Below are 486,733 nucleotides of genomic sequence, written 5' to 3' on the forward strand. Positions count from 1 at the left end.
CATTATGTCTCCTACGCCGCGGTTTCCAGGGAGACAGCTCCTGGCGCTGCATCCCTCTCCCATCCTGCTGCGGCTCTTTGCAAGTTACAGTAGCGGCGGCTGCTGTTTTCCCTCTGTTCCCAGCTGTCTGCCAGGCGCTCTCCCAGGGTCTCTGGCCCAAGGTGGGCTTGACACCATATGGAAAAGAAAAGAGCCCCCCAGTACATATGACCTGTTCGGAGGGGGAAGGAAAGGGAGGTAGAGTTCATGCCTATAAGGAGCCAGGAGGGGCTGACACGCACTGACAGCGTTACACACATAAATGAGGCTCTCGCTTTTTTCTGGGAGTGGTGCGGAGAAGCCTGGTGATATTTCCAGTGCTGGGTGATATGACTGTGATGGGAAGTCATTAAAATGCCCGTAGGTCAGCTCACGTGCTATGAGCGGTGATCTTTTGGGAAGACTAGCCGGGGGGAAGCATACAGCCACTGCCGACGAGCCAGAGCTCCTCTTGCAGATGTGTCACAGCCAGCAGCGGGCGTGGAAGATTCAGGGACCCTGACCCTTAGAGCAGGCCAGTGCCCCAAGAGCAGGAGTTGGACTCCTGAAAGCTCTCTTACCTTGCATGGCCTCACTACACCTCTGCAAAGAGACTCTCTCCATGTCTCCGGACGTAAAGGAAAAGGCAGGTCAGGCTTCCAGGACTCCAAGGAAGTAGGAGAAGGGTTAGGAGTAGGTCACATCGTATGTGAAAGATGTAAAACTGGAAAATATTGAAACGTTCACAAATGGAGAGAGATTACAGACATCCTGTGCAACCCTCCCCAAGTTCCAAATCATCTGGCTTGAGTAACCACAGCAGCCACCAAGTGCCTGTCATGCAGGCAAATCCAGGGCCCTGCGTGGTAACACAGAAAGCCAGAAAGTGCATTAATTATACATTAATTAAATGCAATTTACTGTTTTTTTTTCTCTGCATCCCCCCAAGTGCCAGTGTATTGGCTTGAACTGCCTGTGCAGCGTGTCACCATACAGCAGCCCACATAGCTTTAGTGCAGATCATGTTTGTAGAACAATAGCAGGGTGTTGGTGTGGCTGTGGCCACAGTGGTTTCAAATTTATCGATATGTGCGTGCACAGAGGTAAGATTATATACATTAGAACTGAGTAGTAAAGGCATGCCTGATTTATCCCTCATCCATACTTGTGTGTTTCTGTAGAGAGCATTTTTAATAACAGATGCTTGAAAACAGCAAAGTCGTTAGTGGTTACTGATGTACCTTGCATACACATGAGTTTGTTTATGTATCTATTAACAAAGAACTGATGACTAAACTTACAGCTGAGATGTGACTCCTCTGTCACACGCAGAGGCTCAGGAGCGTGCAGAGGAGAAGGGTGCTCTGGAGCACGGCTCAAACCCCACTTGGGAGTTGTTGTTTGCTGCTTTGGGGGATGAAATCTCCCGCGTGCCCTGCAGCCTCCCCTGCCCTGCGGGCTCCCACCGAGGGGAACCGATGGGAGGGTGCCTGCAGGGGGGTCCCAAGCAGCGCCCACCCACTCCACCCGCCCCTGGGTGCTTCAGCTCCAGGTGCCACGGGAAAGGACCACAACTCCCGGCATGCCCAACGTGAGCTCAGCGTGCCCACCCCATCCCTTCACACACCAGCACCCCATCAGTTCATGCACGAGCACCCATTTTATACATGCATGAGAGCCCAACATGTTCCTGCATGACCGCCCAGCTAACTTATGCATGAGGGCCCAATTAGTACGCACACAGCACCTGAAGAGTTTCATGCAAGAGCACCCAATTAATTTATGTTTGATTGCTCAATTATATCACACATGAGCACCCAGTAAGTTCACATATGAGCTCTTAGCTCACGCCTGAGCTCCCAATTAGACCATGTATGAGTGTACATTTGCATCACACCTGAGCACCCAAATAATTTATGCATGAGCACCCAGTAGCACCATGCCTGGGCGCCCAACTACATTATGCATGAGCACCCAATCAGTTCTTGCATGAGCGCCCGATTACCACCTGCATGACTGACCAATTTTTCCTGCATGGGCGCCGTGTTAGCGCACACCTGAGCACGCGATGAGCTCACGCGTGAGCGTTGCGTTGGGCGTACAGGGCAGGTTTCAGCAGCAGGGAGGTGATGGGTAGGAGGAAGGCACGAACGGAGCCTTTGACACCACGGTTGCTTCCCCTCAGCTCTGAACCAAACGTCACGCCCCATCGCATGCAGAAACATCAGCCCAGCAGAGCCCAGAGAGATTGAGGAGTGTCAGTCTTGATGGGAAAGAAACTCCAGAGGAGACATGCGAGGAGGTGCAGGGAGATGCTGGAGGGGATGCACGGAGAGAGAGATGGCAGAGGAGACCTACTCAAAAACCCAACTCCTGGGGAAAGTTTAATTAAGAAGGGCAGAGGATTTCCCAAAACAAGCTAAAAACTATGCCAGTTTCCTCCATATTTCACTCTTCTTCCTCCTTTGTGGGGGGAAGCTGGAAACATATTCTGGTGACCAAGTGATAAATGAAGCCTCAGTCCCCTACGTCCACAGACAGGCAGAGTTCACACGCAGCCCCCGAGAGCTCCCTTTGCTTCCAGCTGTGACGTTGCAAAGAGGATCCGTCATTTAGCGACCTGAGCATCCACCGAGCAGCTCTGCCCAGCTTTGGTATTGCGCTGCTTTCTTACTTTTCCCTCCAAACACCTTTGCCACAGCTCCCAGGCAGATGTTATCTTCATTCTGGGGACACTCCAGTGAGAATGATCTATCTTGTCCTCCCTGCCTCGGGAGGCAGAGCTACCCCGGGGTCAGACAGACAGCCTGACTAGCATTCACCCCATCTCCCCTGCCAGAGCTCTCGGCACAAAAGGGGATTGCAGCTTTAATGAAGTCAGGATTTATGCCAGTTAATCTGGAGGTGACCCGTGTGCCTTAAGTGGGTTGACATACACCTGGTTCCTCCCACCGGCTTTTGTCCTACAGCTCAGCACACGTATCCCCATGACCTGGGGGTTGGCAGAGAGGAGTAAGGGCAGGAGCTGTCAGGCAGCCAAATCTGACTGCAGTCCTGAAACCTGTGAAGAGTTTCCCCATGCAGAGAGCTCAAGAGGTGCTCCAGGATGTCCCCAGCCCCAGATGCCAAGCTCATCCTCCAGCTGCGAGAGGAGCCGCTAAATGTTCCCTCCTGGGGGTCTCCAGGGTAAGAGAAGAGTCTCTTCAGCCATTTTTACTCATGACACATGGCATCAAAGCCCTTTTTGTCCCAGGAGGTCTTGGGCCATGTCCAGAGCCCTTAACCTACCTCCCCAGCAGTCACCAGTGGCAGAGACTGGTTAGAACAACTTAACTATTAACACTGATGGACAGAGCAAGTCACTCATCAAATCTCTTCCTCAAATTAATCCAGTGTTGAGCTTCTCTGCTGCTGCCAGCAAAAGGGAAAGTCCCTGGCCGTCCCAGCTACTGGAAAGGAAGGATCCTCCCTGTGTGGGAGAGGGAGCATAACGCCCCAGCCGCTGGGAATTGGTGCCTGCCCAGTGCTTAAGCAGAGCTCTCCTGGATTTTAAACTGGGGGGAGAGCTGACTCTGGGCTTGGCCAAGCCTGTCAGAGCCTGCGAGAGGGCAGGCCTCAGTCTGGACCAGTTTACCCCGTGAGAAATCACCTGTATGCACAGAATCCTGTGCTTCTCCAGTCGCTTGCTCCAAATATACAGACACCAGGGCAGAAAAGCACAAGGAGTGTGAGGACAGGGGCTGTTTGCCCAGCAATTACCTCAATTTCAGCTCCCCTGGAAGCAGGTCATGCATCCTCTGCAAGCTCCCGGCAATGCACAGGGGCCTGGGAGGAGAGAGGAGTCTGGGTGAGCCAGAACCCGACTGGTGATGGCCACTGAAGGGGTCACTGGAAGGAAAACAAGAGCAAAGGGAGACAACAGAAGGCCACTGGAGGAAAAAGGTGCAGGGAAAATAGAGACATGTGAAGAGCACAGGAGGGAAAAACAGGGTATATAAATGCTAAAAAAAAAAAAAAAAGGAACAGGAGAGGATGGAGAAGCGAAAGTAAGGCGAGCAGAGGAAGGGATAAAGAGCTGTGTCAAGTACTCCCCATCTTGTCCTTTAAGCCCTAAGCTGATCCAGCGGAGGCAGGTATTTACAGGACGGGCTCAGCTTTCCCAGCTTGTTCCCAGTCTTGGCACAAAGGCCAAGAGTAGACGAAGAAGAAGGACAGAGAATGGCAACAGGGCCCATGAAAGCCCCCGACAAACCCCATTGACGTGGCGGTCCTGTTCCCATCTGTCAGCAGCCACTCAGTGAAAGGGTGTGAAGGGGAGGGGGGCAGGCGGTGTGAATCAAGGGCTGACACAAAGAGGAAGAGACTGATTATGCTGTTATTTCTCCACTTTCAAACCCCATTAGGGGACATGCCGGGCTTTTCTCAGGGTCTTTGGGATGCTTAAGCTGCCCATTTAGCAGCGGGAACGGTCCAATTAAAAGAAAGACAAAGGAGGAGCCCAGCCTGTCTTAATTGAAATGGGTCTCAGTCTAATGAGGATTAGGTTCAAGAACAGACCTAAGGGAGCAATCCAATACCCATTACCCTCCTGGACTGTACCACCGCCAGGCCCATGGCCATGGCCATGCTGCACCAGCCTTTTAACCAGCACACGGCGTGGCAGACCCGGCACGTCGCGAGCCTGGTGCGATGGGGAGGAGGGCAGCCCCTTCCTCACCCACCAGCCCCAGGGGCTGTCAGATTTTGCACTTGCCCTACTATTTGGAGGTGGGGGGCCTGAGTTTACCCGTCCCGGTGCTGGGCACGCTGTGCCTGGCAGGGAGGAGGGCAGCGGGCTCCGTCAAGGAGCGTTGCCCACCTCTCCTCCCATTCTGCCAGCCCCCCCCAGCGCCCTGCAGAAGGGGCACGACACTGAACTTCACTGGGAAGCCTTGGCTGCTGCTCCGGGGTCTGGGAACAGGCTGAGGAGGGGGTGGCTTCCCCCAGCCCAAAGCTTCAGCCAGCCTCTCCCTCCCCGGCAGCTTTCCCACGGCAGAGCCTGGGGACTGTCGGGTCTTCCCCTGGCTCCCCATCACAGCAGCTTTTCCCAAATTCCTGCTTTTCACTCCCACGTCACCCTCTTGCACACCCAATCCCTCTGCTGTGAGCTCTACCCTGCCATCACCCACACCTGCATTTTCAGGAAAGCCCTGTGGAACCCAGGGTGGAATGTGGAGAGTGCTGCTTCAATTTGCAGGCTTTTGGATTACTAAAATCCTGCAAAATCTCAACTCTACAGCTGTGAAATGAGATCCCGTATATATACATATGTATAACGCTTTAGCATTGTCCAAATTAGGTTGGATTTTCATAGGGATGGCAAAAGCCATATCTCTGGTACAGGGTTCTTCCTCCTTCCTCTCCCCGGTCTCGGTGTAAAGTTGGAGAGTGCTGAAACAGGACGACAGAAATGCCAGTAATCTTTATTTTTATTTTTTTTTAATTTGTGCAAAACCTGGTTCCCCCCGCTTTTAAGGTCCAGCTGAATGATTCTGAGAGCCGTTTTTCCAGCAGCCCTCCTATCCCAGCAAGACAAAGCACGATGGCCCAGATGTTAAAAACTCTGATCAGACAGCAGCAAGAAGAATTTTTAACACGGACGCGCTACTTGCCCCGCCGTCCCCCGCCAGCAAGCGGGTCCTTGCCCAGGAGATGCCCGACCACCGGGAGACCCTTCCACCTCCGCGGGGGTTTCTCTCCTCAAGGTTTTGGGTTCCGTGGCTGCAATCCCGGCCCCTTCCCGAGCTCCGGCAGCCGCCGCCGCGCGGGGGCACTCGCCGCCCGGTCGGAGCGGGACCCACGGGGCGACCACGGCAGCGCCGGTGGCCACCGAAGCGGGGACGGCGGGCAGCCCCGCAGTGCCGAGCCCGATACCGGAGCCACGCTGCCCTTCAGTTCCAGACGGTTTCTGCATCCCCGGGGCTTATTCCCAGCCTCCCCCCTCCCGCCCCAATAACAGGGGAGGCAGCGCCTTCCCGCAGCCGGTAGCGGCCCCGGGATGAATCCCCCCCGCCCAAACCGGCAGCGGAGAGACGCCCCGTTTTGGTTTTTTTTTTTTTTTTTTTGGTTTGTTTTGGTTGGGGGGTTCCCCCGGGGAGCATCTCGGTACCACGAGAGGGCAGCGCACACCGGGGCCGGTACCGGTGGGAGCTGAGCGCTCCCCCCCACCCCCCGCAGGGTCATGAACCCTTCGGTCTGAGTGTGAGCTTCACAAGTCGCTTATATTTTATATTCTCCTTATGTTCCCCAAGGAACAGCAGCGGGGAGGAGGCAGCCTGGGAACCCCCCGGACAGGGCTGCACGATGCCCGGAGGGAACTGGGGGCTCCATGGCTCACCCCCTGCTTGGGCTGAGGTTCCCTGCCTGTTGAGGCCAGGAGCACTTTGTGGCTAGCAGCAGCTGATGCTATCTAGCCATCAACCAGCAATAAGGAGGGTAAGAGGACTGACTGCTAATGCACCACTTAATTCTGCTGCCGGATCCTGCAAGGCTGGACCAGCACAGGTCCCAGCGCAGGCAGCAGAATGACGAGCAGCTCAGAGCTGCTCTCTCCGAAGCGCATCTGTTCCTCTTCTCATCTCACACAGTCCCCTTCCCCTTCCCCACACCTGCCCTCCACCCTCTCGCTGGCAGCTGCGGAGTGAATTTGCAAGGACCCAGCTCTCCAGAGCCCCAGGATTGCGAGGCTTTAGCGATCATCTGGATTCTGGTGCGCTTCACCTCTCAGCTGCCAGGAGCTGGGAGGCAGGGAGCAGCAAGCAGGCTGGGCAGCCTGGGAGGCAGCTGGGATGAGCGACGCATGATATTTTCCATTTTCTCATCTGAATTACGAGCTCCAATAAATAACCCTGGAAATCTCACATAGCGCGAGCGCTAGCCTCCCAGGTATCCCATGGTTTGAGTCAACAGAGGTGGAAGCAGGTGGCATGCACAATTTATCATTTCCTGGGGGGGGAATTTCTTGTGGTGACTGACAAGCGGGTCCTTTCTGTTATTGTCGTTCGTCTCTGTCAGCCCTCCCTTATCAGCACACTGCTAGGTCTCTCTCTGCCTCCCCCCAGCATTAATCATTCTGGTGATGCTGCCCACGCCTCTGCTGGAACCAGGTCGTGAAACTCTCATCCCACCCACTTACCACAACCCAGCTCGAGTCACGTTTCAGCCTCCGGCAAAACCATGTGGGGCTCTGCGGGGCCGCGCATGGTGGGAAAACCCTGGCTGCTCTTTAACCTGTGTCACCCCGAGGCAGGCGGCCAGTCCCCACTGCCCGGGGAGGGGGGGGAAGGGGCTTCTGCGGGTGGGAGAGGGCCAGCCCAACGCCGGGGTGGCGAGGAATGGCATCCACACACCGAGACGCCGTCCCTGCTGCCTCCGCCGCGCAGCCAGCCAGGCCGCTGGCAATGCCGAGGCCAGACTACAAGTGATTATTGTCTCTGCGTGTGGCCGCAAAATGTGTCTGAAGCTGCTGCCTGCTAAGTAGCTGCAAACCCAGAGCTGCAGGCAGAGCTGGGAGCGAAAGGACAGACTACCCAGGACCTCCCGGGACGAGAAGGGAGGGAGATGCTCTGGGGTGGCCAGTGGTTATCTGGGGCAGGGGCCTGGAGCTCTGCTGGGAGTAGGGGGGGAGATCTGGGGGCACAGCTGGCAGCTGCCTGAGCCCCCCACGCTCTCCTCTCTCCTCCCTGTCCTGGCAGGGGGCTTGGGGTCCCTGCTCAGCTGGGGATCGGGTGTATGGGGGGGGGAGTGCGTGATGCAGGAGAGCCTGTGTCAGTGCAAAAGGTCTGGTTTAGTACCCAGAGGTCTATGCCAGAGAGAAAAATTCCAAGTCACAGATGCAAGGGACGTGCCCAGAGGACCCTGAGCTGCTCTTCCCCCTTCTCTGGCGGGCCCCGTGCTCACTGACGTGCGACCTCCCCGGCTTCCTAGTGACCAGGCAGCTCTCTGTGGCCCCGACAGTTCCTACTGTCCTGTGTGTGGGAAAATCCCCCCCATCAGGGGATAAAACAGAGCCAGGAAGCCAGGACATTCTCACCTGGACCTGAGCACCCCTCTGGAGTGGGAGCTGGAAAATGAGATTAAAAGTAGCGATTTGCTTTCACATGCTGAGAGGAAAATAGGGACAAGGGATTAGCCCCGGAGTGAACATGTCACGCCACACCTGCCGCTGCACGGCCAGCCCCGAGCAGCGCCGGAGCAAGGGATGGCTTAGCACCAGCCACGCCGGCTGCCTGGCTGCCCTGCCCCAGCCCCGTGTCCCCCCCCCATCCTTTCACCCCCCCGCCCGGTTGCACGCAGCACGGGGCGATGCCGCAGGGTCCCAGCGTGTCCGTTCAGGGCAACGGGAAAAGAGACTTTGGGGCAGGTTGTCACAGCACAAGTGCTGCTTCCTCCCAGCTCAGGATGAAGCCTGGAAAGACAAAAACATCCTGGAAGTGGGAGGAAACTCTGAATTTTAGACCTAGACTCTAGCGCTGCTCCAGGAGTGAATGGAGCTGCAGATGCATTTCCAGAAAAGCTGGGTCCAGATCACGACCTTGTGACTCAGGCGTTGCCCGGGTCAGTCTGAGGGAAGCAAGGCTTCTGATGGTGAAAACACTTTCATCACATCCCTGGTCCCAAATTCTTGCTCTGCCTATTTATCTGGCCAGAACAGAGGGCCAGCAGCGTTCCCAAGCATGTGGGAAGGCCTGGAGAATGTCTCTTCCAAAGGGGGTATCAGGCTTTGCATTAAAATACAGCAAGAAGCTGAGAAAGGGCAATAAAAGAAGATGAATGATGTGCAGGTGCTGGCTGGGATCCCCTGGAATGAGCCGCACTAAGTCCCCAGCTCCACTCCCCATCCTGTGTGCTTTTCCCACTGGCTTCTTTAGCAGGGACATGTTTTTTTGGTTTTTTTTTTTGAAGTGTATGGCTCGTGCACTGAACGTGCTGGGAATTTCCACCCTCTGGTCCCAAGTTAACTGATTCAGCTGCAAAGATACTGAACATTCTAGTCCAGGGTTTACTTGCTCAGGTCTCATTTCATTGTTAAGCCAAGTAAAATGTGAGTTTTAAAAGGGAGACTCAAAGCAAAACTTGGTGGGGAAGAACCTGGGGAGGTTTGAAAGCTGAGTAGGGAGTAAATGGAGCTGCAAAGCTAAGTTTGTGCTCTACAGAAAATTCTGCCTTCTGCAAACCTCTTTTAGTTCCAAATCACTGTTGGTCACAGTCCCTAAATTATAGTCAAACAGAAATGTTGAAACTCTATGACATGGGAACGCAGCATCACTGATAATGTACTGTAATACAAACAATACAGCAATGCTAGATGGAGACAGTAAATCTTGCAAAGAAATGAGACACTCTGCAGCTTTTCCAGAGCGCTCCCACCTGCACTATCATCGTGCTGAGTTCTCCCAGCACCCCCATTTCCCTCTCCCAGATGTTCCCTGCCTGATTCCTCCCAGCAGCAGAGGCTCTGGGATAGCAGGCACGCAGGAGCTGGTGCTGGCCATCCCGTGGCCAGTTATGGGGAGGGATGATGGCCCCTCTGTGAGCCGTGTGGCCACAGTCCCACTCAGCCCTGTCTCCTGCTGGGGCTCTGGGAGGAAGGCTGTCCCAGTCCAGCCGAAGCACTGGTCTCCCAGTGCGGGTGTGCTCAGCCACGGGTCTGTTCACAAGCAGAACTGTTCACGTACCCCCGCAGCAGCCTGTGCACCCACAGGAGAAAGGGGAGGTGGGGGGAAAGAAGACTGTCCCCCTGAGTTTTATTAGTAGAGGTTAGCTAGCTGAAGGGCCAGCTGAAATGCAGCTGGGCCTGTGAAGTGCAGGGGTGACCGGCCATGGAGCTGGCCCAGACAGGATTTCCAGCATTACCAGCAAAATCCAGTAGCTCTCGGAGCAGCCGGTCTGCTCGGAGAGCCGTTGTGGGCAGGCTGCGGCCGTCGCGCTGGAGCTATCAGATGTGACCATCAAAGACAGCCTCTCCACGGGGTGACAGTCATACGGCTTTTCACCTCGGGGCCTCCCTCTCCCGCCGCTTCGCTTCCTCCCAGCCCGCGCACGCTTGCAGCTCTGCCCATCTGCCTCATCCAGCTCTGCTCTGGACCTGAAGCCCACAGGCAAGGGCGAGCCATGAGAAACTGGAGTCACAGAATCCCAGAATCCCAGAATCATCGAGGTTGGAAAAGCCCTTGAAGATCCTCCAGCCCAACCATGAACCTCACACTGACCGTTCTCAACTCCACCAGATCCCTCAGCGCTGGGTCAACCCGACTCTTCAACCCCTCCAGGGATGGGGACTCCCCCCCTGCCCTGGGCAGCCCATTCCAACGCCCAACAACCCCTTCTGGCTACCTTGCCCACTGCACCCAGCTCCCATCCCCACTGGGTCCCCAGTGGGATCGAAGGGCCAGACACTCAGCTGAAGAAGCAGGCACAGTGCCACCAAAGGCAGCCACCAGCTGATGGCTAAATCTATCGAGGTACCTGCAGCCCCGGCTGGGCTCTGGCTTGGCCCGTCTGCATGGCTGCCAGCAAATTAACCTTGTGTCTCCTCGATGTCGCCCTCAGCGCTGGCACTCTCCGCCCATCTGCACACAGACGATGGCAGCCGGGGGGATTATCAGCCGCTGAGGAAGCTACGCGGGGCAGGAAAGGGCCCAGATCCCCCGTGGCTCAGGCAGCAGCCCTGTCGCTGGTCGCCTGCCAGGCCGGGAGGGCGGGTAGTGCTGACTCAGCAGCTGGATGGAGCCTGATAATGCAGCGTTATCGAGACCCGATTTGGTTGATTGTTGTCTTGGGCGCTTTCCAGATCTTGATCCTTCAGGGAGCTGCAGTGACTCACTGGGCGCGTCGGGAGGAGGGCACGCTTCCTGCAGCGTGTTTCAGTGTAGATTGCCCCTGTTTCAGTAAATGAGTAAATTTTATTTATCGCAGTCGTGGTGTGCTGCCTGCCACCACCACGCATCCGAGGGGAGCGTGCCTGCCTGACAGAGACATTTCGAAATTGATGCTGACACGAGCCCATATTTCAAACCGCAGCGCAGGCACCGGGGGATCAAACAGCCGCCTCCCTGTTTCCATTTGTGCAGCCAAGGCAGGGATGTTGCGTGTGTCCCTGTGTGACATTTATCACTGAGTGAAGGCAGAGCAGCTCCACAACACGTTCTCAGCCCTCTGGAGCATCTCAGAGGGTCTCAATTCTTCCTGCCTGTCCTTTCTACACACGCTGCTGCTGCTTGGAGAAAGGGCTGGATGCTTGTCCCGTGGCTGGTTCCCCTTTGCCTGACTCCAGGCAGGGTTTGCATGTTGAGTAGCAAGAGATCCACACAGAAATCCTTGATCCTGAATCTGCACAGACCCCCTCCAGTGGGATTCCCCTCTCACAGGTACTCTCACATAAAAATGGCGCTGCTCCGGGATAAGTCGAGTGGTGTGAAAGTGCTCCAGTTTGGATAGCAACCAGCTGACTCACAGTCAGGAGCGGGTTTGTGGGAAATTGGTTCTTCCACCCCTGCTTACGGGGGGCAATACCTCCCTCTGGACCTGGCCCTGTTGAAACCAGGCAGTCACCCATGTCCTTCCGCTGGCCAGCCTGCGTGTTGGCCCTGCGGCTCCGGAGATGCAACCGGCTTGAGAACTCCCATCGGCAAGAAAAAACCCTCCCAGGAAGGCTGGTATTCCCAGCCCCACCCCTCCTGCTCTCTTTCCCCCAGGGCAAGATCTGAAGATGGGTTTTTGCGCGTGCTGAGCACATTCCTGCTGTTCCCTTATCAAATTTCGTCTCATCGATCAGAGGAATGACTGCTGGCCAAACACAATTGCTGCTTAATGCATTTCTGGAGGAAGGAGGCGCCCAGCCAGGTCCTCCCCACCCTGTGACTCTGCTCCGCACTCGCCAGCCTTGCAGCCCGTGTGCCCACGTACTCTCGTGTGCTCCAGGGTGGCTGGCACGTCTTCATCATCCTTGCCACGTGTGGCAGTGCCACCTTGAAGTGCCAATCCTGAAGAGAGTGCTTATCCATACGCAATTATTGCGCTCCTTCTTGCCTTTTCTGCCCAGCCCCGTGCGGGAGGGTGAACCGGGGGATCTGTTCGGTCTCCCCAGAAAGGACACAGCCCCTGAGAGAACTCCTTGCAGAACCCATTCCCTTCCCAGCTGGGTCAGCCAGGGTTTGCCACTGCTAACCTGCACCTCGGCGAGATCAGCGCTGGAAGCTCACAGGCAGGAACACGTCCTCCTCTCCAACAAAACCTGTCGAGCCCCACGGGGCTGCCTTGCAGGTCAGCAGCTGAATCACTTCTTTCCAGTTTCATGCCTGCTGGAGCAAATCTGTAGCGCAAGGACAGAGCCGGCCCAGCTTGTCTGAACATCTTGGGCTCGTTGTCCTCTCAGGAAATTAACCTTTTCGTGCCTGCCGCACCCCTGCAGCCCATTAGCCGAGTCATTGCAATGGGCAGGGCGCGTTGACTGGGCGCGTGGTGTCTGTGGGGACCTTGGGAACAGCTTTATGCGTAGCCTGGGAGAGCAGGGGCGTGGGGTGTTGCAAAGGCATGATTGCAGGGTTCAAACACAGGCCTGGAGACCACAGAGCCTGAAGGACCAAGCTCATCTCCCGCATTAACTCACGCCCTGACGAGCAGGTCGGTTACTGCTCTGCTGAGACACCTCGGAGGCCTCCTCAGTGACAGCCACGGTCAGACAGGGTGCTGGGCTGAGGCTTACGGAGCGAGGAGCTCCAGGCAGAAGTGATGGTGGTCCTCCTGGTGCTGCATTTTGGATCAAGTGAGGAGGGCAAGCTCCTTGTGCCCGTGCCTTCGAGTTGGGAAAGGCACAGGAGCAGCAAACCATATAGATGGAATAGCATGGACTGAGCATCACAGGCCCCCCCCCAGCTCTGGTAAACAAACATTGCAGCCCAAAAGCCATGGCTGCCATTAGGAGAGGAGTCTTTAAAAACCTCAAAGAATCCGTGCCTGATAAAATTTGGGAAATGCAAACCAGATTTGGGGGGCGGGGTGGGAGGTATTTTTGCATCCGGCATCCCAGGGCAGACGTCATTAGCAAAGAGTGCAACACAGATGTTTGTATAGCAGGGACAGCAGCTGGGGATTGTCTGTCTGCAGAGTGTTTATCATGAACAAAAGGAAGGAAAAGGAAAAGGGGAAAAGGGAAAAGGAAAAGGAACTGCCCCAGACTCAATCTCAGTCAATCTGCTGCTGCTCCACTGCAGAAACAGCTCTCAGGACCCCCCTCTCTACAACAGATCCAGTCCTTGGGCTACTTTCCAGTGACTGCTGAGAAAGCAAATCAGGCTGCAGGTTGGATTTATTTTGCCTGAACGGAGCAAGATAAGGTGACTCAGTTTTGAACACCCTTAAAACAGACATAGATAGCAATAGATCTGGCTTCTAGTGACCTTGGCTGACCTGGCTACCACAGCGTGGGAGGCTCCATGCTCTCACACCGCCCAAATCCTGCAGTTAGTGAGCAGCAAGGAGCTATGTTTCAACTTCACATCCCTGTGAGAGGATATCGGACTTTGTGGGTGAGGCAGCTGCCACGAGACCAGCAACCCCAGGAGCACAGAGCCAGCGGTGCCTCTGGGCACCGTCCAAGGGCTGCCCCCGTGCTTCAGACAACGCCAGCATTTCCCAGGGTGGCTCAGCGCCCTCAGGCATCTCTGTTTTCTGCCTGTTCCATCCTAACATTTCTGGGATGAAGTCTTTGTTTCAGGGGTCGAGGTCTGCTTCACCATTATGTTAGCTCCCAAAGCTCCGCAACCAGGCAGACAAGGATCACGCGCTCCACCTCCTCATCAATATTGAGCATCTCAAAAGAAGCCTTGAACCCCCCGCAAGGCAGATGACATCATTAGTTGCATCTTGCAGAGAACAGGGAAGTTGATCCGTTTAGTCCTTCGCCTGGGAAACAGTTTGCAGCATGGAGCTGATGGAAAATAATGGCTCTAGATCACCGTATTTCACGGTGAGCAATGTGTGCTTAGGACAGCCACAATAGCTGCAGTTTTACTGCTGTGTCCTCTGGGAAGAGGTGAACCTCAGGTATCAGTTTTTAATCAGCAATCAGCATTCACTGCCCAATGATTGAAACTGCGTTTAGCCTCCCTGAGAATCCCTGAGCGCCCTCAGCCTCCACGTCTCCCTCCAGCCGGCCGCTGGGTCGATAGCATCGTACCAGGGCCACGGCCACCCGAGCCCTGCTAATGGCAGCAGTTAAAGCAAGGAGTGCAGCAGCCACAGAAATCAGCAGCTCACTTTTGCTCAGCCCACAAAGGTCTGGGTTTCCAGCAGAGACATATGTCAGAGCCGAGCCCAGGCGAGGCTGCAGAGCTCCCAGAAAGGCCACTGCTCTCCCATGCCCCGACCTGCTCCAAGATGTGCTTTTCTAGCCATTTTGCTGAAAAAAACTAGCGTGGCAGATAGGCAAGTGAATGTCAGGACCAGGGTTAGAGCCTGTCCATTTGCCGCTTCACTGCCTGGACACATAAACAAACAGCAGTTAGGAAAAGGTGGTGAAGGCAGTAATCCTAAATCAAGAGCAGACGTGAATTTAAGTGCTTGCGTTGGTGGTTAGTTGGCGCTTCGAGGTTTCTCCGGAGAAGCTCTGGTCTTGCCTAAGCCCCGGCCTTCCTGCAGTGCTCTCCAGGAAGGCAAGAACCCCTTCCAACAGCTCAGTGAGCCCCTGGGGATACCCCCGTGCAGGGGGAAGGTGCAGGCTCCCTCACACCCCTCAGAGGTGACTGGAGTCCAAACTCTGCGTCCACAGAAAAGGCCAATTGCAACGTGTGAACTGCTAATTTGTTCTCAGTGGCACAGCCGTGGAAGGAATTCCAGTTGAATAAAGTCCTTTCTGCTCTGATTAATTGTCCCCCCTGGTTATGAACAATGCAGAACAAAATAGGGATAATATTCATGCTAGGGAAATGGGGAAGACAGTCACCCAAATGCTGCCATTAACCAGTCCAAATAACCAAGGCTGGTCCTGAATGCATTAAAGTTGTGGAGGAAGTCCTGGGAGGAAAGAATGTCCCCTATTAGCCAAGCTCCTAGTGTCTCGGGTATTACAATAGCGGAGCGATTCCTCGCTCCTCACTGCCTGCTGCTGCCCTGGGTTCAGTTAAATGTCAGCTCAGCATCGACAAACTACAAATTACCAGAGGGCGTGTAGCTCTTTCAGTCCCACTGAACCCTATCAACGCGGAAATAATAATGTGTCCCCCAGGCTGGCTGGGATGGAGACACATCCCTGACGGGACGGGACCGGGACCACTGCCTCCTGCTCCTGGCGAGGGAGGAGGGAGCAGCCCTGGCCCCTCCAGTCTGCCTGGAGAGCAGGGAGATTCCCCACCCTGGGTAACTCTGGCACTGGGAGAACCATCCCGGAGGAACCCATGGCTCGACCTGGGGACAGCCCAGCCAAGCAGCAGCATCTCCAGCACAGGCTCCGGTTCCCTGCCCAGAGACAGGGGGGAGTGATGTAATATGCCCCCCCCCAAATGTGGAGGCAAATGCAGAAAGCTCAGTGTGACTTTTGCCCCCCCAGCAGCACTGGAGCCGATACAAGGCTCAGTCTCATGAGGGGAACAAAGGTTGTGGCTGGAAAGCTGTTGGTTTTTCTCGGTCCCGAGATACCACTCGGTTTAGTTCCTCCAGAGAATTTGTTTTAGAAACTGGCAAATATTGGTAAGTGGAATCCAAAGGAAAAAATAGCTGTTTGCTTTCCTCATGGGGGTGCTGGGAGAATAAACCCATTGGTGATGTTCCCGCGTGCAGGTCAAGCAGACACGCATTGGGGCAGGTGACAGAACGATGGCTGGAAAGCTTGGCCAAAATTTTCGAGCCTTCTCGCAGCCGTAGAGCCCCCGAGATGGAGCCGGGGTCCCGAGGAGTTGGTCCCTACTGGGCAGCTGCATGAGGAGTCCTGGGGAGCTGGAGCCGGGCATCCTGCTGAGCCCCGGAGCCCTGAGCTCAGTAATAAAAGTGCACAATTTAGAGCAGCCCAGGGTAGTTCTCAGGGGAAAAGAGAGGCTCCAGGCAATAGCTGGTCTCATCAGGAAAGCGAAATATGCTGGCCAGGGCGTTGATACACTTATTTTGCCATTGTCCCTGGAAAAGGAGCTGTAGTGCTTCCCTGCTGCTGGTTTTAAACTAATTACATTCCCTTTAAAGCAGGAAAATAAAAGGCACTTCGTTTACTGGGAAGCCTGGTAGCATTTTACAATTGCCACCAAAGCGCTGAGCTTTTAACCACAAACCCCTGCTTATGCTGCCCCTACCTAAAATCGCCTTCGGGCAGCGACCTCCACGGCAGGGGAAATATTCCAAGCAGTTGAAAAGTGGTGTAAAGATTGCACTTTATTTTTAAATGTTAGTTTCCAGCGCCTAATCTTTCAGTCTGTGGGTCTGTCTGCTCTCTCCGAGCCAGCCCCTTTCCTTATCCTCACCCATTGTTCTGAGCTGTTTATTTGTTTTCAATGGATGCGTTTTTAACTGATTGCTAGCATTTTTTCCCCATTTGCACAGGAGCACCCAAAAAAGCACTGAGCTATCTCTCTACTGCTCTGGAGTATGTCTCATCGGACCTGTTCACCCCTGTGTCCCACACTCTGGCTTGCTCCAGGGGATGCAAAGGGATGATGGAGGTGGCCATGGATTTGTTATGCTGTGGTATCACCCGTAGGTGTAGGGCTGGGATGTGCCGTCCACAAGCAAGCCAGCTGGTTGCTGGGAGGAGGACAGACATCCCTCTGTCCTCCCAAGGCAGGGAGTGGAAGTGGCACTGACGGCAAAATATCAGGAGCAAGTCCCAAACTTGCCACTGCCGCCTGCATGTGGTACCTGGCCCAGGCAGGGTCAGGCTGGACGTGACCTGACTGCTCTTCCTGACCATTCCCGCTTCCGAGTCAGTACGGCAACATGTCCCTCACTTGCGTTCATGTTGCCCACCCGATCTGCTTCCTATTCCAGCCCTGGCTGGACACAGGTACAACCATGACCCAGGCCTTGGACAAGAGAGCCATCACCAGCAAGATGTTCTTCCTGTATCAGCCCACTCTTGGACCTACTTTGGCCCTTGGAGCCAGTTGCTTTGAGTTCATGGTCACTCCCAACGCTGTATTAATGCTTCTTCTGCAAATCATTACGGCAAGTCCCTAGAGACCCAAACCTTGCTGCCCACCTGCAGCAAGAAGGAGAAACTAGGTAAACAACGGCTTTTGCAAGCTATGGTGAGCGGGAATGGGAAAGGGAAGGGTTTATGGCAAAGCTGGGGGACTCTGGTCGAGGGCATCTGTCACACGGCGAGGGCTTTGCTGTAGCATTCCCACGAGAACAAGTTTCTGTGCTGAAATGCCTCGACCTCCCCTCCCTGCCTCTCTCCCCTTCTTAATTGGTTTGCAAATGTTAAATGTTTTGGCTCTGTGTTCAAACCGCTGTCTGGCTCCTGTAGATACAGCCTAACCCTAGGAGTTCACCCGGGGCTCCCGGCCCCTCCAGCTCCCCCTCTTTGCCATAGCAGCCAGCCCCCGCCGGGCTGGCCATTGTGTCCTCCTCCCCTAGCCCGAGCACCTGGAGACCTTCTTGTAAAAACTTCATTTGCTGGGGAAAGCTTTGATTAAAACAGCCTGGCGGGGGGCTCCCCCACTCCCGAGTCAATATTGGTTTTGGAACAGATGGGGGTGACGACAGGACGGGGGGAAGCGGAGCAGCCAGAGCCGTGGCCCCGGCGGTGCCAGCGCCGGGACTGGGGTTTGCTGTGCGTGGATGCCTCTGCCCCGAGAGCCTGGGGAGTGGCAGGAGGCCCTTAGCAGCGCTGCCGAGATCAAAGTGGAGCAGCCACGGAGAGGTGGAGCAGCCCTGTGTGCTGGAAACCTCGGGGAACAAAAGCATCAAAGTAAATCAAATGAAACTAATTGAAGTGCTTTAACATTAAATAATGAGGGAGAGGCTTTCATGAAACGCCAGCTTCTTCCCGTCAAAATCTAGGGACATGCTTCCAAGAAAACCAAAGCGACAACCCCCCCAACAACAACAACAAAACCCCGAACCCAAACATCTCGCACAAAAGGGCAGGATAATTCCGGCTGGGTGGCTGCACGGGCCCTCCCGGAGCACAGGGCCCTCCGCTTCCGCAGCCGAGCAGCTCCCGCGCGGGTGACGGGGAGCCCGGAGACCCGAGCACGTGGCCTGTGTTCCCAGACCGCTTCAGTCCCCAGGAGAGGGGGAAGAAGCATCTTCTGCTTGCTCCGGGCACTCCACAGGGCGCTCGGAGCTGCTGGTACCGGGGGTTGAAGCCGGCCCGTGCCTGCAGCCACCGCAGCCACTGGGGAAATGCTGCATGGGTGCGGGCCTGCCTGCTGCCATGGCTAAACCTCAGCTCTGCAGGGCACGGACCCGGCAGCCTCTCGGCTTCTGGGGAACCCTGTCTTTGCAACACAAAGCTCTGAGAGGTCTAGTAATTGCCAGGAAGGTTCAGCCTGGCCTCCAGAGGTTCCCAGGACAGTCGCAGCAGTAATTACCATGCCACGAAGCAGGATCAGTTGTGGGATCTATACCAGCCCTCACTGAAGAGACAAACATGGTCCCTGTCCCCTCCTTGATTCCTTGGGTGCTCAGCATCTCTTTTCCCCTTCAAAGAGCTGCTACCAGGCCTGTCCTGGGACACTGAAAGAGAAAGAAGCAGCAGAGATGGACTAGACCGACACCCATTGAAATGTCCTTGTTAGCCGCTGGCTAAACCGGATTGTGGCCATGATGAAAGAAACCCACATGAAGACAATTAGACTAAATTATGTCCAGTCGCAGAAGACAAGTTAGCAGTGAAATGTGAGGCAGTCCGACTCCAGCCAGGCTCAATGTCTGGCTTGCCCCATCGCTGCCACTCATACATCACCGATCAAGGGAAGCCCCTGCAGGTTGTTTTAAACCAGGGCCAGCAGGAGGTTGGGCTAATGAGTAAAATCTGAACATTCCTCAAATTTCCCATCCATCCCGAGTGAGGGGAGGGTGGAGGAGGGGGCTGGGGACAAAGTGCCTCACTCCGGAGAGCGGCTGATCCTAACGGAGGGACAAAACGCTTGTGCTGAGAACAGGGAGCTGCTAATCCCAGGCTTGATCCATGCCAAGCCAGCCTCGGTCTGCGCCACGGGGAGGGGAAGATCTCCTCAAGATGGGGACCCCGACCCCTTGCCCTTTCCCTCCCTCCGTGCACAGTCTTCCCTCAGCTCCGAAACCAAACCAGGGGGTGGCTGGGAGACAGCCCAGTCGCTCCCGCAGTGGAGCAGGGTGCTCCATGACTGTTGGTTTATTCACCAGAGCCTCCTCCTCCTCCTCGGAGCATCCTCAGAAACTACCCCAGCTCCAGGCCGGGGGCTGCCGGGGGGCCGCAGGCTGACACAAGGGCTGCGCAGGGCAATAACGGGGCTTTTCAGCTTCTCCCAGGAAAGCAGCCCCGGCCCCTCTTATTGCGTTATTCCCCTGAAGAGGACCTACTCAAGGAAAAGGCTGTTCAACACCCAGCCTCATCCATAGCAAAGCCAATAAATAAACCTCGCCCACCTATTCAGAGTTCTCTAAAAGGGGGATGTGGAGGAGGGGAAAGGTAATTAAAAGACATCAAAGCGATGGCAGGAAGAAAAAAGGCATTTTAAAGAGGAAAGAAGAGGGAAAACAACCATTCCTGGTCAATACAATTACAGTGCTTCAGAGAGCTGCTTTAAAGCACAAGCATGCAAGAGCCCAGCACCACGCAGCTCGACTGCACGTCCCTGCTAAGGATGCACCAACCTTTCCAGCAGCACTTGGCATCCTGGGGCTGTGGGGTTTGTGTGCCAGCCCTGAGAGCTTTAAAAAGGACCCCACTAAACGAGTTCCCTGTCTCCAGTCGGTCACTTGGCAAGCTGAGGCAGCTTTTTAAACTTTGGCTGGGCTTTTGCAGCCAGCAGTCACCTCCAGCTCCCCTCCTTTAGCACCCCTGCACAGCTACGGTGGCAAGGGCTGGAGCCAGCCTGCTGCAAGGCAGGCAAAGGTGACTTTGGCTTCTTAAGGATGAGAGGATGGCCAATTCCTGCTACAGGAGAGCAGGGTAGGGACGTGGGGTACCAACTGGACCGAGAGCAAGGGGAAGAGCCGTAGAGAGCTGGGCTTGCTGCTCCTGTGGTCGTGGGAGGGAGAGGAGAGACATGGGACAGCGTTGAGAAGAGAAGGTCTAACGCTGTTGCTGCTGACTGAGTCCTTCTGGAAGTGGCTGGGTTTCTGCTGACTGTGAGGCCAATTCCATCAAAGCTGCTCTCTGCCAAAAAATTCCTGCCCCAGGTTCCCAAGCACTTTACTCTCATGCCTATGAAGCAGTGCCTAACCCCAACCTCTCCTCATATTCATGCCACTGGAAGAATTTGGGAGGTATCTCCTGCAGACTTCTTGCAGCTCATCACCTGATACCAGCAGCCTCTTAAACCAGGGATGCTCAGAGTGCAAAAATTTCTTTAATCCAAGGCAGTGTCATGGAGCTTCGGAGGGCAAAAGCTCCTATCAGGATGCAAAGCCCACTGGGGACGCATCAGGTCAGACTGGATGGTTATACTTGTCCTTCAGGCTTTAAACCCATGACATTTTTTTAAAAGGCAATTAGAGAGAGAAAAAAACAAGAATTTAGCAGTAATAAGTTTCTACCCTTTTTCTTCATTAATGAAATCAGCATATGGTCCCTATCCTCAAGACCAGGCACCTCCTGTTATTTGGTTCTTCGCCCTCCACCACTCTTTCTCCCTCCACTGCTCTTCTGTGTGTCTCTGTCTCCATTGCTCTCTCCCTGGGATTTTAATTACATTCATCTATTTCCACTCACTAGGTCTGTCACTTCCAGCAGGACTGCTGTAATTATATTGTGGGAAGCATCGTTCACTTTGCTGAAGCCTGAGCGGATTAAGGATCCTCCGCGCCTTTTCCCACCCCTCTCTGCCAGGTACCTGCACAAAGATGACAGATGGTCAGGGGCCATTTATTTCCCCTAATGAGCTGGTACAAAAGGAGATGGCTCCCAAAACACATGTATATTTTCAGTTAACTAAAAATGCCCCAGACTCCCAGGGCTTCGCCTGAAAGATGGGAAGGGTCTGAAGCCAGGCAAGGAAACGTGCCAGCAGAGGGGAACGGGGATTTTTGGGTGCTGCAGGAGGAGCCCAGCTCTGGGTTCAGAGGAGCCTGCACTGCGGGAGCGTGTCCTGCCCTGCGGTCTGCTCAGCACCGGGGTTACTTCAGCTCAGCTTCTCTCCCACATTTGCTCTCAGGGGATAAGAAAAGCCAACCTGTAGAAGGATATTAAACAAAAGCTCTGAGCCTTGCCTGCACGATGGACGCCTCTTAAAAGCAAATCTTGTGTTTCTCTCAGGTGACGAGGAGAGAGCTCTCTAGGCTTATCTCTCTGCCCCTGTTAATGAGTGATGAGCTCCGGTGCAGTTTAGCTTTCCCGAGGAGCATAAGACACAGGGCATGCTCAACGGCGCTCCCCAGAAGCTAACACAAACATGAACCTTAGGCCGATGCGGATGAGAGAGGGCTGTTGGTGGGCATCAGAGGATGTCAAAGGATGAAGAAGATAATTCCAAGCGCAAGCGTGTGCGGAGATTACAGCATGAAAAGACAGCGTGGCTACCCGTAGCCTGAGCTGATGTAAAGCACCAGAGCTTTGAAGGATCCGTACAGATTTATGCCAGCTGAAAGCTTAGCCTTAAAAGTGGATTCAGTTTAACCCTCTGGAAGCGTGCTGTTAGACTGCGAGGCGCTGGAGATAAACTAGGCACTGCATCCTCCCAGTTTGCTGTAACTGGTATCTTGACCCTAACCCAGCTGTGGCCTAACAGTGATTTAAAACATAGATATTGTCTTACAGAGGCAAGGCCCGTCAGTGGTGGGGATGGAGGAGTTCCAAAACCCACAGACGGTGGTTGCCCCATTTCACCCAGTACAGCACCAGTGCAGGTGCTGTGCCCCCACCGGCCACTGCCCAGCCAACTGCCTTCTCATCTGGACTCTGAGGGTAATTTTGCGAGTTGTCCTTCTCTTTGCAGTTCTGAGGAAACAGAAGCTCGATTGTCCCATGAACACAGCAAGGAGGTGACGGGGATCTCCCCTTCCCAGGCTGCCTGTGGGAACGGAGGGAAAGCCGCACAGGGAAAAGTTTTCCTAACTCCCTTTTATGTGGCCACCACTTAGCCCTGCGTACGCTGGACAGGCATTGCTTCCGCTGACTATTTCCCAGGGGAGAGAAAATAAATGAACCTAGAGTTTAAATTAAATCCCACCAATGGAAAAGTACGTGCAGGGCTGAACGTGTCTCTCCCAAGTGTCTCCAAGTTCCCTGAGCTCTACTTAAGCCCACAAGGTGCAGGTGGAGCCAAGACCTCAACTTGCCTCTTGGAGCCTTCCCATTTTTATCTGGGCATGGCTTATAATGGGAAATACAGGCTCCAGCTGCTCAGCATTTCCCAAGATCTCACCGTGAAGGCAGGCACCAGGTTCTGGAGACTGATCTCCACACACACCGCTTTTTTCTGGGATAAGAGTTTCCTTTGTGCCCCACAGATCTCTTGGCCTCAGTCAGGGGGAGCAGCTCCACGGAGCGGGCACAGCAGCAAGGGCTGCGTGGCTGTTTCAGAGGCTGCCTCAGGACATTCACCTCCAGCCCGTCTCCTCTGGGGATCTGCAAAACAGATGCTCGAAGCAGCAAGCCTGAAACCTGCTCGTGAGATAACGCTCGTTTTCTGCTTCCATATATTTTCAAGAGGTGGCACCTGTAAAATAGGCACAATTTGGTGCTCTGAAGTTAACGCTGCGGCTGCTGCAGTGGGCCCCTGGGCTGCCAGCAATGCTGTCTTCGAGATGAAATGTGCTGGTAAAACCAAGGGTCTTGACCTGCGGTGGTAATTAAAGATCCCACAGCAGTTTTTGCAAGAGTAAGGGAACTAGCCCTGCTGTCCTGGCCAAAGTCCAGCTTGGGTAATTATATTCACCCCCTCGACCCCACCGGGCTGGGTCCATGGCAGCTGTGACATGACATAGTGTGTGCTGGGGCTTCAGAGCCCAGCGGGAGCCCGGCTGGCCACAACTGGGGGGACCTGGGAGCAAGATAAAAGGTGAGTTGAGGGTATTCAGCACATAACCCTGCTGCTAGCTCATTAAAAGACAACATTTGCAGGTCCCCTTTAAACTGTTTATCCATTATTGAAAATACCATATGTTACATGTCCATGAAGATCAGCTTTCAGCTGCAAGATAAGCTGCGTCCATTTATTGTTCTTCCCTCTCTCCCTCCTCCCTCCCTCCCTCTGGGCTTTTAATTACATCCATCACCTCCCACCCCTCTGGTGGAGCTGGCTTCATGTCTCACCAGCCCAGCAAGGGAACAAGGCCCATTTTTTCTCTTGGAAGGGAGCAATTGTTTCGCTTCCCGCACACAAGTCCTAGAGCGGGAGACATTTAGCAGCCGCTGTGAAATTTCAGCCAGGATTGGAATTTATTTTAAGACGCCGGCCTTTAAATTTTTCATTAAACCTTTTCCCCCTGCGATGCAGCAAGCTTCTGCAGGGACCAGGGGAACGTCGTGTTTATATGCCGGGCACGTCGGGAGAGGACAGAGGATTTCACACCACCCTGGGCAAAGGCTTCCCAGCGCAGCACATGCTGCTAACAAGGCCCTACAGCAAGAGCTGCTCGGAGCCCAGCGCTGCAGCCCCCGATCTGGGAGGACGCTGCTGCCTCTGCAAACAGCCCCAGCCTGGCTGGCACTTCAAACCCTGCGAGTTGCCTTTTCGGTCGGCCCGTTTCCAGGCGCCGGCGGTGACCCGGCCGGTGAGCTGCGTGCGGAGGGACTGGCTTTTTGCCTACCGGGGTGCTGAGCCCGCGGTGCGGTGCTGTAAGCTCGCAGCCGGTGCCAGAGCGGTGGCTTGGAGCGCTGCCTGCTGTAGGGATTGCTTGAAGCATCCTGTTATAAGACCTCGGGTTTTGTCGCTTGTAACTCTGCCAGACCTCAGGTGCCTAAGCTGAAATTTTCTGTGCGAGGTGTCTGCTTTTGCAGGAAAGGAGCTGCCTGCAGCAAACTCAGAGGGGATGAAACTGCCTGGAGGAGATCCTGCTTTTTCTCCCCATGCACCCCTGTTGCATTTACTGCCCAGCTCCTGCTGTATGTGAGCCAGGAGCTCGGCAAACATCGACCAAGCCCGCGCACAAGATGAGCTGGGGCTCCTGCAGAGACACAGCTCACGACCACGGTGTTAAAGACACCATCACGCACGAAGGTGCTGAGATGGGGCTGCCCACGCAAGCTGAAGCAGCATTTCTAAAGTGTGTGCCTGACTTGCAGCCTTCACCAAGCTCTCTCTTTTTGGCATGCAATAATTTTCTAGTATCAGCTCTTTCAGATCGCTCGCTGGTCTTTATATTTCCCTGAATATGACCTGAAAAACTGCTGCGAGGGAGTGCAGTAACTCTTGACTGAGCAGTTTCGGCAAACCGAAAGGAAAAGCCTGACCAAGGCCCTGTTAGAAATCTGCTGTCCCAAATTGAGTTGCCGTCAGATCAATCCTTTCCCTGAAGAGCGATTACAAACCCAGGAGAGCCCACCTCAGGGAGGGCTCCAGTGGCAGGGACACGCAGAGATGGGACCAAACCCCACCTCCACGCGATGCTGTCCAGCATCTCGGCTCTGCAAACATCTCCCTGGCTGAGGAGCGTGGTTTAGATATAGCCCAGTCCCACCTACGCAGGCAGATCACGTTAACAGGGTTTAATCTCCCTCGCAGACGAAGGGTGCGGCAAAACTCAGCTTTCCACGCGCCGCTCCGCAGTCACGAACCGATCTGCCCGCACCCAAGCACCCCGCCAGGATTTTTTGCACGGCAGCAGGTTTCAGCTGCAAGCTGCCATTCTATTTAACATACAGCAGTGAGGTGTATCATTAATTTATTAATTATTCATGGAGCGCCAGACGGGCACGCAGAAGATCAGACAGGAAGAGCTGGCTCCCAGCGAGCTCCCGGACTCTCCTTATGTCAAGACTTGCTCTTCAGTCACAGGCACGTTGTCACTGGCCACCTGCATGTGACGGGACAATCTTTGTTAAAATCCCAATTAGCACATAATAAGGTAGACACAAAACCTGACTCTCCCAAGCGAGACGGGCCCCCACTTCCCTTTCTTTCCCATTTTAAACAAAAGGTTTCCTGGTGTTAAAACCTGGGGGTAAGACCAAGGCTTTGGATTAGTGGCGGGGGACTTGGGTGGGAGCGAGACCCGCTGCGTGCCCCGAGCCTGAGTCCGCAGCCCACCCTGTGGGGAGCCCAGGGAGCCTCCAGGCCCTGCCGTGGCCACGAGGACACTTGGCAAGTGGAGCTCCCCCAGCATCCCTCTGAGCTGGCCAAATGGCCCTGGCATTCTCCAGAGGGGCTGGTTTTGTTATCGGTCCTGGGAAACGAAGAGGGTTATTCAAAGGCTCTCCCTCTGCAGCCGGAGCAGCCTCCCTTTCATCACTTGCTCCCAATTGCCATACACCATTAATTTTGGGCGATAAAGGGTGAGGACTGCAAACAGGCTGGACAGCAACCGCAGCCCTTTCATCCACGCGAAACCTTGAGGGTGCAGGCTCGAGAGCCTCCTTCCCGATGATCCAGCTGGAGCAGCAACAAAGCTGTTCGGCTGGGCACTTCGTCAGGGACAGGGTAAGGGACGGGAGGAGAAACCTGCACAGACACTCCTGGACGGATGGAGAGGACCGGCTGGGAAATGGTGGTTTACAGGATGGGTTTCTACCGACAAACAAGTCGGTGTGTGACGGCAACCTTGATGCTTCGCCAACCCAGCTGACAAGGGGGAAGGGTGCTGTGGGTGCTGTGAGCCAGGCGGAGGTCGGGGGTCTGCTGACAGGGGCTCTGGAAGTCGCCTTCCCCAGCTGCCTCGGGGAATCTGACTCAAAACGGGCCCGTACCACGCAGCGCAGCGCTGCGCCGGGGATGGGTGCTGCAGGTTAGCCCTGGTCCCTGCACGGCGCTGCTCTGCTGGCGGTTTCTCGGCATGTCCCAGATTAACCTGCACAAGGATCTTGACTCCTTGTCTCTGGATTTGTCCGTTTTCCTTCCTCCCATGCCTCACACACGCTGTTCCTTAGACCGACTGCTTAGGTTAAGCGTAGGCTTAAGAATGACTCATTTAAGTTCTGCTCCCTTCAAAACACAGATCCTAGACTCCTATTTCTCGTCTTATTTTCAAACAGGCTTGAATCCAGGCATAATGCCTTTAGTAAGAATAGCAGGTGGAAACTAGAACACAAGTTAGTATTTCGGCTGTTCAGAGGAAGTTTGGAGCATTCAGGTTCAAAGTACGGAGACAAAAAGCTACATGAGAAATGTCTGGAGATACGACATTCTTGGCTTAGGGGAGCCAATGTATCCTAAGACCATGAGCTAGTGAGGGACTGTGGCTGTTGCTGTTTTGCAGGGGGTGGGAGGTGTGCCAAATTGGGTGTCCTGTCTCTCCCGCCCAATTAAGACAACTCTTTTTGCCATCCAGCGTAATTTTTTATATAAATCTGATACCATGAAAAATTACGGTCTTCTTCCTGGAAGACAATAGGGTATTTTTCAGGGAGTTGTTTTGCTCATTGTGTGCATTGTGGGATCTTCTTTGCTTATTTTTAACTGGGGCAAGTTTTATCAAAGACATGAAATGACTCTAAGTCACGGTGACAATGGCAGGGGGATGAAGTCACAACGTTAATCTTCTCTGTGCAACTCTAAAGAAGTGGAAACTTCCACTGAATGCCATGAAATCCTCTCCACAATGAAGTTGTTCAGACATGCCAATCACAAGATCACAACAACTGCAGAAGTGAAAATCTTCTTGGAAGGAAAAGGTCTGGCGGGGTGCTAATAAGAGGATCTCTAGATGTTGCAACGTGTGCCTATATGGGGTTTTTTTACAAGCACAAGTGCAAACACATCCTTGGAGCGATAATGGGAGGCTGGGAGGAGCAGAGTGTGGGCTCCCTCCTCTTCCCAGCTCGGCAGGACACCCCGTTCCTCCCTCACTGCCCCTCTGCCCCCTCGCTCGCAGCTGCATTGGGGCTGGCTCTGCCTGCCAGAGGTGTGTAGCCAGCACCCACATCCAGCCTCCCCGGGGGAAAAGGGTGCTCGGTGCCACGTGTGCTAACCCCAGCCTGCGCAGCCCCATTCATCTCCGGCTAAAACGTAAAGAAACGATCACAGAAATCCTTTTTCCCCGCCGCGGCGCATCAGAAACCTTTAAATTATGTACAGCAGCTCTGTCTCATCTCCCAGGCTCTGGAGCGGGGGTGCTGGAGGGAGCAGGGAGCATCAGCTCTGCCGCCCAGCTCGGGGGGTTGCGCACCCGCGTCGCTGGGCATCACACCCAGGCTGCTCCGTCCTCCCACGGGCAACAGCGAAACCTTTGCTCGTGGTTTCAGAGGGATGGAATCAAAATGCCAAAGCGAAGGGAAGGAGTCCCGCACGCAGCAGCATCACGAAACACCTCTCGGAGGCAGCGAGGAGCCCCCCACCCGGGTGGGGAATGGTGGTGTGTTAAGCTCCCAAACAGACCTTTTCCTGGCGCCTGCCAGAAGAAAAGCGGCGTGAACACCCAGAACTGTAAAAACCGGTCCAGAAGCTGTTGCTTTGTTTTCTGTCTTCTTCTGAGCTCCTTGTGGGTTTGTTTGAGGGGAAGGGTGGGCTGGGGAAAGAACAGACACCAAAGCGTGTCCTAGCACCCAGAGAACTTCAGAGGAAAACAGCTTATTTCATTAGCGTTGTAAACAAGATGGACTTTTTCAAAATATTTATTTTAGGAATCAAATTAAATGTTCCAGCTCTTTGGGAATTCAATTCTCTCTTTCTGCGGGTGCTAGTCAGGGCTCCCAATGCATCAGTGCACGGCTTTAAAGGCATTTCTCCACTCTTTTGGATTAGTGACCCATTCTAACAGGTCTTCATTGACGGGGAGTGTGGGTCTCTCAAAGAGTCCATTGGATACAGCTTACAAAAGAGTTTAGCCGGAGATGAAGAGTTTACAAAAAGTTTGTAGGAAACCGTGGAGTCCTTTTAAAAGAGAATAAACTGCCACTGCTGTGTCTGGGTTGAGTTAATCTGATTAGGCCAAGCTCATCAACAGGCCCGCTGAAAAGAATGAGGCGGGGGGAAAGCAAGCTGTGGACGGGGCCAAGAAAAAAACTAGGGACCTTTTTACTAGAGAAGTCAAACAAAACCTATTGTTGCAGAGCATGCTTGCCTACAGATGGCAAAATGACAAATCTTTTCAAAGGCAAAGCAAATATAATTGATGGCTTTTTTTTTTTTTTTTTTTTCCCCAGGTATGGGAACAGACCCTTAATAAGATTAAGGGAAACCAAAATGAAAGGGGCTGTGAAATACCGCAGATAGTTGTCCCGATTGTTTGGATGGCATAGGCCTATGGAGTTTACCTACTCCACATAAAACCTTGAGAAAAAAGGACCATACCATGTATCATTTATGCCTCTAGGTCTCGTAGGAAGTGTACGTGCATCACTCCCCCCACCCCCAATTAACGCCCGTGCTCTTCCAAACTCTGGGAGACAGCAGCACCCAACCAAGGGGTGGAGGAGCAGAGCAACAGGACAAGCGACTTGCCCTAGGAGAGGCCGAAGGCTTTGGGAGAATGTGCCCTCCTGGGGCCTCCTCTTCCTCCAGCCCCAGCCAGAGCCGAGAGGAGCAAAGCAAACCCTGTCCTGCCAGCATTCAGCCGCTCATTTCTCCCCAGGGCGAGGAGACAACCAGCAAAAGGGCAGGTTTTCATGTCTCTGCTCTGAACCCGAGGCAGGTGGTGGCGGTGGAGCCGCTCAGAGTCACCCCACCGGGCACCCTCCCACCTGGGTGCTGCACCCCTGCCCGTGTTGGGCTTTGCTCCATGGCAGGACTTGCCACAGCCCGGGTCAGGCAGGACCAGGTGAGCTGCCCTGGAGCCCCCACGGGCCAGGGGCTGGGTGCTGGCACGGTGCTGCACCCCATTGGAGCTTCATCCCCTCCGAGGAGGAAAGGGGCTGCGCAGGGTCAGGCGCCCCGGGCACAGAAAGGGGGTGATGGCATCATCGCGCCATCTCATTTTGAGTTGTTTATTGTGGGCAAATGAAAAAGCCTAATTTAAAGTCCTGCCGGAAAGTTACATCACCAGCATTACCTTCTCAGGAGATATTTTAGGCTCTATATTTAGAGCAGCTCGAGCTGTGCTCGGATTTAACATAGGCAGCTCCTTAGCCAATATAATTAAGAACAGTATCAGTGGAAGGCATGTAAGGAGATTTTCTCCCCAAGGCCATCTAATACAGATGTAATTGACTCTATTTTCTGCTTTCTGCACACGGATTGCCGCAACTCAGCCCCTATTATCCGTCAACAAATGAACAGGATCCAGTGAAAGGGACCTCTTCAACCAGGACTGGTTTTAGAGAATGGAGCACTGGGCTGTGTTAAATCTGGACACAACGCGGCTTCGTTCCCTTCCTTTTTATCTCCGCCGCCTTTTCAAGATGTTTTCCAGTTAAGGGTAAGTCAGCAAATATGTGTTTGGGCAAAGTGTTGGCACTTGCTAAAGAAGAGAACATCTGTCTCAATCAGCTGGTCTATTCTATCGCTGCAGCTCAACGGAGGCTCTCAGCACTGAAAAACAAAACCAGGGCAATGTCTTCAGAAAGGTTTTTTGTGTATGCAGTTGCAATTTTCTTTTGCTCAAATTTCCAAGGGCGGGGACGGAGGAAGGGAGGTGAGAAAAGAAATTAAAACCCATTTGCTTCATAGTAAAAGAGCCCCAGAAAAATCTCCATTTCTAATGTTGCAAAATTCCTGCCGCGTTACCATCGTTGCATTCCCACAGCCAGTTTCGCAGCCCTGAAAAGGATGTCCTTAATAGCAGCAGGCACAATGAATAATAGTTTATTAGCGCAGACAGTAATTTTCTTAGAAATATCTTTGCATTTAGCTGAAAGAGCCCCGACGTTTCCTCGGAGCGCAAGAATGCCTTCGGTTTATTCTAATTGTGTTCCCGTGCACAACATGACGGTGCAGCCCGAGTGGTCAGCACGTGTCGGACGCAGGGAACGTGCAGAAATCAGGCAGCGCAAAACCAGGCAAACGGAGGAACGGGGGAAACCTTTTGCACGCCTCGAGGAATAGTTAAGGAAGGGCTTTTGCCTCGCCAGACCCGGCCTCGACTCGGGAGCTTTGCGGAGGCACCTGGGCCCAGCCTGGCTCTGTGGGTAAGGGGGTGACGGCTGCGCCTAAGTCCGAGCCTGCGGTTTCTTCCCGAGCTGAAGCTGTTCAGAGGCGGCTCTAACAGGCACCGGAGAGATAAGGAGGAGCAGAAATGGGCCGGAGGGGCCGGAGGGAGGCAGGCAAACACTGCTTCGTGTTTCCCGAAACCCCTTTCTGGCCCTGGGCTTGTTTGGGGGATTTTGTGAGTCATACGACCCTGATAATTAATTTCGGCTGATTAGAGCGGTAAGCTCCAGAGGGACAAAAGAGGCCGTGCTAGGTTTGAAAAGGATGCTCGGGGCAGAAGGCTGTACTGTAATTTGTTACACATTATAGTCTGCTAAAGAACCTCCTCACAATCTGCCAGGCCTTAATGTCTTAATTTCTCCTTCAGCATTCCCTTTGACACACTATCCAAAGTGATGTATGGCGGGGGATGATTGCATGGGATCAAGCAGAGGGAAATCCAGGAGGGATTACAGCCCAATCCCTGGGCAAACAGGCGCTGGAGTGGCTGAACACAGCCACAGCTGTCTGCCCAACAATACCCAGAACAAACAGTGCCTGGGGAACAAGGCTCGGCCAGGGGCACAAGCAGGCAGGGCTCGGGAAGGAGACAAAACCTGCATTCAGCCCCCTGGGACCCCGGGCCTTTTATGAGCCTTTTCACCCCAGCTGCAAGCTTTTGACTTGTGCTTCAAAATTTTAGAAGCCTGGCTGTAATAAAATTGGGTTTAGGGATCAAAGAGAGCTGGAGATCCAGTGCATATCCGGGCTGGGCAAGGACAAGTGGAGACGGCCACGAGCAGTTTGTCCTCTTCTGTTCTCCCTCATCTAATCAAACACCAATGTTAGGATTAATAACCTGTCTCACGTTGCCAGTCTTCAGGCAAAAAGAGCCTTTAAGCGGTTTTTTTAAAAACACAACATGTATGTACATGATGCTTTTTTTAAGGGATCACGATTAAATGTATAGGCCATGCCCAGAGACATTTCATTTCATTTCCAGTTTCAGGGACTTTTCACGTAAGTCTGAGGAAGGAGAATCCCAGCTGTCCAACCAGAGACAGTTTAAAGGCTTTCACTTTCCCAGCGTGTACGCAGGACAGGTTGCTGGTGACACAGACTGTAAAACCCAAATCATACCAAGCCAGCGTAGGAGCAACTGCAAGTCAGTAATTGCATGAGAGTAGGATCAAATGCAAGCGAATAAATGCAATTCCAGTTGCACTGGAATTCAGCAGCCATGCTTCTTGTTCCTTTGGCATCTCCTATGGACCTTGCTAGTGAACTACGTCAGCGATGAAGCAGGACACAAATAAGATGCGCGCGAACTGTGATGGAGAAAAGCTGCTTATGAGGAGAAAAGCCTTTGTGAGGAAGTGTCTGCCCACCCTCTGCTCAGCACCACCCTCTACCCTGTCTCCCAACAGCCCCCCCGTTTCTCTGACACCCAGCAGGCAGCCGGAATCCCCAGGGCCTCACACACCTCCTGCACCCAGACTGAAAGCGGAGCCGGCTGCAAGCAGGACATCCCGTCACTCCTCACCCCCCAGGCAGTTTCTGTGCTCCTCAGACCACGGCGGGGGCCAGGGGGGATGTTTTCCAGTCCCGCTGTGCTCCCTGCCCGCCTGGGGAGCCTGCCCTGGCGATGGGAAGCTGTGAGCAGGAGCAGCTGTGTGTAGCTCCATCTCTCTGGCCGGTGCAGAATACGGCCGGAGCGGACCCGCACGGGGGTAGCAGAGGGGAAGGTGGGTCCTTCGTGTCCCATCCTGTCCCCGTTGTGCAGGCTAAAGGGATGTAAAACACTGCTGGGAAATATCCTTCTCTCCTTTAACACCGCTGCCTTGCGAGCCTGCTGAATCCCGAAGCAAAAGGGGGGGGCAGGACAGGGGTTTAGGGTTCACCCACAGAATCTAATTAATGAACCAGTTCAGCCAATGCGCAGCTATCGTCCAGCACCAGCATTACCGGGCAGGCCAGTGCTCCCACAGCGTCACTGCAAGAACACGGTTCCCAACTGGAATTGAGCTTTCCTCCCAGTTCCGGGAGGGGTTTGCAATCGGCTGCAACTTTATCGAAACGTGGGCTTAGGTAGGAAGGACACCCGGTGCAAAGCAACACAGCGTCTCCAAAACGCCAGTCCTGGGGTAAAACAATTCTGGCTTAATCTGAAGTTACTTAAGGAGATGAGAGTCTTTCCCCAGATTTCACTGAGCTTTGAAACCTGAACACATCTGAAATTTGAGGAGAAAGGCTATGTGTTATGTCAGAGTTTTAGAACGACAAAAATTCTCCCAACTTGTCACACGCAGAAGAATTCTCTCTGGAGAGGAGCACAGTCAATAATCACTGCTCCCAGCCTGGGAATTGCATAATTTGATGTAGATTCTGTTGAAAAACTTGCTCTTTTAGTGTTATTTTTTTCACTGCAATTATGTAATTAATGCATTCAGAATTAACTGTCAAAGGAGGGACACTATTTTTGTTATTAGTTATTTCCTCACACTATTTTTACATGAGTAAGGGAGATTGCACAAAGGGCTGTTGTTCTGCATTTTATTGGTCTCATAAGGAAACAGATCCCTGAACCTTTCCAATGAGACTTATAAAGTAAATATTTATTATTCTTCAGTAAGGCAACACGCACCTGGGTGCACTTTTTGCAAAGGACTAGGCCGGACTTTGCGGGCGTTTAGATAAGTAGCGCTTACCCTGAAAAAGAACATACCTCCCACAAAGCAAAAATCACAATTCAGCCAAGAATTGCCGTTTCTCCGCTCACGTGTGTGTTAGTGTGAGAGAGGAAAAGGATCCTGAAATAAATATATTCCTCCGGATCCTTTGATGTCTGCGGGAAGATGATGCTGTTCCATACGGTACGTCTTAACTCGTGTGCGTTTTGCAGTCGGTATGTGCCAAAATGGGCTTTTCAGACTCTTTTTTTTGAAGAGCCGGCGTGAAGGCGGGCGGGTGGCAACGCGTGGAAGGTGGCACTGGCGGGTTGTCCCCACGCCCTGGCCACGCTCAGGTGGGGGCCACCTCCGCAGCCCCGGGAAGCGCACAAATGACAGCCCTGGCTGCGGAAACGGTTAAGGAGAACGGAACGATTTATCAGAGCAAATTAAAAGCAAAGCACGAGACGGGCCAACAATAGGGATTAAACGTAGTATGCGGTTACGCTCTCCTCCAAAAAAATTTCCCCAAAGTAAGCCCTGTTGTGCTCGGTTTTCAGGGGGAGAGTTTTCATATGAGAGTTTTCAAAATTTTAGCGACTTGACTCTTTTATCCTTGCTTGGAATTGGTAAGAAAAGGCAAAAAGGCATCATGCGCTTCAAGATATTCTGGATTTCAGATGTTGGTCTACGGAAAGCTAATACCCAATTTATGATTATTAAAAGATTTAAGCCTGCAGCACAGAGATTTAATACATAAGCTGCGTTCTCTGGAAAGGTCTTTAAATAGGCAGGTTTTGAAATGAGCTGAGAGCTTCAAGGCTGCTGAACGCTGGCGGAAGGAAACGGGCTGGATGTGGGAGCAGCAAGACACCAGAGACCACCCCGGCCCCCGTGGGGGTGCGTGGGCACCGTGACCCCCCCCAGCCTCGGTGGGGGGGTGTGGGGGGGCCAGGCCAGCTGCCCCCCAGGCTCAGAAGGGCTGGGGTTTCCCGGAGCCCCACGGTTTGTCTTTGGGGTTGGGGAGGGGGTGGGAAACCCACGAAAAAAAAAAAAAGAGATTTTTGCATCGGTATGACGTCACGTCCCCGGCATCGCGCTCTCGTGAAGGAGCAGAACGGCCTTTTCAGCTTAAACAGCGGAGAAATGGGGCTTTTGCCCTTGCAGGGGCACGGAGGGGGGGGCTCAGCGGGTGCCCCCAAATTCCAACCCCGCCCAGTGCCGCCGGGGGGGGGCTCCCTTAGTGCACCCACAGGGCTTGAGCGGGGAAACCCTTCGGGGGGGGGGGAGCGAAGTGGGGGTGTCTCAAGACTCCGGGGGGTCCCGCCCTTTGCTGACCGGTTACCCCGAGGGGGGTCTCGCCCCCCCCCCCGCCGCGGGGGCTGCCGCCGAACCCCCGTTTTACACCCCCCAACCCCCCCCCCCGAGGGCCGCGCACCGACACTCGCTGTCCCCGCCGCTGCGCACGGGAGCGGAGAGCGGCGGCCGGGACCGGCACGGCGGGGCGGGGGGGGCGGCTCCGCGCTCCCGACCGGAGTCTCGTTGTGCCCCCCCCGCCTTCCCCGGGCTCGGTGCGGAGGGGGCGGGGTTTTCCCATGGCCGCCCCGAGCGGGGCGTGCTGGCACGTGCTCCGGCGGCGGGAGGAGGAGGAGGAGGAGGAGGAGGGCGGCGGGGGGGGAAGATGGCGGGGGGGTGAAGGGGGGTGCGGGGGGGGCGCGCGCCCGCGCGCGTCTCGGGGGCGGAGGCACGAGCGCCACCGCCCGCCGCCAGCCGCCTGATTGACAGCGGGGGCGGCCGCCAGCCAATCGGCGCTGAGCGCCGCCGGCGGGGGCTCCCCCCCCCCCCCCCCGCTCCCATCCTTCCGCCCATTGGCCTCGCGTGCCGCGCCAGCCGCCCGCCCCGGGGCTCAACACCCCCCCCCGCCCGCCGCCCCCGCCCCGCGCACGGTGTCACAAGCAGCGGGAGGGAGGGACCGACACCGCGCCCCGGGGGGGGGTGGGGGGGGAGCGGCTGTGCCCCCCGGGAGGAGGGTGGGGGGGGTGTCAGCCCCGCCCACCCGCCACCACCCCCACGTGGCGGCGGCGGGGCGGTGGGCGGGGCGTCGCGCGTGACTGACAGGCGGGGTGGCGCAGCGGCCAATAAGAGGGCGGGAAGCGCGTCCGCCGGGAGCGGGGCGAGCGGTGATTGGTCACCGCGAGTGTGGGAACGGCCGCGGCGGCGGTTTCACACGAATGAGGAGCCGCCGCCGGGTATAAAGGGCGGGGGGGCGCCGGCCGCCGGTACCGCCGGCCCTGCCGCTGCCGCCGCCGCACGCGCCCCGCGCCCGCCGCACGCGCCCCGCGCCCTCCCGCCTTTTTTTTTTTCCCCCCCCCTCCTTTTTTTTTTTTTTTTTTTTTTTTTTCCCCCCCCCTCTTTTTCCTTTTCCTTCCCTCAAGCCCCAGTCCCCGCCATGCCCGCCGACACGGGCATGGAGAAACCGACCGCCTCGCCCATCGCGGGGGCGCCGGCCAGCGCCAGCCACACGCCGGACAAACCGCGGAGCGCCAGCGAGCACCGGAAGGTAAATGGCGGGTGTCGATCGGGGAGCGACAGCGGAGGCGCTGGATGGCGGCGAACCCGCGGCCGTGCTGAGGTCGGTGCCGGGGTTGAGGGTCGGGGTGGGGGGATGGAGGATCGGGGGTCACCGAGACCGGCGGGGGACTGACCGGCTCCGCTCTCCGCAGTCCTCCAAGCCCATCATGGAGAAGCGGCGCCGGGCGCGGATCAATGAGAGCCTGGGGCAGCTGAAAACGCTCATCCTGGATGCGCTGAAGAAGGATGTAAGTGAGGAGGGGGAGGCGGTTTTTTTTGGGGGGGGGGGGGGGGGACTAGGGGGACCGACCGGCTACGGGCAGCCCTGACGGTGCCGTTCTCCCCCCGCAGAGCTCCCGGCACTCCAAGCTGGAGAAGGCGGACATCCTGGAGATGACCGTCAAGCACCTGCGAAACCTGCAGCGGGCGCAGATGACGGGTAAGCATCGAGGGTTGGGGACTAGGGGAACCCCCACGGGTTGGGAACTAGGAGACACCCCCCCCCCCCCCAGCTTGGGGACCGGGCTCTTTCTTGCCTGACCTGCCTCCCCCTCTGCCCTCCAGCTGCCCTCAGCGCCGACCCCACCGTCCTCGGCAAGTACCGGGCTGGATTCAACGAGTGCATGAACGAGGTGACGCGGTTCCTCTCCACCTGCGAAGGGGTGAACACCGACGTGCGTACCCGCCTCCTCAGTCACCTCTCGGCTTGCCTGGGTCAGATCGTGGCCATGAACTACCCTCCGCCGCCACCGCCGCCGTCCGGTCAACCCGCACATCTGGCACAGCAGCCTCTGCACGTCCAGCTGCCCCCCGCAGCAGCCGGCGCCGTGCCCGTGCCCTGCAAGCTGAACCCCGCTGAAGCCCTGTCCCCTAAAGTCTACGGGGGTTTCCAGCTCGTCCCAGCTACCGACGGCCAGTTTGCTTTTCTCATCCCCAACCCGGCCTTTCCTCCCAGCTCCGGACCAGTTATTCCCCTGTATGCCAATGCCAACGTCCCGGTGTCCGCGGGCAGCGGCTCGGGGAACGCGGCCGCCACCCCATCGGCATCCCCGGTGCAGGGGTTGACATCATTTGGGGGCAGCATTGTTCCAGCGTCCCAGGCGGGAAGTCCCATCGCAGAGCGCAGTGAATCGGTGTGGAGGCCTTGGTGACTTGCCTAAAATGATTCCCCCCCACCCCAGAAAAAAAAAACAAAAAAACAAAACAACAAAAAACAAACCAACAAACACTCTTCTGTTGGCTCCGTTATATGGAGCCCTGTTATGTTTGGGGTTTTTTAAGCAGATTTAAACAGAAAGGAAAAAAGGACCTCGCTATGAACGTGCTATTTATTATTTTCAGAGGTTGGGATCTCGACTTGTATTTTTACTCCTTTAAAATGCCTTTATTTGAGATACTTTTTTTAAAAAAAATAAATGAGAAATAGTTTTGTAACAAATATTCAAAAGTATAATGCCAAAGTTGTTTGTATCCCGTTTGTCTGTGTGTGTGTGCGTGCCTGTGTTGAAGACTTCCAAAAAAAAAAGAAAAGAAAAAAAAATTGCAGGTGTTTAAATAAATAAACTCTTTGAAATAGATTTATTTTTTTCCCCCCCTTCCTTTCATTTTGTTGGGTGAGAATGGGCAGGGACAAGCTCATCCTGTGTGTGCAACCCCCCTCCAAAAAGTAGGAGTGAACTTTATGGCCTTAAATGAGGCTGTTGGAAGGGATTCCTGTGAAAAATAGTGGGGGGGGGTGGGGGGAAAGGTGATGGGGTTGGGGGAGCGGGTCTGGCAGGGTTAAATGTCTCCTGAGAGCTTTGCAAGTGTCGTGTTCCCTCTCGGAAGAAACAGATTCCTAAAAATCTGCTCTTGGAACCTGAGGAAACGTGTGCTGCTTGCTACCTGCTCGGAGTGCTCCTGAAATAACGCTGCTCCTTACACCTTGCGGGAGGGACTGCGTGCGTGGGGAGGGGGGGGGTGTGCGCAAAAGTTACTATCTCGCCTACAAAAGAGGCAAGAGAGTCTGTCCCTATTGTGAGGAGGGTAATTAGAAGGTATAAAGGGTCTCATCGAGTATGCAGCGGGCTCTTTGGGAAGTTGGGAACCCTATTGAAACGCCTGGGAACTCGGAGCTGAGGGTTAATGTGTGTCTTTTTTTTTTCTCGCCACTCTCATTGACAGGGCCAGATAGACTCTGATACTCAATGCTGTTGTAAATTCAATTGCCTGGCCTCACAATGCCTACCTCATAAAAGAGAATAACTTGAGGTTGTGGTGCTTTTTTTTGCCAGTAAGCAAGGGAACTGAGGAAAAGACAGTTTTGCCACCCATTCTGACTCACCCCCAGTACTTGAATCCTGGCCAAGTGGAAGCAATTGCAGCCTCACACACAGAGAATTAACCACTTCCAATTGTCACCAATTAATAAGGCCGTGGTGTGGAGAAAGACCATTAAGAGTGAATGCACAGTATGGAAGGGAAAGCTTTGTGTGCTTTGCTCTAAATTTATGAGGTGGGGCTATCATGTAATCTTCGCGAGAAAAGCCAACACATGAGGTGGGTGCCTGCCAAAGCCACGTCCAGAGGCATAACCCGTCCTGGCTGGGCTTCCTCCATCCTCGAGTCCATGGGATCCCCCGAGGCAAAGCGGATTCTCCTGACCACCCCCTCCCCGAGACCCGGGGTTTTTCCTGGCGGTTGGGCTAGGTGGGTTGGATTGCGGTGGGACTGGCAGCGTTTCGCAGTTCAGAGAATGACCTGGTGTTCGCAGAACATCCAATTAATACAGCAGGCCCTGGGATTTTTTTAGAATGGAAATGCAATTTCATCTTTCAAGGTCTAGTTCTAGCAATCAGGTTGCAGCTTCTGTGAGAACATGGGGGTTGGGGGGGGGTAGGTAAAGCAGATTATCTGCTTCTGAAGGCTTTTTATACCTTTGTGATATTCTGGCCATGGGAGCGCAGGCTGCTCGGAGCCTGGTACTGATCCAGTCCAGCAATTCCTCTGCACCAAAGTGTGGGCAATCGATCAGTGCTGAAAGTCCTCCATCGCACAACCAGAACTGGGTATCCATTTGAATCAGGAGGTTCCCAGGAGGTTTTGTTATGCAATCACAGACATAAAATCATGTTACAGCGATTCTCTTCCATCCCCCACAGCCCGTTACTACCCCTCCTCTTCTGTCTGAAGAAGGCTTGGAAGAGCAGATGAAAGCCTGCCTGTCGCCTGCGTGTAACTGTACACCTCCCCGGGGCAGCACCATGTCTCTGGACTTGTCCATCACTGCCCAGTCCCCTCCAGATCGCCTCTAGATTCAGCAAATTTCTTCTATTGACAAGGTACCCAGGCCAAAAGCGAGACTGCCAAGCGCTACCCTGCTGAGTTCAGGCACAGAACAAACTCTTTTCTGAGCGGGTTTTGAACGGTTGCGGCGGCGCAAACATGACACAGGCCGCGGTGTTCCTCTGGGACGCGCCTCTCCCAGCGCGAGAGAAGTAGTCATTCACTGCTCTGCCTCTTGAGACCCTGAAATGTAAGCACCTAAGGGTGCTGCTGTCATTTCAGCCTCTGTAGAAACACTGCAGAGCCCCACGGGTCAGCACCCTGGTTTTATGCCCAGCACCGCTCGCTTTTGGGCCTCGGGCAAGTCAGAGCTTCTCTGGGCCTAGGTCTGGTGGTACAGGAGCTGGACATGAGGTGCACAGCACCAACAAACTCGCATGCCAGAAGCTCAAAATCCTTCTAAGGGGTGTCATTGCTGTTAGCTCCAGACCACGATGTACAACTCAGGTTCAATCACTTGGTTGTACCCAGACCCTGTACTTCTGCAACTGCTCTTCTGGCTCTGCCAGGCTATTCCTCTACCCCTGCGGGGGCTGCCGTGCTCCTTCAAGGCTTTCGACAGAGCTACTTTTTCAGATCGTGCTAAATTTGGTCTTATCCCTTTAAAGGTGCAATAAGAGAGCAAAGTATGCTGCTGCTGCAAGGTAAAAGTCCAAAGGGATGGACACAGCGCCAAAGCGATAATGGTTAGGCAGAGTGCAGGAACCAGCAGTCCCTGGGTGCAATGGCGTGATCTGGGTGTGGTGGAGCAAGGCGAGGCGGGAGGAAGACGGCGGTGAAACCCAGCCAGCCCGTGATGCCTCCTTCATCTGAACTGAACTGCAACAGCTCTACCTTGTTCCAAAGGAAAAGGTGTGGGGAGAGCTGTTAACCTGCCACTTCCAGAGCTGGCAGAAAGTTAAACCGGAGCAGGGAATCGAGTTCCAGCCGCAAAGCTCAGCACAAGGTTTAGCGGTAGCTCAGCTATGGCTCCACAGCACTGCGGGCCCAGCAGGCATCCCCTGTGCTGTTCGGTGCAAGGAAAGAGTCTCCTGCAAGGCCTCAGGCAAGAAGCAAAGCCCCTTCAGCTTCTGGGCTGGCCCAGTTCACCAGCCGGCGAAGAACCACCTGGGAAAAGCACCCGAGGCTTCAGCTGGAGCCTTTTTCCCTTCCCATCTCCTGCGCTGGTGCCTTTGCGTTCTTCTGCTTACGAGTTTCCCAGAGAGGAATTTTTCCGGGGTTATCCTCCTGCCTGCGCTCCGCTCCCTGCCTCACACAGCTGCTTCCCTGCCCTCCGCCTCCTCCGACTACAGCTGCAACATCCCCTTCTCCGCTGCTGCTTCGCTGCTCCCCTTCCCCGCCCGGGAGGGAGGGATGCAGCCCGCAGCGCGGGAGAAGCCGGGAGGGGGGACCACGACCTGTGGGGTGCAGGGGTGGGAGCTGCCCACCCCTCCCTTTCCGCGGGGGGTCTTGCCCCCCATCCCATTCCAGCAGCATCCCCACGGTGTTACGGAGGGGCGGGGGGCTCCGGGGTCGTCTTCCTGCCGGTCAGGGAGATGAGGGCGTCCCCGACCCCCTCGACCCGGGGCAGGCCGGCGCACACCCCCTCGTCCTTTCGGATCGTGCATCCCAGAGACCCTCCGAGGAGAGGGAGCGGTTCCTCCAGCTCAATGGATGCAGCCAGATTTACTCAGGCTGTTAAGCTGATTAATTGAAATGAAGTTCCTCCAGAGAATCGGCGTGTTCTTTGAGGTCAGGGTCACAACACTGAGACGCTTAATCAGATCTTTCCATTTAGCCCCTCTTAGGCAGGCTGGAATGCAGGCTCTTTCAAAGCGAGGCAGTTGGCGCCAAATTTCTGCTCTGCTATCTTGCCTCTTCCATTACATTTAACCAGCACATCCATCATTATGAAATAAAACCCAACGCTACAAATCCAGCTCAGGTGATCTTTCTGCAACCAAAGCCGGTAGGAAAAAAAAAAAACAACTCCGTCCAAGCTTGATATTGCTGTTGTTTTAAAAAAGCGATGCAGAATGGTGCGGAAAGGGTAACTGTCACTCTAAGTCGGTCCTTTTGGAGGAAGGGGGCAGATGTTTCTGTGCGGATAACAAATTCCTTTATCTGACTGACGCATTTCTCTGGGGAAGGTGGAGGAGGTTATTATAAGGTTGCCCCGAACTATTGTTAAAGAAAGGGTTTTTCATTGCAATTCAAGAGCCCATCATATTACCCAGAGATAAATCACTCCTGTAAGGCCATGGAACAGCTCTTATGCAACAGACAAGCCAGATCCCACACGCATTAAAAGCCCTGAAAGCTTGTCCATTGTATAACTGATCGGGCAGAAGTTAGCATATCCAATTAGCACGTACACTTCTGTGGAACTCTTCCGTTCCTGTGAGCAGAAGAAAGTTTCTTACATCTGAATGCCTTGATTGAAAATAATGTCATGGTTCCTATTTCTTTATTCTATCAGACGATGCAGGGCCAGTAACTCCATTTTGCTGTATAACAAGAGGTTTATTATTTCAGTGGCAGGATTAGAAGTGCAATACAGGTGCATCGCATCTTTAGGCAGAGCTGCACAAGCAATTAAGGAACCCCCCAGATCTTGGTAATACTGGCTGGTGTGGGAGTGTGCCCCCGAAAACCAACCCTTTCCCATTCACTACTCTGAAGTTCAAGACAACGGCCACAAAGTGTAGCTTATATCGCAGACACCTATGAGATATGGATCTTTATCAGTCACAACCAGGCTCTGCAAAAGCTATCGGGGCTTTAAGGAAGTCTGGTCTCCAAGAACTGCTGAGTTTTGCTCTTTAAAAGTCAACCTCTTTAAGGCACCTTAAACCGAACAGCAACATAAGTGTCAGTCCTTGATAAGCACCAGTCCTTAGTGTATTTTTTTAAAGCATTGATAGTCTGTTTTCAGCTTTAGTCTTTAGCAAGTGCAATCCCACTGGGCTCCTCCACCGGCTGGGGACACCGTTGTGAGATGGGACTGGACTACCCCACCGGGCTGGCCACAAACTGGGCGGCAAATAACAAAACTCCTGGCTCCTCCACAAGCATTTCAACTGGAGCAGGTTACTTTACATCCTTTTAAGTGACCTGTCTCACTTCGGAGATAGCATGAGTACGGCGTATGTAGGAATATGTTCTACAGGAATTTGCTACCAATAACAACTCTGTTGTTTATACTCTTTGCACAGTAAAAAAAAAATCGACCATGCATCCACATGCATCAGATAGCAAACAACTCACATCCATCTTTGCACTGCTTTTTATTTTCTGATTTGTTAGCAGACAGCTCTGGGGTGAGCCATCCTTTCTTTCACAAACTAGGCCTTGCTGGCTACTTGCAAGACCGTGCACATCTGGATGTACACGTTGTCCATGCAAAGATGAGCAGTTTTCCTTTCTGCCTGTTTGAACAGCAGCACTTTCCTGAGGCAAATATTTGTAAACAGACTTGTTTTCAAAGAAGCGAGATTTCAAGGCCAAAACATAAAAATAGACTGCAGCAGATGGAACGAAGGCACGAGAATCCACGTAGCTTTAACAAAGGCCTAAGTCAGGGCCTCTGAGCAGCCCATGTTTTTTTGACAGCGTTTGGGTGCTAAAACAGCTGACAAATTCTGGGTGCAGAGGCTCTGCTCCCGCTTCCCCAGGCCTTACAGAGAGACAGGGGCAGGTGAGGAGCTGCTGAGCAGCGTGGGTGGGATGGTGTGAAGGCAAAAGCTTTCCCCAGACATCTCAAATCAATTAGCAGCATTTAGAAGCTATATTTAACTCCGTTTCTGAAAGCAGGCAGATCTTGGTTTACAGTTTTTCTCATTAAGGCTGTTTACATGTCTAGAGATTCTGTTCTCCCCCCAAATCTGGAGAAGATAAAACAAGTATGAAGTACTCTGCTCACAAAGGGGCAACTGCTAGAGCACTTCTCTGGGAAGACAAAGAAGCATCAGTTTGGAGAGAGTGGGTCAAATTCTGACCTTGCTGTTGATATAATTGAGTTTAGAACCTGTCCCCTTGTATAGGAGGAGGACAAAAATGATACCAAAGTTCCACCTTCTCTTTGTGAATCATCAAACAACGTCCTGACCCACTGTGCTATACGTGTCATAGTATTTTGCCCAAGGGTGACAGTGTAAACTGTAGTGACCCCCCCCCCAGATCTAGTCAGCATACGGGCATTTTGCACCCTTGATATTCCCCTTCCATTCCCCCTGTAACCTTCTTCCCTCACTGCTCCTAGCGCGCCCCGTGCTGTTATTTGGCATTTAACTGATGCTGTGTATGGTGTGAGGGGCTGCGCTGAGGCCTGAGCTGCTTGGGTTCTGTAGGGTCCCCTCTTCTTTCTCCCAGTCCCTCTGCATCCGAGGTCCTGGAGCAAGAGATGAAGAAGTGAGAAGGCGGAACAAATCCAGATGTTAATAGCAAAGGCAGTGACACGTATTGCTGCTGCTCTCTGTATGTGGTACATTAGTATCACCTTAAGCCTCCAGTCAAGGAATGGGACCCTGCTCTGCAAGACACTGACACCCAAAGAAATTAGAGAGGATGTGAAGAATGGCCATAGCCAGCAAGTCATTTTTGCTTTGTGAACAGCTTTAAGTCCAAAGGGGAATTTCCTTTCCATCACCGCTGACCATCAAAAGCTGCGTTGCTTTCTTTGCGTAACAACTTTGGAAAGACAGCAGCGCAGAACTGTACACAAAAGCTACGAGATGACACAAACTGCTATTTAAGATTCAAATGGCCTAAGACACACCTATTGCCTGGTTATTTTTAGTGGGGACCAAAGTGCAGTGACCTGGCTGTGAGGAGGGTAAATTCAACTGCCTTGGAGCAACTCAGCTTGACTGGGAAGAGCGGGCTGTTAGAAACGATCCTGGCTGGTGATCGTTTCACCTACACCAATGTGACCTGTGCTACAGAGCTCACTAGCTTTCCGCCTCCTGCCAAAGTGGAGTATCCTTCAGTACCAGCGTGTTTACAAGTCTTGAAGTGCCCTGGCCCCTGGCTAGGGGAGAGCTGAAGCTGCCCATGCCCTTGCACACATGATTCTGGAAGCACAATGTCAGCCCGCTAACAAGAGACACAGCAACATCCTTTAGAAGCTTTTTCTTCTTTCCTGTTGCCATTCACTTACTACTGTTAAAATAGCTGACAAGATGTGTTAATGTAAGGCAAGGTAATGGAACTTTGCTGAAAATGGAGGTCTGCTCTCAGAGGAGCGTGACTCAGTCCCACGGCTATGGATCTTGCTTGCGTCCTGCAAGCAAAGAGGGCACTTAATTAAAAATAGGCAGCCCAGAAAACGCACAAGTAGAAAGATTTGTTTCCATAATTTCTTCCTCTAGATGTGGCCTTTGAGGGGTGGGACTTCAAGTGGCTCCGTCCGGAGGGGAAAACAAAGCGCTGCTTAATGCATCATGCAGCTGTGGCGCGGACACAGAACGGGCTGTCGCCGGCAAGCAAACAGCATCACCACAGCTGCTCCCCCGGCTCCTGCTACCTGCGTGTGCTCCTGCCCCGCGGGACGGCACCGGGGAAACCCACCCTGTGCCTTCTGCAGGCTGAGGAGCACGGCGAAGCAGCGCGCTGTCAATTCACACCCGCCCGGGGTCCGGGCTGCGTAGTCAGCGGTTGAAACTCAGGCTGCTGTGGCTTTACTCTTTACATCCGAGCTACTAGACTAAAGCTAGCTCATGTGTTACAGACACGTTCCTGCAGATTTGGTGCTCAAAAACCAGGGTGCTATGCACTGTTGAGATTCTTCTGGCTACTTCACTGAAAACCTACTAAACGGGAGCAGGATCACTCCACTAGCAGCACGGGAATTAATCCAGTTTTCTAGATGTGAATTGCTATTTGGAGTTTGTCTGGTCTAAGGTCAGATATCAGTGATATTAGCCCCATCCTAGGTGAGATGTAAATGTTATGAAAAGATTCAGATCAGTGTCTGCCTTGGGATGGATAACTGCTTTCAGCAGTGAAGCTGGCAGCTCACTTTTTTATGTCTAATGGTTCGTGTGGAGGCTGCATGGCGGAAAAGATCCAGTCTTACTGAATTACAGATTGTGGCTTTGAAGGCAGATTCTGCTCAAGATAAATTGAGCTCTTGTACCTTAACTTTTATACTAAATGCTCTCAAGACTGTGGGATTCTCTCTGAGCTCTAAGGTTTCAGCAGCTTTTGCTGCGAAATCTCAGAGGACAGGTTGGAGAGACGTTATGCCTTGCTGTTGGAGAATTGATTTCCCACATCGGCTGATTTGTCATTAAGAGCAAAGCTCTCAAGTGCGGAGTCCTACTGCTCAGAAGCAGAGCAGAGCAACAGTGAGACTGTTGGTTAGGCCAGGGTTCGAGGTCCCTTTCTCCGCAGCGCAGGGCTTCGCAGGAAAGGTATCCCTTGCTGTTGGTTTTCCACACAACTTCCTCTTTGCAGAAGGCACAGGGGCTCAAGCTGCTCAGTCTCTGTTTGCTCCCTGCACCCTCGGGCAATTATTTTACCTCCTCAGAAGCAGAAGGCACCAATGTCTACAGTATTCCTACCACGGCGGCTGGCCTGTGGAAAAGGTGCCAAGCAAAACGCCTCCAGCCAGCGCGTGTATTACAGACTGGCCCTTTGTTTTCAGGAGGGACTAAGTCCTCTCAGCATCAGATCTCGGGTTCCTGGACCCGTAAGGAGTCCTGCACAAAAGAAGCAGCTGCTGGAGAACGGGTGGATGCCTCACCTTCTGCAAAGGAAGGTTACTTATCCTTTTTTGCATCCCAGGAGAATGTCTCTCTGCAATGCTGTTTTAATTTGCAGAGGATGCGTAAGGCTTGCAGTGTGGTGGCTGAAATCGATACAGCAATCAGGTGCCCCTCGCTCAGAGACCGGGACCACATGTGCTTTGCCAGAGATGTCTACTTTGCTTCACAAGAACATGCAAATGGCTTCTCTGGGAAGGTGACAAGGGATCTCTGCCAGGCTCAAATTACTGTGGATTAGCGAGTGCCTGCCTTGTCGTGCTCCTGCAGCACTCCTGGCAATTTAAAAGGCACGGGTTCTCACAGACTAAGTGAGCACTTCTGTGGCATAGGCAGAGGGATTTCACACCGGGCCTGGTTTTAGCAGCCCTGTGCGTGTTAAGTGTGGTGTAGAACTCACAGAACACCGCACTGCTCAGCACCGGGGAGACAGCGTAGCTCTGCCTGCTGCTGTCAGCAGGTCTAGAACTGATGTGTAGTTTATGGCCAGCTAATAGAAGCATGGAATGGCTTGGGTTGGAAAGGACCTTAAAGACCATCCAGTTCCAACCCCCCTGCCATGGGCAGGGACACCTTCCACTAGCCCAGGTTGCCCAAAGTCCCGTCCAACATGGCCTGGAACCCTTCCAGGGAGGGGGCAGCCACAGCTTCTCTGGGCAACCTGTGCCAGGGCCTCACCACCCTCACAGGGAAGAATTTCTTCCTTACATCTAATCTAAATCTACCCTCTTTCAGTTATAATATAATGGGTATCTGTCCAGCAAGAAAGCTGCCAAACCAGTGGCTTTCTGAGTGAATGGCTGCTCACTGAGTGGGGAAGTAGGGTTAGAAAAGGAGTACGACCACCACCGACAGCTAAAGCCCAGGGCAGTACAGACCAGGGCACCCTCCCTCCACATGTGCTGCTGTGGGGGCCGAGAGCCCTCCAGAAGAAGGAAAGGGCATGGGCTGAGCTGAACTTTAGACTGGCCCATTTGCTCTTCTTTCCCAGCCTCTGTTGATCTCTTTATCTGCCTGTTCATCTGTTTACCTAACTAGCTACCCATCCGTCTGTATTTCTGTACCTAATAGATATTCTAATGCACATGGGATTTTATAAAAACTCACCCTTATTCAGTGTTCAATGGTGTTTGACTAAAGTGTTTGGAAAAGTGTCAAGTATCTTCTTCCTCTCCTCCACCCCACTGGAAATCCATGTATCCAAACTTGGTAGCTTTCAGAATGTAGCAGATCAAAGTGTTTGCGAATGTTATTTTTAAGTGGAGAATTATAAAGCCAGTGGAGGATTTAATTTTGCATTTGCTGGGTTTAAACTTCTCCTGGGCCAAATGAAGTTGTTATGATTGAATTGCGACTGTAAACCTCACTAATTACAGTCCAAACAAACCTATGGGTCTCTTCGCCAGGAAATCAAAACATGAGGGTTCTGTGGGATGAAGGAAGCTATTTTTATGATTTGCCTTTAATATCTCTTTGATACACAGTGTTATAAGCTGACCTCTAAGTTCATAAATGAATGTATGCTTGGCTTCCAAAGGTATCTCCATGGAACTATCCCATTCCTGGGGTCACAAAAAAGTCCAGATATAGGTATTACTTCTCTGTAGTATCCAAGCAGGGATGCAGACAGAGATACCTCCCAGGCGCTGGGCAACAGGCTGATACATACCAGTGCAAAAACTCCATTGGCTTTAGCCAGAATCCAGATCCAACCCAGAGTTGCTAGTGCTAGAAAATGGATAGAAAAGTTTGCGGGGGAGCTGAGATCAAACTCTTCCCGAGCCTGATTGACTCCAGGCCATGAATTTGCTAGTGGCTATGCTTCCTTGGAGGACATAATTTCTATCCCACAGGACATGTAGCTCTTCTACCACACTTTAGATGTAATTTTAATTCCAAATCTGAACAGAGAGACTTCCACAGATCCTCGAGAGGAAAAAATTACACAAAATACTGTTTTGGAAACAATCTCTTTGTCTAAGGTCTGTCATAATAAGACATCTCAATGTTAAAGCATTCACGTGAAATAATCTTTATAGTATAAAAAAATAAAAACTTAAAACCGTAAACAACTCATTTAACAAGTCACTGTATTTTCATATCACTTGAAATTTTAACTGTGGACATTGACTTGTGACTGATTCCCAGGTTCTCTCCCTGTTTTGCATGTGGCTGCTCTCAGAGGTGAACTGCCCTGCTCACGGTTATCGCGTCCTGAAACGTGCACCTCTTTGGGATCATATTGCACTGAAGGCCTGGCTCAAAGTTTATCAAGATTAACTGGAGTCTTTCCATTCCACTGATTTCTATGGCCAGTGAACAAGTATATGAAATCAATTACGTGGTAACCCAAACTTTCATTCAGAACACATCCCAACTTTCTTTTGGCTGGCAAGCATGGGTCACTCTCTACTTATCATTTCCTTTTTCCACACAGTTCTTTGCAAAAGAGGATTTGGGCTGGTTCTTATGGAAAATAAGAAAGCAAGAAGCCAAATGAGAGAGCTCTTTTTGAGCTTTCAAAGCCTGTGTAAAACTTTGCTAAGCCACTGTATCTTGGGGTTTTCTAATGAAAGCCCTTCAGAGGTCTGCTCCTCTACAGTGATTTCCTTCTCACACTCTGTTTCTTTATGAACCCTGCTGTCTCAACTGCCTTCAGAAGAGTTAGGACAGAAATGGATATAGCCTGGTTTTATTTGCTGACCCTCCAGGATTTGTCTGACCAAGGTCCATCGGCCTCCACCCACCCCCTTCCACTGTCAAATCCTATATCTCAGCTTAACAGGGATGCAGAAGAACTCGTGTGTCTGAGACTAGCTGAAAAATGATTTGTTCGAACCATCTCATAATATATGGATGATGGAAGTCTCCCACTGATGACCTGTCAGGCAGCACTCCAGCACTGGGTGCTGGATGGGATGACACATTCACAGATAACAAACTTTGCTGTCAATCACTCGCGTTGTTAGACGTGGACTTGACATGACAGCTATGGCTAACAACAGTTTTGATTGACGCGTATACGAATTGCAGAATATGGAATGTGAATAGAAACAGGACTCATCTCCAACTGGACATAGCCCTTGTGCATTTTAAAACCGAGGGCAAAAAGCAAGCAAGTTTTAAAGTGTCGTGGGCAGAGCACCTTGCCGTAATGCTGCACTGGCATTCACTTTGATTACCTGTTGGGGAACATTAAGCTCATTTCTGTTAGGGCTGTTTCATCGCAGTGGCTAATAGCATCCTGATGGAAAGTCCAAGTGCTGTAGGTGGTGGGCAGACCAACCCCAGCTCGGCGGCAGCGTAAGACAGTCCTGTGCTGACACTGCAGGCTGCTGCAATATGCAGGGTTCCTCATGTCAGTCACCCGATAATGAGCTGTCTCTTAATCTCACTGCTTAGCCCCAGGACTGGCTGCTTTCTCGACAACTGAAGCAGCCACCTCTCTCCACTGTGGAGGGCAGGGGACCTTTCTGGCGTCTGCTGCATGTGGTGTGGCACTGCCCTCTTTGCACCTCTGTCACTAGGTCTGACTTTGTTGTCTGGGGTCAGCTGTATGGCCAGGGGTTCCCAGTCTGGAGAGCACATAATTCCCTAGAGCAGCAGACACTACGGCTTCTTTCGGGCACCAGAGCTGGTACCTGAGCAAAGGCAGCTCAGGAACGTCGTCCGAAGCTTTAGGTTAAAGCGGGGAGCGTCAGGCCAGAAAGGATGGACACAGCCAGGCAGCTAAAGCAATTTTTGCTGGCAATAGCCCAATTGCTCATCCTCACCTGGTCGCCACTTCTAAAAGTCCCACTCAGAGAAGGCAGTTCTTCAAGCACGCGGGGCTGACGCTTTGCAGGGCTTGCTCTACACTTTCCTGCGCTTGTCCTCTCTGCTGCCTTTCCTCTCCTCTCTGAACCCTCTCAGTTATTTTAGGCGAGTGACGGAATCCAGACAGGTCTGTCTCCCAGGAGGGGAGCAGAGGGCGGTGGAGCAAGGCAAAGGAGGGGAAGTCAGCTGGTGAATCAACAGCAGGCCAAGGCATGCTCTGGGACGTGGCTTCAGGGAAGTTATTCATCTTGTAATTCACCCTTGGGTTCTCTTGGCCTCATTTTCCCATCGCTAGGTCTATTATTTCAGTCATTGTGAAGGTATCCTGTCGGAGCTGTCAGGCTGGGAGTGGCCCACCTCCCCGCTGACAGAGGGCAGAAGGCATGGGAAAGTGTCAGCCTGCCAAGACTGCACGCTCGGAGCAGAGGCTGCTCGCCTCACGCTGGAAACTTGCCGGTGGCAGATTGTTAATGTCATTACAACACTTACACAGGAGCAGCAGGTTTTGCCTATCAACCTGCTGCAGGCAGACGAGGTGGAGAACGGGGAGGGGGGGACAGGGGGAAGGGAGTGGGTGTCCGGAGAGGAAAGGCGGCTGAGAGTCGCTCGCAGACGTGGAGCCAGCAGCCGCGTGCCCCTTCTGCCGGGTACTTTAACAGCATCCACCCGGACCTCACATGGAGGCATCCGGGGCAGAAGAGCTTTAGAAATGCAGCAGGTGGAAGGATGGGTTGTCTGGGCTGGCTTCCCCAGCACACTTGTGTCTCTGCGAGCACTGAAATGTAAGCCTCAAACAGAAGAGAGAAAAAGGCACCGGGTGCTCCTCGGGGTATGTGGGATGGCTGGGCACTCTCGCCAGCTCCTTTGTGGCAGGTAAATCCATCCACAACCTGCTGGCTGCTGGGGCCGTGCTGCAGTGGAAAGGGGTGAGCCACATCCTGGCTGGTGCTGAGCACCTGGGCCTCTTTCTTCAAGGGCTGCAGGAATTCAGGCTGCTCAGAGGAGGCTGCTACAACCAAGTGCCCGTCCTCTAAACGGGCACCGTACAGTCCCACTGCCATGCTCTCATGAAATACTGTACTTTGGGCAGGTTTAGGCCACAGACGGGCTCAGGATTTAACGTATCAAGAGTTAGGACAGGAGAAAACAGGCAGAAATGTAGTTTCTTTTTGCACCCCCTAAGCCTGATCTTTGCATTCCAAAGGACTTGGCATAGGACAAATCCCAGGGATAAGAATACAAGTTGGGCTGTGAGACCCACATCAACCTACCCCCAGCACCCTTTTCTTCAACACTCCAGACCAGTTGCCCAGTTTGGGACTGAAATCAGCAACCTAAAGAGTGTTCTAACCAAGCCACAGAAAGGAATTCGTCCTGAAACGTTAAAATAGCTTTTATTATTGGTGACAGGCATTGCTGTGGCAGGAGGAGGAGGGATGCAGCAGAGTCCCCGTCTCTCTGTGTGCAAGTGGCACTTCAGTGTTTTGCTTGTTTACAGTTCTGTCATGGCTCAGCTGAGATCAGAGCCTCACCGGGCCAGGCAGTATGGGAACAGATAAAGGCAACAGCCCCAGCCGTCAGAATAGGCAGAGAGCGAGCAAGAGAGAAAGCAGAAAAGGAAATGAGTTAGTGCCACCCATGAAGGTAATGGAAGAGGCAGGAAGAGAGGCCACATCTCCCAAATTCCCCCTCCAAGGCCACACTCCATCTCCTGCAAAAGGAGGACACAGAGCCCCCAGCGCTCCCTTTCCCCTGCTGGGACATGGGGGCTACAGCCTCGCTGCCTGCTCTCTGCCCACACGGCTAACGCTCGCCCTGCTGCCCGTGCCAGCATGCCGGGCAGCCCAGGAGCCCAGCCGGGGCTCTCCAGAGGCCACGCTGGCCGAATCACCCTCCACCGAGAGATAAATCGGATTTTGAGGGCAGCCACACAGCCACGAGCCTGCAGGTCGTGCGTAGATGCAACGATAAGCGGAGAGAAGGGCTGGTGCGTGGGACCTAGCACCTGGCACGGAGAGCCCGTCCTCCCTCTCTCTTCCAAGCAGGTCCGGGTGCAATGTGCATTGCTCCAGGGGAGATATGGGCCTGCACCCCAGCTCCAAAACCCTGCGAGCCTTCAGGGCAGCACTTTGAACGCTTAAGCAGGTACCTTTTCTCTTCCTTTGAATGCTTAGCCTCTTAAATCAAATCTAACTCAGGTTCAGTGCAAACTGACGAGGGAAATCCGGAGCTGCTTGGGGCAAAAGCTAATGTGTTAAGCACTGAGATATAGTCCAGATGTAGAACTCTCCAGGGCCACAACGGGTCTTTGAGCTGCTTGTTTGACACCTCTGGTTTAGACATTAAAAGTCCCACCGGGGAGGAAATCCTCATGGCCTGAGTTATGTGCTATTTACGGATGGGGCTCTGGGCAGCCCTTGAAAGAGTTTGTAATAAAACCTGGAATAATAGTAAATTATTAGCATAGACTAGGAAAGGGGCTTTATTTTTTAAGGCAGCTGGTTTTATGGATTTTTTTTTAATGCTGGATGAAGATAAAAATCCTTCTGCCTCTGAGGAATAAGAGAACGCAGAAGAGGCAGAGAAGTGTGTGAAAGCTCCAGGTCCCATTTGGAAAAGCACTCGGCAGGCAATAAAACCATGTTTCTCCAGCTAAATTGTTTGCATGTGATAGCAGAGGCTTTTCCCCTCAAGTCAGAGCTGGGGCTCGCACAGCAGTTACTGGCTGGATGCTTCAGCTTCCCGTTTGGAGTCCTGCGAATCTTCCCCTCTCTCCGCTCCTCTCCGGGTCCCAGGTTTTAACTTTTGTTGCCCACCTATGAAGTGCCCCTCCCTCCATGCTCCACTCTCCTGACTCTCCCGTTCTGCCCTGCCAGGTGACCTCCTGCAAATCACTTCTCTTCCTTCAGATGCTCTTCGGGGAAGAGGGTCGGTGCAGGACCAGGTGCTGCTGGCCTGCCACGCGCTCCGTGCCGTGCAGAAGCAGCAGCCGTGGTTTGAGTCACCAGGTGAATCGCACGCTGCCACCCCCACATCTCCCACACCCTTCCCAGCTCGTGGGGTCCCTCTCTCCTCCAGACATGCCTTGCCAGTGTCCCAGCCACTGCTGCCGGGCTGTGACAGAGCCCAGCACCTCTGCTCGCTGTCCCAGCCTGGGGCCGGGCTCTTTACGGGAGCACTTATTAACTCCGGTATCTGACTGCCTGGGAGCTATGGGAAGGGGATTAAGTAGTTGCTCATGTCTTTCCCAGCTCACTTTCACCATCCCAGGAGTGACTCACAGTGGATTTTATTCTTTTTGACGCTCCTAAAACAAGGAGCTGACTCTTCATTTGCACAGAAAGGAGCAATTTTCCTGAGTGCGCTGTTGCAATTACAGGGGTCTTCACCCTCACGTGGGGGTGTTCAAGCACTCGACGGAGCACAGCGATACGGAAAGCTTTCAAGCCAGGCGCCTGCCCCACTCCCAAAAAAGACGGGCAGAGCACTCTGGATCCAGGCAGCGGCCTGACAAACGTGCTTCCCACTCGTCCTTCAGGCTGGTAACACAAACCCTCCACCCCCGGGCTGCATTGCTGCGGCACGGGGGCAAGCAGGGCAGTCCCTCCAGCAGCCACACCGTCCTTCGCCTCGCCAGCTGCCCAAAGCACGCCCTGCACTTGCCAGGAGAAGCCAGAGCCCTCATCAGCTCTTTGCCCGTGTTCACATGCATTACGCACACGACTGTCATAATTCTCCCTAACCTAAGTACTTTAGGGATGATAACACAGTGTCTGCATGGCTTTCCTCTCCCCTGATATGACTGGAAGTGGCAGGATTTCTCCTGCCCATCACTGGCTGCCCTTGAGTTGTCTTCTAGACATGTTGCTTTTTTTTTTTCCCTTCCAGGGCTTTATTTTTTTCTTGTTTGCTTGTTTATTTTCCTCCCTGCTCGGTGTTAGCCATTGAGACAGAACGTCCAAAGCAGCTACAGGGCTCGTTCAAAGGGTGACAGAACAGAAAGGATGTTTTTTTTCTGTTGGTGAGAGGTGCTGCTTTAGAGCAGTCATTCTCTTTATATCAAAGAGGACATGTCCAGTGAATGCTGTGGGTTTCACTGGTGCCAAAGACTTACAAGGGACTGTAGCAACGGCTATGTGCCTGCGCCACTGAGCAGAGAGCAGAGCAAGGTGCTGAACTGCCACCTCCTCAGCCACCCCGCTCTCCATCCCCTCTTCCCTGGGACATCACTGCACAACCTCACGAGACCTCACAAGGCTGGGCTGTGATCCTGGCTGCTGCCGGAATGGACTTAATGATTCATGAGGAAGCGCAGGAGACCTAAATATATACATGAGAGCAGATTTTCTAGAGAGCTCTGCTCACATATAAGTACCAAGGCAAAGGCCAGAAAAGCACTACATCCCAAAGTTATCCCCACAGCAGCTTGGATGCACAGCCCTCTCCTGACTGTCTGGCCCACAGAGGTGACAAGAGGGAATCTGATCTGCTCTGGGATTTGTTTCCCAGGGAGAGAGGAATGATTTAGTTCTCTACATGAAGGTCCCCTCAGGAGCAGTGGAAAGGAACCACAGTGAAGAAGAGCAAGGCTGGAGAGATAAAGGGCTTTTCTGCTCATGAGCTGCACCACAGTGTCTCCAGTACTCCTCAGCTGTCCCTAGACAAAGCAACATACCACAAGGGTCACAGACTTGGCTGGGATCAACCATCACGGTTTCACAGACCTCACTGTAGATTTGCTGGTTTACAACAGTCGAGGCCCATCCCGCTCACCCTGCTCATGTCAACATTACACTGAAGATTGTAGAGGAATAACCCAGGGAGCGTTACGAAGTACACAGAGGCACCACCAGTAAAATGCAGCCACCACTGATGCAGAGTGCGGCTGGTGTCCAAAAGTCAAAGCGGCACGGTATAGAAACATGGGGGTGAGGGGGAACTTAGCGGCGTCCCAGTGAGGTATCAGGTCTGTCAAGCTTCTGCGTCACTCCAGACAGCCCCTGTCTGAGCAGCTTCCTTGAACTGATCACCGAGATGAGATGCCAGTGCCCAAATACTGATCTCTCTGACCTGCTGACTCATCTGTGCTAGCACTCCAGCAGAAGGGACCTGCTCATCTTGCCCATCCAGTCCCTACTCAGGCGTGGCTGCATTATTTGCTTAATGATTACTGAAATAAAACCATCATTAAAAGCAACTCCTTCCACCTCGCCATGTATGTGGCTCCTCTCTCCACTCCCGGTAGGAAGCTCCCTGATGTTTGAGCAGGCTCCTCCACTTCCACGCTGGTTCCTCCCAGCTCTGGGGTGTCTCCAAGGAGCGGCTGCTCTTTAGGATTGTGTTGTGTCCAAGCAAGGAGCAGCCTGAGGGCTGAGCCCCAGCTCAGAGTGCAGCTCAGACATCTGTATGCTCCAGGTTTGTACCTTGTGCTTCAATTCCTGAACAGGGTGGCTGATAAGGTGGTGTCAGGGAGGAGAAAACAGAGGAGGAAGGATAGGACTGGTAGAGCACTGGAGGCTTTAACTCAAAACTGGCTCCATCTCCCCTCTTTATTAGAAATGGGGGCAGGAGAGAGCAACAAGCTAAGTTTAAAAAATTACATTTTTCAAACCTATATATTCCATATAAACATAGGCTAAGCCTCAAAACAAAACAAAGAGCCATTAGAGCACACCTGTGTTTTCCAGTTCAGAGCTCTTACTGCATTTCTGCCTGGTGCTGTACAAATGCAAGATCCTGACCCAGCGAGCTTGGAGCTGACCCCCAACTCACTGAAGCCAGGAAATTCAGCAGCATGCTTTGGCACTGGCATGCATATCTTTTCCCTCAGAGAGCAGGCTCTTGCAGCCTAAATGCACTCTACATCCTGGGAAATTTCTGAGGAAGAAGCTTGTAGGGTGGTAGAGCTCCTTGTGTAGGAGCTGTGACTGCAGTCCTGTTCTAAAGTCTGGGACTGGTTTTCATTTACCTCCTCCAACCTGGCCACCAAGCTCTGCCACAGTGATGCCTGTTTCTGCTTCACAATAGCGGAGAAACCCCAAAGCAGAGAGCTGCTCTCAAGCCCCCCTCCCCGGCTAAAACCTCACCGTGCCCCGGCAGAGTGAGTGACCGGCGGGACAGATAAAGTGTGCTGGACCCGCTCAGCGCACGCCTGGCCGGCTGCGTGTCTGAGTGTGACGCACACACGGACCCAGCGGTGGGAGTGACAGAGGTTACGATATTGTTCACATGCTGCCAAGCACCCGGGCAGCAGCCAAACACAAAGATTATATGGTAGAAGGAGACACAGCCCTTCTCTCTGCCTTTGATGTAGTTTTTATTGTATTTCAGACAGACACTGGAGAAAGACAAGTCACAGAACTCAGAGATTAATTTGCAAACATTCTGCAGAAATATTTTCTTTTGAAAACCAGATATTTCACCCTTTCTAAGCAGCAATTCCTTCTCACTTTTATTTCTGTATGGTGCTGTAACATCTTGTGACATTCTAGTGGCTGCAGAGAGAGGCAGAGCTCTTCTACCAACTCATCATGATGTCAAATATGTGGAGCCCAAGAGATTCAGCTCAGGTGTATAAAAGAGTTTATTCTACCTCTCTGAAACAATGGAAATTCAAAAGCGGGACACCATAGGATCTTGCTGGGAAAGTCTCTTGCAACACTCAAGCCCCAGAGAAAGCAAGCTGACATTTACACTATGTTTAAAATATATTAAACTAACAAGGATTTTTCTAGGAAAGAGGGTAAATTTGGGTCACAACTACTGTTTGCTCAGAGGCGGGGAGGCAGTCTGTTTACAAGTGTGGATTTGTTTTTTCCTGTAGCATACACACACACATAGTGATCTCATAGCCCAATCCTGAAAACATTTTTACTGAGAGAGCACTTGCTATAGGAATTGTCCTGCAGGATACATAAAAAATATTTGGACTATAAAGCTTTTACATGGATATGGAGAGAGCAGTATGCATCCAAGAAAGAAAGTGTGAGGAAGACTCATTTCAAGTGCTTGCAACACAGGTATTTCTAAATTAAACCAGCTCACAGAGGGAGCCCAGATTCAGAGACAAAACCCATTATTGTTAATAGCACTGAGCTGATTTTCATGAGGAAAGAAATCATTTGTACTGCTCTTAGAACCAAACCCAAATATTAAAGTATTTTCCATAGAATCAATAGGTATTTAATCCCTCAAATTGGTGGTTTGGACAAAGACTACAGCAGCACGTCTAGCAGACTATGGAGGACTGCAAATGAGTTTCACAGACAACAGTTTGCCTTGCTTCATCCACAATTTCCTGTGCCCACCTTGGAGACTAAATTAGACACACTTGAAGCCCTCTCTTTAAAGAGAAGGGATTCTTCTCTGAATGGGAGCAGCCATGCAATGTGGAGCTGGGAAATGCCTGGGATTTCTGGCTTAGCTTTTGATTCCCAGGGCAGCTCAGCTCTTCCTAAAGGCAACATGTCAGAACATCGGGTGTATGGCTTCTCCATTTTCCCATTTCATCTCCCATCTCATGGCAAATGAGAATAGCTGGGACCTCCACTATATATACTGCCGGCGTCCCCTCCTAGAGAGGGAAAAATAATCCTGCACTATTCCATCCTTTGAGGAAACAAAAGAACGTTTGTGTCTTGCTGATTCCTTTAAACTTGGCAAAAACTCACTGTGCAGCACTGTATTTGATTCCCCAAGGTCTGTTCAAACTAGAGGGGTTGCACTAGTGACAGGAGTTGCCCAAACGTTTGCTAAATATAACCAGTGTTTTGTGCTGAGGCTTCAAGGAGGAGGATGCTCCTGTGGATAAAGCTCAGGACTTAAGTTCAGCAAAAGAGCATTTTCCTGCCACTCTTTGTTGGTGCAAGTGCCAGTTGGCTGAAGCTCTCCAAAGGCATTTAGGCACATCGTCCTTCACTGGGTCACGGGAAGAAATGGCCTGATGTGGCACAGTAGTGAAAATTAGCAGTACAGTGTAAATCAGGTGCAGGTTTGCCGAGATCAGCGTAATCCCCCAAATGTGAAACTAGTACGAGATGAGAACCATGTTGTCTGGTTTCAGAGACCTGGCCAGGCTGTCGTGGATCTTGGCCAAGACCCCTGGACACTTCTGTTTGGGGTACTCATTGGTACTGGGGCAGCAGTGACGCGAATCTGAAAAATAAATCTGCCACCCGCCTGTGAACCTGCCACAGGCTTCAACAGTGCTGCACGTGAACGGAGGGCTGGGTACCTCACTTTTTCCCCACCCCCCCTCATCTTCACTTTGCAATTTAGGCCCAGAACAAACACAAGTCTTCACCCATCTCTTTCAGCTGGGAGCAGTTGTCCAACTCAGCATCTTTATGCCTCTGGCTCTCCCTGGCAGCTCTGCCTCAAACCTCCACCCCACACTCATGCAGAGCCTAAACGAACACTTTCCTATATCCAGCCCAGATGTTTTCTCACTTGCAGTATTTTCCACCAGAAGTACCAAACTACAAAGCAAGGCTGGAGAGGGAAGGTGCACACTTTGCTTTAGAGGAATCCTGATGCACTCTGAATAGCCCTTTCTTCTCTTTTGGTATGTCCATCCTTTGGGGCTGAGGCCACTTCCTGGCTTGCGTTTTAAGCTCTTTGCCAGCACAGTTACCATCACTGTTGGCTGTTAAAGTTTGAATCCAACTTTTGTTAGCTCACTCAATGTTAGCAATGAACCCAGTCACCCCAGCTGAGATCTGGAAACACTCTCCACCATCTGACAAACGTTCTAGCTAGCAGAGGTTGACGCATCTGCCTCCATCTCACATATTTGCACATGGCTTCTTGCCCAGACTGGGATCTCAGGTATTGGCCACAGCAAGCTGGCCTGATCTGTGCTCCACCAAGCTGCCGCGTGTGCTGCCCGAGGCTCAAGAAGGGGAGAGAAGTTGCAGTACTACACTGCAGCTGGGACGGTGCTGCCAAGCAATACCCTGCCTCATCCGGAGGGCTGCCACGTTGGGTTGACCAGCGTGACATGGTCAGACTTACAGTGCAGGTGGGATAGACCCAGCCTGCATTTCAGCCAGATCTCCAAGTCCTGCCGGGACCTCCTTTTTTGGAAAAGCCAGCAGAAGAGGTACCCTGATTGTCACAGTAGTGCAAGAGGGGAGATGCATCAACATCTCACATCACTTCTTTTAGTGGCCTCTGCAAGAGCTGCCTCCCTCAGCTCTACGAGAAGGAAATGGTCAGTAAGAGTGCACAAAGACTCACTGGAGAAACCCCAGCAACATCCCAGCCACACAGCCCGCAAACCCTCCAAGAAGCACCAACACACTCTCCTCCCCCAGCAGGTAACTGCAGTTACTATTTACCGTGAGGAGCAATCCTTGAGTTATTAGGTTTAACAGCTTGGCTAATTCCCTTTAACAAAGCTTTTGACCCAATGTGGCAGGAAGATTGGGGCTGGTCTGGCATTCTTGAGGGCACTTCAGAAACGAAGGAGCAATGAAATGCAGAGCCAGGCTAAGAGACTGTGGCTGCCTCGGCACAGAGCTGTGCCAGGGCTGAATGCTGTCCGAGCAAACAGCCTTCCAGGTGCAGGAACCCAGACGGGCAGCATGGAGATGCTTCCACAGCTCCTGCACTGGCTTCTTCAACGCTCTGAGTTTCCCCTCCCAGAATTGCTGTATAGGTGCACATCCTGAGTGGTTTTCCCAGCTTCTACAGTGGTAGCTGGGACAAACCGCTTTCTCTGGACTTCCAGCATACCCACGGAGCACCCACTCGAGTGCCATCCTGACTGTGGTGGGTATGGCACACGATAAGGCAGGGACTCTTCATCCTCACTCGCTGGGAAGAAAGCCGAATCATCAGCGCCTGACCACCATGAGCGTGGAGCTCAGTTTGGATTCATTTCTGTCCCAGGTGAGGAATACGGTGGCATAACTAAGAGAAAGACGGCCAATGTTGGCTTTAAGGGCTAGCACCCCTCTGTGCGTTTTCAGCGTTAAGCTGAGCCGAGCTGATGTGGACCTCGCAGAGGGAATAAGCATCTGTGTGGCCGCATTGTCATCTCTTTGCAGAATGACTTTCTTCACTACAAGGGGAGATGTGTTCAGCAGCCTGGGGCCCACCAGGGGTATTGTGCTGCTTGCAGACTTTAAAATAAATAAGTCTTGATCCCTCAGCTATAACCCTCAGCAGCATCAGTGTCAACCTCTGTCTGTCCAGGCCTGGGTGAACACATCCTCCAGTCCCGCTCTGTCCCAGGCCTGTTCGCAGCGTTTGAACTTTACTGACATTGTCAAGACACAGAGTCCACAAGGCAGCAGCTTTGTGAAATGACTTTCTGAAGGGACTGCGACCTAGTGTGGGAGGGTGAGGGCAGCCATTTGGAGAGCAAACAAGAGCAGAAGAGAGAAAAATGCAGTTTACGACGGGCACAAATGTTAAAGCCTGCGAGAAACACAGAGAACATTAATCCATTAGGGACCAAATGGATGCCATAAAGGAGGAATTTTCGTTCTATTCCTATTGCTTTGATTATAACTCCACGTTACTGAGCATTTACCCAGCCCGCAGAGGAGAAACTAAGTCTTAGCCTTCTGCGCGCAGGCTTTGTAAACCAGACTTCACTAAGGAAGAAGTTTCTTATGACAGTAATTTCCTCACTGTACAAATTTCCATCCCTTTTCCATCAGAAAATCTCCCCTCATCCATCTCTTAAAGAGTACGCCCAGCCGGCTGATGCTGCATCTGCACTTTTAAGCAGCAATTCCAGAGACTAAAGAAAGACTAAACCGTGCAATTCCCACATGTTGCATGCTAGCCATTTCCTCCCTCTACATTTATAGCATGCGCTATCCTTGATTAGCAGAAGGGATGTTGGAAGTACCTTGGGTAATTAGCTAGCAAGAGAGAAGGATTCATTCCTGAACTTTGAAGCGGCAGAGCGTGCTAAATGTCAGGATGTGATGTTGTATTGGCGTCACTTCCTCTCTTTCAGTCTCACCTTCCTTTTCTCTTTAGCCGACAATTAAATCATTCTGCAGAGGGCTGGGGACAGGGTCTATTACCCAGATCCTGTTTAAAAATGAAACTCACTGGACTTAGGGGCTATGATGTAAAAACAAATCCATTACTCTACGGTTTCATCTCGCAGGTGAAAGCCTTTTGCAAGATTTTAACCCTCCCTTTTGCTTTATGTTATTCTCCTGCCCAGATGCCACCAGCTAAATAAGAGCAATTTTCTTTCAAATGCAAGGAATGGCAATAAACTTGGCAGGAAAGTCACTCCTAAGCAAATGGTAAGCCCGTTACATGCAAAAGAGAGGGAGCTTTGCTGTCATGGGTGGATGTATTGCTGGTTGTCTGACCCTCATGGATCCAATCTTAAGAGCAGAATCAGACTCTAAAAAGAGATTTTAAAAAAATCAAGCCAAATGAAAATGGGCTAATAGATATCATGAATAAAGACTTTTCAGTAAGGTCTTCCAAGGTGGAGAACTAGTTTTCCCCAGAAGCTCGTAGCTTTCAAATTAAGGCATTAAATCTCAAGCTAAGCTCAACTCTGGAATATATTAATGAAAATGGAGGCCAAAGAAGCCCCCTTTTTTTTTTTTTTTTTTTTTTTTTTCCTTTTTTTCCCCCCAAACTAAGAGGATTGCACCAGTTTAATTTCAATCAGTTTTAAAACCATCCGGTTACTCTGATGCAAAGCCATTCGCCTGCATCTTAGACATGCACAGACACCTGTAGGGAATAGGTAGAGCAACTTACTGACTTACCACCGACAAGCTAAGCTCAATTCATCAGCTATTGCATTGCTGCAAGTTAACGTGGCTCAGTGCAACAGCTATGAGCTGCACTGCTGTGTCTGCTCATACCCTCTGGTAGGGAAAGCAAAATGGTGGGAGAGGATAACACCAAGAACGGGTGAAATAAACTGATCTGCAAGCACCTGAAATGCAACAGGAAAGACCTGCTCCAGGATCTAGACGGCAGGAGATCTCCTGTAGCCCAGCTCCTGCTCAGGCAGATGTTAGAACAGATCCCCTGGTCTCCTGAAGAGCAGCCTCTGGTATAGATATGTCACACTGCACTGCCAAAAATTTCAGTCCTGACTTTCAGGAATTCCCTCACAGTTTATGTTGTAACTTTTCTGCGACAAGAGGTACAAGGGACACTAGATTTTTTGCTTTCTCAGATCTGATGGACTTGATGCATGCAGACTACCAAACTGCCAGGAAATAACTTCCTCTTGTCATGCAGCTGTAGACAAACTCACACCCCAGAGATGAAAGGGGGAATGCAGCTTATCTCCAGTCCCCTTTAACACCAGTTTCATGTCCACAGCAGAACACAGGATGGCTTTGAAAGCAGAGAACGACTAAGGGTGGAAAGCAATGAAGAACTGACTGATCTTTTAATATCACAGACAGCATCCTGTCTCATAGTCACATTTGGAAAAAATTCTCTTCTTAAGAAACAAACAGTAACCATGTTACATTGTGAGTATTACATAGAGTTTGGCAAATAAGTTGCAGTGAATGGTTGAAGAGATTTTTCATTTCTCCCTGCCTGTGGAAGGTTTTTTTTCAGTAGATTCATTATTTTGAAAGAAGTATTTCTTCCCCAGTTTTGCCAGCTCCTGTTTGTTCACAGCCCAGTCCCCATGTATTTTTGACAGCGAGCTGTTCGACGGCCCGCGACTGGCACGCTGGGTCACCTGGTTCCCTTCCAGTTCTCCGACTAGCGCCTGCACGGCCTTAGCGTGGCAGCCTATTTCTGATGACTTTTGTGTGTCTGACTTTCAGATTCATTTCTAAATTATCCATACCCGTGGCTCTTCCTCAGACAAATGTTCCTGGAGGAAGAATGCAACAGACGACTGGATTACATGTCCACATGCAAATACCGTTGGCTTGTGGATTCATTGCCCATCACAACTAAGGGTGAGCAGAGCTCGCAGGTGGGGCGTTTATAGGAAAACAGGTTTCAGAGTTACACAGTTCACGTTTTTGTCAGGGAGGTAAAACAATGCAAAACAATCCGGTTTGACACGCAAGTCACCTGGAAAAATTCGAATTTGGGTGTGGGGGTGAATATCGCCTCAGGTTCGTGGTCCTTGTCAGACGCGTTTGATGCTGACTACTGTAACAGATATGACCCAGGGCCAGGTGGATCCTCAGCCTGATCCAGCTTAACTGTTCAAATACTGGAGAATGTTTCTCCCACTCCTGCCCAGTGTTCGTGCTGCTCCAATGTTCACGTTCATTCAGCTTCCAATCAAGTGGAAAGCAAACATCTCTGGGACATGGAGAGCCTTTTCTTCCTGCCTTTATTTCTTTTCTCTCTCTCATTCTTCCTTTTGCCAGACTCTAGTGATCAACGGCTGAGATTTGAAGAAAAAAAAAAAAAAACACCCAAACAAGCGGGGGAGCGGGCTGGGCAAGTTGACTTGGCCAAGGGATGAATAGCCAGCGCTAAAGGGGGGACGGATGGCGCGGTGGAGCGGGGCAGCGTGGTTGCCTATTGTGGGGCTGCCCGGGGTCAGGCCGGACCATATGTCACCATTCCTGCGCGAGGGGTCTCCATGGAGCCCCATCAGCTGGGCCCATTGTCCCTGCGTCCCCCCACATATATTCATGGCCTCTCAATGCCATGCCCGGAGACAGAAACAAATTGATACATACAAGCGCCCACCCCGTTGGGCTCACATGACACATTTGAAGCAGACAATAAAAGGACATTTCAGACTGTTTAAAATCTTGAGAAAGGGCCGGTTTCCATGGCGATGGGATGGGAGGCCTGTTGCGGCCCATTAAACTCCAATCACATGCAAATTTCTCCCCAGGCCTTGCTCCGTATTCATCCCTCTGAGCAAGGGGGGACCGCCAGAGCTGCAGAATAGCCCCCTACAATAACCAGTTTGTTTATCAATTCAGGTGCCGTTTAATTGGCTCCATTCAGCCCCCTCTTTGTTTAAAGTAATAACCTTTACAAAGCCCCACTGATTTATAATTTCCAGCACTCTATTAGATAGGCTTCTTTAAATCCTTCGTGCCACCTCATCTCTGGGAAGGGATAAATCAAGCTGAGATCCTTCGCGTTGGTACCCGCTCGTGGAAAGGCCTGTCACCCTGGCAGCCATCCTGCAGTGTGGCTCCATTTAGGCACGTCAGGGCCGTGTTTGCAGAAGGTGGTACGACAGCTCTGACCTCGTTTTAAACTTTTGCTCCTCTGCAGCCCGAAGGAGTGCTGTGGTTTGTTTAAACACAGTTGCCTTGGAGGTTTGCAAAGGCCTAAGAGTCGGAGAGAAAACATCTTAAGCCCAAGCTGATGGGAAGCATGGAGAAAACTTATTTTAGCATTATGATCTCAATGGAGGAGGAGGAGGAAGATTCATTTCTTTAGATAGTTTTTAGGGGAAGTGAGCAGCGAGGGGGATGAATCAAGTGGTGTAGACACTCAGAGCTTGCTGGCATGGCCATGCAGCAAACAGGCACAGAGGGGTTGCTAAAGGCCCCCTGATGACCAGGCTGCTAGTGGGAGGCACAAAGGGCTCAATGCATTCCCACACACTGCCCCAGGCTGCCTCAACACGTAGAGTCTTAATGACGGCCCAGGATAGCCAAGAGTTGCTAGATAGGATGGGGGAGCGGCAGACCCTTTATTCTACAAAGCATAGCCCAAACCTCCTAAAACATCCTCCAGAAAACTCCCAGGAATACCATCCCAGACAAAGCACCCAGCCAGAAGAACCTCTGGGAAGAATTAATTGGACCCTTGTGACAGACAGTAGATGATAAAGCCGCGTCCTGTGAAGACATGGTGACTCAACTAATTGTTACTAGATTTACTCTATCATCCTCTGCTAAGGAAAGGAACTCTTGGCAAAAAGCACATGGGCCATCCAGTCACGAAAGCAGGCCACAAATGCTGGCCAGAACTCTTGCCTCGTGCAGTCTGCTGCACAGATGCATAAAGCAGGGGAAAAGAGACTTTATCTCAATACTGGTTACTGTAATTAAATTAACATTTGGGCAGGGGCGGGGGCAGCTTGCATCCACCCGTTTTTTTATTCTTGATTGTAACAATTGTCTGTTAATAAGGTGAAAGATGAGTCCTCGGTGAAAGCCTGGTGCCTGTGCATCAATAGATCCTGCTGGAAAAGCTCCCTTGGAGCAGGGGCTGATGATGTCTCGTGAAGGCAGCTTTAGCCAACTTGTCTGAAAAAGCAACACAAACCACATTTTTCAGGTCTTCTTCAGAAAGGTGTTCATCCTTGCTAGGGGTGAAGGAAGCAGAGTCAGCCCTGCCAGGAGCAGGGCCTGCTGTGGGGAAGCCTGGTTATGACAGCTGACAAAACATGCAGGAAGCTGAATAAAGGGTAAATTCAATGAAGATGCCACAGTGTTATTGACAGAGGGTATGATTAGACTTAGTTGTCACCTCTGTTGGCTCCTCCTTCCTTGGGGACTCGTGTATCCTGCAAATGTTCTGTTTCTGAGCAGTGAACATGAGGGGAGGGAAACGCTAATGAAGTTGTCAAGCTAATGTTACGCTCGCCCCACCTTCGAGCATGAAGTTGCTTCGTTTCCTTGTGTGCAGGATAGGCTACGGCTTGTAGCGGCACTATCTCACAGTCCCGGGCATCCTTCTCACATCCTAGTCTCTGAAGTCAAGCGATTGCACAATAAGCTCAGCTTTCAACAAGTAAATCACTAATTCATCTGACCACAGAGAAAAGCTAAAAACACACTCTCCAAAGGCACAGAAATGAGGTAAACAAAAATAACATCAGATATACCTATTTTTGGTAGGAGTTGGGTTTTGTTTGGTTCTTTAACCAGTCATCACCACCTGGAGCTTGATTAAGGAGCTTGAACACTGAGTAATTAAAAATGTTCCCCATTGTTTTTTACTTGCGTGGTGGGTAACAAGAAAAGCATTCTGCTGATTTACACCAGTGTGCTCGAGAGGAGACGGATCCCATGCTCTGACCAGAGGATCCACTTTGGTGGGGGACAGGAGGGAAAGGGAAGCAGAAGAGAAGGTCAGGGGTTAAATGGCAGGATTGGAAAGTTTTTTGCAAGTGAAAAGTGGGTTTTGCAAACCTCAGAGTAATCCCAATGGTTTGCAAAGCTTTCAAACTTGCCCCCCAGCCCATGGAAAGCTGCCCCTCACTGTTGTTTAGTCTCAGGGCGAGAAGGAGCAAATCCATGAATACATTATCATCTAGACAATGAGCTCACATCCCAATCTTTATATTTCAAATGAGACTAAAAAAAAAAAAAAAACCCTAAACTGACGCAAGCATGAAGGCCCCCTGATTTTTCTCCACTCTTTTCTACGCTCCGTCATGCAGAGAAGCTGCTCAGAATATCTCCGCTCCGCACACACGCACGCATCTCCTCGCTGATAGCGAGACACGGTCTAATTAAGAAGAAATCTACACAAACCCCTTACAAAGTCTGAGTGGCAGGTTATTATTGTAGCAAAGTGCAACCTCTGCCATTTTGTCAAGAAAGCCCATCAAATTAGAGAGAAATAAGATGTCCATCTGTTTCATGAATGGCAGCGCCGCGAAAAAATCAGATTCCCACAAGTTCCTTAAGTCCCAATTATTCCCAGATTATCTTTTGAGATCTGGAGATCTCAGTTGAATAAACCTGTGGCCTTGTTACTGACAGCCTGGTGCATCTCTAAGGAGGGCCGTGCGGAATCCAGGCCCCTGGGTTAAGGTGTCAATCCCTCGGGTGACCCCGGGGGTGAGGGATGCTGCGTTATAGACTGACAGCAGATAAACAGTCTCCCCGCACCCTCGCCTTTGGCACTGCAGCCGGGTAAACAGAGAGGACAGTCGCCTTAGAAAGTTAAAGAATAACGAGAGAGGAGGAGGGGTGGGGAGAAATGCGGGGCTTCATCCAGGCTTTGGGGAACTTCAAGCTAAGAGTGAGGTAAATAATATCAGAAGGGAGAAAGGCAAAAGTCATCACGCTGGTTATAGAGGTGGCTTTTCAGCTGTGTCAGCAACCAGGGCTTCCTTTCACTTAAGGAGACAAACCTCATAAAGGCCTTTCATAGATGCCATGAGGGCTGTACTTTTTTAAGACACTCTGCAATCATTTTCGTGAATGCCCCAAGCTTTGTTGTCTTCCCTGTTCCAGCCGGCCAGCAAGTTGCTGGGGACAGATTTACCACAGCACTGTAGATCTGTGTGAATGAAACAAGATTGTCCTGCTCTCTTTCCACTAGATTGCTTTTCTTACACCACGTTTTCTTTCTCATTTCTTCAACAAGGCTGTGGTTATTGCCCCCCTCGCTTTTAGGACTTTTCAAAAGTACAGTTGACTTCAGTTGCAGACTTTTGCTGTGGAACGTTTGTTACTTCTCAACTCTCTCAAAATGCACTTAGTTTAAAAAGGAGAATGAGACCGGGCATATAGGATAAGAATTACAGAATCACCTCAGTTGGCAAAGCCCTTGAAGATCCTCCAGTCCAACCATGAACCTCACACTGACCGTTCCCAACTCCACCAGATCCCTCAGCGCTGGGTCAACCCGACTCTTCAACCCCTCCAGGGATGGGGACTCCCCCCCTGCCCTGGGCAGCCCATTCCAACAGCCAACAACCCCTTCTGCAAAGAAATACTTCCTAAGAGCCAGTCTAAGACTTTCACCTCTAACACACACCTTGTTCCCCCCCCTTCTCCTTCACCCACAGAGCTTGATCCTTATTTTGTTCACACCAAAGTAGAGCACATGTTCTCTTGAAAGTCAAGGAGACACAACAGTGCATATAAAGGCAAGTTCGTGTCCCACATGATTAAACTCTATCATCCTCTTTCCATCATGGGGCCACAAAAGGAGATAAGAGGCTTTGGCAGCCACACTCGTGTGCCTTAGTAGATCCATTGGCTGGGGGATGCAGGGTCATGGAAGACAACCATGCGCCAATGGCTGTGTCCATATATCCTCACTGTAAATGGGGCAAGAAGAATCCACAGTTCTCCCCACTCCACTTCCAAGCTGCCCAGACAGCATGAATGTACATGGAAAAAACTTTAAGCCTTTTTTTTTTTCCCCTCCTATTCCAAGGCTTTGATTGCAAACCCTTTTGTCTTTCAGCTCCAGGGAACTCCCCATCTTGAAGGTAGTGCTTGGCAGATGAGGGGGAACTTCACAGCAGAGATTGCAGGCTGAGCCCTGAGAGAGGATGGGCAAGCAGGGGGTGGGGTAGGTAGGAGAAACTCATCGCTTTATTAAATTGTTCTAACAATCAAGGCTTTCCAGAAGGTTGCTGGGAGCATACACGCTTCAAATCTGCATGCATTTCCATTTCAAACGCTACACAGAATCATCTTTATTACTAAAACCAGTGTCCCAGCTCCCCAAAACGAAACCTTTCTCCAAAAGCTCTGTTGAAGTTTAAAAAACAAAACAAAAAACAGAGGCAAAAAAGAAAGCCCCAAAGTTTAGTCATGGTGTTCCCTGCTGGAAATGTTTCATGTCAGGTTACTGTGACTTGAGAGCAAAGCACTGAAGCTCTCAAGCTGATGAAATGGGGAGTTTTGACCACAATGAAGCTGAGTAGGTGCTCACATTTCAGTCTAACTGGATTCCCAAAAGCCAGTCGCAGTGTTCAGCCTCAAACCTAGGCTCCCAGCAACCAAGGACCCAGACGTCCTTCCTTTTACCAGTGTCCTGGACAGTTTTCCAACAACAACACAACAGTTTTTTGCCAAAAAATAAGCAAGCAAATGAAAAGGCAGTTGGTGGCATTGTGATGAAAACCACACAGGCTAGAGCTTTTCCAGTGAGAAAAGAGCAATGATTCTGGTCACATCAAAACAGAAACTCAGAAAACACAGCTTGACAGAAACGGGTACTGGTAACAGCACCAACTCCTGATACAAAGAAGTTCAGAAGGAAACTTTTCAGCCAGACTGAGGCATTTGAAGGAGTGCTGTTTAGTGCCTCTTAGGGAACCGTCCCTGTCCTCTTTGCCCCGCTGCTCTACGTAAGAATTCATGAACACATGTTGTGATCCAGAAGGAACGACAGGACCGCAGACCCAGTTTCCTCAGCCTTCCACTGAGTCTGGTGGCCAGGGATCAGGTTTCCAGAGAAGGCTGGCTTTGGCTGCTGGAGAAGGTGCCCAGCAGCCAGGAATTGAGGCAAAAGTAGGGAGAAACAGTGCAAAATGTGTTTGGTTTGTGAACTGCTCTGAGAAGCAAACCGAAATGCAACAAATGTAAATATCTCGGGGAAGAGCAGATAGAGAGAGGCGGGGAGACTGAAGGCACACATTAATATTCCACGGAGAAGTTGCCCTCCATAACCACTGGCCTTCCCTGGAATTTACTCCCCCTTGCTGCACCCTGCAGCAAAGCAGAGCTGTGGGACTGTCCCAGTCAGGTCCCTTCCATGTACCCCTGATGGGAAAGAGTCAGGGGGTCTCTGGTGCCAGCCACACCACTCTTCTTCAAAGGCATTAATAGCGCAAAGAGGAAAGAAAAAAGAACATCTTTTTATTGATGACCCAGATTGTTTTTTAATGTTCCTGGGGAGGGCAAAAATAAACAACAATCTGCTATATTGAAGTCGGGACACCTACCAGGTCAAACCATGCCCGCATTAAATTGTGTGATGGGACAATTTCCATACAAATGCTGAAAAGAGGCAGTTGCAAAAGAGAAAAGCCAAAAAAAAGGAAGGAAAAAAAAAGCCCTCCACAAGCCACAGACACAAAACTGAAACTCTTGATTTCATTGTGCGCTTGTGACAAGAGCAAACCCAAAATCAAAGAGTTTCATGGTCATTTTTCTATCAGAAAGTGATGTCGAGTGAATAACTTATTTACATGCCAATGTGTAGCACTGAAATGGCCCAGGATGGGAAAAAAACAGGCCCTCTGTTATCAACAATGATAGCAGCGGATCCTGGGAGCCACCCCGGGAGGAGGACCTTAACGAGGCAATGGCTGCAGCAGGAGAATGGCAATGAGTTTTTAATTGGTGACACATTATATTTATCAAACTGACAGCAGAGGGGGAGAGCAGCAACCTCCTCGTTGTGTGTTTTCCTTACACGACTTCCTTTGAACCCATTCACGTGTGAAAAGAATTTAAAGGTTATGGGGGGGAAAGGAGGAGGGGGAAGGGAGGGAAGAAACCCTTGTAATAATCCAGCGTCATCCTGAATGATAACACTGAATTATTCAGTAGGATCCTTAAAAGGGTGGCTAAATCAAGGCTGAAACAAAGCCGGAGTGATGCCATTGTGCCGGCCTCTACCACTCGGGGCCTATTTAAAACCAGGCAAGAGAAGGGAAGCAGGGGAGGGAAAAAGTCCTTTCAGAGTCATTTAGCGAGCCAGAATGGACTCTGTTTCATGGCATGGCAGAGTTATTAAGAAGTGTTTAATATTTGTAACCAGATCCTTTTGTTAGCTCAGGGATGCCTGGGAGAGCCTGTGGAGCAAATCAGAGCCCTCATAACCTAGGAAAAGGGTCATGCTTGGTCAAGGTTAGGAGGGGCAGGATTTGACTTCTTTCTTTCCCTTCTCTACCTCCTCTTCCTGAACTCCAAGGATTTAGGGCCGGTCATCCTAAATTTTGCAGTCCAGGATCATTTTTGGATGAACAGTTTCCCTGGTATAGCTCCGGGCTGGTGCAAGTGAGCAAGCCGGTAATGTTGAAGAGGACACGTGACGATGACAACCCAAATGCTGGTTTCCCAAAGTTTTCTTCCCACATGAGGGACAACGCTTTGACTTTATTTTTTTCCTGACCCAACCATGCTCAAGTTTCTTTGGGTTCCAAAGGAGTGACATGGAGTTTTCCTCCAAGCTGTGGCGTGGCTGAGGGAGCCTGGCACCAATTCGCATATGTATTGCCATTGCTCCTTAGCACGTCTGGGGATCTGTCAAAGACTGGCAGGGTTGGAACTGCTGCTGGCTAGACGACCTACTCCAGAAAGGGAGTCCCAGAAGCTCTCCTTCACCCCAAATGGTGTCACTGCTTGGCGGGGCTCTTTGCCACTGGCCACCAACACAGCCTGCCTTCGCCACCGCACATCCCCAGCCCCACTGGCTACTGTATTCTAATCCGGGCCTCTCTAAGTAAACAGGTTCAAAAAAAAAAAAAAAAAAAAAAAAACTGTACCTGCCTTGAGTGCTAACTAACAAGCAGGAGAGTTTCTTTCTTTCTTGCCTTTGTAGTGTTCCACGCCGGGTAGCAGCACGAGTAGCTTCCCCCACTACTAAACCCATCCCTTCTCCTTTTAAGCCTTTCCTTTAATCATTTGTTGACCCAGAGTTTTAGTGTCCACATTTGCTTTTTTAAGCACAGATCAGGTAAAATAGAAAGGGACAAGAAGAGACTAATGAAATATTTAAGATTTTCAAGGGAAAGTCTTGGAAGTGCTGACAAAGGTTTTGTTTGTTCCCGTCTTTTGTGAGAATTATTGGAGATGAGCCTGGAAGCAGGTTGCAAAAAGAGCCAGGGTCACTCCATATTGACGGGAACTGTGTTGGCATTGGTCACAGCTGTGCTGCCTTGACTCCCAGCTGAGCCACCAGCCCCCCAGCCTTTGTCCCGCATTGTGAGCGGGACACGGCGCCAATTTTATACAAAGTTGATTGCACGGCTGCTTTGTTCCTCCCCCACCTCACACACGTTTACACACACACACACACACACACACACACACACACTCTCACTCTTCTTGGATAAAAAAAAAAGAAGGGGAGTGACAATGTGATGAATTCCTTCACTGCTGGGCCGCATAATAAACTGAAACACTGCTGCCCTAGCTTTAAGAAAAAAAAAAAAAATCGTATCCCACTGCTTTCCTCCTTGGAACCTGATTTTTTCCCACTAACTGCTCCCTGATTTATGGAGCCTCTCTTGTGTAGAGCATATGTGGCTCCGGGCATTTGGCATTCGCTGACATTTCGCTTAAGCAACTGTGAAAGGGCAAATTTTCCTTGAAACCGAGCTGCAGAAGAAACACATGTAGCTATTTCCCCTCCCTTCTCCCAGTGCACTCCCTGGGATGCAGCAGGAACGCGGGCAGGGAGCTTGAGCATCTCTCATGTGAGCGGCTGGGGCGAGGAAGGAGCCCAGCTCCTCGTGCAGCATCTGCGGGTCCCTGTCCCGCGCCACAGCAGCAAAGCTTAGTCCTCGGCTGCCCTTTCCATCAAAAATACCCGTGTGTTAGTCCTTGCTGCAGCTCATCTGCTTGCCAGCCCTCGGGGACGCTGCTCTGCACCGAGAGCTGAGCCACCGGGAAGGAAAGGGACTCCTCCAAGGCCACAGGGATCAGCAGTGGCAGAGCAGAGCTGGATTCTGGGGCTTCCCGCTCCCTCCACAAGCAGGGAGACCCATTTCTAGGGGAGGATGGTGCAGCTAGGGAGGGGGCACTCACCAAAACCCAGGCTCTTTTCTCTTTTTTCTCATCATATATGAATGGCTGTGGCTTTGGGCCTGCGTTTTCCCACCCTCCTCTCTAGCAGGGTCCCCTGCTGCCTTGACCCCTTTATTCTGTGTCACATTTCACCTTGGAAAAGAAACTAAACAAAAGCGTCAAGTCAGTGTGACAGCGATGAACCTTCACGTGCGTGCTTTCAGAGCATCACTGTAAATAAGCTGAGCGGCAGCTCCTGACCAAAGGCAACCAAAAGCCTGCAATCAAAACTAGAGAATCTGGCCTTTTACTCACCCTGCATCTAGCACTCTTCTGCAGGTCACTTTACACCAGGCACTTCTCGCAACAACAGGCGATGGAGGATCATTGCCAAGACGGGGGTGCTGAGGCACAGAGACTCCTTTCGCTGTATCAAAGCTCTCTGTTCAGAATTGACTCTAGGAGCAAGATGAGAATTCCCAAGCACCTATAGTTACTCGGTGGCCACATGCCTAAGCAAAGCCTTCATCCAAACACAGCTCAAGACTTGTGCCTCTCAGCGACAGTTCTGGACTTTCAAAAGCACGGACTGGCTGGGCTCTGCAAACCTTTACAACTCAGCCAGCTCGCCAAAGAGAAGGGCCGGCTCCTTTCCTCCTTTTTGACAACCACACAGACATCAGGTCTCAAATCCTACATGGAAAGATCACTCCATTGCATCTAGCAGGTTCTGGCAAAGACTGTCTTGTCTTTGCAGCCGCTACAGCTTCAAGCACACACTCAGTTTTCAAAGCAATCGGTTTGAGATTTCCTAGGACATATTCAGCCTGTTTGCTAGTATACCTCCAACACATTTAAATCAGTCATTACTGCTCATTCAGTGAAAATCCTGAGCTCTCATGGTAGACAAATTCACATTTTACTACAGTTCATGCTCTACTTTGTATAAAGACAGAGTTTCTGCAGTCATATAACTGTGAGAATCTCAGTTTTTGTTTAAAAAGTGATCAAAATATGGCCCTTGTGGCTACAGAGGAAAGCTTGAAAATGTAATTTGAGGAAACACCAGAGGCTAAAAAACTGCAAGGCCAACTGAACCCCACATTTTTTTCTTCTAAGTCTCACGACTTTAAATTTCATTTCCCAATCTTCGTGTACACATAGGGCTGACTCGTGATTTTCTGGATGTCTGGGGACACCGGTGCCATTCTCCTTTAAATGCCTCGAGAGCCAACACACAGAGTGGCAGGAGAATTCCTGCGAGATCACTGCAATACAGAGGGGGTTAGCCTTTACTGAATTTCCTCCTGTGCTGTTTCCACACTAGTTTTAAATGAAACAAGCATGGGAGTTCCCACAACTGTGTTTGAGACGGATGCTTTCCGATATACAATATCCAAAAATACTTTCTGCTACGTTCTGGTCATCTCGTTCACAGTTTGAGGGAGAGAATACAACCATAAATACCAAAATGCAATAGTTAGTGAAGGCAAGAAAAGTGCAGAGGCAGAAGAAAAGTCAAAAGAAACCAAAGGAAGGAACCCCCAAAACCATTGCTGGCAAGAACAAAGCAGAGATACCCTAGAAACATATGTCATCATAAAAATGGTCCAGATCAGCCTATAGTACTTTTCTGTAACCTTCATAAATAGTGCCTGTCAGGTTCACTGAATCTTTTTCCTTCTCTGGGAGCTATTTGTAACTGGAAGATCTCAAAGTTCTTTCTAAATGTGGATATATCATAATTCATCCCCATTTGGCAATGAGCTAAAAATTGTGTCAGCTACAGCAGGATTGCCGATTTATTAGAAATTTGGAGAAACACTTTGAGCTGGGAACAGACAGGTCTGTGTCACATACTGCCTCAAAAGTAGGCAATATTAAATACATGAAAAGGTTATTTTTAAAAATGGCATCAGCCAGTTGTAAAAATCACTTGGAAATATTTAGCAACCACAAGAGAGAGGAAGAAGTCTGAAGGAAACTAAACACAGCTCACAAACACCAGCTCTCACCTGCTAACAGCTGTGGATCAGTCTGGAAAATGCAAGTGTGTCCCTGTGTGCCATTTATGCAGAAAAGACACACCATTGTTAAACCGCCGGCTAATGACTCTGAGCAAAACGCAGGAAGTCTGATCTGTATTATTACCTGTCGTACCTGCTTATTATGACAGACTGTCCCAAGGACTCAGCTGCACTGCACAGAGATAATTAATGTGCCCTGAGAACATTTTAAGATCTGGGCTCAGGGGGGAGGGAAAGAAAAAAAAAAAAAAAAAAAAATCATGCTCTTTCTGGTCCTCGTTCCACAGTGAATCCTGTGACACTGCTCTTTTCTGATCACGTTATCCCTGAGGCTGGTCCAAACATCCATCATTCCCATTAAGATACGAGCATGGCATGCTTCAAAATAGGAAAAGGCATGTGTGTTGGACAGGTTCCTTCCACGGGCTCTCTCCTATCGACAGACTCACGAGCAAAGCACGTGAGTGCTTTTTAAGATATCTTGGAGAGCCTAACAGGGCCTCGGAAGGGACACCACCTCCTCTTCCTCACAGCGCTGGAATCCAGCAGGGCCAGCACCATTCAGAGCAAATGGTTTGGAGGTGCTTAGCAGCAAGGATGCTGTCTGGGATCCGAGTTCTTTAATAACGTGGTTCCTCACTGGTGGAGGAAGGCCTGGACCCCACCACGTGCTGCCAACTTCACCGCCAATTTGTACGGGAAGGATCCAGACCCTGCTCCGTGCTCTCCTCGCCCCTCCTGCAGCCAGTGCTTCTTGGATGCAGGATGTGCAAGAACCGCGGCTCTCTGCACCACCCTCCCCCAAAAAGCTGCACTCAGACCCCCCCCCAAAAAAAAGGAGAGAAAGGAATTTCATAGAAATGGCATCAGCTAAATATTCCTTTTGTAAGAGGACAATTCACAGTGTCTCCTGGAGCTGGCACCCTTTGCCCCCGCCTCCCCACGGCTGCAGCAGCAGCGAGCAGGCTGTGTGATTTCCTTCGCCTCCAATGAACTCTGACTAAGCTTTATTGAAGGGTCAGTGACTAATGGCAGGTTTGTGCGCCAAAATGAAAAGGCCAAACGCAAGGCCTAAGAGTGGCCTGGAGACCTGAATCCTCCGGGGACTTTATCTGGGAGAGCTCGGAGGATTTTCTACACTTGTCTGATTCTAAATGCCTCCAAAAGCTTGCTCATGGAGAGAGCTGACACTTACAATGCACGTGGAGCCGGGTAATGAAGGAGCCTTAGATCCTCTATAATAGACAGGGTCAAAAGGCCTAGGCCAATTATACAGGCTTTCCCAAAATCTCCTCTTCCTTGATCCCCCATCCTCTCCCTCTGTAATTTATTTGGAACTTAATTTTACATAATTGTGTCAGGGTTGGGAGCTGCCAGTTTTGAGCGGTGTGTTCATTTATAGAGCTTTGGGGTCTGTTGGGGTTTAAAGACATTCGTGAATTTGCACAAACCAACGTAAGCAGCGTTCAGCCTAAGTAATAGAATATATCCTTTCCACAAAACACAGACTGAGCCACAGCATCGCATCCTCATCAGCTGTCACTTGCTGCACCAGGGATTTGGAAACAGATGCCCAACAGTAGATATTAAAGCGGTCAGAGCGGATCTTCCCTGACTGAGACCTGCAGAAGCGATACAGGGACCTTGCAAAAGCCTGATGTGCACGAGCTGTGCCAAAACCAGTCACTTTGAGCACCACGGTCAAATCAAGCATGCTGCTGTTACTTTGGCACTGTCCCCATCTCTTCCCCTAAAAAAACTGCTTATTTTGCCTGATCCTGGTATTTCAGTGTATGCAAGGTGTTTGGTTTTCAGGTGCTGTGTTCTCCTCACAGCAGTGCCATAGGACAGACAAGGAGCTGAGGCACCCAGATCTTGCATGACTGCCCAAAATCCAAGCAGCAGAGCGTGGCAGGGCTGGGGAGGGGACTCTGCCAGTAATAACCTGTCCCTGTGGTGCCCAGCTGAGGGACATCGGTGCACAAGAGAGAACTTATTTTGGAGAATGACACTAAAACACATCTGAGAGCCACACTCCGTAACACAAACGGCAGTGTTTGACTCCAGTCCACGTGAACAGACTGATGGAAGGGCCGCAGGCACATGGCTCTGCCTTGCCCCAGGCGACCTCCTCGCCTGTGCTGCCCTCCCAGCCTGCTCCAGGCTCAGCAAGTGCCAGCACCACTCCCTGCCTCAGTTTCCCCACTTACAACATGGCAAGCACCGAACCAACACACAGTGCACACACCGGCGGTGAACTCGTGTGGTGCTACAGCTGGAATAGCTGCTCACAGTCCTCAGCTACCAACCACGCTGCAACAACTCCCCTACAACCTACCCCAAACCACCTGGGGGTAACGTTGTAAAACCCACAATAGACTTAACCAGACGTCTTTCAGCCCAGACAAAACCCTCAACTCCTCCCTCACCAGCCCCAGGGCTTAAGCTTACCTCTAGTGCATCGGGGCTGGACTTCTTGAGTCAGATGCCAAACAGATTTTACGGGAATCGGAGCAGTTGCTGGTGGTGCCAGCGCAGTTTTCTGACCGTGCTTAATGTGGGCCTGGTTCCAGGGGCTGGCCAGCACAGCCCACCAACCGAGTCTCCACTCCTGGGGACAGAGCAGGAAACAGCTACAGCTGAAGCCAGTTGACTAAAATAGTAATGGCAAAGCCAGAGGGGCCAAATTAACTTCTGCTGTGAGTTCTCTGGGGCTGATTGAACAACGATGGAGCTGGCCTGAGCTGCTGGTATAATGTGAGGAAAATACGCAATTGAGCAATATGCCAAAACACACAGAGATGCAGCTCAGAGGGTGAAATCCCTTATGCCAAAGGACAGCAAAGGCTCTCGACCTAGCAACATCTCAAGTGCGAATTCCACCCAGGGGGCAGATTATGTGGGCTCCTGAACAGAAACTGATGTTTTGTTCTGCTCTGAATAAAGCCACCCTGTCACTTAATAAAACCAAGGCCAGAAATGCATCTTATGGCTTTGGTTCTGAACAAGCTGATTTGTGCATTGGTATGAAAGAGGGTTTTTTTATTTTTTTTTTTTTTTAAATCTGATTTCCTTCTAGATATTTTTTACAGAAGAGTTTTACAAGGAAGCTGGCATGCAAGACTTAGTAGTAAGAATAAACAAGAGCACTTTAGTAAGTTCTTTCAAAGCTGCTGGCTTCTTTCCTCTTCCTGATTATCAGAAGACTGAATTTTCAGGGAAAGCAAGCTGCTACTAAGTCTTGTTTCAGCAGAGCATTTTATAGTATGAAGTGGTTTTGCTCCAGGTTGCATTTCCTGGAGTCAAGTGATCTCAGCAGAAAATTCAGCTTTCATTTGAAATAAAAAAAAAAAAAAGCATGTCTAGAGCCTTCATTGTTATAACAAAAAGCCCGGTGTCAAAAGATGATCTGTTTCTCAAATGCTATGCTTTTAAGGTGGTTTTTTTGGTGTGTCTGGCTGCTCAATCTACCATTCTGCAAGCGACACTAGAAAGACAGTCCCATGTAAAATGAAAACCTGTATATTCCTATATAATAGATGCTTAGATATAGCAGAAGGATCACTGGGAAAAATCTCAGGGATTAAAGCTCTGCTAGAGGAGGTGAAATCACACTGGTCCCCACAGCCCTTTCTGTGATCTGATTCTTTGTTGCTGCTGTCAGTACTGGATGGTGTGATGGCAACTGTAAAACTGGGGACATGAAAAACTTCCTGACAAGAACTGGGCTGTGAACCTCAGCTCCACTCCATGGAGAGCATCGAAGAGCTCTTGTAAAGGAGCATGGCCCTGTTTCTGGAAGAGGATGGCCAGAGTCTCCATTTGCTTAGTGGCATACGGTATTCGTACAAGGTAGACTTGCCACATGGCTCTTTATAATCCTGTTTTGTTGAGATGGGAAAGCCCAGCAACTCACCGAAGCACAGTCAGTCAGTTGTTGCAACGGATGCTGAAATGCAGAGCTAAGTGGCCTCAGTGAGATGACATCTCCCCACTTACACGAGAACTGGTTCTGGGCCAGTGTCTGCAGTACTAAGGCTCTAGTTCCGACGTAGTCACAAAGAGGAAAAAAACACAAATTCACTGAACACTTTATGACCACTACTAAATGTTAATTCTGGTAGAGGCTAAGGACCCCTGCAAGCAGAGAGAAGCCATCCCTCCTCCAAGTAACGCACTATTAAATAAACAAGGCAGAGAAGAAACTGAGGCCAGAAACAAATTTGCTTGCCCATGATCACTTGGTAGGTCAACTTTAGAGTGCAGAGCCCAAGCTTTGGGGCTAAAGTACTTCTCAGGACAAAAAATACAACCAGTCAGAGGCTTTGCTGCTCCAGATGCATCGCAGAGCATCGCTCGGGTCAGCTCTTACCCCTGGGGGAGGGTGAGCAGAGCGGGGTCAGGATCCTACAAGATTTCATCTCTCGCTAGAGCTGCCCGCATTTAATGAGCGTGGGATCCCACGAAGGGATCCCCGTCACGCTCTTGGCTCTGGCAGGAAGGAGCACGTCCATCTGCTGTGCCCCTGGATGGGAAGGGGGCACGGCAGCAAGCAGTCGGGCTGGGAGGTGAGTGTGCACCCTAAAACGATGCTGCAGGGGGGCACGTTTCTTGCCTCTTGTGTGGGAGCTGCTGTTTTAGGCCCGGGCTGGCACGCAAGGCAGCATAGTTAGTTGTTATTAATGATCCTTCTGGCTCTCCCCAGTCCCGCAGAGACATTCCGGCTTTAATAAGCCACAGCTGGAGCGAGGTTTCCGGGCCGGCAGCTGAGGGGGAGAGGGAGCGCGGGCGGACGGACGGACGGGCGGTGAGGAGCCTGCCCACGTCCAGCTCACGCCTGCCATTTCCCGGAGCCGGGGCTGGCGGGGCGGAAGGAGCCTCACAGCCCCCCGAGCTCGGGAACCACTCCAGGCCCTCCCGTCTCCTCCTCCTTCCTCATCGCCGGGGCAGGCAGGGAGGGAAGGCTCCCCAGGGTCTCTGTGGGCTAAGAAAAGCCGCCTTAAAAGCCAGGCGCTGGCGGGAAGTCAGTGGAAGGGGAAGAGGAAACCTCTTCTTCGCTGGAAGGAGAAATGCTGGCGTATCCCAAGGCAGAGGAGGGAGCAAAGCCCAAAGCCCTGAAGCCCCCAGCTTGCCACCCGCTGCCGTTGCTTGCCGCCAGACCGAGTCAGGCAAGCGAAGGTGTTAGCAGTGACCTTGAGGCCCGTTTCCACCAGCTGCAGAGTTAGCACAGCACCTTCTCCTCCGCGCGTGCAGGCGGCGCGGGGGCCGCGGGCCGGGCGACCTCGGCGCTGGCCGCGGCCCAGCCGCTCCACGCCTTGGCAGGGAGAGCGTGAGAAACCGGGGGGCGACACCCAAGTGTCATCACAGCTGCAAAAACTGCTGAGCAGAAAAGCCTAATTACAAAAATATGCGCCCGGAGGCTTTTCCGTGATGAAAACAGAGCCGCGTTTTACCCTCGCCTGCCAGAAGTGCAGTGCAAGTTATTCTCTGCTATGCAGTGTGGGATTTTTAACTAGGCTGGGGGGGCTAGGGGAGACCGAGGTCTCCATAAAGCCGGGTTGTCATCGCCAAGTGTGGCATATCTGGGAGATGAAGGAGGAACATAACACACCCTATTAAAATTAACAAAGCCCTTTTTCTTCCTGCTTTTATTTTTCTCCCTTCTCCCCCCCCCCCTCTGGCTTCTTGGCTGCCGCTATTTACAAAGTGACTTCAGAAACTGATAAAGCACTTTAACCACAGCCAAATACCATCCTGGCCTCACATGGCAACGCTCAAAGGAATGCACCACCACCGCACAGGCATGACATTAAAATGGAATCTGCTCGGTTGACGTGCGCAAAAAAAAAAAGAGAGGCATGTGCCACCGTGTCCCCAAGGCCTGCCTCTCTGTGCCCTTGACACGTGTCTTAGAGGCAGGCAGTGCCACCAAGTCCACGGAGCTGCACTAAATTAACCTCGATGTCAACAGAGGACAGAGCCAAAAAATTGGGGCTTCTGCAGTGCAAGTGGCAATTGCATCCATTGTGAAAGCAGAGGCAAGGGTCTGTCCCTCCTACAACACCCGGTCCTGGCAGAGAGGAGGGACACCAGACCTGTTAGACCGTGGGTCTGAGCCGGGCTTGGCTGGTTGTTCTGGTAGCTGCGGTGATGACAGTGGGGAGGACACTGCTAATTGCACATCAGCATACGCAGGAGATTGCTACGTGGGTGAGGAGTCTGACGTGACCTCAGCTTCGCACCCGGCAGGCTGTGATGTGGATCGGAGGGGAAGTGCTCTTTGCACCCACCTTGCCACGGCTCCGGGCATGTGTTAACCCACACCTTCCCTCTGGGAGGTCCCGTGTGGCTTATCACCCTCCGGATCCGCAGGGAGCGGTGACACCAGATCACTGCTGTCCCAGTGGCAGGGACCCAGCAGCACGGCAACCTGTGCCTCGCTTCTTCCGGAGCAATTCTCTAGCCAAAAAAGTCCCCAGACTTCATTAACGACCCCATCACTTTGCAGCAGAGTCTGCCAGAGCTAGCTGCACCTGCTAGAAGTGTCCCTGTCCCCAAGCCTCCTCTCTCCTGGAGGACAGTATCCCCACAGCTTGGTTGAATTCCCTGCTGAGAGGAGCTTCCTCTAATGCCTCAGACTCTGTCCCAAAGAGAGCTCACACCCTCCTTTCTGCTCCTTCTTCTCCTGCAGGGGGGAACTCACAAACCCTTAGGTTGTTCTCAAAGTGACTGTGCACCCACACCCCAAAAGTTCATTTACACTGGGAGGTGTTTGGGCCTCCAGGAAATCTCTGCTTAATACTTGTGCACTTGAGTAGCCTTAACTTGAAGCAAACAAAGGTTATGGTCCAGGTGTAAATATAAAACACATATCTTTATTCTTTATCTAATCAAGCTTACATTTTTATCTTTACTGCCACTGGTGTTTAAATGTTTGTACTACTTTTTTAACTAGCTAATGTAAGAAGGACCATAAATCTGAGACGGACTTCCATTGCAGCGGTTTTTAGTTCTGCATATGCTCTTTCAATTAATATCAAGCTGATTTCTTAGAGTTAGTAAATGTTCCCCATGACAACCATGGCCATCACCAAGTTGTTGCTGAAGGTGAGATGCCTCAAAAATAGTTATTTACCCATCCCAGCCACATTTTGCCCCTCTGTCTTCTAGGACTCCTCAGTTAAGTCGCATTAAACGCAGTGAAACAAGCCTGACAGCAGTGGCATTAGCAGAGCTTTCTACAGGCTACCAACTGTTTACCAGGCTGCACATCTAAAACAGGAAGATGTATTTATTTCCAGAAGTACTGTAAAGACTCGAAGAAAAAGAAAAAAAGACCTGTGTATACTGTAAAGACTGTAAGAAAAAGAAAAAAGACCTGTGTAAAGTGCTGTCTAAGGACTGGGGAGATGTGCCGGGTTGACAGCACTCTGCATACCCAAGCTGTCCCTTTGTATGCAGAACCAGTAACAAAGGCAGAGGAGAAGCTTTTCCAGATGAAGCCCTGCTGTGAAAGAGGCCACCCCCAGGGATGAGAGTGGGGTCTCAGGCTCTCTGGCCCTCTCTGCCCTTGGCTCCTCTGCTGTCCATCACAGAGCCCATTAGCAGCCCCTGAAATCACCCTTCTCCATCAGGAAGACACGTGTCCACTGGGAAATGGATGGCAGCTGTCTGCCCATTTCCTACGTGCAGCCAGGCATCAGCCAGCAAGAGCCTTTGGGCAAGTTCTGGCCCAGGAGGGCAAGAGAAGGGCGAGCTGCTCTGTTGCATGACTGCTCCTCAGAGACAGCCAGATCCTCCTTGAAATCATACAGGTGGATTCCCCCCTCCCTGCGCTCCTTATCCATATACCAAGTTGACCTCCCATAAAATCACTGGCAAGCCAGGATCATGGGGGTGGTGTTTGTCTGTGTCAGGGTCAAAGCGAAGGGGACAAATTCCAGCCATAAAAAAAAAAAAAAAAAAAAAAAAAGAGAGCATCCGTGTTGGCAGTGCAAAAAGAGGAGTCAAGGTACATGACATGAGTCACCTGCTTGAAGCTTTCCAAGGGAAATACATGGTTCAAACACTGTATTTCAGTGCAGAAAGCAACGCAGACAGGGTGCGGGAGAAGCCTGCAAAACGCGTCAATCTGTTTACCAGTGGGCAGTCCTACTAGATCCGATTAAAGGGGAGGTTCTGACCATTGATTGCCACATCCCCATTGCCCTTATCAGTCTCTTGTGCGATACCATCTCTGCTTGCAGGCCAGGTAGCCTGCCAGACAGACAGGGAGGGGCAGAAAGGCAATGGGAATGATAAGCCCCATGCAAAGGAAACGTGCTGTCTCCCACCAGTTCTCCTCTGCACAGGGACTACATGGAAACGGGACCTTTTTCCTCAAGAAGCCTGGAAATTATGTGTACCCAGAGCTGCACATCCCAGTCGATGGGCAGCAGCAGGTTTTTTTCTGCTTTTCACCCGTCAGCCTGGCAGAGCTGGAGCAGATTACAGACAAGCGTGAAGGAGAGATGGAAAGGGAATTCAGTTGCTCCTTGTGCAACTTTAAGAGTTATTGTTTGCTCCAGGAGCACTCAGGGCAGAGTGCGAACTACATGAGAATAGCACATGTCCCTCCGAGAGCACATCTGCATGGTCTTTTGCTTGGCGCTGTGCTGAGGCCACAAAGCTTGTGGTTTGGAGCTGGCTCGTGTCTGCCTGGCTCAGAGCTCGCTCACAGAGGCCCTATAGGATATATGCTGCTGGCTAATGCAAAAGAGAAAGAGGGAAAGACCCTACAGCACAAGCTGCTTCCAGGAAAAAAAAAAATCCCTCCCCCTCTGCCAAAGGAGTATGCATGATGTAACAAACCAGTGTTTACAGTGCCCTCCCAAAACCCCAGATTCTCAGATCTGATCCTGATCTGAGGACAAAGAGGTGGCATTCCCATCCTCAAGCAGCACAAAGAAGAGAATTTGAACAAACCCTTTATTTTAAGAATAGAAGTCTCCTCATGCAGCAACTGGGATTTATTTCACAGGCTGTGGAGGAATCATTGGACCTTTCCTGCCCATCCCGTGCTATAGCATTAAGAAACCCAAAGCATTTTGCTGCGTCAGCTTATATCCTGTTTCACCAACTGATGGGAGCAGAGTTGGAAACACAGGGAAAAAAATCTAGGGCAAAACCAACCTCAAACTCCCCCTCACCTCTGATTTTGTCACAGTGATTAAAGTTGCACTGAGCCCAGTTGGTGTGATTGATCCCTCTGCAAAATCACTATAGCTGACCTATATTATTGAATCGATACTTTGAACAGGCTCTCTCCCAAAGCTGGCAAAGACAGGCGAAGCTTTCAGAGCCACCGTGCTACCACTCAGACAACCCTGCACCCCACTTTCGATGAGGTGCGCCTGGCAAGCAGTGGACTTCAGGAGGAACACAAAAAATGCATTACCCAAAGTGAACCCGCACTTGGCAGTTACAGATAGGCTGTAATCTGGAGGGTGAAGTTTATTTAAAACCCACACACTGAACTAACCGTAGAGGCTCTAACCTCACCCTGCCATCCAGAAAACATTTGGATTCAGTGTCCTGTAAGCCAGACACACTGTTTACCCCTGGCTTGGACTTCTTGTCCTCACCTTAGTGCCAAGGTGGCAAGGTTATACCAGTTTGTACATTGACTGGGAAGAAGTACCCCTCAGATTTGCCCAAATCAGTGATGCTCCAAGCAGAGCGTGCTCTGCCGTGATACTTTTTCGTGAGCAGGTCTGGCTCCTGTCACGTTCCTTGTCCAGCTGCCCAGCCACCATCCCAGCCCATCCTGTCCCATCCCGGTGCAAACGCAGGAACGAATCGGGTGGCTCGAGTGCTTTGAAAAGGCACTGAAAGAGGAACTGTGACTGCTCTGGCAGGGAGGGGAGCCGAGCGGGGAGAGCGAGGTGGGAGCACCAGTCACATAATGACCACTTTCTTTGTGCAGTAGGCTGGCTGCTTCGTGCCTGGGAAAGGCAAGCCAGGCACGCAGCCGGCGCTGCCACCCACGCAGCCCGGGACTGGAGCTGCTGGCGTGTGTCAGAGGAGCACCTCGTCAACCTCCCCGCGTACCCCACCTCCTCCTCTGCCTGCTCCTCGCTCCGCGCCTCCCGCTCTCCTCCCTCGCCTTCGCTCTCGCTCGTGCAGCACACGCCGGGGGTGCAGCGCCTGCTCAGCACTTAGACCTGCCAAAGTCCACAGAGCCCGGCACATCCCCCTTCCCAAAGCTGTTTGTGCTGAAATTTCAGTGTGGGATGGAGTCGGGGGGGGACTTCTCCATTGTGCCCAGCTCATCCTGAAAGCGCGATGTATATTTATATGTTTGCACACATCCCCTCCCCTTCCTTCCTTCTCTCCCTTGCTATTTTTTCTCTTGCTCTGTATTTCTTTCTCTGTCAGCCTCCCCTCCTGCTCTGTGAGAACAAACATTGCACAGTCGCTAATTCCTATCTGCATGCTCTAGCCAAAACACAGGGAGCTGGTAGACTGGATAAGACTAATGCCTGTTCAGTGCAGTCTCCTATCTCTGACAGTGAGCAGCACAAGTCACTCCTGAGGATGGAGTGCCCCTAAAATACCCTTTCAGAACAGCAGCCTTCTCCTGGATAACCTACTGCCCTCGAGCAAAAAGTCTTCCTACACACAGACAGTGCTGGATTAGTTCGTGCCCCAAGAGCGATGCTTCATCCTGCTTACTGTAACTGGATGTTTCCTTGTTATTCAAGCAAATGCCTAATCCTGGCGATTGCATGAGTACCTAATCCTTGCTGTGTCTGATCTCAACTGCTCGCTGCCTGCCTTGTGCTGAAAGATCCTGCATGGAGCATTTTACCTGGAAACCAAAGCCAGAGAATCACCCAGGCATAAGCAAAATGCATCCGGTATGGGTCCTGCTCGGCTGCTGCAGGGTATTCTTAGATGTTGGATGATGTTCCCAAGGGTCTGTTCATTTTGGACACCTCCCTGGCAGCACTGCACAGACCTCTGCAACCGAGACCCTGCGGTTTTATGACTGATGGAGGCACCCAGGGACCTGCGGGATGCAGGATGAGGATGCTAACTGTTCAGCCTGCTTTCCTGCAATGCAGCAATCGCTGCCGTGGTGCCCCTCCAGCTGCAGGATTTTAAACACCGTGTGCGACCCAGGGCACGCTCGGCTGCATACGCTGCAGCCTGGAGAGCAAGAAATGGAGGGCAAATGCACAAGCCCCACACTGAGAACATGAGGCGTAATAGGTCTAGGCAGGGGAGGCAAATTCTTAAAAGAGCTGGATGCAAATAGCGGTAGCTATCTTCAAAGGGAGGGGAGATTCCGATCTCTGTGTCCCTCAAGGTACTCAAAGAATGGGGAACTGAAACTCATCAGCCCGGGCCTGACACAGCACAAGGATCGGCTCACGCGCGGTCAGCTACAGGCTGGCAGCCTCAGCCCCCGCGATTGATCCATCGCCTGTGCGGCTGGACTCCAAAGAGGTCGAAGGAGGAGCCCCCCTTTAATTGCTGTCTAATCTCCCCTTCCCAGCAGACAGGACACTGCCCAGCCCTCCATTTCAGGTGTGTTGAAATCAAAATGACAACCAATTAAACAAATGGCTTTTAAAAAGAAGCCAGGGAGCTGGCCTGAAGGGTAGGAGAGGCTCTGCGGCGGTGCCTCTGTGCCCACCGTTCCAAGGGCCTGCGCAGGCTAAGCCCAAAGCATACAGAGTCAGAGAACCTTAGCCAGCAGAGCTCTTCAGGCTTTGCTTCAATGCTGGCCCATGGGAAAAGGGAAGCCTTGGGGTTTATTTTTTTTCTTTTTCTATCTCTTTTATTATTTTCTGAAGTTAAGCCGTTGGAGTGAACACATCAGCCCATAAACCCAATTCATTTTCCAACAACATGTTTCCTTTTCAAATACAGATACAAGACAGGTTGGTTTTTTGGTTTGTTTTTTTTTTTTTCTCAAGGACAAGCGAAACATCTCTCTGGTCACTTATATCTGTTTGTTATTGTTGAATGTCAAAGCCTTCCGTGCAAGCATCTCCAGTGGATTTCCCACTACTCTTACGCACAGGCAAGCAGTGCCTGGCTCCCCGTGGCCACACCAGGCCTGTTCCCAAAGTGCTCAACGCACAGAGCTCACTGAACGGGAGAGGAAGAGGCAGCCACAGTGTGTTTAGGATTTTATTGTTGCAAGCTGCTCCTGTCCTAGCCACATCCGAGCACGAATGCCAAATTTGTCATTCCTGATATAAACCAAGGTGCTAAAAATAAACAAGACAGCTTAGAGGAATGAACTCACACCATGTCTACTGTGGAAGCCAAAATACTCTCTTCAGATGGCACCATCCCCCCCACCTCGCTGGTAAAACAAACTGCGAGGACTTGAGACTCCGAGGTTTATTCCCCACCCTGTCTCTAACTTGCCATGTGGGCCCAGCATAAATCACTTCTACCCTCTCTGTACAGCCACCTTGTAAGTGTGTGCAATAACCTCTGCTTCCCTAGGGTGTTGTGAGGTTTAATTGCTTGCAGACTGCTCTGAGGTCCTCAAAGATTTGCAGAAGCACAAAGTAATATTAATGCACAAACTCAGAGCGCACATTTCGCATAGTTATCTATCCTGCCTGGCTGGACTGGTTCCCAGCATTTTGCTCAGATGATTTTGCTTCATTTAATCCATTTTAATTACCTTTTGCTGATTGCTTTTGCCCTTTGTTTAAAACATTTCAAATTCCTAATTGCATCTCTGGGTTCTCCCATCAGTTGTTGTCATGGCTGGTTCTTATCAGCAAGGCAGGGTTTTCTTAGTTTGTTTTCAGATGCTCTGGTGTACTGGTGAGCGGCAAGGCACGCTGAAACCCAACTCCGGGTCATGTTTGTTTGTTTGCTTTACTAGCGCAGGAACTAAGCAGGTTTTCACAGTTTCTCCAGGAAAGGGGCCACCCATTTTGTGGTCTGCACTTTGCTAACAGACAATTTAAGTCTTGAAAGTAAACAGACGATTTCGTCTGCCTCCTGTTGTAAATTAGTGGTTCCTGTGCTTTTTTGGGGGCAGCTGCACCAGTTAACCAGACTGAGACCTTGCCTGAACCTTACGAGTTTCAGCCCAGGGTGGTTTCTGGGATGCTCCAAACCCCAGGCTCACAAGGAAGCAGCCCAGCCTCCACTCAGCATCATCACTCAAAAGCAACTTAAAAGCTGCAAGTGCCGGTCCCTTGCCTGCAGAGGAAGGAAGTATTAACCCCCTCGTCCCCAGAGAGACGTGTGCCTTGTCCTCTACAGAGGTTTAAAAGGTGAAACCAAACCTGTGGCAGAATGTCAGCACTTGCGAGTGAAGGCCAGCGCCCCCCAGACTTGATATGGAAAGGAGGAGGAGAGGGCAGCCAGTTCTTTGCTCTGCAAAAAACAGTCTGGGAGTGAGACCAGCATGCAAGGTTTAACACAGAGCAAGCAGGTACCGTGGAGGGGAGGGAGAGGAGGCCAACCCCTCTGGAAGCCCTGCAGCCAGCCCTTGCCTGGCAGCACATCACTCCCAGTCCTTGTTGTGGGGAGCTGCTGCACTGAGGGCACTCCTGGTCCAATGTGGACATCGCCGATGGCACAACCCTCCCCTGTGGGCACGGTCCTCGGCGCCCCAGCTCTTGGCATCAGCTTACTTGAGGCAAATCTATTAAAAGTGGGTGTGGAGAAGAGCCTGCAGCCCTCTTTCAGCCCCAGCACGGGCTCTGTGGCTCGCAGGACACACAACTGGGGGCTTTCTCACACCTCCTGTTTTACCCAGGGTCCCTCCAGCGTGGGGCAGGGGACAAGGATGCAATTCCTCGGGGGTTCGGTGATGGGTACACACACGTGGCAGCACCCACACGTGCATGGCTGTGGCGATGCCCACACACGAGGCGGCGTGGAGTGGTGCAAGGCACATGTGTGCGCCCGGAGCGTGGTGCGCAGCGCAGCCGGTGTCCCCGTGCCAGGCGTGTGCCTGCGTGCCAGAGGCAGGGCGGGGAGGGCCTGGGCACCGAGCCCAGCGCCGCGAGTCCCTCTGGCCGTGACAGCCTCGGGGATGGGGGCTCGCCCTGTGTCCCCCTCATTCCCCTCGTGCTGCTCCCCCAGTCCTGCCAAGGCTGGGGGGATGTGCGGCTTCCTCTGCTTGGCTGGGGGTGGTTTGGTGACAGCTCCTACCCGATGGCGTTAATGCTTCTTGTTTAATGCTAATAATAGCAGCCACGCGTGTACGTTCCCATCACCACGCGTCTCTGGTGTGCCCAGCACAATTTGGAGGGACTGTAAGGGCCAGCGAGCAAATTCCCCATGCAGCAAGGCAGCGTGGGCTGATACCATCTGCCATGGCAGAGCAGACTGGGTTGTAACAGCATCCTGACACGGACGGGCCATAAAGGCCACCATGGAGCAAATCGGGGACATTTCAGTGGAACCTAAATCCATTTCAGAGATTTTCTGAGCTTCCTTATCTGCAGTTTATGACCGTGGTAGCAATGAACTTTGTACTGAGCTCTGCGTTGTGCTGTGCCGACGCACCTCAACCTTCATTCTCACCTGACAGTGCCGTGGCTCTACAGCTCCCGGCCAGCCCTCTGCTCCCTGTGCCTCTGCGGAGCAGATCCCCCGGTCCACACCTCCCGCATGACTCCTGCCTCATCTGCTTTGCCCCTGCCATCTAGCCTGGGCTCTTTCCACGTGTCAGCTAGTGTACTTCTGCACCTCGGTGTTTATCCTGTCACCTTTTTTAGCTCCTTCAGCTGCACGTCCAAGGTGGGGTTGTCAGCTGGTACATGCAACAGCTTGCTTTTTGCCACTGTGACTTGCAGCATCTGTGTTTCGTGTGTGGATGAATTCTGTGTCTTTATTTCTCCAAAGAGAGTGAAACCTTTATCTTTGCAGCTCCTTCTACCCTCTGCTGATACCATTCCCTTCAAAGCAGGCATGACCTGGGTGCCTCGCTACCTAGCGTGTGCAATGACTCGGTTAGGCTGGCCAACAACCCAAGGAGCACGGAACCATCAAACTAATTGTCACTTGTTTCCTAAAGCAGGATTTTCACTTAGCTCTTTGGTGATGAGCGTATGGTGAATACAACGTTTCTGCTTCTTATTTAACGATCCGTTGACAGGAAAGATCGAGTAGGCAGAAATCTAAATTCTGGATTCTCTCCAATTTTTTATCCACGGGAGCCCAAGCCTTTCAGCATTGGGAAAGCAGCAACAGGAAACGAGTCAGGGGGAATTTTAGGAGCTGTTGAGATGGCTGCAGTGTTTTACATTCCCAGAACTCAGCAGGCAGGCAGCTGTCTGGTCTATTAATCCTCTCCAAGTTTCTCTTTTGCCCCACGAATGCATTCCTATTATGCCCGTAGAACATGCAAGGCATGGTCCCATCCTGGCATTATCCCCTTGCACACCACGATGGGGAAACACCAGCAGCTGTGTTCCATCTCACTGAAAGGCAAAACAGGACCTGTGCGCCTGTTGTGCTCGCCTACCACAGACTTGGATTAAGCCTGAGTGGTTTCAGGGTTCCCTATTCCCAGCTGGATTTCCCGTGGCAGCAGGCTGCACGGAGCTGAAGGGAAAAGCTTGGAGAGAGATGCCATTTTTCCTCAGGAAGGCATAGGAAAGTCTCCCCGACTGAGTCGGAGTGAGCATCGCTGCGCTTTTCTCAGCTGGATGTTGCTGTTACATCCGTGTTTTTCTTCCTCCTTGGCCCAGCTGCTGAAGCTGCTTTCCAGACCCCCCGAGCAAACTTGGATACTTCGCAGGACTGTCTCCTTGCCCCATGTGAAAACTATCTGCGTGCAGCCCAGCGGCTGTCTCCAAGAAAGCTTTGGAGCACAGCACCCCTCCAGAGGCCATTTGGACAGCCCGAGCATCAGTGCATTGCAGAGAAGCTGCCTCCACCTCCACCCGCCCTGGGGAAGTTCCTGCCAGGTCAGGGTCAAGGCACATCAGCAGGGCTGTGTGAAGGCAGCCACTGCATTAATTAGAAGAGTTCTGCGGGTAAGCGGAGCGTGCCAGGCCCAGCAGACTGTCACTGGAACTTTACACCAGCACGCAAGGCAGACGGGCCTTGGTGGAAAAATCTTGGCATCCAGAGGTTACCACTGCAGCTTGGCACGTTGTCAGCAGAAAATCCCTGCTGGCTGGTTTCTACCTGCTGAAGGAAATCTGGGCAGAAGAAAAGCCAAACCTCCTCCCTTTTCCATGCTCTGTCCCATCCCGGCCCCCACCTTCCCCACCGCCCAGAGTCAGCGCTCGCAAACACCCCAGCGGAGGCCAGAATTCCTCCCACAAAATACAGCTGGAACGCAGCCACGAACTGCTCAACCTAAACACAAAGGGGAAGACAAGCCTAAAATAAACACGCACGCACACAAGCGCACACACGCATGCACACACACGGCGCTACGATGTTCGGGGGAGGCAGAGGGGGAAGCAGCGGTGGGAGGGTGGCTGGGTGGTGAGGAAAAATTTCATGCTGGCCTCTTTAAAGGTGTGTTATTTGTTCAAGGCTGTCCAAACATTTGCGGAGCGCTGGCAGGCCCGGAATGTGTGCAAGAGCTCCGGCAGCGTGTCTTAGGCGTGGGAAAGCTCTGCTCTCCTCAACCTTTACAGGCTTGTTCCCCCTCAGGCAGTGATTCAATAAAACCCGCGCCAGAGATTTATTGAGCTGATAATGACAGCTTCAGTCAGCAGGCAGACACCAGCAAAGCTGGGGGAGAGGGGGAGAGAGACTCCCAAGTCGCAGAGGAGGGAAGAGAGGTCCCAGCGCCTTGCCTGGATGGGGCAGGGGCTCTGCGTTTCCCGGGGGCAGGCTGGGGTCTGCACCTCAGTTAATGAGAAGGACTAATAGCCAGGCTTTTGGGCCGCTTTCACCAGGCGCCCGAGCATGCAGTCCTGCCAGGCAGAGCAGAGGGTGTGCCTTGCAGGTGTGCAGGACTCTCTGGTGTGGGAATCGCCGAGGAGCGAGGCCGATGTGCTTCCTCACCCGGCCCCAGCGAGGTCAGGGATGTGGCCATGGGCTGGGCTGGGCACCTGGCCCGCAGGGAGAGTGTCCTGGGTGAAGCACCTGGCCGAGGCTTGGGGCGGGGGGCTGTGCCTCACTCGGCCCTTGGCCCGCTGGGCAAGTTGCTTCACCTCCCTCTCCACCACCGCCCTTTGTTTAGCTCTGGATAATTCCCTGGCCTAGCAAACGCTAAGCTGAGAAGGGCAGCAGGAGCTTGAGCTGCTCTGGGGTGTTTCTAGCAGGCTGTGCTGGACACACTGGGACAAGTGCTGGTCTTCGTGGAAAGGTGGGAGGAAGGCGATGGCCGTGCGGGCTTGCTTAAAGGCACTGCTGCTGGTCTAGGTCACGCAGCCCAGCTTGTGGTGCTCGGGGGTAAAGAAAATGCCCCATGAGAGAGCTCTGTGCCACTAGCAGTACCATTTCACTGGCCAGCGAGTCCCTGGCCCGCTCAGGCCAAGCATTGGTTTCCCTTGCTGCTTTCATTAGCAAAACCCTGGCAGATAAAAGCAAGAAAGAGCCCAGGGCTAAGCACGGGTGAGAATTTGCACTTTCCTACCCTACCACAGCACTTTGTGGTCAATCTGGAGTTAAATCCCGCAAACACACCTGTGGTTATCGAGTCCATTTTACCAGTGGGAAATGTGTGAGATAGAAGGGAAGTGACTCACACAGTGAGGCAGCAGCACGGCCAGGAACCAACCTTTCTGAGTCTTTGCCCATGATAACCTGGGGGCTCTGTGTGCCTGCACATGCGTTCGGACCAGCAAGCAGCTATGTGATATGTTCATGTCAGGAACATGGCATTAGGAGTCCCCTTCTGCAAGCCCTGAGAGGTTTCGCTCAGGTTTTACCAGGGTGCAAAGCCAGTTAATGGCACAGCCCAGGGCCTTTCGGGCAGCGCTTACCTCAGGAGGGCCATTGTTGCTGTTTTAGCAAAAAATGCTTCAAGGAAAATCCTTCCTGAGATAACCTTCAGTCTTGTGCTCAGCAACCAGGGAGACACGTATCTTCTTAGCCTTGGCAGACAGGTAGCTGAAGGCAACAGAGGCATAGAAAAATGTGGCTAGCTAGCATTGCTGGGATAAAAGGGAACTCACATCGCCTCTCTTATTTAATTATTACCGTCTGTGTTCTTTCTGGCATTGCAAACGTTTGGGAACTTGGCGGCTTACTGCCCGTATTAATACAAAGTGTTTTCTCTATAGTGAGAGTATTCTGTGGTGCTGGAGGGGGTGGTTTTAGCCTCACGCCCGAAACAGCTAGACTTTCTCAAGCGTTAGGTTCAAATCTCAGCAGGACCTAATGAGAGCTTCGTGTTGCTCGATGCAGAGAGGGAGTTTTGCGGGTGTTTCGGCTGAGGCCGCGGCTCTGCACGGACCTTACAGTTCCAACAGCCCTTTGCAATTTGGCTGTCAACAAAGAGGGCAACTGGTTTCTATAATAAACACTCGGGGATAGATTTTCAAAGAGCAGAGGCCCTGCCTCGTTTGGGTGTGTGTAATTTGTAACAGAGAGCAAATTCAAGTGTCTGGATTTCTGCCTCTTTCTGGCTTGCACTTGGCTCTAACATTTGGGCTTGGGTTTGGTGGATACGAAGGAAGCCATTACTCTGACAATACGAGCCCTGGTATAGTAGAGCTTCCCTGGTCTCGCTGTTTGGTGTCTTCAGGATTGCAATTACAGGTGATCTCCCAGCTGGGAAAGGAAAGCTGGCTCTGCTTTTAGACAGGAACAGTCTTAGCTCTTAGCCTTAACCTGCCTTCTCTGACCCCTGGTATTGATCCTTTGCAGCATCTGTGGTTTCACCTGCAATTAAAGGAGCACATTTTGTCCTGACTTGATCCTGCTTGGCCTGTAAGGGCCCTTCATTACCAGTTTGTGCAGGGGGAGCAGCCTCTCCGTAATCTCAAAGGTGCCGCTGCCTTTGCACTGGCTCATCCTCTCTCCCTGTCTTGGATGGAGTGTCCTGTGGCAGCCTCAGCTCTTTGGCTGAGTTCAGTGAGGTGCTTCTGAACGGGGCAGCACCCAAAGAAAAGGGCAATGGAGCCAGGATTCTAGCTGCCCGGCAGTCCCATAGGAACCGGTGCTGTATTGCAGCCCCAGTCATTACAGCCCACAGGGGAAGAGGGAGCCAGGGGTGCCAACTGATGAGAAAGCTGTCCAGGTGTAAAGATGCTGGGAAGATGCAGAGTTGCTCTCTAGTGTTACGCTGGATGAGTTCTAAACACACACGTAAGTTTGAGGGGAGGCATAAAGATTGCATGGAGGAGGGAACTGTTTTGGTTAGAATGAGAAATGCAGTCTTAGGTCTGCAGAATAAGTACAGCTAAAAGAGTGACTCGCACAGACTGGGCTCCGGGAGCTGCGAAAGGGACAGAGTAGTAGGGGCACTGAATCTGCAAGTGGGATCTACAAATAAAGTGTATGTCCCCCCTCCACAAGCATCCCACTCCTGGCAGGGGAGGCGGCAGGAGGTGCAGAGTCCTCTCCTTTGTCCTCGTCTCTTCCTCCCCAGAGCCCAAGCCAGACCTCGCCACGTTATGCAACCCTGTCTGGAGCCCTGCAAACAAAACAGCCGGTTGCTCTGGAACACGCAGCTCTCCTGCTGACACCAGTCCAGTCAAGTCAGAGATCAGATGACTGCTGCCCAGAAGCGGGGCACTCCGTCCAGCTGCTAAGTGTATCCTCAGACAGCGCTAACTGCGGCCAGGATGGAGCTCTTCTCTTTTAGTGACCATAGTTTGACTTGAGGAGAGCACCCAGCTGTCTTCCAGGGGCTGGCTGAGCACAGCATGTGCAGCGGCTGCTCAGCCACAAAGCTGTCTTTCTTTTCCAGCAGTGGCATGAGTTTTGCTCTGAGAAACGTGCGCTCTTGGCAAAACAGCCCCTGCTCCTGAAACATCGCCTGGCACAGCTGTCTTCAGGAGGGTGACTTCCTCCCTGGGTGGCAGGTATCAAACAAATCTGGTTCTCTCTGCACTGCCCTGGGAGAAGCCACAAAGATATTGCACATGTGCGTGCCGGCACGCACCCCTCGCCTGGCCCTTCCCAAGGCTCTGCTGGATCCCTAGCCTTTTCAGCATCTGTTCCCCATCACCTTCCTCGTTTTCCAGGCTCTGTGGACTTGCTCCATCCTCTCCCAGATGTTTCCATCCTCTATATCCCCTCATGGCATGAATACTCCTAACAGCACCGAGGAGCGAGTGCAGATGTTTTGGTTCTGGAGTAAGCTCTGGTACAGGATATGTGCAAAGCTGTGGGGCCAAACGCACAGCCTGCGTGCAGGGATGGGACCTGGGAGCTGTGGTGCCTCGCAAAGGAGCAGCCCTTCCGCGCTGTAAGCCCTGTTCCCCACCCTGCCCAGCTCTGGGACCAGGCACGCCGGCTGTAAGCACAGGCCACCTCGCTCTCCGTAGCCAAAGCAGCCGAGTGGCAGAGGCCCACCGTAATCCAGAGAACAAAGTCCCCGCCACGTCGTGCACAGCTGATGGCGATGCTTCCTCGGAGGCACCCACCAGCACCTCTCTCCTTCCCCGACCAGCTCTTTTCCTCTGCAGGGGGGTGCAGCAGGCCACGGGGGGCACCTCTGCCATGGGTCGGACCACGCAGCAGCATCAGCACCAGGCTGACGGCAGGGAGGGGCTCTGGGAGCACAGGGATCAGGGATAAGGTTCATGCTGTTGCGAGACTTCATCTTCACTGGTACATTATCGAGCCTGTTGGCTTCTTACACACTCCCGGGATGAAAGCACAAGGGGAGTGATTGTCCGAGTATTTACCAAAGTTTAGGTCCGATAAGCCCTGTTGATTTTACAAGTGCTCCTTGCGGCCCCGGGAATGACTTTATGGCTGGAGCTAGCAGGTGGAATACTTTGCAGTGGAGAGGAAGGAGGGCAGACACACCAACCAAACCCACCATTATCCACTTGTTTGCTGATTATTTCTGTGCAATTTAACTCCTTGCTAAGCACCCCAGGCTCCCCCGGTGCACTGTGAGCTTTCCATCACCTCTCTGCAGGCTGCACACTTGAGGTTAGGAAAGCCTTTGCCAAATTCCTCGTGCTTACCTTTTTCCTGAGAATGGAAACATTTCTAGTGAAGGGCAGAAGAACCTCCTGTCACTGAGATCTCCTTGTTATGAACAACTTTCTTTTGAGGGAGTGGTAGAACATCTCTTGCTAAACATTTTTAGAAGTGGACCAAAAACCAGCCAGCACCAGGGTCTTGTATGGTGTAAACGGGAGTCGATGCCGCCTAAGGATCTGAAATGAGAAAGGCAGAACAGCCCTTTGCATTGGCTGACAGGGCATTTCTCCAAGCTTTCAGCCCCTTAACTAGCTGCTTTCATGTGCAGCTCTGGGCAGCATTTCCACTGGTGTGATACCAGGGTACTTCTGAGGGCTAAATGTCATTGCTGGTAGGAACAGATGCCACAGAATTTGAGTTTATACCCCTTGAATTGCTGCTCATCATATTTTAGAGCTCTCTCCCTGCAAAACACTCCTCGCCACAGAGCATGTGGCAAAGGAATGGCAAAGGAAGACTACCATGCTGCTTCAAATTTTCAAGTAATCAGGGTTTTATATGCTGTCACTTCTGCATGACCTTTCTGACAATCTTAGTAATTACCTTCTGTCCTTTTCTATCCCTTCTCTCTGTAGCTCTTTGTACATTGGCTTGATTTTACAGGTGGAAAATAATGAGCATTAGCTTGAGGGCTAGACAAACCAAACCAAATCAAACCAACATGTCTCAAATTAGGGACAATATAAATCAGGGCAGCAAAACGACAGGGCAAACCTTTGCAGCACCTGGGAAACAACCCGCTGTGCAAGAGCCTTCCTTCCTGGAGCACGGGACCTCACAGAGAGAGCTCTGAAGTGAACAGAAACTGCTGAAGTCTTCATTTCCCCCCATTACTCAGGTTCAGCACCAAAACAATGAATCTTTCTGTAAATGCTATTTACAGTGAGAGGCACCCTCAGTGGGGTGAGGATGGGAGCTTAGATTTTTCAAATAGAACTAGTAAGGGGTTTGGCATCCTCAGGAAGTCAGAGTATCTCTGCTCTTAGTGTATCAGATGTTGGAGGAGAGGAAAGCATTTGAAGTCAGACAAAATAAATAATTCAGTTTCTACACCAACACAACAGTTTCCTCTCTACTAGCTCTGCCATTTGTCTGCAATTCTGGAAAGCAGCCTTCTTTAAGATGGCATTTAAGTATTTTCTTAAGTGCTTTTAGGTTCAACAAAGCAAAGTGCCTGTTTAAGCCCTTTCTTGAACCCGGGCCTTCTTAGATTCTCTGATAAGAGAATTTGCCTACCATACAACGTGTCTGCATGTGTGAACATCATTAGAGTGTGCCTCTCCAAGACAGCATAAGAAATCTGTGTATATTGTGTGTGTGTGCGCATATACCTGCCTGCATTCATGTGGAGATGTTTATCTGGCTATTACAACAAATAAAAGGCACCTAGGTGTAAGTGCCCTCTTTCCGAATAACGCTGATAATTGCTGTAAACATCCCAGGTGCTGGAAGGCCCTTCTTGTTTGATGTTAGGTGACTGGGCCTGGTTGCCCACGTGCTGCTATCTCCTCAAAGTCTACCCCGCTGCCAAAACCGCAAAGGCTGTTGATATTCCAGGTATCGGCAGTCTGGCTGCTGTAGCAGCCTACAGATCTCAGGAGCAGGCCGCTGAGTAATTAGCAATATTACTAATGGGTAGGAAACCTGAAGCAGCCGGTGACGTCCAGTCCCGGTGGAACCGTGGCCCTAGGCTAGGCCCTGCTGCCAGTGACGGGATCCGCGGCTCCCTCGGCCCGTGGGGTTATGGCCCGAGAGCCGGGCTTTGCTTTCCCAGCCCTGCCAGCCGCGGCAGCCAGCCATGCAGGAAGGAGAAGCACCTTATCTGCCACGTTGCTCCTTAGCCACGGGGAAGAGCTGAGGCTGCTGCCCGTTCGAGGCAAACCTTCCTCTGCAACCGGGCTGCCGAGCAGCGGCCTGGCACCGCGGCTAATCCGCTTTAACCGGCTCACGGAGCACCCTGGCCGTGCTGCTTCAGAGAGGAAACGCCGGGCTTTCTCTTTTTTTTGCGAGTATCTGTCGAACAAAGCGCCTTTCTTCCCGACAGACTGGCTGACCTAACACAAGGGGAATTGTCCTCCCCGGCACAAAGGCCGGGGGCGGGCGCCGCCGCCGCGGAGGGCGGAAATGGCGGGGTTCCTCGCTGGGCCGCACCTGTGACCGCGGGCCGCAGCCCCGCCATGTCGGCCCTCACCTGCCGAGAGGCGTGGGGCTGCACCGTGGGAACTCTCCACCCTCCGCTCGCTCGCAGCCCGTCGGCCCTGGGGCTGGGCCTGGACACCCAGGTTAATGAATGGCACCCGTCAGCAAGGGCGGGGGGGGGGGAAGAAAGGGACTGCTTCAGGGATTCGGGTATGTGAGGCCTTTAAACACATTTTATGCCCTATGTCTTATCAGCAGCCCAGTCTCCCAGCAGAAGTTGCCTAACTCGGTGAAGAGGGAGAGAAATCCGCCTGCTCCAGGGCGGTTTCAGCCACGGTCAGTCCGGCCAAGGCAGGGCTTGCAGGCAGGCTGGGAGAAAGACCGCTGGCAGCCATATGCGGGAGAGGAAAACTGTCACAGCTGATGAGAGGCAGGAGGGTGGCAGTGTGTTTTTCTCATGACAAAGATGCCCTTGTGCTGCCCGGGTCAGGGCAGAAGATGCTAATGGGAACTGTCTGTCCCAGGCCGAGAGCACTGTGATCTCAACGAGCAACAGAGAAATTACAACAGGAGCTATGATATCAACGGGAGCGTTTTGGTTGTGACCACAGGGCTTTAAAACCCTCTGACCACTATGTAAATCCACTTGAAACAAACTCAGCTGAGATCACTCATTTCTCCAAGGTTCAGCCTTCAAAATACACAGTTCTACCTGAAGTCATAAATGGCCCACAGGTAGCTGAGAGCCAGGAGCATCCTGCAGCCATGCTTCTCCCTTCACCTTCCTTTTCCCCTTCTGCTCCTCCCTGGATGTCCTTGCAAACCAAAATGAGGAGCATCTAGCTGCAGACGGAACAAGGACCTCTGAATTTTCCTTGCACTTTGAGTTGTTAAGGTGCAGCTTTTCCATTCAGACTCATTTGTGGCGCCAGTCTGAAGTCAGCTGTAAAATGACAGGATCACCCTGCCTGCAGACCTACACTCCCATGGTGAGAGCCAACAACGACCTGGTAGACTGCCTGAGATTTCTGCCTTGTGCTCCACGGGCCAAGTCCAAGGGCTGCTGGTGCCAGTGGCGAGACTGCAATGGACTCTGGGTGAGGTCCAGGCCCTGGACATCTCCAGCTGACCGAGCAGATGGCTTGAAAATGTGTGTGGCTCATCAGGGCCTGCCCCTGAGTCCCGAGGCAAAAATAGGAGGATGGAGTAATAGACGTGAGCTTGTCTCGAAGACATCCACCCAAGGGCTGGGCGCTCCACCCTGAGCACAGCAGCGGGTGTTGCTAATTTATTGTAATCAGCGTGCCACGAGACAGGTCCTCAAAGGGCTTGTTGGAGGAAGGCAAGCAGAGGTGGCTGCAGCCAGGGTCCAGAGCTGTATCTGCAGCTGCAGGGCAGGCTGCGGGCTGCTGCAGCTCCCTGGGAGGCCTCATGCTCCCTGCAGCCCCCAGGGCTGACCTGCACCCAGCCTGCCAGCTCCCCGGTTTGGGTCAGGCAGTTACACCCGTGCTGGGAGCCTGCTCTGCACGGAGCTTGTTCTCGGTGGGCATAAAGATCTGCTATGGTGGCAAGCTATGGGCCAGGGCTCTGCTGGAGCTCCTGCTAGCGAGCGTGGAGGACTCAGCTAGGCCAGTGTATGAGAGGGAAGGCGAAGTATCTTAGCATTTTCTGCAATTTTTTATAGAAGGAAACACGAGCATGGAGCAATTGTATAGATTTCTTGCTGAAGCCCTGTGACCACGGAGGCTGATGTCTCAGAAAACATATCCAGGAATGCAGTGGTTAATCACAAGTGCCCTGCATTGTTCCTCCTTATGCTTCAGAGTCAACAACCCCAGTGCACTCCTCTGAGCTCGGAGCAGATTCCCCCCTTACTCCCCTGCAGTGATCTGCAGGGGATGGGGAAGTGGGCAGGGGAAGAAGAGAGACGCAGGAGATGGCCTCTGTGGCCGTGTCCTCGCACAGTGGCGACAGTTTCCGTGTCAGGGAGTTCACGTCTGGAGAAGAGGGAAGCCGGGGTGCCTGCACATTCCAGCGTTTGGCTCATGCTGCCTGCCCTGCCACATGCTGCCTCTGCCTTATTTCCTTCTGTGTGTGTGTGTGTGTGTGTGGTGTTGCCTTTGGCACCCGGGATGATGTTTACACTTTGCATACAGAATAACACAACTTGATATGAATCTGGCTTGAAAAAAAAAAAAAAAAAAAGGAAAGAAAGACAGAAAGAGCAAACCCCAAACTCTGCAGCTGAAAAAATACTGCAAGCTCCCACAGCAGCCAAGATCAACAGCAAGGACAGGCTACTACTCTCTTAGGGGGATAGGGATGGGTTTTGCTAACCCACTTCTAATTTGTGACGAAAATAATCACAGAAGGACGGCAGATGGATGCCTGCCGGTCAGGGCAGCTCACTCTGGTGCAGGGAGAAGGGAGGGTACCGAGCAGCTGGACTCCTTGCAGTGAACTGAACTGCTTCAGAAACATTGGCCGTGCTTCGGAAGGGGTTAAACAGCAACCCTGGTGAGAGCAGCTAAAAGCCTTTGGAGGATGGGAGTGTTCCCATGGGGGCTGGCGGCTGTCCTCCAGTCCTGTCCCAGACTCCTGGGTGCTCTCCACAGCCTGCACTGGCTGTGAACAGGCAGGTGGGTCCCAGCCCTTGAGCCACTCAGCTTCCCACCCCTTCTAATACAAAGGCCTTTTGCAGCTCATTTGTGGTTCTGTTGAGGACTTCTCAGGGCACTGGTGCTGGAAGACAGTGAAGACTTTTTTTTTGACTGTCAGTTTTCCTTAAGTCCTAAAGTGGTGTCATCTGGATGGAGTGAGGAATCACCGGTACCTTCCCCTGCCCTGTCTCTGTCAATTGTCTCCAGGACTTTCTGCTCTCACCCACCTTTCCAGTTCAGCTCTTTTTCAATCTCAATAGCCTTATTGGCATGACACGGTTTGCAAGTATTGCCAAAGTTAATATATCAAATGTCCGTCCCTAGGAGCAAGCATTTCTCAGCACAATTACTCCCCAAAGACTCATCAAATGCACAGGCCACGGCTGAACACTACGGTTTAATGTCCTCATTAAATAACGATGAATAACCACCCCACCCCCCATCAATGTCATTCTGGTTTCAGAGTACGCAGCCTCTTGGGCTCAGAATCTCAGGGCCACATGGGAAGAGAGTTGGGAGTTCGTTCCAGCATTTATTTGGATTACAGGCGCCCGTCCAAAACCAGGCCCCTGTTGTGCCTGGCATTGCACATACAGAACAAGGAAAAGTCCCTGGCCCTAAGAGCTTGGACAATGCAGACATATAAATGATTATTCTTCTCATTTTACTGACATGTGAGGTGCTTAGGGACTTGCCCAGGGGCATGCAGTGAGTCAGCATCAGAGCTGGGGATTAAACCCAGATCTCCAGGGACTAAACTGCAAAACCAGTTCTGCCTCCAAGATGTAAATCCCAGCTCTGCAGGCCTTCCATGGAATTTGCACCAGTGAGGCTACCCAAGGCACTTGCGAGACTCGGAGCAGCTCTGTCCCTGGCTGGCCAGTTCCTCCTCTGCTTCCCCAGAGGTGTAACCGGTGCGTTTCAGCCCCAGAGCTGCCTGCAGTTCTGCAGGGGCTGGCGCCGTGCCCACGCGCTTACCCTGTGTATACAGCAATTCTCCGGGCACTTGGGGATCCTGGAAGAGGAAAGCCGTGCACATGCTGTCAGCATCTTAATTCTGCTTTTCTGCTGCTGAAAGTCTCACAGACAGGAGAGGGCTTGGATCCATGCTCAAATTACCATCACGAGACAAATCCCCTGCTCGGCTGAGCCAAGGTAACTGATGTGTGCATGCTCTTATTCAGCAGCAAATGCAGGTTAATTCAGTTTAGCTTAGCTGGCAGCGCTAGCAACCTAAGCTGGGTTGTGTTACACAGCGTTCGCCGCAGGGCCAGAGCTGATGGGCAGGCAGTTGCCAAGGTTCAGCTGGTGCATGGTAACACAGAAAGCTTCAGGACTTGCTCCCGTCTTTCAGTCCTTCAGACAGATTCCCTGTATCTGGCCTTAACAGATGAGTAGACAAGAGGTGATTCACAAGGCTCAGGAAGAAAGCTCTCCTCCCAGGTAACTGCTGGCAACAGTTTACATGTGCTTTTTTGGCAGCCTGGTCCTGCCCATTCTTGGTTACTGGATCCGGCACCAGCTGAACCACAGGTCTGATCTACCTAAGAAAAACGCAGCCACACCAAAACTGACAGGACAAAGGTTAGAACATGCCACAACAATTCCCTGACCTCTCTTCCTCCCCCTCACTGACAGGAGCGATTTCTAGCTACCAGACATTTTCTCTGTTAATTTTGGAGTAGGAAGAATGGACACACCAGGTACATACACGCTGCATCCAGATCAACTTTATATTGCCCAGGGAGGTAGCTGTGTCCTGACATCCTCCCTGCTCTGGTTCTTGCTCCCTCTCAGGCTTGAGGATGTTCAATGGCTGGGAGATACTCCTGAAAAACAAAACAGCAGCCTCATAAAGAAAAACCTCCTATAGAGGCATTTCAGTGAAGATTTCCCCATCCCTGGGCAGGGAGACAATGGTGGGAAGGAAGTCGGAGTCATTATCGTCATTGTTTCAAGGTTTAATCGGGCACTTGGGGATTAGCACCTCAGCACTGAGGGCACAGCTGGGTGGGAAAGGGCCTGGCTTTGTCCACTGCAGTGCAGAAAGGCCGTTTTGCTGACTGCTGAGTTGCTGTTTGAAGTGTTTTGCCCTTTCCTGCAATCAGGATTGTTGGGTCCTGCAGCAGGAGGCTGCCCAGGCTCCGGGCAGCAAAGAAAGGCTGAGACTTGCTGGGGAGGCTCCACACCACAGACCGGGGTAGCCGAAGGGGCGGGGAGGGGGCAGCCCATCAGCCAGGGCCCCTCCACCTCCTGCTCCTGACTACGTCAGAAGGAATCGGCGAGAGGGTGTATTTCCGGAGAACCTGTTTTCCAGATCCCCTGGCATCCTTCCACCGCTCTCGGTGCATGCGTCATCATTTTATGAGGCTGCATCGTTCCCCGGGAGCCCCCTTCCCCTCCCCTTTCTCTCTCGCACACAGAGATTTTATTTATTTGTTTATAACACTTCGCCTATCCCCAGGATGTCTTTCATCTGCAAGCACTTAACTGTTTCTGTGACAGGAGGGAGGGCAGCAGCTCAGCGAGGCAGGGCAGAGCCGTCACCCCTTTGTTTCAGACAGGATGGACCTGGTCCCAGAGGTCACTCCGTTTCCCCAGCCCTGCTGCCTTTCCCCTCTCCGCTGCAGAAGCCGGCTCCTTGCACTTGGCTGGCCCCCAGAGAGCTGGACTGGAAGGCAGCTGGCATGGCTGGGGCTTCAAGTGCACCTCCTGCGTCCGACTTGGGCTGCCAGTCGTGCAGACGTGGCTGAGAAACAGACCTCTCCCAGTGAAGCACACATCCCTCGGGGCCTGCTCTGGAGGCCTGATGTCCCCCTCCTGGGACTGGCCTCTCCATTAGCCGGGGACAATGTCTCTGAAGGAGACAATGAGTCCAGCCCAAGCAGCAGCTTGGCCACCCTCATGCTGTGGGTGTTGCCTCCAGACACCAACTGCTGCCCTTGGCTCTTCTTTAAAGGGCTCTGAAAGACTTTTTGTTCAGGGATTGAGTGCAGGGCTGTGAAGCGATGGGGCTAGCTCCTTCCACACTTGATGCTTTGAGAGCGGGCTTAACTCTTCTGCCCCTTTGCCTCAGCTGTGCCCATTTCCTTCCCCTGGCATCAGCCCATTGCATCCCAGTCCTACTGCAGCGCTCTCCCATCCGATCTGTCACCACTGTCCCTTCTGTCACGATATCTCATCCCCAGATGATGTTTCTGGCTGTAGGAGAAAGAGTCCAAACCAGGCCTGAGCTGTGCATGCAGACCCCAAACGCAGGGAGCTCTGTGGGAGCAGGCTAGATGGAGATGTTTGAAAACATTCTCATATCCAAAGCAGAACACAGTGCCTGGGCATACGCAGGACAGAGGCAAAGCTGTGTCTCACTGTCTGTGACCTAAGGTTGGTCTCGGGGAAGCACAAGCAGAAGTTCTGTGTGTGCCAGAACGCTGTGACTATACTGAATAGGAGCCAAGGAGAAGTGTGGGCACATCCACAGGCCAAACACCAGGCTTTGGAAGGCCAAGGGAAGTGTTGGCCTTTCATACACCTCCAGGTGCAGTGACCAGCCTCTGTTGCTCCTGGTTATCTCTGCCCAAAGGACGTGGCACAGAAGCACCGTGCTGCTCTCCAGGAAAAGCTCAGTCCGGGAGGTGCGTAGGTGGGGAAAAGCTCAGCTAAAACCACCACATGTTTTGGAGAGGGGCAGAGGAGACCAGGTCCGAGTCTTGCCCAGGAGGTGTGAGGGGGAGAGGGCAAGGTCAGACTTTGCACTCAGCAGTGCCACTTCCAGGGGAGTTTTCAGCACCCAAGATGTGTGTGGTGGGTGGTGATGGTGAGCTAAATATCCCAGCCTGGCAAGTGTCAACAGCAATTAGTGTTTCACACTTGGCCTGAGAGGGGGATAAACATTCACAAGTAACCAAGCAGTGTTGGGCTGCCTGGGAAAGAGTGCCAGACAGGGAGGAGGGGAGGAAGCAGAACAATGCCTTCTAATGCCATTGCTTTGTCAAGAGAAGTTTGCAGCTTGGTGGGAAAGATGCTCCATCCCACACATTTTCTTGTCTCCCCCTTGGTGCTTTGCAGTTATTGACTGGGGAGGCCCCAGGCATTAGTGCTTAGCTCCGTGCAAAGCTGCATCACTTCAGAGGGAAGCCGATGTAGCGTGAGCTTAGCTAAGCCAGTGTAAAAGGCTGCGGGAGTGCTCTTACAGCCACACTAACCAGGCTGCCACCGAGCAGGAATCGCATAAGGCAGACCTGAGATGAGCCTAACTTGAACGGTGCCTTGCATCAGGTACAAAAATCAGCTTCACTTTTCTGTCCTGGGCATGTGGAGCAGGTACAACTAAACCAGCGTGAGAGGAGTCATATGTATGCGCAAGGGCAAGCACACATTGCTGGTAAGCCGGTTTGCCATTCTTCTGGTTGAACTGATGCAAATTTGGCTTTCAAAGTTCTCCCGTTGCTTCTGACAGTGCCCATGGACCACGGCTGACTTGCTCCTGCTTGGCACTCATGTGATGAGAAGAATAAGTGCTTAGCATTTAGGGAGGTGGGACGTTAGGGTTCCACAGAACTGGCATCTTTTCATCAGGAACTGGCAGGACTGAGGTGCAGCTCCCGATCACACCAGCTGGCAGGCTCTCTCGCAGTCCCGCTAACGGTGTGGGATGTGTGCAAGCGTGGGGTCTGGGAACGCTTTCGAAAGCATTTTGCAGGCTGCCTGGTGAAGGCCTATGGACCATGTGTGGGGCAACGCAGGCCTAGGCGGTGGATTTAGAAGGCAGCTCCCCAGCACTCAGGAGCTGCCACCAAACCAGGTCTGGAAATAAATGCCTCTTCCTTCCAGCCTCCCCACTGCCACTGCTGCTGGGGTATTGCTCACATTTCCTCCTGGCACTGATGGATAAAAGCCCTGCTGTGCCACATGCTGTCCAAGCACAGCTACAGGGGCAAGCCCCTTGCCATCCAGCCAGACAAATTGGGCAAGAAAATTAATATTTATCCTTGTTTCAGCACCGAGGAGCAGAGACCCACGGAAACTGAAGTGGAATTATGAGTGTCAGTGGCTAAGTGGCCAGATCTCACAAGAGAAGAGGGTCTGACTGACTCCATCCCCTAGTCCAGCCTCGGTAGTTCCTGGAGTCACTGGGGGAGACTGAACCAGATTGTCCTCTTTCTCAGCGAGAGGCAGAACCTGGCTCTTTCTGTGAGAGCAGCTCATCTCCTGCCCCTGGACCAGGCTGACTCTCTTGGGAGAGCAAAGGACCTCAGTGAGAGTGGAGAGAGGCTGTAGGCATTGTAGCTGCTGGGGTTGGGCTGTGCTGTGCCAACACCGGCTCAGATAAACGTCTCCCCTGAAAATCACCCCTGCTGAAGCTCCTGAAGGCGGTGGAAGGACTGCCCCTCCTCCCCTCCAGCCCTGAGCCGCACAGGGCAGCGCCTGGCTCCACGCAGCATCGCACAAAGGCGCTTTGTCGACATGATTAAAAGGCAGACGTTCTCTTTCTGGAGCCTGGCAGCAGCAAGTCCTGCCTGCCCTCCTCCAGGCACCCTCCTCCCCTGGCTCCCCATCCGTGCCGCCAGCCTCCGTGACGAGGAGAGCTGCAATGCGTGCTCTCTCCTCGCCTCACGTGTGCGCACACGCACAGGCGCGCTGCAAAGGGGAGCTTCAAAAAGAAGGATGCGTTCCTGGCTCTGAACCACAGCAGCTCCTCGGGGAGCCGCTAATCCCACCCAGGGCAAAGCGGAGAGCACGACAGCTCCCGGTGACGCACCTTCTCCAGGGGAGCCGCGCAGAGGGACGTTAATGAGCTGCCTGCCTCCGGAGGCATTACCGCTGGCTCTGCGTGCCTGGCACCCGCAGCCGCGGCCTCCCCGGCAGTTACAAACTGCAGGCAGGCTCCCTGACAGTTGTGCTCCTATCGGCAAAGGAGCTCTTCCTCCAGAGAAATAGCGGAGTCACATGGATCCCATTAGCCCTTTGCTTAACATGAACCAGAACCAGAAACAACCACCCCCAACCCTGGCTCTGTCAGAGGCGCTGCACAGCAAAAATCTCCTGAGGAAATCAGGCCAAAGCACTGCCGTGCCTGTCTCCAGAGCCCTGCGCAAGGAGGGCACACAGGGGCCACATGAAAAATGCTGCTTGGGAAGGGGGAATCCACCTGGGGCAACTTGCTGCTGTCAAGTGCTTGGATTGTACTTTAGGGATGGGAAATACCTGTGCTCCAGACATCAGGATGGCCAGCACTGCGCTAGCCCCCAAGGTCCCTGGCAGGCAGCTCTCTCCGATGGTTTTGCTAATATCTGAGCAAGTTGAAAGCCATCAAGTGTTTTTTTCTCCCCACCACACCCCCATCCGTGCAAATCCACATGAGCACAAAAGCCTCCAAGCTTCCGTGTCTGGGGCTGAGAGTTTCAATGGGTGGGATTGCAAAATCTGGATGGTTGCACAGTCTGGCTAGTGCATGCCACGGTGAGCAAGAGGCAGCCACAGGTTAGCATCCTTCAGTGGCACCTCTTGGCAGGCATGCTGAGCCCTTGTTATGGTCCTGTGCCAGGTCTAACACAGGCCACCCCTCGGGGGGTGGCCCTGGCACAGCTCACAGGGGTGCTCTGTGGCACATGGACCAAAGCAGTTTGCCACTGTAGGCTCAGAGTGATTAACTGGAGTGTTAGGCAATTAACTTTTTCACACTTGCAGCCTCTAAACTCCCCCATAACTCAGAGGCGACAGACTCAGTGTTTATTTTCTGCTTAAAGAGAAGTCAGTTGCAGGTTCCAAAGGAAAACAACCATTCCCCAGATTTATAGTGGGGCTTCAAGGCAGACAGTAGGACAAAGGAGCCAGTTTTAAAAGCTGAAGGCCAGGTCCTTGTCTGCAGAAACTGGCATCAAGGAAGCAATTCTATCAGCACAGCTCTGGTCCAGGCCTTGTACAAGTCATTTTCTTTCTTGAGTCACCATCTTTGTCCCTGCCTGGATGGAGCAGGAACTGCATGTGAAGGGCAGCGGTGCCATATAATGTGGAGCAGTCCCAGGGCACGGGTAAAACCATGTCAGGTCTTGCTGTGTCCTGGAGCCGCATGAGCACGGCACATCTGCTCATCTGTCACAGATTGTCTTCTTACCTTTTTAAGTATTTGGGGGAGGGACCATAACTTGCAATGTGTCCAGTGGGAATCCTGCATCCATGCTCCCAGCTGGGAGAAGGCCTTTGATTTTGTCATTAGGCAGCATAGAGCCAGGAACCGCATGTGTCCTGCTGGAGCGAGCCCTAGGACACCGTCAGATCGCTCCATCTGCCTCTTGTTTATAATGTGAACTTCTCTGCACCCCTTCCCTGCCGCAGGAGAACGTGCCAACGCAGAGAGATCAACGCGGATCTGGACAGCAACGTTCCCAACAGAAAGCAGAAAGCTCTGCTTCTGCTTCTGCCATGGGCCAGTGGCTACCCCGTGATGGCAACTGGGCAAGAAGGGAGGAGGACTGAGGATGGATTTGCATGCAGGTGTTACTTATCTTTTCCGCTATCTATTTCATTTTTTCAGCTAGGAGGTATTTTGTATGCTGCAACAGGCATGTTTTTGCATAAAACTGGTGCTTGGTGACAGCCTCTATTTGTATTATAGCTGAGGAGGGACACTGGGGACCAGAAAACTTGAACTAAAAACAGGGCTCTGGCTCTGTAAGGGTCCTGATGGTAACAGATGATTAAAGGAATTTGCTCAGAACATCCATATTTTGATTGGAACCACTAGCACCTTCCCAGTCTGCTCTAACTTCAATTGCTACACAGTGATTGTTTTTAATAGTAACATCTCCAAGGTCTCAGCCTCATTATCCCCATTTTAGAAATGAAGAAGTAAGCAAAGGGAGGTGCTGTGTTTCAAATAAGGTCTCCCAAGAGGCCAGCAGCACATCACAGCTTTCCTGAAGGTCCCAGCCCTGTGGCCTTCCTACCAGACACTGCTGGAATTGTCCTGTGAGCAACCCATCACTCACAGAGCGGCTGACAGCTTCACAGCTCGGCAGTAACTCCCTGACCCACAGCTGCTGCCTACAAGTTGACAGGAAAACCCGTCTGCTATTAAGGTTAAAAATGTTGCCCATAGGGAGAGCAAAGTCTGACATTGCCTGCAGCATACTTCTCGCCTGGAGTTATTGCCTGTGGATTAGCAAAGGTCAGGGTTTAGTGCTCCAGCCCTTCCCAGTCTCTTCCTTTACTGCAGGTTAGGACTACACTTGAAAATTTTGTTGATTTAGCCTGATCTGTAAGTGCATGGAAAAATCCCACCCAGTCTGGGGGAGCCATGGGAGCAGAATTCCTAGAGCAGATGTAATCATACTGGCAAACGGAAAATACCCCACCCCTTGGCCGCTGCAGCGTGTTAGGGGGATTAATAGGATCCCTATGGGCAAGAAAGCTCCTTATCGGCGAGCGCTGTGTTCTCCTGGTCCTGGCACCCTCCCTCTAGCAGAGCTTGATCCCAGCATACCCTTCACTCCTCCTTTTTCTGCCTCTAGTCTTTTCATCTCTTTTCTCTCTCCCGCCCATTTTCATTTTGCCCTGACAACTTTTTTTTCCTTGCAGAATGTGGGAGGGATGAAAGCTGCAGATAATTAATAATCCCAGCACTTCTCAGCTCTGTCTTCCTGGGAGAACTCAGAGATTCCTGCTCCCTCCACCTCTGCCTCCCCCTGCAAACGCTCTCTCACTTCCAGTCATGTGCTGTCTGTTCCCATTGCCTGATAAATTGCAGCTGGCAGCTCTTGCTCCAAAAGTCTTCGCTTCTATTATGTGTGCTCGTGGGTAAGGATTCAGTTTGAGCTGGGGACAGGGGGTGGCTTAGCAGCTCTTCTGGAGATGGGTGTCACTACAGTTTACCCGCAGGCAACCTCCCGTTTGCAGAAGCAGCTTCTTGATGTGGGTGAGGGCTTTGCCGAGATCTTGGTTACCCACATTGAGGTAGTAGAGACTTCCCATCTCCCTAGCCCCAAGGATATGGGGCTGGGAATCGCTTCTCCTGCCTCTCTCCTGTCCTGCCCCTTCCAGCCGGTTTCCAGCAGCTATGCAGGTCATTCGAGCTTAGGGCAAGGGCAACAGCTCACCTTGTTTGCTAGCTCCTATTCTTTCTTTTGTGTTACCTCCTGTGCTTTCCTACTGTTGAGACGGTTGGAAATAAGTACTTCGCGTTGAAAGAAAGATTATCTGGAAAGGCAAAAGGCAGGACAAAAAGGCAGAAAGAGGAGGCTTGGGACAGTGCCTCATAGGGGGAACAAATCAGTGCTGCTGCAGAAACTACCTGAACAAACAGCAGGAAACAACAGGGAGAGGCCAAGGAGAAGCTGCTGATAACCTCTGATCACCTCCCAAGAGCTGCATGGTAAATTCAGTGCTGGATCCGTTTGTGTTCAAGAGGGATTAGCCAGGTGGGTGCTGAATTGCTCTCCCTCTCTCTCTCTCTCTCTCTCTCTGAAGAATGATTTCTCCTAGGTACCAATTTTTCAGAAGCCTGGTCACCAGAAACCTTGCCTGTTTTGCAAAGCCCCGGAGAATATGCTGAGGGCCGGGGTCAGTGCTCCTCCACAGTGTGGATGCCACTGCCTTCTGCAACCGAGGCTGAGGCCACGGCGTTCACGCAACTGTGCAGCTTCTCCTCCGTGACTCCCTCACAGAATTGCAGAATCCCAGAATCATCTCTGTTGGAAAAGACCTTGAAGATCCTCCAGTCCAACCATGAACCTCACACTGACCAGATCCCTCAGTGCTGGATCAACCCAACTCTTCAACCCCTCCAGGGATGGGGACTCCCCCCCTGCCCTGGGCAGCCCATTCCAACGCCCAACAACCCCTTCTGCAAAGAAATCCTTCCTAAGAGCCAGTCTGACCCTGCCCTGGCGCAGCTTGAGGCCATTCCCTCTTGTCCTGGCGCTTGTTCCTTGGTTCAAGAGACTCATCCCCCCTCTCTGCACCCTCCTTTCAGGTAGCTGTAGAGGGCCATGAGGTCTCCCCTCAGCGTCCTCTTCTCAAGCCAGATATTTCAGCCGTAGTGCAGAGGTTTGATGTTCTTAAGGTGAATGTTGTGTGGATAGAAAAGGAACCTCTGGCATTCCTGTAGGCTGGGGGATGCTGAGGAAGGTCCCTGCTTTGGTTTGGAAACATCCTGGCCCACAAGGCTTGATCCACCCAGCTGCGTGTCAAGCACCCCTTCACCCAGGCACACCCCTGCACCCCGCTCCAGCGCCTGGGGGGACGGCGTGTACTCCCTGGGGCCATGTTGGTGAGCAGGACTGTGAAGTTTCTGAGAGCAGTCGTTTGAGCTTTTTGGGCTGCTTTCTTTGCCACGTACCCCCTCGCTAGGAGAGAGGCCGACTGCTCCCAGGAGTGGGAGCCGCCGGAGAATTAGGGCAGAGAGAGCGTAGGTCTTGCAGCCCCTCGTGAGCCCCTTTCCGCATCGGTTTTGAATCTCGGGATGGACAACTCTCTCAACTCCAGATGTACACCCTGTTTGTTTTGTTTTGGACGCTCCTCTTGCTCTCTGTCCCCTTTCCTCTTCCCATCCAAAGATCTTGGGGCCCTGTGGCTTTTTTCCATTTGTGGGTTTACTTTAATCTCTGTTACAGCGTTTTGTCTCCTTACCTCCTGCCTGGTGCCTGAGCCGTAAGACAAAGAGGTGTTTACACTCTTAGACTGCGCAGGCATTGAAGCTGGAGACAAGCAGCACAGTGGAGGGCGGATAGAATTGACCATTTCAACATTTTTTCCATCTGTCCCCAAAACCAATATTGACCCAAGACCCCTGTGCGGCTGCTTTAGTCAAAGTTTTACCAGATGTAGCAGCTCTTGGGAGCGCAGCCCCCCGGAGAGCAGGTCTGAGGGGAGGCGACGCCATGGCTGCTCCCCAGAGGGGACTGTCCCACCGGGATGGCATGCCCCTGCCCTGCAGAGCCACCTGGCCGGCGCTGAGCGGGGCCAGGCAAGAGGAGGGCTGGTGGCCTTTCTCCCCAGCCAAGGCCGATCCACCCTGCTTGCCGGAGAACCCCCCGCTCAGGGCTGCAAGGACTCGAGGGGCTGGAGCCCTCCATACCAGGAGGCAGATTTTCAGCTCCAAATTACATTCAATTAAGGAGCACTAATGGGGCTGGATTTGGCCTGAGCAATAAGGGAGCGGGGTCAGTGCCGAACAATATCCTGTTGACATCGCTTCTGAGGAGCAATTCACTGCGCAAGAGGAGAAGGGGCCTTCTGAGACACTCCTCAGCACAAAAACCTCAAAGAGGGCTTTGGCCTCTCCTCCTGCCTCCCCCGACTCCATTATCTGGCAGGGCCGCAGTGAGGCGCGTCGTTAGGGAAGAGGTGGAGGGGAGCAAGAGGGGGAAGAGTGGCCATTTTCCCTCTGGCTCGTCTGCTGGTGATAGCACATCCCCTTGGGGAGGGGGGCCATGGGGGGCCCGGGGTTTGGATAACCTGCCTCATTAGTGGCTGTATGACATCATTATCTCACATTAGCGACACTCTTCCAGAGGTAATTGGGAAGCCTCTGGAATGGCCCTGTGACCTTTAATTAATGCAGTGGGGCCTTTTCCTTGTGCGATTCCTCACTCTGCCTCAAGCAGCTGCTTCTTGTTAAGATGCCAGAACAGGGGAGCCCTGGTCCCATGCCGGGATTTTCTAAGCCTCTATCCCCCAGGGGAGAAATAAAAAGGTGCATGAACAGTCAGCTGCTGCCTGACTTGTTTCAGCCTCTGTTTTCACCAGCCCCTTGCCCGCCCCCGACTCCAGGCTGCTGCCTGGGCAATTACCTCTGGTTGCCCCCGCACGGAGCTGATTAGCCCGGCCAAGGCTCCCTGCCCAGCGGGTACCCCCTCGGTGCCCACTGAAGGGTGGGGATGGGGGAGACTGGGCTGTGTGGCATGACAGTGAGGCCCGGTCCTTTCACTTGCAAAGGAACGAGGAAAAGCAGATCTTTGAGTACCTCTGAAAAAAGGGCTTGGAGGAGGCTCAAGGACTCCAGAGGCCCCAGAGCCACATGCAGTGTGGGGGGTGCTGCTTCCAGGTCAGGTCATGGTCACAGCTGAGGACAGGACAAGCTTCAGATGGGGTAGACGCAAGGTAGAAATGTCATATTTCTACAATCATCTTGACTATCAAAGCGAGGAGGGGTCCTACACACTGCAGCCAGAGGGAATGGATAGACCATGCTCCTCCCAAGCCTTTCATCTCACTCCAGCTGTAATTCTGGTGCCTTCTCCTGTCTTTGCAGTCAGTGTCTCTTGAGCTTGGTCTCAGCTGCAAAATCAATGGCCAGAGATTAGTCATTGGCAGCCCCAGGTAGCACAGAGATTTCCATTAGTGCTGTGCATCTGGGCTGTCATTATTATTAGCACTGTTATTACAGCAGCGTCTGGAGGCTCCGGTCAAGAGTGGCACTTTGTTGTGCTTGGCACAGCGCAGAAGGGGAAAGGGTGCCAGTGCCGATGTGCTGAAGAGGCAAAGGAGCTATTGCATCCCCGTTTTACAGCCAGAGCACTGAAATACAAGTAGAGACAGCGAGGCCCAAGCAAGGTCACGCAAAAAGTCTGGGGTGACCTAAAATACACCCTAGACTTTCTCATCTACTTTCCAGTGCATGGGTCCTGGAACTGCCTTCTCTGTGCCCTTGCCAGTAAAAAGCCTGACTGAAGCTGAAAAGCTTAGTCTTCTTTATCACCCCAGGCCAGGATTTGCTACCTTAAGTTCTTTTCAAAGAAGCACAAGAATTTTTGCAGCATGCAAAGGAACTCAGTAGCTCAGAAACACCCAGTCCCCAGTCAGAACCCAAATAACTGGTATGCAAATACAAATGCAAGCTGCACATCCACCCCACTCACAAGGAATAGGGGGAAGAAATATCTTTGTAAGAAAGAGAGGAAAAAATGTGCACTTAAAACAGGATTCCCAGATGTGGTGTGAGGAGACAGGAAGATGGGAAGAAATCGCTGCTGTGACAGGGTTTTGATGAAGCATTATTTCAAAGACTGGAACAATAACATTTCCTCAGAAGACAATAGCCTGATAGAGGGAGGTGGGTTTGTTTGGTTCTGCTCGGAGGCAGATTGATCCACGGCCAGCAAACTGTGTGCGTGTGCTTCGGGGCGGTGGTCGTTGTGCTGGAAAATAGGGAGCTCTGACCGTGGGGTGGTGCAAGTGGAGACGGAGCGCAGGAGCGAAGGCAGAGGAGCCTGCTGTAAGGAGGCTGCTCTGCGTTCCTGAAGGCAGCACACTCATCCAGCTCAAGCTGCACGTGTGTGGGGGAGCTCCCAGACCCGGTTAAGGGAAATAAGAACATGTTAGGGTGGCCAGCACTGACCTGACCTGTGTTTGAACAGTCATGAGCAGGGAGCAAGTGAAGGTGAAGACCTGTCCTCTCCGTAGGATGGTACTGTGTGTGGATATGCTCACTTGCATGTGCACAGCACACTTAAACGGTCCCAAATAACTCTCTGTCCCTAATCACTGTTTATGCTTTGCAGATAGGGCAGAGGAATCATGCCCAGATGTTTCAGTTCCCTGACCGCAGGACTACAAAGGCATCCACCAGCTAAGATCAGGACTTGTGAAGGCCAGTTGAGCTATCCCAGCCTAGTGTACGAGAGCCACGTATGGGCCCCTGGAGCCAGCCAGGCTCTGATTTCTGATGTTGCCACTGAAACTGGGACACCAGTGATCACTGGAACATCACGTCCGAGCCCTGTGCTTCTGCATCTCCTGTCACCTCATGTTTGTTCCCTCCATGTCCCCACACAGCTTTTCTCCCTTGCCCTGGGCTCCCCCAGCAGAATCAGCCCCCCTCACAGGCAGACAGGAGCTGTAGGTGTTACTGGGATGTAAACAAGGCTCCTTCCTTTGTCCAGATTCAGGGTTTACACTTGCTGCTTTACCCTGGCTGCTAGGAGGCCTCCAAGCACACACGCTGCCTTAGGCACTGGAATGGATAATCAAGAATTGTTGTGGTGCTGGCCCAGATCTAATCCTAATTTTGTCTCAGAAACCTCTGTAATAACCTTCAACCTGAGGAGATAAGGACCACTGGTTGTTATTCTACTGGCGGGGATTCTCTGTGGGGCTTTTGTATTCAAAATACAGAAACAAATTAACTCCCTGGAAAGAGCTATTCGGAGGATCGTGGCTTTTAATTCACAGGTGACTGAAGGCAGAGCATTTCAAAAGCAGGTGAATGATGTAGTCAGGTCCTTGGGAGCCTTCAACTTGCTGAGAGCTTTAGCTTTTTTGACAGTGGCATTTGGACTCCTCAGGCTTTGGGGATCAGTCTGCACAGTGCAATGCTCTGTAGTGCTGCTTGTTGGCACCGCTCGCATCCCAGCAGCTGGCACGAGTGTCATTGTCCCTCGCTGCAGCAAGCAGTGCCGGCACTTCTGTGGGTGCTTTGGAAGCACTTTCCGAGGGCAGAGGGGAGTGCAGCTCTCCTTAACAAACAAGCGTTTGGGGATTCCTGTTTTACAACCTTGGCCTTTAGAGGGTTAATGCCGTTGGCTCTCCAAGGCGGATTTAATTCAAGCCAGACTGGAGAGCTGCACAAGGCCTCCCCTGGAGCTGGAGCCTTTGCTCCCCGACTCTCCTGCCCTCCGGAGAGAGGGTGAGCAGAGCAGCCGTGTGCAAGGAGCTACCAGTGTCTGTTGTGCTTGCAACCCGACCTCTCCTTGGCGCTTTGAAGCTGCTGACAGTGGGTGGGCTGAGATCAGTGGAGTGGCCGATATGCTGGGAGTTAGAATAACACAACCGCAGTGCCCTGTTCAGCTGGGAATAGGATCTGTTTGGAAGGGGGTGGGCAGCACAGGGGTGAAGAACTCAGGACCTTGAGGACTGACAGAGTCCTGCAGATGTGGAACAGCTTGCATTTGGGGCTGGGGTGGGAGGGGAGGCCCTTTCAACCCAAAACATAATTAATCAGCAAGTTGGACAGAAAACGGAGCTGTGGCTGCAGGTCCAGCTACCGTTGCCCTTTCCAGGCCCACAGCCAGAATGGGGAAGGGAGAGCTTCGCCAAGTTGACACTGTGTGAGAAAATCTCAGGTCCTTCTCTCTTTCCGTGTCTCATCCCAGAGCTTTCTCTTGCTGCCGAGGGCCAGGGTCAGCACTGCCTTCCCCTCCACTGCTCCAGCCCAAAGCAGCCTCTCTACTTCACGTCATGATGTTGGGTGCAGGAGAAGACACCAAAGAGGTGGCCCAAGACACCAGCTCATGCTTCCATGAGTTTTGCTTTATGCCTTTACCACATGGTCTGAGGACCAACTCATCCCCAGCTGGGATTGCCCAAAATACCATTTTTTTGCTAAGCACGGCTCAAACAGCTGGTTAAACCTTTAGCAGAAAGCTGAAAGTAGCTGATACAGTGGCATCTGTCTTGCAGAGAGCCTGATCCCAGAAGCCAGAGGTGCAATCTCACTTGCTCCCATGCTGAGCTCGGGCAGCCCTCACTCCTTTCGGTGCGGCAGCGGAGGAGCGGAGGTGGAGCGTGTCGGGGCAGGGGCAGCAGGAACAGCGGGGGGGACCACACAGAGAGCAGCCTTTGGTCCTGCCCTTGACCCTCTGACAGCCTCCTGAGAAGATCAGGAGCTGCCCCCCAGCTCAGCCTGCCTGTGGGCTGACCACCTCATGCGTGCACCGATGTGCAAAGGCAGAACAGGCCCTGCCCCGAAGTGCTGTGGGCACGTTGGTGACTGCGGAGATGGAGCTGCCTGCTGCCTCTGAGGTTTGGACACCCACACGTGGCAGCTGCTGACCTACCTGTGTGGATCACTGAACATCTAACGTCGCAGCACAGGCTCGCTGCAGAGACTCCCAACATGCACAAGTCAGTGTTAGCAAAGACCCTGCTCTTCCAGCCTTACAGAACACGGCTTTTTCCTTTCCCCTAGAGGCACCACACCAGCTGGATGGGATGCTCAGGAGATGTTAGCTTCCCCTACACCCCTCCCTTACAGCCTGCAAACCCAGCTGCTCTAATACCATTACAGTCCTAGTGTCCTGGATATCTAAGACCCCTTTTAGGATTAACATAGACCTGCGCGTCAGGAAGAGGTTAAAAATCTAGGGAAACTGCTAACTTTCTGGCTATAAGTGACATCTAGTGGAAATGGCAGGAAAAATGAGTTCCACAGGTAAAATACTGATGGTGTTAGATTCGATGGTGAAACTCTAATTCCTGTGAGCTGGAACTTCAGCCCAGCAGCCTCTTTTCAGGACTTGTAAAAAAAAATAGAACAACTCTATCTGTCTGGGTATGACTTGCAGAGAGCTTGGCACACTTGGCTTGTCTCACATCAGTGAGCAACATGAAAAGCGAGGTGGCTGTGACATGACAGCGGTCACCTGGCCTTACGGCTGCTGGTCCCGAGCCAGAAACACTAGAGCCACAACAGCCCCTGCACTAGTCTGGTGTTCCTGTGCCATGCAAGGGGATGGTGGCCCCCCAGCCCCTTGGCTGTTCTGGCTGGCAGAGAGAAGCAAAGCTGGGGAGTTGCAGAACCTGCCCCTCGGGGATGGCGACTCCAGGGTTATGGATATTGGGCCCAAGTGTGTCCTGTGCCTCTGAGGCAGCTGTGTGCCCTGTTTGCCCTGCCGCCCCTTTCTTGGCACTGGAGGTGGCTGCCTGCTGCCACTCCTGCCCCGCAGGAAGGGTCCAGCCAGCAGAGGAGATGTGGCCTGAGGCTATTCTTGTGTAGAGCAAAGCCAAAGCTAGCATGGAAACCTGAAACCCAGTGAGACTTGGATTAGCAACCCGAAACTCAGGCCAGGATACAAGCCTTTTGGAAGAGCTTGGCAGAGTTTCAGGCAAGTGCGGGCTGAGTTTCAAGTCAGCTAAGGCTGACCTTTGAGTGAGCCCGCTGCTGGCTGCTTGGGAAGCATGGGCCTGAATTTTAAGAGAGCCTGGGGAGTGAGTTTCAGGCAAAAAAAAACCCAACACAAACCAGTTAAAGGGTTTAGGCAAAAACAATGCAGACCTCTTATGGTTTGGGGGTGATAGTTCCTAGCCACTCACCTGCCCCCAAACCAGCAAAACCAGACTGGTGGTTACAGCTTCATTGCACTCTGAGTTTCAATGCAGACTTAACCCCTTCCTCAGCATGGAGTAACTGTGACTTCCAGGCTTTCTCTGGGGTAGATCTAAATGCCCTGTTTGCTCTCTCCCCATCATGAGGGAGGTCTCGTGACTGTTAGCAGTGCAAGGTCGAAGCTGTACCTGAGCAGCTCTGCATTCCCTACTCCTGGGCACGAAGGGCTGAGCTATTTATATGGCAGTTTGTACCTCGCAGGAATTTATGGAAGGGGAGAAATGAATCAGGGGGTAGATCACAAGATGGAAAGGCTGCTGCTGTGAGAGCAGAAGACCAGCATCCAGGGCTCAGACAGAGACGGGCAGACAATGCCACACTATAGCAGTGACCGAGGTTGAAGGATGATGATCAAGCCAAAGTGGAAGAAGGCATGAGAAGATGGCCACAAATAGAGCTGTCTGTCCCAGGCAGTGGGAAGCAGCAAGGGCCAATGTAGCCTTGCTCCTGAAGCTGTGGACTTATTTCTCTTCCCATTATGTTGGGTTTTTTTTTCCATTGCTTTTCCTGCAAACTCATCACTCTCTTCCTCCCTGAACACACAGCATGTGATGGGCCTAGATCAGGGCAGGGAGGACGTGTTTGTAATCAGACCCACATTGCTCTGCATTGTCTGTGTTGTCTCAGCAGTGAATTCAGCCAAAAGCTCCATACTCGTGGCATTTTAGTGCTGATTTTAAAAGCTTTGTGAAGGTAGAATGGAGTTTCCTGGATAAGAAAATGCTTATCTTAGAGTATCATTCTATATAGCTCTGATAGCTCCTTTCCCCCCTGCCAGTCTGTTGAAGTCCCTTTACACTGGGAGTAATGAATGTGCAGCCTGAAGCCACAGAAGAGGTCTTTAGCCAAAGGAAGTGCCCCTCCATGGCACTCCCGGTTTTCTTGCCTAGCTCCCTTTTTTCTTGATTCTGGCTTTCTGGATTTCTGCCCTTGATTCTGGCTGTTTCTCCCACGCTGTGTCCTATGTTGTCAGGCAGAGAGGGGCCTCATCTGCTGCTTTATTTCAGGCCCTTCTCTAATTACACGTTGACATTAGTTATTTATATAATGTCCTTAATACCACAGCGTCAATACTGGAGGTGCTGGGAGGTGATGGGGAGGCCTGTGCCCGCCTGCCCACGGCTTGGCAGGTGGCATCGGCCGGTCACGTTGGTCTGGAGGTGCTGGAGCAGCCCTGGAGCATCCCTGGGCATCAGCTCCTCTGGAGAGGGCTCTGGAGGGCTGGAGCCAGGTATCCCAGAGAGGCACAGGGTCACACACCACACGCCAGAAGGTAATCGGAGATGGTCTGGCCGGGCTGCAACTTCTGGATGTCCTCTGCAGATGGTATAATGCCCCCTCTGCAGCCTGCAGGGCTCGGGGCAGCACGCCTTGCCCTTGAAGTCCACGCTGCACTTTTATGGCCCCCCCAGAGGAAGGCAGGGAAGTGCTAGCAGATGCGTAATTTCCCCAAGGACTGTGTGTGGGCTTTACCCTGGACAGCTAAATAAATACTTGGATGTCTCCTGCACCGAGACTTGTTTGTGTCTCTGAGGCCGGGTGGAACGTGTGGTGGGGTGTGTGCAGTTCCTGTTGGGTTTGGTGTGTGGCTGCTCCAGCGCTGGTTTTAAATGTGACACTGATAACGCGGGCCGCCAGCCCGCTGCTGGCTTCCAGTTCCGTCTCGCTGCCTCTGTCTCTTTTATGTTCTCTGCTGCGGTTTGCAAGGCAGAGTTTAAAGGTTTCTCTGACTAACCCTGGCTACCGGACTCAAAGGGAAGGAAGTCGACTGTAGCCAAGAAAAGGAAGCCAGTTGGTTTCCCTTCTGCATCTGAGAGCGCGTGTGGGGGGAGAGGGAGAAGGGTGTAGCTAGATCAGAAATGAGATAGGCTGGGAAGACAGCAGACCTCTTCCCTTCCATATTTTCTCGGCTCGACAAGCTCCCTGCACGTGTCAGCCTGGAGCACGGCAAAAGGAAGCGTGTCCTGGTCAATATTTACCCGGCGGCGTGGGGCAGCGCGCTTCAGCTCCAGCTGCTGGGGGGCTGCGCGCTTCTGTCTTGCTCCCTGGCAGTGCAGTGCGTGAAGGCAGCCACCACGGGGAGCTTCCTTCCCACAGGATGGATGGTGCTGGCAGGGCAGGACAGGGCAGGGCAAGAGGCCTGGCTGCCCTCCAGCCCAGGGGGCAGGAGCTGGGTGCTGGTCCCTGGCACCCCCAGCCCCACCAAGGACGCCCGAGGTGGTTGCAGAGCGTGTGGGTCCGTCTCGGCTCCCGCATCACCTACACGGCTGGGAACCTGCAGTTTGGGGTCTCAGCAGCCTGGTGACCCAAGGGGTGGCCGGAGCCTTGGGGCAGCAGGGACTTAGGCTCACGCTCACGGGCTCTGTGCTGCAGGCAGCTACTTCAGGGCATCTATTTCTGGCCCCCAGGCCAGGGGAGGGCATGCAGTGGGAGGCAGGCTCTGGGACTCGCAGGAGCTGTGAGGGCTATTTCTGGCTCCGGTTGCTGACCCGTCAGGCCACCCTCAGCCAGTCGCTTCCCCTGTAACTCTCTCGTGCCAGGCTCACCCTGAGTCTCCCTCTGCCACCCACACCAGATGCTTGTGGGTGACGCAGGATGGCTGCCATGCACCATGCAAGGTTTGTCACAAGACCATGATGCTGGCCATGATCTTTTGATGTAAATCTGCAGTGGTCTGGCCATCAGTGCCCTAGGAGTGCTGTCAATAGGCAAACGATGCTCCTGAGGCATGTTTTTGTCACCCTAGAAATGGGTAACCTACAGACTGAGGCAAAGAGGTGGGTACATTGAAAAAAAAAACAGTCATTGCCATCCAGATGTCATGGTCCGCCTTGTGCTAAAGGCTGTGAACTCCGTGGCCTGGGCCCCTTCTCTGCTGGCCACGCCATGGAGCAACTCCAGGCAGAGGGCAGAAGTGAGCAGTGGGCATCAGGAGTGGTCCCAGACACCCCAGAGGCTGTGGGACAGAAACACAGTGGCTGGCACCCTCACATCTTCCCCACCAGCTTCTATATATGGGCCTGCCCTCTCCGAGCCTGTCACACTCGGCTCTCAAGTGACACTCTGGGGAGGGAGGGGGGGTGCCTATTTTTAGGCCCTGAATGGATCCGTGCTGGAGCCCAGCGCTCTGCCCCCATCAAGGGTACAGCATCATGTTGTGCTGGGAGGATTTTCCTGCGTGGCTCTTTGAATGGCTCCATCACCGGCTGAGATTGTGGTACAGGTAGGATCCAGCTTTGAGATCTTTCTGCTTCTTCTCCTACCACTGGATCCCTGCTCCTGGTTTTGGGCTCTGTTGCATCTCCCTCCCCAGAGCCACGGGTATGGAAGGGGCTGCTGTGGCTTGCTGCAATGCCCTTGTTTGGACTCTGCTTCATGCGACCTTCACACACGATGTCGTGGCAGCAGGAACGCTCAAGAGCATAAATCCCCCACTTTTTTAAATGGGCCAAAGGAGTAGGAAAGGGGTGTGTGAGGTGTGTCCTGCTGTGCTGCTGTGGAAAGAATCCCCAACCCTGCGCTCCTGTGCTCAGGGAGCAGAGGCAGAAGGGACTGGAGGCGAGTAGCAGTGGTCTCTCTCACTGCTGCCTGGGTTATGGTCCAGCACAGCGATACCCATCCTGCTGGGTCTGCCCTTCCCTCCACGGATTTCAGCTGGAAACGAGTGAGGATGAGTGAATGTGGATGGCAGGGAAGCAGGGTGGGAACCTGGGGGGGTGTTATGGCATACACCTCAGCTACATCTGCCGATTCTGGTGCCCTCTCCTCATGTCCTGGTCTCTCTGGCCCCCTCCCCTTGCTGCAGGCATGGATAACTTCGAGTACAGCATCCAGCTGAACGACAGGGACTGGGCTGAGTTCTTCTTGGCATCGGAGGAATGCAACCTAGCACCGGCCGCCCTGGCCACGGCCGAGGAGCAGTGTCTCAGTGACATTGAACAAGGGGACGGCGTGCCGGGGAGGGACTGCCGCGCCAGCACCAACGGGCAGATCGCAGCGAGGGTGGGCAGCAGGCCAGGGCCTGGCACGGGAAGCTCTGCCCCACGTGGGGTGCCTGGAGACGCCTCCCTGCGCTGGCCCGCCGGCGGGCTCCTCTCCCTGCCGGAGCTTCTCTCAGGCAGCGAGGACGAAGTGGACCTGGGCTCGGTTGGCAGGTTTCTGTGCGAGAGCGACAAGTCCAGCTGCCCTTCGCCCGCTCCGATGCCCAGCGCACAGGGGACGCAGCCCCCCTGTGCCCCCACAGCCGCCCTCACCAGCCCAGCTGGCGGCACCACCGAGAGCAGCCCAGGGCAGGACACAGCATGTGAAGCAGCAGCACCGCAGCCGGCATCGGCATCGGAGAAAGGAGCAGCCAGCAGCAATCAGGCCATGGATCCTCCCAGCCACCCAGTTGGAGAAAGCGCCCCTGAACAGGGAGGAGAACAGCCCCATGGCAGCCCGCTGGACGCACAGCTGGGGGCTCCGGTGCAGGGCAGCTTGCCGGCACTGGCTACCTCCCCAGAGGGTTTGGCAAGGAAAAGTCCTAGCAGCGCTTCCCACTCGGAGCCTGGGCTACGGGGACCACTGCGTGAGCACCCCCCGAGCCCAGCCCTGGAGTCTGCGCCCAGAGCGCCTGGCTGCCCAGCGCAGGAGGGGGCAAGTGGGGAGAGAACAGGTACCGAGCCGAGTCCCCCGGCTTGCTCCCCGGACGTTGTGAGGCCCAAGGTGCCAGGACAGCTGAGAAAGAGCCGCAAACAACGTGGAGCCAGTGCCACCGAGGGGGACAGGGAGCCCGTGGGGGCTGCGGCACAGGGGACTGTGGTACCCATGAAGGCATCTTTAAGCTCACCACTGTCCTCACGAAAGAGCAAAGGGAAGGAGAAGGCAGCCAGGCCAGCTCCTGCAAAGCTGGGCAGTGAGGAGGCAGGGGAGAGCAAACGGCTGGTGGCCAGCCCTGGCACAGATGAGGGCAATGCAGCCGTGAGCGCTCCCCCGAAGCAGAAGGTGAAGGAGCCAGGGGCACAGCCCCTGGGGAAGGCGAAGGCCACCAAGAATTCAAAGCCAGGGCAGGCTGGTGACTTGGGCATACGTGACATTGTGCCGGTGATCCCTGCCAGAGGAGCCATGGCTCCTTCAGGAGAGGCATGCCAGGAGGTGCTGGCGAAGCCTCTCCATCCCAGGGGCATGGTGGCTTCTGGAGGGGATGCTACTGAAGGAGCTCACAGGGAGCCTGCAGCTGAGACCCCCAGGGAGCTGGGTCCCCCCTGCTTTGCAGCCGGAGCTTCTGCAAGGGCAGACACCCTGGATGTGACTTGGCCCGAGATGTACGACTATTTGTTCTGTGACTCCCAAGAGGAAGAAGAAGGAATGGGGAACTCAATGGAGGGGGAGAAAACACCCTTGGAAAGGGAAATATCCTTGCCTGAACTGTATGAATATTTTTTCAATGAACCAGAAGGAAATAGGAAAAAAGTCAAGGGTAAAGACAGGAAGCGAAAGAAGTTCAGCAGCTTGGACCATGCTCAGCTGCAAAATGAGGATCCGAACTCGGCTCCAGTCAAAGACTCCCTGGTTATCTCGGTCCCTGAGGTGTATGAACACTTCTTTCCAGATGGGCCTGGGAGCAGGGTAGGCTGGAGAGGGATTTTCTCAATCACTCCAGCCTACGAGGTGAAGAAAGCTGTGGGGGCTTTGAAGTCCCTCCTGCAAAGGCCAATGCATCTCATCAGGGGCCAAGCCCCAGCCCCCCAGGCTCTCGTACGGAGAGGATCTGGAGACAAGCTCCCCCTCGTCCCACTGGCTCCGCTGGGAAGAGGCCTGTCGCGGCCAGAAGATTTGGACATGGCCCTTGCACTGACAGGTAAAGCACTGTTACCCCCGCTCGCTACCGACAGCCCCGGCTCGCCGCTGCACGTAGAGATGTGCCTCTGCCTTGGGTGATCTCCCTGGCTCCCACCACCCCTTGTAGCCAGCTCTGGCCCCACTGCAGCCACCTCCACTCCAGCATTAAGGCCACGTTTGAGACAGGAGCATTTTGGCGGGCTCTGCCAGGTCTGAAATCACCCTCCTGGCACGTGAACCTTGCCACATAGCAGCCCTGGGCTTTAGCAGGGAAAACGGGGCTAAAGCCACCACTATGATGTGCTGTGGCGCAGTGGCTCTCTCTTGTGATGCTCATGCTGTCCCTATGTCAAGCGAGTGCTGCTGGCCAGTGCTGCAGGAGGCTTGAACGGGGAATCTGGGGATATTCTGTGTGTAAACTTGCTTTGCTCCCCACAAACCCTGTCCTGGGGCAGAGGTGGTCATGACAGCATGCATGCAACAGGCTGAAACTCAGTCTGGCCCGAAGTCCCTGTCCTAGCTGATTCAGTTGTCCCCCTGAATGGATATCTTACTGTGGATCTCATCTATTCTTTTGCACTCTGGCCAAGAAAAACTTCCTGAAGTGGATAGCTGCATTAAACGTGGCTGGTGTTACTGCAAGGTCTGGTGGAGATAGGAATTCCCCACCCTAGTTCCATCCAGCTGCCTGCAGAGCTGCATACCTGCATTTCTGATGAGGGAATGGGAGGCAGAGCAGCAAAATCCCTCTGTACCAAAGAACTCATGCCCCTGAGATAAGGCAACAGCTGTTGAGCTGCTGTCCCATTAAGGCTGGGCTGCTAATTGATCTAATACTGGTGGGGGGGAAAGGTGTGCACAGAGCGGAACATGTCCAAGGCTTCCAGCTGAAAGAGGTGAGGGGGACTTTAAAACACACATTCATTTGTAAAACACCCCCCAGAGACCTCAGAGTGAACATTGACTGTTACTTGAGGCAGGTAAGAGAAACAGGAATAAAGGGAGAGCAAGTCCAATCCACTAGGACAGTTAGAATATTTATCTTAAAGCTTATATGATGCTTACAGCCACAGTGCCTCATAGTTAATATTAAAACCAAACAATGAATGAGTCATCCCAAAGGGTGCCTCAAAATAGAGCTCCCAGTCTGTTTGCACAGAGAAAAACCCCTTTGCCACGGTTGTAGCTAATTAATAAGCCAGCTTTAATTAAAAGCCTGATCAAATAAACATAGGAGCAAAAATAACCTACTCCTGCAACACATCTTCAAGTCATGCCAGACTGGAACTCCAGCAGAGAAAAAAATGCAGAGCGCTCAGGGCTGTGTCCCGCCCTGGTCCTAGCAGGTGGCGGGGGTGAGGTGGGGTCCGTGGAGAGATGCTGAGCACTGGTGCTTCTCAGGAGCATGTGTGTTGTCCTAGAGCTGCGTGTGTCTCAGGGCACTGTCTTGCAGGAAGGGGACCTTGCCCAGAGGGACCCATCTGCAGCCCCCGTCCATCGGCAGCACCCCAGGAATTGCTCTCTCCTCAATCTGCTCCCCAGACCCGCTTCCAGCCACCAGCCAGGGGCGTGCTGGGAAGGGATGGAGGGAGGTGCTGAGGCAGTCAGAAGTCCTCTGGCTGGGCCTCTCAGGCCCCTGGGTAGCATTAACAAATAATTTGGCTCAGGCTCTTAACAAAGTTTAAAACTGAGAGGGGTGAAAAATATGCCCCTCTCCTTAGGAAACGTACCTGAGTCCTAAATAGACATGTTTGATTGACCAATGGTGAAAAAAGGTATTCTGGGAGGCAAAATGTGTCACAAAGATGTATATCTCTGGGAGTGCAAGGGACTCACTGCCCTGGAGGGACTGGACCCTGCTGTGGCAGAGGAGGCCTGGTAAAACCCCAAGCCTCATGCTCTTCTTCTCGCAGGGAGGCCTGAGGCTCCGCTGGCGCTGACCCACAAAGACATGTGCCTCGTCTTCTGTGCCTTCGCGTCCTGGGCAGTGAAGACCTCCGACCTGCAGGCTCCGGATGCCTGGAAGACCAGTACGTAGGGTGCCCAGCCTGGTGGGAGAGGGGCGGGAAGGACCTCGGGGAAGACATGGCAGGGAGAAGGGCAGGGATGCTAACACACCTAAGAGTGCCTGCGGGAAAATGCAGTCATTTTCCTGCTTTTCCAAAGTGCCTGTTACTTTCTAATACCTTCTCTCTCCTATAGTCCTGATTCCTACTCACTTACGTTGTCCTTTCCCCACACAAAGTGACTGCTGACTTGACCTGAGCTGTAGGACAAGTCTGTGTTCCTAGCTTTGGCCCCGCTCCATCCCAGCCTCTGACAGGGACCAGTACCAGTGTATCAGGAGAAGAGAGGCTTCTTTAGGATCCCTGCTGGCTAGAAGCTGAATCAGGACCTCGAGTGTGCAGGTTTATACTCCTTTATCTCAGCAGGAACAAATGCACGTATTTTTCTAATGTGCTGTAAAGGTATAATCTTTTTTCTAAATACAGCTTAGCTGAAGTATTATCCTGGTGCACTGAGTCCTACAAGTAAACGGAGCCCTGTCAGTTCCTCTCCTCTCCAACCACAGCATTTGAGTAACTGGTGGGGAGAGAGGAAGCTTGGGCAACACAAATGAGCTGAGCTGTGGCCCAAGGGGTGCGAGTCGCTGGGTGAGCAGGGCATGGAGCAGAGAGTGCAGCAGCCCGTGGGCACCAGAGAGCCCCCACTGTGGGGCCAGACGTCGGGGCCAGGCCTTCCTTCTGCTTGTCCGGGGGAGGAATGTTCCCCGCTAAGGTCACACAGGAAGCTGACACCCCGGCTGAGAATAGCCTGTTAGCTAAAGTTGCTCAGTGCAATCATCACAAGGAGCTTTTGGCCTGCTTCTCCTTGCCTTCTTAGTATTAGGTGGTAGATGTGGCCTCAGAGAGGGTGTGAAAAGCGGGATATGGGCCTCGTGCCCTCAGGATTGCATAACCCAGCGTGCAGTAAGCACCCTGGTGAGGAGCGGGGAGAGAGACACGTTGACATCCTGAACTAGCAATTCTCTTCTGGCATTTTAGGTTCTAACAAGCTGAATTTCCCTATGTCCCAGGCTCTAACACATAAATCAAAATCAAGTCTGAATTTAAACTGGGAAGTCCAAAGGCATGGCTTGGGTTCTCAGTTTTCCTTGGGCACAGATCAGGGGAATCTGACCTCTCTTATAAGCCAAGCTAAAAACATTAGGTGAAAGTACAGAGGAGAGCTTGATTCTGTGTATAAGCTCCATTAGTTATTTTTTATATCTTTACATTTTCTGATTCTGGGTTTGGGGTATTTTCTGCTTTTGGCTGGGATCAGAGGATCCACAGATAACCCACAAAATGATATTTTTCTTGGCATTTTCCTGATCCAAACAGAGGTAGAAAGTGAAGGGACTGCCCTGAAGCCCTGGTGAGATTTCCTACTGCAGCCCTCTCATCCAAGATTAGACCCCTTGGAGCTCCACATATCTAACCACTACCCATCTCTACCACACGCATCAAGTCTATGTTGAGTTTCCCTTAAAAACAGCAGTTTCTTGTGAAATGGTGGTTGATCTGTGTGCCCAATCTATGGGACTAGATGTGGTCGGCAGGGCTACGGGCAGCTCAGGACTGAATGCGCTGGGAACAAGCACAGTGTGGCGGGGATGAAAAGCAAAGGCAGGAGGGGACGGAGAAAGGGAGGGGAGCAACCCCCCTAGGTCCCATGGACCAGAGTGAGCCAAGTAGCTTGTGATCTTCAAGTTTGGAAAAAGATTCTTCAGGTTTGGAAGAAGCACCCAGACTCACTCTGAAAATGTGTTGGGCTCTTTTCCAGTGTTCCTGGCAAGTTTCGGCACACTTTCTGCCATCCGCTACTTCAGAAGGCAGGTCAGAGAAGGACACCCCCGGACCTAGTCTCAGCGTGTGCTTCCCGAGGACAGGCGAGGATGGTGGAGGCAGAGGCTGGGGACTTTGTTCTTGGGCAGTGTGAGAAGCCTGGATCCCAGCACCAAGACTTCTCTGGACCCATCCCTAAACGGGACAGGATGTCACAGGAAGCAGGATCCTTCCGGTGACAGTCATTTGCAATACGGTAGGCAGTTTGTACCTGTACTGGACAGAAGAGGAGCCCAGCGTGGGCTGGCTCTGTTCTTTCTTTGCACACTTCTTGCATACCCGTGCTATCTCCTAGGAGTAGTCACAGTGTCTGTTCCAGGGCGCTGCTTGTCCGTCCTCCCTGCTGAAGTTACCTGGTGGCAAAGGAAGGCACTGAGGTGGTGAAGGGAGGAGAGAGCAAAAGAAACCAGGGAAGTGCTTCGTTCCTATGAAAGGGTTGGGGTATCTGTGGAGGAAGAGAGGCGAGAGCTTTGGGGAAGGAGAGCTGTCTCTGTCCAAACATGGTGCTTTGCGAAGCGTGTGCTGGCTGCGCGCGGGCTAAAGGGGGATGGAGGGGCCACCCACTTGGCAAGGCCCAGCTCTCCCATGACCGGTTTGGCTCACTGCAGGAGGACTCATCCTCTTGGATTTCACTCCAAGAAGTCACGGCTCGGTCTAACAGTTCAGGAGACCGAGATAGGGTTTCTGTTGCATGTGGCCACCTCAGCCCTGCTGAGCCAGAGCTGCGGGTGTGGTGTCTGTCCCAGCGGGTGAGGAGCACCCCCTGCAAGGACACGTCTCACTCCCGTAGGCAGAGGACGGGCAGATGTCACGCAGCCAGAGCCAGGGGAAGGGGCAGCCAGGAAGGGCCCCGCAGGAGGCTGCGCAGGATGGAAAGGGGCTGCACAGGCAGCAGGGAAAGGGGCTGAGCTCAGGGAAGCCTCAGGAAAAAGCCCTGACAAGGACATGAGCATGTTGGAGAGGAGGAAAAGGCACGTGTATGTGTTTTGCTCTGACGATCACCAGAGGAAGGGTCTAGTTATATGACTTGGTCCCTCCGCTGACTCCCATCCTAGAGACATAAAGTTGGCTGGTAAGGAGGTGCCGGGGCTGAGTGTGTAACCCTGAGGGCTGGAGAGGGCTGGAGGGGACCCAAAATGAAAGGTGAAAAATGAAAAGGAAGTGGTTCGGTTTCTTCCCTGTCTCTAGTGCCCTCCTGATCACTCAAGGGCATTATTCATGAGGGTTTTTCTTCACTCCCAAGTCTGATAACAGCAGGAATGTGAGATTTGTTAAGCGCTTAGGGACCAGATCCACAGATTCTGGGGGAAATCTGCTCAGAATACCTGTTCGGATCTGCCTATGAGCTTTATAGGAACACTGTGGCAATGTTTGTCTTATGAAACCAGAGAAGAGAGGTTTAGCTCTTTCCTTGTAACGCAGAGTGCCATGCAATTTTAATGTGTGTAGGGTTGTACTGAAGACCATGTATTATTGCTGATAAGAGAGCACAGTGTACAGTTGTACAGTGAGATGTGTAGCAGTAAATAGCAAGAGAGAGATGTACAGACTCTATATGGACTATAGTAGCTGTATATCCAGTGAGAGGAGTTTTGTGGAGGAGGAGAACAGATAAAATATGCTGGAAGCTTCTAATAAAGATCTATCTCATTTAATACTTTTGTGTACATTCCTGTGTCTCCATTGTTTTGTGTGTGAAACTGTTGAGTGAGGACTGAGTTTTAAAGAATGAGAAATCAATCCATTATGTGTCTGTTGATACAAAAATGTAGGAGTTGATGTGCTGGTTGAGGAGCCCTGAAGGACAGAGTATGCAGGGAGATGGGCTGCTGCTTCTCTTCCTTGGCTCAGTCCCATGACTACCCCTCTGAGACACATCTTGGCTGCCCTCTCTTCTGCCTCAAAAGCACTGGGGACTAGAGCAGAGTTCTGCTCTCACCAGCCCTCCAGCCAGCTCCTCCCGGGGCCCCCTGAACAGGCGAGTGAGCACAAGTCAATGCACAGCAGCAGCTCCTGGCTTCGGTCCATCGATCCTCATCGCTTCTGCCCTCCCCAGTCCCCCTCGATGCAGCCAGGCTCTCCAGTCCGAGCCAGCATCGCCCGGCACCGCAGCCTCAGGCCCTGAAAGATCTGCCCAGCAGACCCACTCCCTCCACGGAGCAGGAGCGCGGCAGGCACAGGCGAGGCTGAAGTGTTCGCATATGCTCGGTTTTACTGTTTATCCAGCCATAATCCATTAAGTGCTCTCCGTGTTCTCAGTGGCAGGTGGAAATACAGCAGCCTTGGCATGGCGGGTGGGTAATGGGGGAACAGCTGGAGGAATCAGGCAATTTCATTATGCAGGGCTTCCCTGAGAGACCGTCACACGGAGCTGAGCGAAGCAGAAAAAGGTCAGAGGAGGGCAGCAGGCAGGTTTGCTGAAAGGAAGGGGTCTCTGGGACTGTCAGCTCCTGTCTCAGGGGGCTCTGGCTCTTCCTGCCTGGTTCCTCACGCAGAGCGAAGTCCCCAGGGTAAGGGCCAGAGCTAATCCCTCAGCGGTCACTGCTGGGTTTGAATTTTTCAGATTTTGTGTTTTCTATCCTTGTCACACAAATCTGGAGGAAATCATGTTTTCCCTTCACTCTGCAGGTGCAGGAACAGTTAATTTCCCTCCCAGCCATGTACAGTGCTCCCAGGTGCAGTGCTGGCGGTTAATAAATGATTGTGCTGAAAGTCACTGAATTTAATACTGGGCAAAACAGTTCTGGTTTGTCTCACTGTCTCAGGGATTGCAAAGCTGGCCTGAAGATCTCACTGGAACTGGGAGGGTTTCTGGCCAGAAACCATACTGTTGAAGACACTTTTGATGACGTTAACCCCTCCAGGGGAGTTTGGATGGGGCAAGGCTCTGTGCTGGGGTGTGGGGAGTCTGCATGTACCCATGTCAGCTGGATCTTTTCTAAGCAATGCCCTTGCTTTGGGGACCTCATCTTCCCTGGGGAAGCGGTTTTTGTTCTCAGCCGCTCCCCACAAGCCAAAGCTGCAGACGTTTGCTGCAGTGGGGGTGCTGCCAGTTCAGGTCACTGCTTGGGCCCCTAGTGAGGAATCAGGAATCTCAGTCAGTCGATGCTGGGCTGGAGAACTTCACCATCAATGTACAGCTGCTAAATCACTGCTGGGAAGAGACTTGTGTGTCCTCCCCTGCCACCATTGCTTGAAGGCTCTGTGCTTGGGTTTTGCAGGAAGCCAACTTGTTCTGCTGCTTGTGGACAGTCAGGCTACAGTTGGAGACTACCATCAGTTTTCCTGAACTGCACAGGGCAGGTGTGGCACTGACAGGAGGCTGCAGGAAAGCTGCTGGGCACACAACTAGTTTAGGAGTGTTCTGGGTGCAAGTAGTAATACCAGATATGATCCAGAAAGGACTCAGACCTAGATATTGAAAGAAGAGGGAATGGCAGGTAGTGCTCTGCTCTCCCAGCATCCCAGGTGACGGAAAACACTGCGCTCAGGGTGGGACAAGTAGTCTCCTGGCTGTCCCTGACCTGCTCCAGCTGGGAAGGGCACAGTGGCACTGAGCACTTGTTTTCCCACTCCGAGGGGTCTATCTCGCTCTCTCAGTGCCTCTATCCTAGTGTTCAAAAACTCATGCTAAGCTTCTTCCCAGGAGAGTTCAGTACTCACGTTGTGCTGTAGGTAACACGAGGTGCCTGTCACCTCTACCAGTGAGTGCCCTTTGCCTGCCTGTGATAGCTGGTGTCTGATCCTTTAGAGCTTGGGCCTGGGGACATAAAAGTTACCAAAGGTACCAGCTGATCCATCAGGTTATAGGTGCGTTTCACACTCCTTTTGATCTCTACTGGAAGAATCGGATGAGAGAAATATTTCAGAAGATAGATGTTTTCAGCCCACTGCAGAAGCAAAAGGAAATATTGAAAGATCTTGTTGGTATCGGGAGATCTGGGAGTGCCTACTGTGCTCAGTCAAGCAGCAGTGTCTCTAGTGTCCTTCAAGGAAACCAGCCTGGACTTGCCTGCAATTTTAATGCTTGGTTTGTTCGCCGACCTTTTAAGCTCTCTCCTCTCCCTCCACGGCGAGGTCATCTGCCTGTATCTCACCCCGGAGGGAGGAGCCTGGAGCTCACCATCTTTTGCAACAGCAGCAGCCACCACAATAGAAACGACCTTTTCAGTGCATCCTTGGTGCTGTGGGACTGTTTTCCCTTCACCAAAGAGCGCGTCAGCGCTGGAGGTGGGAGCTGTGCCATCCCACCCCACGGCTGTGCCTTGCACGTAGCTCCCACATCTGACACCTCGTCTTGCCAAGCAGATGAAAAAGTCAGGCAGGTGCACTGACTCCGTATTTCATCTGGCCTTGATTCATCCTGTGCCACCCGGCTGCTGGGGTCCCGGCCTGGAAGAGGGCTGCGTCTCTCCCCCCTCCTCTGCAGCAATCGGTTTTGCCAGAGCTGTTCCTTCGCTCTTATTTTTTGCTTCATCTATGAGTAATAAAACCAGAGCAAAGTTTCCCATGGACGTTTCTGCTAGGCCATTTCTGAGGCATGACTGTCTTCTCCCCTGCAATTCTGAGAGATTTTTGAGGGCTCGTGGTGCTGTGCCAGAGCCGGGAATGCCGGAGCAGGGAGGCAGCGGGCAGTGACCTCCCTCTTATCTAGGACTGACAGAAAAGCCAGTTGCTTCGTTGGGTCGGACAGAGCACGACATATTTTGGTGGATTCCCCCACCCACAGGGCAGTGAGGGAGTTGCTCATCACGGACTAGAGCAAATCCTGCACATCCTCAACTTCTGCGGGGACTGAGGGCTCTGCAAGGGCGGCGTTGGGTTTTCCGAGCAGGAACAGGGAGCAGCTTTGCCCAGCAAAGTCCTTCCCCGACCTCAGCTGTGGTTTCAGGCAGTGGCTCACAGGCAGCCGACAGGAAGAGACACGTTCATACAAAGCGCTCACCAAGGAATTCCCAAACCTCAAGTGTCTTTGTAAATACAATAAAAAGACCAGCAAGTCCACGCACAGCGAAGGAGAGGGAGCTGGTCGGGTGGGCTGCTCCACTGCAGCCACACCACCTCTTCAGTTATGGGTTTTTTTTCTCCAAACTACTGAAGCCAAAGGAGCAGGTCACAGGCTCTACTTCCTTTTTTTTTTAAAAAACCACCTCTCTGCTGTTTATTCTTTGAGCAAAAGAAGTTTGAAATTGTGGCTTGGAAATCAGAAAGCAGAGAGAAATAGAGCAGCCCACGGCGTTTCAATAACTGTTCTGCTTTTCCAGCTATGGTTTCAGATGGGGGGGGGGGGCCAATTCAGGACTTTTAGCACTTGGAGGGAGTGGGTGAGTGGAGAGATCATTTGTCAGCAAGTGAATTGTTGGCAGCTAATATCATCTCATGCCTTTCATCTCCCTCTGTGAATAAAGATGCAGCTATCCCATGAACCAAGCTGAGCGACGGGATGTGCACAGGCTTGCTGGCAGCTCCAGAGCACTGGGCCTGCAGTTTGTGGGTGACCTGGTTCAGACCATATTTCTGCTGCAGCCAGGCTGTGAAGAATGAATAAATTTTTCAGGAAATGAGAGGTATTTTGTGCGTTTACAGGTACCACAGTTTCCATTTTAATGCGACATGCACTGAGATGTCTAGCGCCGCTTTAAGTAAACCCTCTATTTTTAAATCATGAATCTGCTGAGAAATGTGTTGGAGGAAAAGCAAGAGAATGAGGGTTTTCAGGGTCACAAGGCAGGTGTCCATGAACAGAGCTCACAAACACATCCCTGTTCCCACCTGCTACGGAGCTGCCAGGGTTGGCATCTGGATAGGAAACCATCAGGGAAAACCAATGGCCAGCAAAACCGATGACCCAACAGAGAAACCAGGCTGTGCTGAGGAGCTTGGGTGTGGGTCTTGACCAATCTGATGCTTGTGTGGGAACATTTTAGGTCTTGTACACACACATAAATTGCTCTGCATTAATTATACCAGCCTAGCAAAGCTGTACAACCTTCTACAGTAGGGACAGATAGAGGGAGAGCAGGCAGAAGTGCTGCTTCTGGGGGAGCTAAACCCACCTGGGAAAGGGTAGGAGTAAAACTCCTTCAGCTGCTTGCATGGCAGGAGCTGTGTAACCATTTCAGCGGCAGATTGTTATCACAATCCTTAATTTCTACAGGGTAGCGGTGAAGAAATGGCAGGGAGCTGGCCATAGTGGTCAACTGGACAGCTGATTCAGGGATGGGACACTCGGGTCCTGTTTACACCCACAACCTTGCTCTCTGTTGGTGCAAGCCCGACGGGGCCCGTTTGCTAAGGGCATGCTCACATTTCATCCCGAGACGCTATGTTCTGCGCCGGGCAGCAGCTGGAAGTAGCTACAGTGCGCCCCAGAAGTACGGCAGGAACCAGGCAGTAACTCAGGCACAGACACACGAACACAGAGATGTAAGAGCCAAACAGACCATGGCAGCTGCGCACAAAGTCGTGCTGGAAGCGTGAGAAACGAGCACGTTGAAAGGGCGGCATTTGAAAGAGTGACAAATTTAGCCCAGGTGTAGCCGGGGGGGAAAGTTACCACTCTGGGAGGAGGACTAAAATTGCTTTAGAAGCTGCGTTCTGTCTCCGCAACGGTCTGAAACCAGGATCTCTCACCTGGCTACTGGTGGCCCTGTGCAGGCACAGGTGACTGTTGTCAATCGGTGGGATCGCCCATGGCAGCTTGGGAGACCTGCGCGCTGCGGGACGGATACACCAGCCTTCTGCAGCCAACGTATCTACTCCTTGCCGGGTTCTTCAGTTTCTTGAGCACCAACGGCTGCAGCACAAACGTCTTTCCAAGTGTTAATGGGCTGCTGTCTTGCACAGAGCAGTGTGCTTGGGAGGGCAAGCCCCCTCCCTGCCCCACAGCCCCCAGCCCTAAAAGATTACCGAATGTTAAACTGAGGGCTGTATCCAGTTCCTCGCTGGTCTCTTCAGCAGAGTAACTCTGCAGAGGCAGCCAGGGCACCTGGTCTTCTGCCCAGAGCAGATGCAGGGACAGAAGTGGCCTACGGGCATCTGGATGCAGTCCTCAGCCCACTCGCCAGGACGATACTTCCTTGCCAAGCAAGCCCCTGCCGTGGCCAGCTCCCCTTCCCAGCTGGCTTTGTTAGAAAGCGGCTGCCATGAGGTGAGGTCAGACTGACAAAGCCAGAGCCAGACCCTGCACCATCTGGCAGCGCACAGAGGGCTCGGCTCCAGCTCTGACCCTAGCGCTGGGGCTGGCCAGTGTGTCCCACTCAGGTGACTCCGGTTTTCCCCCAACTAGAGCAGACAGCCCCAAGCATCCTGAGTCATGGGCATTCCCAGCTGCATGGAGACATTTGGAGTCACCGACTGATTTTCCAGAGCACTTTTCCAGGACACAGGGCTGAAGCAAAGTCCAATGAGTTTTGGCATTAAACCTCCAGCCGGGTCCCGTTGCCTGACAAACGCAGGGGAGACTTTGCTCTAGGATTAGGGGTTTACAATTGCTTGATCTGACCGAGAAGCAGTCAGCACTCTGAAAATCCTCCTGGACCCAGGGCCCCCAGGTCCCAAGAGGAGGAAGGGCTTTGGAAAGGACAGCAGCGACGGACAAAATTCCACCTCCATTAAACCAGATGATGACAAAGAAAGAGAGAAGTATTGCAGAAGAATGTGTATTGCAATTGTCCAGTCTTGCAGAAACACACCAGGGAACTCTTACAGCAATAGGGAGGGGCTTTCCTTTTTGATACCTTGCAGATATCAGTGTTGAAACCCAATTAAAAAGATGGTGACCATCTTCAAAGTCAACGTGTTCATAGGAGCTCATGAGCATGGCTGCCTCCCAGCAATACTATGTGCTTTTGATGTTCCCTAGTGCAATTTTGTTCTGAATAAATAGATCCTTTGGGGGTTAAGTTATTAGATACAAATCTTCCCAAAATGAGAGCAAACCTGAAACAAAACAATAACAGCTAGAAGACCCAAACCAACACACACACGAATGTGCAGACAGCTGCCCATTCTACAGTACTGAACATCATCCACAGCTAGAAAATTAAATAGATCGTCAACTCAGCCACATTTACACATTAAATACATATAATCCACTCAAACCTTGCATGTAAACTCTTTTGGATACCTTCTGGGAAAAAAAAAAAGTACAATGTAATACGTAGATATTCAAGTACAAAGAGCTCCTGGATTGTTTTGTTTGCACCAGTGGAAGAAAGAAAATAGAGATTTTGTTAATACATTTGGTTTGCAGCCTCCTTAGGGAACAAAGGTTAAGAATTTGGAGCCTCAGGTAAAAACAATTGGATTTGCTGCTGACCTTACATGTGCTAAAGGATCTGGCCTAAGAGGCTGGAAGACGATAGCACTGAGACTCTGTCCTGGTTGTTTGTGTCCTGATCTCTCTGCTGCTCTGGAGGGGGGAAGCGAGAGATTGCAGCCCACACTGGCATCGCTCTGATCACCACAGTGTTATGGCTGTACTGGAGTTTGGCTTGTAGTGAATTTTCTTCCTTCCCTCCCTGCCTAGATAGTCACAGGCAGCATTTAGCATGAGCCCAGTAATGTGCAGAGGGGTCGGAGGAAAGGACACAGTCCCATTAGGGGAATCTTTGGGCATCCTTTCTAGGGAAGACCTTGGTAAACACAAACCACTTGGCATATTTGCTGGCAGCACATTTCTTGATTCCATCTGCCAAGGTGTCAGGCTCATAATATTCCAGGTCACCACTACGGTTTGGAGCCAGCACTGGCAGGAAAGAATTTTCTGCATGAAGTGGAAAGAACACCCCATTCTGCCCAGATCTGGATTTCTTTGTCCGTCTCTGTCAGATAACTCTGATCTTGCAGGAAGACAATCCTATGAGCACAGCTATTGCTACCAACCTTATATACCATGATGGGGCATGTCTCATGCACCCTTGCAGACTTCAGAGCTCAATGGGGAAAGGTTTGGCTTAACAGCTATTCTCAGGAATCAGTGGATCCTCAAAGCGACCAGCCTGAGGGCTCTGGTAAAAAGGAAAATGGTCAAGCTAACCCAGCCACCAACCAGCCCTTTTCTTTGGCCTTTGAGTGACTGCTCTGTCTGAACACCCAGTCCCTTTTATCTGAGGGAGCCTGACCAGTCTTTTGTTCTTCCTTTTATTTTCAGGGGGGCAGTGCTGTTCCCTAGCCAGGGTTCCCTGAGCCGGGGCAGCGGCAGAGCGCACTCCTTGACACGGCACACACGCTGCTCCTCCAGGTCCGCAGAGGCTGTTGCTTTTGTGCTTTGCCCCCATCCTCAGATTTAGGGGAGAAGTTTGAACTCTGGACCTGCCAGGACATGGGAACCAGCCTTTTGAAGAGCAGGGCCCTTCTCTTTGCTTTGTATGCTCCAGGCTCCTCACCCTGGAGGGAAGCCCAGTGAGAAAAGAGCCTGGGGGGCTTTTCTGTGCCCGGCTATGGGGGCCTTCCCTCAGGCCTGGTAAAACTGCTGGCTGGGTGCTGGGGAGGCGTGCAGGGTGCCTGGCTCCTTCGCCTCAGCTTCCCACAGGTTGTCATAGCTGAAGTCGCTCTGGAAGCTCTGGAGCTCGGCGTAGTCATGGTAAGCTGTGGAGTCACGGAGCGGGCAGCTGGCCTCGGGAAGGTCGTAAGTGCCGACACTCCCATCTGCAAAAAAAAAAACCAGACCAAGGCACTCAGAGAGCTCATGAGCAACCCAGCGGCTGCTGTCTCCTTTGCCAGCACACAGGAGGGTCAGCAAAATCGCGGCCCAGATGCAACTAGATCTGGGCAAAGCGGTGGAAGCTGCAAGTGTGCCACAGAACAAATGATGAGCTCCCACGTGTGACGGGTGGCCAGTGGGCAACTGCCTCCACCAGACAGACACAGGCAAGGGGCAGGTGACAGACTCGGGCCCACCACGGGGAAGCAGGAGGGAGGAAGGGCATGCACAAGTCCCCACGCTCCCTCTCAGCCCTGCTTTGGATGACGTTCGTGGAGACAGACTCCAGTGAGGTGGGGTGGGCTGCAACACCCAAGCAGCCTCCCAAGAGTCTCACCTGGTGGCTGCAATGAAGGGCCCAGATGTTCCTCTTGCAGAGAAGAGACCTGAGAAGAAAGAGACACTCTGATGAAGATGACTTGGCACTGCAGTCCTGGGATACCGCACACCAGGAACCAACCTTCTGTTGGTTCCCCCATCCCTGCTCCCCGAGACACACCCCATCACACAGCAAAGGGCTCAGAGCCCTGCAGTGACCCACCACTCTTCCAGCCTGGAGAAAAGCAAGCTTGCCCCCTCGCACCCCCATCTACTCCCCTGCAGCCTGCAGAGTGTGGAGCACTAGGATTGCATTTAGAAACTCACCTCTTCAAGATAAGAAGCATCAGAAAGAGGCCGCAGCTGGAGACGGCATGAGGTGCCCGGGGGGCTGTAACTCGGAGCCATGGGCATCTCTCTGCAGTGGCTGCTGGCCAGGGGCTGGCAGTTCCTCTTCTGCAGAGAGAGATGCTGGGCTACCGGGATGGCTGGGCATCCGTTCACCTGTGCTGAACCCATCTGTCCATGACACTGCAGGAACTTAACCAAAACAAACTCCAGATTTGATACCTGCTATGGAGAGTTGGCGAACACTGTCCTGCTGCTTCCCACCTGTGAGCCAGCCCTGCTGTGAACAGACTTAGGCAAACCAAGCTTTTCTGCCTAGCTTGCAAATTCTACTACATTCCAATCTTGAAGGCCTTAGATGGGAAAGGAAGAATGGCCGTGGGTCCCTCACAATGAGGTAGTGGAAGTTGGCCAGATGTGAATGTAGCAGGATGAAACCACCTGGCAGCTCAGGGGATGTGGAAGGACAGAGAGCAGTCAGAGAGAACCCTCCAAGGGAAGGGAGGGCTTCAGCAGTATGGGGGGATGCCAGCTACGGACCCAGAAATAGTCTTTTCCCAAGAGCTGTGCAAAACTAGAAATGTAGCCTTTAATAGGCACTCAGTTATCCCAGCTGGAATTTCTGGGGATGGATATAGTGGTGTCTGTGTCTGACTCATCTCTAGTTTCTGTAGACTGGATCACATCTCAGTCTCTGCCTTTGCTTTGTGGTTTCTGGCTCTTCCTGGGATTATTGTGACACTGGCATCCAGTGATAAGACAGGGGAAACCTGTTCCCCTCTGACTCTGTCCTGGCTTGAAAAAACAGAGAACTATGCTGTGCCCTGCCCCACCCCGAAATGCAGTCCTTGCGTTTCCACATCCCGCTCAGGCTCAGGCAGACAGCAGGAAAAGAAATGGCCCGAGGCATGATTTCTGGAGCCAAAAGCCTGTGTGCTGAGTCAGGGCTGCAAGCAGGGAAGGCTCAGGGTACCTCTTCCAGGAAGCCGGAGCCTGCCAGGCTGCGGGCGCTGGGGGAGCTGGGCGTATACGGGTCAGCGTACAAGGGGGAGCGGGGCACGGCCGGCTTCTCCAGGGAGCTGGAAGCTGTCGAGGGTTGACTTCCCACCAAGCTCCATCTGTTCAGCTAAAAGGCACAATTGAAACAGGAACATGACATACTGTTCCCTACTTGCAATTTATCCCCAGGAGGGATTGGAGTGGGGAATCTCCCTGAAATTCAAGTCCCAGATGCAGCTCAGCTGTGGGGGATGGCGGCGATGACTCCCGACTGAAGCCGTCTGTGCTAACAAGGGGACTTCCCTGGGCGTAATGCACACTCACTGGGGCTGAGGGGAGGGAAATGTGGCATCACACACTACATCAGTGATGGACACATGCTGGAAAGCCCTCACAAGAAGAGGCTGTGTCCTATGAAGTAATAACACTCCTACTTGCAGAGCACCGGTGCTCATGTTGCCTCAGGAATTAGTGCCCAGCATCCCAGGGCTCCAGGACACGGTGCTGCTCCATTTGCTGGGTTTATCCTCACCCTCCCATGGGCCATTTTCCAATGGAAATGGGTTTCCCACCTGCCCTAGAGCACCTGCAAGTAGCACTGTAAGGAAAACGTGAACCGTGCCCCAGTTCCTCTGCGGTTCGACCCCTCAGGAGAGCAGCCCCCTTACATTGCTCAGGTCCAGGTGTGGTGGGGGAGCTGCAGGGTGATGCTGCGAGCCGTGTGCGGAGTACGGCTCGTTGTACACCGAGGACAGGAGCTCGCCGTTGGGGTTTTCAGGAATGAGGCCGCAGATGGTTCTCTCCGCATCCTGGCTGGGCAGCTGCTGGCCACAAGGCCCACATTTGCCTTTGGACTTTCTGGCGCTGCCCCCCCTCCGCAAGTCCTGCGCTGGCAGCCCCGTGCTCGGCCAGTTGGCCTGTGCCAGGCACTGAAATGAGAAGACAGACCCTGGAGCTGGCTCTGCTCCGGCCAGCCCCGGGTACACAGACCTGCCCACCGGCATCGCACCGCGCTCCTGCGTCGGCACGGTCCTGCCCCACGCACCGACACCCCCCGGGACGTACGAATGCTGCCCAGGGTCAGAACAAAGGCCTGCCCAGCCCATCACCTCCACCCACCCCGCAGGCTTTTACTTTGGGGTTTCCTGACCTTTGAGCAGTCCCGTTTGCCCTTTTGCAATCCGTGCCACCAATCCTTACGCAGAGGGGAGTATTGGGGTGGGACTCTTGGGCAGACTTTTCCCTTATCAGCAATGACAAAGCTGAGCCAGGACAAATACAGGCTCCAGCGATGGATTTGCTACGCCTCACAGCAAACACCGACCACCCGAGCTCAGCCCATCCCAGCACCTGGACAGACTGCTCTGCTCAAAGGCACTGTCTGTCCCCACATGTGTCCCAGGCTTTTGGGGGGTTCACTTACATGGAGAGGCTGGGAATAGCCAGGGGAGAGGGGGTCTTCGAGCACCCTGCTTTCAGGCATCAGCACGAAGGACTGTCCATCGGGGAGAGAGCCGCTGTTCTGGGAGAGGTGTGTTAAGGTGGCCACTCTCCCGCCCGACGCCCAGGAGTTTGTACGGCCATCAGAAGTGAGGGACCCTCTCCCACTGCCGGCAAACTAAATGGGGGAGAAGAACAGCACGTAGGCACAGCCCTCTGTGTGGCCGCAGGCACATCCCCCCCCCAGCCCCATCTCCCACCTGAGCATCGCTGGGTCAGCCCAGCCCAGCCCTCGGTGACCACACACCAAAGAGCTGCCTCCAGGGCTGAGAGGGTGGCTGAGTCCAGCTGGGAAGGGCGACCGGGGCGAATGAGGAGGGCTTGCAGCGGGGAGAAGGGTGCTCAGGCAGCCTGACACCATCCCGGCTGCAGTGCTGGCAGGGTGGGTCTCCCTTCCCTTGCAAGGGCCTGTTAATGTCCTCACTGCACAACACTGTGACGGTCTGTGGCCAGGGGTCTGCTTTTAAAGGAATTTAATATAATAGATGCCTCTATAATGTAATGTAGGGCTTCAAAATAATTTGCAGGGATCAGCAACTTCGTGACAGCCTTCAAGCAGGGGACTTGAAGCTAAGGCTGTTGTGTCACAAGAGTACACACACGTGGCCAGAGATAGGACAGACGAAGTCCTGGGAGATATCGCTTGAGTACCATGCAAACCCACAACATCTCTTACCTGGCTGGGGTGTGGCAGCTTTGATCCCGAGAAACTCTCTGATCCGGAGAGGGAGGAGTCAGCGTTTCGAAACTGGGCTGTTTTGAGACAGTAGAGCCACTCCTGGTAATCGTCATAGCTGCGGCAGATCACCCGGATCGAATTGATTAGTCGGCCTGTAAAAACACCGCTCGCTGCTGTTACTGGGTTTGCTCGACGGTCCGTGTCGCTTCCTTCAGAAACCCGTGGGAATGCCCTTGCTCCATCCCTCCCCACGTTCCCCCGGGATCTGGAGACCCTGCAGGGACAACGGGAATGCTCTGCCTTCGGTGCTGACCATTTGCACCCGGCTAAATGTAGGACAGGGGCAGTCACAGCCCAGACCAAAATGAGGAGGAACTTGTGCCACCGTGCTGTGACCAGCACAGCCCCGGTGCAAGCGCTGCTGCTGGCTCACAGCCTCTCCCTGCCAGGGCACGGACGGTCCAAGATTTCCAAGCAGTTCAGTTCACAAAGCTTGGGTGCTGACAGAAGCGAGGAAGACGGCCACAGCAGCTTAGCAAAGCCCGACCCAGAGATCTCCGTGGCTGCTGCCAGCACACCCCTCAGCATGCCGGACACGCACCTTCTATTAAAAAGGAAGTTTTCTCATTTTCTTCAAAAAGCACTTGGATGGCGTTGAGTGGCAGCTCACCCTGTCGGAGAGAAAAGCAGGCTTAGGACGGCACAGCTGAGCGCAGCTCACAGCCCGTGCCGTCGGGGCAGGCAAGCAGAGTGGGGAGGACAACGTGGCCGCCCCTGCAGCTCCTGGCCAGCAAAACTCCGCTTCCACAGGGGCTTTGCCATCAAAGGCTTTAGGAGCTTATCACAAAGTTTTGCCAGCTTAGCTGGGAGCACGAGGAGGGGAGCCCCCAGCGCAGGGCCGGCAGTGGGGTGCTTGCAATCCCCTCGGGGAAGAAGCTCAGAGCCTAAATCACCTAGGCCAGGTCTGCAGGGGATGAGAGGCACCCAAGCTGCTGCTGAGCGGGGTGAGGACTTGGGTACCTCTATACTCTCACAGGTGTGGGGCACAGGCACGTTGGAGAACTCTGTCTCCAGCAGATTGACTCAGCCTCGTCCCTTCCCGCTCACAGCTCTCTGCCCCACCACCAGCCCACCAGCCTTATCGCAGGAACGAAGCCTCGGAAGCCAGCGTGACTGCACGAGCCATTTCTCTAAGCTTTGTTCTTACAAAGTCCCCCCCGAGATCTGAGCTTGGAAAAACACTCCTTCCCTTCTAGTTCTGTTTTCAACAGTTTCCCATAGTTTAATGGCCGATTTCTCCAGAAAATTTTTCAAATATGGTCCTGAATGAGGTTTTAGTTGCTGGCTTGGGACTTCCAGCCTGCAAACAGGAATCCCCCCAATCCATACCCTGCAAAGCCTTACAAAGACAGGGTTGAGCCCTTTAAATGCTAGCTGGTGAAACGTGAGCTCTTGTGCTGTATGGCACAGTTGTGGATGCCACTCCCGTGATGGGAGTGGGGTTTGCCCCTGGCAGGCACTGTGTCTATGCTCCTACTAGCAGGCAGCTGAAGCAGAGATGCTAAAGTGGCCTGTTTCTGGAAAACCTGGAGTTCGAAGATACCATGTGCTATTGTCCCTAAGTGCAATAGCACCTTTACATGCACATCCACCACTGTCCTCTCTGCCACCACCTGGAGTCCCTTGGCCATCCCCACATCTGCCAGGGGCACTGGTCTCTGCCAGGCCCAGGTCTCCCGTGAGCTCTGTGGGGCGAACAGGAACAGGCAGTATCCAGACCTCTTCTGCTCTGCTGCCCGATGTCCTTTAAGTGTCACCGCTGACAGTTTAATTCTCTGTGACGGGCAACCTGGCAGAAGGGCCAACTGTTTGTCGACACTGAAATAGGATCTAGGTCTGCTTTTTAATTTGGGGCTCCCCAAGCTGAATTTTCCTTACAAAAATGAAGTAAGAACAGTCCTGGGAGAGCAGCTGAAGCAGATTTTGCACTGCAGCCATCTCGCAGATGAGCTCGTTGCTTTACTTCTTTCTCTTTACTCATCTCTCTCTTTCTCTGAGAAGGGGGAAACCAAGTGACACACAGTTTCTTTGTTCCTTAAGCCCCTTTCACCTCAGCTGGATGTCACCCTAACCATGTCTCTGGGCACAAAGCACTAGGCAGGGGCAGCTGGTGGCAATGGCTCTGGGAGCAGCTCCTGGCCAGGATGGCAAACACAGGCTCTGGGGCGTGCTCAGGAAACGAAGTTCCCACCTCACACCGCTCTCCCCACTGCCCGGCAGTGGAGGAAGCACAGAAAGCAGGAGCGAAGCCCTGCCATTTAGCCAAAGGGCCTCTCAAAAGGTGAAGTCAAGTCAGGATTCATTTGGCTAAGCTCACGGGCTGCAAAATAAGGTGTCTAGCAGAAACCCCTCATCATGCCCTCACTGCAAAGCTGCACCAGCCCCACAAGGGAAACGTGGAGCTCAGCCGGGCGCCGGTGGTTTGCGGGCCAGCTGCCTCTCTGCAATAGCCTGTGGGCACACACAGGCTGCTGTGGTATTTCTCCTGCACCAAAAGTGATTTATGGGCTGAGCAGTACAGGGAGGCCGACATTGGGAGGGAAAGCTCATGCAATGCTCTGTGACTCATTTTCCCCCTTTTGCTGTAAGGAATGGACTTTGACGCTTCAGCTGGCGCAGGTGCTGCAAGGCTGCGTGTGGAGGGGGCCGGTGCCGCCTGCTCCTGCAGCTCCTCAGCGCTCCGAGGATGAGGACACATCCTGCCCCCGAGGATGACTGCGTAGGGCTTCCCCCAGCCGCCCAGTGCTCCATCCCCCCTAAGGCAACAGCTTTCTGTTTGTGCGAGGGGGCTGAAACACCAGGGGGGCTACAGCCCCACCTGGGCATCCCCAAATAACACCCACGTGGGCCGCAGAGAGCCCCTCTAGCCCTCCCTGGGCACGGTGTGAACCTGCCGCCAGCCCAGCAGCTCCCCCCTTGCTGATTTATGCCTCGCCCAGGGCCTTTTCCCACCAGCGGTGAGCCAGAGCCTGGTGCTTTGGGTGAGCCCCATCCCGGCAGGCTCAGCCCCTGCCTTCCCCTTCCCTGTCCCACACACAAACTTGGCAGTGGCAGCTCCTGTGGTTTGTATGAAACTGAAGAACAAAAGGGCCGGGCTATTCCTTCACACACAAATTGTAGGGCTCAGCGTCTGCTCGCAGGGAAGGGAAGTTAATTTGCAGAAGCCCTGGGAGAAGGCTCCTGTGCCCTGACATGCCTGTGGAAAATCAGGTTCCCACTGCAGTGTCACAGGCTGGTGAATCACCTCCTGCCTGCATCAGCTGCACCGAGCCCTGCCATTACCCCAGCGAGCGAGACGCCCAGGGACCAACGCTCAGGCACCGTGGGAAGGGAACATTGCCTGGACAGGGCAGACAAATCTGGTTTAAGGTTTCAAAAGCGATGAGTTAATCGGAGAGCCCAGCCCAAGGCCCCCTGACGGGTGCCCCATTCCCAGGAGCTGCAAACAGCGTGTTCCCGAAAACAAACCCCGTCTGAGGTGTGTCCCACAAGCCACCAGCTGCTGGAAAACACCTTCCCTGTTGCACTGGGGATGGAGGAGAGCTCTGACTGGCATACATCCCTCCTCAGACCCCTTCCCCTTGCAGGCACAGCCATCTCCTCTGGCCAGGGAGATGCTCTATGCAGGTCTTCCCAAGGGTAGCCTTTGAATTAAAAGCAGCCTGCATGGCTTGGGGCCTGATGCAGACACGGTGAAATCATGTGAAGAAGGACCCCAGTTTGTTCACACTGAATTTCACAAGCCCTCAATCTCTGCAGGGTTTCCTTGACACTGGTTTGTCTCTCAGTGACTAAGAAAGATGCTGCTCCTCTGTGGGGGCAGCTCAGCTCCGCTCCACCATGAGCCGGTGGTGCTGCACGTGCAGGTTCACACACAGTTCAGACTCTTTCGGGCACATTTGTTCTAGCATGGGAAAACAGGACCAGAAAGCACAGGGCTGTTTAATAGCCATTGCAGTGATGTCTAAGATGGATGTTGGCAATCAAGTTTAAGGGCCATTCAGACTGCAGGCAACGCAAATGCAGCTCCCAGGGCCCACAGTGCCGCTGCCCATCTGTGCTGAGGCTCCCGGCATTGCTCCTACACGCAAAGACACACCAGTGGACTAGAGAAGCGTGTCTGACATCCCCTGGGGCACTCAGGCCTCCACGTCCTTGCTGGCCCTTCCGCTGGCCTGCCCAGACATTGCTCAGGGCCCTTCTTCCACAGAGGGAAAGAGCAGCAAACGCCTCTCCTCTCTGCCCGCCAGCTAATTAACTGCCTTTGCCCTTCCCCACAAGCATCAGACGTGCTGCCTGGATGCTACTTGCTTCCAAGTGGTCCCACAGAGCGGGGCCTGGGAAGGAAAGCCCTCGCAGGGGCACTCTCTGGGGCTGTTCCAGCTCCTGGTCTCAAGCAAGCAAGCCAGGCTCTCTGCCAGCATAACCACAGAGACATGCCAGCCTCCCTCCTCCCAGAGACTCAGATTCCTTGGCAGCCAGCTCCTTTCCCCCTGGGCTTTTGTAGGAGGGCAAGGTGTTTCTCATGGGAAGATAGCTTGCAACATCCCTCTGCCTGCTCACCTGCCAGCTGGCAAGGGAGCAGCGTGGAGGGCAAGCCCTTGCCAACTCGAGGAGCACAAGGGAACCCAGGTGGAGGGGAGCAAGAAGCCAAAGAAGTGCTGAAATAGCCACTGTGGATGGGTGAGAGAGAGCAGGAAGGTGCTCCAAAATGAACTTACCTTAAAACAGAGGCTGTTGCGCTCTTCAGATACTATCACCAGTGTGGATGGGTAAAGCACCAACAGCCGGTCATGCTGCTCCTTGGAAAATAAAGAGGAAGAGGGTTCCCTGTGCACAGGGCTCAGATCCACAGAGCCCTTTACTTTGTCTCTCTGACAGCAGCAGCCTGAGGCAAGAGCTCTGGAAGCAGCCAAGCGACAGGGCTCCACGGGAGACTCCTGCCAGCTCCAGCTGCCAGGTCTGTCCTGCGAATGCTTATGCACGTGCTGTCCCCAAGCACCGCTGCCGGGCCACAGAAGCAGTAACAAACCTTCTTCCATTTACCAGGATGTAGGTAAAATGACCTTCGAGGGACCCGCTGGATGAGTGGCAGCAGGACTCTGCGCTACTCACTCCATCCAGTGCCTTTTCTGAGTCACGCTGGCAGGAGGCTGCTCCCCAGAGATGTATCCTACCTGGAAAGGCAGATGCTGAAGCTTCACTTTGGAAACACAGAGGACATCGCCTAGAGATTCCCGCTGGGTCCCTCTCCACTCCTGGACAGGCATGTTCTGCACAGACCACCGCAGCTCCTCCTTCCCCACGGAGCTCTGCTTCCAGTCGTTCTAGGGACAGGAGCAGAACTGAGAAGCGGGGCAGACATGTCCTCCCCTAAGAGTTTACCTAGTGCACAGCCCATCTCAGGACACTTTTCAGGTGTCAGAAGCAGGAAAGGGTAAATAAATCTGGGCAGGAGCCAGTTTTCCAGCTGGGATGGAATAATCATTCTTGGTACCTGGCATGATCTGTACATCGCCTTTCAAAGGAGAATACCTCTCTTTCACAAGACAGGGAGGGAAGTAAAACACCCCACAGAGACTGGAAGAGAAGACAGGTCTCTTGAATCCGGTCCTGTTTTCCAGTCTCCTCCTCCAAATGTTTTGTAAACTCTGGATAATTGCACAAGCATCCAACTGGGTGAGAATTCCTCTGTACCAGGCCCAAACCTCTGACTCTTCAGAGGCTGTGGAGGTGGCACTCTGGGTTGCACATCCCCCTTTCAGCACACACACCCTGCCAGGCCCTCTTGCAAAGCTTTTCTTTCTGTACCAGGAGACTGCACAAAAGGCAACCTCCAGAATTAGAAGCTGTGTGCACACAGACACACAGCAGAAATGCAGCAAGCTGTTGTCAGGTCTCAGCACCTTTGGGGTTGCCATTCAGACTGAAATCCCACACTCACTCTGGCGCTGCTTGCACAGAAATACAACTGTCTGAGCACAAATACATGGTTCCTCTGCAGGCAGAGGGGTTCCCAAGCAAGACCAAGTCTGTCAAGCACATGTAATAAGCATATCATGGCTATTTTAGGGGTGGTGGAATAATTAAAGGGAGCGAGGGCCATGAGGAGTATTGCCCAGGACCAGCTCTAACGGCCACACAAGCCCTTGCCACACTGCTGCCCTGGCCTAGGCTAGCATTCTGGCAAGGCTGGCACGTGCTGCTGGCGGTGAGGGGCAGTTGCCACACATCAGAAGGGCTGAATTACAGACCATGCGCAGCTGGAAGTGGTACAAGTGGCACCAAAACCCCCGTGCACCATGTCAGAGGGGCAGCTCCCTGACTGGTGTCACCGAAGCACTCAAGCAGCTGGTCCGGAAAAAGGGGGTTAGGCCGGGAGTTAACCCCCCCACCTCCTTCCAACATTTTGAAAGAGCAGCAAGCACAGCAAGGAGCATTTGGAAGTGGACCCAGAGCCCCTCTCCCCTTCCATCCCCAGCCCTCTGTTCGAGCTCCCCAGCCCAGAGGAGGTGCTCAGACCCCATGGGGCACTCAGGATTCTGGAGGAGGAAGGTGTTAGGTCAGCGCCTAGAAGTGTGGCCAAAACGGGTGAGAGGCTGGCTGCAGAGATTATCCCTCACACTGAACACAGCAGGAGCAGCGCAGCATCCACCCAACCTCCCAGCTTCCCCGGTCATTCAGCTCTGAGCCCACCTCACCATCCCGAGACACTAACCTGAGAGAGGAAGGGCAAGCCAAGGCTTCCTCCATTTAGCTGGATCTGTTTCTCCAGGTGATAAAGCCACTGCTTCAGCTCTGACTCAGTGGGGCAGAACACGATAAGGGGATTCAGCAGAGGACCTAGGTATGCGAGACACAAGATGAGCTGAGCAGATAAGGGCACCAGTTGCAGCATCAATAAGTAATCGGCTGGGCAGAGCTGTTACGCTCAGCCCATCACACCACGGGATGCCTGTGAGCGCGTTGCTCTGTTGACATCATGCTCCAGCCCTTCCTGCCACTACCTTGAGCATGTTGCCTCAGAGCAGGCACATCTACCTCTGACCACCAGGCACTTTTCAGTCCAAAACCAGGCCAAGAACAAAAATCAAAGACAGTACAAAAATCAAGCCTGAAATCAACAGATTTCAGCTTTGAAAGTCCCCAACAGTTTATGAGAAGCATCTCTGCGGGCAGAGACTATCACACTGTGCTGCTGCAGACAGCCTGCCTCAACGCAAAAGTTTCATGCTATTTCTTAGTTTCACTTTAGCACTCAATATGGAGAACATTGGTAGTTTTCTGACACTATTTATTGCTTCACCAAACATAATCTGTGCCAGACAAGCTGAAGCTGCTCTCAGACATACTCTTGAAGGGAGGAACAGCCCTATATCTTGTTGACTTTAATGTTTCCAGCTATAATTTGCTTAGTAGCATGAGCAAAAAAGTCTCACACGCCCTCTACTACTCACTACAGACATAACCCAGTGACGTTAATAATAATTTCTGGCAGGCTGCAGAATGTATGTTATGATTAATAATTTACCAGTGATCTCATATTAAACCATACTTGGTGCATGCTCAGTAAGATCTGGCTTTGCAGGACCTGGAAGTATTTAGATAAGCAAGTGCACTGGATAAGCATGGTACTTTGCCCTTCCATGGAGTCTTTCATCCCATAATTCCTGCATTATTTATGAACAACAGTTAATTAAGACTTTGAAACACCTCTGTCAGGAAATGCACTAATACAAAGTAAAGGTGGGGAGACTGAGGCAGAGACTCCCTGAGTGATCTTCCATAAGTCACCCCGTTCAGACCCATTGCAGTAATTAGGTGTCAAGCATTGCCAGGCATCCCAGTGTCTACATACCACTGCGGCTCAGGAGTTCTCTTGTCTCCTCTTGCCTTGATTTCCCTGCCTTTGCAATGGACATAAAGTGATTCCCTACTTTACAGGGTTGCTAGGAAGGTGCTAGCGTTATCCAGATGTTCTGGCAGCTCTCAATACTTCTCTGGGCATCCAGGCCCTTATACAAAAAGCAGGAATTTTGCTGCTAGGGCATGACCCTTAACATGGCACTGCTTGCTCTGCCACCTCTTCCAAGGCCAGCCTCCCAGACGTAGCCTGAGGGCTGTTCACCTTGCCACGTCTAAACAGGGCCCCAAAGGAAGAGAAAATGAGAAGAGAAACTCCTTCCTAAGCCTGAAGCCTGAGACATGCCTGAAGCTCGTGCAAGGAGCTGCTGGGGAGGCTGTGAAGCAGAGCCTCAAAGGCTGCTGCTAATTCAGTGGCTGCCATTTCCCTCAGCCCCAAGGGCACGTTTGTGGCAGAGCCATGACACAGCCATGCTGAGTAACCTGTGCCAGCCCGCGTGCTCTTTTCTTCTGCCCTGTCCTTCCTCTTTCCTTGTGAATGCTTCCAGAGGAACATTAGAAGCAAGGAAGCCCCTTCCCGGAGGAGCAGCAGTTTATTCCCACCCAAATCTCTCTGTCTGGAGACACTAAAAAGCTGCAGCACTTGCAGGTGAGGCAGAGGTAACTCCAGGTGCTCAACAACTTCATCAGCGTCAGAGGCTGTGCAAGAGATGGACCGCAAAGCCAAGGTGACGGCCACCCGCCGTCCACTTTCTCTGTGGCCACTGCACCACGGGACGGCTCTGCTCGCTGCCGGGCTTCCCTCTCACGCTCCACCTCTACATTCCCAGGAATCGTGGCGGCATCTTCTCATGTACTGAACCATGCTAGAAAGGGCAGTTGATGGGGAACTACTGACAGCACCGGATTTCACAAGACGATGGACGTGTCTCAGAGTCATGAGACAAAAGACCTTCACCCTGACCCTGTGTGGGGCCACAGACAAGGCTCTTATCCCCTCCGTGCCTTGATTTCTCCCCCTCTAGCAGAAAAATAAAACTGCTCCACTGATCTCCCAGCAATCCTAAATATTGCTACCTCCCTGGTTTCTTTGTGTCAGTGCTTTCTGATATATACAGCACTCTCCGTCAGAAAGGCTTTCGCTTGCTCTTTCCCTAAGGAGGACACAAACCCAACAAAGCTCGAGGCAATTTTCCACCCAGCCACACTCCTGCGTGTTCTAATACAAGCAGAACAAGTCCACCCACCCCAGTGCAGACGCCCCTGACAGGTTATGCCTGGGAGAAGTTTTCCTTCACTTTACAGACTCTCCAAAAGGGTTGGAGAGCCCTGCCTAGTGCAGTGTAACAAGACCACAACTCATCAGTCCTTAAAATTAATGGGTTGTTTGTACCAGCTCCTTTTTGTAATTTATGTAATTCTGGGGTTTGAGTGGCCATTGTATAACTTTCTCTCTAACAGAGGACACCAGAGTACACAGACAGTGGGCCTAGGACACAAATGAACTTTCTTGGCTCTGTATCGTTACTGGGTTATTTACTTACTTCTGTGCACTTCATGCTTTAACTACTACTCTTGGGGGCTTGCGTCTGCTGTAATTCAGCAGTGACTAAGCCCAAAGAAGCCTCCAGCCAAGCTGCAGACAGGTTGTTATCCCAGGAAAACTTTTATAAAGCAGGATCACTCTGAGAAAAATTGAAAAAGCTTGTGGAGGCAGGAGTGCTGGTGAGGGAAGAGCTGGGGAAGTGACATCGGGTCCTGATAGCACCAGCCCGGCATTATTGGTAGCGGCAACTCAGCTCTCGGCACTGTGGCCCGTCCTGTGTGCTCGAGCAGCGCCACACATCAGCACGCAGACGGCTGTACGCGTGCCTGCTCGCAGTCCCTCCCTGGCCTCGGGGTTTACAGGAGAATGGGAGAAGGAGTTTTATTTGTAGAATGGTTTTGGTTGGAAAGGACCTTAAACACCATCTAGTTCCAACCCCCTGCCACAGGCAGGGACACCTTCCACTAGCCCAGGTTGCCCAAAGCCCCGTCCAACCTGGCCTTGAACCCTTCCAGGGAGGGGGCACCCACAGCTTCTCTGGGCAACCTGTGCCAGGGCCTCACCACCCTCACAGGGAGGAATTTCTTCCTTACATCTAATCTAAATCTACCCTCTTTCAGTTTAAAACCGTTCCCCCTCATCCTATCCCTCCCTCCCTGATCAAGAGTCCCTCCCACCTTTCCTGTAGCCCCTTTAAGTCCTGGGAGGCCGCTCTAAGGTCTCCCTGGATCCTTCTCTTCTCCAGCTGAACCCCCCCAACTCTCTCAGCCTGTCCTCACAGGGGAGCTGCTCCATTCCTTTGTTCAAATGTGGTGCACAAAGAGCAAATGACTGGGCAGAGGTGGGAACTGTCACCATGTGTCCTGAGGACTGACCAGCTGGAGCACAAGACCATCCTTCCTCCACGCTCCCTATCCAGTCCCTTCCCTGCAGCTCTGGGCATCACTGTCCAGGTGTTTTGGAGCAGAGAAGCCTTGGAGGAAAAGATGCAAATAGTGGGAGGAAGAGCTTCAGCTCTCTGCAACCTCTTTCCAAAATGTGGTTCTTCTCTGGGACTAGGTCAGAGCAGGACAAAGAGCAGAGACAGTCGTGATTCATACACCCTCTGTTCTCTGTTCAAAGCAAACAAAGAGGCACCAACCTGCAATGCGGAAAGCGTGATCCTCCTGCCCCGTGCTCTTCCCATGCTCAATTTCACACACATTCAGCTCTTTTAAAGGCAGCAGTCCCTGCATAAGAACACACCATTATTTTGGGGGGCAGCCTGCAGGCAGGTTCTGCAATTAATATCCCTTTGCTGTAGGAGACTGGAAGTCCAGACTCAGCACCAGCAGGCTGCTGTGGCTCACTGTCAGACTGCAAAACATTGCTCTGAGGGGAAACATTTGGGACTGCGATCCAGCACATTCCCCGGAGGAGGGAGGCTCAGCAGCTCCCTGGGCTCCATGGGGCCAGTACTGCAGCAATCCTCTCCTATGCTGGCACAAACACTTTCTTTGTCCTCCAAGTCTTTCAGTTTTAAGAGAAACCTCAGCAAAACAGTGTTGGTCTAACACAAGAAGGCCAGAAGATGGAAGTGACCATAAAGCAAAACTGAGCTGTCCAGTTTCTGTACTCCAGTTCCTCAGAGTCCCACTATAATGAGCACAGGAATGGATAACAAGCTTGCACTCCCTGTCTTGGGCTTTCTAAACTGGGATTGTAAAAGATGCTAACTGCTGTAATGTCTAGGGGCCAGTACTGGCACATTAATTCCTTTTTAATTCCTTTAGAATTAATAAACTAAGGAGCTGTTTATAAAGGAGATGGGAGATTTTGTAATATCGTTGGTATTCTGACATGTGTCTTTCCAGCTGAAGGCTGGCTTGCTGGATGACTTGAGAGATTGTCTTGGCATATCGCATTAACCTCAAGTCACCTAGAAGACAATAAATCATTTCTAAAAGGAACAAATTTTACAAACATCTACAAAACAGCCCTGCTCAGTTTTAGTTACTCATTCATGTGGAGGGAGAGCACATTCAGGGCTTCCTGTTTGTTCGGTTGTGATTTTTTGGCTGCATGTGCAAAACAGCCTATTGTTTGTAATTCACCAGCATCATCAGGTTAAAAGATTGATGAATGGTTTGCCAGGATAGCTCCCCAAGGCTGCCCTCGGTTTTTTTCTTTCCACCCCCTCCCACATGCCTCTCTCTCTGCCCGGCAGATGAAGAACCACCCCCCTGGTTCAGAACCCAGGGCCAAGGCCACCTCTGGCACCGAGGCCAGTGGGATCTTGAGCAATAGGAGCTCTGACCCTCACCAAGACTCTACGCAAAGATGTGTCCAGGTAGCCTGAACACCTCCCATCCCTGCTCCTGCCTGCCAGCCCTGCACAAGCCCCTCTCCCTCCTCTATGGGGTCCTTTTATTCTGCCCACAGACAGGGCCAAGGACCCAGGTAGAACTGAGGTTGGCTGGGTATGGGCCTTAGGAAGAAATGCTCTCTTCCCCCAGGAGCTCTGCATCCACGGGAAGGGACTTGCTGAGATCACCTAGAGGAGGCCAGTGGCAGCCCCAGGGGCAGAGCCCCTGCCCTGACCCACCCCGTCTGCCCAGTGCCCCCAGCTTGGCCATACTGCCCAGCTTGCCCTGGTGTCTCCAGGAGATGCCCTACCTGGTAGGTGAGTCCATTGGAGCCCACAGACTGGAAGTACAGGTAAGACTGAAACAGCTCCAAGAAGCAGTCATTCACCTCCTGCAGAAAAGACACGTTTTGGGGTTTATCTCAGGACTCCCTCCTCCCAGCTTCTTTCTGCATCTCAGACTGATCTGCACACAGAAAAGCCAGCGGTCACTTAGCCAAGGGCCACCACCACATCTCTGCTGGTGGATCTACTGCCAGCCCAGCAGCTGAGCACAGAAACACGGCCCAGGTCCCCGCGGGGATGGGAGCTGGTGGGTGCCAGCCAGTACCCATGCACGCGTGGCAGCAGAAGTCCCCGGGCCACGCAGTAGCCTGAGGAAATCTCTGTGAGCCACATTTCCCAGAATTACACTTTACTTCCCAGTCCTGCAGGGTCACACCATGCCTGGGAAGAGAAATGCCCACAAACAGGTGCCACAGCTTACCTGGCAGTGCTGGAACTTAAACTTGACCTTGGAGTAATAGATCATTTTGCCCAGATTTCTGACAACTGTTTTCCTTCGTCCTTTCTTGAACAGGCTGGGGAACCTCTGGTCCAAGTTTTCCTTCTGGTTTTCTTGGTTCTGAATACTCTGTACCAAGGATTCAGGAAAAACAAATCAGAGGCAGTGGGAGGTGGAGGCCTGATGTCTGGAAGAGACATTCCCAGAACACCTTCCCAGAGGGGCCCTGGCCGGGCTGTTTGTTGTCAGGTCTCCATGCCAGCGTGGAGCTGGGGTTCGGTTACTGCTGGGAGACTGTCCTCCCTAGGCCGGTGGAGATACTGACCTAACGGGAGGTTTTCTGGGTTGGGAAAGAGGGGGTGCAGAAGCACATCCTACATTTAGGGTCTCCTAACTCCGTAGGTGACCTCCTGCCATCCTAATCAAACTCACTGGAAGGACGGATCAAGGCTAAGCAAGCACAGCTCGCCTTCCTTTGGGGTTAGTGGAAAGGTTTTCTTCACTCTACTTCCACCTGGATTCCTCAGCTCTCCCATCAGCTCAGATCCCTCAGTTTCTCTAGGTGGGGTCTAGGTGTTTCAGGTGCCCAGACAATTTTGAGGCAGAGTCCCACAGCCGTAAAAGCAGCTGCAAGGCACCAAGTCGTGAAGCTGCTCGTTGTCAGTGCAAAATAGCTAAGGGAAGCCAGCAAGCACTGCGGGAGAGCAAGGGCTGCCCTGAGAGGGAGATAGCACTCAGGGCTGGGGGGTTCCCTTATTTTCTGCATTCTGGTTATATGGAAATTCTTCCCTCTGTGCAATGGCACAAACCCACACCCCGATGGCACTCCACTGCTCACAGCCTGGGGCTGCTCTTGCACTGACTGGATACTGCATAAATCCCAGGGATGAAAAGCTCTCCCTGCAGTTTCTTTCAGAAGAATGTTTTTATTTCTGGGGGTTGGTTGATTCCCTTCAGGAGAAGGGAAAGGCCGTATCCCTGCGAGGCCACGGACACCACTGCTTGCCCCCAGGTCTACACCCCACTTGCATATCTGAGTGTTAAATGTCAGCTTTGTTAGACACATCACAGACTCTGGGTGTTCGTTCCCAAGCAAAAGAGAAAGGTAGGCGGGAGACAGAAGGTCTGCCCTGCTGCTTGGTCACCAGGCTGCGAGGCCACCTTGGTGGGAACCCCTCTGAGCACTGGTACCTGCAGTTCCTGGGTGGAGCTGGGAGGCAGGGTGGAGTGGTGGCATGTGGCTCCCCAGGGCTCACACACTTCTCTCCAAACAGCATTTCCAGGAATGAGCAGGCTGCCGGGGCTCAGCGGGGATCGAGTGACAGCCCGTCACCCCGCACAGCCAGCGGCTTCCAAGCAGCCAGAGCTTCCCCATCACCCAACCTGTCCGGCCCGCGGGTGCCCGCTCCCCGTGCGCCGTGCCAAGGAGACAGCTGCGCGAGCCCCGTGATAAATGAAGAGCCAGCAGAGCTAACCAGATCCGTCTTGCTGGGGCCCCCATGACTCACCCCTCCGGCACGCGATGAACCCCGCTTCTAACCGTGCCAGGGACATCGGCCGCGCTCAGCCCAGGGGGGACCTGGTGAACCAGTAACAGAAACCTAATGCTGCCCGGACCTTTTCAGCTGTAAAGCTCAGGGTTCTTTCCAGGGCCTCACTGAGTTTAGGTAACTCTTTTTAGGACACACGTTAACCCCTTCTCTGCTCAAAGTCTCCCTCCAGCTTTTCCAGCTGGCTCCACGCAGAACCCATGAACACGCACCCAGGTCCTCCCCTGGAGGTGGGAACCTGCTGGCTGCCAATTAATGCTCTCACTGAGAGGCAATTAAGCGTAGGAAAAGATTACATTTGTGCTACAAGCCGCTGTCAGAACAAAGAGCAACTGATCACCTGACAGCTGGGGCAGCAATAACAAAACACTGCTCGGATAAGGGCAGCAACCAGCAACAGGGACGGGGGAGAGGATAAAATAATGAAATTACGGACACAGCGATAAGCAGCAATGCTAGCTACCAGCTGCCTGGGCGATGCTGGTGCCTGGAACGTGGCAGACAAATTCTCCAGGAATAATTAGGCCCCAAGAAGTAAAAGCAACCTGGGAGCTGGGAATCCAGCAGAAGTTTTGGCAAAGAGCTCAGCTGACCCACCAGCTTCCACAGAGATCCTCCCGGGGTCCGGAGGGAAAGGGAGACCTTCCACTGCCACTGTTCACGGGGCAAGAAACAAATTTAAGGGAATACCTCCTTCTCTCAGAGAAGCATCTAGCAACCCCAGGTTGCAAGGGTTTGAAGCAAGACTGAGAAGACAGCTAGATTTAGCAGCTAAGGATGTGGGCATCTCCAAGACCATGGACAAAACAGGATCACATCACTGAAATCTCCTGCTGCCCTGGCTGCCCGTGCCACACCACCCTTTCCAGCCCCAGCAGCCTTATCACACATGATCAGGTATTGCGGTTTCGCAGGAAGAAGTGGGACTGTTCAGGTCCTTTTTTTTTTTTTTTTTTTCTACTGGGCAGGTCTCTCCTGTTTTTGTCTAGCAATTTTATGTCCTTCACTGGAGTGCCACCGTTAAACCCCAAATGAATCCTGTGTACACACGCAATGGCATGGACGAGCGGGCTGGCAGGTGGCATGGGCAGACAAAGCGGCCACAGCTCCCACCTCCAATTCTGTGGTTTTCTCTGTGAGGCCACTTACACTGGGTGGCACAGAGGTGGCATCAGACACCATCCTGCCCTGGCCACAGAGGGAGCCTGGGCATGAGCTCCTCTGTTTTGTCCCTCTGTGATTTCCATGGTTTCTTTGTCCCCCGCTTGGAGAAGCTGGTTGACTAGTGCTGGCTCAGGCTTTCTCACTCAGAACAAAAACCATTTGTAAGGTTGATGGTGCTTCCCATCAACTCCTGATCATCTGCTTAGGTACAACAGCAGTTTCCCAGGATGCCGAGGACTTGCCCAAACCCAAGCTCTGGAGAAAACAGCTCCTGCTGAATCTCAGATGTCTCTGGGCTCAGACCCACAGCTGCATCCCTGCCCTCTCTGAGACAGGTTTACAGCCACCAGCATGGCCATCCCCCAAAAAGCAGCACTGGGAACCCCACGATGTCCTGTGAGAGTCGGGGACCTGTCTCAGCCTCCTCCACCGCATCGCTCATCTCCCTGGCCCACGCACCCCCTGAAACCGTGGGGATGCCTCAGTGTGCAGCCAAAATGAAAGGGAACTAGCACTTATCATTCCCCTGAAAGCCTCCCCAGGCAGCTCTTCACTCCCCTGGCTGGGTTGTGCTGGGGGGAAGCACTCTCCTCCCCCAGCCCCATCCTGATTAGCACCGTTCCGTTAGCTCAGCTATCCCGCTGGCTTTGAGGCAGTGCAGAACACTGGAAACCTGGTTTCTCTCAGGGTTTGGCAAAGCAGCAGGTCTCCGGCAGTGCAAGTGCCCTGACATGTTTTCTTGCTCTCTCCCTCTGTCCGGATGCCTCATCCTACAGGTAGAGCAAGTTAATAATTAACCTGCCTCAGCCCCTGCAGACCCCAGTGACTCCCAGCTGAATCACTAACCCTGGCAGCAGGAAAGGCTCAGCCTTGCAAGGCTGGTGCCCTGGGGCTCCAAAAGCTGCTGTTTAATGATAAAAGAGGCAAACGAGAAGCACCGCTCTTCTGGCACATCCTCCCCCCTCACTTTTGCTTAGGCTTCACAGAAGTGGTAACTGGGAAGTGTGGGAAACAGGGCTGAAGGCTGGTGGGAGCAAAAGGCGCTGGCTTTGTGTGCCAGCTGCCCGTGACATGGTCCAGAGGGGGCTGGTTTTCAGGGATGTCACTTGCCCCAGTCCCAAACTGCCTGCCATGGCCAGAGGTTGGGCGACCCCATCTCCTCTGAGATCGCATCGGAGGAGTCCCGAGCTGACGGCTCCTCTCTAACCTGGCCCCGCAGCAGCTGGTCACCTCCCACTCTCAGAGGTGTTTCTCCTGAAAAGAAGGGAGTGGGAAAGGGACTAAGCCAAGGCCTCCTCCAGGCCACACAAGAAGCTTGTGGCTGAGCAGGGAGTTTGAATCCCATCTGCCCCAGGCGAGGGTAACATCTAAACAACTGCTCCACCCTCCTTCCTTCCCTGAAGAGATCCCACACTCTTGTGCTCGGGAATGAATAATCTCTTGGTGACCTTCTGTCAGCTTGCAGTATTTGTTAGCCAGGATCCGCTATGAGGACAGCTCTCCCTGCTTCCCCAGGGGAAGTATCCAGGATCCATCTGGGACCTGGTCCCAGCAAGTGCTGCCCAACCTTTCTGGACAGCAGCTGAGTCCTGCAGGGAACCCGCGTGCCCATTACTCTCATTCACAAATAACGGGCAGGACTGTGAAACAGCCCCAGTTCTGCTGTGCTTCCCACCTGTACAGCTCAGGACATGTGCCCCACAAGAGAGGACGGTGCTTACCCACAGCCACCTCACAAGCCAGGAGTAGGATCCCAGTCCTGCTCCCTCTCAGGCTCACGTGAGGAAAAGCAAAGGTCCTTTGGGTTGGAAAAGGCCAACCTGGGAGCAGTTGAATGGAAAGGGACTGCAGGGTCCCTGCCTGGGGGGAGCAGATGTTTGAATCTCCGCAGCAACCCGAAGTACATGAGCAGGACTGCTCAGAACTGGGTCCTGCAATACACCAAGCCCTTCACCAGCACCTCATCACCAGTGAAGTAAACCTAACTAGCAGCTTGAAACCCAAGAGATAATGTCCTGCTGCTGATCTTCTCTGAAATTACCTCTGCCTAGCTGTGAGTCCCTGCCTCAGTTTCCCCACACGCACGTAGCCTATTTGCCACGCAGCGGGGGAGATGCATGCACAGGCCCCAGAGCTTGGTCCACATCCCTGGCCCACCCCAAGGGACCCAGCAAACATCCTGGGGTTCATCATTTCACCTCTGCTTTCCCTGAGCAGCGCTGGGAAACGGGCCATATGGCCACAAGGCTGGTACGTGCCTGGGACAGACCTGCCCTTCCTGATTACCTTCCCAAGGCTTATTGCTAATACGCTGCCTGCTCCGTCTCATTCCAGCGTGGGAATGAATCATCCTACCTTTGAATGCTCGCTCTAATTTTCCCTTCCTTCACAGGCTGCCCAGAAACAAGAGAACCAAGAGCAAAGGGGTGTGTGAGGTATTCTCACCACGCTGCTTGCTTTGCTCTCAGCACAACCCTCCCACCCCGTCACCCGTTTTGGCTGAGGGCAGGTCCCCTCAACACCTGCATGGGGACCCTGGAGCAGCTCGCTCTGCTGCTGTGAAGGGCACAGGGCTCATCCCTTCCTGGGCTGCAGAGGTGACCACCATCTCCTTGAGACAGACCTGCTGCTACCCCAGATTCAGCCCCTTCATCCCTCTTACACACAGCGCTGTCCTTGGGATGGGTGGGAATAATCTCTGGGAGCAGTGGGGAGAGGGGTTGGATGTGTTTGTACTTGCCTTTCCTGGAATATACTGCAGGATTTTGTCTGTGGTCGTATCTCTCTCCTGCCCTCCTTCTATACCAAAAAAGCTGGGCAGTTTTTTCTTGCCATTTTGTCTACAGAGGGGAGAAAAAAACCAAAACACACATGCAAACACAGATCTAGGCTGATGCATTGTGAATTCTGCCCAGAAATAAGGAAGCCAGAAAGCTAAGTAAGCAATTTGTCACGGGCTTTCTAATCATCCCAGCCCAGCAAAGGGCTGATAAACAGCCTGGGAGAATTGTAGTGGGGTTTGTGCTGCACTTGTTGGTGTTTCTTTGCTTTTTAACGCATCTTTGCATAACCAAACGATCAGCTAGGCTCATCTGTGGCTCCAAATCAGCGGAGGGACCAGATGTTCCATTGCAAAATACAGAGCCCAAATCCCGTCCTGACAACTCTTCCAAAGCCCCTGGAGTGGAGATGTGTATGTACACATACACCAACAGATATTCACAAACAGGTTTTATTTCTGTCTTTGTGGTTTTCCTCTCTCTTTCCTTCCACTCCCAGCAAGGCCCCCAGCTTCTCCTGGCATGCACACCATTAACGACCAGTCACCGATGCCGTTTAAGCAGCACTGGGACTGTTTTGTGGGGACTTCCCAGCAGTCGCTCTCTCTTGCAACCAGACTGCAGGGTTTAGTTCAGCAGAAACCAGGCTTATCTCCACGGAAAGCCATGAGCGTGGGAAGCCAGGACTCAGCGGGGACAGGAGGTGCTCTGGGGCTTGGCTGCTCCGCTCCAGCTACCTGATGTCAGCCCTCCAGGGACCAAATTCCCCAACCAATCCCCTCTTTTTTACCCCACAGTAGCTCCACAGACTCCTACAGGTTTCCTCCCAATTTATGGCGGCACAGGGGACCAAGGGGACAGTTTCAGTGTCTCCTCCTGACCAGAAACCCCTCAGCCTAGCAGAGTTTACGGGGTTTGTCTCAAAGCCCATCACGTACAGTGAACCCAACGCAGGTGGGGCCGGCAGGTTCGTGAGGAATCACCCTGGTTCCTGACAGAGCCCAGAGCGCTCGGGATGGGGAGGGCTCTGCTTTGTGCGTGTGTAGGTACCGGCAGCAACACTGTCACCGTGCTGATGGGAGCACAGGTTGGGGGGAAAGGGAATCTTGCTCTGCACTCCTTGGTGGGCTCTATTTTGGGGCAGTCATCCAGCGCTGTGGTACCTGACTGCAGCCCTGGCCAGCCCAGCACCAAAGTCCCCGGAGGATTTCACAGACATTTTCTGTTGTGCCTTCCTTTAGGGTTACAAACGCAGGTCAAATTCTATAGGCAGAGTGTTGGGATTTGGGGCTTTCTCTCTAAGAGGAGTGTGGATGTTGTTTTTTCACGACACAGCACCGCCACTCTGGGCGTCGTGAATTTAAAAAAAAAAAAAAAAAAAAAAAAATGGCAAGTGAAAACAAGGAGCGTCAGGCATTCTGCACCTTGCCCTGCCTGTCTCGTGGGGGGTGGTTTTGATTTTCAAAGTGAAATGAAAGAAATCACGTTTCTCCTGGGGGCAGTGTCGCTGGGATACCCCACCGGCAAAGCCCTAAAATTCCTTCCCAGGCACTTGTGGAGACCTGATCGCGTCTGGCAGCGCCCAGCACCCTGTGAAACCCTGCAAAAGCCCGATTCTGCTGAGCTCGTAAATAACTCCCGGGTTTCCCGAGCGGGGCTCCGCTGCCAGCCCAGTTCTGCCCGGCCCAGCGCATCGCCCGGGCGAAAGCCGGCGGGGAAGCCGGGACCACTTGCAAAGCAGCCCAGAGGAAAAGCCAAGAGTACTTACTCTTTCTTCAGCGAAGGTTTTCTTCGGAAGGAGCCTCTGAGCCTCCCAGGTGCCTGAGGAACACAAGTGATGTTCCCCATGCCGGCAGCGGCTGGAAGCGCCCGGGAGCTGCGGGGAGCCGGGAGGTTTGTGCGTGTGTGTCCGTGGGTCTGTCTGTGGGTCTGTCTGTGGGTCTGTGTCACGCAGACGCTCCCCTTCCGCCCGCCGGGACTCCTGTGGGTGTGGGCTGTGCGAGGCTTTCGGCCGCGGCTCCTGCCCCTGCCCCTCTCCCCCCGCCCCGCTCCGGGCTGGGAGGGGCGAGCCGGGCCCCGGAGGAGCGCAGGCAGCGCAGGCAGGGCAGGCAGCGCAGGCAGGCAGGGCAGCAGCCTCATCCCCCAGTCCCTGCTGCCTCCCCGACAGCCTCTCTCTTCTCCCGGTCCCCCTTAGGAGAAGGGTTTCAAGCTTGGGGAGTTCTCCCAAGTTCTCCCAACGGTGCCCTCAAGGTGGGCAAACCTCCTCTTTGACCTCATTTTCCTCGTAAAGAGGAATTGACCCCAGAATTAAAAACCCAGCGGTGCTTAGATGCCAGGGAGCGACCTCAGCACACTAAACATTTCTTACCGGCAAACAGGACGAAGCTGAACCCCTAATAAATGTGTCTGGAGCGGTTTTTTTTCCAAAAGGAAATCAATCACAGTTCAGCTGGAAGAAAAAAGGACGCAAAAAGATAATATTGGTGATTATTTCTTAGGCATTCTGCGAGGAGTGAGGCTGCACTCAGGCCAGTGGTATTAGTTAAAAATAACCAGCCTGGATTAGAGGTGAAGTGAAAGCAATAGTATAAAAATATAAGCAATAAACAGGGGAAAGCGAGACTATATTGAAATGTAGAAATTACGGAAAATTGATAAAGGAAGCAAAGACCAAAAGGAGACATGTATCACCAGCAAAACTAAAGGGATATTTATAGAAGAAACGCTTTAAAAGGAGGCAAACCAAAGATTCACGACCGTGGTATGAGTCCCTTGCTGTGTGGAAATAGAAATAATAATAGTGAGTAGTTAAAGGCAATACAAAAGGTAAATGCAGAATAAATATTTCTGTTCTATGGACTGAAAAAAATCAGGCAGCTTAGTCATAGGAAATGACAAACCCCTTTTCACTCCATGGGGCTGCAGGTGGCTGCTAAAAAGCAAACACAAAGCTTAGCTGCTCTGAATCGGAAGGTCCAGAGAATTTATATAAAAGAATTTTACAAGACTTGAAAGACAATTTGCAGTAAGTCTCGCAGGACCATGGAGTTTGCAAAGAAATTGCATAAGTTAATGGAGATACCAATATTTCAATGGGTAAAGAAGACCAGCCCAGTAGTTACGGGTTTGTCAGTTGACACTGATTCCTAGGAAATGATGTCACAGCTGTTAGGGAGATTGATTAGCTTTAAGAATTAAAGGAGAATAGAATTAATACAAATCAACTTGGGGTTATGGAAATTAGATCTTGTCAAACTAATTTAATTGCTACCACATTCGAAAAAAAAATCAGATTTAGTTACTATAAAGCAGGTGATGTCACACATCTACACAACTTTCTAGTAAGACTCTGAAACACTACAAAGACTGTAAGATCCACAAATCTATTATAGACTGGCCAGCCAGGGAGAGTTAATACTGTGAACAGGGACTGTTCTCTGGGAAGAGCGTTTCTGTGGGCTGCTCCAGGGAGCAGGTTTTGTCTCCAGACTGTGCCGAGTGACAGTCCAGCAGCTCCATCTTGCTACGGTAGCAGAGAGGCTACAGGGATGCAGCGAGGCTGGAAGTGCCTGTGTGGGGAACAGACCTGGGACAACCAGCTGGCAAAGAGACGAGAAGAGATGCAGAGAAAGTGAAGCTGGACACGCTGAACCTGGGAACAAGGCGTACAGTTTTAACCAGAAAGGTTATTTCTTACCAGAACAACTCCCAGAGGGCTGTGATGGCTTCTTCAACGTAGGATTTTTAAAACCAGGAGAGGATGTTTTCCTAGAAAATCTGTTTCAGTCAAAGTGGGATTTGCTATGTGAGGTCTTATGGACATACTGGATGTGTTAGACTCTTTGCATCAGCCTTGTTTTAGAACTGAAGTCACCTTGCAGTAACAAAATCAACATATCCCCAAAGAGGTAATTGTATAGCCAGGCAACACTTGTCCAGAGAGAGCTGCTGATAATGGATTTGCCATAAAATTTCTCAAAGGCCCCCACATCTTTGACCTTTAAAAACAGCCTCTTTATCCCACTCCCCTTTCTGTTGTATAATCCATTAACCTCCATGGCCAAGCAAAGCAACAGGACACCCCTCCAGAGGGGCCCTATCAGAAACTCCATAATTTTTATGTCAGGGTGCTTCTGCATGCTCTGTTCTCTCTGCACAGCTGTGAAACAACTATCCAACAGCAAAGCCACGTCCCGGCACCTCCTGGCAGAGACCAAAAATTACAGTGAACAGCAACAACTGTGTTTTATTCAGGAGAAGTATGATTCCTCTTAAGATCCGTGGCTAACACGGTCAGCACTGTGACCAGAAATGTGCTGTCCCTCCAACATTTGTTCTAAATAAAACCTTATAGCTCCAAATAGTGATATAACAGCCTCTCTCCTGCTGTTATTGCAGGTCCGAGAAATATGCATCATCTTGCTCACTGGGACACCAGTGGCACCACCACGGCTGGCTGAGATCTGCTCCCTCTCCTCGTGTTCTGGGCACACGGGCTTGCAGGGCAAACCGCTCCCCCATTGCTCTGCTTCCAGGAGGGCCTGAACTGGGTGGGGAAGCAGGCTTCAGACTTTGGAAAGACTTTTACAGCACAGTAGTTATTTATAGAAGCCTGAAACAGAAGCAAGAGCCTAGAGAGCAGTGAGAAAGAGGACGTGGCAGGGCCATAGCCCAGGCTGGCATGCCTCCTGTGCAGCATCGCAGCTTGACTGCAGGGCTTGCAGTACACACGCATGGGAAAGTTCCCTTTCAGGCCCCATGGGATGTTGCCGTGCAGCTTCTCATTGCTTTTTTCACCCCCTGCGCTCCCACCACCGTGAAATGGGCTTAATATTTCCCCCAGAGGCGGCCGTGACTGGCAGCAGCTAGTGAAGGCAGATCGGATGGGCTGCAGAGCTCCCCCCCCGCCTCCCCACCACTGAATGGGGCCAACCAGCTACGCTGGCCCAGGCAACCCAAGATGCATGTGGCAGCTGGAGGTAAAGGAGGATGTTTCTCATCTGGTTTTTCATTTCTATTGCAAAGTTGGGAGTCCTAGGGAGACCAAGCTAGAATTTAACAGTGGGAGAGGTGTAAATCAGTCTGCCTCTAAAGCCCCTCTGCCTTGGGCTGGGCTTTTCCCAGTGGTCTCCAGCACCATCAGCATCTTTTCCCTGCTCATTCTCCAGAGTAGGGTGAAGGGGCACAGGGCTGGGGACAGCCCCAGCATGGCATCCTCTCTGGGAATACGAAGTACCTTGTCTGCAGGACAGCAACTCCTCGGCCAGGCACCCAGCACCAGCCAGCGGCTCCTTTTAGCTCACCTGTAGCACAGCAGTTCCTTCAAAGCTGGCTTCAGCTCCTCTGTCCTCCTCTACTAACGTCCACAATGGCAGGGCCAGGCCAAAGCAGCCTCCCGATGGGTCCCTGTCCCTGCTCTGTGCAAATACTTGGAAGCCCAGAGTGGCTGCACCCAGATGAGATCTCAGCAGTGGCTGCTCAGGCACCGATGCGCAGCAGCCTGCCACGTCCATCCTCTGCCTGGGCTCCCTCCCCTCCTCTGCACAGGGCAGTACAGAGAGCAGCAACCTGCCTCTGCAGGAGCGGGGCCAGAGAAGGGAAAAGGAAGGATGCAAGAGGCAGGATCCGGTATTCAAGAAAATGTCTTTATTGTACATGTTGGCTTCTATTGCTTGTATCCCCTCCCCAATCCCATGTAGTGCAAAAAATTCAGAGAAACAGAGTTCCACATAAATAAGTCAGATAACTTACAGAGAAATCAAAGTGACGACATGGAGTAGACCGGGTCTGCCTACCAGGAAGGCCAAGCGAACCTCTCCCCCCACATCGGGGCAAGGGCTCCTGCCTGGCCTCACCATCTCACTGCAGACCGACACCGGGGTCCCTGGGCAAAACACATCAACACACACAGCCTGGAGCCACCCGCTCCGGGATGCTCCTCCGCTGGGAAAAGCTCACATGGGAAATCGCACAGATAACATTTTGGGTGAGACACCACTAACTAAAACTGGCAGAGAAGCCACACACAGTTGACAGTTCTCCTCCCCTCACATAGGGTACTACGCACAGACAGACAGACACAGACGCACGTCGCACGTCCCCCCCCTGAGGCCTCCTCCTCAGCGAGGGACGTGCAGCACCAGAAGCAATTCCACCCTGGGATCTCCCAGGGCAGATGCTGACACCTCGTGTCCACACAGTGTGGGTCGGGGTGCTCTGGACCCCTGCAAGCTGCTGGAGAGCTATTTCGCCCTTTCCTTCCTTCTTTCTCTTTCACAGGAAAGCAGTGAGCACCTGCATAGTTAGTACATCGGAGACACAAAAGGCTCCCTCCTCCCCAGGTTTCTGCAGAACAGGCTCAGTGGTGATATTGCTCAGGACCCAACCGGTGGGTGACAGGAGTCACACTGCCCGTTTCCCTGGTCCTCAAGAGGCAGGACAGCATTGCACACCATTTGTAGTGTAAGTTGCTAAAGATTACAACTGGGGCCAAGGGCACATGGCACAAAAATTCTCCTTGGCCTGCTACACTGCTGGCTTCCCTTCTGGTTTTGCCTGCCACCCCCCTAAGGCAGCAGCCCCCCTTCACGCTACAGCAGCCACAGTTGGACCAGGTGCTGAGCCACTGCTGTCACAACTCACTCCTTGTTTGAAATCAGCCCTGTTTCTCCCTTCAGCAGTTCCCCTCCGGCCTGGCCCTGCCCCTCCTTGTCTCCCTTCAGCAGGCTGGCTGGGCTCTGCTGTCCTTCCGCCGTTCCTCACGCAGAGGCCTCGGCAGGACCTCGGCACGCCGGGCCAACGCCCAGCACCAGCACCTTTCACTTCTGACATGGCCTTTTGTGGGGCTTTTAGGCTGATTCTCCACCAAAGAGGACCCTGGAGCCAGGGGCACCTTGAATGCGCTGGACAATATGAGTCCAGCAAAAGACTAAAATCCTGATGTTGCTTATAGGAGTGGGATGGAAAGGATCGAGACCTCACTGGTGCGTTGGCACACGCACGCAACAGAGCAGACTTCACCAATTTCATCATTTCTTCAAACAAAGCAGATTCATGTGATGTACTTAGGGCAGCCCTACTGCCACGTTGACCAAGGGCAGAGCCCTGCACGAGCAGAGCCCGGACATTTGCGGGATCCTCTGCAATAGAGGAGTGGGAGAGCTGCTGAGCTGTGACAGGCTGGGGCAAAGGCTTGGCAAGTGAGAAGGGAACAAAAAGCAGATTTAGAGTCTGCTCGAAAAGCCAAAAAGGCCTCCTCAGCCTGAGAAGCCCAGACTGTCCTTGGGGAGAGGGTGGGGGGGAAGCAGCCCAGATTTTCAGAAGCTGCTGGTAATTTCAGGTGTCCAACGTTAGGCACTGTAAATGGGCTTGTAAAACATGCAGGCACCTATCCAGGAGAAATCAGATCGCCATAAAAACTGTCTTAAGTTGGGGAGTCCCTGTCTCATCTCAAACTCTCCTTTCACCCCAAAGAAAAGAGAAAAGAAATCCCTAACCACTTGAAAATTTAGGCCAACAAATACCATCACAAGTGAAATCTGAACTCTGTAAATGAGAAATGAGAAGGAGCAGGGGAAAAAGGAAAAAGGAATTAGTTCAAAACAAACAGTTAGACCATATTTCCAATGCTACATTTGAACACTATTGAGGTACCAGTGGTTGAGTCATTCCTATGGAGAACACCTGATAATATGTCTCAGTTCAAGGCTCATACACACACCCTACAGCATACGCATTGAAAACACCACCCAAGAGGTTCCATGGCACAGGTGGGTCTAGGACAGGCCTGTGACTTACAGTACTGATTTATTCAACCTTTAGTTAATTCAAGTGGTTGCTTAATTGCCAGGGAGTTGCTAATTGCAAATGGTCCCTTCCATGCTGTTTTCACTGTACATAGAGTATCTCACACATGCACACACACCCACATATCTATAGAGAACATCTTCCAGGACACAGTCATCATCTCATCAACAAATGCGAAAAGTAATTGCATCCCTTCTGCTGCCTTTAAAAGCAGATGGGTTGGGGAATACCAGGAGAGTGTAAAAAATAAAGGGATATGAAGTCATTAAAAATTAAAATATTAGCATTCAAATAAAAAAGGCAGAAAATTAACACCCAAAAAAGTAACGCCAGGCAATCCTCCTCATTTAGAAGGCTGGACTGTTCTTCTTTAAGAACCGATACCTTTCCATAAACCCAGAATCTGCTTTGCAGAGAGGGGAAGAGCAAACAGGCTGATCCGTTCCCAGCCAAACTGTGAACCAGGACCACGTGCAGAGAGCAGGCAGCCACACAGTCACTTGAACCTGGGACAGCGATGGCACGGGTGCAGACAAGGTCATTCAACCCATCTGCCTGGCTGGGGACTCCCCAGAGCAATGGCCAGCTGGGATCTTAGTGACTGAGGTGGGGCCAGCCAAGTATGGAAACGCTGGAGGGTTCAGGATGCTGCATCCAGTTTTGTCTCCAAACCTCACCTCCTCCAGGCCCTGTCCCTTAGCTGGGCTTCTTTTGTTTGTGTATTTTAAGGCATCAATTAGACACCATTGAGAACCATACAGTGGCCTCAGAGTCTTTAACAGTGCACAATAGGCTTGGTAAAGAGTTTGGCTACAGTGACATTCAGAGGAGTGGTTGCACATTCAGCCGTGTCCCTGGGAGGAGTGCTGTCCACCTCTGCCACCCCACAGGGCCCCTGGAAGCCTCCGAGGCTGGCTGTGCTCATATGTGTGGCACCGGCTGGATCACGGGAATCCAAGAAGCAGCAATGGTTTAAAGTTCCCCCCCCGCCCAAATAAAATATATGCTCTTTGGGCGAGCGGTGAGATGAGTCTGAACGGAGCGGAGAGCACCCCCTCTCCTCGCCCTCTAGAAGGAGGGTGCTCGTCCAGGAAGCACATTTCTAACTGCTGTGGTCGTGCTGATCCGATGTGTGCACCAAGAGTGGGGATTGCTCCGGGGGTTCACAGGAGTGCTGGGGCTGGAGGTAGCAGCCGGTACCTTCGCTCTCCTCCTACAGTGACCGGCTGCCCCGTGGGGTGGGCCATGCTGGCCTAGTGCTCTGCCAAGCACCCCTGTCCCCTTGAGGTAAGGTAGGTCCTGATTCTTTGTCAAAGGCTCGTCGAAGACACCGACAAAGTGGGCGAGGAGGGGGGTGGGAAGTTGAGGAGTTCCAGCACAGCCACCCCCACGCTGCTCCGGCGTGTGAACATGCACGAGGCTGCTACCCACTTGTTGGTGCGGGGGTTGTACTTCTCGATGGAGTTGAGGCTGGAGCTCCCGTCGTTGCCACCCACCGCGTATAACCACCCATCCATGGCCACCAGGTCGTGGGTGCTCCTGGAACGACCACGCAGAGGAGACCACAGGGGTGTGAGGCTCGAACACGATGTATGTGGGGTGTAGGGGAGCTCAGGACCTCAGAGGAACTGGCCAGAGCTCTGCCACCCCACAGAAGGGAGTGCCTAGCCTCACAAATGCCCAGTGAAAATGAAATACTGGAGCCTCTGATCTTCCCCTTCACTCTGACATCCTCCTCCCCCTGGAGAAGTGCCACCTCTAAATAACAGGCCCTAGGAGCCCAAAATCCTTGGGCTTCCAAGCCTTAAATCCTCCTGCAGCTGAGCAATATCTCCTGCGTGGCCTCAGCCAGCATTACCACCTGGTTCTTTACGGCCACAGACTGCTGAGAATAAATCCCTCTGCAGAAAGCACCCGCTGCAGAACGTCCCTGCTCTGCCCTCCTGGCACACACGCCCCAGTCCCTCGCAGTGCAGGCAGCACGGAGCCAGCTGACTGCAGCATTAGCCAAGCCCTGGGGCACGGTCTGTGTTTTATGGTTTGCAGTGCCAAGCAAGGCAAGGCTCTTGGTGAGATGGGATCCCCACGACTGCAGCAGCTGAGGCTCCCCTGCAGCTCAGGAGCGTGGCGGGGGGCAGAGCTCCTTACCTACGGATGTTCATGGGCGCCACGCTCTCCCACGTGTTGGTTTTGGGGTTGTAGCGCTCAACAGAGTTAAGGCAGCTGGTCCCATCGTTGCCGCCAGCCACGTAGAGCATCCCCTCCAGCACGGCCACTCCAGCACTGCTCCGGCGGCTCAGCATATTGGCAATGGGCGTCCAGGTGTTGATCTGGGAAGAGGCAATGTTTGTTCCTGAGCCAGATGTACAAGTCATTTTCTGCATATCCCTGCCAAACCAACCCTGTGAGATTAGTCCTGCTCCAGCCACACAGCTCCTGACATAACGGTCCTCCCCCAAAAAGACTTCCTGGGGGGACCCCACTTCTTTCATTAACTGTCCCGTGGGTAGAGCTGCAGACCCCAGGAGGGACCTCTGCCGACTGGCTCAGGAAAGCACGGCTGCAGCTGGCAGGAGTCCTGCCATCCCAGAGCTCAGGGATCTCTGCGCCAGGCCACCAGCCACGTCACAGCTGAATCCCAGCCCAGTCGTGGGGGTGGAGCTGTATCTATTTCAAATCCGTACAAGTCACAGCTGTGGCTTTACAGCTCATGAAAAACCTCCAGGACATCCTCTTTGATCTTTTTGCAGTGATCTAGCCTGTTCCAACAGAGCTGTGAGACCCCAGGGCCAACACATGTCCCCAGCCTGCCACAGTCCCCGCTAACCACTCTGGACGTGCACGCAGCAAGGACCTCAGCTGGAAGCTGGAAACAGCTCGGGGCATGTACAAGAGCTGTTCCTCCCAGAGAACTTGAGCTGGCCTATAGGCAAGGGGGATAGAGTGGTGGCTGAAAATCTCAGATATATCTTGGAGCCTGCATGGATGAGCTTTGGCTCGTTTTGCTCCGGATTGCCCCCCAGATACTCTGCCCCTGCAGAAGAGCTGGGAAGGGGGATGATACCCCCTCCCTCTCGTAGTCACACATGGTGGCTTAAGTCTCCAAGGAGGCAGGCAGGTCTGTGCCACACAGGCTCACGTGGGCACACCTTCTGCTCCACTGCTGCTGCAATACTTTGCTAGGAAGCTGTCACATCTTAAGCTGTGGCAGCAGTTTGCTAAGAGACCACATGTACCTGATCTCACAGAATCACAATATCGCAGAATCATCTTGGTTGGAAAAGACCTTGAAGAGCACCTAGACCAACCATTAACCTAGCATTGACAGTTCTCAACTACACCATATCCCTAAGTGCTATGTCAACCCAGAATCTCTCACTGTCTGCTAAATTCTCCAGCAACTTGGGTAGCCCTCAGCTTTCTGCAGGGCCCTTTCAGGCACCCATAAGGCAGGGAGAAGGAAAAGAGTTATCAGGCATGTTCTCTCCTGTACTTACCTGGGGCTCATACTTTTCTACTGTGGCTAAGTGGGATGAGCTGTCATATCCCCCAACGGCATAGAGGTTGCCTTCTGCAAAGACAGTCACACACGCACAGGAGTTAGCTCAAGAGCACAGCCGCAGTCCCAGCACAGCCTCCCACATCCCCATGCTCAGGGTGCCCACAGAGGCAGCAGCTGAGCCGCAGCTGCCTCCCGCTCCCCAGGCAGCCAAGCTCCTCTCAGCAGGGCTCCCCCAGCTCCCCCTCCCCTTGCAGCGCACAGCATCGTGAAATATTCATCAGGCGATTTCTCTGCCACACTGCAAGCTTCCCAAAGAGCTCGTTCGTCTGCCGCTTCTTGACCTCCTCATTAAGGGAGCTGCAAGTGCTCCCCACCAGAGCAGTGGGTTATTTTTAGCAGCGGAGGCTGGAGCAGGGGAACGCCAGTAAAGGCTGTGGCAGGCAGAGAGTGTGAGCTGGTGATGGAGGGGAGGGAATCTCTGGGTCAGCACCGAGAGCCAAAACCAGAGAACAAGGCAAGGGAGAGGCACCGCAGGGACACCTGGACACTGCATAGCAGTTCCTGGGACAGTGGGGACCTTGGCACCCCCAGGGAGCTCCAGCACCTGCCAGGGCAGAGAGTTACCACTCTGCATTAACCCCATAGCTGCACTAAACAATGAAGCGGTCAGTTCTCACACCACATCCTCCTTAAGGACAGAACTCATTCCAAGGAGTCAGGAGGCATCACAGCATTGCACTTAATGTTCTGACACCCCTGGTAGAGACAGTTTTGACCCTGCTTGGATCATCGGTAAAAGGACTGTTCTGCTTTCATAATGGAGTAATAAGGTTGTCTCGTCCTTTCTAGGGATAGGTGATGATCCACAGCCAGCCCTCTTGCTCCAAAGTAAAAGGGGCACAAAGAAGCTGAGGAACAAGTTATGGGTCCCCTCAGGAGTTGCCTCCAGAATGTGATGCAACCCAATTACTAGGGAGACTGAGGAGGAGGGCAGAGGCAGGGAGCGTGTCAGGGCATGGCAGAGGAATGGCTGGGCTACCCAGACTCACAGCTAGGGAATCTAGGAAGAAGAGGCAGGAACTAGAACAGAAGAACATCAAAAGGAACCAACAGAAATGCAAGAGACAGTCTGCACAAGAGTCAGACAGGTCCTCACGCCATCACCCACCTAGCGTTGCCACCCGGACGTAGCGTCTCCTGGTGCTCATGGCAGCGATGGATGTCCAGGTGCCTGTCAGAGGGTCGTACCGCTCTGCGCTGCAGCAGGCAGGGACACAGGAACATAAGGTGTGACACTGGCAAAGCCCAGGTCAAAGCTCTTTGACACAGGCCTCCAGGGGCAGCTCCCAAGGAAGCTTGGGAATAGACAAGGAAAATGGAGGGAGGAACTGACAAAGGCTGTGTTCTGTTGTGGCAGGGGGCTACAAAATGGCTTTTCCCCTGAAGGAACTTTGCCTGGGGCCAAAGACACCGGAAGACATAGCTGGACGGCAAGACATCTACTCTGGGGCCAGTCCATCTGTCAGGAGCCTTGTGGGCTCCCCAGGCAGCCAGCGCCCAGGACAGTGCATGCAAGAGCAGCGGAGAAGCCTGTAGCAAGGCAATCCCCTACCTGTTCAGGCACGAGGCCCCATCGTACCCCCCAGCAGCATAGAGAAGCCCATGAAGTGCTGCTACACCCAGGCAGCTCCTCCTGGTGCCCATGGACACCTCAGGTTGCCAAGAATTGGTGACAGGATCATAGGACTCCACTGTGGCCAAATCAGAGGTCCCATCGTAGCTGTAGGGAGAAAAAGGGAGAACACATAAGAGCGGGGAGAACATGTAAGAGTAGGGAGAACATGTTAAGAGCTGGGAGAACATGTTAAGAGCTGGGAAGTCTGGATTGCAGGTGAGGCTGTGAACTGGTCCTACGGCTCTGGAGCCCACCAAGAGCCCAGAGAGTGCAGCCTGCCTTGGGTCCCTGTCACCACCCCTCCCCTCTCCCCCCTGCCCAGCTTCCCCAAGGCAGAGTGCACCAAAGCACTGCTGAAAGCGCAGAGCCCTTAGCTGAGCTCTCCGGGGGCAGGGGGGCTGCAAAGAAAGCAGGTCTCAGAGGGCCCCGCACACCGAGGGGTGAGAGGTGGGCTGGGGGGCTAGCAGGCTCGTAACAGCCTGCAGCACAGGGCTAAGGGAAAGGGGAGGAAATAGCGCAAGTCCAGGACGTAGCCACCACCACGAGAGCCAGCAAACTCACTGCTCCGAACCACAGGGGCAGGGAAGTAGTTTTTAGTTGTTACTCCTGCAGTTAGTAACCCAGAGATACCAGATTGCTTCACCCAGAGGCTGGCTCGGGGAGGCTCTGCTGGCCCTCGCTGCTCCCAGCACAGCTCTGGGCCGCTCTCCCCGCCAGCTCTGGGCAGAGGCTGCTGAAGGCATCCCCACGCACGGCTCCCACGGCCTCCTTACCCGCCCACAGCATACAGCTTGTTCCCGATGGCAGCAACGCCCACTCTGGCCCTGCGAGTCGACATGGAGGCCACCATGTGCCACCGGTCCGTCCGCGTGTCATAGGCCTCGCAGTCCCCGTGGATGGCGAACAGGCTCCCCCCACCTGCGCAGGGGATGGCAAACAAGAGCAAACAACAGTCCAAAGGCCCTGGGAAGGGGTTGGCATGTACGCGAGCGTGTGGCAGGGCCTTACCCACAGCAAAGAGCACGGTGCTGGCCCCCTCGCAGCGCCGCGGTCTCGTCCTGCTGTTGCTGAGGACCCCTCTCTGCTCTGGCATGAGGTGGTACTTGAGGGCTTCGATCAGCAGGTCCTTGCACTCCGAGTGATGCCGCACCAGCAGCTCCGTGTCCACGTTGCTCATGAGGAAGTCCCGGCTCAGCAGGGGCAGCCGCACGCACTTCATAAGCTGAGGGGGGAGGAGTCGCACCCCATCGGCAGGGTGGGAAGGGTTTGTCCCAGTGCTGCCCCCACTTCTCCCCTACAACCCTGGCAAGCCTGACTCCACTGGAGATGCCTCTGCAGAGGCAGGAGCCCTCTGCCTGGCTGTGACACGTCCCACAGCTACCCCAGATCCCCACCCTGCCCTCTGTCAGCACCCACATCCTCTTCCAGCACTCATGCTACAAGTAACAATCCTCGCTCTGGGGCTGCAGAGCCCAGACACCAGTCCCCTCTGCCCAGCATGCCCCATGTTACCTGCCCCACCACAGCAGGGGTGTTTGAGCACGCACAACCAGCAAAGGAGGAGACAGAACTTCTCTAGGGTCAAGCCCTGGGGTAGGTGAAAACCCAGGGGAAACCCTCAGAGTCTTCCTCATCCTGCCCCATCTCAGCCCCAGCCTTCGGGAGGACACCAAGGGATGCTTCCTCCCATGGCTGCTGCCTGGAAGCAGGATTGCGGCGAGATGGCAGGAAGCTGGGGCTGCTGGAGGCACCAAAAGCCTCTACTGCACCCACAAGAGGGTGCCCACGCTGTGCCAGGCATTGACAGCCCTGCAGGAAAGGACTTAACTGTGTCTCCAGTTGCAGGCAGGAGGCTCGCAGAGCCGTGCTCCAAGGTATAGAGGCAGAGAGACAAAAGCATGAGCTAAAAGAAGTCCCTGCTCAAATTTGCCTGAGCTGTTTGTTTGAGGATGGAGGTGGAAGCTCAGGAAGGCTGCAGGCAGGGCTGATCTCTCCTGCTGCCCACATCCTCCCCAGAGCTCCGCATGCCCAAGCTGCCAGGGGTCAGACAGGGCATCCCCCTCAGATTTGTCAATAGTTTGGATTTTGGGAGACTGAACTTTCTCAGCAACGCCCTCATCTATGCCTGGACTGGGAGTGGTACGGCAGGGATGTGCTGTCCCTGCCCTCTGGCCACCTTTCAGCCACGTATCCACCCAGACCAGGCCCTCAGAGCTGGTGGGTAGAAGCAGGCCACCTTCCCCAGCAGACTCACCCTGGGGACGTGCTGTCTTCTGCTGTCCACATCATGTTTGACCCAGCTGAGCACAGCCCGGTACACCTCCTCCTCTGATGGCACATTGAGGCTGTCACTAGAAATGAGGTCCAGCACCTGTAGAGTGGGGTGGAAAGAGCAAGTATCGGCTGGTGTGGTTTGGGAGGAAAAGACACATTCACACACCCAGGTAAGAGGCCGACCAGAGCAGCACTGCCAGAGGCAGAGCCCCTGCCTCCCACAGATGCTGGCGGTTGCGGGGTGTACGGTCTCTCTCACTGGACACAGAAGGATCCAAAGAGCAGCCAGGTCCCCCAAACCGGGCAGGTGCAGCTGTGCCTCTCCTCTCCTTGCAGCACTGATGTGGAGGCAGCTCTGCCCTCCATCACCCTCCTTGGCTCATTCCCCCTCCGCTGTGCCTGAAGCTGCTGCAATGCCTGACACTTCCAATCAACGTCAGTGAGATCAGGTGGATGACTCCGCTTGCACGCGTCCCTTCAATATTTCATGGGACAGAGCCAGCTGCCCTGGCTGTTCCCAGCACACTCACTTCACGTGCCAAGGACTATGGAGCTGGAGTGGGTGGAGACACGTACCCTCCCCTCGCTGTCACACACCCCACTGCCCGAGGACGGACAAAGGGAGGTGTCTGTATCCTGGTGAGGGACCACACAGGGTCGGGTGATGCAGAGCAAGGACCGGGGCACAGCACAGCACCCTGCAGACCGTGATGAGCCAGGGGCCATACTGGCACCACATGAAGAGCATTAGGAAACATTAGCTGAGCTCTGAATTAAACATCACAGCTACAAGACCAGGGCAGCCAGGACTTATTCCTTGGACCCCAGAGAGAGGGCAGTGTGCTCTGAGCTCACAGTGGCAAGCACCAGCGACAGCAATTATCCTCCGTGCTACCCTCCCATCCCTGATTCACATAGGATTAAGCTCGCTGACAGCACTCTTCCAACATATTGTCTCTCCATTGAACAGAGAGGACCAAAGCACAGAACCTGGGTACACTCCCCTGCCAAACCCTGTCCCTTCAGTGCAGGTTCCTTGGGCTTTTGACACATAGGCTGTGCCTTCCAGCACAGACCACGAAAAGCCTTGCCACACTCATACCTTCACACTCCCATCAGGACCTCACCTGCTTAAGAGGCAGCAACATGAACTCCTCTGTCTTGGACACCTCCACGAAGTGTTGGAGGACATACTTGTGCGCAGACTTGAGGAGGTCGCTGCAGGAGTGCGTGTCAGCAAAACCCCGGATCCCCAGGCAGTTGGATGGGTCAAGCTGGCTGAGGAGGAATTTGCAGCAAGCATCCCGCACACCATTGAGCTGAAGCAGGCTGGCAGCAGGAAGAAGTGTCTGGCAGTGGAAAAGAATGGGGGAAAGGAGACTTTCCAGGGCAAGGAAACCATTTTCACCCTCATCTCACTGCAAGTCAATAACAGAACAAGCTTACTGAGCACCTTCAGGCACACAAGCGCATAAAGGACAAAGCATTCTTTGTTTCTAACAGGACTAAGGTAAAGAAGAGCTGAGAAGGACACTAGTAACTACCCACAGGGCCAGGAAATGGCAGATGCTCAGCACTAGACCTGGCCATTGCGTAGTGCTTTGAGGAGCCACCTCTGGGCGCAGGGGAGCGGAGGAACTCCCTGACCACTGCTAGACGCAGGTGCCACCACAGAACAACAGCTGAAAGCGTTGAGCAGGAGAGGAGGGTCCCCAGGAAGCAAGTCTCATACAGAACAGCTTTGTGGAGAAGAGAGATTTGGGGGGAAGCTCCTACCTGCACATTCCCCTCGCCCACCACAATCTCAGCCGTGTAAGCGTATTGCACCAGCTGCTCCAGGGCCTGCGGGTCAATGTCGTGCAGCGTCACGTGGGTCTGGCGGCTCTCACTCATCTCATCTGGGATGACACAGATACTAGACATGAACAAAGTCCCACAGCAGGATTGTTTCCCCACAGGAAGACTTGGACCACACATGGAACAAGCTGCTTCCGCCTCCACAGCCCAGGAAGGTCTCTGGCTCACCTCTTAGCAAGGAGGAGCAGCATGGGAATGGGGTCCATGTCTGCAGGATGGACATCGAGATCCCTGTGCAGGGGTTTAGGGGCAAAGGGCTTCGTGGAAGGGAGTCAAATGAGGAATATTACTGTACTGGCTTACAGACATGATATATAGCCACTGTATTTCCATAGGGTAGGGCAGTGAAAATAGGGAGCCAGACAGAAAAGTTTGCAGAGAGGAGAGGGTTTGAAGAGCAGGGAGACCCTGGCCATGGGGAAGAGAGGAGGCTACTTGCTTGTGAACATGGCGTGGAAGTACGGGCTGCACGAGGCCAGCACCACCTTGTGAGCCTTGATCTCCTTGGTGCCCACGTGGAGCACGATGTCGCAGAGCAGCCCACGCTGACGCATGCGGTTCATGCACACGAAGGCGTCGTGATAGTGTCGCTTGGAGTTGTGGGAGATGCTGTGGCCGTCGCGGTTGAGGAGCTGCACACCCCCTTCCATGGCTGCAGGTGGTAGATGCTGGGCTTTGCCTTCTCACTGGCACTGACATGGGGGAAAACCAAAGCATTACCCAGGCAGGAGGAGCTCTAGCCCCAGACAATTCCCATGGTCCCCAAGTATGTCCACCACCGCTCAAAGACCCTGTGCAGGAACAGCTCCCACCTAACCAGTCCCTGCCAGGGAAACATCATCCTGCTCATAAACCAGCGACGGGGAGGAGACAGTCCCTTGAGGAACAGAAGCAATACAAAGCCATGCTGAGACTCTTCTCTGTTCTGTGACACTCGCTGCTTCCCAGCCGTGTTCATCTTTGGATCGATGTCCTCCTTACCTGCCCTCAGAAGGGTACTGCTCTACAACATATGCACTCACACTGGGTTACCTTGAAGTTGCACCATCTCCAAATCTGCCTAACAAGGTGCATTTCCATGAAATATCAGCAGAAGCATTGATCTTAGAAGTCTCACCAGGGTATGCCAGTCCTGCATTGATCAAACACAGCTTAAATATACCACTAGAGACAGGGAACATATCAATCCTGCTTAGCCTAAACAAAACATAACCAGGGAATCTCATAACATCACTCTTGCCCATATCCTAAAAGGCAAGAGTGACCTTATAGACCACAGCTCTTTGAGTGGTGGCTGTTCCCTTCCAGCTTCCAGAAGATGCTAGGAGATTTGTAATGAATGCACCTGCCTTCAAAAGTTAAGCTCTTTAGCTCTACAAAAGTTAAGAGAGCTGCCGTCTTTCCTGTGCCCACACAATGCAGGAGGATAAGGCAGAGGGCAAAGGCAATTGCAGCCCAGAGCTCCACAGCCTCAGTACAGAATCCTGCCAGACCAGGGGTTCGACTCTTCCTGCCATTTTATTTCAGGCCTCTTTTCAGAGAGAGGCTGGGGATTCCCAGGCGGTCGGTTAGGGAACAGGGAACACTCACTTTATCATCCTGATCTCCACTTCCCTCTAGTGTCCTCTACCCAGGCATGTCCAACCTCACCACAGCCTCAAGGCTGCACCAAACAGTCCCGTTCCAGCACCGCAGACTCCTGTCCTGCGCTAGCCTAGCAGGCAGTCCGGGCAAAGCAGAGCTGCTACATCTCCCTGGAAGCAGCCCTGGCTGAGACCCTGGCTGTCCTTCAAGAGGTAACTTTGAACTTCAGGTAGTTTTGCTTTGACAAGACTGGCAGGAGGGACAGACAGCAAAGACCAGAGATGTTGGGACCTGACACAGAACTCAGTCTGCACACACACATACACGTCACTGAGCATGGAGTGGGACACTCCTTCCACACACTGGGACAGCCCAGGCAGGGAGCAGGAGTATAAATAAACCTGGTCAGCTCATAGAAAACAAAAAATTGCCTAATCAAGGCATAAGGGCATTTATTTGTGTGAAGACGTTTTCTCTTTCCATGCTGTCTGCATCTAGGCTGCTCACGGTGTTTCGAAACACGTTTGACTGTCTCCCTGCCATCAGCACCTGAAGAAAAGGTGGGGGAGTGAAGAGAGAATGACTGAGCAGCAGGAGGAAGAAGGGGGAGGGAGCTGGAGAAAAAGGCAGCTTGAAGAAAAAAAAGCCCGTGTGCTGCACTCGTGCGCCTGCCCCCGCATCCCTGCGGCGAGAGAATCCCCTCAGCCTCTGTGCTCCTCACGACACCTACACGTCGCCAGCCGTGCTGAGCCTAAAAATAGAAACCCACCATGCTGTGCCTGCTCAGCCACGAATGCAGCCTTCTATTCGCTTTTAAATAGCAGTTGTATCATGTACTAGAGTCTGGGGGAGGAAAAAAAAGATGAATAAACATCTTTCCTGAGCAGGAGAGAAGCCTGCAATGCCCTCTTCTATTTGCATCATCCCGCGTGATGTGAGATTCCTCATCTTGCTGTCAGCGGGGAAGACTCTCGGGCATACAACAAAGGCAACGCCTGTTGATGCTTTCCAGTAATGAGAGTAGGATGCCATTGTGCCCTTGACAGGAAAGAAGACCCCATGAGTTAACGGGCCTTCTCCTTCCACACCCCTCAGCTGAGCTTTTCACAAAGCTGCAACATCCCTAGGACACCCTCGGTGTGTTAATTCGCAAGCGTGGACACTGCTGGATGAGAGGTGCCTGCACGAAGGTGGTTTATAATTATTAGCATCCCTTCCTGGGTTCAAGACCTCCTTTCCCAGACCTGGTTTAGTGGCAGAGAGCAGACAGTGCTTCCTCGCCTTTATTCCCCTCCCTAGCTGCAAGCCTGAGGGTTTTCCTGCTCTGCTTGAGCTGGTTTATCTTTTCAATACACTGCTGAGCTTTTCCCCATCAGTAGTTAAGTCATGCCCCTGCTCTAATTGCGAGCACTCGCCTCGCCCCTCCTGGGTGCTGGTAGCAGGGGATAGGAGCTCCTGGCTCCGCAGCCGTGGGAGGACCCGGGGGACAACGCAGAGAAAAGATGAGACTGCTTCTCCTTGTGCTCTCGGAGCCCTGTGAGGAAAGGTTTGCCAGGGGGAGGGTAGCACACAGCTCGGCTGCAGCGGTCAGGGGAGAGGTACGGAGGGCACAACAGACTGAAGGTTGCTGTAGCCGATGCATTGGCATCACAGTAATCAAACACATTTCCAACGAGGGTCAGAAGTGCTGGGCTCTCTTCCCAGCCCTGCCACTGAGTCATTGCACGGCTCTGGGCAAGTACAAATGCAGAGTGACAAGGGTGACATTATCTTTCCTTGCAATGATTCCCATGGCCAAAAGGTAGAGACCAGCTATTGCTCACTCCCCTCTCCACCCACACCCCCCTGCTGTCACCAGCCAGGGCTGACATGCACATCACAGAGCTCCGAAGAGCCACTGGTGCCTCCCTCACCCACACCACCACTGTGTCGCTGGGTCTCTGATGTGGGCAAGCAGGGAGCAGGGCCGGGGGAGATGCCATCCCAGCCACCACACTGCCACTGGGCTCCCAGGAGCATCCCCGTGCCAGGGGACAGTCCACAGGCAGCCTCAACCAACTCTGCCTGATGGTTTTTCACCTCAGCCACGCTACAGCCTCAACAATCCCTCCCTGAAGAGCAGCTCACCCACCCACCTTGGGAAAAGGTCACCCTCCTGAAGCGCAGGGAGCGCTGGCATGGGTCTGACCCAAGGTTTGTAGGGGGTACAGCCCGTCTGGTCCCCCCAGCTCTGTAATAACTTGTTCCCACCAGAGCTCTTTTGCTTAAATGAGTCAGAATATAATCAGTGGGGAAAAAGGGAAAGGACACCCCGCTGCTGCTTATGCTGCTCCCTGTGCCTGAACTCTCACTGGCAGCACTAAATATTTCCTTGTAAAACTTCATTCCCAGGAAATGAAGGTCTATGAGCACCGCTAAGATATAATTAATGGGGAACAGTGCCTGGACCACAAGAGACAGTAAAGCAGTGTCCAGAGCTCCAGCGGCAGGAAGTAAATACAAGCCCACTTTTGTGGAGCAAGCAGCAGCACGAATGCACGTGTTACGCATCAGCTATAATGGATGCGGTGGCTGACTTGTAATAACTCTTAGGTTATGACAAAAAAAAGAAGGCGTTTGTTTGGCTCCCATGAGACAGAGCGTGGCCATGCATAACAGCTCTGTTAATTAATGCAAATGATCCCTGCCCAAAGGGAGGTCTGTTCTCTTTGCACAAAAAAACGTATTTTGCCGACAGTGAAAAGAAGCGTGCTGGGCAATAAACAGGGAACAGCGTATCCTCCAGGGAAAAGTTCAGAGCCTGCCCTTTCCCCAGGAAGGCCCTGGAGAATGGCTTTTTGTTGACAGCCTGGATGGAGATTTTGTGTCCGCCGGGCTAGCCAGGAGACTGCAAAGACACATCCTGTACAGCTGGTCAGATGCTGGGGACGAGTCTTTGCTGTGGATAAGGTGACATCCCCTACTCTAAGGCATGACATGCCCTAAGGCCTGACACACAGTCATGCTTAAATCCATCTCCTCCACGCGTGCCCTATCCCTATGTTGATATCTCAGTACCTTTTTTCCGGTAAATCAGCTACAAAGCCCTGTTTTGTGCACAGCACTGCATCTCCCACAGAAGTGCTGCCATTAGACCTTCAGGATAAGACATTAAGTCCTTGCTGGCACCCACCTCTACCCCAGTGTTTCACAGCACTAACAGAGCAGAGGGCAGCACAGATTAGGTCAATCAGGTGGCACCATGTTGCCAGTTTCCCTTTCAGGGAAGCACTTTCCGCTGTCCTCGGCGTTGGGGGTCTGTCTCCCAGGCACAAAGTCCCCTTTTTGCCTGCAGACCTCCTCTGGCTCCGTCCCCAGGCAGGAAGGGGCTGCTGGCAGTGCTACTCTTGTGCCCAGCAGCTCCAGATCTCCATTCCAAGCAGCAGAGCCAAAGCAGTGCCCTCTACAACAGCACAGCAAAACTCATCCTGGGGCAGAGCAACCCTGGGGAAGAAGGAGCTTGACAGTGTAGGCACCGGCAGGAATCGCTGCTTCCAAGTGCATCTCCATCTCCCCCACAGCAGAAATCACAATTCTCATTTTTAACCCCTCTGAGAGGTGTCACAGGCCGTTTACCAGTAAGTAGCCTCCTGCAATTCAGCATTCCCCCAAAGAACTAAAAACGCACAATACACATTAAAGCTCAGGGCAGGACTAGACCAGGGCAGGCCAAGGGGGCACAGGCAAGCCCCTGCCCAGCTGCATACACAGCGCAAGTAGCTTCTTTCTTCCTGGGAGCAGGGTTGGGAACAAAATGTGCTCCTGTGCTCTCTTCCTTCCCTTCAACAGTCAAGGGACACAAACAGCTGAGCCGGCAGTAACAATAGCGGCTGTTGTGCTGTTGCAAAGTAAGACCACTAATACAGCTCGTACCAGCATCCAGAGATGCCGCTGAGTACACTGCGGGCCTGCAAATGTTCATCTTTCTCATCGCTTTGCGGAGACCCCGTTAATTGGGCTGAGCTATCCCTTTTGTTGAACCCTGTCCATGGCTCCGAAGCCCACATCTAAACCACCAGGAACTAGCAGTATTTTTGCATCAGTAATCCTCTTGCAGTAGGTATGGCTAAGACACCAGGGCTGTTTTCACAAGCTAAAGCAGATCTATACTACCTGCCCTTATACCTCAAACTTGGATATCCCAAATTCTTCCTTCTTTCAGAGGGTCTGGCACTGCCCGTTACAAAATATATTGCATTCCTACCTTCCCCACAATAAACACAACCAGAGAGGATTGGAAATCACCCAGTTGTATATGCCCAGGACTCAGATGCAAAGTAGGCACTAAATCTAGGCAACTGTCCCCACCAGGACCTGTCCCGTTAGCATCACTGATACAGACAGAAAACTCTGTCCCCTCACTACAACACTTTGGGCTTCAGTCTCTTAGCCCCTGTAACACTTTACTGGCATCCAGGGAATTCAAACAGACACCAACAGTGTGCAGCAGCTCAAATTCAGTGTTTTTAATATAAGGTTAATTGCGTGTTCAGCCTAGAAGAGCCAGCAATTGCGATGATGCAGAGGGACCTCACGGTTCAGGACCAGCAAGTGAACGAGATGCTCTGAACTGCAGGTCCAGTCATCGCCACTGTGGTGGCTGATTTACAGCTGCACCTATACAGAGGTCAGGACTGCAAATGTTGACAGAAATGTGACTTAACGTGGCAAGGGGGAGCTGTCATTCCTGGCGCCAGCTCTGCCTTCAGAGGTGGCAGGAGGGAGGGTAGAATTAGGAAGCTGGCAGTTTCAGAAGCCAGATCGAGGACTTGGACACGTTGCACCCCTCTGCCAGCTCCCGACAGACACGGCGGTGGAGGTGAGCACGCCAAGAACACACAGCTGGTGGGGGGGTGAGGTGCAAGAAGAGGTGAGGAGCACGCACCTCAGCCCCCAACACTTCTCTTCACTTCCCCTCCTCTCTCTTCTGCTCCCGCTGCCAGCGCTGCCCTGACCACATATCTGCCTTCTATTCCCCAAGCCCCCCTGCTACAGCTGGGAGGGCCAGGCGCGCGCTGCTCCTGCCGGTCGGTGGAATTAATCTGCTCTGAGCTAGCCTCAAGGCAGCACAGGGCACCGCAGACAGCGCTGAGTCTGCAGGACTGAGAATCCCCAGCTCTCAGTAGGGTTTGGGTTTTTTTAATGAATTAGGCATAACTGACACGCACTGAATCCTCCTGTCTAGACATCTGCAGAGAAGTGACAAGCTGCCAGAGAGGATGTGGAGCCTCGGCAAGGGGGTGGGGAGAACGGGGAAAAAACTGCACACAGTTGCCAGCTCTACAGCACAGAGACAGTGCTGGCTTCAGGCAAGAAGGGCATTCAGCACATTGACCTAGTCGGTGTCTTTCAGCAACTCAGTGGGTTGTAATCAACCGGCTCTGGTGCACACAGAAGGCTGGAGGTCTTTTCTAATTAAAGCTTCTCTCCCCATTACTCCTGGGGAGCTTTGTGTGGAAACTCAGCTCAAAGTTGCTCTCAGTCACCCCAGCTCACGCTCAGAAGTGCTTTAGTTGAGAGAGGGAGCACAAGGCAGAGCTCAGTGCCTGCACCGGGACATTCCCACACCTGAAAGAGATAAGGGGTATCCAGCCTGCTTAGTGCCTATCTGGGTGTACAATCTTCTCCCTCCCTCACTTCGCCCAGGCAGCAACTCGTCCTGCAGACATCTTCAAATTCAGCTTTTGCCTTCAGTATTTTGCACAGAGAGGATCGCAGCAGCTCCAAGCAGCACTCCATGGTTGGGGGATTTAGAAGCATCTGCGCTAACATTTGGGTCACTTTAAGTAACTGGTTGTAAGGGTCAGGACCCAAATAGGTTTGGGACTGCCGAATTCCCAGGTTAGGGAGAAACAAGAAATGGAAACTAATTCATGCCTTGAGATGCTCAGCAAAATGTGCAGGTCTCCGGCTGCACTGGGATTAGACAGCAGTTCCTACAGTCCAGCACAAAGCACACCAAAATCTAAGCAAAAGGAGCCCTTTGCCAAGGCTTGGAAATGTGGGTCATGTCCTAATTCCCCCTTCCCAGTGTCCCCCAGTGGACACAGGAGAGGAGCTACTGTCACATCCAGTGCTGTTTTATGGCACAAGCAGTGCCAAACTACACACAGGCATCAAGCAAGTCTCCTCTCCAGGCAGCAGAGTGATAGTTAACAGCTTCAGCTGTACTATCCATCACTGTGGCATTCCTGATCTCCCTCTAGCCTCCCCCACAACAGACATCCCTGTTCCCAACTCATTTTTCAGACAGGTAAACGGACAAGACGAGAGCAGCCAGGTCACTGGAGGCAGCCCGTGTCAGAGGATCTCAATATTCCTGGTTCCTGGACTTGCCCAGGAGCTCCCTCCCTGCAACATCCTTGGCCAGCAGCTGTTCAAAGAGGGATTATGCCCTTTACCTGTCCGCTGGGCAAGGTGATGGTGTCTCGAGTAGGTGGCAGTGGGCCAGTTCAGAACGGGTCGTTCCCGCTCAACAGCGCCCTGACGTCAGACGGGAGCGATGAATCTGATGAGACCCAGCATGAGCTACCACTTGGCTTCTAAAGGGAACGTTGACTCCATGACACGAGGCAGTGTGGCCTAGGGGCTCCAGCAGCAGGCTAGGAAAGAAGGAAAAAGCGCTGGGGTCTGCAGGCTGCAAACGGGCGAGCGGATCTTTTACAGACGGATAAGCCAGGGAACAATGCTGCTGCTGATGCCCGGTGAAGCGCTGCTCATGAGTGACTCTCCGAACCAGGAGCTCACCACCTGCACCCCGGCCTCATCCCTTTCTGCATGACCCACGCCACGGTTACGGACAGCTTACAAAGCTTCCTACCAGCCTCAGACGTCGTGCGGGTTGGCAATGTGGATATACTGGACCACGTAAGCAGATCTGCATTTCCCCTTCCGAACAAGCTCAGTGCTTCACACTGTGGAGCAGTGGGAGCCTGTTTTCAAGCCAGAAAACAATTAAGAGAATCCCCTCACATCTTCTGGCAGGCAGCAGCACAGGCCACATACATGGAAACTGAGCTATGAGGAACATATGACATAATGGCCTTGAGTTTGGTATACTGGTGGCCAGCCAAGGCCAGCAGGTCCCAGACCCTGGGAATTTCAGCTCAAATTCCTGTTCCTGAGAAGTCACACCCTTTAGAGAAGGCAGCGTGGTTTGCAGCCAGTTCTAGCAGGCCAGGCAGAAAGGGTGAAGCCTCTCAAGTCTACCAGTTCTACCAAGTCTAAGGGTTCGGAGGCACCTGAGAAAATACAGAAGCCAGCACTGAGACTTCAGCACGGCTGTTCGGTTTTTTTGAGGGGTTGAGCCTGAAATGCAGCAAAGTAAGACCAGAACGCAGAAGAGTCTCCTCAGCAGACTTTCAGTCTTCTTTGTGCCTTGATTTTCACACGCCATTCCAGGTACAGAGACCCAGCCTGATGCTGATGAGAGCAAGGGCAGATGGCCACCAGACGGGCTGGCAGGGCAAAGAGATTCTGTTGCCACCCTCACCAAGCTGACCTTAGCTGGCAGAAAGCATAAAGGACCATCCTAGCTATCCAAGATGCTAAGGAGCAACTCCATTTGGATCCTAGACTGTCAAGCCAAGGGAGCAGGTGACTATTACGCCTGCCAGCTCCTGGTCCGCTCTGAATTAGATGCTATTTGCATCTATTTGACTGATTCATGAATCAGTCAGTTCTCAGGAAGGAAACTCAGATCTTTACACCCTAAAATTCTTACTCACTGCCATGCCGAATAAAGTATTGCCAGCAGATGCTCATGGATCAGGAGAGAAACTTGGGGTGCAGAGGCGAGAGATTCCACAGAGGTGGTTGCTGCTGTAGTGATTGTAACCAAAAGGCTGTTGTCCATTGAAGCATTAGCGAGCCACATAGCAGTGAACTTGTAACAAACCAGCACCTCCTGGTACAACACGCTAGCACACGGGCATCCCAAATCTGTTGCGGAGGCCCCATCCCACCTCCCATGCTTAAATACAGCTCATGCCTTCGGCCTGTTCATCCTGAAAAGGGGCAGAAGCTCCCTGAGGCTCATTTCAGCGGAGCCCTGTCCTAGGGGCAAGTTACCTGCATCAGCCTAGAGACTGTCCGATCAAAAGCACCCGAATACCCACATGTTGCTGAATCACTCCAGAACTATCCTCCCTCCTTGTGGTCTCCAGCAACGGAGAGCACCCCAAGATACTGCTCATTGGCCATGAAGTCAAAGGAGAGCAGGCTTCCCTTACAAAGAGACCCCATAAAAGCAAGGCCACCGTTTCTGCAGTTTTCTAGCTTGGCACAAAAGCCTGGTCAGTCGGTGGTCGTGTCCTGACACCAGAGAGCAGGGGCAGCCACCCGACCGCTGCGTTTCTGAGGTCCCAGGGCCAGCACTCCTCGGAGGGGGAGGTATTTGCTCAGCCAGCAGAACCAAACCAGCTGCCTGCCCCGGCCTGCTGCTCCCCAGGACCACCTCCATGAACAGAGATGCTGTGGCTCCAGCCCTCTGCCCGAACAGTCACTGCAGAGGCCAGAAAAAAGCTGCCTCCCGCTTCCCCCTCTAAGAAAACCCGAGACAACGTTTCTCCCCGTGCCCTTCAGCCAACACTACCAAAGAGCCCGTGTGCTTCCACCGAGGGGGAGCAGACCCAACGCTGCCAGAACCTCCCTGCAGCTGCTCCCCGGGCCCCAACATCTCGCAGGGCTCTAAAGCTGCAGCTTTTCCCTTTACCGAAGGGATCGCTCCAGGGCTGGGCAGAGGACGGGGAAGGAGACCCCGCTGAGCACCGGAACGCCGCCGGCCTCGGCTAAGGGGCGATGGCGGGGCAGAGAGCGGGCAGCGAGGCAGCCGGCTGCCCCTCCAGCCCTGCTGCGTTGTGCCCCGGGAAGCCAACTTGCTCCCCGAGGAGAGACGTGCCGCCAGCACCGCGGGAGCAGCGGCGGGGAGTGATGGAGAGCTGCTCCGGGGAGTCCTCCCGCCGCCACCCCCCCTCCCGGTAACCCCTCCGGGGTCCGAGTGCCCGGCCTGGCCGCTGCGGGGAAGGGGGGGACGGCGGCAGGGCCGTGCCCCGGTGGTACTCACGGCTCCGGTGCAGCGACGGCCCAGCCCGGCCCGGCCCGCGGGATGCTGCGGGGACCCGCTGTCCCCGCTCCGCTACCGCCGGCCCCGCGGCGGGGAGACGGGGCGGGGCGGGGGCGGGCAGGTGCGCGGCTCCTCCTCGGGCCGCGGCGGGATGAGGACAGGACCGGGGCGGCCCCGCGGCTGCGGCTTCCTCCCTCACCCGGAATAGCCCCACCGCGGAGCCGCGGCCAGACCTACCCACGGCACGGCTCGCCGCTGCGGGGCCCCCCCGCAATTAAATCCCGCGGCGCACGTGTCCCCGGGCTGCGGGGGAAGGGGAAGCTCGCCCCGCCCCGCTCCGCCCCGCCGCTCACTTACCGGGCATGGGGCCCGTCCCGCGGGGGTGGGGACACGCGTGGCACCGACCCCGCGGAGGGGAGGGGGGGGGCGGTGGGGAGAGCCCCGGGAGGGGGCGTGGCCGAGCGGGAGGGGGCGGGCCTGAGGCCGGGCAGGGGCGTGGCCTGCCCGCCCCGCGGCATGCTGGGAGCGGAAGTGGCGGCCGCGTTGGAACGAGGCGGGCAGCATGGCGGCCGCCGGCAAGAGGTGAGCGGTGGCGGGTTTGTGGGCGGATCGCACCGGCCGCTGCGCTGGGATAGTGACGGGGGGGTGGGAGGGAGGCCTGTGGGGTGCTGCCGGCTCACATGCGGCTCGTCAGCCCCGAGGCCGCCGGGAGCGGGCAGGCCCTGCGCTGCCGGCCCGGCTCCCCGCTGAGCTTCCGTTCCCCGCCGCCCCCAGGAGCCTGGCGCAGATGAGCCTGGACGAGTTCTTGGCCGCCGAGTCGGAGCCTGACGGTGGCTCGGAGGAGGAGGAGGTCGCGGCGCCGCGGAGCGGGAAGGCGCGGCAGGATGGGAAGGCGAGGCAGCCGCTCCGGGCCCGGCCGGCTGCGAGGTAAGGCCGCGCCGCGGGTCCTGCTCCGCCGGGCTCACCCGCTGTCGGTGAAGCTTGGCGCGTCCCAGCACTCGTTCACCGGTTGCTTGATTGTTTTGGGGTTTTTTTAATTTTTGACCGCTTTTATAAGTAGCCGCAGGACTTCGTTGCAGCATCTGCCATAGAATGAGTTAATTCTGGGACAGGCTGGGTCAGAGGGGTCTAAAAGAGCTGCATTCAACACCATAGTGTGGTTACAGGGTACTGGACAGTTAGGTTTTCTCTCGGACTTGTGTCAGTTCAGGAATTGCAGTGGAGAAAAGCTTGTGTATGCTTTTAATCTTTTACAGGTTATATTGGAGTCAGGCAAAGCTTACTTTGTTTTTCCTCAGTTTTTGTGTATTTGCTCTTATTGAAAGGCATTGGGGTATTTGCAAGATAAAAAATAATGAGGTAGTGCTTAGGCACTACTAATCATTGGTAGGGCTAATTAGGCTGGGCAAAGAGTGGATTAAGAGCAGTCCTGTGGAGGAGGACTTCAGGGTAGTAGTGGGTGGAAACCACGAGCCAGCAATGTGTGCTCGAAGCCCAGAAAGCCACCCGTGTGCTAGGCTGCATCCAGAGCAGTGTGGGCAGCAGGGCGAGGGGGGGGGATTCTCTCCCTCTGCTCTGCTCTTGTGAGACCCCCCTGCAGTGCTGGGCCCAGTTCTGGGGCCACCAACATCAGAAGGACACGGACCTTCTCGAGCGGGGCCAGAGGAGGCCACGAAGATGCTCGGGGGGGCTGGAGCACCCCCCTGTGAGGACAGGCTGAGAGAGTTGGGGGGGTTCAGCTGGAGAAGAGAAGGCTCCGGGGAGACCTTAGAGCGGCCTCCCAGGCCTTGAAGGGGCTACAGGAAAGGTGGGAGGGACTCCTTATCAGGGAGTGTAGGGATAGAATGAGGGGTAATAGTTTTAAACTGAAAGAGGGCAGATTTAGATTAGATGTAAGGAAGAAATTCTTCCCTGTGAGGGTGGTGAGGCCCTGGCACAGGTTGCCCAGAGAAGCTGTGGCTGCCCCCTCCCTGGAAGGGTTCCAGGTCAGGTTGGACAGGGCTTTGGGCAACCTGGGCTAGTGGAAGGTGTCCCTGCCTGTGGCAGGGGGTTGGAACTGGATGGTCTTTAAGGTCCCTTCCAACCCAAACCAGTCTGTGATTATTAGACGCCAAAATAATTTTTTAGTACTAGATAAGACTTTATCGAGCTTTCATTGTCAGATTGCTCTGGCAGTACAGCTTTCAGTTTTCTTTATAAAAGCTCAGGAGACTAATTCTGAGAACTTAAGAAAGTTTTCTTTTGGTTTTGCAAGATGTTTTCCTGACCTCTGATCAGTATCCCAGTAGAACCTGACAACTTGCTATCAGGATCTCTTAGTGCTTTATGACACAAATCCTCTAGAGCAGGTGTTAAACAGGATACAGAACTGTGGCCACAGCCCTGGTAAATCACCATTCAAATTAGTCCCAGGTGTGCTTTGGTGCCCAGAAGTTGCTTGCTTTTTTTACAGCACCAGCAGAAGTTTGAGCAATGAATAAATGCATGTTAATTCTTATCTACCAGGAAAAAAGGAAAGGCATCTGAACACAAAGATCAGCTCTCCCGGCTGAAGGACAAAGATCCTGAATTCTACAAGTTTTTGGAGGAAAACGATCGCTCGTTGCTGGATTTTGATGCTTCAGACAGTTCTGACGAGGAGGAGAGGTTGCACATACCACCTGATACGCTGGAGGTACTAGGCCTTGTTTTGGAGTGCTGAAGTCAATGATTTCAATTACTTTTGTGTTAAGTATTTGAGTTTCACTGCAAGGCCTAAGCATATTTGGGCTTATAGTGGCACAGGTGGCTGGGGAGGGGCTTCCCCAGAGATCACCCACAGGTGTACAGGCTTGTAATCGAGAAGTCAGCTGTGGATATGAACTGAGCAGGAGGAGTTTGTTAAAGATTGTGAAAGCAGAGCCTTAGAGTGGATTTTCTTTGTGGCTTTGGTTTTGTGTCACCTTTCCCACTGAGAGTTTGTTTTGCCTCAAGTGATATGCTTTCTCCTTGATGATTTATGTTATTGCATGTGGTATTTATGTAGCAAAGCTTCAGGTCTTGTGTAGCTTTTTTTTGAATTTGTAATACCTCTAATTTCACTACTGCTTTACACAAAGTGCTGATTACAGCATTAATAAAATTCTCTGCTGCCTGCCTTCCTCTTCAGTAGCTACTCAGCAAAAGAGGTGGGGCCAGAAGAGTTTGTAAGCTTTTTCTCAGTCTTGGTATTGACTCTCTAGGAAGCAAGTGATGAAGATGAAGAAGAAGAACATGAAACAGTCAAACGGAAGAGAGTTTCTCTCATCCCTGTGAGCATGAAAATGGTTGAAGAATGGAAAAAAGCTGCAGAGGTGAGCAGGGACATGGAATACAAGGCACTTGAGTGTTCTGCTTTAAGCATTTGTCCACATGTGTTGCTGCCTTTAAAAGACTAACTTCAATTTGTTCATATTTCATACAAATCTGCAGAGATGATATATGTCCTACATACAAGGTCGTACTCCTAGACCTCTTGTTACTTCAGCATGACTTGTCTTTGCAATTTTTCTTGGGCTGCCAGATTAGAATACTTGCACTCCATCTGAGGGAGAAGCTGGAGAAACTTGTGTGGCTCAGAAGAGGTCAGAGTGGTTAACTTCTGATTATTCACCCTCTTGCTAAGCATTGTGCCTTTGGCAGCTCCAAGAACTTTTTTAGTAACATTCTGAGTAGTGATGAAATGGCTTGCTGCTTCTGACTAAGAGGGGGTGGGGAAAGGTCAAATTGGATAGTTGCTTGCAGCTGAAGGATTCCTTCTCAACCCCCAACCAATTAAAAGCCCCAGAAGCTGATTTTAGAGCAAGTGAAGCCCACTAGGATTCGTTAACACTGTCTTGACATTTTTGCTTCGTGTTACAGGATGGAGCTGTTTTTGCAGTCAAACTTAGAATGAATTCCAATACTCCTGTCCCAGTAAAGCACTTCAGAGTTTTAGAATGTTTCCTTCCAGGACTTAAAGGGCTACAGGAAAGGTGGGGAGGGACTCCTTATCAGGGAGTGTAGGGATAGAATGAGGGGTAACAGTTTTAAACTGAAAGAGGGCAGATTTAGATAGAAGGAAGAAATTCTTCCCTGTGATGGTGGTGAGGCCCTGGCACAGGTTGCCCAGAGAAGCTGTGGCTGCCCCTCCCTGGAAGGGTTCCAGGTCAGGTTGGACAGGGCTTTGGGCAACCTGGGCTAGTGGAAGGTGTCCCTGCCTGTGGCAGAGGGGTTGAAACTGGATGGTCTTTAAGGTCCCTTCCAACCCAAACCAGTCTGTGATTCTATGAATACTGCTTGCTTTTTCTCCTCAGCAATCCTTTTTCTTCTCTCCCCAGAGAAGGCTAACACCAAAACTTTTCCATGAAATCACTCAAGCCTTTAAAGCAGCTGTAGCAACCACCAAAGGAGATAATGGTGGGGCTGATCCCAGCAAATTTCAAGTCACTGATGCTGCAGGTGAGTTGGTCACCATACTACTGTGAGAGAAAGGAAGGTCATTTGGTAGGGAAGAGCGTGGGGATAAGTACTGCCAGGAGTTAACTTTCCCTTTCATAGCCTTCATTTACTTGAGTAGCGTATCTTCCTGGTGATGAGTCTGTGCCGTGGTGTCTCTCCCAGTGTGTACACATGCCTCTCGGTGTGCAGGCCTCGAGCAGCTGGGCTTGCAGACAGCTGAGGAAGGTACCACGCTTCATTCACTAGACTTCTGTGAGTCAAGTTGAAGCTAGGTGCTGTTTATACACATGCAGTGCATGTTTTTTTTTGGACAACTTCCGCTGTGCCTTCTTGCTGATCCCTCTTAGAACTAACCCTACAAGACTATTTTAAGTCTTCTTACCAAATAGCATTCTGTAACCTCACAGCAGTTCAGAGTTCAGTTTACACTATCAAGTTCACGTTCCCCTAGCCAGGACCTCTCAAAATACCGCATGTTTAGATCTCTACAGGATTATCACGCCTGTAGAACAAATGGGATGGAATCTCTCTCTCTCCAGCCTAGTCTCCTTTTGCGTAAGTTCCAGGTTTTGCCCACAGACCTGTTTTAGACTTGCAACAGCATGGCTGAGTGGGAAACATCTTTGTTAGTGTCTCAGAGGATGTGACCTGCAGCCCTGCACCCTGCCTACTTTTATCACTAAATTAGCAGGTATTTTCTCACTGTGTTTTACAGCTTGTTACTGTGTGCCATCTGGAACTGGCATTGTGGGGTGGGACTACTTAAACCCACGTGTTCTCCTTAATCCTTTCTTGCTTGGCATAGGGCCTTTTATATCTCTTTCACTGCTTTTGGTAAAATCTCATTCTTTAAGACATTACAAAGAATTCACATGTCCATTTCCATGACTTTTTTTATTACTTTTTTTTTATTTACAAGTGTTTTACTGACTTTTCTTAACCAGTGTTCAATGCCCTTGTGTCCTTCTGTGTCCGGGACCTCTTCCGCTGCCTGCAGAAGCTGCTTCTTCTGAAAACCCCAAAGAACAAACTAAAGTAAGTCTGAAGAGATCTGAGAACTGCAGGTGAGAGAAAGCTGGTTGGGGTTTTTCAGAACGGCAGGCTTGCTGTAAAGCTGGAAAAAGATGGTAGCTCTTCCCAACACTAACCAAGTTGCCTGATTATGTTCAGTCATCTCAGCCAGGTTGGTTTGTTCTTCCCCAGAAGCATGTCCTCTGTAATATTCGGCTCCAGCCATTTGCAAACGATGTGTGGCTTCAACAGAAGGAGATCTGGAATTGCATATGCTTGCACTCAGGAGCACTGTTAAGGCATTGTGAGTTGGTTTTTCAGAGAAAGAGACCAAGTCTTCTGCCTGTGTGTGGGCAGAGTATCACAAGTATGTGACTTTAGTTAATCCAGGGCTTTGGCAGCTGTATTGTGCCCTGGAGTCTGGTGGTGTGAGGGCTGGATCATCTGAGTTTGAGCTGTTCACTGTTAGAGCGTAGATGGAATGGCAACAAATGTGCAGCTGGGCAAAGCATGGTACAATTAATTTTTTTTTCTGAAATAGCAACATTTCTCTGGTACCTCTGTATCGCATTCACCGATGCAATTTGATTTGACTGGAAAGGAGGAATGACAATTTTGGAATCTCAGCTGCTGCCTGGGAGCTGAGAATTCTCTGGCTATTGTTTGGGTTGGTGCTCTAAGTTTGAGTCAGGCTGGGCCCATAACTGGATAGTTATCAGCATGGCTTACCCGGGAGCAACTGGAAAAGGTGCTGGAAACTCAGTAAATACCAGTATGAAGTCTTGCTGGATGAACCAGTACCCCAGCTGGGGACTGTGAGCCCAGTTGCATAAAACAAGCTGTGAAGTTCCCCATGTGTTTTGCAAGCTGGAGCAGCCTTATTTAGCCCCTGTGCCTGTTTCTGACTAGACATTCACAGAAGCTTTGTACCTCAGTTCTCTCTGGAGTTTTAGCTGCTCACAGTTTTACTAATTGCTTCATAGTCTGAGCTCTTCTGTTTTCCTTATTGTTGGGTAGAGTGAAAACTGAATGCCTTTCAGAAGTGCTTTCAGTTCCAGGGTAATTTTTGTGGCAGTTATTTTTAATTTCCCTGTCACAGATGAAGGGAGGGGTGAGCTAAACTCTAGATTGCTTGTTGACAGTGGTGCCTAGTCTGAGAAGTAAATTCCAATTCTTTGTATAAATACCAACCTCTTTCCTCTCCAGGCTGGCCTTGTACAGACTGTGTCTGAATTTTGGGATGGCTTGGGGGCACTACTTCGAGTGCAGTGTCAGAAGTTTGGAAGAGACTGAGCAAATGTCTCACAACTAGTTTGATCCCCAAAATAGAGTTTCTTGCTGCAGGCCAGCCTGCCCTGTTCTCGGGCAGTGGCTGCAGAATGCCTGCCCAGAAGATAACATCAGTGTGAGAGTTTCAGGTCTCCAGGCTTTCTGGCTGTCACGGCTCCCTGTATCACACTTCCAGTGATCTGGGTACTCTGCTGGGAAGCTCTTGGAATTGAATTTTCTAATACTGTGCTTCAGTCAGTTTTTACACAGTAGAAGTACTTCTTTTCAGCCGTGACAAAATTGTTACTTCTCTTCTTGCTTGGCAAGCAGTTGTTTTTACTCACTGTCGATATCAAGGAACAGAACTCACTGTTCTTTGTGCTGCTGGAATCTAATTTATTTGGTGGGATTTTTTTTTAAAAAGCTAACCCCAACTCTTGCTCATTTCCAGAATAGTCCTCCCTTCCACCAGCCCACTTTGGAGCAAGCTGCGACTGGACATAAAAGTGTACCTCAGTTGTACCATACAAGTAAGAAATTTCAGCATTTTTGTCTTACTGGTGTCAGTCTGTGCATTGCTGGGCATGGAGTCAGTCTGCATCGCTGGGCTCTTGTTCAGGATATTTTGGAATGAGGCAGATGGGCTTTTGCATCTGTAAACAACACTGCTAAAAGGAGAGCCAAGTTGATCATTAACAAAGCAGGTAACAATGTAGTCTCACGTGCTTTTCCGTTTAAAAGACGGTTACTCCGGTTCGAGGGTGACTTTCTGGCCATCACAATACTGGGAACCTTGGGTATTGGTTTCCGTGCTGCCTTCTGTAGCAGAGCATAAGTAAGGCTTTACTGGCTGGGACTGCAGCAGGCAAAGGCAACCTCAGTGAGTCTCGAAGCCTTGGACATCCGAGATTTGTGTGTCCGTCCAGTTCCTTGTCTTATTTCTGGGAGTATTTGGTCAAACTAACAATTAGGAGGTCCATAGGATGGTTGGGTCAAAATAGGTAGCCTGTAAAGAAGGGCTGGGTTATCATTCTGGCAGTTCTGTCTTAATTTCTCTGACAAATTAAGACTTAGTGGGCTTTAAAGTAGCTTGCAGTGCTATCCTCCTGCGTTGTGCATTTTAATTCATTTTTGGCACTATGATCTTGTCACTTCATGCAGTAAATACGAAGATGTTGATAACCTCACATATGACATCTCCAAGTATGATAATGCTCCATCCCGCTAGGATATCCCATCCATCCAAAGTTCCTGATATCTGGTGTTGCAGAGACAATTCATGGATTATTTCTGAAGGAAGTTCCTGCCCCCAGTTAATATTTTTTTGAGATTGTTTGATCATGTGTCCCCAAATTTGAAATATTAAAAATAAATCAACAACATTGAAATAGTTATTCTTCAGAAGCTGAGGGAAGGGGATATAAGCAAAGAAAAAGAAAGTGCTGATGTCTCTTAGCTGTAAGCTGGCAGAGTGACTTAGCAGAAAGTGCATTTTGATCAGCAGAGCTTTTTTCCTCCAGTCGTGCTGCTCGCCAGCAGCAGAAGATTGCAGTAGAAAAGGAAAAGCTGGCAGTGCAGTCCCGTTGGAGTAATCCCTGCTCCTGTGCTTACTTCCCAGTGCCCTCAGTCCCAGGCTTCCCTGCAGTGGTTTTCTGGCATAGTAGTTTCTGAACGATACTTCCTCCTTTCCTTTTGGTGTGTGAAGGACTTTGTAAGAGACCTGCTCAGTCTGGAATCTTTGCAGTGCAAGGAGGACAATGAGAAGGAAAATTAAAAGTAGAAAAAATGTCTCTGCTTCCAGCAACTGGGATTGCAGGCAAGAGGGGGCACTGCATCAGGCAGAACCTCTCAAACTGAAGTGACTTTGAGCTTACTGTTGTCTTCAAATTAGAAACTGCAAACATCTCTGGGTTTGGCTCTAAGTGATCTGAGCTGAACAACCTGGAAATACAAAGATACTGTTTCTTAATAGTTTTTCTAGCCTTTTCCTTGAGCTTGAGCTAGAGTTAGCCTCTTGATACCCAATAGTATTCCAGTTTCCCTTTAAAGAAATTCTAGTGGAATCCAGTAAGTTATCACATAGCTCAGATGGTCTGTTTCCAAGCCTTGTGTAGACTGCAGGTGTCTTCAGCATGCTTTAACCATTTGTAGTGAGATGACAGACATGGGTGTCATGCTGTCTGTAAAATGCCTTAAACTATATATAGACTTAGCTTTTGCAGTATACACAAATGAGGTTTTACGTGATGAGCTGAGGTGCCATTAGCTTGAGCTCATGTTTGCCAGGGTATGATGTACTTTCGGGGGAGTTCTTTAACCCGCTATGTGTCTGCTCCTTTCCTGATACAGCTTTTGCAGGTTGGTTTGAGCTTCTTCGTAGGGAAGGCTGGTCTTTCAGTCCTTTGGTAATACAGAAATTCTTGGAAACGGCAAAATACAGGTGCTTAATGATCAAGAAAAAGGTGCTGAGGACTACACACTAAATGGGATTGTGTTTTGTTTTCCCTGCATAGCTCCTGTCTTGTTTAACAGAAGCCTCCGTCGGCGCAGCAGTCCTTCAGCATGTCAGTTCCACAGTACCTTATTATTTGTCCTTTCCAAAGCAGTGTCGTGCGCTTCTCAAGGTAAGGTGACCTCCTATGATAGGTAATTTGGATCTGAGGTACTTGCTTTACCCCTTCAGATGAGCCTCTCGTGGTATTTGGGCTGCATCTCATGGCAGTTCAGTCTCTTGTACTCCTCTCCCCTTGCATTTCTTTTGGTTGTGGAGGGGACTCCTGCTTCTCTCACAGGCCTTCGGGGTGTGGTGAAGCGCTCACGCTGAGGTGAGTGGGCATGTGGCTCTGTGTGTAGCTGCTGCTGATCCGCATGCCAAGTGACACGGAGGTGTTCTGGGGAAGCTGCTGGCTTTCTCACCACAGATGGAGTAATTGCAGCCTGTGTGCTGAGTCTGTGTGTACGTCTGTGGTAGTATTTCGCTCTCAAGAGCTGGGGGTGGAATATTTTTGCAGGAACTTAGTCACAACTGCTGAGCACTTAAGAACAACAAAGGAGGCGTGGAAGAGGGCGACAGGGTGACATTTAAATGAAAAGCTGCAACACAACATTTCTGTGAGCCTGGGAACCCTTTGATAAAGATGACGGGTACACCTCATATCTGAAGGTGTAGCACTCTGCTTTCTGCTGTAGTAGGGACTTTCAAACAGGCTTTTTCAGCTCTGCAGCTGGAATTCTCTGATTTCCTGTAGAGTTCATTAGTGCAGACAAGGTAAGTAGTTTTTGGAGGCATCAGCTGTGATTGTGGTCCTGCTGTACCAGATGCTTTCGGACAGGGCCAGCCATGTCCAAGTGAATCTGTACTCTGAACAGGGACATGCAGGCAGGCCTGGCAAGAACAACATCTCTTCATTTGCTTCTCAAGAAGTTGAGGGGAAGGACCAATATATGATTGCTTTATGCAGCGCAGAGATATGTAAAACTCGGATTAATGAGTTTATATGTCAGAGTTGGGCTGTCTGTTAGCCCAGACCTCTACACAGACAAACCTACCCCTCTCCAGCTGGTGTAGGTATTTTTATGATGCACTGGGTGCTCGTCATCATGTCTGTACCAGAGTGACTAAGAGTTTGTCTCAGCAGAAGTGTTGCCTCACACAGGTCCTGTCTCTGGCTCCAAACCCTCCTGCTGCTCTATCGTTTGCATTAATACAGTCAGTGTCCAGGGAACTGGAATTAAGTCAGCTGCCGTGAGGAGATGTGTCTCAGGAATTGCAACCTATTTGCCCAGAGGGAGAAAAAACTGACAAATTCAGAAATCAGATTCTGGTGTCCCCTCTCCAGAGACAAAGGCATGTTTAATAGAATTCTTTGAGAAACTAGAATTTGGTGTTCATGGTGAGAATTGGAGTGCAATTGCAGTGTAGTTGTGTTCTGCAGAATTCAGTGTAAGACACAAAAATGACTTTTTTATTGGGATGGAGCATGTGTAATCTACTGTGGTGTCACTGTCTGGGGGATGGTGAGGAAGCTTTACAGAGCCTTGGAGATTGAGTCACGTGGGCAGGCTGGTGCCTATGGCTCAGAAGCTCAAATGTGTGTTTAGGCACGTGAATAAAAGCGCATGTATTTTTCAGAGATGCTAGTTTTGGACAGTTTCCTTTATTGATTGTGGAAACATCAACCTTGCCTTTGGTGTGGCCTCACAGCTAGAGCATGAGCACAGAGTGGCTGCCAGTGCTGTTGTGACTGGTTCTGTGACAATACAGCCTGCCATCTTTGTGTCATCTTCCTCCTCACTTGTTTTTTTTGGTGTGAAGGAGGGAAGCTCAGGCCTCTCTCTAACCAGGAAGGGGCTCTTTGTCCCTTCACTTATCTGCATCTTTTTATTTTCCCTTCCAGCAAACAATTACTTTGTGGAGCACAGGTGAAGAAACAGTGAGAGTACTGGCCTTCCTTGTGCTGAACAAGATCTGCCGCTACAAGAAAGAGGTGTACTTAAGTCCCTTGCTCAAGGTAAGGCTGGTAATTGCTTTTCTCTGCAGCTTTTCTTTCTCATGTTATATGTGAAGACCTTGGAGCGTGAGCTGCAGCCTGTTAGGTAGGGCAGGTGCTGGAGATGATGCAGCCTACCTCCAGAAAATCAAGCAGGGAATAAATTCTCTGTTAGGTCAGTGATATCCTGCTTCCTACTACTGCCCTTCCTGCTGGAGGCACACAGGGTCTTAGCAGGTAAGGCGTCTGGTACTCATCTGTCTTCTGGATGAATATTCATCTTCCAAATTCTTGAGGGCTTTCCTGAAGTCCTGACGCACTACTTGGTGCTACTGAGCTGCTCTGATCTTTCAGCTGGTAGCTAAGGCTCCCAAGGGTAGTTTGCTTAGGTACTGCTCTTACAGCAAGAGAACTGTGACCAACCAGAAACGTGAATGGCTCAAAGCCATCCCACAGTTCTGGCAGGGGCATCTCCAAGCTCTGTGCTAAACAGACGCTTTCCTGTCTCCCCTGAAGAAGGATCAAGCTGGATTATTATTTTTGCGTGTTCCTTTGAAGTGGCTTGCCTTACAAAAGGAACACTTCACCCCTGGTTTGGACATACCTGGGTGGGGAAGGTAAGTGAAAGAATGTTTTTGACCTGTTTTCTGTGGTTGTTGTATCTTGTCCTCTTTCCTGCACAGCAAATGTACATCGCATTTGTGAAGAATTCCAGATTCACCTCTCCCAATGTCCTGCCCATGATCAACTTCATGCAACGTGCACTGACAGAGATGTATGCCCTGGACACACACATCTCTTACCAGCACGCCTTCATCTATATCCGCCAGCTTGCCATTCACTTGCGCAGTGCAATGACAATAAAGAAAAAGGTGGGTACCTGTCAGCGTGGAGGGAGTCTGCCCTCCTATGGGGAATGTGCGGAGAGGGGAAAATCACAGTAGCCACTTCAGGCTTTTGGTAGCATCTCTGAAGTGTCAGTAGTTGTCTGACACATTTCATAAAGTGCTGAGGAATTTCTGCCAGGGGCTGGCAACTTCAGAGATCACCTCGTAGTTGCCTGCGTTAATTTAGAATTTCAGCAAGGAAGGAGAGACAGACAACTGTAGGGTGGGAGTTGCTTTTCTCTCCCCAACTTGCAACAGTTTGTGATGCACATCCCATCTTCTGCCTTGGGCAACCTTTTTCCACTCTCTGAAGCTGCTGTTTGCAGCCTCTTGTCACAAAACCTTATGGTAAAGAAGATTAGGAACCACCCTGGTGTGTGCATCTTTCCAGTGAAGTCCATACTATTTAAAGGACTTAATTGAACAAAGCAGCTCAGACCTTTTGGGGTCAGCCCTGATTTCAGCCACCTCCAGTCTGACCTCAGAAATCTGAGTCAGATTGCTAATCCTGGCTTTAGTCATGTTTAGCAAAACAGACCCTTAGAGATTAATTGTTCAGCTGCTTCCAAACATTGCAGGATTGGTGACCAGTTAAATCTCCTGGCTCTTCAGACATGGGGATAAATGAGCAGAGATAAATGAAGTCTGGGCTGCATATGCCTTAATTGGATTGCAGTGGCTTCTTACACCCTCAGTCCTGGCCCAGACAAGAACTAAATCCACTTGATTTCACCATTGGAGGGTTGTAGGAACTTCATATGACAACAGCACAACCAAAATATACAAATCCAAGCAATAAGCCCATTTAAATTGAGCAGTGGGTGGTTGTAGAAGACAATTACTGGAGCAGATTGCTTATCTCTTCTGTGCAAGCGAAGCTGAGAACAGAGCTTCTTGGTACATCTCAGTGAGCTGCTGTGAGCTGGGAGAGCTTTACTGTTTCCAGCTGTGACTTAGGTCCCTACTACAAGGTTTGGTCCAGTGGCTGCAATTAAGGGCTTCTGTGCTTGTCTCAGAACTAGCACATCGTGCTTCATCCACACCGAAGAGGTGACCCGAGCCTTGAAAGTCTGTCTAAAACACAAGTTGGAGCTGAGGCACTTTAAGTGCAATCTCCTAAATTCTTGGTGCAGTTCTGGGGAATACATGGGCCTGCAGAACTCTTTGAAGAGGGTGTCCGTAAGGGACTCCGGCACCCTTCAGGGCTTTTATTTAATCTGGCACAGAGTTGCTTAAGCACATGGCCAGGAGACTGGGGTCTTGCCCAAATAGTCTTGGAAACAATGCCTCTTGGATTGGTGCAAGGCTTGACCCACACCTACCCATACTACTGAGCCAGCCTGAAATGCTGGTTCAGTGTGTTGTTGCATGTCAGGCACACTGCTGGCCGACTGCATTGTTTTTGCTGGTGACCATAAAGACTGGCTGAGAAACTAAAGTTTGTTCTCAGCTCTGCTGCCTGTCATTTTTACTCTGCAATTGGGAAAAAAAAAAAACCAACCTGTTCTGGTAGTGTCTTTTCCAGAAGTAGGGAGGAGTGCTCAGTCCTTGCTTTGACAGTGAATATTTGTAGGAATATCTTTAAAATGAGCAGGATAGTACCTTTCAGAGTTAGTGGGGTGGTAGTTAGGGGGTTTTAATTAATACAGCCGAGTAAAGGGAAGCCTCAGGTGGGAAGGACAAGCTGCTACATAACCAAAGGAGTTTGAGTGCAGAGAGGGGAAATCCAGATGAATTCAGATGAATTTCTTGCTAGCTTGAATCTGTAGTGTAGCTTCACACTTTTTTTTTCTTCCCCCCCCCCCCCCCCCCCCCACCTCTGGTCTGCAGAGGCCAGAAGGCAGTTTATAAGGGCATCAGAGATGGTTACTACTTTCCAGCCTTCCTACCTGTGGGAGATAAGGACTCTCCCAGGGACTGTGGTTAAATGGAACAGTTAAAGGTTTCCTAATGCTTGGCCACATCCCACCATCTGCTGTGAGCTGGGTCATTAAATCACCCTTCTCAAATGAGCCATACTTGTGAAGAAAAGCAGTCTGTGTGTTGCTCATTATTTCCTCAAGGCACTAACTAGTACCAAATCATGTTGCCAGTGCAGAACCTGAATTTGCTGGGTGGTGGGGCAGCCACTAGCATCAAAGCAACAGCTGAATGTTAGTTATTCCTCTCTAAACAGTACACAATGTCCTCTTCGAGAATACTGGATAAAATGAATCCTGTAGAGAAACAGGAGTGAGCTCCTCTCAAATGCCACATTTTCAAGTTTGTGCCTGTGTTTTTCCCTTTCCTTCAGGAGAACTTCCAGTCTGTTTATAACTGGCAGTATATCCACTGCCTCTATTTCTGGTGTCGGGTTCTCAGCACAATCTATCCCAGTGAGGTCATGGAGCCGTTGATCTATCCTTTGACACAGGTCATCATTGGGTGTATAAAGTAAGTAGGATTTTTTTTCTTCTTTTGCCTATACTTTTGCTTGCTTGATGTGGCAGAGCAGTTACTAGGGGTTGTTACTTCTACGTGATTTGCATTTAGACTTGCGTGGTAAGTCAGAGAGCTGCTTTTGATTGAAGTATTCTGAGCAAAGATGTGTTGTGAGCACCTGTATGTTTAGGTGGTGAGAAGGTTGTATGTAGGTTATTCTTTCCTAGACTAAATTCTCTGTATAAGAGAAGTTGCAATCTGAATAGATTATCCTCCCAATTGTACAGTGTGCCAAGGAAAAATGCACCGACTTGCCTCAGGACCTAACAGTGCCAAAGTTCAGAATCTAGTTCTCGTCTCTAGCTTTGCAAATACAGTTAGAAGATGCATTTTTTTGTGCATATTTGTTTGAATTTGAAGAACTAGGACATGTTTATTGGTTTTAGTATCTCTGCTGAGAATTTCTTTCTCTTTTCCCACCAGTTTATATATTTATAGATGAAACTTTTGTGCTTCCAAATGGCTGTTAATAATGAGCATTGAGGGAATTTCTGAATCTCTGGTGATCTCTGAAATCCTGTTAGCTCTGTTAACCAGATTCTCAGCTTTAAAACACCACCCGCCTGGTCTTGTAAAACTCTCAAGTGGTGATGAAGATAAGCAGATTTAAGTGATCGTTAGAGTATGCATACATCCCTCTTCCCATTCCCCATGTGCACAGGCTGCTTCCCATTCCTGTTGTAGAGCTTTCCTTGTCCTGCGGATGAATCTAGGCAGTTTTCTACCTGTCCAGGCAGATAAATCAGCTGTTTGGGGCCAAGGAAAGGTGAATTGGGTGAGTCTCAGCAAGGGCAGCAAAGAGAATTTGTTAACATTTGTGATGGACAGGGCTGCTTGGCATGAAGTACAGTCTGACAAGGCTTTAAAGATTTGGGAACCTGACAGGTGGATTCTAGGGTTGGGAAAATCGAAATAGATCCCACCCTGGCTTCCTTCCTGAGCCAAGCTGGTGCCCAGGATATAAAAAGGGGGTAGGTGGGTTAGCAGGTGTGGGAATGATGTGGCTCTGTGGCATCAGGCTGTGCCCAGGATCCTTCCTGGGTGTAGGCAGCCTCTTAGTGTTGGTGGCTCTGCTCCCTAAACTGAGACTAGTGAGAGTCAGTCTCTGTGCCACAGCCCCTGGTGTAGGTACGCCTGTAGCAACTGAGGGTTACAGAAGAACTTGGAGTGTTTCTATGGGAGGTGAAAGGTTAAATAATCTGTTTAAAAAATAAATTGATCTGCTGGTCAAGGGGTTTTTTGCTTCATGGGCCACTTTATGCATTTCTGGAAGGCCCGTTTAGGGGTTTTGTGTCTGCTTGGGGGCTCCTTATTATCTGACTGCTGCCAGCAGACTTTCTCATTGAGTTGGTGTGAATGAGCAGGACCCCTCTCTTTGTTTCTCTGGGCTGCTCGGCTCTGAGAGTGGGGTGTGTGTGATGAGGTGGTGGGGCAGGATGCTGTGTAACATCTGAAACACCTGCTTTCACTTCTGCCCCTGATGTGGGGGGGCTGTGGGTGCATCCGGAGTGGGGTGGTGGTGCTGGGAGGAGACTCCCCTTCCCCAGTGCTTTGTACCGGGAGGTGGCGCCTGGCTCCAGCACAAGGGCAGTGAGCTGGTGCCTGTCTGTCTGTCTGGGACCCGATCGGCTCCTCATGCCATCATGCCACCCTGGCCTCTTCCGTGAGGGGAGTGGGGAGAAACCACCATCCATCGCAGCATTCTTGCTTTAGGTAGGACTAGAGCAGAATTTGAAAAGTGATTAAACAAGGTAACTACTAGAAGAGGGTTGCCTGCTAAAATTAAAATTAGGTCCTTCAGTTTCTTGCTCCCTCTTCTTGCTTTCCAGCACATAAAATGCATTGAAACTGTTTTTAATAATACATATTTCAAAAATGGACCCCATGTGTGTCTGGAAGTTACCTGTGCTCAAGATGTGGTCCAGGGAAGTTGAACTGCTGAATGGAGAAGTGCTGGAATTGGTGGTTTATGACTTCTGTGACGCTGTGCAGAGCCTCACTGCTGAGTTTGCTCCTGGAATTGCCATGTAATAATGAGTGATGCTGTTCTCACAAACAGCTGGAAGGTTGCAGTTAGTTTGACCAATGGGGCAGTGTTGTAGCTATTGCAGAGATAGAATGTGAAGAAGATGATTTCCCCCTTTCCTACTTTGTGCTTTTCTCTGCTTCTGTATTCCATAAGTTCTTCCTTTTGATCTCTGTGCTTGCATTCATCCAAGTTAATGGTTGTTTTTCTTGCAGCAGAAGCTCCTGTTCTATGTTACCCCTTTTCCCTTCATCCCATAAAGTGTTTTTTCTGACCATGTCTACTTGGATTTCTACCTTGCTCCCGGTCTAGGCTATAAAAATGAAGTTTCTCCCTGGCTTATAGTTAAATGAGGACTTCTGTGCCTGTTAAGTGTTTGTTTCTGGCCTCTCAGCATGTACAGGGGAGAAAGCAGGCACAGCCTTGGTGTCCCTGAGCAACTTCCCTTGGTGACCTGTCCTGGTGGGGTGAAGACTGGTGTTGAAAGAAGTTTTGTCTGTCCTCTCTAGCCAGAGGAAGGTTTTGGTCACTCAGGAGTAAAACAGAAGGAGCTGTAGTGAGTAAAAATAAGCCTTGAGAAGCCTCTAGGCTGTTCTCTACACCACAGCTCATGCCCTGCTGCATGGGAGAGAAGTACAGCAGGCGTTCCAAGAGGTAGGGGTGGTAAGACATTAGAGAGTATTCTTGGCTGAGATGAAATAGGAGTCAGTTTGAACCCCCCCAGCTGCACCCTGGAGTGACTAGGCAGTGGGACCTTCCTCAGCAGAGCTGGGACCCAGCTGTGTTTTGTATTCCCTGTGCATCCAACCATCAGGAAGTTGAGCAGACTGTTGCATCGCCACGCACTCTAAAATTAATGGTCTTGGTTTACAGTAAATCTATACACTTAACAGGTTTATTCCTTGATCAATTAATTCCCGAGAATGGCTTTCGTCATCTCCAGTGGTGCCAGATCAGGGGTGCAAAGTAGATTTATTTCTATAATGGATCCAATGATAATTATTTCACTATTTGAGGGGGGATGCAGGTGATTTATGGTGACTGGTCAAGCATTTTTTTTTCTCTCCTGGATTGTTCAGCAAGCTCTTTGGGGAGGGGAGTGCTTCATTTATCAGACTTGAGCCTGTTGCCTGGGAACTGTGGCGGGTTTTTTTTTAAAAAAACCAAAAAATTTAAAAAATCCTTGTTAATGCTGGAGGCATCCATGTCTTCAAGTACAGGTCATTCAGCGTGAGAGGTTTTGTGAGTGGTACAGCAATGAAGTCTGGTGTCTTTTACGGATAGCTCTTCATTCTCCCCTCTGCTGCTGGCTTACATGGTGCAGGGGGAGCTGAGCCTTCTCAGTCCCAGCCTAACAAAGGGAGTTGGCTCTACTTCTTCCTTAACACCTGAGTGTGTAATGGTTTGAAGTGTAGGTCAAAGTCTGGCTGCTTCCCCTCCATGCTGGGTACTGACTGTTCAAATGTACGTGTTACCTCTGAAGGACATAGGAATAGCTCAGGTGCTCCTCTGGATTGGAGAGGGCTGAACAGATTTGGCTGTGAGAGGTCACTCTCATTCCCACTCTGCCCTTTCTGATATGCTGGTTGTTGCCAGTCCAGATCCTTCTGCCTCAGTGATGTTACATGCTAAGAGGGTTGCTGTTCAGGTGACAGCATGACCTCTGTGTGTATACAGAGGGTACTTAGGCTGAAATGGGAAACATCTTCCTCCTTGTAATCCCCCTGGTGTGCTGGGGGAGCCCTTTTCTTGGTTAAACTGCTGCTCTATATGGGCACTTTACTGCTGGTTCCTGCTGCTCTTCCTTGTGTGCCTACCTGTACTGGGGGTGTGAGAGCTAAAAGTGTTGAACATGACATCAGTGATAAACTTCATCTACAAAGCTCTTGTCCTGTAGCACTTTCTCCCAGCAGAAGCTGGAAACCTAGTGCTTTGGTTGCAGGAATTTGTGTGTTAGCGTTATAGCTTTAACATGTGTGAATTTTATTTGCAGCTGTGGGATAGCTTCAGCAGCTCAAACAGTTTGTGGTGCAATACTAAAGCTGTCTGTCTTCTGTAGGGTAGGAAAGGCTCTCAAGCGTCACTGAAGGCTGCAGGTGCAGTTTCTGTATAAACTTGGCCTAATACCCTTTCTTTTTTCCTCTCCAGGCTGGTACCAACGGCTCGTTTCTACCCTCTGCGCATGCACTGCATCCGTGCGCTTACACTCTTGTCTGAGAACACCAGGACCTTCATCCCAGTGTTGCCGTTTATCCTGGAGGTTAGTTGGTTCCTGCTGACCTAGCAACGGCTGCTGCCTAATAAACACACACACGCGATACCCACCAACAGCTCCCAAGATTGCCCAATTTGCTTACTCCCTAAAATCCCTGGCAAACAGCATCAGACAGAATATATTGTTTGGTTAGCAAATAGGATTAAACTTTTATTGGCCTGTGAGCAGAGAGTATCTGAGATCAGCTGGGTGCAAAAATACATTCCTAGATGGTTTAACTAATGCAGCTGGAGTAGGCAGAGTTTGCCAGAGAAGAGATTCAGAGGCTCAACTGGTTGCAGTAACTCCCCAAGCTGTTGTTACTCGATCCTGCTGATGTGTTCATATCTTTGCAAAAGGAAGAGTTTCTCCTGACTGCAGACAAAGGGAAATGGAAGGAAAAAGCCCTTGAAGAATTAGACTTTATTTAGGAAAAAAATGTCTGTGAACACAACCCAGCGAAATGCAGTATGTTTGGTGAAATAGTGGTGCTAAGAGACCGTCCAGCTTTCCCACATATCAGATGCCTGACATCTCTCCACATAGGTCTTTCTGGCGTTGCTGCTGTGAGGAGGTAGTACAGAAGTGGTGCAGATTTCACTGAAGAAGCGTGAGCGAGGCAGGGCGAGGAGTGCAGAAACCGCAGTAGGTCAGCATGAGGCTGGACACTGAAGAGGAGGAGGGAGACTTCTGTAATAAATGACCTGAGTCAGCCAGGCTCATTCCTAATCAAGTTCTGTTGAAGCAAAGGCTTTTGTGGTTTTGTGTTGTTGTAAACGTCCTTTGCAAACCACATCCTCTGAGCCTGTGGAAGGCAGTGATGTTTATAAATCTCCTCCTGCTCTCCCACCTCCTCCGCTGCTCCCTGGCCCTGGCCTGTGTGGCTTTGCCATTCGCCTGCTTCCTTCCTCTTGTTCGTGCATATTTGAAATTCTGCCAACCAGATTTAGTGATAGAGGCATCTCCATTCTGGGGTAGTGGAGCTTGGGGCGAGGATGGTTTTTCTGCTTTGTAGTGCTTTGAGAGATAAAGCCTCTTTCCCCTTGGGGCATGTTCCCCTCCCTGCCCTTTGCATTCTGGCCCCAACACCTCAGCTCTAATACGTGTGTCGGGCCCCAGCCAGACGTTACCACGCTGCACGCTGAGCTTCCTCCCAGCTTCCACAAGCCCCCGACCACATCCGATCCTGCTGTGTGTGTTTGTGAGGCCCTACTTGGTTTAGCTTGTCCAGGTGTTGGTGACAAAGGCGAGATGGGGGCAGGGTAAATGTGTGTATGTGCATTGCTTGCATACTCTTTCACATTACTTTTTAACAATTATTTTGCTTTCACTTCTGTATGCCAGGGTGAATGGCATGATGTTAAACTCCCAAATTTCCCTGCAGCTGTCAGCCTTTCCTTTCTTCCTGCCTATCTCCTGCAAGGGATCCTTCAAATATTCTGTGGTGTTCCCAAGAGCATTCAGGGCTATTACCTTTATACTTCCATCTCTTCCCAACTCCCTCCTCTCTGTTAGAGGTAATCTGAATGCCCGTACAGCCCATAGTGTGTCTCCACAAGCTGCCTGCAGGCAGGAGATGTATTCCAGCTGTGTGGATGAGATGGTAGGAAGCTTTAGCATACAAGGGAAGTGACCTGCCCAAAGTCCCAAGGTGGTTGTGTCATGCTGGGAGAAGAATCTGCATTCTGACACCCAGCCTAGTGCTTTAACTATGAACCTGTTTCTACCAGCTCACAAATTCAGCAGTGACTTAGTCAATAGATGTTAATCCCACACCATGTCATGAAACATAACTCCATTTTAAGCCCATTATCCAAACCATCATGAGATTGAGGGGTCTGATCAGTGTGTTGGTACTAAGCAGTAGACTTGAGGGGCATGACTGGGGTCAGGGGGTGGAAAGAAGCCTTCCCAGCATAAGGTCTGCTCCATTTGAGAGGAAGGAGGAAAGGCTGCTCTGTCACTGTTGCAGCTGGATCCAAGAATGGTTGTGGAGTTTGATCCTGTTTTGTGCACTTTTTGGAGAGGGCTTTGCAAGGCCTTAGAGTGTAGATTCTGTGAAGCTTCTTGTGTAAGAAGTGGCTGTAACTTAGTGTTTCCCTGCCCCCTCTTCATCAAGGAAACCCAACCCTTGCTACCTCTTGTCTCAGCCCTGTCGCTGCTGTGCTTTCAAGAGATGGCAGATTGAACGTTTGTGCGATTCCCGTAGGCACAGGAATTCCCCAAGCCCCTGCCAATAGGAATGAAAGCTGGCTGCTTGATGCATCTTGACAAGGGCTGATGCTCCCCAGCGTGGGCATCCAGTGCTGTCTCCTCTTTGACTCTGTGTTCCAGGATGGAGCAAAAGAAGCTTGCTAAAATTACATCTTAGGATGAGGTGGCTTGGGAGAGAGTGTAAAGCAGGCAGGCTTTTATTTTTGTATTGTTACTCCCCTTGAAGGGCCTGTGAGATCCCAGGCTTTTTTCTTTTTGTCATCACTTCAATTATTGTGTGATAGGCACTAGTTTCTGCAGCAGGAAAATTGGTGGCTCATCTGCTGGAAGGCAGGTGTGGATAAACAAGGTGGAAATCTCCCCACAGGCAGACTTTGCATGCCAATTTAAAATTGGCTTCCCCTGTGGAGGGATGGGAGAGGAGGTTAACCCTGACATGCTTAGGAAGGCGTGAGTTTCTCACTTTGACATTTAAATGGCTTGAGTCTTGTTTTGGATGTGCAGCTTGCTTCAGAGAAAGTCCCCAGGGCTTGGACTACAACATATATGGGAGTGGGCAGCGAGTTGTGTTAGAGAAAATTAGCTGATGCGAAGACTGTAGTTGGAGAATTAATAATGCTGGACATTGTCATACATTTAAACACAGATTTGAAATCAGTTTTCTTATTCTTTCTGGATTAGAAAGACATGGGCTCTTTGCCTCCCTTACACAGAGGAAAAACTGGAACTTTAGACAGATGAAGCTGAACCGCTGCACCAGCTGAAGATGTATCTTTCCTTTTCCTCGTTCTCCTTCCTCCACCACTATATTGCAGCTCTTAAATTCTGGATCACAGCCCTGCAGGTACCAGGGGTGGTTTGAGTGAAATCATGCCTGACCAATCTAATAGACTTCTATAATGAGATGATTGGCTCAGTGGATGAGGGGAGAGCAGTGGATGTTGTTTATCTTGTCTTTATCAAGGTTTTGGATACCATCTCCCATAACTTCCTCACAGACCAGCTGCTGAATTGCAGACCAGATAAGCAGACTGCGAGTGCATTGACAACTGGCTGAACTTCCAGGCTCTTGCTGTGATCAGTGGCATGAAATCTAGCTGGAGGCTAGCCATGAGGGATGTACCCCGGGGATTGATACTGGGGCTGATACTGGTTATCATACTCATTAATGATTGGAATGGTGGGGCAGAGTGGCACCATTAGCAAGCTGGCAGATGATACGAAGTTGGGAGGAGTTATTGATACTCCAGATAAGTGTCCTGCGATTCAGAGGGACCTTGACAGGTTGGAGAAATGGGCAGGCAGAAGCCTCATGTAGATCAACAGAGAAATGCAACATCCTGCACCTGGGAAAGAGTAACCCCATAATAACAACAGCCTGGGGGCTGACTGTCTGGAAAGCAGTTTTGCAGAAAAGGACGTGGACAACAAGGTGACCAAGAGCCAGTGATGAACCCTTACAGTGAAGAAGGCCGATGGCGTGCTGGGCTGCGTTGGGCGTAGCTTTGCCAGCAGTTTGACTGTGGTCTTTCCCCGATGCTGAGCTCTACTGAGGCCACAGCTGGAGTTCTGTGTCTAGTTCAGGACTCTCCAGGGCAAGAGACATGGGTATACTGGAGTGAGTCTAGTGAAGAGCCACAGAGATGAAGGAATTGGAGCATCTGTCTTGTGAGAAGAGGCTGCGAGAGCTGAGACTCTTTAACCTCAAGAAGAGAAGGCTCAGGGAGGATCTTATTAATGTGTGTAAAATACCTGAAAGGAGAGCCAGGCTCTCAAGTGATGTCCAGTGACAGGACAAGATGCAGTGAGCACAAACTGAAACACAGGAGGGTCTGTCTGAACATCAGGAAACTTTTTTTTTTTTACTGTGAGGGTCACTGAGCACTGACACAAGTTGCCCAGGAAGATTGTGGAGTCTTCATCCTTGGAGATACTCAAAAGCAATCTGGACATGGTCCTAGGCAACTGGCTCTAGGTGGCCCTGCTTGAGCTGGGCAGGTTGGACAAGATGACCTCCAGAGCTCTCTTTCAACCTCAATCATTCTGTGAATGAAGAGGTTGAAGCCAGATTTTTCTCAAGGGCAATACACAGAAAATAAAATACAGGAGGTCTCACTTAAGCATTGGAAGAAACAAAACAAAACACCAAAACAAAAACAAAACACAAACACACACACCCAAAAACCCCCCAGCAATTTTGTATGGTGAGTCTAGAACAGGTTGCCTAGATAAATAACGGAGTGTCTGTCCTTGGAGATACTCAAAATCTGACTGGACACAGCCCTGAGCACCCTGCTCTGCTTGACCCTGCTAGATGACTTCCAGAGGTCCCATCCAACCTGAACTGTTGTGGGAGTGCTTCAAGCCAGTTTCTGGAAGAAGTTGGGCAGCTTGTTGAACTTGACAATAATCAGACTCTGCCCGAGTGGTTTAACTAGGCGCTCTCGGGAGGGCGACTGGCAGAGCAGAGGGAAAGCTGCGGGCAGGCCCAGCAAAGCTCTGTGTTCTGCTGGGAGCTGGCTTGGGACAGCCAGCTTTGGGGGATCAAAGCAGATGCCAGGAGGCTTTTGCTAGAGCCTGAGAGAAAGAAGTGGGGGGCGGATGGGACGATACAGGGGGAGGGCTGTGGGTGCAGAGTTGGTTCCCTGGTTTGTGCTCTGGCAGTGTAAACTGTATATCTGAGCACCCTTCGGACTAGCCACATGGAAATCGTCTGTGAGCTTGAGGTTGCCAAAAATACTTCTCCTTCCTGCTTGTGTTGTCCTGTCCTTTCCTCTGTCTGCTAGTGGTTATCACTTAAGCCAAATTGTTGGCTTTTGACATTTTCTGGCCCTGCAGTCCCTCATTATCGCCTTTCCACCCTGCCACAGGATTCCTAGACATCAGTCGTCCTCTCCTTCAGTCTGGCTGTTAGCTGTTCCATTCTGCACAGTCTTGAGATGGGAACCACATTTTCCTTGCTTCCTACACATCCTGACCAGCTCCCTAGCACCTCCTGGAAGAGTTTCAAAACCTCTGGTTGCATTTCCCTGCTTGCCTAGCGGCATGTTAGGATCCCACAGAGCCTGACGCCTTTTGCTTTAATGTGTCTGACCTCAGGGATCAATACTACTGTTTTGGCCAAAGAAATAACCGTGCATAACGAGGTTTATAGCATCGATTCCCCAGGCTAGGGCTCTTTGTTTTCACAAGCCACCAAGCTTGTCCCTCCCTTCCAAATAACCTGGATTGACAAATAAAATGTAAAAAATCAATAGTCGTCTCCATGCTTTTCTGGCCTGGGGGCATCCATGTGACCTGAACACCCTCCCTACCCTCCCTTTCCTCCTCGCCCTGTAGCAATCAGTGTGCTGCATCCCCACGTTGCTGGGCTAGTTGGGGTCTGATGATGAATGTGTTGCTGCTTGCATAGAGGGAATAGAAATTCTTTCCTTCTCAGGAATGTGATTTAAAAAGCGTGGGGGATGAGGAAAGGAACTGTAGGCTGCTTTTGAGGTGTTCAAAAATGTGGTTGGGCAGGATGTGCTCTTCATCAGCCCCCCTCAATGGTTGTCATCAGATATGCAAATGATTACCAATTGTTGGCTTAATTTTACTTTTTTTTTTTAAAAAAATGAGGTCCCATTGCTAGTGAACACCTCCCTTGATTGCCACTTGTTATCCTTTGATAGGAGTCTCTGGGAATCTGCCCTGGATCAAGTGGGTTTTGCAGTTCTTACCGTCTTTCTCCTGAGGTCTGCTCCTACCAGACTGGGAAATGGCATATTTGTATTGCTGCTCATTTTGGGAACATTTTGCTCCTTCCTGTATCACAGCTTCGGAGGAAGAGCAGCACAGCACCCAGCCTTAGCAGGATAGTGTACCCTGTTGCCTGACGTTTACCCAGGGCAGTAAGGACCAAGACAGGTTCTGGTTGTAGCTGGTTTCAGCTGAAGATTGCTTTCCTGTGTGCCAAACGTCACCTTCTGGGGAAGTAAAAAATGGAAATTCTCACTGATTTGTGTTACCTTTCCCCAAGTGAAGTTGGGAAACTCATCCCAAAAAAGAGGGAGCAGGGAAAAGGCTTTCATAGTTCTTGGTCTTGATTACAACTTGTTAAGTTTTAAGGCAATAATGGCTCTTCTTAATTAAAACCAAACTTGAGATGCCACCCTGGAGAGCCAGTCACACACGCATGTGAGCTTCCTCTCCACTTTCTTCTTTCTACTATGTAAGCTTCATATCTTCTGTTTCAGAAATACTCCTCTCCACAACCATTATCAATAAACAAGCTCTGAAAAACACAAAAGCAAAGGTGCAAGTCTGCCTTTTGATGTTACATACTAGTCTACTGGGCATCCAGCTGCATCCTAGAGCTTGTGTGTGCTCATCATTTTGATGAGCAGGGTGCATGGTTTCCTCTCAAACACTGGGAAGGGGTGGTTTTTTCTCAGTGTCCCTTGCTATAAACCGAAATGTGTCCCTGGAGAATCATATGCACTTATTCAAAGGCTGTTCAGTTATAAGTGGTACAAGGGACACCAGTGGAAAATGTGTTAGAATAGAAACCTTGCCTGGCAAGGGGTGTTTTTGAAAAAGACTTACTGGTCTCTCTACTTCCTGGGACAATTATTTCAGTGACAGTAAAAGGGTAATGGAGTTGGTGTAAACAACACTTATTCTTGCTGTTGAAAAGCTTCTCACCTTAAGGGACAGCTCCGAAATACACTCAAGCTTTGTAGTACAATCTTTCTGAGCATTAGGAGCATGGGACGGAGGAATAAACCTCTAGTTTCTTGTGCTGTTGCTTGTGTTGGTTTCCTTTTACCTCACACTTCTGTGGCATCTTTCACACTTGGGTCTCTAAAGCTTCAGGTGTGGTTGGTGTTTGCTCCCTAACTGTCCCTTGCTAGGGTATTTAAGAAAGCTATGGGACAGTGATCAGAACAGGCAAGCAGGAATCAGGATTTCTGGATTGTCTTCTCAGCTCTGCCATCAACTGCATGATCTTAGTCGAGTCATTTAGTATCTGTTTTATTTTGCAGTGTGATCATCTTTACACTCGTTTTTTTCTGTTGTAGATTTTCCAGCAAGTGGATTTCAACAAGAAGCCAGGACGTATGAGTGCTAAGCCTATAAACTTCGCAGTGATCTTGAAGCTTTCCAGTGCCAACCTGCAGGAGAAGGCCTTCCGAGTAAGTGGAACCCCAGCATCCAACAGTGCACAGCTCCTCCGTAAACAACAGAGTTGTGCTGGCAAGAAGCTTTGTGTTCCTGTCCCGTAAAGCTGGAAACTCATTTCCTAGTCTGGACGCTGTAGGGTTTAGTTCCTATCTGTCATCTCTATTTCTGCTTCCCTTGCTCAGGACGGACTCATCGAACAGCTCTATGACCTGATGCTCGAGTACCTCCATTGCCAGGCCTGCAGCATTGGCTTCCCAGAATTGGTTCTTCCCACTGTCATTCAGGTAAGGTGTAAGACACTTCACGAATGTGCACAGAGCGGGATAAAGCTGTTTAAGCTAACAGTGAACTTAAGATGGTCCTCACAGTGTGAGGGGAGAGCCATTTACCTTTTCTTAATTACAATTTTTCTTTGCATTTTGGGGAATTCTCGTGGAGGAACAGATGCATCATATCTAGTTCCGTCTAATGAGCCAGCAGTGTGCCCAGGTGGCCAAGGAGGCCAATGATATCCTGGCTGTATCAGAAATAGCGTGGCCAGCAGGGACAGGGAAGGGATCTTACCTCTGTGCTTGGCACTGGTGAGGCCGCACCTTGGTGAGTGGGTTCAGTTTTGGGCCCCTCACTCCAAAAAGGCCATTGAATGACTCGAGCGTGTCCAGAGAAGGGCAATGGAGCTGGTGCAGGGTCTGGAGCACAGGTCTGATGGGGAGCGGCTGAGGGAACTGGGGGGGTTTAGTCTGGAGAAGAGGAGGCTGAGGGGAGACCTCATGGCCCTCTACAACTCCCTGAAAGGAGGGTGCAGAGAGGGGGGATGAGTCTCTTGAGCCAAGGAACAAGCGCCAGGACAAGAGGGAATGGCCTCAAGCTGCGCCAGGGCAGGGTCAGACTGGCTCTTAGGAAGTATTTCTTTGCAGAAGGGGTTGTTGGGTGTTGGAATGGGCTGCCCAGGGCAGGGGGGGAGTCCCCATCCCTGGAGGGGTTGAAGAGTCGGGTTGACCCAGCGCTGAGGGATCTGGTGGAGTTGGGAACGGTCAGTGTGAGGTTCATGGTTGGACTGGAGGATCTTCAAGGGCTTTTCCGACCGAGATGATTCTGTGATTCTGTAATCAGGAGGCTGAAGGTAGGTGGAAGTGGCTGTGGAGTTAGCCACTCTTTTGGGAGCCAAACTGGAGCAGAGGGCTGCATAACTGCTGTAGAGATGTGATTTTGACTAGTGAATGCAGATGAGTTCTTGGCGATTCCGAGTTGTCCGAGTTGCTGTATTGTCTCAGAGTAGTACCTGTGCTCCATGAGCCCATGCTTTTCCTTGCCTTGCGGCCTCCCTCACGTGCTCTCCACAAGATGGCAATCTTCCCTCCTTTCATGCTGTCTCCATCAGCTGGGGCACTTTGTCCCCAAGTCTCTCCATAAACAGTACAATTCTTCTCTCCAGCCCCCCTCCTTGCTGCACCTGACAGCAGTGCTGCAAAGTAGTCTCCTTTGCCTCCCCCCCCGCATTCCATGGTGCAGGGTGTTCTTCCCAGCCACTTCATGTTTACATACTTCATTGTCCACAATAAAACTGCCTAATAGTGCTCTGCATCCGGCTGTATTGTGTATAATCCTTCCCTAATACCTTGCTAGCTGGGCAGCTTGGGTTTTGAATGAGCAGTGATCTCTGTTTTGAACAGTAAGATTGCTCAGTGCAGACATGTTGGAACTTGTTGCCTCCCTTCCTCTGAGTCCTCTCTATTTTTAACCCAGGAGTGGCAGGTGTTGCACAAGCTTGGCAGAGGGCTGCTGTCATATCCTCCGCGGGGACAGGAGCCTCTGCTTTGCTTTGGTGTCTGCCGTGAGACCCCGTGTCTGCATACCTCGCTGCTACGATGGCTCTGGTTTTGACGTGGGAGCAGTGTCTTGGTCGGGACCCACAGGCTGCTGGGGAGGCACATCTTGTTTCTGCTGTACGTAACAGGCTGGCATCTGTCAGGCGCATGACTCTTGGCTGGGTCGCTGCAGCCTGGCACAGGCCGTTGCCTGGCTGGCAATGGGCTGCTTTGGCTAATGTGAGCTGACAGGCACTCTCTGTGCTAGGAGAGCAGCTCCTGTGCTTGCTCTCGCCTTGCGTGCTTCTCACTTATCGGCAGTGAACAAAGCCCTTTCCTCTCAGCCAGCAGCTGTTGAGAGCATCGAAGCTGTCGGAGCCGATGTTCTAGCTGGAATGAAAAACGGCTGACGGCCCTCTGGCACCGAGCGCCCTGTGGCTTCCAAACACACCCTGGGACCAGCCTGTGTTTCTGCAGAGAATTAATGCTATCGGATTCCTATTTGGCTGCCACTAACCACAGCCTCGTGGCGTCTGCTGGGCTGGGGTGCTGAGGTTAGCTTCCCAAAAATCTTAAGAGTCTTCGGGAAAGTGTAGGGGGGAGGCTTTTCTCCTGGAACGGTTCCAGTTAACTGTAAAAATCCATCTGTCCTGATTCTTCCTCTCCGATGAGCTCACGCTTCTCTCAGTGCCGTGTCGTAGGGGCTGTGTTCCAGCTGGCGAGGGTTGTGTTCCTCGTCTTCTGGTCAGCGGCTTTGGGAGAAGCTAGGCTGAACTGCCTTCAAACTGAACTTTCAAACCTCCTTGCCTGGAAGGCAGGAAGCACCCCGGCAGATCAAAGGAGAGGAGAGCCAGTAGGGATGGGAGACAGTTCAAAGGCATCTGTCCTGCCCAGCCGCCGGGATGACCCCACGGCGGTCGCTGCCTCCAGAGGCTGGTAAGGAGCTCAGAGTGCAGAGCCTCTGGGTCCGAGTGCGTGGAAGAGACTGCCTCTGCCCCACTCCAGAGCCCTGACAGGTATCACAGGGCAGAGAGGGGATGTTAAAGGGAAAAACTAGACAGGCGTCGATAAGGGGTAGGTACTGCTGGGTGGAGGCAGGAGATGGCGTGGTCTAGGCATGACTTGTCGCTAGACAGAAGGGCAGGAGGTGCTGATTTGCCTTGCCAGCAGCCACTCCTACTGCTGCTCGCTCTCTGTCCTGAGTTGAATATTCCCTCTGCTTTTTGTAAACGGGGGATTGGGCTTGATTTGGGTTCCCTGCAACACACACGCCCAGCAGCTCCAGATCATTTCTAGTTCCCTGCGTCGTTTACAGTAAGAGGAGCTGGGTTTTTGCTGTGGTCTCTGCTGGTATAAACCATTGGTGTTTAAGGCTGGCACTTCGACAGAATCAATCCCACTAATCACAGAGCTGCTTAGCTAGGAACTGATGTGAGATGTTAATGACATACACACACACATGCGTATGTTCTGATTGCTTTTATTCTGGAGAGATATGGTTGTTGTATTTGGGGGAGCGAAGAAAGGCGTACGCAGAGTCCCTTTCTGTCTCTCTCTCTCCTCTATCTTCTTTTACCTTCTTGGTTGTGTTCCCTGCCTCTTAACACAGGACTGAGATCTCATTATGTTTCGTTAATATCTGTGGCAGATAGTGGTGGGACTGTGAGGGATTGCAGGGGTAGGAGAGAGGAGGGGGAAAGAAGAAACGAAGCATACGGCTGTGAGAGCGAACACACAACACCAAACTGCACAGATAGAGCCTGAGATTTTGCAGGATTTCTGGTGACACTTCTGCAGCGAAAGAAAAATGATAATGTATGTGGCAGCGGATGAAATGGATCTGGGGCTGCAGCTGTGGGGATCAAGTGAGATAAATCGAATGACAAATGCATCTCTCAGTGGGGATAAATATTCAGCACCTATAAAAAATAAATATTTTAGAGGGGGGGGTGAGGGTAGGACAGGCTTCACCAGCAGAAGAATAGTTTTGCTGATGGTTTCTTTGTACTTGTTTGATGGGCTGTATGTTTTGTGGAAAGGGGGAAGGTATTAATTTTAACTCCCATTTTTCTGAATTGGATGTATGATGGCAGGTGGGCGTATGCTGGGGATAAAGGGACAAGAGAAGCCTCTGCTACTGGGTAGTGGGGGACGTTCTCCATGTGTGTAGCAGCCAGCAGATCCTGCAGCAGTATACCCATCAGGAGAGCAGTGTCCTGACAGAGAAGGGGCTGGGTGTGACTGTCACCTCTTGATTAATACCTACCCACTTGGCATGTCAGATCAAGCCAACGTGTAGGCTTGACAGGAGGGAGACATCTTCTTCCTTCCCCCAGCTCCGTCTTTTGAGGCAGAACATTTGAAGCCCTAAGTAGGGAAGGCAGTACTGCATTTGCTGACTAGAAACCCTTTATCTCTATCATGATGGCATCTGCAGGTCCCAGCTGAGATGAAGGTTCCATTGCGGTTAACCATTTTCTTTTGCCTTGTTGGATCTCTTTCTCTAAATCAAGTGTCTGTGAGGTGTCTGTGTGTGTATATATATGGGTCTAGCAAAGAGCTTGGCCTACAGAATTTGGACAGCACTCCAGAGGCTTGCCTTGGAGTTGGTGAAAACTGTTAGCAGACAGTGTAGTAAACTGGAATTCAAGCCATGAGTCAGTCTGGACACCTCCATCTCTCTCTCTGTCATCAAGAGCATCCACTGCTGCCTCAGCTTTTAATTTGGAGGTGTCAGAACAGTGCAGTGGTGTGGGAGGGTGGTTTGTATTGGGAGGGGAAGTCTTTGGTGGGGAGAAGTTTGCTTGAGGACAGGGCTACTGAGATAAAAAAAGAGCAACACAAGATGTGCTGTTTGCAATGAAGTCTCATTGTCTGACACTAGTGAAGTGTGCTCTGGGCACAGAGAGAGGGCAGGAGCAGATGCTCTGAAAGTAGGATGGTCCTTGCCCTTTCAGGCAGCGGTAGGGTTTGTGGTTTCCCGGCAGACTGGCTCTTGTCCTGAGGGTTACACATAAGGCCTTGGGTCTAAAATAAAGAACTATTTAGGCACATGCTGCACAAGTTGTCCACAGAGAGGGTTATTTTGTGAATTTTTGAGTGGTGAGTGTGTGGGTTTGTGCCCTTGAAGAATCAGTGGTGCCAGATGGAGTTGGGTTGGTACAGTCAGACATTAAGCAAACTTCACCCTGTGTGACTGCAGATGGCCATCTGTCCTGACCCACAGCTCTGCTGCTCTAGCAGCACCAAGTTTCCCCACCGAGCTGTGCCAGAGACCCTTACTCCCAGTCCACAGACACTTCTGCCCCAATTTTAAGTCTCTTCTCAAACTGCCTTCACTCTCAGCCATCAGTCTCATCCACAGCCTCTTGTATTTAGTATTCCCATTCCAATATTGACTGGTGTTCTACGGTCTTAACCTACAGACACCTTTCCCCATTCTAATCCTGGCTTCCCTGTGCTTTTGGCTATCTAGCATCCACTGTTACTCCTGGTCTCTGTGCATCTGGTCCACAGTCCCTCTCGCTGTTTGGTGGAGCAGGACTGATATTATAACTACAATAGCAGCTAGGAGAGGAGGCCCCAGAGAGTGGAGACTTCTTTTCCTGCTGACTCCTTGAACTCCACTGATACTTTTTTTTTTCAGAAAGAAGTAGGGTGCAAAGAGCTGTTTTTGAGCAAGGCCCCTGTGCTGGATTGCATACAAACATCTGGCCCATCACTGCAACTCTTTGCATCCTCCCAGACCGGGGTGGCAGGACCCCCAGGGCTGATTAGGGGTGATGCATTGAAGTACGGTATGAACTGAAGGGAAGAGGCGCCCCATGCTGTCTGTCACTGGGGGTGGGAAATGTTTCTTTGCTGATGGGATCTGTTTATGGAAACTATTACATTGCTTTCATTCTTCCTCTCCTTTTCCTCCTCCCAGCTAAAATCTTTCCTGAAGGAATGCAAAGTTGCCAACTACTGCAAGCCTATCCGGCAGCTCCTGGAGAAACTGCAGGAAAATTCTGCCTACATCGCCAGCAGGCGTCAGAAAGCTGCCTTCGGCGTGGCCAGCAGGGAGTCTGTGGTGAGTCTGCTGCTTCGATTTGGGCTTCCTGGAAAGACAGTCAGGCTCCGGCTGCTGGGGTTGAGCGGGTGGCAGAGGGAGGAGGGACGACGAGATCATGGAAACGGGAGCATGTGGGGTGGGGCAGATGTTCACAAACAACTGAACTCGGCAGGGCTCTGATGCTATAGCTGGCAAGACTCTGCAGCCAAGAGCCTCATGGAAAACACAGTCCATAAATTATACCCTTCTATTATTTATAACACACACATATGCATGGAAGCGCCTTGCTTTGCTGTGGCATCTCCTTTGCTGAGAACTGGGGGGGTTTAGTCTGGAGAAGAGGAGGCTGAGGGGAGACCTCATGGCCCTCTGCAACTCCCTGAAAGGAGGGTGCAGAGAGGGGGGATGAGTCTCTTGACCCAAGGAACAAGCGACAGGACAAGAGGGAATGGCCTCAAGCTGCACCAGGGCAGGGTCAGACTGGCTCTTAGGAAGGATTTCTTTGCAGAAGGGATTGTTGGGCGTTGGAATGGGCTGCCCAGGGCAGGGGGGGAGTCCCCATCCCTGGAGGGGTTGAAGAGTCGGGTTGACCCAGCGCTGAGGGATCTGGTGGAGTTGGGAACGGTCAGGGTGAGGTTCATGGTTGGACTGGAGGAGCTTCAAGGGCTTTTCCAACTGAGATGATTCTGTGAGAAGTTTCTTGGTTTTCATCATCATGTTCCTGATACATAGGTGCCAGTTTATGCCTAAAGCGATAGGGGGGATTCTGCCACCTCTGTAAGCATGTTGTTTCCTCCTGGTTGGTAGAGACCAGTCCCTGCGGTGTAGAACCAAGGCATCAGCAGACTGATATATGGCAGTTTAGGATCTTGAGGCAAACCTTTCAGTTTTCCTGCACCCTTGTGGAGACAGCGCTATAGAATCAGGAAGGTTATGAGTGATCAGGCATCCTGGGCACTGCAGTTGCTTCTCAAGAGAGGTGCTGGTGTATTCTGTCTGCAGCCTAAGCGTGCAGCCTGCTGAGAAAATGCTGAGCACATTTGACACCTGGAAGAGTTGCAGTGGCTCATAGCACCTGTGGAGAGGTTGAATTAAACGTCAGGATTCTACCTTAGCGATGAGATGAAGAGAGTGACTAAGGTGGTGATGGAGACCCCCCTCTTATCATAGGAAATGAACCGTAGCACAGCTAGAAAACAGTCTATTAGAGGGTGTGTTAGCTAATAGTTGGCCATCTGGCTAACAGGCTGAGAGATGCTGCCTTTCTCCTTTTTTCCCCTGCTCCAGGAGTCTGCCTGCTCTAAGCCAGGTTCTCCAGGGGATGGTGTAGCATATTGTCAGGACATTCCTTTCGGTGTCCTTGCTTGAAGCTTTTTTTTCCTTTTGCTTTGCTCCATCCTTCTTTGGGGGCGTGTTGACCTGACCTAAACTTTGAGATATTTGAAATCCAGGCCCTGTGTAAATGAAGCTGAAGGGAAGGAGGCCTTGTTAATGAAGCGTACTTTGTGTGTCCTTTGGGTTGGACATTTTATCTTTGCTTTTTATCCAACGGAGCAGCCTTTGCAAGCCTGATAGCAGGTGAACTGTGTGTGTGCATGCCACTCTGTGTGAAAGGAAGTAGTGGGTCGGAGTCTTCCTTGCCTGGCAGGAGAGAGGTGAAAATATCTGTCTGCAAGGTAACTGATGGGTCAGAGTGATCTCTCTGTCCACATGGTACCACTGGGAAGTCTGGAGTTCTGCATCATTGAGAGCTCTACCTGTTGGCATGGAGTTGAGCACGGAGCAGAAGTTGCAGTGCAGGGACTGCAGGAAAATTAGCCTTTGAAATCCTGACATACCAATGCCAGCAGCAGCGCTATTCCGGGATTAAAGGGTTGATGGAACTGGGTTTGAAATGACTTAAGTAGTCTTTGGTTCTGTAAATGCCATTCTGGGTTGGACTGTTTTGCTAAAGGAATTATGCTTCCCGTCTGGAGTGAAGTGGTTAGGGTTTTGTTTTGTATTTTTTGCGGGCGATGCTGTGACCGCCCACCCACTCTGCGGAGGTAGAGGTTTCAGCCTCTAGGGCCCTCCATGAAACAGATGAGCTGGGGACGGTCTTTAGCTAAATAAAACAGGGTTCCCAACAACTCCGCCACTGTCTGCTTTTCCCAGCAACTCTGGCTGCTGTCCCTTGTGTAAGAACCAAATGGTTATTTTAACATCTTGCTGCCTGTGTGTCTCCTGGTTGATATTGGTGCACCTGCTTTCCCAGGGACATCTGGGTGGCTGAGTAGCACGAAGCAGGCAGGGTTGGCACTGGGGGGGCAGCAACAGGCAGCCTGCCTTGGGGTTGGTTAAGGGAGGCAGGCACCAGTTTGCCAAGCCCTATTTGAAGACAGTTCTGCTATTTAAGGGGATAGAGTAACCGTGTGAAGTGCTGCTCAGGGAGGATGCCTGGATTGCCTGTGCAATCTGTGTTTTTGCACTGTGGTGGTGTCCTGTGGGAAAAGGGAACCTTTTTCTTCCTTCGGTTAATGGGGTATCAGTGCTCCTGGGAGCAGAGGAAACAGCCCGCTCAGTACTTCTGTGGAGTGGCAGAGCTGTGGTGGCCTGTCTTCTGTGCCCAGAGGGCAGGTTTTGTCCCCAGGTGGCCCTGTGTTTTTCCCCTGTGCCTTTGCAAGGAGATGTTGGAGATTCCCAAGAAGGGCCAAAGCTCCCACAGAGACTGGGCTTCCCGGAACGATTTGGAGTGTCCCTCAAAGTCTGGGTTGAGTTTGCCAGGCTGCGTCCAAGATAATGTGGGGCACTGGCACTTCTCATGAGCAAACACTGCCAGAAAAGGGAAGGGAAGGAGGGACGTGAGGGAAGGGGAGGTATTTGCATGTCCCCCTTGCCAGCTAGAGCAATTGAAAGCAAATGCTCTCTGGTTTTCACATGCATGCATTTGTGTCTGCTCCACTGTAGGGAGCAGAGCCCAAATTCTGAGCTAATTCTTCCATGCAACATTCTGAAATGCGGCTTTCACGGGGGGAATTACAGAGTAGTGGGCGTGCTTTAGAAACGTGGATTTTACCTAAGAGTCTATATTATGTAATTTTAAAGAAGAAACAGCCCGGGGATTGAACTTAGTGCTGGGGGGGGAGCATGGTGGTGCAATGTTTAACTTTACATGGAGGGACTGTGGAGGGATCCCTCCTTGCATCCCAGGAACTGTGGTACAGAGGGAGAGGCACACCAGATGTGTTCAGCCTGACTTCTTCCATGTTATTTTAAAATTGAGAACTTGTTTTTGGTAAGAAACAGGTTAATATTAGAGAGTCAGTGCTTTTTTGAGAGTACAATGCTAATATGTTACTATACTAATTAAGATCTTTGTGAGGGGAGCCAAAAAAAGTGGAGCCTGCAGCTCAAGTTGAATCCAGTTGAATGTGCAGCTCTGATTTTAGGTTCGTCTGCACTAGTGTGGGCCCTGGCTTGGCAGGGGAAAATGCAGGGAAGGAAAAGGACCTGCAGTGTGTGCCGGGCCACGTTACAGCTCTGTGGCCCCCAGGCAGACCTTCGTGCTGAGCCCAGGAACGTCGGTTTAAGAACAGTGCAGCCCAGCGGGCTGTCATGCTTAATGAAATGTGAAGTGAGGGAATGAGCTGATGGAAAGCATTGCCTCATTTCCATGGGTTTTCCAGATCTTCTGCCTTCATCCCCATCTCACATTTCAGCTGGGAGGTGTTTCTGGAGGGTGGGTGATGATCTTTGTTAGGTTTGTACAGGTGCTAGCACTGTGGGCTTGTTCTGTGCTGGGTGTTGCCTGACAGCACAGTGATGCAAAAACACTTATAGGAGAATTGCAAATGGTTAAAGTGGGTGTGATGGCATCCACTCTCCCAAAATTCCCGTCGAGGTGTTCTGACTAGAAAGATGGGAGTGTTTTAATGGTCTTTTTTATCTCTGGATTCCAGCGCGCTTTAAAACCAAAGGAGCTGTATCAGAACAAATAGACTTTTGCCCTCTGTAAGAAGAGTCTTTCTCAGAAGCTGTCCATACCAAGCAGCAGCAACAAATTGCCTGATTACAGCCGGCAGCCTGATATGAGCCTGATCTATAAATGGGGTGACTTTGTACTCCTCGGGAATTACTCCTCTTGCCGTAGCGGCGGCTCAGATCGACGGTAAGGCTGTGCTGTCTGCTGGCTGGCGTCTCCGCTGCCGGAGCCGGCGGTCGTGAGCTGTGCTTTCAGTCAGCCTGCCGGGGAGGAGAGCGTGGAGCAGGCGCAGGCTCCGGCCACCCAGCCCTGGAGCCGTGCTACAAACAGTCCTGTGCGGGGTTGTGAGTCTGGGACCCGTCGTTACCAGAAAGGGCCTGTTTGGCTTGATGCAGTATTGATAGCGCCTGTTGTAGGATGCATAAATAGATTCTGTGCCATTAGAGTGCGGGTGACACAAGCTGGTCGCCGTTTAATTGCCAGAGTTCAGCTCCTGGAGACCACAGATCATCTCCGCTTCCCTCCCAGCGACGGGCCAAATCAAGAGCTGGCGTACGCTGATGTATCTCACTTAATATATACCGAGTACTTTGCTTATTTGTGTAAGCTGGGAGCTCTGCGCTGCTATCCATTGTTCCTTCTGTCTTGTTCATACGCAGCTCTTTAAACAAACTTCTTCCCACACCTTGGCTCACAGGCTTTAGCCAATACACCACAGCTCCCTCGTTTTGGGGCTCAGCTCCCCAGAGCAGTTGATTTGAGCTCTGCTGAAGAATAGTTGAGCTGCTGCTGTGTTTTCTGCTGTGAAGATGGTCTGGCCTCTTGTTCCTACCCTCAGACAGGAGCATTGTGTACACACAGCTGCCCATACAGAGCTCTGGATTTGTTCTCAGCCCTGGATTCAGGATGCTCTTCTTGAATCTGTGTTGACCTTTGAGTGTATCTATGCTAACCATTGTTCCTGTTGCTTGTTCCCTCCCTCCTTTGCCTGTTTCAATTCCTACTTGTATGTCATGTCTTTCTGCTTACATTAGATTGACTTTTTACTGTGGGGTGATGCAAAGCCTCTGGGCACTGTGGTAATCCAGTTAACAGGTACAGTTCTGTGTGGGTTTTAAGTTAAAGGGATGTTGGCAGGTTAAGAAGAATGAATTTTAATATGACATACCACCACCCCCCTTTCAGCACTAACACGCCAAATGATTGAAGCATAAAAGAATTTTTAACCATCTAATTTGCTTCCCACCATTTACGGTGTTTGCACCTCCTTATTCTCCCTGCTTGGACAGCGGAAATGGGCTCGGCACTTCTTCCTGCTCTGCTCTCTCAAGGTTGGGATGAGTCCAAGACCCTGCAGGGGAATGTTTGTTTCAAAAATAAACACTTGGCTGTAGAACAGGGGGAACGGGCAATCAGACATCTTTGGTACTTAGGTCTTGTGTGAGGTTTTTCTGAATTAAAAAGCAAGAACTGAGCAGGTGATCAAATGCCTCCATTGAAGGAGCAGGGGACAAGTTTTGTCCTGATAAGTCCTCTGATCTGTCCCTTGGATTCCTACCTTCAGGTTTCAGTTGAAGTAATTTCTTTTTCATTACAGTAGGCTATATCATCTGACTTGGCTTCTGTGTCAGTGTCTTCTCACTAGAGCTAGAGTAGAAGTGAGTGTTCAAGGCCAAGATAGTAACAGTGGATCCCAGAAGGCATTGAGCTGATTTTAGGAGAGCCTGCTGTGAGTTCTTAGCAATTCTGAGAATCAGGCCTCTTCTAGAAGGGAGAAATAGGAATCTGGGAACCTACATTTCAGGCCACTGTACTGAGAAAATTTGGTGATCTTCCATAAGCTAAAGCATCTTATGTACCATCATAAAGATGCTCCTTTATGAGGACTTTATAAGTAAGTTACTTGCATAAGTAAGCTGTTGCATTGGCCAACCTGTCCATTAATCTTTAGGCTTGCTTTGATTTCCCTGCAGTGCCCAGGCATTCCTTTACCTCAGGAGGGTTGTCAATCACACCACTCCTGACTCAGTAGTTGCTTAAATGCCTGAATTCACACCGGGTCCTGCTTGCTTTCTTAGTCATGGTTGCCAATTTCCTACCCAGAAGCTGGGAGAAGGTGGTTTGGGAAAGGGTCTTAACCTCTGCTCTTGGCTTCCTGCATTTGCCAGAGTTGTATTGGAAGATGCTTTGAAAACCTTTCTTAAATTTGCACCCACTCTCTCCACAGGAACAATGGGAGAAGCAGGTCAAAGAGGAGGGGACACCTCTCACCAAGTATTATACTCAGTGGAAGAAGCTAAGAGAGAAGGAGATACAACTGGAAATCAGCGGCAAAGAAAGAGTAAGAATGAAACGCCTAACATCATCTGTGCCGGGGGAAGACAAGGGAGCCACGTCCTGGCAGCAGGATGGTGCCTGGTCAAAACCAGCTCTGCTGGTGTGAGCTGAAATTGGCTCAAGCTGCATGAGTGCGTAGGCCGGGCATTCTTGGAAGGAGCATGAGTGTTGGTTGGATGGCAGCCCGTGTCTTCAGCTCCCTGCGGATTTGTCTTGCTGGGATCTCGAGGAGCAACATCTGTGTCCCCTGCCTGCAGCCTGCCCGTTTGCCCAAGCTAAGAGGGGATCGGTGAGAGAGGGTGAAGTAGCGCTGGAGTGAATTTCCTCCATGCCTGTTTAGGCTCGTGCTGTTCAGGACCCATTGGTACAGCAGCTTTGTGATGCAAGGCTGGGAAGCTGCAGACAGTAGTGAGAGAGCAACTGTGTGCACTGGCAGGGGTAGTTTGGGTAACAGATTCGATTCTCTGAGCAACTGGGGCAGTAGCCTGATGGTGGATGGAATTTTTGGAACAAACTTGTGATGTAGTTTGGAAGTTTAGACTGTACACACAGTTCCTGTTCTGTGTGTTCATCCCCACACTCATGGGCCTTCTCACATTACTTTGGGCAGTTTGCATCATTTCTTGCAAACTGCGTTGCTTTCTTCATAGTAAAACAGAGGGGGTTGAGCTTGTGTGGGCCTTCAGCTCTTTTTCCAGCTCTGCAGAACATGACTGGGTTGCCATGCTAAAACCTAACTTTGCAAGCGCACAGGAAGGGGAAGATCCCTCTCAGCAAAGGGAATATCAGAGATGAGCTCTGGTTTGCGTTTTCTGATTTCAGGTGTGTGGGGGTGGCTGGTTCTGAGGTGGGACTTGCTGTCTGGACAGAAGTGCCCAGACTGCCAGTTCCCATATCTCCTGCCCAAGGGAAGGCTCCTTGGCCACTCTTGGTGGCACTGCACTCTGGGATGCAGAAGGTGGGGGTGGGAGCTTGCTTGCATTAGGAGGCTAAAGGAAAGCTGTCTCAGTGCTAATGCAATGAAAGTGGCTGAGCTAGGCTCTTGGCCAGGGAGCAGGAAATAGATATAATTGGTGTCTCCAGCATATGGTGGGGAACAATTAAAATAATCGATGGGATGTGAGGATGATTGGCTCTGAGACGAGTCCCAGAGCGTGGTAGAAGACCTGGGAGATCCTAGAAATGCTCAGTATCGTATACCAGCCTGAGATAAGGACAGGAGGCTGAAATTCCCTGGGGCAGCCATGCAGAGGGAACAAAAAGCACGCTTGTTTTCTGTGCAAACCCAGCAGGAGAATGTGGCCTTTGCAGAAAGGAAATTAGAGGGTGGGAGCTAAGAAACAGCAAGAAGTGATGGCTGTGAGTGGGACTAATCTCTTGCCCAAAACTGGCCTTGCTGGGTATGAGCTGAGGCTTTCCTGGTACTGAAGCAGCTATCACAAGGGGAGAGATCAGCCCTCGGTGTAGACAAGCCCCCAGCTCGTGGTAAAGGGAGGAGGGGACCTGGAGCTCCTTGGGGTGGCCAGGACGAGCTGAGGTGGAGAGCAACCCTTGAGGGGGATGGCTTTCATACAGAAAGGCTGAAACCAGGGGAAGTCTGAAGGGCAGTGACAGAGACTTGTTTTCTCTTGGAGAAAGTGGGCTGAACAGATAAACTGTGGAGAGAGACGGACTTCGGAGTTCGCTTTCCGAACGGGCTGTGGCTGCCTGGCGTCTTTGCTTGGTGAATGGGGCTGTTGTCTCTCTCGGTGGGGACTGCTAGCTTAATGATGCGGCATTGTGAGCCCCAGCAGGAGAGTGAACACCATGAGGCCCATTAAGGCTGGGAAAATCCACGTCCCATTAGCAGCCATTGGGGGGAAAAAATAATAACAGAAAAAAAATCAGCCTGGCCTCTCAGCTGCTATGAGCTGCAGCTTGCCTTATATAACAACGCTGACCCCGTCTGCCCATTCCATTTGCTTTTCCCAATGGTTTTTAATGGGATGTAGACTAATCGGCTTCGTGAGACTCAGTAGATAGTAACCCTCTAGCTGGGGATTAAAAGACTGGCCCCCAAATTACCTAATTACTGCTGTGTGATGAAGACAGGCTGTATCTGTGAGCTGTGGCTCAGTACAAGTCTCATTCCTTTGCTTTGTGATCACTCCACAGCTAGTAGGGTTTTTTGGTGCCTTTATTTTGAGGTGCCCATCTTGAAGGCGCTCCTGTGGAGTCTCAGAATGTTGGACGTAAGCACAACTGGGCATGATTCAACAGCAGCTCCTGTTTAATATGCTCAGGTTGAAGTCAACCAGTACCGATGTCACCCAAAACTGTAGGCTGCCTTTGGAAATGGGGACTTTTCCTAGGCAGTATGAAAACACAAAGAGGTCCCAACTAACAGCTTCTGCTCCTTGTTGTACATGCCCTGAACAGGATACTGGAGAAACTTTTCACAATATTGAGATAAGTCTTTCTCTTTTGCTCCCTTGAATTGGAGAAGTTTGGAGAATTGGAGGAGGCTGTTCCACATCATGTACACGAGACATTTTACTCATACACATCTCCATTTCCACTTTGAATCTAGTAAGTGATGTGTTCCATGGAAATGCCCCATGCTCAGGATGCGTGAGGAGAGAGAATAAGACCTTGGATGATTTTTCCAGTTCATTTACTGCTGCTGAGGGTTAATAGTGACGGGGGTCATGGAGAACAGCACTAGCCAACAGGGACTTGGGCAGTTGATGCAGCAGTTGTTTGTTGTCAAAACTGGGTTTCTGCTTCTGTTTGTGATGCTTTCAACCTCAACTATTTCCTGATTAGGCAGTTCTGGACTCCTGTTTAACTGCTGCTGTTGCTGAAGAGGGCTAGCAACCAGTGCTGCCAGACAGGGGCTCTGCAGGTCGCATGGCTCCTGGCACAGAAGAGGGCCCAAAGGTGCTGCCTGTGACTGGGAGACTTCCAAGAGTGGGCTCAGCCGTACTGATGACGCACCACAGTTCCCAGTACCTGTCAGAGTGACCAACTCTGGGACGTGAGAGGCCTTGGCCCAAAGGGAGTTACTGAGGGAGGACATGGTGGTCCAGGCCTTGGGCTGCAGGAAGCAGCGGTGCTGGGATGATGGCAGCCTGGCCTGCCTGAGGCACTTGCAGAGGCAAGGAATGTATAAACTGAAAGGGATCGGGTACGGGGACTGTGTCTCTGATCGCAGCCTAATGCTGGGTTAGAAGCATAGCTGCTGATATATTTTAGCTTCTGAGACCTTTGTGTTTTATTTCTGGAGCCTCTCATTAAATCAGTATTTCTGGAGCACCTCCTTCTGCCCTCCCACCCTCCGTAAAGTTGTGTGCCAGCACAAATGAGAGGAGTGAAGCATGAGCCTGTCTTGTCCACCAGAACTGGTAGAGGCTAAGGAAAATATTTTCACCCTAACGGCTCCCCTGCCCCACGATGGAGCTTGCTGGGGCATAACCACCCGAGAAAGGAGGTGGTTACAGTATGTCATTGGGTCAGCTGAGGGCAGCTGTTTGGCAGTGACTCTGGGTTGCTGCTCTTGCTGTGTTTTGCTTCCCAAGTCTCTTCTCTGGCACGCAACGACTGCTGTTTGGAGAGCCAGTCGTGTGCTGCTTTCTTCTCACATCTTCCCAGCACAGAGCCAGCCCAGCAGGTCTCTGCAGGGCCAGTGGAAGGAGAGACATCTCATAGTGGAACAGAGCAGGTGGGAAGATGATTTAAAATTAGGACCCTGCAAATGGTGATTGGTGATTTGCTCCCTTCTCTGGCCAGCTCCTGACTTTCCATCCTGGTGCTGCAGGTTATTGCTTGTAAGTGCTCAGCTCCCAGAATCAATATTGCCCATCTGGGGACCATAACCGTGAAACAGGCTGGGAGAAATTGCTGGAATTGACTGCAGGAGCAAATGTGTGTCTCTGTGTCTCTCGTTGTCTCTCCCCTCCATCCCTACTCTCTCTTTGAGAGCTGCCTTTCTATGTAGACTGTGCTTTGCTGCTGTTCCCGCTGGGGGAAGCTCATGGGAGGGTTGAAGTGGATGCGGCCAGAGAGGAGTGTGTTGAGGGGTGGTCTGACGGGTGGGAGAGAGCAAATGAGTTATTACTCGCAGGGCGAATGTTTCCAAGCAAGCTAATGTGTGCTAATGCATGAGTGCTTCCCAGGAGGTGTGCAGCCAGGCACGGGCAGCGGGCAGCTGATGTTCAGAGAGCACTTGGGATTTAATTTGCATTCTGATTATCTTTGCCCTGCTGGCCTGAGCCCTTGCAAGTAAATCCTCCCCATAATCCCCCTCCGGAGAGGTGTAAAGATCAGTGAGGTGGTGTCAATTGCAAGTGCTTAATGGCATTGATATTGGCTGGCTGCAGCAGCAAGGCTCTTGGCCCGTTGATCTCTGTAAGGGCTAGCGACCGGGGAAGCCATGGTACAGACAGACCTGAAGCATCTTCAGCACCTTGTCATTTAGCTGTGCTGAAATCTGCAGCCAAAAAGACAAGTGTCTTTGCTACAGCTGCCACAGCTTTTGGCGTGGGTGGAAAACTGCTACTTCAGAGATGACCAGCACACTCTGGCTTGATGGTGCTTAGCTGCCCAAGCTCACAGGGCCTGCGTGGCTTTCAGTCCAGCCTGCTTGTCAAGGATGTCTTGTGTTTTTATCCATGCTAAGGTACCAGCAGTAGATGGCCCATTAGCAAAAGTAGTTTATTAGAGAAAGATCAATAGAGCAGTGGTGCTTTGCATGTATCATTCACCTTTGTAACCGACTCACAAATCTATCTGTTGCTCCCCTAGTTGGCAGCAGGCAGACCCAACTGTTCTTGGCAGTGTGGCTTACACATACTGGGCAAAGCCAAGTTCCTGTGTTTAAGCTCAGCATTTTAAGTTTAAAAGTACAAATTAAGGCTGTTCTTACTGTTGGTTTTGTTTTTTCCCAGCTTGAAGACTTGAACTTCCCAGAAATTAAGCGTAAGAAGCAAGAGGAAAGAAAGGAGGAAGATAAGAAGGAATTCAAGGACCTCTTTGAGCTGGACAGTGACTCTGATGAGGAGAATGTTGGATTCCCTATAAAAGGTATGGGGTTGGGGCTGGGCATGCCTTCTCCTTGTCCAGAATTCCATATGAATTGGGTCAACACAGCCCTGCCCTAAGGGGGATGCATGCTGGCCACGTTCTGTTCAAAAGGTGTACAGAATGATGATGCCTTTTGGAGGCTTTTTAAAGTGACAGACAGAAGGTGGTTGGGAGGCTCTTATCTTTCTCTCCTTCTCCTACTTTGTCAATCCAGCTCATTTTAAAGCCTTAGTCCTTCATTAGTCTTTGTCTGTACGTGACCCATACTCTCTCCTCCCCTTGGCACCTTTCTTTTGTCAGACACTGATCTCAACATGATAGCCCAAGGACCAGGCGGTGTTTGGCTGAGCACAGACCCTGCTTTCAGAGGCTTCAAAGCAGCAGCCATGGTTCATATTGTAATTCCCAAAGAGCAGGTTGTCCTTCTTGTGCTTATAACCTGTGCAAGTTCTGGGCTGAAGTCTCACCTTGGAGAACATAAAAGCGATTGCTGTCGTCTTGCGCCGTGAGTGGAGGTGCAGAAATCCATGTTTTGTTTCCACACCTATAAAAGAGGAATAAGAATGTTCTACCTGACAGCATGCTGGGTCTTTGCTGTATACATCATTGCAAACAATAGCTATCATAGGGGCTGGCTACCAGAACAAGGATCTCTGGTGGATGAATGGTTATCCTCTCTTTGCATGCACTTCTGATTTATTATTTTATAGTGACTGATGCTGCAAGTATTCTTGACAGGCCAAGAAGGTGTAGAGCCTCTAGAGAAAATGGGGTGATGTCACTCTCTGGCTGTGACCACGAGGGGGCCACAGTAAATTGTGGAACCTGCATGAGAAGTTCACCGCATAGTTTGAGGAAAAATTCAGGTGTTCTTCTTGTAATTTGGAATGTTTGGGCTATCACAGGTTTTCTAAATGCATTGTCATTCATATAGTAGGGCAGCTTGCAGGATTACAGAGTTTTCTTGTTTGGAGATTTAATCTATGGATAAAGTCCTTGTCTGTTGTGCACGTTGTGAGGCATGAGGATAAATCTTCAGACTTACCACAGGACCAATGGGCATTTGTCTCCCTCAGAGGCACAGGAGGAAGAAAAGGTTTGAAAACTCTTGTTTGATAGCTTGAGGTTGAAGTCAGTGGATTTTGTAGGTGACCCAGCAAAGAATGGGAGGAGAGCAAAAGTGAGCACGTGGCCCACCAAGGTACTGAGAGATCAGTGTGACATCAAAATGATTTGCTGAGATACATCTTTGAGGTGTGGGGTTGTCCTGGCTGCCAAATGAGTCGGAGCCTTAGAAGAATCCCAGTGGCTTCTAAAAAAGCAGTGATAACTGCAGTTCAGAAGGCAGGTTGCTGGGAGCCAGGGAAACCCAGGCTCTCCTCCTGTGCCTCCCAGGAACTGACTTGATGTACAGTTGGGAGGTTTCTTGGACTGATGGACTTCTGGATGCACATTGGGATGCTAACGAGGCAGGTCTGTGATGATACGGTGGCAGCTGTCTGTCTGGCACCTAATGTCCACAGCTTCTACCTTATTTCTGGTGCTCGCTGTAGGAGTCTGCTGAATATAAAGGTTTGCAATCTTTTTTTTTTGCTTTTACCCCCCTGCCTGTACATGTGCTTGTGACATCTGTCCATGAGGTTCTTTGGCAGCCTTAAGGGGCTGACATATATCGCGAAGAGAGTGCAAATGAGGACTAAGGTCCGTGTGATATCAAAGGGCTCTCCCTGCTCTGTTTGTGTGAGTCCCACAGCTGCAGTATCTAGTCCTCAGCACCGCAGCGTCAGGAATGGGTCTTGCCTTCCAGCATTCCTGGGTCAGCTGCCTCTCCGGAGCCTTTGTTCTTAGTAGGGTGTTTTCTGGAGGGAGGGAATAGGCCCTGAAGGCAGCTTCCATCTCAAGGAGCAACTGTGTGCAGCCCCACCATGGATCCTGAGGCGCTGGGTGGAGGCAGCGGGCGCTGGGTCTGTGCTGTAGCTTAGGGTGAAGTCCCCTCCGGGCAGTGGTGTGACTCCACAGTGGGAAAGGGACCGGGAACAGGGAGGCTGGGAAAAGCGCCTGTGTCTTGGGAGATGCATACAATGAGCTCTTGTTCTTACTCTGTGTGGGGTGTGAGATGTTCCCAGCCGCACTCTGCATTCAGTAACTGTCAGGGCTGGCTGCGGATGGAAGTCAGAGAAGCCAGTGCTTCAATTTGCTGCAGTTCCCTGTCTTTGTGGCCATTGTTCTACCGGGTGGCCAGATGCAAGGGAATTTGGGAGGCCCTGCAGCTGCTGTGACCTGCGTGCTTGCTTCTTTACCTGTCATGTTTGAAGGCATGACAATCTCCTCTCTTCAAATAAGGCAAAAGGAGAGTCTGGGATAATGGAAGGACTTTGTTTCACCTTGAATCAGCCTCAAACTACTTCCGAGAGAGACATGTTGAGCAGGTGATGGCAGAAATCTAGGCAGGAAGGTAAGACTGCACTGGATGGACCTTCTGGGAGAGGAAAAGAAGGAATATATCCAGAAAACAAGAAAAGCTGAGAATGCCCAATGATGCTGACCTTGAAAAGTGATAGGGAGAGACCTGATCCAAGACAGATTGGTGCTATGAAAGTACACTGGAACTGAGGTGTTGCGGGGATCTGGGAAGCTCGTCGGAGCAGATCAGCCCTTCTGACACAACCCTACTTCCAGACGTGGACAGGAAGAGATGGGGTTGGTGGGCGATGCCCTTCCTGTTCTGGGCATGGTCTGGGAATGCCAAGGCAACGTGGGAAAGAATAGGAGGCTCGCTGGGAAGGTCAGCCATACCCAGAGACATCCCTGCTCTCCTCATTAGCAAGGCTTAGCAGCAGCACGCAAACTCTGTTCAGAGTTCCTATTGGAAAGAGCCAGTTCCAGAATCCTGGGGATGTGTAGGTCTCTGCAAAGAAGGGGGAGGGAGGGACTTCTGGAAAGGAAGGAATTCCCTGCCAGAAAAGTCCTAGCTAGATAGTTGCAGTTTTCAGTTGCATCCTCTTACGCAACTCCATGGGTTAAAATCTGTGAGGATGGTTGCCCTGGTCTGGAAAACGCTCTTCCCCCTGATGATTACTACATGAAAATCTGGATTTCAGAACCTGCTGCTGGTGCAGCATCATTGTGGCTTTCAGGTGGGATGTTGGGTATGGAGACGTAGTGAAAATGGCTCCCACCTCTCCCCAGCCACAGCATTTGGCTTGTCAGAGACTTTACTGTGTTGACAGGACGTTCTTCTTCTGATTAGTAGTTGTTTTGGCCTGTCAGGTCCCAGACCAAATTCACAAGAGTGGAAAAGTGCCTGCTAAAAGCCAGGAAATCATCAGTTTTCTGTTATTTAGCTGCTGTTCAAAGCCCCCCTCACACCTTTTCTTTTGACTTAAATTAAGTATTGTATCAGTGAAGTGTTGATTTCAGTTTACACTGTCCCTAATCTCTCTGGAAGAAGGTAGGCCTGGAAAGCAGCTAGAGTTCTTGGGTTAACCACTGCTAGCCAAAGCATCTTGCTCATTAACTAACTTCTACCTCAAAGACCTTTGTATTTCTCACAGCAGAGCAGGCTTCTGAAGAGGTCTTTCCAATCCCAGGCAGGGAGTGAATGGAACATTTTACCCAACCTCAGGGGGTTGGGGAGCTCCCTGTTCTCACAGTTTGCCATTACTCATTCCTGGGGGAGCCAAGGGTAGGTGATAAAAACTGTCCCTGCACGTGCGAGGGGAGTAACATGCAGATCCTGGTGCCTTCCAGCAGCACTGGTGCAGTTGTGCATGACCTTCCCTACTGTTCTGAGCGTCCCCCTCTTGTCCACCCCCACCATTTCCAGCTGTGCTGCAGCAGAGAAAGGAGATTTGCTGCATCCAGCCCCAGGCACTGCCTCAGGAAATGGCCACCAGCAGTTTGGTGTTTGCAGCTCAAACAGCCCTTGGCCCCAGTGTGCTGCTCCCAGATGGGAACCACCCGCCCCTGCTCTTCCCCACTGGGGATCAGGAGCATCTGGCAGAGGCACCTCCTCCAGAATCCTCCCGGACAGCATCCTTCGAGCAGGCAAGGAGAGGCCGCTTGAATAGGAAGCTTCCTAGACTTCCCAGAAAGTAGGAGAAACTGCGGTGTGGGCTGGGGAGCAGATTCAGATGGGGCAGGTTCCTGTGGGGAGAGTCAGTGTGGGCATAACCCTGTGGCAGTGGATTCTCACAGGGCAGGTGCTCCTGGAGGTGTCCTTGGAGCGACTCCGAGGTGAAACTCGGCTCCAGCCAGGTGTTACAGCCTTGAATCCTTCTGCCCTTCAGCTCCAGGGCTGCACTATAATTGCATCTGTTGAGGAGAGGAATAACGGGCAGGTGCATAAAGATGAGGCTGCAGGCTGAACACCTCCAGTGCTCCTGTAGTATATGGAGATGCCAGGGAAGTGGAAAAAGTATGTTCAGGGCAGGGGAGGTTACAGGGCGGTCAGCAGCTTAGAGATGCTGAGGATAGCGGAGAGACCGTTTTGTTTAATATCCACCGCTGGATCTGTTGGTTCCCTGATTGTGCCTGATCCTCATTGTTAATGCGGCTTCCACAGCATCCTCTGGTAACGTGGTAAGACATGCCACAACTTCTAACATAGACGTTATTTGAAAAAGCATTTTTTTTCTTTAAACCTACTGCTCACTGAACTCACTGATCGGCCTTTTGTGCTGGCTACAGCCATCAGCCTGTTTTAACAGACCGTGTAGGATCCAGACATAAACCTGTCTCTTAGGCCTGTCTTCTTCTGAATCCTAACCCCAGTTTTGCGTTAGGCCGGAGATGAAAGGCTGATAGCAGGCCATCCACTCCCCTCGGCCCACACCTTCCTACTCCTTCACGTCCTGCAGGAGCCAGCAGTAGCTAAGCTCTCTGATCCTTTCTTGCCTTAGCTGTAGCAGCCTCACAGCAGCCAAAACTGTGATAAGCCATTTATCTTTGACAGCAGCAGCCTTTTCCCTAGCTCCGTAAGCTTTGCAGGTCTTCAGTCTCTTCTTTCCTGAGTCCCAACCCTGACTTCAGCCTTTGCTGTAGGCCACAGGTTCCTGGTAGAAGCCTCCCACCCACCTGAATCTTCAGTTCTCACTTCTCAGGCCTTGCCGAATCCAGCAAGGAATGAATGAGTGAATCTCTTCTGAATTCCTGGCGAGACCAGCAGTAACAAGCGTTTCTGTGTCTGGTGTCACGTTTATAGAAGTTTCATTGAGTTTCTTTGTGGTTTGAGCCCCCTGCTCTGTCAGTACCAGCACTTCTGTTTATTTTAGGGGTTCCTGAAAGAATGGAGAGGGTGGTGGGCAGTTCTTTGGGATTCGGTCAGGAGGTTCATCAGCATAAATCCATATCTGCTCCTTTCAGAACCTGGAAGTTAGGAGCACTGGTTGGAGTGGGGTTTGAGACAGGACTTTGAGTTCCCATGTCCAGGATCTCGGCATAGTGGTCCTTCTAACAAGGTGACGCTGCCTGTTGGCTGCCTGTTTCTGGTTGCTTTGTTTTGGTCTACACCTGGCTGTGGTACAGCCACACCAGGGAATAAATTGCAGGCAGTGCATTGATACGTGCAGCAGATATTGGCTGCCCAGGAAAAGGAAGGAAAAAGTGATGAATTTGCAAACTTTTTTTTTTTTAATCTTGTGGATCTGAGAGGAGATTCCCTCTACCTTGTGCGGGTGGAGCTGAAAGCTGCCTGCTCATTTCAGCAGGATTGCACAGCCCTGGCACCCTCCCCAAGGGGGCAAAACAATTCCATCCCATCAGGACAAGCTGCCCTCTGGAATGGAGAAAGCATTTGGCAGGCAGGAGAGAGTCCCTTGCTTGGGTCGCTACAAGGTCTGAAAAGGGGAGAGAAACAAACTTGCACATTTTGGGAACCCACCCCCTAGCGCAGGCAAGGGCAGACAGAGCCCGGAGATGGGGAGGAAAGAGCGTGGATTTGATCAATCTGTGTGTCACTGGTGGGGGTGGGGAAGTTCATGCGTTCCTCTCATTTACCAGCTGACAGATCTCTGGGAGGAAAGGCGGCTGCTCCTGGAAATTATTAATGGCTTAGAAAGAGGTGCTGGACTGCCTCGTCATGAGACAATTAAAGGCGAGAAGGGAGTATGGCTGCAGCGTCTCTCCAGGCCTGGCTGTAATGAGTGATCTGTCCACATTAGGTGTTGGTGTGCCTCTAATGAACTTGAACAGGTTTCTTCATTTATCCCTCACGTAATCATATTACATCAATTTAATGCCAGACTGGTGGGGGCCAGGGGTGTGGAAGGAGAGGTCAGACATTTTCATTTCCTAGCAGAGTAATTGTGGCCCTTCTTAGTGGCAAAATTCCTGCTGTGGGCTGTCAGCTTGAGGATCTAGAGGCAGAGTGAGGAGGAAGAGGGGAGAAGCACTAGTTAACTGGAGCACCCTGAGCATTGTCTTCTGGAGTTGCCGATGTGCTTCTGCCTCGGGAGCTGGAAGCTTGACCACTGGGTGAAGGCTCTTTGGGGGCCTCTGCGTGCGTACATCGGAAGGGGAGGTGGGGGCTGAGCTTAGGGGAGGGGAGCAGGAGGCTGGAGAAGTTCAGTGAATTCCTCTCAGTGACCTGCTGCCTATATCACAGAATCATTCACGTTGGAAAAGACCCTTGGGATCATCCAGTCCAACCATCAGCCCTACTCTACAAAGTTCTCCCCTACCCCACATCCCCCAACATCTCATCTAAACGACCCTTAAACACACCCAGGGATGGTGACTCCACCCCCTCCCTGGGCAGCCTATTCCACTCTCTGACCACTCTTTCTGTGAAAATTTTTTTCCTAACGTCCAGTCTAAACCTCCCCTGTTGCAGTTTAAAGCCGTTCCCTCTTGTTCTGTCACTAATTCCCTGTGAGAAGAGACCAGCACCAACCTCTCCACAACGTCCTTTCAGGGAGCTGTAGAGAGTGATGAGGTCTCCCCTCAGCCTTCTCCTCCTCACACTGAACAGTCCCAGCTCCTTCAATCTCTCCTCACAGGATTTATTCTCCAGGCCCTTCACCAGCTTCGTTGCCCTCCTCTGCACTCGCTCCAGCACCTCGTAGCACGTAGGAATAACCCAAGAGCCCGATACCGAGTTCCTGCCCACCGCTGGTTTCTCCACACGCTCTCAGATGAGCCAGTAGCTGGATCTGTCGGTGTTTTTGCTCGTGCTGCTTGATGGATGAGAGCGTGCCCCTCGGTTGTTGCCTGAGCTGCTCAGGTGCCCATCAATATGATGTGGTGCGGTGAGGAGCGCTGCAATCCATCTCCCGTGGAGCGGGTGCTCTCCGCATGGCTGCGGGCGCCCCAGAGAGCTCCGTCTGTGAGATGTGGCTTCCGATCCCTTGGGGGGCAATTGCAGGGAGGCTGCGTGCTGGCAGAGCTGACAGATGGGTGAAAGCAGAGTGAGCAGGGTGATGACGGGGAGCTGGGGATGCTAGCAGCCGGCTTATTAATGGCTCTGTATCCAGTTCAGTGACTAGCATAGGTCAGCTGCTGAGGAGGGAGGATGGGGCAAAAAATAGATGCCATGGTGGGGCCCAAGAATCACGATGTGAGAAAGATGTACAGCCAGTTTCCAGGCAGAGTCTGAAGTGTGAATAAATAGTGTCTTCAACAGCTTTGTAAGCAAGGGCAGGCAACCTGCAGCGCTGAGCTGGGCTTAGCTCAGGGGTGGTGGCTGGAAGGAGGCAAGAAGCTGGTGGTTCTGCTCTCTCTCTGTACAGAATTTGTATTCTGTCATCTAAATGCCTGGTGACTCACAGTGTCCGGAGCAGGGAGGGAGGGGAGAAGTGCTCCTCCACTGAACTCAGAGGCAGATGACTTTCCTGCAGGCCAAGCACCCAGCAGCTCTTATTACTTCCTCCCAGGCTCCCTTGGACCTGGCTAGCCATCTGCAGAGGGAATTTGCAGCAATATCTATTCCTAGACTTTTTTGTTGTGACTTAACAGTGGGAGTAAAGCTAAGAGAGGTTTACAAGGATGCCCTGAACCCGGGAGTCTACCCCTGTTTTCAGTTACATATAACCATGGAAGGGTGGAGGTGGGTATACACAGGCACTATTCCTCAGTGGAACCAGCCCTTCTCTGGTCTCAGCTGTGTGACTTTACTCCTTCTCCTGTCTCATGCGTGTTCAGTAGGCCCATTTCTTCTCACTGTACTCTTCTGTCTGTCTTCCTCTCCTAGCTTTCATGTCTCTCTGAGCGGGGCAGACGGGTTCATGACAGACATTTGGGTGCTGCTCCATAAATACCAGGTAGCAGGAAATCCTGGGCTTTAGCAGCAAAACCCTGCTCTGGGCTTCTGAGATGATTTCTCTGACTCTGTGTCCTGGTCTCCCTGGCCTCTAGCAGGTGCCTCTCAAATGAAATGCATCCTTCTCTGGGCCTTTCTTGCAAGGGGACATGGCTTTTGGAGAAATATGGTAAATTTTCCCTTTAGTGAGTGTAGGACTGCACTCCTGAGCATGAATGTTGGGACAGCAGTACTTGGCCCTTTGCATATACTGCCTGCATGTCTGCTTGTGTGCTGCTCTTATCTTTCCATTTACACAGTGAAAATACTTGCAGGTAAAGCCAAAGCCAAGGAGCCATCAGACGACAGTTCAGAAGCAAGCAGCAAGGACTATGGCGAGGATGATGATGATGAAGAAGGAAAGTATGAAATTGAGGAGGATGAGGAAGAATTGGAAGATGACAGTGACTCAGATGGTAAGTAGTGCAGTTGGGCAAAGGGGAAGGGAATTATTGACAGCACTGGTAACCGAAGGCTCCTTGGCATTCTGGGGGCTCCCCTGCAGAGGAACCATCCCCTCTTTTCTTGCTGTGCTGCTGTTCTGAGCTGTAGGTGTCAGGAGGGACTTTGACACACAGACACACACGTGCCCTGGACCTGGCACACAAAAACCAGCAAAGGAACACCACGTGCCCTGGACCTGGCAGTTCTGAGTTTATACTAAGAGGAGAGTGAAAGGGTTAAGGTCTTTGCAGGCCTTGCTCTAACAAGCCACCAGTCCCTTTCATCTCTTTTTCAGGGGCCTCCTGCAGAGAGGCTCAAACAAACTCTTGAAGTACAGCCCACCCCAACGGGGTACAGAAACCTTGCTGCAAGGCTCTCTGCAGGTTACACGTGCACGGGGGTGTGGAGGGTGCACTTCACTTTTCATCTGAGTGGTGCCTGGGGTATGGGGTGCTGCACGGTGTAACCCTTTGGCTGCTGCTTCTCAGCTGCTCCTCCCAGGATAGGACTGGTAGGAGATCTTGTCCAAGCCCTGCATTCATCTGGGGTTTTGGCACCGACACGGTGAGATCACGCCGTGTAGAACCACTGGCTTCCATCTGTGCGTGGTCCTGATCGCTTCTGCCCCTTCGTAGCCGCTGCCCAGAGACGGCCGGGGTAAGTGGTGGGTGTCCACGTGAGAGGCTGCTGGCTGAACGCCAGCTGTGTCGCCAGGGCTGCACTAGACCCCAAGCCAGGCTTTGTCACAGCTGAGGAGAGAGTATCTTCCCCTTCCGTCCCTCACGCAGCGCCGTGGCCAGCTCGAGAGCCTGCTCGGCACCCCGAGAGCGAGCGCGCGGCTCGGCACCCCGAGAGCGCACAGCTCGCCGTGTCGGGCCCCGTCTGGCCGGTGCCTGCCAAGTCTCTCTGCTAACTTAGCAGACGGAAGCTGGGCCTGCCAGGGGCTCTGGCTGCTGTGGTGTTCCTTTGCTGGTTTTTGTGTGCCACTCGCTTAGGCCTTTGTATTAGAGGGCCAAGGCTCTGCTCCTCTGCATGCCATTGGGTGTGATGTGTGGTTGTGGGGAGCAGCCACAAAAGCTCCTGTGTGCAGGCTTTCTTTACTAGTTTGGGGAGCAGGAAGGGGGAAGGAGTCCAAGTGAGAGCAAAATCTGACTGATTTAGCACGGCAGATGGCTGTGGCTTGGCATGCACACCCAAACCTCGGCGCCGAGAATAGATGGGTATTATTTGATGCATGTTCTGACAATGCTGTAAAGGATAAAGAGGGAGAGTTTTCCCCCCTCTGCCTACTGGAGTACTCAGGCTGAAGGAAAAGCACCCTTCCTTGGTGTCTGGGGGAGCAGGAGCTCTGATCCTCCCTCCCTTCTCCGCTGATGGCAGCTTCCTTTGCTTTGGGCTGTAGGAGCACGGCGCAGAGCCAGCGGAGTCCCTTAGTGCCCGGATACTGGGGTGTAGCAGCAGTGACATTCAGACCGGGTGCTCCCGGCCTGTGGCACTTAGCCATTGATCGGGCAGGGCAGACAGGCAGCTCCGCCCCTCCCAAGTCTTAAGCTCCATGTGCTGAGCGTTCCTGTTGTGCTTTTTACCAAAACCACACATGCAGCCTGGTCGGGTGATGGAACAGTGAGGAGCTTGTGTCCGTGAGAGGTTTCCCCGCCTCCAGCCGGCCAGAGCCATAGGGGAGAACCCTGCCCGTGCTGTCAGTGCCCTGGGGAGGCACTTCTGTGGTCCTGATGCTCTGGCGTCACCAGTGCAGTTTGGAAAGATGTAAATTGCAGTGAGCATCCAGCCCCTGATCCGGGTGGCCAGAGGCAGCTTTTTGTCCTTTTTGGCGGGTGGGCTGAAGGGGCAGAGCCTGGCAGCTGATCCAGGGAGTGCTGAGGAGAGGGACACTGCTGCCCTCTGCAACCTGCGAGAGGCTGCGGGCACAGGGCCGGAGGGGGGAGCTGGTGCTGAGCAGCTGCTTTGCTGGCAGAGCCTAAGAAGGCTGGTCTGCAGGGCTCGCTTTGGAAGCAAGGTGTAGGAAGCTCAAGCCACACTTCTGGAATGAGAGGGAAGGGCACTGGGCATGGGGACATGTACTGTCCTGCACAGCCCCTAGAAACCAGTTCTCATGTGTGCTCCCACTGTTAAACTATCCAAAAGGAGGGAGCTTGGAGCTAGTTTTGCATTTCACAGTCTTGCTGTTGCCTATGACAGCTCCTTCTGTCAGCTCGTAATGCCCAGCCTGACACCTCTAGTGAGGAAGACTGACCCAAGCTGTGAGGGTGGAAGGTTTGGAGGCACTGCCTGGCTCGTGCCCCCCCCCCCCCCCCCCCCCCCCCCCCAGTTCTTAGTTTGTGTTTCTGCCTCAGGCATAACAGTTAGTTAGGGCTCCTCTGCTATCGCCCCAAGTGCTGTGCTGAGCACCCTGCAGCGCTCTCCGACCGCTATCTGGGAGCTGCAGTGGCGCCAATAAATTAATGAGAGTCTGGGATTAATTAGCAATGAGTTGCCTTGACTCGCCTCGCCCTCGCTCCCAGTAAAGCAGGATTTACACCTCTCACTCTTTCCACCCACAGAGGAAGGCCAGGAAGCCGCTCGGGTTTCCCGAGGGTCCCAGAAGCAGAGGAGCTGCACTCGTGGGATGTCACGATCTGACCTCGAACAGCTGGCCCAAGGAGAAGAGGACATCGTGGAGGACTTGGCTTTCTCTGATGATGACTGAGCACCCTCCCAGCCACCCCCTCCACGCTTATCCCTCCTGGATCAGCCACCCTCCAGCACCCAGAGCTGGTTCTCAAGGAGGTGGTAAGAGCTGGGGAGCACGGAGGGTGGGAGCCCAGCCCCAGGCACCACCCAGGACTTCTCAGTGGCACAGCAGAGATGCTGCTTGGACTTTCAAGCTTTTTCTACCAGTTTTGGTTTTGGTAACAGTAAAATTGTGGTCATGTCAAGGCCAGTAAAACTGCTCAGTATAGGCAATAAAAAGCCCTCATTAAAATCCACTGCTTTAAATAGCACAGGGTTCAGTTTTAGCTGCTGCTGGAGTGTGAGCTGCCCAAGGGAAGCACAAGTTCTTTTGTCCAAGGGTCTTCCTGTCTGTCAGCCAACCACCCACGTCACCCCGTATTTTGCTCTGGGCCCTCACCAAACCCTCCCTTTTGCCAAGAAATTCTGAAGGGCTGCGTAGAGCTGTGCATCCTCACTGCAAATGGAAGCCTTTATCGGTAACATCAGAAGCAGCTCAGTCAGTTCAGTCAAGCTGGCTGTAAGTATGCTAAAGGAGTTCACTTTAAGTGCCTTAGGATATGGGGGGGTGTGGAGATGGGAGGTTGTGCAGGCAGGAAGGAATAAGAGGCAAAACTAGTAACGTAGGACACGTACTTTCATTTTGTGATGGCTGTTGGATCTGTGTGCAATACATTTGTTTAGCAAAAACAAGGGATGAGTCTGAGCCCATGCTTTGTAAAACAGACCTTTTGTTACCCATAGTGACATACATCACCTCTTGCTGGGGCCAGTCCTAGCTGCTGCTGAACACCATTATTCTGAGAGCCCTGGAAACAGAGTGGTGATTGCAGGGGGTCTTGGGCACCCAGCCTTTCTTTATTAATTACCTCAAAGCCACTGCATCACCGGGGCAGCTTCTAAATGCAGCTCATGATGTGTCTTCCTATAGGAGTAGTGCTGGGGGGGACGGCGTGTAGCTCAGGGTGGGTAAGGGCAATTTGTCATCTGCTGGGAAAATATAAACAGCGTCTCTCTTGAGACCACTGTTAGTTTGCAGGACTGGCAGCTAGGAGATGTATTTGTTTGGAAAAGAAACTGGAAATAGAGGGTATTTGCTGAGAGAGGTAGGAAAAGCTAAGTATTCTTAGGGCATATCTGACAGAATTAACTGTGCCTTTTGAGAGCATTGTTATTTGTTAATGCAGATTTTTGGAAAAGAAGATAGAGGGCCAGGAATAAATATGATGATCTTTATTCTCCCCTGCCACCATTCAGTGAGGTCAGCAGCTGTCTCTCAGGGCTAGGGGTGGCCAAGCTACCATGGTCATCTCTGCCTTCTGCACTTGTGTTCCCCTCCAGCATCCTTACTCCTGCACACCACAAGAGGACAAGATGCTTTTTTAAAAAACATTTTAAAAGAACAATTTTTTCCCTATTTTTTTTTTTTTTAAAGTAAATTCTCTTTTCATGGAGTCAGAAGAACCACAGCTCAGAAACATTGCCTTATTGCAGATAAAACCCCAAATGTACTGCAGCCTGGCTAGCAGTCTCCCTCTCACACGTGTAAGTGATAACAACTCGGTGTACATAAAGAGGTAATTATGCTCTTCCTGTCCTACACGAGTGCTGCTCCTTCCCTGCTTCCAGACACCATTACCACACAGGTAATTACTGCTGGAGTACAGCATTGTGGGGTGTTTGCTTCATTCTGTTTGTTAGGTCTTTCTGGAGCTTAGCAGCAGGAATGGGGATAGAGAAGTCATCTTCTTCCCCATTGCAGTAATTACTAGACCTGCCCTTCCTAGACATGCACCAGGATCCCCCCTTCGTCCTGTAAGGGCAAGGAAGTAACCTCAGACATTACTAATTCAGGTTTTATTGTTGACATCATCATTATTATTATCATTTATAGCCCACTTTGAGGGGGCCAAAGCACCTGCTGCTTCATTAGGGGTTTGGGAGTGCTCAAGCCTGAGGTTCCCTGAGGCTGGTAAAGCCTGTGTCTGCAGGCAGTGACACTGAGGAGCCTGGGGTATGACTGCAGAGATGAGAACTGTAAGGCCCTAACTCTAAAAAAAAAAAAAAAAAAAAAAAAAAGTTTTTAACTTACCTCTTCTTCCAAAAGAGAAAGGAGTTGCTTTTTCTCCTTTTGCTCAGCCAGGCAAAGCGCTGTCTCCCTTTTGGCAGCTGTGAGCCAACCCTCAGATGGGCTTTTAGGCCAGAAATGCAGCAGCTCCGAGGCACCGAGAGTTACCGACACAGAGTGTGGCCCCAGCGGACACACAGGGGAGGAAGAGAGACTGCTGGGGTGAAGCAGCCACTTGCAAGGAGCTCAGGAAGCCAGGTACCATTTGTAAATTAAGTGTTTTTCTTTTTTATTTAAATTGATTGCTGGAAAGCATTTTTATCGTGATGTGATGGATAATGACTTTTTTTTTTTTTTTTACAATATAAAGAAGCTAATGTACCACCAAGCTATTTTGTAAGAAAAACGGTAGCACGTGCAACGTTTAAACAAAAAAAAAGGGGGGGGAGAGAGAAAAGTACCACATGTGATTGTTGTTCACAACTGTACAAGTCACAGGAGGTCACCCCCAGGAGTTACCATCTCATTCACAGTAGTAAAAACTCTACCCATTGTTTTTAGCCTGAATCCCCCAGCATCCCTCCCCCTCCTCTGGGAACGCACAGGTATCTGTCTCATGGTCCACAGCAGGCCAGAATGTGCAACTACATCCACCTCTGTAACAAGGCTTGAAAAAAAAACCAAAAACAACCCTATGAACAAAAAAACCCACCCTAATGTATAAATGAGTCTGTTGTACATGTGAAGGAGGGAGGGGGCCACATCGGAGCGAGGCCTGTGACCCTTCATCCAACCGAAGCACACGCTTTTTTTTCTTCTTCTCTTTAAAACAAAACATCTAATGAAAAAAAACCCAAACCTCTGCAGGGCTGGAGCACAGGCAGAGTCCACTCCCCGTGTGTGCTGAAAGGGACAACGTGCCGGGGAAGAGGGCAGCCCCTCGCCTGGGGGACAGCACTGAGCTGCCTGTGCCGTACCATCCACACTGAAGTAAACATGGACCGGAACTTGCCTTTTTTTTTTTTTCTTTTTCTTTTTTTTCTTTTTGTCTGTCTTTGGTATTGTTTTAAAAGTTGCTAGAGATGCATAGACACCTGAATGAGGAACTGAGTACAGTTTCCAGGGAGGAGGAGATATTTGGGAAGGTGGTTGGTTTCCTTTTTGATGGGTTTTTTTGCTCAGGGGTGCCGAGTACCGTGGGGAGGAGCAGTGCCTGTTCCCCCTCCCTGCTTGGAGTCACACCCAGGAGTTCCTGAAAGCCATGTTTCTTTGAAGGCAAAGAAAGGCATTCGTTCCCTGTCCGTGGCTCTCCATCTCAGACTGGTGAGCGAGAAGAGGTGTGAAAGGGAATGGGAATGCTGCTGCCATCCTCTAGAATCATTTCCTTTCTCTTCACTTGTGTTGTCTCAGTACATCTTTGGATAGTTTTCTTTCCTTCCCTTTTTACAGTTTTTAAAACTTCTGTGTGGTTGTTGGTTGTTTTGTTTTTTTTTTTTTTTTAAAACAAAAAGCAAACGCATCCAAAAAAATTAAAAACCTCCCTTCCTCACTCCTGTGTCTCACACTGCTGAGGGAGGCTCTCCTGGTCTCTCAAAATGCATTACCTTCAGTTTGTTCAACTGAATCTCAGTTCCAGAAGCAGTCAAGAGCTGTCCTGCAGTTAAGATGGAGGTTTCGTGGTGTCGTTGATCCCGGCGATGATGGAGGGGTTTCCGTTTTCCTGCTTTGGTGAGATGCGGCTGGCGGAGGGCAGGCCGCTGCTGAAGGGGGAGGCCACGCTGCCCGTGGAGGACGGCCGGAGATCGGCGGCGGGCAGGTCCCGCTCCGGTGGCCGTAAGCCAGGAGGCTGCAGGGGGAAAGCCATGGGGAAGCCTGCCATGTACAGAACTCTGCCCACTCTCTTGGCGACCTAGTTAAAAAAAAAAAAAAGGGAGGAAATAAAGGAATAAATACAGGGGGGCAAAAAGGGTAGGGAATGTGCACAAACTCTCTTCAGAAACCATAGAAACTGCATTTTCACACAATCCCAGAATCATCTCGGTTGGAAAAGCCCTTGAAGCTCCTCCAGCCCCACCATGAACCTCACACTGACCGTTCCCAACTCCACCAGATCCCTCAGTGCTGGGTCAACCCGACTCTTCCACCCCTCCAGGGATGGGGACACCTGCCCTGGGCAGCCCATTCCAACGCCCAACAACCCCTTCTGCAAAGAAATCCTTCCTAAGAGCCAGTCTGACCCTGCCCTGGCGCAGCTTGAGGCCATTCCCTCTTGTCCTGGCGCTGGTTCCTTGGCTCAAGAGACTCATCCCCCCTCTCTGCACCCTCCTTTCAGGTAGCTGTAGAGGGCCATGAGGTCTCCCCTCAGCCTCCTCTTCTCCAGACTAAACCCCCCCAGTTCCCTCAGCCGCTCCCCATCAGACCTGTGCTCCAGACCCTGCCCCAGCTCCGTTGCCCTTCTCTGGACATGCTCAAGTAATTAATTTTTATGCAGCAAGCCCAGGTTCTGTACTCCAAAGTGAACTGCAGATGGAAGAGCTAGGTTACAGCATTTGAATGAAGAGCTACCACTCCCAATCCACGAAAAAAAGCCCAACCCCTTGCTGACCAGAGAAGCCCAGGGAAGGTTTCCTCCTCTCTTTTTTCCTGAAGGACTCCCTGTCCTGCAGTAGTGCTCTCTAGCTCTGTTTTACCAGGCACGGTGTATCACGGTGAAGAGGGCTGAGCGCTTCCCACCGCTTCTGTGATTTCATTAGCCGGTGCCACTGGAGGAACAATTTGATGGAACTCCGCTGCTCTCCCTCTGCTAACCCAGCCCAGGGTGCTGTACAGGACAACACACAATGGCCACTTCTGAAGAGCAGGAATTGCTCTTAAGCAGGGGGCAAGGGGGTGCAGGGACAACAGCGTGAGGGAGGAAAAAAAAATCTGGCTACAGGGTGGCTGCTGTTAACTGCACAGGAAACTATAAGCCTGCAGCCTCTCCCTTCTTCTGCAGTACCCAAGAAAACTCTCCTGAAGCAGTTCTCACCTCCCAGCAAGGGCCAAAGGCCCCACAACTTTCCAGCACCTACACAGCTGTTTCGCATTTAAGCTTAAACAAAAACACAGGCTTGTGTTCAAACCAGACAACTGCAGCATTATTCAGTTAGCAACATCAGGACTTTGCTCCCCACTTACTCCCCACCCCCCCCAAAGCCTTATTATAGAACTTTAAACACTATTGATTAAATCGAAGCAGGGTTTTTCTAGTTTCAGCCCATATCTCATATCCCCCCCACCAAATCCGATCTAAGAATGTCTGTGAGCTATTTGGCCTTCTCTGTTTTTTAAGAAACATAAGAGTTTTATTTCCTACTGAATTGACCCACAGGGAACAATTGCCCACAGAACCTTTTTATTAGACCCCTCATAAACAGTGAGGGCTGTAGGGAAAGTAGTAAAGTTGCTCTTATTGTTTTAACATAATGTAACAAATGTATAGCTTGTGGGTTAGGGAAACTCTGCCAGAAGAGTGACTATCTGTGCAAGTCGTGTGTGTGCACACGCACGTTACTGTCATGACTATTTGCATGACATAATCCCCTCGGGAATACAATAGAACAGCCTGTTCTTGACATGTGTCAGAAGCTATTTTCTGATCATTAAATGGAAAAAAAGAAAAAAAAAAAAGAAGCTAGTGGAGATGTTCTTCCAGATTCGAGTCCAACCAAGGGGAAGTGGAGGCAGCTGAAATGGAAGTCACCCCGACTGCCAGGCAGGAGAACAGCAAAGTGACTGTAGGAAAGCAGATCTCCACAGGCAGAGACTTGGGGGCCAAGTCATAGAGGGGAGAAAAGGTATTTTGAGAAGAAACATCACTATAAGGGCACAACAGCAAAGTAGTCTGTTGAGGAGGAAATACAGTCCCCTAAAAGAGAGAACTTGACTAACTCAGAGGCAAATACAATTTCTACTTCCAGTGGGTCAAAATACAAATGAACAGCACAAGTTGGGGTGGGGTGGGGTGGGGAGGGGGCTGCACGGCCCATCAGCAAGGCCCATAAGCTCTAACTAGGCAAGAGATAAAAATGTTGCACAAGTCTATTAGTAGCACAGCTGAGAAGGGAAAGAGCTGGTCCATTACTCGCTGGGCAGGGAAAGTAATCAACAGATGATGCTGAGATGTGCTAAATGTGTTTGTGCTTCAAGCCTCGCTAAAAAGGAGAACCAGGAGAACTGCCACCAGCCGCCTAGTTACAAGGAAAATGAGCAGCAAAAGGGCTTCTATCCAGGCTAGAAAAAAAAGAGACAGCTGGTTCCTGAGCTGGCTTTACCCAGTTCTTTAGGTAGTGCAGGATGACTGTTTTCAGGTTTGAAACCATCTACCTTGCCTCACCTGTTTACAGCTTTTTGTCTTTCCTGGCTGGTATTTGTGGGAACAGCCTCCCGTGTCTTTTCTAGCAGGAACTGCTCCATTTTAGGAGTTTCCCTCTGCAGCCCTGTTACTCCCTCCCACCACTTGTCCTGAACGATTTGCTTCTGTCCCTGGGCACTGAATACTGTCCAGTGATGTGACTGGCTCCAGGTGAGGATATGGAACATTTTTGGAGGACGGGTCAAGCTTTCTTGAAACCAGAATTACAAATAAATAAATGAACAATTATTGTGTAATAAATTATATTCAATAAACCAGGTCTCTTGACAGCCCTATTCCAGCTGGGGACAACTTTGAAGCGTGCCACTTGCTACTCCATAGGAGATTTTCCTACCTGTGACCTTATCTTCAGCGCAGGTCCGAGTTTCAGCCCCATGTTGTTCAGTAAGTGCTCTTCTGTCAGGAGGGGCAGGGTCTCACCATCAATAGCCTGCTCTCGGAATACCTGGAAGAAACCAGAACGCAGGTCCAGGCTTAGAAACGCCAGTGCCCCATCAGATGTGCTCATCTCGCCCTTGCACAGAAGGGCACCGTAGAAAAGGGCGGCTCGGAGAGCCTCCGTGGTGACCTTGGCCCTTCTTACACACGAGAGGCACACACAGTCCTGTATCCACAGCTAGGAGCCAGCAAGTACAGGGAGACACGTGGGAATGTGAATTAGGGCTGGTTGGGCCAGTTTAGATAAAGCAATACTTTTTTTTTTTTTTAATGTTGGGATGGGGCGTGACTTTTTTTCTCTGGTTTAGCAACCAAACAACTGACCTAAGTGCGACATTATGAGTAAGCCCAGCTGACAGCATGTGATAGCAGGTTTGAGAAAGAAGAGTGACATACCCAGGGGCCCCAACTCCAAAAAGGGCAGAAGACGTAGGAGAAAAGATAAGAATCTAAATTTTGGCAAATCCTAGGTCACTCACGCTTGTGTGGACATTTGGAAAAAGTTGACCCAATAGACTTCAAAAGTATTTGCAGTCTTCAGTGAGGCATATGCAATTGAGAAAAGGAGGAACTTGCTCGTTCATGCATCTCCTTCTCAAAGCTGCTAATTTCTAAACCAGTCACCAGGCAAAACATGGAGCACTTTCTGCAGGTTAGATGGATTCATGTGCAACGCTCAGTTTTGCACTTTTTTCTTTGTGGGGTTTTTTTTTTTTTTTCCTGTCTCCTTTGCCTGGGATCTATTACAACCATCCCTAGAGCGTGCGAGCAGCCTGGCGAATGCAGTTCCCTCGTGCTTTTGACTCCTATACCCAGCTGGGATCAGGACAAGCCCTCCTCGGTCTGTTTTAGCACTAGGTCCTTTCTTTTTCCCCAGCACTTCTAGCAACACGCGCTAACAAACATCGCGGTGCCACCGTACTGAGGTGGCCAAGCGGCACCGTGAAACGTGGCCTGATGCCAGCGAGTGGAGTGCCCCGGCCTCTCAGCCAGCCTCCATTAGCAGTACAGCAACTCTCGTCCCCTCTCCTGTTAGCTGAGTGAAGCAGAACCTGCTGATGTGTGTACATACAATCACAGAAATGACAGCAGGGTTAGGATCATCTTATAAAATGGCAGTTTCACATGAACACTTTCTAATACACCCAGCCATGCAAAACTACACCATCTTAACACGTTCCTAAGGACAGAAAAAAAAATACTTTGTTTTGCCTCTGTTTCAAATGACAGGGTCCCGCAAGGTTTTCCACCTAGCATGTACCGTGTTACAAAGGTCTGGATACATGGTCTTACTGCTCCGTTCTTCGTACACAGAGCAGGGCTACACTTACACCAGCCTCCTCGGGGTGTTTATTCTGACCTACAGGCTCAACACTTGAAGAGTAAACTGCCAGCGTTTGGTAAATTAGCCAGCAGGTTCCCCTCGGTTCTGGGAGGTGTCGGGCAGATACCTGGGGTTTCTTACTAACCCCCACCTCCGCTCCACGGCATTTTTTTCACACCCCAGCCCATACTGGATGCCCACCCAAATGAGGTGTCTGTGGGGCCCGATCCTGCTGTCCCTCCGTGCCATGGCTCACCCACAGCATTATTATCACTAAACACTATGGCGAGGGAGGGGGTTTCAGTTTACTCCAGTGGCTTCTTTTTCAGCAGCAGGCCGTAGCCCAGAGCCATCCCTTCGGAGAGTGGCGGTGGCTGTCAGAGCCAAGGCAGCAAGTGGTTTTAAATGCTGGACTCCACCAGCAAAGCTGCTCATGACTGCAGCATGTGTTTCTGCTCTTTGACCTAGCAAAACTCACTATACCAATTTCTTTTCCTTCCTCTGAAGCCAACGTGGCCGGGAGCCAAAAGCCTCCCTTCCCTCAGCACTAAAACCCTCCACAAAAAGCCTTAATTTGAGAAAGGCATCCCCGTTGGGTGTTCCACAGGTCTTGATCCACTGCAGGGACAAAGCTGAATATTGTCAAGGGCTGAAATCAGGCATGGCAACTTTTGTTTCTGCTGAAGTTTTCTTGTTTGTCTGAAACATGTTTCTAAATGCACAGCATACCACCAAACTCTTGCTGGGTTTTCCTGGCAGGAGAAGCCTGCAGACCAGTGCCAGACCTCCCCGGCAGCTGTGGTTTTGGAGAAGAGAACACAGACAGCTCTGCAGTTTAGAGCCACGGAGCTGGGTCGCCCTCGAACACTGGCATTTTCACATAGTAAAAAACCTGTTAAGCGCGTAACCATAGCGCATAAAAACGCATCATCCCTTAAGCCACGCACCCCCTGCAGAAGGCAACGTAGCAAGGCCACGACAGGAGGCTGTTACAGCACCTCCCATTATCGTAAAACATTTTGTTTGGAATGCACCGGGAAAATTGCTGAAGCTTTGTCTCGGCAAGCTATTGATTTCTTCCCCACTGGTCTACCAGGAGCTGGCGTGGAGGGTGTACAGGGATGATCCTTCCACGTGGTGGTTGTGTTAAAGGTTCCTGCACGTTTCCTACTGGCCTAATTCAGAAACTTCCAGCAACTCTGCTCTCTGTTGCTCAGCGCAGGGATGCAGACAAACCACACCACCACCAGCGCAAGAGCACACGGTTTGGGGCGGGGGGTAACAGAGAACGCGAGTAGCTGTATCTTTTGGTTTTAGAGCCTTTTGCTCGAGCTCTCTTCAACAAATGTAGAGTCCTGAACCCATCATCCATCCCCTCATCATCCTCGCCAAACCCAGCCCCTGAACTCCCGTCTACACACACAGACCTGCTGCTCCTGTAAACACCCACCCACCATCTTTTTAAACCAGTGTCCTTCCCCTCCCGCTCTCCATAATCAGAAACCGACCCTTCTCTCTTCCACACACCCAGTCACCCTGAGCACAACCCAAGCACAACCCACAGCGCTGCCATTCCTCTTGGCAAATGCTACACGCACCCCATCGAGCGCTCCCTTTCCTCCAAAGAAGCACCAGTTTTACTTACAGGTGGTTTTAACGAAGCACGTTGTGATGGGATTAACATCACCATCACGGTTCGGGGGGCAAGGAAGGACAGACTTCAGATTGAAAACGTGTTATCCTGTCACCTCAGCAAGAAGGGGGAGGTGTGGGACAATTCCAGGTTCCCGCTTCCCCATCCCCTCTGGAGGGACGCAGGGGCACGCAGCTCTCCCCACGGCCCACTACCACATCAGCACAGCCTGAAGGAAATTGCTTCCCCCGAGGCAGATCTGCACAGTGCTGTCCTAACGGGCAGAAGCAGAGGTGCTGAGCTTCACCTTTCTCAAAATGGCTGGGGGTGGGTGTAAATTCTGGGAGAGGACACTTCCCTAATGCAACTAACAGGGGGAGACAGCGAGGGCCGAAGAGGGGGAGGCGACACATTTTGAGAAATCCAATTCTAGCCAACCTGGATGTCAGAAGCAGAGCTCTGCACTCCTTCGCTGTCAGTCAGGGAAGCTCCTCTGTCCAACTGGCATGTCCGGAAAGCTCCTGCTCTCCTTCCTCCCTTTCAAGACCTGTTCTCAGCCTAGGATGTCTCTCTGCTGAAAGGCTGGATTGTCCTGAACTTTGGCCCTTTGCCTCTCTATCTCTGCCACTTTCCGTCCCTCCCTTCTAAGCACACTATATCCCCTTCACAAGCTGCCCCAGACAGCTCAGGAATCTGCGCCTTCGCAGTTGGGGCGTTCTCTCAATGGGGCATTTATAATGGACTCGAGCAGATGCGGAAGCAAAAAACACAGGGTTGTTTTTTGTATTGCACCTCACGCTCTCACACTGAGCAGCCTTTATGAAGCCCCCATTACTGACAGATGTTTCAATTCTGCTATAATGAGCTTAAAAATCCCAGTCGCCATCACTCTGCGGCAGAGGTTACTTTGCTGCCTGTGCAGGCCGGGTCTCTCGCAGCCCCACGCTGCCCTCACAACGCTCTGGGTGAAGCAAGAGAACGCGGCACCTCCTGCCAGGCACGGCGAGCTGCCTGCCCCGAGCCAGGGACCACTGACAGCCCCTCCCTGGGGCAACAGCTCCACGCAAAGCCACAGCCGTGCTCAGCTCCGCGGCAGAGCGCAGGGCGCCTCCTGAAAGCACGAGCTGGACAGTGAGAGATAAGTGACACTAAGCCACTAACGGTGATGGACCTGTGACTCAAGATGGTGACCTTGCCCCTACTGCCATCCTCTGCCTCCTGCTGTCCATCTGCAAGGCCCCTCACACACCTTCTCAGGGTCTTCACTGGCAGTGAGTAGCTATTGAGCAATCCACTAATAAAAAAAAAAAACCCACAACCAAAAGGTGGAGGCCCTGCAGGGCTCTGTGATAAACCTTCTCCTAAGAGGAACAGTGCAAGTAAAACAGGCACAGAGGGGAGAGGGAGAGAGTAGGGGCTTGCAAGGAGGAACATTCCTCCCGTGACGCTCTTGAGGCTGTTACAAGATTTACCTGAGTGTACTCGGTGCAGCCAGACAGGTTGGACACAAAGCTGCACACATCCTCCACCGTCCATTTGCTGATGTCTTCCAGCGCGGGGCTTTCCTCACCATCCAGAAACAGACCTCCCATGGTGCCTGGATTGTTTGGAGTTGGGGGGGGTAGGAAGGAGGGGAGGAGAAAGAAACATAAATCATTAAAATCCCACACGGACAACAACTCGCCTGCAATCTGAATATTTTTCTCTAGCCACACATTCATCTTTAATGACCTGTCAATTAAAGCACTGGGCAGGGTCAATTCATAGGCCTCTTCCTCCTGGAGGTCCCCAGCTTAGAAAGGGGGGCAGGGGAAAGGAAAAATCCTAGCTAATGCATTTCATGTGTTTAATGTTCTTCAGCTGCGGGGAAGAAATAGGGGGAGGGGAGAGAAAAGAAAAAACCCCGAAGGAGTGTTTCTCCACACGCACCGCAAAGCGGAAAACTCTGACTGCCCTGTGGGTTTCTTTCCACCAACCCTTCTCCTGGCTACGTGCTCCGAATGATAACAGGCCCCGGCACCTCTCCCTGGTGGCCCGCTGCCTCGCCGGAGCGTGAATCACTGGAGAACGTCTTGCTCTTTCCAAGTGTTCGTTTTCAATCCACCCTCAGCCTGAAATATCCATCGGATCGGTCTGCCCCAAAATACACCGCCCTCCGCTCCGCCGCAGGAGCGGGGCATCTCCTGGCCGAGCGTCTGACGGGTGACAGGATGACCCCTGCCAGCCCCCGCGACACTCTGCAGACAGCCCAGCTCAATTCAAGCCGATATGTCAATTCTCCGCAACGCAACAGCGGTTCAGGTCCCAGCCCTGTCAGCAGAGACGAAGGTGATGGGTTCCAAAAGGGTGGAAGTGAGCTCCCCCGCTGCCCTGCGTCGCCAGAGCCTGACAGCACGGGACGTGCACACGGGGAGAAAACCGGGCTGGAGCCAAGAGAGGAGCTGGGGGAGAGGCACGGTGAATAAGAAGTGGCAAAACATTGGCCAGGTTAACTCATATCTACTGTGGTATGTAAAAGGAAAAGCACAGCAACAAGTAATGAGGAAGCCTAGTTCCAGAAAACACCACTTTGAGGAAGAAAAGAAGAACAACAAAACAGGCAGGTGCTATTAACCTGTGGAACTCACCACTGCATGATATAATTTAGACCAAGAGATCCAGAGGACGTTTATAGGCATGTGAACATCCATGATTATAGTGGGTAAAGAAAGAGTTTCTGCGGGGTATAAACTGTTATGCTTCAGGGCACGAAGCAAAAAATTACCAGAAAAAAATATCTCTCCCAGGGGTCTAACATGACAAAATTATCTGTCCTGTAGGCTTAAGGTTTTCCCCTGAGGCATCTGATCAGCACCATGGATGTAACCCCTTGCTGTGACTCCTTTGCTCCTGTCCACAGCAGGTCGGATAGCATTTCTGCAAGGAATGACAAGATAACGCGGGATGCAACAAAATCCTGGTGGGGAGCACAAGCCCAGAGAACGAGGAGTGGCCGGTTCCCCGGGGGAAATGCACCAAGAGGCGCAGAAAGAAAAGAGCAAACAGCAAAGCCGCCCGCTGAGTCTCCGCGAGCCGGTTGGCAAAGCCGCCAGCACAGTCCAAGCTAACAGGAAAAGCACAGGATTTACAGAGGAAGTTATCATGCCAATAAGATACTTTTTAAAACAACAGCAGTCTGCACAAGAAGCAGGCAGACGCTATGTAATCATTTCCACTACATTTCCGCTCCCAACTTCCCGCTTCCCTTCCCAGCCTCACCCTCCGCACTGGTCCTGCGGCTGCACCACCACCTCCCGCCCTCCCTCCCGCCGCCTCCTCTCGGGGAAGGCGACAGCAGCGTCTGCTTCACCCCGAGCTGCAGAGCCCATGTGCATCTCCGAGCGTCGGCATCACCCGAGGAGCATCCTGCCGAGAGAGGCCCGGCCACTGCTCCCCCAGAACCCCAGCGCGAACAGATGAGTGCCAGCTCAGCACCAGAACGTCTTGGGTGGAGCCATGGGGAGAGACAGGAGCCCTCCAAGCAGCTCTACCTTCCCCTCTGGAGCAGGGACGGGGCTGTCCCTCTCCCTCCCCATGCCTCAGGGACTCGGGCACACCTTTGCAAGCCTCCCCACCAGGCTTCTTACCAGCCCAGGACCCTCAGGGCGCTCGCTGTGGGCAACAAGCAGACTTTTTACACCTCCTTCACATCCTTAGTCTCTACCACAATCTTTTCCTTCTCGCACAGGGCCCTCTCCCCACCAGCCCAAGGACCAGGCTTGCAAGACGCTCAGCTTGCTGCTCCCAGGACGTGCCAAGCGTGGAGAGCTCGTTGCCTCCCACCTCGCCAGCCTGTGCCCCACCGGAGGCCAGGCAGCCCCTCGCCCTCCTCACACCCCTTCTTCTTCCAGCTAGAAAAAGCTTCAAATACTTGTGTGTGTCTGATAACAGCTGCAGAGAAAACGATCGGCTTTCCTGCGAGCTCGGCGCCTGTCAGCACGGGAGGTGGAGGCAGAGGCTGCTGCCAAAGAGCCAGCGAGCACTTTCCTTCCCCTGGCCACCGCCAGCTACCAGACAGACAGACAGATGGACACGAGCCCTCATTCTCATTCCTACTGCATTCCATTTTCCAGGAGACAAACTCACAGCTGCTTATGCTAAAATTCACAAAACACTCAAATGGCTGAGGGCTTTTTTTCCTTTTTTGCCATTTCAGGGGAGGGTTTTTCTTTCTCAGGGTGGGGGGTAATTCTCTTTCTCCTTTTTGGAAGAGTGGCTGCAGCTCGGTAAATAGAGGAAGTGAAACTGAACTCAATTATTCCAGGCACAGTCAATGCTCGGGCGAGACACCTCCATCTGCAGCCAGAGCAAGCGTCTCTGAGGGGATCTGACTGTAACAGCCAACTGCTTTAAAATTAGGTACTTCCTTATTCCAAAAGCAAGCCAAGGATTGAATTGCAGCAACACAGTGCTTGGGAATGAATTCTCCCGTCACCAGCCAGCCAGACCCATCCTCGAGGTTTAACCTCAGCCTGCACAGAGTCACGGGCACTTCCCAGCTCCCCACCAGTGTGGGCAGAGATTTAGCCCAGCCGCTGCCTCCCCAGCTGACAGGGGCAAGGGGGAAGGTGCAGGGCTTCCCTGCAGCCCCTCTCCTGCACATGTGCTGGCAATCCTGGGACCGCACGGACTGCGGGATCATTTGCAGGGTTACTGACATCGCAGCAGAGCTGGGCTAGCAACTGCTTCTCCTACAGAAGCCTTTCTCCTCTGTGGTTTTCTTCCCTTTGTCTCTTCGTGCCCCCAGAAGAAAGGGAGGGAGAGGTCAAGATGCACACAGATGCACGCACAGTAAGCCTGCTGTGTCCAAGACTGAGGGCAAGACAGGCCCGCTGTATGGGAACAAGAAATATTTTCCATGTACCCACACACAGAGAAATATAATACGGCCAAAATATTTATCTCAGAGAGTTTGTTTTCCCTTCCCATTTATACCAGGAAAACAGGGACTGACTGGTGGAAATATTCTTGGGAGGGGGAAGGTAAATACCAATACTTTGGGTTCAGGCCTATTAGAATTTCTGCGCCACAGAACTGAAAAGCTAGAGGGTGGAAACCTACTTCCACTGGAGTTAGTGGCAAAACACCCCTGTTGCCTGCAGAAAAGCCCAAAATCTCACGGTGACTGCAGGAGAGCTCAGCCCTGGTAGTTCCAAAGACTCAGTCGCCATTCTGTGTACGAAGTCAGGGCTGTGGAGCCCGGGGTTCGGGTGTGCCCCCTGCCCTTCTGCTCCCACCTCAGCTCTGTCACCGGTCTGAAGTCACCAGATGCAGGAACAACCCCAGGAAGGATTTCCACAGGACAACACAGAAGCTGATTACTGTGTCCCTCTGGCCTCAGCGTGTACCTAATTTACAACTAGCACAGCACCAGCCCTCAGCACGCTGCGCCCAGTCACTGGCCCTCTCTGATTTTAAAGCCCCTAGAGCAGAAGGGCTCCTGCCCTCCCTCCCGACCCTCCTTGGGAAGACACTGCACCGTCTGCTCCGTCTCCACGCACGGCTGCACCCACTCACCTCTGCTCTGGCAGTTTGGAGAATGATAACAAATAGGTGCCAAGCGGCTGGAAGGGACGCACCTTCTATTATAATAATGACATGTCACTGGATCCTGCTGGACTGCGAGGATGCATAAAGGGCACATCTATTCCCTGCCAGGCCTCCTCTGTCTTGCTCTGTGATAAATGATGGTCCGAGAGACTGGTAATGGATTACGGAGCATTTCACCAGATGGGGCCCAGCGTGTAGGGACTGAAAAGAATCCATCGTCCCAGGCCAGTGTCTTGTAGACAGGTGTCCACGTAAAAGCCCTCGCCACCCATGCCGTGATCCATTTATAATTTCCCTCCCTCCTCCCGATATCCAGCTGCTTCAGAAGAGAAGCCAAAGGTTGAACGGGTCAGGGAGAGCAACCCTTCTGGCCAGCCCAGCGAGGGAAAGCTCTGCTGCGAATCCAGCAGCCAGGCTGCAACGGGGCCGTCTCTGCTGCATGGAAACACCCGAGTTTTGGCTCCCGGCATCACAGGAGACAACTCGGGCGCCAACTGGGAGACCAGTGCACAAAGCAAACCCACTTGGAAGTCAGTCCACCGAGGGGTTCAATCAATTTTGCTGCCGCTCTCTAGCCCCTCTCCCATCCCTCCCTGTGCGTGCACCCCCTCCTTCCCGCACACCGGCGCGGGCTCGGGTCACGGAGCGGCACTGGAAGGCTTGCGTTAATTGCTCTCCAGACTACAGATCGATAGAAGGATTTTAGCCTCCTGCACACTCCATCCTTCACCTTTTCCAAAGGACGGGGCTGGAGGAGGGTGGTGGGAGGAGGAGGGGAGCAAGGCTGCTGAAACCTTGATGAGATGAGGTCATCGAGCAGCCGCCAGATCCCCAGAAGGCAGCTCAGGGAATCGACCCAGCTCTGGCTGCCTCATCGATATTCTTCCCAGTAGGGATGGAAAACAGTGCTCTGCCTCCAAAGGAGGAGCCTCCCTTGGCCTCAAGACCAGAGGAACTGCCTGAAACTCAGTGGTCATTTTCAGCCAGCCACTTCTCTCCCCCCTCTGGCTCTTTCTTTCGGCCTGCCGTGTTACCTGCCCTGTTTAGGTGGCTACTTTAGAACACCAGCCCCCAGCGTGCTGCACAACATCACAACCATCCGGGCTGAAAGAGCAGCCCTTGTGCAAAAAAAGATTACAGAAATTATCTGGCACCAGGGGAGAGGTGGGTGCAGTTCTGTCTTCAGGTGGTTTGTGCTCCCCAAGGGCCAAAGTAACACATTTTTCACTGACACACGTTACCCCAGCACACCCCACGATCCCTGCAGCGTTTGCATCAATCCAGCCCTCAATATTTCAGCTGCTGAACTCCCAGCTCCCCCATCGACCTGCATGGTGCTGCATCAAACAAGACGCCCTGTCTTCCCAAGGCTGTTTCAGGTGAGAGCTTCTGCTATGGAGTTGTTCAGTGCCTACCACAACAGGGCCTAACCTCAGTGCTGCCGTCCGGCAAACAGGCAATATTAACAGTCACGAGAACGTGTGAAGCAAGCCGAAAGGAAAAGAGCCCTCAGGAAAAGACCTACAGCCCTGGAACAGGCTCCACAAATCAGAAGTGCCTGAAAACTGGGCAGTGAAACACAGCCCTGCTCTTTGCCGAGGCCTCGAGACAGGATCGTGATATAAATTTGAAGTGATAATAATAAATGGCCTATTACAGTAACTTGCGCGTTGCTGGGGGAGGGAGGAAACCCATCTACAATCCAGGCCTCCCTGCAGAGCCTCACACAAGTGATGAGCACCACAGAGCCGTGCGTTTCCCTTTTTAATGGCCAGGAGAAAAAGGCTCCTGCGAGGAAGCCTCAGCAGCCCAAGGCAGCAGGAATATTTATCATGTTGGCCACCTGCCTGTCATAGAAAAATCGCTTCCTCCTTCCTGGTTGGAAGGCAGCTCTAATGAGTGATGGGCAGCCGCGTTCACAACCGCGGCAGCTCTTTGCATAGAAAACAGGCAGCCTCGGCGACCCACATGCCGTGCCCCCCCTTTTCTCCCTCCTCCACGTGGCAGGAGGTCCTACCTCCTGCTAATTGCTCAGCCAAGTAATTAGATGAGGCAGATTTTGGCTCTTGGCTAGGTTAGCGGGGCTGCCACCCTGCTCTGCCCACAGGAGACCTCCGGGCAGAGCAGCTACCAGGGTTGGAAACCCCACTTCGTACTCAGTGCTCTGTCTCCAGCCGTGCCGGCCTTCGCTGCCCACCTCCACAGCCCAAGGGACTGCGCCACGGGGACCAGAGAGCTGGCAACGGCTTCCCTGCCCACCCGTCCCATCCAACAGGCACGAGTCCAGCTACACCAGGGCCTGAGAGACTGAGAAACACACCAGGGGCAGGGGAAAGAGCCCATCTACCTCTGCCCTGGGAAGGAGGCACAGCAGTGGGAACTCAGACCCTTCCAAGGGCATGGGGCAGCCAAGATGTCTAAGTCACAGAATCCCAGAATCATCTCGGTTGGAAAAGCCCTTGAAGATCCTCCAGTCCAACCATGAACCTCACACTGACCGTTCTCAACTCCACCAGATCCCTCAGCGCTGGGTCAACCCGACTCTTCAACCCCTCCAGGGATGGGGACTCCCCCCCTGCCCTGGGCAGCCCATTCCAACGCCCAACAACCCCTTCTGCAAAGAAATCCTTCCTAAGAGCCAGTCTGACCCTGCCCTGGCGCAGCTTGAGGCCATTCCCTCTTGTCCTGGCGCTGGTTCCTTGGCTCAAGAGACTCATCCCCCCTCTCTGCACCCTCCTTTCAGGGAGTTGGAGAGGGCCATGAGGTCTCCCCTCAGCCTCCTCTTCTGCAGACTAAACCCCCCCAGTTCCCTCAGCCGCTCCCCATCAGACCTGTGCTCCAGACCCTGCACCAGCTCCGTTGCCCTTCTCTGGACACGCTCGAGTCATTCAATGGCCTTTTTGGAGTGAAGGGCCCAAAACTGAACCCAGTAATTGAGATGCAGCCTCACCAGTGCTGAGCACAGGGTTAAGATCCCTTCCCTGTCCCTGCTGGCCATGCTATTGCTGATACAAGTCACTGCTGGGGAACTCTTTGACACCCCATCCCAAAGGTGCCATCCCACATGCTACCCTGGAAACGTCCCAGATATGACACTCAGCAGGGAGAACAACGCCGCAGCCTTAATCCTTTCATTTCCCTCGCCTCGAACCATGGCGATGCACAGAGGGGGAACCAAGCACGTGGGAACCAGCCAGCGCCCCCCAAGCCCTGCGCATCCCCAGGGCCATCGGCACCTCTCCCTGCAGAACAGCCTCAGCCTGGCTACCAGCCCATGGCCTCTGCCCGCACGGGGCAGATCCGGCTACCCCAGGGAAGCTCTCCTTCCCTTCCTCTGTCCTGCTGTGCCTAGGTGTTTCTCTCCAACCTGGCCCCTCCGGTCCCCACTCCTTGGAAATCCCATGAGCACAGCCCAACAGGCTTGAGAGCTTCTCAGGCCACCCTTCCAAATACAAATACTTCTGGCCCTTTACTTTGCAGGGCAGCACGTTGCAGCCATTAATAACTTGTGGCCTCTCCCTGAAGCCCCCTATAATTTACTGTCCTGGAACATGGCTTCCAAGGAAGGCCCCAGCAACTGCAAAATCCTTTATTCCATCATATTGGGATCTCCCTTCTCACATGCTTGGGACTCACTTTGTCTCTGCTGGCCCTCTTTATGAGTCTTGACTTGCTTTATTGCAAATGGAGTCCTTTATACTAATTAAAAGAAGGTGCTTGGTTCCCTGCAGAGAAAAAGAGAACTACGGCCACGCTGCAGAAGAGTAAGGGGGCAGAGTCCCACTTCTAGCACGCTGCAAAACCTGTCGCTGCGCCAGCCAGTAACTCAGCAGCACTCACCTGCATGGAAGTAGGGGCTCATCGTGTAAGGGAATCCGAAGGGCAGCGGCTGAGGTGGTGGGATGGAGGCTGGCGGGAGATATTTCACCTCGTTTTTGTTGATGCCTGGGCCGAGCAAATGGCTGGGGGATTCGGCACTGGAGGAGCTGCAGGGGGCATTTTGGCCAGCAGCCGCTTCCCCCAGCTCCTTGGTGCCTTCACAGACTTTGCCCGTCTCTTTGCACTCCTTAAGCTCAGCGGCCGAGCTGCTGCTCTCAGCCTTCAGGCTCTCGGGCTTCTCGTCGCTCACGTCCGCGTCGCTCTCAGAGTCCTTCATCTCCTCATCGTTACAGTCTGGTGCCCCGTCGCGCGCCCGGGGCTCCGCCAGCTCCTTGGCCTCGCTCAGCCCCTGCGGCTCAGCGCGGTGATGTGCCGATTTGCGACTGCCCCGCCGGGGCTGCTCCTTGGGCGGCGTGGCGCTGCTGGGGACGCTGGGGTTGAGGGACAGCAGGGGAGTGTTGTTGTGGCGCAGCACCAGCATGGCGTTCCTCCGGGAGAGCTCCTCCCGCAGCGGGTGGCCCTCGGGGATGTCGTGCACATTGCGCAGGGCCGGGTGGTCGGGGGGCAAGCCAGGGTGCAGGCTCAGCGGGTCACCAGCCAGTAGCCTTTGCCTGTGGAGATTCTCCAGCTCCTTCTGGCGGATGATCTCGGCCGACATCTCCAGCCTAAATTGGGAGAGGCAGAGAGGGAAGGTCGGCAGGGGGGAGAGCTCTGCAAATAATCCACCTCCACACCCACACATCCCTTCCATCGGTCTCGCTCCGTCGCCTGCGCACAAGCTCATCCAACACCGTGCCCCACGTAACTCTGCCCGCTGCTAGGCAAGGGAAGGAGAAACCCAACCCCGGCCCAGGCAGGCTGGCCCTCCACACTCTTTACCTTGCCAGGTTCTGCTTTCGTAGCATCTCTTGCTGCCGCGCAAACATCTCTGCTTGTGCCGGCTGTAGGAACCCGTAACCTGGGGACGGGGAGAACAATAATCTGGGGTTATTAATCTCAGCACTGACTCTTTGCTAAATCAGGGCCAGCTCCCCAGAGGGCTAACGGAGCAGGAAAGGGCAGCAGAGAGCTGCCTGTCTGTTCTAGAGCCCGTCTATACCCTCACTCCCAAGGCAGTGCAGTCTGCTGCTGAAACATGGGACCAGGGAGGCTGGTGGGGATTAAAAGAGAGAGCAGCCAAGGCAACCTGCTCCTATCACTGCAAAACAAGGGTGAAGTCAGCACAACAGTAACAGGGAAACACAGAAAACGTGTCCGGGCTGTTTGGCTGAAGGACAGTTTGTCACAGCCTGCACCTTCGCTCTACCCACTTCCCCCAGCTGCTTGCAAGCGTTTCCCGTGCACTCACCTGGTGTCTGGCAGAGAGCCGAAGGCACCCCAAGGAAGGGAGGTCTCAAGTGGGGCCCCAGAGCAATATGGGGCGCATTCTGGGGTGAAAGCAGAGGCGGTGGGTGGGATATCTCCCTGCAGAAATCAGAAAATAAATTCATGTTGGAAAACCTGGAGGCTCCATCCACAGTGGCCAGAGGGCCCTGGCTCAGGAAGAGCCCGCAGACGACCTGCGTTCCGTACCAGAGGCTGCTCCCAGACAGAAAGATGTCTATTCACCCACACGCAAAACTTTTAAAAGGGACAGAAAAAAGAAAAGAAGCAGAACTAGAAGGGGTAGGAAGCAGCCGGGTCTCCACAGGTCCCACATACTTCCCACCTTGATATGCTGCTTGCTTCCGTGGGTTTTCAGCTGGGCTGTTCAAAGGGGTTTTGGCAGCCCAGGGCTAGCAAAGGCAAGGCTGAAGATGCTGCGTCTGCCTGTCCCCTTAGCAAGCTTGGGCTTCTATCTCAACTACCTTACAAGTGAAAAGGCATTCTGTATTTTGGGAGCTGGAGAGTGGGTCTGGGAAGATTGAAGGCATCACTGGCAAGCCTTGCAAAAAAAAAAAAAAAAAAAAAAAATCACTGTCCTAGCTGGGACAAGGGGTGATCTTTAATTCTGGAGAGAAAAGCTGTAAGTGAGGTAGAGGAAGACACAAACAGGAGAGATGGGGAGAGGGATGTGAGCAGGAAGTGCCAGGGGGTCAGGGGAGAGGCGCACTGCTGGGGAAGGGGTGGGTGATGCTGGCCAGAATGGGTAGAGCAGATGTAAGGTGGCAAGCAAGCTGGAAGAGGCAGGTTTGAGGGGTGGGGAAGAGCACAGTGCCTGGAAGCAAGGCAGGTAGTGCTGGGGGGGGCGGGGGGGGGGGGAAGCAAAGAAAAAAGCAGGAAGGGAATAAGAGCCAAGGTCTCTTCCATTAGTCAAATCTGCCCTGGGAGCCTGCAAGCAAATCTCTGCTTTCCGGCTGCACGTCTCTTAATTCCTTTTGATGGCCACTTACAACATTATTACCTTCACCAGGGCATCTAGAGGCAAAGCCAAGTGCTGTGCCGTTTATTTTCATTTTACAATATCTCCCTATAAAATCTGCTTCAGGAGAGACTGGAGGGCAAGAGAAAGGGAGCAAGAAGGTGCATGTGACTTTGCAACAAACAGACCATACGCACAACCATACCCCCCTTTTTTCAGTGGGGGGCTGACGTGGGATGTGGGGTACCGTGAGAATCCCACACAGCTGGGGATGGGCTCCCACCATGGCTCGTGAAAAGCCAGACAAGGACTCTCTGGGGATGAGGTGGGCAAGGAAAGGATTCTTGTCCTTTCCCTAGATCTTCCTAGTGTAGTTTTATCCTCATTCTGTGCACTGCCACACACTGATCCACAGCGCACAACGGGCTGAGATTCCCCTCCGAAATTCCTCCTTCTCCCCACCCCTTGCCCATCTGCCCGTCCCTGCCTCCCCCCTTCCCGTCTGTCTCTACTCCCCTTCTCCCCTTCCCCTGGCTGTCTCCATCTCTCCTTTCCTCCTCCTTCCTCCCCTAGCTCTCCTCTAAACTAATTGCACAGCTCGCTGTGTCTGGAGGAGAGCCACAGATCGATCCGTCGCTGTTGAAATGTTAATGCTAATCGTATAACCGCTCCGCCAGCACCTCGCACTTCAGTGGCAGCTCCAATTAATCTCAGGTAACGCAGCGCGTGACCTTCGGCTCAGAGCCGGGGCAGCAGCCAAGCGATGCTTATGTAATTACACCATGAAGTGTGTAATCACCTGCCCTAATCCCCGAGGCCTCACAATTAGCCGAGGCCTCGGTCGCTGGGCTGCCAAGTGCTTTGCCACCCCGGACAGCCTGCAGATGAATAACGGACAATTAAAGCGGCATGACGGGGGCTAGGAGGTGTCCGTTCGATCGTAATTAGCTGTAATCATGGGGAGACGAGCCTGGCAGACGTGCTGTTCGTTTTATAAGAAGCAATTTAGGAAATCAAGTCGCTTTTAACCATTCCATGGCCAGGCGAGCGGTGGCCATGCCCTCCTTGCCTTTTATATACGTGGAAAAAGGGATCCTGCACGAGAGCGAATGCACAGAAGCCCCAGGTGCGGGCTGCAAACAGAGAGCTCAGAAGGAAACGCTAAAAACAAAGAGAGCTTCTTGATTTTAGGCAGGAAGAGCCAATCTGTGCCCAGGAAGCATTCTGTTTGACGGGGATCAGGACCGGGCACTGGGAAAATAAAAGGTTCTCCCTTTGGTGGCAGCCCAGTGTTAATCAGAGGTTATTTTTGTGCTCTAATGTTGCACTGCGGGACCTAACTTTGATCCCTAAGGAAGTCACATCAGCTCCAGACTCCGCACTTCATTCCCTCTGTCCCCTCATCAGAGCTGTGCAGCTTCCCTGCCTTTTGGGGCAAGGGATCAACTCCTGCTGTGGAGTGGCCAGTGAGCCATGCCCCGGGTGGGGAAGGGGGGATGGCAGGACCAAGCAATTCCCACAGGATCTGATCCCGCTGCCACGCACGCGGCTGAGCACCGCAGCCTGCGGGGGCTCAGAAGGGGCTGGAGGTGGTTGTGTAAGAGGGGCTGTAAGAAACGCATCAGGAGAGACTTCGAACGTGAGAGGTCAGCTGCTGCTTACGTTACACATGCTGGGGATGTGCCCAAAGGTTTAGAAAATTCAGGGAGACACACTTCCACGTGCTGTCATCATGTCTGCCCGACACAGTGGATCACGTGGAGACCCCGGGGTTGTTCTCCACACAGGGCAAAGCTGCTGGGTGAAGCCAGAGAAGGGAGGCTGCATACGGCCAAACACGAGGGAGTCACTGCACCTTCTCCTGCCACCCCCCTAATGCTCAGCACCAGCCCCCAGCAGTAGGTAACTTAAAAAGCAGGTATGCTCATAAACACTGGGGGTCATGGGACTCTCCTCCCTGCAGGTGGACTGACAGTCACGCCGCAGAGTCCCCGAGGAGCAGTTACCACGAGGGACAGAGGCTTGCTGCCGCCCCACAAACCCAGACGTCCAGACGTGGAACCTCTCGGAGCCTGCCACCGCCCCCTTCCAGCCCATCCGCCCGATCCTTGGCACCGAAACCTGGCCCAGGAGGGAGGGAGTACGACCAGGTCATGCCCTGGCACGGAGCTGGGAAGCCCTCCCAGGCTGCCCGGTACAGATACAGCCAATTGCTGGGAAATGAACTGGCAACCCTGGAGTAAAAAGCCCCGGAGACCTTAACAAAGGCTACTGTGCTTTTAGACAGATGTGCACCAAAACACAAATCCTTGCATCCTTTCTCAGGTACAGAACAGCCTTCCACCCCCCATTAATTTTCTTCTTCCTCTTCTTCCACCCCTCAGAGTAAGGGCTGAATTACAGTCCCATACTCTGAGAATGTGAATTTAGCCCTTGGCAATTACATCTGATAAGCCTTGTCCTTACCTTGCAGAGAGCAATTCTGTGTTACTGCATATTCCTCCCCCCACCCCCTTTTTTTTTCCCTAATATGCCAGCTGGAGGCTTGTGAGCAGGGTATTAGGGGATTTGCACTGCATGCTGCTAAATTTGATATGTCCTTTAACAGGAGACAAATGGTTCACAAGGCTTAAAAAGTATCGACTTTTCTTTAACAATAAGCACTAATGGCCTTCAAATAATCAATATTTAAAGTCATTATGGGGTTACACATTATACTGTTAAAACCAAGCCTTTCACTTTAACCCCATCATATCCTCCCAAGCCCAGAGCAGTGCTCCCCCCGACTCACTCCGAGCTCCAAAGGAAGGCTCCGAGCACAGGCTGTGACTGGAGATGTGAGAGGGTCAGGAAATGCAGATTGAAACCGGCAAGGCATGGAAATAAATTTAGAACGGATGGAAGAGGGGGAAAAAAAAGAATGCATGAAAGCTCTGCTTTCTTCTGCTTTGCATTTGATAGGAAGAGACACTTTAAACCTGAGGTAATAGGGAGGCAGCACACAGCTCCTTGCTCGTTTGCCATCCACAGACACTGTCTGTGCCAGGAAGGGAAAATAAATAAAATGAAAGGGCTTTCTAAAAATGGTGTTTGGGATTTCCAGGCAGAAGGAGACACGTTCTAGGGCAGCAATGAGGCCTGGACACAGACAGGCTCTGGTTTATGCTGCCAAGGGAAATTGCTCCCTCAAAATCCAAACTGGTGCTAAAACCAAATTAGTTAAATCAGGTCAAGCTCTTTGGCCTTTGCTCTGCATAACATTCAGCCAGCTGGGATCTGCGGAGGAATCCTCCCAGTGCAAAAATCAAAGAGGGATAGAGCATTGAGAGCAGAGCGGGGTGCGAGGCTGGGGTAGGTAAGAGTAGGAGAGAGAATGTGTCCAGAGAGGACAGGAGAACATGCCCAAGGAGCCAGGAGTGAAAAGGAAAGCCCCCGCAATTCAGGGGGGAGGAATTAGGTGGTGAAAGAAAAAATGGTAGCAACAGCAGATGGAAAGAACGCAATCCAAAAATCCTTGCTGGGTATTTCAGGCACATCTTTGCACAGAGAAAGGCCTCTGGCTGATGCACAGCGTTTGTCAGCTCTCTGCAACGGAAGGGCAATGAGTGCATCTTGGAGACGCTGCGGCTCCCGCTCCCAGAACGCTCCAGCCGAAGGGCTCGGCTTCCCGGGGCCCCAGCAGATCAGGATGCCGATGGCATCTCATGCAGGCAGTATTTCTTGCTCCTTGGCATTCCTCCTGCCTTCACCCCATAATTGTCTTTGGTCCTGGAAGATGAATTGTGTCCCTAATGCTTCTTGCAGACAGTACCTGAGACGGCTGGCTGCTGTTACCGGAGTACCTGCCTCAACACTTGCCCTTTCTCAGGCCGGACGCTGCCTTCTCGCCCTCCTGTGGGAGAGGGGCAGGTCCTCCCATGCAGACCCTGTGTCACATACTGTACGCACGCAAACAAGCTCCTAGCAACTCCTAACACAGAACTGATGCATCACATTTAGCCGACAAGCTTCACCACGCTGATCACACTGTTAAGCAGCTCATCCAGTCTAGTCTCAGCACCCGTGAGGGTATGAAAGTTTTTCCCTAAAGCGGTGGGGGGGGGGTGTGGGGTGTGTGTGTGAATGCAAGTGCTCCCGAGGCTTCACACGCTGTGAAAAGCAGTCTGCTCAGTCCAAAGTCCAGACTACGATCAGGAGTGAGTTCTGCAGCGTGTACCAGGAGGTGAGCATCCTGGGTAAGAACATGCCAGGCTAAACGACCCCAGCAAAACCAAGTACATTGCCAACAAATTTTGGAGACGAGATCCAAGGAGTAGGAGCCAAGCAACTCTGCATCTCTGCAGGGCACAGCCACCTGCCATTTTTGCAGGAGACAGAGCAGTTTGGAGATGGGAAGTACTCCAGGCTGGAGTAGTTACGATGACACCTTTTAGTTGTACCCTTTCCTCTTCCAAGTCTTTTTATAACACTGAACTCAACCATCCTTTCATACAAACCGCCAGGTCCTGGCGCTCTATAATCCAAGTCTGAATCGATCTAGAGAAGGAGGTAGGAAACCAAAACCATGAAACCAAATGGATTCTCAAGCCTGCAGCTTGAGTCTACTTCTGGTGAGACAAATCAGTTTTTCTAACGTGAGACATATCAGTTTTTCTAACTCTTTTCGACAGATGAGGAAGCTGGAGCAAAGAGGTGAAGGGACCACTACTCCGCTAAAAGGACCTCGGAACCTGGTCCAAGACAATCTGTACTCGGCGTGTCTGTGTGCACACACACGTGTATCAGCCCCCTTCAGAGCCAGGACCCACCCGCCTGCCTTGCCTTACTATCACTAAACCTACCAGCCTGTTTCTGGCCGGCAAAGATGGATTCTAACTAGTTGACAAACGTCTGAACACACCTACCTTCCCAAGTGTTCCCTAGCTCAGACTCACCACCCACCTCTTCACACCTGGAAACTGGAAAACTGTATGTATAGTTCCCACTAGCAAGGCGAAGGACTCTGCATTCCTGTCTTTGCAAAAACAGCAGCACTGCCCTGATAAATAAAACTGGGTCACCAGTATGAGTTTTCCCCCCTTGCTTTGCCAGACGTAATGGCTGAAGTCTGGAGTGGCTAATTATTCTTGCCCACAAAGCTGCTGCACTCGAGAGCTGACCTGATCCCCACAGATCTCCCGATAGGAAGCTGAAATGGAATTTTAACACCATGCCAAACAGTTCACATCCCCCTGCATCATGCATTATTACTTCTGCTCCTGGGAAAGGAGATGCCATAAATCTACCTACAGTTTGCCTACATACGTTAGCCAGCTTCCTCCACTGCCTTCTCCTCCGTCAGTGCCTACCTCAACCTTTTAAAATTTCTATACCTCCATAATAAAGGTGCACAGAGGCTGCTTTGATTTACCCTGTTGACAAAGACTATGGCAGCCAAGTACAAAACCCAAGGCTAACAGCAACAGGGAGAATGGAAAGGAGAAATTAACACTTACAGTGCTTTACAATACGTGGCCACGGCTTCTCCTGACGTACCTAAAAACGCCTGTGGTGCTTTAGCAAAACAGCAAGAAACAGTTTGCAGGTGACAGCTCCAACCAGGCCGTCTCCGAGCAGGAGCAGAGTGATACACACTGACCCGTAGTGACAGGCGGGTGGCTGCAGACCTCTGGGGAGCAATCACCATCACGTGAACCAACGTCAAGCAGATTTACCAAGTCATGGCTATGGGGCATCACTGTAGCTCCCCAGCAGGACTCCCCAGCTCTGCTAACCGAGGATTATCACACCCGAGGGCCTGGCCAAGGAGGTAGGCCACACAGGGCCCTCTCACACCTCCCTGGGGGAGCAGATGGCTGCAGAAAAAATGGGCAGTTTGGTCTGCCATGCCTTGGCATGGGAGAAGGAGGAAGCATGGGATGTACCAGGCCAGCCCCCCCATGGTGATGTTTCACATGGTTTGTTTCAAAGTTCCTTGGAGAACTACGCTGCATTTAGAGCAGTAGGTAGGGTCTGAGGCAGGAGCAGTGTGGGAAAACAAACCCAGGGCTGATAACATGCTACGAGCCTTGTTCCAGTCTGCAGACTCCTGACGAGACTACAAAGTACACAGAACAGAGAAAAAGCTTCTTCGTTTCGTTCCCACCAACAGGGCCACAGGCTGGTCTTGCTTATAGGCAAATAACTAGACCTTTACAAGTGGGTGCAAATGTCCTTGCTCCACGCAACACACCACATTATACTGCCCTTGGAAATGAGGTGCTCAAAGACCTTCCCAAACGTTAAATACAACCTGCTTTCAAACTGAGAACCACTGTCACCATGCAGCAAGAGAAACCAAGGCACAGAGGGACTCCTGCAAACTTAACCCGAGGTCCCACTGATATTTCTCTTAACATCAAGGGCAGGTTGTGCCCCTGCATGTTCCTTTCCCCCACCTCACCTCACTACGATTTCTCTCTCACTTATGCAACTATTCGTAGAGCTACTTGGAGAACTGAATCAAGGTGAAAAGTAGTGGTCTTTTCCAACCGTTAACTCCTGGCCTTCAGCCTCTGTCCCACGACCTAACGAGCAACTTCTCTCTTCCTCCCATAACTGGGGAGGAACACTCACTGCAGTCCTCTCCTTAAACTGCTAGATAACACCCTCTTCCCAGACTTAACGCTTCCTGGCCTAGCCCGGCTCCATTTGCTAGAACACCTGCCTGGCACTGGCAAGTACCTCTGGATTTGATACATATCTAATTCATTTTCAGTTTGCCCCTCCTATGTGCAGCACCTCCCCAGGAGCAACCTCCACCCTTCCGTACGTGCCTTTTCAGCCAGGCCTCCGGCTGGCCTGGCACTTCTCCAGGCCACACATAGCTGGAGAAATTTTCCCGATGACTGGCTGCACTGAAACTCGTCTATCTCTGCATTCCTCACAGGTCTGCCTACAATCCACACGGACTAGGTTGGATTTTATTAGGTGGGTTAGCCAAAGTACACCCTGCAGGAGAAAGGTTTACCAGGTTTGCCCGGTCCCTACACATTGCACACCCATTGGTCAGAAAGAAGGAAAACCAGACAGGAGCTCCAAGGCTGTGAATGGGGGGGGGATGACACATACACGCGCAAGCTACAGAACTAATATTGCAGCCCTCTGCCTGCCCCCACACCAAGATGAAAGCCAGAAAAGTCTAGATACTAGAGCCTTTCACAGCTTTTCCCGTGATCACAGACTGGTTTGGGTTGGAAAGGACCTTAAAGATCATCCAGTTCCAACCCCCCTGCCACAGGCAGGGACACCTTCCGCTACAGCGGGTCCCCAAAGCCTTTGGGTGATACCCAAAGCCTTTGTGTCCCCGTGGCTGACAGGCCCTCTCCCGCCTCTGCTACCCTTGTCAGAAACGCATGCAGCTTTAATTTAATTTCCTTCTGAAGTTCTTGATTGCGGAGGGAATGGCTTATGGCAGAGAGCAAGATAAATGAGCTAGAATTTCCTGGGGGTGGGAGGAGGGAAATCAGCTTTCCAGTGCTCCTATCAGTGGTAAAGGCAAACTGTGCCTCCTTCTTCCTCAAAAAAAGAAAATTTCTTCTCTTTCCATTCCATCCTAGAGCATTCGTTCTCTCTCATTATCTGGGGCTACTATAAAACGCAAACTTCAACATTCTTAACTTGCTCTGTGCCAAAGACCAGCGTCTGCTCTGGAGATCCAAGGCAGGATTGGGATCGCTGCCACGGGGCAGCCAGTCTCGGACCTGGATGCCCATGAGCACAAGCACATGTCACCCCCTCGCCGTTCCGACCCCCCACATGTCCAAGCCCACCCGCTCAACCACACTCCAGCACCTGCGCAACGCCCAGGGGAGACGTTAACGCTTTACCGGGGCACCCCAAACCTCCCCGCTACCCTCGCCCAGGCGCACCCTCCCCTCCTGCACCCTCCCAGGTCCCCTGCACACGCCTTGGGGTGCACACCGGTGCCAGAGCCCCCCCCTACCCCCCCCCCCCACCCCCAACCCCGCGATGCTGTGGCGGCTGGAGCAAACCCCGCCCCGGGGCGTGGGTGAGGCTCGGCCGGCCCTTGCCGGTACCTCTCGGGGAAGTGGGTGTCCCTGTGCTGGGGGAGGCCCTGCTTCCTCCGCTGGCTGGACGAGTTGCTGGCCGAGGGGATGTGCGCTTCCATCGCGCCGGGGTTCCGCGCCGCCGCCGCCGCCGCCACCTCTTGCCGCGCCCGGAGGAGATCTGGGGGGAGGGAAGGGAAGGGATGAGCTGCTGCCCGCCACGGGACGTGCCCCGTCCCCCCGTGTCCCGTCCCCCCCCCCCCCCCCAACACACACCCCACGGATGGACGGAGGCACCCGCCGCCCGCCCTCCGCCGCGGGGGCTGCTCCGGCTCCCCGCCCGCAGCCGCTCCCCGCCGCACCCCCGGGCGATGGGGCTGCTCCGGGGCTGCTCCCGGCTCCCCCCCGGGCGACAGAGCTGCTGCCGGGGTTGCCCCCAGCCCAGCCCGGCCCCTACCTCCCCCCCTCTGCCCCGCAGCCCCTCGGGCGACAACCTCCCGCCGCCCGGCTCGGCTCCGCGGGGCGGGCAAGCTGTCAAGCGGCGGAGGCGGGAGGGGGGGGGGGCCGGCCGGCCCCGGGGCCCCCCCTGCCCCCGGGTACTCACCCGGCAGAGCGGGCTCTTAGCGGGATCCGCCTCCGCCGCCAAGGGAGTTTGGCAGCGAAGGAAATTGTGCAACTACGGGAGGGGGTGGATTGCTGTTTAATTGCCTTCCTGTTGGCGGGAGGGAAGGAGGGAGGGAGGGAAAAGGGAGGGAAGGATGGATGGGGGGAGACAAAAAGGAGAAGGAGGCTTTCCCGAGCCACTCGCCTTGCCCCCCCCCGCCTCCTTCCGTGGGCGCGTAGCCCCGGGCTGTGGCTCGCCCCGCACCGGGGGCGGCACCTGCCCCGGCCCGGCCGTGCTCGGCCCCGACCTGCCACCTCCTCGCTGGGCACCGCCGGGTTTAGCTCTGTGCCCGGGACCCCCGGCGGGGCAGGGTCTCGTCCTCCTCCTCCAAAAAAAGCCAAAAAAGCCAAAAAAAAAACCCACGGTGGGACGCCCCGCACTGCGCTGGGAAGCCCTCCCCAGCCCAGCACCTCCCACTGCTGTGGAAAGCAGGGGATGGGGGGCTGTCTCCCTACCCCCTGGGGCTGAGGAGCACCCATCCCTGCTGCCTAGGCCCAGCCTAGCAGTGAACACCACGGGCTGTTGTCCTCAGGATGGTGAACCCCCCCCGGGCCTGGGGGACCGCTGTGGCCCTCACCCGGGCTGGCCCCGGCAGGCCCGTACCTGCCTAATGCAGCTCTATTGTAGGAAAGGGCTGAGCCCGGGAGCAGATGAGGGGGGCGTTCAGAAAGGGGCCCCCCTTCCAGCCTTAGCCACAACAATTTCATCAGGCTGCAGGTCGGAAAGAAACGCAGCCCTTGCCAAAGCTGGGGTATTGCTGCAGAGCCTACAACAAGGAGGGGGGACCGTGGGGTGACAGGTTCCACACGCGCCGGCTTGCCCGGGTGGGTGTCAGCGCAGACAAGCTGGTCCACGCACGTGGACAACGTGGGCGAGGCCAGACACAGCGGCAGCCCACGGTAACGGGGAGCACAGCGTGCTCCGAGGCGCAGCGGGCGACGCAAGCAGAGCTCTTGCCTCCTCGGGGAACAACGCGGCCGGACAGAGCTATGGGAAGGTGGAGTGACAGACCCCTGTAGCAGTTGCGCTGAGAGAGGCTTTTTCCAGTGTGCTGCTCTCTCCCAGTTAAGCATGAGGAGTCTCTTAGTTCCCTCAGCCATGTGCAAACACCCTACAGACAACTCGCTTGTATCCCACAACAAAACCTCTGCTGCCGTTCACATGATGCACAGGAAGCGCACACACACACAGATGCACGCTTAGAGGAAACCTCCTTCATACTCTCACTGTGTACCGCTGCGAAAGGAAACCAAAACACAGCTGGGGAGAGGAGGAGCACAAGATTTATCTTAATGAACACACCCTGGTCAGGATCAACTCGCATATTGAGATTGCAAAGCACTCCACATCCAGCAGCGGATCAGTCCTCTCCCCACAGCTGATTCATAAAGCTGGGTTAATATGAGAGTGTAGCATGACCCTGGTAACGATCCATCTCTTTGCCTTCCTTCACCCCACCACGCTGCCTTCCTCTGGTTCTGGAAATCCCAGCCATCCCTATTCCTGTGAGCCCCAAGATGTGCCCAGCCCAGCCCGAGCTTCACCCATCACTTCATCAAATATTTTGGTGATGGACAGGGCGTGGTGGGACTGCAAGTTGGAGTGGAAACGCTCACACAGCGGCTATTTTTGCTGGCAGTAAGGAGGACATCAGTACCTGAACGTTTCCAGCCACGTTCATGCACATGCAGTCCCCGTCCCCACGCCCCCAACCGAGGGGACAAACGTTAAAACAACGTTTACAATTTTGAACTGCAAAAGTACGTCCGAAATCGTGAAACGACAAACCCTATCAGATCACATCAAGAGCCTAGAGAATTCTCCGAGCCGGGGACCGTGCACCTTCAATGTTTATAAATTAATTATCTGAAAAACCCAGGTCACTCCTTATTGCCACAGCGCCTGTAATTTAGAAGTCTGGCGTGCAGCCAATTCCAGAAGCCGCATTGATCCTGAATGACCGCAACAACCCCCCCCACACACACCCTCTCCTCTCCTCTTTCCCCCCCTCCTTCCCTCCCCTGCGCCCCTACCCCCTCGCACAGCCCCCCCCGAGGATCTGTTATTTACAATCCTGCACTCTGACAGTTGGGAAATCAGATTGATTGACAGTGGGACGCTGGCGGATGGAGGTTCCAGGCACGCAGACAGACTGAATTCAGAATGTGGGATGAATGCCACTGGGAGAATGGGGGCGGAGGAGGGGGGTTGAAAAGCAATTAAAAAAAAAAGATTTCTAAATTATTAACATTTTTTAAATTATTAATGTTATTGGTGCCTCCATGTGAGCCCGCAGATAAACTGCGCTTTGTACTGGCACTAATAATTTATAGCCCAACCAGAGCCCTGTGGTGTGGAGACAATCCAAAATACACCAAGTTTTGTCTTGTCAATGTTACACGAGAGTCTGTCTGTGCAGACTCCTTGTCTCCCCGTGCCCACCCCAAAACCTTAGGGTGACCCCTCACCTAGTAAATGGTGATGAGACAATTTAATCATAATAATAAAAAATACGTCAGGCTTTTAATGTAATGAGCTACTTTGCCCATTCCATGGGGGGAGAAGGGGGCGATACCAGCTGTTCTGCAGCACAGGCTCTGCCTGGATGCGCGTGTTCCGCAGGTACCCGGTGCCCAGGTTAAGGGCTCTACCGTGAGCGTCTTTACGAAACCAAAAACGTAACATGTTTTGTGCCGAGTACACACTCTGTGGTAGTCAACACTGTCTACACAGACCTGCATGTCATGGTTGACTATTCAAGCATTTGCACGTCTGCACGTGTTACCCCTTTGTGCACGATGCACGTACATACCGTCCTTGTCTTCGCCGCACGTATGCGTGGGAACTCCAGCCCCGTGGTGTGTGGCATTGCCCCGTACCTATGTATCGTGCTTGCCGGAGCTCTGCAGCTCTGTAAACACCTGGGACAGCTGAACACCACACGCAGAAGCACGTGCCACGTTCACTACGGCGTGCCTCAGCGCAGGTTTATGCCATGCCTTTGCTGATAAGAAAATCCTTACTCTGCAGCGAAAGGAATCGCCTTCTTGCCCCCAGAGAAGCCAATCAAATCAAACAGAGTGGAAAAGAAGACAGCCTCTTCATTAACCTAACAAGGAGCCCTGGGGATTTACACTCTAGACAGGAGATTCTCCTCCAGCTCTTGCTGGATGCTTCGCCGATGTTGCCTGCGCTCCCCCCCTGGATCACGCAGACAGGTACGTGTCAGCCCTCCATGCCCCGGGGAGGAAGCGGAGCAGGGGCTACAGATTCTTGCACAGCGCTGCTTTTCAGCTACGCTTCAACCCTCTGCTTCCAAGACTGGAACAGCATCACCTCTTCCATCTCCCTGGCTTTGCCTGATCCAGAGAGCTGGGTCCCTTCCCTCACCCCTCGCTCCTGCACCAGAGCACTCGAGTTCAAAGCAGGGCTTTACTCTGGACCTAAGCCGAGCCAGCACCAGGCTGGCTTTGCTCACCCGAGGGACAGTGAAGTGAGCCGAGGAGCCTTTTTTTAGGCTGTGGAGGGATGCTTGTGACTCCTGTGCTCTGCCAAGCGGTTCTCAGGGTAGAACCTGTAACTGCCTGGTGCCCCCTTTAGGCACAGCGCAGGGTGCTGCAGCCGAGCTGGATTTAGCCAGCTTCCTCCACAAGCGAGGCAAAACCTTCCAGCAATCCTTCAGTTCCTGCGGGACCCATTAGATCCTGGTACTGCAGGACCCTCATCGCCCCCCCAGGACACCACTCCAGCACCAGGACAAGGCAGCAGCATTGGACAATGGCATCTGTTAATGAGGAGGCTGCTTCAGGACCAGGCTTTGGATTTTCCCTTCCTTGCGTTAACATAACTGCACAAGCACCAGCCTCCTTTTAAAGAGCAGAATGGCAGCATCTCCCCTTGAACACAGATATTGGTACAGAAACACTCCTGTGCTGCTGAAGCCTGGAAACAGCAGACAGGCAGGTACAGAGGCACAGTCTGCAGTGCACACAGCAGGCTTTGAATAAAGGAGGGCTGGGGGGTCCCTCAGCTGTCCCCAGTGCCCAGCTCAACCCCAGAGCACCATACCATCCCAGGGTGGGGTCTGGGGACAATTTCTTAGTGCTGGAAACTGCAATCTACAGGGTCCTTAAGGCAACGCTCTGAGGAAGCTCTCATGGAGTGAGCATATGCTGGGCATGGAAGAAGTTCTCTCCCTTTCAGCAACCCTTTCCCTCGCTTTTCCACAAGGGATCTGGTTTTTGCTAGTGAAGGTGCAGATCAACCCTTAGTGATGTAACCATAGCTGCTTTCAACAGATGATACCATGGATGAACCTGTCCCACTGACTTCAGCATCCACCTGCTAAGCTGTCTTCACTGCAACTTAGCTTCATCTGCATATTTTAGTTGTCCGTAAAATGATAAGACATCTAATTCTCATTAAGGTGAAAGGTCTTTAACACCATTTTACGCTATGCTGGTGTGTAGCAACTACTGCACAAACTTTCTAAACCTAGCACTATCAATGCTTAACTAAATCCTGCAACAACATCTTCCTATTTCAGATCCCATCACTAAATGGCAGGAGTATCTGGCAGTGCCTACATCTCACAACCCCCCAGTGTTACGCCCTTGCTCCACGCTATGATCCAAATAAGACTTACACCACAGAGTCTGAATGTTAATATTGACATGAACTCTTGAAAACAAAGGAAGAAAAGGACCTGCCTCACCACTGCTGCAAAATACACGGGAGTGATGTTGCAGCTAAGCTATTACAGTAAACAGTGTGGCCCCCCCAGACAGCCACAGGAGGTATTAGCATTCATAGATGGCTGAAGGTAGATGCCCCCACAGAGATGGTGGGAGAATCGGTCTGCAGGACACTCTTTAGCACCACCTCTATTCATCGCACGATAAACACGCGACGTTGCAGCCCGTAAATCCTCCTCGCGCGCAGATGGGGAGATGTTAGGGACATCTTACAAGACCTGTGCCGAATGGCAAAGCGAGCCCCTTCTTCTCCCATTCGTAAGAGCGTGTACCTCCATGGCTGGGCACTGCCATGCTGTTGGCCAGCTGGTAGAGACGTTGTTGCTGCTGCTCCTCGAACGTGCCGTGTTCGTTCAGTGCTGACATCATGCGTCTATAGTGCTCCTCCGGGGTCATCTGAGTCACCGAGTCCTCAAGCAGAGGCGTGTGGGAGTTTTCTGAAGAGTAGAAAGATTTGGTCTTTTTTCCAGAGAGAAATACAGTGGAAAATCACATAAGTATAGGGACAGTGCAAAAGAAAGAGAAAGGGGGGAGAGGGATATTAGCACAATTTCCCCCACCTCTCTGGTCGTACCCACTGAACTTGCTGCACCAAGCTGCCAAATGCAGCTGCCCTCGTGTTCCAAGAGGTACCATTATATGCAATCAAGACACACCTACAACTTGCTAAACCTCCAAACATGGGCACACTTACATACAGGAAAGTCTACAGCTTCAATTGCCACAGCACCCAAAAAACTCATGAACAACTTTTATTTTTTTTCCCCCCTAAAGCAACAAGCATTGCATTATAATAGCATGAAATTACCAGCAAGCCTCTACCCCCAAGGTGGCAAAGAGGACAGGCAGGATGAAAGAGTTCACTGAGTTCTCATCCTTTCATCTTAAGGAACGTGACTTCTTTTTTTCAACTAATACCTGATCAGACACGCACCTCTCCCCCCCCACCTTTCCAAACACCCGTGAGGACACAATAACGTGAGAGATGTTCGAGCAGCCAGCGCGGGTGAAGCTGACAACCGCCCAACAGGCGGCGACGACAGTCCACCTGCCCAGCTCTTGGAGGGAAGTCACACAAGCAGGTTGTTTCAGACCTGTACATCTGGCTACACACCCCGAGGCCATTAAAATTACACCCCACGTGCCTCCCTCTGCATCTTCCCCAAACCACTGCACAGCCCAGGAGGGAGGCGCTTTGAGGAAGGTGCTCTGAGGAAGGTGCTCTGAGGAAGGCCCTGCCTGCTCCCTGGGCAGTAGGGATCCCACTCTAACAATCAGGGAGATAAAACCACCAAGGCTTTCTGTTTACTGTAAGCAGAACTCAGAGTAATTACCGTTCTCCGCCTTGGCGGTGGCTGCTCTAACACTGTTTTATCTTGGATCTTCCCCACAGGCAAAACCTTTTCATTACTCAGAGAGGAACTCCCAGTAACAATCTAAGCAGGCAGAAGGGAAGGGAGGGAGTGGGAAAGGCTCCCCCCATGCTGCAGTCACAAGACCACCGCTGCGTTCAGTGACTGACAAGACCACCCTACCGTGTGCCCCAGATTCCTGCTCCTTCATCCACCTTGTTTTGCAGACAGAGTCCCTCAGGGATCATGGCAGGTGACTCTGCTGCCAGACTGGCTCCAAATTCAAGGTGGTGGCTCTGAGCATCAGTGCTGTGATGAATACGCAGGCACTGGACATCTTGCTGGGAAAAGAGCTGCAGACCTCTCTCCAGTAAGAGAAAGGCCCCTAAGCTAGCTATCAGAAAACAGCCTGTGGCAAACAAAAGTCCAAGAGACAGAGTACCTGTAAAGCATGGCCCTGACATAGCAGCTTAGGGACCGGTTCACTTCTGCCTCGGCCAGAATGAGAGGCCACTAGTAGCAAGTGCTGCCTGCCACCAAACTCGTTACACAACCAGGGGCTCAGATTCTGGGGATGCAACCTTCAAATGTCATAACGAAGCCACCTCCTTCCCAAAACATAGGAGGGGCTAAATAATAATAACAAAGAGTCTAAGCTGCACAAAGTTTCAATAAAAAAGGGTTGCATCACTGGGTCCTAAGGCACTCTTCCTCTGCAAAAGGGAAATGACTTCAGTCCCCTCCAACTCAGGTCAGCCGTCCAGCTCAGCAAAGATTCGCGATCAGCATAGCAATTTGTGGCCATATCTGCAACCACCAATCTCTACCCCCGTGACATGCATCTGCATCTCGGGCACCACAGGCTTCCTGTGTAAATCACAGGTTCATGGCCTGCTTCAAGCTGCCTGGTAGCAGGAGCTGGGTCCCCACCCTGCGCCGCGTGCGTCACATTCCGAAACCAGACCTGAAAGAGGGAGGATGCACCAGCAGCCTGCTCCCTGCCTGCTCCCTCCCACTCCCCGCCTCCGGTACCCAAGACTCTGGTGGAAGGAGCAGGGAGTGGGGGACAGGGTTCCCCCCTTCCCCATCCCCTTCCCACCAGGTCACTCTGCAGGCCTGATTCCCACATCCCCCTCTGCACTCTTCCTGCTCCTGCCGCGCCCCCCCCCCAGGCACACAGAAGTGCACCAACTGTTTCAGTTCCCTTCTGATGCTCTTAACCAAAGGTCTAAGGAGCAAAGCCACATGCCACAGACCTGATTTAGAAAAACACCATTTTTTTTCCCCCCCCCACAGCTGTGTCATTAGAGAAAAAAGGGAGGGAGGAGGGGATTTAATAACACTTAATTACCATAAACCCTATCCGATCAGCCACAGAGCAGATTTCAGGTGCAAGGAGGGGAGAGAGAAGGGGGGTAGCAAGGGGAGGCTAAGAGGAAAGAGGAGTCCAGGGAAAGGTTGGATTTCCACACTTAAAACTTGGAAGATTTCACATGACTCAGCCAGTGATAATTCCAGCTTTGCCGAAGCTTTGCTGTCTGCTTTTGTCATTACCAGGGGGTAATGCGGGAGACTGATCTCACCAAATCTCTTCCAGCTGCCAGGTGTGAAATGGACTCTGGCACGGTCACTGGGAAGGCACAGCCATGGCAGGCATCCGCCAGGCTCTCCAGCACACCTCCCCACTCACCCAAGCCAAGGGGAGCCCACCTCTCCCACCCTCCACCAGCGCTGCAGGGTCCCGCTGGTAGCAGCCCCAGGGAAGTCAGGCTCTCTGAGGATGCAGGTTTTCTGCTCAGCCTGAAGGACCTGTCATTGCTGCACAACCTTTTCACCAAGCTTTTATAAGGCTCATCCTCCCCGAGCAATCCCAGCCTGTCCATCTCTTCTCCTTTGCTACAGCAAACCCGTGACAGGCCGAGGCTGCCTTTACTGAGCCACAGCAAAAGCTTAAGAAGCCTGCAAAAGCATCTCAGCCCAGGTTCAAAGCCAGGTCTTAGCCAGTATAGCTTTAGTGTCTTTGCTGCCTGAGCTGTCACTTGCCAGGGCAGAGAGGGCCCGTGCCCACCCCCACCATATTCAGCACTGTGGGTTTGGGGAGCAGTGAAGTTGTTAGCAAGAATGGGGCCAAACATTTTTTCATTTGGCCTAATTGGGCAGCTACCAAAGCGATCAACATATGGATAACGCCCCCACCAAAGAAGAGGAACAAAGTGAGAGGCTGGATCTGAATTGCCCAGCTGTGGTCTAGCCCCCAGTTCTGGTCTACTTCATCAACCAAAGATGCAATAAGATTTTATTTTGTTTTAAATGATCCGCAATAGCAAAAGGAATGGCAGAAGGAGCAGCATATGAGCTCATCAGCCCACCCCAGGGGGTGAGTGCAATATTGTTCCCTACATGTGTTCTCCAGCACTTGGTCCAGTCTAGTTTCAAACCTTCCCAAATGATGAGGCTTCTACTAGATTTATTTTTCAGCAGTTCAAACAGGAACCAAAACACTCTTACTGATTTTCTCTTTTTGCAATCGTTCCGTTTTATTTCACGTCTCAAGGTATCGGAGAAGCAGATCTCCAGACATGCTGTTGCGGCAGGAGTGAGGGTTTTACTTGGGGAATTGTCTCCCAGGGAGAAAGCTTCCTCCGTGACCTGCCAGCACAGCCCTCGCTCCGAGCCTCTGATATGCTCACATTTCCATATTAGACGCGAGAACGTTCTGCTCTGTTTGACAGCAGCGCTGGCGCGGCCCTGTTTCCACTGAGATAGGGCTCTCTTTTGATCTCTGGTGCGCACACTGCGAGCATCGGGGAGGGGGGAAGGGAAGGTTACTGCTTCCCTGCTGGAAGGGTTTCTAGCCCTACAGGTGTTTTTTCACTCAGTCAGAGAGGAGGAGTGATTTACTTGGCTGCCTCTGTTCTCCTTGCCTTGTCAGGCGCAGCCACAGCAGCACGAGATGTGCCACGGGCACGGGGTCACTTCTCCTCTTCAAAAGGCTGTTTCAGAGACAATGCAGCTGTGCCCTGAGCAAGAGCTGCATCCAGGGCTGGCCTGCATGGCGAGAGGGAGAGTGCCCACCTTGAGCTGTTGCACAGGAGAGTGCAGGAGGTGGAGGACCAGCACCCACACAAGGAACACCGCCGGGCGGAGAAAAAGGAAGGGTGCATCCCAGGGAGACAGCGTGGGGCTGCACGGGCTCCTGAACTCCAATCGGTCCTTATTTCCCTTCCCACTCCTAAACCACAAACAGCTCTCACAGCATCTGGGTCCCCGCCAAGCTGGGGGCTCTAGCACAGTCTCACACTTCCCAGACTACCAAATTCCACTGGTCACTAGGGTGCATTGTGTTTGGAAATGGCTCGTCACACAACCCAGAGCCTTCTGTTTCCAGCCAGCATCTTCGCACAGAGCTGGGAACACAGGTTCCCTCCTGGCCCTCCGTGGTACCCCTGCCACCGGAGTGCTACCTGCCCGCCAGCAGGATGGATGGGGAGTCTCCTGGCAGCTCTCAGCTGCAAGGTGCTCTCGCTGTTTGGGGCTCAAGACACAGAAACACTGGCTACAGCTCCTCCTTTGACTCCCTTTTCATAGCAGGGGGTGGGTAGGTAAAGGCCCCAAAAGCACAAAAGTCTCTGCCCCTGTTCAGCCCCTCACTATTCCGATGTATTCTAGCATCAGCACAGCCTAGGCTTAAAATGCCTGCCACAGTGGTGGAGAGAGCAGGGGTTCCCCAAAGATCTGATACAATAAAAAACAGGTAACATGGGAGATGAGTAAAAGGCCTGGCTCAGAATTTCCATTCTGTCTCACACTCTTTTTAAAGGGCAGGGAAGGCCTTCTGAGACAAAAAGTGGGAGTAGAAAATGAAAGTCTGCTTTTATTCAGGGCTTCCCAGGACCCCTCTCTTAATGAGTTGGGGGAATCCCTGAGTCATGCAGAGTTAAGGAGCAGGATTTAGCTCCCGAGTACATACTGCAAAGCCAAGGGCTGCTTTCCTGCCTCACACTGCACTCAACCCACTCAAGTAAACAAAAGTGGTGGGAAGGCCAGAGGAAAGAAACGGAATGGGATCGTTTGACCCTGCTGCTCCCATGGCAAAAAGATCAATTTGTGCAAACTCAGCCGCTTTATTAGGGTGAATCCAAATGCGATAGTTTGGTTTCAGATGGCTTGACTAAAGTTTAGCCTGTTCTCAGCCAGGTTGCCGTTACCTGGATTCAGTTCCTAAGCCTGCACTGTCTTGGAATTACAAAGGATACAGACTCAGCAGAAACTGCAAAGACGACAGCAGGTGTATCGAGGGTGTTACAGGAGTCTCAGGCCCCTATATAACAAATGAGATTCCAAATCTATAGAAGCACCCTGCTGGAACTTACCTGCACATCTACTAGAAACATTTCAAGGATAACGGGAATAGGGCAGATGAAAAAAAATCAAGGAAAAAGGTAAAGAGTAGCAGTATATAGGGTTCTTCTCTACACCCTTCAGAAAAGCCCAGTAAAAAGCTAAAGTGTTTCTACTTGTATTCAAGAGTTAACAGGCAGGAGAGGGTTAAGTGAAAGATAAAATTTAGTCTGTTCTTGGGTAGAGTTAGGAATATTATATTAAGTGACACTAGCATTCAACATCCTCTCAGAGTATGCTGCCTTTCACATCATAATTTGGGGACAAGGAGTCAAGAAGAGACAATATACAGGAACATTATGTGACATCAGGATGCAGTACAGGTCCCTACAATATATCTCTGTATAGCATAATATAAGGTACGTAGTTTAAGAAGGCTTCAAACTGCTGCAAAAAGTCCCCTTTGAGATTCCCTGGATTGGTTAGTGAGAATATACACCTTGAGGAGTCTCAGCTGCTGGACTCCAAACCCATGGAACAGGATCTAGCTTCAGACAGCCAGTCTGCTTTTATTTTTTCCATTTTTTTTAGTGGCCAAAAAGTGGAGGTTAGGCACAGTGATCGAGATGGGTATTACTGACAGCTAATTAGTTTGAACTTAAGAACAAAGCCTTTAAGTGAACGGCCTGCAAAACCTCATTTACGCAACCTTGAGACAAACTCATTAACTGCAGGCTCCATTACCCATTCCACTTTGCCAGTCGTAAAGAAAGTTTAAAAATCATGTTTATAGAAAAGAACCATAAGACAAATCAGGAGATTAAAAAAAAAAAAAAAGAAATCCCTAAAAAGAGAAACCTTCTGCAGATTCCATCTCTATAGGAACAGTGCCATAAATGCATAAGAAAGAACTAGGCAGCCCTATTCTCCCTGCTAGGCTTCTTTTTTTCCCTTTAAAGGAACAGATGCCAGCATGATAAGCCTGTGTATATCTTTTATATTAAACATGTAATCAAGATATTCTGCCTGAAAAGTAGAAACACCCCTAAAATCCACCTCAAAAGCTGCAGCTTGCTTTTTTAATCATAAAGCAATTATTCTAATTAAGAGGCAATCCCTTTCTCACCCTGCAAGCTTCCCTCCGATTAGATAAAGAAAGCACAGTGCACTGGTAGCCTCCTTCATGCACCCTCCGAGCCGGATACTTACAGCTCCCACACCACAGCCTCTCGCAACCCTCCCTTCCCTCCCTCCTTAATTTCAATTAAGTTCCACTCTTAAGAAAGGAGAAGAAAGGGGAAGGGGATGGGGGAGGGAGAAGCAGCACTTACCCTTTGGGGACTCACTTCTGGCTTTCTTGCTTTCTAAAGGACACTCACTGCTGCTGTTGGGAGAACATACTCTTCTCTTGCCTAAAATTTCATCTAGAAGAGAGATGAGAAACCTGAGTATCAGATAAGGTTGTACTTTCCTCTTTGCAGAAGCAACCAGAGAGACTTTGGTATTTTGCTTCTCTCTCTCACACACACACACACAGACACACATACGCACACATATATTACAAGCAGAGGAAAAAAAATGAAAGTAAGAAAAATCATCATCTTGAGAGCCTTGATCTGCTTTCCTAATCACGCAGTCCAAAAGCACGTAATGACTATTCGCACACTGATCAATGCAACGTTTTAAAGCTATAAATTCTGAATCCAGTTGATTTCCTTACTGAGTTTCATCATTTGTTCTGTTGCCTTTTGTCCCCCTGGTGTTTCCACTCCTTTCATGCCCTGATGCAAAGCAACTGGGGGAGAGAAAGGGGAGGAAAAAAACAACACAAAAAAAAGCACAACAGATCTCTGAATCTTCCTACCACAGTATCTCTCTCTCTCTCTCTCTCTCAATCTCTCTCCCCCCCCTTCCCCCCCCTCCTCCTTCAAAACCTCAAGGTCCTTAGCAATCTTCCCCCTCTAGATTGTACGGAAACACTCAAGCCTTTTGCATTACTGCAGCCCTACAAACCAACACAAAATATCTAATATACAATTACAGCATCCCCGAACAGATTCAAAATCAATATCCTCCCATAATAATGCTGGGGAAACTGAAAGCATGATGTTGCATATGGGCAGGAAGGAAGAGACTGTTTGTCACTGCAAGCATCAAATTCTCATCTATCAAGGGCTTGTTAAAGATGCAGCATCTTAAAAGAAAAAAAAAAATAATCTCACAAACAAGCACCATATTTGATAGAGTATACGTTGCATCTGCCTGTGAGTCAACACGCGTGCAAAGCTTCTGCAATTTGCCCAAAGTGTCTTGGTTAAGAAAGGTTACAAACCCCCTTGGTGCTATTTATAAGAACAACAGAATTATTTATGTTCCAGGGGGCATTTTAAGCCAAGCAACTGTCCCTTGTACCCAGAATCACTTCCCATTACTTTGAATTCAGCTAAGCAAGCCCAGGTTCCTGCCTTGGCATTGTGTTTATCAGGAGATCCAGAGCACAGATCTGTGGCTGCCACAGGCTGAGCAGTGCCGGGAGCAGTTAAACGTGCCGAGGGCAGAGCCTGCCAGGCAGTGCCTTTATCCAAAGAGCAATTCTGGAACTCTGCAAAGTTACAAGTGGCATTTCAAGGTTTTAAAGAGCACAAGCTGCCTCCGATCTTATCTTGCCATGACCCTGTCACCCAGCCTGTTAACAAAACTGGCACTCTGAGACAACTGCAGAGGCTTGCAACCATAACCAAAAGCAAAGTAAATACAACAAAGCAGTGGCAATTGGAAAGCAGATGGGAAAGGAGAGAGTCAGCCAGTGAGAGCATTTAAGTTTTCTCAGCACTTCACATCCCAGGTGTTGAGTCAGCCTTTCAATACAATTTGAATTTTATCAATCCTCCTGCCTCAGTTTACCCTTTAAATAACTTCTCCAAAGCCACAGACAGCATCAGCTTGCCAAGGCAGCATCAAAGCTAGGAAGTACCTGGCCACACAGCACAAATAGAGTCACAAGCTCCCTCCCCACGGAACGCTTCATTCTTCATGTTGATTTTCCTGGAAATGTTAGTCTGATGCTGCAAACCCTCAGCGCTGGAGGCCAAGATCATATATCCTCCTCAGAAGTGTTCTCATCCGGGATTTGTGGCTTTGAAACAACAAAAGTCCCGTTGCTCTGCTCGCCCCTCCCAGCCTGGACAGAAGGCAGCAAAACCCAACAGGGCTTGTTCTTGTGTACTTCAGGCAGAAGAGACTCCATGGGAGAAGTGGTGACAGAAGCACCAGTTACATGTGACAGCAGTTAGAATATGAGCAGTGAAGATTCCTTGATTTCACAACTCTGCCAAGGCACCTCATTACCCTCCTATCACTCCTTCTCTCTCGCTGTTCCACTCCCACCCCCGTGCGCCCATCTGCCAGCAGACATTCGCTCTGACTAGCACCATGCCCCGCTATTCCCACACACGTCAGCAGGACAGGTTGCAAGTCCCATCTCCCTCCCAACCGCCTGCACTTGTGCAGGGGGAAGACCAAGATCGCGCAGGAACTCTGAAGCGGCACCAACTCCACCAGCTCCTGCCCCACCAGCCTCCAAAACACCCACTTCTCGGCACACGCGCCAGCGAGACGGCAGCTGCGGGAACAGTCCACGGGGAACGGGCCCCGCTGCCTCGCAGTCCAGATTTGACCTTGGCCCTCCAGAGAGATCCCACATTAGCGTAGTAACCTCTAGGAACGATCTGCAGCGTTCTCCTTCCAGCATCTCAGGTTCACACTGTACCAAAGCACCAAATCCCACACACTGAGTTTGGATTTGGGTTGCCCCCCAGCAGTTTTTATGGCAGTCAGTTAGATCACAGAATGAAAATTTTCCTCTTTTTTTTTTTTTTTCTCCCTCCTTCGTTTAAGGCAAAGTCCTGGGATGCGTCAGAGACTGCCTCTTTCCCCAGAAGTGTGGGGACTAAATCAACAAGATATACAGTAAGCAAGGAAAAGGGAATAATTATCAGCAGCAGCCAGTATGGAGGCACAAAGATCTAACAATCCACCCCAAATTTCCCGAGTCAGTAGGAGAGCACAAGACTAAATAGCAATCTTCTGAATTCCAGCCCAGCGTTATAAGATGTCATATTCCCTCTTAGCTTTCTTAGCTGCAAAGGAGGGAAGAGGCAGGTCACATTTTCATTAGTGACTTCGTAAACTCACAGATTCTGGGGTACAACCTAAATGGCAATGTGTTTGTATTACAGCACCAATCCTTTCCTCTTTACAGCTTAAACCACGTGCACAGCTTTGGCACACCACTTACACCTGCTAAACACGTGCCCTTTTACAGGACCCTATACTCTAAATTCATCCCTTTGTGCCCACAGGCCATTCACGGAACCGTTTGCACTTACACACAAAGAACCAGGACAGTGGTTGAAGGCACTGGGGTGGGAGCATCCACAGGCCGTATCCCCCGACTTTGCAGCACCAAACCAAATATGTTTTGCAAATGAGTTGGCAGCGTAGCTTCTGGATGTCTTACCACCCTCACAAAGACAGGTTTTGCATTTCGAGTATGTTGCTACTCGTTGACCAGAAAGCCAGAAGAGAGCTGTTTGCTCAGCCCATGCACCTGCAAAAGGCAACACTCCACCTTAGAGAGAGGATGGGGAGGGATGGGTGGGGGAGGCTTTTTTTGTTGTTGTTTCCCAAATCCCTGCTTTTGCCTCCTCTTTCCTGCCTTCTGCAAAGCATTTCAGTTGAAAGGAAGCCAAATCAGGGCAGGTTTTTAATATTAAAGCTGAAAATGAAAGACATTATCAGTAGAACTGTAACGTTACGAAGCTGGGCCAGGCAATAACACAGGTAAGGAGCTCTCGAGGAAGCTCCAAGCATACTGATCACTTACTGCCACCGCTACAACACAGCCCTGACCACACAAACCCCCCCGCAGGTCTCCCATGCAGGTCCCCAGACCCTGCATTACATTCAAGGCTCCTGCCAGGCTGACAAGGCAGCACAGAACAGATCCAGGGAGGATTCTGGAAACAAAGTCAGATATTTTCCCCAAAGATCTAGAAATCAGAGTGGATTTTTTCCATGGTCTTTCACAGGAAGAGGAAGTCCAGCACTCACCTGCTGCACTTCTACAGTGAAGCACGAATAGAGGCAGGCCAGGAAAGTAGGTCAGCTGGAGGAGGACAGCACTTCTGGCTCCACGCAGAAGTATCACCCACTGGCTTTGCAACCACAGAGAAAGGATGCGGGTATGATACCATAAAACAACCTTCTGTAGAAACCAGGGCAATGTGGGTTTAATCTAATCACAGCCCTCTGTGGGCTTGAGAGACACTGATTAGAGGCCATGGATGGAAATGTCACCTGGAAGTAACAGTGCTTTGTACTCCTGCACAGCCTCTAATCCTCAGCCTCCCAGCACCCAGCAGAGCTGGATGACTTAACAGTCATGTTCACCAACACATCCAAGAATCCCAAGCCTCATTATCAGCTTTGAAGAGAGGACTTGGGAGCCTAAGTCAGCTGGGAAGATTAGAAAAACTAGGTTTCCTCAAAGAGGGAGGGGCTTTGCCTCCACTCTTTACAAGGGAATCTGCAGCAGAGAAGATGCACCGAGGGTGAGAACTGAGCCCAGGTCCCAGTGACTGAGCACAGGCTTTCACCTGGAGAAGGGAAACGAACAAATATGAGGTCGTCACAACATTTTTGCCCTCCCAACATTGTTAAATGGGTGGACTATAGAGTTCTGACTGCGGCCGAGGGACTGCGCCAAGTTTTTCTGCACTGTGTTACGCTACAGCACAACGGGAAGAGATCAGGACCTATCTCATACTCTCTATCCGTATCGTTGGTTTTGCTCTGAAGGCTTCTTGGACCCAGAAGTCCTGAGTAAACAGAGAACTGAGCCAGCGTACATGGGAAATCACCCAGGCTCAGATAGCCAACATCTAATGAGAGTCCTTTTTTCACCTCCTTTCACATTATTTTAAGAGGAAAACATCCTCCCTTGCTCTTAACTCCCCCATCAAACTTAAACCCTGGAGATGACAATTCCCACTGACCAGTTTGAAATGTCTTGGCAGCATCTCAGTTTATTCAGCTCTCCCCTTTCCTTTGGCACAAACAGGCTACCACCAGAGGAGCTGCTCCGCTCAAACAACTCTGGTGCTCCAGCCCTGCTGCTCAGTCTGTTCCTGTGCCGAATGTGACAGGTTTGCAGGGACCCTGGAGACTTACTCCCCAGCAATGGGCTTGTGTCTTTGTAAGAAGCTGCACCAGCTTGCCGAGTCCCAGCAGGCCCAGAGCTGCTCTCAACAAAGGCTGGCGGACGAGGGGCCACGCAGTCGGTTGCGCACAGCAGCGTGGAATCTGGCTGCACATCGGCCCCATCCCTTGCCAGCAGGAATCAATGGAACAAAGGGAGAGTGAAGCACAAGGTCATGGGAATAACGGGCCATAATTTAACTGAGGGCAACAAGAATGGGAAAAAAAAAATTATTGGGGAAGCTGGGGGAAGGGAAGCAGTGGGCTTCTGGGACTTGGGATGCTAGAACAATACACATGCATGCCAGCTCATGGGGCAGGGTGAGTTCTAGCAAGGAAGGGGGAAATACCGCTGGTTCTCCGCAAAGGGGATGTCAAACCAGCTGCAATATAAAGGCAGCATCCTCCTCCCAGCAGGTCAGCTGAATGGCAGGGGCAGGGACATGGCAGGCAGCAGGCTTCAAACCTTACCTATTACACTGGGTTATCTCGCTGTTCCTTTATGTCTCCACATCTATATCTATTTGTTGGTTGTCATTTAGATTTAGATTGCAGGCTCTCCAGGGGAGGAAGCATCCTTTTGCTAGCTGCTGTACCAGTCTGAACAGTACAAACAGCAGAGCAAGCTGGGCACTCCTGGCTCAGGACCGTCCCTAGCCTAGACCAAGGGATCTGCAAATGTTCCCAAAGCACTGTGCTTCAAGTTCCCTGTGACATGAGGCTCTTGGAAACGGGAAGAAAAACAGAAAACAAAGGGAAGGGAGGAATGGGACACACTAACGGTCTCTTACTACAAAGCAAGGAGGGTGCAATTTTGAGTAATCAAAGGTTTTTCTCTTTCCCGCACACTTTGAGAGAACTTAACTTTAGCAGAGGAGGACTCCAACAGGCAAGAGTCAGTGACCATCACTCACTGATCTCAATGCATTACACAGAAATTAGCACCCCAAAGGTAGGCCTAGTGCCACTAACCCCTTCCTAAATGGGAGTTCACCACAGCGTATGTGAAAGCTGCGGGAGCACACAACAAGACGGTAGTTGAGTAGAAGGATTCCCAGTGTATAACATATCAACCATCCTTTGCTAGGCGTGAGAAGCAGCCTGCATCCCCTTTCTCAGCTCTAACCACTAGGCCATCTGCCTTTCCTCCTACCATGAAAACAGTATCCTGCTACTTCCCACCTCCTTGTGCTCGCTCGATCTGCCTGGCTGGAGCTAAGCACCTGAAAGGACTGTCCAATATTTCAATTCCCAGGGAGTGAAACAGAGGGAGGCGCAGGTCATGCTGGAGCTACCCTCCTGTCTGTCTGTAAGGAGGCTGTGTATTAGAGAAGGTGCCCCAGCATCCCCTTGTCTCCCAGATTCTTACAAAATTCATTTTTACAGCATGCACCAAGCCATAGAAAGGTGGTAAATATTCATAGTACGAAAAACACTCACGGAGAGGATATACTGCACTTAAGAGAGAGATCTGAATTAATTTTATATGCTGCAGAGAGGCTTTTTAGCAATTGCAGACTTGTGAATCCCCACTTTCTTCCAGAAAAGACTTAAAGAATGAGGCTGGGAGGATGGGCTGGAAGTCCAGGCCTTTTGGAGACTCACTTTCTAGCTCTAGCAAGGAGCATGTTCTAGTGGGCAAGACAGGAGAAGGGGGAAGCTTGTTAAATCAGAAGACTTAAGCACGATTCCACTAAGGATCAGGTTTTCCTTGAGGGACCACAAACCTCATGGGCCAGGTCATTTGGCCTCAATTTATGTATCTGTGATAAAAAGCTACGAAAACTGGCATCGTTCCTCTGACACAGATACCTCCCTCAGTCCTGGGGAACACCGCACAACACCCAAGCATGCCAAAAGGTGGGTAAGGTGACGTGGCAGGGACAGCACTCACATTTCCCTACGGGCTCCTACGTGCTGAATCTTCTGCGTGTGGTCTGTGCCAGCAACCTGGTATTCCCTCCAACACCCAGGACAGCTACTCCACCTCCTCTGGCTGCTCCTTCTACAAGCCTCCCAGCTTTTCTTTAGAAAAGCAAACGCTGAAGATAGTGATTTCCAGCAGAGCTGCTGGTGGTGCTGTACCCTTAGCACCATTTAAATGTCCGATTGCACTCATTCAGCCCCTGAAAAAAACAGCGCTCCTCCAGTCCGTGACAGCTTTGACAGCCAGACTCCTTAATTCCTTTTTCTTATTCCCTTAATCTGTCATCTTTATCAGGCTGGGGAAGTGCCAGGCAGCATGCAGGAGCCCCGGCCCCGATCAATCTCCACATTACAGCTGACAGAATGGTGCTAATAACTTATTGATCTAATGTTTGCCAAGCCCCACTGGGGCTGAAAGGCTGCCATTGATTGGCTTGAGGGAAGGAGCCTCTCAGCTGAGAGCAGAGCGGAAAGCCTTCAAATTGTCTTCTTCCCAAGGAGCTTGGAGATGGAGGGAGGGTGGGGAAGGGAGAACAGGGAGGAGGACAAGGGAACTAAAGAGAGGAGGGGAAATGGCAAGGAAGAAGGGTGCGTGCGTGAGATGAGGATTAAGAATGGAAAAAGGAAGGGTGGAAAAAGGGTTTGAGAACCAAAGAAATGCAAGAAGGAGGGAAAAGAACAGGAAAGGAGAGAAGAGCAAGGGGAAGAAAAGGAACTGGGAACAAAAAGATAGCGCAGAGCTGAAAAATTAATGAAAGAGGCAGTTGACCCTCTTCTTGCTCACAGCAAATCATTAATAAAAATCTTTCCAACCCCCAGCCCTCCATCTTAGGACAGCTCCTCCCAAGCCCGTTCATGTCTGACACGAAGCATGCAGCACTGCTGACTCCCCTGACCAGGTATGAAACCACAAGCTTGCATCTGGGGAGAAGGCATCATCAGGAGAGATTCCAGCCTAATTTACGAGGCTGTTCCCCACAGTGATATACAGCAACTTAACCCTTGAGAATCCCCACGCACCTCCTTGATTTGCACTGGTCAATAACTGTAGAAAGTCAACAGACCTGCTTAGCAGAGAGAAAGGAGTTGAGGGTCTTTACTGTGCCCCTGTGGGGAAATGTGAGCTTACCTGTATATGCAGAAACAGCAGGAGGAAAAAAAGCAAGTCAATGCGTGACCTTTCAGAAATTAGAGTAATGGTTATAGTCGTCTTTCCCATTTACCCTGGATCAGCCCAGGGCAGTTTTGCCAAAGGGTACACGTGTTGGAGCAGCGCTGTAAGGCAGGGACTGAGCTGGCAGGGCTTCAAGAAGAGGCACTCATGGTCACACACTGCCCTGGGGCTCTACATGCACAGTGCTCGTTGCGGTCAGGTCTGTTTTCCTGGTGGCCTTCTCTCAAGTCTATCAATCCAAAAGGCTGGGTCAACATTTTCCTGCGTGTCCTCCACCACATCTCTCCCCCATGCACACCTCTGCGCCCCTTTCTCTTCGAGCAGGACTTCTCCCTCCCTTTCAGCAGAGCCCTCACCAAGCCGTGAGCCGGAGAGCACCCTGCTGATTGCTTGAAAGAAACACTGAGCAGAGCAGCAGCCCAGTGCCGCTACCTGGGCATCTAATCACAGCACAAGCTTTGCAGACACACAGCTATGGGGAGCTTGTGGGGGGACAGCGTTACCCCTGCTGTGCAGCGCGAGCAGAAGGACTAAATCCCCAGCATCCAAACCTGATGACGCAGAGATACACACACGCACTGGAGCAGGAACAGTGTCAAAACCCCAGCTCTGAAGTATCAGCTTGACTCATGGCAGGGTCAGGAGCAGCGACACGCTGCCTCCTCTCTCCACGCTTCCACCCAGCAGCAAGCAAGAGTGGACAAGTCAGGTGCCACACTACAATCTGTACTGGATTTCTATATATATAACATCAGTGAGATGTCACCACACCAGTGATGTGTTTTCTGCTCTTTACTAGCTGCCTGTAAGGCACCTGGGAAAGGAGGTGGAAGCAGGGGGCGGGGAAGAGGTTATTTTTGGAAGCAGGATAATCTTGCTCTTCCTAGAGCTGCAAGGAAGAGAAGAAAGAGTCAGTGTTTATTTTGGTTTCAAAGCCACAACATGGACTGGCCATGAGTTTGGTGGCTGATCCAATGGACAGAGTGACAGACTCATCGTCCTGGCTGTGGCCAGTCTGCCCTGTTCACCAGGCACAGAGGAGGCCAAGCTACTTAAGCTGCCATGGTGAGCCCTGCCCAGCTGTGGCACTCCTTTCCTCAAAGTGAGAGAGATACACCTTGAAACACATCACTGATCTTCCCAAAGGTGTTTGCAGAGCCGTCCTACAAGAACCCTCCTGCCAGCATCAGGCTTCAAATCCCTGCCAAGAGCAAGGTTTATTGAACTCCAAGAACAGGGCACTAAACTGCCTCGGCTCCTTCTCCTCCTGCAGCGACAAAGCCAAGAACAAAACCTTAACACTCACACCAGCCAAATCCCATGCACTAACCTACGCTGCAAGTGCAGTTGCAGGGCACTGCAAAAGCTTCCACGTTGGGCTTTCCCATTTTTCCTTCACCTCCCAAGACCTCCATTTGTATTACAAAAGGACGCTGGCTACCTCCCACTCCAGCAAGGCTTCAGAAGAAATAAAAATTAACTTAAATAGAGCACGAAAAAAGGACAGTCCTCCAGACCCAAGCCAGGAGGATGAATGGCACTGACAGAGCCTGGACCCTCATCTTGCCTAGATAAATAACTGTCCTTCATGGTAAAACGTATAAACAAAGGTGGCTGGGCTTACAATTCTTAGATGCCCATTTGGTGCTGATTTTCTGCTCAATTTAAGGCAGCTTTTTTTGTTGTTGTTTGGCTTTGTTAAATGAAAACATGTCTGCATCCTAGCTCATTATCACACGCTCAGAAAACAGCCGTTCACTGTGATTCTGTCTCTAACCATTAGCTATAACATCCATGATCCCAATGCTTTTTCACCCCTGATATTAACTCCTCCTTAGCAGATGAAAGCTTCAGGTCTCAGTGCAAAGTCAAATGAAGTCACTGGGAAGCCCTCCATGGCAGGCACACAGAGTTCAGGGATAGGCCCAAAGAAATGGAGACAACTAGTTTGATCAGCTATGGACCCACGTGTGTGAGCAACAAGCACTGCCTTGTCAATAAAAATTCCAAGCCCAATTCTTAAACATGAATCTTTTTACAGTTCATTCCCAAACTTCTCCTTCTCCCTTGCTTAGTCAACAGAGCAGCAACTGGAAAGATGAGACAGAAGTGTTAATACAGAAGAACAAATAACCGTGTGGGGAGAAAAAAGAGATCTCTCGTGGTGTTTTTGAGACATGTAGATGAACACTGCTTTTCCAGGACTGCAAAAGCACCAACTACACGTGGCCTCCAACAGGGCAGGACTCCTGAAGTGGGACTCCTCAAGGGACACAGATGTCACGTTCTCCCTATCACATGGAGTTTCCACAGGAATCACTGCAGGTTAACAGGCAACTCTACTGGTCACTGAGGCCACCACTGCTCTGAGGCCAAGGCTCTTGGGGTTTGGCAGCTCCATCACATTGACCAACAAGCCCTAGGAAAAGCCCAAACTTTCTGGAAGCTCTGCAACACAGGAAAGCTGGCCTTCTGCTGCTTCCCACATCCCAGCCAAAGAAGCCTCTAATCACTGGGGAAGGGGTCTTTAATCCATGCGCAGTCCCAAATATATATGCAGAACCATAGCAAATTGTTTCTTGTTTGGAGCAAGAGCTAGTATTATGCCATGTCTCCATCGAGTGCCCTCTCTCAGACAATATTCAGACATCAAGCCAACTCCCTCTAATCACGAGGGGCAGAAGGAAGAGAGGGAAGATCTACCCACCTTCCTCTAGCATCAGTGAGCCTGATTCCTCCACTTCTATCCATGCAAATAGTCCTACTGCAACTGGAAAGTCATGAAATCTGGCACTGCAGAACAGAGGGTATTTGAGGAGAGAAAGAGGAGAAATTAACAGGATTTTTGGAGGAGAGAAATTGTTTCGAGCCTTGGCACCAGGACTCTATTGCAAAATGCTCGTTCAAATCCTAAAGCAGCGTGCAAAGCACACACACACAAGGGAGGAGGCACCCGTACTTTCTCTCTGAGCCATGGAGCCCCGCAAGGCCTCCTCCGTCCTCCCCCACCCGCGCGTGCCCTGGCAGACTGCATCAGCCAAACTGGATAGAGGGGATTGGACTTGTTTACAGACACACCACTAGCTGCTTAAAGGGGCTCTAAATCCGTGTTTGATGTGCAAACCGTCAGCTTTGCTACTGTGCCTTTGTCAAGCAGCCCGGGCTCTGCTCATCCTTGTGTGTGTCTCTCTCTCTCAATTAAGATTAAAAGCGCCTTGTGCCATCATCCGCTCTCAAGGTAAGCCCCTCTGTAGTGCCAGTGCTGTACCCTGTCTGCTGCCTCGCCTTTATCTGATCCATTTGGAAACGACTTTTATATTCTCATTAGCCTCCTCGCCTGCCCTCCCCTCCCACACGCACACTCCCCCTGAGGCATTTCAGCATACTTGCTCTACCTTTGCAGATGTTGTTAAGCCTCTTACTGAATCTCACCAACACAGGCTGCCTCTGTATGTTCCTAAGGAAGTACAGACCCCATTATACATACTTTTCCTTTCTTCCTCCATTTGGCATATTATATCCCCATCGTGACTGCAATTTAATTAGCACCAAGGAAGGCATTCTCCAGCATTTTCCACTGCAGAACACCACCAGAAGAGAAGGACGCAGCAGAAAAATCAAGTCCGCAGGGTCAAAGGCAGGGAGAGACCTTTCACGTTTCCTAGGGAAACTGCCTGGGAGCTCTGGGCATCTCCAAAGCTTATTTTTCCAGGTAGGCTCTACATGTAGTCCCCACAACTGCAGTCCTGCAGACTCTCAGCACTTGGGTGAAGTAGCTCTCCTCACTTCTCTGCCAAGGGAGTATCTCTCTGCCCAAGAGCCAACCTCACCTCTCAGCAGCTGGATTAGCTACCCCCAGGTTTAATAAATAAGTAATAAACAAATAAAAGTCCAACACTGGCCAGAGAAGAAGGAGGAGATTAAACCTAGCAGCTGGACATAAGCCCAGTGTAGACATAACTTAGACTTCAAAAGGGGAGCTAGATATCAATTCGATCAATGAAGAGCAACAGAGATGGCAGAGAGGCAAGTGCCTTTCCTTTACACTACAATCTCTGATCCTCCACAATTTACTGCTCTTTCACTCTGCGTTGGAAACAACAAACACCTGCACACTTGAAATTTGCACAACCATTTGGTGAACAGACATTTATCCAGGGACTATAGAAAGCAGCGCTCTCTATTTTGCAAGTACAAGCACCTCCACTCCCCGTCACAAAGGAAGGCAGAGAATGCAGAAGTTCTACTATTCTTAAAAATCTGAGGACTTGATACTGTCAACAGCCAACCCAGATGAGAAGGAAGGAAGAATATAGTGAGAGAGGGTGCAGATGAGTAAAATCCTGAACCAGTGAGATGGATTTCCTCAGCCAGTTAAGAATTCAGAGTTACAAACAGGGCAGCTCTTCCCGAAACCCAGGACACCCCCTGGGACCTAAGGAAATCCAAGTGCCTCAGTGGTAATTGTAATAAATCTCTAGTGCCGCAGAGCAAGCCCAACACACGCAAGTTTGCTCCATGATTAAGAGATCTCTGTAATACCTTAAGGTCCCCAGTGGGCCCAGAGCAGTGAGATACAGCTAACATGCATCACACACATAAGAATATCTCAATCATTACCACAGCTGACGGTGGCTCCGAAGCCAATCGATAGGGCAATTAGATTTTATCAGTACACGCCTCTCGGCCACCTACTTCTGCTGTCGTTGCAAAAGCCTCAGTTACCCCTGCCAGTTCCGGGCCTCCAGATGTCTTACTGAGAAGCACCGGTTGGAGCAGACTTTTGCTTTTTTTGTAGATTTTTGCTGGTGGTATTCTTTATTCCTTTAAAGGTCCGGTATCAGGGGACACTTCAAACATGAGTTAAGCTGTCAGCTATTCTTATCGAGACGTCTTGCTTCAGTGCACACACGAGCAGGGGGGAACACCACCCCACCCCCAAATCTCTCATATGCTGAATCTCTAGAAGTAGGCTACAATCCACATCTATTCCGTATTGTCACGGTGGAACAACACCACAGAGGTCCAGCAGAGAAGTTAGGGAGGACAAGGCAGGAAACTGAGCTCTGTTGTTCAGTCATCTTGGGCAAATGTCCCTTTCTGTCTCTGTTGACTCCTGCGCCTGGTGGAAGGCATTATGCATCTTGTCCAACATTTCTGATGAAACTTTACTTGCTGGCAACATAACTACCTCCCTTTCCCCTTTATCACTGTAGACTGGCAATAAGAGTCTTGCCATTTTTTGTAAGTGTGTTTTCGAAGCGCTGTAGCTCTCAGATTTGCTAGGTCGGATTTCCATAGATGCTGAACTTACCAACACATCACAATCACTACACTGGTCTTAATTACACCTAAGTGATTCAACAGATAGCATAGCCATTTGGTTTTGATGACTCCAGACTCTTTCCACCTGTCTGGGCAAGATCCAAAGTACAGTGACTTTTTTGTCCCAGCTATCCCAAGCCCTAAGACTGCACCTCCTCTAGGCTTATCGTTCCAAACAGCTAGCGCTTGCCACTGCGTTACGAGACCCACTGAGGTGGGTTATTAAATCCTTGTCTAGTCAGGGCCAAATCTTATCTGAGTCTTTCAGGACCCAGTTGTTTTCTACGTCTTTCAGCTTCTGCTGTCCCAAACTAAGCTCTTCAGTCTCTCTGTTCCCAAATATAGCCTTCACCATTGACATAAAGTGACCTGTTTTCACTTAAAAACTACCCATAAGCCTTCCAAGGATATTAATATCAGTGCTGCTCTTCCAACCAAAGGCTTTATATGTGCCAGCAATACATGAGTCTCTTCAGCCCCTTGTGACCTGAACATCAGCCCAGCTCTAGCTTGAACCCCGACTCCAGTCTCACCTATCTCCCAGAACTCATAAAAGCCCCAGAACTAACTATACACCATTATTTTCAGCCCCTTTCTGCATTTCAAAGACCATTAAAGAGCCAGTAATACTTCTCATTTTCCAGTCTATGCTGTTCAAAACTATAGCACTGCCTCTAATCCCGGTTTTAACTATAAATCAAGGAACTCCCTCACAGAATTAATCATAAACCAAGCAATCCTGCCAACTTCAGCCCTCTTCTTAACCCCACGGGCCCTGCAACGAGCAAATCTCTTCCATTTGTGCTATCCTTGTTCTCAATCCTTTCCTTAGCCTCAGCGACAGCCCAGAAGCCACATACCCTTCTGAATCCTGCTTTAGCAGCACACACTCACCGCTCATCCTGCCCACGTAGAATTTGCAGTCTGAGCTGCAGAGCAGCCTCCGGAGCGTTCAGCCTCTACTGGCTGGGACTCCGTGCCTAACTTCAAACCACAAATGCTAAACAAGCAACAGAAAACATTTTAGCAGCAGATTCCAACTTACTTTGAGAGCACTGCAGCCTATAGTCATGAGCGATGCAGGAGTTTTTAAACATATTGGCATTAACATAATTTATTCAGCATTGTCCATCTCCAAATGCCTTTTTAAGAGTGAGATTCTCATAACCCAAATACAGAGTATTGTTCTCAAAGGCATACAATGCAAACAGCAGACAACTGGGAGCACATTTCTTTTTCCCTTATTGTTTTAACTAAGTGGTTTAAACAACAGCCAGTCTTTTAGACTAACCCAAAACACTAACTCTCTTAAAATTATATATGTAGCAATTAGTTATACCATTCTCCCCTTCCAATCCTGCCAGTAAAAACAAACAGAACCAAGACATAAACCAAAGAATCGGCATCAGCTACAAATCCCAGTATATTTTGCTTCTGTTCCCTTGACTTGCATGTCCAGGAGGTGGTGACACTGGTACCAGTTCAGACTCTAAAGTCGGAGCTGGCAGGTTCCGCATAGACTTTGGCAAATGAGCCTTCCCTTAATCAAACAAGCACATAGAGTGACATGCTCCAGGCAGGAGGGAAAAATTGGAGATAAACTGTCCCCGTGGAGTCGTGACAATGCCCCCTCTCTCCCTTTAGATACCTAATCTCCCCACCATCCCCCCCCACCTACTCTTTTGCTGGTCAACTCCAAATCTGTCACGTCCTGAAAAGCTCTGTCACCTGCTTGGTGGCCTCTTGGGTGAGGTGAGTCTTCTCTTTTTCAGACTTCCATCGAGGTCCCAGCCAAGCACCGCTGTCCTCACTGCTACAACATGAGTACAGTGCCTATGTTTCATATTTCTTACTGTTTCTTATGGTTAAGAAGCGATCCAGAGAACCTCAAACATAAATTCTAACAAAATAAGGATGAGGACTTCTACATCTATTCTTTTCTACTGCTTAACACTGATGGGAATGAAAAAGTACCCTTTGCCTTTCTGGAATCCTATGGATCTCAAAGAATTTCAGCAACGCTGATCAAGCCCAGAAGTTTCTCTGCAAAGCAAATAATATTAAAAACCATTTTAACATACAGGGTCCTCTGAGACATATAGACTCAAGCGAATCATACAGAAAAACCTAACTCTGGCCAGTTTGGCTCTTAGAGCTGTGTAGGAAAAGGGGCTGTGGAGACAGGTTAATGAAGAGAATACGGAGATTCAGCTGTGAAAGCAAAGGCTGGGAGCTGCCCACGGCTGCTTTACAAACGTACCACAAATCCCCCAGCCCAGCACAACACATATTGGGACACTTTGCTGCAAAAGTAGTCACCACCAGTATAAATTTCACTGCAGACAGGAGGAACCTTTCTGGAAAGGGGTCAAGCCTCATGCAAAAGGCAAACCAGGTACCTGTCATGTTTCTGAATATCCTCCAAAGACACTCCCAAGGCATATGAGATGTGGTGTTGCCTTCAGAGCCGGGGTTAAGTTATACAGTCAATAGAAAGACTTACAAGAAAATATGAACAAAACCACAAACATGCAGATATTCAAGAAAGGCCTACATTAACATACAGAGAGAGATCCAATTCTGATTTGGAGGGACAGGGATCGCTCAACATAAAAACCAGCATAACTCCCAGGTTTTGTGCAACTTTTATTTATAATCAAAAGCAAATCATAGATTCTGCAAGCAACAAGCAGACCTCCAGTTTATTATCAGTGCCTCACTTGTTGACTGATGCGTATCTATCACCAAAGCATCCTTGCCCACAGCTCTCTCCCTTACTGACACAGTGCAGGATCCAAGAGGAGCGCTTCTGGTTTCACCACGTTAAGTTGAAACCAGGTGAAGTTCCCACAAAAGCCAGGTAGCACTACAAAACCAAACAATCATGGTCTCAAAGGAGTTGGCAGGCACAGAGGCAGCATGGGGAACCTCTGATTAATGAAATCACAAATCAAACCATGCTCTCTGCAAGGTCTTTCTGCTTCACTTGACACTAACCCTGGGGACATTTCACTTCTTTGCTGGCGCAAGCTCCTTTGCCAGTAGTTTAACACAGACCGCTAGATTTGAGAATAACACAGGGCTGAGATCTCAAAAGGACTTTAACATCACCATGAAATCCTTTCCATGTTAATCTTTAGCCAGAATATTAAAAGCCTTCATATAGCTCGCTCCAAAGTGTAACACAAACAGCCACAGAAAAGCTGCTGAAAACATGAACAAATGAGGGAGTGAAAGAGAGAGGAGGGAAGGCAACAAACCCAAACCAGCACAACCTGCTCCAGTCGCTTACCTGCTGCTCCTAAGCCAACGTCGATGCTGTTTCTCTTGAATTCACAGCGGCTCTGGGTCTCTGGCATAACGAGCTGACGGCTCTGATGCAGGTTGGAGATGATAGTGGAAAGGTCGTTATCACGGCTGCAACAGAGCAGAAAAGCACCAAGTTAAGGAAATCCTATTTGCCACCACATAATTGATTTTTGTGTGTATGAGCGTACGCGTGTGCGCACGCAAGATTCTTTTGTTTGCCCCTGACACAGCTGTATTTCAAGAAAGGTTCTCCCCCTCCTACCCATCAGGTTCCTAGGTAACCTCCTCTGGTTTTGGGGAGCGGAGACCAAGTGCAAAGCGCTTCCCAAACTGCACTCTCATTTCCCATAAAGGACTCTGCAGCTGCCAGAGCTCCTGATTTCAGTTTTGCCAGATATAACTTGCGTGGGCCAGAACTTACATCTCAGATGGAAAAACTGAAAGTGTAGGAATTGGCAGATCTATTCCAGAATTAATAGGAAACTTGAACTGAAATAACTGATAGTTTTCTATCAGTTGCCACCCTTCTATTCTTAAAAAAAGTAAGTTTTTCCATTCCGTCACTGTTGGAACACAAGGCTACTTTATTTACTTGAATAATAGTTTTTCTTTTTAGAGAGAAACCCACCATGAACCCGGACATCAGCATTACTCAGAGCTGAGAGTACAGATTTATTTACAAAACTAATTTTCAACTCTTCATTCTAACAGATCCTGAAACAATGCTCTCTTCCTTCTGGGAAAAGAGAATACATTAGAGCAGTTCAGCATTATTTTGCCTGTTATCCTTGCATCAGATTGCTGCTAAGTAGGCTAGTTTAGTCTTCCCCCCCCCTTCTATGGAGAGGGAGAACACAAAAAGACATTCACTGTAGCAGATACTGCAGTTCAGCTGGCAAATGCTTCTGCTTGCAAACCGCTATCCACTTGCAAAATATTTCTGAATAAATGATACACAAACACTGAAGAGGAAGAACAAGCTAAAACGTATACATGATACTAAATAGAAATGCTGGAATGTCTCCCTTTTGTTTGTTTGCGGTATGTGTTAAATCACCCATCCTTCTAGCGCAAGGTGCCTGCCCCAAGCTAAATGTGGCTATTTTTCTTCCTCCCCTCTTTCTAAATGGAAGATGACAGCCAGAAGAACCAGAGACACTTACAAAAAATTATACATATTAGAAATACTGCCCTCCCTCCCACATCCACAGCTCCCTCCCCACCTCTACTCACATGACAAGAGCACCCAGTCTGTGCTGCTGTGACACACAGCACATGACCACCAACTCACTGGTGCAGAGGAGAGTGTCCTCACCTGGGACCGGCAGGACAACACGGAGGGTGCATTATCTGCAGAATTACCTAGCAATGATCTTCCTTTAAATATCCCCCTCTTATCCCCCCTTACCTCCTCCCCACCTGCTGCACCCCCACCTACAGGCTATCAGCACTGGCAACAGGAGCAGATCTGCTCAAATGCTCCAGAGAGCCCATCCCTAGTGCAGAAGCAGGGGCTAATCTGTCGTCTAGCTCTCTGCTAATCAGATAAGTTTATGACAGAAAGTCTTTAGACAGAGGTACTTTCAGCGGGCGTCTGGCTCCAGATTTTCGCAAGATGTAGCAGACAAAAACAGACTCGCATTTCAGCAGCCGCTGTCATGTTCCCTGCTGCTCCCCCCGCGCGCTCCCCCCACCCCCAATCTCAGCAATGAGATAGGATGCTCGGATCTCAAAGCCTTTGAGCACCCATTGCATCTTCCTCCGCTAAACCAGTTCAGATTCCTCCTTATGCAAGCAGAAGGCTAATTACTTAAGCAAGCCCACAGGTGAGTGGGAAGCCCATTTCTCCTGTGCCAAGCAGTTTTGGGTCTTATCCTCTTTTAGCTGCCACCTTTAAGATGCATTATGCAAATATTTTGGTGTCTTAAGTCATTTATGGGATTAATGTGAAGTGATTATCAGTTCTTTTTAATCATGCCAATCAATAACTGGATGTCAGGGACAGAGGACAAATACAGATAAACGCTGCCATCAGCACAATGCTCAGGAAAGGGCGGAGGAGATGAGCCAGAAGTGCAGAGGGAGAAAGGCAGGGAGTAGGAAGAGAAAAATGGGATAATTACATCTTCGCATTTGCAGAGTGTCTTGCATCCCAATTGAGCCCAAAGCACCTCCGATACGTAAACACATTAAGAGAGCTACAAGAAAGAATTGTTTTATCCACCACTAAAATGCAACTATCTCTCTTTCTGGAAAAGAGCGTAGCAACTCCTTAACATGACTGGATTCTCCAAAACACGAAAGGTGCAGAACACCACAATATATCCACTGAAACTAAAACCGGGAGATCTACGTGGAAGGAAACGTTACCACACTGGAAGTGGTTCAACAATCTTGTGGCTTTAGGAGATTTTTCATGGCCTTAAAATCGAAATCATCATGATATGCAAAGGTACACGAGCAAGTCGTAACTCCGCACGCGAGCAGACACCACAGGCTGATGGGGACACTCTACAGGCTTTGAATTCAACTCAGTCTACCTGAGCAGTTAGGCAGGATCCCAGGAAAACACGACTTTGCTGGAATACCTTTGCAGAAGGCAAACTGAACACCAAGGTGACATTGAGAGGAAAGGGAAGAAAGATTAGAGAGATAAGGCAAAAAGGCCGAGACAGCTTTTAACACATCAAACTGTCCCCAGGAGTTGTTCCTTTTGTCTTAGTGCATGGGAGGTTTGAAGCAGAGACTGCCTTTTTGTTCTGGGCTTGTTCTACACCTGGCACAATGGGAGGTAGCTTATAGCTGGGGCTCAGTCTTAGTATGAGACAAGAGAGTGAATGGTAACCAGAGCTTCTTAAGAAAAAATGAGATCCCTTTGTGCGTAGGTGAAGACTTCAAGCATTTTTTTTAAATCTTGTAGGCCAAGCTGGCCCCAGCAAATACAGCTCCATACAGCCGCAGCCAGACTCCAATGATTGTGTGGACTCTAATTAAGGGACACACTTGCGTAAGGCTCTGCTTAGACCACAGAGGACTTTCTACCACCATGTTGGATCAACAGAATAAAACACCAGCGTTGGTTCTGCAGCTGACAACTCTCCCACCTCCAACTTACCCATGACTGCATGAGAATAAACAAACATAATTTTTACAAGAGACCCTCCACTGATCAAAGTCCAACTAATTGCTTTCATCCCAATGTCATTTAACAAAGGTAGTGAAAGTTTAACTTTTAACTGAGTCTCAGTTCTTCAGGTACTCCACCAGTTACTCAGCACTTTAGCCAGGAAGAAGGGCTCTGCCCAGCTACCTGCAATTTTCAGAAATTACCTGCTTTTGCACACTTGCTACCTCAGACTGCAGCACTGCAACTGCACTCCCAGCCCTGAAACCACATTGTCTTCTGCTGGTTGGCCCTGCACGAAGACAAAAGACACAGCACTACCACAGGTTTGGGAGATCTGCCTGGTCCATATACCAAAAGTTGCAAAACATGAGTTATAACTCCAGCCTGGCCAAACTCCTTCACAACTCAGCCCTGCCCAGGCCCTCCCCTACCCCTCAGCCCTGAGGAGAACACCTCAGCCAAACCACAATCACCAGCCCTACAACACAGGGCAGGCAGACACCTACCTCAGCTCTGCCTTGTCCATTTGCCATAAAAATCCTAGAAACAGCCTAGCATGTTTCTCCACAGAAAACAGCTATTTGAAAAATTTAACCAACCACTTACCTTCTTCTGAAGGCAAACTGAGCCCAGCACAACGTGCTCCCCTCGGCAGAGCAGCCCCATCACCCAGCAAACACCTGCAGCTGTGCGAAACGGGGAGCACCTGGGCTCGGCCAGTGCCCACCCAGTGCTGGGCTGCCAGGTGGTCAGTGTTAGCCCTCCGCCCCGTGGTTCAGTTCCCTTTGACTAACTGGTTGCCATTTCCTCAGTCCCATTCCTCATTCTTCACTCCTACCTATCAGCTTCGGACTTTTGCACCCGTGCCCTGTAAAAGAGGTGCAATCCAGCACAGAAATGAGACCCTCTCCCTCAGCCCAAGTTACAGGGTATTCTCTGTAGGTTCAACTTGCTCACAACACAGGACAATGTTTCCAAAACACAGCAAGTCTCTTGGGGAAAAGGCTATTTGTTCCTCTGGGTTTACACACCACGTAACTTGCTCGCAGTAACCATAGAATCACAGACTGGTTTGGGTTGGAAGGGACCTTAAAGACCATCTAGTTCCAACCCCTCTGCCACAGGCAGGGACACCTTCCACTAGCCCAGGTTGCCCAAAGCACCGTCCAACCTGGCCTGGAACCCTTCCAGGGAGGGGGCAGACACAACTTCAGTTTAAAACCATTACCCCTTGTTCAATCCCTGTACTCCCTAATCAAGAGTCCCTCCCCCCTTTCCTGTAGCCCCTTTCAGTCCTGGGAGGCCGCTCTAAGGTCTCCCCAGAGCCTTCTCTTCTCCAGCTGAACCCCCCCAACTCTCTCAGCCTGTCCTCACAGGGGGGTGCTCCAGCCCCCCAAGCATCTTTGTGGCCTCCTCCGGCCCCACTCGAGCAGGTCCGTGTCCTTCTAATGTTGGTGTGCCCAGAGCTGGACCCAGCACTGCAGGGGGGGTCTCATGAGAGCAGAGCAGAGGAGGAGAATCCCCCCCTCGCCCTGCTGCCCACACTGCTCTGGGTGCAGCCCAGCACACGGGTGGCTTTCTGGGCTGCGAGCGCACGTTGCTGGCTCACAGTCAGTTTTCCATCTACTACTACCCCCAAATCCTTCTCCTCAGGGCTGCTCTCCATCCACTCCTCGCCCAGCCTGGATTTGTGCTTGGGGTTTCCCCAACCCATGTGCAGGACCTTGCACTTGGCCTTGTTGAACTTCATGAGGTCCTGTCATATACAGACCAGGCAACAAATTCATGGGCTCAGGGCTCCAGCAGGCAGAGCCAATGCAGGAATAAAGGTCCTTCCCTCTGAGGGAATACAGCAGGCAAAAGAATATCCAGCTCGCAGGACCTCGGGTCAAGATTCACAACAGACACTTTGGGGATACCAACACACATGTAGCAATGCCTAAAACTTGGCTGCTTGGTCTGGCACCGTGACTAATGGAACTGAAGGCAGGGACCTAGAATTGGGGTAAGGGAAACTGAACCGGGTGTGACAGCATCCCCTCTGAAGTCCTCATCAGCAAAAGCACAATTCTTGCACGACCTCAGGGGGAAGGCGCCCGCATTAAGGGGATTGGAGAGGGCTGGTCCTTCCCATGTAGAGGATTCCCCCATCTGTGTGCTGAAGCCAATAATTCCACCCAGGTGCTCACTTGCAGTCCCAGCAGGGTAGAGTCACACTCTGCTTTTCCTTTGTCTTGTCTCTGAGCCGCCGCTGGGTGCCTGTTAATGCAGGCAGTCCCCCATACATGCACTGACACATGCACACACAATCAGATTAAAGGTCTGATCCCTTCCAGTAGCATAATATTATATTTTAAAAACCGGATTAGAGAAGGGGGCTTGAGCAAGATACAGATCTCCTGAAAGGTCAAGGAGGAGACAAATGGCCTTCTGTAGGGCTGCAGGTTGCCATGGCAACATTCAGTTTGCATGGGTTTTGGTAATTAATGGTTTGGGGACCCACAGTAATACAGGTATGTGGTATTGGGGAACATGTTCTGAGACATGACTGTCTGGGCACTTCCATCTCATAGCAGCAAGTTTTGCTCTTGCAGTAAATTGAAGGGTAAAAAACTGAATACTTACTGTCAGGGATTCCAGAGGGCACGTGGCTGGTTGGCCACATCCAGATTTGTTTTCAAACTGGGAAGTGATTCAGTGTTCCTGACAGTCTCATAAACCCTTTCTTCTGATAGCTGGCTCAGGATGATCGAAGCTCTGATCACAAGACATGTTTTTTCAGGTCTTTCTGCTCTTTTGGTGGGCAAAGTTTTCGAAAAGATCTTGCAGCACTGCAAGATTTTTGAGTCTGAACTTCAAATCCAATACACGTTTAACCTCAATCTAAAAAGCTAAAATTCACCCTGTCCTATATCTGAACAGTGAATCTAAACATGTCTAGTAAAGATAAACTCCTGTTGTTGCTTTCAATTACAGCTGATGTGCTATTGCTCAGTCTCTATTTGAATCCATCATCCTGTTTTTGCAACATCATACTTAGCTGTGGCAAGAAGCAAAATGTTTAAAAAAGATGAGGATCTTGTGTGGCAAAGTAGTGTGTGATGACTGCTAATAAAGGAGTGAGATCCCATCTTCACAAAGATGTCCCTCCTACCAAGAAATCCAGTAAAGGTAGCAGCTACCTAACAGCACTGTAGACTTCCTAAAGGCCAACTCTGCAGCTTTGGGAACAGCCACACGTGGCACGGACCTTGTCATGAACCCAGCCTCATAAGGAAGACACGTTAACGAGGAGTAAAGCTGGTGGTAGTGACGTGTAGGTGCTTGTTTATTATGGTGCTCCACTAGCATCAGAGAAGTAACCATCCCACCAAACCTGCTATATATCTATCCTGCCTTTTCCTCACCCATTTATCCACTGACAAGAATGTCCTCGGCTTCTGCAAGCTGCTTTCCACCCAACAGGATTCCCATCCTGCCACTAGGCTCTGTCTTGCTGCCAAAAGCAACAGTTGGAGAAGTGGCTGGATATTACTATGGCTTGGGCAATTTTCAAATCCTAATGAAGAAAGGGCACAGGAGCAACAGATCCATTTACCAGGAATGCAGGAAAGCTGTGATAAGGGTTTTGCCTAAGCCACAACCAACTGAGCAGCTCACTAGTATGCCACAACTCAGGCCACGCGTGCTGCAAGCAGCAACCACAAAGCTTTAAAGGCCAAATCCAAATGGCTCCTTTACCTGGATGTAATATGAAATGAAAGCTGCTCTCTAACAAAATGGCTACCTGACCTTGGAGGGTATTTCTGAAAACACTGTACACTTGACCTGTTACACTGGCAACAAAAGAAAACTGCAGGGGAGCCCAGCATAGGAGGCACATGCCACAGGTTCCACGCTAGATCTGGGAAACAACGAAAAAAGTCTCTCTCATCCTAAAACCTCACGCTCAAAACCCAGTGAACACTGGCGCAGGACTCTGGGAGTAGAGTCAGGACAATGTGCAGCTCAGACGCAGATCAGAGCTGATAGTCTGAAATTCACTGTCACATCCTAATGCTCTGACACAAGGAGCCCGCTCTGCAAAGCAGCAATGAGACATACTAATAACTAACGGCTGCAAAAATTACCACTGGAGGAAAAGAAACCACATTGCTAATGTTCTCTACAAATGCTTTGATTGCTGCACTGTCTATGTTTAATGGAACTAACTGGTCCTCTGTCTCCCCCAAAACTGGTTGTTCTGATGAGGCTTTCTGTAATGGCAGTGTAATGGTCCACCAGTGGTCATTTGATAGCTGCACTGCTTACAGGAAAAGGCACCCGAGGGGAGAGACAGCCACATCAACAACTGGTGGAAACGTCACCCAGACAGAAGGTGTCTGTTTGGGACAAGATGCCACAGTAATCCACTGACTCATCTGTGGAGTCTGCAGAGAAGCACCTGCAGGACACCAGCTAAACCAGCAGCACTATCATTTCTGGCACACGCTGCATGAGCAACGTCATCTGGTCTGGCTAATGAGCCACAACCTGTGCTCAAGGAAGGAGAAGTCTATCATAGGGACTGCCACTGAACTGTCAGATTTGCTAACCGTGGCCGTCCCTTGGGACGTATAAATGAATTAGGAGCAAGCCCTTTCAGGGAGGCTGTGGTAACCAGACATGCAGCAATCCTGTGTGACTGACTTCTGGGAACAATAATCTTTTTTTCAGCAACATTTGCACCATCAGCCTCCGACTGGCAGCGTTTGAAGCCAGCAGCTCTTGCTCCAAGACCCTTCTGGTCCTGTCTTGTCCTCTGGTCCTCATGCTGAGCAGCATTTGGACCCTCCCTCCAGCCACCTCTCCTCTATCTCAAATAGCCCCAGCAAAGTAGTCCCTTACATCTGCTGAAGGCCACCTTCCCAGCCTGGTTTTGCAGCCAGCGTATTCAGCATGCAGTGACTTACGGAGGGGACTAGACAAATGAGGCAGACACCTCAGTCTCTTGGCCCCTTTGGCTCTTGGCCCCTTGAGTGAGGGTAAGCAGAGAGGTGCTGACAAAAGCCTGGGCTGCCCTGGCCCTGTAGGGCACCTGAGTGGAGACATACCCCCCCTGAGATCCTCGGGAGGTGGCAGCTTCCAGTGGTTGTTAACCCAAGCCGGATTCAGACTGGAAGCAATGCCTTTTAAATGTGTTTCATTTACAGACATTAGTAGCAACTGCATCTTTAACAAGGAGAAGGATGAGGAGACTAATGGATGGAGACAATTAACCAAAATATAAATCAGTGTCAGAGTCCCTGCATCCAGCAGAGGCAGCCAGGCGCCCGCAGGGTCTGGTGATCTCGCAACACACTGCTCAAAGTGACTGCAAAGAGTGATTGCACAGAGGGAGAGGGAGAGGGCAAGGAGAAAATTTGGTCAAAATTTAAATCCTTTCCAATAGTGGCTGCCTCCCTGTTTGCTGCAGCCCTCTCCGAAACAAGGAGGCAAAGTAACCTCACCACAAATGCCATGCCCCATCCATCCTCCTCACAGGGTGAGCCAGAATGAGTCCTGTGTGCCTCTTGGAGACTGTCCCTCCTGCTGGCAGGCAGGGATTGCTCTGCCCATGCTTTGAGCCACAAGATCACATACAATAACCTTTCAGTGCCTGATATCAGGCATAAAAAAGTGCAGGTCACTCTGCAGAGGAGGTATTTCACCTGTGGTGCAGCACCACTCAGCAGTGCCCAAAAAAGGCAGTGGTTAGGATATTTAGCACAAGTTTGAAACTCAAGCTGTTATTTTTCTACTCCAATTTCCTGCCCAGACTTTGCTGGCATGGCAGTTAACCGCTTTGTGCTGCTGTTCTCCACACACATGGGGATGCACAGGGGCACTGTGTGAGCAGGAGGCATTAGACACTGAGAGGCAACATGGTACTTCAGCAATAGGAGTTCTAGATATATCCAAGATAAAAAAGAGGGAGTGATATTCTCGGTAGATACAGAAACTGCAAGACAGCTGAGGAAATGGTGAATGAATCTACCACCAGATCAGACTGGGTAAGTCCTTTCCTAATACTTAATCAAATCAAAGGCAAACTGGGAAAACCCAGTCAAAAATGTATGATTGCCTTTGAAGGGATGCAAAGTAGGAAATTGATGCCAGGTTTGGAAGAGAAGAGAGACTCAGAAAAGTAGCATGGGAGGAAATAAAACTGAAAAATATTTCTTTTTAAATATGTTTCACTGGCTCTCCATCCCCTTAACGATCACACAGTAAGTGCAGGGATTATATTAAATTTTACTGATCAATACAGTTGCCATAAAACTGTCCCAACCCTCTGCCCCTCCCTACAATAAAGAAAAAAAAATCCAATATGCAAAAGAAGGAATGTCAGGGCTTGCAGGGGAGAAGACACAGGACATTGATTAAGCCAGGGCAAGTGGAGATCAGCGCAGGTGTGTGCCCACGCAGCCTCCACACAAACCCTCCTGTGTCACTCTGAGGAACACACGTGGGATTTCTTTTCCTCATTCTCAGCCTGACCGGACACAAGTCCGGTTCCAGATTATCTTTCAGTGGTACCCCTGGCTCAGGTAACAGCTTCACAGACTCTGTTTATTCTGCAGTGACTTCCTTCTATGTACCATCTGCACCCACTCTAGCCAGGCCAAGTCCCTTGCCTGGCCAGGTCGACACGCCAGGAATGACAGAGAATTTGCAGCTCCCAGGAGATCACAGTATTGCCAGAACCTGCAGAAACACAAGTGATCTTTTCTTCTCTGTCGACCTCCTCTACTCTCTCCTCACCATCTCCCCAAAAGACAAGCTCCTGGTGTAAGGATCAGAGCAGTGTCACAGCCAGACTGCTGTCAGAGTCATTTAGCAACAAGCAGACAGTGCGAGTGTGTCGCTCAGGGCTACCCAAACTGGAGCATACGCCCAGGGACAGGACAAGCATGTAAATCAGTCAGTGACTGTGTGAAGGGAATAATGAGCTTTTTATGGAAGCCATTAAAAGGAAAACCCAGATTGGTCTATAAATACTGTTGCATCATTACAGCTCTGAGAAACAACCTTATGTAACAGCACAACTATGTCATGTCAGGACTGGTGTAAAATAACCACTCAAAGGCTCTCGTATTGTTTAGTTAGCATTTTTTTAAACCCAAAACAAAACTAATAACCAATTTCCAAAGAAACATATGCACTTCAGCCCAGTCCTGGAAAAAAAAAAAAATCCACCTTCTGTCTCCCTGCTACACGCAGGTAAATCTGGAGCTGGTTAAAAGGACCTCGAAAGACAGCCATGACCTGGGGAGTGCTGGCCATTGTGCTGTCGCGAGAGAAATACCTGACTGCAGCTCCCACATAAAATGCCACCAATATCACTCCTTTTCCCTTAACCTGCAATGTCCAGCCTCTGTGGGCCATTTAATCACAGATTCATTGATTTTAAGCCCCAGAAGGGACCGTTATATCTACCTCGTCTGACCTCCTGCACAGAACCTGTCAGAAAATCACCCTATTGTACTCCCAGTTAATAGTGGCAGCTCAGAGTGAAAAAAATGTGTGACCTGTGTTTCTGTCCCCAGGAAGCAAATAGCTACCCTCCATCTCAGAACCACCACCACACTGAATCGAGCACTCTGGGAGTAAAATAATCTGTTTATTCCCAAGAGCTGATGAATCCTCTCAGCTTCTTCCTTACTAGTATGTAAACCTTCCTACCCAGTTGAAAAAAAGCACATTTCACAGGATGACCGCTCTGACTCCCCGCCACATGCGCAGCACCAAATCAGTGCAGGATTAACCATCTTCCAGTCCGGCAGAGCGGAAAGTCATCTTGGGATAAGAAATTCTGCAAAATAACTTTCTCCTCAGCATGTCTTGGTTTGCCCTGGCATGGCCTTTGAGTGCCAGAGGTCCTTGAGCAGACAGGCAAGGTCACTGTCTCTGACACTCCCAGGCAGTAAAACTAGGGTCACTGAGTCAGCAGAAACTGAGAAGGGATGTGGATCAGGGAAAGCTCGCAGCTCAGACCGATCAAGGGCTCTTCCCCTCCTCCCTCACTCCTGCTTATCACCTTGCACACAGCTCAAAACATCCAGCAACATCTCCCTTAATCACACAGTGCACAGCCAATACCTTTCCTCTCAGGTCGACGGTGGACAGAACAGCCAGAGCAGGATAAGACCTAAAGCTGGGCACAGGAGGATTTGGGTCAAGGATTTGAAGGCTCTGATCAGGTGCCTAAGAAAGAAGTGGATGGGGCCAGGGGTGCAAGGGAGAGCAGCAGAGTTTGTTTCTCTGTTAAACAATAGGCACCATGACCAGCTGACAGCCTGTGTCACTTTTCCATCAGAGACAGGCAGATAAAGCTCCAGGCAAAGAAGCTGGATGTAAGCGAGCATATGTATGTGCAGCTCCGAGAAGCAGAGGGGCTGCCTCCTTCCTCCAGACCTCTCTGTGCCTTTACTGCCTCTCCCCACCCCACTCACAGAATCACAGAATCATTCAGGTTGGAAAAGACCCTTGGGATCACCGAGTCCAACCATCAGCCCTACTCTACAAAGTTCTCCCCTACACCACATCCCCCAACATCTCATCTAAACGACCCTTAAACACACCCAGGGATGGTGACTCCACCCCCTCCCTGGGCAGCCTATTCCACTGTCTGACCACTCTTTCTGTGAAAAATTTTTTCCTAATGTCCAGTCTGAACCTCCCCTGAACTCCTCACACTCCAGGACCTCTCTGGTATAAGATGGGCAGTCTCAGTTCCTCTGACCTGCCACTTTGTGAACTGCAACGTGACAAACTGCTGGGAGGTGAGCTCCCTTGTCACGTACTTTCTGGCTCCCTCTTCTTATTTCCCCAAGTTCATCTCTAACTTCTCCATTTCCTGCAAAATCCTAGGCCCCGCATCTACCTGGTGACTGACATTTGTAGCCAGCAACGTGTTGGACACCACTTTCACATGCTCAACCAAGTGCAAACTGGCCCTGCTATTCAGGAATCCAGCTTGGGGCCTCTGACGCTCATGGAAAGGCTCCCACCTACCTCCACTGCCCCAGGAGTAAGCTGTACCCCATGACAATTTTGTGCTCTAGGCAGAAGACAGAAGCATGATTTCCAGCAGGCAAAGCTTAGGGCACAGCTGCCTCTCACTTCTTGGCTTATATTTTTATAACTCCTTGGTTATATTTTTATTGCTTGGTCTTTCGATTGCCTTTTAAAACTTTATCATTGATAAAAAATACCTTTTCAGTCACTCTGTCCTTCTTAGACATCAGTCTTGACAGACAACAACTTACCAGCACCCCACTTCTGTCTCTTGGGTACCTCCACCCATCAGACACAGGCAAAAAGGGAAGGAAAGGGGAAAGGCCAGGGAAGGGCAAAGAGGAAAGAGGGGGAGGTAAACAAGTTTTACCAACTGGAGGCAGCTGAGAGGCCTGAAAATCCCAACCCCAACCATGGGCAATACAGCCCCAATTCTCCCTGCAGATTTATCTTGAAAGAAAGAAAAATCATCCTGCAATGTCCCAAGCAAAATGCTCATAAAATTTCATTAATGTTCATGACAGTTCATAAAAATGATCAGTAGAGCTGGCAACTCCAAAATTAGGTGGAAATAAGTATAAAGATGGTTTTATTGTAATCCTGCTTTATCATTCAGCTCTCTGCAAGCCCATAAATAAAAATAAGATGGAACTACACCACATTGATGCTGGACTGGAGATGGGGAAGAGATAAAGCACTGAGATGAAGAGCAAACCCAGTCTATCATTACTGGCACCTTACTCTGATAGTCGGTTTTGACATGTGCCCATCCACTCAGGTGCCACAAAAGCGTTTGGCAAGGGGGATGCCTGTGCTAGAGATTTTAGCCTCAAGATTTCCCCTCCTGTCTGCAATAATGCAGATGGGGCTTCCGAGTCTGAAAAACTATCAGACAGGCCTAATGCACCTTGAATCCTGCATTTCCACCACAGCTGTAATCTTGGAGCCAAAAAGCTCGCTGTGCAGCAGGATAAAGGAGCACAGTGACTTCTGAGAAAAGGAGAAGGGCACAAAGCATTAGAAATAACGAGAGCCTGAATCCAGACAAGGTAGGGAAAACCTTAAACACAGTCATTCACTTTCCTACTCCTCCGTCACCAGCAGGATACACCAGCCCTCCAGATGAGACACCTCACCCAGACTTGTAAAAAGTCGAGGGATTACAGAAGATGGTGTAAGCACCGTGCACGACCATCACTGGCAAGGTGCAGCTCCTGGGAAGCACATTCCCCTGTGATGCTTGCGCTGCTGTTCATAGCAGTCTCCCCCTCTTTCGGCCAGCCTTACTGTCCCTGGCTCTCTTCTGAGGCAGGAAACATGAAGATCTTGTGCTATTTTCCACTCATAAGGACAAGGAACGCAGCGCCCCAAGCTGGCAAGCAGACTGAAGGTTAGTTACAGACTTTTCTCCCACCTGCCATTTTTTCTTAGTGCAGATGTGTATCCATGTATACACATGACCAGTCCCTGGAAAACATCTTTGACTTCTACGTTGTATGCACACACTTGTTGGGCAGCAACCCAACACAAATTCACCAGAGTTCAGAAGGGTTTTCGTAACGGTCCATCTTCATCGGCTCATCTGCCACAACCTCGACAAGTGTCTGTAGATTTTTCCTCTGAACATCCATCAAGCCCATGCTATTGATCACCCCCTCCCTTCCCCAAGCATAGGCTGCAGCTCACCTTGGCCACTAATACCAAAAAAAAGGTTTCACTAAGAGAATAATGAAGGCAACCACGGCAAGCAGGAATGCAGTTGGAGGGTGGGGGGTGACACCCCCTTATTCTGAGTCAAGAGCATTTCATGAATACCTAAAACTGCCTCCATTCTGCTCTTCCCCTGCCTCCTCACCATACAGACCTTGCGAGTCAACCTCCAGTACTCCCTGCTTCAGGGACACCTGCAGCTCACATTGGATCCCTCCCTTGTCCTAGAACTTCAGTGTCTCTTCGTTTTCCTTTCCATCGTTTCCCAGGGGCTTTAATGTGTTCCCATGCAAATTTATAAACCCTTCTCTCAGTTCCCCAGTTTGTCATTAACACCAACCTATTCATCCCTGCTTACCTCAGATTTCCCCAAGTTCCTAAGTCTCCCACGCTGGATCTCCAAACTCGTCCCTTAAAAAATACTTCTGAAACTCTCTTACTTGTCAGAATCCAAGTCACACCCAGCCTCACCCTCTAAGCTAATCAGCTGCTCCTGCTGCATGCATGCAAGTGCAGGGAAGGGCCAAACAATTCCTCTGCCTGCAGCACCAGGCAGCCTGGAGGTCCTGATTTTTCTCCTGACAAATTTTTTGGCACGTCTGATTTGCACCAGAATCAATGAGCTTGTCCTGCTGACATGTAGAGTGTTCCCTGAAGTTTTGGACTTGTCTAGATGCTGCGTTCCAATGTTCCTCAGTAACAGACAAATAGAAATGTTTTGCTCAGCCAATAAAAAGAATGTGTCGCTGACACGCAGCTGGTGTGCCTAATGGATATAAGGTCTCTTTAAATACCCCAAATTCTGCTCATTTTCTCAATTCATTAAGCCACCTGCTCTGAACTGATGAAATATTAAAATACCCAGATGAGCGATTTTAAATGGGTGATAGGGTGTAAGTTTAGACAATGAACAGTGGGAACTGATGATCTAGAGGAATCGCTCACATATCCAATGTATTAAGGACAAGACAGACTTATATTTGAATCCTTTCGGTTTCATAGTAGGGTGTGAAAAGGGAGGTCAGAAACCTCCTATTCCAGAAACATGCCCTTGAAGTTTTGACCCAACATACAATCTAAAAGCAGAAGGGTATGATTCTCCTTTCAATTGCTGAAACGTATCAAGACTGATTCCCCAAAGCAGCAACCAAACTTACGTATCTCTCAACAGTATATATACCAAGGTCTTAAGATGCCTTCACATGCTCAGTTTATCCAGAATCCTTCCAGTTGCCCTAAAACAGATCCATTCTCCAGCTGAACCCCCCCAACTCTCTCAGCCTGTCCTCACAGGGGGGTGCTCCAGCCCCCCGAGCATCTTCGTGGCCTCCTCTGGCCCCACTCGAGCAGGTCCGTGTCCTTCTGATGTTGGTGCCCCCAGAGCTGGACCCAGCACTGCAGGGGGGTCTCACAAGAGCAGAGCAGAGGGGGAGAATGACTCCTTGAAAATCTCAGGCTTAATTCACCCAACTCACATGGGCCTTGGGGAATGTCCTGCCAGCAGCCTCTGTGGAGTCCAGGAATACACACAACTTCTAGAACAAAATTTCATCAGTGCCTTCCAGCAAGATGGTGTCAAGATTGTCCTTCTTTCTTTCCTGCCAGTACCAGTCTTTTGCGGGGTTTAGATCCACAAATAAAAGGAAACCATATACTCTATTGCATAGCGCCAGAAATCTGTTCTATTGCCATTTGAAGTCCCCAAAAAGCAGCTGATGGAACATCGGGCCCATAGGTAGGCAGCTTCTCCCATTTTATCTCAATATCTACACTTTCAAACTTCACATGGTGCTTTGTGGGTGATCAAACACAAGCAAAACAAAGGTTGCTCATATTTTTTTTCTACAGAACTGGAGGCTTAGCTCCTTGGCTTAACCTTTCCAAATGCTCTCACTCTGACACAGAATGTTCTTGTTAACATCCACCAACTATGTGGATTTGGTGTGGATTTACTTTATTTCTCTTCTTCCAGTTAAACAAAAGAACACATCCATTTACTTGTTAGGCAGCTATTGTCTAAAATCAAACAGGTATGTCACTGTTTGATGAACAAACTGAGTTCACCCTTCTGGAAAGTCTTTTCTCTCCAACGTATTGTCTCCACATAGCCATGCCTTGACTGCCAACAACAGTGGCATTAGCCAAGAGCTTCCTTGTATTTATTGGCTTTGCCTTCAGGAAGCACGTCCTGGTTCACAGCTTTAACAGTTACAAAGGTGAGAGCTCTTTGTATATTCCACCAAGACGAGGATTAAAACATTTCCTTAAGCAGTCTACGTCCCAAAGCCACAGCAGAAATAATCTGAAAGGGCCAAATTCAGCCTCACGTTAAATAAGTGTCCTCCCCATACCAATCCAGAAGTCACGGTTAATATATTCCGTGGTATTTCACTGGGATCTTTTGAAGCTTTCTATAGCATACAGTCAAGAGCCAGCTTCACAGTTGTCCTCCAAAGTCATCAAGAGTTATGGAAACAGCTCTGCAGGTCTACATACCGTTGGTATCTCATCAGTCTTCTCTGCCCTGATTTAAATCAGATGGGCAAAATCTGACTCATTCTCTTTAGTTCAGCTCACTGTCAGCTTTTTCAACTGGGGCTACTGCTTCAGCCCTGCTGTCCGCTGGTGTCGAGGCAGAAATCAGTGACTGACATGGAAGGATGAAGGCAGGTCCCCATTTGAAAACACTCTTTTCCCTCTGCCACTGTCTGATTTTTCTGCTGTAACTTAAAAGGCGCTTATCTGACAAATACCAGCTCTTTTAGGAGCAGACGCTAAAGACTGCAGGGTGTTAAGGGGTCACATCTAGCTTCCAGCTGCTAAAAACTTCTTGTGACCTTTTAGTACCTACTTCAGATCCCCTAGATTAAAAGGCAAAAGCTTACTAGGAAAACTAAATAAAAAAATAAATAGACAGCCCAGAAGCCATCCTATATCAATCCTTAAAGGGCAGAGCAGCAGGATGCTCTGGCACTCGATAACGTTACCTGCATCACACAGCAACACTTTCTGCTGAGTCAGGATCAGCCTTGACATGGTCAGAACCATCTACTTTTCAATTCTCCTTGCCTGCTTTCCTTTTCTCTCCCTGTGTATCTTTCCAAAGGAATGAGCTACAACAGTGAATTTCCCTTTAGTTTGCTTCTCCTGCCACATTTCCCATTATTTTTCAACTGCTTCTTCCACTTGGCACAATTTGCTTAATGTCCTCTTCCTTCTTGACTAACCTGTTTCATTCCTCCTTAAATACAGTTTTCTAAAAAGCGTGCAGTTGTACCACATAGACCAAACATGGACACGTAGCAATCTAGTTTAAGCACTGCTGTTTAAACTCAGTTCTGAGTAAGGGTTTATGCCAGGCTTAAATCAATGTGGAAAGGCCCATGAAGTATGTTATAGTCAGATTTAAACATACATGTACGCACGGACACACAGGCTCTTGGCCAAATGTCTGTCTGTCTAAAATACATTCTAATATGGTTCATGCCCATCCAGAAAGGCTGGTTACACACCGCTATTTAATCTTTGTTTAAACTGTGGTTGTTAAATGCATTTTATTTGCTCTAGGCAAATGATGCTTTTGTTTTCCTTCCATCTCCTTATGCAGCCTTCATGTGGCATATACCTGGATAAAATTATCCCCTGGTAGGCCCAGTAAGCTCGGAGTCTCCCCTCAAGTGGCTTTTTGTTCATATGGCAGTGAAGAGACTCTCTTGCACGCACCTGCCTCCTTCCTTTGTCCCTGTTTTATGCCTGCACCGGCGCAGGACTTCGAAGACAGAAACGCTGCCTCGGATACTTTTTCAGAGTTTGCTAAAGCATGCGGCTGAACGTCAGGATGCCTAGCTCAGTCCTCTGCTGTGCTCCTTGTCTTTGCACGTAGCTTTAACCAAATTACGTACCATCTTCTTTCCTACCAGTCAGGCCATCTTTAACAAGGGCAACAGTAAACAACTCTTGACTTCCTTGGGAACATGGATGGCTTAATTGCACTGACAGAGTCTTGAAATTCTCAGGTGGGCGAAATGTTTATTCCACCCTGAGCTGCATCACTGCGTGGTATTAACATGCATGGCCTCTTATCTATTTCTCACTCACCTCCCTGCAGTTCCCTCAAGACATCAAGTGGCAACAAATAGAAGGAAAATCCTTTTCCTCCCTGGAACTCTGTTTTATTCCACAATTTATTTTCATGAGATGCCTCAACCTCAGAGAGGTAATCCTGCCTGTGATGCTGAGCAACTGTGACTCCCACTGAAATCAATGGGAGCAGAGAGTAGGCATCTTGTGGCAGAGACCAGGCTTAACCTTGTGTTTACTATTTCAGGATTTCACAGGCTTGTCTTGAAATAAAAGGAGAAGTACATTATTTACTGAACAACTTTAACACATTTCAGCAAATTATTCCAGGAAGAGTATGTCCATACAAGGGAATTCTACCTTAAAAAGGCAATTTTAAAGGAAGAGTAGCTGTAAACAAAAACTCAAACCTGTATTAACTTCAAAGCTTAAAAGGGAAGGGAGCAAAGCACCTGGCAAGACACGGAGAGATCCTAATCTCCCCTTTCAGGACAATTCCCCTATCTCGAGCTTTTGGTTCTCTGCATATAGAATGATTTGTACCCAATTAAATGGTTTTTTTATCTAGGGCAATGCAGGCAGCAATTCTAAGGTGGCTAAATCCAATGAATCCAGGTATCCTCTGAAAACTTGGAAAGGAAGATCAAAGACAAACATGACAAAGAGGCAGGTAAATTAAGATGGCAGGTCTCAGACCTGCTTGATTTAAAGCAGCATGGTGACTGTGTGTATTCATGCAGGTGTGGTGCATCATAATGATTTCCCAGCATGGGTTTGGGGTGACCTGTGTAACTCCCATGTGCTGAATTGTGCAGGTCACTGAGAACAAAGGTCAGCTAAACCTTTTTGCCACGCCGTGATGTATTTTAGATGTGTCTGATGTTTTGCAGAACTGTGTGGCAATTTAGGTCATTAAATACATACAACTTTTTTCTGTACCGACACATAAACACACGAATTACTTTCTTTGCCACACAGCATAACACGTGTTGTTTTCTTCTGAACTAGCTGGATGGGCACAATTTTTAATAGTTGGACTAACTGTTTAATCTGCAAAAGCAAAACTTCTGTTCCCAGGTGGAACTACTGATGTTTCTGCCAGGAGAGAGCCAAACTGGAGGGAACAAACAGTTATGCTGAGGAAGCCCAGAAAGTGTACTTGCTGACATAAAAATCAGACCATTATTTTATTCTATGCATTGCAAGTTCAGAATATATTTTTTTAAGATAGGGATTCTAATTTCCAAAGATGTTTGCACCCTTAGTTGCCATTGTGCAGAATCGTTGTTCACGTGGCTCTTAATTAAGGCTTGTGTCAGCACTTCCATTACAAATCTCTGCCTTTTAGGAGTTTATAACTCAGCCATAAAACTCTGCTTTAGGCTGAAACTTAGCATGAAAGGGTCTGCCTGGAAGAAATCCATTCTTTTGTATTTTAGAGTCCCAAAAGCTTATAGCAACAAACCAGGGGTTTTATTCTAAAGGCTGCCATACAAAAAACTTCAACTGTTTTTTTCTCTGAGTGCTGGGTGAGATGTGCCTTCTAGACCTGCTTCTAGATGCTGACTGATCAGGGTGGGGGTTTGTGTTCTTAACACTGAAAATTTTAGGAATTATGGGGTTTTGTGCTTCAGGGCCAAAGTCTGTGCTTACTTAAATACCAGTGAATTCCTCTGCCCTCACCCGTTCCCTAATGGAGTATGAATCAGTTCAGGTTTCCCACCCTTCACTCCCCACTGCCTCCACTGAGCCTCCTGGGGATGCCAAGACTTAATTCATACTCCAGTACTCAATAAAATATCGATGGACTTGTCTCTCCAGGTGCACAGTTTAGGCTGTAACGTTCACACACCATGTTGCCAACAGAACAGTCCAAACTCTCCTCAGGTTGGGGGAAGGGAGTGGGGACGTGTGAATGGGTTAAAATGACAGAGACTATTTGTCCTTCAGTTTTCTGCTGCCCACTTTCACCCCTGTGCCACTGTTTTAGGGGGGAACACACAGAACAGGGGCACAACTTGTTCACACTGCGGTTGAAGGGCATGTGATGGAGATGGAAGTAATTTCAAACCCTCTCTGCTCCTGTCACTGATGCTTACATTTGCAAAACATTCTGAGGCTTGTGGATGTACCAGAAATGCCCACATCAGCCGCGATCCCGATAGGTGTGTCTTCCTAAAGCTCTTACACACTCTTCTCTTAAGAAAACACTACATTTGCTGCACTCAGTCTTATACACATTAAGTCTTGTCACAAAAGTCATCAGATAAAATTATTTGCACTCCCTTGTCCAGACAATCTGATCTCTAGAGAGTATGAATTGTTTCTTAAACATTTATGAAGTGCCCAGCATGCAGTAGGCACTTCCACTAGTAGTAGCACAAGTAGTACTAATATTTTCCTACTGTTTTTAAATCTCTAACTGAACAGGAAGTTTACACAAAGCATCAGAAACTCCTTTTAGCAAAACAAAAAAGTTATTAGTGGGCTGCTATTTGCAAGCAGATCCAATGGACCAGATCCTGATTTCTACAGTATCCACATATGTACAAAGCACATACAGAACCAGATTCCGAACTGCTCTGCACCCCATCTACCTCCTTCTGTTCTATGTTCCCCAAGACATTTCACAGCTGCACAGGTTAATTATTCTTGTTCTAGAAAACAAGCAGTACCTGCCAGGCTCAACTATTTCACTCTGGCGTGGCAGTTCAGTATAAAAGAGAAAATTCAAAATTCATTTTCTTTTTCTAGTGCAGAGGCAAATTTCTGCAGCTATATTTTTAAAGGATTAGTAAAGTTTATGACTACTGGCAATTCATAAGGAAAATGCAGTATGCTCGGGGTATCAACTGACCCAGAGGTCACAAAGAAATATTCATATTTGTAACTGGATATCTTCAATTTATGAATTTCCACCTTCTTAGGGCATCTGATACTGTAGGAAACCAGACTTTAAAACCAATATACCAGACTGGTTTGGCAGTCCTTCTCATAATTCAGACTTCTATGTCATTTCTTTTATTTATGTTTTGTAAAACACTTGTCATTTTTTAAATGTCAATTTTTTCCCAAGCTGACTTGTAAATACTCTTGCACTGCATTTTTGCAGCTGTGGTTCAACCCATTCATACTTCATGTTGCAAAATGCAGAGTCCTGTTGGCTCCAACACTTCATACTTCAACACTGCAGTAGGATGCCTACGTGCCGAAGTTTTTGCAAGACCAGGGTGTCTCAGAGTCATCATATTATCTAAAGCATCTGTCATCCAGTGATTCGTGTCACACGCAGCCACAGGCCCACCCTTTAAGGTAGCGCTGCTTTAAGTTGGCAAAGCACAACACTGCAACTCCTGAGCAATTCAGGAGCATCAGTCAGTTTGGCCTTCAATGAGCGTTCTGTGCAAAGAATTGCTTTTGCAAATGAGATGCAGACTCCCAGGTCCCTCATGTCAGGAAACAGATCTGGGCCACCCCAACCTTGCATTCTTCCAAAAAGGGACCAGAGTAAAAGTATCAAAACCAATAATGGGCTTTCTTTACCAGTCTAATCAATTCTCTCTTCCAACATAAAAGAGACTGTTTCCCCCCGCCAGACAACTTTCCCCAAAATAAAAAACAAAAGAAAGGATATGTGGCAAGGGGAGAAAGAGGAACAAAGGAGGAAGAAAAAACCCCACAGCACTGACAGTTAGAAATGTTCATTTACATCTAAGAGCATCCATTTGCCAGTAACATATCATAAACTCTTAGCCTACCATACAAAGAGGGTGCCCCAAAATGGTACCTGCAAGAGGTCTCTCGGAAGGAGATGTTTAAATCCCAGTGGGTGTGTATCCTGTTAACAAACAAACAGAGAGGTCAATGGCACATGCTGAACACTGCATCTCTTGCTGCTTAAAAAAGATCTGCTCCATCATGACAACCCACCCATGGTCCTCTCTGAGTCCCTTGCCGTAGCTCTCACCCACAGCTACTGCCTCCTCCTGAGCTGGGGGGTGCTGTGATGAGCCCCCCTGCACACACAGGGCAGTGCTGAGTGTCCCCAGCAGGACTCGCTGCTGTCAGTGAGACCTGAAGGTGAGCTACACAGCAGTGAGACCTTCTCCTTGCTGCATGCAGTCTCCTTAATAGATGTAGGGACTGCAGGGTGTTGTCTCAACTAATAGGACACGTTCAGAGGAAGCAGAAAGAGCTAAGCATTGACATTTTATGAAGAAAACCCAAATACATCTGTACCGTATTCCCTCCTCCGCACCCACCCCAGCTGTAAATAAATTATTAGCAATTTCCCACCTCGGAAATTAATTTCACATATTCTGTCACTCTGCTGCTGACAAGCAGGAACAGCAGATTCTAGATGAACAATATCCTAAATTAAGACAGAGCAGCCAAGGGTGTTGGTTTTTTGTTGGGTTTTTTTTTCCCCTTGCTATTAGACAGTCTCTACACCAACCCAGAGGGCTAAGGCAGATGCTTGACCTTCTGTGGTGTGGTGACTCCACTCGATACCAGGGAGCACCAATCTCCCCCGCCACGCAGAGGAGGTCTATGACCAGCACTGTTCCTCGGTGCCAGCGTGATTGATGGGAACCCCAGTCATTTGAGACCAAACTGGCAAGCAAGCCCCTATCGTTGCACAAACCCACTCCCACATCTCTCAGCATCTGCCAGGGAACATGCTGGTTCCTAGCTGTGCGTATAAATCAGCTCCTGCAGATGTAGGTTCCCAAAAGCATTAAACAGAAGTGGCTGCAAATATGGCAAGTAGCAGAGGCCAAATGCACTCTGGCATATTTTGTGTACCCTATAGCACTCCTGCCTCGGTCCTCAACTAGGAAAAGCGACAGTGTGTAGCTGAAAACGATCCGACTGCAGAAAAAGCCTAATCTAAAACCTGCTGAAGTAAAAGAGAGCCTTTCTTACGATTTGAATGTGCTCTGAATTGAGCCAGAAAACCCTTAAGCATGACCAGTGAAGTCAATGGGACTTAACTCAGGCTTGAGTGTCTGTTTAAGTGCTTTCCTGAATGGGTGCCCCTGCTTCAGCCTAGTTCAGAAATCAGCTGAAAACAACTCTTAGCACGGAAATAATTTCACATCCAAGACATGATGCTGCTGCAAGTTTTACTAATGTGATAGCATACCTTGCGTGCTCTTCCTGCAAGACTGGCTCAGAAAGGGAGCCTGGTGGCTCTCTGAGTAGTTCTTTTAGGGGATTGTTAGATTTTAGTAGATATTAACTTCCACCGATAAAGCTGTGCTCAGAACTGTGCTTAGCAGTTCCACACGTACCCGGTTTTTCATATTTTTCTTCTTCCTCATATGTAACAGTTTAGAAAACCCATCCCCGCTTTCCATATTCCTGACATTTTATTTGCAAATAGAAATGGAATAGGTACTTCCCAGCTACTGAGTTTATAGCAATAACAGTTGTTCTTCAAAGCTAAAATTCAGACAACATTTGAAAGCTTTCTGGAAAGGACAGGCCAAACTGGGGCGCTGAGTAAAATTTCCATGAACTGAAGTTTGGTCAAACTCTGGGACACATTTGGACTTTCCAGGTAAACTGATCTGAATCCAGCTCCCAGCTCTCCACTTGGGTTCAGTCTCTAAATTAAACTCTCAGCCTTCCATAAAATGTAACTTCTCATGGTCTGTTGCAGCTGCTGACATGGGCAGACTGCAGATAGTGATCCTGAGTGTCGGGCGAAGGCATGGCTCATAATGAGACTTAGCACAGCTAAACTTCAAAGTATAAGAACGCTGTATCAGAGAGTTATAAGTAGGGGGGAGGGAAAACCTCATACCAAAGGAATAGCTCGGATCCACATAAAGGCAGAAACATCTATCTGCCGAGATGGATAATTAAACACCCATATTTAGACAAATGAATAGGTGAGAATGAAATTAAATTCTAATTATCTTTGGGGGGGGGAGAGGGAGGGGGCAATGGGGAGCAGAACCAAGCACTCATTCCACATCTCTATGCCGTTATCACCAATTAGATTTCTGAGGCTAATGTACGTCTTGCTTTAACGGGTTATTCATCCAGTTGAAATCAAATTACTAATAATTTGCAAACTATCAGCTACACAAGCCCGTCCTTGGGTTGTATAAAGGAGTGGTGAGCAGGAGCCACTCCTTTACAAATTAATAACAGAAAGGAGGGGGAAAAAATAAAAACCATGGCAAGCAAAGGTGCTACAGCTGCCACTGTCTCTCCCACCTCCTCACCCACACAAGGTCTCAGACACGGTGTGATCGGTTTGAAAGCATTCAATAAAAATGACCAGATGAGCCCCACAGCAACAGAAAGGGACAGGCGCCCTGCACGGCTTCGCGAGCAGGGAGGGCAGTCAGGGGGGTACACAAGCTGGGGGAGTTAACAAACTGCTGTGTCAAGGCACTTCAGCAAGGAAGGACTAGAATGTCAGGGTTTGGTTTGTGCAAAGGATGAAGTTGCTTATATATGTATGTGAATCCAAAAAAAATTAACAGGAAGGACTGCTGCTATTCAAGGCATCTCTGGAGCCTGGACTGGAATGAGAATCCAGCCCAGAAAAGAAAGTGACAGAGCTGGCAAAATAATGGAGAGCAGCTGGGATAGTTTTTAATTTTTAAGTTGTTTCTTTCCTTCCCTGTCATTTCTTTTTCACCCTAGCAGTCCCTGCAAGCTTTCAACACCAGAGTGGCAGCCGTGGAAGAGGCCAACGGAGTGAGTCAGGCATCTCCCCAACGTCTCATCACTCCAGGGGCAGTAACAACCTCATTCTGCAGCTGAGTCTCTGCACCGTGGCCAGCTTGTGTTCTGCTGCTGCCTTTGGCTGGCTCTGCTGGCCCAGGTGCGTGCTGCAGTAACTGGTACACGTGCCACGAAGTGCGGGGAATACTGGGCAGCATCCAGCTAGAGGAACAGGTCACCGCTGCCAGAAAGAGAACCCATCACAGCCCCATCTCTTACCCACAACTGGCCCTTTCTGCTCCCATTTAATTATAAGACCAACACTTCCTTTGGATGGAGTTTGTACCTTTTGATTTTCTAGCACAGGCAAGGCCACAGAGAAGAGAAAAATATTGACAAGGTTCCCCCCCATCCTCTGGTTTAGAAGATGGGGCTGAAGGGACAGTGCTGGCGAGAGGGGGAGCTAAGGACTCCTGTTCAAGTGGCAAAGCCCAACACCACCACGGTCACTGGGAACTCAAGAGTGCCCTGGTCAGGGCCCAGGTACCACCATCTTCCATGGACACCCAGAGCACTGAGGCACAGGGTGAGGCCTGTGCGATGCCAATCGCAACGCTGCAGGTAGGCAGTTGGGGAAGAGATTTTGCAGGTGCCATCCTGCAGGCTGCTTGGGTGGTTGGTCAGAGCTAGCTCCTCTCTCCTCCCCATATATCACTGCTTCCACAGGCTCCCTATATCCATGCCACGCTATTTTCAGGCAGCCAACATTAAGAAGCTTGTGCAGGCAATGAACAGGGGCAGGCTCCTCCAGGAAACCTCATCCATGATGGCTGGAAGAATGGCCTTAAAACTGCAGCAAGACTGAGACTTGGACTTTGGGCATCTGGGCTATTCTCCACCATGGAATTGATGTTGCAAGGGTCAGATACAAGGAGATACAGAGAGCAGCCAAGAGCACTTGTGAGTCAAGATTTCATTTGCTTTCATTCTCACACTTCACCTTTCTTTCTGGTCTCATATCTCCTTCCTGAGCAAGAAGGGATTTCTTGCTGTTTATTATATCTTATCCTGCAGCATCCCTGAGAAGTAAGTAGCCATTTTCTCTCTCTCTCCCTCCTCAAATATATGTCCTCATTAGGTCAATGACATGCTTCCTGGCACTCTAGACCAAGTGCAGCCTTTGCTTCCCAGAGGGATCTTTAATATATTTATTGAATACGGTGACTGTTATTGAGTGGCGCATTGTTCAGAGAAAAAGGGGGAAGGAGGAAGGAAAGAGAAAGGAGAAGAGAAAATAAAGGCTTGCAGAGGAAGGAAGAGGGGACTCACAGAAAATAACCAGTGGAAGCTGTGAAAAAAGTGTCATAAAGCAGCAAAATATGTCTCCAGCCACAAGAGGGGCCCTGCCTCCCTCCTTCTCTTGAGTCCTGGCAATTAGAAGAAGGGCTGTCGAATCTAATGTAAGAGCTTGATTCACAGCTGGAGCCCAGAGCCCTGCTCTGTCATGTCTCTAGTCTCTCTTCAGTCGTATGCTGCCTGGAAGAGCCTTGTCAGCTTAGCCTGGACCCCAGACACGCTCTGGCTTTGGCAGCAGGCGAAAAGCAGTGTTGTGTGGCATATCCTGCCATGAAACTGAGCTCCACCAGGACATCACACAGCTCTCATCCCAGGGCAGCACCAGGCTGGACCGTTTGGGAGCATCGGAGGAGGAGGCCAAGCAAGAACAAGAAGGTAAAGGCAGTGTTGTGCACATTGCACATCAGCTGAGAAGGCACTGGGACCTCATGGCTCTGAATTACAAGCAGGTGCATGTGACAAATATAATGGGGGGGTGCTTGGGTTTGATCTTCAATCAATTAGGGAGTCAAAGAGCAGCAGCCTTATGGGATATAAGAAATAGCTTTCCACTTAGAAAGGCAGGCAGTGGAAAGGCTGACAGCCACTACCATTAAGGCTTAGTGGAGGTCAGTAATTTTGCTATTAGAAAATGGATGCTGAGTGAGGAGAATGCTGTAAAGCTGGTCTGCGAGGTGAGGGATGCTGGGGGACAGGAGACAGCAACTTGCCCCTCTCTGGACTCTATCCATGTTCATGTGGGAATAGGAGCAAGGAGACAGTGTTCCACCATTCCTTGAATAAGCACCTTCATTTCAAATGCTCTCCTCTGGTTTGAAATAACATTAACCCCAAGCCAGGTGCTAGACACCAGGGCCATTCAGCTGACACAGCCAGAGAAGGTTTGGGGGTGTGGGCGACATTGACGTGAAAAAAGGAAGAAGGACTTAAGGGTAGTATGAGGTTCTCCAGAAATCTGCTTCTCGTTGCACAGACACCCTGTTACAGGACTACTTTTGTTATTTCTCCTAAAAATGGCTTTTATTTCACAGCAATATTTGGCAAGGAACCCAGCCCGCTGTGTGCTCTCATTGTACAATCTGCTCCTACCTTTGCTCCCAATCCTCTTTTTTTAATAAAAGAATTTCAAAGGCATTTTTGCCATACATGTCCATTTGCACCTATCCTGCTCATTACTCATCCAGTGTACACATTTACTGACATCCCACAAGGGCTCCTTCAGAGACAGGTCAGGTCAAAAACTTTCACCATTTTAAACAGGTGCTTAAGTATTACTGCCTCTTATTATCAGCCATGCCACCACATTTTGCTGGGGACTTAGATAAAGCTGTGCATGAGCAGTTCCTAACCTCCCCTGCCAAATCTCAGGTGCTATCATTACATTTCCCCTCTTTCCCTCCCATGCTGAAGAAAAAGGCCAGCCTTTAAGATAGAAATTAAATTCATGTACCCACAAGACAATGCTGGGCTTGAATCCAACAGCATGTGAGGATCTCACTGTGAAAGCTGAACCTTACTCTCTGGCTTTCCACTGTTTTAGAGATTCTTGGGACAGCATAACGGAGATCCTTAAATGCAGTTTGAACCTCAGTGTGAAAAAGCTCACAGGCTGTTCCTGGGGTAATGCATTTACCAATGTCACTTGGAATCTCCCAGGGAGTGTAAGGAAGTTAATGCTCCCCAAACTATTGCAGAGCAATGGAATTTGTAGTCTCAAACTTCCTCTGCATTGCTTACTTTGTGTCTAGGATAAACCAGAGAGCGGTAACAAAAAAAACAGTCTGGCATAACTTTAAGTTTAGCTTGCTGGGGGAGAGGCAGCTTAGTTAATAGTCTGCAAGAAGGAAAAAGGCTTCAGGAAGCCAAAGTTTCTAACTGAAGTCTGCTCGACATAGTTCTTGTACCAGTTCAGCTATGCCAGTATTATTATGACTAAAATAACCATCCAGGTGACATAGGTGTATCGGTACAGAAATGCCCTATACTGATACTCTTTTCCCCAAATAGGAAAAACTATTTTCATAGCCAGACAAGCACTCTCACCAGGAGACAGTACAACTTAACCAAACCATAGTAATTATGGCAACGCCACTGTTGCATGTAGGCAATGTTGTAAAAGAGCAAGATTTTCAGGAACCTGAAATCTGATCAAAAGAAAAAGGATTTTCCTCTGCAGTGCTGTCCCAATAATCTTCAGAGCTGAGTGCTTACAGTCTGGGTATCAAGCTACGGTATCAAGCTCAGCAGATGCCTCCGGTTACGTGAGACAAGATTTTAAACCCTCTGTCTTCCAGACAAGAGGCATCACACAAAGGCTACTTAGCACACCCTGCAAAGCAGGCTAAAGAGGACTCAAGGGGTCTCACTACAAGATGAAAACATTCACCTTTAAGCTTGGGTCACCTGGATTTCAAAGCAGATGAGCCAAGCTCACCTCAGCGCGAGGCTTGGTTTCCTTAACTTCATTACATATGCGCACGGCAGCGAAGTGACACGGTTTTGCAAGGACTTGGTTGTGAGATGAGTTGGCATGCAGGGAAATGCACTGACTGCAGTGGTAGCTACAGGTCTCTGCTCCTTTCTAGGACTGCAAGAACATAATGAGGTGGGTTTTCTCTGCCTCAGACCTCCTCTGAAGGCCATCACCATGGGCAATTGCCTACGATCACAGAGGAAATCACTGTCAAAGGCTAGGGTGAAGGACTAGTCAAGAAACTAAGCTTCTGACTCCTATTCTAATCCCTAGAGTCTTTTCTTCACCGATGCCCAGACCTCAAAGTAGCAGAAAGCAGCAATGCCAACAATGGAAGGAAGCAGACAATATAAAGGAAACTAGGAATAGGAGAAAAAAGAAAAGGCAACAATGTTCAAAGCAATAATGCAAGTGTTTATAATAGTAAATGCATGAAGGTGTGCACGAGGGCCATCCAGGGGTACAAGAGGAAAACACAGGTTTGCTCAGGCCCTGACCTTGTTTTCCTACTATCACAGTTTAACCTATTTCTCCCTCTCAGTGGGAGACCATAAAACCTCAGCCCAATCCACCACCAACCGGGGAGGATACAACAGGTGAATTAAAAACAGAAAGCAGATGGGGCACTGTCTCTGCCGGGCCCCAGCTGTCACGTCTGCGAGCTGTCTAGCCTTTCTGCTGCTGCTGCTGTCTCTGGAGCCAGCCCCATCACACCTTCCACCCCAGTCCCTGGGCTGCTAATGACACTGGGAACAGAGCCAGAGCCTGCTCCCCGCAGCAGCACTGGGCAAGAGCGGGGCCAGGTCGCTTCCCATTCACCACTCTCGAGCAGGTGGAAATGGCCAGTGCTCCCCCTCTTTGGGACAGGAGGGCTGGGGGACCCATTTGCAAGGGACAAAATGCTTGGAAATGCTGAGGGATTTGAGCGGTAGATGTTCCCTGCCTGGGTGCCAAGCACTGACTTACATGCTCTTTTTTCTGTTATTCCTGCACTCATCACAAGTGCTGCCTGGCCCCTGTTTGCCCCAGCTATTCTAGTTTTTCCCTCACACACTGTGTTAGAGCTCCCAGGAAAATGAAAAGGAGAACAACTGTACAAAAGCAATTAAAGTCTAACCTACCTGGTAAGAACCATGCACTCCTCTAAGAAATCAAGACAAAGCTTAAACAAGAGACCTTCAGACAAACTGATTGAGGAGTACTGAGAAGCACAGAAATGGTAAGCTGAGGGACCACTGGCTAATAACTATTAAGTATTTTTTCTCCATTTCCTAATAAACAAGGCAAAGCAATTACAGTAATTAAAGATTTAAGATAAGAGCACTTTATATTTGGGGGGCCCAGCATATCAATTATATAGTTATCATGTTGTTCTCCCTCCTAATGAGGCAATCTAGCACTATAATTTTGCAGAATTAAAAGCATAATTAAAGGGGGCAGGAGAAGAAGGGCAGTTTACCAAAACTGATTAGGAGGGTTCCCTCTCCTCTGTGGCTCCTGTGCACACGCACAGTGCAGACGCATTCCCCAGACACCTTTTCATTTCCAAGCGATAACCCTTGAACATGGCTGTTGGACAGCTGCAATGATAAACCCAGACTTTAATTACAGGCGGGTTTTATGAGAAGAGCTGGTTACTGTTTTGTCTCCCTACTTTCAAGCTCGCAGCTGCTGAATGTACCAGCATCTGTTGGAAGGCAAGGGGGGAAATAGCTTATCTACTCAGGAGCAAGGAACACATAAAACATAAGAAAAGCAATTACATGCCTTCGGTTTCCACTCCTCTGTTTTTATAGGGCTTGTCTTAGAATCTGAGTGATTTTATGCATCAGAGGAAGATGACAATCAAGATGAGTTGCAATGATATGCATGGGAGGCTGAGACACAGTGCCTTTAGGTATTTATTTTCCTGTAGTTACAGGCCTTCTAAACATCATCTTTTTTCAGAGGGATGAGAGAACCCAAAATTTTGCAGCTGAATATTATGGGCACTGAAACCATACATGGGACATACAAAGTGACAGTTACCAGGATGTACCTCAGGACAACCCTTTCTCCTCTTCCTATAACCCTGCGTGATTCCAGGATGATGTGTATGGTACTGAGAAAGACACCATCAAAATGTGTAAGTACTGAGGTAAGTCCCAGTATCTGAGTGACTCTTTGCCTACTGCAACTCCACTACTTCTACTTTTAGACTCCAGATGAGTGAGGCACAGCTACGCTCTTTGACACTTGTAATCAAGAACATGTAACCACAACCACTGCTGCTACCTCCTTCCTAAACTTTGTTCCCCGACATTGACTTATTCAGTTTATATGACATCAGGATTTAGGGACAATTGAAAGCAAAAGGCAGGACTGTGGACCCATACACCTCTGCGTATTTTCAGACAGCTACGTAAAAAGCCCACAGATGACTTCTTAGTCAAGCTGTTCGTTGGCCCCAGCAGACACAAAGACACAGAAAGCTGGACAAAGGGTGAAATACAACTTAGAGTCTGCAAATCCAGAGGCCTTTAGTGCAAACACAAGGCCCATGGTGCAAGGCCCCATAGAGCCTTCCTCACCCCAAACAGGAGCGAGTAAGTAGAAAAGAGGACCCAGCTACTCTTTCTGAGCTATAACATGACATTTGCAGTTCAATTTCAGGCCCTGGAGGTGACTCCATTGGGCAGCCTGGGCAGTACTGGCCCACAAAGGCTGGTCACCTGCTGCCCAGTTTTCTCTGTCTTTGCTCTTGCAGTGCAGCATTCCCTGGCAGGAACGTACCTTCTTTTCATGATACTGATATGGAGATCCTCCTCCTGCTTTACTTCAGGGTGTTGACCATTGCTCTTATCACTCTCTTCGCTGTCGTCGCTATGCGAGAAAATTGAGGTCAGCTCTTTCTTCGGGATCCTGGTTGGAGGTAAGGGGATTGTCCTCTTCTCTGCCAGGCGACCCCGGTTCTGGCACAGGATGGAATTAGTTGGAATGGGAAAGGGCGGAAGGAAAAGAGAAGAAAACAAGAATTTGGTTAGGCAACCCAGAACCAAGCAGCTCCTCTCAAATGGCTGCCCTGCGAAGGCAATGCTGTTAGTCATCGCAGGCTTCAGACTGGTATGTTGGGTGGGCAAAGGCTACGTTCGTTTTGCAAAAGACTTTTCAGCAGAGGCTTATCTATATCTAGTTCTTCCAGTTCTAATATTGAAGTCACGCACTTCCAGCCTCTCCCCACCTCTTCATTCCTAGCTTGCGTCTCATCCACGCCAATAGGAAACATGGCAGCAGAATTAGGCACCAATCTCTCTCTCCAGAATATTTCCTACCAAATGTTGCACATTAACATAGCAGAATAGGTTAAATTAAACCTTTGCCAGTAGCCCAGGGAAGATGTGATTCAGATAATCCAGAACGCTTTTTACTGCAAGGAGAAAACTGCCTAGGCCAGCCAGCAGCAGGTTTGTCTCTCACACAGTGAACAGTCCACATTAATTTCAACTTGAATTACTGAGGCTACTTTTCACTGTTCATTTGCATGTTCAGATGAATCCAGCAGGTCCTGCCTTGTGCAGACTTTCCCTAGGTGGTCCTGGCAATGTACTTCCCTCAACAATTCACTTCTGACAAGACACAAATAAACAGGAGGAAAACTCCCAGAAGGCAAAAGCTGCTTTTTCACTGCATGTGTATTTGTATACAGAACCCAGCACAACGTGACCCCGATCCCAACCTCCTATCTTCTGCAAGGAGTGAGAATATATTACAGATTGCTCTGTCCCTGCACCCTTTGTGCCTGATTCACAAGAAGATACACACCTAGTGCAGCCTAAGCTGGACTGTGTTGGGTTTTTAGCTCTCACTGCGCTAGAACATGTTTCTAGCACTTGGGGTGTTTAGTTTGATCTGTGATTGACCAAGAGAGAGCCCCATCACATGAGCACTTACAGTGGAAGATGTACATCGGAAACCCAGGGAGACTGCAATGTCATCGCCCCACAGAATTTAAAATTTTAGCAAACAAAATCATGAAACTGGGAAGGGAACCACAGCGAGGGGGAAGTGAAGCACAGTTTCGTGCACATTCTTTGTACAGATATGCAGGCATACTTCCTTCAATAGGACAAGTCATAGAAAAGAAAAATATCTTTAGCAAGGACTGGAACAAAAGGAAGAAAGGTGTGTGAAACAGGTCGTGTTAGTGCAGGGTAACATTTAACTAATAACAGCTTCTCTGAAACGTCGACTCCAACTTTCAAATAAACCTGGCAAAATGAAAACATCCTGGGAAAGCCAGTCAGGCTCTCTGCAGGGGAGAATGGAGGAAGACAAAGTGATAGAAGAGCCCATGTTTTTTTAATTAAACAAATTAAGAACTTTCCACAAATACAAAACAAAAATTTCTTGTTTACCTCTGTCAATAAATTCCAGTTGTGGTCATTAAGGGGAGCCCTAATCGTTGTGATAATTAGCTAAATCCATCTGGAAGGCATCACCCCAAGGAGGCACATCAGCTTTCCCCTTCTGATGCACGTCCAAGCCAAGAACACAGCTGTCTGTGAACAGCAGACACCCAAGGGAGAGAAGAGCAGTGGGCCAAACTGGCTTAAAATGGGAAACCGCGTGTATACAAGGAAAAAGACGCGCACTTTCTTCTTGAGAGAGACGTGAAGCAACAAGGTGAATGCTCCTACACCTCTGAGTATCCCAAGTACAAAACTGGGATCAAGCTGCAACAAGCTCTGTAGTGAGTCCAAACACCCAGACTCAGACCCAGGAGAATACCCTGATTGTGAATATTGCTGGGGACTCTCAGAGACCCACCTGCCCAAGGCGAATTGCTACGGTGTGAGGGGCCAACAGCATCTATGTGCCAAACAGCAAATGCTTTCCCTCGCCCCTGGGGGCTCCCCTACACAGGAGCAGAGATCCACTCCCACAGCCCTTTGCAAAGAGGTTTCCCACTGTCTGTTCCCTGGAGGAACGTGCGATATAAATCGTGCATCTCCCACCCTTAAATACTTTTTGTGTACTAGGTGCATTTCCACCCCTGCCCCCTCTTTTCTGCTCCAATGTGTGCAGAGAATGTGCGCAGAGCTTGCCCTCTGTCTAAAGCCATCTTAGTAACTCCAGCTAGCACAGTGCAAAAGAAGAGTAGGGAGGAGAAAAAGTGAGGGGAAGGAAAGGAAAACCAAGTAGGCCAGTATTTGCACCAGACTTCTGTCATGCTGAAAAGCTAAGACTTGATATCAGCATGAGCTTTAACGTGCCAAAGCTCTATATATTTTTCTGAAGTTGCAATTTATCACAACAATTAAAGGGGGAGGGGAGGGAGGGTGTGCAAATTTCCACTTCAAAATAATTGCAATTCACTCTCTGCTGTGACTTCACAGGCTAAAGAGAACGGCACTGATCAGATACTAAAAATCATTTTATGGCCATTATGGTACCTTCGAGCAGTTACCAGGTCTCAGTGACTGCCCAGGGACTCATCAGCCCTAACAAGAGTGAGAGTGCAGCAAACAGGGAGGCACTAAACCTACAGAAACAGCCCACCAGACCAGGAGCACAGGTTCCCCCTTTCCCCAGCTCCTCAGAAGGCTTATTCTTTGCCTTTCTGTAAACTGTATCCTTACACCTAAAGCTGCTGCATATATATACACATATATATACACACATATATGCCTATATATGTAATATACAAATATATATATACGTACCTATAGAGTTATCACCTAACACACAGAGACCTTCTTCCCTTAAAAGACAAACGAAGGGGCATGAATGGAGAAGAGAACCTGCATCTGCAGCAATCTCTGCTCACGGGTGACCTGTACTACATTTGCTCTGACCAGGGGCCAGACGTGGACAACATCGGAACCAGGGCCACAGTGGTTCCAGTGCCCTCGTAAACACCTGCATTCCAGCACTAGCAATGCTGTGTTTACTTTGTATTTTTGCCATTAGGTTTGGGGCATTTTATTTATTTATTTATTTATTTATTTATTACATTTCTCCATTCCCAGAAAATTAAAACAGACTGAGCCAATCAATTTTGCCTTTTATGTTCATCCATAGTCAGTTTTGAATCAATTGCACTTTCTTAATCTGTTTAGAGGCACTCACCACTAGATATACATTACTTCTAAACTAAGCACAAAGGTAGCCAGAAGCCTGGTCCAGAACCTGCTACAATCAATTGCCTTTCCACCGACTTGAAAGGGCATTGGTCCAAGCTGCAAATAAAACCCACTCATTTGTGAGAAGCACTCCATCTAAGGAATCATTCCTACGACTCTGGCTTTTGCTGAAGCCCTTTGCCAGTAGTACAGACGGCTTACAGGACAGGAATGCACCTACAGAGCTGAGCAGTATATTGAGATACCTGCAGTCACTCAGATTCAGGGTTATCACCGATCACTTGGCACACAGTGGCAGGGTGTGAAGTCTGCACTTAGCAGAGCAGTGTTACGTGCAAGAATACACCCAGAGACCACAGTGGCATCGCTATATATGGGGACATACATTAGGATTTATAGATGTGTTGATGTAAGCCTCATAATCTCACCTTAAAAAAAGCTTGTATTTGTCTGACAGTGTCATTACAGAGTGATCTTATACATTAATGGGATGCTGATGTTGAACCACGAACCCTCAAAGAAGATTTGAATATTTTAAGAAGAAAACTGCCTTCCAATTTGTTGACATTCTTTGGGATGTCTGATGCTGGGGAAGACAATCCAGCCAATGGTCACCCGCTGCCAGAGCCAGGCTTAGGACTCTAGCTCCCTCCATTAAATAACTCCATTTTTACACACATGAAGAAAAGGGGGAAGGTGTGCTTTGCCAGATGGCTTGCTTGAACTAGTAGGGCTGTTTTGGCCAATGGGTCAGAAGGAGCATTTTCTATAGCTGCAGAGCCAACAGCTGTTAGTACAGGTGCAGTACCCCCAGCAAAAAGATGAAGTATCTGTAGCGCTAAATATGTCTTACAGCTCAGCCCAGCAAAGCCAGGTTGCCTGCCTGCCAGCTCCCCGGCCCAGGGATTACAGACAGAAGGTGGTGTAAGGAACAGATTATACCCCTGAGAGCAGGGGGAACATAGGATCCCCACTGAGGACCTGTTCTCAACACATACATCTGTGGGTGAAATATAGCCAGCCAGCCAAAACGCCGCTGCGGAGTTATTGCACAGGTGCTCTCCCCTACCCTGCAACAAACCCTCCAACAACCTCTTCCGTGCTGGAGAGGAGCCAAAGATGTTTGCTTTCAGGACAAACACTGACTCAGCTCAGAGGAAACCTCTTCAGAGCTTGCACCTACCTTCCATAACAGAGGGATTTCCCCCCCCTTGGATAGACGGTGGGAGGGTGGAGAACAGAGTATCACTTACCCTCTCTTTAATTAATGCAACTAGAAAGTAAAATGTTCCTGCAATTCTCCAAAGCCTTTACAAGGGTGAGTGTTGAGGGCACTGCCAAACTGCCTCATGTATTAGGACTCCCTTCCCTTTATACATTGTTAAAGATTAATTTTGTGGGTTATGATTCCAGCTAATGAAACACAGCTGGAGTTTGAGTCAATAACCCTCTATTCCCCAGATATCCAGCTACCCACCCAGCCGTTCCTGCGTCAGTCCAGCCCTCAGTCACTCACCACTTCACCCTCCTAGGGTCTTCTGACACCGTTAATTGCTTGCATTGCCTCTCAAAGTATTGCCTGGGTGGGGGGTTGCTTTGTTTTTAAAAATCACAGACAGGCATATTTCCTTTCCCTGGGAAAAATCAGATGGTTACCAACACACTATTTAAAGTTACCGATTACCCAAGTCTAGAGATGCAACCACAAGTTAAAAAAAACCAACAGCTTGGGAACAGTGGTAGGTCACCTGAGTGGAGAGGCCTGGAAGCCCAATTGTTCTGTCATGAAAGCAAAGGACCATCAGAAAGATGGAAAAAAAACCTGGTGATATTTCTTCCAGAGAGCGGGGGAAAAATTCCGCTCTGTGTGGCTAGGCAAGGTCAGTAGAGTTACAAAATAAAATCTTTCTCCCCCCACCCATCCAACCCCCTCATAGCTCTCCCCTGGAGCCCTATTCTCCCAGCCAAGAATACCAAAAACTGAACTGTTGCATAAGAGCCCTGGGAGAGCTCGCAGATGGAATGACGGGCGCAGAGCATAGGACTTGGGGGAGAGACAGGAAGGGAGGGTTAGGAAAGGTTTCCTGCCCTGGGAGCTACTGCAACAAGGTCAAAACAGCTGAACGCCCTGGTGTGACATTCAAAGTCAGCCAGAAAAAGAAAGATTCCTCGCAGAGAGAGTCCCTGGTGAGCATTTAATTGATCCCAGCAATGGAAAGGCCTCTGCTATGAGAGCTGCAAGGCAAAAAGCTCCATGGAAAAAAAAAAATGCACATGAAAGCAAAGCTTTTGCCAGCCCACATTAACTGCCAGCCAAACCCTGGACATCTGATCCCATTGGGAACTGACCCAAGAAGATAAGCAGGTGCAGTCCCTACGGACATCGCTTCTTCAGCATCCAAATCAGTACCAGAAAAAAAAGCACAGAAAGGCAAATGCACAAAGAGTTTGCACACTGATAAAAATATCAAAGCTGTTTGCAAGATGATTCACGTGCCTGTGATTCAACTCTCAAAAATAAATTCTATTGGATAAAAAAAAAAAACAACCTGCAGAAGCAACAGCACATGCATTCTTTCTGTATACGTAGATCTGGGAAATACAGGGAGCAGACAGGGAATGCTGGGGGGAGGTAAGAGGGGAGGTTTGTGCGCTGCCAATGCTGGGAGCTGAAGAATGCTAAATCTTTTCCATATGTGAAGGAAATCCTCAAGTCCAGACAGCATTTTCTCTCTCTTTTTATTGATAATAAAGATAGGGAAAAGGAAAGGGGGAGGTTCTGAGAGGCTGAAATATTTTTCTTTTACTTTTTCAAATAATAAACCTAGTCAAATGGCTTTAATTAGGGAAATTACACAGCAGTGGAGCCCACACATGCCCCTGTAGGATAACTGACAGAGTTTGCATTTACCTTCAGCTGTGATTAGTGTAAACACCTAAGAAAGGGTCAGTTGCCTTCCAAGATAATCCTCCACTCTCCCCTGGGCCTTCATTAGGCGTTCTAGGCCAACGTGCTCCCAGGCCGACTGTTTCGGTAGCAAATCCGGTACGGGCGCAGTTCTGCTGCCCTGCGCTTCCCAGCTTCTCCGTCAAAACTGAGGTCACAGACAGAAGCAGCTCTCCAGCCTCTCATCTCACCTCCTGCTCCAGTGTTCAGTAATGAACAAATGAATAAAACAACAGTCGGCAGCCTTCCGCTGCATCTATTTTTCTGCCTCCCTGTCAGCTGTGGTCCAGCCCTTTAACCTGACCACTAATAGGTTTATTATTTATCATCTCTTTCCAGTGACACCAATGTTACACTGGAAGTCATTCCAGCGTGGGAGGGATGGCCCAAAGTACTGAGGGAGCAGGAGGGAACAGACAGCAACGGTCAGGCAAAATCTTGCAGGTTTTGGGGACTGCCTCACACTCTTTGTCAGAGTCTCATGAAAGTGGTTTACAAGTTCTGGCAATGACTGGAGGCAAGCTGAGGAGGCAATTCGGCATGGCCAGACAGGTCTAGGAGCTGTAGCCAGGGGGACAACAGGTTCTGGGAATAACTGTACCCCAGCAGGCTCTCTCGGTCTACACTTGACAATTCCTCATTAACAGTTTTGAGTTGTCATCAACTGATTTATACAGAAGCTACCGATTCCAGTACGGACAATCCAGGCCCAGTTTTAGGTATTTTAGCTTTTGAGAAAGAGAGAGAGGGAAAGTATATCAAAGAAGAAAATTACTCTTAACTGCAATTTCCCTGTGTGATCCTAGGCAACTCACTTGACCCCCCTGTGCTCAGTCTCCCTGCTATAAAAAGCCATTAGTAACACCTCCTCTCCCTTGTACCTGTTTCTCTATACCGTTTATATTGTAAGCTCTTTGGAGCAGAGAATGACGTGTTGAGTCTGAGGCTGTGCATAGAAACTGGGCTCTAGGTACTACTATAATTGGAGAAAATATGTATGTTTTAAACGAAAAGAAAGTTACACAGAAGGGAAGCTGCAGTTCTTCCCATCAATATTAACAACATTATTTTCTGAAGCCCTAAAGAAACAGATGAACAAGATCTGTGAACAGAAGGGAACATTTCCCATTTATTACCTCTGAGTGAGTTATAAAGCCTAAAGGATAATTTGTTAATAGAGTGAGAGCTATGCTCTTCTGGAAAAGCCAACTGGAATTTCCAGTCTTTGAAGGGAGGCAACTCTAAGATAGAAAATCTCTCAGTCCTTTGGAGCTACCTGCTTTCAAAAACTCTTTGGAAGAAGGCTGAAAAGTGGCCCACTCTTTGTTTCCTATGTCTGTTCCACATCAAATAACTTTGTCCATTTCAGTCTGAGGTTGCAAAGAAGGCAGCAGAGATGTGAAGCCAGGTCCTCAGGCAAAGTCAGTATTAATGGAGTAAAAGTCAGCTTACACCAGCTGAGGATGTGGTACACTGATGCTATCTCAAAACTTACATATTTTTCTCTTTTTTCATTCCTTTCCTGCTCCTCCTCTCTGGTGAAGAGACAAGGAGCAAAAGGGCACGGATGCTTTCAGACATTTTCCCTTCTTTTGACGCACCTCACTGCTGTACCTTTCGAGTAACAGAAAGACAAGAGAACAAAATAACTGTCCGTCATTCCCCCAGGTATTAATGTTTCACTCCAAAGTTTCATTACATCAGGTCCAAGAGAACACAGCCTTTCCCAGCGAGTCTGAAATATTTCATCAAGTGGAATTTGACTGGGGTTTATACTTTTATTCTGCTCCGGAGACACACGCTTTAAGCATTTCTTTGAGATCCCTGAGATTTCCAAGCGTGGCTTACAGCCTGCTCAGCCAAAAGGAGACAGACCCAGGCTTTGTCCAAGTCCTACAAGAATGAGGTCCTGCCACTGTGCCTTTTCATTGGGTCGAGTGTAATATCTGCCTCAAGTTCAGGTTTGAGCTTTTTTTTTTTAATTTTTTGGTAAGTCTTCACTGTCATAAAGAGCAACTTCCACAGACATCAAACAGAAACGTTAAACAGTTCCTCCCAAGATGCATGTTGTTGCTGTTATAGAAACCAAAACAGGCCTTATCTAAACAGTTCAGTGTGTTTTACAAAGTTCAATAATTATTGTTTTCACTTAATGGGACAGACAGACCCAGATTTGTTGAGGGTCAGTTCTCCCTTTTCTTTAGTTGTCCGTATGGAAGAAGATTTTGCTGCTCCTGTAGTTATTGAGAACTACAGCTGGTTCTTTTGCAAAAATCAGGTCCAACATCATCCTAAAAGCCGGGCTTCCAAAATATCGAAGTACCCCATGATCACTGATGCCTTTGCAAACATAAACTCCTAGGGACATCAGCAGAACTCCCAGACTGTCAGTCCCTGACCCCAGCCGCACTCACCTCAAACACCCTGGTGTTAGACTGACCCAAGAAACACCTCCTGTCCACCCCCACGGCTGGACCACTCTTGTCACGGGCAGAACGAGATGGAAACCAACCAGAGGGCAATTTTTCTCAGCTTCACAAAAATTGATCTCCCAGCAGTTTCCCTCAAAACTGAAGCAACCAAAGTGACAACAGCAGAGAAGCAGCAGCTGTTCCACACAGTGGAGACAGAGTAACCAGAGCTTTTCATTACACCCCCCCTAGTATTCCCCAAGGAGGCTGAAGCCAAAAAAATCAGCCACATCTGCCTCCATGACAGGACCACCCAGCAGCGCAGCACCATCCTCCCTGGATGGTAGACATGCCCCTCAAGCCTTCAGTTAACACCTGCACAGAGATCATTCAGGCTGGTGAAGGTATAAAAAGGTCCACGTACCGTAGTGTTCCAGGTCTAATCCCAGCACTGAAGAGCAGATCAGAAAAATCTGAGGAGCTGCCACTTACCGAGTGAGCAACAGCCAGGTCTGCCCACAAAGTTTCCTCAGAATGACTCAACTCTCCCAACAGCCAAGCAAACTTTGAAAATCCAAAGCAAACAAGAAAACTACAAATATTAATTAAGGCATTGCTTCTATTTTTGCAAAAAACCGCCTGGTGTTTAAGTAGACATCATACTCTTGAACTATCAACACCCAAACAAGAGAAGGTGCAGTTCATTCACAGATGTGGCACGACTGGCAGAGTTTGTCTGAACAGAACGTATTCCACAGCACCACTCAAGGCTTTGAAAAGCCCTTTTTATACAAATCAAAAGCTCTGACACTTGCTGCATGCACAAAAGTGAAGCCATAGCCTCCCTGGAGCCCCTTCCCTATCACAGAGAGCCAAAAGCAAGTGAAATCTGAGCCAATAAGCCTGTCATCTGCTAGTGATACTGCCATTATGCAATAGTTTTCATTTGGAAAGCACGTGTTTTATAAGCTTTTGTTATTTAAGGGCTTTTAACACATCTGGGAGGCCAGTGAGGAACAGTAGGTTCATTTCGCAGTGGTGCAAACTGTGATGAAGCCGATGGACTAAGTCACACAGAGGGGCCGCTGCAGAGCCAGGAGTGGCCTGTCACACTTCCAAAGCCAAAGGGACAATATATTCACACCAGTGTGGAAAAGAAGCTCTGTGGACCCTTTTCAACTATCACAGGAACTGGACTACAATACCTTAGCAATGCTTTCTAGTGCTATGGTCATAAATGCATCCTTTCAAGTGAAAAATAGCTGAAGATATCCCTCTCTCTCCCTCCCAATCTTATTGCCTTCATATGTGCACAGACACACAGACTCCACTTAAGGAAGCACAAAGGATCTGGTTCAGATAATTGGAAGAGACTGACTGACAAATTGATCCTTAGCTTTTTTAACTTGCCCAGTGTCAACATGCACCTGTGACAAAGAGCTGTCCAGGCACAGAGTGCCCATCACTAGACTTGGGTGTCATTGTTCAGAAACAATCAGTTCTGCACTAAGGCTGCAAATGGCATTTACCACTGACATCAGACTCACAGAACCACCAGAAAGTCATTTTGGGGTGATTATCAGATTTTACTCCACACAATGGAAATGACTTGCCCAAGATTTGCTGGGTAGATGACGAAATGAGAGAGAACCGAGAAGGGTTGTGCGTCTGTCACTCCTCTGCTAGACCACGTGTGCTTCCAGCCGGACCACAGGGCTCTACTTCTCAGTTGCCAACCCCTTCATGAGAGCACCTTCCTCGCTATCACACACTGTACGCTGGCACTCTTACCTCTTCCCACCACCCGCTGTCAGATAAAAACAAGAAAAAGACCATTTCCCCTTCTCTTCCTTTCACTAGTACCTTTCCTTCAACAGGCTGCAAGGCTAAAGGTACCCTTTTCTGTAGTTTTATTCATTTTCTTAAGCTCTGTCTCCCCTCCCCGCATCCCTCCCACCCCCAAACCACCACAGACTACCTATGAAAACTGCTGTTTCCATTTCCGCTTCATGATTTGCCTGCCACACCTGGGGGATTTCCCAGCAAATTGTATTACTTTATTTGGTCAATTGGCCTACAAATTGATTTTCCTGTACAAATAATGAACATTTATGGTTATTTTCCCCATAGACTGCTTTATTTTCCATGTAACAAAGACTGATTTCCTGCAGTTTTTGAGACCCGAGCATACGATCTGCAGTTACTGCGACCCCTGGTTGATGGATGGCAAGGACTTGGAGCACAACAGGAGGGTTTGGGGTTTCTTTTCCCCTTACGCTCTAACAGTACTACAGACAGAGATGACAGCTGGATGTAAACACTGGTACCAGACCAAGCAATTCTACAGCATGTTTACTATGGGAATAAATTGTATTGTTTTAAAAGAGCTTCAGTCCTACAACTGGTCAGCCACAAGGCCAAGGAGAAGCAGATGAGGTAATGAGGGGGACAGAGGGCAGAGCAGACCATCCCGGGCAGGGATGGCAGGAGGCTGCGAGCCACTGAAGGTGCCTTCTCTGTCCACCGGCATGGCTGGGTGCCCAAAGCACCTGAAATGGCAGTCCCTGTTCATTGCAACCTTTGGGGACACACTGCAAGGGCCTCCTTTAATTTTAATTACGTTATCGTGGAGCGAAAGGGAGGAGGAGTCAGGGAAGAAGGGTTTCTAGAAAACCAGCTGGGGGTGAGGCGGCCTGGTGTGATTTGTGGGCAGGGACTAGAGGTGTTGTTCTGCACTCGTCTCCCCAGAGATGCAGAGACAGAGCTATAGCTCCACAATACATTTCATTTCCACTAATGAGAAAACGACTTTTGAGACAGAGCCTCGAGCAAGTTTTGAAGGTCACTCCCGCAGGTGTGAAAATGAATTGGACTAGATCAGGGTCCAAACATAAGTTATTCTACTTAGACCACAACGGATTATTTGTGTGCATGGGGGGTTAATAGCCTCAGGGCTGTGATGTGTGTGTATGTTTAATTTAATACATCTTGATGGCTGAGGCTGCTAGGGACAAAGGCCCCTCAGCCTTCGCACTGTGGAGAAGCAGAGACAGGGAGGTTTCTTAGGTGAATCTGAGAGTGAGGGTGGACACAGAAGAGAAAGTCAATTATCTGGAATAAGTCCGACTGCCTGCAATTCCCCATCCCCAGTCCTCTAGGGGTGGGTTTGGCCCATGAAGTCTGACTTCAAATCCAATAAAAAATTAACTGATTTTGAACAACTACTAGACATGCCTCCTTAGAGTTTTAATACGTGCTCTTCAGCTGCAGCACAGAGTGGAATTAATGAAAGGAAAGAGAGCCCGAGAGTTTCAGGCATGAGGCTAAAAGCATGCCAAATTCCTGCTTAGCTTCTTTGACTCAGGGGAATCCCTCCGTTCTTCTTGGCACTGCTAAGGATGACATGCCCTCAGTCCATCAGAACGCTGCATGGCTCAGAGCACCAGGAAGAGGTATGTCGTGACTGAGGATAACAGAAGCTAGTCAGGGCAAAGACACATCTCCCACAGCCTACTGGTATAGCGTGCAGACGTTTCACTCCGTGGAACACTTTTATGGGCTTCACAGTAACTGCTATATGGCAGTCACCAGAACACATTTGAAAATCCACCTCAACAGGGAAGTCAGTGCTACAAGATCAAGTTGCTCTCATACCCCACTCCTACTCAGACACCAGATTACATGTGCTGATTAACTGCACCAGGCGAGAGGGGACCTCATCAGGAGACAGTTCAGTGAACTTCCGAGCTTTGATGCTTTATATAAAAAAATGGGGTGTCAGACAGATGACTTGCTGTGGGTGTCACAACAGCTCTGACAAGGACAACAAAAAGGAACCGATTATCAGCTTCACAAGGTGCAGTCCCTGGAATCCCAATGTGAAACCCATTCTTCTCACTCCACAGACACGATGCACAAACACTAAAGTCCAACTCTAGCGTATCAGTAACAAGCACTTTGCAATTGTCCATAGCCTTTCACTTCAGGGACAAAAAGAGCACGTGGTTCTTGCTACAGAGTACTCTTATATCATCTTCTAGGCAAGTGAGACCAAGGGGAAGTATGGTGGAACAACATGCTCATGGTCACACAGTAAAATGGTAGAGGATCCAAGACTGGAATAGAACGGTCCTGTCTCCAAATTTGGTGCTCCCACCACTCAGTAACCAGTGGGCCCCTGAAAAAGAAACCTAGCTGAGGTCGACTTGTAACAGAAGGGAGATGAGATACTGCCACGTGCAGGCTGTAAAGAACTGTGTGTAACACGCTATGCCTGTATCTTTATCCTGAACTCAAGCAGTCTACCTGGTTGCCTCATCTATGTGTTCCGAAGCACTGGGGTAGTGCTCGTCATTCCCTGAGACTGCGCAGCACCTAGAACCACGGGCTCCACTTAGACTGCAAGTACTAACAAAACCAAAGGATAAACCAAAACTACTCACAGAAATATGTAACTAGTTGGCTCAGCACATTAGGAGCAACATGAGATGATCCTGCATGATTTACAATACATCTGTATATATACATATAACACTGGGAAATAAATGACCAACAAATACAGTGGCTTTCCGATGAGTGCTGAATAGAAGTACAGAGTGTTGGAAGTTGTGTGTTTTGAAGATGAACACAAAGAGAATATTAAAAAAAAAAAAACACCAAAACCCAAGAGAGGTAAATAATTCATCAAAAGAATAAAAAAAAGAAGCTGGAAGGAAAAAAAAGAAATACTAAAGGGAAGAGTTTTCTGAGCAGGTGGAAAAAACTTCATCTCTCATGGGAGTGAAAACCAGAAACAGAATTAATTGGAACAAAATTGGAGGGGGGGGGCATGTTTTTAAAGGTGAAACATTTTGTCTGGAAACTGGTATCTCCCCTCCTAGGCATTTAAGCATTTCCCTGAGGTGGGAAACCACGTCTGCTGCTAAGCTGCTAACAGAGACAGGGTGGTCTTACGTGGCTTCCAGCAACGCTTCCACCATGGACAGAGACTTCAAGACAGTCTCGTGAAGAAACAAACCTGCTCACACAACCAATGTTTATTCTGAAAAATCAAATTCTGAAAAATTCTGAAAAAGTAGTTTCTTTCACCCAAAGCCACCAAATCATGAAACAGTCTAATGTACATAAAGCCATGTTAACATGACTTGTCCGTAACTACTTCTAAGTCTTGTAGGTTTTCTTCAGTTTTTTAAATGAAGAACTTGCTCCAGAAAAGGGTTTATATTTGGAAGCTTGCTGATGGCAACTTTTGCAACTGACATTCACTGCTTTAAAACACAGCACATCTGTAAAAATCTGAAATAAAACCCACAGTTTTTAGCGCATACACTTTTGCTTTCTCTTGCATGAGTATACCACCGCAGGCTGCGGCTCCATCCCATCACGTGAATGATGCTGAGCTGAGCTTGGAAAGTACCTGGATGGGAGACTATCGTACCTGTGCTTGTACTCTGCCTTCTGAGGAGGGGAAACCTGTGACTCAATAGGTGGCACTCTTCCTTCTCAAATAAATGTACTTGGGTATACTTTGCCGTCAGAGGTGCTGGAGAGCAAATTTAAGGTCCCGACTCATTATTTACTTGGTGATTTTCTGGGCCTGTTAAAATAAAAATCCCAGCCAAATACAAGCTTTACCAATTACACTCTGCCAATCCTAATTCCCCCCCTGCAGTTCCAAGAAGACACAGACTTCTCTGCGGTCTCATGATCCTCTTGAGCACTGTTAAGCAGCTCTGTTTTACCCAGCAAGCATCTGCATTTGAGAAGTCCCTGAAAATGAAAGTGAAATCCCACCCTAGGCATGTTTCCATCACATCTTCCTCCTGCAGAAATCACCAGTTCCAATTAACAGCTTTGGTCTTTCCTGCAGACACCCAGGCATAGAGTTTCAAAGTGTTGCAAGAAATGGTGCATACGCCTCCTCGTAAGGGCGCCAGGCTGCTATGGAGAAAACCTGCTTGAGGAATCCCTGTCTGCAGTTCAAGGGTAGGTCTTATCTACAGGAGTTTCTCCTCTCATTAGCCAAATTCAGAAAAAAGACATAATGTTTTGTGCCCCAGAGCGACAGAAGACTTGTTTTCTAAACCACTTTAGGGGCCCTCCATAGGGAATTAGTCATGGAGGTGAGTAATATCTACAATTTGACAAAGCCTAGGAGAGTGAGTAGGCATCTGACAGGTTAACAGGAGCACGGAGCAGCTGCTATATTTAGATGCCATTAGCACGCACATGTCTTCACACATTTCTACAGGCACACCTGTGTTCCCGTATGTCCAGAAGGCATGAGAAAGGGAGCAGTTTAAAGCCTGTACCTTCCCCACATTTCCCAGGGAGGGGGTAAGAAATGAGGGGATTCTCTTCTCCCTGTCTTATCCCCACCCGAGTTTAGAGCCAAGCAGACCTGATTTTTGCTCTCCATGATCACCACTTCCAGAGGCAGACAGGGTCAATTCCATTCTAGTCCAAAGAACAAGACAAAGATATGGACCATATCTTGCTCCAGGTCTCCTGCCCCAGAGAGTAGCTCAGGTAATGCAAAAAGCCTGGAAAGTTTAGCCACTGCTTTGCAATTGCTTCCGATTTGCTGAATCTTAAATATTTTCAGTGAAGGACCGGACCCTTCAGACTGAACTTAAATTTCCTGATAACAGGCTTCCTTTCACTGATTATTTCCCAGAGGCTCTTGGAGTCCATGCACCAGGTAGGATCAACAGACCAAAGGATGAAAAACCGTGGGCTAGGCTGTGACAGCGACTCTTGGAAGCTGAGCTCAGAAGGGAGTGCTAAGCGAGAGCTGGGGCAGTGGCCAACCTCCAGATCCGAAACGTCCCTCTGCTGCTGCTACCACTCCTGTGTTCTCACCACCTTAACAGGTCAGGAAGGACACAGCGAGGTCAGGGACCTTGGATGTCATGGCAGCCAGCTCCATAGGACACCTGCAGTGGTACTGAAGGTGCCTGGCAGTGGCATGACACAGTGTGCAACGACATCAGCTGGCCCTGCTCTACTTACTCCAGAAGGCAGAGATGGGTCACAGAATCATCTTGGTTGGAAAAGCCCTTGAAGATCCTTCAGCCCAACCATTAACCCTCACACTGACCGTTCTCAACTCTACCAGATCTCTCAGCACTGGGTCAACCCGACTCTTCAACCCCTCCAGGGATGGGGACTCCCCCCCGCCCTGGGCAGCCCATTCCAATGCCTAAAGCACTCAGTCATGCTCTCCTCCTCTGTCCCCTCAGCGCTCCTGTCCCACCAGTTCCTAAAGCCAACCGAAAACCATCTCCCCAGCACCCTACAAGGTCCCTGTGCTTTCAGCTGTGTAAAAAGAGAAGCAAACCAAGCGGCAGCCGCCGCCACCCCCAGCTGCCTGGCTGCCTTGCCTGGGGGCCTTTCATTTCCCCGCAAGCAGCCCCAGGATTCAGCCAGCCTTAGATGAGTCACCTTGCCCGTCTGGGTCTCTCCCGGGGTAGTGTGTGGGGGTGGAAGGGTTGGGGCTCATTGCAGGAATTTCCACACAACCCTTTCCTAACCGCACCCCGCTACAGGCAGCCAGTGAAGAAGATGATGGCAAACAGCAACACTCACCAAGGAAAGGGAGAGAAACAAAGGAGACAGAGATGAAGAGAAAACGAGCGGGGATACAGGGCCCAGTTGCAGCCTGTCTACTGTGCTGGGATGATACTGGTACAGGGATCACAGCCCAACAACAGCTTTGCCAGGGAAAGCCCTCACATAAGGAGAGGAATGTAGTTCCTTTCAGATGGATTTAAACTATTTCTCTGGATTTCCCTCACTCCAGCTCAAAACAAAAGCAGAATACAAATGTCAAAGTACAGCACAACATCCCTTGAACTCCACAATGTAGTAGTCTCTGCACAGGCAAAAAACAAAACAAAAACAAAACTCAGCACAAATCCAAATTCTAATGGATACATGAAGAAACAGCCAAAATAAGAGAGAATCAAATCAAGGCCAAAATCTGACACCCATTGGTTCTGGAGACATAAGATCAGGTCTGAGAGACAGCCCCCGAGAACTAAATGCCATATTAAATAGGGATCAGGTGGACAAATCCCTCCAGACATTTCAAAAGGCTCAGCTGAATCTCCCTCTGCACTGTATTCAGGCAGGTGAGCCATTCCCAACCAGAAAAAGGTGAGTAAAGCAACACCAGGCACTCCAACAGGCAGAGGTCGGGGTTTGTTTAGACACTGGTGCCAGCTGGAACTCCAGAAAAATCCCCTCTGAAATCACATTTAAAGTTGGGAGGGTAAAAGAAAGGCAAAGAGTGGTATTTAAAAGTACAAGTTAAATGTCTAATAATTGTGGATTCTTTAGCAAAGACTGCAGAGGTGGAATTTAGGTGGAAAGAAATTCTGACCCCTTGGGAGGCCACTCATTGTTCACCGATTCCTGCAGCCTCCCGAGATGTTATTTACGGAGCCCAGGAGGTCAGCTGGAAGAGGGATAAGAGGAAGGAGATTAGAAGAACTCCACCTCCCCTGGAGGAGGGATACCACACAAGAGTGCCTTATTTTCAGGCAGATCTGTTGTGCTGGCACCCCTGTTGCTGCCTTTCTTACCTTGGAACAACTAGGCAAGCAGTGAATATGCTTTTAAAATCAGGAACATGTAGTATGAGCTCCTGAGCTGCTGCCTCTCACCTGTTATCTCCTCAGAGTCACCACCTAGTTTTTATTTCTATCTTCCCTCACCTGCCAATCTGCAGTTGGAGCACAGCTTACTTTTTCTTGAACATAAAGTTATATGCTGTCTTCTCTGCAAGGAAGCAAAGCACAAGACCAAAAAATTTGCTCTCTGCTCTGTCCTGTCTGGTGGGCTGCTGTCCTTTCATTTGCAGGGAAAACAGTGCCAGGGAAACATGACAAGGAGGAAGAAGATAGCTCCTTCTGTTACACATCCTTGGATTCACCAGGACCTGCACTAAACTCTGTGTTTTCTGGCTCATCTCCAGCTGATCTTGTCCAGTCAAACACAAAACACTCTCGATCTAATTCTGGCTGAAACTCAAATACCTCATTAATTTTCAGAAGATGTCCCCCAGTCTTCTGTAAATTGTATCCCACCTCTCTTGCCCACTAGCTCACCTACTAGTTTCTTTCTTCAGTGTTGCCAGACATGGGCTTTTTTTCAGTCCCTTTTACACAGGTACACATCATCCTTACACTGTAGTTACCAATATACAGAGAGAGAGATTGATCACACGGAGGTACCTTTATCGCTGCAGCACACACTCCTGTCTAGATCACGATGATGTATTCTTTGGCTGCAACCACAGCTAGGACTCCCCAAACGTAACTCCAAGGTGCTAGGTGCCAGATAAACAGAACAAAGGAACAAACCTGACCCCAAGATCCCTGCTGTTTAAATAAAGACAATGCTTGTAAAGTTATCTGACAGCTTCTTAACCTCCTATTTCCCTGGCATTTTCCCTTCTTGCTAATTTTATTGCAAATGCAACAGTGAGTATTTCATACAGTGAAACAATTTCTTCTAAAGCATGTTTGCAACTGCTTTGTTATTTCCTTCTGCATTTTAGTCAGCATTTCTGGTACCACAAGGACATACATATGTATTTTTTTAAACTAATTACTCAGAACAGCCATGTCACCTCATGCAACAGAAAGGGGCTACACTTGACCTTTAGTCAACAGGAAGGCAGCTCACACTGCACTTTGCAGCGGCAGCTCTCTGCAGCCTATTAAGAGGTAATTCAGCAGTAACAAGGGAAAGAGAATTATCTCAAATACATTTCAGGCTGCTTTGGTCAAAAGTGCTTCATCCAAGTTGGGCAAATGCTCTCACCTGTGCCTTTTGGCTTCCACCTGTAAGAACTTGACTTTCTGCATATGCAAAACTTTGAAAAGGGCTGCAAATTCCTATGGGGTACGTGGGCTAAATATGCCAAAAAATCATAACCAATAGAATATTGTTTCTGTAATTCTACAGATAACCATAGTCCGGGGGGCAGGGGGGACGGGCTGGGCAGAGAGCACAGGAGGAGCCATGAGCCAACACATCCTCTGTGTCAAGCTATTCCTGCCTTGAAAGTCCCCAGCAGATCCTCAGACTGTTTAACAGTTCTTTGCTGACAGTAAGGCTGAAACCAGGGAAAGCCAAGACATGCTAATGCACACTCCCTTCCAAACCTGGTGGGTATCCTGGGGGGAGTTACCGCAGCATTAACTCCCACACCCTCCCCTCTATGACTTCTAGGACACAGAAAGAAGAAGGAAAGGTTTCTTTAGGGCTCCCAGTAAGAACTGCCACTCACAAAGAGGGGGAACTCTGTAAGCAAACGTTTTGGGCCCTACGAGCTGCTGAACCTCCACCCCATTTCCCCAAGGTCTAGATGTTTTGCCTAGGCTGCCTGACCCTGCACCTTTTCCCCTTCTTCTTCCCAGACTTCAGTACAATTGTCTGCACTCTGTTAACCCAGGAAGGCTTCACTTAGAGGCATCATACGGTTTCAGCTGAGGCTCTTGACATTTTTTCCTCACCCAATTTTCCATTTGGAATGATTAGCACACAGGGTGGGTAAGCCATTTATTTGCCCAAGGTCACAGAGCCAGTTAGGACTGGGTCCCCTCCTGCATGCAGCTGAGGTCCTTTGCTCTTGCAGTTGGGTATAGCTCCTTCCTCAATCCACCAGTGACTTTTTTAGTGGCAAGTTGTGACATTCGCAAATCACCACTCCACAAAGGGTCTAATCCTGCGGCCCTGGCAACTACACCAGCGTGTAAAGCCAAATCCTGCTGAAATCTCTAGAATCAGCACTAAAAAAATGGCTGAGAGTGAGAACAAGCTGCCCAGAGTACCTCATCCCTCAGCTGCTCTGCATTGCACTGCCTTTTCTGCCCAGGCATAAACCTGGTCTGCAAAATCTCCAGGATACGGGCTGTGTAATTCAGTGATGCTGTTTGTATAACACCTATGACAGCAAGACTGCACTCCACGTTAAGGATTCTCAAAGCTCTCCTCCAATAACGTGAACTTGCAGTTCATGTACCTGCAGGCACATTATCGTAAGGCTTAGTCCTCCCTGTGTTTTATCCTGGAATTAGATTGAACAGATTTATGGTGCTGGAAGAGACCTGGTTAGGAAAAGAAGGGAGTGATGAGTTCAAGAGAGAAGGATAATCTAGATGAGCCAGAAAGGCAGTTTTGAATTTCTGATGGTATTTTTAATTAATTGCATGGCACTTGCGAGCCGATGACAGGTGTTCTATAAATCTAAAATAATTAAATAAAATAAGCATAAGCTAAATAACAGTTTTGTATGTGCCATGCATATTTAAATATTCAAATCATGAGGGTGATATTAATAAAATATATCAAAGTTCATATTGATATAAACCAGATTTATTGTGCTATATATAGTACAGCTGGGCCTTACAGCATCACAGAGGTGGCAAAAGCAATAAAAAACTAATCTGTTTGTAGGCAAGCAGCCATATTCATGTTTGATGGGTTCACATAGACAGCCACAAAAAACTGAAAACCTAGCTTTATTTCCTCATTTTCAAAGATCTGTAATGAGCAACTATTGCTGGCTTTCTGCACATGACATCTACAGAGCCTTCTCTCCACCTCTGACATGGCTGGTGTGTAACACCGCACACGTGTGCTTTGCATTTTGATGACTAACTCTTGCGGGGCAGCCTTCAGCCCAGCACAGCACACTCCAGCCTTTCCCACACATCCACTTATAAACCATTTAAGCCTTTAGCCAGCCCTAAGCTGCTCTAATTTATGCCACAGAACAAAAATGCTCTCAGCTACCATGAAAGAGCTATACTAAAGAAAGTATCTTCCCTCACCACCTTCTCCTTCCCATTGAGCTCTGCACGGAGTGCCGCTCAGCTAAACCCCGTGGATGTGATCTCATTCCAAATAAACAAGTTGTTCCAATTATGCAAATTCCAAACTCCAGGAGAGATGAGGGCATCAGTGAAAGAAGAAAAGGGCAAGCCACTTACATCTACCTCAGTATCTACAGCCAAACCCAGCCTGGTGACACGGTCAGGGTAACTGTCGAGCAGGTGTCCAGTAGCCTGTATGTTATGGTGGGTTGATCTTGATCAAATCCCACCAAAGTGCTGCCACAGCAGGGCCTCTCTTTTTGGTCACTCTTAGCTGACAGGTAAAGATTGAGTGAGCCGTGGAGACTGAGCATCCCTTCTGCTCCCCAGCAATAATGCCCTCCTGGCAGGAAGCCGAGGAGGTACTTCTGGGGCTGACACAAGAGAGGTCTGAGGATAATCGGGGCATGTACTAAAAGGGAAGGGAGCCTCAGGGACTTGTGACACAGGGGCTGAACTCCATTTCCAGCTCTCTTTCCTCTCCTCATGCCCCACTTCTCCCTCATCTCTTCCATTTTTAAAACAGAGGTTTTCATATTGAAGGAAGATAATGCAGCACCTGATACTGGTCACCTTCTGGCAATAATAATGCAGCCCTCCTTCAAAAGCACAGCCTAGCTAACATTATATTACAAGAGCAGCCAAAAAAGCCCCAAGAAACACACACATAAATGCCAGCATGTTTCAGAGTACTCTGCGGAGCAGACTGACGGATGTCACACATCTTTTTCAGCTCTAATTACCAGGATTCTCTGATCAAGGTAGAATTATTTGCTGATCAAGGATATTATTGATTCTAACTCGTTGGCCTACTGGGATCGGTCTGAATGACACAGTAGACCCTGACAGATTAAATACTGTCAGAACATTCCAGGGAAGCTTTGAGGAAAGATTCTCTTCCTGTTACTGCCTTAGCATATGTCAAGTTTCACAGCTCGTAGGATATCAAGATGTTTCATGCCAGCCAAGGCTAACAGCACAGCATCTTAGTGCAAGCCAATGTTGGGGATGTTTCTCTGTACAGATGAATACAAGTCTTGTGAAGAGGGAGGTGGATGACGGGGTATTTCTTAATGGTTATTCTAGTAAGGAGTGAAGTTGAGATTTCCAGATATACCACATCTCCACCTCTTCTCTTGCACCTATAACCCTGTACTGACACCCTTCCCAGATCATTTAAAACAAACATCGAAGGAAAGTAGATTTGATTGTTTAAGGAGCTGCAAGCTTTGACAGAACACACTGTGATCGCTTCTTCAGGTAATTCAAACAACACCTTGCTTCCTAATCTGCCAGCCAGACAGGAAGACTTGACTGAAAGATCAGGAGAAAACAAAAGCAGCCAGACAAGGAGTATAAGCTAGAATAGCATCTAGGTGGGGGAAAAAGGCTTGGCTTTCCTAAGAAAGCCACAGAGGTCATTTTTTTGAAGCCCAACGCATCTATTCATTACCCGAACCCGCAAGCTGTAAACACTCAGTCTGGCAGGCAGCATATACCACATCGAGAAGATGAAGAGAGCGAGCACCCTCTTCTCAGAGGCCTAATGCACCACCAGCTGATCCACAGGCCAGGTTTCCGATTAAACCAACACTGAACAACAGGAGGTAAAAAGGCAGAAATCCCACTGGAGACATAAAGCAGCTACTAAGGAGTAACAGACTTTAAGACAGTTGGACATTTCATCAGCATAATATGTGGTAAAGGGCCTTTGTAGTGGTGAAGGCCTGTCCTTCCCCACCCACTATAAAGATCTTAAACTTAAATAATTGCACGTGTAATTTTAATAATTCCTTCAATCACTGGAGGTCTCCAAGCTGGTTTGTAAACACTGGCTTATTAAGGACAGGAGGTAATAATGGTTTCAGTTACTAGATGGGAATGCTAGAACTGTTAGAAATGCTGAAAAAATCTGACTGTTCAGTAAATATTTTGTTTCTCCACTGGGAGAAAAAGCTAACTCTAACACGGAATGAAAATGAAATCTTTTTCATTCTAGCTGTGAATTAGCAGGTTTCCAAACAGAAACTTCTAAAGTCATTTAGTTTTAAATCAGCAGATTTAGATAACTTGGGTCTCAAAGAGTTTCAGAACAGTTAGCCAGAGAAGTTCTTTAGACACTTTACTCAGATTTTTAATGAGCCTCAGAACAATGAGGAAATACAAGGTAAATGGGGAAAACACAGCACTGTGCCTGTATTTTAAAAAGCATAAGCATAAACAGAATAATCCAGGTAATTTTATAGCCCCCAGGAGAAATAATGAAATAGAGGAAACCGGACAAGTAATAATAAATTAAAGGAGGGTGATATAATTTATGCAAATTAACGCTTGTTAATGGAAAATATGTTAAACTAATATATCTTTTTTGCTGAGACAATAGTGCAAGTGTAATGTGCTTAGATTTCTGCAAGTTATTTGATCTTACACCACACAACTTTTTGCATGAGAAATTAGAGCATTACAAGTCAACATGGCACAAATTAAATGGATTAAAAGGTGATTAAAAGACCTCAGACTATAAGCGTGTAACTAATTCTCCATAATATTTTTATCGATGACGTGGAAGAAAACAAAGAGTCACTGCTGATGGTTGAGACAGAGAATGTGCAAGTTAATGGCAAGTAAGGAAATCCCAGGGTCATAGACACAAAATAGCATAGGCTAGTGGGTGAAGTTGACATTTTAAAAGCAGAGAATATTATCCCAGGAAAAAGTGACTCTGAAAAGGGTGCAAGGGTCAGGGTGGGAATCAGGTGAAGAGGTTCCTCGTGGGCAATGCCCTAGCCATATCAGTAATGTGGACATAAATGCCAGAGAAGTAATCCGAGCAGGAAGGTTACAGTGTGTGTATATCTATATGCTTGACGTTACTTGAATACAGCGCCAACAGTTCAAGATGGATGCTGATATACAGTGGGGGGGGGAGTTGCAGAAGAGTCGTGCAGATGACTAAAGATTTGGGATTGCCTCATTACCTGGGGAGACTGAAGGACTTCACTATTGCATTCACTAAGGAGAAGGCTAAAAGGTTTCTTGGTGATGGTCTATGGCTCCGAAGAGCAACATACAAAGCTGTAAGGAGACCATGTGACAGGAATGTGACACTGAACAAATTCAAATTAGCAATATCATCATCATTTCCTAAGAAATGAGAGTAGTTAACCACTGAAACAATTTACTCGGATCAATGCAGGACAGGACCAGGACATTTAATCAAGATCGGATACTTTCCTTAAAAAGAAAAGTACAAAGATAAACCACCATAAACAGGAACTAGTTTGGGGAAGTCCTATTGCTTATTATAGTGCAAGAACTCAGCCTTGATGGTAACAGTGGTCTCTTGCCCTTTTAACCCATAAATCTAAATATTTCAATTTCCATATGCAATACCAGAGGTGCTCTCCCCCGCCTGTATATGGGGAAGCTGAATCATGGAAAGGTTAGTGCCTGTATTTCTAAAGGCCACGCACGGGTACTAAACACTGCACAGATTCCTGATGTGAAAGGGAATAAAAGGCACGTGGGCCCTGAGAAAGTATGTTTCCAGGTAAGCCAAGTTAAATATTCCAAATAAGAAGCTGCATTTGAAAACAAAGGTTGGAGAAAGCAATGTGGGTTATCCTCAGCAGGGAAAAGGTCAGAGGCCCAGACACCTGAGTGCCAGCCCACAGCATTCACCGCTCTACTCCACAAGTGAAGAGAGCCAGTAGACGCAGGACGATTAGCCTGAAGTGCAGGCTAGGGGGTTGATTCTGAAGTTACAAATCGGGTTTTCTTAATGAAACACTGAGGTTGCATAGTTCTGTTTTGGCTTGAGGTGCCTCTCTGTGCACAGAAACGTGCAGTAGGACCTGCTGCCAACTGACATCTCCAAATCCGATGTCTATTAGATTGGGTGGTATATCCAGTGGTAATAAATAGCAACCGGCCAAAGCAAAATCTCTCCAAACAGCCTGTGCTTCGCCACAGAAGCGCATGGTTAACAGCCATCTAACACGATCCCCAATGCCAACCCACAAGAAGAGCCCCAAGTACCCGAGTTCATTACGCTCTTGTCAGCCAGCTCCATCCAGACAGAGAACAAGCCTTCAGAAAAAGAATCATGCACTGAGATGACGTTAAAGAGTTCCAACAAATTAAGGGCAACTTCTCTGGAGTACAATTTAAAACATTCAAGCAACTTAAAGCTGGAGTGCAATCCTCACCACAAAGAATCCTGCACTGGGTATGTTTCCAATTGATTTTCCTGGTCCGCACCGAGAGACCTCCCCAGGTGGAGGCCGGTCTCCAAACATGGGAAATCACTCAAGCAACCAATACCTAGATTTCATTATGCATTGAACTCACGTGTGGTCTTTACTATACCACTACTAAAGTTACAAAGCCAGATTCTTCCCTGGCTTACATATTGGATCCCCCCAAAGCCAGACAGGGGTCATGTGGGGCAGATCTCTGGGCATCAGAGTGTGATTATCCCAGTTGAAGCTGCCACCTGCAACAAACGTGAACACCTGGGTCCCTTCCTTTCATACGGTATTTCCTGCTCTTCCAGAAGCTCCAGTGGATGGGATACAGCAACAGTTCCTCTGCTTTACCCACTCTAGGTATACTTGGGGCCTTGTTTCCCAAAGCAGCCACAGCCAGTGAACAACAGGACAGGTGAGAAACTTGATCACAGGCTGGAATCGTCTTGCTTCTGTTGTGGGGTAAAGATCTGAATCCCAGCTTTTTTTTGCATTTTGGAGCAGACTTGGCTTTGCTTTCTAGTGGGATTTGACACTTCATCACTCAACTTCTCTTTTCAGTGCACTCAAATCCTGGATAAAGGCAGGGGTGAGAATTCAGACTGCCTGTATCCGTATGTACCAAGCAAAAATACCATCAATGTGTCCCCTGTTAGTGAGGGTGGAATTATACGCGGTACAGATCAAGATAGAGTTTGGTCTTAAGGTATAGTACTCACACACAAACGTTTTTCAGACTCCTCTGTCCTTCCCTCTCTCTTACTTTGCTGCATGTAAGTATTTTCCTGTGGTATGGGGGAAAAAAAATAGGTTTTGCTCTTGTTTCTAGAGCTTGGTGTGATAAGCAGTCCAGGGTATTTTGAGTCCCACCACAACAAGAAAATTACTCTCAAGATGTAAGTTTTTTAGCATGGTACTGCTAAAGGAAAAGCACACTAACTTGTAGAGCATATAATTTCAAATATCCTTTAAACATACTTTTTTTTAGATTCTATAGTTAAGGACAATAGCAGAGACATCAATGGAAAGACTAAATCCTCCCAAAACAAGGATGATTTTTGCCCTCCACACACACCAGGGGAGAGAAATGCTTACCAGCCTCATAGAATTACTTTTACTGAACTTATTTCAGAGAAATCCATCACAGCAGGTGACACTTCAAAAAACCAGATCCACATTGCTGATGCAAACAAGTGCAGATCCATAGACTTCCAGCCCTGAATTACCAGCTCATGTATGTCAAGCCAAAAACGTTTTAAGGAATCACATTGTTAATTCTGGGATTAAAACACCCAGATCTAATGAATTAAAAGCAGCCTTATAGTGAGTACGCAGGCTGCCCTTCTCATTCTGGATGGGCTACTTCTTGACTACTTTGAGACTACATACCGTCCACTATGCCTGCAAAAACCTCGGCAGTGGTGTTTGGAGCCACACCTGAAGGACAGCACGACCACCAAAAAAAATTAATGAATCATGCCTCTGCTCTGAAAGAGCCAATTTAGCTTGATAAGAAACAAAAACTGCTTGAGGGCCAGAACACACCAAATTTTCCATGCTCTGCTAGGTGTCCTCTCATGCACACTAAATTTTGATGCCAGCCATGCTAGTCTAAAGATGAAAAAGAAGTCAACAGAGTTAAACTGATGTAAATCTAGACTGATTGTGATCAAAATCCAATCCTGCATTCACACTGCCATGCTTATTTTAGCCCCCATTTACTTTAGATCAGAATATGATGTTACCAATTCTATTGCAGGAACATGCCAGGCATGGATGAGGTCCCAGCAGTTTTAGGCACTGAACACACAAGGAACAAAAAACTACCCAGCCATTCACAATATACAACTTCTTTTTCTTTTTAACTGACCCTAAAAAACTATAATACTTAAGTCTAATGGTGTACAGTTTTTAAGTAACACTACTATTGTAAACTCTAGTTCATTGAACCATTGCTGAAGAATCTTGTAGTGCCTTCCTTTGTAAGTGTACTTTACAGTTAAGTGGGTGAATCACAAGGGGGAAATAAAAGAGGAATTGATATCACAGTCCCCTCTGGGGGGGTGGTGGTGGGGAAATAAAAAAAAGGTATGTTTGTGTGGTTCACCCCATGTCACAGAAAAAGAGATCTCAAGAATCACAGCTGTGACAAATGGTGGGAAAAGTTATTGATCTAAAAGAATTCATTTTTACTATAAGGGCTGGTACTTTTACTTATTTAATAAAGGTCTGGCGTCAAATCACTGTGAATTTCAGGATTATCTAATTCTATCTAATCTCATTCAATCACTGATGCTCCAGACTGTGGCAGAAAGGAATGCTTGCCCTTTCCTGTCTTCAGGGGCTATCTCCGGTTACCCTAGCAACACAGCAAAAGCAGCTTCAACAGAGCTGAGTACCACCTATCACATTCATCTCCAGATAAAAAGAAAGGATGGGGTTACAAGGGAGTTTTTGCAATTTGATGGGTAGAGATAGGCAGAACAGCAGCTACCATTGGAGTGGAATCTACTCATAACTCTGAATTAGCAGGGCCCCAGAGACTCGGTGATAAATACAGGCTCCTAAGGGGTAAGACACTCATAGACAGCAAACCCGTCTGGTAAAGCGGTCTGCTTGCTTTCAAAAGAAAGAGAAAAGTTTTATACCGAGAAGCTGTGGTGATTAAGAGGCCCAAGTAAAGTGAAGGTGTTTAAAATCCCAGAGCTGCTTTTTAAATTATCTGAAACAATCATACCTCCCAGCACTAAACTGGGAATCAGCTACAAGCAAACACGCAACTTTGTTGCAGCATCATTGTTAGAAATATTTCAGAAGATATCTTCTAGACCAAAACGCTGTTGAGTGACTCTTCTATCACCATGAGCTCTCAAGTTTTCCTGCTCCTTAATTCTCTGGAAACCATTCAAAAAAGTTCTACCTTCCTAATCGATTAGCACAATGCAAGAAATAACAGGTACTGCCCACCATCTTACATCTTAAGACAGAAGATGCTGTTGCTCTTAGAGATGTTAAGTAAACCTTACTATGAAGGCGCTTTTTTTTTCCATTCTACAATGCGATAAAACAAAAGGCTACATCAAGGCTCAGGTTTTTTCATATGAGCGGGTATCAGTGCAGAACTGGCTCACAGGCAACTGCCTTCAGCCTGCACTGAGGCACGAGGCGGCCTCTTGCTCCATGGCTACACCACTTTCCAAGGGCTGAGCTCACGCTGGTAAACACAGCAACTTCAGCCAAATACACAGGACATCTCTACTAGCAAAAGCTGCTGCAGCAGCACCCACGCAGATGAACACCACCTTTTTCTGGCAAGCACTGACTGAAAAAAGCAGGGCTCTCTGTCTGAGCCCTTAGCCTGATGTCACAGTACAGCAGCCATGGGGACAACAGCTTCCACCGACGTTGGTAGCGTTACACCAAGGTGAGACCTGGCTTGCTGGCCAAGGCTGCCGTGAGTTTCTTTCTAGCTTAAGATTTAAAAGATTTAAAAAGCCTGCTTTGCATACCAACTGAAGCCATCGTGACATCTTAAAATGAGGGATATGATGTGCAGGAATATTTTCGTACAGGTAAAGAACAGGGCAAATTTGGGCTTGACGGTATTCCCAGATTCTGTGGCTTTGTATGCATGTGCAAAATAAGGTGAATCGGTGAAAGCTAAAAGTTCCACGTTGACTACAGGTAAAATAAATGAGCAAGAACCTTTCCTTCCATGCTTGGGAATTCCCTCCATCCATCCCTCCTCGTCCTCAGACACGTTGCAAGAAAATCCCGTAACAGATTATATTTATGACCCAGGGGAATGTGTAATTTCCTCTCTGTTCTCACTGGTTTTGTTAAAATAACAGAGCCAAAAATAAAAGAAAGTAAATGCATTGCTCCAATGGTGGCAGTGGTACATACAGAAGATTCGCCTTCACACAAGAGCAGTATGAGAGTAAAGCAGAGGTGCTAAAGATGTTCTCAGTTTTCTTTACAAAACTGCACATGACACCCTCAACAATAAAAACTCTTCAGGAGACGTCTTTCGTTGCCCTCAACTGGAAAACCCAACTTTGGGACACAGAGCCCTATAATGAGTTTTTCACTGACATCTACCAGAGTGAGGAAGGTGAGCATCTCCTAACAGAAAAAAGCCCTGAAATGGTGAGAACGGTGATTCTTCAGTTGTTGAATAAGTGAAGATGATGCATTACAACATGGAGAAGGAAGATGGGAGGGAAGAGAGCATAGAGGCCAAACAGAATCTGCTGTGTTTTCCAGATAAAGTAAATAGACTGTGCAGAAGAGAAACACAGTAAGCCAATGCAGAAGAAAACAAACCCGAAACCAAACAAAAAAACCCACAAAAACAAACACACACACAAAAGATAGAAAAAGGAAAAAAATATAGACACAACAAAGTGATTTTGCAAGCATAAAATTCTGACCAAGCATTACTTCATTAAAAACAGAGTGGATCTCCTTTTCCAAAGTCTTGGGCTAATAGGAAACTGCTTCTCTGTTCTCCCTGTCCCATAAGCAAACCAGAAAAGGCAATCTGAAAAGTTCATCATCTCTGCAAACTTGAACTAGTTGATAGTTTTAAACCTGGGGAAAAGAAAAATGAACAAAGTTTATGAGGGTGTTAATTCTGATCCTTTAAGTCACCTCTGCCATTTGGAGTCCATGTTCACTAAAGGCATTTGCCACCAGGCTCCAAATTAGCACTGATCCCTTTGAATAAGGCCAGCAAGTTTGGACATAGACCACTGCAAATTAAAACCAGGTGTCTGTGCCCTGAAGCTGTAGAGACAGCCTTAAGCAGTTTAATGACATCTCTAAATAATTTTGACAGCAAAATTACTTATCCTATGTCACCTTTACGCTGCCCTTGACACACCACTAACAAGATGATGTTGCTTTCCCTGCTTCTATATATTTATTTCTCTATCTTTCTTCCCATGCTTGACTTTCTTTCCCTCAGACCAGGAGGTTTTCTAGAGCTGATGGAGTACAGTACAACTCACCAGGCAGGCAGTGCTAGCTGCAAAGCCCATCCTGCATCTGCTGACTTAGTGAGTAAAACTTACTCATGCGGGGGCTGAGGGCTCAGAAACTGCCTCTCCTACAAGGGAGCCCACCAGAGCCCATAACGCCACAGTGCCAGCAGCGTCTTGGCTCTTCCAGGGAACCAACACCACGCAAAAGTCCGCGGGACAAGGAAACCCCCTCCACACTCTTTATGGACTCCCAGCAGGAGGAAATTTGCTCACTGCAGGCCCAATCCCTCATACACACCAATCTCAGCATAAATATTCTTTCACCCACTTTCAGGCCCGTTATTCACAAACACTAAACTGAACTCACAGATGGATCTTCCTCTGTCCTTCCATCATGCAAGACCTTTTGCATCGTTTCTCACCATTGCTCACTGGAACAGCAGAAACCTTCCCTCCAGATCTTGCACTACAGCAAACCTCCCCCACTTGGAACTCCTTAAAACCCACTGTAAGATAAAATTATTTTCCTAAGCCATAGCTGCTTATACATCTCTGCTCTTCACTCACAAGACTGCAATCCAATTAATATTTTCCTTTCCAGGGGGTATTTAATAATCCACAAAATTAAATCCGTCAGTATTGTGCTGGCACTCTTCGTGCCATTGATCTGGGTTTGTTCTGCCTTTGCGTAAAATAATAACTAGTCATTTTATTGGTGCAACACCCATCTTCCAAATCTCTTGACAGGGGACAACATCATGCAGTTGCAGCGTGCCCTGTTCATGAGCTGAGTTTGAGGGCCATTAGGAATAACTTCCAGTGCAGAATACACTTCAGAGCACCTCCCATACCCACACCGATTCCCATTTCAAGCTGTCGGGTTTCCCCTGTGAAGTGCTGTATGATCCAAGAGCAGCTGATTTTAGGGACCCTTCTGTGAGAGAAGCAGACATGCACGTTCCACTGCCCTCGGATTAGAAAGCCTTGCGAGCTGAGGCTGTGGACTCACACTCAGCACCCCTCCCCAGTACTGGATGGGATGTGCGAGTCTCTCACCCCACTTAAGAACACAACATACCTTCCCTCCAGTTTCTCTATAAAGGTGATGTCTGACAGATTTTGAATAAAGCACTCAAGTTTAACTTACCAGTTTGCAGTGCAACACAAGCGCTCTAAGAACCACCTGAGTGAAGTCCATTAAAAAACAAAACAGAGCAAAAAACCCACAAACAAACAAAAAACCCCAAACAACTAAAAAAACTCCATCAAATGCTAACCTAAACTAAAATGTGCTGGATTAAAAGCAACAATCCAAATCAGCATGAAACCACAAATAAAAATCAACAGACTGTGCCAAAGACCTTGGGGGGATAAAAAGGTTTATAAGTCTGCTTTACAGAGGGGCTTTTTCCACATTCATAAGGCAGCCCCCAGAGACACGAAGGCACAGTTATGAAAACAGTCCCCTTCACATAAACCCCAAGATTCTCCAGCTCCAATCCTTAAGTCCACAGCAGCTCAGAAAGGAACCTAAATCTAATCTATTCAGTTAAAAGTAAAATTTCAGACTTAATCCTGCCTCTACAGGCAGCCAACTAAATTTTCCAGCAGGCAAAGTCTTCTCATAGGAAAGTTCTCTTCTGGACTCATGTCCAGTGTGGGAGACTCCCCTGTTTGGGCCAGCCTCGGAATATGGACCCCACAAATCTACTCAGTAGCCCGGGGATCTCCCGGGATCTTTCCCCCTGCGTAGCTCTGCTCCTGGCTTCCCAGGCAAACTGTGGAGCAGGCCGGTAGCCAGGAGGGCATCGCTGGGGAAGGACAGTGAGCACAGCTGCAGCCAGAACCCAACAGCACAAGTCACACAAAGCCATGCTCTGGGGGGGGTGCAGAGCTGCCTTCCACCCCTGCACCTCTGAAATGGGGAGACAGAAGAACACTCAGGAATCTTAGGGGTAAATAACAGAGACTTTGCTGATTACCAGCATTCAGATTTTTAAGTAAGCAGATAGTTACTTTTGCCATCCTTGACAAAGTCTCGGACTAACGCCTTAAACTCAGGGGCATCAACAGAAAACAACAACGATGATGACGAAAAGCAAAAAGAAGCAAATAAAAAGAATCCCATATAAATTAAAACAAGACCAAAACACAGCCCCAGTAAGCAAATGAATTACCACTGTCATTGACCAAGTTATGCACAATAACATGTGTCTTGACATGCAATGAAGATGGGGTAAAAAAAAAAAAAAGTAATTCTATCGTGCCTTCTGTTTGGTTTGAATATGGCCATACCACAATAGCTTTTTGAAAGCTTGCCTTTCCTTCTCTACCTGTGACCCGAGCCTGAAACTCCAACACAGGCTATCTTTCAAACAGACACCCTGTCCAAGAAAAGATGCGAAGAGCATGAGGAGCAGCCCATGTCCAGTCCCAACACACTTTCAGAGGCAGCACGACTAGTATGAAAAACACAATAGGGGTCACGCTCTGTCTGATAAGGGAAACAATCAAAGTCCATCTATTGTAAGGAATGCCTTTCTCCTGTTAGACTGGATATGCAATGCTGGACTTTGCAAATCTAATTTATTTGGGTTTAGCAATGAAGATGTTAGTGCTTTTTCTCAAGACCATTAGGTTTCCCCCTCGCTCTGGCTAGAAAGACCACGGCCGGTGAGCACACTCTCAGGAGCAGCCTCGGCTGGGGGGTTGAAAGTGGAGATGGAGAGAATGTGTGAGAGGTATTTGGAGCACAGAGGAAAGTTCGATGGGGACAGCGGGAACCCTGTAGCGAACGGGTTTCATCAGAATAGACTGGAATCCATCCAGGGCTCCAAACAAGATGAACTGTGTCCATCCAGAACTGACAAGTACAAATATGGGGGAAGACCCCTGTTCACATCGCTGTGAACACTTGGCACCCCGTGCCTCCAAAATTTGAAGGGACTGAGACCTGTGGCATTTCTCTCCTCCAGACCTGAAAAACCTCGGGTGCCAAGGCCTGGGTAGAAGGAAAAGGGGATGGAGAAGTCACAGAGGCAGAGCTGCTCCCCGGAAGGGCATGGGGTGGGGAGCCCCGTTCCCCACCGCTGCAGAGTTGGGGAGAAAAGCAGACAGTGCTGCACCACGCAGCCCCCAGTGTCGTGTCCGTCCCCCCACCCCCCCCACCCCAAGCCTGTGCCGGGCTGAGGATGCCCCTATGCAACCCCCAAATCGGCCCAGGGGATACCCCCCCCCTTCTCCGCCCCCCAGCCCGGGAGGGAGCCTCCTGCACTCCCCCACCGCCGGGGCTCCTCCCTGCAACCCCCCACCCCCATAACTCGAGGTGACCCTGCGGCCCCTCAGGGCCCTCCTGCACCCCCCTGCCTTCCCCCCCCCCCCCCCCCCCGCCGCCGCTGATTGATGGCTGCCGGCGGGGGCGGCCGCGGCCCGGGGGAGGCGGCGCCAGGGCGGCCGGCGCGACGCGGCTGCTCCCCCCCCCCGTCTTTCTCCGCCTCGCAGGAAACCGGCGGTCGGTGGCGGAGCTGGCCCCGGCGCCGGCCGCTGTCTGCAGCTGCAGCAAACGAGCTGAGACGGGGGCGGCGGGGGGCGGCGGGGGGCGGCGGGGGGCGGCGGAGCCGGGCTCGGCGGGGGGGGGCGGGCGCCGCTCCCCTCCCGGCACTGGGGGGGGGGGGGGGGCGGAGAGGGAAGCGGCGCCAGCCCCGGCGGGCCGGGGGGGGCCAGCCCGGCTGTTTCGGTGCTCGCCGAGGTGGGACGGGGGTTGGGAATTGAACTGGAGGTGGCCCGGAGCCGCTGGTAACGGGTCCGGCCCGGGGCGGGGGGGCGGTGTGGAGCTCCGGCTCCTGCGTTCCTTTCCGGATCAAGCCCTCCTCTCCCCAGCCCCAGAAGGGAGCGGGATGGGCCTCAGAACGACCGCGGGGGCTGATTAAAGCCCCCGACGTTACCGCTGTGGCCGGCCAGGCCTGGAGGAATTGGCCGTGACCCCTCCCGAGGGAAGAGCCAGGCCGGGGCCTTGGAGCGCTCCCTCCGCTGCCGGCAGTTCGCAGCGGGGGGAGGATGCTGGTGCCTACGGGCAGCTGTTTGCCCCGTTACAAAGACAATCCTGGAGTTTTTCTGGCCTGTTCCCGCTGTCCAAGGACTGATTTCGGCTCAGTAGAACCAGCCGCTGACAGAACCAGCTCCCCCTCTCCGGACCCCCCCCCCCCCCCGTGTGATAACACGGTAGCACAAGGACCCAGGCGCTGCAAGTCCCTACTTACCTACACTATAAAATATAAAGCATTTCTACATTTGAGGAGAAACAGCCCTTTGATCTCAGCGGTGCTTAAATCGGTGATCACTAAATGGGGAAAGATAAAAACTGTGCCCGATTTTTAATCCTCCTTCTTGTGTAAGTTGAATGTGTCATGCGTGTAGCTATGACAAGGCACTGCCAAAAGGTTTCAGGTTCAAAATGTGGAATTGTCCTTTGGTCAGGTGTACGTTCTAATTACAGCACAGAAAAAGGCAGTAAGCACCAAGAAACAGAGTCCCGATAAAAGCTTTCATTGGGGTTTGTCCTTGCTGTGCAAATTCTGACATCAAAACCCCCTCTAACTAATTTATACAGCCAGGAAAGCGGTAGGAGGCAAGTCCTGAAGGATTTATTTACTTCTCCTTTCCCAAAACTATACCAACCTCTCTTTTCCTCTCTCTGAGCTCCTCAAGTTCAGTTCTATTTTAAAAGACACTTGTTCCACACAGAGCTGCCTTCCCAACTGTAAATGCACAGCATCCCTGCGCAACTATTAAAAACGTTGCTGCTAGGGAAGTGCAGCGTGTCATTTTGGCTACCGCTTCATGCAACTTGGCACCCAGAACGTGACCAGCAGACAGTGTCCTCTGGCCAGACACCTCTCAACACCAGCAGCGACTGGGGCAGAGCACTTTGGCCTGCAGATCACTGCTTGCTGGCCTCTGACCCACACGACCGGTAACTAAAGCACACGCAAAAGTCAAAAACGGAGAAAACTTACTACGCTGCATCGCACTTTGCCCCGTGAGCTCGGAGGAACTACGTGAGCCTGTCAGAAAAGCCAGGTTTCAGTCGATCTGGTTTGCTGGGTTTAAAATACCAGGCAGTGCTGCAATGCAACTAGTACTCGTGAGCTCACTGGGCAGTTACTGCTTTGGTACCAATTGCTGCTACGGAAAACAGGCGCCAGAGCCTCACGTCACGGAGGTGGCATCTTCACATTCCTGTCTGTAACTCTTGATTATTGCTCCAAGCCCCTTCCCACGTGAATGTGTATATTTGTACCCAGAAGCACGCATGCACATCTATACCACGCAGAAATAATTTAAATTCACAATGCTGTCTGTCACGCAGAGTCATAAAGATACTGCATGCGAAAAGAGATTGTCCGTTTGGTCTCAAAAACAATTAAAGAAAAAAACGTTGATTTCAGTGAATAAAAGTCCATAATTCTCCAGCTGCATCTGTTTCCACAGTGCTACTGACAATGTTTTAAGTCACAGTGCTTTTTTTTCAGACCAAGACCCACTTTAGTTCCACAGACCAACAGCTTTGCCATCCCGTTTAGGTGTATTTTATGGATATTTTTACACATGATGAACTGGTTTTAATGCCTTATAGTTTACTATGATTTCAGTAGCTTTTTATTTATAACACCAACATCTTTTTCATGAAAATGTTGATGTCATATAGAGATTTTGAAAGTCTCAGGATAAAGGCAGACAGCAGAAAACACAAGGAACTCAGAAGCTGGGAAGATCCACGAAAGCATGAACTGTGAGCTATGACATGAATGTTGTAAAAGTTGTAACCGTTTAAGATGAGCTCGTTCCTCCTTAAGTTTATCTGACAAAATTCACTAACGGTTTGTAAACTGTGGCTATTCTGACTCTAACACGTGGGTGCAATTATAATTCCCTCTTGCTTTATTTAGCCATTTTACACAAGGCACCAAAACGAAGGGGCTGAGAACAGGGAAGAAGCTACTGACTGCTTTACCGTTTGCGCGGAGCCAGCTCCCCCTGAAAACCACAGAGTCACCCTGCGTGGTGCATCCCTTAGGTCAAACTCTGCTCTTCCCAGCCGCTCGGGTTGCAAACTCCTCTCCTGCAAGCCTGTGACCAGACCGCAGGTACCCTCACGCTGCACGCAGCGCTCTGGCAAAGGCTCAGGGACTGACAGTTCCTCGCGCTCAGAGATCACGGTTTCATGATCACAGAAGCAACGGGATTTTTTTTTTTTTTTTTTAAGGGAAGGAGGCGGAGGAGAGAGATGTCTTAACTAAAGCACATAGTTTAACAATAATCTTACCACTGGAGACGAAATTCGACACCCAGGGCAATCACAGATTGGAGGATGTACCTGTAAGATTCCTTTGGACATAAGAGTCTTCAAACTTTTCCCTGGATGCAGAGGGGAAGAAAAAAGAAGAAGAAGAAGGATCAGCACTTTTATAAAAGGAAAGTATTTGGGGGGGGGAACGGGGGACACCACGCGTCTCCTGCCACACAAACACCCCTCCCCTTGCCTGCCAGCGCCCCCCCGCCTGCCCCTTCCTCCAACTCTCTCCCCTGCAGATGCCCGTGGGCAACAGCAGCTCGCCAGCCCCGGCCTAACCCTGGCTACCACAGCTCCCGCAGCCCGGAGGGAGCCGAGGCCGAAGGGCGCAACCCGGAGTCCGGAGACGCAGCGGCCAAACCCGCGCAACCTGCGCGCACCCGCACGGGGCTCCGCGCTGCCCACCACCACCCGCGCAGCCGGCCCCCACGCCGGGGGACGGCCGGGCGAGAGGGGCAGCCCGCTCCCCGCTGCTCCTCCGGGTCCGTTTCACCTCAGTCCTCCTGACTCACCCCAGAGGAATTGAGGTTTCCCGAAGGCAGCCGGGAGCCCGGTAATAAAAGAAACAGAAGAGATGAGCGGAGCGAGGACAATTAGCGCGGCCCCCGCAGTGATTCCCCTTTTCTCTGGCGATCGATAAACAAGGCGAGGTGTCAGTCACCTCCTAATAGACCCCTGGGCTGGCACCTCCAGCTCGCAGCTAATTACGTGTCTCATCGGCTCCCCCCTCCCCCCCCCCCCCCCGCAGGACCAGCCGGGTCCCCCCGCTCTCCACCTGCCGCCCGCCCCGGCAGCTCCGCCGCGCCAGCCCCGGTGCCGGGACTGCGGCGCTGGCTCGGGCTGGACCGGAGGCGGGAGGGGAGGGGAGGGGAGGCAGGGCAGGCTCCCGTCAGCAGCCGCCAGCGCCGCGGAGGTCCCGCACCACCCAGCTGCAAGGGGAACACCCCCCCCTCCATACACCCCCCACCCCCCCACCCCACCCTCCGCCCCGCCCGCCACCCCGCCGGGGCTTGTCCTCACCCGGCGCGACGGGGCTGCCGCTCCCCCGCGGCGCTGCCCGCCGCCACCGGCTCCGCTCCGCGCCCCGCCGCGGAGAGAACCCCGCGGGGTGCGGAGTTGGCGCCGGCCCCCACGCGCGACGCTGAACACCGCCCCCCCCCCCCTCGCCGCCAGTATCCCCGGTGTTCAAAACCTCTGCCCGCGAGAAATTAAACTTCTCTCCTAGAAGAGAGGAGCCCCCCCCCCCCCGCCTGGTAACAAGCCCCCACAGCAACTGTTCCCAAATCGCTCGGGGAAAAAAAGAAAAAAAAAAACCAAAACAAAAAACCAAAACAAAACAAAAAAACGCAACCAAACTTCTCACCGGAGAGCCCGGTACCGGTGAGGGGAACCGGTAAAGAGGGACCGGGGGTGCTGAGGGGAGGGGGGGGCACGGCCTCGGGGGATGCGGTGCTGAGCTCTCCCCCCCTGCGAGCGCTAATAAAGCCCCCCCCCGCCTTGGCTCCCGCTCCCCGAGCATGGGGGCGAGAGGGAGGATGCTAAGGAAGAGCGGAGCGGAGCGGCGCGGGGAGCCCGGCACAAGCCGAGTGGCGAGTGGAGCCCGGCACAAGCCGAGTGGCGAGCGGCGCCTTTACCTTTGTGCCTGATGCTGCGCTTCCAGTCCTTGGCCGTCTCCCTGCCGCTGACAAACTGGAACTCGTTGGGGGTGAGCCACTCGCCCCGGTACCGGATAGAGGGTCCTTTGCTCCCTTGGCACAACTTATTGATGTAGAGCAGCGCCTTGTTCTCCCCGCACTCCACCTCGATGCAAGGTTCTCCGTTGTCAAAGAAGGGCTGGAAATCCGGGATGGAGGAAAACCTCTCCAGCATCAGGTCCTCGGGGAGGTGGTGGGGGTGGGGGGGGTGGGGGGGGTGGGGGTGGTGGGTCTCGTGGAAGCCCAGGTACGCGCGGTGGGCAAAGATCTGGTCGTAAGCCGGAGGGTGCGGGGTGACCACCGGAATGGCAGCGGCGGCCAGAGGGGCGAGATAGTCAGGTAAGGTTTCCATGGGCTGGTTAAAAGCTGCCAGGGCCATCTCTTCCCTGTCAAGTCGCTCCTTCTTGATAGCAGGCATGGTGCTGCCGCGCTCCCTCCTCTCTCCAAAGCACAGTGGCTCTAATGTCTCCGGTTCAACTTGCCCCCGCTCTGGCTGGAGTTTGGCTGAAATGCGCCAGCAGCAGCAGCAGCAGCAGCAGCAACACAAGCACCTTTGGCGCTCGGGTGCCGGAGGTGGCTGGTATCCCCCGGAGCAGCCCGCTAACAAATCTCCTGGGCTGGCTCCCCAGCAGAGCTGTCTGGGATCCCTCTCCCACGGAGAGGCTAATGTACCGTAGACCCGGGAGCTGCTGTGTGGCTCGCAGATCTGCCCCTCCGGACTAATACCTGACATCTCGGAGAGGTCTCTGCTGCCGTAGACATTATTTTGGTTTTAAAAAAAAAAAAAAAAAAAAAAAAAAAGCTTATTGATTCCCCTAGATCGACCCACCTTCTCACCAGGCTGGAGGGTTCCCCGCCGCCCACCCAGCCCCCTTTCACCCTCCCCCCCCCCCACCTCCTTCCTTTAAACTGACACCTGGTTTATTTATTTATATGCAATAATTAAAATTAAACGCTGCGCCCCCGCCGCCACTCCGCCGTCCCCTCCCCTCCCCGCCGGCGCCCGCCGGGCGCGGGGAGGACGGAGCCCCCCGCCCGGTGCCGGCTCCCCCCGCTCTGCCCGCGGGGCTCCAGCCACCCCGGGCGGGCGGAGAAGTTTCCCGGGGGCCGCCCGCCTTCACCTGCAAAGTGCAGACTCGCCCCGCTCCCACCGAAGGCTTTTATGATCCCTGCGAGTTGGTATTTAATTTCCACTCCTGCACAAAATTTTAAAAAACATGGTATTACGTTACATAGATCTCTGTATATATATATATACATCTCTGTAGAGCCAGGCGCCCAGACACACACACATCCCCATTTACAGCCCCGCCAGCCCGTGCCCGGCACGGCATGCGCTCCTGCACCCCCCCAGCCCCTAAATGCCTCGCTGTGTTGGGCTACTGGGCCGGGCTCCCCTCCGAGCCGGGACAGACAGATATTGATCCGTGCTCAGAAGTCACGGTATAGTTCAGAGACTCTGACCAAACAAGATTTCCCTCCGCCGCCGCCGCCGCCGCTTCTCTAACTTGGCCCATTTAAACAGCAGAGGCGCTTGCAAGCGCCGCGCCGGCGGCGGGGAGAGGGGGTGAGCGACGGACGGCGGGGCCAGCCCCCCGGCTCCTGGGGGCTCTCCCATGCACCTTGCTCTCCTTAGCAGGCTCCCCTAGTCACCAGCTCTACCTTGAGAAGGCAGGCTAGAGCCTTCTCTTTTCCCAGGCGGTGATGTAGCAAGACACGGTATAAATTTGTTTTTTCTGGGATGAGCTGTGGCACAAGGTCCATGTGAAACTGCCCCGAGAGGACAACACAGCCCAAAATTAAGTGGCGTGGTTGTTACAGAGATTTGTCACATCAACAAGATGGAGTTCCCTACCCTTGGATGCTAAGCAGGAGCGACTGTGCAGGAAGAATCCCACCTAGAAGGGAAATAAAAATAAATCATCCCCTTAAACACAGTAGAAGAAATACGCCCCACAAGTCTTACAAGGTGGCAGAACAGGGAGAGTTGTGTACGAGGTCTGTCTCAGAGCTCCCAGAACAACACAAAGTTCTTCGCTTTGTCCCAAGGTGTGTCTCTTATTAATTGCTTTCTTACAGGGGGAGGTGGTGGCAGGCTGAACTTGCCCTCCAGACAGCCAGACACGGATTTGCTGTTGTGACAATCAGCCATTGCAGAGTCCGTGGGGTAGTTTCTGAGCAGGAGCAGCCCCTGCCGCTCCAGCACCAGCTCTCAGAGGATCTCGGAGCGTTCCCAGACAAGGAGAACGAACACCACCTCCTACCACCTTTATGGAAAAGCTGCTTTTAGCTTCATTTTACTGGCGGAGAAGCCGAAGCGTAAAGAGGCCGAGATGGAGAAGACGAGCGCTGTACTCCCGCTGGGGTTACGCAGCTCCTCCGTCCCACTACGAGAGAACACGGGCTAAAACAGGTGACGAGTTCACGTTCGTGCACCAAGTGATTGGCCCGAGATCTTACAGGTGTTATTTTCTGCCCCTCTTAGCTCTCAGTTGACAGCTACCCCTCTCTACAAAAAGTCTGATGGACCACTTGTGGGACAAGCCATTGCTTTGTACCCGTAAAGGTGGAGGAAACCACCCCCCTGGGGTTCAGCAGATCTGGGAATGGGACTTAAGCCCCAAACCTCAGTTTTCTCTTGACGCTACTTGACCATGATCCTTGTTTCTTGCCTATTTATTCTCAAGAAATGCAAGCTCTGGGAGCCATCCTTGCTTCTTCCTCTAATGAAGGAGGCAGATATACATACCCATCAAACCCTCTCATTTAGGCTTTCAGGCTTAGGCTCTTATTCTTAATGCTTCTGATTGCTCAAGATGACAGGGGAAAAATCACTTTCTATTATCACCTAATGAACCAAGGAAAATGCTTGGAAGAGGCTCTGGGAGACACAGGCATTCTCTGTGAAAGCATATAAGAGGATTCTGGATGGAGGTCAGGTGAGAAGGCCATGCAGGGAGAAGAACTGCTCGCTCTTAACACTCCCAGAAAACCTCCGTGCCTGGCACACCCAGAACTGCACTGAGCCCTCTGCAGAGACTTGAGAACTACTTCAGACTTCCTTTGACTCCATCTTCTTTGGAACTTGGCTTCATGGGACTGATTTCACTTTTTACAGGGGAGTGGGTATTTTTTCTCAAAGCCTTCTTTCTTTTTTACAGCCGTAAGGGTTACTGTTCTTCCATCTCCAATCTTAATGGCAGCTTCACCTCCAAGTGTAGAGAGAGCTCGGCCACAGCCTTCTTCAAAGACAAGTCTCCAGGAGGGGTCACAGGAGAGCAGAACAAGGATGGCCTTCATCCTCCAGGAACAAACCCTTCTGCAGTACTTCTAGACTTCTCAGATCTCCATGGTTTGGATGCACACTCAAATCTAACAGCACCTTGCCTCACCACCCAGTCTGCCCTATTAAACAGCCATAACAAAGCCTTTCCTAACCCTGGGAATTCTTATTTACCTTTTATTTTAAAGGTGACTTGCCATGGGTTTTCCCACTGCATCTCAGCCCCGTTGCTTTTTACCTCTAAGGAAACCAGGCTTAAACCTGGACCTGTGAGGTGAATATGCTGCGACTTCATTCTCGAAGGGCAGCACCTACTTGGCTGTTTTATTCCTGGAAAAAAACAGGCACTTGCTGCCAGTCATGACGTAGATGCGCTGGCCAAGCTGTGTAGAGGTCCAGCACTGGAAGAAGAAGGCCGCATGACGGTGGCTCAATACGAGGTGCATGGCTTGGACCAGACAGGGTTTCTCGCACACCTGTAAGGTGCTCTGGCAGAACGGTGAAGTTTGGGGGGAATCAAGAGGCACAGTTTCAGGCCGATCCTATCAGTGTCTTACAAGCACTAAAAGTTACTAACAAGTCCTCCCTACCCCTCCCCACTGTAATAAAGAACAAGAGCTCTGTCTGGATGTCTGAGTCGGACAGCAGGAGTCTGAAGTTGTTCAGATCCAGTCTCATAACAGTAGAGCTTTCAGGATTAGTGTAAACAGATTCACCACTGGAGAGCAGATCAGAGAGATCCAAGCAAATCCACGCACATATGGTTAGAGAGAGAACCGGGTACGCCTTGCAAATTCCACACTGAGGAACTGGAACACATTTTCAAGTCTGGGGGCACAAATCACCATGTCTTTTTGTTGTGTGTTTCCACGGCACCTAGCAAAGTGAAAGCATGATTCTGAATTTGCTCACAGAGGTGTTACCACAGTAAACATAGTAAATAGCGATCATTTCCAACATTTAGTTCTCCACCTCTGGAATACATCATGTTGGATTGAAACAAAACCTGGATCTTTTATTTCTCTCAAGTCAAATGTGTTAACAACTGTAAAGAGCTAGCTGTGCTGTAAAGCATTTTACAAGAAGAGATGGTGCTTCAAGCACAGGTCTGACAGTTAAGAGAGAAAGATCTTCCTCCTTATCCTATCACCAGTTTCATGGACAAATTACTTATCCTGGATATGCCTCCATTATTCGACCCATAAAAGGAAGGGAAACTTCCTAGATGTAATTTGTTATTTACATGTGTGACAGTAAACCTCTGAGTTTCTAACTGAGATCAAAGGTCCTTTGTGCTGAGTGTTTCAAAAACTCATTGCAGATGCAGGCCCTGCCCCTTTACAGGAAAGACAGGTTGAGGCTGGGAGGAGACAGACACCCAGGTACATGTAAAATGACCAGCCTGAGTTCAGAAACTAATCCAGAGCTTCTGTCTTTCCAGGATTCCAGGACAGATGCCATACGTGCCGTCTATGGCACCATTATGCCTCTGCCGAAGCTAAGCTAAACGAGCAGATACAACGTTCTGTCAGCACAGCTGCATCTACAGCACTGGTCTTGCTGACCTTGTCGCAGCAGGTCTGTAGCATGAGTTTCTCACAGTCCAAAACTAACTATGCCAGCAAAGTTCTGTCCGGTACACCAGAAGAGCTTAGATAATAAAACAGGTCTTTTAACAATTGGTGTAGTATCCACTGAACCACGTTGTTTCCCCCAAAGAAGCTGAGGTGCTTAGCCTTTTAAGACTACAAGTTAACAGCTCCTCTCCCCGCTTCCCTATCTTTCCACAGAATTACCCTGACACTGTCACACCAGTGATGGAAAGCAACAACTCTCTCGCTACCAAATCGCTGAGCCTACGAAAAGATGGGGAAGGAGACCAAAGAGCCACACCACCACCTCCCGAGCCAGCCAGATTCACGCCTTCCCCAGTGTCTTTCAGTCTCAGAGGACATCAGGGCTGTCTAGCAGCCAGGATTCACTGCTTTTTGTCTTTTATTCTTTGCCAGGTGTAGCCCAGCTCTATGCTCACTGCATGTGAGCAGCCAGCCATGCTGCCAGAGTCATGCTCAGCGGGATCAGTATTGGAGGTAATAGTAGCCTCAGGCCAGACTGCTTCATTATGAGAGATATTTTGACAGCCCAGCAGCAAGAGCAACAGCAGGGAGGGCACAGGTGGGTATTCAGGGGAGCAGGGTTGGGAAGGAGGACGCTGGAAAGGGCTTTGCCTCTGAAGAAAAATGCTTTCTCAGGAACTGCTGGGCCGTACCCTTTTTAATCTCACTGATACAGAACACTGCCTTTTACACCAATTTATTGGAGTGAAAAAGGAGCACCGTGGAACTCCTGGAGTTTTTTCTCCTCAGAGTTTTTTCTGTCTTTCTTGAAAGCAGTCTCATGGTAGCACGAGCCCACACAACAAACCAGAGTTGTAAGTGGCATACATCCCTATCCAATGCAGGCATTTTGTGTGCTTCCAAGAGAATAGCCTGGGACAGTCAATGGTGGTTTAAGAAAGTCTCTTCTCATCAAACTATTTTCACAAAATACCTCTTCCAAATCACCTTCCCTACAAGTGTAGCTATGTGGCCAGGCTAAGTAGATTGGTACTCAAAAAACTAGAGGAATTAAATGTCTGTTGGGGAGAAGTGAGGGAAGTTTTATCTGGGAGGCAAAGACTAATTTTAAACTAGCTGCTCTGTTCTTCTAAATAATGAATAACTTCCCAGGCAGGGAACACATTTTCTGTTCTCCCTCTGACTTGGTATAGTGGCTCTGCTGTGCTGTAAACAGTCACCTGGCCTATAGCCTAGAGACCTTTGTATGCTGCTACACAGGCTGCACAGCAAGAATCACCTGCGACCGCACCGGGAGGCTGCGTGTGCACCGAGTGACCGTTTTCCTTTGTGATGTGTGTCCGAGGATACGGCACTGCAAACCCTATCAAATGATAGATGGACTGATTCATCTCTCTTCCTTACTGGTTGAAGTTCAAGCATGTTGTGGTAACTTAAATCAAAATCAGCCGTGAGGTCCCTACAACAAGAAGGTTAAATTCAAAGGGCAGAAGCCTATTTCCATTAAAACCAATGGCAAATTTTTACTGACTTCACACTTCAGTGTTCTAGTCCCTCATAATGTAGCAAGAAATTGCTCTTCTCTGCAAAGGTTTTGGAAAACAACAAGCTTAGCTACACTCAGGTGATAGCTCCATGATGTACAGAAATCACCAATGGAATAAGGCCTTAAGTGTCAAACCATCCTCTCTGACCCTTTACTTCTAAGGCAAGAGCTGCCTTTTTTGCAGTTCCGGTCGTTGGACAGCTTCCCTGTGCTTCTCTCTGCATTAACTATACTCTTTGTGCATATTGCAATTAAAAATGCATCTTTCTCCCTTGTCTAGTCCTCTCTCCTCAGAGGTTATTTATTGCTAATTTGTAGCTGTTGTGAAAGACTTGATATCAGGGTTGTAGTGCAGAAGAAAGCCTCCACCAAATTCTCTCTTTTTCCTAAAGCTTTTGTGTCACTCCGCTTCACTGCTAAGAAAAACTCACTGTATCAGAAATGGTGAAATGATGGTCACATTGTATTAATCTAAAGCTTGGCTGTGTCCCAACACTTGAGTATCAGTTTTTGCTACTCCATTTCCCCAACTTCCTGCCGCCTTCCCTCCTACAATCATAGTAACAAAATGATACAAATAACAAAAGATCCAAGAATCTGGGTACGCGGGAATCTATTGCTAAGTTAAAACAATAAAAAAAATCAGTGACCATTGACATCAGGTGTGCCATCCCAACGTCAAAGAGTGCCATAAAAGAATAAGCCGTGTCTCTCTCTCAATTCACAAGTGTATTCAAACACATGTGCACAGAGCACTTTTTTTAGGTTAGGCAGATGAACCTTGTTAGCTAATCCTTTAGATGTGTCAGAAGAGTCTAGTGTAATCAAGGTGTGACTGCTTTTAATACACACTAGAAAGATCAAATTAAAGACTAGGTAGAACCTGCCTTGACCAATTTAGGAGGTGCTGAAGTACACACTATCTGAGGTGGCTTACAGTTTTCGAACACATTAATTACAGTAATATGTTCTAAAGTCTTTAAATCACCGGGCACCTCTGCAGACAGGTTTTGTATTGTTCTAATTCTCCTCCTTTCTAGAAATTGATGTCACGTAGTCTATGCCCTAGTAATGATGGGACTGGCGTACATCACCTCTCCACTACTATAACTGCACCCCACTAGAGAGCTGTTCAAATTCCACTAGGAATGTTTCTGAACAGTTATTGTTACAGCAATGTGAAACTTTATGTATAGATAGGCCCTAGGCAGGACTGTGTCTATAGTGCAGTTTCAGTTATGACTGCATCTGCCATAGCCGAGTGTTACTAAATTAACACTGGTACTCTGAGAAGACATCACACAGGAGCTCCATCAACAGGGACCTACGTTTCTGTAGGGAATTCTCACTGAATTTGGGCTGCTGTGCTTTCTCTGCAATTGTTTCATGGACTATCTAGATCAATGCCAGTACAGGAAGGCAGTCATAACCTCAGTGTCACTGTGACCAGAACTCTCCCAGGGTCTCTTCTACAGGTGCACTGTAATTTGAACAAAACATACCCAAAGACATACCCACAGTCACAGGCATAAGCAGAGTCCCCAGTGAACTCACAGAGACAAATGCACATGAGCAACTTTGTACTCACTCCTCACTCACTACTCACTTGCGCCTCCATGGTTATGAATAAACGCTGGGTCAGGACCCCGTGAAGGCTTGTCTTGTTTGGGTTTGTTTTTCTTTTCTTTTAAATCTTACATTCCTAGAAAAAGAGAGTCGTTCGAGTAAACTTGCTGCCACGACTACACCGCAACAGAGTGCTTTAAAAACTTAGATAAGATATAAGAAAAGAATAACAAAAACAAAACAAAGGGAATTTTAAAAAATATGTAAACAGGCATTTACACATTTGAATCTTCTCACGGTGATTTGAGTTCCTTGGAAGAAGAGCAGCTTCTCTGCTCCTTCCCTTGCGTTGCTTCATAGCAAATGCAGCGTGTTGTGGACAAGAGAAGCTGCCTGCTGCAACTAGTTAGCACTGAGTTTTATTTGTTTGTCAGACTTCCAAACTTGAACTTTTCTACATGTGGAGTCAGGCATTCCAACTTCTATTTCTGCCTATTTTGCTTCACTGTGTGACTGCAGCAATTCACCTGGTGACTCCAAACTCAGGTTCTTCACTCATAAAACAGAGAGAAAACAGCTCTGTAAAGCAGAGCTGGGAAGCACAACTCTTCAGGTGTTCACGCTCCTCATTCATTTCTATCTCATACTATAGATTTCTATAGCTCTTTTTCTCAAGTCCAATAACTCAATCACTGAGCAAAACCAAGTAATTGTGAGCCATAACACACCACAAGTGGCAAATGCAGAAATGTCAGGGCAAGCAGTTTACAAGTAATTCTGATGCCTAAAATTGTTCATCAAACTCTTTAGCAAATACTCACAAATAACTATTCTGTTCAGCAGGAGAAAAGGATTTTGTGTGTCATACATCTTCCTTGCCTTAGCCAAAACTAGTCTGCATCCAGACATGGCACAAACTATTCTCACTCACTCTTCACACTCAAAGGCACCCCTGCAAACAGATACATTGTCAGCACACACTTGAAAAATTGCTCTGTGCACTGTGACAAAGTTTAAAGTTTTGCATCAAGAGGAAAGGACAAAAAGGCATTTTGAACATTGTACTGTTCCCAAAAGCTATTCCCTTCATCCGCTGTCTGTAGCACAGAGTTAGCCATAGCTTGGATAACATGATGGGAAGAGCTACAGTCCTGGAGCGACTGACACACACAGCAGTAGTGACAGCCTGGCACCAAGGGTCATCCGTTGTTAGACACAGTCACACAGAGATGCACGGGCACGTGCACTCAGAAAAAAAGATTTTGGGTAAACAAGAGAGCTAATTTTTCTTTTGTTTTGTGCCCTGAGAAAGACAGGAAGAGCTAAAATATCAAACCCGAGGTTCTGTGCATATCAATTGGTAAGAGACATGCTGCTGAAATAGTTTGGCTTTATGGGAGCAGTCATCAGAATTTCAGTCGCTAACATTTCAGCCATATGGTAACTTGCATCTCATCCTCAGCAGACTAACAGATGTGCCAACAGCTGAAGGGGCAAAAAGCTGGGTTCCAACACACATTTCATTTTTCACTACCCAGGAAAGACTTAGGAGGAAGTTGGGGCCAATTACTGAGGATAAGTAGTGGAGGAAAGAGATCTTTTTAAGTTCCTGTCTTCCCTTTTAAGTACGTCAAGCATGCAGACATTTCTCACACGTGCTTTGCACCCAGAAGCAATGCTGGCATTAGCCATAAACCACTGCATATAGGTTAAAGCTGCACTGACCCTAAAATAAAAAAGCCTAATCCATTGTAAATATCCAGAAGACGCTCAAGTCTATTAGCACCCAACTGCTTGTTACTTCCCTTCAGTTTTTAAGGAGTCTCTCTCTGTGGTGTGGTCTCTAATCACAATTTCAGCAAAACACTGATTAGGATGCATATGGGAACATCATAGGAAACAAATATAAAATTGTCTTGACAAAGTAACTGAATGCATTTATAGGGACGGTATTGCTTCTAATTAGCCTTAATTTCCAAAGAATTATTACTTGCTCAAAAAAAAAAAAAGTCTTTATGGATCCATAAATTATCGAGTGCAAGATTCTCCCCCTCTCTCCCATTAATACCTGAGAGAGCAGACCTAGCATAACTCACCAGGGAGTTTTCTGTATTTGACTGCATTGTTCCAACACATTTGGTATTTTCGTTAGAACTACAAAGATAGTATCAGTTCTCTGCTGAGTGAATATGGAAATCAAGTCCCAGTCTGGATTAACCTTCAGACTACCACAAACACATTGTGCTTCTTCAAAGTAACCTGTGTGTTTGTACACACGTGCACATAAACACACACACTGGCCATACACACCTGTGCAATTTTACACCTCATTCTAAGCAGATTGGGAGTTTGCTTCTTGAAATACAGTAATGCAAACCAAGCCATTCATTTCTCTCTTTATAAAATGAATGTGACCCTGTTAGCATCAACCCTGAGAAGTCCAGGAGACAGTGCAAACCCAGGGAAATGGACTCGCTTAGAGACGTTATATTCACATTATTCTGGGCTGCGCCTCCCATTCTTTCTCCTCTCTTCCTCCCTTAGTTTCCTGGTCCCCATGGCTACTGCTCAGAGTTTCCACATGCCCCTACCATTTGCTTCCATCCTCACAGAAGAAACACCCCATGTTGTTGTTCTCAGGACATGTGGCATGGTAAAACAGGAGGAGGCTCTAGATACCAGAAGTCATCAGGCCAACTCTGGAACAGCAACTTGGAGTCCTTTCTGAGACAGCTGACATCTGCTCGGATCCTTAATTCTACGTAGAGAAAAAGGGGTTTAACCTATTCCTTCATCACTAACAGTACTGTGTAAAACGACTCTCTGAGACACTTCAAATCCTATGGCATTCCATTCTTCACCCTTTTTTTTTTTTTTTTTTTTTTAAGATAAGTATGAAATGCCACCAGGCCCAGCATCCTCTGAGAACAGACTAAAACCTACCAAATCATCAACACCAAGGGGGTTTCTTCAGAGGAGGTCTCACCAAGTACAGACATAGGCCCAGTCCTGCTTATTGATGTGGCAGGAAAACAAGCACACAAGCGCACAGTTCAAACTAAGATACAGCTCTGTGCATGCCCCACACCTTTTTGCAAATATTTTAGACCTTTTTAGCAGTGTGGTTTTATCTTCACTTTGAGTTGATGGCAGCCACTGCTGCATGAAAGCTCCAAAATGGCTTCAGCAGCCAGAACACCTGCATCAAGACAAAGCAGGGAGAGAGAACTGACCTGCTTGAAACAGCTTGTGCTCCAGTGCTCAGACATGAAGATTCACATCATCTCAGAGAACAAGAGGTTCCTAAAAGAACCCATAAACCCAGCTCCAAATCTCAGCTCCAAAAGCAACAGACAACCTGTCCTTGATTATAAAGATTAGCACAGTAACGTGTCTGCTTAACTTTCAGCCATCCCTATTTGAAATTCCTCAATATTTGCTTTCTGTCATATTCTTTGTGGAGCAGAGCTCATACCCAAGAAGTCAAGGAGGCTGGTACCCACAGTACATTCACAGACTCTACAGCATGAGCCAGTTTTAGATTCCACCACTCCTGAACTATAATTCAAGACTCTCTGGCTCAGGGTTGAGGGTCACCCATCTCTGTTCCCTGGGGATATCAGCACTTCCAGAGACATCAGCTTTGGTACCCCTTGCTGAGGATTCTCCTCTGCATTTTAACCTTTATCTCAGGAGGCAAACACAACATTTTACAGAGGACAAAGACACTCTCTGCCCTCTGTGCTCTTGTTCTACCTCACAAGTACGTAGGGATGATGGGTCCCAGTCTCCTCTCTATCAGCAGTCCTGGAAGGAGAGACAGCTCCGTGGAGTGCTCATGGTCAACAGCCAAGTAAGATCGACAAGAGCGTGCGTGCCTGGGCGAATGCAGCTTCTTCCTCCATCTGGAGCTATAAGCCTTCACGGTAAGTGTGTGACTGGGTGTTTTAATTCGTAAGGAGATCCTCAAGAGGTTGTTACAGGGAGTAGTTGGCACAGCCCATCTATCTATGTCACTATGGTATCTAGGCACTGTTATCTCATTTCAGATTATAGATGATTATGGAAAACATTTCCTTCGAAAACTGCTGGCCCTTTAGTAACACTAATGCCCTCCTTTGTGACATTCCCTGGGACTGTTACAAGAACAGGTTTTGTCTGCACTAAGAAATTTACCATTAAAATTATAGAGCCATTTCATACTGCAAAACTCCCACTTGGGAAGCTTTTCTGAGAGAGGTACTTTTCTGATCTTATTTGTATTACTCAACTGGGGAAAGGCATTATTATTTGGAATAATAATAGAGATCATACTGTTATACCTGCAGTACTTCAACTACACTGATACTTTTGTAACTTTTTTTTCAAGCAAACAGACCTTCCTTCTCAGTCCCTCTCATTTTCCATTCTGCCAGTACTGTGCCACAGGAGAAATCCTAGAAATACTAAAGAAACCTGCAGTGCAATGAGAGCCTGTAATCAGACTCTTCTGTGAGACCAGGTGTTTTGGGATTGGATTTGTCTTCTGATGGAATAGACAGGAAAAGTCCTCCCCAGCTGATTTCTGCTAATACCTTGATCTGTGGCCCCTTAATGAGCAACTTATTGCAAAAATCACATCTTTACATTTCAAGTTGTTTTCCTTAGGTTGAATGTACTGTTCATGAAAAGATCTAGCTGCCAGAATCAGGCTTTCGACTTGCATATTGGCAATGGCAAACTCAGAATTCTCTTTCCATTGATGTTCTTGGAGCTGTCTTCAGACTTGCTGCTGCAATAGCTACCACTAAATGCCACTAAATCAGTAAATCCATTTATTGGAATAGTCATACAGAACTGCAGCAACGAGACACAAACTTAATCCAATTCAAACCTCTTCTAAGCAGGAGGAAATAAACATTCAGCTCTGTTCTCCATGAAACTTGAGTGAAAAAGGCTGGAACCTTAAGGATGTAGGTATATGGCAAAGAAAAGGAGACAACACAAATAAACCCTAGCAATAACTCAACAGGGATGGGAAGGTGAATGGTGTCCCAAGCACTCCTTTAGCAAAGCACTGAAAATACCTCTGGGATTGTCCAAGGCCCCCGATTCAAGATATGTCTTTCCATCAGCTCCCAAAAACGCTCGGCAGTAACATCTGGAACCCCCGTCCAATTATAAGATGAAATGCAGGAGGATCAAAGAGAGAGTTTCCCAGCTCTCATGAGAACAAGCTGGAGCGTGGGATAATTAGCAGCTTCTGACTGCTGCTAACCACCTCTCACTCGTTAGCATTTTTCCCTGGCCTTCCCACCTGCCTGTGCAGTCCCCTTTGCCTCCAGAGTACCAAGTTCCCCTCCATGTGTGTCTCTTTTAACCTGTCTGTAACAATAGTTGCCCGACGCATCCCAGAAGTTTATAGCAGTCTCTTTTCTCCTCTACCCATTAACCACAGGCAAAACCTTTTGGGACATATTTTCACTGCTTCTGAGTGGGGGTGAAAGCAACAGATGGGGGTGGGGGGACGAAAAAAAGTGTTCAGGAGCTCTGGGGATCCTAGCGCATCTGCAGACAAGCAGGCAACACCAAGAGAGAAACGCAGCTAGACAATAACAAAATAGTATTTACTTTCCCTCTTGTATTGCCCTGTGTCCAAGGAGTTCTGATCAGGATGCGAGAGGTGTAATTCACTGCGAGAGAGAAACATTTGCTCACTACATCCCACTTTTTTTTTGAACTGGCTAATACATTGCAAGCAGCCCAGAAGTTTCAAGTCTGAAAGGCACCTTAACAACAGCGAGGAGTCGAGCTGTCAGGAGCAAGATTGAATTGTGAGTTGCTTGCCCTTGCAAAAGAAATGTGGGTTGCATGTCTGCTGCATGTGGGGACCCTAGAGCCCCATTGCTGGAGTGGCTTCAATGTGCCTGCTCTTTTCAGGAGGAATAGTGGTCAGCACCTCCCCGCTCCAAGGGACTGAGCGGCACAGGAGGTACCGAAGGGAAAGCTTAGGCTGGAATCCCCGTCACAAACAGAAGCAAGACCGCTTTCCCCATATGCCATGGCAGTTCTCCACAAGAGAGGACAACTTCTGACAAGTCAACCAACAAACCAGGAGTTTCCCCAATGCCGTGGCGTTCCTGTCCCATCACCTAGCGCAGGCTCATGTCACAAGCCCAGAGACACAATCCATGGAGGGACCCCAGTCCCGCTGTCTACTGACAAGGGACACAAACTGGTCGGGCACCCAAGAAATCTGCATGTGGAGAAACAAACAAGCTGAAATAAAGGTGAAATGTTAATGAAAATCTGGGAAGCACTAGGAGCTCCTCAGATTAAAGGTATCCCAGGAACATAACTTGGCAGCTAAGGTCAGCCTAAGGATCATACTCAATTTTATCTTAAAAATCCAACTTTACGTACAGTGACTCAACAAAAATATAATAAATGTAAATCATGTAACAGTGTTGTCATGTGGATTTTGAGTAGTTCTGCATCAGAAATGGTATACTGAGTGGTTGCCAGATAGACACAGCTCTGACCCCATTCTCCAGCCCATCCAGACCAGAGCTCTTCCAAGGCTGTGCCAGGCAAATCTACCGTCCGTCCGTCCGTCCCACTGCTGTCGCGTGACCCGCAGGTACCACCGGGAGCTGAGCTACCGCCCCAGCCCCCCGCAACCCGCCCCGCAGAGAGGCTCTGCCTCGCTACAACGAGTCGCAGTGATCACTGGGTGTAGGCACTCCCATGTGAAGGCATGGCCTGTAGTCCCCAAAAAGTCTGCAAAAGCGGTTTTTTCCCCTTGCTTGACTTCTGAGCTCATGAATAAGGAGGGGGGGGGCTCGTTTAGGGTACCGGGAGTTTCAGCTAAGTGATGGACAACAGCGGAGGCTGGGATGCTCTGCTGCAACAGGGTCTCTGGCTCCACCAAATCAAACCACGATTAGAAATACATCAGATTCCTTTTCCTCCAACTCAGCTCCAGACTGCTTTTTAACAACCAGCCTTCTTCCAGCCCTCACAAAAGCCTTTTCCCCGCTGCCTTTCCCTCGCCAAGCAGCAAATGATCCCGCAGACGCCCGACCCGGCCGCGCCGGAGGGCCGGGAGCGCCGGTACCGAGCGGGGCAGAGGGATGCGGGCACAGTGGCGAGACGAGGAGCGCTCCTGGCCGGCCCGTCGCTGCTCGGGAACCCCCCGGCGGGGCCCCCGCCGCCGCCGCGGGTTGCTGGCAGCAGCCCCGGAGCCGCAGCGCTGCCGCCGGGGAGAGAGGTAATAAATAACCCGGGGAGCGAGGCGCGGAGCCCGGCGGGCGGCGCAGACTCTGACCTGACAAATACCCACTGGAAAATCATCACCTCCCGCCCCCGGGAGCCTGGAGCCAGCCCCAGCCCGGCCCCAGACGCGGCGGGGGGGGGGGAAGGGACGAGGCGGGGGGGTGGCTGCGCAAACACTGGGGCGCGCAGGAGCCAGCCGGCCCCACCGCCCGCCCCGTCGAGCCGCGCCGCGCCGCCGGGGGTGGCGGCAGCGGGGGCGGGCGGCGAGGCCGCGGGGCCGGGCGGGGCCGGCTGCGGAGGGCGGGGAGGGGGGGGCGAGCGGCCCCCGGCACCACACGCACACACAGAGAGAGCATCGCGCTTGGCGTTTGCCGGCGGCTCCAGGCTGCCGAGGTGCCCCCGTGCTGGGAGAAGGGGGACGGAGCTCCCCCACCCCTCCTCCTCCTCCTCCGGGGGGGGGGGGGCACGGCAGCGAGGGGTGCGGAGCGGGAGCCGCGTCCCGCAAGGCGGGGAAGGGGTTTTCCAGCCCCCGCCGGTGGGAATGGGTTTCCCAGGGAGCGGGGCTCCCAGTCTGCAGGGACAGCCTGGCCCAGCCCGAGAGCCTCCTCACCTGCTCCAGGAGAAGGCAGCACCCAACTTCCCTGGGGGAGCCAGGAGGAAAAGGGGGGGTGTGGATGGATGGATGGATGGATGGATGGATAGATAGATAGATAGATAGATAGATGCTTTATTTTCTGCTCTATGCAATAAAGTGTGATTATAAAGAATATAACAGGGACCACAGCTTGAATTCCAATTGGTGGAGAGCCTGTTGTTAACCATCAGGGAACTATTTATTCTCTAGCCTTACTGATGCTCCTTGGTCAATAATGATAAAGGGGGGGGGGGGGGGGGAAGGAGAAGAAGTTGAAGCCATTATAAAGAAGCAATCACATTACAGAGCAGCAGCAGCAACAGCCCCCTCAGAATCTATGATTCCCTTAGGTCATGTCTGGTGTGCTCAGACCACTGGCCACTGTCAGTATTTACCCTGCATCATTAACCCACCAAACAGTTTTTTTTCTTGCCAGAAATGACTGATTTCTCAAGCCTGATGGCAATCATCGTTCGGGAGACAGAGCAGTGCTCCCCTGCTGCTGAACTACCTCCAGTGATATTTAATAAATAAATAAAATAGCTAGATGGTTGATCAGCTCCTCAGAAAAAGGGATGAAAATGTGTCTATCTATTGTGATTAAATATTTGCTACTCCCTAATTCTGACACTTACTCATGCAGACATGTGGCATACATGGCCCTAAGCCCTGATCAACTCACAAAACATTATTATTTGTTGTTTGCATTGGTGTTACATCTCAGAACCAGGACCATATTGTATGAGGTGTCGTACAAAGGACAAAAGACAGTCCCTGTCCCAAACAGCCAGTTGATGTGCTCCAAGACTCTGCTCTTTTTCGCATTACTGAATTCCACATGAGTTTTGCCAATGTTTCAAATAGGATCAGAGTCACACCAGGCCAGCTTTAGAAACTTCTGGCATCCAAACTGGATGCCAGATCAAAAAACCCAAACACCGAGCAGAAACCTAAGCTCAGAGTTTGTTTCCTTTGCTCTGCCACAGGGGAGTTGGTTGTATTTGAAGGTTTTGGTTAACTCCTCCTTTACTCCTCACTGGCATCATTCCATCTCAGGGGCTCCACAAACCACACAAGGCTGCACACAGATCTTGCTGAATACCCAGCAGAGATTATTTATGCCAAGTTACAATGCACAACCCATGCAAAAAAAAAAAAAAAACAACTTCCATGTCGTGAAACAGCACTTCCCACCACTCACTGCTGCATTCCCAACCCCAAAATGGTTCTCAAAACTTTCCCTGGCTCTGCCTTAGACCCATTCCCCCAGCTGACCCCTCACTGCCTCCATCACAATCATCTAAATCATGGCCAGTGAAGAAGTGTGAAGGTGGGGCACTGTTGTTTTTATCGCTGTCATGGGTTTCCCATAACACAAAAAATCTGACCCTCCTTGCCATGGACAACATCAGCTCCGGGAAATCCAGCTTTGCCACTTCCCGTGTGCGTTCAGGGAAGTCCTCAAAACACAGCAATGAGTGAGGGGCAAGAGAGCAGGAGGCCCCGGGGAGTGCAGCTGTGGAGGAGACAGGCTTTCTGGGGGGCAGAGCCCACACACTAGATCACAGAGTGGACAGAGGACAGTGGAGAAGGCAAACATGGGGTGTACAAGGAGAATCACAGTCACCTCAAAGGAAACGGCAACATTTTCTGAAGGAAAGGTCACGGATTCCTTATTCCGATGGTCTTGTATCTCCCCTCTTTTTTCTCTGTTACCTGCTGCGGCCTTGACTGGCGTTTCCAAAGGAGCTCAAGGACTGGCCCACCTCTAAATTTTAATGTGGATGAAGCAGTAAGGCCTCAGCCATAAAAAATTGAAGTTGCTACATTTCAAAAATACACGTTTTTCTCAGTGAAGACAAAAGGTCTGAGGGAGTGGAAAGCGCATGTCCTTGGGCTCCCCAGATACTTAGTTCTGAAAGTCTCATTCTGAGACAGCTCCAGTCTCCTTTACATTTCTTTGAAGATTCTGCCTTTAGCCTGCAGAGCAGGTTCCTTCTTTCAGTTTTCTGGTTTGGGGAGCTAAGTTATTCTGTTACCAAAGAGAGGAGAAAATTTGCAGTGTTCTGGAGACATGGCACTTCACTTCTTTAGGTCTTTCAACAAAGCAACGCAGCTGACAAAACAGGGCATCTTTTTGCTCCAAACCAAGTGATAGGCTAAGGCTCCTTCAGGTGAACCCCGAAACATTATTGGCAACTCAGAAAGCATTATTCACTTGATGATTGTTATTTACACATGTGTACCCAAATGTAATGCTGCCTCTTAGGATGTTTTGAGCTGTGAAAATGTCCCTAAATTCTGACTAATTTTAAGAGTAGCGCTAAGTGAAGCTGTTGTTATAAAGCAGTCCAGGAAAGCTCCTCCCCAGCCAGAACAGGATCAGTCTGCTTTAAGGGCAATCGTTAAATGAATCCCTTTTAATAGGCAAGATGAAAATCAAGATCTAGAAGAATTAGCAGGAGAAGGGAGGGACATTGTTCCTTGCTGCCAGCACCAAGTAACTCTTAACACTGTTGGCAGTTATTCACACTCAGCCCCAAAGGAATTGGGGACCATAACCTTGGAGAAAAGCTTGACTTGTAGACTTGGTGCAACTAAAACCAAATCCTTGTGCGGAAGCCAAGAAATGAGGTTCATTATAGCTGAGAAGAATCGTTAAGAGTCGCTGCTTAGGGAGAAAGCCATGTTTCTTCCCCTGTACAGGGATGCCTGTCTTTTGCTGTGTGATGCCTTCTATAAGCTCTTTTAGGGGCAGGGGCATAAATCATAATAAAGCCACGGCATGGCATATAAATCATAATGAAGAATAATGATATGTAATAAGGATGAATAATATTAAGAGGAGAACTGTGTGTGAGAGAGAGCGAGAGCCTGCACACATAGATACACACAACTGTACAAACAAACACAGATAGAAAAGGTGGTTGTTACTGTTTTTCAAAGTGAACATTTTTTTCCTCAGTGGATATTTTGCTGTCAACACATTGATCCCAGCCTCCTTTCACCACCTTCTTTTCCTACTTTCCCTGCCCTGCTGCACATGGAAGGCCAGTCAGGTATTATTATACTGCTCAGAGGGTCACGAACTGATGTTACAGTGGGAGTTTAGAAACACCCAGGTCCCCCAGCTCCTGTGTCTGTACAGGAGTAGCTTTCCCCCTGCTTTGGGTCCCATTCTGTTGTCTGAACAAATCAAGGAGCCGGTATTATGCTAAGCACAACTGTCCCTTTCCACTGATGTTTCCAAACAACAGGCTAACTCTCTGTCTGCACTCCACGCTACTACTACAGAGAGCAAGCCCTGAAGAGCGACAGAGAGCCTAACCTGCTGGAGGGCTGCTTGGCTGTTTAGGGAAGATATGATTCCCAGAAGGCTAGAAGAAACTGCAGATTTTCTGTTACTTCACCCTTTCTGAGCAGTTGTAATAAAGGGAATTCAAAAAGCTGCTACCTGGATAGCTCTAAATATCCAACCTCATGCTGCTGAGGAAAGAGAACTGGAGAAGAGAAGCACAAACAGCAAGAAAGAAAACCTCAAGGAACACGTATCAGCTGTCACAAGAAAGCCAAAAGGAAAAAGTCCTCAATGTCCAGCAGGATGCCCCATTCTTCATGTAAACCCAATGTATTTATACATAAGAGAGACAGAAAGACAGGCCCGTGGCTGTCTGCTAGGGTAGAAGCAAGGAAGGAAGGATGAATAGGTAAAGACAGAAAGAGAGAGGTACTGGGAGGTGAGAGAGTTTAGATGTAGGTACGAGTCTCCTTTTCTGACCTGCCTAAAGCACCTGACAGACTGTTGGAGCTATTCAGAAAGTCACGAGAACAACAGACAGTAGCACCAGACATTTTAACTAGTTTTAATACCATGCAGAGTTTGATATACTTCCTAAATCCCAGGATTTATTAAGCACGGCTCTGCTGCTTCCACTTCCAAAGCAATAAAGCTGCAAGTGTCAAAGAAAGAGGTTCCTGTTTTTATCTCCTTTGTTTTGTGGGACCTTTTTAATCTGCAGCTGAATTTAGGAGAGGCTATGCTGATGGTTCTACCACCTGACTTACACATTTGGGAGGGTTTTTTTCTCACCATTTTTTCATGCTGACTGCACAAAAGTAGCAAAGCAAGCTGTCCTCTCAGACAAGGGGAATCCTTTGCCCCCACACCCTGCCCAGCCTCTGGCACTCCCAAGAACCATCAGTAGCTTCTGTGCACTGCTGTGTCATTTTTTAACTGCATTTAAAACCAAGGTGGGTAGAACTGGTTTGGTGAAAGTCTGTAAAAGTCTGTAATTACAACAGTATGAATGAGCCTTGTAAAAAGTGGGAGAAACCTGACACAAAGGAGAAGCTGGGAAGCCAGGCCCCCCACTACAGGAAATCCAGACACAATGCTATAACCCATAGGCATCTGCTAACACACCCTGAGAAGCAGATAAAACCTGCACCACGAGAGGTTCTCCACCTGGAAAACATCCCCGTGTACTTAACTGCAACTGCAAACTCAGGCTCAGGAGTGGGGCAAGAGTAATCCCAATTTTAATATGAATTTAGGTGAGAAGGACTAGACTGGTCATACTAGAGAACCTTGGGCCTCTACTGAATTCTCAAAGTTAGGGGAGGAAAATGGCAAACTCCCCCCTACCACTGTCCTGCCTCCAGGGGATCACCACGCAGACACAGAGCTCAGCTGTATGGGGACAGAGAAGCTTGCTGCCTACCACGCAAGCCTTCACCTCTCTAATGAGGCAGATGATAGAAGTGGAAGGTCTAATTTCAAATTCTGCTAACTGCAGAACTGGATCAGTGATCCACTTTTACTCTGTACAGATGTGTGTGTCAATTTGCAGAGAAGGAGGGAAATAAATACATGTTTGAGATCTTCAGGGCTAGATGCTACGATCAGACTAAGAAGTACATTTCCTAGTGCTTAAATAACACACCAGTCTGACTTCCCATGTCCTTCTCTTTACAGGTAGATTTGGATTTGTCAGCTGCTTGCAAAAACTGATTAATCTATTACCTCTGGATTAGCCTAAAGTTTTTTTTTTGTGTTTTGGTCAACTGATTCTCCACAAGAGCTTGACTAGAAAAACCCAGGGATAACTAGACTGCTAGCGTATCTGATTAGCCAAAGGAAACAGGGTGGATGGGTTGATGTAACTTTACAGAGCTGACAAAATTGGGGCTACTGGTCAAGATACATCCAAAATTATTTGCTGCCTGAGTTAGCCAGTTCCATGTCAGGTATGAGGAAACAGACTTCCCAGTCACTGAATATTAGCAACAGAAACAGTACAAGGGAAAGATCGCTTAGCCAGTTAAATGTGTATTTAAAATGCTGATAGCCCACACTGAGATCTAAGAAAAAAAATGTATTTATCATTATTATTAACAATAATAGAAATAAAACCAGTTTTAATAGCATGCAGAGTTTGATGCATTTCCCAAATACCAGGATTTATTAGTTTAAAGCCTCTGTATTTATTTGTTTCTCTCTCCCCAGTCCTGCCCCTCCTTCCAACCGTCTTGAATTTTTAATGCACACTGTTTCTAATGTCAGCCGTTTTTCTTGTAAAGGTTTTTTGACATAACTTTATATTGCTACATGCTTTTGTTGTTGCCATTCCCCATCCTTGTTAGAGACTCCACTCCCCTAATGAAGCTCGTCTCCTGCCAGGATAATAAAAGAAAATAGATACAGAGCTGAAGTGAGCCAGTGAGAGGTGTGTGCATGTGTGTGTGTCTGATTAGAAATAAGGGTGACACGAAATAGGTGCAATAACAGCTTGTTCTCCAGGGACTCCCAAGGCTGTCCCCAGGATCTGCAGTTTCTATATACAGCTCTGTGTGTGCGTATGGATGTATACACACACATAGTTTGTATGGATCTAATTTCATATCCACACACTGGCAATGAGGAAGGACACGTTTGGAAGATGTCTGCTGCAGGTGCTAAAAGTAGGGAATGTTCTGCTGAAGTAAAAAAATAGGACTCAAAGTAGTCCAGTGACTTGCTAGTCCATAAATTTTGGGGGTATCCTTTTAGTCTTTTACAGTAACAAGTTGCTGATTAAGCCTGTTTGGTGACTTTCTCACCTTTGTCTCTCTTTTCTTTTCCCCCCCACACCCATCTTCGTGAGTGTCTAATAAACGAGGAGGCACCTTACTCCTGTTGCCATTCAAAAGGACAAACAGAACTATTTTCACAGCCCAGGAAATGACAAAGATCTCTGCTATCCTGTGTGTAACACCCCCTTCTTCCCAGCACTGAACTTCCAAAAGCACAGCTCTGTTAGTGACATGTACACATTGGCATCTTTTGAGCAGTAACAGGCACTGCAAAAACCATACTGTAGCCTGGAGAAGAGCCCCATCAACTCTTTAATGCCTCCCAGCCTCTTGTGCTTTTGGGGCAATTCATGGTCTCACTCTGAAAAAAAATCACCAAACTCTACAATCCTTTCTCTTCTGTCCCTTGAGAATAAGAAACTTCATGTTGCTATAACTTTTCTCAGACTTCTAACTAGTTCTATAGGTCCTCGATAACTAAATTTCACAATTTCAATGTGATGGAGGTGGTCAGTGATGACACTTGTATTAGTCTGATAAAGAAGAGAGGACTTAAATAAGGCTCCTGGGGACACAGATCAAGGAAGTGGAAGAGTCAAGGAAAGACCTGAGGTGTTGTGACACCCAGGTCCTCCTCTTACACATCTGCTCAATGTTAATGCATGCTAAAGGCTGTGCAAGACCTTTGTGGTTAACAGCACTTATTAGAAGAAACCTCCAGACTACTCTGAGAAGCTCAATCACTATGGGTCAGTGTTAATTAGCCCAGACCTGTAAAATTTCTGAAAAAAGAAAAGAAATTTTAAAAAGGCAATGAAGCCCAAAGCCAGTTAAAAAAAAAAAAAAAAAAAAAAAAAGATCAACTGCCATTTCAATTTATCCTGCATTCTATATTCCTGCCTGGTGCAGAATGCCAGCAATATTATTCTTCTGTTTCCACAGCGGTGCTTCAAACAGATGCTTTTCAGTGTTGAAGGCATGGAATGTGTATACTCAGCCTGCTGCTGTTAAGATGCAGAGAGCCAACTGTCTCCCCAAAGGTACTGGGAATCAGGCTTGCGTGTTTCAGCTGAAAACTCCAGTTTTCTAGCCCAGCAATTGCTGGGATGCAGCCATACTGCTAGCACAGGGAAACAGCTAGGTCTGGTACTTCAGAAGGAACAGAATAGAAACAGCAAAGCAGTTCCAGCACACAGGATCTCGCCTCTCCTTTCAGAAACGGTTTAGACTCTTTGCAGCACAAGTCTTACTTAGACTGTCTGCAACAACAGCGATGATGGGGGCTGGCTATTGGTCCCTCTCCTTCCCATAAAAGAGAGCACGTAGTGAAAAGCAGTAATTGGTGAACTCTATAGGAAATGCCTCTTCAAAACTTGTTTGCTATTAGTCAGAAATTTTGAAAAGGGTCCAGCAATGCACATACATGTACCCTGAGCCCAAGAACACTTACAGATTACTAGTCTTCTTGGATGCTTCAGAAAACCAGGTACCTAGTAGATATGTGGGCAGCAGTATTATCTTGGGGAGTAGTTCACTGCATACTCCAACAGACACAGAGAGGACTGGGTCTCTAGTTGAAATAATAATGAGTAGAAGAACCTGTTTTGACTTGTTTCCAGTGGGATATCCAGCTTTTAAGCATATCAGACACATTAACATGAGGATAACCTCTACGTATTTGTGGCTTTCCATCTGAAATATTTACAGCTATCTACCCAGTTGTCTGTAGCAGTACCCCATACCTTGGAACTCAAGAAAACTCCATCTATTTCTTCCTATCAGACCAATTCTAAAATTCAGAAACCAGAGTCATTATGTCTAGGCTTGGTTTACACACTAACTCTACGCTGAAAGCTTAATTGAAATTTCAGGTGGAAATTAATCTAGTCACCTCTTGCTCCCTAATGGATTTTGATCTACTTCTCCACACTGTGACAATTTCTGGCATGGTAAGTAATGTCTGTTTTAAAGAAGGCCGTAATTATGAAGTCTGCAGGGAACTGTAGGTCAAGACAGAGACGCAATGACATAGCTCTTACTAGACCAGAAAAACAGGAATGACGAGGACTACTGACACGCTACAGGAACAATGACAGATCAGTAAGGAAAATACTTGCAGCACGCAAGATCTGGCTCTATTTTGTCCTTTTCAGCTTGTATTTCCACAGCTATGGAAAACATTCAACTAATTTTTATAACTAGATCACCATTCACTGTCCTCCTTCCAAAGTTCTGGCTGGAAATCCCAGAAGCAGTCTCAAAACAGGAACACAATACCTGCAAACCGATGGGGTAATCTAACTAGCAACTTTTATCATCAGAATCCAGAAAATCAGACTGGGGGAGGAGCAAAGGGCAGCTGAATTTAGGCATGCTTTTAAGGAAAAATAAAAATATTTGCATTTCTCTGCATATGTGTGAGCAGGTATTACAACCAAATGGGTCACAACGATCAAGACCCAGTTATCGGCACACGGCCTAGAGATACCAAGCACTGGGAATGATGAAGTGCTGTTCTTTCTGTAAAAGGACAGGTCACAGTTCTATGAAGTGCAACCAGTTTTGACAGAGCAGAGTAATCAGCAGGATCAATAAACTGCTTCATGAAACGGGAAGTCCAAGCTCCAGGATGGATGTGGCTCCTGGAGTAGAAGCCTCCCAAAGAGGTTGATTTTCCCCTTAATTTGCTAATGCCAGACAGGCAACACAAGTTGTCCCTCATACACAGTGTGACACTGCAAGTCAAAACATCTCTTTTCAGTCCCAAACTCTGTACCAGCCCCTCATTCCTGCTCTGCAGTATCCGGAGTGCTATTTTGAATCCTAGCCCTCCCTCATGCAACCCAGAAGCTATGCCAAACCTGGGGGGCATGCAGGAAGGGTGGTCTGTGGCACCCACAAATGAGACCAAGAGTGTGAGACCAGCACATTCATTTTCTCTCATCACCTAAGGCAGCAATGCAAGCCCTCTTCCCTTTCTCCTCAAATCACAGTACCCCAAGCCATCCTCCTGGTACTTTCATGCATTTGAGACGACAGAAAGTCCTCTAGCTTAAGAAATGGAGCCTGGTGAGTGATGACAAAAAGCTGCTGTCTGACCAGATGACGCCTCTCTCCATGCTATGCCATCTCCTCACAGGCAGACACAACACACGCTCAGAACTGTGCCAAAGTAAACAGGAGCAGTCACAAGTGGACAGCAGGGGTGTTCCTGGTGCTGTGGGGTAGCAATGAGCAGATCAGACAAGAGGGCACTGAGATGATGGATGTAGGCGCAAAAGAACACTTGTGCATGGAAGATTGAGGGCTCTTCTGTCCACAGAACAGTGGAGATATTAGGAGCATCAAAGAGAGAGGTTTGGTATACAAGTGGCTCATTTTGGACCATCAAAATCCCCTTCACTACCATGTCATCAACTTCCAAAGAGCTGTGATTTCTTCTGTAGCCTTATCTATCCTTCCACTGTAATTAAACTGTGTGCCTCTGCTCGATCCTGACACGTTCCCCCCCAGTTGAATTACTGGTACACAATGCAGCCCAGAGGAGTCACAATTCCCAGATTATTCCAGCTCACAAGAGACCATGATCCAGAAGGTCCCAGGTACAGACATGCTTAAAAACATCCTGAGGGAGCTGTCACACTGAAGAAATGCAGAAACGCAAATTGCAGAAGTAAGAATTTGTGGCTGCTAATAGTTTCTCAAACAAGACAAGTTCACCAGACTGTTGAACCTACTGATAACCAGGACAAAAATGTCTTGGATGCTGTGATACTCATGAAAACCAAGATGTTACTTTGCCTTGGCAGTGGTTACAATCTATAATCCAAGCCAATCTATCTGCTTTGCTTCTGGCATCATCTGCATTACTCTGCCATGCTTGGAAGCTAAATGGATAAGCATGATTCAGTGCCCACCCAAGGGGTTTGTGTGTGGCCTCCAGAACAGGTGAGGTTGTGCAGCATCATTGATTTACCCCTTCCTTGCTCACAGACACAGCCCTGAACTCAAGCTAAGAAGTAAAGCCACAGACAGTGCCCTCTGGATACTGTGGATCTCACTCTGGGATCACAACGACCAACGCAGAACAAGTGTTATATTGTACCCTACAACCCCCAGGTAAGAGCACCATTCCACAGGGGCCATTATTAAGTGCTTTTGTGGAGCTATGAGCCAACACATGGGAGTCTAACAAGGTTTACAACAGTGCCTGAATGCTCCAGATTTCTGCCTGGAGAAGTGGAAGCCACTTTGGGGCTGAATAATCCAGGTGCTTCCTGAAGGCTTCAACAGGCATAACAGAGAAGCAGGAATGGGAGGTTGATCTAACTGACATTAGTTACACAGACCCAGCACTGTGGCCAGTGTGCCTCAACCAGAAAGGAAGATAAAATCCCCACCATAGATAGCCTACAAATTCATGTCTGATGCATACTCCTTTTTTTGCACCATACCACCCAAAACCAGGGGCAACTGTTCTCAAAGATGGCAGGACTCTAGATCTACATTCTTCTGAATAATGGGAATATTCAAATGTTAGTACAGACTCAGCTCATCAATTTTCTTCCTCTACTGACTTTGAACAGGAACCTTAAAAACATATACCATAAACTTTGGAGAACGGGAGACCTCAAGAGGATATGAAAAATTTGAGTGGGACCTATCTTGTGACTAAAGCATACAACTCCCCTTTGTAACAGAACTGCACGCCTGCTCTCTTTCTGGACAGCATCTAACATACAACCAACTATTTGTGATAATAAATCACAGCAACAGTTGCCCATTGTGTCTTACACATAGCAAGGTGCACATGTGGAAAAAAAAAGCTCTTGAAAAGCTTTTTTGACATAAAAGCAAAAGACCTACTGAGACCTCTCCCAAATCAAAACCAATATGTCTGTCCCAAGGCAAGTTTTGATCAAGGAGAAGAAAGAGAGTCATGAAAACCACAATGACATTAAGACAAAACTATTGGTTTCACACAGACAGACTCCTGGGTGGCAGTATGAAGCCAAGAAAAGAAAGAATGGGTCTTTCATGGATAGATGGATCACAGAAGGGGAACATGCTACACAACCAGCAGTTCTGAAGGGAAGATGATATTTTCCCCTTTGGCTGTCCTGAGCAGACAATGGGACCAGCAGCGTTACGATCTAAGACAGACAATGGACACAACAGACAGAGGCACGGCGGCTCTGTCTGCAGAGCAATTATTTAAGTGGAGAGAGTCCACACAAATTATTTTTTTTTTTGGAGGGGGGAATTTGTTTTTGTTGTTTGTTTTAATTGAATTCCATCAGGAGGGCAAAAACCAGCCCTGCTGAAAATACCCCGTTCACAGAGATGCTAAAGGACACCCAGCAGGTTCACAGCCGCTGCATAACACATCCCAGCCATCCACGATTTTAATGCTTAGGAGGTGCAGGCTGCGCTGTATTAATATGCAAAGTGTGCCTGCCTTCCCAATTAAATGGAAAATGCTATGATTAAAGGCAGTCAGAAGATATTAGATGGATAGTGCTGAACTATGGGCTTTATTTCCTACACATAGAAGCCCCACAGGAGTGCTGATGGAGTACATGCCAGGGAGATTACCAAAGGCGAAACAGAGCTGGGAAAGGAAAAATGCTTGAATACGTAGAAGGAGAAGAAAATGAGGAAGCTGTTTACAGGAGGATTGAATTAACACAGTACCTCATTCTGGTCTCTCAGACGCGGGCCCTCTGGGCCACACATATCTGGAGGGAAACCAAGCACCGCTGCTCATAGAAGCCAAATTCTGGCACATCATTTTGAGGGAAGAAGGCCTCAGAAGCTGAGTGATTCACAGCATAAGGCCCAGAGAGCTTCACAATTCATGGCTGCACAACCCTGAGGCAAAGCTCAGAGGGGACAGGCCTCTCTTATGCCCCCTCTTTCCCTGTTAGCATCAGCATGTTCTCCTCTACCACCTATCTGGGACGGGCGAAGAAAACACAGTGGTGAAGTACAGCATGCTGGATAATTTACAGTCAAACCCATGAAGATGAGAAGATAAACCAGGAAACATTAATAACTGATTGTAGAGTTCCCTTTGGCTTGCTGTGAAGGGCTTGCTCTAAATCACCCACGTGGCTTTAACCCTCCTGGCTCTGCTCTGCATCCCAGCCCCAGGCCACGGAGCCAGTTCCCCCCACTTACTCTTCCTTCCTGTCTCTGAACACTGCTGCACCCTGTCACTGGCGCACTCTGTGCCCGTGTTTCATGACTTGCATTTAATTAAAAGAGATGGCAAAGTCAGGTATATTTATGGGGACTTCTAATCCTCACACTTACATTTTCAGTTGCTATGGGTTTCCTTCCAGAGTTCGCTTTTTCTCCCCCGCCCCCACCATGTAATGTGCACCAGAATAAAGTCTAATAAATTCTGCTATGTAATTGGCTGTATATTTTAGGGGTCCATCTATCCCAGTGCTGTGAAAACAGAGGCCTTCAAAAAATTACTGTAAGGACAGAAAACCCTAGGGGAGGGAGTCCAAAGTGCTTTATTTCCTCAAATGACTGCTGCTAAATTGTTACAGGTACGAGGCTGGAGTGCTGAGTGGAACAAAGCCCGAGCAAGTGGCAGCTGCGTGTCACAGGACAGCACTTGAAGGAAAGCAGTTGCCAGAAGTTGCACCTTTGTCCAAAAGCAGAGTTTGCTGTCCTGCTTTGCCTGTCTGAGAGCAAGAGCCCCACCACAGGGGCGAACCAGAGGGCACTGCACGCCTGCCCAGCCTGGGGTATACTAATGCAGAAACTCTTCTAGTTCTAGTTCTCTTCTAGGTTCTAGTGCTGCTCTCACCTGCTAACACTCCAAAGACACTGAAAAGCTCATGATACTCTTTAAATGAACCGCTTCCACCACAGACTCTCCTAGAAAGGTTGGGAAAAGGTCTCCACATTTTGGGGAATACAGAACTTTAGCTGCTCTTTGTCTTTAGGGAGGGATTCCTTTCAGCAGCAACGTGCCCCGAGGTGCAGCCACACAGAGGAAAGGATGCACATCACTTATAGACTGCCAGCCTAGCTCCAACGTGGGTTGGCAGAGCCGTGTGTAACGATGGTGCATGTTACTGACTTACCCCCTAACTACAGAGCTGGTCTTAACAGGTAGGATGCAAAGTATGTTGGAGGTAGCTGTGTCTGAGGAAGCCTGCACTGCTGTCTGTTAGAACCCTTTTGGAGATAAAGAGAAAATACTCTTTCAGTACTCTGCAAGAGTATGAAATACTTCCCTTCTTTTTTTTTTTCCTCGTGTGCATTATCTGGTGGGCTAACACATACAACTAAGGAGTGTTAAAAAGGTGACATTTATGTAAATGAAAGCACTAATGATACATGAGCACTGCGTGCTGTATTTGAGGAGGCAACTCCACTCAAAATATTAGAAATACTCCTAGCAGCTCCAGATCATCACAGAACTCTCTCCTACAATGACCTGCAAAGAGGAAATGTGCATACACAAAAAATTATCTGACCTGTTCTACCAGCATTTAGGATGACACATCTCTACTGACGACAACAGGAATCGTCCATATGCAATGACAGCACTCACAGATGGGCCTGCTGCACCACTCTGAACGTGTTCAGCACTTAGCAGGATTTACTGGTTGTGATCTTTCTTCACACACAAGGAAACCCTTCTGCATGAGTACCCACACCTAATATCAGCATAGCAAAGTCTCCCCTCATATCCAAATTCCCACCGACCTATAGAAATGTCAAATCCCCCATTCACTGCTGAATCCAAATAAAACATTGCAGAACAAGAGGGAGGGAGAAATTAGATTGCCTTTGGGTTGTTCATTTAAGAAGAAAAAGACATAAGAAAAGAGGAAGGAATTCTGTGAAGTTGGGACATAGGTGCCTACCCCAAAAACCACACAGAATTATGGCCAAAAGTGTATGCCTGAATGCCACTGCACAAACTCTTCTATTTTTCTATCATTTCTCCATGATGTTAGCAGAAGCTAACACCCCTTAATTCACAGTTTTCCACATTCTAAGTTTATGCCCAATGTTAATGTTATTTAAATGTCACCTTATTTTTTTTCTTCTCTCTCCTGTGAATTTCATGCTGGGTTTCTTATTTCCCTCCATTTTTTAAAGAATAGTTTATTAAGAAAAGCTGACTGTACCTCCACTCCGTCTGCTGGAACAGCACTGACGAATAAAAAACCCACCTCACAGGAGACAGTTTTATTCTGTTGATCGGAAGTCTGCCAGCCCAATTTATGACTGGACATAAGATCTCCAAATCTGAATTTATGTGTTGTAGTATAACGACAGGTCAATGAGATTAAAAGTATGTTCATGAGAGAGCTGTAAGGCAATTTGAGTTTCATGGTTCTGTGGTGATTGGGCATTCAGTCTAAGAAAACCTGCGTTAATAAAACACTTGCAGTCCCCGGGAACAATCTGCACATTATTCATTATTGCAGCCTGGCTGCGGTCGCCTTCACCAACACCCCCTCACCATAAAAAAAAAAAAAAAGAGAGAGAGAGGGAAAGCAAGTCTCCCCCTCCTCCCTATTCAGATGAAGCCATCAGGGAGATAGTGCCATTGATAATGCATGGGCTGAATTAACAACAGAATCACTTTTCTTCCTTATCATATGGTTCACATAATCAGAGTGGGGAGGGGGAATGGGAGGGGAGAAGAAAAGTCCAAGCCTCACATATGGGTCTCCCCCACCAACTGAAAAATATATGGACTAAACACAGACCAGCAGCTTCTAATCGCATGCAGAGTCACTCCCTTGCCTTCAAGGAACCCTGTTTATTGAAGAAACACCACCCTACAAACCTTAAACACCGGGCTTAAATGAGTCTTAGCCAGGTCACACAGGCTTGCACAGGTCATCTGAATCAGAGCAAACCTGCGTAAATTGTAGACGTGGGCCTCTCAGCTGCATCTGGATCTAGGGCCAAAAAGCCTTGCCGTTCAGAATACAGGCTGCAAAATGGGGCTGGGTTGGCCCACAGGTTGGATGCAGCAACTCCTGCAAACTTTGGGTTCAAACTCAAATATCTCCCAGGGTTGGAACCCAGACCAGGATTTAGGTTCAGTACGTTACCAGGATAACTTTCAAGTGAAGCTCAGATCTTGATCCAAAGTTACCTGTGGGCTCAAAGTTGTTTGCTTCTACCACTCTAGCTCACCCTGTGTCTCCCTGCAAATAACTACTAGCTCAAGCCCAAATCAAATTCCTCATCTTGCTTTGGCATCACACCCAAACTCCTAACTACTCCTACCTAATACAGGAACACTGCCACCCTTCAGATTACACAAAGCACCATATAAACTGAAGGGAACCTGCAGCTAATCCAAAAGTCATCAACTTTCCTCTTTAAAAGGTTTCATTCTTCATCAATGCTTCTTTTCTTCATCATCATAATAAAGATTTTAAGAAAGATCAGAGGATGTAATCATTTGGTGGTAGGGAAAACGTTCCATGCTTTGTTTCCATATAGACTCTGTCTAAATAAACCAAACTCCTCACGCTCCTTTTCCCATGCAAGTGCGTGGCCAAAATTCACCCTGGCCTGATTTAAGAAGGGCTGAGAATCCACAATTCTAGTATACTTCAGTAATTGCTGTAGGTGCCCAGCACTTCTGACTATTAAGCACAAATGCTGAAAAACTAGAGAGCAGAAGCACATGGACCAGCAGCCCTGAGGACACAGGAAGGACGTGAAGAAAGGAGTCTGAAAAGGGACAGGGCCAAGAGGAGATGACGGGGAGTGTTGTTTGGGTTTTTTTTTCCTGTATATTTTCATAAATAAAGGTTCAGTCTCCTGCTGTTTGATCATTCCGATAACTATGCAGTGAGGTCCCAAACCAGAGATCCCTGTGTACCTACAGAGCTGTTACTGCTGAGGGGCCAGAAAATGTTTGTTGAGTAAATCCATCTCTGATAGGCAATGAGATACCAGGACGTTCCTGTTTCATCGTTGTTTAATCTGTTCTGTTGTCAGGCAGGGCACTGGGCCAGTAAAAGTTCCCATTGCCTCAGCTTCAGGGGTGGACTGGCTTCAGAATTTATACAAATAAAAGAAGAAACGAAAAGCGCCGGCAGCACCAATCTGATTACAGAGTCATTTATTTTCTGGTCGTTAATAATTTGTGCAATAAAAGATTGCGTGCCTTTCTGAGTTAGTAGGAGTTATTGGCACAAATTTCCCTCCACACTGGTGTGAGTCTGTGCTTGGAACATAAATTATTAGTTTCTTATCGCACTCCTCCTCATTTTTCATGCTGCCACAGCTAGATCGCCAGAAGCCAACCCCTCAGTCTCAGTCTTATTTTATGCTGCATGAGAAAGGCAGTAAAGATGGCTATTCCATCTTTAATTACACAAACTCACTTTTGCATTGCCTCTCCCCCAACCTTCCTCCCCACCCGAACACCGGCAGGTGTGTGCACTGTATTGTGTCTGTGTGTGTGCCACTGTCTGTGGAGATAGGCAGGGACTCTGCTATCTGCCAGCTCCATTTCTAACAAAAGCATTGTCTTTGACTACGCTCAGAGTAAGGAAATGACAGGCTTCCACCATCCTGCCAGCTTCTATCAGATATCTGTTTGGAATACTAGCAAGAAAGTTGCATGCGTGCATCTCTGTGTGAGGATAAAAGGAGACTGGAATTCATACCACCCTTGAAAGAGTAGGAGGAAAGTACTGGCACAGAATCGGGTTGTACACAAGATGGCTGTATCTCCAGTTGCAGCTTAAGAAGTTTGAGCCTTGGATGTAGCTGAGGAATGCTTGGGCTTTCTCTTCCTATAGCATTAAGCAGGTGAGTAAGAACACCTCAATGCCCCTCTGTAAAATGGATGCTTTACTCACATTTCCAGAGTAGTTGAAGTTCAGTGGGGGAAATACACTAAGGATTAAAACTCATTTAAAAGCTACCAAAACATCCTTCTTGTTTCTCTGACACACAGCACTGAAATGCTCTTTGGTGATGCTAATTGTTTTGTTAAATACAGCAGTTCACATACAAACTACACCAAAATCCTTGGACCTTTCCATATGTCAGCCTCATGGTCTTCTCCCATTCAACATGTCCCCTTCAGTTGTGTCCCAGGAACATTCGCACCAACATCTGCTTAACTTCAAAAGAGCGTGTCTGGCATCTGCAAACGTACCTGCCAAGAGCTGTGCAAGCCATAAGCTTCAACAGATAAGTGAAGTCAGGAGGTGCAGGAGTAGCTTTGCCCTCTCTTCACTGAAAGACAACTACCCACCAGTTCAGAGTGCTTTTCTATGCAGCACCCATTCACAGCAGTCTGTGGATCCACATTCTCTTACTCTCTCCTTACACACTCTAGTCACTCCTCTGGTCACAGCCAAAGCCCACTACTCTCCCTCCCAGATTCCTGAAATGCCAAATACCTGCTGCATAAACCAGGCTGTGGGAGGCCAAGAATGATTGTGCACGCTGGAGGTGTCTTTACAACGTGGTAACGTGCAACAAGCTCCAGTGGAGCCACATGTTGGAGATCACGGGGTGTTTTATTCAGCTTTACAGAACGCTTTCTCCTGCCAATATGGCTAAGCACAAGCAGCCCTACTGAGGCCTGATGTTGTCTATCAATAACAGAATGATGTGACACGCTTAGGGCACCCCTGCGTATGTATGTATGTTACAAGGAACACATGTTCCTCCATTCCGAGAAGATTTATAACAGGGGTCTTGGGCAGGTACAGCACACACATAAGGGTGTACTGTCAGTTCAGGAGTGATTGATGGCTCGGTGCTGGGCATGTCTCTGGTGATTATACTGCATCGGTGAGTCACTGATCATTTCAAAATGATGCTTATGTCTACAGGGTAACATCCAACACATCCATGGTTCACGTTATGTTCCAAACGTCCACCCTGAATTCTTATGATCTGCTGAAGGAGCGTCACTAGGGCTCTGTTTCACTGGGTTAATTTCTGTCAGAATCAAGAGCAGCCTTTCCCCCCACAGCACAGCTAAAACCTCACTAGCCACCAGCAGGTAATAGAGCTGCAGAGCAGCACACCATCCTCATCAAGTGTAGCAGGATGCCCACCCCACGGTAGTTTAGGAAGGCCATGTGCTGCAGAGCATCCCCCAGACTGCTATCAAACTGAAGTATTGCTCACACACAAAACCCCAGCCCACCTACTGCTATCTCACTGAGTACCTATGTTAGAGAACTCCCTGCTCAGCCCCACCCAGGAAAAAAGTCTGTGCTGAAAATGTTAATACAAGAGGGACTATAGCTGCAGTCACATTACAGCTGTAACAAGCATATTTAAAACAAAAAAAATGAATGTAAACAAAATAGTTGCATGCTTTATCACTTATCAGATCTGCCCTTGAAAAAATTCAAACACCAGCATCACAGAACTCCTTCAGAACAAAGATTTATAGATCACAGCAGCAACCTCGCCAGTCTATCACAAAATTACACTAATGGACAGCAAAGAGAATCTTTACATTACCAAAAGCAATCATTTTGCACCGTGTATGTGCTCCTGGTTATTGGATACAAATCCTGGGCTTCTCCCCGATTCTCTCACTACCAGATTCACATACCCCGTGCTATTTGGCATGGGATATGTATTTGCCATCACTACTCTGATTTTTTCCTAGCTCGCTCCCAGTTTGGACTCTCCAGTTTATAGCTGCAGACTAGGCTAGAAAAAAACATCTATTTCCTTTTGAAATCAAGGATTGAGATCATGACTGGAAGCAGACACTGAAAAAAAAAAAAAAAAAAAAAAAAGAGTGAGCAGAAGGTTACTCGGCTGCAGAAAGACCCATAAATAAGGATGAAATAGAGCCACTGGGTTCAAACCCAGATCAACCCAGAGGGTACCCGAAACCAGGGCTTCTGATTCACCGCATTTAGAAGAGAGGCTGACTGTCCCTTCAGGACCTAGAGACCCAAAATCCTGGGAAATTTATTTTAAGTCCTTGGGACAGGCAAATTTCTATCCTTGGAGAGAAAAATACTGAAAAAAACACTTAACTGAAATCTTCTCAGGCTTTCACCAGGCCCCCAGATTGTCTTACAACATTTGGCGCATTAGAGGACAGTTCCCAAGTGCTCCAACAAGCACATCACATCTTCACTCTTCCTAGGAGCCGTTTTAAGATATTTATCACTCCTTTTTCCCCTTCCCAAGAGAACTCCCTTTATCACAACCTATTCCAAGTTTGTTTTGCTGCCATCAACACCTGCCAAGGCCATGCTTTCTGTAAAATAAGTTGGCAGCATGCCACAGGCAGGACTTGTCAAAATACTGTCTCCATGCTGCCTCTTGGAGGACCCACAACTGGTGACATTTCCACGCCCTCCCCAATTCCTCAGTCACATCCCTCACTGAGACAGCTGGCCGAATACCAGCTCTCACGCAAACCAAACTGCAGAAGTGTTTAAAATTTCTGGTGAAGCAATGACAAGATGTTGAGGGGAGGTTACAGTGGAATTTGTCCAGCAAAGTTTCTGGGGGTTTAAAAGCAGCAGACAGATACCTCAAGAAATTACTTGACAACCAACATGGAACTGGACTTCAGAGTCCAGTTAAAGGTTAAAAGCAGGCTGACAACTCTTCAGTTGAGCAGTCTGGTTGCAAACCATTCCCAACCAAGTCCCTGGAAATCCAGTCTGCACCATTTGCTCAAACCTTGCCAGCTTAATCTGAAAAATAACAGACAAATGGTCCCTACATGGCTAAATGCTATCAGTGCAGGACCAGCCAGAAAGATAAATTAAGCAGCACACGTGGCTGAGACCCTTTAAAAGAAACTGCGCTTCCTATTTTCACATCTTGAAACCTCAACACTATAGTAGCAACACTGGCAGGAGTTCCCCAGTCACTCTCTTCCTAAGAGGTCAGCACCTCAAGCAAGATGTCCTTCTCCAGATCCCTTTCTCTTCTTTTTTTTTTCCTAGAGCCCAGCATGCTGTTCACTTAAATTCATGGTGCTTTTTTGCACAGCAATAGCAACCATCATCTCAAGTTCATGAAACACTTGGCAAACAGTCCTTTCTCAGCTTTCCGGTAGGACTGTGGGGAGCTGGGGAAGCACCAAACATGGGCAAATATTACTATGATTTCTGATGTGCGTTGCAGTAATGTCAAAAAACCCCCATGCTTTAGTAGCAGTGCCCCAAAGTACTAAGAACCTCATAAAAACATTTTGCTATTCAATATTCTTGAATATTTTAATACATAGTTGAATTTCCAAATCAATTCCTTACATCTATTCTGCTGTTGTTTTTACTTCACAGCTTTCATTGCTTTTTATTTGCTGCCTTAACCATTCTGTGCACAAAGAATCAGAAAAATCAACTTATTACCCTCAATTTGTCTGTGGAAAAACGAAGGCACAGAGCAAGCATTTAGCATTTCAGAATCAAGAGACACACACAGCAGAAAACTGTTTTCTTACACACAAGCAGCTCCACATGACCAGACTGTTCTAAAATGGACTGTGCATGTTACTTACTACCTACTAAGCATAAAATAATTCAATTCTCTTCCTTATATATAAAGATACTTGACTTTAGTATTTCTAGAAGGGGAACCGTTTTCCCCCATTTCTCCCACCCTTCCCATTCTGAGCTTTGCACATATCTCCGGAAAAATCTGCCACTGTGCACGCACAAGCTGTATTGCACTTAATGAGGCACTTCAGGTTCAATGAGGTCCTTCATCTTTTCAGTTCTAGCTCTGTGCTTCTCCCTTCCAGGCATCTAAGCTGGCTCCCGCACGATCTTCATTATGGTGCTTCTTTTTCCTTAAGTTATAGCTCCACGGTTCCCTTCCCTCCTGCCTGAGGCAAGAGGCTAAAGGGGTTAGAACTCCCGGGTTCAGTTTCCAGATCTGTCACCGTGCTGTTGTGAAGCTGACAACAAGCCAGGAAGGTGGCATTTTTCAAACTTGGGTGCCTAAATTCAGGCACCTGACACAGCCTTATTTACCGGGATGATAAACATCTATAGCTCTTATTAAAAAAGAGCAATAATTATGACAGTATCCAATGTCTCATACTTCTGTCTCCCCTCCCGCTTTCACATTTCATTAATCCCAAATCTGCATCTCCCCCTTACTTTAATTGCCAAAGCTAATGCAAGCTTTATCTTCAAACCCACTATAACCTATACTCCCAGTTCTTCTGGAAGCTACACTCTACTGCCAAGAAAATCTTCACATGTATGCCTAAAAGGTTAAATGAGAACCACAGATAGGGCTTTCTGCGATGGAGCAACGCATTGACCCACCTTCCCTAATCCATTCACCGCACAGCACCGCAGTAGGAAATAGAAGCTTCTTTAATTTTCCTCCTTGGGATCCACAGTACTTTTAACATTCTCAGCACTCCAAACAGAAAGAACAATAAACATGCTTGGACTGTGGACTATTGCATGTATATATAAAAGTTTACCACGGCTCAGTTTTTAACTGATCTCACAGTAGGTCCATAAAGCATGAAATCTGAACTTTCCAACCAAGTATTTCACATGCACGCCCTTCCTACAGACCTGTAAGCCGCTCATAAAAGGCTCTCTCTATCTGTAGGGTGACTACACACTTTTTTTAAAAAATGAGAAAATATGTACCAAAATATGTGTGTTATAGATATTTGTAACATTTCAAGGTGTCAGTTTGGTGCCGCGTGGGGGAGAATCCCCAGAGACGAGCCAATACTTGATGACACTGTACGAGTCTGGTTCTACATCGGCTGGACTTTGTGAGTAACCGGATTATCTCTTCCATGAAATCTAAACAGCTAGGGAGAGAGGTTTTACCCTAATCCTAGCGCCATCTCTGGGAATGGTTTATCGTGCAGAATTACTCCACAATGGGATTGGGAATTAGGGGAGGGTTTTCTTGTTTTCCGCTGCTAGCTTCTCCATTAGCAGAAATCGGGGTTCCCAGCGGGGGCAGCACCCCCGGGGCCGCGCCGCCACCAGCTCCAGCCCAGCCCGGAGCCTCGGCACCGGCCTCCCGGAGCCAGCGGGAGACAAACGGGAGGAAAGCCAAAGCCGAGCGGGGGCCGGTTGGGCCGGGCTGGGCTCCGGGAGCGCTGCCGGGGGCCGGCGCGGGCTGGCGCCGCCCGGTCCCCCCCTTCCCCGCCCCGCCGCCCCCCCGGGGCGCTGCCGCCGCCGCCGCCGCGGTCGGAGTCTCCCTGGCAGCGGAGCCGAGACGGCGATGAAGCCGCCGACACGTTTTAATTAGCGCGGCGGCCCCGGCCGCTGCCTCCCCCGGGGCACGGCACGGCCCGGCCCGGCCGCCGCCGCCTCCGCGCTCCCGGGGCGGCCGGGTTCAGGCGGGAGCGGCGGGGGCTTAAAAGGGGCGACAGGCTGGAAACACAAACGGCTACGAAAATGTCCGCACCCCACCGAGAGCCCCCGAGGCTCGCGTGGAGCGAGCAGCGGCTGCGAAACACGCGAGGTGGGTGCAGAGCAAGGCGGGGAAGCCACGCACCGGGTGGGTGTAAAACCCCGCCCTGGCATCCACGGCTGGGGGTACCGAACCCCCCCAAAGGTGAAACCCAAAGGTACTGAACCCCAACAAAGGTGAGACGGTGCTGGAGAAGTGTGGCGAGGGCCTGCAGAGCCTGGCAGGAGAGAGCAGAGCAGCTGGCCTGCATGTCCTACTGCGACACACGCGGGCGACCCCTCAAAAGAGCAGAACTAAAACGTGGAAGTTGCCCGTGCAAAATGCAGTCAACGCCTTCGCCGAGAGCACGGCCCCAGACAGCCGTCTCCTGTGCGTGCAGCCGCGGAGCACCCACCTACAGGAATCCTCAGGGCAACGAGAAGAGAGGACGGCGTCGAGCAGGGTGGCCTCGTCCTCCGAGCCATCAAGATGCGCTGCCGGCACAGGGTGCAGGGGACACACCGGAACACTGAACCATTACTAGTATTTTGCGCATCAATATCAGTGCTTTTCTGATGATTTTAGCAAGGAACAGCTTCCATCCTGAGATTTGGACACATAGGTGTGAGACACAGGAAAAATCTTCTAAATTATGCCGCGCTCCAGCTGAGTAGGAAACGGCCTCCAAGCACTGGTGTTGTGGTAAAAGGGTGAAGGCACGATCAGAGCCCCATCCCTTCAAGCCACATCTGCCAGAAGATTCTCCACACCTAGCAAGACCTTTCACGGAGGCCGTGGCACTAAGCATATGGTTTCAAGATTGAGTTTTCCCCCCCGTTTATCCTACACTGCTGCCTGCTAGCCGCCGTCTGCAAGCAGTTGGTGCCTGCAAGTTGAGGCCTGTAATAATTAGTGATAAGAGAAGCCTTCCATTGTACCTTATGTGGTCATGTCGTACCCAGTTGTGTATGGAAGTCTCAAAGGGGGGAATATTAAGAAATTCTTCTACCAAACAATGTATTTAACAAGGCCTGAGTGATTAAAATGTACAGAGAAGATATCCTAACCTTGAGAATAGATACATCCTGGCAGAAATGCTCAAACAAGGTGGATAAGAACAAACAGCTTGGCCGGACAACAGAGTTGGGAAACATCCAAGGAGAAGAAATTGTCCTCAAAAGACTCGTGACCATAAAAGGGAAAAAGGAGTACGGTGCTAACTCCCCAAACGACCACCCAAGACCCCCGTGCATGGGTAGCGTAGTTTTGCTACGCCAGCATTATGTAAATGCAGTAGATAGGCAGAAAGGTGGAGACTTCTTGGAAACTGTATGAATATTCATGTATTTGAGGTACATAAAGGATGAACTTTTGTTTTAGTGTGTGCACGTTGTTAGGTGGAACGATGCCCCGTGCATCCAGCGCTGCAATAAAGAGTGCCTGCCTTCGAAAACTCCAAACTGAGTGTTAGAGAGCTCCTCTGCTGGCTTTTACGGTGACACCAGCAGGATGTACTGCGGAGCTGTAAGTTACACCCATTCATCCCAGTCCTCGCTGCCACCCACCAGAAGCTCTGCAACATCAGATATCACACAACGACCCAAGGCTCAAGTTCCTGGTCCCTCTTCTTTCAGTGTGACGGACCATCTTTTTAAGAGAGACGGGTCTCCACTGCACAAGAGATGAAACCAGGGCAAGCATCTTATTCCCTTGTTCCCTTTGTTTCCTGGGAAAATAAAAAGATGATGGAAGTTGTTTCCCCTGTGCATGTTCCTTTTTCCCTCTGTCAGCACTTCCCTTAATCAGAAGATCTGATGCAATCCCACAAAAGCCAGCTAGTTTAAAAACTACATTAGGACTAGGAGTGTGTTTTAATCACCACCTTGTCTGACCTGACAGGTTTCGAATATGTCCTCCTTCTGGCTTCATTTTCAAACAGTTAAAAAATATTTCCTATATAAGAGGAAGGGCTTTTTGTATTTCAACGAGACAGTTAAAAATCTCACTCATTTATCATCATGGTCCCACTTTCAATTTTGCCTTCCTGGAAATCATTTTGGGATGGGAAAGACAGATTGTATCTCAAGCCATGACATTTCAGCAAAATGCTATCACTTCTCATCACAAAATGATGGTGTTTTGCCCCGTATCATCAAGTCATATATTGAGGAGAAGATTTTTTTTTTTTCCCCCTCTCTCAGGTTTGCATTGCAGAAAAAATTAAGCATAGCCATCTACAAAATATCTGACTAGACTCAGCCTAACACCGATCCAAAAATGGGACAACACTTACACAAACGTGTGTAAAACTTACACAAAAAACCCCCAACTTACACGAACGTGGTTATCAAAATCCCCTTCTACTTGATAGTACAAGGATTGGGGAAAGAAGTAGTATCTCTCAAGCAACATTCAGCTCTAGCATAAAGGGATATGACACCTATTAAAGTGGAGTTGTGTCCACTTTGCTACGGGAAGGCATTCGATCTCATTATTATGCAATACATAGGAACCAGATGTGTGGAAGGAGCTGTTATGCCTGGAATATTTAACCTCAACTCTAAATATACATCCTGACTTCAAACTGTTCCAAGTCACTACTTCAAGAAAGACTTTCTTCAGAATGAAGCTAATTTTCAAAATCAGATACTTTTTGAGAATAAAAGGGAGGTATTTGACATCTGATTTTCAGAGCTGCGGAGCCTTGCCACAGGTTCCCATTGACTTCCCCCGGAGTTACAAAGGTGTCTGGAGAAGGACTTGCAGACTATACTTGTTTCCATGCCAACAACCACAAAAAAGGGTTATTTCAGATACAGAGTAGCTAATTTTCAAACGACAAAACTATCTGCCATTTAAATTATGTTTGCTTCTCCTAAGTGGCTAAGGGGGGCTTAATCCATATTGTGGAGTAAATACCTGCAATATTTTATTATTAAAATTTAAGCCGTTTTGGAATTACAGAAACATGAGAAAGGGGCTTTGTGTTTATGCCTGTAGACCTGACGCAGGCAAACTTTCCAGTAGAATCTGAGGTAATTTTACCTGAGCGCATCCCGGTGTAAGAACCTGTTGGCCAGGGACATGATGCCAGCCCTGCCAAAACAGGTGAATAAAAAATGGCAATGAGATAAGCACGGAGAATTTTAGTCATACTGCTGTGCAAGCAGGAGCCAGGAGGGAGCAAGAGTCCTGACAATGCAGATCTCATTCTGGCAAAACTCTCATTGACTTCAGCAAAAACTTTGCCTAAGGAGGGGCGGCAAATTTCACACCTCATAATGAAATTCATCTGCTCAGTACAAAGGGCCAATTCATCACATCAGAGCAGAGATTCCTCCCTGTGCAGATAGCATGCTGTTAGCCTCTTCCTGCGGCAAGAAGCTGAGGAAGGCTGGAAAATAGCACTACAGTAAACCTGTAGGATTCTGCTCCTCGGTCCATCCCACAACTCACCTGGAGGTGGCCCTACCACAGCAGTGAAGTATTCCCCAAAACTCAGGCCTCTGCTACGTACCAAGCGCACACTGGCCCCGGGAACCCAACCCTCTTCCTTGCTGCGCTAGCTCAGGCACACTGAAAACCAGAAAGTGGCAACTAGGTTAATCTCTTAATTTCAAAAAGTTATTTTAGCATACCAATATCATATTTGGGAGAGAGAGAAGAATTTGATTTTATCAGTACAACCCTTAAAAGGATGCAGCTATACCATCGTGATATGTGCTTTGTCTTAGCATGGCTCAGAGAAGTTATATGGCTTCAATTACATTGGTACAGTCAGTGGAGTAAAACCCTTAAGTACACAGGGCTCATTTCTGATCTAAAATGGAAATGAATTGTCTTAAAGGCGGTTTTGTGGGCCCTCAGCAGACATGATTTTAACTAGCATGTGGGTCATAGGTACAAAGAACACAGGACTGCAGAAATCTCTGTTCAAGCCTTTGCATCATTTGTTCTTTGTTTCAGGCAGGAAAATCCTGAGCAACCGACTCATTTTTTTTAATACCAGAAAAATGCTGGGATGCAGCTCGCACTGGGAGAAAAAATGGCAGGGCTCAGAGCCCTCATGAGCAATTGTTCATTGAGAAACTCTGCCAGGAATTATAACTTGGGGGGGTGGAGGGGAGAATGTGGAGCAGAAGAGGTCCAAGATGATGTGAGAAAATAATCTCTTTTTAAAAAGAGAGATGGGAAGAAAATAGTTGCTCCCTAGAAGGGTTCTGAATGCCAAGTTTCAGCAGTTTTCAGTGCCACATTATAAACCCCTGAAAAACGAGATTTAAGGCTTCTTATCAATTAGATGGACTACCCTTTGTGCTCATAATTTTTACAGAATTGCAAATGCTTCTAACTCTCCTCTTCTCCTAGAGTCAGGGGGGGGAAAAAAAGCCCTGAGGAAAAAGCTAAGTTCCTTTCAGGGACGAGCTGTTCATTCTTGAGGCAGAAAGCCTGGAGGGCTCTGTGCAGACCCTAAATAAAATGACAGTGGTGGCCCCACAAATTTGTTCCTCGGGTTAGCGCTCTAACTGACCCTTCCCCATTCATCATACCAATTCAGTCACTCATCGTGAATGACACAGCACGACACCACATGAATTATCTCTGACCTTCAGGAGGAGTGGCTGCTCCAGATCAGGTTGGGGTCATGAGGAGGGCAGGAGGGAGAAGTTGGTCTATTAGACCTGGGGATTAGCAGAATGCTTCAGCCTCCAGAGCAAAAAGGTGAAGTGTTCACGGCATGAACCTGCCCTCATGGCCCAAGCAACCGTCCTACAATCTCAGCCATCAAGCCCAGGAGTGTTGGGTGAGGTAACGGTATCTCGAAGATCATGAGAAGCCCATGTGAACTGCTTTGGGTGAGTCAACTATGGACACAGCAAAAATGCCTGTGCCCTGCTCCAGGCTGATTGCACCACAGAAGCCACAACCAGGATGGGTGACTGGGAACCGGGCAATCCTGGTGTCTGCTGCAGGTTGGCTTGCCCCAATGCCAAGGAGCTAACAGATTGTTGATGTTTCTGTGAGAAGCACAAATTGTTGGGCGTTTACCATGTGTCTGAAAGTTGTGCTTTGCTTCTTGTAGAAGGACAGAAGATTTGCCCCTAGATCACAGCAGTGCTCCAAGGAGTTCAGCATTCCGCCTGCCTCCCGCAGCCGACAGTGCTTGGTACTCCAAAGGAAGGTAAAGTCTTAGGACTCGTTTATTTTTGGGCCCCATCCTGACATTCCTACATTCAAAATTTAGGTGCTTTTTCTGTGTGTTGAATAACCAGATCTCGCCTATACAATATTATAATCTAAATGTCCTTAGATACTTTTAGCCATAGAGAATGCCTTAACACAGTTTAGTTCAAGACATCTTTCACACACAAAAGCTGTATGATGAAATATGCAAAAATAAATCTACTCCTTTCAGATGCTCCTTATCTCATTCAATGCCCTAAATTTTCAGCGTTATAGAAATGTTTAACATTAAGTAAATGAACCATACCACTGAATTCATTAATACTTCAAGTCTAGCAAACACTTGTTGTTTACAAACAGCTCCACCCAGATGAGTCTACAAATCTCGGTTCGGGTAATTTCTGAGTAAAGTCACCCATAATGCAATACTAGCAGCAGGATCAGGGCCTAATGATTTAATCCAGTTAAGAATTGCTAACTACTGGTGCTAGTGAATACAATGGGGCCATTCATGTATGGAAGTGTTAGGTGGATTGAGATTTAGAAATAAAATTGGGAGAGTGATTTTTCTGTAATACCAATTCAAATTAAACAATGAATCTAATAAGTTCTTGATGCAGACAAGCAAGAAATGAAAAGGGTTGCAGTCCCTTGAACATAGTGGACTAATCATGTATTTCATCTGCTCAACATTCATTCTTGGAAAATCCAAACTTAAAAGTTAATGCTGCCGTTTTTTATGTCTTTTTAGTGTGAGGGGTATCTACTGTCCATCAAACCACCACCTCTTGCCTAGTTATTTTTTCATATTTGTCCAAGACCATGGCATCAATAAGAACTGAAATGACACTGCTCTCATGTCATTATCTATAGGGAGATTTCCTTGTCACCAAGAGTAGTTACAAACCCCAGAAAATTCCCTCCAGGAACATGTAACATGGCAGTTTTAACCCAGTATTTATCCAGAATATTTACTAAAGCAGTGTTTAAGGAAAGGCATGTTATTCTGCATGGGGCACTAGGGAGGTCTACATCTCCTGCTTCCCCCAAATCAAACAAACCACAGAGCTAGCAGTGAAGTTCTAAATATTTCCATCATTCGGCTTCAGCCTGAGAGGGTGTGAGCGCTCCCCAGGATTTTAATTTCTACTCTACCTTCATGCAGGCAGAAAATGGAAATGAAGGAACTGCTCTATCGTTTTGGCAGGTGATTCAGCTTTCTTTGCTGCATCCTGGCAATTAGTTTGCATTATTACAACTGTAGGAAAAGCTACAGTTGCAAGTCTCTGCTTATGTGGGGTGGGTAGGGAAGCTAAAGGAGGACTCAACACTGGCAGCTGCTCCCCAAGGCACTGTGCCTGGGGCTAGACTCCATTCCAGTCTGGACTAGATTCCCACAGCACCATACAGTGTGTAAAAGGAGTTTCAGAGATGGTGCCTCCTCCCTGCCCCCTGCACAGAGGCAGCAGAAAAAAAAAAGTTCCTTGCATCCATCTTCTTGCCTGTGCACCTGTACAGGGTTAAGCATATTCCAACCCACTGTCTCATAACGTATTATGCTAGGGCATGACCTTACAGCCAGGGTACCATCATGCAGCTGCTGTCCTAGGAGAATGTCTATGTACTGATTCCCTGCAGAAGAAGGCAGGCTGGAAGGAAGAAAGAAAAAAAAACAATAACACAAAAATCTGCCAACCTTTACAGGAAAGAGATGAGCATGTAGATTCCTCACCAGTAATTCCATTAGAGATTATTAAATCTACTACCCCTAAATAAGGTCTTTGGCTTTTTTTTTTTTTTCTTCCCCAGTCTGTCCCTCCTTTGCCTGTTTCCTCTAGGCAGCCACCAGCACCAAGGTTCTTTATACATTATCTGAGCCTATTTTTTTTCTGGCAAAGTATATTCTCAAAAGAAAGCAAATTCCCAAGTTTCTGTTCTGTTGGCTGTAAGCATCAGAGCATGAACTGATCATACAGGAATCAGGATGAAACCCTGTATTTCTTGTATATAGTAATAAACATTCAACTGGGTACAGAATATGACAGGAGAGATTGTGAATTGGTGTTATGACTGCAAACAGGAGACAAGTTTTGTTAGATTACATCTGTAATCCTTTAGCATAGGAGAAGTCACTATCAGGAAAAGGAGAGACATTACCCATCACCTGGCACGGAATAACACACCCTGACTGAGGCATCCCTAATGAATTTGGTCTCCCATCCTCCTTCACTCTCTCTTGAGTTTGCCACTGTTAGTTTTGCATTTTCTGCACCATTATATGCAACAGTGGTGCTCACACAGATAGAAATCCTCTCTCAATTAAATGGGATTTTGTCTGTGAGTACTTGCTCACAGTATGCTGCTGTTATCACCCTCTTCCTCAGGTTCTGTTGTGGGAGAACAACTTTGAGTGGGTGAATGTGGACACCATGTTCTGAAAAGAAACCAGTCAGTATGAACTCTGTTCTGCTTCTTAACACTCATGCCACAGCCAAGAGCTATCCACCACAACATCACGAACAGGTAATTCTGAGAACTGTTAGTTTCAGCTTTACCATCTGCCCCTCCGACAGCCAAACTTCAACTCACGAGGAGATTAAGAGTTATCCCATATGTTGAGGGATATCGGATCAGTTTAAGGTGTGATTTTAAGCAACTGAAAAAGGTTTCCCATTTTGAACCAGACTTTTTTTCAGTTTAATTTATATCTCTCCAGCTCTGCTCTTTTCGAATAGCATAAAGATGTATCTTGTAGTCACCTGAGATAATGTGGTCAGTGTTATAATGAGGTTTTTTTCCTCAGCTGCTATATTATGTTCAAAGAAAAACAACAGACGCTCTGTCTTTTTAACATTACAGTAGGTATCAAAGGAGTGCCCTGGGAAGGTAGGTGACCTGCAGAATGATTTCTCTATTAGAGTTTAGTCCACACCGTGAAAAGATTGAGTAGCTCTGTCATACAGATATATCAAAAATAGCAGACCTGCTTCCAGGCACTGCTGAGGTTGTCATAATGCAACCTGCTTCTTCCATGCTTGGAAAGTAGTTTTGAAGATACCTTGTGATGCCACAGCAGCGCTTCTGTGGGACTTCACAATATGAGGTGGCTTAGTAAATTTGGAGAGAGAGCAAGAATAAAATTGCTGACCTTTAAACACACACTACATGTCAGGAAGAAGGCTTTGACTCAGAGTAGCCAACATGTCTACTCCTGGCTAGACGTGAGGAACACAAAGGGTCATGGAAATACCAGCTGCATGATGATAAAAGAATCACTTGCTACGAGGTCTATCAAGAGTAAGGCCAACCTCGCCTCCTTTTGTACACACCATCCTCCTCATAAGAAAGAATACAAGTTGAACATTCCCACAGCTGGCACAAAAGAAAGGAGAGTGGAGCTGGGGATCCATAACTGGGGTTAAATGCTGAACTCATCAAGGACATAGCAAGGATACACCATCCCCATCATGTTTATAAAGAAGGAGAGAGGCAATGCAGGAAGAGAGGAAGGGGACAAGGAAGCAAATAAATAAGGACAATGCACAATTTATGAAGACAAGAAGGTAGTAAGTGCTACTCACCCGGAGTGTAAATTGGTATTGATGTCACAACACAGCCCAGCCAAAAAATAATGATGATGATAATTTAGGGCTTGCACTATATCTCACTCAAGCCACAGTCCTATCCAACAGCAACTCTCACCCTGCCGCTTTCTTCCCCTTCTCTATTCATTGGTGTCCTCCTAAATCAAATACACTCGATGTTGATTTGATTATATTTCCTTATTTTATTTATCATCCATCGCTCACTCTTCTACTCTTCTCACAAGTTCTCAGTGGGCACCTCAGTCATTTTCTAGTTCCTGGCAGTACGCAGAGGAACAAGCCTGTCTTTAGGCCACAGGAATTAGAATCCTTACGCTGGTAAGGATTCATGCATCCTTTCCCAGCCCTCATCTGTCATCCTTTAATCTCGCCTGTTTTATGCTCCAGATCCTGGCTACCCAGTCCCAACTTCCCAGGTTTATAGCCCTGACTTACTTCCCTCCTGTAACATTTTACTGCTTGGTTATTGGCCCTTAGGGGCCTCATTTACACAAGTGCTGTTTTCGCTATAGTTAAGACTAATTCACTGGGTTACAGTTTGCTCTTACATCCTACATTCTGTTCAGTTCCCTGTCTCCTCTCTCCTGCAGGGAGGCAAAGGGTTTTCTAATGCACAGGAGATATTTTTTTTTTGTAAATTATGGTTATTAATCCCCTTTTGGGTGTTTCAAAGCATGAACTAAACTCTTCCCCTCTGTATAACATGATTCTGCCTACTTCTCTTTGATGCACATGTGCCCTCTGAGCCCTTCATGAGGTCTGGGGGACCTTGAGAAGGGGACTTCATCTGGGATCTGCTCTCCTCATGCAATGTGATGTTCTAGGGGAATGGCAGACCACAGTCCTGAGAAAGCCTTGGGAGCCAGATACATCCCCTATTTGTTCCTCTGGTCCAGCTGACAGTATTCTGTTCCTAGAATGTACATGCGTGTGTTTTCTTTTTTTTTTAAAATTTATTTTCATTTTCTCATTAGGGAAGGAAATACTTTCCTTGTCATTTCTGTTCATTTCTTCCCTAAAGCTTTATACAGTTACTCTATGACCATTAGATTTCTACCTTTCTAACATACACGCATGTACAGATACAGGTAAGCATAGGCACACAGAGAATATATATCGGTGTGAGTATATGGCTCATTTCAATAAATCTCCCTAAACAAGGCTCATTTTCCAGTGCTGCTTGCTTTCACAGCTCCAACTCCAGCTGAGTCTGCGATTTATTTTGTTTATGGACCAGTTTTTATATAAAAGCATAGCACAATCAATGCCCTTTTCTACACTGACTAAGCCAAAACCACAGAATCGCCTACAGAAAGACACGAGGACGCAGTCAGAGGCCACCTGGTCAACCTATGCGTGTCCCCCAGAGCTGTATCGAATATACCCGAACCAGAGAGGACAGGGGGTGCTACGGAGAACGGGTCAGTGTGATCCATGGAAGCTGCACAGCGTGACCTGGCTGGGGTTACATACCCAACAAGACTTGATTCAACGGCCCAAGCAAATGAAAGAGAAACTCAAAATCTGAGTCACATTAGAACCTCCCACATGCCAGGATCAAGAGCCTGTTGAATTGTGTTTCGGTAAACTATTTATCATGAGCTTAATTCCAAATAGCACCATAACAATATCAATTACATGAAAAATGAAACATCAATTTGTAAAGAATACTGTCTTTTGCTGTCCTCTGTTACTTTTACAGGATCAAAAGCTTATTGTCAACATTTATTAGATTTCCCAACCTATTGCAAGAGATAAATAGATATTATCCCTTTTTTTTGATAGATAAATTGTGGCACAAAGACATTAAATGAGTTGCCTAAGGTCATACAATGAACAGTTTAGGAACTGGATCACTGGACTTATTCTTTTCTTCTAATTTGTGTGTTTCTAAATGGCAAACCCTCCAGGGGTTTGGCACACACTTGCAAATGATTTTCCAAAACTACCGATACTGGCATAACTCCATTCCTTTAGAAGCCAATATGCTGTGAACAGAATTAGACCAACTTATTATCTTAAATGGCAACAAAGCTAAAGCAGCGTCAACTGGAGTTCAAAATCTCACCCAAATGTGGAATCAATACATCTCCAGAGAAAGTGACATTAGGAAAAAACAAAGTGCTACCTTGCAGCAGGCACGTATATATGTTCACGTGAGCCTCAAAACGTGTGTGATTATATTCAAGTTTTGTTCTTCATGGTCCTTCCTCTTTCTCCAAGTGCCTGGCATCCCCTTTTCCACCCTCAGAGATGTGCTGTGTGCTGCAATGTTTTCACTTGATGGTTGATGGAGTTCCCCTACATGGAGGTGGAAGGGGAAAAAGAAAAAAAAAAAAAGAAAAAAAAAAAATCACAGCTCTGTTGCCGCACATGTCTCCTTCTTGGCCTGGCATGACAACCCCAGCGCCCTTGCCAGGAACGCTCTTTGAGAGATAAGGGTGTGAGTGCTGCAGGATCCCCCTCAGGCCCAGCTGCCAGCTGGTATAGGCAGTAAAGAAACAACGCATTATAAATTCCTGCAAACCTCACTTGTTTCAAGCCACAGATATCACATCTAATGCATTCAGCAGTTAAAAATGAAGGAATCTGAAACTTGACACGTTTCTATTCAGTGGGCAATAGTACAGCTCCAGACTCCTTCGTCAAAACCCTGTCGGGTGGTCTAGCAGCAGCTACGTGTGGGGTTTGGAGACTGAGATCCCAGCTCCAAAGTAGGCTCATCCTGCATAATACTGGTCTCAGGAAGAACCATGCCCTGCCACCCAACCCTGCATTGACAAGGGGCTGATGCAGACGTATATATCACCCCAGAAGGGCTATGTCCTTAGTCAGCATCTGAACCTGAATGTTTCCACAGATTACTGTTGAAAAGGTGTCATATACTCCACCATTCCTGTATGTATTAAATACTACACCACTCCTTGGACAACACTGTAGAGACTTGGATTGGTAAAACTGACTATTCCTCCCTCAGTGAGCTCAGCTCACTGACTCCAACAGACCTATTTATATGAACAACAATTACTTCTCTGAAGAAGGGATTAAATCTCCAGCTATTAGACGCTAAAGTAAAAGCCCAAATGACAGACACTAATCTCTTCAGGGTATAAAAGTAGTTTTCAGATGGTACATTAACCGGCTGTGTAGCTTTTATCCAGAGAGTCCCCGTTCCATAATCAGAATGTGTATGCCCTGTATACCACCAGATCCCAGACCAACATCTGTAGTGCATGCATTAGCAGCAGTTTACCACTGCGCTTCTCCGTGCAAATTCCGTCGTTGGCAGCATTCCCTAACTCCTTCCAATTCATGCAGAGCAGAAGGGGGGAGCGCAGTAGATTCCTGAACGTGCATGCAGTGCTTGCTTTGGAGTAGACATGCGATACACTTAATTTTCTGAAATGTGTATTCAGACACAGGGGAGACTTGGTCAAGGTTTAAGGTGGCTAGTAACTGTCTCCAGCATGAAGACTCTAGGGAGGTCTGGAGACAAGTGTTCTAGGGACAGTGTACACATTGGAGAGGACATCCCAGGTGGTTTTCAGGGCTACAGATATAGATGTGTGGACTTAAGAGGGGGTGAAAAACCATTTTCTGCAAGCTTAGCAATCTTTTATGTCAACCCATTCGTTTGGAGGGAGAAGGACCCAATGTTCCATTTCTAAAGAGAGTCTGAATCTCAAGTGAGAAAGAGGTGTTGCATACCTCACTTCTGTTGATGATCCCATCGAGCATCAGCAGCGTAGAGGAGCTTTGCTTTGCAAGTTTCCTGCGCTCCAGGCAGAAGTTTTCACTCACTGTGTTCAGTGAACCTAGAATAATAAAGGGAAAACCTAAATAAAAAGTTCCGCCTCAGAGGCAGGTGCTGAAAAGCAGTTACTAAATGGGAAAATGGGCAAAGGTGCTCCCACATTTCCCATATAATCCCACTTCCAGCTAGGACAACAAGGCCTCAACTGGAATGGCACAGCAAAACGAATGCTAAGGCACTCCTTCCTCTGCAGTATGTTAGAGAAGATGACTAGTGGCTGAAAGTGCAAACGGATGCAAAACACAGAGACCTTAGTTGGAAAACTGAAAGCAGCAACTGAAAATGGAAAGTGAGGAAGAACTGAATTCTGAGTCAGCATTGCTGGAGTAATTCTTCTAGCCACCACTATGTGACCTCCCTAATAAACCACTTGAATAACAGCATGGGGACAAGGAAGAAGGTAAAACACCTTCAATGTTTCTGTATAAACTTGATTTTGCATGTGCACGAAGGCTTACTGAACAAAAACCCAGTTCAGTCTTGAGTCCTACCCAGTGCCCCTGCTTCCCCTTTCCTCACCAAACTTAGTGGGAAAAAAAAAGAAAAAAAAAATTTGCTAACTAATAGGGTCTCCCTAGTTTCCTTGGGTTCCTTTGGCTTCTGTTCCCTCATCCTGTAAGAGGGATTGTGTCCAGAAGACTTAATTGGATTTCAGAAGCTCGGCTATCTCCAGAGCAAGTCCTCGGGACAGAAGAGTCTGAACCTCCCACACCACACACCACTGGTGGCTTGGAGTTGCAGAGCTTATAGTCTTGGTGGTAATATTCAAGGTGTGTTTTCAAACTGCTAAGTGGTCACAATCTCATGGACTTCCAACAGTTGTTGCTGTTCCTCCAGTTTCTAAGTAGATGACGATGGGTAGAATGAAAATTAGCAGGAGACCCACACAGGAGGGGGTGAAAGGAAGGAAAGGAGAATCAAGAGAGAGAGGCCATTCCTTCTCAGAAACTCTTCTTTTACCCTTTCTGTATCAGCAGAACTGCCTCACCTCTCTACTAACATACCATAATACGTCAGCAAGCTGAAACAAAGGCTTCGTTTTTCCATGAAACATAGACCCAGGGCTGGAGACTGCAAGGACCAGAATTTAGGGCAGATCTACTCCAAGACTCATCCATCCTAGCAGCTCATGCTTCCCCAATACTCTTGTTATCAGAAATAAAATTATAAAACTCAGCTCTTCCTTCATCATGGTTTGATAAATTCTCATCCAAAGGTCCTGGAAATCAGTATAAAGACTCCTACTGACTACAATAAGATGAAGGCCGCTCCAGCCTTTCTTCCAGAGGATCTGAAATCTAGCAGTCATGCCCTAAACTGAAATGTTCTTTGATCATTCCATTCTCTAGTAACTAATAACCCTGACACCAAAATTTTGCCATTTTTCCCAGCCAACCTGAGTAGTATTTACTCACATTGCACATACTCCAAGGGGTTAAAAGCCATTTTGCTCCGGATACATTCCGTATGACTCAATTTCTAAAGCACTAAATTGTAAACCATAAACCCATGTCATTATTTACTTTCTTAAAGATAACATGGAGCCAGCTTCTCCCTGTGTCTCTCTCCCTTTTGCTGCCTTTTGGAGGCATTGTGACTGCTGCACGGCTCAGTAATTCCCTAAGTGCATATATGGAAAATCCCTGTCAAACAATGGCCCAGGAGAGGGAAGGAGGAAAGCTCCATTCACCACCAGACTTGGTTCTTCCATGGCTCCCCCCTTCCCCATACCCAGATTATTCTGTGGCCATCCTCCCTGCCTTCTTGTCCTGTGGACAGGACAGCAGAAGCGCTCACGCCTCACACCCGTTTGGGGGGGAAGGAAAGGGGGAGCAGCGTGCAGCAGAGGGAGCGGGGAGGGGGTCACAGGGGAACAGGATGAACTTGTTCTCAGAGAAGCATGGCGTCCAGACTGGCGGGTTTCTTTTATCCTGTTTCAGTTCAGTAAAAGCCTCAATTAACTCCACATTAATTATTAAATCAGAACAATGCATCTTTGGGTTCCAACAGCTAAATTCTGTTACTGCTGTTTCTTTGGGGAGCTTGGCTAGTTTTACAACTTAGGACATAAATATCTTTCTTCAAGGAGTTCCTGGGCTGTTGTTTTTATTTTCCTCTCTGTGGGAGCATTTTTAATCACAGTATCTCATGCATGCATGGAGGGAAGCATTTCTGGGCCTGTTGCACCTTGAAAACTTTTCACATCTAACACACACAGCTCCTCCAGGCTCTAACAGGTGCTAGCAACACAGCCATGAGATTTTATCCCCTCAAGAAAGCCCTCAAATTAAGGCTTTCCAGGAAGCTGGAAGCATTTGCACAGCCCCTCTAAAAGGGGCTGCTACCTTGTAAAATGGAGTGCTGGGTTTCCAGGTACACATTATTCTTTAATGCTACAGCTGCTTCCCACCCTTCTCTCCATGGATGACCCTAGGAATTCTACCAAATAAAGCCAGTCTAGAAATATTTGCCTTTTTCTCACCCCACTGTTGCCAGACACACACACTTACAGGATGTTCTTCTGTTCTTGGTTGTTCACTGATGTATGTCTCGCTGAGCAGAGTGAAGCATCCTCACACACCATTGCCACCCCTTTTCTTGGCACAGGTTAGGAGGAGCCAAGATAGCTGCTCTCCAGGCATTTGACCATGTGCCAGGGGCCCCCACAGGGAGAGAAGAAAAGGAGATACGAGTTCCAAATGGGGCCATTCAAAGCTCCTCTCCTGCCCTTCAACTTTGCACAACACCATGAAGTACTAACTCAGTACAATGCTAGAAACCTCTAGGCACCCATCTTAGCTCAGGCCTCTTAAAAATGTTTTTGCCCTCCCAGCTCTAACTTCTCTTACTTCTCCAGTGTATTTTCAAACTCTTGCTCTTGTAGGTGTGTCTGATCATACTTTCTCCTTTCTTGCCCCAGATTATTTTGGAGACAAATGGCTTTCCTAAAGTCTCCGCCTTCCACCCATGAAGTTCTAGGACTTCCTGAGGAATGAGCAGCTCTAGCACTGTAAAATGCTTTATTTCTTACATGAATTTAATGTCTTTGGGAAAGAGCCAACCTGATAGAATTGAATGCAAAGGCTTTATAGCTACAAAATGGGTGCAGCAAAGCCTGGCAGAACATCTGCACATTGTCTGAACTGGAGGGAACAGACTCCATGGGTCAGAGGACCTTCATTTCCCAAACAGGGAAGTCTCCAGTTTCATGGACAGAGAGAAACCCATCTCTCTCCTCCCATCCTTTTCTTCCTCCACCAATTCTCTCCCTCTCCTTCCCGTGTTGTGAGCTTTGCTGTTCTACTCATTGCGTGCAGAATGAATGAAAGTGATTAGAAGCCCCTTGGGTCACATTCACAGCTGGAAAGGGGAGGAACAACTCCACAGGCATCTCTGTCAGTTGTACAAGGTCTGTAGGCTCTCAAGCACCTTGTCTCAGCCAGAGAGGAGTGGCAGGGGAGAAGAGAGTGAGGTCACCAGCGACACACTACAACATAGGTCAGAGAGCAGTAAATACAGCAGAAGGGAAGATAAGGGACTAGAGATACATGAAGGGAGAGATGAAGCAGGGAAAAGAGGGTCTCATTTACACTGCCCTTCCTCTTTGGCCAAGAGGATGAGGGACTAAGGGTGTTCTCTACTCTTGCTCCTCCCAGACAGCATGAAATCATTGGGCAGAAGGTCATGGTTTCAAATCTGCATTGGGCTGAGTTGGGATACTACACGCAATAAATTGACAAGAAGGGAAGGGAAAAAATGGTGTCCGATACGCACCACCATGGGGAGAGCTTTGGTGCTGGGCACAGAATGAAACTCCTCACTATAATAATAGAAAACTGTGCATTAAAAAAACCACAAAAAAACAACCAACAAAAAACCCAAGTAACCAAGTACAGAAAAACAGACATAAGTAGATAACTAAATTAAACTGGCAGCTCTGAGTAGGCAGCTAGTCAGTCAGCCACCTTTTCTGTCTCCCTTCGCTGCCTGGATTTCTGTTTCTGCTCAGAGTGGGGAAGCTGGCAAAACTTCATGCTTGACCTGCAGTACCACTGACAACATGTGATTTGCTTTGCCTCTGTTGGAAAAGACTGCAATATTTGCTGTAGCAAACTTACTGTCTGTCAGCCCACACGTCCTCGTGTCCTTCAGCGATGCCATTGACCACAGCTCTCCAGTTCTTTTGGCAGAAATGACGAGGGGGAGGGAAAACCTACAGTAAATACATTTGTGTTAGAGAAGCTGCTTCCACGTGTTTTTTTAAAAAAAACCCAGAATGGTCTAGAAGGAGACCAGCAGTAAGTATTTTCTTGTAATCTTGCAAATGTTTCAAGATACTCTACACATTGTTGCCTGCATGCAGGACTGTGTGTGAACTGTGCACTTGCCATCAGTGCAGGTCACGCTCAGAACCTTTCTGATCCTGCAGATTTCAGGTGTAAGGTTATCCTGGGAGGGCTGCTCCCTGGGTGCTGAGGACACAACCCTCTTGCTCAGAAGAAAAAAAAAGACTCTACAGCCAGATCTAGGTTTCTAGGAGTACACATCTCAAAGATATGCCTGAAAGACACTACCCAGGGCTCCGGGTCACATAAAAAAGAAAGGCAGACAAGGCGGCACACTGTGGGAAGGATGTCTGGCGACTGTGTGAACTGTGTGGCACAACCACCCACAAAAATGAGGCACTGGACAGTGCTGCATGAAGCATGAATTCAATCCCTTTTTGCTACCCACTCCCCTCTGTATCCCTTTGGCAAGTTCCACATTGTCTGACAGAAATCAAGCTGTTCATCCCTGTGCTGCAGTTCTACATTTGCAAAATCCACCTTTCAAAGAGTTTTTTAAGATGTTGGATAAAAGCTGCTATTACGCCTTACAGTTAATTAGGTAATCGTTATTATTTATTATTGTGGCAGTTTCTGGAGAAGTCGTATGAAAGCAGAATAGTAAGCTTGACCTTATGTACTCACATCTCAGTCTAATTCAATGTTCTTTATCAGAGATACCTTTGCAAAGTTCCTTGGCGTAGGGGGCTCGTTTGTTCTGCAGGAAGTTTTCAACACTTCAAAAAGCTACAAAAATAATTAATAAAATTATCATTATCCATCATTATAAATACCAGCAAAGCTGCCTGCCTATAGACAGCAAAATCCATATATTATTGCCAATTTGGAAGGGATTACCAGTGTCAAGTAGAAAAGTGTCTCTAGAATGTTTAACTATGGCTTATTCTAATGCCCACCTCCATTTGCATTTATGGAAGACACATGGAATAGAATTCAGAAATGTACACAGTTAAATAACAGACAAATAGAACAAAAATTAAGGGCAAGGACAAAGAAGCAGCCTGTTGATGCTCGTCTGCTTGAGAGAAGTCCACATGTTCACCCCTGAAAGTGGAAAATGTCCAATATAGAGCCCCATGATACTCCTGCTTACACTAGATTTATGTCAATGGAAATCCTCTGACACCAGTTGAATTGCTCTTCCACACCAGCATGACAGCAGAATCAGGGCCAGGTTCTCTGCAGGGGAAAAGAAAAAAGAAACAATCTGAACAATTTTCATTTGTATCTGTGCCTCACACTCTGCCCCATTTAAAGCAAGGCAGCATAGAACTATTTCTCCCTTCTGCTAGCAGGGTCTAATAAGAGCAGTGAGAACTGTTCACAGCTACATCCTTCATCTGAGCATCTCCTAGCACAGACATTTCTCAATCAAACATCACCCCGTTCATTCCTGTAAGGCATATATGGATGTCTATCCCCGCTCTACAGGTGCACAAACTGAGGCTCGTGGGGAGTTGGTAGAGAAGCTGGGAATACAGTCAAGAAACCTTAATTTCATATGCCCTTGGTAGAACTTGCAGATGGTGTTTGTTTTTACGCCAGATAACCCACTGTTTGCTAAGCAGAGATACGCTTTGCTGCCAAGTGTGAAAATCAGTGTGCAGCCATAGCATCAAGGCATAAAGCCACCGTCCCTAAGGCCAGTCAGGTTGGTCATTCTGATTCATGGATTTACAGAAACAATTCCATTATCTTATTTTAGCAGCGCCCATGCACAAAAGGGAGGAACCTCCCACAGAGTGGAGACAACAGGGACACTCACACAGTGGGCCTGATCCAGAACTGCCTGATGACAAAGGAACCATTTCACTGCTCCCTGCACATTTCTACAGGCCTCACCCCCCGGAGAATGCCAGCAAGATGCTAGTGGAAGCCACCAGAAATGGTCCCGTGGGAGTAAGTAAAAGGTCCTGCCATCTTATCCTGGTCCAGGAATCCCCTTTCACATGATTAATTATTTGTACTGTTAAGCAAACATGAGTGCTTTTAGTGCAGACTGAAGAAGGGCTGCTCCTAATCAAAAGCAGCCAGCTTGTTTATTTCTATTTTTTTCCCCCCATTGTCTATTTTGGTGTTTATAAGAACCAAAGTTGGGAGCTGTGTGGCTGTGGCCTCCTCACCGCAGCTGGCTTGCTTGTAAAGCCTCCACATCAGCCAGAAAGACATACCAGCTATATGGTTCATGGAGCATTCCCAGTGGGAGAAAACTCCCTTTGGTGGTAAGGCCAGGCCAACATCTTTGTGCCTGTGGCGCACAGAGATGGTTCCCCAAGCTGGCTCCAAACAGGCCAGCAGAACAGGGATGGCTGTGATGGAATTGCTAGATAAGCAGGCAGACCTGGTCATCTAGAAATGTGCAGTGAGAGGCACTGACCACCACTCCAGCCCGGAGCTGGGAACAGTGGCTGCACTTCACCCAGGATTCTGCCTGTATCCTCCTTGACAGCTCCCATGCAAAACCCGACAGATCCTTTTCTTTGGATCCTCCCACCTAAGTCAAAAGTCTGCCTGTGAGTTCTCCTGTCCCATGCTGACATGTCCATGGGACAGCAGGAATATCTACGTAGTGTACCCAACTTAGTACGAGAACTGCAGTCGCCGGGCTTCTCCCGAGTGTGCAGCAGTCACACGTACACTGTTGACACCCTGCACTGGCTTCCAATTTCCAATTCCCTGCTCCTGAGAAAATGTAGACATCTTCAAAATAACCACCAGTTTGTTATACCGATAACTAGCCTGATTTCCACTGTTCACTTCGATAATTATAAGCCTGTCATTAAATGGTGGCCATTTAGCAATTCTGATCACCAAGTTCACCATGTTGGAGAAGTTTCATAGGCTGAAGTTAGTTTCCTTTTGCTGTCTTTAATAATAAAAAAATTACATCCCCCCCAAGCCCTTTCAAGCCACAGCAAGAATAACAAACTCCCCCAGCAAAAGAGTGGCCAAGAAGCGCAGCACCTCATAAGGTGTACATACATCAAACTGATAACTCCCGAAGAAATAAATATAACCTAGAAGAGGAAAATGAACTCACTTCTTTAAACATACCAGTAATATAAGCCACGGGCTAAGCAGGAGAGGAAAGAACAAACTCAACACAAGCTAGGAAGAAGGGGGAAGGAGACAGAAATGTTACTTTTGCAAGGGATCACGTAACACCAATTACTGATGTGGCATCAGGAAAGGGGTGTAACAGCCATGGAGCAGACCACAGCGAAGCAACACTGTGCAGGTTGACAGGAATGCATTTTCTGCTCACCATTAGCAGCAGGGACATCCACCCTCCCTTTGTTTTCCCTCCCCAAAGCAGCGTTCGTTCTTCCTTTCTTTTGGAGAAGCTGCTCTGAGCCCTTCTCCCTTCTACCCAGTCCCCTGCGACATGTCCTGACCTCCCGATTGATTTCCACATCCTGTAGAGCAGTTCCTGCCCCCACCTCAGCTCCACAGGGAAGGAGGGATAACACACACCTTTACAAGCAGCAGCCCATCTTAAAACTGGGCTCCTGCCTGTGAGGCAGCAGCTCTCAACAGGTCCCCTCTCGTCTGGAACCACTCTTTTCTGTTTAAATCCCAAGAGGATATGCTTAGCCACATGCTAACTCCGAGTGTCATACTTGGATCCCTTTTTTCACTAGCCCTGTGCATTAGCTGGGGGTAGTTGTCCAATTCTACCATACCTACAAAGAGCAGAGATATAAACCTTTAATGGACACTACAATAAGGGGGACAAAGCACCACTATACCACTGTACTGAGAGTACTGAGCTATGTAAACAGCCCCAAGAGAGATCTCTGCATGCTCCCAAATATAAATTTCCCTGTGCTGAGGGACTGCAGAGCCAGACAGGTTAGAGGGGAGAGCTATTAAAACCATCTGAACTTGAGCAATACTGGGCAGCTTGTACTTTTTTTTCACTTTTGACAGCTGCTTACAGTCCCAACTTTTTCTTTAATATTCTTTTTTTGGCACAGAACTGATTACATGCCTAATGCCTAAAGAAAAGTGGGAATACTGAAGGATTAGGAATACCTAAATTTATGGCAGGATTAGCTGGAGTTTTATCCTGCTTGACACAGAGAACTAACATGAACAGTCAAGAAGGACATTCCAGCCCCATTATCTCCTACTCCTGCTGTAAAGAATGCAGAAATAAAAGATTGCACCAAAAAAAAAAGTCTATGACATTCGAGATATCCCAGTCTGTTACGAGAAATCGGCATGTTTGTTGAATAATTCCACAATAATTCAAAAAATATTTTATAAAAGAATTAAATAAAAAGTCTAAATCTTCTCTTGCTTACATCAGTTTTACATAAAACAACATTAATGAAAAGAGAACCAAACCCAAAGAAAATATTTGGTCAGATCTCATTCCACTGCCAATGAAATTTGCCACTGAGCTTAATGGAGTAGGACCAGCACCAGAAATACCTACATCTTCCATACAGCCATATCATTCAAGGCTCCGCTCGGATGTTGGTTGATGAAATTAGCATTTCTGTGACCAGAATGAATGATTCAGGTGCTAATCTAGTGCAGATTTCCTTGGGTGACCTTGGGCATGTTTCAGTTCCCTTTCTCTGAAGCAGGGATAACAGCCCCAAGACCTTGGACGGCTCTTGGGGAGGCATATTCGCAAGTTTGCCGTGGACCCAGAGTGAGTTAGTGATGGATCCAGACAGAAACAACGGCCAGATCCTGTAGAAGGCAGAAATAAAACATAGAAGCATTATGAGCCGATTTTCATATGGGAACTGTCGGTTCTCAGCACTGCAGAAAGCCAGCCAGCCACACACACTCTCTCTCTCAAAAGATTTTTAGACTGAAAATTATATTTTTTGAGCCCTCGCTCCTGCACCGGGCTTGACATTTTAAACATATAGATCAGGCGATCCAGCGTAGTGGAGCTCGGGGGTAACAACAGTGATTATTTTTCAGTAGGAAACACTCGCTCATTTAAATCTCGTGTAATTACATTACAGAAATGCTGCAGAACAAGCCCTCGCCTGCCCCTCCCCGCTCCCTCTTTCCCCTCTAGGCCCATTCCCCTGCCTTTAAGCCGAGGCGGGGTTATTTATCCCAGACAACAGCCCTCTCCCCTCAGGCGTGAGCCCTCACAGCCGCCCTGCCGGGGCTCAGCCCCCCGCGCTCCTCGGGCGGGCTGGGGAAGATGGAGGCCGGAGGGGACCCCCCTTAGGGAGCGGGGGGGGGAGCCGCAGGGCCGCCCAGGGTGGCCGGCAGCCGAGGGCACGGCCGCGGCGGGCCCGCTGCCAGCCGCCGGGCCGCATCCCGCCCCCCCCCGCGGCTCCCCGCCGCCGCCCTCCCCGGCAGCCCGCGGGGCGGCGGCGGCCCCAGACGGCGCGGCGCGGCCGGGGATGGGCGGGGAGGGGGGGAGGCGGCGGCTTCCTGGAAGCGGCGGGTGTCGGGTGGCCGCCGCCGCCGGCCAGGCGCGCTGAGCGCCGCGGGCAGGGCCGGGGGAGCGCGGGGGAGGCGGCGCGGCCCCGCCTGAGGGGAGCTGCGCGCGGGACTCCCTCAGGCGGGGGCGCGGGGCCGCTCCCCGGCCGGGGGGGGCTGAAGGGGCAGCCGCGGCCCACGGGGGTGTGGGGCAGGGCGGGGCCGGGAGGGGGCCGAACCCCCGGCGGGGGCCGTGGCTCGGGTCCCTCCTCACCAGCGCTGGGCCAGGCGATGGTGATTTGGGCTCCAGGCGCAGGCCCTGGGAGCAGACTCGGGGGTCAGGCCAGGCCTGAGCAGACACCCCCACTTCTCAGGTGCCCCCAAAACACCCCAAAACGGGCCCTGGGCGAGGCGCCAGGCCAGGCGTACCTGCAGGGCCGCTTTGGTTTGGGCTTCCTCCACCACTGAACAGCATTTTTGAGGCTGTGTCCGTCACAGGTTTGGTTCTGCAGCGCTACACGCAGGAGTGCACTTCGAGCCACCGGAATAAGAAACACCCGAGTCATGCATTTGGGTCCCAGAATGCTCTTGGGGTTCTCTGGGGCATATGGGAAAGACCAGAGGATTTTGGTGCTCCTTAGTAACCAGCAAAACTGAGGTATCTGGAGCAAGACTTCTCCAGAGGGTACCTGGACTGCTGGAGACACAGACTGCCAGGAGCCTGATGCAGAAACACATTTAGGGAGCTTCCCCGATGGCTGCATTCTCCACCCGCCCTTTTTTCTTTTTAGCAAGCCACCACAGTCCCTCCTTCATGGTAACAGATTCTTGTGGAAGTAGGGAAATTCATTCCTCCCTGATATTTAAGGAGATAAGGTTAATTTGTTGATATCTTCTCGTTTTTATTATTCCTCCAAAACTGTTTAAGATGTTTAACAATCTAGCTTTGAATTAAAGAGGAAGAGAACAGTTTTTATACTGAGTGTTGATAATGGGTGAAGAATTCTAAGTGTCTCAATGGAATTGTGTCTGCTCCAACAGGTTAAATTTAAAGTGACAATTACTCCATATTTTCAATACTGAAAATTGAGCTGGTAGTTTCAATGTTACGTGAAGATGGTGCATACAAAAAGAATCAGCGCCACAGCGTGTATATCAGACTCTTGCATATTTGAATCCTGTACCAAATGAGGGGTCAAGAATATTCTGCACTGTGAAACATTTACGTTCATCTCACCCGACCTTTTCAACTCTCCAGGCCCTTTGGTAGAGGCTGTTTTCACCAAATTTGTTCCCAGACATAAACAACCTAATTTGTCCTCAGTCAAACACCAGTGAAGAGAATTGAGTTATGCTGGAGGCTTATTTATCATATGAAATCTCTTGCCACCAGCACCTGAGCTGAGCAGTTGTATTGTTAATAATAACTTATACATAATAGCTCAATACGCAGAATTGAGCATTGATATTTTTTCATCCCAACCTGCAAATTACTGTATTACGCCACTCGCATGCCCCTCGCATGGCGTCTCCGTAATTTTTTTTATGATCAGATTTTTTCCCTTCTTCACTACATGTTTGCTCTGCTACCACTGGCACAGAGATTTGACTCTGATGCTTCAGCTTTTAAACATGCCGTTGATGAAAAATATTTTTGATTGCATATTAATAGAAACTCTCTGCTGCCTCCTTTTCAAATGCTGGCTACTGCTGGTAATAGCATGACAACACTCAAAATTTAGTGATTACTTGAAAATTACAGGTTTGGATGATAACTCTGTTTCACTCAAGGATGTTACGTACTGTAATGACCTAAGAAGGGATGGCTTTTGTGAGTGGGCCAGCGTTCTTAATTTTCCCACTTACTTTGCACGTGCCTCTCTAAACAATTGGGGTTTGCAGGGTAAATGACATGCACATGCCTGACAGCACCTTCTCACCAACACCAAGGGTTCAAATTTGGGAAACCACCAGTGTTAAAATCATGAGCTTCTGTAGCTTTAATGAAGGATTTACTGAGGCTGAGAAACACTGAGCAGTACCCGATGGGATAGACAGGACACTGCAGAGCAGACAGCTCAAGTCAGGGTTGGGTGCAGCCTGTTGGTGGCAGGAATAACTCTCCCTCATCCCTGTGACACAGGGTGCAAAAGAAATTAAAGGGTCACAGTCTCCTTTGCCTCCCTACTAAATCTTCCCTTAGATGCATATAGGCCTATGGAGCTTATTGCTTTACCGTCATGTCATAAAGCATCTTTTTGTCTTTTATTTGTCACCTTTGTCTGGTAGATTTTAGGGAGGGTTAATATTTTTAATTTTTTTAAAAATCTGTAGGTCCCAATGGAAGTGGAAATAACATAATAATTTCTAAGACATAATTTAGCCCGTATTTAAAGATGGACAGCCTGTGCCTTAAAGAGCAGATGCCCTAATGACTTCAGTAAAGACCATTTACCTGTGTTTGCAGGGCAGGTTTCTTCTCTCTCTGTCATTAGCCAAAACTGAAACAAAGATAAGAGACGCTGGGTTATTGCCTATTTTCATACTGCAGTGGTGCAAGCTATGGAATTCAGTCATTTATTAGATGCATATTAAATATGCATGACAGTAAAAATAGAACATTGAACATGAAGGTAAAGCGCTCTCATACACTAAATACTCTTGTAGCTAAAGAACAAGTACTGGGGTCAGTGTCCACAGGCTCAACCACTGACTCTATCATCGACTTGCTGAGTCACATGAATACTTCTGCATCTCCCTTTCTCCCATTACGGAAAGGGAAATGAAGATTTACTGGAAGAGCTGCAGGAGCTTCAGTCCATCCTTCAACCCCAATTTCCACTGCCCTCCCCCCATACTGGTGACTCGCACGTCCTCAGTGCAGGCTCTGGCAATGGGCCTTGGGGTGCTGCCTGGGGGCTCCTGGAGCAGGATGGCTGGGTGCTCGCAGGACCACCCGGGTCTCCCCGGCTGCAGCTCTGTGCTCCCATCCCAGCCCACGAGTCAGTCTGGAGAAGTGAGCGTGCCCCACCACAGGGCCAACAAAGGTGGGGAGGGGGGCTCCTGCATTCCCTGATGTGGCCACAGCTGTGCTCACCTTCACATCAGGGCTGCGGCCGGCCCTGTAATGTCCTCATTCGGTTTGACACATCCTGGTCAAAGGAGAAACCCAAAATGCAGAAGTCTAAGGCCATTTCTTTCAGCGCCTTTCCCCTGAAAATTTTGTCCAAAAATCAACATGTTTCTGTGAACTCTCAATTTTTGACAAACTCACACTTTCAGTTGATCATTTCGCAATCAACGTTACTCAGAGCCTCCAAGAAGCAAGCCCAGCTTTGTATCACCAACACACTAGGTCATTAATTTTGCATTTTAATTGACCACAGGAGCAGTCCCCTTCACTAGTCATAATTTACATATGCAGAAGAGTTAATGAATACAGAGGGATTGCCACTACAGCATGTGGAATTTCTTGCCTTTATGCTTTCTTTTATTTTTTAGCACCTTTGGATCCATCCTCTCTGGTCCTTCCTGGCACACTGTAAAGAACTGCTGCTACTTCCCACATTCGCTGTCCGGTACTTTGGGGATTTACAGCTGTGATGGAAAGCAATCTTAAATGGAGTCGGACCGAAGGGAAGGGCGTATCACGTCTAATTGGAAAAGCATATACATATATTTAGAGCAGACAAAGAGGGGACAAACCCCACCTATCTGTGGTAAGTGAAGACTAAATTAAACAGAAAAGGGTGGGGGGGAGAGAGAGAAAGGAAGAAAAGAAAGAAAAGGAAAAAACCCAGACTTTAACTTTGGTCTCCATCAAGCCAGCAGCTCTAGGAACACTTGACTTCCATCTGTGCCAGAAATGTGCTGCACCTTCTGCCTCACTGTTAGTATTTTTCATTCTAGAAAAATTAACAACAACAAAACCAAAATAAAACCCCCTCTTGCTTTCTCAGCTCAGCTTCAAGGAATGGGATCCAGACAAACCGCTGGAGGGAAGGAAGGCTTTTGGATTCTGCATTTTATTTTATTAGGTGTAAGTGAGTTATTTTGATTATGTTGGCAAGAAGTGGGAAAAAAAACCTTATGGCAGCAGCTCTGTCCCCTCTATACCCGCTTCTCCTTGCACATGTGCGCTCCCAGCACCCACTGCCACAGCATTTGGCCAGCAAAGGCTCACAGAGGCAAGCCTACACCGGTGCCTCTGCATTTTGTGATGTTTGACTGCTTCGGTGGGAGACAGAAAAGCCTTTTTTTTTTTTTTTTCCTCTTTTTTAATTGAAGCATGAAGGTAGGAAAAGGAAGGGGAGGAGCAAAAAGTGTGCAAATCCCCCAAGTTTTTTTCTCCCCAGTTTTGGGCATTGCTCTCCGGGTTTTTCATATGAATGAATGGCATTCTTTTCAAGCAGCCTTGGAGCTCCATGTGTGTGGTGACAACGTGGCTACACTGTGCTGTAGTGAAAATGATGGGCAGTATCTGCCAGCCACGGGGCCCCAGGGAAATCAGTGCTCCTTCCTGACATCGCAGACCTGCCACTGGGCAGGCAGCGGGGAGCTGGGCGTCCTGGGGTTTATTCTTCCAGCTGTCACTAAAGTTTTGTGTGAACCTTGAGTCATTTAACGTCTCTGCTCATCAGTTTCCCTGATGACTCTTCACCTACCAGAGAAAACAGGGAAACTGGAGATCTGCTATCCTTACACTGCCAGGAAGGACCCAACGCATTCAGCAGAGTTCAAGTAATTTAAAGTCTAATTTTTGCAAAGATCTCAAAGATTGGCCTCATTGCCTGCATGGAAGGGTGATCTTCTGCGTGAATGCTTATGCGCATGCAGATGTCTGTATCAAAGGATAATCAGAATGGGAAGTTATTAAAATGAATGTAAAAGCCAAGATCAGAGGCAAATATCCTTACCAAGCTGAATGCCAGAAACATTAAACAAAGGAAGTAAAAAATGGTGCTTTATCTCCCCAGTCCAAAGGGCATCCAGAGCAAGGGAAGATGGGAGCTGTGGTGCTGCTTAGTTGGGTTTCAATTTTAGCTTCGATTTTCTGTTTTTTTCTAATGTAGTTTTGGAAGCATTTACTTCTTATGTGCTCGAGACAGCTCTTAATTCTCCTGTTCCCTGGTGTGGAATCACCTGCTATGCGGATCTCACGTCTACAACATCTCTCTCCTTTGCCTGATGGTAGCTGAGGAAGCGGAGGAGGAAGACAAAACGGTTTTTCTCCATAGTGAAGCCAAAAGAAATAAAATTTCAGATCGGAATTTATCAGCATCTGTCTCCCTTCTTGGCACCACAGAGGCAACTTAGATGGCTTTGAGACCTTGCAGAGAGACAGAAGCACTGTGTAGCACCACTTTCCCTCCCTGACAGAGATCCTGTCCTCGGTACAAACATTGGGAGAGGAGCACAAAACTTGAAGCTAGATTGGGTATGGAAAAACACAGCTTAGAGAAAAGAATTCTTCCCACGGCACTCTCCATAGGCTCTCAGACTCACATAAACCAAAAACCTAGCCCTGCTCCTATTGAAAGTAATAGCAGAACTTTGTTGAAGGCGGTCTGGTATTGAGCAAGACACGTGGAATTCCCCGTGGAGCACAGAAGGGAAGGTCAGACTTCTTCCTTGGCCACCTGCAGGGAAGGTCGAGGAGGGAGCCCAGAGTGTATGTGAACAACTTGGATTCTGCCTGCAGGATCTGTGCCTTCCCTTTGGACAAGAGCAGGGACCCAGTTGAATATGCGGCTCAAGAGTGGGGCAATGCTGACACCGAGGGAAAACGCAGAGATTAGTGCAACACTGAGCCTCTGAATAGAGATTGCCACATGAAATGCAAACTTCTAAAGTGTGACTGAGCCTCCAGCTTCTCCTGGGATGAGATAGCAGAAAACAAGACTAAACTTTTGTTGTTTTGCATGTCCCCTGTGAACTCTTCTCACAGGAAAGGCAGAGGGAGTAAGGAGGTAAACTGTTGAAACCAGGCAGTTTCCTGGGCATGGCCCTACGGATTGGCTCTGTACATTCAGCTTAACTGCTGTGTTTAAGGCACCACCCAAGAGGAGAAAAAAAAGGAGTGAATAACAGAGTTCTGAAAGCTGGGAAGGGGACAGAATCTCATAAAAGGGAACCCTCCCACGCTGGAAGAAGTGGGAAGCAATAAAGGGGAAAGTGTGGCCTTCCCGAGACACAGGAGAGAGCAAGTGATCTGAGAGAAGCGTGGATGTGAAATATGGCCCTGCAACAGCTGTTTAGCACATCAGCCTGTTGGTGTGCAGGCTCCCGGCCAAGAGCTTTCGGTCAGAGTCCCAGTCCAGCAAGAGCAGCGAGACAAATACAGCAGGATGGGAGTCTGCCCTTGCAAGTTGTAAACTGATGCAGAGATGCTGCCTTCTTTACTTGGGGACAGCCTAGATGCAGTTGTGATGGCAAAAGGGAAGGGAGCAGGTTCTCAGCTCCCCTTGCTGGATGCTAGAAAGGGCTGCAAGAGGAAGAATAGTAATAGTTGAAATACCTTAGGCTTCATCCAAGCCTGCCTGTCCACAAAAGGAGGTTTTATGCATTAAGATATTCTTGGCAGGTGGTCAGGCAGTACTTTTTTTCTTTTCACGCAGCCCTCTTAATGGTGACAAGGTTTCCAAGAATGGTGGGAAACAATGATACAGAGGACACCTGCACTGACTGGCTCTGATATAACAAGCGAGGCCTCCAGAACAGAGCAGATGGAGGGCATCAGCTTTGGTGAAGACGGCCAGCCTTTCCAACCCACTCCCACTTTACAAATACCCACTCAGCCCTGTAAGCCTGCCTGTTGTTGTGCATTTACTGCAGGAGCAACCAGCTAGCAAAACCATTCCTTGCTACTCAGAGGCCTTGGGATTGACCTGTTATTCTGCTCAAAATGCTGCTTGAGCTGAAACAGTTTCTTAATAAAGGTTGCAAATTCCAGGAAGAGTCAAGCATTCAGCAACTCCCATCAAAGCCAGCAGGCCCATCAGGGTACATGGCCCATGGAAACAAAACACCTTGCAGCTAAAATGCAATGCTGGAGGACACAGGGTCTACACTTTGCCTCAGGTGAAAGAATGGAATGATAAAACAGGTGGTTCACACCTTCAATCCATTTGCAGAATAATCCTTTCTGCTTTCAGAGCTGAGATCAGGTCAAATTTGAAGCAAATAGCTAAAACCTTTCCCCACAGTCCCTTTAGTCTCTGGCAAACAGAGCTCTGTAATGCAGGAAACACCCTGCCTCGGAAGCCTGAAGCTCAGATCTCAACACTGGCAGCAGAAGTACCTCAGACTGATCTCATCTGTCAGGACAAGGATCAAAGTGCTCACTTGCTGCATGACCTATGGGGATAAGTCACTTGACCTCCAGATGCAAGTCAGCCAACCGAGCTTGAAAAGCACTTGGAAAAAACCTAGTATTGTGGAGGCATTTGGAAAACCAGATGTTGGATTGGAGCAGAGTTTTCCAAGGGACAGAAATTACCAGGGATGGCAGGGTGCAGTTCCCTAACTGAAGAGCACAATAATGACATCAGCTCTCTGCATGCCCACTTGTCCCCACCCCCATTCCACACTGGAAAAATACCTTTTTTTCCTAACAGGTTCAGTACGAGTTCAGACATAAGGGGTTTAAACCACATTCAGCAGCCTTACAGCAGGCAAGGGTCAAAACTAGCACTGAGCAAACCTGAACCGGTACTGAACACACAGCTCCTGCCTGCTGTCAGTGATAGGTAATTGCTGCAGACCAAACCTCAGGGATTTCTTTTCTTGAGGCTTCTCTGTATTATGGAAATTAGCTACCTACTCACTAGGTATTTTACTGGAACCACTTTAACCACCAGGCATTTCTTTTCAAGAGCAAGCACTTCTGCGAATGAGATGTAGGAGATTACCAGGGGTTGCCTGCGCAGTAAGCATGTGTGTGGGGAGTACCCCTTCAGCGTGCTTTGTCTTTCAGATCCTCCTCAGGGCACATTGTATGTCAAAAAGCAGACTCAACTGGGGAGAGGGAGTTTAAAAGGGCAAGGGAGGAGGCAGCAATGTGAAGGCTTTTCTCACCACTGTGGCAGGAAATGGAAACAATGCTTTCGTGGCAGGAAGAGTGAGAGTGATGGAGCTCCTGGCTGCACCCACCCGGCAGCAGCAGCAGCGTCAAGTGTGAAAAACTTCACATCACCTCCTTGAGAGTACTTGTGTTGCTACAGCAAGGACTGTTTTTCTGAGATGATACATATATATCTGTTATCTGAGATTATACTGGTTTTAGAGATTACACATCTCTAGAACAGGGTACAGTTTAGTCCCATAGTAACTGGTATCAATTCCCTCTAGCTGTGCATGACTGTCTGTGGGCAGAGCATGTAAGGGTGGCCTGTACCCACTTCAGTCTCCTGTAAAGCCACTACCATTCAATGCAGACCAGGAAAAGGTCTACAAACTCAGGTGGCACCTGTTTTTCAACTTACCTTCGACAATGTTCCTGAAGGGCAAGTCTCACCTCACCTCAGGGTCACCGGATTTCAGCTCAGTGTGTGTGCTGTGGGTCCGGGAGATCTTGCTTTTTTGAAGAGCCATGCCAGCCTCATGTCTCAACAGAAACAGAAATTGTGACAATATGTGCAAGGCTGCACAGCAGCATAAGCCTTGACTACCTGCGGGCAGAGCAAGAACATCCATTTGCAAAGGAAGCGAGGGCACAAGCCTAAAGCAAGAGAAAGTTACTGTTTTGTCAGCATTGTCAGATGAGGGAAGAGTTTTTGCAACAGCAAATGATCAGCTGGTTTGAATTAAGCTTGAGGCATCAACACAGGTGAGAGAAATCAGGGTATCAGCACAAAAATCAGAACTGAGGCCTTAATAGTGTTCTATTTGCACCTTCTCTTGCTAAAGGATGATTGAGAAATTCCCTTCGCTTCACACTACAGTGCCCACCTCTTTCCCTCCAAGACTGTTGATAAGGAGATGGGTTAAGGTGGAGGTATTTATTAGCAGCCCTTTGTTTATGTTGGGATGTTTAATTTATGGGCAAGGCATACCTACAGTTGGACTTGGAAATGTGAAGGAAGAAATAAATAATAGATGCACACTACCATTCACACAAACTTTTTAGGCAAAATGCAAAGAAAGAGCCTATCAGACAGAGCCTTACTATGTCCACGCATTCAAGCCTTTTGCTCACATGCATTCCCATCCTTTTCCAAAATCTGTAGCTGTAGCAAAACAGACAATCATTCCAACCAAGGTCCAGGTCTGCCCTCAGTTTCATCTCTGTTGACCCAATTGCACTGAATATTGCCCCGAAGCTCCAGCCTGCAGCTCACCTGAAGAGCAATAACACTGCTTCACCCATGCGTCCCCAAAATCAGCAAGTTAAAGAACAAATGCCCTTCAACCTCCCTTCTTCATCCAAAATCAGAAAGAACTACTAAATAAGTGTCCTCTAGCCCCTTCCTGCAAATAGGTAAATACTCTTTATCATAATTCACATGCTGTGCGTGTTCACTGACATGACTCCTTTGGACTCGCCACCTGTTTCTGAAACTCTCCCTGATACATTGACTTTGGAGCTTTGGCCAGACCAGGGCTTAATTTCCTCATCACTTACAGCACAGTTTCTCCTCTGCTTGTCATACAAGCTTTTGGCCAGCACAAGAGCAAAACAGGGCCTTTCCAGTCTTACTTAAGTCCTGACCTATTAATGAATGAACTGTCAAAGCATTTAATGAAGCCTGTATTCCCACTGATATCACTGATGTTCAGAAAGTTGAAACATGACTGTACACCCTAAACTAGAAAAAGCATTGTATGTATGTTTGGTTGGTTTTTTTATGTCCATACTCTCGTCTTATTACTCACAGCCACGCTTGGGTACATTTTAATTAGCTATTACTTTTTATCTCAAAAGACATGACTGAAAGAATAAAAATGTCTCAAAACATACACAAGCTTTTCAAACTCTCCAATGATTAAACTCCATGCTGCTCCAGCATCAGGAATTTTATCATGGTTATATTTCCTTTAGATTCATAGTTGCTTGCTGATCTGATTAATTCTCTATCTTTCTGAATATTCAGTGAATTGTTGCATGTCCAAGTGCTCTGAATTCTTCCAGACATACACTGATTTATTTTGATCCCTGCCATTTATTACTTCAGAAACCAGAAAGAAAAAGCTAAGAAAAGTGAGAGGGCTAGTCGTCTCTCTATATTGGTCCCCTTTCAAAATTAGGACTAGAAGGAAAAAAAAAAAAAAATGTGATGAAAAAATGAAAGCTGGGAAAAGGTACAAAAAGAATGAGACCTGGAAATAAATTCTTAATGTCAAACTAATTCATTCTGAAGCAGCCGGTACCAGCGGCCTCTCAATACCTGTTCCTCTGTTGTGTGTTTCCTTTGAGTATGTACACATACTCTTATGAATCTTCTCAAAGCAAGCTCCATGGCTGGTCTTTCCTTCAGTTTGTAGCTCTTGTTCTCCCAAACAAGCCCACAATTTACAACTATTTGGGATGGATGGACTAAAGTTTATTTACTTCTCTGCAGTGTGCACCACAGAGGACACACATCGGACCTCACCCATGTGCTTTTCTCCTAGACCCAGATGGAACCTGATTTGTGATCTAACATGAGAAAGAGTAGCACCGAATGTCAGCAGCCACCAAATTACTGTTGTCTGATCTCTTCGAGCCTGTCCGACAGTTTAGCCTAAAAGGCCACTCTGTGCCCAGGCTTTTCTCCCTGAGCAGTTTGCCAGACGCTGTCAAGTGGAGGCAGACTGCCTCAGCAGGCACGGGATGCCCCAGCCCAGGAAGCATCCAGACCCGTCTGCCCTGCCTTTTTCACTTGGTTTGAGGGACCGATGGCTAACGTAAAGTGTGATATCTGATGAATCAACAGGGGTTGAAATACGATCAGCGTGCCACTGGGATGCTGGGAAACCCACTGCTACAGTGGAGAATGGCCACTGCTGCCAGCTTAGCAGTTCATGTAGTATGTGGCCTAGAAAATACAATGTTCAGTTGAGACTTCCGTCCATCCTCTGCGCTTAGGGCCTGAGAGGACAGCCTGACTTGTGAGACATGCAGTCAAGCTTTCACTTTATCAAAATAGAAGTCTCAGCAAGAGCTAAGACTTACAGACTTACTCACAGGATGGCATCAGTATAGCAAGAGAGCTTGTGCTGAGGACACAGCAGAGATGGAGCAGTGCCTGTGCTAAGAGAGTAATGCGAGTGCTGGAAGACCATAAATACAGAGGCTGTGCTGCCCACAGAGAGGAGGGAGAAGCCTGGAGAGAGCAGGAGGGACTGTCACCCTGGGTACAGCGGGCAGAGCAGGGTAGGAGGCCATGATGTGAACGTTGTCGCTGTTTGTACAAGTCAGATGTTGGGACTGTGATCCGTGGGGCTTGGCTGGGGTCCCACAGTACCCATTATTGAATACTTCCACTGAAACTCAGATGGGTGTTAATGCTGGAGGGAGGTGAAAGAACACAGGAGGTAAGGGAGGGAGGGGCAGAGAGATACAGAGATATACCTAGAAAATACCTCTCCAGATGTGATCTCAAAACAGAATCTCTCTATCCTTTAGCAAAGCCATCCATGCAGGACTGATTGTTTTTCCATCAGTCTTTCTTTAGGCCCCCAAGAAGGCCTAAAGACAGAAAACAAAACACACAAAAACAAAATAAAAAGAAACAAAACAAGAAAGGCATCAGCAACTACAAAAAAAGGAAAAGGAGGGTGGGGGAGTTCTGCTCAGCGTTGACAGCAGATATTCAGTGCTGTTTGAACTTCATTGGTGGTACGGTCTCACATTTCTAAGGCTCTTGACATAGGCATTGGCTCCAGGGGTGAGACCATCTGCATCTCTGTTTTGCTGGGATTGCTTCCATGCAGAGGGCCAGGAAAGGGAGATGGATTTCATCAGAACTGCCTTCTAAAATTCCCATCCTCTCTCCTGCCCCACCCCTTGCCAAGAGGGAGGGATGGGAGGGCTAATGTGATTTCTAATTCTAGCTTCATTTTGGTGCATTCTAGTACCAGCCAACAGATGCATCCCAGCAGCATTCAGACATAAACACCCTTCTCACAGAATGAGACACAGCACTTCATTCGCTAGCCAACTCTCACCCTACCTTCAGGGACAGTGTAAAGGTGGGGAACTTTAGGATGAGGAATATTTAACCTGGGTATCAAGAAACACTTCCTAACAATACCAAACACTCAAATGAAGGACAATCCAACTTATCCATTAAAGACATGAAAGAGTTCACTGAGGTAATGACTGTGGAACAAGTTGCAATGAACACCATGTCATGTCAATGCTTTTTGATAATAGTGGCCAGCAAGTAGGCTAAACTACAGAGCCTGGATTTGAAGATGAATACCCCCTAAGGATATGTATTTCTGAGGGATTAGAGGCTAGGGGCCACATTCTTCCTCAGTATCAACTCGACAGGTAGCTCATTGGTGACTGGCCCCAGTTCAGAGATTGAGAAACACGTGCACGATTAAGAGAAGCAACAGAAATGGGTCCGAAGTCCTAGCAAATTGTGGCATTCATTTCACAGCAATTGCCACTGAGAGAGGTGGGCTGCTTGTCTGTAAGAGCAACATTTGCAGAGATAGGAGCCTACTGCATTAAGTGTTGCACTGTAATCCTAAGGCTAGTGGTGAACCACCTTGCTTGCTGTGCAAGAGCAGTTGTCCACATAAACAGGCCCATTAAATCCATCCGCTGTGTCTATCACTGGAGAGTTACCTGCTTACAACACTCACAAATAATGCAGTCACCTGCAAAGCAGCACATTGGCACCGCCGAAGCTGGCTGCTAACTGTTCATACTGAGTTATAGTTCTGTTCAGTTCTGATCTCACCCGCAAGAGGAAGGACGTACTTCGGGTACAAGCAAAGGCAGTTTGATACCCCAATCTGCAGGAGGTGCTTTGGGAAGCTCAGTTTTGGCTCTGTTCCTATTTCCCCTCATGAACCTGCCTCATTCCTATTTCTCTGTGCCTCACTTCTCCTGGAAGACTCAATTCCCTACACCTTTGAGGACTTAATTCAAGGTGCTCCTTTTAGACCCCTGTCTTCACCCTGAGGGACAAAACATTATATGCCACCTATCTCTATCACAGTCTCGGCTGGCAGAGACAAACTTTACTCCTGTTCTGCTTCCACAGATGGGTTCCTAAAATCTCACATCCCTGGCAGAACGCTTGCCACAGCCCATACCCTTAATTCAGAGCCAAAACACAAGGTTCTCTCCATTACCTGCTGCAGAGTCACATATTCCCCACCCTGAGGTCTGTGGATCCACCTGGCACTCCTTGCTGCTGATGGGAGAGTATCACATCTTGGTGGATGGTGGAGGGAAAATTAGCTATCGTTACCAGTGTGTCCCTGGCTGGCTCCATCTCGTCCCCAGTGATACCAGTGGATGGGGAAGAGGATTAAAGCAGAGAGAACTCCCTCTCTCTGCTCCAGTAATGTTGCTCTGAGATCCTGATGGTGCTGCTGATGTTTATTTCCTCCTGTGCCCCCCTCCCTCCAGAGCTCTTGCCATCCCCCCCAGCTACTCCACAGTGCATAACTAGCATGTAGCAGCAATTATTGAACAGTCAGGGGATGGGAGCTGACTGTGTATTGCTGGGGTGGAAACTGGGAAGAGAGGCAGCAGCTAACACAAGTACTTACTGGGAAAAAATCTGCATTTTATTTTGTTGAAAAATATTCTTGCATGCCTAGAGCCAGAAGCTCTGCTCTATAGACACGCTAATTATCTGGGAGTCACTGTGTGTGTGGGGCTGCTAACGCCTGCCTCTCCTTTGGGGGAACAAACAGACGGCTTTTTATTTGTGTGTTGGTTTATTTTCCTCTACCCTTCCCTTGTCATTCTGGCTGGTGAAGCAGATCTACCCAAACCTCCCTCTTGCCAGAGGAGCTGCAGCAGCCCTTTCCTGAAACACTCCGTGGGTGGAAAGTGCATAACTTCACTCTACCCACAGGGCAAAAACCCCACACTCACAACACGCAATCTGGAGCCACATCAGTCATGCCGACAGGACAGCACTCCGGGCTCTCTGTGTTGCTAATGCGGTGCACAAGCCAAACCCTCCAAGCACTAACCCATCCAAATCCTGCACACGAACCCTTTCCTTCTCCAATCCTCAGTAACATCTTCCTCCCCCATTGCACATGCTCACTCCATCCCTGTCTTCATCCTCAAGTTTGTGACTCTTTCCACACCCAGCTCCATTCACCTTTACTTCTTGCCCTGGCATATCCCACTCTGCAACCTCACCACCACAGCTCTCCTTTCTCCACATACCACACACCATAAACCTCTTCTTTACACCTTTTTATATACTGTCACACATTGCTTTTCACTCCACGTCATTCAGACACCACTCTCCTCTTCAGGTTCCTATCAATCAACCCTGCCATACCTTATTTACAAGCCTACCTGCCTATGCTCACTCGCTGTCCTAATTATCTACTGTCTCACACATTCTTCCCTATTTTTCCCTCCCTAGCTGATTACCTTCCCATGCACGTACCATTTACCTCACACAAACCCATTCAGCTTCTCACACGCGTGGCTCAGGCTTGCAGGACCTAGCTGTTGCTGTCCCTCAGGATTTAAACAGCTGGGCACTACACAATTGTAGAATCTCTCAGCCCTTCAGAAACCCAGAGGATGTATCTGTGAAATCGGCCAGGTCGGAGACAGCCAAACTGAACCATACCCCATCTCTTGATGCAGGTTTTTCTGCCCGCCAAGAGGCCTGCAAGTGGGAAGAGCTGAGCCAGGAGCCCCCATCCCTCCCAGGTGATTTTCCCTAAGGCATCAAAAACTGACCAGCACAGGAATGGAGGCAGACAGGAATCATTTCCCTTTGTCCTCCTTATTTGTAAAGATACTTTTTTCCTCTCCCAAACTACTAAGGAAGGTGACTTTCACCATATTTTCCTTGTCAGCCCCCCTACTCAGACACAGGTTAATACCCCAAGACCCATCAAAACCAAACAAGCTTTTTTTTTTTTTTTTTTTTTTCAAATTCACCAAAGCCTATCACTATGGCAGCAAGCTTCAGACCAGATGTCTGAGGTCAGTGGGGTGGAGAGAGGAAAGGGAGGGAGGGAAGGAAGGAAGGGAGAGAAATGTTGGAAAGACAGGAAAACAGAAAATTGTCTTGAGGCCCAAGGCCCAGACCAGTATCAGAACCCCCCAGACTCTTCTGGCAGCACTGGCTGCAATTCACTGCAAGGCCTCAGGCAATTCTCCTCACTTCTTTGTGCCCCAGTTTCCCTATCTGAAATGACAATGATCATCATTCCTGCCTAAGGCAGAATGAAGGTTATTATTTGAAGAGTGCTCGAAGACATTTTTCAAAATATTATTAGCAGTTTCTGCCCCTGATGCCTTTTGGGAAAACTGTGACCAAGCAATATATGGAAACTGAACATTCTCAAGAAGGACTAAGGGCAGCTTCCTTGCTGCTTAGCTTGTCCACATTCTGATGATGCTTCAAATAACACACATATGGAGATGCACACTTGTCTTGCATACTGTTTGCTGACACTCCGAGAATGTGGGCACATGCATGCACAAAACATCAGAGCTGAACCAGGCTTCTAGTTGTTTGCCCATTCCCCACAGTGTCTTTCATGCTTACCTTTTCGCTTGATCCCCTACGCCAAAAAAAATCACCTGCAACACATTGACACGACTGGGCCAAACTAAAGGGACAGGAAGAGGAGGAGACCCTTTCCCCATCATGCCCACAGGCTCCGTCACAGTTGGAGCTGTTTTATGGTAGTGCATGGTGGAGTTTCCCCATTCCTTGCTGGCCTGAGCACCAACACTGAAGGGAAAAGGGTCTAATACAAGCTCTGGCTGCTTTGCAAGAGGGGATTTACATTTAACAGAAGCAAAAGCAATGCCCACTTCACAGCATGAATGCCCGGCTTGTTTCACCGCTAGAAACCACCGTGGGGGAAAAACACATTCTTTCTCTACCTCACCCAATGCAAAGGAGAGGTACTGCTAAAGAGAGAGAAACAGAGCACAGGGCATCGAAATCCAGTTCATCTCCTCATGTCAGAGACTGAAGACTCATCTTAAGAGCTGGTGTCCATGCCCCCACCTGCCAGCTTCAAGGAGGCCTCATGGGAGGCCTTTGAACCATCTTTGAACCATCGCAGCAGGATGCTGGCTGAGATGGGGGCAGAGAGGGAAGGAGGGAGACCTGCATCAGGTACTGTGACACCTGCAGAGCTCCCTGCCTCTATGGAGCCGGGCAGGCTGGCTCCTGGCATGTCCCCGGCCCCACAGGCCCACCCTGGCAGGCTCCTTTCACTGGGGGTGGGCAGGCAGACAAGCATGGGGAAAGGTGCAGGAGGAAGAGAAGGGCCAGAACTGCATTTCTGGGAATCTCAGAAAAGAGGCAGAAAGTGAGAGAGAAGAGAAAGAAGCACCTGACACAGTCCAACAGTATGTGGCAGTGAAACAGAAAAAGAAAGGAGCTGAGTGAGATGTTTTGCGGGCTGCTGCTGATTCCGGGGAGTCCTGCCCTATTTTATTTTCCACTCGCAGCCCCCAGCAATCTCGGTTTCAGTCACAGAGTTTCCCCCTTTCCCCCAACGCACCCCCGGGGAGGACTCTCAGCCATGGCTGGGGGGCAACCCAAACCCATCACACAAACAAGAGGTCTCTGATAACTGCCTTTTTCTGTAGTTTTCCTCTTTGACATGCATATTCCATTCGGAGAAACCCCCTCTCCCCTCCCACGCTCTCACCCGCGCCATCTGGTTATGGTTTGCACCATGACGCGCTTCCTCTGTGGTTTATTTGCTTTTTTTAGCCAAACCCAAGAGAGGGAGAGAAATACCCTGTTTGCTTTGGGGATGAATTACCCACCCCCCATTTACTTTATTTATTACAGAGGTTTTGTGTGGCAGGTTAGGGGAAGGTTGGTTTTTCATTTTGTTTTTGTTCCCCCCCCATGAAACTAATAAATGGGCTCCTCACAGCATCTGCTATAGATGATGAACAGCTTTATGAGGCTGTTGATTTTGAAAAACATTGTCAGGTGATAGGGCAATGTGATCTAGTGGTCTGAGTGGCAGGGAGGCCAGGGGAGGACATAATCAGAGCACCTGGCACCCACAGTCACTCGGTGCCTCTGCGTCCCCATCACAGAAACAGGACTAATTCGTGCCTGTCACTGGAGCACTGGTCAGGGACTGGCTTCTGTAAAGTGCTTCATACACAAAGCATTCTAGGGATGCTAAATATCCGTAGTGCTTACACCCTGAATTACTCAACAGGCACAGAATATCAAAGACTGCCAACTCCTCACTGATGCAGGCCAGTAACGCTCATAGATTTTAAGGCTGAAGGGGCATCCTGGTGACTGTCTACCTTCCCAGTCCAATTTAGCACGAGAGATGAAGCTCTGCAGAACCTGCCCCAGACCACCGCAGTGAGCACAGAGGGAAGAGGACCTAAGCTTCCTAGCTCCCAGTCCTCCAAAGTATGCTGCATTTTACAGCAGGCACACAAAAAGAAGCTTTAAGAATTGCTTTGTCCTGGGTTTTGACAGCTGACTTCTGCAATCGCTAAACATTCCCACACAGTTCATACTCCAAGTCTCTGCTCTTACACAGCCCACTATAACTCCAGGAACAACACAGATGCTGCTAGTCTTCATCAAATATGTTTACAGCTTATATAGTCATTTACTAAAAGCCTTCCTCTTCCATGGTTTACCCCATCTACACAAGGCCCTTATCACAGAAGAGAGACTCCTCCCCTTTTGGATAAATTCTTACATAGCACGGATGACTCTGTGAGGGGTTATCTCCACCTTCACTAGTGGGAGCTGGTCCCACAGCCCAGCGTATTTCTGCAAAGGGCTGCAGGAGTCTTGCAGCCTTCCCTAGCTTACCTTGGGACTGGCTTCCTAATTTCCAGCAAGCATTTCAAACTTTGCCTGGGTCACAGCCACTTCACCAAACGTGTGCATGCGTGACCACAGCCCATTAATCCTCTTTGCTCCAGACTTGATTTAATTTAACATTAGGTTTGGATGAGTAATTTTATCCTGCAACACAATTCAAGGTGATAGATGAGACCACAAGCAGGTGATAGCCCAGGCTTGACTCCCTCCCTTGCTCTCCCTCCCTCGCAAGTGCAGTTGGCCAGGTTGCATGAAGGATTTACTGCTGCTCCAAAGTGGGGGCTTCCACTAGGGAGAGCCAAGGAACAGAGATTTCAACTCTCATCAAAGGCTGGAAAGGAGGAAGGGCCCAGGGGGGTGGACTGGAAGAAGTGCTAAGCCAAAGCCCAAGCAGAACGGCTAGGATCCAGGGAACAGCAAAATCAGAGCACCCCCTTTCTCCCCTCGGGTCTCCCCTCTTGCACAGATCAAGTCTTTGGAGGCCAGTCTTGCAAGAGGGACATAATTTCATATTTCCTCCGTGTGTGTGTGCATGTGTACACCAATCTGCTTGAAATAAGGATAAAGGAAGCTGGGGCTATAATGACATGGGATCAGACTTCCACCAGAAACTCCTCTGTGTCCACTGGTAGAAAAGTCTGTGTAATCAGACGGATGGGCCTCGGAGTATGCTTCAGGTAACCTGTCTGCTATCAGATTAATGAGGGACAAGAGCAATTCCAACAAATGATGGCAAAGGTGTCCCCATTCCTTTCCCAGGCTGACCCGGAGACCCTGTTAATGCCAGGTGATCAGGCAGGGTCTGCACAAGGATGTTGCAATGGGGAAAGGATTGTGTGTCAGTCCTTTCCAAGCTGAAATGCTGTCTCCTTTTCAAGCAGATGCTGGCACCATCTCTTGAGACACAACTGAATAAACACTGTCATTCCAGCAGCCACCCTCACTAGCTGACAGGTTACAACAGAACGTGAGGGCCAGCCTACCCAAAGAGAAACCTAAGGTGCCCTCGCCTGCAGTTAACACGGGGGAAAAACTGGATGCATCAGCCCCACCAGCCTGCAGCAAGGTGGGAGTGAATTGCCAGTCCAAATGTCTTTATAGCTTATTGTTAGCACACCTTAGTTTTGGTGTGCATTTTAGTTATGCTCATGCTTAAAATACCGAAAACCAGTCTGTACATCAGAACAGACATTTAAAAAGGCACACCCACTCCACTTCTGGATGGAAACTCAGAGACCCACTTGTTAAATGAAATGATGGGTAAATTGTTACTAAACTTGAAAGTAATCATGGAACTGGCAGAGCACAGAAGAGAGCAAGAGCAAAATCAGTGCCTTGTATGACTGGCATTGGCTCTCTGCACTGTACAGATGATGCTGGAGTCCTTTGGGTGCAACCTAGAAATCCCAGAAGTTAAAATCAAGTAGACTCCTTGGAAGATAAACCGGCAGAAAGGAGAAAAACCCAAAGTGAAGGGGAGCAGAGTTGCAGCTGAAAGTCTAAGTGTCATCTTGTAACTTTGGAAATAGATGGAAGATTCACTGCAGAAGAAAGATTAGCAGTGGCAGGCAGGTCCTCAGAGGCCACCGGGGGTACGCGCAAGCCTCTGTGAGCTGAAGCAACAGAACACAGACATGTGGGCCATGGCCTCAACAGGCAACGTGTTGGGAGCATCACCCTGGAGCTGGAAGCAAGAGTAATGTTGCTGTTTGGCGATGGCAAAGTAAATTTAAGACTCTTCAGATTTTCAAGTGGAATTATAAACTGGCATACTTTGCTATCCATAGCCCTTAAAACCTACTTTCTTTACCTTCAGGTAAGTGTTTCTTAACGGAATAAGTGTCAGGCTTAGATGGAATGAGAGCACTTTAAATAGGGGCTTTAACCATGCTCGATGTTTTCAGGAGTAACAATATCCCCTACACACTAACTGGGTCCATGTATTCCTTAAGAAGCATGTGCCATCAGTAAATATTTTCTAAATATTATCACTTGCCCATATAAGCATGGGGTATGAGCTGCTAGTTATCTATGAGATGATAATCAAAGAGCCCAGCCTGCACGTTCTGTGGGAGCAGCCAGGAATTCATGTGCCTATCAGTTGCTCTACCCGTGGTTACCTCAAACAGTCTCTCAGCATGCTACGCCACGCAGGTGAAACATGGCAGGTGCTCATGATAGCATGTAGTCGTGTAGTCCCTAGAGAGTGCTCATTCAAAGCAAATTAGCCAACCTGACTGCCCTCTTCAACTGGAATGATATTCCAAGGAGAAAACATTGCATCTGCAGCAAGACCCTGGGTGTTCTGGAATCAAAACACTGATCACGATGCATTCGGTCTTTCCGGTTTTTAAAATTCTTTTGAAGACATGCCTTGGACCGTGCCTTTAAGTCACAGTTTCCAAAGTTGTCATTTTTGCCCCACATTTAAAAGGTTGTGTTTGACTGCACGCAGAGATACACAGACACTCCAGAGCACAAATACAGGTCTTGAAACACATTCAGAGGCGCTGTTCTGTGAACTTAAGCACCCGTTCATACATGTAGGGCTGAGTACATGCATTTATATCCAATTGTGCCAGACACACAGAGGTGAAGTAACACAGATACACGTGCAACATATGCACACGCACAAATAACACACCACACCTTGAGACACGTGTCTCATTCATCTAGACATACACATCTTTTCATTTGCTTTGTGCTTCTCATCTTTTACATCACAGAATTATTGGTACATTATTGTCCTACGGTCATTTGCCTCTCTAAAGTCTCTTAGGGAGACAACAATGATAACTTTGGACAAATGACAGAGAGACACTTCTCAGCTGCAAAGCTCTTTTCAAATTCCCTCTGCACATAAAGAAGCACACAAACTGGTCTTAACCCAACTCATACTATGCCTCGCGTGGGCACATGACAGATATTTATCTAATTCACCCACACGCAGGCAAGTGCTGCCCCATTTTACAGGTGAGGAAGCTGAAGCAAAGAACTGTTAAAGGTCTTGTCTAAGATCGTTAAGATAATGACTTGGTAGCAGAGACAGCAATGCTACCTGCAGTCCTGAGCTTTGAACTCCCCTCCCCTTATCCCTCAGTAGTGTCACCTCCTCTACCTGCAGCATCATATGTTCATGACTGATCACACACACACACACACACATCCCTCTCAGAAGCGAAGTCAGACACTCAAACCCTTACCCAAAACAATGTGTGCACCTGTGCACACAGCCCACCCTGGTCTGGACTGTTCATGGGCTAGGTCCCACCAGGTACGAGGTTTTATGCCTGTCCATAGGTGTCTCAGCAGTGCCCACACAACAATCTCCCTTAGCATTCCATCGTTAAGACTCTACAGACATTGCTGGGAGCACCATCCCTGTTCCTACCACGCTGTGTAAACTGTAAGTGCAGACACCCCGTGCAGTGTTATTGGACATTACTTTTTATGCCCTGTGGTGTCCTCTGAAACCAGACTCTTGCTCTGGGACCAGTGTGGTTGTCCCCATTCCTTACCCTGCAGTGCCCCTTATGGCCACCTTGGGAAAGAGTAGTCACAAGTTTTAGTTGCACAAGCGATCCTGGGCTAGTTTACCTGTTTGAAACACCTTCCAAAATGCTACTCCTTTGACCACAAGTAAGAACTACAAGACCCATTTGATAGAGAAGAATCTCCCTCCCTTTAAATTTAAATGAAATCCCAATATCAGCAGGTTTCCTGTCTGCCCTTTTCCCAGGTGATGAGATTCCTTCTGCCTCAGCGAACACAGGACTGGCCTACACCATTACTTGGGAGTATTCCAGAGCTGATTCACTAATAATTTACATGAAGTCTGAAATTAGGAATTCCTGTATGCACAGCAGCAAATTCCAGCCCTTGCCCATCCAGACCCCAGTTACAAGGCGGACAGCAGCCCTTTTCCACAGTACCTGCTTCATACCAGAAGTGGGGGAAACAGTTAACCCCAATTTTCACAGAAACAGAGTGTCTCATGTTTTTCATGCAATGTGGAAGGCCTCTGATTCACCCAAATGGATCTGCAAAGAGAAGACAGGGTATAGCCTTCAGGAACTGGTCCATTTTATTAATAAAATAGCACAGGGAATGATTCCCTTTCCATGTATGTATTTTCGCTTGCTTTACTTTTTCCATCTTTACTGTGGAATCGTACACTATCCTTCACTTATCTTAATTGTCTGTATTTTACACTTCATCCTTTTTGCAGCCAGCCCTGGGTGGTGCCTAGCAGCAGAACCATCAGTACCCAAGCCCATCCCACATTGTCTCTCTTGCAATGAAAGTTGCAGGGAAGGGCAAGATCTGAATTCTTAGGACACTTCAATTGAATGACACTAGTTCTTCAAAAGCCTTATGTTTCATAAAAAGGGGACTCCAGTACGCTAAGGTGGTATGCCATTCTTGGATTCCCAACACCAGAACCAGACACTTAGCTAATCTTTATCAAAGAAGTAAAACAGGAGACCCTTCTGGGTTAAAAGACACAGACTGAGGCTGCACAGATGAGGAACCAAGGTGCAAAGAGAATTAGAAATGTTTCCTGAAAGGTATCTGGGGAGTTGAGCCTGTTGAAAATCGTTAGGATCTGGAACTAAATGAATACATTCCTGGCAGTGAGTGGGGAGTGGAAGAAGGAAGCTTTATAAAATATTATTGGTAATACAATGCATACAAAATTAAGACATGTCGTTTGTATAGCACAGATGCTAACAGCAACCTTTTTCTGAATCATTGGCTACCAGATTAAAAGGCAGCTAAGGGATGTATAGATTCTGGGCAAATTCATGTCCACTTTGTATCTTTTTCAGAGCACTTATTAAGTGTAACATTGGGGGTAAAATAACTCAGGTTGCTCTACGATTTACTCTCCTTTTCTGTTAAAGAACTATAATGCCATGTACCTTAGAGGGATGGCATGCAAATGAGTTAACATTTGCTAAGTGCTTTGAAGATAAAATGGAAGATTTACCCAAAACCTACTGAGAGGCAGAGAAAGGCATTACCAAAAATCTGACAAGACCACACAGCATGGCAGGCAGCCATGGAGCTATGGAGCAACCATGGGAAAGAAGAGTTGGTGAGCAGTGGTGAGGCACTAAATCTTGAAACCTCAATAAGCAACTTTCAGAGTTTCATCTTGGCACACTCTGCAAGGGGCAGGTAGGAAGATAAAACTCAACTTGTCAAAACACACAGCAAGATCTACTGGGCTAGAACACAGGTCTGCCAGCTCCTGGCTTCATTCCTAAAACCACCTTCAAAGTAGGGTGTTAAGGAGGTATAGTAGGAAAGAGGAATATTTTATGTTAGCGAGGGGAGAGGTGGCATAGACTTGCATGTTGCAAGGGAGAAAGAAGAGCCACAAAATAGTTAAAATGTAAAGAACATAGAGCAGGGAAGACTAGAGGAGAGCCTGGAGAGAAGAGCAGGAAATCCACATATTGGGGATTCCTGTTCAGAGAGGCAGAATGATTCTCTTAGCAGCCGTGTCGGCTGCAGGGCAGAGCTCTGTGCAGTCTGCAGGATTCACACAGGAGAAGGGGTTAATGAGAAGGGACGAGAGAACAGCACAAATAAAATCAGAAATGACATTCTGGCCAACGGAGCATCTCCAGGCTGGGGAAAAACCCAGAGAACTCTGTTCTATTTTCTGTCCTGCCTGAGGATGAGCTCTGGGCTGAAACTTCACCTTTAATCTCATTCCTGCATTTGAACAGAGCTGCGGTGCCACAGTGAGGGTTTATCTAAGAGCCTTTGAATGAACCCACAGCTCTTGAGAGTTAATCATCCCACACACCCCCCACCACCAACTTGCAGCCAGTCATCCTTGGGATGCAGCTTCTGAGCCCATGCACCTGTCCACAACTCTTCAAAAGGGGAAAAAGGAAATGCTGGGGATAAATCACTGACTGGAAATGCTGGCTTCAATCTCAGCTCTCCCAGAGAATTCCTGGGTGACCTTGAGAGAGTCCCTAATTGCTCCGTGCCTCAGTTCTCCACCCATAACAGAGAGATCATTAAATAGCCATGAAATCACAGTGAAAGTTAATTAATTCAGCATTCATGAGGTCCTGATACATTAAGGGGATCGCAGAGCACATCTGAATAGAAATATCACAGCTAGCCCCACAGGAGCTTGTCCATCCCCACATCACAAAGCACACAGAGACCAGCTCAGTTCACAGAAGCAGCACAGTCATGACTGTGGCCATCCGCCCAGGTTAATTAACCCTACTTTTCTCAGGTAATTAGGTAATTATCTTGGGTGGAGTATCTAACAGGCACTCTCTGTTCCAGGCCAGGATTAGCTCATTCAGAGGCAGGCAGATGATCTCTGCCTGGCAAAGCACAGCACGGGCAGACTAGACCCATCCAGGGTGCATCCAGACCTGGCTCCTCCCGGGTATTCCTGCTGGGGTTGGCATGGGCGTGCTTAGCCACACATGACCAAGAACGTGCTTGGTTGCTCTTCACACAGAGAAACCTGCAGGGTTTTTTTGTACCTAGTTGTTATATATTATGTTTGGTGAAGGCACTGGGGATGCACTTATCCCAGTTAATAAAAATTATAGGAGAAAATACACCAGTATTGTATTGCAGAATTGTTTAAAGATATAGTAACCACAGGATTATTTTGCTATGGTTTTTTTAGGTCCTTTTAGATCCTTAGTCAACTACATAAAAGGGAATGAAGGAATCAGGGGGGGGGGGGGGGGGGAATCCAAAACCATCCCATTAATTGGCGAGTCACTTTGGACACTGCAAGAGGAGCTTCTGTGTGTGGGATTCAAGGGAGGTAGAATAAAGTCAGGACAGTTCAGAGAGCAAGTACAAAATTTTCTCAGCATCCTTGAGAAAGACAATTGCCCCCTTAATATGTGGCCATTTTGAATATAATCTATGTCATAAGAGTTTCAACTAGGAAATTAGAGTAGATAATATGAAAACATGAGAAGAAATACATTTAACAATAAAGACTCTCTTAAGACAGAAGGATACATAAATAAGAAGCAAGAAGGATGTATGCATGATTATAAGCCGTCAGTCCCTTTAAAAGAAAGTAGTAGGAAAGTTAATTGTGTATCTTGTCTCTTCCTTTGAGGACAATGGAGAGATTCCTATTCCGAGAGTCCTTTCCATGGGAAATCAGAACGTGGCCTTAGCAGACACCGAAATCTCCAAGGAGGAAGTTATGAACTGAGCAGAGGAACTCATAGACAGTAAATCACAGGGGCCAGATGGTATTCAACTGCAAGTTCAGAAGGGATTAAAGTCTCCAGTGAGGGACTAGCCATCACAGCTTCACAGTAACTGCTGCTAAAGAGTATAAAGTCAGTAAAATGATGCTGATCTTTACAATTCCCCGGCAGAGTCCCCACATACCAGCCATTAAAGCCTCATAAGGTTGACTTTGGTCAGCTTATTGAAAGTCTGCTTAAGGGCAAAATAACACAATAGTTGGATAATCCAATGCTGCTAATTCAGCAAGACTGCTTTAAGGTAAACAGTTCACTGTTAAACAAGGAATTATTTAAAATTCTATATAAACCATATAAGCTCAAGAAATTCACCTTGGCCCTTTACAGAACAGTGAATTCAACTCTTGCACACGTAACCAAAATAAAAACAAGGCTAGTAGGAGTTGCGTGGTCAGTTAGCTTACTAGATGGGGGTTATAGGAAGTCCGTGAAGAGGACTACCAAAACATCAAACAGGTATGGGAGCAGTGCTGGCAATGAGCAATCCCACAGATGATGGTAATGGCGGGACTCAGGATGTATCCTTTGTAGCCTTTCTCATTTTCTTTCAATGGACAGAGTTGTCCAGATGGAAAGGAAAACAACGGTGTGAAATTCACCTTCCCCAACAGCACAACCAGAGCCCCAGGGAAAATACACCTCAGCAGCTGTCAACACTTGTGATTTAATCACAGAAGTCTTCTGATATTTAGTGGTTTTCACAAAGCCTTCCCTCCTGGAAGTGCTTATGTCCGAGACTGTATTTTTCTCACTTTAACGGAGAACTCCCAGCCTTTGTGAGTTTCTAGAAAAATTTGAAAGCGTGACTGTTAGAATGTCAAAGTGAAGTAGGAAAACAACAGAACAAAATAAGCAAACTAAAAAGAAACAGGCCTCCAAATGCCTGTATTTAATTTTCCTGACCTTCGTGCCAATCTCCAGGTTTTGGGTGCCTGACTCCTGAAAACTGGAGCCTTTCCAGTTGACAGCACAACAGCCTGGCTTAGACACTGGTATAACCTAGTCCAGCAGCTGCCAAAAATGACAGCGAGTATTCACATTCCCTTTCTTTTCTGAAGAGGAGAAGGAAAAGAAAAGACAACAAAAAAAGGACACCAGGGATGCAGGAAATGCACAGGTTGAATTGGGAACGTTTTCTCCAGGTGGAGGCTTCCAGCCTGCATGCTCCATAATTTAATTCTGAAAAGCATATTGTAAAGCAACACTTTAGAGGGGTTTTTTTTTTTCAGAAGGAAATATTGACACCGCCTGTCATCAACTTCCCAGAGGGGTGCAGTGTCAAAGCACATTAGCCTATTGCAAATGAAAAAACAGATGCAAAGTCTGAGGCCTGGGAGCAGCAAAGCTTCAACAGCAGCCCAAGGTCTGCGCATGCTAATTCAGTTCAGAGGAACACTCTCGTGCTCTTTGCTTTTCAGCACAGCTACGTTTTTTGGGTTTTTTTTCCCCTTTTAGCTCTTTATAAGAATAATTTAGAAATAAACACCCCATATAGAGATTCTGGGGCCAGATCTATAAAACTATTTAGATGACAAAGGACTGAGAAGCACACTTTGCAGGATTTAGAAGAACACCTAAATGAACGAAGTGCCTAACTCCTTTTGGCTTCATGAGATGGTTAGGCATATAGAAATACTTCCACATACCTGACCTGTTAGTCAGACATCCTTTCTCCCTGCACAAGAAATAAATTTGTTTTGAGGATACACTAAATGAATATAGCCTCTGCAGGTTCATTTCCTTAGACTTACTCTTCCAGTCTTGCTCTGAGAACTGACTAAATCATTTCACTTCATTGCAGGCCATCAGAGGGCACCGATTAGTACAAAGAGTAGTACTGTAGGCCCTACAAGGAGAGCATAATTTAATTTCTAAGTGAAAATTCGCAGATTTGAAAGAGCAATTTAACATGTTAGAAAGCAAAATAAGTTCATAGTCATCTTAAAATACAGGCTCAAACAGGGCTCATCCATTGACATCACATCTCAAAAGTGAGTAAGAGCACAAACAGTTTTTACCTGAAGTCATACGGGGGAAGGGGTTATGTTTGCTTTTAATGTTTCGGGAAGGTGGTAAGAAAAGAAAGGAACATTCCTCTCATTTGTCAACTATATAGAGAAGTATCTGGATTTTGTCCAAATGCAAAAACCACACTCCAAACTTCCTTGACGTTTACTTACATATGACAAAGGAGTGGTAATAACAGACAGGACTATCAAAACCTGGAAGTTATGGTTATTTTATCAGGGAGAATAATCATACGAGACAGAAAAGGACCTCCAGCATTTGTGATGCCAGCCTCCCATCACAGATACATGCTGCACACCTGTCTCAAACTGACCAAGGCTCATCTTAAAAATAATCTGGACTTCTTACACTGCACCATCACTTGTGGGTCCCTCTAGAACTTCAATGCCCTAAAGCAGCGCAGAAGCAATCTCCTGATTTCCAAGCTAAAATGCTCCCATCCAGTTTGTGCCACAGCTGTTCACTTTTGCTGGTAGAGAGAAGTCTCTTGGACACGGGGTGCCCAAGAGAGTTCCTGAGCTCTGGCTCTGCTGCTCGTGCATAGGAGGCGGCAGAGTTGGCAAGCCTTTCAGAGAGCCTTGACCCAGCTGCAACACAGCAGTGACCTGCCCTTCCATCTGCTAGGAACTATAATTTCAACAGACAGGCCAAAAATACCAGCCGTTCCAGGAGCCTTTCCCCCATGACTGGATAATACAATGCAATATGATATAATATGGTAGTAAAAATCCCAAGAGAAGTCTCCCAAGTAGAACGCTGTTCCTTCTGAAAACACCTTTCCCTACAAGTGCATGTGCCTCCACTCCTGTCCCCAGACTCAGATCCCTCCATCCTTTCAGTAATAGACACCAGTATTCCCATCCTCAATATGTAGAAGACCTATTTCCCCATGACCCAGCACTGACAAGGAAGGAAGGAGAGAAACGTTTTGCCAGGACCTGCTTTCTCCCCCTCTATGCCTCCCTCCTACTCCCGTCTGTCCTCACAGTGATGGATGGCTATTGGTTCTGGCTTCATCCGACAGAGAAATCTGTCACCTCATGCCAGGGGGAGGTGACAGCAAATCCATCAGCATGGAGACAGCAGTCACTTGCAGATTGCTTTCAAGGCCACTGGGGGCTGGATTCCCCTTTGCCTCCCACCTCTCCGGTTTCTCTCCTCCCCTCTTTTACACAAGTGTTAGTAAATCATCATTTGAACAAATCCATTTGGCCCCTATTGCATATCCACATTGTAACAGCTTTAAATTTGTGTGTTATTGTCTTGCTTAAAAAAAAAGAAAAAAGGAGTTTTCCCACAAGAGTAGCTCATTATTAGATGTTTGTATTTGGCCCTTTTATTACTTCCAGCGCCTGGACTAAAATTCTACTTGTGTCCCCATGGATTTATCAAGTATGATATCATTGTTTGACCCAGAGGGGAATGTGGGTCCAAACGGCAGCTTCTAATCAGGGTAGTCTCAAGAATGGAAATGCAGAGGATGCAGTAAGGCAGAACACTGGCAAATGAAACTACAACCGATGGAAGTAGAGCAAAATGTTTCTCCATCCCATACTTACTACACAGCAACCATCTTGTTCAGCCCTCTGAAATACTGGTCTCCTCCTAGGTGAAAGACAGCAGCACTCTACCAGCTGACATCTGGGCAGAGGATGCCAGAAATTCTGGACTGTAGCCCCAGCTCTGTCAATGCTGGACTGCTCACTCGACCTCTTTATGCCTCAGGCTTCCCCTAGGACAGTAAGATTTATCTTCCTGGAAGTGCAAAGTAAGGTTTTATCAATTGATATGTACAAAACTGTTTGAGAACTTCAGACAAAAGACCCTAACAAACCATCATGATTACAGACAAATTCATTTCCTTCTGTTCCAAACACTGGAAGATAGGATTATTGCCTATGTGACAGTACTAGAGAGAGAGTTAAGGCAGCCCTGTCTTACCTGGCTCTCTAAAGCACCTCATACTTGGGGGACTAAGGTTGTTTTGCATTCTCCATCCCTGAGGGCAGCCAGGAACATCAGCATAATTGAGAGCAGTTTCTACTTTTGAGCTGCCTGTTTGCAAAGGCACAAGGGGACATCCTGGTGATTTTGAATCGCTTCTGACATGGACGTTATACATGGAATGGGAAAAGGTGGCAGTTTGTCGCCAGCAATGCCCCATTTCCCCGGAACGCCAACAATACACCGGTTGTATCAGAGAGGACAGGTGCCTGTGTCACTGCACAACTACCACACAAAGTCCATGCAGCCACACTGAGAACACCAGTGACAAACCCCAACACCAAGAGACAGGATGTAGTACAACGTAGGCTGCTCCAGCATCCCAAAATGTCAGGCAAACACCATCCACAGTAGTTTAAAATAAAATAGTCCTAAAACTGTTTTAATTTCCCCAGTGACTTTTTTACTTTTAAATAATTTTTGCTGCCCTCTGAACCATGATATGAGCTGCAAAAATTGCTAAAGATACCAAAACCATGATGCCCTGCAAATCTGAGGAGTGATGGGTGAGACAGCTGCAAAAACAACTGCATCATTCTAATACCACCTATGAGCTGCATCCTTTAATTTCTCAATGATCTCTGATTATGGTTCACATTCTCATTCTTTTGCACCCATCCAAATCCACTGTGACTTAGTGGAGTCACTGTAGGTTTAAACGGGCAACCTGGCTACAGGGTGGTTCTCTGAGCTAAAGCCTACTGCCAGTCTGAGGTTCCACAGGGGTACAACCTAAGCCTGTCCCCAAACTTAATCCCCCTCTGTAGACTCCCTCATCATATCTTCTGTGTGTCTAATAGCACGGCCAGCACAGGAGTATGAGAAAAGTGCACTCATCCCCCAAAAGGAGCTACCTTGGAATAGGACAACAGCTCTCAGATATTGTACTTAAAGAGATCTTGAATACCTTATGGTCCCTGAGCCTGACCCTGTCTCGCCCCCTCGGTACAATTAGGAAAAGGAACTTATTCTCATGAAACACTTGTGAGCAGACCGTCTCCACAGTTGCTTCTCTCCTGCATTTGCGGGTGACAAGCATTGAGTCAACCATCTGATTTTCAAAGCCTCTGAACACCAACTCACAGGCACAGATAAAGGGTCAGGACAACGGGTTGGCTAACCAGAACGGTTACAGAGCACCCACAGTAAAACAGAGAAAGGCAAGTTTGGAAGGAGACAGGCACTCAGATGGAAGAGAGTGCTGGGAGGCAACACGGGTGGACTGTCCCCCACCTCCCAGGCCATTCTGTCACCATTCACCATCATGCGAGCGGATTTCCCCGAGTGCCCAAAGCCAGGGAGTGCTGGTGCAATCGGCCCAGAGCATTCACCGCTGCAGAGCAGCAGAGCGAGGGCTTCCAAGCTGACTCCAAGTTTCCTGGCCATGGTTCCCATGGCCTCACGGGATGCGGCTGGGGGGAGACTCCCAGACTGCAGCCAAAAGGAGCGCCTGGCCAGGACCCTCCGCTTGCCGAAAACGCCCTGCAGGTTCCAGGCGAGGGCTGGGACACATGGAGACCCTGCTGGACTCCAGACTGCTGAGTGCAGGATGATTTATGGATCTTTGCAGATGGCATGTTCCAGCCAGAGGGCTTCAGACCAGAAAAACAAGAGCCTTCTGCTTCCTTAAAGGGACAGCTCTGCTTCAGCACTGCAAACTTACTATAAAGTTAACTGCTTTGGCATTTTAATATTTTAAGTACTGACCCCTCATTGATTCTGTTCAGCCTTTTAAATCTTTAATTTACTTACTTATTTGGGTTTTAAACCTTGCCTGCAATTGCGGCTAATTAAAAACCTCATTAGTTGGCATCCTGAGCTGATTCCCTGGGCTTTATGTACTGTACAGTATGCCTCCTGTGAGTTTGAACCATGGCTGGGATTGCTTGACTTGTTTCCTACCTCCCCAGCTTTATGAGGTGTTCCATATTTTGGAGACTATTCCCCCTTCCCCTGATTTTTTTTTAAACTACCACTTGCTGCAGTCTTCAGGAAACTTAGCAGCCATTCTGGCTATATACAGTAGCTATGTCACCAATTTATTTATAGCTGATCTTCCCCATGTTCAGAACTAAGACCTCCCCATACTTGCAACCTTTTTTTAAAGGGGGCATTATATGTAGACAACAAAAATCCCAAACAGATTAATTTCCAGCATCACATGCAGGGCTTGACTTGCCCAAGTGTGCTGTTAACATGCTCAGTAGGAAATTCCATCCCCCTTGAAGACAAACACCAAGGGCTAAAGCCAGAGTTGGAAAAAACAGGCCCTGATCTCACACACCACATGCACAAGCCCCAGCACCCAAGCCCCGCTGTTGGAAACCTTGCCACCCTGTTCAACCTCTCTCCACAGTTACCCAGAAGAGACATGTGGAAGGACAGGATATTTACTTGCTTCTGTTGTTCGGGACATTAACTTATGCAACCCTGTGTGTTGATTTTCAGACAGGCCGAGGAGCATTCTGAAATTCCACTTACTTGGCTAGGAACTGTGGCTACTCAGTCCACCCAACAATTTGGTTATATACTCATGTTATTTATTGATTTGTAGCAGGAGGATGTAACACAGACCTTGCAATAAGATTTCTAGAGCAGAACACCAAAATACATTTCTGGAGTAGAAACGGGGTCACATTCATATCTCTCCCCATGAGAATTACTCCTTGAATTTTGTTTAGGGGTGGGTGGATTCAAAGCTAGTAAACATTCTTCTGTTGTAGTACTGATAAAGCCACAGTCTGTGCCAATTCTGATGAAAATCTTGCCACAAGGCATGATAAGATTTGGGAGAAGTCAAATTCATGCCTCAAATTCTGATCTGGCCCCCCAACAAAAAACAGCCAACAGCATCAGAAAACCTCTCCTCCTCAAATCCATACATCCTTTCTATAACAGCATAATAAATAACATTTCTTTTTGTACGTTAAGTAATATTCTTACAATTCACTTCTTGTACTGTGGTCATCGTGGCCAAGTAAGTCACTTCAGAACAAAGCCTTATCAGCAGTACCTGTGAAATTATTTGATAGCCAGATGACAAACAGCCAACAGTTTTGAACTAAAGAAAGCACAAATCAAGATGAGCTGCATTAGAGAATAAAGTTCCCCTATATACCTTCATCTTGCTTAGCTCGGGGTTAGCCATGCCCAGGACACAGGTTCACAGTAGACACTATTATGAAAGACAAGGACAGTCGTAACACATTTCCCTGACCCTCTGAGGGGTCCAGCTCTCCCAGTTTTGTAAGGGGACATAGGTGTTATGTTCGCTACTTGTTGTGAAAGAACCCAAACAGCTTCAAAGCCAGCCCTCTCCTGCAAAGCAGTTCTGTGGTTGGCGTCATCCTCCAACCCAGAGCTAGTGTTAGCCCAAATTCTTCTTTGGAAGATGCAAGTGCATCTATCAATTTTCATCCTGGTGCACGCTGCCGTGGCCACGTCTATCTGCCTTCCCTCATTTTCCCCTGTCCCTACCCACGTCTTTCTGCAGCTCCAGGCCTTTGCAGCTTGCCACAACAGCCTCTATCAGGGCATTCGCATGGTAGCAGAGCCCCACACAGAAACTGGAATATGAAGCTGCTCCTTCACAAACTCCCCTTCTCCTCCCCTCCCCTTCTCCATCACCATCTGGCTGCTCTGCCTTCCAACAAATCCAGCAGCTCTGCTCCCTGCCTGGGGAAGCTCCTGTTTTTAACTCCGCTGGAGAGCCCAAAACGTGGTTCCAGAGACTATTCCAGTGTAGGTTTGCACAATAAAGTTACAAAGGAAGCCGTGATTACAGAGCAGAGGTTTAAGGGCATCTGAGACAGCTCCCCCCCTACCCCCTAGCTGGCTGGCTGCTGCAGGCGAGTGTTAAAGCCCATCTGGGAAGAAACAGGCCTCCCGCTTCCTGCTGCCTCTGCCTGCCAGGATAGCCGGGAGGGATGGCAGGACGGTGGACCAGAGCTAGACTGGAGCACAGGCGGCTGGGGATTGGGTTTGGCAACAGCTCAGTCGTCATGTTTTCATTTTACAAGGTCAAAACCAAAACCACCTCTGGTTTGGGTTTTGCATTCATGCCTACAGAAACATGAGAGGATTTTAGATTTAGTAAACCCCCGCTTCCCCACACACACCCCCCACATCCCCTGCCTTCCCAGCTTGCTGGCTTGTGACCAGCAACATCTAAAATAACCATCTCCTCCTTTCCTAATTCCTGTCTTGCTTCTAGAACTGTAAAGAGAGGAAAGTAAAACTGGATAGACAAAGGCCATTCTCAGTCCCTGACTGGCCTCACATAGTCCAGCCAAGGAAGACTGCAATAAGAACGGCAAACCCAGCTCTGTCCAGCTCAGCCCAGACAGACGGGAGCAACAGGCAGTGAATGCTCCGTTGAGACAACAGCCAGAGAACACAGAACTGCACTCTGAAGTATACCAGCATGAAGGCGGTCAGGTAGTGAATAACAGTGCCTGGATCGTGATGTAAATACCAGGAAATTTCAGAGTGGGGTTTGGTCCTAGAAAGGAGCATGATCTGTGCAAGAAATCCTAAATCCTAGAACATCCCTCACTTACTTTGCACATCCTCCTTACCAACCCTACAATCCCAGAAAACCACGTCCAGCATCCTGCATCTTGGAGTACTCTACACTCTTCCGGCAGGCCTCCCCTCACCTTTAAATGTACCCATTTTTGGTACTTACTGGTACCTTCTATCAGCCTGTTACCTCTTCTCTGAGGGCCAAAAGCAGGACAGGGCTGTTTTAAACACATCTCTAGGGCTGACTCCCCTCTGCTATTCTTTGAACTGCTGCGCTGGACTGAGAATCACAAGAAAAGAGGGACTGCAAGAACCCAGGAATGGAAGAGAGGAGGTTAGAGTCCCAGAAACCGAAGTGGACTCCCAGCGATGTGGGTCTGTCAGGCCAGAAGGGGGAAATCCGGTGTGGGAGCAGCAGAAAGCATGCATCAGGGCTGAGCTGTCTCTTTGGACTGAAAGAGCCAGGGTAGCAAATCAGGTTGGAAGCATTTCAAAAGATTCATGTTTGGCAGAGCCTGGGGCTGGAGCAGCAGAAGATGTTATGGGTCAGGACTGAGGTCTCTGGCAAAGCCCACTAGCTGACTGGGAATAAAAGTTTCTCCAGTGCTTCTCTACATGTTATCTTGCCATAGCCATGCTGGTAATCCCATTGCTTCCCTCGGCACCACGAGAAAAGTCCCTAGAAACTCTCTTTCCTCCTATACACACACAAACACCCCCTCTGTGCTGGGCAGCAACTTTTCAGCAGCTGTTTTTTGGGGACAAGACTCCGTACACATGCATCTCATCCTCATGTGCTTTATTATTGTGTCAACTGTAGGTTACGCCTTGCTGCAGGCATCACTAAGCCTGCTTAAGGCCAAAAGGGCCTTGGGTCCCCTCCCCTTCTTCCCCACTGCTTTCTTTTCTTTCTTTCTTTGCTGGAATAGAGCAAGCAAGCTATTATTGTCAGTCTGGCCTAGTACGGCTCCCTTTGGCAGTCACAGGCCTTGGACCTCAGCCAAGGTCTATCCCAGGGGATGTTGGGAACGCTTTGAAAATTAAATCTCTCAAGAACTCACGAGGCTGCAAATGCCATGATGTTGCTTGACCTTGGGTTAAACTCAGCGGAAGAGGAGCAGAAGCGGTGGCGGCAGCAGCCACTGCCACATTGCTGGCCTCAGATAACTCCCGGGAAGAAGAACCCTGCAGGGAGTCGGGACGAGGGGAGGCTGGGGGGAAAGAGGCGGCGCACAAGCGGGAAGCCAAGCAGGGGAACTGCCATTCTGCATTAGCCCCCAGAGGGCTGATCAGTCCCTGCCACACATTCATTTTTTGCTCCAGACCCTTTGATGCCTTGTGAGAGTCGCATGTATTATTCTTGCACAGGTTTTAAATGAACCGTGCCTCTTAATATCAAGAAAATAGCATCATATGGGTAAGTGCCAAAGTATTCCTCCCACTATTGTCCCCAGCATACACAGCAATTAAATATGAGCTTGTGGGGAGTAATGGTCCACTTCAGCGTGGCACGGACCAGCACACAAAGCTACACCTCCTGTCTTTGCCCCTTGCTCAACAAGTCTCAGCCCGAAGGGTATCTCTCCCCACTCTATTCTCAGCTGCTTTCTTGCCCTGTCCACATTTAACTCCTGATGTGTGTGAAATACCAAGAGGCCTGATCCTTTGTCATTTCAAAATCCTCCAGAACAAAAGGTCTTTTCTCTCAGGGATGGAGAGGTTCTAAACCAAGCCTTATCATTTACCAATAACACACTTGGGAGGCACCTTCTTGCACGTGCCTTCTTTTCTAAGCAGCGCCATTATAGTCCAGAGAGCTCCAGCCTGTGGGGAAAGCAAAGAGCACATGTTCGGGGAGCTCCCCATTCCCCGAGGAGTCTGGCTGGAGAGAGGCAGCACCGGGAGCCTCACCGCAGGTGCCTTTGTGCATAGTCGGTGCTTTGTCATGGAGATTCTGAAGGTCTTGCAAAGCCTCCACTGGAGATGCTACAGCTAATGAAACCTCTTCAGCTTCCCCGCTCCAGGGGGAGCTCACGAGGGATTGATGGATGGACCCCTGGAGATGCTTTGGGATCAAGTCCATCTGCCCTTTCCGATTCAGCGTGCGCAGGGTTGTGCTCGGCCGGGTGAGGTATGCACATCTCATTATGTTCTGCTGCAGAGCCTCTGCTTCAGCAAACCTCCCCGCGGCCCTCTACCCCCTGGAGCTGGCTGATTATTTTTGTCTCAGGCTGGAGGCCAGGATGCTTCCGAGTACCAGGACGTTTGTGCAGCATTTCTCCTACACTCCCTCCCCTTTCAGACCCCCCACCGCAGTCCCAGAGAGACAATCCAGATGGAACTGCCCAGCCGCCCTCTGATCAAGCCAGGGAGATTTGTAATTAGGACTCAACGGCTATTATCCCATGACAGCTGAGTGCGGTATCCAGGCAGCCCAGAGGCCACAAAAGGAATGTGAGGGTTTTAAGGAAGGAGGGAAGATGCGAGCGCTTTTCAGCAGTGCCATATTGCGCCAGCCCTGGTGACAACATCCCACCTGCCAGGCCCGATTCCAAGGGCAGTGTTGGTGCAAAAGGGCAAGGGCAATGGAAGGAGGAGGAGGACAGGCAGCAGCTACAAGGGCGCGGGGGGGTGGGGAAGGGACCTCCATGACCAGCGTAGCAATTCCGCCCAGGGCGCAGCCAGCTCCGTCTGCGGAGGCGGCCAGGACAGTCTGCTGGAGCAAGGGGCAGAGGGTCCAATTTCGGAGTTTGTCCCCATGACGGGGCTGTGCTGGCGCCATCCAGGCTTCACATCCCGCCGTTCAAATTCCTCTGGGTGACACATGGCTCTGGAGTGTGGCCACGGGAGACCGGAGCGGCCCAGGGCAGGGGCAGGTGTCCCTGGCCAGGCTTCCCAAAACAGAGCCCTCCTGCTTTAAAAAGAGACAGCGCCTGGATCTAGGGGTCTTTCCAAATACTTGTTTTAGTGCCAAGCCTTCAGAGAGGTCAAGGAGGAGCACGCTCTCTCACTCCTAAGCTCCTTTCTCACTTGCTCTGCCTGCTGATGCCAGGTCTGTGGCACCTCTGCCTGTCTCTTCTGCCCCAGTGACTACCAGCCTGCTGGCACACAGACAGACAGAAGGGCAGGAGCAACAGACGGCTGGCGGGGTCACAGACCAGCAAGCAGATCTGCAAGTGCAGGGTGCACACAGCTTGCACCAAATGCAAACCGAACCCTGGGAATCTGCCATCTAGTGTGTCAGGATGGAAAAAATCAGGTTGCCCTTCATAGAAAGCCAGGACTCTCAACGCCCGGAGATGCTCCAGTCTTGCCTTTCTAGACTGTGCTGCTCCAAAGCACTTCAGACTTTTAAATAAGCAGTAAATCTGTCAGAAAAGCAGTGAGAAAAAGTAAAACCCAATCCAGGCCATCTCACAGACAGCCTTTACCATCCAGAGACTGTATATTGGTCCTGGAAGGCAACAGGAAATGAAGAGGGGCCAGCAAGGGATGTGAACAAACAGTAAATAAATCCCAGAAACTGGGATGTATGATCAGTAGCCCCCTCCCCTTTAGCTGCACACACTCAGTGACTCCCCAGCCAGCACATATATTCCACTTTTTCCAGTGCAATTCGCATTGTTGCTGGTTTGAATGTGTTACAACACACTATTTACTTCTGGCTGGAGACCTTTGTGCAGCTTCCCCCCCTGGCCCCACAGATCAAACATGGATGGACTCTGCCCTCAGAGCCAGATTCAGAATGGGCAAGGGAGAGGAAAGAAGAGGTCTGGGAGGTTTAATGCCCCAAAGCATCTAAGTTGGCCCTCCCGCACAGAGCTTCTGCCAAGGCTGGAGGAAGTGAGTCACTGCTGGGGCTGAAGGGGGGCTCCGGAGCTCGTAGTCACCCCCTGGAAAGGCCTGGAGCAGCGGACAGGCTCTGCCCAGGGATCAGCCAGCATTCGATTCCTGTTTGTGTCCCAAATGAATCATTCCCAACAGCTGTCGCCATGCCTGACTGTGCTCCTCATGTGCTTTCTATTAGCTGAGAAAACAAGCCAGGCTGCTCCCGAGCACGGGGAGTTTGCCTTGTGGCAGTGGGGGGGAGCGGAGAACCTGGGAAATCTGACTCTGCTTTAACCCTGCACACAAGGCGCTGGTTCCTGTGAGTGGGAGTAGACACCACTCGCAGGCGCACTGGGGTGTCCCTGACCCCACTTCTGCACAACTTTCTTCTCCACTCAGCTTTCGAAATGCAACTTCTGCGGGTGTTCTGTAGTCAAACTGACTCCCACATACACGCCACTATTCCTCAAAAGCTAAAACCCTATGCCTGGCAGAGCCAGCTTTTCAAGGAGTATTTTAAGAGGCCACTGAAGGCACAACCCAGAGGAACCTTCCCATTCAAAAACTGTAGCAATGCCCTGCAGGCATTACCGACAGCACCATGCAGCCAGGAGGGAACCAGCACAACAGTCAGAGCCGGGAACAAGGGCCTTCAACAGCACGAAAAAAGCCTGAGGAAAAAAGCCTAAGCAAAGCGGATGGAAAGTCACGACCTCACTGTGTGACTTACAGCAAGTCTCTGTGCCTCAGTTTCACCCTTTTTGCTAAGCAGAGGTGAGGGTGACTGCAGTGGGCTGGGAGGACCTAATAGCTCTCAAAAGTCTTTGGTGTGCTCAGCAGAAAGGAGCTATAGACATGCAAAAGTGTGGCTATTAATTGAAAGAGCACAAAGGGAACAGCCTAGGCTTCACTCCCCTCCTGCTTGGGTCACTCCCCTATGGGAAAAATGCTAGGGTTGTGCTTTCCACCTCAGCCAAAAATAATCTGCAAGCTGCAGGGGGTAGAAGGCCTGGGGAGAGAGAGAAAATTTCTCTTCTCAGGCTGCCAAAGCAGAGAGGCTGCAGCACATAATGAGAAATGCATTCCTCCCCATTCCCTCCTCCTGCAGCCACCTCTTCACAGAAAAAGTGTATGGGCCTGCTCCAAAAGACACAGGAGTGTGAAGCCCAAGCCAGTGGTTCTCTACTTCCCTTTGAGACAAAGAGCCTGCAAACTAAAATAGGATGTTTGTGCATTAACCCCACTGCTGCTCTCCGAGGGCCTCCAACCCCCATCAAGTATAGCTTGGGGTGAATGGCAAACACAAAGTTATGCTGAGTGGGCAAAAGAGATGTAATGGTACAAAAAAAAGGCTGGGCACCCATCCCCTTCTGCTGCCTGAACAGTGCTCTTGGCTCCTCAGCTACTGTCGGAGCCAGCCCAATTACTGCACTCCTGGGGTTCAAAACCACTCTGCAGCCTTTCAGTACACTCACCTAATAGACCCAAGGTGGTAATTCAACAGAAGCAAAGCATTTGTGGGACTGAAATCCCATTTCTCAGAGAAACATGGCACTTGAGGGACTGAATAGCACTGACTTCTGATGATTTTTAAGCAAAATCTTCCAAAGGTGGAATTGAGCCATCTGAAAAAAAATCATTCCCTGTCTCACCTCTGCTCATTCATCCACGTTCAGGGTTGCACACTGTATGATCATACAGATAGGAGCATTCCACCCTGTAGCTCTGAAACACCTTCCCAAAATCTCTCTCACATCATTCCCTCCTCATATCTACCAGTATTGTACCTCTCTACCAGTATCTGTTCCTCACCAATGTCACTATGGGGCTGGCTAGTGAATTACTTGGAATAGAGTTTTTTGGAGAGATGCTGTATAAATAAGACTCAGACAATATTCAGCTTATTTTGATTAAGTAAAACCATTTGGTTTTATTGCTGCCACTGAGAAAAGGAAGCTATTCAGTTATGTCTCATAGTAGAGGTCTGGTTCTTTACTACATGATGTGTCTTTACAGTGACTGGGTCTCCAAGCTCTATCATGCATTGCGTACTAGATCCTTCCCTGACTCCATGCCCCTCAGAGCCTTCACATACTCATAGGGGGACAATAATATTTTCTATCCTTAGTAAAAAGAGTAAGGTAGCAATTCTTTGAGATTTAAAATAGAATCACTGAGTTTGGGAGTTGCTAAATGCCATCGCCTTGTACGCCCCTTTGCCAGCCAGTCCCATACATACTCACAATATAAAACTGTTTGCAGTCACTTTATTTCACCCATATCCACGAAACCAAGGTAGGATCGTAATCCCGTATTCTGCTGGAGCTCAGTACACTCATTCCAGTAGCAATCAGGCCAGAGAAGAGTGCAGAACTGGCCTAGTAACACAGGCAATACATCTCTCTCATGTTCACTATTTACATACTATTAACAGCCATGTAAACAGCAGCCCATTTTTGCGCCAACATCGCATGCAAAACCCTACCACCTAAACCTGGGGCCATGCTGAAACATTCCCCTATATTGGCTTTAATGTAAAAAAGAAAAAAAAAAATCATCAAAACAACACTACAGAGAACAGTGGGAAAAAGAATAAAGAGAAAGGAAGAAACAAACTCCTAACTAAACCCAACCCAGACCTCCATCGCAGGATGTCAGGGCATATACAAAGAACTCCTGGGTGTTAATGAAAGTTCTTCCTCCAGTGTTAGGTGGGAAATCCTCATCTCGCACACCCCTGCCTGGTGTGTGCGCAATGGACTGTCATACTTATCTGTGTTGTAGATAACCTTTGGACATACATAAACGTTCATTCTCAGCGTACTCCCTGTGCTTTCACTGCTAAATAAGTAAGTCCGTGTCAAAAGATAGCTGATGTGTGTGGTGTTAAGCACATTATTGCTTCCAGCTTTCATTTTCCAGAAGATGTTGCTGGGGCTGCTGCTATGGCCTATATCCTGCAGAGATGGACCTGACTGGAGTATTGCAATTTGCTTTCTCCAACATCCTATTGCTGACCCTTGTCTGCAATTGTTGTGTTTCAAATCACCACACTTCCTCCTCTTAGTCAGAAACTTGGCTGCTCTCCCAAGGATGTTCAGGAGAGAAATACAGGTCAGAATAACCCTCCACCTTAAACTCCCCAGCATCTTTGCCTCAGCCACTCCTTTTCCACGTCACTGGCGTCAGGGCTGTAGGATGCCAGGAAGAAGCCGCCTTCGGTGGGAGCCCAGGGCTAATTGACATGCCTTTTAGGCAGCAGTGGTGCCAGGAATCAAACTGCTGTCCCCAGGGAGTGGCGGCAAAGGCAGCAAAAGCCTTCATCGGTGGCAGACGAGTTTTTCCATTTTCCTTGGTTTCAAATCTTGCTTCTGTTCTCCCCAGTCTCTGCTGTGGCTCCAGCCGCGAATTCTAGGGAAGCCCAGCTGCCTCAGCAGGTATGGTCTCGTTAATGAGCAATTAGCTGCTAGCCTAATTGGGCAGCAGAATGGCTAATGAGCCCAGCCGTGGTTGTCTGTGCCCTCATTATCCTGTGCTCAGCCAGTGGTAATACTGAACTTCTGTCCCATTTCCGTCATGCCACAGTCAGAGTGCTGGCTGAAAGCTCAGATGTGCCAGTGCTCTCGCTGCCTTTTAGAGCTCTAAAGTTGATGGTTTGTCTTATCTATTTCCTCTAGCAGGCCTGGAAAAGCTTCTCTCACCTCTGCACTACACAACCAGATCCTCCCTCCCTTGTCTGACTCCTGCTCTTTCACTCAGCAGGTTTTTGATCTCTCTTCTACATGTTTATATCTGTGACATAGATACATACATAAGTATTGGTCTGTACATACATCCTCACTTATATACACACACGTGCAACGTTGAGACTTGTGAAAATGAACGAGGGTAGTGCTTCCCTGCCTAAGGAGCACAAGTGGTTAAACATTTCCAGTGCAATACAGAACACTAATATGTCTGTCTTTAGCACATATCAAGAAGGTGGTGTAACCAACCCAGGCAGTCCGAGCACCCAGAGAGGAATCCTTGTGCCAGAGACTGCGCAGTGTTAGAAGGAAGGCAACGTTAATCCAAATCTTTGCTTTGTAATTCTAAGTCACAAATCTTCAGGAGTCCTACGTAAGTTCAAGTTGCAAATCACACAAGTCTTTTCTGATTTGCTCTACTTTGGATTCGCAGTTAGGAAGTCAGCAGTTGTTGGATTTCACTCAGCATCATAGCTATTTTCTATCATTTTTATCCTTGAAGCGGACAATAAGGATAGAAGCAGAGAAATGAGCTGCGCCTTCCTTGCACCAGCCACTGACCAGACTTTGCTGATTTCTAGGAGACTGGGAAATCTTCATGAAGTTGTCTGTCTCACAGGCCCGAACATATCAATTAAAAAGAGTCTGTCCTCACACACCTCAAAGCACCCCACAGGAAAATGATTCTTTCACACCTACAACAGTAGGTACAGCAGTTCTTAACAGAGAACCTCAACATTATGTGCCAGTTTAACACAATACATGAAAGATGCACTACCCCTTAACTAGCAAAGCTCTTTGGCAGAATGTCTCTTTACTTTCCAGCACTGGGATTCAGAGATCTCTTGGGGAAAAGTAGCATATGACCCTTAACGACAGTAGACAGTCAAGGCTGGGGTTTTCTTTTTTGGCTTTTTGTTTGTTGTTTTGTTTTTTTTAAAGTCTTATCCAGCTGCTGGGTTTTGGCTAATCCAAGTCACATTACTAAGATGTGAAATATTTCATAGCTCTACCTGCTGCAGCAATGAGCTGTGTTCCTTCTAGGATTGATTATTCCAACTTCCTGCTATTCCTGATAAGGCCTTCCAGTAGCTGCTGATGGTTTTAAACATGGCTTCTTCTGCCTCCAGGGTACTTTCTTATATTAGATTATCTCAACATATCACACCCGCTTTTTAGTCGCTTCACTGCCTTCCTGTTAAGAACCAAAATGATTTTTTAACTGCTCTTTTGCCCTAGAAGGACTTGTTTGACCTTGGTTTACCCCACCTAGTGGTTCTCCTCCCAGGTGCTCCATGAAATCAGCCAGCACAAGAGATCCTGTCACCTCCAACTGTAAGTTATGAGACACCCCGATGTCTCCACTTTCCACTGAGCATTTTTGCTTTCATTGAACCGTACTTTTTGGAGCCCACAGACTGAAAAATCAAGACAAAACTTTCCCCTTCTCACTCCTCATACAAATGTCTTACCATTGCTTTTTCTGAGAGTCTTGAAACAGCAGGCCAGCCTGATCACTCATCCAGAACAAACCCCCTTAGTGTAGAACAGGCAGCTATAAGAAAGGAACTAGGGGTACCTGCTACCCCCCCACTAATGGTGCTGCCAGAGCAGGGACATCGCTCAGAGGCAAATGCACCTCTTCATGTTTTACAGAAAGACTGTGTCAAAGGCCCCATTTTAAGCATTGAGGTTTTTTTTTAGGCCAAACCTTCTCAACATTTATTCATTCTTGCCCAGGCTGTTAGTAACCAGACTAAATTCCAACACGTCTTTCATTTAGGACAGACAGACAACCTTTTATCATCATGGCTTCCCAACAGTATGTCAGCCCCCTTCAGAATCTTTTTCACTTAAGATCTCAGAGCATTTAACAATCCTTAATGCAAGCTTCATGCCACTCATAAGTCCACAGAAGAGGAAGCTGAAGCACTGAGAAAGACTGAACCAGCAATGGCAGATAAACCTTCTCATAAAAACCATGCTGTGCACTGAACCATTAACGACCTATACTAGCATCTTTAAAGGGCTAATTTAATGAATGGAACAAATGCTGAAACACAAGCCAGTTAGGGGAAGCTTCTCACGTCTTTTCTCTAGCATGTGCTGAAATCTTTCCTTGCTATTGGGAAGAGAGAAGCATGGTCATGTACATGGGATTGATTTCCCAGAAGTCCAAGGCTGCATAATACCAGGCATTCCACAGGGGCAGGCAGCAAACAGAATATTGTGTGCATTTTTGACAGTCTTTCCTTTTACTGTGGGCTCCCCACAGCGTTTCTTTTTAAAAAAGCTTTTGCACAGGACTGTTTATATCTCCTGGCTCACCCACCTCCTCTTGCTAATATTTTATTTATTGCATCCTGATCCTAACAAGTGAGCTTCTTCCCCAATCACTGCTAATTAGACTGGGTGTCTCTCCACAGCTTGTACGCACACGGATCCAGACAGAACACACACGCGCTTTGCAATTCACAGGAAGTATTCGGCGTCCGTATAGATTGTCCACTTGAATTGATGTATTTTACCCACAAGTCCAGGTATCAGCAAGAAGAATTAATATTGCATTTCACTGAAAGCAGAAGATAACAAAAGATTGACCAAGCCTATATACTGATGTGGCAAAAGCAATACAAAGGAAGACACCTAAGGGGAACTACTTCTTTTCCCCTCTCTCTGGTGTTTCAAAAAGCTGGTACTGGCTCAGGGTTGAACCTTGTTGATCTTAAAGTCATCTCGCTGCCTTCGATACTGTCAAGAAGTTTTACCAGCTAAAAATGCAGACTTTCAGCTTCCTTTTCAGGTGAATCCAGGGTTGGTTACCCTTTTTTTGCATCTTCAGGACAAAAGTGGAGAAGATGAGGTGAAGCATGGGGGAGGGGGGACTTGCCAGGAGCTAGATAGTGGCTGGGGGCTTTGCAATAAAAGTTAAATGAAAGGGCATTTCTGGAAGCTAGAAAGATGGTACCGCAGTCCAAGGAAATGTCTCCAGAAAATAAGCAGTAAATCTTGTTCCCTGTATATAAGAAATCAATATTGCTATTGGACTAGGGACATCAGAAATGGCAGAAGGGACTTTCATACTGAAAAAGGTATTTACAATACAGCAGATCTTAGACAAGTGAATGGAGAGCTGTATTTCAGCTCGTGAATTCAGTCATTAAACAGAATTAACAGCAGCCATTTCTCATCCACTGCAGAAGAAGATAAGAAGAGTTTGGCCAACCCTATGTATCAATACAGAAAAGGCAACTCAAAGGAGGCCCTTCTAAGGACGTTTTTATATATGGATACACGAAGAAGTCATTTAAGTAGGCTCATTTCCAGGGAAATAGTTAAAATGCAACGAGCAGAAGCTATGCGTAGGAGCTGGTAGCAAGTCAGGAGTTGCTCAAAGCAGGATTTAAACTTCTGACCTTCCAGCTCTGGGAAGGCAGAGGTGGGGGGGGGGGGGGGGGAAGGAAAAACAGTAGAGGTGGATGGGGAGTAGGGGAGAAGCTCATAAATCTTTTCATTCCTCCACAAGCATTCAGAGTGACATGAATGAGTTGTTCCCCACCAGCAACTTTGCAAAGACGAGGAGCTGAGCAGGTGGGCTGCAGGATGGACTCCTGAGCAGACCCCACAGAGCAGTTCTTCACAGGAAACAACAGATGAGTGATTTGTGAGTCCAGCTCCAGCCAAATCACCTTTTGCCACCAAGAAAGTCATGGCAAATTAAGAGGAGAAATCTATACGCTCTAGCATTCCTGCATGGGGGATGAGGGAGACGTGCTCCTTGGTGCATGGCAGAATGGGGTGCTGTCATTGATCTCCTCACCAAAGACTGTATTAAAAATAAAAGCTGAAAAGCCACCAGCTGGATGCCATGCACATGCTGGGCAGAAGGCCAAGGGTCTTGCTCTTTCTCACTTTACAAACATAGACCTCTAGCATAAGAGATGCTAAATGTGAAAGGGCATAGCTTACGCTGCCCCACGTACTTGGCAGGGTTGGTGGGGAGAGGGTTAACACCTGGCTGTGAGGACAACATGAAAGCCAAAGAAGGCTCTTTCTTAGCAACATGCTAGTTCATTCCAAGTTCATTCATGAAGTAATCAGGTGGTTTGCTTTTGGCTATTCTTGACTGACTTCCACCCGGCTGGGATTTAGTCAGTCATGACAGACTATGCCAACACATACACCAGCTCCTTGCCCCAGGTCTGAGGACATCTTTGCAGAAAGACCTTACATATGGATGGTTCTGCTCTGCTGCAACTAAAGGTTTGAAAAGCAGGCACATCATCTTCCCATGCCCCAGCACATCCATCTCAATGCCCTCTGCTAAAGCCCTGTTGTTCTGTGCTCAAGCAATTCAGTCAGAATAGGTCACAAGTGTGAGCAGTCTAAAACAAAGAGCAGGTGCAAACCACATGCATGCTAGGAATTGTCTGGGCCAGTGACAGAAACAAAGGATATGGGTGATACCATCTCAGCTTCTCCACATCCATTTCTCCATCCTCTCCTCTCCCTCCCCCACACTGGCAAATATTGGCAGGGCTGTCAGTAGCCTCTGGTCACAAGCCACTTACAGGTTCAAGCAGAAGAGGTATAGACTTCCACCCCTTCCCAACTGCCACAAAATACCCCAAACCGATCCAGCCATTTGTAGTATAAGCAGACTTAAAGATAGACAAAGACTACCTTCCTTGATTTTGAATCAAAGAAACACAGAAGCAGTCAGAGTTGCTGACTGATTCTGGATCCTACTGCAAACTCCTGTCCCTGGGTCATTTGTTTCTGTCTACTCTCACAGGAACGACAAGGCACACTCTTCATGGCTGTCTTGGAACAAAACCTCATAGAAAGGACAAAGCTAAACACTTCGGACTCAGCAACTAAGACTTAAGGAGACATCTCGGGCATTTGACAGCCAGATTACTTTACATTTGTAAGCATCTGCGACACCCAAACTCCCCTACACTCATGCACTATGCAATAGCAAGTCCTAGTTGCTGACCAGGTTGTAAAATTGGCCTTTGCAGCTACAAAAAAGGAACCTAGAATTTCAAACAAGCCTAGAGGCTCGATTGGGCTTGGCTCCTTTGACGGCAGCCCTGTTGGAGAACGTTTAGCCTTGTCCTTGGACTGGTAACATGTTTTTCCCTGCCCTTCAGGGATGCTGATGGGTATTTCACTGAGACAGAAGAGGTTGTGTTTCTCCCTTTAAAAGCAAAGTTTGTGATGTGATTTCCCCATGTCCTTCATCCCACAGGAGCTCCAGCAACTGCTCCAACAACAGCTGTAATGAAAAACCAAGCTGGAGCTTTCCTTGGCCTTCACAGGGCCTGTCATCAGTAAACAGCACTTGGGAGAGCATGTGGCAGTAGCCAAGTTCTCTCAAATCCTGGAGCTCCCCAGCAAAATAGATCCATGAGGAAGGGTCATGAAACACTTCAATACAAAGAGCTGGAGACACACCACACTGAACAAACCCTAGACAAATGGGTTAGAAGAAATTAAGAAGGGATCCAACTCAAGGAATTTCCTCTCCCCTTTATGACATTGTTTGCCAAGGGTTGGTGCCCTGGTCGTCAGAAAAGGTGCCAAGAAGGTTGCAATAGCACTCCCACACCTGGGAGAAAACCTAAGATCAGACAACCTGATAAGCACAGACGGTCTGTCCCAGTAAGCTGAGAGGCAGGACAAAAAGGAACCTGGGACAAAAGAGAAAAGGCATCTCAGTGCTTGGAATCAACACCAAGACCAGCCCCTATGGACATTTTGCTGGCAGATTTGCATGCACAAGCAGTGCTATACACACACACAAATTCAGCGCATACATATATATATACACTTACACACAAGTTACACATTTATATATAAACACAGACCACTGAAGGAGACAGGAGCCAGGCACCTGCTGTCAGTTCCCTCTGCCTCTTTCAGGGACTTTCAGCAACACACTTTGTTGCTCTGAGCTCCTGTTTCCTCACAATTTGTTTTCTGTAGCATTGACAAAGTGCTGCCAGTATTCTTAATAGAGGCAAGGCACCACTCCTACCCCCAAAGACCTTGCCTAACACCGCTAATTACAGACACTGCGTAACACAGCTAATTACTACCTTAATTAATTTACTTTAAATAATTCTTAGATATTGTCAGTTAGCCACAATCTCTTAATAACCTTTACATACAAAGAAAGTTACACATAGTACTACTGCATATTTCATGTACAGACACACAGGTATCATCCAGAGCCAGGAAATTCAGCTACTACTGGCAGGCTGAGCCCACACCAAAACTTGACCTCGCCGCTGTGCGCAGAGGAGGCAGAGAAGACCCCAGTTTGTGATTTGGAATGAAACATCTCAACATAGAGTTGCACGGAATTTGTGCCCAAGTCACATCCTCAGGTATTCTTGACCACGACATGCTTGGGAGCAGTATGGCTCACATTAGAGCAGGTCCAGAGCTGCAGAAAGACTCCATAGCTGTGTCTGAACTGAAACATTTTATTCTATTAATCTTAGTCCAACTTCTGCCCTTGAGGAGGAACCACTTTTAGGGCAGCTCTGCAACACTGTAAGGTTTGGAGGGCTTGGAGGCAGGGAAGTAATGGGGGGAGAAGGCAGGAACTGTCAAAGTGGGCTCCTACTATAATCTGTCCTTTAAAATTGATTTTTCAGAGACAAAGTATTTGCCACGTAGGAGAAAAGCAGTCCTTTTCCCGCCTGCCCCAAGGAACCCTGTGCATCCCACATAACACTCCTGCCTGCCATGTTATTTCACTGCCCGCCTTTCTGCCTCCATGCACTGCTGCCCAGCGGCCCGTGTCTTCGCTTACTTCATTTGCATTTGCTACCCAGATCCTCTGACCTCCTTTACCACTTCTTAACCCTGCTGACCGTCAAGGACTGGGCGGCACATAGTGTAAATGCAGGGCTTGGGCTGCTACAAACACCGGCTGGGTAATAAGGGGAGCCCTGGCTCCACATCTGCAGGTGCTTACAGGTTGAAGCTGTGCCCACGCACAGTCCATGCACACCAGTTTGGACATACTCCACAAGCCCCTTAGTGCCTGACACCAGGAGCTGGGCACCCGCTCTGTGACAGGATTACTGCAAGGGAAACTTTCAGAAAGCCAAACTCCCTGTAAGACATTTTGAGCTAAGTCCCACTCGACGCACCGGTGCTGTGTGCAGAAAAGAGAGGACTAATCAATAAGGTCAGAAGCATTTTATGTAGGGCATCCTCTACCAATACAACAGAGACCAGTCCTTACTAGGCCAATACTGTCTGACAGTAACCATTGATCACTGCAGTACATCTGCTTGATAAATGACATCCATCTTCAGCACTAACTGACAGGCACTCTGGCGTGCCCTCCAGACAAACGCTCGCTCTCCAGAGGCTGTGACACTCAAACCAAGAAAATCAAAAAGTCTAGAAGAAAACCCCTTGTGCCGTCACCCAGCTGCTGAATGGTGTGGAAGAAGAGGGCTGTTGTTAGCTGGGGTTGCTATATTAAATATTATTGCGTGGCCTGTGTATTTTTCAAGTTCAAGAGTGAGCCTGGAGTTGAGGCCATCTAAAAGCAACAAATATTCTCAGGACAGCTGCGTTGTGTTTATATCCCTGTTTCCATACAAGGGTATCAAAAGCATTACTTGCAGGGAGGGAAACCAAGGCACCAGGAGAAGGCACAGAGCCACACAGCTGGTCAAGAGTCCAGACAAGAATTCCTAGACTGCATTCCCCCAGGATATAAATGTGCACACACAGAGAGCAACTCACTTAAAAGGTTTTGTGTCTCCCAGCCCCGAATGGTGGAACAAGCAAAGCAAAAGAGAATTGTGACCACTCTGCAGTGCCAGATAAAGCCAAAAGGTGCACAGTACACAGCCACGGGGGTAAAAGAAGAGGAAGCAGCTGGGAAGTTTTGGCAACAGAAACTTGTTTTTGCAGAACAAACAAAACCCCAGGAAAGCCACAGACCTGCAGTGTTGTGTGGGAGCAGGTGGTCCGGGATCTCACAGGCCTCTTCTCCCCTGCTGTGAGGAAGCTCATGCTTCCATGTTTGTGGAAGTCTTGCTTTTTGACCAGGCCTTCGGTACCGCAAATCCTGTGAGTTCCTCAAGTTTTCCAGCACACAGATGCTCAAGGGTGACGGTTGAATTCCATTTTCCCGAGCATCTGCTGCCATCCCGTGGCAAAGGCTGCAATGGCAGCCAGGCCCGCCCACAGGGAGAGGGACAGCCCGGGCCTGGGGAAGGCCCGGGGCCTGGGGAAGGCCCGGGGCAGGCCCAGGGCAGGCCCGAAGCCTGGCCCGAGTCCCCGGAGAGCCCTGTCAGGGTCCAGAGACGGCTCCTGCAAAGAGGGAAGGACCTGTCTCACGTTTATCTGGACAGGGAAAAACCTGGGTGAATCACAGACAGAAATCCACTGCTGCAGGATATAAAATCCCATTGAGAGCTGAAGTCGGGACAGTTGTTTAGGTCAAGCCTACTGCCCTCACATCCCCTGATCTTCCTTCAGATGTCCTCTCCTCTCATGCCACTGTCCTTTCTATTCTGCCACCCCCCCAAGGTGGAAGAGGGAGTTTCTCTGCCCCAGGGCCAGCACTCCAGTAGCCAGGAGGCATTGTAAAGGGCTCTGCCAAGTCCCTGCAGCCCAGCTGGGCACAGGAACACATGCCAGGAACATTGGCCAACTGTTCATGTTTTCTTATTTGCAATCTTGTAAATAAAAATCAGTCAGACAAGAGCCCTGGGGGCCCAGCCAGAAACAGTCCAGTCCCCCATCATCTGAGAGTGTCTGCTCTGCATGAGTCAGAACTCAGCCTGGCACATGCAGAAATACACAGGGCACTGCAGTTTGCAGAAACACTGCACGGCAGTATGTTAGAAAGTTGATTAAAAAAAGAAGCAGCCACATACCTAGACACTGAGGACAGAACTGAGATGCCTCAAAGTCAGTATTCCTCAGCCAGTAAGAAAAAGCCAGCCATCTTCTTAAGAAGGAGATCTTATCCATTGCGAAGGCTTAGACATAACAAGTAATAATGTAAGAAGGGCAAGCCCAGATCTTCACTTTCCAAATGTTGCAGCAAAGGCTCAGCTCATCATCTGTAGCGTCCCAGTACCTCAGAGCAAACACACGACTGACTATGCAACGTGGCATACACTGTGCAAACAAATTCTTCATCTTTACAGAGGCTACACATTTAGGTAGACTACTGTAAGCATTGCTTTCAATTACTCTGAATAAATCCGGGTGAACTCAACAGCTTCTCCTACTTTATGGTGGTGTAACCAGCTGCTCACAATGGACCATTTCAGAATAGATGCTTATGCTTCAACCTGTAACTGGTCAGGAGCACTGGAAAAAAGTAACAGGGACTCCTCCAAAGCCCCAGCTTCAGAGCACTGGGAGCCAAATTCCCCACCATGTAACTACAGGACCTTATTAGCAGAACGGAAGGTGTAAGTAACCCCAGCAACCTAGGTGCAAATCATGTGACTGCAATAATTAATTCTGTAGCCATTAGGATTCAAGGGTCTCAAACCCCTTTACGAAGTTCTCTTCCATCTATATTGCACAAATACAAATAGTAGAAATCCGTCCGTTCAAAGCTCTTTTGAAAGAGCTAAACCAGAATTTAGAGCAAGTCTGTAGCTTGACCTCTGTTTTAGACACAGCAAAACCAAGGCACAGCACACCAGCACTGGGATCTGTTGCAGAACCACACGGCACCTGGACAGACTGGCAAAACCATCAGCCCAGGCCCCGTGGGACAGATGTGTCTTGCAATGGGCCATTAAGTAATTTATCATGAATGCCAAAATGCTGTTTGAGAGAACTAAAAGCCTGGAGTCACCGGGAGGATTACAGCAACTGAGATCCACTGGCAAAGCAAGTTAAACTGCCATCAACACCTGCCTAAGCCTATTAGCCTCTCGCTGTCAGGAACACCACAGCAAGGTTACCTCAAACTGAAGTCCAAGTCAAAAGAGAATGAAATACCACATAGATAAGGCACCACTCATAGGTGGTGCTGGCAGGAGACACACATACAGTATTCACACTCTGATGTGGAATACAAACTATATAAAGAAAGAGTTATGTTTTGCACTTTGGTGTGGCACCTCTTTACCTGCTTTCCCTTTTAACCAGACAGAAAGGGTATGGGTATGGTAGAAGAATTTCAAGCTGACTTTGCCCAAGATGGTAATCTACAAGCAGATGTCACTTCCTGGAAGCAACTCACAAAATCTTTCCCTCTTTGTCAGGGACTCTATTAAACTCCCTTACTCAACCCCCAACCCAAGTCCAAAGAGACTGTCCCAGCACACAGAAGCACCAGGGGAGTTCTGTCCCACTTCTACCCAGCATGCGTTGTCTTGAGTCCCACCATTAAATCACCTTTGCTCTTGCCACCCTTTGTACTCAAGAGCCCCAGTTGCACCCCCCCAACTGCAACAAATCTTATCCAATTCCTTTTCCCTCTCCTTTATGCTCCTTATTTCTCATTCCATCTGACACACCTGCTTAAAAAACAAATGTGGTCCTATCACCGCAGAACAATACATTTCAAATAAGCATATAAAAGACCTTTTATTGACACAAATAAACTGACTGGGACCATTACTTTGTAGCTGCTTCCCACAGAAAAAGCCTCTTAAAGGCAGCCTGAGGCAGGGAAGCAACATTTACATTTAGATGAAGGCATTTCTGTCACAGCACCTCCCAAGAGTTTCTGGCCCCAGGTATTGTCTCCAGAAGAAATTAGTAAAGTCAAGGAGCTTTGCTTTAAATAACACAGAATGAAAAGGGAAAAAAAAAATATTTCGACAGTCCCACTGCAGGCATACTGTAGTCTGGGATCACATAATCTGTAGCAACGCAGTGTCAACAGGTGAGAGTAGTACCATCACATCAGGGAGAAACAGCAAAGAGCCTGATGTCTGGAAACCAATTCTTCCAGCACAAACTCTTTAAAATGCCCTGCTTTGTGTATACTGAACAGTTACAGAGGTTTCTACCACCAGGCTACGAACAGTTCCCTTACATACCGACAACGGACCAGATTCAATGCTGCTGTGAGACACTGGAGTACCACCACCAATTTACACCATGTAGGCTTTACCTTCAGCCTTTACTCAGTTCGTTACACTCCAAATCTTCAGGACATCTGACAAATGAAATGCATGGTACATTGCTTCAGTACTGACAGAGTGGAAGTGCTTTGCAAAGGAACCTATTTTAATATTTTTCTCCCCAGTGAGCAGAGATCTGACAAGGATTTTCGCTACCCTTGGCATCCATGTCCCCAACCACCACAGAAATGTCAGTGAACAGTAACTGACCTCTGTTTTTTGCTGCTGTCACTGAAAGGCTTGTCTGTGCTAGAAATTTGCCCTGTTTCAGCACTACACAAGAGTTACAAGAGTAAAAGCAACAGATGCAAGTATAACAATAAAATTATGTTTTACTGCCTTACCTATTGTAAAGGAATAGGTATCTTGCAGTCAGTCAGCTGGGGGAAAAAAGTATTTTCACCTCCCTTACCAATACCACCTACAGTAAAACTCAGCACAGACCAGACTTTAACACAGCAGGTTTGATGGATGAAGGACAGACAGATTACAAACCCTCTAGGCCCAGCATATTCTTCTGTTGAGCCAAAAAAGTAGACCAAAAGGGGGCAAGAAACCAAAAAACCCCTCATTTAGTTTCAAAGTAAACGTGTGCCACAGATTCCTAAAATATACAAGATATACTCAGGGGATTATTTAAGTATTGTCATCTGAACGAATTAGTACTTACAGCTCAGTGTCACCCCAGGGACTGAAGTCTCTGCTCAGATTCCAAGTCTAAGGTCAACTCGGAACAAGTTACAACCTACACAAGTGCCAAGAAAGCTTCCCCATATGCTGAGGCAGCTGTGGAAAATCTCCTGGCTGCTCTCCTGATGGTCTGCCTTCACCTGGAGTGTCCTTGTATATCAGCACACCCTCCTGAAGGGGAGTATTTCCCTACCTCCCAGTACGTATCTTTACTCACCGTGTATCTATACAGTGCTACTAAGTCCAAACTTTGATCCTCATTTATCTTCAGGTTTTTCCCCTTCAAACAATGGCTAGAGGAACATCTGCAACATAGAAAGATCTTGCTGGCAGATACACCGGACATCGTGCAATGTTGTCCACTAGAAGATTTAGGGCTGAGTGGACCCTTTCACAGAAAAAAATAAGAGCACTCAGGGAATTAATCTATTTCAAAATGGGCACTTTGACTGTTAAATAATTTCCTCTGTTAATCCTCTCCCCTACTTCCAATAAATTGTCACAGACACTTCCTCAGTGACAAACAAAACCCGCAGTATTATGAAGTGCTGAAGCTCACTGGAGCTTCTTAGGGAAACTGGGTAGTTTGTTCCTTCACTCCTTTGCTACTGAGCATCCTCTTGTGCTTCTTAAAACACTGCTATTAAGATCCGTTTTATTTGCTACTATATAAAAAGCATTAAGCTGTGAAGGAACTGACTAGAGAGAAGCCAAAAGGATAAAACAGTGACAGTTAGATGACAATAAGACAATCCAACTTAGAGTGAGGAAAACCCCCCACAAAGCTGTGGCGGAGTATTTGAAAGCATACATTCAACCATGTCACCAGGCCAAGAATACCAGATTCCTTGTCATTGCCTAGACTTTGTAATTAGGGTTCATTCAAACAAGCTGCAATGCCAGAGAAATTTCCATCTTACAGATTTGACTAATAGTCTGTTCCAGCAAAACCAAGACCCCAGGCAAAGTGAAATACAACTCCACTGACATCACGCACAGCTATTTTCCAAGGCCAGTGCATCAATTTATTCCATCATTTCTCTCCCGTACACGTGTTCCCTGGTGCAGGAAACTCAGCCTTGCAGCTATAAGCGAGAGACAGGAGTGTTCATAAGCAACAACTTTGCAGAGCATGCTTCTTTCTGGTGACATTGCCACAGGTAAGGACGTTGGACAAATATTTAAGGAGCTAACAAATAATGAAATGGAATTGCAACAGGATTCAGAAACTGGAAAGACCCGAAGTCATCTGGAGTAAAGAATGGGTAACAAGACTGATTGCTTGAATCTTTTCCGTGTCTTTCACTTTGATAACTGTACTTCTGAGTTACCCTAAGTGTGCTTTGGTGTGAGGGAAAACACACTACTTCATTAATATTAATAATCAGTAAAGTTTTTCATGCTTACATTGAAGCTGGGCTTAATTTAGTGCCCTAAAACTTACACACTTTGACTTTCAAAACCTGAGAGATGTGCAAGCGATGGAATTACCAGATCCTGTCCTGGATGTGACTTCTACCTGCCAAGCATCCCCTACTCACTAAGTGCTATTTTTTGTAGTGCATTTTCCCCCTTATGCAGAGCAACGCAGGATTAACCTAACCCTTCCCACTACTCATCCAACCAGAAAAGTGGATTTGGACAATGTTTTTTGGGAGGGCTCATTTCTCTCATTTGTGAGACCCAAGGAAGACACCTGCGCTGCATCAACATTCACCAGTACATCTTTTCTTAGAGTACAGCTTTGCAAAATGTCTGGGAGTTTATGCAGATAAAAGTTTTTTGCCAGATTCTTCCACTTGTTTTTTTCTTTAAGGAGAGAGTGGGAAAGGTGATAGGGGTTAGGAACAGGGCAGAGAAGTACATTCTTTTTATATATATATAGAAGTAGCTGAATTTGCAGGGGCCAAGTTACCGCTTCTACAGAGACGAGTGTTTGTAAAGAACAAAAAATAGCCTGGCTAAATCATCCACTTGGGATTTGTGGTTTGCATTATGTTGTTTTTATCTTTCGCTCCAGTTTGTTTTTGCAAAGTCAACACCATGAGAAAAATCAGGCTTAATTACCTCGCATTAAAGAAGGAAACAAGCAGAACAGCAGTTTGCAAAGGATGACTTGTACATGCAGGGCACCAAAAAGGCTCTTCCCTCCAACGTCAGTGTGATACACTTAAGAGTGAGAAACTATCCTGGAAAAAGACCCAGGCTTACCTGTCACATATGAGAAAAACATCTGGGACTGTCATCGCAGCAGCAGCTGACTGGGACATATGGAGGAGTACCTGTCACAGCAACAGGGACGGAACTGAGCAAACAGAACAAGACCCCGGGGCCCAAGGGTCTGGGCTGCCTCAGGGGCCAAAGGATACTTGCCAGGAGGAACACAGAGGGACCCAGCTTCTTTGGGGACCAAGGGAAACCACCACAAGGGGCAGGGGGGAAGCTGGCTCCCTCTGGGATCAAAGAACACAGCCAGGAGGGGCCGGGGGACAGTGTACCCCAAAGTCTGGGCTTCCCTCCACAGGCAAACAGGCACGGCTGCTCTCAGGGCTGTGCCCCAGGGCTCCCTCCCACCACCTTTCTGTCACCCTTTTCCCCGTCACAGCGGGGGAAAGGCTCTTACCTGCAGGCCACCATGCCGCCCGGCCAGAGGGACTCGGTCGCAGCACCTTCCGGAACCTTCCGGGCCAGCTGCTCCCATCTCCCTGCCCTTAGAATGAAGCCTGGCAACGTGCATGTAACTAAGCCACACGATAGATGGCTTTCCAGCCTTCCCCCTTGCAATGGCAAGGCATCACTAACACAAGACCACTACTGCAATTGTTCAATTTATGCAGTAATAAAAATCCTCTTTGGCCTTGTCCCTGTAGGATTCATCATTTTAAGTCTGGAACCTCAGAACCTGTAGCAAGAAAGGGAGGGCAGCCTAAGCCCATTCGGGTTCTATGTTAAGTACAAGGAATTAAAAAACCAAAAGAAATGTCGAAATAAATACCATAGCACATGTTCAAGCCAGCCTCAGAAAAAGCACTTTCAGGAGCTATTTCCAGTAGACAAGAACTGACCTTCCCCTTACAAAATGCCACAGGGTATAAATAGAGCAGCCTCTTCAAATATGCAGCTCCAAACTCGTGTGCAATTTGTCATGAATACTTCTCCGTCTGCTTCCAGCACGCTCGAACAACGGGGCACTCTTTTCTCCCTATACTCAGAGCACTAATTAGCTTGAACTGGAGTCAGAATGCCTCACTATTTCTAAAAAATCATAGATCAAAATCCAAAGCAGAACCAGATCAAGAATGCAGCCTCCCTGTCTCCCTTTTGACCAAACATTTGTTCTGTAAAGACACTCTCTCTGTGGCCTCACAACATTTCCCTAAGTTTTGGAAATGATGATTATCATAAACTGCAAAGATAGAATACTCAAACAGCTAGCTCACACAAATATGTTATAATCCCCCATGAATGGAAGACAGGGAGCTGCTAAAAATGTACACAAACATGTAACTTGATGCAATTTGAAAGCAAATTTTAGCTTTTCAGCAGGCAACAAACAGACAATGAGTTATTGTGCGTCTTCCTCTCTACAATTATGAGCCCTTTGGAACGCATCTCTCGCCAGCTCTGTATCACTTGTGAGCGAGACAACTCTATGGGCACAAAGTAACATCTCTTCGAAAATAAGATGCATGAAAAACTCAGCTACTGGTGTGTATATAGTGTACTGTATCTGATTTCAAGCTTACACGTCATGAGTCATCAGGCCTCATTCTCCCTCGTGCGTCTTCTGAACACCTTTGGTTCGCAGGCAAATTTAAAAGATGACGACAGCACGCAGTCTTGCCTACTCTGTCGAAACCAGGGGAATTGTCCTCTAGCTTAAAAGTTCTCATCTTTCTACTCTTCTTTGGCTGACAC

The 486,733-nt window shown here is 49.7% G+C and overlaps 6 protein-coding genes and 1 long non-coding RNA gene across 16 annotated transcripts; 3 read left to right on the forward strand and 4 right to left on the reverse strand.

Moving 5' to 3' along the window:
- Window positions 1–35,367: 35,367 nt before the first annotated feature.
- On the forward strand, window positions 35,368–37,170 carry HES4 (hes family bHLH transcription factor 4). Of its 2 annotated transcripts, none has more exons than XM_074847953.1 (4): window positions 35,368–35,654; window positions 35,746–35,841; window positions 35,945–36,032; window positions 36,158–37,170. In XM_074847953.1, exons 1-4 carry the CDS (start codon window positions 35,472–35,474, stop codon window positions 36,742–36,744), a joined length of 954 nt encoding a protein of 317 aa, XP_074704054.1. In that variant the 5' UTR covers window positions 35,368–35,471; the 3' UTR covers window positions 36,745–37,170. The 2 variants fall into 2 exon arrangements, with proteins under 2 accessions (XP_074704054.1, XP_074704055.1); XM_074847954.1 differs by having other exon boundaries at window positions 35,369–35,582.
- An 82,818-nt stretch (window positions 37,171–119,988) lies between these two features.
- PERM1 (PPARGC1 and ESRR induced regulator, muscle 1) lies at window positions 119,989–128,246 on the forward strand. The gene is made up of 4 exons (XM_074848301.1): window positions 119,989–120,107; window positions 120,690–122,723; window positions 124,618–124,734; window positions 126,530–128,246. Exons 2-4 carry the CDS (start codon window positions 120,692–120,694, stop codon window positions 126,607–126,609), a joined length of 2,229 nt encoding a protein of 742 aa, XP_074704402.1. The 5' UTR covers window positions 119,989–120,107; window positions 120,690–120,691; the 3' UTR covers window positions 126,610–128,246.
- Window positions 128,247–136,003: 7,757 nt separating this feature from the next.
- PLEKHN1 (pleckstrin homology domain containing N1) lies at window positions 136,004–160,080 on the reverse strand. The gene is made up of 15 exons (XM_074848325.1): window positions 160,001–160,080; window positions 158,193–158,292; window positions 152,721–152,867; window positions 152,266–152,346; window positions 150,752–150,839; window positions 146,920–147,044; window positions 145,379–145,528; window positions 144,923–145,003; window positions 140,743–140,812; window positions 140,139–140,293; window positions 139,386–139,580; window positions 138,631–138,891; window positions 136,943–137,155; window positions 136,635–136,683; window positions 136,004–136,242 (listed from the first exon to the last, which is right to left on the reverse strand). Exons 1-15 carry the CDS (start codon window positions 160,078–160,080, stop codon window positions 136,049–136,051), a joined length of 1,989 nt encoding a protein of 662 aa, XP_074704426.1. The 3' UTR covers window positions 136,004–136,048.
- Window positions 160,081–163,856: 3,776 nt separating this feature from the next.
- On the reverse strand, window positions 163,857–186,450 carry KLHL17 (kelch like family member 17). 4 transcript variants are annotated; one of them, XM_074848184.1, is made up of 13 exons: window positions 186,034–186,239; window positions 183,371–183,571; window positions 175,786–176,038; window positions 175,266–175,387; window positions 174,617–174,838; window positions 173,470–173,586; window positions 172,224–172,437; window positions 171,989–172,133; window positions 171,153–171,320; window positions 170,709–170,797; window positions 169,536–169,609; window positions 168,187–168,368; window positions 163,857–167,577 (listed from the first exon to the last, which is right to left on the reverse strand). In XM_074848184.1, exons 3-13 carry the CDS (start codon window positions 175,994–175,996, stop codon window positions 167,349–167,351), a joined length of 1,773 nt encoding a protein of 590 aa, XP_074704285.1. In that variant the 5' UTR covers window positions 175,997–176,038; window positions 183,371–183,571; window positions 186,034–186,239; the 3' UTR covers window positions 163,857–167,348. The 4 variants fall into 4 exon arrangements, with proteins under 4 accessions (XP_074704285.1, XP_074704288.1, XP_074704287.1 ...); XM_074848187.1 differs by lacking the exons at window positions 183,371–183,571; window positions 186,034–186,239 and adding an exon at window positions 186,391–186,450; XM_074848186.1 differs by lacking the exon at window positions 183,371–183,571.
- Window positions 186,451–186,558: 108 nt separating this feature from the next.
- On the forward strand, window positions 186,559–241,249 carry NOC2L (NOC2 like nucleolar associated transcriptional repressor). Its single transcript, XM_074848463.1, has 19 exons — window positions 186,559–186,615; window positions 186,808–186,960; window positions 188,539–188,707; window positions 189,255–189,365; window positions 190,371–190,491; window positions 191,436–191,526; window positions 193,223–193,301; window positions 195,285–195,395; window positions 197,169–197,282; window positions 197,945–198,133; window positions 200,442–200,581; window positions 204,804–204,915; window positions 212,184–212,297; window positions 212,469–212,570; window positions 218,023–218,166; window positions 224,337–224,450; window positions 229,372–229,507; window positions 238,079–238,219; window positions 240,809–241,249. Exons 1-19 carry the CDS (start codon window positions 186,596–186,598, stop codon window positions 240,952–240,954), a joined length of 2,307 nt encoding a protein of 768 aa, XP_074704564.1. The 5' UTR covers window positions 186,559–186,595; the 3' UTR covers window positions 240,955–241,249.
- A 2,055-nt stretch (window positions 241,250–243,304) lies between these two features.
- On the reverse strand, window positions 243,305–418,527 carry SAMD11 (sterile alpha motif domain containing 11). 6 transcript variants are annotated; one of them, XM_074848458.1, is made up of 14 exons: window positions 418,165–418,527; window positions 367,206–367,297; window positions 331,056–331,234; window positions 321,558–321,608; window positions 299,798–299,922; window positions 283,154–283,246; window positions 276,402–276,566; window positions 270,742–270,892; window positions 261,671–261,786; window positions 261,202–261,280; window positions 260,284–260,987; window positions 252,327–252,451; window positions 247,794–247,904; window positions 243,305–244,954 (listed from the first exon to the last, which is right to left on the reverse strand). In XM_074848458.1, exons 2-14 carry the CDS (start codon window positions 367,275–367,277, stop codon window positions 244,706–244,708), a joined length of 2,220 nt encoding a protein of 739 aa, XP_074704559.1. In that variant the 5' UTR covers window positions 367,278–367,297; window positions 418,165–418,527; the 3' UTR covers window positions 243,305–244,705. The 6 variants fall into 6 exon arrangements, with proteins under 6 accessions (XP_074704559.1, XP_074704557.1, XP_074704560.1 ...); XM_074848456.1 differs by lacking the exon at window positions 418,165–418,527 and adding an exon at window positions 368,867–369,904; XM_074848459.1 differs by lacking the exon at window positions 418,165–418,527 and adding an exon at window positions 368,867–368,981 and having other exon boundaries at window positions 367,257–367,297.
- A 6,348-nt stretch (window positions 418,528–424,875) lies between these two features.
- LOC141933545 (uncharacterized) lies at window positions 424,876–428,697 on the reverse strand. Its single transcript, XR_012626119.1, has 3 exons — window positions 428,638–428,697; window positions 425,290–425,375; window positions 424,876–424,922 (listed from the first exon to the last, which is right to left on the reverse strand). It is a non-coding gene; the product is annotated as an uncharacterized LOC141933545 (long non-coding RNA).
- Between the last annotated feature and the right edge of the window lie 58,036 nt (window positions 428,698–486,733).

This window comes from Strix aluco, chromosome 22 (assembly GCF_031877795.1).
Source record: "Strix aluco isolate bStrAlu1 chromosome 22, bStrAlu1.hap1, whole genome shotgun sequence".
Taxonomy (NCBI): domain Eukaryota; kingdom Metazoa; phylum Chordata; class Aves; order Strigiformes; family Strigidae; genus Strix; species Strix aluco.

Excerpts from the sequence above, each read along its gene's own strand:
- NOC2L (XM_074848463.1), top strand. The coding sequence starts at position 186,596 with ATGGCGGCCGCCGGCAAGAG. Across the intron at positions 198,134-200,441 it reads CAATGACAATAAAGAAAAAG|GAGAACTTCCAGTCTGTTTA; the intron begins GTGGGTACCTGT and ends CCTTTCCTTCAG. Across the intron at positions 212,298-212,468 it reads TGCAGGAGAAGGCCTTCCGA|GACGGACTCATCGAACAGCT; the intron begins GTAAGTGGAACC and ends TCCCTTGCTCAG.
- PLEKHN1 (XM_074848325.1), bottom strand. The coding sequence starts at position 160,080 with ATGGGGAACATCACTTGTGTTCCTCAGGCACCTGGGAGGCTCAGAGGC. Across the intron at positions 145,004-145,378 it reads TTCAGCATCTGCCTTTCCAG|GAGCAGCATGACCGGCTGTT; the intron begins GTAGGATACATC and ends TTATTTTCCAAG. Across the intron at positions 139,581-140,138 it reads AGCTGCCACACCCCAGCCAG|TTTGCCGGCAGTGGGAGAGG; the intron begins GTAAGAGATGTT and ends TCCCCCATTTAG.
- HES4 (XM_074847953.1), top strand. The coding sequence starts at position 35,472 with ATGCCCGCCGACACGGGCATGGAGAAACCGACCGCCTCGCCCATCGCG. Across the intron at positions 35,655-35,745 it reads GAACCCGCGGCCGTGCTGAG|TCCTCCAAGCCCATCATGGA; the intron begins GTCGGTGCCGGG and ends CGCTCTCCGCAG. Across the intron at positions 35,842-35,944 it reads TGGATGCGCTGAAGAAGGAT|AGCTCCCGGCACTCCAAGCT; the intron begins GTAAGTGAGGAG and ends CTCCCCCCGCAG.
- KLHL17 (XM_074848187.1), bottom strand. The coding sequence starts at position 175,996 with ATGGAAGGGGGTGTGCAGCTCCTCAACCGCGACGGCCACAGCATCTCC. Across the intron at positions 173,587-174,616 it reads TGTTGCTGCCTCTTAAGCAG|GTGCTGGACCTCATTTCTAG; the intron begins GTGAGGTCCTGA and ends CCCACTCTACAG. Across the intron at positions 170,798-171,152 it reads GGGGCCTCGTGCCTGAACAG|CGCAGAGCGGTACGACCCTC; the intron begins GTAGGGGATTGC and ends TGCCTGCTGCAG.
- SAMD11 (XM_074848456.1), bottom strand. The coding sequence starts at position 369,659 with ATGTCAGGTATTAGTCCGGAGGGGCAGATCTGCGAGCCACACAGCAGC. Across the intron at positions 321,609-331,055 it reads ATCAGTATCATGAAAAGAAG|GATACACACCCACTGGGATT; the intron begins GTACGTTCCTGC and ends GTTTGTTAACAG. Across the intron at positions 261,787-270,741 it reads GACACCCACTTCCCCGAGAG|GGAGATATCCCACCCACCGC; the intron begins GTACCGGCAAGG and ends TGATTTCTGCAG.
- PERM1 (XM_074848301.1), top strand. The coding sequence starts at position 120,692 with ATGGATAACTTCGAGTACAGCATCCAGCTGAACGACAGGGACTGGGCT. Across the intron at positions 122,724-124,617 it reads CATGGCCCTTGCACTGACAG|GGAGGCCTGAGGCTCCGCTG; the intron begins GTAAAGCACTGT and ends TTCTTCTCGCAG. Across the intron at positions 124,735-126,529 it reads TCCGGATGCCTGGAAGACCA|TGTTCCTGGCAAGTTTCGGC; the intron begins GTACGTAGGGTG and ends GCTCTTTTCCAG.